Source organism: Emydura macquarii, unplaced genomic scaffold (genome assembly GCF_026122565.2).
Source record: "Emydura macquarii macquarii isolate MOO-44397 ecotype Brisbane River unplaced genomic scaffold, CSIRO-AGI_Emac_v2 contig_2473, whole genome shotgun sequence".
Classification (NCBI taxonomy): domain Eukaryota; kingdom Metazoa; phylum Chordata; order Testudines; family Chelidae; genus Emydura; species Emydura macquarii.
In genome coordinates, this window is record NW_027132610.1 from 35,376,972 (window position 1) to 35,953,687 (window position 576,716).

At 39.6% G+C, this 576,716-nt stretch overlaps 1 protein-coding gene across 2 annotated transcripts; it reads right to left on the reverse strand.

Annotated features, from left to right (window-relative positions):
- Nucleotides 1-44,683: 44,683 nt before the first annotated feature.
- KLHL1 (kelch like family member 1) lies at nucleotides 44,684-464,824 on the reverse strand. 2 transcript variants are annotated; one of them, XM_067562780.1, is made up of 11 exons: nucleotides 464,364-464,824; nucleotides 335,997-336,179; nucleotides 301,197-301,333; nucleotides 284,360-284,556; nucleotides 220,213-220,425; nucleotides 160,151-160,337; nucleotides 118,040-118,264; nucleotides 78,336-78,498; nucleotides 57,492-57,704; nucleotides 49,764-49,935; nucleotides 44,684-44,743 (listed from the first exon to the last, which is right to left on the reverse strand). In XM_067562780.1, the coding sequence occupies exons 1-11, from the start codon at nucleotides 464,822-464,824 to the stop codon at nucleotides 44,684-44,686; spliced, it is 2,211 nt and encodes a 736-aa protein (XP_067418881.1). The 2 variants fall into 2 exon arrangements, with proteins under 2 accessions (XP_067418881.1, XP_067418882.1); XM_067562781.1 differs by lacking the exon at nucleotides 335,997-336,179.
- Between the last annotated feature and the right edge of the window lie 111,892 nt (nucleotides 464,825-576,716).

A 576,716-nucleotide genomic window follows, 5' to 3' on the forward strand; every position in this document is an offset into this window, starting at 1 on the left:
AGATTCTTCTGCCCATTCTCTTCAAGCTTGGCCCCTTTTACCCATCCACTCTGACTTGTCCCAGTCCTAATCCTATCACTTCACTGCTTTGTACAAGTACCATTCATCTTGCCTGCCCAGTCCCAGATGCCATACATCAGGCTTCTCATTCCAGTCCTTGTCTCCCTCATCTCCCCCTCCGCTGTCTGAGTCCCAGTTCTCCTTTCCCTGCTCTCATCCAATCTCAGTTTCCTCCTCACCCTTTCCTCAGCTCCTACTCCCAGACTCCCTCCTTCCTGGCTCCTTGCCCCTTGCTTTGTCCAGCCAGTTCCAGTTCTCCCCCCACATCACAGCTCATTAGCAGATCTGTCTTACCTCCCCACCACCCACATCTGTTCCCTTCCATTGGTTCCTCATCCCAGCCTCCTTATCCAGCCAGCCCCAGCCCCACCACCAGCTTTTTGTCCATTCTCAGTGTTTCTCACAGTTACCTCGCTCCCAGTCCCCCACTATTTCCCTCCCAGCTCCCAGAATACCAGTGCCCTTGCCCAATAGTCCCAGCCTTCCCTCCCTCCGTCATAGCTTCCCATTCCAATCTCCTTGCACATACAGTCCCAGTTCCTCTCACCCACTTAAAGGGGAGCATTATAGCAAACCAGCAGGTGCCTAGGACACTGGCAACTATTGAGATGAACTATCAGTTATTTTGCTTATTGCTTATTTGCTTATTTCTAGGACTAGTCATTTAATTTATTTTCTTTTGTGTGACCTAGTTCAGCTAAGGCAAAGCTGGAAGGCAGGAGGGGAGAACATAACTCTGTGTCCTTCTATGTCAGAGGTGAAAAGCAGGCATTCGGAATATGTTCACACCTGCCAGACTAACGACTCAAAATCACATAACTGCATCCTGTTTTGACATTCTTTGTAACCTTTGTCTTTGCTTGACAATTATTTCTATTTGATCAGCTATGCAATACTTTTTTGATTGACATTTTGTAACTTTTTTGGAGTATAAAAAGCTTGGGGTCAGCGGATCACTTCACGGACATATTAAAAGATCTCCAGGCACAGTCAGAAGCACCAGCCATTCGGAAATCTATGACTGATCCACCCAAAGACTGTCTCAGGCTTGTGCTAATATCTATTGTTTGTGTATATGTTTAAGACTAATAATTGGAGACATCCAGAGAAAGCATTCTGATGGAAATTGCTGTGGACCATTAAGTAAAACTTTAAAGTTAAAAGCACTTGTTTTTTTATCATCCATATAGCAGGCAGAGGTACTGTGTTTCCTTTGGTTTATTTCCTGATACCGACTCCCAGAGACTAAGAGTTACTGGGTCGAGTAATCCTGGGTAACACACTGTAGTCCCAATATCACCAAACTACTTGTCCCAATCTACTCCTTTCTTTCTCCCCAGTCCATCTTCTGTCCTCTCTGCATTTGAATCAAATAAATTCCACCTCCAGGCTGCCTAGGTCCCAGCAGGACAGGAGCATGCTCATTCACTCTGTAGGGAGTGAGCATGCCCAGTGAAGATGGAGTCTTCAGAAATTTTAGCTGTTAAATTCTAAAAAGTCTCTACTGAGCATGTGCAAACTGCAATTTTTCAAAGGCTTATCACAGGTAATTTGGGGAAGTGGTTTTGCTCTTATGTTTATGGTAATGACACAAATACCTAAATTAAAAAAAAAAAGTTTATTTATATCAGTGGCAGTGTAACTTTACTATGACAGCAGTTGGTATCCAGATATATCAACAGTTACGCATCTCTAAATCTACGTAGCCATTACCATGACATTGCTGCTTAATGGATAATCCTTGTGTATCATTTGTGTTTGCAGCTGTTGGGCTGGACTTGAGAGCTTACCTTTTATTAATATTTTGTGCCTTTTGGGATTTCAGGATTTGTGGGGTGATAGGCTGACTGTGTTAGAGGAACTTTGAAGTTGTATTACCACAAGAATTTTTTTTTTTTAAACAGTGTGTAAATGTCTAAGCAACTCTGTGAACCAGATCGGAGGCATGGGTGTGGGTTTATTCTCTTGTGATCCAAGTTTTCATTTTCATTTTCACTAGCTATGTTATAAGGTTTGATGTACTATCTTCTGGGAAATCCTGAGATTAGCAAATCTGCAGTCTAGAGCACTTCAGTGTTTTGGTACACGTTTGAATAGCCTTCATTATGAAAGATAAATTGTGATTTCAGAAATATATGTTAAGCAAAGTTAGTGCTCGCTCCCTATTCTTTAAATCATTCAGTCTTCTTTTTTGTCTTTTAGAAATATTTTGAAGGATAAAAATATATAAGGAAAGATGAAAAAAAATAGTATAAACAATTAAAAACAAGCAAACTATCCCTTTTCTAATACATATCAGTAGAGAAAAGAACAATAAGACAGTGAGAACTGTACATCTAAACACGGTGTTGTTGACTTAGATTAAGAGTAAAACAAGTTTATTTTAAAAAAAAAGGATTTTAAGTGAGTTCAAGTATAAGAGACAAAGTTTGAAATCATTACCAGCAAATATAAGTGAAAACACACATTTAAAAGTCTAAAACTTAGTCTAGCAAGTTTTGGTTTCACCTAAGAAAACAAAGGCAGCAGCATCTTTAGGCCTTTCTCACCCACTGTCTTCCAGCAAGATGCTGACTGCCCCCTATTCAGTCAGATCTTTTCTAAAGGCCTAATTTTGATGATGCCTTTGTTTTCTTCGATGAAAGAGATAACCTGGGGTTCTCTGCCCCTTTCTTTCATAGTCTTTGAAGTGGATTCTTCTGAAGGATAACCCTCAAAGTAAAGTTTACTTAAGCTGTGAGGAGGTTGATATGGATTCTTGTGGTGAAAAAAGATTCATGCTCTTTCTTCCCCAACCTGTGTTTGCTGAAATGCAAATTGTTCTGTTTCCTGCCATTTCCTCCCTCTGCTCTTGGTGATCCTGTTTACTACTTATATGAAAATTGAGGTACACATCCCTTTGAATAGGATAGACATGTCTAACTAATTTTGCATAGGAAGTACTGCCTGGGTTTGAACATGTGTAAATAATATCATACAATGTTGCTACATACATTTCACCAAGATATTATTGACCAGAAAATTATTAGTTTTCAAATGATATCTCACCTGACATATTTTGAACAAGATTACTACAATAGTGTGTAGGATGTGAATACACAGGTGCTTTGGTTTACTTCTGTATAGGCTTCTCTTTTGCACAAAGGTTCCCCAGTTCCAAATAAGCCTAAACCCCTTCTCTGAACACCATCATCTCATCCACGCATTGAGACCCTGCAGTTCTCCCTGTCTAACTGGCCCTGCATGTGGAACTGGAAATATTTCAGAGAATACTATCCATTGAGGTCCTGGACTTACCTAGCAACCTAAATTGGCCTCCGGGACCTTTCTCCTATTTTCCCTATGCCATTGGTACCTACATGTACCACAGCCGCTGGGTCCTGCACATAAGTTTATCTAGGTGTCTTGAGAGGTTCTCAACATTTGCACCTGGCAGGCAAATTCACCAAGCATTTCTCCTGGTCATCACAAATCCAGCCATCTAATTACTAATAATCAAATTCTCCATTACTGTTATATATGTGTTCCTAATAACTGGGGTCGTCTCCCCAGGAGGGGTATCCTCAGTGTGAGAGAATACCATAATATCATCTGGAAGGAGGGTCAGAACTATGGGATCATTTCCCTTCACTCTAGTTTGATGTTATCCTTACCTGAGACATTCATCTTCCTCAACAGCACAGAGGCTGTCAGACTGGAAGTGGAACTGCTCTAGTGTATCCCTAAAAGTCTCATCTATGTACTTCTCTATCTCCCTTACCTACTCCAGTTCAGCCTCAGTTCTGGTCTCAAGAGCCTGTACTCTGTCTCTGAGGTCCATAAGTAGCTTGCACTGAATCATAGCTCTAGACCCTCCCTCACAGGTGTTTGACCAACCTATTCTAAAAATCTCCAATGATGGAGATTCCTAGGCAATTTATTCCAGTGATTAACTACCCTGACAGCTAGGAAATTTTTCCAAATGTCCAACCTAAACCTCCCTTGCTGTAGTTTAAACCCATTGCTTCTTGTCCTATCCTCAGAGATTAGCAAGAGCAATTTTTCTCCCTCCTCCTTGTAATAACCTTTTATGTAATTGAAAACTCTTATGTTCCCCTTCAGTCTTCTCTTTTCCAGACTAAACAAACCAATTTTTTTTTAATCTTTCCTCATAAGTCATGTTTTCTAGACCTTGAATCATTTTTGTTGCTCTCCTGAACTTTCTCCAATTTGTCCACATCTTTTCTGAAATGTGGCACTGAACTGAATGGGACACAATACTCCAGTTAGGGCTTTATGAGTGTGGCATGGAATGAAAGAATTACTTTTTGTGTCTTGCTTACAACACTTCTACTAATACATCCCAAAATGATGTTTGTGTTTTTGCAACGTTACACTGTTAACTCATATTTAACTTGTGATCCACTATAACCCCCAGATCCCTTTCCACAATACTCTTTCCGAGGCAGTCATTTCCTATTTTGTATGTGTGCAATTGATTGTTCCTTCCTAAGCGGAGTACATAGTATTTATCCATATTGTATTTCAACCTATAATTCAGACCATTTCTCCAATTGTCCAGATCATTTTGAACTTTAATCCTATTCTCCAAAACACTTGCAACCCCTCCCAGCTTGGTATCATCTGCAAACTTCATAAGTATAATTTCTATGTCATTATCCAAATCGTTGTGAAGATATTGAACAGAATCGGATCCAGAACTGATTTCTGCAGGCCCCACTCAACATGCCCTTGCAGCTTGACTGTGGACCATTAATAACTACTTTTTGGGAATGGTTTTCCAAGCAGTTTTGCATCCTCCTTATATTGGCTCTAGCTAGGTTGTATTTCCCTAGCTTGTTTATGAGAAGGTCATGTGAGAAAGTATCAAAAGCCTTACTAATGTCAAAATATACCATATCTACTGATTGCCCCCGCATTCCCAAGGCTTGTTACCATGTCAAAGAATGCACACATACACCACCTCATACGTGCTGCATTCAGTGAAAAAAACTGGATAGCCTCCACTCTGCTGCTGGATTTCTGCCTGCATTATTTTTCTCTTGTAGGTTTTTTGTTTGTTTCTTTGTTCTTTTTTATTTATTTATTTATTTATTTTTTGGTGGAGGGGGGAAGATTGGGGGGGAAAGTTATTAGCTTAAATGTAAAGCATGTTTGTTAGGGGTATCTGACTCCCATGCTGCCTCTCTAAACACTCATAAAACTCTCCTGTTCGCTAGCCCTTCTGATTGCTTAGGAGCTGGCTTTTTAAACCCCCTGTTCTCCTTGAGTTAGCCCCACCTCCTTGTCAAGGGATTAGGGATCAAAGGATAGAGGCTAGGGCCTTGTAGGAAAACCCTCAACCTTGCCTAGCAGTCCATTATGCTCATCACACAGCCCCCGCAAACAGACCACACTATAAACTTAAATCAGGCAGGCACATGGCAAACAAGCAAGCAAGGACACAAACAAAATAATAGACAACAAACTCACTCCAAGGGATTAGGGATCAAAGGATAGAGGCTAGGGCCTTGTAGGAAAACCCTCAACCTTGCCTAGCAGTCCATTATGCTCATCACACAGCCCCCCGCAAACAGACCACACTATAAACTTAAATCAGGCAGGCACATGGCAAACAAGCAAGCAAGGACACAAACAAAATAATAGACAATAAACTCACTCCAAGGGTAATGTAGTTGCTACTCCTTCATCTGGAGAACTCCCTGGGAAAACTTTTCTGTTTACTGCTCTTGTTGTCTAGAATCAAGACAAAATAAAATTTTTCTTACTAATGATTTTTTTAAAAATAAATTATGTTTAATTGTGATTATTTTGACTCTTGAGCTTTTTAGGGTATGCAATATTAACTTATTCAAGTTTTCAAAAATCATGAGGCAGCCCCTTCTGTGACCCCTATGATCACATCCTACACAGCATTCTAATAATCTCAGTACAAAATATGCCTTGTGAGAAATCATTTGAAAACTAATAACTCACTGGTCAATATTATCATGATGAAATGTATATAGTAACATTATATGTAAAGTTATACAAGTTAAAATCATGGCTGAAGTGTGTTTACCAAACAAGTCTCGGGAGTGGGCAAACCAGTTTCTCAAAACAAAAGAGAAGCTGTTGCTTCTAGCCATGTGTCATGAAAGCTAATGGGAAATCACCTACCAAGTGGCTGTTGTTTCGCAAGGAAGGGGGGCAAGAACAAACAGATCTGAATCTCAGCAAATGACAGCATGGAACCTCTTTCACCTCCAGACTCTGACTCGAACCTCACAACAGGAATGAGCTTCATCTATGGCTAACCCTCAGGAAAATACATTTCAAAAGGTGACTGAACTATAATAGTGAGGAGCAAAAACATGCAAAGTTATCTCTTCCTATCCATCTCTCGCTCTCTAACCTTAAGATGACATAAGAAACAATCCCATTTCAGTTTGGAAGAGATCCTCACCTTAGATTTTGGTCAACCCTGTTGCTGGGAGAATGTGGTAAAAAATTTATCCTGAATCTAGTCTAGCTTTTTAAGCTTCAGTCCTAAGAAGTGTTTTATCTTTATTTCTCTTGTAACCATTTTTGACTTCAATGCCTTGTACTTGTACTCACTTAAAACCTATCTTTCTTATAGTTAAATAAATTTGTTTTGTTCTTTAATTAGACCTAGTCCAGTGTTGTGAACTCTGTTGGTAACTCATTTAGGGTGGCAAATTTATATATTGATCCCCCTAGAGGGGCAACAAACCTACTATATCTGTATTGTCCAGGAGAGGACTGGACAGTGCAGAAAACATGTTCTGGGGAAAAATCTGGGACTGGGAGTGTGTTTGGGTCACCCTGAAAATGGTAACCAGACTGGTGGAACCCAGAGTGTGACTGATGTGTGGCTGGCAGGCTGCAGCTATACATAGACACTCAGGGTACTACCTGCATGCTGGAAGGCTGTTTGTAAGCAGACAAGGTGGGAGATACAGTAGGAAAACATTGTTAGGTACTCAAGTTTGCAGGGCAGGGCTGACTGGTCACTGGACACCTCACTGGTCTGGATTGCACTCTGAAATGTACCTACCCCCACATAAAATCATGAGATTTAATAATACATTATGGAGTTTTCTTGTGATCTCTGGTTTTTGAGTCTTTATGGCTCCCATTTTCTAACTTTTTTCTGCAACCACAAGATCTAGAAACTTAGAAAATAAAATCTGAGATCATAATTTAATTACATGGACTCCTGGACATGAGGCTTTAAAGAAAAGCACACCAGATATGAGACTCATGATAAAATTATGAGAGTTGGCTACACTGGGTGGACAGTAGCTCCGTTTATTTTATTTTCAAAGGCACATATGGCAGTTATGGGCCTAACTGCCACTGATTTTTCCTTTGTGTCTTTGAAAACCTCCACCTTAATGTTTTTTGTCAGCTTTAAGAATCTGGCTTGGTCCCCTTAAATATATCATTTTAGCCTTCTTTACTAATGTGTGTGACACAGTTCTCTCTCTCTCCTCTTTAAAAAAAGAATACATCTGTATTAATCAAATATTTGTGACTTTGTAAATAACACAGAAGACAATATGGTCTCTACATGCAATCTAAGGGTCAGCTCATTCTCTAGACATTTGCTTGCAGAGGGGACTTTCCCTTTGATTCTGCATGTTATCTCTTCCTCTTAATCCCACAGAAGCCCCTCTGTGGAGACTCTGCTTGTGTGTTGGAAGGTTCTGGGAGGTGAGTGGACATCAAGAGCTGGTAAGTCTCTGCTACGTTCTACCTTGAAGCTCTCAGAGAAAGCCAGAGTAAGTTACTGCAGACAGAGAGAACCTGATTCTGATTTCCCCAATCATGGTTTTACCTCAGAGTAACGCACTTAGTATCAATAGTTACTCCTGATTTGCACAAGTGTAAAAGAGGAGAATCTGGCCCAGAATCTGCAGTAACTTATGCTACTTCCTTTCAGTGGCCTGAAATATTTCCTTAAAGCTGATGCTGATGGGGAGCTCCTTCACATGTTACTCAAGGAATGAAGAGAACAGAAATGAGTCAGGCAGCAGCACTGAGGTAAACTTGCTCAGAAATTTCTTGCCTCCAGCAGGTATCAGGGGCATCTGTAATGTTATACAGTTTGAACTGCTCAGGTTCTTCCATAGTGTGGGAAAGGGGGCAGTACAAACCGCCTAATAATAATCTGTATTTGTCTGTCATATTAGATATGGGCATTATACTACACCACGTTAGCTGTAGTAGTACATTTGAATGCAGTTAACAAAATCTTACATATCCATGTGATTTTTAAAAAAAAGTTCTTTTGTATTTGTCAATCTATTGATTTGTATTACAAGAGTATAATTCTTAAACAAAGGCAAGACTGAAAGAGTGGATGGTAATGTAGGAAATACCTTTGACTAAAAAGGTCTGATAAAGAACAATCGGATACAGGTAAAGAGTAAAAAAAAAAAAATACTACTTTTTATTTTTTTTAACAGGTTTGCAAAGCTGGGCACAACTCCAGAACAAAAATCTATTCTGAAAGGAGCGCACCCCTCCTTTATTATTCAGCAGTATATATTTTCTATCCCGGCCGAAAGAATCCCTCCCTTTGTTCCCCATTGGCTGGGTACTAGAAGGTTTACACCTTTCGCGACCGCCTACTACATACATGGTCTTTTTCATACAAACGTCATTCCATGTTCATGCTAATGAACCAATTTTCTATGCAGGGTGTGCGATAATATTCTAACACCTCATTACGCATGCGTCTTTTAAGGTGCCTTTTTGACCTTTTTCTAACGGGATTGTTTAGTCAAGGGTTTTTCCTTTCAAGGAAGATAACTCCCGACTACTGGGCCCGTTAATTAACCTAGGTTGGCACATAGCCTTAGCAAAAGCAGGAAGGGGGGTAGACGTTGATTTCTACATCTTGTGGTTTGCCCTTTATCTGTATCCAGGCGCTTGATGTCTGTTCGGCCTTCAACTTCTTCTTTATCTATTAACCCCCCCCTTCTTTTCTTTCTCACACATTTCTTAGGCTTGAAGCTGATTAAGTAACTTTCTAAGTTAATATATGCATATAGCAAAAATATTACTTTTCTATATCTACAACTATTTTATTTCTTTTAGACTCTTAACTCTTTCAGTAATGATCACCATTCCTCATCAGACTTCCAGTCTTAGCTTTATTTATATTAATAGCATCTAGATACCCCACTTGGGTTTGGGACCTTGTTTTGCTAGGCACTGTACACATTTATACTGAAAGACAGTCCCTGCCCTGAAGATTTCATAATCCAAATAGATAAAAGTTGGAAGGGGGAAAACAGAGACAGAGAAGTTCAGTGTCTTCCCCAAGATCACATAGCAGGTTAGTGTCAGATATGAGCTCAGATAGAACCCAAGAGTCCCAATCCCAAACATTATCCAATAGATATATGCTTCTGCACTGCAAATTAATCTCTTGGGTTTAGGGTTTTTTAAAAACAAACCTGAAGCAAACTCCCATTTTTGTTGATCTATTCAATATGATTATCATGTTGTCAGTCAAAATAACTTAGTAGCAGTGCTGAAATGTTGAATATAAGTGTGAAGAATACAATAATATTTTCAACAAAAGCAGTGTTGAGAGTTTGTCCCATTCTTCTTCCTTTAAATGAATTGTTACATGACCCAGATCGCTTTCTTATTTATACACCTTAACATTTGTCTCATACATATTTCAATAGGGTTCTGGTTTGTTCTCTGTGCTTCAGAATATGAATAACAATGGATGAAACCATGCAAAAAATGGGTCTATTAAGAACATCCAGATTATCAATACATCAAGATCATATCAAATCTGAGATTTCAAATCTAGGGGGAATTACCTTTACAAAGAATTAGAGAAACTGGAGATGAGGCAGATTTATTTCATTAGATCATCCTGTACATTTCCATCAGTGAAACACTGTTGTCTATTGTACTTTAAATTAATAGTTTCCAGTAACATATGGCAGGACATTAAACTCTTGTCATAATCATCAAAAATGTCAATTCTCATTCTTCAAAATTTCATTTTTGATGAATCTGCATTTTTCAAGAAAGGTTTTTGTCAAAAAAATTCCTGACCAACTTTAGTGTCAAGCCCCATGGTATTCATTCCCTTCCTCACAGCCAATAGACAGACACCTTCTTACCCCTTGCTCTATGAAATGGACTGGGGAAATGAACATTATCTATGAATCTTCACTTCTGTACCCACCGACAAAAAGTTTGTCAATCAGTGGTATTTGCCTTTGTGGTCAAAAATACAAATATTGGTGCCCTCTCACATACTACTTTGTCATCTGTCTCTGTCTTTAGGACAAATACTCTTCAGAGCCCTCCATGTACCATTTTAGTGCTAACTAAAAAAAAAAAAAGGCATCCAGAATATGAGTTCAGAAGGAAATATTATCAAAGCTGGTAGTGAAATCCTCTATAGAAGTATTAATCCATCCCAGAAGTCATATGCTCTTGTCAAAGAACAATTATAATGTTTAATCCTTCTTTTGTCCCCTCAGTGAATGACACTATTGGGAAAATTAATGTCCTGCAATGTCAAAAATCACCAGAGTAGTCTAAGCAAGGAACATTTATCTTACCATTCATATGTTCAATGAACTGCAACAGCATTAAATCCAAATTTTATATCTAGGACTATGCACAGGATTAACTGGAACTCACAGCGACTGTGTTTTAGCAATTTTTTACTCCTGATTTAAAAAAAAAAAAAAAAAAAAAAAGCTTCTCTATAGAGATAAAAAGTCTGAAGGACAAAAGAATTGAATGTAAAATGAGAAAATGAATGTGGAAGTGAAAAGACATGGAAATCGAGCTGTAGGTTATTCCTTTGTGCAACTCTTGAGAACTCTTCCACTGTGCTTACATTATTTTCACTAAGTTTTTCACTCTGATGTGATCCATAATCTAGATCTGACCTGTTCTTCCATGCATGCCATTCCCTTTTTAGCACTGATCTGGTGCCCCAACATGGAAGATGTGGGGGGAGGGAAACGAAAAGAATAGAGGAGAACACCAAAAGAGAGAGGGCCAGATTCCAACACTCTGACTCATGCTGAGTTTTATATTCCTTCAGAATTTTATATAGAGCTTTATAATCCTTCCTTCCTTACTCCAATAGGATTTTTCAGGGAGTAAGGCACTACTCAATGTAAATGCATCAAAATCTGGACCTAAGCTTTGGTTGACTCTCTCATAATGATAACATTCCTTATTTGACACTGCCACATTGTTCAGCATTTTGTTTGGTACTCTCCCAGTGGCTGTTAACACGCTATCCTTCTACGATGCTCTTCAAGTATCTACTCCCCTTTACTTTCCAATATCAGGGAACATTAAAAAAAATGTTTACCCATTCATGACAATCCTTTGATAAATTCAGTAGCCCTCTTTTCTTCTATTAGAATTGTCAGCCCTGTTATAGACCAAACAGAAATCCTTGCAATATTGGAGTAGGAGAACAGTTGGGTGTGTACAGGAAAACTATGTCTCAGTTCTTTGCACTGGCATGGATGTAAACACCACTCAAGTGAGCATCTCCTTTTCCTCTTAAATAAAATTTATCCAAGAGCAGTTCAAGGCTTTACACACCATTTAAAGCCTATAAGTCCCATGTTAAAGGATACACAGGATGTGCACAAAAATCCACAATACTGTCATTAATTTAATCTGTTAATTTTATTAATATAATGCCTGCACTTTGAACCTCAGCTATGGAGAAAATGTTTTTGAAGCTCAAGGACTTCTTACCTGTTGCAATTTTAAAGATGGGCAACTGAGCTGCTGCATCTGGCTATCTGCTACTAGGCTAGTTAAACTGATACATGTTCCCTATTCTTTGGTTATATATAATGTGGACCCAAAAGATTGGATAGGACAACTAGAAAAATATTGCTCATTATTCAGTACCTACTAAAAATAACATTCTATATATATATATATATATATATAATTATATATATATATATATATAAGGGCATCTTTTAGCCAAAAGGATTCCAAGGCATTTTAGAAAATATTAAACTAGAACACCAATTAAATGTAGACACTTTTGAAAAAGAGGTTGGACACCAAGTTGTGCACAAAAAACAGCACAAGGGCTTTGGCCAACAATGGGTAACTGACCAACCTCCAGTTCTATGGTATTGGAACAGAATCAGTGTCCTTGAAGAGAAAACAAGATTTGGAAAGTGTATATGTCTTAATCACCCCCAAAGAATTGTCTGGAATTCATTCACCTGAAAAAGAATGAAAGGCTGTTTAATCTCTGCCAAATGGTCTTTTATACCATGGATGGGTTACAAAACATGTAGTGTGTTTGTAGTTCGTTGTTCATGATTGCAAAGTTATGACAGTTACAAACAAGTGCCAATAAAATCTTCATTTTCAACCACACCTTCCTGTAGTCACTATATACCATATGTTACAAATAAATCCTAAACAACTGGCCTTCTCTCCTACTCCCCATTCCCATGATATTTTAAGAGTTTCAAAAACTTGTATTTGGACTATATTTTATAGTCTTAAGCCTATAAAAACTGACAATTTGATTGCTTTGGGTGAAATCCTGATTCCCGTGAAATCTAAGAGGGTTCAGATGAAGGCCTAAATATCACTAAAAATGTCCTAAAATAGCTTTACTATACATTAAAATGGCATAATTTTAAGTACTATTCTTGGATCCTTACAGATTAGAGAATTGCTGAGTTCCATGGAAATCAGAACATCTTCCCTTCACAATGGTATAAAGCTCCATTTCTAGCCCTAGCTGGTGAAGGATATCAAACTTTAGTTTTCGTGAATTTTTTATATATTGTAATTCTGTAACAGGATTAGAACTGAATTTTTCTCTTTTGGGTCTCAAGCCATGGTATTTCAGGGGAGGAAGAGTCAACACTGGTAGGAAGAAGACAGAAAGTTGTTAGGCAAGTTGATTTTATTTATTTATTTTTATAAATATTGTGACTATTTGAAACTGCTTAAGGGTTTGAAATATTAGAATAGCCCTGTAAGAAACAGGTGAATAGACAGACATCAGGATAGGCTGTCAAAGATTTAGGATAAATTCATTTACTGTATAGCTCCAGAATTTATTATATGGTTATTACCTCTACATTTGTGACATATTTTTATATAATAGATGTGGCTCTGTTTTTCTAGGGATTAGTACAGTTGATAGACCTCCTAATCTAATAGGTGCAGTTTTAGGGCCATACACATCATGTGACCACAATGGACACTTACATCATTTGTGCACCTTTTAAAGAACCCCATGAAACAGACAACTTACCTCTTCAACATGGAGATGTAGCCTTTCTTCAGTTTCCCTCATGCTTGTTGGTAGATTAATTTTCTGTCTACAAGGAAAATCTCCATCTTGTACACAGTAACAATAATATAAAACAAAACTCTAAAGAAAGTCCATTTCTTTGTCAAGTCTTTTGCATGCAGTCTTTCCTCATGATTCTGTAAATATTCTGGCCTTTCAGGGTACAACAGCAACCACAGTCTTTCTGGTCCTTCAGATATAATGAGGCACTCATATCATTCTTCTGTATCCTTGGCTTAGCACTCTTTGATGATTAAGGAATTGTCTAGTCTGACCATCAGCACTGCCACCTTCTTTTCTCCCCAGTCTGCACCGTTTGCTCTTCCACAACATTTTCTGTTCAGGGAAACTTACTGAGCTCTCTGTCTAAGAAGCTTCTTTCCATACCCTTTCACGAGTGTCTTCTTAATTTCTCTGTAGCTTTTCTCAGGCTGTTGTACTAGAAACACCCAGAGCTCCTGCCCCTTTCCTGGTCTAAGACTCTTAAGCAGAGACTCTCACAGGAAGTTATTCTCCTTTCCCAGGCACTGTGTAAAAGGAGTCACTTTCTGCTCCCTTTCCCAGCATACGTTGCTGAAAAGGCATAAAACAACTAGGTGTCACTGGAACACCCAGAATGCTTTGCTGTAGGACTATGACAATGTTGTAATCTTGTTTTAAAAAAGCCACTACACCCTATGAAAAGCCCCACTGTCAGATAATGAAGCCTATTGCAGTACACCCCATTTCATCAAGGAAATAAGCCATCTTTTCAGTAACTGCAGCAGCTAAGACACTCTCTAGTGGAAAGGCAAATCAATTGCATGTGCAGATCTATACTCAATACAATTCACTGTTTCACAAACCCTAAGAGTTAAAATACCATGAGTCAAGAGTTGCCAATTCTCATAATTTTACTGTATTTTTAAGACTTCTGATGAATTTCAGATCATTGGCTTCAATTTCATAGAGTGCTGCTCTTATTCCAAGTGACCATATTTTCCCATTACTAGTAGTAGGACTGAAGTCACAAGCTGCTTTCACAGAAGATGACTTCCATTTCCCTATAGGCTTAGCTGGTGAGTGAGGCTGCCCCTAAGGAAAGTAGTGGCCACTTTCTCACCATTGTGGGTCAGGCAGAATACAGGCAAATATGTAGAAGAAGAAATACAGTAGAGGCGAGGGAACAGGGAAGATATGGGGGAAGGAGGAAGGGGATTGTAGAGGGACAGGCTGGATGTAGGGAGACAAGGAAAAATGTTCAAGGGACAAAGAATATGAGGGAGCAAGAAGGACAAGGGACAGTGGGAAACGGGAATGTGGTGGGGCAGGCAGAGTGATCGTGGGGTGCAGGAAATGAAGCTTATTTATTCTAGCAGATCTGAATTCTTGTTTCTCAAATTGTGCTTGACGCAGTAATATGATCAAATAGTTTTCATAGTGCAGACATGAAGAGAAGTGTGGAGAACATAAAGGGCATGGGACTGAGAAGTAAGAAATAGTGTGTGGGCAACAGATTGTGTGGAGAAAGAGGGGCAGCTGATCAGGGAAGGAGGTAAGATAGGGATAGTAGAGGACACAAAAGCAACACAATGGAAACTCCTCCAACCCAGAAATTAGAATAGGATACGTGGAATCTCCCTTGGAGCAGTCAAGGGAGGAGGAGCTTTTGTGTATGTATTTCAAGTTGAATTTTGAACTAGAAATAATTACCCATGAATTGGGTTGGTTAGTGTCCCTCTAAAGATTAAAAAAAAAAAAAAAAAAATCAAGTAACATACCAAAAACAACACAATTTACTACTTTAATAGCTTGTGATTTTTAAGCCAATTCATGGTATTTTGGGGTCTGACTCATGATATTTTGATCCCTTAGGAATGGCAATATTGTCAGAATTTCCAGGCTTGGTTTATGTTGGGAAGGGTACAATGAAGGGAATTTACTAGCCTTTGGCCACTAGAGCGTAAGATACAAAGGGCTTGTCTACATGGCTGAACAGTGTGCACCAGCAACGTGTAAAACATAGCATGCTCTGAAGTGTTGTGAGGTAACTGCCCCATGTAGCCCCTGCTGATGTACTCTAAAAGGTTCTTAGTGCATGTTAACATAGTACTTTTTCAAACAGGACTACATCATCATGTTTTAGATAATGTCAGCAGGTTCTATAAGTGCAGCTAGAGTACAACGTTTTATAATTTTTGCTCATTTGGTGTGCATTGATACAAGACAAGCATTAAGAAGCTGGAACATATGGTTACAACAGTGTGATATTCAGTTTGGGCTCTTGGACTTTAGGTGGCACTGCTTATTCATCAGCCAGCTCCAGGAATCAGAAAAAGTGCTGTTGCACTTATCTGCCCCTCAAATTCTTGTGAGCGGCACAGGCAATGAATGCAGAGTTGCAAACTCATTTAATTGCATATCTGACAATATTAAGGGTTTTGTTTGTTTTTAAAACTTCTCATGATATCCCAATTTCTGGCATCAAATCTGAAGCAATAGGTCAACTCAGTTGAGATGGCCAGCATTTCGTAATAGTCGTGGCATGTGGAAAAGAGGCTGCACCTTGTAATTATGGCTGCCATTTCCTATTGTTCCTTTTAAGATTGAAGTCAGGTTAGGTCAGGAAAGATGGCTCATCCTGTGCTTGAAGGTTAGGAAATTGAAAACTAGATGGAGATAGGCGAATGTGAGGGTCAGGAGAAAGAGGGAGACTTCATGGGGTAGGGGAATATAGGGAACAAATGGACACTGATGAAGTATGTGCAGGAGGATACTGAAGGAGAGGTGGGGAAATCTAAGAAGTAGGAAGAGACTGGGAGGGATAAAGGAATTTGAGGAGCAGTTAGAGACTGGGGGACAGGGCATGTATGGCACAACAGGGAGGGAAAGCAGAATTACATTCTGAGCAGTCTCAGTATCCCCTCCATAGTATACCCTCTATGAATTCACACCTTAGAGATACTTTCTGCCTTCTCTCTTGGAATCTGAGCTCACTGGAATTGTCTAGCTTTTCCCCAGTGTATGATGCTCAATCTGTGAGAGGCCACATATCCTACCCTCTCTTGTGCTCTTAAACACATCAGTTTCCCTTATTAGTTTGGGAAAAACCTTAAAAACAAAATGCTGGACGTCCAAGAACCCACAATTATGCTCTGTAGTTGTAGGGATTTGCCATGGCATTATCAGGGAAAATTTCCTCAGTCCCAAAATGCCAAATCCCAAAATGCCAATAGTTGGGGAGATATTAGGGAGGATATTTTCAGTTCTTCACATACATAGCGGTTTAATTCTGGGACGCCAAGGGGACAAAACGAAACAAGACAACAAGAAATGTTTTTTCCTTGAGTCTGAATTTTAATGACTGAAATAGTAAGATTTCACTTGGGAGATTATTTGTCAGTTTTACAGACCTTACTTTAAAAATGATTCCCTGTCCTTCATTCTGTCTCATTAGTCCTACCTCTGCCACATTCTAACAGCCTCACAAATTCCTCTCTCTGTTTAGGGTTAAATCCTGGCCCCTTTGTAATCAATGGCCCAATCTGCCACTTACTTCAGTGGGTCAGGTTTTTGTCCTTGTGTCCCTACATTCTACGTCCTTTGGATTTTGTAAAGAGAAGACAGGAACTGTGAATGTTAGAGTCTAAATAGCAGTGAATTTTATTGAACTTTTCCCCTGCAATGTAACTTTGTACTAAAGTTGTAGTTCTACAAACTGGCTTAAAAATCTTGAGCTTCTTTTGGTGTTTTACCCCCATTATACTGTTGGTCCATAATTGTCCAACAGAATTTAAATTAAAAATCAAACAAGCAAACAAAAAAACTAACTTAGAAAATCAAATACCAAAGCACAGATATTGAGAATTTAAATATAAAACTGCAGACACGTCCCATTATTGGAACTTCACATTATGAAACAGACAAGATCTGGGAGATAATACCTTCCACTAGGCCAGCTTCTGTTGATCAAAGGGACAAGTTATGAGCTTCACAGAACTATTTTACCTTGCCTTTCTTCTCATATCCTGGGACCAACATGGCTACAACACCACTGCAAACATTATGAAACAATTCAGCTGGAGACGAATTCTCAGCTCTCCTCTACTAAGATTTTCAAATTCTTTACTCATTCAAAATTTTAAACTAAAATTACTCCCCTTTAAGTTTAAATTGTGTGTCTGTCCATTTTGAACTTCTTATATCAGTTCTTTGAAATCTTTTTGGCTCACACTCCAGAACTTTGTGTTATATTACACTTGCTGTATCAACATTTCCTGTTCTTAGGAGTTAAGGCAAGAATTTAATAGTATCTAGAAACTTAAAACTTGTTTATTAAAAATTAAGTTTTCCAAAGATGAACCAAATTTCCCTTCAGTCTGCTTTAACCCCAGATGGGGTTCTTTCCTCTTCCTTTTTAAGTACGTGTTCCAATGAGGGTCACTGATCTACAGAAAGACTGATTTTTTTATTTTTATTTTTATTTTGAGATGCACTGTATTCGTCTGAAAGACTCCTGCATTTGTTTCAAGACAATGAGATACTGGAACTATTGCTTGACCAACAATTTTGACATGTAACCTGATAATTTAGTATTCAAAATGCCTTTTCCTGTTTTATTACAGGTAATTATTTAATTCTGTGGATAACTTTGTAGTTGATTCTGTGTTGTTATTTTGTTTGTCCATCTTTCTGTTTGAAAGCTGAATTTTTCAGATCACTTCATCTCTCTGTGATTGTTGCCCCATCTACCTTAGTCTATCTTATCTATATAGATAGTGAGCATTTTCAGCAGGGAATGTTTGACTTGTGGTATTACTCCGTGATATTGTACCATTATCAGATCTTTTGACTTCCAATAAGGAATTAAATCTACAGCTACTTCCATCCCATAGGTAAAGTACAGGTGTGTAAGAAACTATATTTGAATCTACTAGAAGTTCACTGAAGCATTTCATACCAAGATGCATCATCCAAGACCTCCTCTCTATTGAAGGAGAAAATTCCATAACTATGCAGGTAGGGTAAACATGTTGCCATGCCCACAAATACTCTGTTTTTTCCACTCTACAACTTCTGTTGTTTTGGGTAGGTCTCAGGAAATGAAGGAACAGGTTGCATCTCTCTAATTTTTGCTGGCTTTCATAAGTTGTTCATATGCCATATGATGGGGCATCTCTCTGCCACCTCCTGCAGCTTGTCAGCCTATCATCTCAGAATAGGTGCTCACTAGTTTTCTGAAAGTATGTCTACATTGCAATGCAAGGATTAGTTGACTTGAGTCAGCTGACCTATCTTAGGGAACCCTGGGCTTAAGCATCTACACTGTATTTTAACCCTGTGTTAAGACTTTTCTTAACTGTGCTCAGTCTAGAGCTCTGGCATCTACAGTGCAGTGAACAGCCCCAAGTCAAAGTAATCATATCCTAGAGTCCTAGCACCCCTCCACCCCTCAAAATGTGGCTGCTCTAGCTTTAGAACTGTGGTGCACTGTGAGAAAACTTTACTGTCTGCCCTGCACATTACAGGAAGTTTGAAACAGCTCACTTTTCAAACGACTTGATCAGTTCGTTCTGCATTGCAAACCCAGGAGGCTCTCGGATATTGTGCTTGCAGATTGATGATCAGAAGAGAATGGGTTAACGCTGACCTGAGCTCCTGCTGTTCACAAGGGGGTGGGAAGGCTTTCATTTTCAATAGAATGGATTGCAAATTGTTGGGATAGAAAAGACTGAGGAAGTTGTCCCATGGAATTCTGGGATATTTCTGGTTGACTCCCGGGACCTGAGTCAAGCGGGGCTGCATCTACACTGCAAAGCAACAGGGGGTCAGACTCTGGATCCTGGCATAATTCTAGCTCGGACCCTTCTGCCCTCCAGGATCCTGGGACCCTGGGTCTGAGCCCTGGGTTAGTACAATTGCAGTGTAGATGCAAGAGGGTTATGCTTGAACCTGGGCACAAGCACACACTTAAGTTGCAGTGTAGACATACTCTGAATGGCTTTTTAACATATGCATTTTCTCAGGTGCAGGCTTATTCTATGGATTCTTCTGTTACTGCTGAAGTATCTTAAGTATCTACAGGAAAAATTCATGACCAGCTATTATCTTTGTTTTGACAACAATCACGACCATTATTAGTGTGAAGGGTATTCCCCACAAATCTAATTTCTCTTTTGTGACCTCCATTTTTCTTTCCAGAATGTTCACGCTTCTGTATGTACTGTAGTCCCTTGTGAACCTTCAAAGGCAACTTTGCTAGTAAAGACTGTGGTAGTGCTCTATGATGTGGTAACACCAGCATAGCTTCTCCCATGTTAACATTCCAATGAGGACTTCTTTTCTTAGGTAATTCCATCTCATCTCCCCAGTTGTTGATGTTGGTCTTTTAACTGCCATTGGCTACAGAGATTTGTTGGTGGACTTTAGGTATTTTTTTGCTTTGGAGGCCACATGTACTTGGACTATAGTCCTGTTCTTCCACTAAAAGGGAAGAATATTTCTTGTGACATGCAGTATGTTTACAGCTAATGTTCATGCGCCTTAGAGGCTTTTCATCTGGGAAGGACCAACGAACACTTGTAGATTGATTTCAAAGAACTGAGTGCTCAGTTGGCTGTCTCAAGGTAAAGATCTGGTCAACAGTAGAACAATCAGGTCTAAAGCTGCTGAGTATTCCCGCCTTTGCCATGAAGTGTATAGAGTCATAGAAGATTAGCATTGGTAGTCCAACCCTCGGCCATCTAGTCCAGCCCTGTCCAAATTTAGTCCTGAATTGTTGTCCCACTGATCAACTGGAAAAATATATACACTGACATTATTTTAGCCTCAGAGGACCCATGTACTGTAGATTTTAAGAATCTTTGCTTTTTAATGCAATGTCAAGTATAGGTAGAACGCTGGGAAAATGGTTATAAATGAATAATCTTAAATTTAGGCCCTAATTTGTTCATTCAGTCACTGGGAAGAATCCAGTGACCCTGAAAGTACATTGACCAAAACCCCAAAGTGGTCTCAGGCTGGAGAGGTTACTGAAGAGTGGGTGTAGGTGCTCTTCCTTGGTGCTCAAGCCTAGGGCTGTGCCAATGTCAACCCAGAGGAGAAGCTGCTGGATCTACCCATGGCTCCAGAGGAGCTGCCCGAACCATATGAGCGGAGGGACACCCCCGGATCCTACGACCCAGAGAAAGGCCTGCCCGAGCTGCCTACTGCTGGGGATCCTGAGGACCTGCCGGAGCTGCGTAGGGGCCTGAGAACTTAGAGGAGCTGCCCTCCGCAGAAGAGCCTGCACTGTTTATGGACCTGCCACTGATTGGCAGTGAAGCACTCGTGGGACTCCCGCATGCTATCTACCCCAGTGACCCAGAGGGAGACGACTAGCCCCAGGGACTCTAGGGAGAAGGTGGGAAGAAAAAGCCCAGGGAATCCAACTATGGTCCGGCTGAGTTGACATTCGCTGTGAGTCAGCGCGTTTCGGCTGGAGCCCCACTGACAGGACCCTGGGCTGGGATGCAGTGGAGGTGGGTGAGCCTGCATCCCCCTTCCCCCTTTCGTACCCCGACCTGGGGTGAATGCCCACTGAGCATCAGAACCTGTCCCTTACTTACTCACCCTGCTAGGGGCTAGAGACTGCTGTCTGTCTGCCCTGCCCTGCCTAAGGGCCGGGCCATAGACTGTTGCTCACCCTACCAAGGGCTCGAGCCTGTGTGTGTTTGCCTGCCTGCCGTACTGAAGGGCTGGGCCAGAGACTGCTGACTCTTCCTGCTAAGGGCTCGAGCTTGTGCTCGCCGACCTGCCCTCCAGAGGGGCTAGGCGATAGACTGCTTCCTTGCCCTGCTGAGGGCTTTCCCGCCGCTGGTCCGTCCCTGGCTGAGGGCCGGACCATAGATTGCTGGCGCACCCCTTGGAGGCAAGAGATTATTCCCCCAAAGGAGCGGCCTGAACCAAGGCTTGCCCTACTGAGGGCCAAAGGCAGCCCCTTAAATTAGACTCCCCGAAGGTGTGGCCTCTCTCTGAGATTGACACAGAGGGAGAGCCACCGGCAGCCCCCCTACAGGGGATCTTCTACAGTGGATATTGCATGGCATGTAGGTTTTTTGTTATTGTCTATAAATCTGTTTCTCTCTTGTGGCTTTTCTATGAGTAAAGTGAGATTGGTTTAGAAATTCTGTTACAAAATCTGTGTTATCCATTCTAATTATCATGAAGCCCCAAATGTGAAAAAAGGGAAGTAATGCAGGGAGCCCACTGCTCTGAGGAACTCTGGGGAGCAGGCAATATGTACTGTAGATTCCTGGGACTATGTTTCAGAGTCTTGCGAGTTGGACTATGGAGGCCTATATGTCAGGAAGGGATGCTAGATGGAGGATCTATACCATGAGAGTGTTCCTGGAAGCCCAGATTCAGTGCTTGTAGTCTGCTCAGACCCAGCAAGGCTAAGAGCATGTGATATCCAGTGGTTGAATCCTAAACAACTACCTGGTGAATACCCACCAGAAGGAGCTCATCCAGGTTTGTAACACAAGCACTGCACTGTGCTAACACTCAAGCCCCCATTTTACCATTAACTCCAAGCACTAGTAGGCCCATGTCAGATCTACTGCCTCCCCAGTAACACAAGGGGCTGTTAGGAATGTTGTCAGTAAACAAGTCAAGTTATATACAGGAAATCACTGTCACCTCAGCCACAGCTGCCTGTGCAACTTTTGAGCTACCTGCATAGCTGGACAAACAAGGAACAATCTAGAAAAATGAGAGAAAATAGACTACAAGAGGAATTTTACTCTCTCAGTTCAAGTGCTTACCTGCATTTGAAACAAGGTTAAGAGTTTCCCCCTATGCACTGTTTCCTGAGCCAACCCACTCAACATGTTGCAGTGATATCCTGCATTATAACATGAAAGATTAACATTTAAGTCTCCTTTCCACATTACACTCTTCTAGATCAGGACTGGGGAGGGAAGTGAGCTAGAATCTAATCAGCTCAAGTCTCAGCAAGCTGAGATAAGACTGTGTTAAAATGGGGAAGTGAATCCATTGCCCAATTCAGTATGCAAAATGAATCATCCCACATAATTTGCTCCTTACTGTAAAATTAAAGTTGAGTGGCAAGCATAATCAGTGCTAATGAATACTGTACAGACTACAAAACACCACAAAACACACAGTATGAACAGAAACACAATATTCTTATCTCTAAGAGGTTTATATATAACCAGGGACAGAATAAGATTTTCAGTAATTTACATGCAGTCATTAATGGCAGACACATATGCTCACACCCAGCAAATACAAATCTCATTCCTTCAAAACCAAACTCACAACAGAAAGTGCAGTTCCTAAAATGACATTATGATGTCACTCAGTTTGACTCCTGAAGTCATCACTTGATGGGTGTTGCTATAACACCCTAACTCTGATACTAATGCCCAAACGTTATACAAACATTTAGAGATGTGCTACCACCGAAAGTTATACCTGAAATTGATTATTTTAATAGGTGGCCCTTAGTTAAATGTTTTAAGTGACAAAAACAAAAATGTCCAGAAAGCCAACTCTATTAAATGTGAATTAAGTTTGAAACAGAAAAAAAATTAAAAAGAAACTAACATTTCTCAGCATTAAAAGCATTTCCCAACTTTTTTAAATTTAAAAAAATGTGTGCTGTTTCAAGACTTGGTATTTTTTTAATGTAGCTTTTTGTTACTGTAGCACAGGGGCTTGTCTGGCCCCGCTGTAGTGGCCCTTCTTCGGGCCCTGGCTCAGAGGAAGGCCACTGCACCTTCCTAAACAGGGGAATGTTTGCTGCGGGTGTGAGTCTGGTGCCCCGGCCCTGAGGCAGGGCGGGCAGGCAAGCAGTCTATTGATCACCCCAGCCCTGAGGCAGGGCGGGGGGGGGAGGGCACGAGTGAGCAGTGGTTTCAAATCAGGAGTGCAATGGACGGTGCTCACTCTCTGGGTGGCAAGGGGAAGGGGGAGGGGAAGGGGATGCAGGCCCACCCAACTCCCCTGTGTCCTAGCCCAGGGCCCTAGCAGTGGTAAAGGCGTGCCCCTAAGTCTGCAGGGCCGACTGGGGCTTGCCCTTGTCTCAGCCATGGTTATGGCCACCCCAGGCTACATCCTCCCCATATCCCCAGGTACCTGCAGCTGTGGGTTCCTCAGAGTCACTAGTGTAGACCGCCCACAGCAGGCTCGCCAGTCTCTCGGCATCCACAGGTGGCAAGCTCCTCAGCTAGGGGGATGGCTCAGCCTCTGGCAGCTCCTCTAGGTCAGGTCAGGTACAGTCTCGGGAGGAGTCTCCCAGCCCTCCGGCTCAGGGAACTCAGTCCAATCGCTAGGGCCTAAAGGATTGGCCCAGTCTAGGGGGCCCAGGGACCCTACCCAACCCTTAGTGGTTGATCGCTTGGGCCACTCCCGGGGTCTCTGCCCTGGGGGGCACTTGCTCCTGTCAGCGGCCCAGCCTGATTCATGCTTCAGCTGTAGCCAGCAGGGCCACACATCTGCCTCCAGGAGCAGCTTCCTTCCCTCTGAGCTGATGGGCCTGCTTTTTGTATTCTCAGTCCTGGCTGAGACTCCGCCCCTCTGGTGCTGGATTGGTTGGCCAGCAGGCCCTATCATGAGCCGGCCTCCCGGTTGCCGGGCAGACTGGGCTGCCGGCCCTTTCTCTGTCTGGCCCCGCGGTAGTGGCCCTTCTTCGGGCCCTGGCTTGGAGGAAGGCTACTGCACCTTCTTACACTTACTTATAATATCCAGCTATATATGGAATCTGAAAGTGTAGCTGGATCGGGTAATACAATTGGGGCTGGGGTTTCTGCAGTTGGATTTTTTTAGGGCTCCATTCCTAAATATCACCCACCCACTTTACATATTGATAGATGAGGAGTTACTGCAAAGAGGAAAGCTGGACCTCTTTTCCATGACACCCCCAAAATTCTGCTCAAACCATGCACCATAGAATTCCACCAGGAGGCTGAATGATGGAACTTTGGCATGAGACTCTGAACAAGTAGTTTGTCTAAAAAAAATATTGCTTTTGAGGAAACAGAAGGTTTGTTTCTCTGTTGCCCTACACCTTCTTTAGTTATTTTCACTGGTGCAAAGTAAATGTAAAGTTCTACCAAATCAGAGTGGTTAGTGTTTCACACACACTTTGCATTGATGTAAATGACTGCACATAATACAGAGTAATAGCAAATATGGCCCAAGGTTCCTCAGATTTGGGAACTGAACCCTAGTAAGCTCAATTGGGGACCCTAGAGGTAGGTTCTACACTGAAGTGAGACACTCAGGGTGACCTGAGCTGAATTTTTTTCCCCTCACATTTTTGGAACCAAACCGCCCCACATCCCACCTAAAAAAGCAGTTATTCACTGTGACCCAGAGGCCCCTTGTTGGAGTTGATCACCAGAAGGCAGTAAACATCTTTCTTTTAGGCAGATTGTCTATCTACTTGTCTGGTTAGATGCAAACTGAATATTGTACATTTCACAATGAACACCTATTTATCATCTGAACAAAATGCTAATCAAGTGTTTGCAAAGTCTCCAGGGGAGATTCTATACTGGAAAAAATAAGCAGCAAGTGGTACCCTGTTTACAAATTAAGACAATGGATTTTTTGAACCATATCTGGGAGGGCAGAGGTAAACCCAGGGACAAACTACTAGCTGGTTTATCTTATCAAAGATGGTTTATCTTATCAGTTGTTTAATGCTGGGAGAGAAACTTTGGGTTTCTAACCTTTATGAGACACGAGAATGTCTTATTAGTTAAGTTTAGGATCTAGACAGCATATTATGATTCTATTTTATATGTAACCATTTGTTTCCATTAACTCTACTTGCTTCTTCTTGAATCTCTTTTTAGTTAATACACTTTTACTTGATTTCACTATACACAAATCTAAATTCTGGAAGTTGAGCGGAGCGATGATCCTGAGGTAAAGCTGGTGTGTGCGACTCCTTTGGAAGTAGCAGATCTGTGAATTCTGAGTCCATGGAACTGGGGCTGGATATTCCAGGGGGCTTTGTGGAGTGCTCAAGGGCTGGAGTGTGCCTATTGCTTACCTTCAGAGGGACAGTGGACCCTGTATGGGATGAGAGGGGAATACTTGTGTTGCCTGTGGCTAGTGGAGTCAGAGAGATGACCCCTGACAGGAACAGATGAGGCTTCCTCACTCTAAGTGTGGGTAATAGCGAAGTGCCTCACAATACTGGGTATCCCCCGGAAGCACTGCATTCACCCAGGCCTACCTGGGAGGCAAAGAAGTGGCACATTTTTCTACTTTTTATAGTATGTGAGAATCCAGAACCTCAATTTTAAAGCATGAGCCCTCTTATATTCAAATGCAGATTTTATCACCCTATATGATAATGCTCAAGTCCTTCAGAAACTCATCTGAATATTATCTCTAAGCATTATTGTGTTCATCTCAGTCTCATCTAAGGATGTTGCTTCACTCTTTATTTAAGAATGAGAGAAGCACAGACTATTATAAAGCGATACATATATAATTCCCACAGCCATTCACCTCCCTCTCATTTGGTGACCAGGACTCATTACCTCATACAATCAATTCTCAATTAAAAGAATAGCAGTAAATTTAATCTCTACTAATGGAGTCTATGCATAGTAAAAATAGCATGAATGAAACAGTAACAAAAAAAAAATCTGTTCTTATTTCTACCAGGTTAGAAGCAGCTAAGGGTAGGTTAGGATTTTCAGCATAGACAGCTGCTTTATAATTCCAAATTTGTAACATCTTTCTCATTCAGAATTAAACAGAATAGAAACTGCCGTTATGATGTCACTTAATTCTACTCATTCAGTCAGCACTTGATCACTGCTACTATAGCAGTCTAACACTTTCTGTTACTAATTTCCTGATATTCAAATAGTTAGAGAAGTGGTCAACTTGAAACTAACCTGAAACGAATTGTTATTAAGTGTAACTTGCCCTTCCCCAAAACATGTAAACCATCAATTTGTAAAAAAACCAAACAACTGAATTAAATATAAATTCAGTCAGATCATAGATTTTTAAATGAAACTAATTTTTCTTATTGTAAATATTTTTACCAACTTCTTTTACTTTCCAAATGTTTGTATATTTTTTTAAATAGTTAAACCATAGATGTTTTTTAAATGCAGATTTTCTTTACTTAGGATAATCCCTTCCTACTCTCTGCATGATGGCAGATCGGGAGTTGCTGCAGAGATTCTGTGTGTGTCAGTTACCATACTCTGGTCCTTCCTGGGCTCTTCAAGTGCTCCTCTCTCAGGACTAAGGTCTTTTCTACACTGGTGCTTATGCTGGCAAAACTTTTGTCACTCAAGGGTGTGAAAAAAACACCTCGCTGAGCGACATCAGTTTTGCCAGCATAAGCATTAGTGTAGCTGCCTTATATCAGCGGGAGACATAATTAAACCACCTCAATGAGGGGCAGTAGCTATGTCGATGGAGCTCTCTTGCTGACATAGTGCTGTCTACACTAGCACTTATGCCAGCAAAGCATATATCTCTCAGCAGGGTGTTAGACAAACCCTCAGGCCTCATTCCATCACCTCTCTCAGGATGGAATCACATAATTCTCCCACTCTTAAATCAGGTCCTGGGCTGCAGTCCCTTACGTATTAACTGTGATTACCACAGCAGGTTAGACTTCTCTGCAGTTCTTTTCCCTTCATGAGAAAATAACAGTGGTCTTCAGTGTAGTAGAAAGCGTGAGCCTGAGACATGAAGCCTATCATAAAGTGCCAGGTCTGAGGCCTGAGCTAAAGTAATGGCCACGCCCAGCTGTTGTAAAGCAAAGTTAGCAGAAGACAAACTGTGAATGCTGGCAGGCTCGTAATAACGGGCAAAAAGAGAGCTGGTGTTGCAAAAACACACATTCCTGAAGAAGTGCTAGGCACAGCATACCGAGCAAGCACATTCCAAAAAACTGGTACCAGAGCAGTCCGATACCAGAAATGGTACAAGCGCACTTATCAGAGATAATGAGGGCTCATTGACCCCTCTCTAAGGCCAGGATGACACTATGATGGATGGAAATGTCTTGATAATATGATCAATAGAGATTTTTTGATCAAACCATCTGGTACAAGGTAAAAGGTGGTATCTTGCCGGGGGTGGCAACTATATACATCAAAGGGGCAATACACAACTTGTTTATATATGTATAAAAGAGGGTCTCAAAGGGAGTGTCTTTGTCCAAGCAAGGAGGAAACAGAAACTCCTTCCGTTTATTGAGCTGGTCCATTGTAACAAGCATACATGTGTCAGTGGTCCTGCAGGATACTAGGACCATGCTTTTCTACAATAAACCCAACCGGGTGCCTTCGTTACTAAAACAAATCTCTGGTCTTATTGGATAATCCAATCGTGGTTTGGTGTCTCAGTTATCTGTGCAGTGCTGGGACAGCATAGAAATGGGGAGAACACATGCAGCCAACAGCAGTCAGTAACCAAATAGCCTTCTTAAAGTAAAATATTATTTATTTAGAACAAAAGCATTTAAGAGAAAAAAGATCTTAAAACAATAAACCAGGCTCGTCACAGGCCTATCTCCTTTGAGTTTACTGGTTAGAACTCCCTGATCTGGCCATTTGACAGGTCGTTGGCACAGTTTGCTCACTAGGTTAGACCTCAGTGAAAAAAAAAAACCCCATGGTTATTACTGCCTGCTGAGTGCTACATTGTATCTGTGAAGCAAAGGGGGAGACGTGTCCATGGGGGTGGAGTGTGGACGTGGATAGGCTATCTGAGCAGCCAAATACCAGAGCTATAAGAACAGCTTAGCATGGGGCAATAAATCTCAGGGAGGCTTTGAAAAAGTGTTTTATTAATGACCCATAATAAGGTGTGCTGTTTTTCTGTATCATACCTACCCATAGTCTCACCCTTGCTGTGTGTGTAGTAAAGTTATTTTGAAAACACACCTCTTCCTTTTGTCTGAAGATGACTCCCAGCCCCCACCATCTACCACCACTAGAACTACCTCCCAAACTACTGGAGAGACCACCCCATATGCTCTTCAACCCCTTGACTCTCCTAAGGCATTGCCGGGGTGTGTGTGTGTACATGATGCCTGGGGAATGGGCAAAGATCAAGAAACTCATCCTCTCTGGGGTCAAAACAGTGGCTGGCATGAGTGAGGGCTGTATGGGCAACTGTTTAGTGCATGGAGGGGATGGACTCCTGGTTCTGTCCACAGCTCCAGATCTGTGTGAAGTCATGCACATCTCCCATGCCTCAGTTTCCCTGGCCCTCATCTTCTCTCCTCCATGCGCTTTGAATAAATAACAATGATTTCATTTTGAAGACATGGAATTTTATTGCACACAGATACAGACACAAAGATTTCACAAAGAATTAAACCTGGGAAAGATGGAATAAATTTGGGAGGGGGAAAACACATTCATCTTGTCTTTAAAATCAAATCAGCCTTGTCTGCCATAAATCACTATATGTTTGGCTGTTATCTTGGCACCATCCCTGGGATTGTATGTAAGGGATATTTGCCTTGGGCCCCCATGCCTATTGGAACGTGGGGAAGGGGAGTACAGCAATGTTGGAATGCCATTCTGCAGGGGCTGCAGAGGGAGTTGAGCTTCGAGGTGTTTCTCCTGAAGGTCAACCAGATGCTTCTACATGCCTGTTTCTTCAGAATCCCCAGCATCGTCTGTTGCATGCCACACTCATTCTCCTAGGCTGCTCTCCTGCTCATAATGTCCCTGTCCATTTATTCAGAGAAAGCAAACCTCCATGCCCTCTACTTGGTGTCCTCTGTCTCAGAAGCATTCATTATACATGTCATCACATGTTCCCTTCCACCTTCATCTTATCTCAGAGAGTCTCTCCACTGGTGTGGAGGAAGTGCTGAAGTCCACACTTTCTGCTGTTAAACATGCGAAGCACATTGTCGGTGCAAACCCAGGATCTAGTGCCAAGTTGCTATATAAAATTCACTCACCTGAATCCATGCAAGCGGAAAGCAGAACATTTTCATTTCTACAACGTATTCGCTGAACCAGTTTGCTGTCTCAGTCATGGTGAGTATGGCCTGGGAACGGAGGCGATGAACCGTCTTCAGCAGTGGGAGTAGGCAACCCATGGTGGGACTGGAGGTGGCCAGAGGTTCATGCAATCTCTCCTTTGGTACTTTGGTACAAAGGTACTTTGATGTGCCCAGACTGGAATGGTGTGGGAAAGTGTCCTACCACAGTGGAAGAGGTAAGGCAGCCCTCCCCACAAACCTTGTACAATGGATTGCAGAGTACCTCCATTAAAGTTTCCTGGAGAGCTCTATGGAGGAGTCCCGGGACATTCCTGTGTGCATAAACAATCTTTTTTGCAGTTCTCAATCCATATGTGGGAAATAGAAGTGAGACTGCTTCAGGTACTATCATTGGGGGCTGGGGCTTTTTGTACTTGAATTGGTTTTGGGCTCCATCCCTACTCCACTCCACCCAGCCGCTGCACACTGGTGTAGAGGAAGTGGCTACAGAGCTAAGCTCTACACTGTGCAGGGAACTCATACTCCTTGCACAGTTCCTGCGCCTCACCCATGTGAAGCAGAACTTCACTGGTTCCTATGCCCTGAGATTTAAGGGGGACCCTGAACTCTTTGATTTTGCCACAAGATCTTGCTTTTGAAGAAAGTGAATTTCTCAAATATGTTGAGTTCAAGAAGGGACTCCAGTTCTAGAGTCAACACTAGTGTGACAGTCTCAGATATGCACATGTTGGGAAGAGATGAGACAAGAGATGGCATTGTTTGCCCACCCCTCAAATACCTCCCATCTTGTTGAGAACTGAAATGGAAAATGCTACTTCAATAAAACCAAACCATTTCTCAGAAACATGCTGACATGGAGACTAGGCAGGGAGGCAGATAGGCTGGGTTGGCCAGCCTGCCTCTATGTCTCATTTCCTGTCAACCTGCCCACCCGCCGACCCACCAGCCAAATAGTGTGTAGGCTGGCTACTCAGTTTCTCAGGCTGGCCAGATCCAGCTGTCTGCTTGGAAGGCTACTGGGCTCCCAGACTCCACAGATCCTTGGAAAGCTGCCAGGCAGGCTGCCATGGAGCCAGAACTCCTGGGCTGTCAGACACCCAGGCTCTGCGGGAAGCCCAGGCTCCCATTTTCCTGCTAGGAAATTCCTCACAGTTCCCAAGGTGAGCTGCTAAGCTGCCCAGATCCCAGGGCAGCCAGGAGAGAGTGTTAATTTAATGTCATTGCCTATATATATGTACACACACACACACACACACACAGGTCTGGTCGGTCTCCAATTTTTTAACCAATAGGGAGAAATCCACTCCCCAGACAGTGTGTGCAGATGATGCTGGTTGAAAATAAAATTGTGCATGCATAAAAACCCAGACCTAATCTCATACTGCAACTCCTGGTTCCCTTCCTCCCCGGGTGCTCAGAGGAGGCTTCCATATACCCATTCCTAGCTTCAGAGGGGCCTGTCTTTCTATTAATCTCCACTGTTTATCCCTGTCCTACTTCTTTCCCATCTGCCAAGCTCTATCCCTCACTGTCTCCTTGCTGCACATTCCCTCTACCACCAGCTCTTCACACCTTGTCTGTACTCTGAAAATTACTTGTTGCTGGCAATGGACACATGTTAACCAGTGCTGAACATGATGTAACTGCAAGTGCAATCAAGGGCATACTGCGTCCAGCTCTGCTTCAGAAAACAGAATTTAAATCTGCTAATATAAACAAGGCTTTGTTTTCCTGCACTCTAAGATCACCTTGCATGCTCCACCACATTTCCTTGCCTTCCTACTCAAGCCACCTACCTGAAATCGCCCTGCTCCTCCAAATTTTCCCAGCACTGTAAAAATTCCCTCTTCCTTCTCCACCTACATTATCTCTAGCTGTAACTTTGGCGGAATAGAAATTTCTTTTCAAATTATCTGCCACCCCTTAACAAGATCGAGAGGTTCTACAACCTGCCCCGGGCACCTACCCTGACGAGGGCGACTGGGCAACAGGACATCAGGTACCCGAGGGACAAGGGGAAGGAAGTAGCCCAGGGAAGGGGACTCACAGTCCAGGGACTGGGGAGCCAGACAGTGAATCAGCGTGATGCGGATGGGACCCTGCTGACTCTGTGGCGTACCCCGCTGACTCCGTGGCATACCCTTCTGCCACAGCTAGGGACCTGGGCTGGGATGCAGTGGAGTCAGGTGGGCCTGCGTCCCTCTCTCCCTTCCCTGACCCCATCTGGAGCCTTTGAACTTTTTGCTGCCCAGCCTGGGGCCTTTGAATTGTTTGCTGCCCCAAGCGGGGGCTACCCCTGCCAAAGCCGGGTAGTGAGTGGGTGTCGCCTCCCTCCAAGACTGACAGGGAGGGACGGCCAACCATTCTACAATCACGAATGGAGTGCAGAAAGTGAATAAGGAAGTGTTATTTACCCTTTCACATAACACATGAATTAGAGGTCACCCAATGAAATTAATAGGCAAGAGGTTTAAAACAAACAAAAGGAAGTACTTCTTCACACAACACACAGTCAGCCTGTGGAACTTGTTGCCAGGGGATGTTGTGAAGGTCAAAAGTATAACTGGGTTTAACAAAGAATTAAATAAGTTCATGGAGAATAGGTCCATCAATGGCTGTTAGCTAAGATGATCAGGGATGCAATCAATCCCAGGCTCTGGGTGGCCCTAAGACTCTGACTGCCAGAAGCTAGAAATGGACAACTGGGTAAGGATCATGGGATAATTACCAGGTTCTGTTCATTCCCTCTGAAGCCTCTGGCACTGGGCACAGTTGGAAGCCAGTGAACTAGGCTAGATGAGACCATTGGTCTGATCCAGCATGGCCATTCTTATGTTCTTATGCAATGAAATGAATAATAAATTAAAATTAACATCTCAGTACCACAATTAATGAAGTGATATTGCACATCCTGACCAAACCAAAGAAACTGGACATATCATAACAAAAAAAGATACTGTTCTCTGAAGCCAAACTCAATAGAAAACAGTAAGTTATGAAGACCCTGAAGCACATAGTAGGGTTATTTTCTCTTCATTTTTCCAAGAGCATTTATTTCAGTTTGGTTGCTGTCTTTCCTACTTGTTATTTATGATCAGCAAAAAAGAGAGTCTATTAAAAGTCCAGTTAACAATGTTAGTTGTAATTTTACTTGCTGACACTACCACTGTAGAAAATGAAAGCTTTTATTTATTTTTTATTTATTGCCACTTAGTGATAAAATACAGTGCTGTAACTTTGGCGGAATAGAAATTTGTTTTCAAATTAGATGCAAAGAGATAGTAATTCTTGGAAGCAAACAACATTTAGAGTACAAGCCTGGAAGTGTAAATAGAATTAAATGGAACATTTAAGAACAAACAAAGCCATTTAACATTGCCCATGTAAGTAATTTAGGATAATGTTCAAACAAGATAAAGTTGCACAGGTATGCTGTCGTTTTTCCAGAGAACATTTATTTATGGCCTGCAGTGTATATCCAGAACAATAAAATAGGATCAATTTTGCATTGTCCTAGCAATATGCTAGCTGATAATACGATTAACCTCTAGCTTTTACTGACATTTTGGATCTCATCAAGGGCTAATTTCTGCTTCTATATAAGCCAATGGCAAATGTCACATTGAGTTAAAAAGGGGCATGATTTGACCTTATCAGCTTAAACATTAAATATATCTGTTATATAGTTTTGCGGTGGATCCGCTGCAGGTTCCTGCAAGAAACCTGCTGCTGTGAACAAGAGACAGTTCTAGTCCTATCTGTGAACTGTGTCAATGTATAGACAAAAAGAATGGCTAAAAATATGTGAATAAAAATGTGTTGGATATTTGGATGTACAGTATTTAGAGCAGCATTTTGACTGTAACCTCACAAAATGACTATGAGCTAAAAAAATACTGTTATCTCCATTTTACAGATGGGAAATCAAAGTGTAGAGATTATGGGACTTGCCTGGGGGTCACACACCCAGTGTCTGGTGGAAAAGGGAATTTAACCTAAGTCTCCTGAGTGCCAAACTGGCATCTAACCATTGGACCATCATTCCTCCCCATTCATGAAGTTAGTAGTTTTGCCTGTTAGGAAATAAGTAAAAACTGAGTAAGGACCCCAGGATTTATCCCTTTATTTTTTATCCTCACAATCTACAAACTCTTTAGGTGTTTCTTCTTTTGTTCAGTTATCACTACATATACAGAGTTTGACCGACACATTAAAGGATTATTGGACTCACAAGCCTTGACTTCTGACACTTCACCAGTCAGTTCTTGGTCTCTGCGATGTGCTGCTTTAGAACTTGCTCTCTGTACCAGTGCATGCAGCCACCTCTTTATTTTATCTTAAAACCAAACAAAACCACACAGTGGAAAAGACCAGACCATAGTATTAAAAGTCGTAAAACAGGGGGAAAAAAGATTACATTGTGGATGACGTTGCTGTATGTCATGGTGATGCAATCTGAATTGTCTGAATTTATAACATTTACCAGATTGTACATTTCATCCCATGTGCTATAAAGAGAAAAAGGAATGAGCATGTGTTTAAAAACAGACTTAACACAAACCCTTAAATGCATTGTCATATCCACTTAATAAAAACACCACAGCAGAACATTAAAACAGGCAGATTTATTGTTGCACAGTGACATATTCAGGATTCAGATTTCTTTAAAAATGAAGTCAGTTTTCTAACATTTAACATTGTACTCCATGGTTCCACTTGCATCCTATACATAGATGTCTGAAATGTTAGGGCAATGATAGTAAACAGAGTAACAGTCTGTAAACTGGTCTGCAAATATTGCAAATTTTAACACAGATTATTTGAATTTATTTACAAACATATGTATATTGTACATTTTCACAGTATGATTCTTATACATTCCAAACTATTAAAAATGGACTTTCCTCTGCAGTTCTTTACCACAGTAAACATGTTGTGTATCCATATAATCCCAAGACAGTCCTAATAATATTTATGTATTTAAAAAAATAAAACTCTGATGACTAATACCATGAAAAAAGTTACATGATATAGCTGCAGAAATGGCACTTGCACTTTGTGGAGTTGGAAGGTTCATTGTTGAGCTATATTGTTAATTACCATGAATAAAATTATGCCACTCTAACTCAGGTACACTTGCAGGGATGGCCCAGGAACCCTTTTCTTGCAGTGCAACCACATAGAAGGCAGCCATAATTATGTTGCATGGGCTGGGGAGTGCAAGGTGTGAATATGTTAGGGCACACAGAAGAGTATATTTGGGTAGAACAAGGGCATGACTATGGCCCTGTTGATCGTATACATTGGTAAGACTGCAATGGCCACAACTTTTGTGGTGGTTTAGCACTAGCATCATACTTTCAGCCACAGCCACTTGAGCAGTGTGCCTATTCCCCATTCCAATCATGGCTCTGCCTTTGCAGTTTTAGGCCTAATCTATGCTTAAAAATTAGATTGATCTACCTATATAGATCAGGAGTGCGAAAACTTCAAACACTAAACACCATACTTAAGCTGACTTAACCCATGGGGTAGACACAGGTAGGTGGCTTGAAGAATTCTTCCATTGACCTAGCTACTGATACTTGGAGAAATGGATTAACTACAGCAATGGAAAACCCCCTTACATTGCTGCAGAAAACGTCTACACGACAACATTCCAGTGGTAGATCTAGAGCGCTGTAGCTGTGCCCCTGTAGTGGCCATAGAGTAGATATGGCCTTAATTGTGCACTAATGGCCTGAGTCTAATCTTAAATCAGTGTAAATCCACTAAATTTAGTGGAGTTACTCCTGATATATATTAGTATGAACAAGAACAGAATCAGGCCTAGTATATTTTTTGTCCATAATCCTTCAAGAATGTAAGAAGCAATGAAAATCTTGGATCCATTTTGTTTATCTTGTTTGCGCCTATTTGATTATATATCACACTCTACAACCCTAGTGGCTGTTAAAAACAACCAAACATATCTTAAATAAATTTCAATCATACAACAAATTTATAAATAAATTACATTTAGCTTGTAAGTGTAAGAAACCCGCCATTTTATTTGTCTGTGAATTACCACTCACATCTGTGGCACTTTGTTAAAAATATATAATTTAATAAATACATAAATTAAACATACACCCCCAAATTTTCAAATGTAGAAGTCTAAAGCTAAGCACATGTAGGCAGTCAAAGCAAATGGCTTATTTTTTTCCAGACTTGCTGAGAATCTACAACACCCAATGAAATCAAATTATTTTATTTCAGATTAAACTAATGTTCCATCAAAAGAAAGAGACAGGTGATAATCACATCAAAATAACAAACAAAAGTATATCTATTATACAATGGTTCAGTTATTTCAGAGGTTGTTTATAAGCATATAAAGATTTTTGTTTCTGAAGTATTTCAGTATATCAGCACATGACATAGCATCGGTAAGGAATGCATGTTATACTTTCAACCTTGCTCCCTGTCTGGAAAAGATAATATGAACACTCACAGACTGGTAACCAAAGCAGAGTCCTGACTCCGTTTAGGGGGTTCACATAAATTGGCATCAGTTTATAGACAATGTTCCAAGAAAGGGTCAGTCTCATTAGAGAAAGGAGTTTGGTGAGTTACTAAATTAAGTTGATTGTAGAGATTAAAATTTTCAAGTTTGGATGTCTAAATCTCCAAAATAAGTGCCTTGATTTTCAGAGATGCTGAACCTCCACAACTTTTGTTACTTTATTGGAAATTGCAGATGTATGCTGTCTCTGAAAATCAGGCCACTTATTTTTATGGGCTCAGATATTATAGTGATGGCTGACCATATAAAAATGTGGATAGACAGAAATAAATAAATAAATCTAGATTTAGGTGTCTAACTTCGGACTCCAGAGTTTGAAAATTTTGGCCAGAAAGATCATATTTGAAATGTCCTTGCTCTTGTGTGATTCAAACTGTTGCTACTACATTTGAGTTGTAGGTTGATGGGTTGTGGTCTTGATCGTGAGAGGTACTGACCATATGCAGTAACAGTTTGTTTCGCTTGTAGGATCAAGCCCTTAGTAAGAAGATCTATGTAGAAGTTGTGGGGGATGGAGGTAGAGCAGCTTCACAGCCCTTCCCAAATGGCTATTCCAACCCTGGGTCTAAAATACAGTTGACACTCCTTTGCAACCCGACATAGGGGTTTGTGAATGTTACATACACATAATTTTGGGCTAAATGGCCACATTCTATCCTTCACCTGCCCACCATTAATGTCTCTCAGCATAAGAAATCAACGTAGTTTTGCTGCTCTGAGGACTTTCAGCAGCATCTATGCCCCTGAGTGGCTCTAACTTCATGCATTACGCAGGCGTACTATAATGAAGGGATTGGCAATGGAATTTAAGCTTACAGCAATTAGATCTGCTTTATATTAGAGACTGAGAATAAGGCTGAAGAATAATTATTCTGTTATATATTTTTGATTTTCTCACAAATTAGACTGGGATGAACAGACATTGCATTTTGTTTGAATCGGGGGTATTTCTGATTATACTAACATATTAAGAATCTATTCGGATCTAGTGGGCCATATAGCTTAGAGTTTGTTGTTTTACTTGAATCATTGGGTGTAAAATCTGCCCAGAATTCAGCAGCTCCAATATTTAAAATATGCTACCAGACTTATAGGATGGATTCTGAGCCACTGTCTTTCAACACAGATTTTAAATATGGCTACGGGATAAAAAACTATTTTCCTCCTTATATGGTCAAAGAGCCAAGTCAAGTAACTATTTTACATGCATTTTTATGTAGCACCACAGGAACACCTAGTGCTAAAACCTGCAAATACTCTCTATATTTATGAGCCAACAGACTAGATGCAAAATTAGTCCCCCAAAATCTGACTGCTGCTATTGAAAATAAAACACTTTTCAGTGAATGTACTTTTGGAAGTAATGAATGTCTATTTTCCTATTGTACTTATCACTTTTAATATATATTTTACATTACATTGTATAATCCTTCATATATTACCTATTACTGTCATCTGATTTTGATGTATAATTTACAGTTAACACCATATTTTATTGTTATTTTATATGTTGTAAATAATTAATATTGAATCAAACTTTCTTTAAAGTTGGAGAAGATACTCAATTTTAATGAGCCCTTTCCAAACAATATTTTGATTTAATTGTACGCCTGTTTAATGCACACTATGAAAAAGGTTCCAGTGTAAGTAGTAAAGACTGTGGTTCAAATTTTCAAAGACATAAATGCATAAGTGGCCATGCACTTCTGAATACAAATAACTTAGGCATTCACATTAATATATGCACAAACTTCAGAGATGTGCATGCCTATTTTGGGAGCATGGAAAACTACACACATATTTAGGTACACATCTTTGTAAATTTAGGCCTGTGTGTTCAGTCTTGAATGCCCTCTTTTAAAAATTATTACATAGATAGCAGAAAATGGGCTTGTTCAGTCTGCAGATGAGAAGAATGATGGGGGGATTTGAGAGCGGCCTTCAACTACCTGAAGGGGGTGTTCCAGGGAGGATGGAACTAGGCTGTTCTTAGTGGTGGCAGATGACAGAACAAGGAGCAATGGTCTCAAGTTGCAGTGGGGGAGATTTAGGTGGGATATTAGGAAAAACTTGTTCAGTAGGAGGGTGGTGAAGCACTGGAATGGGTTACTTAGGGAGATGGTGGAATCTCCATTCTTAGAGGTTTTTAAGGCTTGGCTTGACAAAGCCCTGGCTGGGATGATTTAGTTGAGGTTGGTCCTACTTTGAGCAGGGGGTTGGACGAGATGAACTCCTGAGATCCATTCCATCCCTTATCTTCTATGATTCTATGAAGTGGCATGGCATCACATGAATAACCCAATCTAATGTGTTATTGTTCATGACATGGGAAGAACTTTGTCAAAAGGTTAACACATAACAGTCCTATGTATGCATAACTTTGTGCACATCAAATTTTGAAAAATGCCTGAAATATTTTAAGAGGACAATAAGTGGTCTTGATTATGCCATTCTCAATCCTTTTTTACATATATAAAGGTAAATAACTGGTTACTGGCATGCTGCAATATTATACCTCCTGTACCTCTAACAAATAATTCTGCTGGAAAATGTGCATAGTGGTATACATGCTCTGAAATATAACAAGAACACTGGGTTCAACTGTAATTCTCTATTTAGAAATTAGAAATTTACAGTTTCTGGTTTTGAACATATGGGGCCAAACACAGGCTGTAGGTACATTTAGTGGAGACATGGCATACATTAATGGCATAGAAATATCTGGAGGCCCTGTTTCCACAATCCGACCTCTACTGAAAAAGCTTTGTGCCTGCATAGACTACTGTATAAGTCATTGGGTTTCCATTCAGGCATGGGATTGGGTTTCAAGTTCTCAATCTTAGGGCAAATAATGAGTCCTCCTTAAAAATTCCTTGTAAATTCATAGTTATATATATTTCCTACTGCTTAATAATAATACAATGGGTCTGACTATGACCTGACTATGGCCTTAGCGGAGCTACACAACCCACCCATTCTCATTCACTCCTCAGAATTTCTTGCTGCTTTAATTTGGGATTGTGGGGGAGTTGTTTTACATACCAATATGTAGAGACCATGCACTGAATGCATCCTTAACAGCTCTGTCCGTGGAGTACCTACAGAGAATGAGTACTGCAGGTTTAAGTGGAGCTGCATTTGCTGGAAGCAGGGTAGAAGAGTTGTGGCCCTCAGTTCTCACTTAACTACAGCTTTGCTGGTGTTGGCCCGATCACATCAAAACATGCATTTATTTTAACAGGTCTAATTCTGCCTTCAAATGTGCTTGTGAGTCACTTTGACTGAAGTAAATAGGAATTATCTGAATGTATCTAAGGAGGAATTTGGCACATTGAGTACGAATAAAAATTTTAACTAGGGTCTTGAAGAGTTTATTAGAGGTAATGAGAAGTAAGTTTAATTTACAATAACGGGAAATTAAAGTGAATCTAATATAGTGAATTACTGAAACTAATATAGTGCTTTTCTTTAGATACATTTGACTTGAATTCATATATAAACCTTGAATATCTGATGGAGTCAGTGTTATGGAGAAGAAAATTATATTCAGTTATGTTTTCTTTTACACCAATACCAAGGCAGTCAATATATCACTATACATGACATAATAGTTTCCTTGTACCAATTAATATTAGTACTTATAATAATAATATGTGCTAAACAACTCCCTTAATATCACCTCAATATGTTTTAAAATTTTGACAGGCTTCATATGTGATTATCAATCTGTCTTCTGTGTAATTATCAAAGAAAAAATCATTCTTTTAGATTTAAATGATGCTAAAGATATAGGGTTCAGCAATTAAACTATAAATGATAAAATGCCATAAAAATTGAAAACCACCAATACAAAAAGGCTAATATAAAATGATTGATGTTGTATTTCCTCAGCTATATAACTATATAACTCTTTATTGTAATATACAGACTTTTTATTCAAATTGAGCCAAAATTATCCAGAATAAAAAACAACCACAAAATAACAACAATCCAATGTAACCATTAGCTATTGGTCTATGACCAAAATTATATTATGCACCTTTGTCAATAGCAATATGACAAACTATACAGTAATTTAACACAGAGCCCGATCCTGTGAACCCACATCAACTGATGTTATGTAGATAAAAGGCTTGCAGGATTGGGCCCTCTCCTGAAAAACTGAATTTGTAACATTACTACATTGACAGCAATATACAAAAATCGAAGTGTTGTCAGTCATAGCTAAGGATTTGCCTTTGCTTATTGTGCCATATTCCTTTACATACATGACTTCAATTTGAATTTCACATACAAAAAGCATAGAGGATCAAGCATTTTATGTAAGACATTGCCTTTTAAATATGTGTCCAGAGAGTCAGATGTTTTAAATCTCATACAATTTATCCAGATGGCAAAAAAAGTGAAATCTTTACTATAAGATTGTTTCTAAATCCTGGTTTGCCAAGCAGTCATTCAAATTCCTCCTAATCCATCCTTTTATGGTGCCTTCAATGAGTTACTAAACAACAACACAACCACCACCACAATCACCTCACTCCTCAAATTATTCTCTCTTCTGTGGTGCCCATTGCATCTTGTCTTCTCTGAGTCTTGTCTTTTAAAAGCTCTATGGGAAAGGGATTGTCTGTCTTTGGGTTTTGTTTAGCACTGAGCACATTATTCTCTTTAAAGAAATAATTAATTAAAGGAGAATAAATAATAAAGGAAGAAGGCCCCATAAAGGCAGAAGAGCCAGAGAGTCCATGTAGTCCTCTAGGGACTTAGCTATTCCACGGAAGGGGCTCAGATACTATGGTGATGGGCAGCAGTAAAAAATCCTAAAATACAGTTATACAACAAATGAGAATTTCTTAGTAAACTAATTATGTTGGGACTGTGGTAAATACATTATACTGAAATCAATTGGAAAAAGAGAGAGAATTGGAAACAACTTTAAAATGTTTAATTATTGATATTAATTTTTATTGTTTTCCATAAGTAAGAGGGTATTTTGTTTTTCAAATTAACCAGTTAATAATTCAGTTTACTTGATTGAATGCATGTTCATCTGTGGTCAGATTCTGCAGCCCTTCTGCACTAAGTGATTAAATCTACAACTTATGTACTGTACTTTACTTTACTTACTACTACTTGCACAGAAAGTTATTAATCAAAATGAATAAAGGAGGATAATCTGGCCTTTGAAACACATTGGCACAGCTATTATTCCTTCAAAGTTAATACTGTTTGCTTCAACACAGGCAAACATAAATGACTTTAATGCCAGTGTATCCCCTGACCAATTATTTTCTTAAGGGGTTTATGGACTATAAACCTCAAGAGTATGATTTTCAAAAGCACTCAGTGTTGCCTTAACTTTGTTCTGTTTGAAGTCAAAGGTAAAACTCCCATTGATATCACAAGAGCAGAGTTAAGCCAACACTTAGAACTTTTGAAAAATCCCACCAAATTCTTCTCCCATAATAAAATTCATGCAACAACTCTGAAGTCAAGGAGTTGTACTGACATACAGAAACTGAGGGTAAATTTTAGCCTTTAATGTATATTGTATATGGATCTATACAAGTATAAATAGAATGAAGGTAGATCAAGAATCATAGTCTTTCACCACTTTTGTAAGTAAGAAATAGCAGAGAAAGCTTGAATGAGAGAATAGTTAGTCAAGTAGAAAAAATACAGTGAGATTACAAAAGAGAAAATAATGGGAAAAAATAAAGAGTGAATGTACAAAAGGGTATGAGAAAATCATGGATAAAAATGAGGAAGGCAGGTTACAAGACAAACCTCTAGATATCTGGAGTAAATGTATGGTAATTCTTTTCTGAAGGTTAACATGCAGGAGTGCTATTCATATTTCAATTCTATACTGAATATAAAGTACTTTGGGGGAAATTGTGGTGATAGAATTTAAAAGATCTTTGCAAGATAATTTGTTTGTCTCTACAGGTGCACTTGGAATTTTATTTATTTTTAGTTTTGAAGTTGGCTTTTTAAAAATATCATTATTTTTTTAATATTACATATTTATGTGTATAGTATGCAGATGTTAATATGACTAGCGGAAAAAGGAACCTTTTTAAAAAAAGAAAAACCTATACATTATTCAAGATTTTACTTTCTTATTTTACTTGGTTGTTCCCTGCCTTCCCTTCAAATGACCATATCATTGGTTAAGTAGATGTTGCAACAAGTTAATGAATCCACTTAAGGGGAACTGAGATATTATTAGAAAATGGAATTAATTTAGAACCCCATTTAAGATTTCAAATTATTCAGGATAGAATTTACTCCTATACCAAGGGTAAGCAAAGGTTAAATCCTTCCTAAACCCGAAAAGTAGAGCTTAATTGTGATTTACGTAATCTACTGGCCCCGAGATGGCCCTCTACGTAGGGTGAGTGTCACTTTAACCTGGTAGTAAGAGAGCTATTTGTTCCTATGACTAGTAAAACAGAAGGAAACTGCTTGCAGTTGGTGTACCCTTGGTCGCTGAGCTATAACATTTTTAATATTTATATACATTTTCATTAAAATAATAGTAGGATTTATTGTTTATATAACTATGCCATACTCTCACTACTGTTGGCTGACAAATGAAAAAAGTTGGAACATATCAACTCTTTTTTGGATGGGGAAAAGAGTGAGCAGACTCCAGACCATTACTCTTTCTCAGTTTAAGTCCCAGTTAATGGTAGAACTCTCTGGTAGTACAAACACATACAAAAAACCCTCAGCTTTATTCCTAACAAAATTCAGCTGGTAGGATTCTAGTTTCATACCACCATTAAAGATTGTTTGGCCTTGCCTGCTACAGAGACTAACTGTAATTCGAGACCCAAATATTTGTGTGGAGTTTACATTCAGACATTGGCAATTGCCTTCACACTAGCACAGAGAATAGCACAAAGATCAAACCATTATCTATGCCTTGTATGAAAGTTGGTTCATGCTATCACGTATTCAGGAACCAGTGACATCCATGTTGTGTCAGGTCACTTAATGACAGAGTGATATTATCGCTGCAGATCATTACCATTAAAAGGACACCTCTTCAAACACGTCACCAAGACTAATGTTATATATATTTTGATAACCCAGGTGGTCTCAAAGATTTCCATTCTGACCAAATACTAAACAGTCTTGTCTGCAGCCAGAATTTCCCTCAAAATAGTTAAAGGCAAACTAGTTCAGAATAATTTTGAACTGTTATGAACTACATGACTTCTGTAATTGAACTACAAACCTCTTTCCTAATAGATCTGCACTGGTTCAGAGAAAAAGATTGTTCTCTACCTGTAGGCCCATTCCCCACAGTTCCTGTGCCTCCTTGAATGCCGTGATTTCTGGGATCTTCAACCTCCATTAGATTCAGAAGGTTTTAAACTGATTCAACTGAGCAGTTAGAAAATACCAGACTCAGCACTATTTCTGACTCAAAAGCTTGATATAGCTTTATTACTATAATGATCAACCTTAACGGGAAGCCCACAAGAGTCTAGTATATTTTCTATACAGAATTTATTAGATCATGATGGTCTAATATTGTCTTATTCCACTTGCATACATTTCTAATCCATCCCTTACTTGCAATAACTTTCAGTAATAAAATGGAAGGGTTTTATGGCAGATAGAATCAGGCTGAGTTGAATGTGTGGTTTTGAAAAAAAAAGACATTTTTTCCCTCTTGTCTATCTGCAATGAGGTTTCTGTCAAACTGGGCCAAAAGACATTTCCATTGCCTAGTCATGTTTCATCGGTTAAATTATGTAATAGAATAGAAATTGCTGTCCTCCAGACTTCAGGTGTCTTCTACATGCAGAAGATGCATTCACTGCAGAAGAAAGCATTCAATGTGACCGAGCCCACATGCTTGACTTGAATACAAAGTTAAGGTAGGTTTATGAAACAGTGCCTATGTCTTACATTTTTTGCAACAAAGTCTCAATGGGACTAAAAAGCTTGTTCTTCTTTCTGCACTGAGTTTGTGCTAATATTCAGGACATGATTTCAGTGCTCCCTCCCAACTCTGACAAGGAGGGACAGTAAGTTACTGAAACAAATGTTTTGTTATTTTTTCATTTACTTCTCCTCTAGACAGTAAAGAAGGAGCTTAATCAGTTTGAATGAGAAAGAGAGCTGAAATATTCAGACCTTTCAACCTTTCCTCTTTACTTTAATAAGAACTAATTCTCTCTCCTTGTATAACCGCATGTCTAAATGGGAAAGCCATGACCCCTCTGAAGATAAGATCTTGACAGAAAAACATCCCATTGTATCTACTTTTCCTTTTAATAAAATCAAAGTTGAAAAAGTAACGGAATGTGCTTTGATGGCTCCATAGTCAAACCTTTTTATGTCATGAAAACCATTCTCTTATCTCTTCTGCTTCTTATGAAGAGCTAGCTCTTGGTTCTTCCAATTATCCAGCTCTTCAGTCCACATTTTCAAGAACAGCACATGAACTTACCACTATATGTTCATATATTTGCTCCCACAGCAAACTGATTTTATCTTGTTCTCTGACTATGAACAGTTTCTAATGACTGGACAGGGCATAAATCCTTAATCTTTCCCATTTTCACACTTCCTCAAGTTTGTGATCAACAGAGTATTCACTATGAAAATCCTGGTTTTCACAAAGTTATCGTTCTTGTTATCTGATAGAAAAATAAACATTTCACAGACAGTAAACTCCAAAGGAATACTGACAAAGTCACGGTTGCTTGATGACTACAATGCAGGCACCAGCTCTTCCAATATTTAGGGAAGCCATCTGCAAAAGAAAAAAAAAAAGGATGCAAATTAACAGAAAATAAGAACTACCAATGGAGGGCAGAACTGAAAAGTGTGGAGTTGAAAGTACTTCATAAGACTTTTAAATTACATTTTTATGTATTCTAAATTCATTATCTAAAAACCAGTTTGGCACCTGCAAGGTACTGAAAAAGCTAAAAAATGAAAGTACAGTGTGGATGAAGAAAATTACTTTTTAAACAATTTTCCATAATGTTACTATTGCACATAATCAAATTACTACAGTTTCAATCTTTGGGAACCACTGGTGTTATCACAACTTTTCCTGAGTGGATAATGAAGAGCATCCTTCCATTTATGTTGAATTATATATATTCCACTTATGCCTGTGTGGAGTTCATAACTATTATAACTCCTCAAAGGCCATGAGGGTGAAACTCAAAGATGAGACACAAAGCCACAAAAAAGACTAGAATGTTAAAAGCTGAGGTGCTGATATAGGCCAAAATCTCATACTTCCTTAAGAAAATATGCTTTGTACAAGGGACCTGTTAAATCCTTGGAAATTACTTGTATTCAGAGAGAAATCAGCACAGAACACACAGAGATGTAAACCCATAGAAAATCTTTATTGAATGATACATGAAACCAGCCAGAACTGGCTAAGCTATCCCCTAATATTCTAACTCTGTTGCTATGGAAACATGCTAGGCTCTGTTTCTATGGCAACTAGGCAACTAGGCAGGACACAAAATACACAACATATTCCTCCCCTTTTAATGAAAACGCCCATTTAACAGAACAATCACTAAACTAGGGAATGAGGGTAGACAACCTCATTTCCCGGCTAAAACCTGCAGATTATTCTGCCCCATAAATGTGGGTTTGTCCTAGATAAAGATCCAGCCATTGAGGAGCCTTCTCTTTCTAGATGGATTGTGTCAGCCTTCTGGTGTTCTTACTTCCGAAGGTATTATTGGTGCGGGACTAACAATGGGCTCAGGACTCGTATCTCAAACAGGTGAGTATGTTGTATCTGCTTGAACAGATGAGGGGGCTGTATCTGCTGCAGAGGTGGATGGAGGAGGGGAGTCAGGAACGGGTGACTCTTGACTCAATGATATCTCACCGGTAATGGTGAGGTCAGGCAGTTCAACTGGAGATGTGGCCTTGGGACTTGTATAGCAACAACTGATCTACATGACTTGACTGGAAGCAACTGATCTACATGTCGCCTCCAGATAAGATCATTTGCAGTCTGGACAGTGTAGGAAATAGGTCCTGTCTGGGCAATGACTGTAGCAGGGACCCATTTAGCTCCAGAAGCATACTTTCGAGCTAGGACAGGCTGTTCAGGGCTAAAGGTTCAGTCTTTTGCTCTGTGTATGTCTGATGACTTAGTTTTGCTCTTGATATTGCACAACTTGTTGTGCTTTGGAGGATTTCAGCAAATCAAAGCAAGTGCACAGCTGTGGTCCCATCATTAGAAAGGCCAGAGATGCTTTGGTCATAGCGTGAGGTGTATTTCTGTACGATAGTAAGAAGGTGTCCAGATGCTTTTGAATGGTCAAATGTCCCTGTGCAGATTTTAAAGCTTGTTTCATTGTCTGCACAAACCTTTCTGCTAATCTATTGGTGGATGGATGATTCAGTGCTGAAGTGATGTGATGTATCCCATTTGCTTTCATAAAATTTTCAAACTCCTGAGAGACGAACTTCGATCCAGTTGTCGCTCACAAGTTGTTCTGGAGCGCAAAATAACTAAAGTTTTCACACCAATCTCTGTTTTCAGCAGTAGTGGATGTCATTACAGAGACTTCTGGCCATTTGGAGTGGGCATCGACAACAATCAGGAACATGCTTTCTTCAAATGGGTTGGCGAAATCAACATGAATACACTGTCATAGGTTTTCAGGCCAGTCTCATAAGGGCGCCAACTGAGTGCGTTTCTCATACTCAGAGATGAAGTACAAACTCTTGCCTTCTCTTCAATGGCACTGTCCAGGCCAGGCCACCAAAAGTAGCTTCAGGCGAATTATTTTATGCGCACTATTCCACAGTGACCTGAATGTAGCTGTTCCAACATCTGCAATCTCAGTAGCGGTGGAATTATGATGCACATTCCCCCCAACAAGCAACCAGAATGGATTGATAACTCCATCCTCCTAGGCATCTAGGGACAAAAGTTGGGTGAGACCTGAGAGTCCTGTACAGACATTCCATGCATCACTAAGTCCATAACTTGGGACAGTACTGGGTCAATGTGAATTTCCCTCCTTACTTGAGTAGCAGTGATGGGTGTGTTCTCCACCTGTCCAAGTAGAAGATTTCTTTCTGGCCAATATCTTGATGTTTAACTGGTAAAGGCAGTCTTGAGAGACCATCTGGACTGCAGTGCAGAGTGGATCTCTGATATTTGATCTCATATGTGTGCGGAAAGCAACAATGCCCATCATTGCATATGACTAGCAGCCAATGGTGGAATGCCTGTGCATGGTCCAAAAATGGATGTTAGAGATCAATGGTCCATGGGAAGTGTGAACTTCCATCCAAACAAGTACTGGTGAAATTTCTGAATTCCGAAAATGATTCCCAGTGCTTCACTTCCCTTGCTTAAGGTGCATGATGCAAAAGCAATGGGTCTCTCCTCTCCAGAAGGCATAATGTGTGACATGAGCACTCGCACGCCAGAAGGGGAGGCTTCACAGGCCAACTGTAGAGGTAAGGATGGATCAAAAGGTGTCAAAATCTCTGAATTTAGCAATGCGCGTTTAGCCTTTTTAAATATAACATCACAGGCTTCAGTCCACTTCCAGACCTTGTTCTAGGAAAGGAGTTCATGGAGTGGTGTTCATTTAGTAGTGTTGCTAATTGTGGAATAAACTTTCCATAATAGTTCAATAGCCCTAAAAAAGAGTGAAGTTGGCTTACATTCTGAGGAGGTGGAGCTTCAACAATAGTCTTGACTTTTGCAGGAGCCTTTTGAAGCCCAATAGCATAAATTACATGTCCCAAATATTCAACAGAGGGCTGGAAGAATTCACATTTGTCTTTGTGGACTCGTAGACTGTACTCTTCCAGTCTTTGTAGGGCAGCCTCCAAGTTCTTAAGGTCATCCTTCCCATTCTTGCCAATGACCATGATTTCATCAAGATAGCACTGGTCTCCTGGTAAGCCACTCAAGATCTGGTCTATAGCTCTCTGGAACACAGCTGGAGCAGACATCATTCCGAAAGGCAAGCGACAGTATCAGTCCAGCCCTTTTTGCGTCACAATAATCATCAGCTCTTGGGACTTCTCATCAATATGCATCTGTAAATATGTCTGCCTCAGATCAATCTTGCTGAACTTTTGTCCACCAGTCAAGCCAGTAAAGAGGTCATCGACGCGGGGAAGAGGGTATTGCTCTTCACATAACACCAGGTTAACAGTGACCTTAAAATTGCCACAAATCCGAATGGAGCCATCTTTCTTCAATAGTAGAATGATTGGGGTTGCCCATTGGCTGTGGGTAACTGGTATTAGGACTCCTTTTTTTCCCAAGAGCTCCAGGTCATGGATGTAGTGGTCATTCTACATGCAAAATGGCTGAAGGCAGGATTTGTCCTTCAGACATTCAGTCATGTTGTTGTCATATATCAAAACAGTATGCAGAGGCAATGCCAATTCTCTGTTTCTTTTTTACAAGAGCATAGAAAAGTCTATTCCCACATAATTAATTAAGGACCAGATTCTACCATATTTCCTCATGCGTATAATACTTAGCAAATAATCCCATTCTTGATACTACTAGATACTACTCAGCATGAGGAAATGTGGTAGAAATAAATCCTAATGGATTTATGCTTCTAATTCCCAAGAGAACTGGTGGGAAACACCAACATAAACCTTGTATCCATCAATGGGAAAATAAAAACCAGCTTGTATTTAATTTTGCTTTTTGACCATAAGGTTTGTTTTTTTAATCACACTAAAGCACAACAAAATCCTAACGTGTGTAGTTTAATACTTATTTTATAAACTTTTAAAATCCAGAATTAGAGAAAATTTCACCTTGACAACAGGTGCACCGATACATGCAGAGCACCGTTATATGCACGCGTGCATAAATTTATCAGATTATTAGACTTTCTGATACTTTGCTCATGCTTTCAGTAGCAACTGAACTCTTAAGGGGACTCTTAACCAGGACAAAGAATTCCCCAGATAACTATGTTAACATTCACATAAATTATTGTCCTCTGGTTGAAAACAGCCCAGAGTGCAGAGGATCGGGACAAGGCTTCCACCCTACTTGATTCATTTGGCGAGGCTGCATGCAGTGAGGAGGGTGTGAGAAGTGTTGCTAAGCCTTCCATACACAGGGTACAATGGAAAAAGTCTCCAGTCTGATGCCAAACAGTCAAGAGTCAGATGTGTAAAAGACAGGGTTACTAGTTTCAAAACCAGGTCGCTCCCGTGTTCCTAACTTGCTTCCTATTCCCTATGAAAGGAGTACACGGCTCTGGCTTGCTATTTCAACTCATTAACAGAATTAGTTGCTTTAGAAGGCATTCAGGCTACCTCATAATGTCCACTAAATGAAGGCAATGGAATGAGAGAGTGACAAGAAAACGTTACATGTTAAACAAAATAAACAAACTGCTTTCCCAGCAAGAAATCTGCATGACATATTGGGCACCAAATACCAGACCCAGAGCCATTTTTGACAACTACAGATTCAATTTCAAACAGTACACTGAAAATTCAGAAAGAAAAAAGCATTTCAATGGAAAACCAGACAGAATAAGAATTTTATTAAAAGCATAGCTAGATAATATTTTTTTAGCAACTACTTTGTCTATTACAGGTTTCATAGGAGATATGTTTTTCTTTTCTTTCTTCTGGGGAAGCTCCTGTCAGAACAGTTGGTGATATGCCAGGAATAATTTTTCAGCTATGGCAATGTCAGCTACTTACTAATGTTAGAAAAAATTAAGATTTTGTGAAAAACTTCTATGATATATTGTGGAGAAAAAAATAAATGAGTTTATAAGTACCTGCGTCCATTCATTAGTTTGAGGGTCATATGATTCCATAGTGTTCAGATAGGTCTGGCCATCATATCCACCCACTGCATATAATTTATCACCAAGAAGACAGACACCAACTGCATCTCGAGGCATACTCAGTGGAGCCACCATTGTCCAAGTATCAGTTTTTGGATCGTATCTGAAGAAGAAAGAAACTTGTATTCTTAATGAAAACCGAGGTATCGGCTCATGTTCATCTTTACAAAAAAATCTGTTTTTCCTAAAAGACTTGTTTACAACCATTTTATCAAGAACACTCTTTTCAGCAGCAGAAAAAAATATGAATTATGGGCTAGATTCTGATACCTTCATGCTGAATAGCAATTTATTCTGTGATTAGCCCTTTGGAAATGAATGAACTATTTACAGAGTAAGATGCTGTTTAACATCACTAAGGATGGCAGAATCTCTCCCTATGTAAAAAAACTGAACTAGTTACACTGTTGTTCTATAGTATACTGGAAATTACTTTTCCTAAAATTAGATTGAACTCTACAGTAAGTTCATTGAAACCTGTCTGAGAAGTCAAGGGATATTTCTTGCTGTATTAGGTCCAGATTGTGCCACTGACACTCATATTAAGTAGCACTAGTCTCTGTGGGACATACCATGGAGATCTATGAAACTACTCATGCAGTAAGGTACTAATCAGTGTGACTAAGGGTGTCAGAAGTGGTCCCTCAGTGATTATTAAAAAGCGAGAAAAATCTTTTTTTTTTTTTTACAATATAACTGGGTTTGCTGTGCAGAACCTATAAAATCAGTCACACAACACTAATTACATCAGAATATAGAGCCAAATTCCAGTAGTCTTTTTGCCATACTGTATGTATAAAATGAAAAGAGCAAGAGAGAAAGAAGTTCAGCTATACAAGAAACAAAGGAAGAAGGAAGGAAAAATAGGTATGATTGAGCTAATATAAAATAAATGTAAGTTGCCTGTATCCCAATCTAGTATGTCTGGGGAGGATAAGGAGGAGAACCACAGCCCTTATCAGTGTTAGACCAGTGGTTGAGGTACTCATCTAGGATGTGGGAAACACCCCTCAACACACACACACACATTGTTGAGGAGACATGATTTGAACAAGGATTTACCATTCTCAGGTGAGTGCTTCTAACAATTGGGCTTTGGAATATTTTAATGTTGGGCTCCCTCAATCTTTCCTGATGAAGCTATTGCACTCTGGAAAACATATTTAGTCATTTGGGCCAGAGGGAAAGGGAGAGAGCAAGACAGAGAGTACATAACCAGGAGAATGACTCTATATCCTGGTGGTTAGAGCACTCCTTCAGAATGTAGGAGACCCAGGATCCAGTCCTTCAGCTCCACTGGTTGATAATTATTTATCCAAAGAGGAACAGCTTCAACAGAAAAGACAAAGGGAGGCCCACATCAAAATATCCCATAGCCCAATGGATAGAGCACTCACCTGAAAGGTGGCTGAGCTCTGTTCAAATCCCTTCATCTCATCAGGCAGAGAAGGACTTGAACTGGGTCTCCCATGTGTGAGGTGACTTCCCTAATTACTGGGCGAGAAGTTATGAGGGAGAGTTGCCACCACCCTGTTTTGTATGAATTCACCTAAGAGGCCCAATCCAGTAGGCAGCCTCTTAATATGTCCACTGGATTAGGTCCCACAAGCAAGTTAGACAGCCTATCTTTTCCTGACTTGTGAATTAGTCTGAAGCTTAGATGAGAGATAAGGTGCCTGGATTCCTAAAGTGGGGCAGCTGTGCACATACCCAGAGACGGAAACATAGGCACCTATGGCACTTTCTAATGAGAAATCTTAGGGCTTGTCTTCACTACTGCACTAGTTCATCATTGCAGCCATCAACGCAGAAGAATCAATTGAGCAGGTCTGGTGAAGACACACTCTGTCAATGGGAGAGAGTTCTCCTGTCGATTCCAGTACTCCACCAGAACAAGAAGCATAGTGAAGACAATGCAGCTAGTCAATGTACTTCGACCTCAGTTATGTAACTAGCGTACTTTACAGACAAGCCCTTAGGCGCTGAATGAGTTTAGGCACCTACAGAGGTCAGTGGGAGTTCTGTGAATTGCAGTACAGCCTAAATCTGCGATTTAGGCATGTAAACACAGACTTAGAACTAAGAACTTTTGTGAATCTAGGACTTAGGCACTTCTGAAAAAAATTATCCACTTTTCTTATCTATGCCATTATTTTCAGTGGGCTAGATGTTTCTTCTACTTGCCTTTAGTTTTCTACTTCAGACATTCTGTCACAGCCTGCTCATAACTGCTTTCATCAAATCTCCATTTTCTTCACAAAGATTGTCAAAACACACATCTTTTTGTAAAAAAATTCTTTCTATGAGCTATATCAAAATCTGATGATATCAGGTTTGATGTTTATATGTGATGATGTTAAAGCATGATCAGTGGAAACTGTGAATGGGACTTCCAGTTTCAACTATTCTGATTTTGGCATGTATGTAAGGGCATTTCCCAATTAATTTGATTGTTTTAGAGGAAAACAAAGCTGTATATCTTTGCTTTTCTTTCTCAAACCTTCTGCAGCTGCATATATTTATTTATTATTATTTTATCAGACGGGTAATAAAAATATTCAGTATTTTCCAGTTACAAATTATACTATTTTGGGGTCATTTTGATCAATTATTTTTAATAGCAGTTACTCCCAAATATGTGATGTTCAGGATATGAGGCTGTTAAAAATGTGAGCAAAAGTTCAATAGCCTCTCTCCTTGCCTTCACCTTGATGGCTTCAAATTGATTTCTCTCTATATTCAGGAACTTTTATGGTATATCCTCTCACCCTAGAGCACATCAAGTTATTACAAAGATGAAATGTACAGCTGAGGGAAAGGAGTTATTTAAGTTCAGCATCAGTGTGGACACAAGAACAAATGGATGTTAACTAGTCATCAGATAGTTTAGACTTGAAATTAGACAAAGGTTTCTATCCCTCAGGGGAGTGAAGTTCTCGAATAGCCTTCCAAGGGGAGCAGTGGGGTCAAGAAACCTACCTGGCTTCAAGATTGAGATTGAAAAGTTTATGGAGTGGATGTTGTGATGGGACAGCCTAATTTGGCCAATAACTGATCTTTGACTACTAACGGTAAATATGCCCAATGACCTGTGATGGGATGTTAGATGGGGTGGGTTCTGAGTTACTAAAGAGAATTCTTTCCGGGTGTCTGGCTGGTGAGTCTTGCCCACATGATCAGGGCTTAGCTGATCACCATATTTGGGGTTCAGAAGGAATTTTCCCCCAGGGCAGATTGGCAGAGGCCCTGGGATTTTTTTGCCTTCTTCTGCCACATGGGGCATAAGTCACTTGCTGGTAGATTCTCTGTACCTTGAAGTCTTTAAACCATTATTTGAGGACTTAAATAACTAAGTCATAGGTTAGGGGTCCATTACAGGAGTGGGTGGGTGAGGTTTTGTGGCCTGCGTTATGCAGAAGATCAGACTAGATGATCATAATGGTCCCTTCTGATCTTAAAGTCTATGAGTCTACGAGAAGAAACAATATACGAAATGCAGGGATTTTCCAGGCAATTACAAATAGATAGGTCTTTCTTCAGTTCTGTTTTGTTGACAGAATTCAGTTCTAAGCATTCTATCTAGCCTCTGGTTATCTGTTTATAAAAAACCAGTGATGTTATTTATATTTCGTTTGTCTGCTTTTTCAGCTATTCACCTTGACCCTTACAGTCAGAATGGGAATACTGTATCATACAGTGTATTAAAGTTTATAGCCCTCAGGGAGGTGAAGACATAATGCACACCTGCTAAAGCTGGTTGTAAAATGACGATCAGCTAGAAGCATATGGTGCTTTTGGAGGAAAAGTCATACAGTCTTTGAAAAATCCATTCAAAAATTAACATTTTTTGGTCCTTACTATATGTTTATTTTCTCTTCCTGGTCTTCAAACATTATTGTAACTCCTTCCCCGCACACCACTAATTTACAAAAATTAGGATAATACTGGGAGTTTTAACAGAACTCTTGGTCTTTAGTAAAAAAATTCAGTCCTTTAGAAAAGATGAAGGAGGAAAAATGCATGATAGCAATACTTTAATTCTCAGCTAGACAGTTAACGCAAAAACCTTCTCACTTTACTGATCTGAGTAGTTCCAGGGAAGTCAATAGGACTAATAAAGTCAATAAGGCGAGTAGATGTTAGTCCCAACGATACATTTAGTTTTAGAGAACCAAGGTGAAAATAAAGGCAATTAATTATTTTAATACTCAGTTAGGAGAACATTACTAACTGCAAAGCAGTTAAGAGGAGAGCACTAAAACATTGCTGTTAAAATATTTAACAAATATTTCACAAATTGCTATCTTTCAGGTACAATATTTGAGATACTAATTAAGTAGCGTCCTTAGAAAATACAATTGACTGAGGATGACAGCAAACATAGGAAGAAGAGGTGGATGAGACTTTTTTTTAAAAAACTAACAAAATCATCCAAGGCACAGGGCTTGGTGTTAACAAAAGTGGTAACCCAGAATTTCTTGGGAAAATAATACAGCAGGGTACAGATTATTCAACAAGTTCTTGGAATGCACTGGAGACAACTTTGTATTACAAGAGGTGAAAAAAGCAACTAGAGGAGAGGTTGTTCTAGATTTGATTCTGACAAATAGGAGGAAGTGGTGGAGAATTTGAAAGTGGAAGGAAGTTTGGGTGAAAGTGGTCGTGAAATGATAGAGTTCATGATTCTAAGAGAAGGTGGGAGGGAAAACAGTAAAATAAGAACGACGGACTTCCAGAAGGCAGACTTTAGCAAATTCAGAGAATTGGTAGGTAAGATCCCATTGGAAGTAAGTTGAAGGGAAAAAATAGTTCAGGAGAATTGGCAGTCAGTAGGAAAGATAGGAAGTATGATAAGAGACCACCCTGTCTTAACTGGAAGGTTTTTAATGACTTAAAATTCAAAAAAGGTGCAGGAAGAGAATGAATTTAAACTAGCTAGGGACAAAAGGGCCAACAAGAAAACATTTTAAAAATACATTAGAAGCAAGGGGAAGACCAAGGATAGAGTAGGCCGAATGCTCAATGAGGAAGGAAAGAAAATAACTGAAAACTCAACAATGTCTGAAGTGTTAAATGCCTTTTTTATTTCAGTTTTCACCAAAATGGTTAGGAGTGATCAGAAAACTTATGAAGTACACTTATGAAGTTTGTGGGTCAGATCAAGCTGGGAGGGGATGCAAAAACTTTGGAGGACAGGGTTAGAATTCAAAATTATCCTGACAAACTGGAGAAATGGTCTGAACTAAATAGGATGAAATTCAGTAAGGACAAAAGCAACATATAGAGTTCCAGAGGGGTAGCTACAGAACTCTCGTTGTTTATACTACACTTAGGAAGTAATAATCAACTGCACAAATACAAAATAAGAAATGACTGCCAAGGAAGGAGTACCACACAAATTCATCTGGGGCCTATAGTGGATCACAAACTAAATATGAATCAACACTATAATACTGTTGCAAAAAAAATGAACATCATTCTGGGCTGCAGGAGCGCTGTAAGCAAGACATGAGAAGACATTCGTCCACTCTACTGAGCACAGATAAGGCCTCAAACTGGAGTACTGTGTCCAGTTCTGGGCATCACACTTCAGGAAAGATGTGGACAAATTGGAGAAAGTCCAGAGGAGTTCAACAAAAGTTATTAAAGGTCTACAAAACATGACCCATGAGGAAAGATTTTTAAAAATGGGTTTGTTTAGTCTGGAGAGAAGACTGAAGGCGGACATGATAACAATCTTCAAGTACATAAAAGGCTGTTACAAAGAGGTGGGTGATAAATTGTTATCCTTGTCCACTGAAGACAAGACAAGGAGTAATGGGCATAAATAGCAACAAGGGAGACTTAGGTTAGACTTTAGGAAAAATGTCCTGCCTGTAATAGTAGTTAAGCATTGGAACAAACTGCCTAGGGAGGTTGTAGAATCTCCGCCAGTGGAGGTTTTTAAGAACAGGCTAGACAAACACTTGTCTGGGATGATCTAGATATTACTTAGTCCTGCTTCAGTGCAGAGGACTGGACTTGATGAACTGTCAAGGTCTCTTCTATTCCTATATTTTTATGATTCTATGTATCAATGCCTTTTTGTCTAAAAAAGCCTAGAGTCAAGTCTTGTATATGTTAAATGTGTAAATAAGTTTGTTGTATGATTATCAGCTTTTTGGCAAGAAAATTCCATGACTACAGGAATGGAGTTGCTGCATGACATAGTTATGTGAGGAAGATTCTAGAATACCTGCTTGCAATATGCCTGCTTCAAAGCAGTACTCTAAATCCCTCACTTTCATGTGGATTAAATTAACCCACAACTTTTTTTTTTGGTGTGTGTTTATTTAATATAAACAATACATGTATGTGAAACAACATAAAATACTATTATATGTACCCACAATTTTTTTAAAGGAAAAATGAATTAAAATGAATACAGATTATGTTGTGTCATATTCCAACATACGAAAAAGCAGGCACTAGGAATTTTTTCCTTAACTTCTCCCATGAGCCTGTTATTGCAGGCATCTCAGATAAGAATAATGTTTTATATAGAGGGTCAAATTCAACCTTCAGTCACATGTTTACATTCCCATTGATTTCAGGGAGGGGAGAATTCAGTCCATAAACAAGAGACTAACTAGAAGCCATATGTGGCTGACAAAGAAATGCAGTTCACACTCTCTTTTTTTTCAATTTCCAAAGAAACATAAAAGCAAAAGGTGTCTGTATGTTTCTCTCTCTCTTTGTTTTTCTAATTCATGAGCCGCAAGTAAATCCTAGGGCAAGATGTCTATGTCCACTTCTAAAGATTTTGATTAACCTTCTCCTTGAAAAGGAGTGGCAGCTTTAATTCTGTATGTTCCCACTTTCCTGTTGAGTCCTCCCTTTAACATTATAACAGTGCTTACCTTTGATATGTTAATTTTCTTAGTTTTTTCACAATGTAAAAAAACCTCGATTAAATGCAGAAGAGTATCTGCAAATCACAGGCTGGATAGATCATAATAGCTCCAATAGGGCCCTGGTGTCCTATTAAGCTCTCTTGATTCACAGAATATTTGCTTGCAAAATGCAAAATCAGGCTATACACTGTAAATACAGTGTACAAACCCTTATTGATGTGTCAGGCAATAGCAGTCGTGCTGAAGGAACCACTATGGTGCAGTGTGCATCAGCATCACTTAAAGAGCTCTGTTTTATTACTTGCCTTACTATAGTTTAAAAATTGCTAAATATAGCTAAACCGAATTTGGTATTACAGCTTTGCTTCCATGCTGAACTCTTGCCTCTACAATAAGAAAATATTTCTACCTTTGATAAACAGAAGCTTCCAGTGGAAATGAGAATAGACCTTAGTTCTGCTCCTGTGTTAGTATGTGCTACTACTGAAACAAAACAGCAAAGTTATTGTTTTCTATAATCCCATTTCTGTATGATATTTGTTATGGTAATAGGTGATCTATATCTTATTAAAGTAGTTATATATAGTTAATAATATTTGTTTAATTTCCCTTGTTATTTAGTAAAATAAATTAGTAAATTAACTTTTACACTTGCTTTTTCAGGAGTGGCCTGTAATAATACACCATTATAATTTTTAGGATACAGACAATTGTAAACTGTCTTGCATTCAAAAACAACACCTGTAATCTTATATGAAATGTATACCTTTCTACATAGTCCAGCAGTCGGGAACAGTGGTTAGAAGCAGGAGCATCATGGCCTCCAACTGCATAGAGAAAACCATCACATGTGGCCACGCCTACACCTCCTCTTCTCTTACACATTGGAGCACACATATTCCATTTATTTGTGTGAGGATCATAATACTCCATTGAACTCAAACAAGAACTTCCATCACGACCTCCAACTGAATATAACCTAAAAAATCAAAACCAAACACACAAATTTCAGTAAAACAAAAACTTGGATAAACAAAACGATAAACAGAGAAGCTTTGTTTGCTTTTCTCATCTGTTGTCTGAAATGAAAAGACTACAGAATATGTTTTGTCAAATTTAAAACTCACGGAAGTCTGACACACTGGGAAATAGGTGATGTTAATACTGTTGCCAAATTCACATTCCACTTTGTGCTCTGCCAACCCTCTGTGGAATAGAAATTATTTCCTAATTAGTTTTGGAGAAAATATGTTTTAGTTATCAGATCAAAATGCATCCTACTTTCTTCCATCTCATGAAATCCTTCTCACATGATTTCCAAAACACATAAGCAGGGTTGCCGTACAGTTGCCCACCATCTATGGAGGGAAAGGAAAAAGCAAGGAAAAGTCCAAGTGCTCAGTCACTATTGGTAATCTGGGCCAAATAAGAATCTAGATAGACAGAGCAATGGGTGAAAATGGGTGGAGATGAGGGTGGGGCCTGAAATAGTCAATCTAGTAAAAACTACTGTACAAATTCTAGAATTGTAGTCTTAGAACATAAATGGGAGAAAATGGATTTTTGAAATTATAGAAAAATATATTGTACAAGCTGCCGTGTAGAGTTTGGAAGAGGAAAGAGCAAATTATCCAGTCAGAAAGCAGGAGCAATATCATCTGATTTGGGAGGACAATCATGCAGCTTAAATGCAACATTCTGAATGGTGAATTGCTGAAACAATATCGTGGGAATTCATTCACATGTAATCCAGAGGCTGAAACATATTTGCCTAAATCATTTGATGAATAATTTTGAATATAAAAATCAAAGTGCATTCATAGATAATGGACTAATGGAAAAAGAGGCTAAATTAACCGAATAAATTGTTTGCTGCAAATAGTTCACCCACCTCTAATGAATATCCAATAAAAATACTACTTCTGTTTAAAATTCTCTTTTTCTGTTTAAAATTATCTCAATTTTGTTAACTCTGTTATGTGCTGAGTATTATTTATACATCTAGCTAAAATACTTCCAATATCCTGCCTAAAAGGGCTAATTTCAGCGTGTAAACTTTCATTCTATGGAACATGTTTCCTCTAAACTAAGCTTGCTAAAGTACAATGCCTAAAGACCGAGAGATATTCTATTCTCACTTGAACAGAAATGTTGCCAAAAAAGAATGCAATAAAACCATTGTACTGTAAGTAGATTCCAGAAAATTTTGGAAGAGAACCATAGAAGTGTCAAAAAGAAAGATAATGTACAATATTTGTATAAAAATTATTAAAACAATAGTGCCTTGGTACTCAGACAACCATAGGTTTTATGGGCACCATCATTGCTGTGCATGGGGATTCACTAGCACAAAACTTTATCTACATGTTTACTCCACATAGAGTCCTCCACCCAATTAGAGTAATAACATCTTTAGAAAAGTAATTTTATCCCATCACTTTCTAAACTGTGAATGGAGTACTTTCTGTACCAAGGAGAGTAGGTCAGACAGACAATATGTTTGGGATACATCGGATTATTCTAATTACTCTTCAGAATACATTTTTAAAATGACTTCCCAAACTGACCACACAAATTTGTAGCCCACTTATAAAAGACCACCAGCAGTCTGTTAGCGACTCAATGACTCTCCTATGGATTATGTCAGCTCTTATATTGAATTGCAGGTTAACAATAGATGTACCCCAGTCCCCAACCCCTTGAAGCATTTCCTGTAGTGTCGAACCCTCCTCCACTGAATATGCAGAGAATGATCAGGTCTGCTGTCCCCAACAGAACAGTGTACACACCAGATTGTATGACTCAACACAGGATCCACACTTTGTTTAATACCACAGCACTGAGAAAAGAAACATAAGTTTATTATCAAAGATTTAAAATTCAAGTGATAGGGAGTAAGAATATTGGAAACGGAAGGTTACATATAAACCAAAATCATAACATGCTTTCTAGAGACTAAACTTAAATAACAGGTTAACCTCCTGTCAAAGGGGTCGTCTTCCACCCAAAGTGTCCTGTACATTCCAACCAAGGCTGGTTGTGATCCCATTTTCATTAATGTAAATGTACTGTCTGTTTACTTTCTCAGTGCAAGATAAAGGAGAGTTTTCTTTTCCTTCTATTTATAGAATGTATTGCATATTTTCAGGGTAACAACCCAGGGCTTATTTTTCCTGTGTGCCATTTCCCTGTTGATTTCACATCCCTTTGTTGGTGTTATATGAAAAGGAGCATCTACTGTGTTAACTTACAATGCTTAATTTACATCACAACACAGAGACAGGTGAATAAACATCTCTTGTCTGACAGAAAACCTACTTGTCAACTCTGCCTTGATACAGACATTAAAATATATTTCCACTGTATATGGGAAATGACACAGATAAGCTGTACATACATTTCACAATGATATTAATGACCCCAACCTTCATTTAAGACCTCACATGATATTCTTTGGTGAACCAGAATGTGTATACCCTAATCAGGACATTTCTGTAACCACCCTGACAGCTGGCATTAAGGGGTTGTCGGGTCACACCACTGCATAATCATTATCATGCTTCATGGGTCTCCCATTATGCAGGAGTTCTTGAAGTGGCATTTATCACAAATTTCTAAATATCCATTTCCTACAAGAAGATAAAACATTTTGAAAGTCCTGTCTGCTCAATTACAAACAATAGAGAACATTGTGTCTCCTCTCTGATCCACTGTGTAGATAATATTGCGCAGTCTGTGCTTATTCCACATACAAAACTGTCACTGACAGCAGATATGGAATGAGTATAGAACATGCAGTAGATACCCTGACTTCTTCTTCCTCTTTCCTTCTTCCCAGTTAGCCATGGTTGGGTCACCAGATCAGTCTTTGCCAGGCTTGCCTGTCCAGTGCTCACACCATATCCGTTCCATTCTTCCGTAGAGTCTATCTACCATTTTCTTGGCCATCCTCCTGTTTCCCACCCTTGAACTCTAGTCTCAAATGGCTCCCTAACAGGATTCTTTTAATCTATTCTTCGTATATGCTAACACCTTCTCAGTCTCTTCTCTTGCAGCTGCTCTCTGATGCAGCAGACCTTGGTCTCACTCCTGATGAAATCACTCCACACATGGTCCAGCAATGGTTCATGAGGTCCACCCTCAAACATCTCATTTCAATGATTTCAAGTTGTCTCAAGTGCCTCTCTTTGTTCCCCTACGTCGCTGATCTGTATGGAAGAGCTAGTCTTACCATACTTTTGTGTTGTAATCCCTTAAATATTTCGGGCATTTGTTGATCATAAATCACTCCACTTATCTCGTGCCAGACTTCCGCACAGTTTGCTGTTCATTTTTCCATTTCTCACTAACCAGCCCCCAGAGTACTTAAACACAGAAACCTGATGTAGGCACTGTTGATATTCAGCTGTCTTGGTTCCACGGGAGTCACCCACATGACTTCTATCTTTTATTTGCTCATTTTGAGATCATAGTGTGTTAGTTTCCTCTTCCAGGCATCACTTGACTGGACCAAATCTTCCTCACTATTAGCCATTATATCACCTTCCATTTGGATTTGCTTACTTATGAAATTTGCTTACTTATGAAATCCATCACAATTATGAATAATAATAATAATAATAGCTAAGCTATTGATCCTTGATGGAGCCCAAGCTTCACCTCAAAACCCTCCATTGCACGTAAGGGCATCCTTACTTTTGTCATGGAACCATCCTTCAAACCCATCACCATCTTGACAGGGTCCTCCTGTATCCTCTAGAATTTCAATGGAGACTTCAGCAGTCACTGAGGTTCTTTGTCAATTGCTTTCTCCAAAATCAGGAAAACCCACCCAGGCTTGATGTTTCCCTTCCGCTTCTTTTCCATAAATGGTCTATTGATGAACATATAATCTGTCATCCCTTTTCCTTTTTTAAAACCAAACTGCTCCTTTCCTAAAAAGGAAAAATGTGACTATATATGATTTTCTTTAACAGTTTCATGCAGTGGGACAGCATTAATTCCTTGGTACCTTAAATAGTCATATATGTTACCTTTTGTTTGTATATAGGTATCAGTATGGACTTTCTCCATTCTCTTGGAATTTTCTTTTCTTTCCAAACTGTGTCCATAAACCTTTCTCAAGTCTTTGATTACTTCTGCCATGACTTCATTTGGTCCTGCTGTTTTTTCCAGGTGCCATCTTCAGAAATGCAGCCTTAATGTTTGCTTTGGGCAGCTCATTACTTCACACAATGGCAGTGTAGCATATAAAGGATTCTCCTCACTACGTAGACCGTCACGGAATTTTTGCCATTTGTTATGTATCATGTTTCCTATCAAAAGCAGTCTGCCCCCTGCATCTCTTACAAAGGACATGTTCACTCCATCTTCCCTCCTTTTGTTTCTTGTCCACACAATCACATATATTTTCTTTCTGGAAAGTTGTGGACATTCATTACATAGCTCACCTAAAGCTAGGTTTCTCACCACTCTGACTGTTCACTTTGGTGCTCGCTTGGAGGCTCTGTAGGCAGCAACTGCTTCTTCTGATGGGTTATTTTCCATCACCTTTTTGACTTCTCTCTTATTTCTTACTGCTTTCTGAACATCCTCCTTACACCACCATTTTCCATGCAATATCCTCAGTGTAGAGTTTCAATCGGTGGTGCAGAGCACAATTTGGCTCATTATGTTTTAAAAGTGGATATCTAAAAACTACTGTGAAGTCCTAGTTTGTTTTCATAGGCTTTTGCTTGAATTTGCGTGACTTCTGATCTATGAAATATGACTAAGGGATAGTTTCAGGGAATGACACATGCAGAGCAACATATATGTGGATTTTCTTCATCAGCGCATATGATGAATATATCAGCAAAAGCTAATATATGGGTGGAAGTCCTGGAAAAAACTTCTAAAATCTATTTTCAAAATCCAATTTTAAAAATGCTGTTGAATTATGTTTCAGTTCTGCTTCAAACTATTGTAGGCAAATGAAAATATTCTCCTTCCCTTACAATGGTTCCCGTGATGAAAAGGTTCTGATTTCATTTTTCAAGTGTTATCCATGCTACATACATTTCTTATATGAATCCTTTCCCAGTCTACTACCTGTTCTACAGTGCCCAGAGATTAACTAATAGAAACATAGGCTATCATAAAGTCCAAGCATTGAGAAATTTAGGATACAAAAGTTTCTACAGTGAAATAATTATTCATTTGGAAGCTTTTATTGTTCTAAACACTCCATGAATTCCAAGCTGATAAAATATGCATTTACTGTTATGTTTCTTTGGCACTGAAGCTGATGTCCTGAACAAGGAATCATAATTCTACCACTAATCTTTAGTGAGTCCATGGAACTTTCAGGTAATGCCTAATAAACATCCTTGTATGGTAACACAAAAGCATGGGTGTCAGCCTATATTGATCTGTCATGTGAAGTTGATGTAAAATAAAGCAACAAAGCAAAAGAATAAAGTAATTCTTTTACAAGAATGTCTGCAGACCCAGCCTTACGATACCTACCTTTTCATATGAGTCCTATTGTTCATGGTAACTGAAGTCTGGGGGGTCACTATAAACTGATGTTTTCTGAATTGCCAGTGTGTGCAATGCATTATACAGTAGCTCTGCTAAGGTTTGTATGGGGGAAATTCCATTTTGAATAGAAACACATTATATAGGTTTGTATAATGTATTCTCCCCCAATCTCTAATTCCATCATTGTAGCAAAACCGTATTATAGTGAGCAACAATAGCTCACAAAACAATAGCTTTTCATATGCAAGTACAGTTAAGATGTCTACCTGATATGCAGGCAAATGGGAAAGTAGGCTTAAAAAATCAGAATCAAAATTTTCAAAGGTGGGAGCCTAAAATTAGCGTTGATTTAAAGCTCTACTTACAATGCACCATTGTGGCTGTGTCCAAACAGCTCACCCATCAGTGCTATAAAAGCTTGATTGTGCATGACTCCATCCTGGCATGGAGAAAGGGGTAGATATAGCAAAAGAAACCATTCCTATATTTGCAACCCTGATAGCTTAGCTATTTATATTGTGCTCATCACCATACAATCTAAGCACTCCCTGGGCACAATCAGTCCTTGTAGCTATAGAGCACAAAGACTAGTCCTGTAACTGAAGCTAGGCTCCCAAGATATTACTGAGAAGAGGACTGAGCTCCTCCTTCACATAGTCTTGCCAGGTTAACTCACACTAAACCCTAAACCTAAAGGGTTGTGCTATGCTCAAATAATGGTTGTAAAGGTTTCCAAACAATAAGAAAAAACCTTATTCACATTTTATTAAAAAGAGTGAATAAAATTAAAAAATATTCATGATTTATTTGCTCAGCTCTATAAGATGAAAATATATACAGTCACCTTCATGTGACCAGCTGTTTGTATTTTGGTAGCTCCCAGATATTCCAACAAGGGTTACAACTCCTTTCTGCTATTCACAGTACAGTTAGATTCAGTCTTTGCCCCAAAGAGTTTACAATCCAAGTACACAAAACAGACAAAGTAAGTGTTATTATTCCTATTTTACAGATGGAGAACTGAGGCACAAAGTGACTTGGTCACAGAGGAAGTCTATGGCAGAGTCAGATACTAGCATCTGATACCCGGTGTCTGAGTCTAGTGCCTTAACCACAAGATGATACTGTACTTTTTGCAGCCAATCATATATGCACAGTATATAAATGTACACAAATACACACAGAATGAGATTAGGCAGCCATTTAATATTGAACTGTGAAATAGAGATTTAGGGCTTCTAATTGTAAAAATAATTTATTTTCTTCTGAATACAATCTGTTAATGGATCTCTGATAAGGTATATTTCTTCTCACTCTGTTAATTGTGCTTCAAATTGTTCGTTTAGTGTTGGTTCATGCTGATTTTTATCCTTTGGTCGAGTTTATATTTTAAAAGTATTTTGTGACAGTGACTCATGTTTTGCTGTGTTTGCCTCTTCCTTTGTATTTTATTTGCAAACATTTAATACAAAGAAAATCTTTTAAAAATAGCCAGAATCAAATACTGTAAGTGTCTCAGCAACATTATTTTTAAAAGTTATTATCATCAATCATAATTGCTTAAAAAAAGCAAATATACCTATTACATTTAGCTGTGCAATTAAACATCTAATTATACTCAAGATTCAACTGCACCTTACTAGATGGCTATGCCTCTAGCTCAACCCACTTGTTTCTGTTCTTTCATTATGGGATGCACTGGTTTTCAGCTCTTATGTGCCACCTGTTACTGTACATGCAAGCACATCTATCTGCCTGCCTAGTAGTGTCAGATATTAAGGGCACAACTGGGCACACAATTCTGCCCTGCAGTGTGTGGATGCATAATGGGAAACAAGGGATCAGGAAGCCTCTTGAACTGTCAAATAGCAGTAAGGAGAAATTGCTTTCTATTGTGCAAAAGACCACTGCAACTGGCTATTGCACCACCAAAGAGCAGCCAGCCTTGGGTCAAGTGTATATACTTTGTCCCATAGCACATAGGCTCCAGTATGTGGCAGCTGTTAAACAATGGGAAACATTGTTCTTGTGTTAAAGGAGAAGTTGGTTGAGTCAACCTGCCTTGAGCCATTTTGCCCTGCACTGCCTCGCTGGCTGGGTAATGCTTTGCTTGGAATAGTAAAGGCAGGATTTTTCACTTATTCTGATAGAGTAAATACGTATTTAGCTGAATAAAATATTAGAACTAAGCTGAAATTAGCCTTTTACTTTTGTATCACAATCCCTGAGCTTCACTGAAAAAAAATCAATAATGAAAGGACACAAACAAGGAGGCAAACCACAGAATCCTATTAATTTCAAGGGTAAGAAGAACGATGAGGATGAAATGCAGAACGGAAACAGATACAGCTAGATGAGAAAGAAAATTTATTTTTAAGCTTCTAAGAGGATAAAACAAACTCGAAAGAGAGAGAGAGAAAGAGAGAGAGAGAGAAAGACAATAAATATATAACAACTATAACTAATTAATTGCAAATGGATGCAGTCCTAACTTAGCCAAAATGTTCATCTATTTCCACAGGATTTTTGCCTGAGCAGAGACAGCAGGATTAGTTCCTAAAACAGCAGACACACTTATGTCAGTAGAAGTTACAGGTTAATGGGTTTCTTGAAGATTCCCATAGTTATTAGTCGAGTCACCCTGAAGAAGAATTACTTGCTTTGAAATTTCCCTTTGAAACCCAGTTTTGCTGTCAATATTTTAACAAGGGGCTCCCACACAAGTATTTCCCAGTAGCCTGTGATATGCCCTGTGTCTCAGGGGTGCCTCTGTTTGCAGAAAAGGAAGAGTGAGGAATTAGGAAATCTTATAATTTGTTTTCCAATTTAAACAGAGAATCAATCCTCAAGGAATCAACACCCATGCAAACATGAAATTGTATTTGCTAGGGAAAAAAATCTATGTTGTTTCTTTAAGAAGTGCCATATAGGTTCCATAATACTATGCGGTCAACTCATATAATTTTAAGTGGGGTCTGTGTATGAAGACCTTGTAGAAGAGGAACTGGGGACTTTGGTAACATTCCCTGGGAAATTTTATGAACATACTTGTCATTTTGTCCACTTCAAAGGCAAAGCATTTGCTCTTCAAAACATTTTTTTTAATAGGCTGAAGGGATAAATTATCTTTGACATGGATGGTTTAGCAGTATCCAGAAAGTGGGTGAACTCCATCAGAAGTAGGAGAATTATCCCAACTTTCTCTTCAATATGATGACAGCATTTTAATAAAGGGCTCTCAGGAGATCCCCAGGATTTCCATCTAACACATCACTGCCTTGATGCCTCCAGATAAGGTTAGGGAAGAGTACTTCACATTCAAAAGTCTGTCTTTCCTGTTTCTGCTGAAATGCCCATTGAGACTGATTCCATATTTTTGAAAACTTCTCCATCTTTAGAGATTTTTAAGCTGCAGCTTGACAAAGCCCTGGCTGGGATGATTTCACTGAAGTTAGTCCTACTTTGAGCAGACGATCTCCTGAGGTCCTTTCCAACTCTAATCTTCTATGATTCTATGATTTTCGTGCAATCACAAATAACTAGAAAGCATCTTTTTTTCCCCTTGATTACATGGTGACTCAGCCACTTTCATTATTCATTAAATCATGTACCAAATGAATTCAGAATTAGAAATATATTTGACTCTGCTACTAATGTTTGTGATGCCTTGCATCAGTAAGGCCAGAAATTTTCACCATTACTCAGCACCAACAATCAGGGCCAGATTTTCAAAAGATTTTAACTCCCATTTAGGTATCAAAATAAGCAGAAGAGCTTGGCATGATGGGTACAGATCGCTTAAAAATTGGCCCCTATTTACACTCATTAAAACAAATAAAATAATAAAATAAAATACAATGAAATCAAAAAAATAATAAAACAAATAAATAAATATACTAAGATGATGATGAGGCCCACAAGAAGAGCTGTATAATAATAATAATAATATTTATTATTATTATTATTAATATACATTTTTTAAAAAAATCCAGCATGATAAATTATCTTCCCCAGTTCATCCCATCTTCTGTGTGCCTGGGTTTTAGATTGTAAGATCTTAGGAGCAAAGGCTGTCTATTATGCCCATTGGATAGCTCTGAGTACAATCCTTGAGCTAAACAAATGATCAGAAAATAACAGAACAGCAATAATAATATAAAATAACAGTAGTAATAAAAATAACCACAATGGATCATAATAATACTCTGCCGCCTACAGCAAGTAGTCAGTAAACAACTGTAAAAGCACTTATTTTAACATGAAGTGATATATCATTAGTTACAAAGAGCATAGAAACAAATGATCTATCAATAGCCAGCATCTTTTACTTAGTTTCAAGGACAAACAATAAAAATTTCACAAACCATACTTTTTGCAGGTTTTCTCTTTGGGCTTGATTCTCTGCCCACTGGACTTTTTTTTTTTTAAGGGGAATAGTTGACCTTAACTTCACTGGAACAGAATCAGACTCTTAGATCCATATTTTTCTTTTACACAGCAGTAATCTTTGTCTAGGGACCATTTTACCTTGACCTCCTATTTATACAGAAATTAATCCTGCATTGTGCAAAACTAATCAGTCACAGTCTTTCTGTATTCAAAAGGAACCGGTGGAAAGGCTTCACAATTTCTCCCTTCTCTGAATTTCTCTAAAGTTTGGTTAATCTCCCATTTACATCCAAATTATCGCTTTTCTCAGTATAAATGTAAAAGATTTAGCATGGCTTCGAAATTAACATTGGGAAATTGTATTTTTACTATTATGGATTTTAGTGGGGCTTTTTGGAGCTTATCTGCTTTAGAATAGAATATCCTTTGATTTTAATTCAATTTTAAAACTGGAAAGACATGATCTATGTGCAAATAAAACAGAGCTGTCAGTATTTCTTCTGTTCTCTCATGTCTCTTGATGGCCTCTGAGTATTTACAGGATTGCAAACTATTCTTTTTGGATGATGTGTGACTTTATATGTTTGAGGTATTTATGTGCTTACAAAGTGGATCATATGTGACGTGTTTCCTTTCAAAAAAACCTTTATTCATTTCATTGGCTGGGAAAAATTTCAGTCACCCTGCTTACTGAATTTCTCATTTACTCGGTTATCATATTAGTAAAAGTCAGGGAAATGGTTATTCATATTTTCTGACAGAACTGTCCTGACATCTAAAAATATTTATTGATATTTTGCAAGAAATTCAGAGAGTGATTTCCCATGGATACAAGCTTAGCACAGCTCATACTGACTTGGGCCAAGATTTGGTTCCTTACGGTTTACTTAGTAGGAATGATTTCCTCTTGACAAGGAGTCCGCTCCATTGTATAATGGGGAGACACACACATACGCTAAGACGAGCTACTGAATAAGGACTCCATTAACTAGAAAAGTCTATTCCAGTATCAGGTCAAGAGTCAGTTGACACAATGCCCAGTACCATCTTTATGAACAGATCATTTACTATAGTGTTAGCATAAGAATATTTATTTACACCCTTACTTGTAAACAAACATACTTGGTGAATATGTCTTATTTCTCAAGAAATCATTATTGAACTCACAAAATGGGTTTGGCCTAGGCAGAGCTGGTATTTTAGTGATATTTATCTTCTCTGTCAGATCAATCATTGTAGATTATAGCACTGTTCCAATTTGTTCTGTCTCAGGATTCATTGATTGTGCTATTTTCTGTCTGAAATATTTTAAAATACATGTGTCCCTGAAAACTCTACAGCTAAGGAAGAAAATATTCAGTGTGTCTCCTCTCCTCTGCAGCAGGGGGAGATCAGTCGTCCTTTTAAGAAGTGAGAGTTTGATCAAAAACTAGAGTTAATTAATACTCCATTTATAAAACATCACTGGTTTTGATACTGTCATGAAAAGAAACTGAAACATCGGGCATATAGCATACTAACAGTGGAGGCTAAAATAATGTGTTCCCAATGAATCAGAGTTCATTTGATAAGAGTTCTAATGCTGACTAGTTATGAGCTAAATTGCAATCCTTACTTATCCTTTACTCAGACAAATAAAGAGTAGTTTTTTTCCCCCTTTAGAAAAGATAACTACTGTAGAAGTTGTTCCAATGACTCTCGCTATGGCCCCAGCATTAACCTGTCTGGCTTCGTTTCCCTCTGTTGTGAGAATTAGTCAATATGCATAAAAATATAGCTCTGGAAAATGAAAGCTACTCTGATTTTTTTCTCTTTCTAGGTTAATAGGTAATCTGAGACTCCCTAGTGTAAATTGACTTGTAAAAGCAGGACATTTTTTGATACCTGCAAGCATCATAATATTTCAGCAGCAAGGAAAATATTTATAACATTCAGTAAAATATTGATGTGAATAATATTCTTTTGTATGTACTGAAAAATCTAGTGGGCATAAACCATACAACACAACCTATACTCTCTCTCTCTCTCTTTGTGTGCCTATGTACGAATTGGCCAGGCTGGCGGCGGTGTTTCTCTTGGTGCATATGGATTGTGTACAGAAACAAAAGATCAAACTAACCTGACTCTTGAATAAAAGTGTAATAATTTCAAGACCAAACAAATAAGAAACAAAACTAATACACACAAAGACAGAATTATTCTGATGAAAAAATATAATTGCTTCAGACACATTTTCTGATTTCCTCAGTCCTTGTGAAATCTGGAGGTGTCATTTTAACTTTCAAACTCATAATCACAATATATATTACATTTACTTAATAAAATAATGCAGCTTTGAGCAAGTCTCTCAATGTTTACTGAGGTATGAAAATTAGCAGAGCATGGCAATTACATGGATGACTTGGAAAATTCCCTGTGTAATCATTTAATCGGTGACCTTCACAGTGAATGAATCCTTCCCTATTCACTCAATAATGAAAAACTTAACACAAGTTGATCTAGCAGTTCAAAAGATATTTGATATCATCCTAAATATAGAAAGTGTTGGGAAGTTTATGAAGATCCTAAACTAGAGAATTAGAAATAAAAAAAAGAGATGATAACAGGATACCACTTCATAGAATTTGATAGATATTTGGGAGCTGCTGTACGAGCTACATGTAAATGAGAAAAGTATTATATATCTGCATAACTACTTCAGATTATAACTTACTTTGTGAAAGTGAATCTGAAAAATTTGGATCAAAATACACAAAGATGTAGTGATTAAAGAATAAACTGGGAATCAGGTGTACTGCCTTCAGTTCTGAGCTTTGTTGCATACCTCATCTGTGACTTTTAATGGGTCAGTCACCAAGGGCTGGGATTTCCAATATTAGTCATCTTCCATTTAGGCATAACAATAAATAAATAGGTTTGCAAGAGTCCAGCAAATTAGAGGTCAAACTCTTGAAAAGCTGACCAAATACAACGGGAGTTACCAGATGTTACATTTTTTTAAAATCTGGCCCCAGTTGTAGGTGCTGAGAATCTGAAAAGCTGACCGTTAATCTATCTGTGCCTTACTTTCCCATAAGTCAAATGATTATGATGATACTCCCTTTCACTCACCCTTTGTCTGTGCTGGCTATTTAATGTGTAAGATTTTTGGAACAGGGGTTGTCTTTTGCTATGTGCTTTTACAGTGCCTAGCACAATGCAGCCTGATTCTCAGCTGGGGGTCTTTGTATGCTAATGCAATACTATTAATACATCAAGTACATTATTTCTCTCTCTGTAATTGATTGCTGTTGATTGCTAAAGACCTTTATTATTTAGAAGCAACTGTGATACTTCAAATGTGTATTCTCATCTAAAGAAGCATATGGATGTTTTCAAGGGAGTATTCCTTCCTCCCTCCCTCCTGGGAGCAGCATCTTTTCTTGGCCTGACCAACAGCATTCACTTACATAATGAAGCTGAGGGAGGCACTTCCTGGGCATGGACTTTTTCCTACCTTCCTTTTTGGGAACAGGACCTTCTCCTTGCAATCTGACCAAATGTTCCCCCCACTGAGATGGGGGGAAGGATACTTAAAGCAACCCAAGGGGGCTATTTATACTATGCGTGGCTTGGTGTGTCATTTAAAGTGTGTCACACACTTTGAATGTCTTGTTTAAGTTATTAGACATCTGTAGTCGGCAAACCAAATTGATTGACAAACCTCAGAGTTTTGATTCAATTTAGATTTAGCCCCCAAAAATTGGAATGTTGATTTGAAACTTATAAAAAATTTTCTGACTTTTTTGAGATCTAATCATCACTCTCCCTTCTTTGCATCCCCACCCTTCTTCTTCCCAGCTCTTAACTTAACCAAACCCTTCCTATTTTTCGTACCCTTGGCAAATACAGTCCACTTTGAAGCTAACTTAATATAGTGACTATTCCTTCACATTGATTTTTTCCTTCCCCCAACAGATCCCATACCTTTGCTAATATCATGACAAATGTGTTGGTAGTGAATCTGCTACACCATCTGTGTTCTTTGTATCCTATGTACACTTGGAAGCAGAGCTGGAGAACCAGCAATGTAAGACTCTAAATGGAGTTCATTATCTATTTTGGAAACTATCTTAAAAGGAATTGCACGTTAAGGACAAACTCTCTCCCTTATTGGTGGAATGGTGCAGCAGAAGCAGAGTAGTGTCAATTGTGTATGGAATATGGTCCAAGAAACAGGTTGCTGATGCAAGGTGGGATGGGTGAGGGATGAGGAGAACTGCAGGATGACACACAATTTGCAAGCATTTTAAAAAGGGGTACCATGGACTGTTGAAAAATATACACACTGCAACACATAGGTTAGCCAGCTGGAGGCCTGATTGTGTCACTTCCACTGACCTGAAGATAGATCATGCTCCCTTGGACTGTGGTGTACCAGTGAGTGTGGCAGTTGGCACCCCTTTGAGCTATCCCAGACTCTAGGTAGGAATTTTCTTCTGCTGCATGCATAAGTGTGCCAGGATGGGAGAGAAGATGTTCCTTCACGTCCTCTCTCCATTCTAATATGTCTTTAAAGAATTTTAGGATTTTATCCAAAATTTAGATAATTCTATATCCCTTCTTTTAAAATTCCCATGTGTTTATCTGACTTTCAGCTCCTCTTAAATGTAGGGCTTGAGTAGCCATTAGCTGGCTAGATGTAATATATCAAGTTAAATCCTACATAGGAACTGATCATTTCTGAGAGTCTAAAAAAAAAGAATAACCCTCCCCCCCATGCACATTGTATTATACACTCACCGAGGAAGAGTTCTATGTGGGAAATATGGATTTGTGTGCAAAAGTACAAGAGATCAGTCTAAAGCACTGAATTAGTAATGAATCCTAATTATTCTGCTGAGACTAAATGCCAGAGATATTATGTCATGCATGAGAGGCAGAGAAATAGAATTCCTTGTGAAGGCTGTAATCAACCGTACAATCAGCTATGGTAGGCGTAGATATGAATGTGATATGTTACTAATTTTCCTGGGCCAAACACAGAATCCCCATTAAGGACTCAGTGGTACTATTAACCTCATGACTTCATGAAGCCAGGTAGCACCGAATGTGTCATAATATAAAATGGCTAACCCCAAACAAAGTTAGGGCAGCATGAAATTAATCATTAGTAAAACTACAGCCCAAACAATTAATGTGATTGCATTATATTACAATATATTACATGGAAAAGGGTTGTCTTTCTGACAACAAAGCTTTGAAGATGTTAATTAGTTACAGTGGCTTAACACTGGTCTAAATAGCGTGGGTGAGATCCTGGCCCCACTGAAGTCAATGGAAATGTTGCCAACCCTCAGACAGGGCAACAGGTTACATGACAGCATGAGGCTTGGAGAATGTAGAGTTAGGGAGCAGTGACTCCTCTGGGTTTACATCACTCCTAATGCAGAGAATTTGCAGTAGGAAATCTATATGGGAATTAATACTGCTCCAGGCATGACCATCTAAGGGACACATTCTGCCATGGAGGATCCAGAAAGCTGTATGAATAGGACTGCTTTCCTTGCAATATGGCAAGCTAATTTCTAAGAATTTGAGAACAGTCTGAGGAATTTCTGAGCTACATTCTTCTGGCCCCTCTCCCCATCCCCTGACTTCAGAAACCCTCCCCCCAAAGAATGGGGAATCAGAAGGGAATTCTATGAGCAGAACTTCACAGAGTTCCCAGCTCACTTTTCCCTGATCCACAAGTTTTGTTTTAAGAAGGAGCAATTGGCCTCTCTAATAAATAGCTCTCCTATGAAAGCTATAGAGGATTAATCAATGTTACCCTGTTCAGTCCTGTGCTCCCACACCAATTCAAAAATTTATATGGGAATTCCTATTTCTTGTTTGTAAGGAACATTAGGCTAAGTGGTCTCGTCCTACTGTGATAACTATTATTTTACTGGCAATAGTTTATAAACTAATACAAAGAAGCAAAAGGTAAAGCTGCAGTTAGCAAAAGGTGTTTTCCTCAAGGGATAAGATTTATAACAAGAAAGGAAAACAAACAAATATTTAATATTTGGAGTGTCCACGCCCCACTCCATAAACAGAAAAGTAAACAGAAAACTCCACCGCCAGAGCTTCAGGCCATTCTTTTGATTCTGAGTACAGCACCATACTTTCCCAAAGGTATTCTGTCTTCGCTGTCTCTCTGGCAATCACTTACATCCCTTCACCTAAGCACCTGTGCAAGGGACTTGCGGAGGAGTTTACTTAAAGTTAACCCTTTGTCTCCAAGATCCAAGGTGGTGCTTCTTCCCTGTATCACACATTTATTATAGGTAGCACAGGTAGTGATATCTATTATTTAGGTTGCTCAACACTTTTCATTAAAACCTCCTTGTTTTCAGTTGTTATAACGTTGTCAAATGTAAACCATTTGAGCTGAAATCCCCCCACACACACATTCTCCTTCAGACACCCCCACAAAATTTGCACCAAGACAACAATCAAATTTGTGGAAACCTACTACTAAATGAATCCAAAATGTCAATCTGATAGAACTGAATAAACCTAACCAAATATACACAAAACCCCAACAGATTTAAATCAATCACTAAACTCTTGCTTAAAAAACACTGATTTGTCAGAGTACTCAAAATAAATATGCAAAATAAGGGTAGAGTTCACAGAAAACAGAAATTATTGTTTTTTGTAATGCATTGTTATGTTCTACTTTTGTGGTTCTTTCAGCAAAATAAATGGGATGTACAAGCTACACTACATTCAATTTACTGCAACCAAACATCAGACAGAAGTGCTCACAGCCAGTCTGATCATGAGTTGTCTCATGAGTTGGGCAAACACAAACTCACATGTTTATGTTGGACAGACGCTTAGGAGAAAAACGTGAGTGAGCAAGAATAAATTCAAACATAGAATAATTAGGCTAATCAGAGCAAACTAAGGTTCAAACTGGGATGTGAAAGTGACAATGGTTAAATCTGTGATGCAAAGGAATCATAAATATCTAGATTTGAGACGCCAAACAATAATGCCTTTGGAACTAAATTTATTATACCTATTATAAGCAAAAGGAACGGTGATCTTGTGGTTAAGGCATTAGCTTGGGAAATCTGGGTTCAATTCCATGTGTGTGACTTTAGGCAAGTCACTTTCTCTCTGTACCACAGTTTCCCATGTATATAATGAGGAGAGTAACAATGCTTATTTGTAATCTATTTAGACTGCACAGTCTTTGAACTGTTACTATGTGTATTGTGCAGTGCAAAGCACATAAGGTTCTGATCTTAGTCTGGGTCTTTAGGTGCTACTGTAATACAAATAATAATGGTTTCCCGCTTCTCTGTCAGAAAAACAGGGTAAAAAACAGCTGGACATCAATAGTGAATATTATTCACCTACAACACTCTTAATGGCTCCTTAACACTTCTTCAGGCAAAACAAATCCTCAAAAGAAAGTCCAAACGCAAAGGATATTTTTTTTGAACTCCAGGGGAATGAAAAGGTGATTTGAAAAGGAAGTTAAAAAAATAGTTTTGCTCTTAAAAGTTAAGATTAAAAGATTTCTCACTTTTCTTTATTTATCTGTGATCAATAATAGTCTGCGATATTTGATATAAACAACACCAGCAAGTGCAACTGTAAAGTCCTCTAAAGCACATCTTTGAGCATGAAGTGATCGATAAAGGGCAGAGGTTTTTCTCCTCAGTTCTGGAAGACAGTTACTGTGTGAGGGTGTTGGTTCCTGTGGTGTGCTGAAGTCATTACCGGTGACACTTTAACTTGGTATACCTCTGTGATGTTCTGCAATTGAAAAGTCAATCAGTATATCCTGTTAGCAGCTGTGTATTTTCACTTATGCAGCAAAGTATTTATTATTGATGCCTCATTAAAGACACACATAAATAAAGGTCAAATATTTTTTAATGTGAAATACATAGTTGCTTAGCAAGTGTAATGCAGAATGAATAGTTTCCAAAATATGGTTCAGAAACGAGGAATCATTTTTAAAGGACAATTTTTAAGGCTATAATAAAATAGGAAAGTCTTGTACACTTTCACTTACAGTTGTAACAATGAGAGTCCTGTAGCACCTTAAAGACTAACAAACTAACTAACAAAAGACTTAACTTAAAAACTAACAAACTAATAAACAAAGGTGCTACAGGACTCTTGTTGTTTTTGCTGTATGCAGACTAACACAGCCATCCCTCTGGAACTCCCAGTTGTGTCCTACAATTGTTTGGAATAACGTAAATCTCCAACATACATAACCTCTAATAATAAAATCTTTCAGAGGAAAATGTATTGTCTTAATCTTCTTACTTTTATTATCCATATCAGCATAATATTTGTTCTGCTATGAAATTGAATTACTTGAGTAAATTTACTGTGGAAGATCAGTGTTCTTGGATCATCTCTATTTCAAATAGTAAAGACTTCTTTAACAGCAAATTAATAAATAGCTAATGTAGCCTGGAGGGTAAATATACAGTAATTCACTTTAAGGATTAAAAGCACCTTAAAATAAAACGGAGACAAGGTGTGTGAGGTAATATCTTTTATCGGACCAATTTCTCCAACACCCAAATAAGAGCTTTGTGTAAGCTCGAAAGCTTCTCTCTCTCATCAACAGAAGTTGGCCCAATAAAACATATGACCTCATCTCCCCTTCTCTCTCTAATAAGCTGAGACAGACATGGCCACAACAATTCTTCAAACAACAATTACAATTAAACTGTTAATTTGATTTTTTTTAAACTGACAGATTTCCAAAAAAAATCAAATTTCTGAAAGAGAAGTCTCCAAACAACAGGGTCATGACAGCTAAAAAAAAAACAAACAAAAAAACCCCACAGCTTTAGAAAAGCTAAGCATTCTTCTGCTCCACTGCTAATGTTTTCAAAGGTCTTTGCACTTGAGAGGCATGTCTGAGGGTATGTACAAACTGACAGTGGCAAATTTGCCGCCGTCAGATCGATCTATCCAGATCGATTGAGCAGAACTGAAGACCTGCTCAATTGACAGTTCTCTGGAGCTGTGATTGAAAAAATTGGGTGCTTCAAAACAACAGCACCCCGCACATTAAGTGTCAATATACTTGTTTGTATATAGTTGTGTATAAATCCACAATCCTTGGTCAATGTTATGATTATTACCACAATCACAGGAAAAGGTTTCCAGCTCCCCAACTGTATCCTATCATCTATTTTTTTTCTCCAGAAAACGTGTTTCTTAAATACCCAGGTATTCCTGAAAACTGTTGCTTTACACTTTTTGAAAGGCTTTAATGCCTTTGACTACAAGGATAATGGTTACATCATTTAGTGCTCGTATGAGCATGTACAGTAATTTGCTGTCACTTCTGTGGGGGAGGTGTTTGTCACAGTCCGAAATATTTTCAAAGGGGGACTGAGCAAAAAAAGTTTGAGAACCCTTGTACTATAGATTTTAAAGGATTATTTACTTATTTGGCTTAGACTGTGGCAAGAGAAACCCAGTTTTCAAGTATAAATATATCCTTGTTTGATTTAATAATAGCCTAAGTCTTGTCTCCATAACATCTGACACAACTGTTACCAACACAGTGACTTTTGGCTACAATGTTCTTTAGTGTAGATGCAAAGAAATGTGCAATTTTTTTTTTAAATGGCAAAATGGGGCATAGGGATATAACTGGGTGTTAACCCTTTAAACACTCAATGCTTGCTTACATAGTTTATTACTAAGGGAAAGTAAGTGAGATGTGTAAAATGTAACCAAAGTACAAACCGATCCTGATTTTCTTTGATGTAGCAGTTTTGCAAAAGTATTCACCAAATAGTTTCGATGAACAGTTTTCAGACTAAGAGATGTTTGTGAACTGTTCACTTTGACGATTCTTTATTTGCTACTGATGATGCAAATTTAATCACATCTTGGTAGTCAATCCTGTGATTTGGCTTTTGCTCACTGACTGGAGAACTGAAAGTTTTTATACAGGGGAATGAGTAACAATAAACAGTAAATGACATATAGAGCTATTCAATCAGCTCTTATTAGTGCATACAGTTGTAGGATCAAGAAAGAAACAAGTCCAAAGATGGGGAGATCCTACAGGTGGTGCTTAGAATGCGAGCACACTGACTTCCACAAACAGCTGGTTTAATGTAGCTTTTACTGACATGGCAAGAGGTAGCTTTCCTTTGGTTCACCTGCTAGAACTGCTGCCTTCAGATCACAAAGGTCATGTGATTCAATTTTTGGTTGCCATAATGTGCAGCATGCATATAGAGCAAGTCCAGACACCAGGGAAATGACAGTAGTAACTGGGTAACTTCACCTGACTGAATAAAGTTAGCACACATAACACATACAGATCAGATTAGCGAACTCATAGTGTGTCCTGGCCAGCGGTTTGAAAATGTTCCCCTGTACCTTCTGGAATTATTACATACACAATGGAATTTCAACTCTATGTTCTCAAATCTTTAATGTAAATCATGAACTTATTACTTAAACAAAAAATTGAGATAAAATATTTTAATTTGCTATTTATCAACGTAACATACAGAATGACAATGTGCATATGGCAACAATTCTTTGTCTATATTTACTTTAAATGATACCCTCAAATATAATACACTAGAAGATATTTACTATTGTTCAACAGTTACTCACCCTATAGAGAATTGTGTTTTAAACAGAACAAGAATACCCTACTCACTTGCCATTTAATGCTGCCACTCCAACAGTGCTTCTGGCAATTGACATACTTGCCACAAATGTCCACTGCTGACTTTGTGGGTCCCACCTCTCAACCGTGTTCAAATAGCTCCAGCCATCATGGCCACCCACTGCATAAATAGGTCCTTCAAGTACAGTAACACCTAAAATGGAAGACAGAGTGAGAGAAGATAACATGGATAGGTTTTATTCCACTACATTCTTAAATGAATATTTACCATAACAAAGGTAACAAGTAAACATTCATATGCCCATATACTTCTGATTGAATAAGATGCATGGCAATCATCTCATCGCTCATCTCCTCCGACTTCACATCTCTGTGCTGTTTTTCATGCTATCTTGCAAATGGGCTGAGTCCTTAACCTGTCCTCAAAAGACTATAGAGGCTAGAATGGGTCAGAAAATGGGTTTACTTTTCCCATGGAAAATGTCTACTTTTAGTTGAAAACCCTTTTTTGATGAAAAGTTGAAATTTTCTGTGGAAAGAAGACACTTTTTAATAAGAAAATAATTAAGTGAAAACCCCAGTTTTCTACTGAAAAACAATTTTGACGGAAAAATTTAAACAGGCCCTGAGTTAGTGTCCATATTCACCCCTTCTCCTAGGGATTGGCATGACTGGTAACTCCAAAGAAATAACACAACAAACTTCAGTCTAAGTTTCCTTACCAGTATTACATACTACTAGGTTTTTCTCTGGGATCTCCTTTGTCCTAGCTCCCCAATTTCCTCTGGTCCAAAGGGACTCTGCTACCATCTCTACATCCTTTCTTGGCTCACATGCCAGCATGACTCAACAGTAATCTCCCTAAATCTTAATGCAGATAATGTAAGAACATAAGAAATGCTATACTGGATGGCTCATCTCGTCCAATATTCTTTCCTGACAGTGGCAAGCATCAGATGCTTCAGAGGAAGGTGCAAGAAACCCCACAGTAGGCAGATGTAGGATAATCTGCTTCAATTATGTTTTTATCCTAATCCCAAACAGTTACAGATTTCTTTAAACCCCAAAGCATGATGTATTTATTCCTTACAAAATTTTTGTTAGCATTTACTATAACAACTCTGAATATTCTCAGATATAGATATGATCCCTCTTTGAATCTTGCTAAATTCTTTGCCTCAACAATATCCCGTGGCAATAAATTCCACAGTCTAATTATATATTATGTGAAAAACAAGTAGCTTTTATCAGTTTTGGAAGTTGTGCCTTTTTGATTTCACTGACTGTCTCCTTGCTCTACCTTCTGAGTCAGAGAGAACAGTAGTTCCCTGTCTACTTGCTTTATACCATTCATTTTATATACTTTTATTATGTCCCTTCTTATTTATCTCCTTTCTAAGCTCAGCAATCCCATTCTTTTCAATCACTCTTCATATGAAAGTTTCTCCATCCCCTTGATCATTGTTGTTGTCTTTCTGTGAATTCCTTCAAATTCTGTTTGAGAAAGGTGACTAGTACGGTACATAGTATTACTGATGTTTAATGAGTAGAAGTTTTCACTGAGTTGTCCACAGTGATGCCCAGGTCCTTTTCCTGAGTTAATACACTTAATTTAGAACACTGTAGGATGGATAATTCATATTTCCCCTTCAATATGCATTACTTTGCATTTATCAACATAGAACTTCATCTGGAATCATGTTGCCCATTCACATACCTTTTTAGGATGCTCTGACGTTCTTTACAGTCTTTGGTGGACTTGACTAACCAAATCATATTGTTCCATCTGTAAATTTTGCTAGCTCAGCGCCCGTCCCATTTTACAGAGCAGTATGAGCATCTATCAAACTAACTCTAAAAAAAATCCTGTATTTGTATCTACCATCTTGTTACATTTACATTTGAATCAACCCCTCTTTCAGAGCATCAATTGCCCTTATTCTCCCCATAATTCCTCCTCAAAAGAGGCAGTCCAGTTTGGGCCCATTGTATTTTAAAATATTGAATAAATAGAACTCTGTAGAGTGGAATTTCATCCCATTGTTGTATAGTGACGAAAGTGTCCACTACTAACAATAACCTGTTTTAAAACTTTTGAAAGATATTATATTAATATCTCCAGATCAGCTCATTAGTAACAAACAAAATCCAAGATTGATCAATTCAGATTGAAATTATAGCCTAGTTACAGTTTGATTTTGATTTGTGTCTAACTGGGGTAAATGGGTGTGATACTAATTGAGCAACAGATTCTAACAACTCTGTTCACACTGAAATAATTTACTCCACAAATACTCCCATTGATATTAGTGGATAACACTATTGTGGGTATAAATAACTTGATTTCAATAGGCCCATTCATGAAGTAAGTTATTAGTCAACATGAGTAAGGCTGGCAAAATTATGTGACCAGTAAAATTTACCCAATGCTTTAGTTAGGTGACTAATTCTTCCATTTTAAGCTTTCAGTGGGTGGGAAGTATAAAAGGCCAAGTAGGACAGGGGCTGTGTAATATAACTGGAAATACAATAGCCTTCAGCAAAAATGAGTCATCATAGCATTTTTAGTGATTTTTGTATTTTCCCTAACCCCATAGATATTTTAGTTATGTTTTTTTTGCATGTGGTTTTTAATCATACTGAAATAAAATCAGAAAGCTGCAACAGCAAGCATTTTCATGGAACAATTCAACAAGTGCTATCTTCAGGTTGCAGGAAAAAAATTCATGCATTCTGATTATTCGCTTTTCTCCAAATCATGCGGGCAATATGAAAAACGAATGATGACTGAGTGAGAAACTAAGTATATGTGAACTGAGCCAGTCATATCTGATAAATTTAACATTTCACATTTCACTGATTAGGGTATGCTTAGATGAGATATATGACATTAGTTATTGCTTTTATATTATTTCCATATGCTGCAATTTGAGGGACTGCAAATGTGTAGTGGAGGCTGGGGGAAGAGGTTGTTTGTTTGCTTGGTTTGGTTTTTCAAATTAAGAAACAATATCTTCAAAAAAAATGTTTTGCATAAATAAGCAGATGGAAGACGCAATAGTACAATCAATGTGAAAATAAATGGTAGAACCTTCTAAAAACAAAGTAAAACATACCTTTGCTTGCATTGAAATGAAAAGAAAGAAGGGCTAAATTTTGCCCTTTCGGCCAGAACACTGCACATCCAAGCCAGCATGTAGGCGACACCTGTCTAATACAAGAGACATCCTGCAGTCACATTGGGCTGGCACACTGTAGGGCATTTTTTTTCCGCTTCTGTCAGTGAAAAAAGTATGAACCCTGTGCTCGCTAAGCTTACTATGTTAGCAGCATATGGGGAAGATTCAGACAAGAATTTTTGAAGATCTGGAAAACTTGTTTGACAGTGAGAGACTTAAGGTCTATCCACATAGCTTATTGAGGATGTGTAACCAAGAGTGATTTGATCATAATCTATAAGTGTGACGGACTGACAATATCTTGGACAAACCTTATGGAATTAAGATAAAATGTACTGAATTAAGTCAAACCTTATTAAACAAGAATTAATGCCTCTTGGGGTACACTGCATTAAAAATGCAATTCTGTATGTGTAAGTGTGGAATTGTCTGTAACTCCTCCAGGAGGAGAAGGATGCCAATGTAATTTCTCTAGTTATCAGCCCTCACCCTAGGCTGACCACTTTTTCAAAGGCAAAAACCGGACACATGCAGGAGCCCCGCCTTCTCCATGGCCCTGCCCTACCCATTCCCCTGAGGCCCTGACCCCTGGCCAGGCCAGAAGCTGAAGCTGGGCTGTGGTAAGAGCCATCCAAGGAGCCAGGCCACTGTGGGGAGCCCTGGACCCTCCCCCAGCCTGTGTCCCCACCCCCTGGGGCACACTGCCAAGGACAGGTGTAGGGTCTGTGGCTTGCCACAGCAGCCTGGACTCCCTGGCTGGCTCTTACCATGGCCCACCTCCAGCTTCCTGCCTGGCTAGGGAGCAGGGCCTCAGAGGAAAGAGGAGGAGCAGGGCCTCGTGGTGACGAGGGAGATAAGACTCACCTCAGCCCTCCCCAACTGGGAAGAGGCGGGTGCTACCCCAAGCCTCTGGCAGGTGCAGAGCTGTGCCACAGGGAATCCGGGACAAATGCTGTCCTGGAGTAATTCAGCCCAGAACTGGGACTTGAAATACACATTTTGGGACTGTCCTGCCCAATTAGGGATGAGTGGCCACCCTACTTCACCCCCTGGAGAGGTGCACATATACTAGTTCAAACTGGATTCTCCAAGGACCAACAGACAAAGAAAGGATTTTTGAATAAATAGTCTGGTTTTAAACAGGCTAAGGACCTTCTTCCTGATCCAGCAAACAGACAGGAACCCTGGTCCATGGAAGGCCCCAATCCTTTGAGAAGGGTTGAAGGGATTGGGCCTACTGAGGCCCTATAAGACTGTGTGCTTGTTCTGAGCTGAATCTGTGATGCATTTGTAATCAAAAGAAACCCCTTGGGTGAGCTGCTGAAGTACTGTTGTGGGAGCAGAGCCTATGTTAGAGTTAGGGTAGGTTAGAGTTAGGGTAGGGTAGGTTAGGTTCTTTTATTGTTTTAATATGTTTTCTCTGTAGTGCTTTTACTTTAAGAATAAAATAGGCTTGCATCAGAAGTACTGTGTGATAACTTGTAACTGTGGGCAGCCACACAGATATCAGTCTCTGAAGAGAAAGCAAGCAGGTCTATTTAGACAGACTGTCTTTGCTAGGAATAACACAGTGAAGGTAGGGAACTGTTCAGCCTGGAAATCCCGAGGCCAGAAAGGAGTGAGATATGTGATATCCAAGAAGGAAAACAGGTAGGGAACTGGAAGCCTGAGAGTGGGTGCCCTTGGTGAACAACTAAGGGGATATACAGGGGCAATTGCCCTGAACTGTGAAAAGTAGTAACTACATGGCAAGAACATATCTGATCAAAGAGGGCTCTTGAACCTAGCTAACATAGGCATAACAAGATCCAATGGCTGGAATCTGCAGCTTGACAAATTCAGACTAGAAATATGGCTCAATTTTTTAAATGTTGAGGATAATTAACCATTGGAACAGTTCACCAAGGGATGTGATGGATTCTGTCTCTTGATGTCTTTAAATCAGACTGGATCTTTTAGAAAGACATGTTCTCACTCAACCAGAAGTTATGGTCTTGAGGCAGGAATTATTGGGTGAAAATCCATAGTTTGTGTTATGCAGGGAGTCAGACTACATGATCATAATGGTCCCTTCTGGCCCTAAAAGTTATGAATCTATATTCATTTGCCAAATTGTGGATCACTAAGCCACATTCCCTTTGGCTATGGTGCACACTCTGTCATGTCAGGTGGATGTAGTTGTACAGTATTTTCCGTGGCTGGAATCTGTCTACCATTCACAGGTTAACAATGCTGAGGGTTGATTTAGACAATCCTACCAAATCTGCAATTGAAGGGGTTCCATTGTGATGGTCCCAATAGTGATTATGTAAGATTTACCACACAGGTCATGACATGTAGATGCTTTGTGAAGACACAGCTCTGTGGTAAAACCAACTGAATCCTTGTAGGGGGATCTAGTTACATTAGTCTCAAGTGTGGCCCTAGCTGGAGCACATCAAAGGTTCTTTTTTTCCTCCTGTTTAACAAAAAACAAATTTCATGTATTTTCCTTTTATATTTATACACACACACACACCCCATCCTGCCCACCCTAGTTCCAGACACATTACTGATTCCTTTTATTCTATCCACTGTCTCTCGCAGTTGACAAGGCATAAGCATTTAGATATGGTGGGAAGAAGACAATGTCACATAGGACTAGATCAACAAAAGGGACTTAGTGTTGAAATACACTGCATTTAGGCACCGTGCTGTTTAGTGGAATCCACAGCCCTGAGTTAGGCATTCAGGCTCCCTATACAATGCATGAGGAGAGTTAGGCACCTAAGAATGGGAGACACAAGTCATCAAGATGATCAGGGAGCCACCTAAACTAGCCAATAGGATATGCTAAGGAGAGAAATGAGGCCTAAATTCCATCCTTCATGATGGCATCATCTAGGTTGATGCTAGAGGAAATGCTTCGCTGTACTCAGGATTCATAGCCATGAACCTCTCTTGCAGTTAGGTGCCTAATCCGTTTCTTTCCCTTGGGGGAAAAAAGAACCAGAAGGAGGAGATGTCCGCTTATAACCTTTAGCTCGGTGGTTAGAGAACTCGTTCCAAATGTAGGATACTGAGGGTCAAATCCCCCCTCTATGTGATGTGGAGCCAGAACCAGAATCCAGCTCTATCCATTTCCTACATGAGTGCCCTAAGCTATGGAGTAGTATCACATGGGTTTTGCAGTTTCTTTTGTGGAAACTGTTTCACTTTGTATGAACAACTTGATAGTAATTGGGCAACAGCAACTACAAGAATAACTCTATAGCTCAGTGGTTAGGGAATTTCCCTGAGATGTGGGAGACCCAACTGCAAGTTCTGCTCTAGTGTCTTATTTAATTATTTTGAATCTCAGCACGTCTAAGGCATGAGGTGGGCACCAGGTGTCAGGACAGAGGCATAAACGCACATGCCTAGCAGCAGAAACTTAGGTGCCTAGGGGACTTTAACAGCAGAAATTTAGGTGCTGATGAAATTTAGGTGTCTGAAATGTTAGGCAGCAGCTGAGCAGTGGTTCTGAGGATCTCAGTGGTGCTTAAATGTTGGACTTAGTTGCTGAAAATGGAAGTTATGTGCCTACAATCTTTTTTGCAGATCTGGGTCCCAGGGACTTTAGGCACCTGTAGGGTTATGCAACACATGAGTGGAGGTTTTGAGGATCTAATTTTTGGACTTAGGCATGAAAATGGCAATTAGGCACCTAAAACCCTTCATGAATCAACTGAACACTGGCCTTTCACTCAAGTTATCTCAGATTTGTTTGGACCAGGCTCGGCAATGTTGGTTGTGTGCCAATTTTTGCCTTCTTGAACCTTCTCATCCTTGTAGAGCAGAATGTAAACTAAAATGGCTATCCCACACTGTTAAACTAACAAACATCACCACCAAGATAGAGATACAAGACAAACATAATATTTCTAGTTTAGCATGCCTGTGAAGTTATTTAATGACAACTTTCACTATTCATTCATTGTCACTAATATGTCGTAAAACATCTTTTTTTTCCTGAGTATGGATTATTTAGCTAATGAAAAAGAAGATTTTTTTCTTTGAATAATCTGATACATAACTTTCTAGAGATAATTGAGTGTATTTATAAGTTTGATTTGATTCTAAACTACTCTGAGATCTCTCTTAAATGAAGATTGCTTTAGAGTGTATTTTGAAAAATATCAGATCCCTGTTGTGCAGAAGCAAGCTTTTCTGAAGTTATTCAGTACACCTCAACTAGATGCCTGCAGAATCAAGACAGAGCTTCTTCCAAAGAGATGACAATGTAAGTACGAATTATTACTACTAAGGTAAGGAATTTTCATAAGGTTGAAATAGACTAAGAAATTCACTGTCAGTAAATGTAAATATATGAGTCTAAGAAGAGCCCATGAGTAAGCAAAATATATGTGAAGATCCTGAAAACAAAATGATTACCTGAAACAAATGGCACTGCCAAGGGAGTACAGAATCTTCTCTTCATACTCTGGCAGTGGTAGTACAGCTCCAAATGTGTAGATAAAGGTAAATTAATATTAATTGAAACGACATTTCTCAGTTATAACACTTTCCATTTATTAATAGCTGGATTAGGCAACTTTAGAATTATGCTGGTGATATAATACCTCATTCAACATGCATGGCTCCTGAAGATATTACTAGAAAGAGGCTGCAGCACTTACTGTAGAATAAGATGAATGTACATTTTGGCTATTAAGGGAGCAGGCCTACTGTAGGTAGAGAAAAGAAGTATGTGTAACTAGAATTGAATGCTCAACAAAACTCTGCTTGCCTCATTGATGTCCTTATTTCCTCAAATATCCATCAATTTTCTATAAGAACAATTAATAAAATGCACACCCTCAATCACAGAGAAACAGTTTTGCAAATTGACCTGCTGGATTTTTTTTGTAAAATCTAATCAATCAACTTTGCAGGCTGTTACATCTACAATACAATTACAATAAAAGGCTTTCATTCCCCCTTTGGTATATAATGAGTTGCAATATTAGTTCATAATAAACAATAATTTATATAGCTCTAGAATTGCAAATGGCACTTCAGCTAAAAATACCACCCTAACCCAGCCCCAGATGAAACAAAATGTCCAGACTCAAAGAGCCTCTATTTCTTAAAACACAAATAGCAACAATACAACCAAATCAAGGGTGGCATTAATTTTTATCAAAGGTAGACCTTGAAGATAGTTTAGTTTTCAGAAGTGATCTGAAGGAGGAGGGGGATTGGCATACATTAAATTGGGAAGCAGTTCAGTTCATACAGAAAGAACTGTTAACATTTAAGAAAATTAAAAATTGTTGTTGGTATTAGGGTGCCTCTAGCCAGTTATGGGGGAGGTAGAATCTGCCTTTGTCAGGGCTCAAACTATTCATTTTTTTTAAATTATTTAAGAAATGTAGATTTCCCTTATTCTTTCAGATCCCAGACAACTCAATATATTTTTTGTGCAATTATTACAAATAACGTGGACATGCTAAATTGTGTACTGTTAAAAAAACAAACACAATTCCTAAATCATTCTGAGATAATCATTAAGGGAAGAGTCTGCCAACAATACAAGAACCGTATATGAGTTGGGAATAGCCAGAACACAGCAGTTTTCCCCACCCTCTTTCCTCCATGACATGCCCACTGCTCCAGGGACTTCAGGAATGAAGCTGGTTATGCTGATTCTACACCTGCTAGGGACTCCTCTATGCCAGGGAAATGCCCAGCAAGGGAATTGCAAGTGTTTTGCACTCGTCCTTCAGATGCCTGAAAAGAATAGAGAATCTGCCCCTAAATATAAATGGACTTTTATCTTTAGATTCTTGACTTGTCCAACCCTTATGCTGAAAAGATTGGACACCTCTGTTTTAAACAGTTACATTTTAAAGTTACATTTTAAGGTTACATTCTCTGGACTAGTTGGACCACTTTTCCCTCCTTCTGGCTACCCTTTCAGCAGCAGTTTGTTTTCCATCCAGCACACTTTCTTTCTAATGCAAAATAATACATTGGGAGTGCTGAACAGATATCAGTTTAATCTTCACAAAACAAAATGAGTTGAAAATTCCTGGAGGGCCATTAAATGCTGCTGGTCTCTCTCTAAATCACTCTGCAAACTCCATCCCGTTTTTTCCCTGCCTCTTTTTCTCTCACCCTGCTTCTATTCTCTTTCCCTCATCCATTCAATATAAGTATTCTTTCCTGTGCAATGTTGGGCGCTGGTACACAGATGTGTCAATCAGAAAGACCTAACCAGCCAATTAGAACGTGGGGCTGATGTTCATTAAAGTCAATGAAGTTACGCCAGTTTAAAAGCAGTGCGAGATCAGCACCAGACCTTTTGAATTTTGCATGATCAGCTTCTCAGATTTAGTGATACATTAAATTTCATTTTTTCACATAATGTACTTATGACTAGAATGCAGAAATGGAAATTAGGGGTAGGTAAACTTAATCTGATGTTAACTGACATTGTATTCTTTAGAATCTAATTATACAGCTGCTAGAGCAGAACTATAAGTGTGGTTGGCAGTAATGAAGGAATGGAACTCCTGAGCTTAATGATGACATTTGTTTAAGAAAACATATCAGCTCTATGTATCACCAACAACAGACTGCAGCTATAAAAGTGTCATTAATAAGGAATACTGTTATTTGAGCATGGCTTGTAAATATGCTGCACTGCAAACCATGAATATGGATGAAATGTGTTAACCAATTACCTTCATCAAATTATGGATCAAGTTATTAAAATGCAAAATTAAAACAGACAAAAATAGTCTTCTAGCAATAATCTCTGCCTCTAGTGCCATCTGAGCCCACTCTTGTGCCTCCTCTTAAAAACAAAGCCAAATAAAACCTGAAAAATAATACTCTCCCAAGAGTAATATTCCTTTTTCCATTGTTCTAGCTATAGTTCCCCATTTCCTCTTCAGCCCCCATGGTCTGCCTTTTTCATTGGTTTTTCAAATTAAAAGACCAATTCTGCAAGATGCTAAGAGGTACTGAGTGCCATCCATTTGCACTGAAATTAAGTGCTTGGGCCCAATTCTGCAAGCACTCACATGAGTAAAGTTACACGTTAAATTTATTTGCAGAGTCAGGCCCTTAGATCGTAAACTCCTTGGGGTAGGGGGCTTGTCTTCTTACTTGCCTGTAAGGAGCCAATAATATCTATGGCACTACATACATTAACATTCATAATAACTTTATGGTAACTAAAAGTGGGGAACACTTTCTGCTAATCCTGGCTGTAACTCCTATAGAGGATGCATCTCACATATTAGCATTCCCAATTCTTTTGGTTTGTTCTCAGAGCTTGGATTCCAGGACCTCTATGAGATATTTGTATCTGAACCAGATGCCAATGGTACTGGAAGATCCATGATGACTATAAGTAACTATAAGCAGTTGCCAAATCCACCAAAGCTGATGGGGCACCTTCTACAGCTGAAGAGATATTTTCTTAGCCTTCACACAGCACACACAGCAAAATATTTTCAAAGAAAATTGACGAGAGCCTAGTCTCTCTTTATGAACTTTTTAGTTAATTTATTTTAGTATACAGAACTCAATTTATTTTAAATAGTTTGTAATGAAATGTCAGAGTATCATTCCTACTAGCATACTGAATAACTTTTCCTGCTCAAAGGACAAAAGTGTTAAACTCTATACAAGTTTTATTTTTCTATTTGGTGTACCTGATTTCTGGGCAGTCCCTTGGGATTAGGATGTGTCACCTGCCTTACTTTCTGAAACCAGTTATGCACTATTTCATGCCACTACATGCTTCCTGCGTTAATGTAGCATCAGAAGTGTTTTTTGAGTAGTCCATACATGTTGGTGCATTTAAGGTAATAAGCATCCCCATGTAATTCACAGAGACTGACTGTGGATCCAAAAGTTCTTGAAGTATACTACTAGGTGGAGAAAAGTTTGCTTACATCCAAAAAGGGCATCAATCTTCAAGAAACATCGAGGGAAATAATTCCCATGCCTACCTGAGGTCCTATTGATGCATAAAGGAATGCACCCAAGACTAGTGTGAATGGGCATCTCTTTAATGTTTCTGTGCACGAAGGGGGAGGGAGGTCCATTAATATGAAAGAACTGTGCCATGCTTTCCCCATATGTAATATTTTCATATTAGAGGAATAATAAAACATAAATAAGACCGTTACTGGATTTACACTGCACAGCAGCTCACAAGAGGTACTGGACATGTTGTCAGATCAAAGTATGTTAGTATATGGTGTCTGATGATGGTACTGTGAAAAATAAACAATTTAATCAACTAATTGTATACAATGTTATTGTGTATAAAATATGTAGAGTAAAGTATTTTATGAAAGCTTCTAATATTCTGAAGTTGATGGTCATTATCAGATACGCATACAGAATATTGAATCTATGTATATAGAATTATGAGTTATTAATCTATGTATATAGAAAACGGTGCTCCTAACCCATTCTACAATTTCAAACACAAATCACAGCAGGGAGTGGAACCTCCCAAGCCAGGCATCTACACAAAACCAGATGCAAGTAACAATCCATTGTACAATCCAGGAAACAGCAACAATGGGGAAATAATGTTAATTGAAAGACATTAAACAACTGTGGATTTGCCTACTTTGAAAACCTATATAGACTGAAAAAAAAAACCACAAAAAAACCCAAACAAACAAACAAAAAACAAAAAAAAAAACCCCAACCAAACCCAGTGAAAAATCCTTTAAAATGGAAAGCGTTTGATGTCAAAGGTATCCAGATGTTCATGGATCTTGGTGATGTTCATGAAACACTGAGTCCCATTTATGGCAGGAGGTATGCTGGGAAACTGTTCAGATGCAATAGGTAACTTGTATTAAAAAAGGGAGCACAACATAAAGGCAACCAAAGTTACAAGGCAGGCAGAGACAGACCCCCTTACCAGTCCAGGTGGTCCCCAACACATCACATCTGACTGAAGTTTCCAAGAATGGACAAACAAAACACCAGACACTAGTCCATTGGGGACTGTATATGTCCAGGTTACCAGAACGGCAGGACACAACAAACAGTGCCAGCCAAACAGAAAATCTTGGAGTGCTGTCACTAATACCCCTTAGGGCGTGACTTCCTCTCAGTACTTCTCCATGGTAATTCTGATGGGCCCCTGATGGTGATGAAAGAGCAACACCTTTCACAGTCCCTGGTTCTAGACCTATAGGATTTTGTTGGGGAAGGCAGGAAGAGGTTTTTTGTTTGTTTTTCATTTTTTCCTTAACTTCCAGGTACTCTACTAAGAAGACCCCACAATGGGAGGAAAACAGCATGACACTAACACCACTGCTAGTTCCTCTTCTGTCTGCACCTGTAAGGGCCCCTGTCAGACAGGTGTCTTAACTAGGGAGTTTCCACCCAAGTCCTGAACTTGACTTGCTTGGAATATCTGTATGTCCCCGCTGACAAAAGCCAGGCAGGGGGGAGCACCCAATGTCAGAGGTGTCTGTTGGTAGAATCCCTCAGGGAGCAGATAAAGGAACTGCAGAAGGAGGTGGCTTATCTGAGTAGTATCTAAGGGTTCAAGGACTTAACTGACAGGATGCATATGTAAACATCTGGGATGGAGGATGCTAACCAACTACAAATGACTACCATGGCACCACAGGAGTAAGAAGAACTGGATGCTTTATGGAGAAGAGACTGGTTGCTGGCCACGCTGGGCAATAAACAGTGTGCCACCCCCACCCAGATGCCCTCATCCATTGTGGTCAAGAACTAGTATGTTGTACTGGCAACAGGAGGTGAGGCGCAAAATTCAATGGTTGAGGAGGAGGATCCATCTGCCCCCAAGGCTGGGAGACTCACTGGCACCACACCCAAGAGAAGGAGTCATAGGGTTCTGGTGGTCAGGGACTCCCTTCTGAGGAGGACAGAAGTATCCATCTTGTGACCTGACATAATGCCCCAGGAGGTGTGCTGCCTACCAGGACCCCATGTCCAAGACATAAAGGTTGATGAGGCTTATCCATCCCTCTGACCACTCTAGGCTGCTGATCCACTCATGATACTGCCAGGTATGACCCTGAGCAGATCCAAGGTGACTACAGAGTTCTAGGAGTGAGGATGAAAGAGTCAGAATCATATGTTTTTTTCTTGTCCACCCTCCCAGTTGAGGGTAAGAGCCCGGGCAGGGACATACTCATTGTGGAGATGAATCCATGGCTGTGCTGATAGTGTTGGTGGGAGGGCTTTAGTTTTCTCCACAATGGGACATCGCCTGGGAAGGAGGACTCCTGGAAAGAGATAGGGTCTATCTGACCAACAAAGGGAAGAGCATCTTTGTGTGCTGACTCAACAATCTAGTGAGCAAGGCTTTAAACTAAGTTCAAAAGGGGCAGTGACAAAAGCCCACAAGCAAACATTAAAAACAGACAACTTTAACAGAGGGCTAGACACTTGGGGGGACATGGAAAATTAAAACTGGATCATAGGAGCAACAAGAGGAAAATCAATGGGGAATCTGTTCAACATCTCAAATGTTACACAAAGTAGGGAAATATGGCCTAGATGAACCAACTATAAGGTGGATGCACAACTGGTTGGAAAATTGTACTCAGGAGGTGCTGTATTATAGCTTAAGAATATATACACTTGTTCTGAGGTCCAGAAAGAGGTGAGAACAGATAAAAGTATCTGGGATAAAAAGAAGAACAAATAGGGGTGATGTCATAGTCTTTAACAAACTCACAGAACCCATAGGTAAAGTCCCAGGCAAAGAAAAAAAAAAGGGGGGGATAAAGGAATTCAGAAAAGCTCACAGTTTCTCATAGAGAAAATATAAAAAGCACAACTACCAACTATTCTAATGCAAAGGAAAGAAATGAAGAATGAAGTAAGAGGCCAATACGGCTCTGTAATCCAGTGTGAGTAGTCTAAAGCCGACTCTTCACTCTGTGCACTTGGTAAACACCCCCACATAAGCCAAAGTGAAGAGATAGTTGATTATGTACTAGGTGATAACCAATCTACAAAGGGGATTCAGCTTGTCAGCAGAGAATGGTTAAAAGAGTGTCGGGGGTGGGGGGTGGGGAGAGTGATAGGAAAGGCGAAGTACCCCAGAATCTTGGCGAGGTAAGATCTCTCTCCCCCTTCTGTGATGTGCCCCGGTAGCAGGTAAAAGCTTGGGGAAAAGCCTTATGTGATAGGGAGCAAACACTTGTAAAGCTCATTGAAAATAAAGCACATGGTGTTGAACTTGCCACTGACATGAGTGAGGACTGTTTGCAACAAGGAATCATGGTAGTGGACCCCAGCCCTGTGACAGCTCCATCAGGCATTGCTTAATTACCTGAAAATCAAAAAGGAATCATAAAAAAAGTGGAAACATAGCCAAAATTGCTAAGAAGGAGTATAAAATAATAGCACAAGCATATAGGGGGACGATAAAAAAGCATGTAGGGACAAAAAAAAAAGGCTATGTCAAAAAATGAGTTAACCCTAGCAAGGGACATAAAAGGCAATAAGAAGTTCTTTAAATACATTATGAACAAGAGAAAGATAAGGCAAGTGTAGGTCCTCTACTTAGCTGGGAAAGAGAGATAATAGCTGATGATATCTAGAAGACTGAGGTGTTTAATGCCTATTTTGCATCAATCTTCAATGAAGAGGTTAATGACGACCAGATACTCAACACAATTAATATTAACAACAACAGGGAAGGAACACAAGCCAAAATAGGGAAAGAACAAGTTAAAAGATATTTAGGTAGTTAGATGTATTCAAACTGGTATGGTATGATGAAACTCATCCTAGGATACTTAAGGAAATAGCTGAAGCAATCTCAGAACTATTAGCAGTTATCTTCAGGAACTCATGGAGGACAGATGAGGTCCCAGAGACCTGGAAAAGGGCAAACAAAACTATATTTAAAAAGGGAAACAAAGAGGGCTTGGGGAATTATAAATCAGTCAGTCTAACTTTGATACCTGGAACAAATTATGAAACAATCAATTTGTAAGCACCTAGAAGACAGAGTTATAAAGAATATCCAACATGGATTTCTCAATTAAAAATCATGAAAAACCAATCCAAGTTCCTTTTTTGATAGGATTACTGGCTTTATGGATGGGGGGGATATCAAGATTGATATATCCTGATTTTAGTAGGGCTTTTGACATGGTCCAACATGACAATCTCATAAGCAAACTGGGTCAATGTGGTGTAGATTAAATTACTATACGGTGCACGCACAACTGGTTGATAGATAGTACTCAAAAAGTAGCTATCAGTGGTTCAGTGTCAAACTGGCAGAGTCTATCTATTGGGGTTCTGTAGGTGCCAGTCCTGGGTCCGGCACTATTCAATATTTCCATTGATTACTTAGGTAAAGGAGTGGTGAATATGCTCATAAAATCTATGAATAATAACAAGCTCAGAGGAGTTGCAAGTGCTTTGGAGGACACGATTAGAGTTCAAAACTATGTTCTCAATTTAGAGAATTGATCTGAAATCAACAAGATGAAATACAGTAAAGACAAGTGCAAAGTACTTCACGTAGGAAGAATCAAATACACTACTACAAAATGAGGAATAACTGGCTAGGTGGCAGCACTGCTGAAAAGGATCTGGGGATTAAAGTGTATCACAAATTGAATATGAGTCAACAATGTGATGTAGTTGTGAAAAAGGCTAATATAATTCTGGGGTGTATTAACAGGAGTGTCACATGCAACACACAGGAGGTAAGTGTTCCACTGTACTTGGTAATGGTGTGGCTTCAGCTGTGGGTGCCACAATTTAGGAAAGATGTGGATTAAACTGGAGAGAGTCCAGAGGAGAGAAACAAAAATGATAAAAGATTTAGGAAACCTGACCTATGCACAAAGGTAAAAAAATCTGGGTATGTTTAGTCTTGAGAAAAGAAGACTGTGGGGGGAGCTGATAACAATCTTCAAATATATTAAGAGCTGTTATAAAAATGCTGATCAATTGTTCTCCATGTCCACTGAAGGTAGGACAAGAAGAAATGGGCTTAATCTGCAGCAAGGGAGATTGCGGTTAGATATTGGAAAATCTTTCTGACTATAACGGTATTTAAGCTCTGGAATAGGTTTCCAAGGGAGGTTATGGAATACCCACCATTGGAGGTTTTTAAAAAACAGGTTGGATGCATACCTGTCAGGAATGGTCTAGGTTTACTTGTTCCTGTTTCAGCGTAGGAGGCTGGACTTGATGATCTCTTGAGGTCCCTTCCAGCCCTACTTTCTATGATTACATGATTCTAAAAGGTGACATTGAGACCAAGTTAGACGGCTGTAGGATCCAGCAATTTTTTAGACATCTGAGCTGAGATCTCTAATAAGACTTTCCTGTGCTTTAGAGGTTAAAGAGGGCACCTTTAGATGAACAGTGGCTGAGTTCATTCATGGGTTTACTTGTAATTAATAAAGTACGAGTTTGTTAACTAAGTCTGGAGTGGAGTTGTAGTGAATGTGTTTTTCTGCAATGGCCTTTGAAGAGCACTTACCATACTTATCAGGAAGCACCCTGCTCCTGGGGACAGGTTCCTTGGAATAATGAGCATAATGAGGGATGATATTTCCAAAGTTTGGTGGTAGCAGCAGTTATCAGAATCCAGGGTGTAGGAAACCTGTGGTCATGACTGATCCAATAAACACTTTTTACATCTCTGAATTTTGTAAAAACCAAAACAATACAAAAATAAGGCTGAAATTGTAGAGTTTAATCTCACTAAAGATCAGAGATAAGAAATTAATAAAACCAGGTGCACTGTATAGAGCCAGAATGCAAAGTTAAATTTTGCCCTGAATGTTATGAAAAACTTAATAAACCCATGTTTGTTCCCTCTTCAGTCAAGCAAAAGTCAGCAACTATTAGTCTCTCTTGTCTCCTGAAATGAGTATCTTTTCTAGGTAGAATATGTCCAGCTTTAATACAAATTGTCTTAATCCAATTCAATTGTGTATCAGTGTGCTGTGGTTTAAGAAAATCATCAGAAGGATTTGAAACTGACATATCCTTGAATTGGGGAGTGTGACTGGGTGTCTGGCTGGGCCACACTGAGAATGCTATACTCAGGACAGACTTCAAGGAATGGGGCAGACAATCCCCAAAACTGGTGGTTTTATTTATAATAAGATTAACCAAACCAGTGACAAAACAGCGTCTGTAATAAAACATTGGTTATCAAGAAGCCAAATATAGTCCCCTTTAAGCATTCCAGCCTTTGACGCCCATCTAGACAGCCAAGATATAATAAGCTAATATAGTGAATGGTTACTGAACACCTGATTCACCATATGTGAAGTTCACTAGTCCCAAAGGAATGGACACTGATCCCCAGGTCAATATGAATTTCAGATATTACCCACTAATCACTCAGATGCCAATCCTTTAGTAACTAAAAGACTAAAGGTTTAATAAGAAAAAGAAAGAAGAGAGTTACTGTGGTTAAACGATCCCTATATATACAGATATGTGTAAAGTCCTTAGGTCAGTTTCACAGAACAGATGGTGAGGCTGCAGATATGTACAAGTTTTTCTGAATCAATTTAAAAGGTTATAGTCCAATAAGCAGTTCAGGTGTAGAGTCTGTTCAAGTTCTTCTATGAGAATTCCAGGATAATCCAAGGTAAACCTGGACACCTCAGTCTTTAAGGCTTAGACCTTCCCTATTAAAGTTTAAGCAGACCTGAGATGAAAAAAGATCAGGCCTGAAATTTCTTTTATAGTTGAAGCAAAGATGGGTGCTCACGGGTAACTCCACCACATGGGCTTTGATGAAAGTGAGCTGATAGTTTGATCTCTATTCAATGGGTCCTTTCTCAGATAATACGGTTAGCAATTGCCATTCAAATGATCAAGACAGTTCACAGGTCTATGTGGAATTATAAATTTCAAAGAGGAATGAGGATTACAACATTATTACTTCTCAAGCTCCCTCTAACTTTAATATCCCTTTTTTGATCTCCAAGTCAACAGTAATGAAGCATTTTAAGACAGGAACAGGATTTAACATCTACAAGCTAATTGGATCACATTGTTAGATTTCTATTAGGTATAGGTAAACACAGACATATACACCCAGCACTTACTCTTTGATTCTCTAACAATACAGACAAACATGTTAAAGTATGGAGTCTTCTGAACATGGCTTTGATAACTATCTACAGGAATAGCCCCATTTACCATTGCAATTCCCGTTTGATAAGTCCTTAAGGGTTGCTTCAAGATCATCCAGGTTGCTGATTATTTAACCTTCCCTGGCTCAGTGTTATAGGGGGGAAATGTAAAATGAATAAAATAAACATGGTACATACTGGGGGAGAAAAACTGTGGAAGGAAGTATGATGACAAATTACAGAGGTTCTTCCATTATATTAAATCCTAACAAGAATGAGATCTGTTTCTGAAAAGGATGTCTCCTTCCCTTCCTATATCAATTGGTTGTAAGACTTTCAAAAGGCAAACTATGGTATTTTTCCAATAAACAAGATCTAAACGTGAAACTGTCCAATGGGAGGTAACTTGCACTTTCCCTTTGATTATTAGTGTTACCTTCAGGTAGCCCTTGCTGTAAAGCATGCAGGTAAATTCTATGATGTCTAATTAGCTAATGAGGTCTCTAAGGGGAGATTAGAATGGGATTTTTAAGCTGCTTTTCTGAAGATGTCAAAAAGCAAAGGATCAATGCCTTTCATATTTCATACTTGCCTTTTTTTGCTTTTACATATCTGTCAGATTGAAAGATGCACACCACGTGAACATTTACAAAGCTTAAGTTTCTAATTAGGATAGAACACATATTGTTTTTATACTGATTCTTATAGTGATACCTGTGGATGCTAAAAGACAAAGAAATAATTCTCATTAAAGCTGGCTCTGCTATGACCTGTTGCAATTCCATCTTTGATAGATAATCTTAAATGGGAAGAGTTACCTTGTGCTCCGGTAAAGTACAACTGTTTCTGGGGTGAATTACAGTAACTATTTAGCAGTGCAGAGGAACACTAGACAGCAGATAGACAGGACAACACAAAGAATATTGATGACTGCTATTCAAGCATCTGTCTCAAGATAAAACTGCCCAAGCTTCACATCCAAATTTTTATTTTCAATTATGTGTCTGACCTCTCCAATGTTTTACTGATTTTCACTGATGCTACCTCCCCCAATTCTCTGCCTTCATCCTGGCCACGTTTACATCTCAAGCTATCTCTCTCAGATACTAGCTGTCTGAACATATGAAGAACTGTGATACAGTAAATTGTGGCTTGTTTCAAATTATACAAAAGAGGCAGGTTTAATGTATATGTAATTTCCACAAAACATGACCTTTAAAAGGGCATAAAATATTCATAGAAAACCTGTGCAACTTTTGGAGTACTACAGACTTGATCCCTGCAAGACATCTGCACACACAACTCCCACTGGTCTCAACAAATGTTTGTTATGAAGGATTGGAGGATCGAGCCTAAAATACCTTCTTTATTGAGTATTCACTAAGAAGTTCTTGCAAAATGCTTTGTGCTGATGAAGGTGTTGAGATTTGTCCTGATAATGGTGTTGAGGCTGATTAAATGGGTTATGAAAACACCCACCTCCTTCTCAGGGGCCAGTAGACACTGTACAGCTATGTTAATGGGAAAGAGATTTACAGCAGCGCATCTCTTTATCTTCCATTCAGCTTTGTCAGTGAGATACTGGATTCTCATCTGTGCCACAATATTACCCTGGGAACCTGGCTCAGAAATTTGTATAACTCTTACTGTTATGTCGTTAGTGAATTGGAATATGATTTACTACTTTACAAGGGCACAAATAACAATGGAAAAGTACTTTATGATTCAGAGAAATAGTTCTTCAATACTTGTGCTGATTTTAAAAAAGCTGAAGCAAAAATCTAGTACAAAAACAAATCAATATTTCAGAGAAAATATGTTAAAAGAATCAGCTGTTCTGTCAGCAAAACAGTGGAGGTTGAAATGACGAATTTCTCTTGTGACTTCAGCATAAAAAATACTAGAATAATATAACTAGTATGTTTTTGCTGCTAAGAAAACATAGAGTCACATAACACTACAGATAACATGTCTTCAGCAACATCCTGACCCCCCAAAAATATAGTGGAAAGAGATATCCATAAAACAAGACTTTCTACTTGACAGATGCTGCTTCTCCTGTCCACTGCTTCTGCCCAGATTAATCCTTGGTGAAGTCCTCTTTTGCAGGAGATTGATGGTGAAGTGATTTAATTTCAGGGGGAGATTTTAAGGATGGGATTTGCCAGATTGACATGGTTCTGTTGGTGGAACTGGGGAGATTTTTATTTATTTGTAATTTGTGAATATGTGTGTATGCATGTTATAAATGTGGTCCTCAGGATTAAGTCTGCTAACTACTCATTACACACACTCTTTTCTTTTTGAATTGGCAAAGCACCATAAACTTCTATTGGTTTGAACTGCTTTGGGTTGACTTTATTTTTTTGATGGTGCTTTGTCATTTTACATAAAAAAGGATGCATGTGTAATCAACACTTAGGAGTCGCCCCTTGTGCTCCAACAAGTTGAGGCCTGTGGAATGAGCAAGGTTCCCTTCATAAATGCTCTATTACATTTTTAACATGACAGAAGCTACATTAGTTCAAAAAAGTAGCAATGACAAACTCTTTCAGAGAAATATCATTAAATTTTCTTTCTTTTTCAGAGTTATTTTATTTATAAATAGCTGACGTGCATCAGACACTGAACATTAAATTCAAATTAATCTAAAACAACTTTAGTTTTATTATTGGCCATTTGATCAGTCTCTTTGGAGGTATCAGGGTTAACTTTGTCTTTCTCAGTTCAATGACACTTGACTCTGTAGCATTTGTTGCATTTCTTTTGTGACTTCCAGTCCCTAAGAACCATCTTAAACTCTTCATTGCTCTTTATACCTTGTTTTCTTACATTTATTGGGTTCTTGATATGGGCTGCATTACCACCTCTTGGGTTTGGAGAAGATGTCTGCAATTTCCCTGCAGCAGTTTACTCAAGCTGTGCTAGTAGGCCTAGCTAGGATCAAGTTATAGACTAAGCCAGCTCTGTAGTTCTTTAATTCCACTGTTCATGTTTGACATCACTGCATCTTGTGGTACATTTAAAAGGTGGAGCTGCTTTGCTGTGTGATCAATTTTCTGTTGCCCCTTTTTGACCTGAGTGGCTAGTCAAAGTTTGGGACCCTAGGAATGATCCAGTTGGGAGTAGACATTAATGATGGAGTCTGGTATTTTCTTTGATGTGATCTTGTTTATTTACAAGGAATGTACAAAGACCTACTTCAGCAAACGCAAGAGGAACCAAAGGCAAAAAGGAGTAGATTCCTAGCTTACAGCCCCCAAGTCTCTTTAGCCACCCCAGACCCCTAGCTTATTCTAGAACCACATTGTGCTTACAGGCTTCTGTATGGATTTCTTCAGACAGTCTCTGGTTCTGTGTTCACAAACACACTCACACCCTTATCCAAAACAATACTCAGCAAAAACCTCTTTGCCCACACAATCCAAAATTCCTGGGCAGGTTCACATTACCCTTTTTCCGTTTGGTGGGAGTTTCTGATCAATTTAACCTTACAGTTATGGTAATTAAAGGGTGTGTTCACACCCATTAATCTCAGTGAAATTTTAACTTGACCCATAGTAAGATTTTACCCCACTCAGAACATTATTATTTTTGCTTTCTCTTCAATTAATTCTTTTTTTTTGTACGGTATGGATTTTTTCCCTTTCTGGTTTGCATTTACAGATGTTAGTGAACAGTTTTCTCTCCAAGAGCATCTCTGCAAGTAATTGTGCATAGGTTAGTGTGTTGTTCAGTGATCGTTGAGTGCTCAAGGTGCTTGCAAGAGATCTGCTTTATTCAGTATCTAGTTACAATTGGCTGTGTATAACACTACCAAGAGCTTCACAGTGCCCTGCTCAGATTCTCTAAGAAGTTCAGCCCTTAAGAACCAGTCCCCAATAACACATTGAGAGGAGCAGCCCTGTAGGTTAACAGAGAATATATATATATCCTCTCCATACTCTGCTGCTTTTTTTCTAACAGTCTTATTTATACCCAGATCCAAAAGCTGTATCATGGTCAGTGGAACTGAAGTCAGATGGACCATGTTTCCTGGAGGGACTGTTTTGGATGGGACATCAGTGGAAAAGCAAATGTTGGGAGTTAGGCTTGAAGCAACTCAGCCAGATGGACAGAGCACTCCACAGAGTTTAATAAAGTTTCACTTGTTCAACTTAACCTGCATTCAGTGTCATTCATTGCTAATGGAACATGGAGGCAGCCATCAGAGCTGTGAATTCTCTGAAGTACAATGGAACACATGCTTACTATGAAGAAAAATTCCAATGGCACTACATAATCCAGTAAACAAAAAGCTCAAAAGTCTGTAACGCTGAGGCATCATAGTACCTGTAGAGACTAGTACAGCCTAGATAAGAAGCATGGTGGTGGTAAAGAAGCCATGAGGTATATTACCCATCTGCATAGTCCCAAAGCCACTGAAGTGAAGATTGAAAAGGTGTCACTATTCACTGCTCACAACTGATGACATCTGCTAGAACTTTCCAAAGCCAAAATCTTATGGTCTGTAATGTGAGGAATGAGTTTTGCCACATAATCCCGAATAAAGAGTCCAGATGCTGACAACCTTGGCAATACCATTTGGCCACTACAGATGGCTGCATAATGTGCTTAAGCCCAGAACTACAGGTATTCCAGAGAAGACTCATCAAAGTGCATGAAGGACTGCCTTTGGTGAAAATAATTGCAGATGACAACCTCGTTGTAGGTGAAAGGAGCAATGATCCAGAAGCTGAATGAAACCATGACAGAAAACAAGAAGCTTTTCTACAGCAATGCAGAAACATGAACATAAAACCAAACTCAAACAGTGTGAGTTGACATACATCAAACCTCTACTTACAACAGAGGGACTGAAAGAAGATCCAAGCAAAATCAAGGCAGTCAGATCAAGGCAGTCAGTCAAGGCAGTCCATGTTGAAGTGGATGTTGAAAGATGTAGGAATGCTTTGTAGGAATGATAGATTTTCTTTCCAAATTCTGTTCACAACTGACTGCAGCAGCAGAACCCATATATCAACTTACAAGGTAAGTTGTTGAGTGGGATTGGGCAGATCACCAATAGCAAGTATTTAACATGCAGAAATAAATAATAATGGACGCCCCTGTCCTGAAGCACTAACAGCCAGGAGAGGGAATGACAGTCCAGTGTGAAGCATCAGAAAAAGGACAGGATAGCGCTCTTTTGCAGGAGCAGCACATCACTTATGCTAGCAGAACCCTGTCAGAGCTAAACAGGAATATGCCCAAACAAAAAAAAAAAGCTTCTGGATGTGGTATTTGGAGTGGAGTGATTCCATCAGTACACCCATGGCCATCCAATGATAATGCAATCAGACCACAAACCCCTAGGCACAATCATGACAAAGCCCCATTTTAGTGATCCAAATCAATTGCAGCATGTATTGATGTGCCTCTCATACAACCAGGCAGAGATCAGATATTATCCAGGATGAATTCTGGTGTTTGCTGTCACCCTGCATCAGCAAGTTAGGGGAAGGGGATCATAATATTGAATCCATTCATATGCTACACGATCTTCTAGTTTCAGCAACAAAGCTGATTGAAATTAAAAAGGGCTATGGAAAGAACATCCAATTACAGGCAATCAAGAGTGATACTAGCAGGGTGGCCAAAAGACAAATACCAGTAGGAAAAGAACCATATTTTCAAATAAAAGATGAGCTGTATGTGCAGGGTGGAATCATATTTCAAGGACAGAGAGTTGTTGCCTCTGCCTCATTATGTAAGGATGTTATGACAGATTTTGCAATCCCATGCAATATCTTTGGTGACCATATTGCATTAAGTTTATGAATGGTTTATGTATCGTGAGCCAGGGATTGTAAGCAACTCCATGGGGAAAGATTACAACAGCTCCTGCTGGAACCAAAAGCAATGGAGGGATATTTAGGTGAATCACTCAGGTTGTAAACACCTCCACAGAGGAATCTCACCCTGGAGAGGTTGACATGAACTATTTCAAACTGGATTTTCCAGAGACCAACAGATAAAGAAAGAGTTTTGAAATTGAAAGGCTGGGTTTAAACTGACTGAGGCCTCCTTTCGGAGCCAGCAAATGGACAGGACCTTCTGTCAAGAGGGGCTCCAAGCCTGGCAGAAGGGTTGGAAAGACTTTGGCATACTAGGGCCCTATAAAACTGGTTGGTGAGCTCTGGTAAGCTTTTAGCATGCCTATAGGAACTATTGTTTTTATTGTTTTCTGTGTAGTGCATTCTCCTTAAGAATAAATGTACTTGCTTAAAAAGAGTTGTGTTGTAATTTGTAACTGCTGCCAATACACTGTGCATAGCTCTCGAGGAGAGAGAGAACAAGCAAAGCACAGGTGCCAGCTTTTAGACAGACTGGCTTATTGGGGATATTGCAGTATAATTCAGGGAGCTGTGCCACCCTAAAACTCCTTGGTCAGAAGAGAGTGAGACCAGAGATAGGTGATGGCTGGAGACCTGAGACCTGAATGGGCACTCCTGGAGTGGACCCCAGAGGTGGGGATACAGGTGCATTTACCCAGAAACTGTGACAGATGACATGCAAAAAATACATGCCTCACACTGGGGCACAGACAGCTGTTTTACAAGGACTTGATATTGTGTTTACAGGCTGGGAATTCATCCTTTTCTGCTGCTTGATAGAAGGGTGTAACAATTGCCTGTCATATAATAACCACTAGCAGAAAGAGACTATTATCACACGAGCTGCCCACCTGCTCATGCAAAAAGATGGGAGTGGACTTATTTACCTTCAATGAAAAGCAATGCTTGATTACAGTGGACTACACTCAAATTTCTGGGAGGTCAATGACCTGCCTGATTGGTAAACTAAGGTCCATTTTGTGAGATATTGAATTCCAGACACTGTATTCACTGACAACAGACCCTAATATGCATTTGAAGAATTAAAGGAACTTGCACGCAAAAGGGAGTTTGAGCACCACACATTCTCTCCAGCATACTCACAGAGTAATGGTAAGATAGATTCTGCTGTTAAAACAGTGAAGAGACTGTTACATAAGGCTGTTTCTATTGGTTCAGACCACTTAGTAGAATTTCTGGCATACAGGATTACCCCAACACAGGGGTACCAAAACAGGCACTGATGGGATGAAGGACAAAAACCTTGCTGCCAGTAGGGAAGAGCTGTTGAAGCTAGAAAGATACAACTAACACCACGAGTAGATGGCCAACAATCAGAGAAAGCAGGCACTAAAGTGCAATAGGTTAGCCAAGGACCTACCAGCCCTAGAGCCAGCACTCCTGTGAGGTACCCACCATTAGAGAGACACCAGAAGGAGTGATCTAAAGTAGCAAGGGGTGCAGGGGCACCCCAAGTCATGAGGTGACAACACAAGGGGGGCAAGTGATCAAAAGACACAAGACAAAAGACACAGCATCCAGAGAGAGCCTACAGAGATCATCATAGAACAGAGAGAAAGAGAACCATCCAGAATTCAACCTTACAGAGAGGGAGGAGGCTCCATAGTCAGATAGTTTGCAAGATCTGGAGATAGCTGACAGGGATACAGGGCTTGGTTACCTGATGAGGGAACCAAAGTCTCTCAAAAATCTATGTAACCAGATTGAGTCTGTGGTAAAGATAAAACTCCAGTTCAACTATGCGCTAACAACCTCTGACTGAAGGGACACAAGGTGGGGTCTGAGCATTATTTTTTTTAAGTTTATATTAAATGTTTGTCAAATAGGGAAGATGTATCAGTGTAACTAGAGCAGAAGGACCAAATTCCCTGGAGGGACTGTTATTAACGGGACACCAAGGGAACAGGGAAGCTATTCAGCCACATGGAAAGCACAGTCCTCGGGGTTTAATAAAATTCAACTGGTTCAATTTAACCCACGCTCAGCATCAATCTTTGTGAATGAAACAACAGTGAGAACCGCGTGGTATTAAATCAAGATCAAGGATTTTATTTGGATTTCCTTTTCCACTTTCCAGTGCTTTGCCTGAGGATACTCTTGACTTACTGCCATGTGATAAAATTAAAGATAAAATAAAATCTAAATTTACTTCCATTCTTGATAGATTGTGAACTCTCTGATTAAGGCCTATACTTATATTTGTACAGCCCCAATACATTTTCATTGCTTAACAACTATGCCAAAGTTTTCAAAATAGAAGCTTACAGTTACCATTGGCCTCAAAGTTACCCCCCAATTTAGGTCCAAAGAGCATCAGTACTAATCTTGGGGTGTTCACTACTGGACAAGCAGTGTCTCTCAACCATCAGAGGACAAAAGACTTTGTTGATTGCTCCCCCCTCCCATATAGAGGATACATGCACAAGGACTCATCTCACCAGCTTGAACTGTGGGGAAAAGGAACAAAAATCCCTAAGAAGAAATATGATAAGAATAAGATAAATGACCCTGAAGTAAAGAAGGATCCACCCTGGGAATGGATAAATGACCCTGAAGTAAAGAAGGATCCACCCTGGGAATGGACAAAGTACAGAAATAAGAAAATAGTCATGCTTGCATTTAGCTGATGATTAACAAGCAACTGCACCCTGGAGGCAGCATGACACAGCAAGGCCAAGACTTACATGAGAGTCAGTGATTATAAAAGATGGGATGAGAACACAGAAACTTTGGGTTCGTTCTGCAATCATCACCTGGAGCATCGGATTCACGACCGACAGAGGCCCTGTTCCCTCCTTGTGCCCAGCCTAATTGGTCACTAGGCTGGCTTGAGCAATGCATAAAAGAAAGGTAATTATATTATACCAGCATGCAGAACTATTTGGGCATGAATGTGTGTGTGTGTGTGAATGTGATTGCTTTCTAATTTTTTTTTTTTTTTGCATTTACAATAAACATAGCATATTGCCTTGTCCCCCTGAATAAGATCCTGCTGGTCTTTTCTTTTAGAAGTATAACAATATCCATTACCATATATACGGGAAAACATGCATATGTGATGGATTATAGAAGGACACAAATGCAATGTGCAGTTTCGTTTTTTCAGGGAAAACTTATGAAGGGAATTTGCATGTGGGTGAGTGCTGGGAGGAGAAGGAGCCTTCATTAAATATCTGGTCCCTGAGGGTTTTCAAACTCAATTAAAGAAACATATGAATTCTCAGGAGAGTGATAAACCCGCAGCCATGTAAAACTTTCCAAACAGTTCACTTCATTCAGAAATATTGTGACTGTATCTTGAGTAACACAGCGTCTCTATAATTCCATCTCAGAATTAACCTAATGGTATTGTTTATAAATTAATACACATTATGGAATCCCACAATTATCCAAGTCAGAGTACTATTCCAAAGAACCGGTGGAGGGAAAAATAGAGAGAAACCCTCCTCTTGCCTCCTTTTACCACTGCCCATTGTTGTATTAACTCTATTTCTAGAAATTAACTGCCTTTTTCAGAAAAGCCAGTTTATGCTATGTAGTTGTCTGAAAGCAAAAATGTGAAGCTTTAAAATGTGCATCAATGGCTCAAGCCAAGCAATTAGCAGACTTCCTTACGTTAGAGGTTTGGATCTGCTTCCTCAGCCCCTGCTTATTACTCTGGTCAAAAGGAATCCAGCAACACAAGCTTTTCAGCCAAAAAAATCCTAACCCCCCAAAAAACCTCTCCTTCTGCTCCATGTGTGTGATAGATGAGGAAGAGACAGCACAGCAGCAGGGCACATTACAACCTATTGCCCAAAGGAGTGCTATTATGGAAGACCAGCTGCTGTGCCTGCTGATCCATCATAATCCATAGGAGGTGTGATCTGCCAGTTGGACCATGGTTAGACTCTTGGTCCTCCTGAATTTATGCTATAGTGGCAGCATGAACCTACAGGAGTTGCACGCTGATCCTGTCTCAGAGCAAGTGTTAGGTATACCTCATTATGCATTCTCCCTGGGCCACTATGAGCCATCCTGTTCTGCAGTAACAAGATTGAATGGGTCCCTACAATGAAACCGACACCTTACCCCGCCACTCCTTGTGTGACTCACTAAATAGCATCAGGATGCTGACATTGATAAATTAATGATTTCACCCACACCTGAAATGTACTCATCTAGGGTGAAGCATATCAACTATTTAACAGTGTAGTTAACTATTTAACTACAACAATGCACAACAGTTTATTAAGACTGGAGAGGAAACATACTTTCACATACTAAAAATAAAGATAAAAAGTTTAGGTAGCAAGAAATGGCTTTTGGCCAAAACACCAGAGATGTCACATCTGTTTTTGTTGGCAGTGCCAAAGATGGTCATTAGAGATGTCAGGATGTTCGCTGTATGTTTCATCTGATTGACAATACTTCTAGAAGCACAGTGCCCCCAACTCCTGACTCAAAGGGGTAGATGCCATCCTTGTCGTGATTTCCTATGGCGTGTGTGTTTTTGTTGGACATTTCCTTTCAAAAGTATTGACCATGGCAAACTGTGTGTTACATGTGGGGTATGACATGTTCCTGATGCTGTGAAATCCCTCCAAACATGGAAATACTTCAGTTACCAAAGATACAGTTTCCTCCGAGGCCTTTGAACAATTTCCATCTTTGCTATATCTTGCATATTAGATCCTCATCTCTTCTATGAAGTGAGTGAACTGTGGTTACTAACAATGATGTTACCTAATGTTCAATTAAAAAAAAAGCAGTGAACAAACAAAAACAGATTTATTCCAACCTAGCAAGGAGTTTATGAACATGTAATGGACTGCAATAAGGGCTTTCTTCAAATTAGACAGCAGCAGTGTAATCATACTTAAGCAATAAACATGACAGGTGATTACTAGAATGGCTACTGGAATGAACTGTGGGGCCCTGTTAAGTGCACTAAACCATCCCAGCTCTACTCACTATGTTAAACACACACTGAAGTGTCTTCCACTCTGAAAAGAGTTCTTAAAAATGAACACAAAAGTAAAAATATATATAAAAGAAAAAGGCTGCTGAAAATAAAAATCACTGTCATTTTATCTTCAATATACATTTCTTTCAGTTTCAGAGACCTGGGATGATACTGTAGTTTAGTGGTCTCATCCTGGTTCTAAGTGGGCACTGGACACATTGCAAACAACCAGTTTGATACCACAGCCAGGTTGTCATCAGTGGCCTTGTTTACACTGAGAAAATGAGATGTATAGCAAACCCCCTGTTTGAGAAAGACCAATTAACATGTTTTTAAACACCTTTACCTTTGTCTGCACTAGGTGCCAAGTGCTGTTTGATTAAGTGTTTGCTAATCCCGCTCTGTCTTGATTTCCTACAGACCATCAGAAAAGCAAGCAATGGAGCAACCAGAGTTTCTCTCTTCCCTTCCCTGAAATACAATAGGTGGCCAGTGTTGCTGAGTAGCTGCAGCAGAGAAAGGAATGCAGCTGCTCAGAGTACTCTCAGCTCACAGAAGAGCCACTACTTGGAGATCAGCTGGAGTTGAGAGAGGCATTTGGAGATGCAGTGCCCCTGCTAACCTCCCTCTAGTGACAGAGCTGATTCAGACACTTCAATTCAAAGTCACAAGGAGTGACTCAAGGAAAACATTTTCAACTTGTACTAAAATGTCTCCCTGGAGGATTGCAATTTAGGGCCTTGAGAGCAACCCCGAGCCACAGATTGGTCACACATTTTCCAATACATTTCATGATAGAACATTTTACTTTTAATTCTAGGATAGTGCTGCCAACTTTCACAATTTTATCATGAGTCTTGCTACATTTTGTGTTTCTCCTAAAGACCCAGTTCCTGGATTTATATGAATGCATGATAATCCCAGTTTTCATTTTATTTGAAATAGCCCTCATAGTTATAGAGAATGCTTATAAACATGACCCAAGTGTGCCCTTGGATAGTGATTGCTGTGTGCCAGAAGCTGAGAATGGGCGACGGGATGGATTCTTGATGATTACCTGTTCCGTTCATTCCCTCTGCAGGACCTAGGATTGGCTGCTGTGGGAAAACAGGATACTGAGCTAGGTGGACCATTGGTCTGATCCAGTATGGCCGTTCTTACGTTCTCATGTACCCTAATGGTTAAAAATCAGAAGGTGCATAAAGGAACCCAAAGTTTATTGATTTATTGATTTATTGATTTTTCCAATCTCATGATTTGTAAGGCTATCTAATGCTATTTTGGGACCTGTCCCATGATTATTGAACCTTTCAGGTTGGCAATCCTGGGATACTTTTTAAATTAATTAAAGCCAAATTAATCCAAAATACTGTTCTACCAGGTTACAAGATATATAGGGCTAGATTGTACCTTTACACACAGCCCTGAACAGAATTCAGTGCAGAAACAGCTTCATCCAAGGCGGCTTTGTGCCTCAGACACACACCATTGAGGTGCTTTCTTCTTGTGGTTGGGAAAGAGGGGCCGGGCGAGGGGAAGGGAGGGAGAGAGGAGGGAATAATTTGCTATATCTCTATTACAGAGCACAACATTTTTTCTAAAACAGATGGACAGACATCAAAATGTGCTTGTTCAAAAATACCTAAATGGACTGAAACATTTTAAAAGCTACCTTGTGGTAGCTTGATCTATAGATTATTGATTACTAAAAAATTCTGAGTTATCACTTTGAGGGTTGATAGGTTCTTGTCCTAAAATCTCGCCCAGTATTATTCAAATTATTATATAGTTGGGAACCCAGATACGCACAGTTACAACACTCATACTATAGGAACTCTTCTGTAATTACAAATAGTTTATTAATATATTTAGTACAGTCATAAACACCCCAATTCAGTAAGATAGACAGAGATATTATTGAATGTATATCTGCACATCCATATACTCACAACATCCCTTGCAGAACAGCCTGAAATGTTAGCCATCATCTTCCTCATCACCATCACCTCCCCCATTATCACATGTGGCTATCATTCTGGCACCTCTCAAGGACTACATCTCTTTCTCCTACTACCCAAGGGCTGGGATGTAACTTTTATAATATGATACTCTGATGCCACTATGTTTGATGCATATTCAGTAGAGGATTTTCCCCTTTTCCTTATTGGTATTTTCTCACCTTACCAATGTTGGAGTGTTCTTCTCCTATAGGTTAGTATATCAATTATTTTAACTTATTATTATATATGTGAATTTGTTGCTATGGCCATCTTGTGGCTAAGTATCTGTGGATGTAGTTCATGTACCTGTTACACACAACAATTTATTGCCATGACACTCTTGTGGTTGGATCATGCAACTGTGGTTAGAAATTCTTTTCAAACACTCTTATTTTCAGCTCCCCAGTACATGGGATTTTCCTCTGGGCCATTCAAACTTCAAAGTTTCAAAGTTTATCTGTTCAAAGTTCACAGGCTTCAAGCCTTACGCTAACTTGCTGAAGCTAATGTCTTACAAGTATACAGGCCTGTAGGTTCCTTGCATTACTGCTGAATATAATGGAAAGCAGTGAATATAATAAAGGCAAGCTAGCCCTATGGGCTACACTATATATACATGGTTTCTACCTCTTATTCAGTTTGGTTTAAAGGTTCTCTAATTCATCACTAGTTGTGTTATGGATTTTTTTTAATATGTAAATATTTTTTTCGTGAGACTTGGCAAATAGCAAGAGTAAAAGTAAAGGCAATAGGAATGAATTCCATAAAAAAATCAACATTTTGTCATTTTGTACCGATGACAATATAAGGCTAAAATTTTACAACGCTTTGCTCATTCTCATGATCTTTTCTTGTTGACTCAGCATAAGGAGTAAGGGTTGTACAGCAATGAATGCTGTTGAGCTCTTTAAACAATTGCTGATAAGGAAATAAGTGATTAGACTAAGTTCTCAGAGCATTCAAATTTAATCCAGTGCAGACATTGAAAGACTTCCTTTCAAACTGTTATGGACTGTGATTACAATAATAAAAAAGGAACAAGAATATTGTTAACAGCCATTAAGAACTTGATTTAATATGTAATAAGCATTCTCTTGAAGAGAATGAAAGGATCATTAAAATTATCTAATACCAATGAACTGAAATAGACATAAAATATAGGAATTTATGCAAGGGAATATGCATTACTGTAGAATGGCCAAAATATTGAAACAGTGAGGAAAAAAAATTACTTTCTGGGGGCCTGATTCATTTCAGCCCAGAGGAAAATATTTAAATTAAGAGAATTTTCCCTGCTAAGAATAGATTGAAGGTTTCTGCATAATGAACCTTGTGAACAAGTTTCTTAGACCTGTTTCCTTATCCTTTCGTTGTTAGGGAATGAGATGTTCTCATCTCTAGAGAAGGTAACAAAATTAGTTTTATCAAGTGGAATAAAAATGCCCTGCCTATCTAACATTTCAAAAGTATTCTCCAGTTAAACCATATCCACAAGAACACCCAATGTTGAGACCACTCTTTACCAAGCCTATTCTATATATATATATATATATATATATATATATATATATATATATATATATAAACATTACAGGCTCAGTCTTACATTCCTAACACCCGCTAAATTATCAGAAAGTTTAGTTATTAATAGTCTGGTCCTCAGCTGGTATAAATCAACTGAGGTTATTAAAATTAGGTTGGCTCATGCCAGCCAAGAATCTGGTCCTAAATGTTTCAATAAAAACAGCTTAGTTCCGTAATTATGTAGAAACACAGAAATTGCAACTGGAACAGACCAGTGTCAAGATCCATAAATGGGATCTAGATTCAGTAATGCAATGCTTATCTTTTATGCGCCTTGCCACCTAGTGCAATCTACTGAGTTAGGTGCCGAATCTCCCTATACAATGCATAGGGAGAATTAGGCGCCTTCGAATGGGATCCACAAATGACAGCAAAGTGAGCTGGGAACTGCCTAAGCCAACCAAGTAGGAGATGCTAAAGGAAGGATTTAGGGCCTGAATCCACAAAGAGACTTTGGTGATGTGCCCACCTTATACATTTTAGCTCAATGATTAGAACACTCACTGGGGATATGGGTAAAAAACTCATTTGAAAGCATTTGAATAGGGGTCTCTCACGCCTCTCAAAAGAGCTACCCACTGATCTATGAGACAGCCTGATGGAGCAGTCTCTCAATCTCACCTGTTGAAGCTGTTCCACTGGTCCAGAGAGAGTAAGCATGACACTATATTCCAGTGGTTAGGGCACTGTGGTCTGCCGAGGTGGAGGATTCATGGTTTGATATCCCGGTAGTGAGAAAAGAGCAGTCGGACCAGGAAGTATCTTACACTTAGTTTTATTTAAGCAGCACGCAAACTGTGAAAGTTACAAATCTTAGGCTATCATTACAACACTCAGCTGCTGGGGATATAAATCAGGCACTTACCACAATAAGGAAGGGGAAGCCCATCACCCCCCTGTAAGAGGGCTGCAACCAGGGAGCAAACCAGCCATGCAGCACCCGCTGGATCCTTTTTGGGTCCGCGGAGAGCTTCGGGGCTGGGCAGCACTCAGGGGGTCCCAATATACTTTTTCTCCCCACTTCTAGCAATAAGCTCAATCCACTTGGGGATTGGGTCCTAACATTTGTTATTCTCTCTGCTATTGGCACTTAGCTAGGGACCAATCCACTATAAGCTGTGGTTACTTGTGTTCGTCTCTAGCTGCTCTATTTCAAGCTCATATCTAGGTCATGGTGTGGTTAACATATCAGGTCACGAGACACCTAGCTTTGCTTGAGAGGCCTAACTATTATTACTTATGCTAACTCAGACCTAGCCTTGTCACTATGCTATTATATCCACGTCACAATATTCTTCCGCTCCTTACAGGCACCCACCTGGAAGTGGAAGACATAGAGTCAAATCCCCCTGCTCCAATGACTCTAATTATCTATACAAAGTAGTACAGCTTCAACAGCATTATTTAGGTGTCAAGTGAATTTAGGTGCCTACAGGGCTACCTGGCAGCTAAGTGGGAGCTATGTGAATTGCAGTAGTGCCTAAAACTGAGACTTAGCCTATGTCTACACTGCAATTAAAAACCCACAACCCATGCCAGTTAACTCAGGCTCGCGGGTTTCAGGCAAAGGGACTGTTTAATTGCAGTGAAGACGTATGGGTTTGAGCTGCAGCCTGAGCTCTGGGACCCTCCCACCTTGCAGGATCCTAGAGCCCAGACTCCAACCCGAGCCCAAACATCTTCACCACAGTCAAACCCCTTAGCCTGAGTCCTACAAACCTGTCAGCTGGCATGAGCCAGCCGAAGGTGTCTAATTGCAGTGTAGGCATGCCCTGAGGCACCTAAGTACCTTTGTGGATCTGAACCTAAGTGCCTAATAGAGCCCCACTCTGCCTCATGTGGAGCAGGAGTTTGAACCCATGTTTCCTACTTCCCAGCTGAGTGCACTAACAACCAGGCTATATAGAGTATTCTGTCGTGAGTCTCAATCTATCCTGTTGAAGCTGTTCCACTTTGTATAAATAAACAGTCACTGTGCCAGAGCAAGAGTGAAAATGACTCCATAACCCAGTGGGCAGGGCACACATCTGGGAGAACCAGGCCCTGCTCCAATGACTCTATGTATTTTATGCAAAGTGGAACAGTTTCAGCCAGAGAAATTGAGAGCGATCCAGCCCAGCATATCCTATAGAACAGGCGGGTGTGCTCAGACCACACTTATTGGGTCAGGCCTTAGAGGAAAGGGAGTGCCAAGTACAAGGATCCCTCCAGGATTTAGATGTAAGCTAGGAGTTGAGTGTCAGGACTGAGGTGACTTTGAGCATGCCTTCTGGCAGAAATTTCAGTGCCAAGGATATGTTGCCAGAGGAAGCTTAGGTACCTTGGAAATTTTAATGCCTGCAGGGTTAAGCAGCAGCTGTTCAGGGGTTTTCAGGATTTAAATTTTGAACTGAGGTCCAAATTGCCTAAAAGTCTGTCTACACAGAAAAGAAAAAAACAGTGGCTGGCCTGTGCCAGCTGGCTCGGGCTGCAGGGCTGTTTCATTGCTGTGTAGACTTCCAGGCTGGGACTGGAGCCTGGGGTCTGGAATCCTCCCGCCCCACCAGGTCCTAGAGCCTGGGCTCCAGTCTGACCCCAGAAAGCTACACAGCAATGAAACAGTCCCGTGAGCCTGAGTAAGCTAGTACAGGCCACTCGCGGATTTTTCTTAGCTGTGTAGACATACCCTAAGTGACAATTAAGTGACTAAGTTCCCCTTTAGAATCTAGTCCTTAGGGCTGTATATTGTAACCTCCTTGGGATAGGAGCTTATCTTTTTGTCTGTAAATTCCCTGATTGCACCTTTCAGCATTAGCCTGTTCAAAATATCCATGGGGCATCAGGCTTTTAAACAATGCAACCAGGTTGATGCAATGGAACAATACAAAAGATGCTTTTAAAATAGAAATTAGTATTGCGACTATGGCTTTCATTAAGATTTCACCCACAGCTTTTAATTTTGTAAATCATGACATTTAAATGTCTTCTAATGCAGTGTTTTCAGAGAAAGTAAATGTTTTTAAAAGTTTCATTAGGCGAAGTTCCACTCAAACCAATATCCACTCACACCAACAGCCATTCTGATGTCTCTGAGGGGTCCCCAGCAAAAGAGGTGCAGAAACCCCAAAAGAAATATCACCATATTTTACATTTGACATGCCTCAAAGACTTATTAGATTTAAGAGGTAATACATGACAATTTAATACCAACTGATTAGCAACAGTTCTCCTTTTTGGGACCTTGTTCCATGGAAAATGTGAAGTGTTACCATTCATACTATGCTCACTTTGCACAGGTGCAATTGCTTGAACAAGACACTGGTAGTGGGGAATCACTCTCATAGTTCTCTGCTCTTCTGTCTTCAGAGATGCTCCTGTGACAAATTCCTATTAAGAACTCTTCATAAGTCTGTTCTCTTAAGATTTTTAAACAGATCTTAAGATCTTTTGATTATTTATGTTGTGTAACAGATATTGATAGTACAATATCATCTCTGGCCTTATATGAACACAAAATTAAAATATTTATGTACAGTAAAGAATATTATGTCATCAAATAGAAAATGCATTCAAGAAATATATCTGAGAAAGTGATCATTTTTGCCTCAATGCATTTGAGGCAAGTTTATATTCACAAAAAACTCAAGTACTATGGCTTCTCAATACTTAAACCAGGTGACAATACATTAGAATCAGTGTATTACACTCCACTACTAGCAGGGAAATTTAAAGCAATAGCAGCATTGGCTTTAAGGCTTTCTTTTAGTAAGGGCACCCTAAAGGATCAGAGGCCAGAAAGAAAATAACTCAACATTTATTTTAAAACAATCTCATCAGTTTTAGGCCAATCTCATTTTGTGGGGGAAGGAGCAACTCATGATTTTTGAATGCTTAGAACTGGTAACACTGACACTAGCAACAATCTGATGGGTGCAGCACAAGAACTGCAGCCACACAGTAACTCAGACAGTAATACCTCAGCTCAGAGCATCTTTTTGCAAAGAACTGTCGACATCATCACAAACTGGGTTTCATTGAGACTTTCTGAGAAGTAGCAAAGCTGTGTTGTCCTCACTGAACCTATTCTGTATATCTGAGACCTTTAATGAACCCATGTTACTTTACTAAACAGGAACGAATAAATAAAAGCTACATGGTATCCAGTTCTAACAAAATGTTGGCCACCTCTCCATACAGGCATCCATTTTACTATAACATTTTGGCAGTAAAATGTCTATAACTTATTTTGTAAATATTTTATGTACAACCTATTCCTTGTTCACCCCTCATTTCACTTGGTCTTATCTTTACTGTTAAGTTGTAACTTATTATCAACCTCCTTCAATGGCTTTATTTTCTTGCAGAACAACAATTAATGTTGTTTAATTTTTCTTTATATTTTCTCTCAGACCTTCTCTGACATTTATATTCTAACTCCCCACTTTTTTCTTTCCTTCTTTTTCTGATTCCCTCACACACTCACTTGGTGCATGTGAAGTTTCATGAACATAAGACTTAATGTATTATATTTTACCTCTCCAGTCCACTGTATAAAGCCATTAAAACCACTGGACCTGATAGGGATAACTATATATGTATGTATTTGCTAAAGCTTGATTTTGTTCCTTCTCTGGTTTTCTTCTCTCTTCCATTCCCTGTTCTGCACCATTTCTCCTCCTTCCTTGCCCTCTCACACTCAAAATATTTCCTCTTTATCTCTCATTTCTTTAGTCACAATTTCTCCATTTCCCCTCTCATCCCTTCATTCGCAGTCTATTCATCTTTTCCTTCCTCCTCGTCCCTTCACTCCACTAAAGAAAATGGACTCACCTGAGACCTACACCCTCCAGAGAGCAGAATTTTACCTTTAGTTGTCCATCATATCTGTGGCCTATGTCATTTAATACACCTCTAACTTGCTTTATTTTTTTATCCAGTGTAATATAGTAATGTTCTCATTTACTAACAGATTAGCTTCAGTCTAGGTCAATTACTGTTTATTTTAGAAAATTAGCAACATTAAACTTTGAACTCGGTATCTGCTATCAGATAATATGCACAGGTAGTCAGTCTAACCTTAGCCTACAGATTCAGATTATGCACATGTATTCTAACTGAAAAAGCACCAGGAAATCATTGCAAAGTCACTTAAAAAAGAAGACAATGAAGAAGAAAAAGCTCTATGCAGAAAACAAAATTCAAAAGTAAAGCAAAAAGAAAAACAATAGTACAACTTGTAACTCAGGGGGATGGACAAGATGCACAGGTCTTTTCCATTTCTAGATTCCATGATTCTATAATGATTCAATCAAATTAGGCAACCTTAGCAAACAGTACAGATAGGTCAGCTTCCCCATACCTTATAAATGTTATATGCTGGTGGGCCTGTGGACTCTAAATGCTTTCTTTAAGAGAAAAAAAATCCATCACTTAAAAGCAGAGAATTAAAATAAAAGGATAATTTTGAAGTCTACTTTAAAATGTTGTAGCCTTTTGTGATCCATTTTGTCTCTCAAGCAGAGTTAATTGACTCTATTTCAAAATTGTATCAACAGTTAGTTTACATCATCAATGTCACTGAAGTACAAACAACAACTTAAGTGGAATTAAATCAGGATGCCTTGCTTTCCATTGGAAGGAAAATACATTTTATTTTATGGAGGATTATACATTTATATATGGAATTATTTAAAAATATTACTAATAAATTAAAATAAACCCCCAAACTATTATTATTTTTAAAGTATCCAGAAGTTCTGTCTCAATTTTACTCCACACAGGACAACATGCTGCCCATCTCCTGCCAAAAACAAATAATGACAAAAAATAAAAATGTAATAAAACAGCATTGAGGCAGAGTGGGGATTGGGTGACTCAGCTAAATGGTAAGGTGATTCAGAGCCTAGTGCAGATACTGCTCAGTCATTGCCATCTGACAACTCTATGGTGCCCTTCATCCAGTTCACAATGGGGAAGTATATGTAACACAAAACCAACAGCATGACTGACACACTCTCTGACATTGTCAGGAGAAAGGTAAGGGATTCAATAGATAAGGTAAGGGATTTCAACTATCTTTTCACATATATGGTCATTTCAGGGCTAAGATAACTTCTGCTACTGCTGTCCATGTTTAACCATACCTACTCTATGGATAAAGAGGGGACTTCAGTTTCCAAGGTAGCCAATCTAGCAACCTTCACAAGTATCACACTTAGTTTAAGTATTATTATTATTATTAAGTATTATTTAGTTTTAGTATTAAGTATTATGCTTCATCAATTTAAATAATGAATAATTCCAACAATATTCTTGCAGTTACCCTGATATAAGACTGGTGTGAAAAGAGAAAGAGGCCCTGTATCTATATGGGTCTAATTTTGACCTCTCATCAGTTGTACAATGGTGTAACACATTATATGAAAATATATAATATAATATACCATATTCTCACATCAGTGGCTCTGAAAGGAGTTATACCAGCATACAAAATCACACACACACAATAAAATCTAGGTATTTAAAGGCATATCTGAAATCTTCAGGTAACTGGAGTTTCAGAAAAGTAAAATTTGGCTGCTATAAAAATTTTCAATTCAGGTGATAATTTTTTTGTTTTGTTTTGGTAGTGAGGTTTCAGGAATCAGGGTTTACTTTCTGTATAATTGTTTATATATGTAATGCTTGCGAATGGTGATGGATTGTGAAGGGTTTGAAAGAAGCAGTAATGTGACCGTAAGCACTCTGGAGCGCAAGAGTGTGTGCATGCACTAACAACGCTAGTGAAGACTTATCTGAGGTAATCGTGGAATGAACACATGCTACAGGTGCTACTGCTGATGATCACATTTCTTTTGCATTGTTGCAATTCAGGAATCACTTAACATTGTTTGCCTTTTAAATATCCTGGCAGCATCCATCAATCACACATAATTATTTCTTGCATTGTTTCATGTAGCTCAAAAATACTGAGGTATACACCACAAATTACACATTTCCAGAACAAATTATATCTCTTTAAAACTTAAATTTCTTACCTAAACCATGCCTATGTGTAGACATTGGGGGTAAGACAGTCCAAGCCTTGGTTCTTGGATTGTAACATTCCACAGTGTTTAATGTCTTTAAACCATCCCGGCCTCCAATAACAAAGAGTTTGTCATCAATGACAGCCACACCGAATTGCAGCCTCCTGCCATTCATCATTCCAGCCTGGATCCATATATTTGTCCTGAGATCATACTTCTCTATAGTTGTAGCACCTGATGAGACATATTAATGGGATAACGTATTTACTGTATAGGACGTCATATACCCTACAATCACAAAAAAGTGACAGAGCTTCTCTGTAGTTGTCAGCTTGTTTCATGGAATGAGTTACTTAGGGAGGTGGTGGAATCTCCATCAACAGGTTTTTAAGATGCGGTTTGACAAAGCCCTGGCTGGGATGATTTAGTTGGGATTAGTCCTGCTTTGAGCAGGGGGTTGGACTAGATGACCTCCTGAGGTCCCAACCCTAATCTTCTATGATTCTATGAGTCTTACTAAACTTTCTCTGTTTATTTAAACCTGTTTGTAAAATGCCCATGAATGAGTGATTGATGTATCTTTTCCTGGAAGTGAAATAGGACCACTCCACAATTAGAGTATCATTAGTTTGAATAACAGTATGTGCTAGCTTAATGATGTCTTTTACAGTTCAATGAAATAACTACCTAAGATCACTAACCTCATTTCATGTTCAGTATCCTACATAAGAAAACCTGTGAAATTAAGTGTTACTTTAATTAGAAATGGGAAGTTAGTATTCATATCTGGGTCCATACTTCCTTAGATTTTTTTAGTTCAGATCTGTTATTTTTTGTATCAGACCCAGTAAGAAACCACTGAGTGTCACCTAGAGAATTACAAGTAACAGTGTTAAAGCAAACTTACTTATATTTCCAACAAAATATCCTTCTGAATATGGTTATTTCTTTTACTTACACATCTGACACCAAAGATTGTAAAGAGCAAAAAATGTAAAATAATTAAAGATCCTGTCATGATTAGCTGGTAAGTTAAGAAGTTTCTGCTGGTAAAAGTAACTTGTACATAACAAGGAAAGATGAGAAATGTAGTAAATTTGGTTATAAGAAACAGAGATAAAGGGAGCATAATTAACTTAACCAATCACCAGAATAAAAGAATAATGCATTCCATTAATTAAAATATGTATATAAGAAAGGTTAATCTAAATCAAGACCACATATATCTAAATGACAGATGATTTTAAATCAATACATAGTAAAGATACATGATAATTAATATAATCTGAACACCTTCAGTGTTTTATTTTCACATACACTCACACACCTAATAATGCTTTATCTCTAATGATTAAGTATCCCTGCAGAGAGAATCAACATCATTATGCTCTGCAATTAAGCTTCACTACCTTATTTTATTTGGACTGTAATAAAAGATAACAATTCTTTGGAAAATAATTCTTTCAGGATTCATACATTCTTTGAAACGGAAGAAGCAATAAACCAAAAACAAACATTGTGGAAGCAGTAGTTTTGTTAATTGAACTAAAATAGATCTAATTTAAATTCAATTTGTATCCAAGTTTAATAGAGCAGTAATAATGTAGATGCTCAACTGGATATATTAAATCCCCTGTTAGTTTTCTGAAGCTATAAGAAATATGAACTAATTTCCACATTTAATTAACTGAGGTTTTTTTTTTCTTCTGCAGACCTTGTGAGTTGCATAAATAAATTAATCTACAGATCAGAGATAACTTTAATACAGTTGTTTGGTGACATTGCATGGAATATTAACATGACACACATTACTGAAGTTGTTACAAATTCTTGAGTCTGCATTATTAAAAAGTATTTTATATGCTGCATATATTGATTTTAGAAGTCAGGAACTGACATGGCACTCTAATGTACAGGTTTTCTACTTCAATCACATAAAGTCTACCTTACAATGAAAAAATATAGTTGAGATATTTTGCAATTTTCATGGCAGAAAACCTTATCATACCCCGTAAATGTAGTTTTTACACTATGCATAGTCTCCTATTTTCTAATATTGGCTGACATTTGACACAATGTTTTATTTAAACTCTAATTTAAGTGTCTGATCCTGCAAGCATTCCATGATAATTTTTTTCAAGCAAATTCATACAGAAGCTAGCTAAAGATCAACCATAAATTCGTCTCATTGAAGCTAATATCCTAGACCCAGAACAATCTGGAGTCATGTCAGGATATGGGATGGAAACAGCTTTAGTTGCACCTATGGATGATCTCCGGTTCTCAGTGGGTGTTGGGTAGACATATTCTCATCCTCCTGGACCTCTCTATAGTATTTGACACTGCTGACAAGGAGACACTGCTGTGCCACCAGAGAGATATGACAGTGGTCCAGGAAAATGTATTAAAATGGTTTAAGTCTTTCCTGGAGGGACACATCCAGAGAGTAGTGATGGGAAACTGCACCTCTGCCAGTAGCCTGCTTACTTGTGGAGTCCTCAATGATCAATTTTCTCTCTGGTCCTGTTCCACACTGACATGCAGCCACTAGGTGAACTGGTCAAATGACATGGACTCAAGTGGCAGCAACAGGCAAATAACACACTGCTCTTTCTATCCTTTATCACATATGATCATACCACTACAATCAAAATGGCCAGGTGCTTGGATGAAGTCAGCTCATGGACAAAGGACAAATGGTTGAAGCGGAACCTGAGAAAGATAGAGGTTTTGCTGGTAGGCAGAGAAAAACATTTTGTGCAGTGAACAGCTACAGTGACGTCTTCTTTGGTTGAAGGTACACACCCAGTTGTCAGTTATGAAAACTCAAATATGAAATTGCAGAACTAACTGTGGTATGTAACCTATCCTTTAAATCAGCTTCTGTAGCAGGTGACTGGAGGATAGCTAATGTGACCCTAATTTTTTTAAAAGGCTCCAGAGGCAATCCTGGCAATTACAGGTTGGTAAGCAAGCTGGATGAAACTATAGTAAAACTATAGTAAAAAAACAGAATTATCAGACACATAGATGAACATGATTTTTTTGGGAAGAGTCAACACAGTTTTTGTAAAGGGAAACCATGCTTCACCAATCTATTAGAATGTTTTGAGGGGGTCAACAAGCATGTGGACATGAATGATCCAATGGATCGTACTTAGACTTTCAGAAAGTCTTTCACAAGGTCCCTGACCAAAGTCTCTTAAGCAAAGTAAGCAATCATGGCATAAGAGTGAAGGTCCTCTCCCAGATCAGTAAGTGGTTAAAAGATAGGAAACAAAGGGTAGCAATGAATGTTCAATTTTCAAAATGGAGAGAGGTAAATAGTGCTGTCACCCAGGAGTCTGTACTGGGACCAGTACTGTTCAATGTATTTATAAATAATCTGGAAAAAGTGGTAAACAGTGAGGTGGAAAAATTTGCAGACAATGCAAAATTACTTAAGACAGTTAAGTCCAAAGCAGACTGTGAAGAGTTACAAAGGGATCTCATAAAAATGGGTGACTGGGCAACAAAATGATAGTTGACAGGATACTGGGCTAGATGGGCATTGGTCTGACCCAGCATGGCTGTTCTTGTGTTCTTTAATTCAGTCCATAATTTAGGGATGTTCCTGGATTTCTCACTCATGCTAAATTTCCACATAGCAGCATTTGTGAGTAATGCTTTTTGCCATCTCCGGTTGGAAAATTCTGTCCCATCCTAGCAGATAATGATATGGTCTTCAAAATACAGGCTTTTGCAATGCAGTGCAATCTGGGCATGAAGCCATCAGCCCTTAGGAAACTCCAACTACTAGAGAATGCTGTAGCAAATCTCCTCAGGAACAAAAACTACTGCGAGACCTGTCCTCCCCTCTCTGCACTAACGGCCCATAGAACATCTAGTCAAGTTCAGGGTTTCAGTCCTTATTTTCAGGGCACTTAATGGCCTGGGATCAGCATATCTAAGAATACTTAGCACCTCAGGATGAAGACCATAGTTGACAGCTCTGCTCCTCTGGCACAATGATACTTTGCATAATAAAGGTAAAGCTTATTTGTTCAAGAGATAGAGCTTTCTTGAAATCGGGTTTGAGACTGTGGAATGAATTCCCCCAGGAACTAAGAATCATCACAAACATCACTACCTTCCATTCCAAGTAGATGAATTTCTTTCACCTTGATTTTTCTAACATAAAAATACCCAAAACACTGGAGTGTGTAGATAAGAACAAAAACAACTCCCAGCCAAAGTCATACCAAAACAAAACACTAAACTGACCACTCTATTTTTCCACTGGGAAAAGGAAGAGAGCAAGAATGAACCACGCATGTCATGGTGGTTGATGCGCTACAGGAAAGGTTCTTAGATACTACAGTGTCACTTCTTAGAAACTGAATTCTGTGAGATTTAAGGCCACAGCAATAAGAAGATTATTTTAATGATTTCAGTCTGAATGAAAGTGGGGCAGACAGGAATGGGTAAGAAGAAACCATTACTTAGCCTGCTGAAAGTAAATTTAATCTTGATGGTATTCAGTATGCGTGTACAAGGTTTTGAGCATTTTTGTGTATGGACTTGATGTGCTTTACAAGCATGTGTGGGCAACATACCGTTCTTGCCATAGTAAGTTTGTCTAATATAGACAAGGCCAATGAGAATTATATGCAGAGTGCTTGAAGTTTGAGCCTAGAGTTTGTATCTTATGATGTTACTGCTGTTTCTGATTACCATCCAAGTTAACTAGTATTGGTACAGCTCAGATGGACAACACAATGGAGCAAACCTTCCACCTCCAGCTTGCTAGAAAACACAGCAAATTCCTCCTGGAGGATGATCTGTGGAAGCTAATCATACATTCCTCCAAATTAGGTTATTGCAACTTACTCCCTGTATTTAGGCATAAAACTAAAAGCAATGCAGATGCTCTGAGTTTGTGCAGAATGTTGCAGCCCAACTCAAATTGGATGAGACATCACAAGCATATCATCTCTATGTTCCAATCCCTCCATTGGTTCACAGTCTATTTTGGTTGCTAGTTCAAGTTCAATTTATAGGAAAGAAATTGCATCTCTAAGAAAGCTGACTTCCTATAACCAGAATAATGGGGCTTATAAAGAAAAAGGCAGGAGGAAAAAATGAAGTATACATGTATATCTCAAGCAAAGCCTTCTGTACCTGAGAAGGCAGAGAAGCCAAGTCTCCATGTTCACAAAGGACCTCACCAAGTAGGTCTAATGTACTTAGGAAGTGCCTATATTCTATGGTGGTGGGTCCTATGACCAAATCTTCAGACTAATAAATACACTGCATTATTGATTTCGTTTTCTCTTACTGTTCCGACATTTTTAAGGTCTACTCTGAACATATTTTAGAAGCAACAGTTTTTATAACATTGCCATCTGACAACACAATAAAAATTTTGAGTAGAATTTATAGTTTTGGCAAAACTAAGCAAACACAGAACAGAAGTCTTAATGTATCACTGTAATAACTACACGCTGGCAGCTCTGTGAAATGAACTGTAGGGACCATTTTGTATTTAAAACATCCAAAATATGATCTTTTTTATGAAAATCTTAGCTTGAGTTCTTATTAGCTTGATGTTTGGAGTCTTAAGATTAATTTGACTCATTCTTAATTTATCCAAGCTGCTACTATGCAGACTATTTCTTTATTGAACAGAACTAAATACTAAATAGTGTCTCTACAAAAAATGTTTGTTGATACAACAGGAAACAAACCTCCTCATGTCCTTAATTCTTCTCTCTCTCATTTCTCTTAATCCTCGTTGTGTAGGTATATACTGATCCTTTTTCCTTTAACTCTCTCTGCTCTTCACTTCCTTATTCTAACTCATTTTCATGTTCCTCACCAATGCTTATGTCCATACCATTGAACTCATCATAAACTATGCTATTTCTGCATGAACTAATCTACACCAGCAATGTGTTAATTATACTTCAACAATTTTGCCCTTGACTAGCCCCTATGAAAACTTACTATCGCCTCAATCTCTTAAACATCTTGATTCAGATTCTCAAGGATGATCTAATCCCTCACTTAACATCCCCTTAGTGCTTTGTGCTGATACAACATACAGTGCCCTTAAACAACTTGCTTCCTGGTAGGGACAATGCAAGTGGTTACATTCATATATACCAAATGGCATGCTGAATATTTTAAAAGTACTATTTTAGGATACTGATAAAATACGTAAATCATATTTTAGGGCTTTGAAGGGAAGCCTCTGCCTTTCTACAGTACTTTCTATTATATTTTTGTTTTACATTAATTGACTAACACAAAAGTTTTAGCTTATGTAATTACTCTTTTGTAGGATTGCTATAAAAACAGTATGGGGAACAAAATTAATGTTCCTTATTCCACTGCTTGTTAATAATCATTATATAAAATAGTGTAAGAGCAAACATAGTATTTGGAAGCGGCAGGACTCTTGCTGTCTTTAGGGTTTTAATTTTTATTTTATCTTTATGGTGTGAAAACCGGATTAGAGAGATAAAGAATGAGTGTGATCCTATCAACATGTTTAACTCCCCTGCACACTTTAGATATTTCCACACTGCATCATCACCTAAAGTAAATTAGTTATTCCCTCCCTTATTCCAAAGTGGAATTCCTGTTGATGTCAGTGGGCCAATGGGACATACACAGAGTGAATATGACTAAAGTATGCCTTTATAGATGGTAAATATCATGGTGCATAATGAACAAGGTAAGACAGAGTCATGTTTAAACAAACATTTGTATAAACTTTAGCTTTCTGTGGAAAGAATGGTTACTTCTCGTAACTGTTGTTCTTTGAGATGTGTTGCTCATGTCCATTCTGAATTAGGTGTATGCACACCATATGCACCGGTGCTGGAAATTTTTCCCCTGGTAGTATCTGTAGGACCGGCGCTAGCGCCCCCTGCAGTGGTGCACATATGCACTCATATGTAGGGTGCTGTCGGCCCCCCTCCCTCTCAGTTACCTCTTGCCGGCACTCCGACAGAGGGGATGGAGGGTGGGTTGTGAATGGACATGAGCAACACATCTTGAAGAGTTACGAGGTAAGTAACCGTTCTTTCTTCTTCAAGTGCTTGCTCATGTTCATTCTGTATTAGGTGACTTACCAGCAGTGCCTCTGCAGGTGGGTAGGAGTTCAAGGCCATGCTGATTGCAACACCGCCTTCTGAATCCTGTATCGTCCTGAGCTTGCTGTGTGATGGCATAGTGGGACACGAATGTATGGACCGAAGACCATGTAGCGGCCTTGCAAATATCCTCATTGGGTACATGAGCCAGAAATGCCACTGAGGAAGCTTGCGCTCTCATCGAGTGGACTGATATTAGCGCTGGATGTGTTACTTCTGCCTGCTTGTGGCTGGCCAGATGCAGGCTGTTATCCAAGACAAAATACGATGCATGGAGACCGGGCTGCCTTTCATACGATCAGCAATCACTATAAAAAGTTGGGTTGAGTGTCAGAAGGGCTTAGTTCTGTCTGCGCAGAACGCCAGAGCTCTTCTCACGTCCAGGGAGTGGAGACATCTCTCCTCACTTCACCTGTGTGGTTTCAGATAGAAGACTGGTAGAAAGATATCCTGGTTCACATGGAAGCAGGCGACCACTTTCGGCAAGAACACTGGGTGTGGGCGTAATTGTAGCTTGTCCTTATAAAAAACTGCATAAGTGGGCTCCGACGTCAGGGCCCTAATTTCTGACACACTCCTGGCCAAAGTGATGGCTACCAGAAAGTTCACTTTCCAAGACAGGTGCATGAGTGAGCATTATGCCAGGGGCTCAAAGGGGGGCCCCATCAATCTAGAGAGGACGAGGTTCAGATCCCATTGGGGAATCAGATCTCTGACTGGTGGGAAGAGCCTTTCAAACCCTTTCAGGAAGTGTGCCACCATCTTGTGAGAAAAAAACATCCAAGCTTGGACGGGAGGCGAAACGCCAAAATTACTGCCAAATGGACCTTAATTGATTAAAAAGCCAGGCCTTCCTGCTTTAGGTGCAACAAATAGTTCAAGATCACCTGCAAAGACACTTTGGTCAGGGAAATGTTCTGATGCGCCAATCACTGCGTAAAGCGCTTCCACTTTGCTTGGTAAGATGTCCTCATGGAAGGCTTCCTACTTTCCATTAGGACTTCTTGGACCTGAGCTGAACAGAGCCACTCTTCTGCACTCAGCCATGCAGCTTCCATGCCATCAGGTGCACGGAAGCAAGGTCCAGATGAAGTAGTCGACCTTTGTCCTGGGAGATGAGATATGGCCGTATTGGGAGCTTCCACGGGCGGGCCACTGATAGCTCTATCCGTGTGCTGTACCAGTGTTGACGCAGCCATGCCGGGGCTACCAGGATGACTTGTGCCCTGTCCCTCTTGACCTTTATGAGGACCTTGTGCAACAGTGGAGTTGGAGGAAAAGCGTACATGAGGTGACCTGACCAGGAGAGGAGAAACACGTTAGTCAAGGAAGCACTGTCGATCCCTTGGAAGGTGCAAAACATGTTGCATTTTCTGTTTTCTGAGGTGGCGAAAAGGTCCACTTGGGGAGTGCCCCACTTCTGGAAGACAGACTTCGTCACCTCCGGATTTAGCGACCACTCATGGTGAGAGCAGAAGCGTTCCTGGCCCCGGGAAGGTGTACTGCTTCTAACTGGATGCTGTGGTCCACATAGAAATCCCAAAGTTGCAGGGCCTCCCGGCAGAGGGCTGATGAGCTGCCACCTCCCCGCTTCTTTATGTAATACATCATCGCCATATTGTCCATAAGGACTCACACGACCTTGTTGGAGAGTCAGGGAAAGAATACTTCACACACCAGGCACACCACTCTGAGTTCTTTTACATTGATGTGCAGAGTCGTTTCGTCTTTGGACCAGAGCCCCTGGTGTGCTCCCCAACCCAAGTCCGATGCATCCGATACCAATGACAGCAATGGCTTCTGGGCCACAAATGGTACTCCTGCCAACACATGTTGGTTGAGGTTTTGTCCACCAGCTAGGGAGGTAAGTATTTGTGGAAGGATGGTGAATATCCTTTCCAACTGGTGATGGGCTGGGGAGTACACTGACGCTAGCCACACTACAGAGGTCTGAGATGTAACCGGGTATTCCAGACCACATAAGTACAGTCCGCTATGTTCCCCAGAAGGCTGAGGCATACCCTTGCTATAGTAAGAGGGTGGGGCTGACAGGCTGGCTATGAGATCCGAAATAGCTTGAAACCTGGCCTTCGGCAGGAATGCCTTTGCTTGAATAGAGTCTAAGAGTGTCCCTATGAACTCTATCCTCTGCACTGGTCTGAGCATACCAGTCATCTGGATCCAAAGAGGGTATAATGGTAGCCAGGCAGACCATGTGGAACTTTAACTTCCTGAGATATCTGTTGATGTTTCACAGGTCCAATATGGGTCTGAGTCCCTCTTTCACCTTTGGGATCAGAAAATAGCAAGAATAGAACCCTGTCCCTTCCAGCTCTAGAGGAACTTTTTAACTGCACCAACCCTCAGGATGACGGCGACCTCGTGAATGAGAAAGCTGCTTGTGAGAGGGGTCCTTGAAGAGGGACATGAGGGGTGGGTGGTAGGGTGGGAGGGAAAAAAACTGGAGGATGTAGCCTGTAGCTACTGTGCTCAACACCCAACTGTCCCATGTTATAGCCGACAAGGCTGGGAGGAACAAGGAGAGTTGGGAGGAAAAGAGTTTGGAGACTGGATCCATGAACCTGGCTGGTAAGCTGCCCTCGAGCATACCCTCAAAAGGTACGCTTGCCTCCTGAGGAGTGGCGATTAGAGTCTGACTGGTGGGCAGAGGCTGGGGAGTGGCCCTGGTGGCATTTAAATCCTTTATTCTTTTTTCTGTAGGGTTCGTCTCGAATGATAACCCCTAGATCTCTGCAACTGGTATGACCTAAAGTGTTTCCTGGAGGAGGAAGGAGTGTACAGGCCCAGGGAGTGCAGCGTGGCCCACGAATCTTTAAGCCCATGTAGCTTGGAGTCCGTTTGGTCGGCAATCAATGCCACCCCATCAAAAGGTAAGTCCTGTATGGACTGTTGGACTTCAGTGGAAAGGCCCGAGGACTGGAGCTAAGCCACCCTTCTCATAGAGACTGCAGAGGCCATTGTCCTCACCGCTGAGTCCACCACGGCAGAAGCTGCCTGCAAGGATGCCTTGACTACTGCCATTCCCTCCTCCAGGATTGCTTTCAAACTCTCGTCTGGCAGACTGCAGTAGGGGATCCAGGAACTTACTGAGGTACTGCCAGATGTTATAGTGGTATTGCCCCAATAATGCCTGCTGGTTGGCCACTCTCAGTTGCAGACTGGCCATTGAATAAACTTTTCAGTCAAAGAGATCTAGCTTCTTTGCCTCTTTATTTTTGGTGTAGACCCCGTTTGGCCCTGTCTGTCGTGTTCATTTGCCACCACAACTACCAGCGACCCTAGTGAGGGGTGAGTGTACAAGTACTTGAAGCCTCTAGCCAGCATGTAGTACATTTTTTCCACACGTTTGGATGTGGGGGGGCAGCGAAGCTGGGGTCTGCCATAGCAGCTTGGCCAACTTCATAACCCCTTCATGTACTGGGTGGGCTATCCTGGAAGGAGCTGCTGATGCTAGCACAACAAAGAGGTAATTGGCTGGCTTCCTGAGCTCCTCAATTTTGAGCCCCAGGTTACTCACCACTCATTTCAGTAAGTCCTGGTGGGCCCTGAAGTCATCTAATGGGGCCAACATGGAGGGGCCCACCACTGCCACATCTGGGGAGGAGGAAGAGGAGGCTTGTCTCTGGTGTGGAGGGCACTCTCTCCCATTCTTTAGCCAGGGGAGTCCCTGAGCTGCCCATTGACAAAGCCCCTTTTTGTTCCAAATCCACGTATGATTCTGGTGCCGCTCCTTGGGTCACTGAAGGACACGGCACCAAGACACCGGTGGATTCCAGAACTGCCAGGGCCTTTGCCACTTCCCCTGAGGTGGCATAGTGAAGCCCATTGGATGAGGGGTGGGCTCTTGGTAGGGCTATCACCTCTCCCTCCGAGTCCAAGGAGGTGTCCCTGGGTGACCATAGTGGGGCTAACGGTACCAGTCTGCCCCCATCTTCCCTCAACCGCCAGTACTCCGGCATTGTGGAGCGGTGCCGGGATTCTTCCCACTGGGAGTCCCATCACAACATCTTATCCCTTGGCTTTCTATACGGGGCCGGCAATTGGTGCTGGTGTCTGGGGGAGTGGGAGCCTTCCTGCGAGCGATGCCTGCTCTCCAGGGACCGGTGCCAACTCCCTGTGGAATGGCAGCAACGTTCTAAAGAATGGGCTGGAGACCGAGTGCGGGATCCCGATCTCTCACGGTGGCATTCCAGAGACCAGTACCATTGGCTTGGCAACCACCTTCCTGCAAGGTACCATTGAGTTCGCTCTAATGAAGGCTTCCTCCTCGATGAGTCCCCCAGAGGGGTTGATGGCTTGTGATGCACTTCCCTAGGTGTAGGCAGCATCGGAGCTGCGAGCAAGTCCTTCATTACTTGGAAGGCTTCAGGCATGGTGGGAATCACCAGATAACGCAGACCTCTTCCGCTATTTGGGGTCGGCGGCAGCATGGAAGCCAGACTCAATGCCCATAGAGGCGGAACTTCCCTCAGCGCCGATAGGGGCGAGCGGCCTGATGAAGGTCTCGTTAGTGCCCCTACCTTCTTAGCTGGCTTCAGTGCCGGTCATCACCCCCTTTCCTCCTGGCTCTTCCTCGAGTGCTTCTTTGGTACCAGGAACTTTGAACGGTGCCGAATGGACTCCGAGTATGTAGATGTATTCCTTGCCGACACCGTCATGCTCAATGCCAACTCCAACCTCGGTTCCGATGCGGTCTAAGGGCCAACTCCATCAGGATGGCTTTTAGCCTAATGTCTCTGTCCTTATGCATTTGAGGATGAAAACTTTTGCAGGTTTTGCACTTTTCCTGAACGTGTGCCTCACTCAAGCACTTTAAACAACATAGGTGAGGGTCATTCAGGGGCATCAGTTTTTTGCAGGAACCACAAAAAACCCTGGGGACCAGGGCATGCCCTGACCCTGGGTAAACGTTAACCAAACTAAATAATTAACTTAGGCAAATAACAGTAATTATATACACTGATTAAGAAATGAATCACTAGGAGAAAAGTTGCTTGCACGAGCAAGAGAGTATTCCAATACCGTCACTAGAAGGAACTGAGAGGGAGGGGGACCAGCAGTGCTTTATATACGAGCGCATATGCATGCCACTGCAGAGGGCACTAGAGCCAGCTCTATGGATACTACTAGAGGAAAAAATTTCGGCACCGGTGCATGCGGCGCACATACGTCTAATTCAAAATGGACATGAGCAAGCATTCAAAGAAGAAGTTTCAACTCTCTAATGCTAGTAATATTTTGATAGCAATAGATAGGTTTCCTCTAATTCATTTTTAAACATTTTTTTGTTTTGTTTTTAGAATAAATGCCCCCTCTCTTTCTGCTGTCATGCCAACTGTTAAGCCTGCTCTCTAGCAACTGATAAAATATTTACATGACCTATAATGAAGGCCGTGTGCAGATTCCTTATAGCGACTGTTATGACGATTGGAAGGAGATAGGAGACCTTAAACAGACAGAGCATGATAAGGACTTTATCCAGTATGTCTCTAGGAAGATTTTTTATCCAAATCACTGAAAAAGGGCTAATTAGTCCTTTATAACTTCCAATAATAGAAAAGTCCTTTGCTGCATGAGTTTATCAGAGACATTTTTTCACACAAGTCTGTAATTTTGATAGTGAAGCTAATTAATGTAGTCACATGTACAGGTGCTGGTACAGTTGGGGGCCTCGATGTGGTTCTACATCAGGCCCAAGCTCTGCAGGATCAGAGAAGTCATGATCTCTTGGTGCACGCCCGGAGGAAGGGGAGGAAGGAAGAGAGGGAAGAGGACAGAGGCGAAGGAAGAAAAAATCCCAACTAGAAGTAAGAATGGGGAGAGGTTCCTAACTGCAAAAGAACTGCATCTGACTGCCAGATGGGGCTTCTTGTTGAAGTGATTACTTTAATGCAGTTGGGATTTGACTGTATTATTAATGATGTGTTAGGGCACCTAGAGCATCTTGAATAGGCATCTTTTTATTATTTGAAATCAAAATAATAAAAATAAATATAGAATAACAGAAGGGTTTTAAGGTGGGCACAGAACATTATGGTAATCTAGTTTGATTTCCTACATAATACAAGCCACAGAATTTCATAGGATTCACTGTTGGCAGATTGGGAGTTAGTGGGGCAAAATGGCTAACTACCTCCTGGGCGGCAAGAACCAATGAGCAGGTCAAGAAGGGAATTCTCTTTCAGTTTGCAAATTACAGAGCTCTAAAACAATAGCTCCAGAAAGCTAAACAAAATGTTCAGGAAGGAATAGGAGCTTTGACAAGAAACGGAAGACAAAACATTATAATCTCAAGTGCTGTCTTCAGTCCACACAATCTTTTACATATTTCAGAATACACCAATTTATATATCTTGTTTCCTATCATTCTGACTCTTACTTTAAGCACATGAAGAATCAGACTGAATGTCCACTAAACACAGATTATAACACAGCAATTTTCTGCAGTGCCTCAGCTAAATATTCCCCAAGGTGACTGTCTAGTTTGACATATATTTTAGCATTGATAATTCATTAAGCTTTCCATAATTATCACTCTTTGTGGACTTTCATTCGAGTTTCTGTAATAACCGAAGTAACGGGCCAAGAATATTTTTTCTCGAGCTCTTTTAACTACAGTCTGCTAATGATGCTCTCCCTTGTGCTACCATAATTGAATCTTCCTCTGCAAAGCAATGCAAGGTTTAAAGATATATCTAAAAAACTGTAAGAAGGGATACACACTCAGTTTAGAAAACTGAAAACCTGACAATGTTCACAGTCTATTTGCTGTAGTATCCTCTCTAAATCCATGCACTGAGGTAGCCAGAGCTAAGGAATGAGCTATCAGTTCATCCCCAGAACCTCAAAAGAGAACAGAATTGCAGCTATTATTGCTTATACAGTATTAAGCATTTGCTATGTGCTTTACACACAAATATGAAAAGAAAGTTCCTTTTCTCAAAAACTAACCATCTAAATAGATTAGGATTTATCTAAATTTGACATCTGGATGGCATGTAATTTCAGTTTGTTATAACAAAATATAAGGAATTACATTTTGGTGCTTTGTAAGTAGTTTGAAAGTCCTTTAACTTCAAAAGAGTTTAAAGGGTATTACATGACGGTTTTACTCTTGTACTGGTATGGCCTTGGGTTAACATTTGGTTTGAACATTACTTTAAAATATACTAAAATAAAATTTTCTCAGCCAGCATATGGTGATGCTTTACAGTTACTGACCCCAGCTGTATGGCGATTTTTAAGTTATGCACATCCCTATGGTTTGATTAATTACTGGCCTCAGAACTCCATAATCATATGCCTTTGCCAAACATGGTTTCCTCTCTTTCTCCCCATCTGTTTCCTTACATGTTCTGCTTCTCTAAGCTCCTCTCAGCCCCTTTTGCAATTACTCCTTGCTCGCAAAAATAGCTGCGCTCTCCACCTTCTCTACCCCTAATAAGAGTAAATTATTTTGAAATTGAATAACATTTTCCCCCAAAAGTTCTCTCCGTCTTTTCCATCTCTCTTTTATAACAGCAACACTGACCATTATTCAGCTTTTAAATAACTTAACACAAGAGTTTGAGAAGGGAAGAAAAGAGTGGCTTGACAGAAGGGAGGAGAAAGTGGAGAAAGGGAAGCAAAAGGGACCAAGGAAGTAAATAGGGGAGTGAGTAAATAGGGGAGAGGAAGAAGCAAGAGGTTGACAGGTATTGGGGAGAGTGTAGGGATTGTGTGAAAGGAAAATATCATATTTCAATATTATAAACTGAGGCAGACCCCTGTTGACTTGGTAATAACTATATTTTATTGGTGAGGAGATGAAGGATGCTCAAGTAGTTAGGGTGTTAGCCTGCTCTTGGGAGACCCGGGTTCAATAACCTACTATGCCACAAACTTCCTGTGTGATCGTAGACAAGTCAGTTAGTCTCTCTGTGCCTCAGCTTTCTCATCTGCAAAATGGGGATAATAGTACTTCTCTGGCTCACGGCGGAGTTATGAGGAAAAATGCATTAAAGATTGTGAGGTGCTCAGATACCATGATAATGAAGATAATAGAAATCCCTAGGACTTATCTTAGCCTTGAAGTTCACCTCGTATAAGCACCTCAGCTTTCTGCTCTTGAGTTTAGGTGGCTCAGGATAATGATGCAATTTCATAGAGGAAGCACTCTCCAGTTATCATCTAAATAACTATATATGAGCAAAATCTCTGAAATTGAGGATCTGGCCCAGAATGCGTGGTTATGGTGGATAATCAACCGAACATGACTTACCAGTGTGACGCTTTGGCCTAACAATTAACCAATGGAACAATTTACCAAGAGTTTTAGTGGATTCTCTATCTCTGGCAATTTTTAAATCAAGATTGGATGTTTTTCTAAAGATATTCTTTAGTTGAAACAGGAATTAAATGAGGGAAGACCTCTGGCCTCTCTTGTGCAGGAGATCAGACTAGATGATCACAACGGTCCCGTCTGACCTTATATTCTCTGCTTTTAAAAAAGTACTATTGTATTGCAGCCAGTGGAATTTGTCACACTTTGAAGTCTTCTCTGAAGCTAACAGCACAATAAATTCTCATGCACAACACACTTTGAGTTCTAAATATAATAAAATAAAAATATATATATAATAATACAATATATAATAAAATATAATAAAACATTTCAAAATAAATATTTTTTAAAGGGAACAACCCCATACTTATCCTATCTTGTTGAGGGGTGTGAATTCTCCCTCATACTTCGGTAAACTTCCTAAGACTCATAAGGGGTTGCGAAATAATTCCTACATTAGTTCGCTCCTACCTGGTAATGATTTGGGACTGGCCTTATTGGGGATAGAGATGGAAATTCACCAGATTATCTTTCTGACTCCTCTTTTGGACCACATCTTCCCATTCCGAGTGTCTTTCCACTGTTCCCTGTTCACGCCTGCTTCAAACGTAAGATTCTGTTCTTTACCTTGAAAGACATTCATAACTTAATTCTATCCTGTCTATCTGATCTCATAGCTTACTGTGAAGTGAAATTTCACCTTTGCTCTGCCCATATTACCAGGATTTACCACCAGTCAGCTTCATTCTTAAACAACTCCTTGTTTTCCTCCTGCACTGCCACTTAGTTTTGCCACTCTGGGAAAAACTCCTGCTACAATCTGTTTAACCACTATCTTCAAGGCACTTTGTAAGACGCACCTTCACTGTGATGATTACAAAGCCTTGCCTGTTGATCATAACTAGACAAGTGATGAGTTGTGTCTCTCTCTTCCCATTCCTTCCTTCCTTTTTCTACTCCCTTACTCTTATTAACCTCCCTATCCTGCCAATACTCAACCCACCCCAATTAAAAATAAATACCTAAATAAAAACATCAGCAAGCAGGAACCAAACATGTAATTAATGAAACTGTGCCAATCATTAACCATATTAATTTGCCTGTCTGTTATATCACAGTCCCATATCCTTTGTCAATTTTGTGTCTTTTAGATTGTAAGGGGTATGGATTATCTCTTTTCTGTGTTTGTAGACAGCCCAGCAGAGTGGGGCCCTGATCTCAGTTGAGACCATTGAGTGTTACCACAAGGTTTTATTATAATATACATTTTTAATAATTATAATATTAAAAAAATGACATGGTCAATTTTTGCTGTCAGACACATGTAAAACTACTAACTTCAGAATAATTTGATATCAAAATAATTGAGACCAATACATTTATATTTAGGGTTCTGTTTTTTCAGCATTTATTAATTTCATTTGAGAAGGCTTATTTTTAGCAATATTTTAATTTTATGTTAATGTCCAAAAATTGGGGGGTTTGAAGAATTTCTCTTTCTTTATTCTGTAATGAGTAATATGTATTATATACATGACTCATTACAGCAGTATATAGTGTAGTGATTAATTTCTTTGTAATATTCCCTACTACACAGTACTGTTCAAAACAAAACTACATTAAACCATACCAGGGAACCTCGAATGCACACCAGTGGGGTCTACATGGAGCAATGAATGTGCAACACATTATCATGCTTTAGAAATCACACCCCCATAGTTCACATTACTGCTCTATGTATACAACCCCTTAGATACAAGATGCCATTTCTGGTGTTTTTCTAGTGTTTATTAAACAAACATTTACTTTTTTTTTAAATAACAGGTTGTTATTATTATTATTATTATTATTGGTATAAACCTCAAATTTATAATGCAGTCAGTGATAATATGTATGACCAATGTCATGGATTTTAGTAGATTTGCCTGTTCACAATGGCTAAACATGGAATTTTTGTGTATGACTGCAGTTTCCTCAGGGCCCAGATTCACAAAGTTATTTAGGTGCCATTGATTTGGGCATCTCAGGGCCTGATTGGCCAAAAGGATGTGCCTGCCTCCACTTAAGATTCTCATTTGTGAATTCCCACTCTTAGAGGTAGGTGCCTAAGCCAGGTTAGCCTATTGCCAGTCTTTTCTCACAAAAAAATCAGAGAAACACCCTGTTTTAGCTAAAAGCCCAGTGGTCATGAGTCATGAGTCAAATCAGGCATCTGAATCTGTTACTCTCATGTCCCAGGCCAGAGCACCAAACACTAAGCCAGGACACACGTACACAGCCAGATATGCCCCAACATTCCCATCTGTCATTTGTATGGGGCCTGAGCCTACGCATGTTCTGAGAAGGCCTACAAGATTGGGCACTGCTGGCAAGATAGGGAGGTGAATACCTCCTTTGAGAATCCTGCTTCAGGGCTGGGATTTTCGCTTCAGGAAGGTCTCCCAGTAGCATGTTAGTTGTGGGACAGTATCAGAGCTTATGCTGCTTTATGCATGCCTACCGATGGAAACTTACATGCTGGGGGATTTTGTAAGCACCTAGAGTGTTAGGCAGCTACTAAGCAGTAGATTTGAGAATGTCATTGGTGCCTAGATGTGGGCCATAGGGGTCTACTGCCTCTTTAGGGACCTAAGAACCCATGTGGCTTCCAAACTGGAAGACCAGGATGTAAACAGAAGAAATTATTATCCATTTTTTATCTACAGAAAAAGTGATGACTATGGACTAACTAGAACTATTTGCCAATTGACAGATATATGAATGAGCAGAAAGAACACTACACTATAAAAATCCATATACTTAACCTAAAATATTACACATTACATAAAAGACTGCTAGTATATAGTAACTGATTCAATTATTGTATCATTGTACATTTTACAGTTTTTTCCAGAATCATGATGAGGAGAAGTAAAATTAATGTCTTCACAGGCAGTCTCAAGGACTTGTATATAGAGTTTTAGCCTCAGACAAAAGTATCAACTACATAATATTTGGAAGAATAATTTGATATAGTTGTGCAATCTGCTTGTTTGGGAACTAAAACTTGCCATCTGATTAAACTAAGATAATGCATTTATACAGTCAAATATGCCAAGTACTTAACATATCTGTTCAAGCTAACAACACCCAGCAAAACCACACACGTTCCTACAAGTTTGTATAAACAACATATTTACATAAAGAAAAACAATGCCTTCAGGCACAACTGCTACAGGGATCCCATTTCTGTTGAGAATGTGATGTTTTAGAATTCTTTGGACAGGATCTGCAACATTGTCACTTTGTGCTATGATCCTGTCAGATCTCAAAGCTAAGCTGGGCCTGTATTTAATAGGAAATCTCTAAGAAAACTCAAAGTTATTGCAAGAAGTAGTGCTGGGATTCAGTATGTGACAATCTTTCCTGTGAAGAAGTACTGATTCAATATCACAGAATGTTGTTAAATAGTAGTGGCGTTGCCGGTGATGACGTCAAAAACCAAAGCCCCTGACACTTAGGAGCATTAATGATTGTGAAGGAAAGTTTCCTAAATGTAGAGGTATTAACCCTGATGTCATGGCTAAATTCCAACTCAAATAATTATATTTTACTCACTTAATTCTGAGTGTGGTTCAACTGGGCACAGTACTCTTTGCTACTTTATAGAATTTCTGTTCACAGTTAAAAACTGCTGTATTAGTGCTGGGTAAAATTATCTCTATGTATATCACATATCTACTTGGTTCTTATAAGGCTTAATTAATTAATGTTTATAAAGTTTTTTGAGATTTTTAGAGGAAAGGGGCTGTACAAGTGCAAAGTATTATAGTTTATCATGGTTACTTTCTATAGAGGTCAGCATGCCACTGATTCTTTTCTTTTTTTTAAATAAAGGAATAAAGGAAACGCTGCAGGACTAGGCTTCACAACTTCCGTGACTACACAATATATCCAACTGCTTCGTCCACTTCCCCATTTATGGCTTTATTTTTTGCTGATGAAATTCTCAAATTGTGGTTCAATGTGTGAGAAATCACCCTTAGTGATCTTTCAGTCATTCTGCCAATTTCTTCTCTTTTCTGCCTGCAGTCACCCTGTGTTTCTTTACTAGAACTGTGTAAAGCAATAATCTTGTGCAAGGCTGATTTCCATATCTTCTTGCATAGCTGGATAGCAAGAGCATAATAAATAGAGGTGAAATAAAGAGTCATGCCAAATATATATAAAAGAATTAATTTATTGTGAGACTGATTCTTAACTCAGTGTCTTAACTCGAACCTAGCAAGATATAACTCATATTTTTTTTCAAGACATCAAATACTTCCAAACCATGGACTATGTACAGGTGAATGTCTGAGAGCATAAGGAAAATCTATTTATATACTTATTCTCAGGAAAGTTAACAGAACCAATGGGAAGGCTAATCTTTCTGACTTCTGAAGCAGAAAGATGCCTGCAGGAATACCAGTATAGACATTACTTCAGTGTGAGCATCCTCCTTATAGTAGTTTACCCAAGTATTGCTAGAATGACCTCAGGATTTGAAACTATGAAGAAAGGTAGGAGCAAAAGAAGTTGAAGTTTACTGCTACAGGATCTTTGTATTATTTTTGTCTATAATGCTTTCTGCTGATTCTGCTATAGCTAAAGATGTTGCTAAGGGCTTGTCTATACTGCAGGCTCCACAGCCATTGATGCAGCGGGATTGGCTCTCCGACTTGACACCATTAGTCCACCTCCCTGAAAGAAGTAAGGCTGTGTAGACAGGTGGGTGTCTCCTATCAATGCAGTGTCATGTAGATGCCATGGTACGTTAATGTAAGTACGTCAAAGGGAGATATGCAAATTACGTTATATATGTTATGTATGTTACATTATGTAGCTTGTGTATCTCCCATCGACCACCGGCGGCAGTCTAGACCAACTCTGACATGTACTCTGGCCTATTTGTTCAAGATTTAGAGATGTTGCTGAGAGTAGGTGCAAACTGATGACCTTGATCAAATGATCTGCAACTTTACGTGTCAAATTGAAAACAAGTCTATTGAAGAGGAATCAGTGTGACTGAACTGGTTTATTGAAGCAGATATCAAAGAAAATTTCTTCATAAAAGAAGAAAGAGATATAAAGTAAAGATGGTAGGAGCTCACTATTCTTTAACTGGATGGTAAGGATTTCCTTTGTGAAATGTTAAAAGGATAAAAAACCTATATACAACTGGGCTTTACCTTGTTGGGTGAAAACATGCAGCAAAATTTCCTAAGGATAAATTGTTTTCCCAGCAACCAATGTGATTTCAGCTATTATGAGATAGTGTTATAAAATCTTATATATCCTTGATAAATATAATGTTATATGTGAGAGCATGTGTGGACTCACATGTTATTTTGTGATGAGTGAGAGGTTTTTTTCTTGTTCACTAGTATTCAATTTTCTAATATTAACAGATTATACCTGTTCAACATCATTTTTCACTGCGCTTTATCCTATAGGCAAAACTCCTATTGAGAACAATAGTAAAAGAAAATTTACACCATTGATGCTGGGATTTCTAAAAAATCCTGACTAGCAGATGTTCAGAAATCTACTAGTCATCTGGTTGAATCCAGTGGGACTTTGGTCCACATTTGACTAGAGGAGCCAGCTATTAGTAGCGTCAGCACTGTCAGTCTATTCCATGACTGGGAAATACAGAACAAGATTTATAGAGAGCCCGTGTGGGAATGATAGATACCACATGGTACGCTAGTCAGTCTTAGCCTATCAACAAAATAGTTGTCTTTGCATTCTTACAAGGAGCTCTGCCTCAGCAGCAATAACTAATCCACGAAAGAAAAAAATATCTAATGTGTAAATTCCTTGTATCAATGTAAGTTCCCCATGGATCAAATTAACTGCCATCCCCAACATTTTTCAACAACTTAACTAGCATATTATAATATCTGCGATTATTATTGTAGTTAGTCTGTATTCTGTAATGTGGGTTTTAGTAGTAGTAGTGTTCTTGATTCAATATAAATTTGTTCAGGAAAATATTATCCAGGTCATCTTAGAGAAATATATAAGAAATAAAATTCTATAACTAAATGTTGTTCAAACTTCCTCCTTGTGATTCCCTCTTCCCTGCTAAAAATCTATGTTTTTATAGACTGCATTAAGAAGGCTTTTGAAACCTATGTAAACAGCTTTTGTGCTGGGTGGATAGATAACAGACATAAAGGAAATGAGACTCAGAGCTTGTTATCAACTACAGTAGCTATTTTTCTGTGTTTACATTTGAAGGAAGCATACCCTTTAAAATGGACCATTCCAGGTCATCAGCTTCATTTGAAATAGTGACTGAAGTAGTACTATTCAGAAGTTAACTATAAAACTGAAAAGATACTAGAAATGAAATGGTGTAAAAAAACTACCAGCTGGCCTTACAAGCTGGCATTTTTTGTTCAGAAAGCCACATTTTAATCAAAGTATTGTACTTTAGCTGCTAAATGGCCTATGAGAGTGAATGTTCTAGAACACATTAAAACTCACATGAGTGAAAAGAAACCAATAATATTGTTAATACTCATAGGAACTGAATGAGAAGGGGATTTTAAAATAATTTATACATTTAATTAACTCAACAGTCATTAATAAGTGTATTTCATATTCCTGTGGTGAAGTAATTAACCAAGATCTACCTCATTGTGCAATAATGGCACCAATAGTATATCATTAATTGTGATTAATCTCTACTGAACATTGTCTTGCCAGCAAAATAAAACATACATATATGCTTTAGCTATTCTAAGGTGTAATTAGAATTTCATATAATAGAGTGTATCAAATAAAAGATTATGTTACTAACAAAAAATCAACAGATAATATTTAGTGATTCCAAGTGGAATCTCATTAATTAGACACATTATGTTTCTTGGAAAAACACTAAAAAGACTGAAATTATATTTTCATACAGCAGATATTATAAGGCTTCTAAAAGTAATTGTTTAAGTTTCTATATAAAAAAGCTGTTAGTTGAATTTATATGAGCAGCTACATTTTTACTGGAATGTCTTCAAAAATGAGTTGGGCTTTGCCTTGAAACTACAGCTTGTAGAGAGCCACCAATCTATTTCACTTATTCTTTCATCTTAGCTATTCAGTTCTAACTTTCTGAAAAGTATCCACTAGCATGACAACTCTAACACTATCCAAAACTGGTGGCTCAGTTATGAGGGTCATATCTTATATACACACTTATATACACGCTTATATACAAGAGAGGGTCATCTCTTATATACACGCTTATATATATATATGCTCTTTTTTCCCTCCTCATTCCAAGAAGTGACAGAAAAGGGGAAGCAGAGGTGTTCTGTGGCACACTTGCAAGATTAACTGAACGCTGTTAGCATGGTGACATTGCAGAACTACTTGTTTATCAATAGGATGTACAATTAAGGTGCAGTTATGCCTTTCCCCTCTTAGTTTATACTGTCATCAGTTGTAAAGCAGCTGAGAAAATAATGGCACTTACCAGCATATTTCTCTCCATTTTAGACATTGTATATAATATTTGCAAAACTTGGCTCAATAAAAGCACTATTATAACAAGTGTGCAAAGCACTGTTCAAAGAGATATAAATATCTCATGGTGAACAGGTTGAAGTGTGCTGCATAAGTGTATACTATATATCAGTATAAAACTGAAGTAATGGAACATCGCATATGATATTTCATTTGCAGATTGCATTTTATAGTTTCTGTGACATTCCCTTAATCAGAAAAAAATGTAGAGATGGGAAAAAGCTATGAGATCATATAGCATTCTCCTGTCAATTCTAGATTGTTCTTTACAGAATACTATGGTTTTTGTATTTTATTTATTCTAAATGTCTTGAGAGATCAGATCTTCATTGTCACTCTTTGGTGCCAACTAGCAGAGGTGTAAGCAGAGTCTGAATGGACTCTCCCCTACCGAGCTGGTAATTGAATGAGCATACCTCCCTTGCTTAGGTGCACAGAATGATGGGACTGTTTTGCCCAAGTGATCCCTTTGACTGATGTTGCAGTTACAAATCACCTTGGTGTTAAATGCAGGGGTAATGAAATGTTGTTCCCCTTATTGTATGAGCAAAAGGCAGCAGAACTGTGCTTAGCCTGTTCTGATTAACAGGTCACTATCATCTGAACCGAACTAGCTAAGCAAGGGGCTCGGATGCCAAAGTCCTGTAAAGATTGATTGGGGGCAGGGACAGGTATTCCTGTCTAAGAGCTCCAGTCATGGTTTAACTTCCCTCTCCCACTGTTCAAAGATAGAGCTAATTAAGATTCTATTAGGAGTCTTTTGCTTTGTTGAGTGCTTGCTAGAGCTGAAATCACCTACGGGGAGACAGGGCTCCTGCCCAGCTTCAGACTGTGGTTCACCCTCTAAGAGTTGACAATCACTATGAGCTGAAATCCCTGAGTGCTGAGAATCAGAGAGCTGGGTGTAACCCCAGGAGGCTGACCTGCAGAGGTGATAGTGGAGAAGCAGGTGATATCAGAAGGTGATGGTATACCACAGAGCAGCTTGCAGACCAACTAGCAAGAGTGGAATGGCTTGCAGACCAAGAAGCAGCGAGCAGCGAGGCTGGAATGTAGTGTCTGGACACCAGAGCGAGAAAGGTGCCTTCTTTCTCCCCTCCCTGCAACCAGAGTGGGAGGAGAACTCCATAGCTGCTCCTCTAGACTCTGGGTCTGCCCTGACCAAGGACAACACCTATGAGTGAGGTGCTGTGAAGGGAGGGGCACATTAAAGGAAATTGTTGTTGCTGGACTTAAGAAGCAAAAGGAAACTGCCCCACATACTCTGGGCTGGGTGTTTTGTTCATGGTTTTATGCATGTGAATCCTGTTTGAGGCATTTTCCCAAGTTAATGTCAGGTTACTTTTCCCCTTTTATTAAAAGTCTCTTTTCTACACACAGTCTCTGTGCTTGCAATAGGGAAAGTATTGCCTCTAAAGGCACCCAAAGAGTGCTGTGAAATTGTCTCAGGTTACTGGGTGGGGGCTCAAGCCAGTTTTGTGTTGTATTGTTGAAAGGAACCCCTAGATATTAAACCCAGCCCTTGTTGCTGCCGATTCCGACTGGCAGAAGGGTTACAGAGGGAATAAAGGGTTCATAGGGTTGTACAGGGATTCCCTGGAGATGATGTCTACTGTCTACATAATAATGTGACAAGGGGAGGCATGTGAGGTCTCTACCAACAGCCAGTAATGTATTGGTTATTATGAAATGTATGCATAGATAATATTTAGGTAGGTATAAATCTATACTGGAAATTATGTTCTTAAAGCCTTGAACTTAAAAGCAAGAAGTGAGAGGCCTTGCACAGATTCTGTTCAGGCAAGCAGCAGGAGATGCTTATCTCTCTCTATCTGGTCATGTGTATATTGTGCATGGTGTGTTTCACAAGGTAGGAATATTTGTATACAAAGCCAGATACCAATTAAAAGATTGCAAGGTCAAAGAGGCTGCAGGGGAAAAAAACAATCAGCAGGGGGTGTTCTGTTTATGAAAAAGAATAAGGGATTGTCCTGATACATCTAAGGGTACCAAGAAACTCCCTTCATTCTTCACCGAGGGGACAAGTTGAGAGTATGGCTTGTTTTATGGAAAATGTAGCACAGCCTATCCGGCTGAAAAACACTGGTGAGGAATCCTATCAGACATAACAATAAATAGTTAAATAAGTCTATGTTCTAGGGTGCATATTATTATTTTATTTTACATGTATTTATTTGTTTCCAGTGCTTGTTACCATTTAAATCTGTACCCTTTGTTAAATACACTTCTATTTGTTTTTACTGTAAGCCTATCTAAGTGATGTGTTAAATGGAGTGGTGATCGAGAGGTAAATTAGGTAAGCTGGTATGTACTGCTTCTTTGGAAGTAGCACATCTGTGAATTCCGGTGGCTCAGATGTTGGTCACTCCAGAGGCAATCCCAGAGGGTTTGAGTGAACAGGAGTTTTTAAACTAAGAGTTTGGGAAAAGGAGATAGGTGTGGAGGAGCACATGGTTCAGACAGAGACATCCCTCAGGGGAAGATATATTAAAGGGGATAGTCTATATCCTAGTAAAGATGAGAGGATAGAAGATCATAAAGTACAGATAGGAACTGAAGAGAAACAGTCAAATGAAAAAAAAAAGTCTTATTCAATTTCATCACCTGAAGGCAGACAACTAAATATTGACACATTTTATAAGTTGATGCATACAAATGCTACACGTCTAAATATTAAGATGGATAAACTTTAGTGCCTGGTATTAAATGATTATATTTATATAATAGGCATTAGAAACCTGATGAAATTATTATAATCAATGGGACATAATAATATCAGGATACAGAATATATAGGAATGACAAAAATAGAAAGGAACATAAGCTCTGGCAACTCAAGTGTAAAAGTATAATTAGATAGGCCAAAAAATAATTTGAAGAGCAACTAGCAAAAGACACAAAAACTAACAACAATTCTGTTAAAATACTAGAAGCAGGAAGCCAGCCAAACAATCAGTGGGGCAACTGGATGATCAAATTGCTAAATGGGCACTCAAGGAAGACAAGGCTATTGCACGGAAGTTAAATTAATTCTTTGCAGCCTTCTTCACTAGAGGATGTGAGGGAGGTTCCTACATTTGAGCCATTCTTTTTATGTGACGTATCTGAGGAACTGTCCCAGATTGAGGTGGCAATAGAAGAAGTTTTGGAACAAATGGATCAATTAAACAATAATAAGTCACCAGGACAATATGGTATTCACCCAAGAGTTCTGAAGGAACTTAATTATGTAACCTATCACAGAAATCACCTCTGTACCAGATGATTAGAGGATAGCTAATATAATACCAATTAAAAAAAAAAGTCTCCAGAGGCAATCCTGGCAATTACAGGCTGGTAAACCTAAATTTGCTACCAGGCAAATTAGCTGAAACTATACAAAGAATAGAATTATCAGATTCTAAATTATTTAAAATAGTAAATCCAAAGCTGACTGAAATGAGTTACAAAGGGATCTGACAAAAATGGGTGATTGGACTATATAATGGCAGATGAAAGTCAATGTTGATAAGTGCAAATTAATGCACTTTTGAAAACATAATTCCAACCATTCATACAAAATGATGATACTAAATTAGCTGTTGTAACTCAAGAAAGAGATGTTGGAGTCATTGTGAATAGTTCTCTAAATGTGCAGCAGCAGTCAAAAAAGCAAACAGAATTAAGGAACTGTTAGGCAAGGGAAAGATAATAAGACAGAAAATATGTCACTATATACCATGGTTCGCCCATACCTTGAATACTGCTTGCAATTCTATTTGCCCTATCTCAAAAAAAGATATATTAGAACTGGAAAAGATACAGAGAAGAGCAATAAAACTAATTCAGGGTATGAAACATTTTCCATATGACAAGAGTTTAACAGACTAGAAGCTTCAGTTTAGAAAAGAGACAATTAAAAGGGGATATGAGAGAGGTTTATAAAATCATGAACGGTGGGGAGAAAGTGAATTAGGAAAAGCTACTTATGCCTTTTCATAACGAAGGGGTCATCAATGAAATTCATAAGCAGCAGATTTAAAACAAAAGGACGTACTTCTTCATACAGCACACAGTCAGTCTGTAGAACTCATTGCCATGAGAATGTTGTGAAGGCCAAAAGTATAGATAGATTCAAAAAAGAATTGGATAAGTTCATGGAGGATAGATCCATCAATGGTTATTAACCAAGATGGTCAGGAATGCAATCTCATGTTCCAAGTGTCACAACCTCTGAGTGCCACAAACTGGGATTGGATGATAGAGGATGGGTCAGTTAATAATTGTTCTGTGCTGTTAATTCCCTCTGAAGTTTCTGGCACTGGCCATTGTTGAAGACAGAATACTGGGCTAGATAAACCATTGGTCTGACCCACTATGCTCATTCTTATGTGTGTTGCAATATGTGAATCACTAACCTAAAGTGGGACAACGGAGCTGTGTAGGCTGAGAGGGGACTACTTCTGTTGCCTGTGGACAGGGGAATCAGGGAGCTCACCCTGAGCAGGCACAGAAAAGGCTTCCTCACACTAAGGACAGGTGGATGCAATGTGCCTCTCAATCTTGGATATCTTTGGGAACTGTCATATTCATCACTTGTCTTAGGAGTCTATTTCAAAGATATTAAATCTCAACATTAAGATACATACTGTTCCTGATATCCACTCTACATTTTCTCTTTATTTTGAGCCACTGCTTTTAATTATGCAGCTTTTACAATTATAATTTAACTATAAAATTGCAGTTCAGATAGCATTGTGCCCTTAATGGTGGTGAACCTGATAGTTTATAGCAAAAAACAAGATAATCTATCTCAGTTCCATGTCCTGGCCTGAAGTCTGGTGGGAGCAGTCGAAGATCTATAAGCAGTACAAGGGCAGAACTGAAATGATTTTTGCTGAGTTTTTCAAATAACATGCCCAGGAAATGAGAGGTATGATACTGCAGGATATCTGGAGAGGTTGGTTGCATTGAGTGATAATTTCTTAAGCACTGGCCTGACTACAGCATGCTAGGTTTTGGAGTTAAACGGAGGCATTCTGGGTTAACAAGGAGATTTACAGTCTGTAATAGTTCAGCAGCACATGATTTAGCAGCTGCTATGTCAAAGAAGACTCTCTATGTCTGGAATAGCCTTAAATCCAGAGTATCATGTTCTCTTTTTAGTCATGCTGATTCTTCCTGAAAACTCATTTCTTCCATGAAACCCACAAATGCACACAATCATCCTTCAAGAAAAGAAAAGTTACACTTGTGGTCTTTGTCTTTTTTTTTTAATCATTAAAATATTCATTTTTAAGTAAGCTTAAAAAAATACACATGAAGGAGAATGGCCATGCAAATTAAGCTCATTCTATGTGTGTGTATAAGGGAATGGATGGGGTGGGGTAGGAGAAATAGAGAGAGAGCACACCATAATGATAATAATAAAATATGGTGTTTGGATGCCTAGGTAATAAGCTCCTTAGAAATACTTAAAATAAAGTACATAGTTGCACCAGAATTTTTATTATTTTAAGAGATGCATAATCTCACACATCTAATTCAGAGATGTTTATCTTTAATATTGTAAACTCCTGTTGGCTGGAAATGAGTTTTGAAGGAGCACATAGTCAGTACTTAAGAAATAAAATCATAATTGGAGAAGATTTCCCCTGAAAGGAGATTAGAAATAAAAATAGAAAAAATGCATGCATACTATGATAAATATTTTGGCCTATCAGAGCCTCACCCTGAGTCTAAAGAATATACCAGAACATGGGACTTAGATGTCTAGAAAGCAGATTTGGGAGAATTAAGATTTTTTAAAATTTAATTTAATTTTTGATGTTGTGTATACCTACTACCAGTAATTTGAATGTGTATAACACTTTACATTTGAAGATCTCAAAGTGCTTGTTAGAGAAGTGTGGTGGTGAGACTATTGTAATATGATTACAACTACTTGATAGATAGACAGACAAAGTTGCAGAAGGGATAAGGGAGTTGCCTAAGTCATTGACAAAGGCTGGACCCAGGAGTTCTGTCTTCCAGTGCTCTGCTCTAATCACTGGACAACAATCGTGCCAGAATCCGAAGCAGATATTCAATAAAATATTAAGGGAAAGGTCAAATCAATAACCACTTCATGCAAGACAGACAGCTATTATGCCTGAATGGAAAAGTAGCAGCGCAAGAATGAATCTAGAGATTAAAATGCATTAAAATTAGATAGTATTCATTCTTCTCTATACAGTATGCTATACGAGTTCTAAATCATTCAAAGCAAACATCTATATGAACGATAAGAGATGCATGTTAACAAGCTTCTTTTTCTACCATCCTCCTCTTGTTTGCACTAAACTGATACAATATCCTCCTGATTAGGCACTTTATAACTGATCTTCTCTTACAGTTTAAAAATGTGATATTTATCAAAAGTATTATTGAGCTAGCAACACTTTTCTGAACATTCATTACATAAAAATAGTGGTAAATTATTGTCATTTTCAGGGAATTAAAGCATATCAACTTTATATTCATTCAAACGCATGTTCAACCTTCTGTTTCATCTCAAGAGATATTTTATTCTGAAATATGTCTAAAATTAAAGAAGAGTTAGGTTGTAGTTCTATAACAGTTGAAATAAAAAACAAATCGGATAGATTCAGCCCCAGCAATACGAAGCATAAAAGACAAATGGGCTTAGATTTCACAGTAGCTGTCAAAGACTATACATGTCCATATCTAGAACAACTGATTCATTCCTTCTTACAAACTATTTTCAACCCTCACACTTTAGAGGTCTTTCTAGTCAATTGTTCTTGAGACTACAAGTGTTTTGTTTTGTTTTTTAAAACAAAAATAAAGCAAAACCCTCCTAAATTTTCTAATTATTCACAAAGTAATTTAATGACCTTTAACAAACAATACATGCTGAACTAAGGCCTTGTCTACACTACAAAGTTGTGTCAACAAAAGTCAGCTTTCATCAACAAAACAGTGGAGGTGTACAGCCTGAAATGCTCCTCCCACTGACATAACTTCTCTGCTTCACTGACATAATAAAACCACCTCAACGGGAGGCACAGTGCATTTTGCAACGTAGCTATACCAACACAGAGTCAGTGTAGACCAGTGGTTCTCAACTTATTAACCATTGTGGGCTGCATATGCAGCTCTCTATGTGTTATGTGGACTGCATCCACAAAGTATACATACTACCTGTATGGAACTGATGATGTCACATGGGCTACAGCTGTGTGCTGATTGGGCCACAAGCAGCCCATGGGCCATGGGTTGAGAGCCATTGGTGTAGACAATTGCGCTTACCTATGTCACCTTAATTGGCCTCCAGGAGGTGTTCCACAATGCCCATCTGGACCACTCTGGTGAGCAGTTTGAACTCTGCTACCTGAAGGTAAACAAGTATGCACCCCTTCCCCGTTTAAAGGACTGGGAATTTTTAAAATTCCTCTTTCCAGTTTTCTCAGCATGCACAGTTCACACAGCATCTTCCCAGCTGACCGTACCGGCTTTCTGCAGCAGACGTGCCCCTGTGTGGAGTACACCGGAGCTAATGAATCTACTGGGCCTTTGGGGAGAGGAGGCTGCACAGTTGCAGTTTCGTTCTGGTCGTAGGAACTTTGATAACTATGGGCTGATTGCTAGTGGCATGCAGGAGATGAGGCACAAAAGGGACATGCAGCAGTGCTGTGCTAAGGTAAAGGAATTGAGGCAGGTGTACCAGAAGGCAAGGGAGGCCAACCGTCACTCTGGTGCCATGCCAAAGACATGCCCCTTCTACAAGGAGCTGCATGCCATCCTTGGCAGCAACCCCACCTACACCACCAAGAGCCTGTGGATACTTCAGGAGGACTGGAGGCAGTAGGGAACAGAATCAACCCCGAGGATGAAGTGGTGGATGAAGTGGAGGATGAAGTGGAGCTGGAGGCTGAAACAGAGCACATTACAGGGTCATCCGGTGGCACAGTGAGTCAGGACCTCTTTTTCGACTCCGGAGGGGTCTAGCCAGTCCCAGCACTCTGCCTCTGGTGCACATGATGCAGGAGAGGGGAGCTCTGGTAAGTGCTTACTTTGCTTTGATACTGCACAGTGAGAGGAGATTGAGCTCTCATGTACTTTGTTATATGGTAAAGGAGGAATAAGGGACAGAAATTAACAACAGATCCTATACATCTGCACAGTGGAGGCCCAGCAGAAAAGTTTGTTAATGTACACTGAGATGTCCTGGGAATTCTCCATAGAGATCTGTATGAAACTTTCCTGTAGGTATTCTGGAATCCTCTGTTGAAGGTTCCTTGGAAGAGCTGCCTTGTTTCTTCCCCCGCTGTAGGAAACTTTGCTGCATCACCCAGCAACTATTTCTGCAGGAACCAGAGTGGCACACAGGCGAGTGGTATATGGAGCTGGTATGAAGCCACAAGCATGCAAGAGATGCACCATTGATTTCTGGGTTATCCTTAGGAGTGAGATATCAGGTTTGATTACCCTAGCCTGTGGAAAAGTGTACCAATATTCAGAATAGTCTCCCTAGTTGCTTGTAGCAATTCCCTTCACAACCCACCCAGACCCTGTGTCCCTTCTTACTCATTCCCCCTTTCCCAGCAAACTCACCATATTTGGGACTCACGCCGAGCTGTGTGCTAGCCAGGGGATGGCGAGAAAGAGGTGTGTGTAACTTTTTTGATTTATGGCTGTGAGCGCACTCACAATACAGTCTCTGTTCATTGTTTCTTTGGTTTCTGCAGATGTGCCCTTGAGGACCCACTCCTCCACGCCAGGGGAGTGCCTCTGTCATACAAGGCAGCAATCCAGGAGGAGTAAGGAAGATACGCTGCACAAAGTGCTTCAGTCTACAGATACAGCACAAAGTGAAACAAGAGTGTGGAGGGAGACAATTAATGAAAGACTCAGACTGGATAGCCTGGAAAGGAGATAGGGCCAGGAGCAGATGATAAAGCTTCTAGAGGGCCAGACAGAGATGCTGAAGCTTCTCATTGTGTTGCAGTCAGAGCACAGCCATGCATGACTCTTCCTGCAGCCAATTCAGAACTCCATTCCATGCCCTTCTCAAACTCCCCCACCGCATTCTTTGCATGTTTACAGTCCCTCACAGTATCTGTGCACTCCACGCATAGGGACTGGTTTCACAATGAAAACTGGAGTTACACACAGCTGTGAGAGCCCTAAATGAGAGATTGTTCCTCATTGCCATGTCCCCTGTTTGACCAAAAATGTATGTTTTCTCCTGTTATTGAACTTGAGTCTTTGAAATAAAATGAGTCTTAGTTTGAGTCATACACACGTCAGTCAGTGCTAACATTCAAACACAGTGGCTATAGGCAGGAATATTTGCTCAATACAATTAACACTCAGGAAGCAGACATTACAGGGGTCAGTCAAGGCTGAAATTAAACATTGCCTGGCCAAATGCATCACATAAAGACACATTGCTGGGAATCATTTTCAATATGCTCCTTCAAAGCCTTCCTGATTCGAATAGCCACCCGCTATGCCCCTCTAATTGCTGAGGTATCTAGATGCTCAAAATCAGCAGCCAGCTGATCAACCTCAGCGCTCGACCACATGGGAAACTTTCCCCCCTTCATTTCACAAATATTAAGCAGAGTACAGCAGGCCACAATGATCATCGGAATATTTTCCTCACTGTGGTTGAATCGGCCAAAAAGGCAGTGGAAGCAACCTTTTAATTGGCCAAAGGCACATTCAGTGGTCATTTAGCACCTGCTGAGCCTGTTGTTGAGGTGTTCCTTGCTGCTGTGCTTGCTGCTTCCTGGTGTAAGGCTTCATGAGACATGAGAGCAAGGGATAGGCAGGGTCTCCAAAGATCACTATGAGCATTTCCACATCCGCTACTGTAATATTCTGATCTGGAAATAGAGTCCCAGTGTGTAGCTTTCTATACAGTCCAGTATTCCAAAAGATGTGTGTATCATGCAACTTCCCTGACCACCCCGCAATGATGTGAATGAAATGGCCCCAATGATCCACCAACACCTGCAAGACCATGAAGAAGTATCCCTTATGGGTTGATGTACACCGTCGCAAGATGGTCTGGGGCCAAAATTGGGATATGTGTTCCATCTATCACCCTGCTGCAGTTAGGGAATCCCATTGCCTCAAAACCATCAATTATTTCCTGCACTTACTGAGAGTCACAGTCCTTCATGGCAAGAGATGATTAATGACCCTGCACACTTATATCACCACAACTCCCACGGGTGGACTTTCCAACTCCAAACTGATTTGCGACTGACCGGGTAGCAGTCGGGAGTTGTCAGTTTCCACACAATGATCCCCACGCACTTTTCCATAGTGATCATAGATCTCATTCTGGTGTCCTTGCACCTTAGTGCTGTGGCAATCTCTGCCCACAGTTCCAGGAAAATGGATTTGTGCATCTGAAGTTCTGCAGCCACTGCTCATCCTCCCACATGTGCAGGACCACCCACGTTCATAACACTCATCACCAGACTGGTCAGCAGTTCAGAATCCATGCTGTCAGGCAGAGATGGCAGGTGCACAGTTAGGGTTGAAAATTGGCCTGAAATGAAGTTGGAAGCCCATGAAATTATGGGATAGAAAGAACAGAATCATTGGATGGCAAGCATGGCCCCATGATGCACCCTGATCTGTTCCCAGAGCTCCAATGGCAGAGAGTGACAGAGGGTGGTGAATTGCACAGTGGGGTATCTATACACAATATCTATATCTCTGTCGATGCAAGAGCAATGACTCTGGATGTGCTCCACCATCACAAGGAGTGTTGTGTGGATGTGCACAACCAATGTAATTAAAGTGGATTATGGTCATCGATGTAATTTAAGTTGACTTAACTCTGTAGTGCAGGCATGGCCTAAATCAGCCCTTGCCAGGAGCTGATGTGCACACTGGCTCATGCAACAATGTGTACAGAAGTAAGTACTTTGGTATTTTCCATTCCGAAGTGTGTTACAATATTTTACCATACTGTCAGTCTTTGAGAGGAAGGCGAGAGTAATAAGGGGAACATAATTCATAATTTCAAGTGAAAGGCTGTCTTTCCATAATAAGTCACCTAGGAGTGGTGGTCTGTTGCTAGAGTTTGAACTAAATTGTGCTGGAAACGTTAAAGATATTTGAAGACTGGTATCTTAAGAAAGGAGAATGCCTGCTAACTGTAGTTCCTTAGGACAGGTTTCACTATATGCATATTATGTTAATATAAGGGCAATAAATTCAGAGTTTACATACAAGGTATCCACCAATGTACACTTCTATGAATACCTGACTTAATGAGTGCATCCTCTGCATTTTCAACAAAAATTTGAAATAAAGAAGAGTAAGATGAAGAGTTAGAATTTTCCTTCATGAAATACTTCAAATTATGGAAAATGATGATTATCCATCAAAATAGTTTTATGTATGTGACGACAGAGTGGTTTGTAATTATCACTATGAACAAAATCTTGGAAGCCCTTACACATTTCCTTTCATATAATCTCCAACTGAAGTCAATATAAAGGAAATAGATTTTCAAGTGTGATCTCACCAGCACATTCAGAAAGAGGGCACAAAAGGACCTAAAACCAATCCTGCAAACAAGAAACTTTAGTTAGACAAGCAATCCCAGCAGACTTCAAAAGGTCTATCAGGAATAGTATGACCAATATTTGTCCCAGAATAATTTACAAAATTTGTCTATATGGGTATGAAAAGAAGATTGTAAGGTCCAAAATAAGTAAGATCTGAGGGAAAAGTATAGCATGTGTTCCATATTATAAAATAATTCAAACCACTGACTTTTTAAAGAATCTTGAAATCCCAGAGCATAATAAAATCCTTACGATGTCATGCCAGATAGTATAACTGTAAAATTATTACTGAGAAAAATATACCTTAAAAAGAAAAGGGATTAATAATTGAAAGGTGTTATAGAAAAGACAGAATAATGCCTATAGGAAATTGCTAGGTAAAATCTGAGTACAAAGCAATTGAGAACCTCAGAATTTGAGGTAAAAAGCATACACTTTCCCTGTTTAGTATTTTCAGAATGATACCAAAGACTTTTACGTTTGGCCAGTACAGATAGTAATGGGAGAAAGAACTCTTTTTTTTTAACTTAGGTTGATGCACACTGATAATGCACTTTATATGCTTGCCCATCAAAAAGTAATTTTGTTGATAGTTTTCATGTTTGATCACCAGATTAAGTGAATAGATAAATTTGAAATCATTGTTTCGGTAGATCAACTTTTATCTCTCTCCATTATTAACCTGTCTGATTTTTATAGGAGTGTTCCCTGATTGAGTTATTTTTAAGTTTGTCTTTTCGTGTGTTCACTTCCAGACAGTGATTTACTAAAGACTGAGTTAACCCCAAACTTTGGTTCTAAAAGTTTTATATATCTATGCATTTCAACCACAATTCCTCTGACATTATTACTTTTTTTCCCCTGGAGCTTAGCAGTGTCCTTTGGTATTCTACCTTCTGGAATGAGTGAGACAGGTTAGAACACTTTATGAGAGATCAATACATATTCCGTCTTTTCTGTAACACTATTCAATTTTTTATAGTGATCTCCTTTTACTCAGCAAGGATATTTTGCTCATAATAATTTTACTATATACTATCTGACATGATATATCATATAAATGTTGTTCTGCATTTGGGATTCAAAGACCTCTATTACAAGTCAATGTTTTTCATTCTTCTAAAGCAGGAGTGGCCAACCCGTGGCTCGCGAACCACATACAACTCTATGCTCATACAAATGCGGCTCTCACGAGCCACATGCGGCTCTGTGTTCTATCAAATGTGGCTCCATGCATTGTATGGGGCGCCAAAAAGTTTTTACTTTTAAATGTGAAATTGACAAGCTGCCGCCGAAATTGATGGATCAGCACAAATTTTCAGTGGAGGGTAAGGTAAATGTGGCTCTTTGCGGTATCTATAGCTATTTTTGGGCTCTTCATCTCTGACTGGTTGGCCACCCCTGTTCTAAAGAGACACATGCTACCTCTTATACTCAGACCTATTTATTTCAGTCTTGCATCTCCTTTCCACATAAACCTAGACATTCCTTGTAGACAATAATGAGCGCTAATCCTGCTAGCCTGACTCATACAAGTCAATGGAACTATTTGCAAGTAAGATATATGAAATTTGATCCTACTCATGTTCCTAAATAAGATCCATTCTGCTTTCTTTGATTCCATTGATGTGTCCAATGATACTGAATTTAAATTTTCCTTCAAAGACAATAGCTATTGTTTCTCAATTTTGTACATGTATATGAGCTTTTCATTCAAATCTGAAAAAAAATCTTCATTTTAGATTAAGATTGTGAAAAAATAAGAGTTTTGTACACTATAGAAAGCTATTTATAAAATAACATGAATTTGCTCCTTTTGATTTTGTACAGCTATTTCCATGCTATAGGAATATTGATTTATTGTTTAATTGTGATGCCAGTCTCTTGCTGATAGGGTTTAATGTTATGTTTTTATGAGGAAGAATACAACTGCAGTAGAGATTTCAAAATAAAGTTGGCTATTATACTATCGTAGCCAACTACTACACTATTGTTATATGATGTTCTACATAACCTTAAAATAATTTCATAATATCCTATTCCAATATCCTTTCTTATGTAACAGCTACTGAATTGCTAACTTGCTTAACACATCTACTTCTTCTATGTAATAGTTTCATTTCTGGAGGAAAACAACAGCTGGTATTGTAAAGTACATCCTTGGGAACAAGCAGTGCACCATCCTTTTCACGAGGAAAGTGGAAGAAAGGATCAGTATGACTTCCACACATAAACCTTTGATGGGATAAAAATACATTGATAGCACCAGCATAAAGATGAAAGGTTAAGAGGCACTTTATGAATTCACAGCAATTGTTCAAAACACAAGCTGTTCTCAGATATACATTCACTGATGACACTTCTAGTCTTTTTCACCCTTTCCTGAATGTTCTTTTATGTAATCATAAACACAAAACAAACAAGTCTGTACAGCAAACCAACAGATGCTTAGTTGTACTTTAATTGGGCTTCATGCCATCCTTACACCACCAAATAGTTATTTATAGCCAAGCTCTAAGAATTAGATACATTTGCAGCAGCAAGGAAATCTGCAATAAACCACCATGACAGCTAAGCAGGCACAGGTTACACCTTAAATGTCATATGACAAGAAATCAACACACATTCTGAATTGCCCAGAAGAACACTTGTAACAGGAGAAACTATCAATAAGGAACATGATACATTTTTTGTGGATTTAAATCCTGCAGCTCCTTAATGCACATATATAAACACAAAATCAAAGCCTAACTTCTAATACCTAATTTGGATGAGATTCAAAAGGTCATTTCAAAGCTTTCTTTGATTTCCTACTACCAAATTCATAATTTGCAGAAACACATTTCCAGGGGAGAATGAAATTATGATTCAAATAATTTGTGACTTGTAAACATGTGTCAAGCCTCTATATTCTCTAGCGTTTCTGAAGGCAAAGTTTACAATGCAAATCGATAGCTAACAGTCAGGTACATATAGGTGGTTTATGTTATTCAGTATCAACTTTCATTAATACATGGGCAAACATAGGCATAACTAAAGTAGATAAGGACTTCTCTCCTCAGCTTTTTTACTATCTTTTTCATGTTCTCCTCAATACATTTACACGTCAAAGGTATTTTAATTCCTTTCTTCTCTCATCCTCCTGCATGTTTTTTACACAGTTCATCAAAACCTGCAATATCCTTTAGACATGATCCTGCAGCAACCACTTAGCAAACTACTTTTGGGTTGAAACCACCCAGCTGAGAAATGCTGTTCTAGAAGAAGCATGATCGTTGTCCCAGACATGCAAGAAGAAAAGAAATCTGCTTTGATTAGGCCACAACTTTATTAACTTAATATATCTGGGAAATATCCAGCAATAATTCCTACAGTGCAGGTCATTGTTCCTTTCTCACTCATTTTCACCTATCTGAAGGTCAATTTGCAATCAGTCCTCCACTCCCCCAAATCAGATCCTGACCCACTGCAAGGACCCCAGCAGTCTCCTCTTGTGTGAGTGATAAGGTATAAGGAAAGGGGATTGTCTCCTGGCTGTATCAGACATTAAGAGCCTCAAAGTCCTTGTTACCCAGCTTCTTTGAGGGATGCCTTCCCCTATGTCCACTTCTAATTCTGGTTTATCAGAGAACCAGACCCCCTATGGAACAAGCAACTTCTCTGGATACCTGCAATTGGTTGTCAGAGATCTTCTCTAGGACCCTTGCCTCAAGACCACCCCTCTAACATCCTCCTAACTAAGAGTTACCACCACAAGAGTGCAGGTAGCCTGATCCTGGCTACAAAATGTCATTCCTGATAAGTGAGTGGAGAGGGTTGATTATACCAGCCTGGAGTGTATCAGTGACAACACATACTAAAGTACCTGATGTACACGAAGATCAAATCATAGGCAGGTCCACCCCCCATCTGAATTCCCAAGGCCCTCCAAAATAAGCCCTTAATGTTAACAGTGCTGCTAATCTCTGGACTGACACACAAGCAGCCATCAGCCCAGGGCTCCAAAGGGCCTGTAGAATCAGTTCGGTACTCTTGTTGGCTCCCAGTGCCAAGTTTTGAGATTTGTCCATCTGTAATTGAGACAAAGTGTTGGCTATGCAATTATTAATACCAGGCACATGCTTCACAGTAAAACAGATGATATAAATTAAACACCACAAGACAAAGGCCCTATCTCCTGCATAAGCCACAGAGTGATCCACAAGCGAGGTGAAAACAAGCATACTCCTGCCTCTAATGCCTATGGGGCCCAATCCAGTAGACGTGCTCAGAGCATCCCTACTAGATTGGGCCCCATTCAAAATCTAGTGTCCTGTTGAAACTATTCCACTTTGTGGACCCCGGCCTAGGTGTGCTATATGTTCCATACCATGACTTAGAATACAGTGGTTCCCCTATGCATATTCCGGCACATTCACTTCTCCAACTGGCACTGCTGAAGGTGCAGGACTTACTTGTGACCTAGGGATTCAGTAACAGCTGGGTTTCCACCCCCATATATAGAACAAAAAGATGATATTGTGCAGTGGAGGCTGGGCACTGCCCAGTTGACTGTAAAATTAAAAAAGGCCCCCTTATGTTACAAACAATCATGGCATGGCAGGCATGAAAACAAACATAACTTGTTGAGATTTAAATAGCTGACAGAGTCTATGCTGAAGTTGCTAATTTTTTTTCACTTTACTGTATATTGTACTGTACATTCCAATCTCTTCACAGTTCTAATCAGAATCCTTAGCATAATATCAAACTTGTAACATACTAAAGAAGATTTCCATGCAGATCGTGGGATATGTATAAGAAGATACACTTATTTTCTTTCAAACTATCAACAAATATAAGTTCTAAACCTTCATCAGCAACAGTGCTTTAATATTAAATTTTTTCCAGATTAACTGTAATCTGTTCATAGTCTGTGAACCTGCACTGTATTGATGATGCTTTTATACATAGGGGCAAAATTGTTTTTTTGTGTTTTTCCATGTGTAAGCCAGTGGTCTGAATGAGCTCTCTCCTGGCATTTATTGATAAACTGGGGGGAAAAGACTTCAGGAGAAAACCATATTTGCATAAACATACCGACTTTGCAAAGGTGATCAATAGACATACCTGCTTTGCCAGGCTGATCAATTTTTGCTCTTTTGGATTAAAACTCACTTGTTTTGGCTGCACGGATAATGAAATGTTGTGATCAACACGGCTGTAGAACTGTACTTAATGTGTCCTAATTAAGGAGTCACCCTCCTTTGAAACCTCAAGCATGGAGTAGCAACATAAATCAAAGTGAAAGTCAGAGGAGCTGGGAACAGCTGTTCCAACTGCGCAGTGAGGATTCTGTTTGCTAGATGCTGGTTCTAAATCCTATTTGATCCTCTCACTCCAGTATTTAAAGGCAGAACTGATTAGACTCAGTTGAAATCCTTTGTCCTTTCTCAGTGATCACTATAGCTGAAATCATTGATAAACTGATCTAGAGAGCTGAGGCTTAGGCCTGGTGTGGAGACAGTGTTCCAATGAAAGAAAACAGAGAGGAGGCAGTGACAGTGAGGTTTCCCATTACCCAGTGAAATCAGTAAAAGCTAAAATCACTAAGAACTGAGCTAGGTAGCAGAACTTCAGAATATGGCATTGCAGCAAAAGGCAATATGATGAGAGACACAGCATCAGTATCAAAAGTGGCCCCAATCCAGCAAATCCTATGTCTGTGATTACAGATGCTTGGGCTACATGGTTGTGGTGCTGTACAAAGGGAATGGACCAGACCAGACCAAAGACACAACAGAGTAGCAGTCAAGGTGGCGGTGAGAAGAGACAGTGCTGAGCAGTGGCTGAGGCAAATACCACCACTACCAGATGTGGAGCTGGAGGTGAACCCATGTGAATGCACCTCTGGACTCCAGGACTTTGCTGATTTTGGACAACAAACTGTGAGTGGGGTACATGAGAAGGAAAGGGGGAGTGGCATGTTACAGGGACATTCATCTATTGGACTTTCACTCTGCAGCTGGGAAACTGAAGCAAAGAACAACCAAGATAGTGTAGGGAGTATTTTTTACTGGTCTCCTTACATTTGAGTCATCGTTGCTGTGTTTTATCAAATTAATGGAGTTCCCTCTCTTCTTAATAAAACTTTTCTTTTTGTTATACACATACTCACTGTGTGTGTGTGTGTGAGTGGGAAAGTATTCTCTATTAGAGGCATTTACCTTTTCCAGATTTCTGGGTGGGGTCTCAAACCAGTTTTGTTTTGTAATTTTAAGAAAAACCCTTAAATACTGAAACTGGCTCTTGTTGTTTCCGATAGGGTTACATATGACTTTCAGAATGGCTACATATGACAATGAAACTAGAAGCTGTGCAGCTATTTAAAAAGGTTGGACACTTCAAGGGTTTCATGGAAATTTTTGAAGTGCTAAACAGAATACCAATAGCAGTAATGCATGATTCATTTTATCATACAATCCCATTTCACCTGAAAGTGTGACTTATCAGTACTGAAGGGATAGTCCTATTTCCATTATGTACACTTGTGACAGGAAATGTACATTCCCACATTTTAGATGTGAACTACAGAAGGCATACATTTTATCTTATATTTAAATATTTTCTTTATTAGTTGTAAGTCAATACTTTTCACACTAGAACTAATGACTGATGATATGATCTTCAACCTAAAAATTAGCATGGAAGCTGAGTATACTGGGGGTTTGTTGTTAGTGAGCCTTTAGAAATGCAGAGAAAGCCTATCTCATTATCAGATCTCAATATAAGGCTCTATAACACCATTTTTAGTTAAATGGTTTCCTTGGTTTCAAAATAATTAAATCACTTTGATTGCTTTACCCATTTTGAAGGTACAAAAATAATATTCTTAAAATAATCACCACAAAGACTGGTCCAATTTTCATTGTTTTCTAATTTCTCCACAATTAAATGTTTAATTGAAATGATTCCTGGCAACTATAACCCTTATAATGAGGCAAGGCAGCAAAACTTCAATTAACGTTCTCAATTAATAAGTAATTTTATCTTTAAAAATGAAGTATTGTAAAAATGGTATTAGAAAATTTTTTAGCCCCATACGTGAAAAAGAGAAAATAAAGATTTTTAAGTGGTACCTTTTAAAAGGGAAGGAACCCTTCTTGAGGGTTTTAGGCAAAGAATTCTCAGAGAATATTCAGTGGAATCCCAAACTTCATTCCCCAGACCTTAAGTGATATTTATGGGCATAACTTTAGGTGCACTCCAAGACTAAGTTGTTGGGAATGAGTCATTGCACATCTGTTACAGAGGGAAGACTCCCTTCTCAGAGCCACATTTTGCTTCTAAAAGTCAGTGAAGTTTCTATAGGCCAAAAGCTTTGCAAGTTACTTCTAGTCGGATTAGACCCAAAAAATCTTGGAATAGAAAATTATTTCATTATCTGCCATCGGACAAAATATAATCACAGCTGCAAAGCATAACCTATTTAAAGAATAACCATCATTTCATACCTTTGTTGTTGTCCATTCCGCCAACAGCATACAGTGTTCCAACTGTAGATTTTCTAGGTTTAGTCCTGGGACTTTGCATCAGAGTTCTTCTTTCTGGTAAAAGATGGTATTTCATGGCTTCCAGAATTAGCTTCTGACATTCCAAGTCATCCTTAAAAAGTGCATGATTTTCTAGGTCAGCCAATATCTGTGAATGACACAATCATGAATCAATAACGATATAATATTTCTGGATAGGTAGTACTATGCAAAGGGAAAGCCCCCAGAAAATTAACAACATTGATTACAGAAGTATAGTACCACTAAATGTATCATCATGCTATGACGACATTCTGTCAGGCTTATTCATTTCAAAACCTTTTAAACAAGAAATGGGCAATACTTCGTGGATCATGAAAGCACATTTAGAACAGTTACTTCCCCACACTACATGAGATAGGGGAGATATTTCCTATTCAGAATATTGGGAAATACTCTTGTACACCACAGCATAGTCATTGGATAAATGTTTTTTTTTTTTTAATGGCTCCCACTTTAGGTATAAAACTTTCATATTTAAATGATTTCAAACATACTTATTAGTCAGAGTCCTTTGTTAACTTTCTATAGTATCCCACACTGTGGTTTACAGACATGTACTCTGATTCTTTTCAAATACATTATTTAGTTATTCATTTGGACATTTCTCATTGCTTCTCTGGATTTCTGCTTCAGATGTATATGTTAGCAGCAATCTGACTTAACACTGCAAACATAAATGAACAGTTATGCTACTTCCTGCTAATGTGACATTGATCAAGTGACTGCATCTCTTGAAATTGGCAAAGGAGTTGCAATCAATATTCAAGGAAAATGGATGCCTGATGAACTAGGTTGCCTAAATCAGTAAGTAAATGTAAAAGGAAATTATAGCATAGCTGTGTCTGGAAATTTTTAGAAAGGGATGCTTTGAGTTGCACACTTGAAATATCTGTCTTAGTTATCTCCAAGATATCTTCTACCATGATTATCTCAGGACCAAAAGATGCACTAGAGGATCAAAAAATAGTTAATTGAGAATACAAGTATATCTTTGCACAAGTAAACACAAGTAAAACAAAATTAATTATCTGAATGTCTAAAGACATCAAAAACGTTTGGATAATTGGAGAATCAGACAAAGGAAATTTGGTTCCCATAAAGACTTCAGATTCAGGGAATAGAAACAATTCTGAGAAATTTGAAATTTGGATAATCAAGGTTTACTCTATATTTACTATGGTTGCATATTCATGTTTGTGTGTATGGATTTTGTGGGCACCATTTAGGTACCTATTTATGAATATCTAAACTAATGTAATTTTACTGAATAGTTCTGTTAGGGGTAAGTTTTGTCTGTTTGGTCCAGAGGGCATTAGAAGTGTTGTAACCCTGGACAATTGGTATATGGCCACAGAGAAGGTAACAGGTTAGCCCTATTCAAATTGCTATCCCTTTTGAATTCATTTTATGTGTACATTCATTGACAATGTCACTTAATGAATGTGTATTAGGCAAGGAAAACCTCAATACATTCACTCATTACTAATGTACGTTTCAGTCTACATATAGCAAGCTCCTGAGGCTCTGTGAAATCACTCCATTTTCATACAAATATCCTGCTTGATATATGAAGACTATTTTTTTTAAATGTCTGTCTAGTTGAGTGTTATATGCTATTATATCACAGCCACTTTCCTCTTGTCTTCGTTTTCCTTCTCAAAGAGTAACAGAAACATATCAGTATATGAAAGTAAAAAGCTAGTAATTTAGGGAGAACAGGATATTAAAATTGGTTAGAAACAATTGATCAAGTACGTGAAAACAGCTCTGGGTAATAAAAGTCTTTATGCAAGCAGGAACAACAAGCTATTGTTTGTGGAAGATGATCATTTTAAAGACTGGGAAAATCAACAGGTCAGAACTTAGAGGAAATGAGGGGGAAAAAGGACACAAAACACATCGGTCTTTGAACTGCAGAAAAAACAACATAAACTGCAAAAGGAAGGTGGAGTAATAAGGTGAATGCAAATTTAATTTCTCTCCCTTTTAATAAACAGAGAGCAGCACATTTCCATTGATTTTGGTAGGAAAGAAGACCTATTTGTACACCCCTTTAAATATAAGAGGGACTCGGATAATTATAGTAGAAGAGTGGAGAAGGAGAATTTGGGAGAAATTCAGTTTCCAGGGGCAGACCGTCAGCTCATGTAAATAAAAAACTACACCAGCTGAAAATCTGCCTCCATGATTCTGTAATATGGATCAGATATAAAGTTATTGTATGTGGAATTTCACAGAAAATTATTACTAAAGGTGCAAAATAATCCCTCAGTTTCATCCTAATATCTATTTTCAGTGACTATTTTCATATTACATATAGTACAACCATTCTACTGTATTATATAATATCTCATATTAAATACAAGATACATCTCCATAGATGACAACATTAATTCTGTTTATTAGGATAAGACTTCAACTCTTGTTTGACATAGCTGATGATTTAAAAAGCAATGAAGGTATTTCCAACACAAAGAAGGAACATACAGATTTTGGAAGTGCTAAATGTTATTCATGTCTCATATTCCGCATATTCATAATACCATCCAAAATGCTCAGAAACAAATGGGGGGAAAAATAGCTTAATGCTACTTCCAGAAGTGGAGTGTAGCAGAATCCAATGCTCAGTTTTGGAGAGGAGCAGAGGGGGAGAGAGAGTACACAGAAACTGGAAATGCTGACTTTGATTAAGTATTTAATGGAAGCCCGTCCTCAGGGTGTGGGCTCAATGGCTTTGGAAAATAAGGTCATTTTTAGGTTATTTAGGCTATTATCTCTGAGGCATCATTTCCTCCTGTAGGAAATCCATATAATCATATAACTTTCCTTCAGAGGTCCCTGCTGATGGTGAATCTATGGGAGCACAGCTCCAGGTGTTCCCCTGGAGTGGGAATGTGGATAGAGCCATGTGGCAGTGCAGAAGCCTGGGGTTTTAGGGGTTTTCTGTTGGGTGTGCATTGGCCTCTAAAGGATCTTGGGAATCTTCGAGTTTTGTGAACAAGACCCTCTCATGTCTTCCTGAGGTAAACCCTGACACTGACAGAAAAAATGAGAAGGAAACTCCACGAGTTAATTGATGTAGGGGAGTATCTATCTTAGTGACGTGTCTGTATGTTTTGCTATACTCAATTCCAACTCAGATAGTTCATAGAACTTATTGCAAATCTACCTGTATTGACTCAGGGCATGAATACCAACCTCAGGGCAGACTGTCAGGAACCAGGGCTAACACCCCAAATTGGTTGTGATTTCTATACTTAGATGTCCTCAGGCACTATAACAGACTAAACAGGGAGTCACAGACTGTCCCCTTGGGTACTCTGTCCTATCTCACCACCCAGGTGACATATCTTTGTGATAAATGGTCCCTTACACCAAGAATCAAAGCAGTATTTACGTTATTCCCAGTCCCAAAGGACCAGTCACTTACCCCAGGTCAATTGCACCTTAGATCTCACACCAAAGACAACACTTTAGCCAAGTCTATAATAAACTATATAGAGGTTTATTAATAGGAAAAAGAAGCTAGAGTTATTTACAAGGTTAAAGCAAGTAAACATAGATATACAAATGAGTTACAATCTTAAGTTTCAAAAGGTAATAGAAACGTCTATAATAAGCACACTCTATATGTCCTTTAGCGCTAACCCAAACTAAGCAAACTTTAGCAAAGCTTTTTATAAGGTCTCTCACAGTATTCTTATCAGCAAGTTAAAGAAGTATGGGTTGGATGAATGGACTATAAAATGGATAGAGAACTGGCTAGAGCATAGGGCTCAATGAGTAGTGATCAATGGCTCCATGTCTAGCTGGCAGCCGGTCACAAGCGGAGTGCCCCAGGGGTCGGCGCTTGGGCAGGTTTTGTTCAACATCTTCGTTAATGATCTGGAGGCTGGGGTAGATTGCACCCTCAGCAAGTTTGCAGATGACACTAAGCTAGGGGGAGTGGTAGAAACCCTGGAAGGCAAGGATAGGATACAGAAGGACCTAAACAAACTGGAAGATTGGGCCAAAAGAAATCTAATGAGGTTCAACAAGGACAAGTGCAGAGTCCTGCACTTTGGGCTGAAGAATCCCATACACAGCTACAGACTGGGGACCGATGAGCTAGGCAGCAGTTCTGCAGAAAAGGACCTGGGGGTTACAGTGGATAAGAAGCTGGATATGAGTCAGCAGTGTGCCCTGGTTGCCAAGAAGGCTAATAGCATATTGGGCTGCATTAGTAGGAGCATTGCCAGCAGATCGCAGGAAGTGATTATTTCCCTCTATTCGGCATTGGTGAGGCCGCATTTGGAGTATTGTGTCCAGTTTTGGGCCCCCCACCACAAAAAGGATGTGGACAAGTTGGAGAGAGTCCAGCGGAGGGCAACAAAAATAATTAGGGGGCTGGAGCACAAGACTTATGAGGAGAGGCTGAGGGAACTAGGCTTGTTTAGTCTGCAGAAGAGAAGAATGAGGGGAGATTTGATAGCACCCTTTAACTACCTGAAAGGGGGTTCCAGGGAGGATGGAGCTAGGCTGTTCTCAGTGGTGGCAGATGACAGAACAAGGAGCAATGGTCTCAAATTGCAGTGGGGGAGATCTAGGTTGGACATTAGGAAAAAGTTTTTCACTAGGAGGGTGGTGAAGCACTGGAATGGGTTACCTAGAGAGGTGGTGGAATCTCCATCTTTAGAGGTTTTTAAACTGCGGCTTGACAAAACCCTCACTGGGATTATTTAGCTGAGGTTAGTCCTGCTTTGAGCAGGGGGGTTGACTAGATGACCTCCTGAGTTCCCTTCCAACTCTATGATTCTATAAACAGCTGGGGACCTCTTGCTTATGCCTAGAAAAACTTGACCCCCTAGAGTCCATGCAACTTAGAGGTAAATAGTTCTTTGTGTTTGAAGTTTTTATCCCTCTTCTGCCATGTGCTTTGAGCTGCAAACTCAGCTGATGGGAGAAATTCACTCACATGTCTCATCTTTGGGGGACAGGGTGGATAGAATGAAACGTAAGTATTTTGCCCTCTGTAATGTCCCACAGTAGTCCATCTGGAGTTCTCCAATACAATTTATAACTATACATAAGATTAAATTATTAAAAAAAAAAAAAAAAGAGACAACGTGAAATATTTAACTGGTGGAACAATCTCTTTCTTCTCCTCCTCTTGTTTTGGGTGAAAAGTAAGGCAGAGGACGGAACAAATCTTATGTGAGAAAGAAGGATTTGAATATGGGTGCACCCCCTGAGACACACGTGTTCTTCTCCCAGCAGGGACTCTTGCTGTTCCATTCACTGGTAGGAAATGCTGGTGGTTCCAGACATTCCACAGCTTAGCACCAGCTCTTCATCTTCTTTGCCGCCTGATGAGATTTCCCTTCAGCTGCCAGGGAGAATATGCCTCTCTGGAAAACAGGGCTACCTCAAGACAGGCAGGAGAGGAAGGGGAGCTCTGTTCTCCTTTATTTGAACCCCAGACATGTCTCTCTTATTAAGTTGAACATGTGTGAAAACTAGCCTGTCTGTTGTCCTCCTCATGAAAGAACCTGCATAATAAGCTGTTGGTATTATATAAATTCAGTTTTTTTCAATTATTAATGCATATATTTTCTGAGGCTGCATATAATTGCAAGAGCAACCATGCTTTGAATACATATCAGCCATTTTTTATATTCACATACCAAAAATAAGTTATAAACTAGTACGGACAATTGTTTTTCACCACTGAAAAATATAATTTTAACAAATAAAACCCAAACATTACCTTATTGAATTTTCAAACAATCGTATCTACCCTCTTAGTTTTTACTGACTAGCTAGTATGAATTCAGAAATTATAGCTGCTGCTGATGCTGGAAAAGTTTCTTCCGAATATAGCAAACTAAAACATAACTTTGATTGAACAAACCAGCAAAGTAAATATTAGGCTTCTGTTGCTGCAAATTACATCTTGCAGAAGTGTCATGTAGAATATCTGAAGTTGATTAGGTGATATCATAGTTTTTCTCATAAACGCACATTCCTGTCATGTCTCCTAGAAAAATATATATTCTAAATTTATCAGCTTTTGCTGAATTAAGTACTCCAAGACTCTATCCCTATGCCTCAGAAGGGAAGAGGAAGGCAGTGGACACAAGTCATATGAATTCTCTTCATGTGGAAGTCAGAATGATCTGGACCACAAGGACCAGTTGCCCAAGTCTGAGTTCAGGTGTTTCCATAAATATATATTAAAATATGACCACATATCTTTATTTTTGAAATAGACAAAGCAATGTACATAGTGCTCCATCTGAATTAATATGCATTCATTCAGCATTCCACACACTGTTCCAGACGCATTCAAAGAGCCACAATTATGATGATCCTGCTGATGCTGACTCCATATATCCTATTTGAAAGTCCAATCATCCATTAATTTCAAATCCTCAACTTAGTGAGTATTTAAAATGGGCAAACCCTGAACTTTTAATTTCAACCAGGAGAGATTACAAATTCAATTCTCAGTTTGATTCAAAGCAGTTGGAGGCAAACCAGCTTTGCAGGTTTGCTTTGAGTTTCAATTGTGGTAAACTTCAATCTCTGATGGGAATTCCCTCCTCCCCCACCCACCCAAAGGAAGGATTTCCTCTATGCCTCAAATACTCCTGCCCCACCACTCCCTCCTACGGAACTGTCTGAATGATTATAGTCACTCTGACTCTCTCTTTTTCAGTTTCAATGACTAATCAAGTATTTTATACAAAGTGGAACAGCTTCATCAGAAAAACTCAGACAAAATTCATCCCAGAATCCACTATAACCTGGGGATTAGGACATGTATTAATTTTAATGGACTAAATGGGCCCAAAGAATTTAAAGGTGTTAACATGATTCTGTAACTGTTCGACATTTAACAGTTTTTAACAAGATTCAGGGTTTTGTATACAGTCTTCAACTTGGTTAGTACTATGGCAAACATACCATTAAAACTCACTTTAACTTTTTATTAAAGATACAGAGAAGAAGAACAAACAAACAGTTAAAGCATTAAATAAGGCATTCATTTGAACAACACACCTTGTTCCCTTCTCTTTAGCTTTAGAGAGTCAACAGAAGTACCATCCCCCTAACTTGTTGGACACCTCCACTGACAGTCTCTTAGGGTATGTCTACACTGCACTAAAACACCCACAGCGGGCCTGTTTCAGCTGACTTGGACTCTCAGGGCTCGGGCTGCAGGGCTATAAAATTGCAGTGTAGACATTTGGACTCAGGCTTTCTGGGACCCTTCCCCCTTTCAGAGTTCCAGAACCCAGGCTCCAGCCAAAGCCTAAATGTTTACAATGTAATTTTATAGTCCTGCACCCTGACTCAGATAACATGGGCCAGCCCTCAGGCATTTTATTGCAGTGTAGAAATACACTTAGATGTTAATATCTATCCTTTTTGGGGAAAAGAGAAAAAGTTAGTTGAGATGGGATGTAGCTGTTGTTATTGCAGTTGTTAAAGTCTAATTCTGTTTCCTAGAACTCAAAACAACACATAAACACGAGATGGAAGAAAAAAGAATAGCAAAGATTTAAATAAGAAATGCAGATTCTGTCTCTGGTGTTGATTTTCACTTAAAACATCACTGCTGGAAAAACACAGGCACAGCACATCTTATTAGCCACGCTAAGACCTGGAAAACTTGTACTAGCATCAAACCATTTAAGACATTACTTTTAACTGCCTCTGATCGCATACTTATGTAACTTCTGCAAAACTTAAAGTCTTGGCTGGCAGAAGGAAAAGGAGAATGATAGGAAACAGAAGAAATCACATAGGGAGGGAAAATGATACACTAAGGGTGTGTGTATCTGACACATCCCAGATGAGGTTTGGGAATTAGCCAAAGTCAGAGGAGGTGATGATGTCATCTGGGTCCCTCTCTCTGGCCTAGGCTAGCCAGGACATCTTTCAGGCTCAAAATAACAAGGGCTCATCAGTTTTATGGTAATCCCGTGGTACCAAGAGCTGGTTGGAGTTGCAGCCATGATGGTGCAGCTCACTGTTGAGATTTCTGGGAGACAATTTCTTTTTGATTTCCCCCCAAAGTCTTCATTTTAAGGACCCCAAAAGGAGAATGATGAGCAAAATAGCCCATCCCCTCATTAGTTTGTTCAGCAGTTAGGCCTAATTTCTGATATGTCAGTTCTGATCTATTGATTTCCAGTTCCACACTTCTCTTGTTTACCAGGCAACATTCTAATACAGTCCTTGAAGATCATAGGGTGATTTTTTTTCAGCAGCATGTACTGAAGGGCTATCTTGCATTGACAGAGAGATAGGCTGCAGAGGGGTGCCATTTAGGAAGGGATACCTGCCCCTACCAAAATTTCGTACCAGAGGTCTGCTCACAGCACATGCTCCCACCTACAGCAGAGCTCTTAACTGCAGTGCAGCACACTCACATCTCCTCCTTCAGGAGCCTGGGTTCTCTGGCTATGACCCTTGCCTATGGTCAGTTTCCTCCGCTAGGAGGAGGGGTCTGGCTCCCACTTGCCTGGCTTTTGGTGCAGACATCTGGCAAAGACGATGAGCAGCCTGAGCATGGAACGTAATGAGTTCTGCAGAGGAAAGGGTAATTCCGTGAGTGGCTGGCTAGAGGCACTCACTCACTAAGTTGGGAGCAACTTACTTGCTATAGGCTGTGTATGAGCTTCTCGGGAGTGGGAGTTCTCACAGCAAAGCAGGGTAAGACAGGCTCCAAAAGTGAGGGATTGGGGTGACACAGCGATTCACCAGTCCAGATTGAAGAGGGGAATGTCACACAAGGTGATTAAGATAAGAAAGGGCTGGTAATTAAATTAAGGATCTGGAAGTCATTAGATGGGCCTGAAAGTACTGCCAGGCACTCCAGTTCCTAGAGCTATAAAACAGGAATCCCCCTGTACAGAGGTGTTGAAGAAAGACCGCAGGGGATGAGTGATATTATCTGCATAGAAGAAATACTGCCAAATTTACATTCAGAAAAGAGGGAGATGTGAGGAGGATAGGCAAAAAGAAGGGGCCAAAGCAAAGGGAAGGGATAACAGTGGTATAGAGAAGTTCCCACTCTATTTGTGGTCCTTATGTGGCCCCATTACCGTAGTATCTGAATGCCTCACTATGTCTAACCTATTTCTCCTAACAGCCCCTCTGTGAGGTAGAGCAGTGCTGTTATCCTCACTGCAGAGATAGGGCACTGAGGCACAGAGAGACTAAGGGCCAGATTTTCAAAGGTATTTAGGCATCTGGTTAGATTTTCAAAAGCGCCTTGAAGGTTAGGTGCTTTGTAAACTCTACTAGATGCCGAGCTGCTTCTTTGAGTGCCCAAAAACATTTGAAACTCTGTCTTTGAGGCATTGGCCTGAGATCATACAGAAAGTACATGAGGGAAGTAGGGAAATGAACCCAGGTCTCTCAGGGATATCACCCTATCCACTGGACCAGTGGTTCTCACTGCTACATGCTGCAAAAGAAAAAAAAAGAAGAGGATTCCAATAGATGGGAGCAAAGCCAAGATGACCAGTTCTCTAAGAAAGCCAGATGATTGGGAAGGATGTCATGATTGAAAGCATGAAAAGCAGCCCAGAGGTCAGGCAGGATGAAGAAAGATAGAGAACAAGAGTCAGATGAAAGGAGATCACTATGACCTCCAAGGGGTGGCAGGTTCTGTCCCATACTGGGTTGTAGGGCAATGGCTACTGTGCAATTTTACATTTTTAACTGAAAACCATTTTGTTTTCTCATTTTTTTTCTGAGTTTGAGAACAGGAAGGCAGGAGAACAGGCCATATGAGTATCATATGTATTTATGATTCAAATTCTTAGTTTTTCAGGCCAATTCCAGAACAAGGAACAAAAATTGCATCCACAGAGTCCATAAAGTCAATGATTATTGTTATGATTTGTATTATTCACAGGGCACCATCTATGTGCTCAGCGTTATTCAGAAAATGCCAGAAAATATAATACCTGAGCCAATGAGTATAAAATGTGTAGCCATCAGAACCAGGGAGGTCTCAGGGGGGAAGAGGAGGATCAGGGGAGAGGCTTCGTGCCACCCTCCAAACTTCTACAAAAGTTCCGGCATCCCTGTGTGTAGCCCTGGATAAGATAGTGCAGCTATTTAAGTATGAAGTGTATAGTTATTGAGCACAGTTAATGTGCTCTATAACAGGAGGTGCTGATGGCAATAGAAGTTTTACCTGATTAAGAACTGGAACTCTCCATCTTTTTTTCCAGAGGAAGAACTGCCCAGTGCTACTGTGCCTGTTTATTTTACTTTCTTGCCTGCAGTAGCACTGATATACCTCAGGAGACTCGTTTCTTTTTTAACAACTTTAAAATGTGGAATCTTGATTTAAGAGTTATCAGTGATGGAGCATCCACCATGACCCTTTGGTATTTTTTCTAAAGGTCAATTACTCTCACAATTAAAAATGTACACCTTATTCATTGTCTGAATTGATCTAGCTTCAACCTCCAGCCATTGGATTGTGTTATACCTTTCTCTGTTAGACTGAAAAGTTCATTATTAAATATTTGTTACCCTTGTAGATATTGCAGACTAATCAAGTCACTCTTTAACCTTCTTTTTGTAAAATTAATAGATTGAGCTCTTTGAGGCGATCAAAATAATTTCTATTTTCTATTTTCTAATCTTTTAATCATTCTTGTGCCTCTTCTCTGAATCCTCTCTAATTTATCAACAACCTTTTGGAATCCTGGGCACCAGAACATTCCATCACAAGTTGTACTAGTGCCAAACTCAGAAGTAAAATAAGCTCTTGACTCCTACTCAAGATTCCCTTGTTTAGGAATCCCTGGATCACATTAGCTGTTTTGACCATAGCATGACATTGGAAGCTCATGTTCAGCTGCTTATCCAACAGGATCCTAAAATGCTCAAATGCTTCTAGACAGTGATGCTAGTAGTTTACTCAAGTAAAACATATTTAGTTCTTCAAATAACTTTTCAGACTGTAAGTCAATTCTGTTAACCCTTTTCTACTAAATACAATAAAGGAATTAACAAAATAGTTAATTTTATAAAGGATGTATTCAATGGTAGCTATATATCGAATTATCCTTTGCATTTTTGCTAAGGATACCTAATATCAGCTTCCTAAATCCATGAGTGGTGACTTTTGAAACTGCAGAGTACTCTGAGGCTCTCATTGCTAAACTGGTGGTCCTGTTTAATCTCCCTCAAATACAAGAACAAGAGAACATTAAATGAATTTGAAATACAGCACATATAAAACAGATCAGAGGAAATACTTTTAATTTTTTTTTTTAATTACACAATACTGGATTCAAAACAGCTGAACTTAAAACAGGATGTGACCATTATATAGAAATTGAGGACCATCTATTATTACATTAGCTAAGATATTACACACATGCGGGCGCGGTAAAAGCCCTAATGTTTCAGGGCATAAGTCAACTATAAATTGATGAGGATTAGCAAGAGGCTTACTTTTAGTGATAGGCTAGTTATTCTATAGTTATTCACTACGGGGGGAAGGGTGGTTAACTTCCTCTGAAATGTTTAGTATTGTCTAATGTAAGTGATTGATGTTGGACTAAATGGACACTGGTCTCATTCAGTCGTGTATTTTTTTTATGTTACCACAGGGTCTGATTTTCATAAGTGCTGAACACTGTCCAATCCAAATGAATTCCATGGGTACTACCGGTGCTCATACTTCTGAAATAAGACCATGATTTAAATTAAAATCAAATTTGGTCTTTAAAAGAATGAATGGTTCTCCTATTTGTTAACACTAAAGGAAATATTATATTTCTGTAATATATCAAGTTAAGAGGTTACTGCTTTACAGATTCTGCTCATTTCATTTTGATAAAAATGATGTTGGAGCTTTAAAACCACATAAAACTCTCTGAATGACTTTGTCACAGACTATAAACTGCTGTAATTACTCACTAAGACAGCACTTACTAGCCAATCAGGACAACTAGACCAACCATTGCCCCTGCCCCTTCCCAAGAAACGAACCACAACAAATTTAAAACCAGCCTATCACCTTTTTCCTCTGTATGAAAGCTAAGAGAGCTGTTTAGGTTATTTAATTTTTTTAATAATTTATTCGTGTCTACTAGAATTAATATCAAGTGTTTCCATTTTAAAATAATATAGACACATCATGACAAATATCTCATTTTGTGCAGGGTAATAGAAAAAGCGTATCACAACAGCGTAGGAGTCCAATTTTCAAATCTGATCACTTAACATAAGAAATCAAACTTTATATTTTGGTGCTAGGATGTACACTACACAAGCACTTGAGTATTAAGTGCTGACTTGAGCACCCAAATATGGAATTACCTGTCTTAATATAGAAACATCTTATTTAAAGGACTTCGTGTATATGTCTTCCTCCTCATGTTTGCCTTGTCGTTAACTATGTTATGTGGATAAAACCCAACAATAAATTTATATAAATTTGTGAGTCAATTATCTACTTATATTACCTCTCTTCACTACCATATTATTTGAGCATCTGAAAAATTCATAACATCAGCAACAACTTTAAGAACTACCGAGGCTTGTCCTTTCCCTCAGTGTATTCTAAGCGGTTTTTCTTATTTCCTTTCTCTGAAGTATCAGCGATGGCCATGACTGGAGATGGGACAATGGACAGTGTGGGCCAGGGCTCTGAGATAGCACCGAATATTCTCTCTCCTGATGCTTGACTGGCTGCTTCTTGCTCGCATGCTCAGGCTATAACTGATCACCATATATGGGTCTGGGAAAATTTTTTCCTCCAGATTAGATTGGCAGCAATTTTAGGGGGTTTTCATTTTCCTCTGTAGCATGTGGGTGCGGGTCACTTGCCAGGATTATCTGGATATATCTCATTTAATCATCTCCCTGCCATTGCAGGTGCCTCAAGCACCTTGGTTCTTCCTGTTCTTGGCCTGTGGCAGATAGTAGTCTAATCTCCAGTGGTTCTCATTTACTTTGGTCTCATTTCTGTTGATGGGTTTAGTCTGTGGGTGCTGGGTGGTGTTGTTGGCCTGTGATATAAGAAGGTCAGAGTAAATCTAGTGATCCCTTCAGAACATAAACTCTATCACTCTATGAAATGTTTTAGATTATTCTAAAATAATATATCACTTTCACAACATGGTGTATAACAGCATTCCCTGCGATGAAGAGGTCTGCAAGAAAATGTCTTCAAATTAATTGTGTCTGAGACATATTTATGGTCCTGAGCAGAAAGTTCCGTACAGATCAAAAGCAAAATCATAAAATTCATAGCACTGGTTTTATGGGAAAGCAACTTATATCCAACCAGCATGGTATTGTATTGAAGGCAAAGAAACAGATGGGAATGTAACCCTGTGTGTCACAATGGTGCACAGCTTTGAAAAATTGAGAGCCACTTATCATTAAACAGAGTAACAGAGATCCACAAAATAATCACTGTCCGAGTCACTGACAGCTGTGTCTGTGCTGTTGGGTTATTGTGATTTAACCTCATGACATGCTGATATAACAGAATCCTGACTCAATATTGTGTTGTGATTAGTCTACAGCTTTCTAACTTCAGTGTAGTATTTCCTGTTTGTTCTCACCTTCTCTCCTCCCCCACTACTGCTTTGAGGGGACTTTCTCCTCTCTTTTCTTTGCTTCCAGCTCTCCCTTCCTAGCCACTTTTAGGAATGGAAGGCAATTCTGGTTGCTCACCACTCCTCAAACTATCCATCATGAGACCATGCAGCATGAGAGGAGACCCCATAACACTCATGTGATCTGCTCATTTGACCACAGGAAGACTGGCACTCAGAAGATTTGGGGTTATGTCTAGATTTAACACAGATTCCCTGTATGATCCTGAGTGAGTCACAAACTCTTTATGTGCAGGTTCCTTTTTGTCATTTTTTAGCTTGTATAGTTCCTCATGTCAGTGAAGAGGGATGAATGTGTCTCTCCCCGCCAGAGGTGTACACAAGGGAGAGCATCAGCCTCCCCCATAATCATCAGTGGGGAACAGAGTTCTTCTGGTCTCTGAGGCCCCAAAAGGTAGAGCATGCTCCTCCAGCCCTTAGGGCCCCGGTGGAGGCACAGAACATGCCCCTCCAAAAGCACTGGAATTTAAATTCCTGCGCATGCCCTTGCTACCCCATCAATAAGTTTTATGAATGAAGCTACAGCCATCAAGGCGGGAGTATATTCATGAGAAAGGATGGCTTTTCTATTTTTGCATTAAAAAATCTCTCACTGTCTGTGAACCAGTGATTCTGTGAAATTCATTTATTCTTTGTTTCTTGTTTTATAGCTCAATGCTTTATTTTTCCATCGACCTAGCTGCATCTTACTGGGTCATTCTAATTTTTAAGTGTAGACCAGGCCTAAATTATAAGGCAAAGCCACAAAAAAAAGAGTTGCAACTATTCATTGAAAATAGTCCTAATGCCAGAGCAGTTACTCAAGCATGCCAGCAGGGGGAATGGCATCATCTGGGAATTAAAGCACACAAGAATAATTTTATACTTTAAAGTGTTGGGAAAAAAGGAGAAAATACTGGACTGATGAAGGAGCAGATACCAGCCTGGGAGGAAGTAGCAATCATTATGAAATAGAGTAACTCGTTTATCATCCCATGGTATTTTCCTAATATTTATTTTTATGCTGTTCCTATACTATAAAACCTCAAAGAATAATAGTGCAACAATGGAATGGACACAAATATAACGCTTTTGTTATGAATTGTCAAACTTTGTATTAGAATATTTGCAAGTGACAGATACATAGCATGCAAGCAGCTTTTAATAAATTCGTAATGTAAAATGTGTAAAGTATGTATACAGTTTAGATACAATGCATTTTAAAGAACAAAACTGAATATTTTTTCCACTTTACTTTATTTTTTCCACAGTTTGCCTGTTTAAAGAACCTAACACTGTTATGTATCATGCTCTACTATTATGCAGTCTTTTAAAAAGCATTTATTTTAGATTAATTTTACTACTTTTTTCCTAATTGTAATACTCATCTTCTTGTCAAATTCAATGTATATTTTCTGAGTCACTGCCCTGGCCCTGGCAATGGTATTTGAAAGGGGAAGGGCAGGTCATAGAAACTACAAAGACTAGCATGCAACGTCCCTTTAAGGCCATACAAATAATCCTTTACTATGAAAGAATGAAAGATGGTTACTAATCTTCCATAATTGTTGTTCTTCCAGATGTGTTGATCATTTCCATTCCAACACTAGATGCGTGTCCGTGCCACATGCACCAGTGCTGGAGATTTTTCTGTCAGTGGCATCTGTAGGGCCGGCTCTAGTGCCTTCTGCAGTGGCACGCATATGTGCCAGTATAAGGGTACTGATGGCTCCGCCTCCCTCTCAGTTCCTTCTTGTCAGAACTCTGACAGAGGGAAAAGGAGGGTGGGTCATGGAATGGACATGAACAACACATTTCGAAGAACAGTTATAGAAGGTGAGTAGCATCTTTTCTTCTTCAAGTGCTTGCCCATGTCTATTCCATGCTAGGTGACTCACAAGCAGTACCTCTGGAGGTGGGCCAGAAGTTCATAGATGTGCCGATTATAATACTGCTCTGCCAAAGCCCGTATCACCCCGAGGCTGTTGAGTAATTGTGTAATGTGATGTGAAGGTGTGAATTGAAGACAAAGTTGCAGCCCTGCAATTGTCCTGTATTAGGACCTAGGCTAGGAAAGCTGCTGACGAAGCTGCACTCTTGTCGAATGGGCTGTCAGCGTGGTAGGAGGTGTGACCTTCACCTGCTCATAGCCAGTATGATGCAGGAGGTGATCCAAGAGGAAATCCTCTGTGATGAGACTGGCAGACCTTTCATTTACTGTGTGGATTTCCTGAAGGGCTTACTTCTCTTGATGTAGAAGGCCAGCACTCACTTGATGTACAGGCATCTTTCCTCACTAGAGCTACATGGGTTCAGAAAGAGGACTGGCAGGAAGATGTCTTGGTTAATATGAAACTGTGACACCATCTTTGGTTGATATGCAGGATGACAGTGCAGGATGACAATATAGGAAGCCTCCAACGTTAGGACTTGGATTTCGGAGACTTGTCTCACTGATGTAATTGCCACCACAAAAGCAACTTTCTATGACAAATGGAGAAGGCAGCAGGTCTCCGATGGGCTCAAAGGGGGGCCCAGTGAGTCTGGACAGAACTAAGTTGAGGTCCCATGAAGGAACTGGGTCTCTGACCTGCAGAAAGAGCTTTTTCAAGTCTTTCAGGAATCTGCCCATTATCTCATGGGAGAAGACTGATCTGCGCTGGATATGTGGATGAAAAGTTGAGATGGCTACCTTGATCAACGATAGCGCCAGGCCTTGATGTTCCAGGTGAAGTAAATATTCCAGAATAGAATGTAGAATGTAAAATGGGGGGAAGGTTATGTTCTGTCACCCAGCAGGAGAAGCGTTTCTTTCTGGACCTGGATGGAGGAAGCTTGCTCCCCAAGGTTTAGTCATGCAGCATCCATGCCATCAGATGCAAGGAGGCGAGGTCTAGGTGTAACAGCCAACTGTGATCCTGTGAAATCAAGTCTGGACAGATCGGAAATGCCCAAGGGGTAGTCACTACCAAATTCAACAGCATGCTGAATCAGTGTTGGCGAGGCCATGCTGGAGCAATCATTATGACCTTCACCTTGTCCCTTTTGATCTCTATAAGGAATTTGTGGATGAGAGAAATCGATGGGAAGGTGTACATCAGGTCTTCCAACCACTGAAGGACAAAGGCGTCAGGAAGTGAGCCACTATCAAGTCCCTGCAGGGAACAAAAATGTTGACATTTTCTGTTCTGTTTGGTTGCAAACAGGTCCACTTGGGGAGTTCCCTACTTCTGGATGATAACTTTGACCAATTCTGGGTGCAGGGACCACCTGTGGTGAGAAGAGAAAGACCTGCTGAGGTGATCTGCTAATGTGTTCTTGACCACCCGGGAGATGCGAGGCTTTGAGATGGATTGCATGTCCTATGCAAAAATCTCACAGACTGAGCACCTGTAGGCACAGGGCTGGGGATCTTGCTCCCCCTTGCTTGTTAACACAGTGTATAGCTGCCATATTGTCTGTCAGCACCCGCAATACCTTTCCTGACATCTGGGGAAGAAGTACTTTGCAGGCTAGGTGGATTACCTTGAGCTTTCTGACATTTATGTGTAATGTTTATTCTTCCTTAGACCAGAGGCCTTGGATCTTAAGGGAGACAAGGTGGGACCCCCATCCTAAGTCCGAAGCATCCAAAACCAAGGAGAGCATTGGGCACGGGGCTGCTACGTGTGCAGGAATTGTTCACTATGCCAATGAGGCCAGTACTTGATGTGGATCGTGAGAATCATGATCAGGCTGTGTCTCATTGGGAAGTAGAGTGATGCTAACCACATTTCAAGGGGTCTGAGAGATAGCCTTGGGTATTGCACAATGTAGGTATATGATGCCATATGCCCCAGTAACCTGAGGCAGACCCTCCCTGTGGTGAGGGGGTGACCTGTGACCTGGTTGATCAGATCTGACAAGCCTTGGCATCTGGCTTGAGGAAGGAATGCTCTGGCCCAGATAGAGTCGAGGACTGCCCCGATAAGCTCTATCCTCTTCACAGGTACTAACGTAGATTTCTGCTCATTTACCAAAAGGCTCAGATTTCAGCAGGTGCTCGCAGTACTGTGATATTGTGCTGGATCTGAGATTTCAAGTGACCCTTGATCAGCCAGTCATTGAGGTAAGGGTAAATCTGAATTCCTCCACATCTGAGGTAGGCCATAACCACCGCCATACATTTTGTGAACACCTTTGGTGTGTTTGATAGGCTAAATGTAAGGGCCATAAATTGACAGTGGTTGTCCTCCACTATGAATGGTAAAAAGCACCTGTGGCCATGGAACATGAAGATCTGGAAGTATGCGTCCTTCAGGTCAAGGGTGGAAAACCAGTCTCCTGGATCCAAGGATGGAATGATGGAGGCTAGGTAGACCATATGGAACCTCGGCTTCTTGAGCTATTTGTTGAGGTGACACAGGTGCAATAAGGGCTGCAGGCCTCCCTTGGCCTTCGGGATTAGAAAGTAATGGGAGTAAAACCCTTTTCCTCTTAAATGGTGGAGAAATTCTTCTACAGTCCCTAACCTATACCTATCTGAATGAGGAGTTGCTTGTGAGAGGTGTCCCTGAAGAGGGACAAGGATAGGGGGTGGGAAGGAGGAATCAAAATGAATTGGAGGGTGTACCCCACTATGATGGTGTTTAGCACCCACTTGTCTGATGTTATAGTTGTCCATATAAGAAGGAAAGACGAAAAAAGTTTGAAAAGAAAGAAAGGGTTGGAGCCTGAGTCAAGACTGTTAGGTCACCTGTGGGTGCATTCTCAAAAGTCCTGTCTGTTGCCTGGTGGGTAGCGGCCTGAGTTCAACTAAGGAGCACTGGTGGTGAGTTGGCCCTGATGGTGCCTATAGCCCTTATTTTTAATTTTATAGGGCTCATTCCTGGCCTGGCTCACAACCACTGCTGTTTTTGGGGCCTGAAATGCTTTCTGGAAGCCAGCAGGGTGTACAGCCCAAAGGAGCAGAATGTGGCTGTAGAGTCCTTTAGGCTGTGCAGCATAGTGTCTGTTTGGTCACAAAACAGTGCTGCACTACTAAACATGAGGTCCTGGATGGATTGTTCAACCTCCACTGATAGGCCAGATGACTGTAGACTTGAGGGTCTTCACATAGAGACCACCAATGTCATTGTTCTGGCCACTGAGTTGGCTGCATTAGAGGCTGCTTGGAGAGAATCCTGGGCCACTGATTCGCCCTCCTCCAGGATAGACAGAAACTCCTGCTTAGATTCTGGGGTGAGACAGTGAATTAGGCCACAGAATGCCATATATTAAAGTCATATCTCCCCAGTAGGGATTACTGGTTCAATATGTACAGCTGGAGACTAGTGGATGAATACATTTTTCTTTCAAAGAGATCCAGCTTTTTTGCCTATTTGTTCTTAGGGGTTGAGTTTGAATGCCCTTGTCTCTCTCTCTTGTTGGCAGTTGACACCTCCAGCGACCCCAGGTATGGGTGAGAATAGAGATACTCTAACACCTTGATGGACACATAATATTTTTTCTCTCCCCTTTTAGATGTAGGAAGCAGAGAGAAGGGGCTTTGCCATAGGGCCTTGACCAGCTTAACAACTCCCTCGAGGACAGGAAAGGCCACTCTAGAAGGGGTTGCCACTGCCAGTATATTAAAGAGCATATCAGCTGGCTTCTTCAGCTCCTTTGCCTCCAGGCCCAGATTTGCAGCTACCCTTTTGAGCAGCTTTTGAGGTGCCCTAAAGCTTGTGGGACTGTGGGAGAAGGACCCACTACTGCCTCATCAGGTGATGATGATGATGATGAGGCAGGCAAAGGAGGAATGGGTGATTGCTCCCCTGTAGCTCGGGTAGCCTCCTCAAGACCAAAGCCCCCCACCCCTGGCTTGGTCTGGTTTCTCATCCAAGTCCAGGGATGACACAGTTGCCGAGTGTCTCTCGGATGTTCCTGAGACCGATGGCTGTTGTTGTGACCCTGGGACAGTACGGAATCCCCATGGGTTCCAGAATTGCCATGGTCCAGGCCTTTGTGTCTGTGGCCATGAGCCTGTCGGTAGGACAAGGAGAAACCTGCCGCTATGGTGGGGTACCCTTAGCCCCTGGACAAAGTAACCTCCTCTCCTACTGAATCTGATGGGTTCTCCTCTGGAAACCATGGCAGTGCCAACCTTGTATCCAGTTTTTTAGAACATCGTTGGGTGCGGTACTCCAGGACTGAGGATCATTGACTGGGTTCTGCTGATCAGCGCCAAGCAGCCCTAGGTTGACAACGCTCTGGCAACTGGTCGTAATGCTCTGGAGAGTGACACTGCGGCTCCAGGAATTGGTTCTGGAACCCTGGTTCCCTATGTCGAGACTCTGGGGCTCGGTATTTAGGGTCCAGGGGGTGGTACTGGGATTGCTGTTATTGTTGGTCCTCCGGGAACCAATGCGGGTCTGGCAACCACTGTTGGGGTATCAGTGATCCGTGCGGAGTTGGAGAGCAGCGTTGAGGTTGGGGACCAGTGTGGAGCCCCCATAATGGGCTTGCCCCTGGACCCACTCCTGACCAACTGCCCTGGCACAGGGACTTGGCGCAAGAGTCTATCCTTTCGTTGAGTAGTCAGCTCCGGGAGCAACAGCAGTTCCTTGGCTGTTTGAAAGGCCTCAGGCAAAGTGCCGGGTACTCCTACCACTGCCCAGAGTGGAAGGCGGCTCCCAGAGTGGACTGGGAGCTGTGCTAGGTGAGGCTGTAGCCAACCCAAGCTCCTGGGAAGATGAGCAGCCCTGCATGGGTCTCAGCTCACCCCCGATCCCTCTTCGTCCTTCTTAAGAGACAGGGAGTGCCCTCTCCCAGTATACAGCTTCTTGTGCTGCTTATTTGGCACCGGGGATGGAGATTGATGCTGGAATGAAGTCAGTGCTGGAGGGCACTTTGAGTGGACACCAATATACTTGGTGCTGAATCCGAGCTGCCCTGGCTCAGCGTCCGGTCTGAAGGTCAACTCCATCAGGAGCCTGATATCCCGGTCCTTTTTGGTGCAAAGTTCCTGCAGATCCTGCATTTGTCCCAAACGTGGGTCCTTCCCAGGCACTTCAAAAAGCTCTGGTGAGGGTCATTCATGGGCTTTTTACAAGAAGCACATGTTTGAAGCCTGGGGATTGGGGCATGCCCTATTCCTGTGGCTAAAGTCGCTGCAGACTAAATACAACTAACCTACATAATTAAATTCTAACTATTTAAATTTAATCAACAACTATTTACACTAAACTAGATGAAAACCACTGGTGAAGGCTTGCAGGGGCAAGGATGTTCCAGCACCGTCATTAGCAGTAAGAAGGAACTGGGTGGGGGGGGGAGGACGGCGGCACCCTTATACCAGTACATATGCTCTGCATTGCAGAGGGCACTAGAACCGGTCCTACAGATACCACTGAGGGAAAATTTTCTGGCACTGGTGCAAGTGGCGCATACGCACACCTAGCATGATATGGACATGAGCAAGCACTCGAAGAACAATTTGGTTGCTTTTCCTCCCTTGCCCCCTGGGAGGATGAACACTTTTCCTGGCACAGCTCACGTCCTCCTCTGAGCCATCTCAGCTGTGTTGGCCACTGTACGGAGAGGTGGGGAATGGAGAAAAGACTCCACCCTCTCCCGGAGCACCCTGTGCCAGTGAAAGAGTATCAACCTTGGAGAGTCTGCCCTTCTCTTTTCCCCATCCTACTCCTTTGTGCGAGTGCATAGGCTGACTTCTGATTGAGCCCTACGTATGCTGATTCTAATGGGTTAAATCTCTTAAGTACAATGCTACAAATCACACTACTTAAGAATTGAGAAAACAAAATGCATATAAGGCCAATTAGGAATTTATGTTCTCTAAATTACAATATTCTTCCCCTTCCTGTACTACTTACCTTTTCTTCTGTGACAACAGGATATATAGTCTTCCACTGAATCAGGACATACTTGATTGGGAAATCCAGTTAACCAGGATATTTCCCAGCAAAATAAATTAAACTCGGGGATATTTTGTAGGCACTTAACACAATGTAGAATACCAAAATTACTGACAGTTACAGTGGGGCAACCTATTAATGGCAAATGTTCTATTTGATGTATTTCTCCCTCCTTTCTGTTCAGAAACAATCTAATATGTAGTAATTTCTAATTCAATTTTTTTGGACAAATGTTACATGTGAATAAATGGCAACCAATGGATTTCTCACACACTGTGTTCACAATTCCTTATTTGTTATTCCTTATTTGTTATTCATTACCATCACTCTGAATCACTTTAGTCACCTGGTATTAAACATTCCCTTATTGGAAAAATATACTTGTAGTGACAACGGGGAAGGTGTGATTAATTAGTGGGACAGTGATTCTCTCAGAGGGAGGGTGGGAAATGTTTTCAGAGATAGGAGGTGATAGATTTGAAGGACAAAAGAATTTTAAGACATTTTAGATCTTTTACATTTCTGGATCCCTTCAGTCAAGTGTTTGCTGAGACACTGACTATAAGAAAAATGATGCTATTGTAGTACAATATGTATTTTTGGCTCTGTATTGTATATATTTGGTGGACTCTTTCAGCATATACATCACAATTATGCATTTTGGTCAAATTGTGATACGTCAAACTCAATTTGTACATCAATACTGTTAACTTAAATTATGAACCATAAGGGCATTGGAATATATATGAATAAGCTTAATTCATCTCTTTCACACTTTTTAATTATAATGATATTTCATGTAATTTTCATAAGTGTAATATTAATCAACCTTATGTACATGTTAGCCAACATTATTATGCAGGGATTTCCTAGGGTTTCTCTTTTTCTTTCAATAAATTTAAAGTGCCCTGAAGGCTAATATCAGGCTGTTATCAAAAATATTATGTGATGAATACATAAAATCCAATATGGTGCTAAGCAGATATCAGCTGGCAGGTGCAATTTGTGCTTGAAGGAAATAAAGTAGACTATGGTTTTGCTTCTTAGCTCACTCTTAGAGTTAGAATGATCAAGGGGAGGAGATAACGTTCTGCTCCAATGGAAAGAAGAACTAGGGCTAGCAGTTTCCCACATAGGGCAGAGAAGTCTTTTGACAGAAGAGGACATAAAGCCTGAGAGAAGACAGACTTTGCCTTCCTCTCATCTAAGTGAAAAAAGGCTGCCTCTCATCTCCCCTTCTGTAAATATCTTCCCCATCCATGACCTCTCCTGACTCACTCCTTTATAACCAGTCTTTGAGCAGATGCTCCTATTTTATCCTGTAGTATCCTGGTATAAGACCCCACCAAATGCTCTCCCAGAAGATATTGGTCCTTCAGAGGTAGACTGCATGCCTGCTAATGACAAGAAGCAGCAGAATCTTATCTTAATACAAAGTTACCTATGTGCTGAGCTCAGCTTGGTCAAGTTGCCAAAATGTCTTTCACACGAAGTGTAAAAATCTTATCCTCTGCAAAAATCTATGAAGTTGGCCTACACAGGCCTTTCTTCCTTGACAAACCCTTCCATCTCTGTCGATCTTTCCTGATCTAGTCTTTCTTTCTCTCTGCTGTTTTCTACCCTTTTCTCCTCACTGTTTTAACAAACAAAATTATCACATCAGAATTTTTCTCCAAATCTAATTTTTTTAAAGAAACTGAATTTTAAGAATAAGCTCAAAAATAATTTTCCATAAACATTCATTAGAATAACTTTGGTTGTAAGAACATTCACAAAAATAGTACAGAGAATATGGTAAAGCAAAAAGTTTATTTCACCAAATTACCTACTATCTGCCCAGCTTTACTGCCAATGATCTTTCTGAATTAAAATATACAGTTTGGAAGACAGAAAGCAGACAAAGCTGCAAATGAGACTAAACACCAGAACTCTGATTTCTGTCAGCCATGGCCTCTACTTTTCAAAAGGTGATCTTTTACGTTTGCACGTCATCAGATAACTAATTGTAACTCAAAAATGTGAAAACATTCAAACCAGTGTAATTTGCTGGCTTTTTATTTCACAGATAGAACATAATGATATTCACTTCTCACTTTAGCAAAACTCAATCATACAACCACAGGGCCATAAAGACAGCAAAAAGCTTACTATTCTAAATTAGATATTTGAACAACCATAGTGATATTGCCTAATAACATTCTGAGTAAGTTAAATAAAGAGGCATGAGACTGAAGGTAAATGAGTTTAGCCACTCTAGAAATTGTATTAGATTTGACCATGACACATCTCTGAGTTTCTTAACAGTGTTATAAAATGCCACCTTTTTAAAAATTTCAGTTATAAACAATTTTTATGTGTTGTTGCCCATGATTCCATGCTATGGTACGGCATCTATAAACTACTGTGTCCAGCTGTGTTCTAGGTTTTGTACATTGCTTTTTATAATAGTCTTTTTCAGTCAGTGTTCAGGTACCGTTAATGAGATATTCTAGGAAAACTAGAATGGGGATATTCTAGAATGGGATAACTAGAATGGGATATTCTAGAAAAACAGAGTGAAAAGGACAGCATGAAACTACCTATATAATTAGTTTCAAGAAGTTGAAAACTGTAATGTGTGTGGTAGGAAGTACATTCACTCTTAAGAAAACATGTGAAGTGTATAGGTGTTTTCAGTAAATCTAATTTAGGAATGTTACCATAATTATAGTTGCTTTTTTCCCCTTCTATTCGAAGATTCCAGACCTATTAAGCTAAGAAAACTGTTTTTAATAATCCTCTTATATTTTATGTTGTTTTTTATCCTCAAAGTACTCCACTCTATTTTACATATTGTATATCACTACTCCCACTTCTGGGATGTAACATGGCAGCAATTCTGTGCCAGCAACACTATATAACAGTTTCCTGAGAGATGAAATGAGGAATAATTTTTTCATTTGAAACTACTAGGGGGCTTTCAAGTAGGCAAAATTGGATTATTCAGATTGGACTTCATCCAGAACACCAGGGTAATCATCTTCACCCTTGTGAAAAATACTATTTAAGCCATAGTGGCCATGAAAACATACCCACGTGAATCACAATTTAATGTCTCCTCTGAAAGATGGTGTCTCCAGCAGCACAGTTACACTCGGAGATTAATTCAATAGTAATTCAGAGAGAAGACTACCACCTACTGAAGCAACATCATTTTCTGAAGAATCTATGCTTTCCATTGAAATCTCTCAGACAAAGACTAAGGTTTGACCTTGCTTAGCTCATTGGATCAGATAAAGCTAGAGTGGTTGAAAAATGAAATTCTATTATCTTTTTCTCTCTCTCCTTCACACACACACACACACACACACACACACACACACACACACACACACACACACACACACACACACACACACACACACACACACACACTGAAACTGTTTTAATTTTGAACTATTCAAAATTAAACAAGCATTCTTAAATTATTTTGATGTATTGTTGTGATTCCTCTCCCCCCAAAAAAATTGTACTGAAAGAATTCTCGAAAGGATTAGATGAACCAGATTAGTTAGAGAGGGTTCTCTCTAGATTTGGTGTAGGTAACTCTCTAATCTCAAATCATACAAATAGAATACAAAGTGAGTAAGATTCAGACATCTGGATTACATAAAATGTGTGTACTTAGTTGTCTTCCAAAGAGACACTCTCTTGGATAGCTTCTTTCCTTTCTGTTTACACAGTTTTATTTCTTGTAGTCATCTATTGTCAGGGATAATCCTAGTACTGGAGCTAAAAATTCAGGAGAAGAGTACAGAAGGAAAAGTACATTATTGTGTACTTCACACAAGTTGAAAAGAAGAGTAAAAAATGCATTGATTCAAACTATTATCGGAAAATGGACTGAGATGCACTGCAAGAGATGACATTTGAAATAGTACACTTAAAGCATGGCAGGATATTTGTGTTATTCCATCCTATTAGAAGTATTGTGTACACTTATGGACAAGGCTGCTATTAGAATACTTCCTTTCTAGAGCTGATAAGGAAAGACAAAAGATTATTTTGCATCATTCCCATCTCTTTTTGTTGACCTTTAAATAAAAGCATTTTGATTTGTCTGATGTATTGGAAAGAATCAATTGGCTAATATATTATATTACTTTTTAATAGCAAGCAATGGCAATAACTATATAGAATTGAAGATTACAATTTTCCTTGGATTTACCCTGATCAAAGCCTGACACATTTCTTTTGAGAACTGTCAGTTAAATAGGCTCCACTGCAAACATAAAGGAGAATAGGGTCATGCATATTGTGGCAAGGCGGGCCTGTTTTGCCCCGTGGGTCTGCGCTCCTTACAGCTATGCCGGTGGTGCAGCTGGGTCGGAGCGGGGGGGGGGCCGGTCCCACCCTCTGCCCCGGGCCCCAACCCAGGGACCCTGCGAGGAGTAGCCTCAAACAGTTTAGTCCAAGGGGCTACTACCTTCCCTGGGTCGCTCTTCTGTAGCCCCCCCGGCTTGTGGCTCTCCTTCAAGCTCTCCTCCGGTCTCCACACCTTGCAGCAGCTCAGCAGCTCCGCTCCGCTCCTCTACTGACTCCACGCCTTGCAGCAGCTCTACTCCACTCCCTCTCAGCTGTCCCCATCTGCCTGACTGGGAGGCTTTTAACTGCTGGGGCAAGTTCCTTGATTGGCCCCAGCTGGCCTAATTGTCCTGGAGTGGCCGCAGCTGGCCTGATTGGCCTAATTGCCCTGGAGTGGCCGCAGCAGGATCACCCAGGGAACAAAGATTTGCTAAGCCTGGGGCTGATATATATGCCTTCCAGCACCCTCCTGTAGCCGTCAGGGCTGGCCCCGTCACACATCCTCCCCCCCTGCTCAAACCCACAGGGTTGGGCAACTTGGGACGTCATACAGTGTACGCGGGACAGGCCATCGGCATTCCCATGGTGATTGCCTGCCCGGTGTTGTATGGTGAATCGGAAAGGTTGCAGGGACAAGAACCACCTCGTAACCCGTGCATTTTTCTCCCTGTTCCGGTGCATCCACTGGAGGGGAGCGTGATCAGTCACAAGGGTAAAGTGGCGCCCCAGCAGGTAATAGCGGAGCGCTTCCATAGCCCACTTGACTGCGAGGCACTCCCGTTCTACAACTGCGTACCGCTGTTCCCTAGGGAGGAGTTTCCTGCTGAGGTACAATACAGGGTGTTCCTCGTCGTCCGCCATCTGCGAGAGGACCGCACCCAAGCCCACCTCAGAGGCATCAGTCTGTAGGATGAATTCTTTTGTAAAGTCCGGGGCGAGGAGTATGGGGTCACTGCAGAGGGCCGTCCGCAAGTCTGTAAAGGCCTCTTCGGCTGCAGTGGTCCATCGTACCATCTCTGGGCCCCGGGCTTTTATCAGGTCCCTCAGGGGGCTGGCTCTGGAGGCGAAATGCGGGATGAATCGCCGGTAGTACCCCACCACACCTAAAAATGCTCGGACCTGCTTCTTCCGGTTAGGCCGGGGCCAATTCTGGATAGCCTCTAGCTTATTTAGTTGGGGTCTCACCACACCCCTCCCTACGATGTATCCGAGGTACCGAGCCTCAGCTAGACCTATGGCACATTTGGTGGGATTGGCGGTGAGGCCGGCCTGCCTCAGGGTGTTCAATACCCCTTCTACCTTCCTCAGGTGGGTTTCCCAGTCTGGGGTGTGAATGACTATGTCGTCCAAATATGCGGCTGCATAGTCGGCATGGGGGCGCAGCAGCTTATCCATTAGACGCTGGAAGGTAGCTGGGGCCCCATGTAGTCCGAAGGGGAGGACAGTGTACTGGAACAACCCGTCTGGTGTAGAGAACGCGGTCTTTTCCTTTGCCTCTTCGGCTAGAGGGACCTGCCAATATCCCTTGGTCAGGTCAAGGGTAGTTAAGAACCGAGCCTTGTCCAATCGATCCACGAGCTCATCTATTCTGGGCATGGGGTATGCATCAAACTGAGAAACCTCATTGAGCCTGCGAAAGTCATTACAGAACCTCGTCGTGCCATCAGGTTTAGGCACTAGCACGATTGGGCTAGACCACTGACTATGGGATTCTTCTATGATCCCCAGCTCCAACATTTTCCTGACTTCGGCCCTAATTTCCTCTCTCTTGGCCTCGGGTATTCGGTAGGGCCTCATCGTAACCCTGGCTCCGGGGTTTGTGATAATGGGGTGAACAATCTACGTTGTTCGTCCTGGCTTAGTTGTGAAGACATCCCGGTTCCGGGCTACCACTTCGGTCGCCTCAGCCTTCTGGTTTGGTGTTAGGTCCGGGGATATCTTCACTTGTTCAAGGGGTTCTACGTCCTGGGTTAAGGCCACACATACTTCCCGAGCCTTCCAGGGTTTTAATAAGTTGATGTGATAAATCTGTTCTTGTTTGCGACGCCCTGGTTGTCGTACCTTATAGTTTGTCTCCCCCACAGGCTCAACCACTTCATAGGGCCCCTGCCACTGGGCCAACAACTTGCTTTCAGCGGTGGGGACTAGTATCATAACCTGGTCCCCTGGATGAAATCGTCGCACTGTGGCTTGACGGTTATAGTGGACCTGCTGGGCCCGCTGAGCTTTTTCCAAATGTTCTCGTACAATGGGGGTGACTCGGGCTATCCGGTCCCTCATCTGGAGCACATGATCAACCACGCTCTTCCCTGGTGTGGGCTCCTCCTCCCATATTTCCCTGGCTATGTCCAGGATTCCCCGGGGGTGACGTCCGTATAGTAATTCAAAGGGGGAGAACCCTGTGGAGGCCTGAGGAACCTCCCGAATGGCAAACATGAGGTACGGCAGCAAGGCGTCCCAGTCCTTCCCATCTCGGCTTACCACCTTCTTTATCATGGCTTTGAGGGTCCTATTGAACCTTTCTACAAGGCCGTCTGTCTGAGGGTGGTAGACGGAAGTCCGTAGGGCCCGCACATGTAGGAGAGTACACAAGTCCTTCATCAGTTTTGACATGAATGGGGTACCTTGGTCCGTTAATATCTCCTTGGGTAGCCCCACCCGGGCAAAAATCTTCACTAGTTCATTCGCAATTACCTTCGAGGTGGTATTCCGCAAGGGGACAGCTTCCGGGTACCTGGTGGCGTAGTCGAGGACTACAAGTATGTGTTGGTGGCCTCGAGTTGTTTTCTCCAAGGGACCCACTAGATCCATGGCAATCCTTTCAAATGGGATTTCAATGATGGGGAGGGGCACTAAAGGGGCCCGTAAGTGAGGCTGGGGGCTGTGTAGCTGGCATTCCGGGCATGTGGCACAGTAGCGCCGAACCTCCTCATGTATGCCCGGCCAAAAGAACCTCCTTAAGATTCGGGCCAGTGTTTTCTCTACCCCCAAGTGCCCTCCAAAGAGATGGCTGTGGGCCAAGCTCAGCACAGCTTTTTGGTGTTTCTGGGGCACCAGGAGCTGGAGCACCTTCTCTCCATTTACTTCTGTAGCTCGATACAGTAAATCCCCCTTTAGCATGAAATACGGCCCTGGACCCCGAGTTTTCCCCTCCACAGGCACTCCGTCTACCTCTGCCATGTCTTTTCTGGCATTGACGTACCTTGGGTCTTCAGCCTGGTCTCGGCCAAAGTTCCCTCGTGCCGATCCGGGTTGTTCAAGATCCAAGGGACCCATTTCCACCTCTGCTTCTGGTCTGGTGTGATCTGGTTCGGGGTCCGTTTCGGGCCCTTCCTCTCTCAGGGCAGCTTCTCTAGCTGCGGCCCGTGTCTGCCTGCCCACCATGGCTGGCTTCAAACCCTGGGCCAAGATCCTTGTACCCAGTGCCTTGGCTGCCCTCCTTTCCGCCCTGGTCTTTCGGCCCTTCCCTGGGGCCGGGAACAGATCCTCAGCAATCTCTGAGAACATCGGGGGGTGGCCATCTAGGGAGGCCAGTCCATTAGCTTCAAGGCCCTCCCCTTCCCCTGACCCCTCCAGGGGAAGTAGGGTTCCAAACCCTGGGAAATCTCTTCCTATAAGTACCGGATATGGAAGCCTAGGAACTACTCCTGCTGTCACCCTGGTGACACCTCCCGGAACTTCGATATCCACTGGGACAGTTGGGTAGTAACTAACGGCCCCATGAACGCAAGTTACTCCTGTGCGTTTAGCCTGTGTCAATTGGCTGCGCTTTACAAATTTCCCAGAAATGAGCGTAATGGCGCTCCCGGAGTCTACCAGGGCCAGGGTCTTAACTCCGTTTAACTTCACGGGCCTCGTATACCTATGTGGGGTTAGGGCAACCCCCACCAGGTGGATTAGGCTGCAGGAGTCTGCCCAGGTCCCCAGGTTACATTGCATGGGTTCCTCCGAATTGGGGCATTGGGCAGCTATGTGTCCCCACTCCCCACATGCATAGCATCGGTAGGAGGCCCTAGGTACACCTTTATCCTTTGGGCTAAGGGGTCTGACCCTATACTCTCTGCCCATATCTCCCTGTCCTTTGGTAGCCTCCAGAGGGCCCTCCATTTCCCTCATCTTCCACCCAGTCTTCCCCGGATTCTCGGGTGTCCGGATCCCAGGAACTGGGGTAGGCCTTTTGATCCGGGGTAAGTCCTCTCTGGTGGGTCGGATAAGACCCCTGGCCGTTACCCGTCTCTCTACTAGAGCAACTAGTTCATCGTAGGAAGATGGGTCATTCTGGCCTACCCAGGCGCGGAGGTCCGGCGGTAGTCCCCTCATGTACCGGTCAATGACGAGAATCTCAAGGACCTTCTCTGGCCGGTGGATCTCTGGCTGCAGCCACTTCTGTGCGAGATGGGCAAGGTCAAATAGTTGTGATCGCGGGGCCTTGTCTTCCTGGTACCTCCAGCTGTGGTATCTCTGGGCCCGCACAGCCATTGTTACTCCCGCCTGAGCCAGGATCTCTGTTTTTAACTGGTGATAGTCTGCTGCAGCTACTGCGGGCAGGTCATAATAAGCCTTTTGGGCTTCTCCCTGCAAAAAGGGGGCGAGGATACCAGCCCACTGGGCCTGGGGCCAAGCCTCACGGGTGGCGACCCTCTCAAAGGTGAGGAGGTATGCCTCCACATCATCCTCCGCAGTCATCTTCTGCAAATAGCTGGTGGCCCGTAGTGTTCGCATCCCCTCTGGCCCAGGACTGTGGGAGGTCAGGGTCTTCAGGTGGGTCACCACTTCTCGCAAGAGGGCCCGGTCCTGGTTAGCCTGGCTGATCAGCAACTGGTTAGTCTCTTGCTGGAGCCGCATTGATTCCTGCTGGGAGGCTATCTGAGCCCTGGTAGCCTCTTGCTGGGCCGCCGTGGCTTGTATGAGGGCCTTGACTACGTCCTCCATTATGGACGGGTTTTTTTTTTTTTTTTTTTTCTTCTTCTTCTCTCTCTAGCCGCTGCGCACAAATCCCACTTCTGACACCAGTTGTGGCAAGGCGGGCCTGTTTTGCCCCGTGGGTCTGCGCTCCTTACAGCTATGCCGGTGGTGCAGCTGGGTGGGAGCAGGGGGGGGGCCCGGTCCCACCCTCTGCCCCGGGCCCCGACCCAGGGACCCTGCGAGGAGTAGCCTCAAACAGTTTAGTCCAAGGGGCTACTACCTTCCCTGGGTCGCTCTTCTGTAGCCCCCCCCGGCTTGTGGCTCTCCTTCAAGCTCTCCTCCGGTCTCCACACCTTGCAGCAGCTCCGCTCCGCTCCGCTCCTCTACTGACTCCACGCCTTGTAGCAGCTCTACTCCACTCCCTCTCAGCTGCCCCCATCTGCCTGACTGGGAGGCTTTTAACTGCTGGGGCAAGTTCCTTGATTGGCCCCAGCTGGCCTAATTGTCCTGGAGTGGCCGCAGCTGGCCTGATTGGCCTAATTGCCCTGGAGTGGCCGCAGCAGGATCACCCAGGGAACAAAGATTTGCTAAGCCTGGGGCTGATATATATGCCTTCCAGCACCCTCCTATAGCCGTCAGGGCTGGCCCCGTCACAATATCAATAATGGTTTTTTAAAAATCTCTGAGGGCAAACCTCTCTCTCTGCTGGATAGAAGCCAACCAGCTATAAAGTATAAATCTTTAATAATCTCTTTAAGCACCCCATCTTTAACTAATCTCTTCTGAATTTGTTTAGATAAACAAGGTAGTCAGATTCTAAAAGCAGTGAGTTTAGTTTCTCCTGTTCTGGATGTGCATCAGCTTAAGTGCTTGATAAAATGCTCCCATTTTGCCAATATTTCCTCTGTTCATCCCTTGAAAGCAGTAAACTTCCTTGACCTTTTTTCAACAGAAATTCAGTCTGATCAGCTAGTTGCCAGTTATATTTTTCATAGGTTAATTGGGTAGATATCTTATTATCTGGGGGACAGTCAATGTATTTGATCCACTTCTGCAATGCATTTTAAACAGTTATTTGTTATTCCTTTTCCCACCTCCTGTCTCATGCAAAAGTTTAAATATGTTCACTTAAGTCAGACCTTAAAGCTATACCACACAATACTAAGAGTATACTGAATGGTTATCCCTATGCAGGAATAAATGTATGGATGCTTCAGTTAATTCAAGATTCTTCCTGAAACAAAATATCAATGTCTCATCTCAAGGATAAAAAAAATTGGCAAATATGAACAAGGCTTCTGGGTACAATCAACAGTTAATACATAACACCTGGCCATTGGTAAAGACAGATAAAAATTGATGACTGGTCTCTTAAATTCTAGTTTCAGTAAGAGTGATTAAGTGAAAAATAACATGCAAGATCTCAGACACAATGTAATTTTATATTATAAATCTGAAAAATGTAGCTTGCAGAGTAAGTACCACTATTCAATCTCTACCAAATAAGCCAAAATAACTAATTTTGGGCCCAATCTGAAGAACTGATGAAGGTTCAGAGTTCTCAATGAAAATTTCATAGAAGCTATGGGTACTCAGGACCTCATAGGGTTTTGACTATGAAATCACAGAAAGGTTTACAACAGTCTTTATCTTTAAGAAACATTGATTTATTTTCCCACACAAGAGATATTGCTTTTTACTTGATATCAACACGCTGTAGCACACTATTCTCAGTAGGTTAAGATTGATACTAAATTGATGCACCTATTTAGTCTTATAAATCCTGTATTGTTATAAAACTGTATTGGTCAAATCAGAATTTACATGGAATTTTAAGCAGGAGGTACTCAGCATAGCTAACCTTCCTGAATAGAACCTGCCAAGTTCCAGCAGCAACTCTTTGAATTGGTATTACCTGTATTCTTGGCCTGGCCAAATACTTGATTTGACTTCAAATGCATTTAACATTAAATAACAATCAAACCGATTAACCCCCTAAAAAACCAACAAATAATCGGCCTCTGAGATCATATGAAGCAACAATAACTAATATAAGGAACACATTCAGACACTGTTTATTATTATTGGTAGTATCAGAACACTTGGGAGTCCCAGTGATAGCTCAGAACCCCACTGTACAGAAGCACAGTTCCCTCTGAAGGATCCTCCTGATGCACTGTGTTCTGTCCCTTACTGAAGAGGAAGAAGCATTATGCCCCAGGCAGGCTTCTGTCAGAAAATCCACCGGACTTTACTTTGTGAGGAGCATGCTAGATAAATTGACTGCTCTCCAACACCATCCCTCTGCAGCCAAATAAACCACCTAGGGTTATGTCTTAACTGACAGTGGCAAATTCGTTAAATGGTAAAACCGCCTCATAAAAAGCGGAGTTCTGTGTTAACAGGTACGCATTTCTCGTCAGTGCAGCATAGTGGAGACGGCACGCAGAACGAACTTTAGGAAGTCGACATAAGTTACGCAGGCTACTCTAAAAAAAAAAAAAAAAAAAAAAAGTCCTGTATCGCCTTATAGACTAACAAATTTCTGCAGGCATAAGCTTTCGTGAGCTGCAACCCACTTCATCAGATGCAAAAAGATGAAGGCTACTCTATGTAGCTTGCGTAACTCCGTCAACTGCCGCCAAATTTGCTAGTAAGTATAGACCAGTCCTAGGACTAGTAAAAAAATTTCCATTGCAAAAAAAATCACTGGAATTGAAACTGGGATTTCAATTACATGCATTTATTGGTAAAAATGTCTTCTTTCTGCAGAAAATTTTGATTTTTCATTGCAAAAAACCCAGAAAACTCCAAAACTGAAATATTTTTCAACATTTAACTTTCTGTCAAAAATTGACATTTTCTGTGGAAAATTTAGATTTTGTTTTCATTTTTTGTGTCAAGGTTTTCTTTGGGGAATCCTCCCTCCCCCAACCCACTTTTCATCCAGCTCTAATATCACCCTCAGACCTGCAGATCTTCACTGTACAGTGTTTGTATGTAGGAACCTGAGCTTGAAAGAATAAATGGAAGCATGACACAGAGCCAACGCATCCTCTCGCTCTGTAGGTTACAACACTCTTTCATTCTTTTATCCTTTCCCTTGGCTTATGGTAAGAGAGAGAATTGTGACATTAGTAATAGAAAAGCACTTGGATTTTGGAGCTAAAATGTGGCTTGTCTTTTTCAATCTCCTTTAACTTTGCCCATAATATAATTAATAAGTGATTTTCTCCCACAACATCTATATCAGAAAGGAACATATTTTAATAAGATAAAATTATGGCTTTCTTGACAACATGATTTATTCATTTAACATTCTGTATTATAACCTTACATGATTTCCACTAATCACATAGATATTTTATATTCTCAAGAAAAATGAGCAAGACATTTCAATTATCAACTTTATTATAATGGGTCCTTATGGCATTTATTGATCCCAAACAAAATAAGCACCTCCTTAGCTTTAAACAGATTATGTTATGATTAGATTTTCTTGTACTTCTTGCTTAGCTAAGGAAAATGCACTATATAATTCAGTTTTGAAATACATCAAAGTAATGATCACTGTAAAAGAACAAGAGAGACAGTGGAAGTATTCACATCAACAAATACAAATTTGCAATGCTTATATGCAAAATGGATAGCAAATTATATTGTTGGCTAAGTATGTGCTTCTGACCAAAAATAATACAAATACTTTATGTTTATATAGTAGTTGTTATCCCAAAAGCCATCAAAGATCTTTAGAAACTCAAACTGTTATTTAAACCTTATACAGGTTTAACTAGTACTAAAAGGTACCCAACTCTGGGATGAAATGTAGCAACAGTTTAGCACTATTTTAGTGCTTAAGCAAGAGCATCAAGAATTCTGTATCATTTGAAAACTGCAGAGGTGATAGTTAGCTAGGGTTCTTAAATCACCCAACACAATGGGATACTACCTTAGATATGTGTAGTATATTAATCATCATAGCATCTGCCTTGTAAGAATGTTTAAAATTTATGAGGCAGCTTGAAATATTCACACTTTCCTCTTTTAGAAATGTAAACAACAACAACAAATGTATCACCATTTCAGAAAAAGCAAATTTACCTCCAATTCTTGTTCTCAGAAGATGTATTACTGGATTTTTACTGTAGACATTGCTTACCCATAACCCAGATATGTAAAGGCCTTCAGGGGTTTATCTGAAGTTGCCAAAACCCTAAAGCACTCTCTTGCGCTCTCTTTTTTTTTTTGCCTTTTTCTTCAGTTGCCAGGTGTATTTGAGCCCACTCTTGAATTTAAAGATCACACTGTACACAATTACTCACTTGCTTATGTATACAACTGAGGTGCAAATTCCCTTTCAAAACTATTTTATCCAACACCATCCTTACCAATATTACTTAGAGGTCTCATAGTTTTGCCAGCAATTGAATACATTGAGCTAAATCAAATCTAATCATCTCCAATCTTCATCTTAATCTAGTATAATTAGAAGTCTCATACACTTAAATTGAATTTTAGTAGAAAGTTTAAATCTGGTTTCTCTTGTTATGGTTGGATTTTTTTCAATGTAATAATTTTCATATATGGTCTCAGTTAAAAGTGAAGCTGTGGAAAATATTTGTGATTAATCATTTGACTAATTTAGAATGTTTTTTTTTTCATAAACTGGTTGTGATTCTTTCTTTCTTATTCACATTTTATCAAGAGTTTTGGCTAACCTCTTTTAGTATAGTGATTACTTCCAAACCTTTTGCTCTACCACTGAAAGTATTCAACATATGGAATTCAATATTTGTGTTGCTAGTGACTTAAGTCACATGATATTGGTTCTATTTTCCAGCTGGATGAGTAGCTCATTAAATAAAATAACTTCAATAAGTCTCTTTAGACTTTGATATTCTCAGGGACAGGATACGAGCACTTTAGGGAAAGGAAGGAAGACACAGGCAGATTTAGGGAATTTTAGGAAATGTAAAATGTTCCCCTTTAAAAGGCAACAGAGGCATCGTTTGAGGGTTATCATTGCTACAAAAATTAAGTTGCAGTAAGATTTATTACCTGGGTGCAACAGACTGTTGTCACACTCTCATGAATTGGCTATGTATGTAATGCTAAGTTTCAAAGAAAGCAATCAGATCTCAGTAATAATCAAGAATCTGGATAGAAATTTTGGAAACACTCCTGTTCTTCTGTTTTGATTAGCTAGTCCCTTAGAAGATATATCTAGTGTACTCTTGCATCTACCCATCTATTATTTTCTGTAATCATGGTCATTGACAGAGAAAGAAAATGCATCTGCTTGTATCTCCAGGTTAGATCCGAGTAACATAGCTTTTATTTCAGGACTCTGGCAAAAAAGTTATGAGAACAAGACTGGAATATAAAGAATACCAAATATACTGTTGCATCTGTTTATATTATGCACAACCTTGACACAAAGCAATTCCCTGAAAATTTATACTTTTAAAAATGCTTTAAGAAAATAAACCCCATGAACCTTTAAATTAAGTGCAGCAATACACTGTAATAGTTTATTTTACAAATTATATCTTGCTTACACTTTATAATACAGAGAGATAACTGTAATTATATTATAGTTATGCTCTTGATGCCTGTATTTACTATTACAGTCTCTTAACTGAATGGTTAAGTACATGAGGGAGAGTAAACATAATGTATCTGAAATCTAAAAAACCATGTATTCAGTTTGAAATTGAAGAGATAATTGTGACCTAAGAACTCCCCAAAGACAACCGGCAAGAGGGTTACAAGAATCTCCTGATTCTGGTATGTACACACTGGCTCACCAAAGGTAAGGTCTTCAATGAAATATATACACAGATATTATATAAGGAGTTGTGTATGTATAGTGAAAAAGGTCCTTAGATTCTGTATCAAAGCAGAGGTGAGAAACAGGTTTCCTGTTGGACAGATGATGTTTATTCACCTGTCTCTCTGTTGGCATGTAAATTCAGCATTGTAAGATAGCATAATGGAGGCACGTTTACATAAATCAGCAGAATATGAATGTCAACAGGGAAGAACACACAGTGGGAGAAGAGAACCTTAGCTTGAGATATAGTTCAGGAACCTTTGAAGTGTATTGGGGAACAAAGAAGACATCCTATTATCCTGTACCTGGGAACTAAATGGGAAGTGCATTTACATTCAAGGAAACGGGACCACAATCCCTGCTTGAGGCAGGGAAGTAATAAGGGGATTCCAGTTATATGAGTTATTGGTAATTGTGTATCAAACAGCATAATCACAGTGTAATTCAGTTCAGCTACAGTGTAATTTCATTCACTACATTATAAAATTACAATTATTTATTTGTATTATATTGCAGGAGCATCTAAGGACCACAACCAGGATGGACACCAAAATGTTTTCTTGATCAGAAAGAACAGTCTCAAGAATACCTCTTTTTAACTAGCATTTTATCCCATCTTTACAAAGAAGATATCTCCTGTGTAGGCTTTTGTTCCCCATAATTAACTTTGATGTTTTATTAACCTTATGCCATATTTAGTATATGTAGCATCTAAATGATTTGTCATTTCAAATCTTTTTTTCACATGTTAAAAATATCATCCATACTGACAGCAGTTCTTAAACTGTTCCTCTGTTTGTGAGCTACCATCCTGGGCCCAAAATAAATTTGTTGGAGGTAGAAAACAATCTGGCAGGAGCTAAAGGTGGTTGCTTTTATCCCTCCATTAGAGTAGAAAAATCACTGGGTGAGGTTTTCCATTTACTCTATAAAAATGAAGAAACCTTTTTTTCCCCCAGCTGAGTAAACAACTATTGGGATTGGGAATATTCATTGATAGCATCTGTGATAAGTAATTAAATGGTGGTGTTGAAACCATTTCCACAACATTAACACTTCCCCAAAGATTATGATTTAATGAGAACATCTATTAAAATCCTCATTATTTTGTACAACTGGTCCCCTGCTGTACTTTACCATACTGTTTAAACTTCAGTTTAACTTCATTCCTAAATATGTCCACACTTCACTGGCAACCAGTGAATTTTCTTGGGCTAAAGAGGATTGTTGTGCATATCTTTGATAATGGTACTACTGATGATTCTGACCAATTTTTTTAACGTCCAGATACATCAGTAATTCACACTGATTCAAGAGAACAGGAATAGTACTATTTGAATCTTTAACTGATAGTGCACCATCTGCATACGGTATCCTTTGGCGTCTCATAGCTAAGTTCCTTTAATGTTGGTTTTAGATTTAATTACTAATAGTAAAGATTCCCATGTCATCAAAAATCACTAGTGAAAAATGAAACCTCCATACAGAGTGAAACTGCAGATCTCGGTTCGACTTCAGATTAGTAACAGCATAATATGGTGTCACGTAGGAGATTAAAGTTCAGGTCCAAAACTCAATTCCTCAAGCTGGCAAGGACAGAGAGCAGTGTGGAGGAAGCATACTCAGCCTTTGTGGGAAAGAGCCCCTCAGGTAGCTCTCAAGAGTCCTCTGTAATATGCTTTAAACAAAGACATGTATCCAGTGCAAGGTCTCTTGAAACAAAAGAGCTTTGCACTTCTAAATGTTATTACTTACTCACAGTTTGACTCCATCAACTGCACACTCAGTTGCTAGTGTTTCAAAGTGGTGTGCAGATGCCTGCACATGAAGTTGCAGGTACCCAAAATAAGAGTAGATTGAATCCTCTTTGAAAATCCAGCCTTCAATGTTTAACATCAGATCCTATCTATTTTACTCAGTTTAAGCTCCAGCCTATATCTAAGTCAGATTCCTGCTAATACAATTCTAACACTTAAAAAAAATTAAAGAAAAATATTGGAAGCAAATTAAAACGGTAAAATTTGTAACTTCTAACACATTTTCAGAATACTATATACATGGAGCAGAGATTTTTATTTTAGTACTTTTAGGTTCTCCAAAATGTAAATGGTATACGGTAATGTGAAATTGGGTAGAAAAACTAAACATATTGTACCATGTCCTTCTCCCATAAGGAAAAATCTACATGGCCTAAAGTGTATAGGAAATGCCACATGCATGTGCCCCTCAAGGGAAAAAGGGAGAAGGCAAGGACTGGAAACCTTGTTTTGCAATAGGTTCCATTCAAATCTCAGGCTCCATCTGCAAAGATCCTGGAATAGAGTGATGGAAAACAAATCCCTGTATAATGCCTTCTGGCCTCCTGTTACTTCTCTGTCAGCAGGTGTCCTGAGGAAGAGCTAATACACTTGGCAGTTCCGCTAAGCATTTTCACACTATCTTCTCATCCCTTCTCTTAAATTAAAAGACACAAAAGTAGCACTGATTTCAAACACCATTAAATATCGCAGAAAGTTCTACTTGTAAATTGGCTAGTCGTTAAGGAAAACTTAATACAATGGCTGCACCTCCCAGTCAGACATCTCTCATTCAAATCTATGCAGTGGTGACTATGCTATGGCTTTCATGGACTGATAGGAAGGAAATGGAAAAAGTTATGGGAAGGTCATTGCTCACCTTTGATTTCTGGGGAATTCCAATCTTTTTGCTGTCCTCTGAAGTACAAAATTGGGACGTTAGTCTGTATAACAGAATATTTTCTAAATCCCATAATACCTAGTTTAAAGTCTAGTACTAATGGATAATTACCGTTGCCCATGGACACAGTATATCATTGAAGAGTGAAATAATGTATACCAGGCATGCTCAGTATAGAGTTTATTCCAAATACATCCTGCAAACATCGAGCTGAGCGTACATATATGAGGAGTTGCCTGCCCTCCTGTATGCACACTCACTCTCACACACACACCACACACACATAAGGATAAACAATTGTGTATTTAGGCCACTTTGGGTCAGATTTCCAAAAGAGCTCATCATCCTACAGCTCCCATATACACACCTAGATGACACATGAAAGACTTTAAGAAATGCTTAGTGCCCAGTAGTTCCCATAGAAAATAACTAGGGCTGCTGGGCGCTGAACACTTTTGCCAATCATGCCATCTCATTTAGGTGCCTAAATGGCAGTGGAACTCTGTTGAAAATTCTATTGTGGGTGCTGAGCACTTTTAAAAACCCATTATTGCATAGTCTGCATATAAAATAAAAATTGTGTCTAAAACAAATCCAGAAATGGAAAATAATAAGGGCAGCACCATCGTGATTGGATCTACTTTCACTGGAAAGACTGATTCTATCAGCTGGTACTAAAATAACTTTATGTAATATTCAGACCAAGAACAGTATTTTGGATTATATTCATTACTGGCACAGCGTGCTCTGAGTACTCAGAGGGATAACAAATGAAGTATCATCAGCAATAATAAATATGCTAAGAAACACAAGATACAAAGATGTCATATGTGCCTTTTTTAAAAGGAAAAAAATGTTGTTTTTTTAAATCCCACCTTCCCAAAACACTGTAAGTTAGCAAATCATATAAGGAAACAAGTTAAAAAATATTTAGACAAGTTAGATGTCTTGAAGTCACCAGGGCCTGATGAAATACATCCTAGAATACTCAAGGAGCTGATTGAGGCAATATCTGAGCCATGAGCGATGATCTTCACAATGTCATGGAAGACAGGAAATATATTCCAGAGGACTGGAAAAAGGCAAATATAGTGCCCATCTATAAAAAAGGAAGAAAGGACAACTGGGGAATTACAGTCCTGTTAGTTTAACTTCAGTACCTGGAAAGATGATGGGGCAAATAATTAGGCAAACAATTTGCAAATACCTAGAAGATAATAAAGTGATAGGTAACAGTCAGCATGGATTTGTCAAGAACAAGTTGTGTCAAACCAACCTGATAGATTTCTTTGACAGAGTAAAAAGCCCTGTAGATGGGGGAAAGCAGTAGATGTGGTATATCATGACTTTAGGAAGGCTTTTGATATGGTTTCACAAGACCTTCTCATAAACAAACTAGGGAAAAACAACCCAGATGCAGCTACTATAAAGCGGGTGAATAACTGGTTGGAAAGCCATTCTCAGAGAGTAGTGATCAGTGGTTCACAGTCAAGTTGGAAGGGCATATCTAGCAGAGTTTCAGAGGGATGAGTTCTGGATCTGGTTCTGTCCAATATCTTCATCAGTGATTTAGATAATGGCATACAGAATACACTTATAAAGTTTGCGGACAAGACCAAGCTGGAAGGGGTTGCAAATGCTTTTGAGAATAGGATTAAAATTCAAAATGATCTGGACAAACAGGAGAAATGGTGTGAAGTAGATAGGAGGAAATTTAAGGAAGACAAATGCAAAGTACTCCACTTAGGAAGGAACCATCAACGACACACATACAAAATGGGAAATGATTGCTTAGTAGGGACTACTGTAGAAAGAGATCTGGAAGTCATTGTGGATCACAAGCTAAATATAAGTCAACAGTGTAACACTGTTGCAAAAAAAGCCAACATCATTTAGGGATGTATAAGCAGGAGTGTTGTAAGCAAGACATGAGAAACAATTCTTCCACTCTACTCTGCAATGATTAGGACTCAACTGGAGTATTGTGCTCAGTTCCAGGCCCCACATTTCAGAAAAGTTGTGTACACAAAGTCCAGAGAAGAGCAACAAAAATAATTAAAGGCATTGAAAACATGACGTATGGGGGAAGATTGAAAAAAATGGTTTTGTTTAGTCTGGAGAAGAGAAGACTGAGATGGGACGTGATTATAGTTTTCAAGTACATAAAAGGTTGTTACAAAGAGGAGGGAGAAAAATTATTCTTGTTAACCTCTGAGGATAAGACAAGAAGCAATGGCCTTAAATTGCAGCAAAGGCAGTTTAGGTCAGATATTAGGAAAATCTTCCTAACTGTCAGGGTAGTTAAGCAATGGAATAATTGCCTAGAAATGTTGTGGAATCTCCATTATTGGAGATTTTTAAAAGCAGGTTAGACAAACACCTGACAGGGAAGGTCTAGATACAGTAGAACCTCAGAGTAATGAACACCAGAGTTAATCGACCAGTCAACCACACACTTTATTTGGAACTGGAAGTTCGCAATCAGGCAGTGCCAGAGACAGAAAAAAGACAAAAAAAACCCACAATACAGTACAGTACTGTGTTAAAGTAAACAACTAAAAATAAAGGGAAAGTTTAAAAAAAGATTTGACAAACTAAGGAAATTCTTTCTGTGCTTGTTTCATTTACATTAAGATGGTTAAAAGCAGCATTTTTCTTCTGTATATTAATGTTTCGAAACTGTATTAAGTCAATGTTCAGTTGTAAACTTCTGAAAGAACAACCATAACATTTTGTTCAGGGTTCCGAACATTTCAGAGTTCTAATCAACCCTCCGTTCATAACTCTGAGGTTCTACACTAATACTTACTCTGGCCGTAAATGCAGGGGACTGGCCTACATGACCTCTCGAGGTCCCTTCCAGACCTACGGTTCTATGATTTAGAACTAGATCAGATCTTTAAGGCACAGCACTGCATTGTTAGGACTCTAGAAGAGTCACTCCAGAGGTCAGGAAGGGACTTTGACTCATGCTCATATGCCTACGACCAGAGCTTTACTCCAAGTAGAACTGTTAATATCCACAGAGGTATAACAAATATACAAATAAGCATTGATGGAAACATTAATATAAAAATTCATATAATGTTGACTGGCCAAATTAATGGAGAAATAATTTTTTTATCAAAACATGGTTCTCATTAGCGCTGGCCAAAAAACAATTACATTTTATAAAAAAAAATAGAATTTTCAAAAAAAAAAATTATTCTTCATTAGAACAGAACTTATGAATTTATTTATTATAAAAAGGAAAGAAAGTAAGCAACCCCAGAATAGCCAAGAGCTGGGTGGTTGATTCCAAGCAGGGAACTGAACCTGGGATCTCCCACCTGGTTTTTCTGGGGTTGGTCTCTCTTGAAATTCAATCCTGAATCTGAGGATTTTTTTCGGTTGTAATAGGTATGTTTCCATCAAGCGTTCTGGTTTTGACAAAACTGTATTTTTGACTAAAAATATTTCATTAAATATTTCAACCGACTCTAGTTCTGATACTTTGATAACCTGGGGATTAATTAATTAGCAAAAAAAAATACTATAGGAGGCTTCCATTTTTTGGTTATGCAATGTTATTGCTTCAATTTCTTGAACCTCAAATAGTGTAAAAATGATTCAAGAGAAGCACCAAAGAGGAAGAGATTGATGAAATCTCAAAGAAAACCTTCCTCAAACTGGTTGCAGATTGCGTTAATCTAATGCTCATGATTTGCACCGATGAGATCCTAAACAGAATGAAGAATCAGGCCACTTGTGTATTTATAGGATGAAAACAGACATGCTACATTTAAAGTATTAGGCTATTGCAGTAAGCTGTTACCACTTGGTAACAACCATAATGTATTTAAATTTAACATCCTTGTAGGCAAGGGTGGGGGAAGGGGAACCAAAGAAACCCACCACAGTAGCATTTAACTTCAAAAAGGGAAATAACACATAAATGAGGAAGCTATTTACACAGAAATTAAAAGGAAAAATCACAACAGTGAAATGCCTGTAAGCTGCATGGAAACTTTTTAAAAACACCGTAATAGAGGCTCAAATTAAATGTATATCCCAAATAAAAATAAAAAATGAGGGGACCAAAAAAATGCCACCATGGCTAAACAACACATTAAAGAAGCAGTTAGAGGCCAAAAAGGTATCCTTTGAAAACTAGAAGTCAAATCCTAGTGAGGAAAATAGAAAAAAAAATCAATTCTGGCAAGTTATGTTGAAAAGTATAATTACGCAGAGCAGACAAAGAAGGAATTTTAAGAGCAACCAGAAAAAGACAAAGACTAACAGCAAAAAATAAATAAATAAATAAAAATTAAATACATCAGAAGCAGGAAGCCTGCCAAACAATCAGTTGGGCCACTGGATGAGCGAGGTGCTAAAGGAGCACTCAAGGAAGATACAGCCATTGCAGAGAAGCTAAATGAATTCTCTGATTTGGTCTTCAATACAGAGGATGCAAGGGAGATTCTCACACCTGAGCCAAATCTGAGGATTTGTCCCAGACTGAGGTGTCAGTAGAGGAGGTTTTGGAACAAATTCATAAATTAAATAGTAAATAATTTACCAGGACCAGCTGGTATTTACCCAAGAGCTGTGAAGGATCCCAAATATGAAACTTCAGAACAACTAACTGTGGTATGTAACCTAGCACTTAAATCAGCCTCTGTACAGTATGATTGAAGGATAGTTAATGTAACATCAATTTTTTAAAAAGGCTCCAGAGGCAATCCTGGCAATTATAGGCCAGTAAATCTATGTTCAGTACCAATCAAATTGGTTGAGACTATAATAAGAACAGAATTACCAGACATATAGATGAATATGATACATTGGGGAAGAGCCAACATGGCTTTTGTAAAGGGAAATCATGCCTCATCAAGGTATTAGAATTCTTGGAGGAGATCAACAAGCACATAGACATAAGTGATGCAGTGGATACAGTGTATCTGCACTTTCAAAACGCTTTCGACAAAGGCTCTTAAGCAAAGTAAGCAATCATGGGATAAGATGGAAAGTGCTTTCATGGATCAGTAACTGGTCAAAACATAGGAAACAAAGTGTAGGAATAAATGATCAGTTTTCAGAATGGAGAAAGGTAATTAGTGGTGTCTAAATCTGTACCTGGACCTCTGCAGTTCAAAATATTCACAAATGATATGGAAAATGGGGTAAATAGTGAGATGGCAAAATTTCCACATGATACAAAATTACTCAAAATCAAAGTCTGCTTTGGACTTAACTAAGAGTTACAAAGGAATCTCACAAAACAAGGTGACCGAGGTACAAATGGCAGATGAAATTCAATGTTGATAAATCCAAAGTAATACACACAGGAAAACATAATCCCAACTATACATACAAAATGATGGAGTCTAAATTAGCTATTATCATTCAAGAGAAAGTTCTTGGAGTCACTGGGATAGTTTTCTGAAAACTTCCACTAAGTGTGCAGAGGCTGTCAAAAACATTAACAGAATATTAGGAACCATTAGAAAAGGGATAGATAATATAACAGTAAATATCGTAATATCACTATACAAATTCAGTTCTGGTCACCTCACATCAAAAAAGATATTGAAATTATTAGAAAAGATTAGAAATGGGAAATGGGATTAGAAATGGGATTAGATTGAAAAGATTAGAAATGGGAAACTGTAGCAGGGCGCTACAGATCCTACCGTGCTTCTGCTTCTGCTGCATTCACAAAGTCACTCAGAGACCCTGGATTCAGTAACCAATGGAGCAGGTTTATTTACAAGTTGTGTTCCCAACACCTTTTCCCTTACACAGCTTGCCCTCTTAGCATCTACACTGAGGAGGGAAGAGCCACTGCTCTGCTTCCACTCCCTGGTTCCCTCTCTCTGGTTTCCTTCCTCTCAGCCCTTGATACAGCCCCAGGCTAATTGGGCTGGCAGCTATCTCTGGTTCTCTAATGAGATGCTGGTTTTCTCCAGCCAGCTCCCATTTACCTCTTTAAATGGGAGCTGGCGTGACAGGGGGCTGACTTAGCAGTCCTTGCCAGCATCCTGTAACAGAAAGGTACAGAGGAAGGCAAAAAAAATTATTAGGGATATGGAACAGCAACCATACGAGGAGAGATTAAAAAGACTGGGACAATTCAATTTTGAAAAAAGATGACGAAGGGGGAATACGATAGAGATCTATAAAATCGTGAATGATATGAAGAAAATGAACATGGAAATGTTATTTACCCTTTCACACAACACAAGAACCTGGGGTCACCCAATGAAATTAATAGGCAGCAGGTTTAAAATAAAAGGAAGCATTTCTTTACACAAGCACAGTCAACCTGTGAAACACATTGCCACGGGATATTGTGAAGGACAAATGTACAACTGGGTTAAAAAAATAATTAGATAAGTTCCTGGAGGATAGGTCAGTCAGTGGATATTAGCCAAAATGTTTTGGGTGTCCCTTTGCTTGCCAAATGCTGGGGATGGACAACAGAATGGATCACTTGATAATTGCCCTGTTTTGTTTCCTCTGAAGTGTCTGGAATTGGCCACTGTCGGATACTGTGCTAGATGGACAATTGGTTTGACCTAGCATGGCTATTCGTATGTTCTTATATTCTTATGTACTTTTTTTTCCCATTTCAACAGTACTTTGTGACAGCTGCAAAATGTTCACATTAAGTGTACTAATGGATAGATATATTCTGGAAAGAATGTTACATGGGATTCTGATGACAGGTTGGCACTGCCAATAGTTATGAAGTTCCCTGTTGTCACTCATCTACTGAAGAAAGGTTACCACTGACGTCTGATAAGTTTTAGTCCATTTTAAAATTAGCTGAGAATCTGGAAGATTCTTCTGGACTTTTTATGGAAACTCCACTGAAGATCATAACAGAGCAGGTCCTATATATTATGTGAAATCCATCTCTTGCTGCAGAATTGTGCTCCATATGTAATTTTTATATTAAAAATTTTGTGAAGAAAAGCTTTGAAAATGTGGAGTATAAAGCAATGCACTTTCTTCTTCTTGAGTTAGTAGATGGATTGAAATAATAGCTGAGAGCTATGAACTTTCCTGTTGAGTTCCAAATGTTAATTCTGAAACTTAACGATAACAATTTAAATGTAAACTTTTTAAAATCTTCTTCATACAGGATTTCTTTATGGAAATAGAGTATTTATGATTCTGTGAGTATCACAGAATATATGGCAATATTCTTCTGACTTTTTAACTAACGTAAAATGCATGCCTTGTGTAAGGAAATAACCTAAATGAGAATTTTGGATTGGTACAAACTTAAATTGTTTTATATTAAATGAAATTTCCAGTGATAAACTGAAAAAGCAGCACTTTTTAGATCAAAAAGTTACTGGGTATAGGTCATAAATCTGTATCCAGTTGATGCCCCCTAGTTTCTTCCCTAATTTTCTTGTTTGTTGCAAGAAAGTAACAGCCTGTTTTGGGCTAATTACATTTATTTCCAGTATGCTCAGAGAATGAATAAGTGACCGTATGTTGATGATGAGGCCATTAACTAATTTGAAGAAATTGCTTAAGCCTATAATGGATGTTTATGGCAACAGTAGGCCCCATGTAAGTCTACCCCAGATGGAAGGCGGGCGGTACCTTACTCAGAGTGGGCTTCATACAGTTCCTGGTTTTGTGTTTTGATGGACCAGACAGCATGCCCTTGCAATTGCAATTGCAGTCTTTCCAGACATCAGCCATCATGAACAGGACTTTGCAAAGTGACTTCAAGATAAAACCTGCATAACTTGACACATAATTGGCCCCAGAGCTGTGAGCGTGGAGCTGTAAGGCAGAGTAAGCAGGAGTTGGCTCTATAAGACTGAAGACCGTGTGGAAGGCCTGTGTGCTCTCTCAGCTCACCAACTTCTTCAGAAGCAAACAGCTGTCTGAGTTCCATTGGACAGGCCATCCCTGGAGAGAACAGCTAAAAACCTCAGTTATCTGCTATTCCAGAATGACCAATCTACTACTGACCAAGTGCCCCATTTCAGTATCTGGCACCCTTGCCAATTTATTCTATCACCAGGTCCCAGTAAGTGTTGCTAAAATCCTGCAGCACATAAGCAAAGATCACAAAACCAAAAAGCAGAAGTTCAAACTATTTTTCTCTATTTTGTTATTGGAGATATTCCCCCATTATCTTTTTTCTCTACTGCATTTGAAGTGTTAATGTGTGGCTTGAGGGGTTGTGTTCATGTGCGTATATGCACATACCATTTAGGTAAATGGTACCAGTAACTATTTCCTAATCTTTAATTATAGTTCTGCCTTATCATTGCAAATGTTTCTTTGGTTAAGAAAGAGCGTTATTTGGAGCTATGATAGTGTAAACTGTGAGCACTATTCAGTAAAAAACACCTCTATTCTGAAATAATCTGGTAAATTTGCAAGCTCGGGAGGGAAGGTGAATAAAAAGACCAGAATAGTAGTTACAATAACAACAGTGTGAGTTAAGGAAGAAACAGTGAGTAGCATTGAGGGATAAATTAAGAATCCATTTTTATCTCCATACTGCCATAAAACTAGCTTGGTTTGATTGCTTCAGGCGATCGCTCTGACTCAGGGTCTAAAACCAAAACAGACAGCCGTGTTCTTAAATGTCAAACAGTCTCAAACTATAAGGAATAAGACAAATTGGCTAAGTTACTAGAGGACCAGTTGGCTTTCTGTAAATGAAAATCTCTCTCTCTCTCACACTAGATACCATGTTGATTGGAGTCTAAAATATATAATAAAGTGGGTATTTTAAGGACAAAAAAAGCCATTATAAGATGACATTCATTTATGGCATGGTGGATATTGTTCTCATTTATATCTCAGTTTTCAAAAGCCACCCATTGCTATTTGTCTGAGAACATGTACAATTCCAAATTAGGAAAAGCACATACTGCAAAAATTAAATATATAGACTCCCCATTTAATAACATACTTTGAGATCAGGGTTTTCAGTTGAAACCAGTATAAAAAAAAAGGTCACCATTTTTTCAATTAAAAAAACCCTATAAACATTGAAAAACAAAAATAAGGGCAAGCTGCCAGTATCTAGCCCTAAAAATGGCAAGGTTCCTTTAATCAAGATATCTTGATTGCAAAATTACTTGTTGATGCTGGGCTGACCTTCACTGGTGACAGGAGACATCATTTCTGTCCAGCACCTCTCTAGCTGTTTCACCAACTTTTCCATTTTACCCTGATTGAGCCTCGTCCAAGTCCCTATCTCAGCCAAACAGCAAGAAAATGAATACACATCTTCTTCTCAACTGCTTTTTATCTCTCTGCTGGCACCACAGAACATCCAAAACAAAATCTCCCAGTGAGACCTCAATATATATACTAAAAATGAGAGATGCCAGAATGGAACACAATGGAACCTCACAAGAGAAAGTCATCTCTGGAAATGAGGGATTGATAACAAAATACCCTCTGGGATCTCTCTAAAAGTTCAGGGAGAGAACCACTCTAGCAATCCTATAGACACCTGCCAGAGCATGCAGTCAAATCAACAAAACTCCTTGGTCAATGATATTAAAGATGAAAGATTTAAAAGAATCAGCCAGAATTGACTTTCATACCCTGCAAAGAGGATATCACACCAGGGAAATAGAACCTAGATGGAGCCACTATAAGGTGAGTGCATAACTGGTTGGAAACCTGTTCCTAGAGACTAGTTATCAGTGGTTCACAGTGAAGCTGGAAGGGCATATCAAGTGGGGGAACTGAAGGGATCAGTTCTGGGTCTAGTTCTATTCGATATCTTCATCAATGATTTAGGTAATGGCAAAGAGAGTACATTTATAAAGTTTGTGGCTAATACCAAACTGGGAGGGGTTGCAAGTACTTCGGAAGATAGGATTAAAATTCAATAAGATCTGGACAAACTGGAGAAGTGATCTGAAGTAAATAGGATGAAATTCAATAAGGACAAATGCAAAATACTCCAACAGAAAGGAACAATCAGTTGCATACATACAAAATGAGGAATGACTGCCTAGGAAGAAGTACTATGCAAAGAGATCTAATGGTCATCAAGGAGCACAAGGTAAATATGAGTCAACAGTGTAACACTGTTGCCAAAGTCCAACATCATTCTGAGATGTATTAGCAGGAGTGTTGTAAGCAAGACAGAAGAAGTAATTCTTCCGTTCTACTCTGTGCTGATTAGACCTCAATTGGAGTACTGTGTCCAGTTCTGAGCACCACATTTCAGGAACGATGTAGACAAATTGAAGAAAGTCCAAAGAAGAACAACAAAAATGATTACATTTCTAGAAAACATGACATATGAGGGAAGATTGAAAAAATTGGGTTTGTTTAGTCTAGAGAAGAGAATCCTGAAGGGGGGACATGATAACAGTTTTCAAGTACATAAAAGATTGTTACAAGGAGGAGGAAGAAAAAAATGTTCTTGTCAACCTCTGAGGATAGGACAAGAAGCATTGATCTTAAATTGCAGCAACGACAGTTTAGGTTGGACATTAGGAAAATCTTCTTAACTATCAGGATAATTAAGCACTGGAATAAATTGCCTATGGAGGCTGTGGAATCTCTGTCATTGGAGGTTTTTAAGAGAAGGTTAGACAAACACCTGTCAAGGATGGTCTAGATAATATTTAGAATGGCCTGGAGTGCAGGGACTGGAGTAGAAGATCTCTCAAGGTCCTTTCCGGTCATATGAGTCTATGATTAACGAGTTATACCTGAGCCTTTACAGTGGTTCCCAACCTTTTTGAGAGAATGTCCCACTAGTTAACTCTAGGTGAAACATGTGTCCCCCGCCCCTTCACCAGCTATAAACACGTATAATCCTTATAAACAAATATAATGATAGTAACACTAAATTACATAAATAATAATAATAATAAATTACTCTTATTAGAATAAGAAGCTAAGCCTTCCCTGGCACAGCCGCCACCATACGCCCTATGTGGCTCCTTCCTCTTCCTGTCCCACATGGATGGAGGGTAATGGGTGCTGGTGGGCTAGCTGGGGCTTCTCCAGGCCTCCACCGGCACAGGGTTGCTCTGCTCGCTTGGGGCTGGAGGATGGAGAGAGGGCTGATCTTCCACTCCAGGCGTCGCAGAGCTCGGGGCTGCTGCGCGCAGTCGGCATGGGGTTTGAGGACTAAACTTAATATTATTGAAGCCTCATGGAACATCTGTAATCTTTGGTGCCCTCCCACAAGGGGGTCATGCACCCCAGGTTGGGAACCATTGGTATACAGTATCAATGCTGGAAATCAAACTATGATCAAATAATCTGAAGATTACAAATATTGCCAAATTTATCTCACTCCCCTATCTCAGTAATGTTACCCAGACATGGCAAATTAGGGACAGGGTGATATCAAGTGACATTATCAAAGTCAGCTAATAGTTTACTAAACAAAGGCCCAATGACCACAGCAGTATCTCAAACTCTCAATCCAGCCCCATGTAATATTAAAAGGTGTCATTGGGTCCTGGCTGACTATTATAATTGCCCAAGAGTAGACAGACCTCTTCTGGTCTTGAGAGAAGTGCCACAAGACATCTGACACAAAAGTGGTTTTACATTTCGTGCAAAAAAGAGCAAATTAATATAAATCTTTAAAATCCCATACTGTATACATGTATTATTCTATAGGGAGTGATTTGCAAGTCTTTCAAAATAATTAGACAGAAATGAAATAGTGTCCCTGCTGTACACTGTGCTAAATACTGTTCATAGACAACCAGCCATCTGATATCTTAAGCAGGATAAAAATGTTCAGCATGAGCACAGCTGGCTAGTGGGACAAAAATTAATTTTTAACTTGAGTATTTCTGTAAGTGAATAATTTATTAGACATAATCACATAGTAAACATTTTATCTTAAATTGCATTGATTTCCTTCCTGAACTGTATTATTTGGAGAAAGAGGGTTTTTTAAGATCTATATGTGTATTAAAGAGAGCATGCATGACCAACTGGGGTGTGGGAGTATAAGTTTATTTTATACATATTGGGGATGACCTCAGAATGACTAAATTGTGCATTGCATCACATCCTGATTCCTTTCCAATGAGTTCATCCTACAAACATTTACAAAAACGGGAAACTTTGTTCAGAGCCCATAAAAATTCCCCACTGTACATTGGAGTTTTTTTGTTTTTTTTAAATCCAAGTAACTTCATTTCTTTTGGAGAGATGTTACTAATGGAAGAATTATCTGTTAACTCTAAACATCTAAATCATCACATCAAGGTTCATCAGACTGTAAGTTCCTTTGAGCAGCAGGTTTTTGTCTTTTGTAGAGCACCAAAAATATTGTCAGTGCTTCATAAATAAATAAAATTTTAAAAGGCCGATATGTGATGTTCAAAGACTCAAAAAAGCACCAGAGGCCAGATTTTAAAGGTATTTAGGTACCTAAAGATGAAGATAAGTGACTAGGGGGATTTCCCAAAGTTCCTGTGTTTTTAGGTAACTAGTGGGTAGTTTGAAAACACCTATCTGCATCTTTAGGCGCCTAAATACCTTTACAAATCTGGCCCCTAAACCTTAATTCATGTAGGTAGCCTCACTGCAACTCAACTGGATCCTGATCCAACATCCACTGAAGTCAATGAAAGTCTTTTCATTAACTATAATGGGCTTGGGTTCCGGTGGTCAAAGGGTAGTTTTCAACACCAGTGCTTTATATATCTCATTTACTGCTTCATAAGACACAGTCTATTTGTAAACCATTGTGTTCTGTGAGGAAGGAATGGCTAGGTGCCAGTCTTCCTTGCTTAATTATAACATATTTTCATAATATTCCACTAAACCCTAAGAATGATTCAATGGCGGAAAATCAAATTCTTAGACATCTGGTACAATTAGTCATTGGATCCCCAGTCTTTTAAGGAGCACCAAACAAACTAATGCTTCACCTCAACAGGAATGGGATACACCATCACCTCATATCAAAGCCTCCAAAAGACTTCAGACTCAGTGTTGGATAAACTCAAATATTGGTCAACTCAGAGTATATATTAATCTAAAGCTGAAAGGCATCACGGAGTTCCTGGTGCTCCAAGACATTAACTTAGTATGTTGATCAAAAAAATAATAGCAAATTCTGCCACAAATGCATGGAATTTCCTCAAATGTGATTAACCTTTAAAACCAATAAACCAACGTTCTTCAGCCATGGCTTATTCCTTATCTCTTTATTAGATGTGGAAAACAAGACAGGTTTGAACAAAATCAGCTCAACCATTTTAGGTATCTGTAAACAAAATTATTTGAGGATTTTTCTTTTGTTTTTGTTTTAAATGTACTAAGGAATATAAATATAGCAGAACTGATTTTACTCAGACTCTACATTAAAAATAAATCAGTCTTTGCTTAGAGACCAATACTGGAACCTTTTATCCACAAATAAATCCAAATACATTTCTTTGCAAAATTTATGAGTAATTCAAAAAGGTAGGCTAAGAATTTTATCAATTTCAGTATTGGATGCTGGGCAAGAATTTAGGTGTAAAGTGAAAATAATTGAATATCCATCTTAATCCTTTGGAGTAGACATGTTTAAAGGCATCTGTCCAACTGGCATAATCCCTGAATTGTCTTCTGTGAAATCAAATAATATGTGCTTTATAGAGCACATATAACATTGAGTATTCAGAATATGTATGACAAAGAAGTGCTATATATATATATATACATTGTGACTCTTTATTTTAATAGAAAATATTTTTATTAGTTGGTCAAGCAACCAACCCTTTTACAATTATTTGAATAAGGAAATAAAAAAAAATCCTAGTGGGTTTAGCAGATGCTTCACACAAATCACAGTGTGAAAAATCAAACTAAAACTCCAATGGCAACACATCTGGGGTGTCATTTCATTCTCAGCTTCATGTTGATTCTGTATTTTCCTTTTATATGTTAGTATTTGATTGGTTTGTCCTAAGTTATTTCCATTGAATTCTGAATGATATTGTTTGATATCCTATTACACAAAGAGTGACTATATTGCTACGGTTATTATAGCACCTGGAAATTGAAATAAAGTATTTTAAAACACAACCTATAAACTTAAACCTTCATTTTAAAAGGATCTCAGTACAATCTTTTCAATTTGGGAATGATCTGGAGGGTTTATACTATGCTTTTTTTGAAAGAAAGGAACCTGAATCTACTCGCTCAAAGTTCTCTGATTAGTCCTTAATGTTGACCTTGCTCCTCCCCAAAGAGTTTGTCAGTGGCATTAAAATGATATAATGCTTTATTTAACTAATAGCATTGTAAATAAAATCTCAGTAGGGAAATTTTCAGCTCTTTGGTAATAAAAATAAATATATTATTCCCCATCCACCTTCAACCCTTATATATAATCTTTAACACATTTATTTTTACCTTAAAACTAACTATGTACTTTTTAAAGGAATTCCTTAGCTTTGTGACAAATATTTATAGTATGCACCACTTAAAGATATCAATGAACACCTACAACTTTAAAGAAGTTGTTCATAGTGCAAGTAGAGATTTTTGATTAGATGAAGTGGTCTCAAATATGGAAAATTAGCAAAATATTATACATTTAAAATAATCCTTCTTGAGACTCCTGTCAAGAAAATTATGAAGCTGTAGTAATGGTTCTTGAAGCTAATTTCTTATTATAAATTCAGGTTATGGCTTCTCACTCCTAACAGTCCAAAAAGAAACCTAGTCGGTAAGGTAATATCTTCTGTTGGTGAGAGAGACAAGTTCTTTTTCAGCTCTGTATAGGCTTGAAAGCTTGTCTCCCTTACCAAGAGAAGTTGGTCCAATAAAAGGTATTATCTCACCCATCTTGTCTCTAATATCCTGGGACCAACATGGTTATTACAACTCTGCATACAAAAATAGATCTGTTATCTTGAAATTTTAGTGTTGCGTCTCGACCCAAGGTAGAAGTTTTATGCGAAGACCGATAGAATCAGAGCAGGAGTTTTAAAGTATCTATACTTTGAAAATGTACCTAGTGTTTACTTGGCCCATAAAGTTCAAATAAGAAAAAAAAAAAAAAAAAAAAACGGTGGATAGACAAGGATAGACAAAAACTTTTGGATAGACAAGGAACAACATAGGAAATCAAGCCTATGTCCCTGAAAGATGACATTCTATAGAGATGGCTGCTATATAAATAAAGAGAGAATAAAAGCCAGGTTTTCAAAAGTTAGAATTCACAACTGGAAACAGGAGGTGCTGAGTGCTGAACTATTTTGAAATTCTGGATCTAAATGTAAATGGTAGAAGTGTTCAATAAATATTTTTGTTCTGTTTTTGGGGAAAAACCAGATTGGAAAAAAGGCATAAATTCTTAATGGTAAGAGTAATTAACCACTAGAACAATTTACCAACCGCTGTGATGGATTCTCCATAACCGATAATTTTTAAATCAAGATTGGATTATTTCCTAAAAGATCTGCTCTAGGAATTATTTTGGGAAAGTTCTATGGCCTGTGTTATACAGGAGATCAGATTAGATTATCACAATGGTCCTTTCTGAACTTGGAATCTATGAATATATTATCTGATCTATACACAAGATTAAGAGGCAGGAACTGCCTTGTGATCCTGGCTGTCCATGCATTTTAGGGTTCTGATACTGACTCACATAGCTTTGAGTAAATCACATAGCATCAGACTCTGCAAAGACTCAAACATGAATTGCACTTTAGTCACATGAGTAGCACCATTGACATTAATGTCTTAGTGCAGTGGTTCTCAACATATTTAACATTGTGGGCTGCATATGTGGCCCACAATTTGTTACGTGAGCCACATCCAATACTACCGGTATGGCCCTGAGGATATCACATGGGCCACAGCTTTATGCTAAATGGACTGCAAGTGGCCCACGGGCCACAGGTGGAGAACCACTGTCTTTGAGCAACATCTTGTTGCTACTGAAGTCAAAGGGAGTGGTGTTATTGTTGTCAAATGGGACAGGATCAGGCTCATTAACCAGCGTGCCTCGTCTCTCCATTTATAAAGTATCAATAATAATACTTACCTGCCTTCTGAGAACTGGTTAATGTTTGTAAAGTGCTTGGAAGATGAACAATGCTATAAAAGTACAAAATATTATGCACTAATAGATTTTTCTGCATTGTAGAGAGAGATTATAAAAAATGAACAGTCTACTTCTATGAAAGATGAAGCTTTAGGTATGTCATCCTTGACAGTGTTCCTTTTATCCCAAACTTTATGTTGGAAAGGAAAAAAAAAAAAAGCCCAAAACCTCATTGTGTAACAGAGTGTATACATCTTTGTATTGTGATTTATGACTGTTCTTTTTATATTGATTTCTTTCCTATCATTCTGCTTGCTTTCTCCTTGAGTCCTTTAGTTATGGCTATATTTTTTCTGCTGAATAGAGACCTTTCAGTGTCCGTGTCTGGTCATTTAGTGAGCTGCCAATGTAGTGTAAAATTTAAAATATTTCTCACTTAATCCTCCTTCCCAGATTCCCTAGATGAACTACTGATACTGACCTCCTTTGTAAAGTGCTTTGAGATCTACTGATGAAAAAGTAATATATAAGAGCTATAATATAAAGGTAGTATTATTATCACTGAAACAAAATGACTACTTATTTATGTCATACAGAGAATAAAAAACCTAGTATTAATACCTGAGTGGCTATTTAAGGAGGAAAGGCTGTTTTTAGATTTGGATTAAGAAATCGCAAATTAAAAATGTTTCAGAATTTTGGACAATAATATCCCAAATCACACTATCAAGTTAAAAACAAATTAAAAAAAAAAAGGAAAAAAAGTGTCTTTGCCTATGGCCCATTCTGGGGGGCAGGAGCTTCTCGATCCCCACCAGTGCTGTCCATTATTTATACTGTCTTTCCCCCAAGTGTGTAGCACATTAGGGGTTTTCTGAGTCAAACGAACAGGCAAAAGAAAAGTTCATTCCCTTCTCTTTCCCTTATGAGAGAGGAAAATCTGAGTGAAAACAAAGAAAGGCAAAAGTGGCCTGTCTCTCAGGCAGTCCTTCTGGATTCAGCTATATGAGCTTGGTCCACCCAAGTCTATTGCTCCTTACTGGGCCTACATCCAGCCCCTCCTTTTGGGGTGTACTGCTTTACATCTGGTCTGTGCAGCTTTGGGAGCAGTGTAGCCTGTGACTGTTACTTTCTTGACTGATCTGTCTTTGTTGTCAGCAGACTCTGAGGTAGAGCAGCCCTCTTCCTGCTCACCATCCCTTCCTGCGGCAGGTTTTCCTTTTTAAACACCTCCTGCTCCAGGCAGAATAAACCTTGCAGGTGCACCTCATTGGTGCTGAACAGACCCTGAAAAGCTCATTATTCTGTTTTCCATCAAAGTGAAGATGTGCCCTGGCATTCAGGCTTCCCCAGAAACTCTTCCTAGCCAGTGTAGGCTTCCAGTAAAATCATATGGAAGATATTATCTTCAAAGAGACTCAATTTCCTGGATGATTGTGATGCTACATGAGGCAAATGTTATCTTGGGTCTCACAGACACTCAAATCCTTTTAGTGCATTTTTTTTAAAGGCAAAAACCACTAAAACTATGATGATAAAAAGCCATGTTAGAAGATTCATATACTCACATCAGAACTGGTGTTTCAGAACGAAAACAATCTGATGCTGGAATACTTGCATAATTCAGTTGGGGTCTAACTGACACAAATACCTTTTGTGTGACTTTTTTTTCGCTACTCTAAAACAACAAGTATGCAGACAAAACCAATGCTAACAGGTTGTCATCATCATAGCCTGGGAATACATAAAAAAAGAAGAGGCAGTGGTTTGCCTATCATGTTTTATTTAAATTTTTGTATGTTTGGCATTCAAGAGACCCTCAAAGACCTTGGAAGTGTAGTACTTTCATTTTCCCCAAAGACCTCTCAATGTTACTCAAATTGACCCCATTTCCTGTTTAGTGACTTTTTTGCTATAAAAAAAAACAGAATAGAATGTACGATAAAGCCATGAAAAAATGTATTTAGATTTCTGTGTGTGTTGGGGTCAGAGAGACCTCAAAACATTAAAATGGTTAAGTATCTTCTAGGTTATATCTTTGTTGATTTTACTGACAAAACAAATTTTACTCCCTTTTACTAAAGAGTGTGAGCTGGATCCTTTTTTGTCTGTGCACTGTCAATAGCAATGGTAAGTTAAAACTACAGGATCTTTATTACTGGTGATGAGTAATGCCAGTTGGGAATATTCCATCAAAATGATTTTTTGATAAAAAGTGCAATTTCTGCAGAAAAAAGTCAGTTTTGCCAAACTTCCTTTGACTATCCATAAGGAAAACTGAAACAAAGTATTTCATTTCAGGTTGCTTTGGCCCAAGTATAAACATTTCAGTTTATTCAACTCAACCAAATTATTTTGTTTCAAGTCAGTTTGTCATTAAATTGAATTGCTTTAATATTCCATCATTGTGAAATTATAGTTCAAAAACAGAATTGGAAAAAAAATCTAACTTACTTTTAACTAATTATGCTAATTGTTTGCTTTTTGAATTCTCTGCTCAGATAGTTGAAATATACTATTTAGTTTCTCTTCTTTTCCAATCAGTTTAACTTCTGAGTTCTCATACATTGACCTAGGGCTACAATGACTAAGTGAATAGTTATACAAACACTACGGGAATTTTAAAAAAAATACAATTCTATTGAAGTTTATATATTTCTATTGGTTTTTATGAATATTTGTTTTTTTACTTAAATTTGGAGGAAAAATTGACAATATAATTTCCCTTTAAACACCAGTTGTAAATAGAAAAGTTGTTTTAAACAGTTGTCTGTATTCTTATTTTACACTTGTTAAGTTCAAGTGACTCTGTTTCATACTTCCTAGAAAACCTAAGGCCTAATTTACTAAAATCACTCAGCAACATATTTAGTCTTCAGTCTTGAAAAAAAAAAATGAGATACAAGTAGGGATGTAAAAGCCTAACCATTTAAATATTTAAATGGTAATCATCTGTTTAAACATTTTACACAGCTGATTATGTTTAAATTGGGGGGGAGTCATTGGGTTCCCCTTGAGCCAGAGCAGCTGGGCAGCTGTGGCTCACGGGAGGCATGGAGCCCAGCGGGGCTGGCGGGGGGTAGCTGCTCTGTTCCCCCTGCAAGTGCAGAGTGTGGGGAAGACGCAGCTGGGCTCAGATCAGCTCCCCACCAGTGAGAGTTGCCCATCTACAGCTCTGTGGCAGAGGAGATGCAGCTAGGCAGCTCTCACTTGGCAGTGAGGAGCAGAGCCCAGCACATCTCCCCCCCAACGTTTAACCATTTAAACATTTTTAGAATGCTTAAACGGATTTTTTTAAACAAATGTTTACATGCCTAGATACAACGCATACTAGATTTTAAAAGGGCCTTGATATTATATTGCAGACACAGAGAAAACATACATCAAGTAAAAAATATGCATTTACGTTTTAATAAACCAACAACCACCATCAAAAGTAAAGTCTCCATGAGAGCGCATTATACAGATCTTTCCTCTCAGCAACTCTGAGAACAGAAAAGCTTTTATCTCTGCAGATAAGCAGAAATTTAAAGGTATTGTACATACAAGAGTTTCAAGCTTCATTCTAAAACTGTGTGTGTCTCCTCACACATCTCCTAGGGCAGCTTTGTGGCAGTAATACTCTGCTTTATTCTATTAAAATCTAATTAAATTAATTTTAGTGGAAAAATATAATAAAATACATTCAGAAAGATAGCATAAAAATGAAAATAATTTCAAATTCTCTAATAAGACATAATGTCTGGTATTACCATTAGCTGCAGCTATTCGTCCAAGCTGCCAGCAAACAGCAAAACATCCCAAAAAATCACAGGTTTAAAATATTCAGAATGCAACCACTTGGCAACAAATAACAAAAATATACTGTTTCTTTGCCCACTTCATATATTTGGCAGGTGGCATCAAGAAATGAGATCAGACTAGTAAATTATACCAACTGTACAAACATTCACCAATTTATGTACAAGTCCCTGCTCCATATCAGGCAGAGGAGAGATTTGAACTCAGGTCTCCGACATACTAAGTGAGTGCGTTAACCGTGGGGGTAAAGGTTATAAGGGGAGGAAAAGAAGGCATTACCACCATTGTCATCTTGTGAGGGTTTAAACTTGCTCAAAGCATGCCTACTAGATTGGGCCCTGAAGGCAAGACAGGTGGGGGAATGCCTCGTTTGTGCACCATGCTGGCTGGAGTTTAGGCATAAGCGTAAATTGAGCAGCAATCTCCTGGGTAAAGTCAGGATTTAGGAAGCTGCGTACATAACCAGCAAGTGAAATTTAGGCACCTTGGAGACTAACTTTGGAAACTATACAGGACAGGTGCCTATGGGGTTAGTCAGCAGCTGAACAGGGGTTTTGTGAATGTTAGTGGCTCCTAAATGTGGGACTTAGGCACCTATGTCTCCTTTGCGAATCCCACTATTAGCATAAATAATTATTCTTAGGATAATCTAGTTTATCTGACTGGAGAATAGTCACCTAGAGATTATAATCACAAGGAATTATCACTAAACTATCTGTAAAATTTGAATTTTATGCCTTGAATTGTTTTTGTCTTTAAACTATCAGAAAATTAAAATAAAAAAAAATTACCAGTTACGAATTGCTGTTTTCATAATAAGTATTTCATATGCCACTTTATAAAACAAACAAACAAAAAATAGAATACATTACCTGTGGTGGAAGCAGTGGTAATCTGATATAGGCAAGCAGCATACTCAGGTCATTACATCTCCTCGGCATGTCATACTTAACCCACATCATTAAGGCATGGAAAATAGTCTCTTCATCAGGAACATTCACATCATCGCTGGCAAGAAGTTTATGTAGTTCCTCAGCAGGCAGTAGTAAAAATTCTTGATTTCTAATAACTTCAATTATGTTTTCCTATGTAGAGAGAAGTATTTCAGAGTGAGTCCTACTGGAAAATTAATTAATCTGCTAAAGCTACAAAAATAATAACAATATTAGTTAATAACCTTCTTCACTTCACCTAACATGAGCCTAGAGGAAAAAACAGGATTTTAGGATGAAACAGCTGTATTTGTAATTCAAATGTGAATAGACTCAGGATATAAAGGGAGGGTTACATTATGAAACTGTTATGAAGTAGGAGAGGAATAAACAACCTGAAATATGGGAACAAACTAGAAATGGAAAAATAAATGATTATCTAAGAATTAGTGAGAATCTGTCTGTTTAGATATTTATATAGGCTCCATCACTGTAGTAACTGAGCACATCCCAGGTATTTAAAAAAAAAAGAAAGAATGATAACCACATCTTTCTCTGTTTTTTCCTTCCCAGTCTACTGGGGAAATAGCTTAATTAGTTGAGGATTGTGTTGTTTGTTTATGTTCATGAGTGTGAGTGAATGGGAGAAGTTTTAGTCTGTGAAGAAATTGGGAAAAAGGTAGGTCAAGGAACTGAAGTTTGCAGTTATTTCTTGATAGTAGTAAGAATGTATGGTAGCAATCCAAGTCAGTGCGAACAACATATACAGTAATTTTAAAAAGTTACAATAAAAACAAAAGACTCATAATAAAAATATTTATAATGACAAAGAAACAGAAAGCAATTTTATTTGGACAAATACTGAAGGTCTAAGAGTGCTGTCTCACAAGCAAACTCACAGGAAAAGGGCATGGGAGGAGGATGACTATGCAAGGTTTCCTCAGCAGAGATTCTTCCAAATTCTTCCACTGAAATAGAGTTTGCTCATTAGGAAAGATCTGAGAGTTTTCTTACCAATTTCTTAAGATTCACACAGATTTGGGGGGTTATGCTGGAGACACAGGGCCTTGTCACCGGTGAAAGACTTAACTACATATGAAAGGGGATGGGAAGCCAGTGAAAAGATTTAAAGAGGGGAGTGACATGGTCCAGTAGGTGAGACAGGATTGTGATTTTCACAACAGCATTTTGGATGCAACTAGAATGAGATGAGGAACGGGGTGGAAAAGAGAAGGAGATGAGAGATGACAAAGGGACAGACAAGGAATTTAAGAGGAAAGAGGAAAAGAGGTAGGGACCCTGTGGGGTGAGAAGTAATTCTGTCACCATAGCCATTCAGTTCTTGGAGCTGGGGCTGTAACTCCCATCTCGAGCAGACTTACTTGTGCTAGCTCTCAATGAGGTAGTTGTTGTAGCATGGGAAGTGGAAAGTGGTGGCATGGCTAACTGTCTGAAGTACATACCCCCAGGACCAAGGTTGGTTTGTACTTGGGACAGCTAGTGCATTGCACTGCTCACCACTGCCAGTGCTATCATAGCTACACTATTATTTTTAGTGCACTAGCTTGATGAGAGCTAGCACGAGTATGTCTACTCGACCTGGGAATCACACCCCTAGCTCCAAGAGTAGACATAGCCTCAGACTGTCAATGTAGTTTCAAGTTCACACCGGTTGCAACTTTTTTGGGGGGCATTAACAACTGTCCACCAAGAATGAAACCACCAACTTATCTTATATAAGGTACCAAACTGTAATGGCTTTGGTCACTAGGTACCTAGACATGACAAAATGATAAAAGGCTCCGCATTCCATTACTATACCTTTAAGTCAAAGGCCCCAGATATATACTGCATGTATTCTATCACATGAATTCACACATAGACACACACACACTGTATATGTATGTACCTGGGAGAGAAAGGGAAAAAGAAAATGTGTGTGTACGAATATGTACACATACACACATACACAGAGTGTATAATGTAGACCTGGCAGTGATGCCTCTGGTAGAGATTGTCAAATACTTTCCATTATAAACCCTTGTTTTTAATTATTTATAACTTTTTAATATTTACCTGTCCGCACACACACGCACACAGAGTCAAAGGTTTATGAACATGATCCACATTAACTGCTTTATTTATTTATTCATAAAAAAATGCTGATTAGAAGAAAAACCATCAACATTTAAAAAATTACCCTGACTAAAGGTTATGAAGTATCTATAGAACCTATAATTTTTTGAACCAGTGCAGGGGTTTCAGTCTTTAACTCCAATTAAATGAAATGTAAGTTTTACAACTAAAAACCTTTGCAGTGATTTGAAAAAGTTAAGGAAAAAATTTTCAGGAATTTAGCCACAATTTGGCTTTATTTATTTATTTAAATTACATTGTAAAACTAGGGAAAATATATTATATTTTCTCAAAATATAAAGATTTATAAGTCATGCTTTATTACAGTTTGGTTAAATGTAATCTAAATCTCGTTATCAAGAAGATTTAACTGTATTTGCTAATAAGAACAAACATCAAACTTTGCAATAATGTATGCACCCAATGTCCTAACATTATTTAACTGTACAGAGGTGGTAGAACAACCTTTTGTGAACTCATAGATTTTGAGTGTCCTTAGAGAGCATTTGTTTGCAACTGAATATATTTATCAAATAACTATGTTATTTGCTTGATAGTATTAAAAATACTAAAAAAAAATGCTTTGAATTCAGAACAACACTTTCAGCCTCATTTTATTTTTCATATTTATTTATTTTGTATTGTGCATACTTGATAATTACTCACTGTCTGGTACAAGCATTCACTCGGTTGAGTTATTCTACTAATTAAAATATTTAAACCTCAACATAAAATAAATAATAACAATAATTAATCTGGTGATATAAGAAATGTAACTATCGTTCCTCTATGTAGGCTATGTAACTATCGTTTCTCTAGGATTTCAAGTGAACTAGGAGAACACTACTCAGAATCATAGACTTTAAGGCCAGAAAGGACCATCATGATCATCTAGTCAGACCTCCTGTATATCGCAGAACACAGAACCTCACCCATCCCCTCTTATAACAGACCCATCACCACTGGCAGAGTTACTTAAGTCTTTAAATCATGATTTAAAGACCTCAAGTTACAGATAATTCACCATTTACTGTAGTTTAAATGAGCAAACACCTCATGACCTATGCTGGAGAGGAAGGTAAAAAACCCCCATGATCTTTGCCAGTGTGACCTGTGGGAAAATTCCTTCACAGCTCCAAATATGGTAATCAGTTGAACCGTGATCATGTTGGCAAGACCCACCAGGCAGACACCTGGGAAAGTGACTCCGTAACTCAACTCTCCCCATTTAGCACCCCATCTCTGGCTATTGGGGATTTTTGCTACTAGCAATCACAGATGGGCCACATGCCATTGTAGGCAATCTCATCATACCATCTCTTCCACCTCAGTCTTGAAGCCAGTTAGGCTTTTTGTACTCACTGCTCCCCTTGGAAGGCTGTTCCAGAAATTCACTCTGATGGTTAGAACTTCAAGCCTAAACTTGTTTCTGGCCAGTTTATATCCCTTTGTTCTTTTGTCAACTTTGGTGTTTAACTTAAATAATTCCTCTCCCTCTAATATATTTATCCCTCTGATATATTTATACAGAGGAATTATATGTCCCCTCTGCCTTCATTTGTCTAGGCTAAACAAGGCAAGCTCCACTCGCTAGTTAGGTTTTCCATTCTTCTGATCATACTAGTAGCCTTTCTCTGCACCTCAGTTTGAATTCATCTTTCTTAAACATGGCAGTCCAATACTGCACACAGTACTAGAGATGAGGTCTCACCAGTGGCTTGTATAATAGCAATAGCACTTCCCTATCTCCATTGGAAATACCTCGTCTGATGAAACCTAGGATCGCATTAGCCTTTTTCATGGCCGCATTACACTGATGACTCATAGTCATCCTGTGATCAACCAATGTACCCAGGCCTTTCTCCTCCTCTGTCACTTTCAACTGATAAGTCCCCAACTAAAAGCAAAAATTCTTTGAAGTTAGCCCCTAAGTGCATGACCTTGCACTCTGCACTATTAAATTTCATTTCATTTCTATTGCTCCAGTTTTCAAGATCCTCCAGATCTTCTTATGTGATATTCCGGTTCTCCTCCGTACTGGCAATACCTCCCAACTGTGTGTCATCCACAAATTTTATTAGCACATTCCCACTTTTTATGGCAAGGTCATGAATGAAAATATTAAATCATATTGGTCTGAAAATCAGTCCCTGAGGAACTCCACTAGTAACCTCCCTCCAGTCTGGCAATGCAACTTTTCACTAAGACCTGTTGTAGTCTCCAACTCCTTATCCACCTTTCAGTTCTCATATTAATCCCCATCTTCTCCAGTTTAACTAATAATTACCCATATGGAACTTTATCAAATGCCTTACTGCAATCTGAGTAGATTGGATCTACTTTATTTCCTTTGTCTAAAAAATCAGATAACCTCTCAAATAAAGGGATCAGGTTGGCCTGATATGATCTGGTTTTTGTAAAACCAGGTTGTATTTTATCCTAATTACAGTTTACCTCTATGTCTTTAACTACTTTCTCTTTAAAAATTTGTTCCAAGACTTTGCATACAACTGAGGTCAAACTAACTAGTCACGTTCCCTCTCTGGTACTACTCCATTTGTCTATTTTAATTCTCATTCATTTGCATTAAGATTATGTTTTTAAACATGTGGTTTGTAATTTAATAACTTTTTGTTATAAAAAAGACCTATGAGGGAAACTATTGGTGAACTAGGGAGCATTCAATAATGATAATACCACATCTACTTTATAGGCGTGATCCACACCCCACTGAAATCAGAACTGAGAATTAGGCCCTGTCTACACCTATCTCTGAGATTCGGCGGCAGTCGACCGGAGTTACACAAGCTACGCAAAAAAGTGCATAACTCCCGTCAACTTCTGTGGTTCTCTCTCTCATCTTCTTGCCAGGGGGAGAAGTGCATGTGTAGTATAGTGTTTTGATTCAGTAGCATTATGTTTTGGTATTTGTTTGTTTGTTTTTATGTACATACATATTTATGTTTGAGAAGCTAAGGTCAAATAAATATACCTTGCACTTGGAGTGAAAAAAGTGAGGTTTATATTGGTCCTTAGTTCCTGGGAGAGTTTGTTCCACAGTTATTGACCAGCCCCCTAGAAAGCTCAGCTTCTGAAAGCTCAGAAAGCCCCAAAGAAAGCTCTGTCTTTCTTATTCTCTATAGATTCTCATACACCAGCAGCCACCACTATGGTATATGAACTTGAAATGAATATAAAGTATTGGCAGAGACAAGTTATATCAGCAAAATGCAATTGTATCTGAAAGTGATGGATCAGACATAGAACTGAAATGAAGAATAAGAGAAAAAATATAAGCCAAAATAATTTGGAAAAGCAATTATTTACTTGAGGTGTCTAGATGGTAAATGACTAGAGATAGTTTAGCTTTAAGTTAATTAGAACTAGAAGTTAACAAGAAGTTAACTGGAACTGTAACAGTTGAGAATTTGATAGCAAGTTTAGAAAAGTATGTTGCTATCGGTTAACCAGGAGCTATATATATATATATATCTTTTATCAAGGAGTAAACAGGTAAATGAACCATTAATGAGCCCAAAAGCTTATATCTACAGGAACATAAATTCTTTAATTTGAAAACTGTTACCAAATACCATTTAATGATGATGATTTCTTCTACCTATACCCTTACAGTACTTTTATTTAATCAACATGTTAGGAATATGATTCATCAAGGTTTTGTCATGTGGATTTAAATTATTATTACAAAAGTCAGCTCTTCTTGTTGCTGATGTGTTTTCTCATCGAGTATACTGATCAGTGGACGTTGAGTTACCCTACAGGAGAGTTTGGGAGTAATTTCTTTGATGTTATCAAATGTAGAAAATAATTTCACACTTCGCTGCATGCCATTCATCTGCTGGTAAAAATGTAACAGCTTGTGGTAGTGCCAGTTATAATATAATAGAGTCTGTTATAACATGTTATGTTATAATATAATATGTTTAGCATTAAAGTGCCCAGTAGAGGTTTCTTTATACTTGTAAGATGAATTTTTTTAAATACCTGGGTCTGATTTGAGAAGTTTTATGTTCCATAATTCTTGTTGCTGTGACCATCCCAGTTCAAAATTAGAAACAGGCTGAACCAGGAAGCCAGAACACTAGCATCTGCACAGCAGTCTTTCCCTGAGATATCAACTCCCTATGGTTTTTTCAATCAGAACTGTTTTTTGAAGGGGCGGTTGGGATTTTTTATGGAGAATTGGGTTTTCAACAAAATTTTCATGAACAAAGTCTTTTTTCCCCACAGACAAAACATTGAAACATTCCTTGGAAAGTATGCAGTGTCGTAGTCATGTCATTCCCAGAATATTGGAGAGACAAGATGAATAAAATAATATCTTTTATTGGACCAACATCTGTTGGTGAAAGACACACAAGCTTTAAGCTTACACAGAGCTCTTCTTTTGGTCTAGGAAACTTACTCAGTGTCACAGCTAAAGTAATCCTTTGCATAAGTTTCCCAGATCTGACAAAGAGCTCTGTGTAAGCTTATTTCTCTCACCAACAACAGTTGGTCCAATAAGAGATATTACCTAACCCACCTTGTCTCTCTAATATCCCAGGACTGACACGGCTACAACACTGCATACTGTCCAAAGAACATTTTGGTTTTTTATTGACCAACTAAATGCCTGAAAACAAAAATATTTTGGCTAAATATATATATATATACATATATATATAAATTTGGAAATGCTGCTATGGTGCCTCACGCGAGTAATAGTTTGATTGTAATAGTAATAGTTTGATTGTCTCACGTCCCCATTCTTTTCTATGGGCTGGGCTTCCTGGCTGAACTACATCTACCATATGGTCAGGAGCTGCCAAAATAAACCACTTCCCCTCCCAAATAAGGGAAATTGGTGCATCATGGGAAATGTTCACCAACCAGAGAACCCAGCCTATAAAAGAAAATGGGAGATTGAGAAACTTGAATTGCCACTCACATAAGGCAAAGGGGCAGTATTTCCAAATCTAAATATTTCAGTATGAGGCTGAAATTTCTCTGTATTTACATTTCTGATAAAAATCAAATTTTCCATGGAATTTTTTTCCAACCAACTCTAACGCCAGCTGCAGAGACTATATCTCATGGCCTTTTCGGGTGTTCACTACAAAGATGGCCACATATATTTTATGGTGTGTCAAGATCTTTAATTCCTGTTTATTGGTGTTTGATAAAATTGATCAAAATTTGCAAACTTTGGTGCCTAAACCTGGGTGCCTAAATCTATAGTTAGATACTTAAATAAAAGTCTCCAGATTTGATCTTGGTGCCTAAATATGGATATAAGTATCTAAATCTGAGTCCGAAAAATTTGGTCATTAAGTTCACTAATTTGTTTACATTTCTATTAAACCCAGTGTTCTAATATCTTCAGGATTGCAGTTCTAACAAGTCCGGGGGAAAAAAATCCTCAGAAACTAAATAGTTAGAAAGGAATGCAATCTGTCATATGCATGTGAGATAAAAGTCCAGGACATCTGGTTTATGAGCCAGTATGGAATTTTGTTACTTTCATCAAATTTTTAATTTATTATTAGTAGTATTTTTATTATAGCTGTCATCTAAGATTCTCAAAGGGCTTACTAAACATCAGTTAACTAAGCTATACAACTTCCCTAACAGTTAGGTAAGGAATAGAGAAATCAGATCACCCACCACTTCCACATAGACACATCTGGGCATAATTCAGCTGCACATAGCAATTTTCAGTAAGAAGAACACTATGCCCAAATGAAATTGCCAGGGGAATTTAATTGTGCATAATATGATGTAATCACCTGTGCTGAATTTGTCCATTACACCAAAGATAACTAATATTCTACTCTTAAAAAGTTCTCTTTTATCTCTAATGTCCTCAGATGGTTGGGACCTTGATTTTACACCTTACACAACATATGTCACCTCCAGGAGAAGAGTGTCCATATTGAGTGAAAAGTCATACTCCTGAATAACAAACACTATTTCTTGCAACAAACCCCTAGATATTTATTGGAAATTTTATATTCATGTACTGAGGTGGCCTGACCATACTTAACTTGTGGGATCTAATGGGATCACAGAACAAAGTGATCTAGCTGTAAGCACTGTAGATGAGGCCTGGCCTGGCATGAATAATTAACACATGAAGGGAGGTTTCATTTCTTGGAGGACAGCAATAGGGAGGTAAACAGATCATTAGGCTGAAAACAGAATGTCTGTGCTAAATAACATAAATAAATAGGTCAGTAGGCCAAAAAGACAGAATATCTAAGCCAGCTAAGATAAGAGAGGGAATTGGGAACCATTTACTAACAATGGACAAGATCTGTTAAGAATGCAGAGATGATGCAAAGAGCATGTTGAATGTGCCAATGAATAGACATAGCATGCTGCACAGGGATTTGTTCCTGCAAAGTAACCAAGCCAATCTCAAAATGTGTGAGGCAATATAATGTGTAAATGTATATAAAGGGAGAGGTTCTCTTTTTAACTTTGAATGTGTGGTACACCTATTTCCTAAACTTGAGACTGATCAACTCAGCGTAGGTTTGCTGTATGGCAAATAGAGGAACCTGAGTAATGAAGTCTGGGAGTCACATTGAGTTTTTTGGATCCCAGAAAACTGGATGAAGTGTTCTCCCAGAACTGGACAAAGTGTTCTGGATAAGCCAAGTGGAAAAGGTCTTGGAAGGAATCCCAACAGTATATGCAAAACCATATATTTTAAAAAAATATTTCTTCATAAATGGCTAATCAATACTGTAATTAACATAATGTTCAAATGGTAATTGGGAACTCAGCCACAACATTACAGAGAAATCTTAGTTATATTCTTGTACATTAAATTTAAATTAAAAATAAGCAGCCATTAAAATGAAAATGTATCAAATTACCCGTAGGAAATCATACTATTATAGAGTAATGCATTGTTCTATTACTATCCTTCCCACACTATGGAGATTTACAACATTTCTCTTTCTTCATTAGCCACCCTATTTCAAAATATATAGACTGTATGTTTCAAAAGTGATAACTTTTGCTGTCGGAGAATGCATTTCAGTTAAGTTTTTATAAAAGAAGTGAAATGTTTAAAAAAAACACTTTATGTTAATACTTCAAATCGTAGGGCTATTTCAACGTAAAACTGAATACTTAAAAATGATCACAGTAGAAATGTATGAAAGATTTAGCATTCATATTTCATTCATAACAAATTTCGGCATAGCAAAGCATATATGTTCACAATAAAGAAATATATTGCCAGAAAATACATTGCCAGTCATGAAGAGGATACATGCGGTACAGCAACAATGCTGCATGGTTCGCTCTTCCTTTTTTTACACATACAGACACACACGCTAGAAACCCAGCCTACCTCCTAATTTACATGCACTATGTTAGAAGTCTTAATAAGAGTCTCAATTACAATGATTTTACTATGACTCAAGGAAACAGAGGCTGTATTCTAAATGTAAAAAATGGCACACAAAAGAGAATCTGGGGAGAAAAAAATATTTTCCTAGTACAGGGGACTTTCAAAGACACAATTATAAAACAAAGTTTTGAAAGTAATATGGTAATTATTTCTTGGCAATATATATTGACCTCAAACACATTAATAAACCCACACTTATTCTAAAGATAGTTTTCAATTATTTCTCTTTCCTATGCTACCCAACTTCCCCCCCAAAATTACTTTTAGATTGGAATGATCTTTCGCCAGCCAAAGTCTTCTAAAATATATAAATAGTTCTTACAAAGACGTATAATACTCAACCCGAGTGACTACTTCATCTTTTTCACCAAACTAACTCTACATACTGCAATGTCAGTTACCATAAATTAAACTATTTTAACAACTTTCTATGTGAATGGTTAAAATACAAGCCACTGAAAAGCTGTCATAGTAAGCTGTTATTCCTGATAAAACACTTACAAACTGTTCAATGAACACTGGAAATATATCAATGTGCTATATGAAATCCAAAAGACAAATTTCAGACTAAAATCAGATTGCAAAACATTTGTCATAGTGTACATTACATTGATTAAACTGACAGATACTCCTGTTTTATTGGTGTTTTGTAAATTGAATATTCTGAAGGAATGCACATTATGCTCTACTTTGTCTAAGATGTTGCATGACAGCATCCAATAATCTCATTCTATCAACTAACTGTAACATGCAATAATTTATCACTGTCAATTTTTTGTTGGGGGAAAAGGGAACTTAAGCACTCTTGTCTCACAGTTTGTTCTTCATTATTCTCTCTTCCTCAAGGCCCCATCTCATGCTGACTTATTCTACTTACTCTCTTTAAAAGCTATCAACTCCTTTATTAATGGGAAGGATTGTCTTAAAAGCAAGGTGAGGCTGCAGTCTTTTGACCCCAACTAGAATTGCTACAGCTGCAATGTCACTAGACCATTAGTCCCTGACATTACTCATTTACATTGCTGTAAATCAACAAAAGGATTTCTAGACTAATACTTGCTCCATTAAAATTACAGAAATTCTTTCCTCCTTTGTGCTTACATACATCTTCAGTAACTTATTGAAGAAATAAACAGATTACAAAAGAGTCATGATGTGGACTAGAGAAGTTGCTCTCTGCTGCAGTTGTCAGTTTAGAGCAGAAAGGAAGCATGGAAATTGTTTAAAATAAAGAATTAAAACACATCGTGCTTGGAATTTTCAAGAATGTTCTGGGGAAGCCCCAACACCATTTCAACACCAGATGTCACAGAAAGACATATAAGATTCATTCAAAAATATTAAGTTATTCAGCTGAACTGCTTTCAGTGCTACTGGAAGAAATTTTACAGGAAGTCACAAAGAAATATGTCACATTACAGTAGAACACTCCGCAAATATTACATTTTGTGCTGCTAACTATGCAGTAGCAAACATCTCCAGTATTCAATATTTTTAATAAGGCTATATCATTGGCTATATCATAGTGAGAAGTAAACAGGTCAGATTCCCAGCTGCAGCTACTTTCTGCCCAGTCCAGCAAGTGCTAGAAGCCCTGCAAATCCAACTTTTTCAGGCTTTGCTTAAAGGTGGGATTGACTCATGTTCTTCTGATTGCTTCTTGTACCTGAGCTAGGATCAGTGTTGATAAGCTCTGTTTCCTAATGGAGTTTAGTTCAGCCCTACCAAGACCTAGGAAGACCACTGAAAAAGAATGAGGACAGGAAAACCATTGAGAACTGAAAGCAAAAGAACATCTCAGAGCATATGATTTATGTATTAAAATGTGTATATCTATGGAATGTTCTCATAGAAGAGATGAGTACATTCAGGTGTAGTAGAAAATGAATTGATCAGTAATAGGCTTCAGCAATGACTGTTAAAAGTTAATACCTGAATGAATTTACTAGAATTTCACATGTCTGTGGGATTTGTTTCAGTCTGTCGGTATCCAGAATCAAGACAACCCTATACTCAGTAACACATTGTCCTGTGAAACAGTTCCACAGGGGTAGCCGTGTTAGTCTGTATACAGCAAAAACAATGAGAGTTCTGTGGCACTTTAAAGACTAACATATTTAATTTTTGTAGGCATAAGCTTTCGTGAGACTCAGCTCACTTCGTCAGATGCAGAGATAGATGCAGAGATAAGAAACATAGATACATAAGTGCATAAATATCAATGGGGTGGATGAAAGCCGGGTACTTCAGGGCTAATTGTCCTCTGAGTTATCTGAGTATACATAAAGAAAAGGAAAACAAAACAAAAAAAAAATAAAAATCAATCTAAGATTCTGTACAAAAGTAGCAAAATCTGTGAAAAAGCCACAGGGAGACCCAAAATTCCAATCTGCAAATTTTCAATCCCTTATATTGGATTTTATATTGTCTCTGCTAATTAAAAATAAAATAAAATAAATTGTTTCTTTGGCACTTCATACACAAAGGCATCACAAAAATCAGATTTTTTTTTGCAAGTTGATCCAGCTTTCTTCCCTCTTCAATGTTCATCTAAATTTGAATCTCTGGAATACGTATGCCATCTGCCCATACTAGATTGTGGTTTGGCTAGGCCATCAGGGTAATAGGGTCACAAAGTTAGATTTGCCTGATGGCCCTGCTTGCTCACAAACTCATAATTCCCTTCCCAAAGCACTCATTTTTTTCATTCTCTTATTTTACCATTTTGTATGCTCTTATTTGCTCTACTATGTACTGTTCCTCCTCTGCATCCTCCTGCATTCAGTAAACATGGACTCAGTGTCCAAATTTTGGGAGAGCATTGCATTAAGAATGGAAAAGGACAAATATGGTACCTATCTATAAAAAGGGAAATAAGAACAACCCGGGGAATTACAGACCAGTCAGCTTAACTTCAGTACCTGGAAAGATAATGGAGCAAATAATTAAGCAATGAATTTGCAAACACCTAGAAGATAATAAGGTGATAAATAACAGTCAGCATGGATTTGTCAAGAACAAATCGTGTCAAACCAAACTGGTAGCTTTCTTTGACAAGGGTAACAAGTCTTGTGGATAGTAGGAAGCGGCAGATGTGGTATATTTTGATTTAGGCTTTTGATACTGTCTCACATTACCTTCTCAAAAACAAACTAGGGAAACACAACCTAGATGGAGCTACTAAGAGGTGTGTGCATAACCGGAGAGTAGTGATAAGTGATTCACAGTCAAGTCAAGTCAAGTTGGAAGGGCATATCGAATGGGGTCCCGCAGAGATTAGGTCTGTTCAATATCTTCGTCAATTATTTAGATAATGGCATAGAGAATATACTTATTAAGTTTGCAGAAGATACCAAGCTGCGGGGGGTTGCAAGTGTTTCGGAGGATAGAATTAAAATTCAACATGATCTGGAAAAATGGTCTGAAGTAAATAGGATGTAATTTAATATGCAAAGTACTCCACTTAGGAAGGAATAATCAGTAGCAGACATAGAAAAGAGGAAATGTCTGCCTAGGAAGGAGTACTGCAGAAAGGGATCTGGGAGTCATTGTGGACCACAAGCTAAATTTGAATCAACAGTGTAACAATGTTGCAAAAAGAGCAAACATCATTCTGGGATGTATTAGCAGGAATGTTGTAAGAAAGACACAATAAGTAATTCTTCTGCTCTACTCTGCGCTGATTAGGCCTCAGCTGGAGTATGGTAACCAGTTCTGGGTGCCACATTTCAGGAAAGAGGTGGACAAATTGCAGAAAGTCCAGAAAAGAGCAACAAAAATGATTAAAGGCATAGAAAACATGACCTATGGGAGAAAATTGAAAAAATTGGGTTTGTTTAGTCTGGAGAAGAGAAGACTGAGACGGGACGTGATTATAGTTTTCAAGTACATAAAAGGTTGTTACAAAGAGGGCAATTGAGCAAATCACCAAGTGCCTAAGCCATTGCCAACTATTGAAATGATCAATTAGTTTGCTTATTTGCTTATTTATTCTAGGAGTAGTCATTGAGTATATTTTCTTTTGTGTGACCTAGTTCAGCCAAGGCAAAGCTGGAAGGAAGGAGGAATGAACCTGACTCTCTCTGCCTTTTTAAACCTGAATTTTGATGCCCTTTTATGTGTGGGGGTAAAGAGCAGGCAGTTAGCACACCTGCCAGACTAACTGCTTGAAACTGCATAACCACATCATGTTTTGACATTCCTTGTAACCTTTGCCTTTGCGTGACAATTATTTCCATGTGATCAGTTATGCAATACTTTTTGATTCACAGGTCTCTAACTTTTGGGGTATAAGAGGGAGGTAGCAAGTCTGAGTCAGTCGGATCACTTCTTGGACACATTGAAAGATCCCCAGGTGCAGACAGAAGGGAAGGACAACCATCCAGAAATCTGTGACTGATTCACCTGAAGATTGCCTGAAACCTGCCTCAGACTTGTGGGGCTAATATTAAGTTTGGGGTACTCTAATATCTATTGTGTTGTGTGTGCTTAAGACTAATAAGTGGAGACTGAGGTGAAAGTGACTCTGAGGGGGATCTCTGGGGACTGGTAGTAAAGCTTCTTAAGTCATAAGTATGTGGTTCTGACTCGTCTTTTGCCAGTCATATAGCAGGCGGATGTACTGCATTTCCTTTGTTTATAGCCTAATACTGACTCACAGACACTAAAATTTACTGGGTCGAGGAACCTTGGGTAACATCAGGTAGATAATGCTTGGTCCTGCCATAAATGCAAGGGTCTGGACTAGATGACCTCTGGAGGTCCCTTCCAGTCCTATGATTCTATGACTAAAATTAAATCAGTGACTACCAGCAAGGTTTTTTTGGATTTGTTCTATTGAATATTTGCAAGGAAAATGAAAAAGTGCGTATTCTGTTTCTGTATGAACATCTTCCGGTAGGTGATTTGCAGGCGAGAATATAATTATTTTTGTATTAATGCAAGCTAGCAATTAAAAGTGCTCACACTGAGTACTGTAAGGTTATAGAGCAAATCACAGGGATCAGTATAATTAAAAAGACTTCTTTATGTCTTCTGAGGCAGCAAAAACGTCTGTCAAAGTATTAAATGTTTTTCGTTCAGTTGACATGGGAAGCCAAGAGTTTAGTTATGAAGAAATGTTCTAGAAAACAAGTTAATTAACTGCTGAGGTGAATTCAATGGCTTGTCTCTTTCTGCTAAAGTTATGAGTCACATCTGTTCACCTTAACCCACTTAAAATCTTGTGCATCAGGGGCCCAGTTCTGCCTTGAGTGCAGCACCAGAGACCAAGAGGAGAAACAATGATCCTTTCCTATCCCAGGTCTATTGGGATCAGTTTCAGCAGGTAAGAGCAGCCTGGGCACTACAGAGAGCACTCCCTGATGGTGCATTGTCTTGCATCAGGCATCAAACCACTCCAGGATAGCTGCAGTATCATGGAGGCACATTGACTTCCCTTTCAGTCCCTCATGTTAGACTCACAACTGGTGAAGGAATGAACTCATCCCACCAAAGACAGTGGCCCCATGACCCCCAGGCTGGATCATCCTTTTTCTGACAAGATGGCCAACAGATGTGAGTAGGAAACCCCAGTGGTCTGGATGGGAATTATGCTGCAGATATTCCTTATGTGCCACAGACTGCAGCTATGAGCAGAAGGATTCATGCTTAGCTAAGGGAAGCAGCTCTGAGGTGTGCAGAAAGACTGAGAAGCTGTGTAGTGCTGCTGCTCAGCCTCTTTACTGCCAGAACTCTTTCCTATTGCCCTTTCTCTATGCCAGACACTAACTCTTTCTTACAGTGGGTCCCACCAGGGACCCATGAAATTTAACAGGATTTCTCACAGTAGTAAGTACCACTTTTGACAGGGAAGGCCAGACCCAAGAGGGATTTAGCCCTAACTGCCACTTTAGACACCTAAGTGCCAAATTTAGGTTCTCAAAACCCCTGCTCAGCCTAGCCCTAATGGTGCATAAAGACCCATATGTACCTAAATTTATCCCAGTGGATATTGTGATGGGGTATACAAATCTCACACTGGATAACAAATGGTTAAGAAGCTGCTCTGGGCTCAGGCAGCTCCACTCTGCCAGACCTGCAAGGCATGCACAGACTGGACAAGGAGTTAAAACGGGAGCAGAGCAGCTCGCTTGGGAGCAGACCAGGGAAGAGAACAAACATTCAGCTCCCAGCTCTGCATGAAAGGGCTGATTGAAGGCAGCAGCTTCCGAGATGACCACTGCCTGAAGGACCCTTTCTGAGAGAAAAGAGGACCAGCTTCTGACATACCCTGAAGGGGAGTCATTCCCCTCTATTTCTCAGTTTATTTGTATTAATTCCCCTTACTGTTCATGGACTAGCCTGGAAGAGGAGAGACTTTAAAGGGACCTGGCTGGAGGGTCAAGTCACAGGAAGAGAGAGGCAGGTCACTGCAAAGGCGGAGCACCCATGCCATGCTAGATACAAGGAGGTGTCTGCGGTGAATCCACTGCTTCACAGCATGCACCAACCTGCTGAACTCCCAAAGTTGTCTAGCTCATGCCTAAGCCCCCAAGGGATTCTCAAACTAGATATCCCCACACCTATCTAGTCTGTGGGGCCCAATCTGGTAGATGCTCTCAAAGGCTGCCTAAGAGTAGGCCTACCTGATGGGGTCCTACACAAGACACAGTTAAGGAACAGATTTGGGAGATCTGGGTTCAAGTTATTGCTCCAAATGAGCCAGAGTGGGGATTTGAATCTGGGTCTCCCACATCCTGCGTGAGTGCCCTAATCAGTTCACTATGGATGGGAGGGGCACCACTACCTCCTTTTTTTCCCCCGCAAGAATGGGCAGATCTGACTTAGATGTCGAGATAGGCACCTTGCTCTCGTTCGGAGATAGCTGCCCAAGTTCCTTTGAGAGGCAGGTCTTAGACCCCAAACCTCTCCTCTGCAGTCTTTACAAGCTAGTTTAGGTGGCTCTGCACTCAGCATGCTGGCTTTGGTGAATCACATTCTTAGGTACCTAAGTCTTCTTATGCATTGAATAATGAGCTTGAGCACTTAACTTGGGGCTGCGCAGAGGTGATATGGGGGGTCACACAGGATTATATGCCCCCCCAAATTTATGCTGGGTAGCCTATTGAGGTGTGTATGGGGTGGAGACAGTGCTGCCTGGTGTTGCCACTTGCTCCCCCGAATGTTCTGCCACACCCCTGTAGGGTTCTAGATCCAGAGGCGATGCATGAGGAAGTCACATGTCCCCTGACTCCCCAACCTTTAATTGTGTCCTCCCCACTATCATCAGTTATGCATCTCCTCTGGGGCTGTGGATGCCATTTGGAGGCAGGATGCCTAAAATTAGATGTTGTGATGTGTAGCCTAACTCCTTTGTGTGGATCTAACCCTAAGTGTCTTCAGGTTTGGGCCCTGACTTTATTAAGTTTCCTGTTTGCATGGGCTTTTCACACAGAAACAAGGCAAAGAAAAAATGATTTGGAATAAAAATGAATATCCTGGCATCTTCTCCCCAACAAACACATACACATTAAAAAAAAAAAAAAGAATGGTAGCAGGGTTCAAGGTTGGTGTAATGCCAGAAACTATTGTTATGTAATTAAAGTATCAAGTTGACAATGCCTCTTTAAGACTCAATTTCTATGTCAATTGTAAAATAAAATGATATAAGACTTAAAGCACTAAAGAAGCGTGAAGTCTTATTAAAATACAGTTAGAAATACTGCTCTACACATTTGATCTGGTATTAATATGTACCTAGGACTGAACTTTTACCCATCTATTTGTACTTGTGCATGTAATTGTTGTACTCAGTTTTTATTGACTAACCTGTGTTGATATTGTCAGAAAGTTGCAGTGAAGTTGTTCTAAAAGGAATATAGATAAATCCAGAAATAACAGAGCCTACAGTCTATTTTTTTTCCAGTTTAACAAACAAGAACACTGATCAACCTCTAGAAACATTCTATAAAGCAGATAGTGCTATCAAAACAAAAACATTAAATAAAAATGCATAAAAAGTAGCATAAAAACAATATAATCTCTGCTCAATTTGATTATATTCATAAAAGTCTACAGTATTTCTCCATGCCAATTAACTGCCCTTATGTGCCAGTTAACTAGACTGGTGCTGCCTCAGCACTTACTGGGCACATAGGGGCAGTTTATTATATGCTAAAACGGAAAGGATCTTATTTCCTGAATAAGAGTAATTTTTCCATGAAGAGATTTGGCTAGTAGGTGATTAAAAGAGAACAGCAATTACAGCTTTCTGTCTTCACCATCATCTTCATTACTATATTTATCATTTTGCAATAAATCCCACAATATCTCTATCTTTACTGTCATTGTCTTTCTTGTGAACAATGAATTAATCAGTTAAGTATGTGTGGGCATTTTCCCCACACAGACAGGAAAATAAACATTTTAAAAAACAAAAACAAAAAAATGCATGTTAGACTAAGCAGCAACAGACACAGACTTCCTGTGAATTCTGGGGATGTTTTTGTTCTCGCTCTCTTTTTTTTCTTCCCTCTCCCCCCCACATCTTTCTTCCTCACATTCACATGAGAAATGGCTCATCTTCATCATCCATCAAACAGTAAAGACTTCAAGAGCATACCCTGTACGTCTCTTCCTCTAAAGTCAATGGAAGTTGTGGATAGAAGTCCTTGACAGAATATGGCCTCTGGTGAATTATGTTAGACAGACAACAAGTACAACTAACTTCTAGTTCTAGTGCAAAATGATTAAAAGCTCCAAATAAATTGATAATCCAGAGTAATTCAAAATTGCAACAAACCTGTAGATAAGTATAATATGCAGAGCAGTATTATGTAGAAGCAAATTCTCCCCTCACATGTGCTCAGTTGACACCCTGTTTATTTCAGTGGGAGTTGCTCAGACACATTCACAGCAGAATTGAGCCCTCAATGTTTTACAAACAAAAAGATTCCAGAAAAGGAAATCACTTTTTGTGTTTTGGGAGGTTGCTGTTGTTGTCTTGTCACTGTTGTTCTTTTTTGTGGGGACAAAGAGGAGGCAGAGAAAAAATTAAGGAAGTTGGGCCAGAAAGAAGTATGTCCCATACTCCTGGAGTTAGCTGGGGCTGAACTGTGCCCTGGCACAAATCAGAGTGGCCTCAGAGCCACTTTAACTAACAGCAATGCATAACATCCCTTAAAGGACTGCTCTGTCAGATGGGATCACCAGAGTGCACTGCATTCTAGTTCTCTACCCCACTCCTGATCTCTTGGGGAGCAGAAGAAAAGGTGGCATAAAAGTCAACTTCCAGCTTCCTGCTAGGGAAATCCTCAGCTAGTGCCTTAAGAGGTTCTGAGGCTCTGGTCCTGTACATTTATATACTTTCTCACCTTTACGAAGGACTGAATAGTCAGGAAAAGCGATTTCCTTACCCATCATCTGACAGTGATGACAGCACCACAAGACTCTGTTTACAAGGAAAATTTTCTTACCTCAGCTGCAAACAAATGCCCTTTACTGACTAGCCCATAACTTTGTTCAAAGGGGTTGAAGGGTGAGATTGTTCTTTTATTAATATGAGCAGCGCACAGCAGTTCACCTTATATTGCTGTCAGGCACAAAACATTGTTCTTAAAGCAATAAAAAAGCCTGACGGGTTTAGGCCTACTCGAGAGTTTGCAATAGACTATGTTATCCGTCACCACTATGCACACAATTCATGTTTGTGGAGCTATACATCTACGCAAATGCATTCTGCAAAAAATACAGCTCTCCTTCAATTTCATTCATTAGTTAGCAAAGCACAGGCACTCAGATTGAAATAAATTACATTACCCAGCTAATTATTGTCAGTTATAATGAGATTTATATTAATATCACTGAGCTGATTGCATGCCCAAGATTCATGCATGGAGGCAATAGATTTCCCCAATGCTATTAAGACAATCCAGGTCCTAAATACACCACAGCACCCCATGTGGCCCTCTTCCCCACTTAGAGTCCGAATTTAAGACCAGAAAAGCTCGTCAGATCATCTAGTCTGACCTCCTGTATATTACAGGCTGTCAAAACCACCAAGCACCTGCACACTAAACCCAACAACCAAAATTAGACCAAATATTACAGTCTACACACAGTAGCCTAGACTGTTATATGCCACAGGGAGTGAACAGGAGGGACCAAGGTGCTTCAGAGCCCAAGACCCCCACAATGGCAAGGAAATGCTTAATTGAGATATACTGATTAATCCTGGCAAATGACCCATACACACATGGTGCAGAGGAAGGCAAATAACCTCTAAACTCCTTGCCAATCTGCCCTGGGGAAAATTCCCTCCTGACCCCACATATGATGGTCAGTTAGATCCTGAGCATCTGAGCAAGAACCAGCTAGCCAAGAACCTGAGAAAGAGAATGCTCAGTAACATTTCAGAAGACTGGCCCTCCATGTCCAATGTCCAATCTCCAGCTGTGGCTATTCCTGATGCTTCATAGGTAGATTAAAACAAAACAAAGAAATCCAAAATACATTGGAGGGGAAATCCTTTCTTGACTCCGGCTGAAACCCTGAAGCCTAAGCTTTTAGGAATGTGGAATGATAATCCTCCTTCCCCTCCAGGCATGGTAACAGGGATCCTTTCTTGCTCTCCAGACAGGCAAGGCAGGTAGCAAAGGATCCCCCAGTACCTACTCTAGAGAATAGGAAGTATATGCAAAAGTAGGCAGGGCCCACTGCACTCTTCATTTGCAGCATACAAGGTCTTCTGCTGGGATGGCATTAGCAGAGCCCCCTCAGAGCAGTGACTATAGCATCCTGTTCTGATGTATGAATCAGTTCATACCCCAAAGCTATTTTCAGGCTCTCTGCAGACTCAGACATCAGTTACATTCTGGTCACATTGTCAAGGTTTTCTTTTTAACCATATGGGGAAAAAAAACTTTTTTAAAAAAGCTGAGATTTTGATTCAATCAAACGATTCCAAGAACTAGGGCACAGGCAGGATCAAGGTCTCCCCAAGTGGATAAGACTACAAGTGCTGGTATTGGAATTTACTTCAGCTCTGGGAGCCCTTTTCCGTTGTACAGGAATGAAAGGTTTCAATGGTCTCAAAACAGAATCAGTATTGGGTCCCAGGTTAGGACTGCAGAATTCGGATTCATGATAAACAAACATAGAGGGCACAAAATTTGCTTTCTAAACCTTCTGCATCAGTTTCAGAACCTACCCTGGAATAAAACTCCTTATTTGTCCATTAAACACTATTTAATCCTGTGCAGGATCAACCTCCAAAGACTTTATACAATATGAAGGATTTACTTGACAATATTAATAAGAGAAAAAAATACTGAAGGAAAACAACAGTAGTGGAAAGCTATTTGGCAGTGCAACCTCAGGTAAAGCACCCCTAAATTTAAAAAAAAAGATAGATCCAAGTCTGTCAAGATCAGAGAGAATGAAGGGGAAAAAAAACAAAAAAACCCTAAGAAAGGAATAATTTTTGGGTTCACTTTTATTTATTTATGCAGAGGATAAAGTGAACTAATGCACAATTATTTAGCTTGATTTATTAGTTAAGTAAACCCATAAGCCTCTTTCTTACAGCTTTTTCATTCTAGGCTTCCCTTTGATCTCAGGAGTCCTTACTTTTTTAGAGAAAATTTGCATATTTTTAAGATATTTAAAATTGCCATAGTAAAGAAAAATGACTTTCCAGTGAATGAAAAATAAAAGATAAAGTTGTAGTGAATCATTTCAGCTTTGCTGTATTCTATGTATTGGTTAATATTTGTATTAATTTAGGATAGGATTATGAAAACATTATGTAAATGATAACTATTTCGCTTTTTGTGGAAAATAACTATATCCTAGGCTAAACTAATTCACAAGCAAAAGGCCAATATATTTGTTACCATAATGTACGGCTATTGCCAAGCTATTGCTATATTATATGGGACAATTAAAATATCCATCTTCCTTTTAAAGACAGGGGTAGCAATTCTTTTTATTCTGCTTCAAAACCAAAGCTTTGATGTTCTTAAACTTATCCAAGGAGGACTTCCTATAAGAAAAGTAACTTGACTACTTAAATAATATGCTGTTCACTTCCAAAACTAATGCAGTTGCTGAATCACAATAGTAAGTATAAAGCCATTACTTACCCAGCGATTAAAATCAGGATGAATCCCTTTATCTACCTAATACTCACTTCAGCACTTTAAACTTAATATCCGTATTTCAAAGAATGACCTTTTTAATGGCACTTTATCTAATATTAATTGTCTAACTATTTTGATCATTTTGCCATCCATAATTAATTATGTTCAGAATCTAAGAGTGAGATGAATAATCAAGTTGCAGACTGTGATTATATCTGTTCAAACTATTACTGAGTTGTGCATAAGTATATTATTGTAAAGATGTGTTGTCTGAATTTGAAGAGATGGGGTCAACTTGAATATTTTTAAAATGATGTTTCTTTAAAAGAAAATCCAGTTTCTGACAGAGTAGAATGTATGTTAAAAGGTATCCTGAAATTCTCTTAAATTTTAAACAAAAGTTGCATATGTTTCTCTGATAGTGTTAGGAAGGGGACAAAAAGAGTGGTGCTTGTAACACCACCAACTCTTCTTTCAATATCTTCCCACCCTCGGTGATGCTATAGTAAACATGGTGTACATTACAGTATATCTCAGCTAATTTCATAAGTGTTTGCAAAGAATACTTCAGAAATGATAAGCTTTAGAGTTATTTATAGTGGTCTACTTCAATCATAGAGAAAACACACACATCTGCAAAATTTGCTATTTTTTCCTTGATCAACCCATGAAATATGTGATTTCTCCACAGCATTTCTCAAACCAGGAACCTGTTTCAAAAGTGGGTTGCAAGCCTATTAGAGGATCACAGTATTATCTTCTCCACTCCACATATTATTTCTCCACTGCTGCTGGCAGTGGCATTGCCTGAAGCTGGGCGGCGGGAGAGCGGTGTCTAGTGCCCAGTTCTGAAGGCAGCGCTGCCACCAGCAGCAGCAGAGAATACTGCCACTCTTACTTCTGTGCTGCTGCCTGTGGCGATGATGCCTTCAGAGCTGGGCGCCCAGCTGCTGCTCTCTGCTCTGCCTTCCGAGCTGGTGCCATGAACGTTCAAGCCCCAAATGCATAATTTTATGTAGATGAAGAGATTTGGAGAACTGAAGACTTCTACTCCTCACGTGCATGTTGGGCAGCTACATTATTATTACATACTACATTACACACAAAACCTACATTAAAAAAATTAATTCAGGCTGGAAGGTACTCACTGAATGAGCAGCTGTTTAATATTTTGTTTTATCCTCATTTTTTCAGTGTGTAGGCCTTATGCACTGCACAGTATTCAAACCCTGTTCTGAATACAGAATTATAAATATCCTCATGGACTTTTCTATGTTGCTTATCACTCCATGCACTACAGTCTGAGTGCTTCACAAACAATAATAATTATTTTTTTACAAAACTCCAGTGAGAGGAAGTGGGATTACCTACCCATTTTGCCAATGAAGGAACTGAGGCAAAGAGACATTGAGGTAAGAAATGTCCACTAATTTTCGGTGCCCAATTGAAGAAGCCTGGGACCTGACTCTTCACATTAGATGTTCAAAGCACAGTTTTCACTGACTTCAGTTGCAGCTGTGACTACTCAACCCCAGGCCTCAAGTTAAGCATTCATAAAATGAGGAACACACAGTTAGTGACCACCAGTGAAAAGTTTGGTTTAAATTACTTGCCCAGTATCACATAGATACTCTGTGGCAAAGACCGGGATAGAATTAATTTCTGTCAATTTCCTTAATCTGTGTCCTTTACTGATGAGAGTCAGCCCTAAGGGTACTATTAGGGGAAAAATCTCCGGCAACCATGCACGTGGTGTGTGCACACCTAACGTGGAATGGACATGAGCAACACATCTTGAACAACAACAGTTACGAAAGATGAATAATTGTGTTGTCTATGTCTGGAATGTATACAAAGAGTTATAAATATGTGCCAGAATTATGTTCTTAAAATGTGTTTCACAAGCAATATGTAAGCCCAGTCTGCCCTAGACAAAGGAATGTGTGTTTGCTTTCCCAACCACCATGGTCATCATGCCAAGACAATGAAGGTATATTTACATAAAAGGCAGACAAAGACATCAACCTAGAGAGTGGGGGAGTTAGCTTAACTATCACAACGGGGGAAGGGGTGGAAACTGCAAAAATTAATATAGTATCAGCTACCTGGTGCTCACAGCAACCCTAAGAGGCTTCCTTGCCTCTTTAAGCAGGGCCAATGAACATGGGGAAGATATAAAGAGAGAAAAAGACATTTTGACATCCATCACTTTAGGAACTAAAAGGGCTAGAGCTCTTGAAATCACAGAACATTGGATTCTTTAACCAAGGGGGCTGAAGACTCTGGGAACTGAGTAGAGGTGACAAACCTGCTTAGGCAAAAATTGTAACCTGCTCTAAGTTTTAGTCTTAGAAACATATTTTTACTTTTTTTCATTGTAATCATTTCTATCCTTATTCCTTCTAATTGATATCACTTAAACCCATGTCTTTAATTTAATAAATGTGTTTTACTTAATACATCAATTCAGTGTTTTGATTGAAATAGAGTGTTTGTGAAGCCATAATTAAATCAATGCTTAAAGAACGCTGCTTCGAGCTGAATGCTGTGTTCCATGCAAAAGTCCCACAGGTGCAGGGCGTCCTGAAGATTGTGCCCTTTCCTGACTGTTGATATAAAAGATGGAAGCTGTGTTGTCTGCTAGGACCTGTACTACCATACCTGAGATTCTGAGGAGGAACACCTGGCAGGCCAAGCACACTGCTCTGAGTTATCTGATGTTTATATGCTGAGAGAGCTCTTCCTGAGACCAGAGGTACTGCATCCAGAGGATGCCAAGATGGGCTCCCCACCTGAGGTCCGACGCACCTGTGACCAAGGTCATTGATAGTGGGGGGAGACGTGAAGGGCACCCCTTCCATTATTGAACCACCAGATCATGGAAGTGAGGACCGGGGGTGGAACTGTAAGCACCATGTCCAAGTGATGTCTGCTTGAGGGGTACACCAACACCAGCCACTTTTTGGAGGGGCCTGAGATGTAGCCTTGCATACTGTACCACATAGGTACGTGCCGCCATGTGTTCCAGCAATCTGTGGCAGACACAAGCTGTCACTATTGGGTGAGCTGTGACCTTGGAGATGAGGTCTGACAGTCTGGAACTGAGCCTCCAGTAGAAAGACTCTGGCCTGGGTTGAATTGAGCCCTGCCCCAATGAATTCTATTCTCTGAACTGGGACAAGGGTTGACTTTTGCTCGTTTATCAGCAGTCCCAGCTTTTGGAAGGGTTGCAGATTGCTGATGATGTGTTGCACCTGAGCATGTGAATGACCCTTGATGAGCCAGTTACTCCTCAATGCCTGAGGAAAGCTGCCATAACTGCCATGCACTTTATGAAAACCCTCAGGGCCACTGACAGGCTGAAGGGTAGAGTGACAGCCCACTAGAAACCTGAGGAACATCCTGTGTTCTGGGAAAATAGAAATGTGAAAGTATGTATCTTTTAAATCGAGGATGGCGAACCAGTCTCCTGGAAGAAGATGACAGAAGCCAGGGAGACCATGCAGAACCTCAGCTTCTTGAGATATTTGTTGAGGAGACACAAGTCCAGGATGGGTCAGAGTCCCCCTTTTGCCTTTGGGATTAGGAAGTATTGGTAGTAAAATCCCTTCCCCCACAAATCTCAAGGAATCTACTCTATAGATCCCATGTCTAGAAGAGATTGTACTTCCTGAACAAGGAGTTGCTAATGAGAAGGTTCCCTGAAGAGGGATGGTGGTGAGGCGGTAGATGGGAGGGGTAGATAAAAACTGGAGGGTATACCCAACTGTCACTGTGCTGAGGACCCAATGGTCCCATGTTATAGTAACCCATGCCTGGCTGAAGGGTGACAGACAGTCCAAAAATGAAGGGGGAGAGGAAACTGAAGTGGTGACTGTTGCAGCAGAGACTGGTACAAAGCCCATGGGTGCACCTTCAAAAGGCTTTTCTGGGCCTGTCTGGATATCTGAGCCCCTGACTGGGAGGCAGAGGGTGACAGGAATGGGTGAAGCCATTTGTAACCTCTGTCTTTTCTCTTACAGGGCTCGTGCCTTGGAGGCACTGAAAACTGTTGGGGTTGCTGTGGCCTGAAGTGCTTCTTGGAGGAGGTAGGCACATACAGGCCCCCGGAGCGAAGAGTGGCCCTAGAGTCCTTCAGCCCAAAGAATCTGATATCAGTCTGCTCCGAAAATGGGACTGAGCCCTCAAATGGGAGGTCCTGGATGGACTGCTGGAGGACTGACGTCCGGAGCAGTACCTCATAGTGACTGCAGAGGCCACCAACTGGGCCGCCAAGTCCACAGCATCCAAAGTCTCCTATAAGGAGGTTCTGGCCATACTTTTACCACTGCCTCATCTGGGGAGGACGATGAGGAGGCTTGTACTGGGGGAGGGGCTCCTTCCTCCTCCTCCTCTCTCTCTATTATGTTCCCCGTTGGCAATTCCTGGACCTCAATACCGGGGTTGGTACCGGAGTCAGGGTCTGGAGCCGAGTAAGCAGGCACAGTACCCTGTCTGTCTGAATCCACTGAGCCAGAGCAATGGGAAGGTGGACCCTGAACCAGGGGAAACCCGCAGGGATTGTAATAAAGCCACTGCATGGCCCATTGGCCGGCTGGCTAACCGCCCACTGGAGGACCAGAGCCAAAGCCCATGGGAGAGCAGGCTTTGTTTGGGTCTTCTGCGGTGACTATGGCAGATCAGTGCCAGTTTCCACGTCTACCAGGCACCAGGACTATGGAGACCAATAGCATGCACCGGACCGATAGTATGCTGGGGACCAGGACACTGGCATCATCTATGGCTTGCCCCTGGCTGGTGCCCAGGGCCCCAGTGCTCACAGCCTCCTGTTGCTTCCTGCAGACACCATCTGCCCTCTGTGCCGCTATGGAGTCTGGGGGACTGGCAGGGACAACAGGTAGCTACCTGCCTGAAAGGTCTCAGATGTAGATGAGACTGCTCACATCACCCAGAATGGACAGGGGGTACTGCACCGGAAGATGATCTTGGTAGGGTTGACAGTGTTAACATGGGTCCCAGGGAAGTGGAGTAGCATAGTGCAGGTCTCACTCCCTCTGCCCACTTGTCCTTTCCTTGGGCTGATGAGCACCCTCTGTCAGCGTGCTGCTTTTTATATTTCTTCTTTGGCACCAGGGATGGTGAATGGTGTTGAGAAGAACCTGGTGATACACTTCGCACTGACGTCTACATGCTCGGAGCAGAATCAGAGTAGCTGGGCTCCAATACAGGCCTGAGAACAGCTTCCATCAGGATAGCTTTCAATCTTATGTCCTGCTCCTTTCTCATACAGAGTTTGAAACCAGGACAAATCTGGCACGTGTGTCTTCTGTGGGACTCTTCTAGGCACTTGAGACAGTCAGCAGGCAAGTTGCTCATGGGCATGTGCTTTCCACAGGAGGCACAGAGTGTGAAACCTGGGGACCAGGGCATACCCGACCCCTGGGGCGAGGAGTCCCTCGATGAAGGGACCTAACACTAACTATTTTACACTGCTATATGCAATAACTATATAAACTAAAAACTATTAAACATGAATGAATTTGAGTAACCCCTAAGGTAGAAGCTTTGCTGGAGCAAGATAGAAGTCATTCCAGCAACCACCATGGGAGATAAAAAGGAACTGAAGGGGCAGTGAACCAGTGGTGCCCCTTATACCTCTGCACAACTTCAGAGGGCACTATTGCCAGCCCTAAGGGTACCACTAGGGGAAAAATCTCTAGCAACCATGCACACAGTGTGCACACATCGAACATGGAATGCACATGAACAAGTACTCAAAGAAGAATGACTTTTGAGGACCAGCATGTTACCAATTTGTATACGATACTGATTATGACAACAGTGTGTTAGGCATAATGAGTATGTCAGGCCAGACAAGAGTTGCTGACAGAGCAGAGAACCCCCAGTGGGCCTCTGTGTCACACGTGTCTTAGTAGCGGAGACCTTCTTGCCACAAGTTAAAACAAGATTATCAAATTCTAAATCAGAACAAAATGACAATTTTTATCTTTACAATGAAAAGAGAAAATTAAATGTAGATTCTAACCAGGTTAAACAGATCTGCTGAATCACTGTATGTATTTTTTGGTGGATGTGAGAAAGGAGTGGGGGGCAGTTAAACATATAACAAGAAGGAAATAGACTTGGATCTAATTTTTTTTTAACATTTGTTATGATGAGTTAAAATTACAAACGCACCCTAGTCTTAAATAAAAGCTGGACAGAAATAATTAAAAACAGAATCACAAATGAATATATTAGCGTAATAATAAGCTAGCCTTAACATAATGAATTCAGTGCCATATAAATATTGCAACAGGATGATATCTTTTTTTAAAACACCGTACACATTGCAGACTTAATATTTCATTTGTGGGTGGAAAGAGAAACTCACCCCAGCATGTAAGATATATGCCAATTTAATGCTTTAACATTTTTAGAATGAACTATTCTGTAGTACTCTCTCATATAAATCTACTTTAGAAGATAAAATCTTGATTAAAACAGACAGAACCGATTTCTATTTTTTATATTGTTGTGTAATAAAATTGTGCGAGTCATTCTTCATGATGATTACCTGCCTCATCATCAATGTAATATACACACAATGCTATATTAGTTTCCACCTCAGGCAAGGACTGATTTGGCATGGTTCTCTTCAGTTGTAATTGAACCTTCCATTCCTTCCTCTACTCATGAAGAAATTGCTTTTTGTTACTGCTATGAGAATAAGAGCAGCAACTATAAAAAAAAATCACCTCAAGAAAAATCAAAACAAGGTGAATTTAAACACAAGATTTTGCAGCATATATAAATCTCATTTCCCTAGCCTTAGAAAATATTAATGCTTTATTTGTTTAACCCAAACCATTATTTTGTTGAGAACTAACTAATTCTACTAAAGGATTTAAACCGTTCTTCTCATTTCTGAATGCAAATTCTTGCTTCTTTTACAAATTGGAGGTTGTTGGACTGAGTGGTCCTGTAGGGTGCTGAACAAATTGGTGATTTCTATTCCTGCATGCTTGTGAAATTCAAGCAAGTCTGGGCTTTACTGGAAGGTTGATAGCCATCTACAAGGCATAGTTAATGCCTAACAAATGGAACTCCTTAAACTTAAGTGTACAGCTTTAAGGTAAAAATACATAAGGGGCATACTGATTTTTGTAAGAGCAGAAAGTGTCAGACTGGCAGTATAATTCAGAGGATGGAGATGCAGAAGCATAATATATGCAACAAAATAAGCAAACTAAAATTCAAAAGGGACTCCTAATGGACACAAGTGACCCCTAAAGGGTCCCAGACCCAAACTTCCCCATCAATCTCAGTGCAATCACATGAAATCAATTTCTAATTGACATTATGCAAGGCTTCTAAGATGAAGAAGTCCAGAGGACAAGAACCAAGAAGACAGACTCAACTAAGTTGATCTTGAAATTGTAAGCAACAATCAGGAGATGTGCTGATTCAGTACATCCCCACTGAAACCTCTTTGGATACAAATTAGAGTTGTTTCCCCACGTAAAAAATCTGAAGAAGTTGGCAGTGGTATCACCACATGCCCTCCCTTGACTGAATTTCTTTGGGGTGCAAAGAATCAGATTGACACAGGGAGGTGCACCTACCATTTTACCGCGCCAACAAGAGTGACTCTCTGTTCAAATGGTCTGTTCAGACTTCATTATATTTTATCAGATTTTGGATTTTTGTTCAGGAAACAAAATAAACAGTACTAAATAATTAGAAAGGATTTATTGAAGATTGAAGTGACATTATAACAAGATTTATTTCCAAGATTAAGCTTATCTGCAAATAAGAACACATCTTTCTTTTAAACTAGGACTACACTTTTTATAAATTCACATATAAATGACTATTACAAATAGTAACTACTTTTCAGCCTATATTGTACATATAGAAGGTAAGCATAAAATCAGTTATTTATTTTCAATCTTTAAAAAAGTATAATCTGATAATAATTTCTGAATAACTTGACCTTCAGTAAAGTTTCTAAAACAAATTCCATTAAAAAAAAATCACTGAACAACACTAATTGTGTTATCTTACCAGAGCAGTACATTCCATATTTAGACTGACAGCACAGATTTGTTATCATCTGGTTTCTAAGGTTTCCTCTAAGTTTTTGTATTATTATTATTATTATTACTGCAGCACCTAGGAGCTCCAGTCATGAATCATGACTCCATCCTGCTAGGTGCTGTACATACAAAACAAAGATGATTGGTGCCCCACAATCTTGTCTTTTAAAAATTTCATCTTAAAATTAGTTTTCTAACTTTCAATCTTTACATGACACACAACTTCTTGGATTAAGTCGCCTACATATATTTGACTTGTTTTTAATCCACATTTCCTGTTTCAAAACATATTTTATTTTAATTCTTCAAATCACATTTTGCTCTCTCTAGTCAGCATAATACTTATAGGTCCTTTAAACTTCTTCCCAAGTTCTGTCAAAGAACTACCCAGGCAATAGGATGTGGGATAACTTTTCAAATACATGCAATGGAGTCTTTTGTCATTGCCTAGTATCTACATCTGTCCTGGTTAGAATGTCAGGGAAGAAGTCCAGAAGGAGGTTAAAATAGGAAAGAAAAAGTACTGTGTAGCAAGGCGCTGTGGCCCAAGGAACGGTCCTGACACCCCTGCTGGGCAGAACAAGGCCCTGCAGGCTGAATACCCTGGGAAAAAGGGGTGGAGCCAGGACAGGAAAGGGAAGTTTAAAAGGCCGGCCTACCAGCTCAGTCAGGGGGAAGCTGCTGCTGGAGGCAGACATGTCTTCCCAGGGGCTGCGGTCTGGACTTGACCCAGTCCCTTGGCAGTTCGGAGCAACCGCCCCACTGACTGGAGCCTTTGCGGCCTGCTTGGGCCACTGGGCCCAAGTGACTGCAGAGGGTTGCCGGCCCTAGTAGCTGGGAAGAGCCACCTGAGACCACTGGGTGGAAAATAACCCTGAGGATGGCCCTGGCCTGGAGGAGCTGCCTGACTCTGGTGTACCAGAGGACCCTCTGTGACCTTGGAGGAGCTGCCCTCCGCTCATGACCCTGAGGAATTTCTGGACCTGCCACTAGGCGATGGTGAGGGACTCATGGGGCTCCCGCTCACCGTCTGCCCCCAGTGACCCAGAGGGAGACAACTGGCTGCAGATACCTGGGGAAAGGGTGGGTGGAAGTAGCCTAGAGACAGCTGACTATAGAGTGGTTGAGTCTGTGGCTGAACCAGACAGCGTGTTGCAGCTGGATCCCTGCTGACTCAGTGGCAAACCACTTTGCCACTGATAGGGCCCTGGTCTGGGATGCAGTGGAGTTGGGTGGGCCTGCCTCCCCCTTCCCTAACCACCCCGGGAGAGTTTGGCTTCCTTGGAACTTACCAACCCCGAGGATACTGAGCTTTACTCGCCCTGCCTGCCTGCCTGCAAGGCTGGGGGGCTCTGGACTATTTCACCTGCCCTGCCCACTGGAGGGCTGGGGGCTATTGACTGCCTTATCAGCCCTGCCCGGCTTGCAGGCCAGGGGCTGTAAACTGCTTTGCCTGCCCTGTCTGAGAGCCAGGGGCACCAGACTGCTTGCTAGCCCTGCCTGTTGGAAGGCCAGGAGCTATAGACTGCTTTGCCTGCCCCACCCTGCCTGAGGGCCGGAGGCAATAGTCTGCTTAATAGCCCTGCCCGTTGGAAGGCCGGGGCTATAGACTCCTAACCAGCCCTGCCTTACAGGAGAGCCAGGGGACTGTGAGAAAAGCCCACCCCACCTAGGGCCGGGGCTAAAGACTTGTAATTTGCAAAGCTTATTCCCCTAGATCAAGGCACTGTGGCCTTCCTCGGAGCCTGGGCCCGAGGAAGGGTCGCAACGCCCTGGCTAGACCGTGCCACCAACCTACGTAGTTCCATAGCTATGAAGTGAACGGAGAGCAGGAGTCATCCCAGGAATGTTAGTACACTGAATATTACATATCCTATTCAAAAATCTCATTCTGGCACAGATTTAAGGTCCCTTAAAATGTTATTTCTACCATTTTCTGAAGAATTTAATTGCAAGAGATTTCTAATCCTTTTGGTGGTAAAGATGTTGTCCTGAATGTAAGCCAGTGCAAGACTGCTTTTTTTGAGACTCCAGACAGATAACTAAAAATATTTCTGTGGAAGATGTAAGCTCTCCCTTTCATCCCACTGTAGTATTAATTCTGAAGCCTAATTGTGTGCCAATTTAAATGTCAATTGTTGAGTAGTCATTAATTATTGTAATAAATCTTTACAACTAATATTTTATCCATTATGGTGGATCATTTGAAAACACATTCCACGGAAATAATAATGTAAGATTTAAAGATGTAAATAGTCACAAGTGTATCAAACATTTGGTGTGCACATGCCAATGTAAATTCGATGGGAAATCTAAAATTTTGCCATGACCATACTAATCACAAACTATTTCTTTCAAGTAAATGTATATTAATAAAACTTTGTTTAATATTCTGTTGTATGTGTTGCAGGGCTGGTACATCCCCACCCCTCTTTAGGGGTGGGGGATGAGCATTATGGTCCCATGGCTGAATCCAGTTGTCCAACCTAAGACTCAGGGAGGTATGGCTGGAGTCAACAGATCGGTTTTTGCTTATGGGGCTGCGTGCCCTAATGGCTGGAGTCTAGTGGCTGGCAGCACAGTCTAGTGGCCAGAATCAATAAGGCAGCCCTTTTGTGCAGGGCAGTGTGGCTTGGTGGCCAGAGTCAATAGGTGGCTCTTCTGTGCAGTGCTGCTTGACCCAGTGACCAGAGGGGAAAGTAGGCCACCACCCGGGGATGGGTGATAGCTGGAGTAAGGGGGACCCAGACTCTTCCTGCTCCACTGGGTCTTAACCCAGGGCCCTAGTAGAAAGGGTTCACTAATAGGTCAGCAGGAGATAGCCAAAACCCACCTAAGTTTCTGGTTTTACACCCAGATTGAAGTCTAATTCCTTTGGGTTACTTCCTACCCATCACTCCAGCATCACTGTCCATAGCTCCCTGGGCCTTTTGGGGTTGGCGGCTTGCAAGGCTCCCAGGGACTCAGTTCCCCCTTGGGCTCCCACAGGCAGTTGGGCATCTGTCTGGGCTTCAGTGTCTCCGGCCTCTGCAGCCTGAAGCTCTAGCAGCTCCTGGGCAGGAGCCTGCAAGGTGTGTCCTTCCTCCTCAGTGGTAAGCCCCAATTGAGCTGGGCTGCGCCCTTTTGTACTGAGGCTGCAGTTGGAGCATGCCCAGCAGAGTCAAGGGGGCGTAGCCTCTTCAGCTCACAGAGTGGAGTTAACCTCTGCAAGCCCAGTGCAGGGCTGGTACAGCCTGTCACAGTATGACTTTGTGTGAAAATACTTCAGTCTAAAATTGTATGCTGTGTTGGTGTAGCCATATCAATCCCAGGATATTAGAGAGATAAGATGCATGAGGTAACTTATTATTGGACTAACTTCTGTAGGTGAGAGAGACAAACTTTCAAGCCACAAAGTCTTTCTTTGGTTGGTAGATAGTGCCTCAGCTAAATACAAGATTGTTGCTGTGACACTCTAACTACCGATCTGAAGAATAGCTCTGTGTAGCTCAAAAGCTGATTTCTCTCATCAACAGAAGTTGGTCCAATATTATCTCTCCTAGCTAAAGCGGTAAATCTACAAAACTGTCTCATTATTAAATGGCAGAAACCTGCCTTATTTGCAGAAAAGGCATAGTAAGCAATCTGAATTCCATATCTCCAGCTGATGATTAAGGAGCTGAATTGTGGCTTTTTGTTCTTACTGTATTGCTCACAAGGAAGCGAATGTAATTTTTCAGCATTCTTTTTTTCTGTATTGTTTAGCCATGTTGGTTCTTCAATTTTAAAGATTTTTTTAAAAGTACAGTTTGTTCAATAAGCAGCTCACTCTGAGCCTGTGAGTCAGTTTAAAGACTTTGAAGAAGAAAAGAGATTTCCCCACAATACACGTTTTTGTAACAAGAAAAAAATCTTACATAATTAGAAATTACATATAACTCCCCACTTTAGGGTTCAGTGCAGTACTATGACCCATGGGTGTTCAGCATTGCTTTTTAAATGCCCCCACCCCCAGCCTCATACACACACTGTTACTGCCTTTTCCCTAACCACCAGTGCAAGAGGAGGAAAAATTGAGCAAAATAAACCTCATGTTCACCCCAGACCACAGTGATTTCAACCTTTTACTCTGTAGCATTCATTTTCTCCTTTACAGCTCCCTTGTATTTCTCTACATGTATCAGAAAATAACTGTGGCTTTCCTGATCTTTCAGCAGAGAGAGTGAGCAAATTATTTATTCCCTGATAATAAATTCTAATGCTGGTTTATAAATTGGTAAGTAACACCCAACACCACTCCATGCTTTAAAAACAAGGAGAACAAGAATTCTGTGTCATACTCTGCATCTTGTCCCTGGTCCTTTTCAGAAATGTAATGTTGGCTGAAATTTGCATTTTGGCTTTTGATATGTATTTTTACATTTCCTCTTATTTTGTATAAATTTTCAAACACCAGTAGCAGATATAAGCATAAGTCATTGTAACTGATGCATTCCTTTATAGGGGGGATGGATTCTGAGGCTACTATCACATCAGCTGCTACAGAAGAAACAAGTATGAGAACCATTTTCTCAGCAAATGTAAATTAACAATTTCATTGAAATCCATGGAACTATGTTGGTTTACACTGACGGAGAATCTGATCATACCAGCTTCTTTTTTTATATTTATCCTCCTTTTTATACTTACAGAATCACAAAGGTTCAACTCAAATGGTGGTGCCAGATTAACACCACACACATTCTATATGCTTGATTGTTTACATCTATAAATCTTACATTCATATTCTTGTGGAATGTATTTTCAAATGAATCCACCACAATGGATAAAACGTCATGACTACTCTATATACTGTCACCCATCACTGCAGTATCTGAGTGTCTTCCATATAGAACAGAGGGGTAATAGCAAGCACCTCTACAGATTCTACTGGTCGATAAGATTTTCTGGGGGATCTGCCATGGACAGGCCAAGGGTGATGAGACTGAGGTATTGCTGATATTCCCTCTACCTATAGTGCCAGTTGCCTTTTATAACTAAGTAAATATACCTCATTATTTACAGAATTCACTAGGTATTCATTGTACTAATTATAGGTAGCTACAAAGAGTACTATAAATACGGGAGTAAAGTTATGTAGGGGAAAACTGAACTTTTTGAAGTGTGATCCCTGAACTTGGATCAGCTGACTCCAGCATGTCTGAGCGATGACAAAGTAAGAAAACCATCCCAACCACCTGAGGGTGAGAGGCTTTGCTGTCTGTTCTATTAAATTAGATGGAATAAATGAGGCAAAGGTGTTAACATACCACGATTTAATGCTGAACAGTAACTAGGTTAAACAAAGTTCAGAGTTTGTGTGAATGAAGTTTGGGTGTACGAACCCTTCACTGGCCACGAGAGGGTTAAGAAGCAGCTATGGCTAAAAAGACCCCTCTTAGCCCTTACCAAGCATGCTTGGCCTGCAGGAGGGGTTTAAAAGCCAGCAAGGCTGCTCAGTCTAGGCCTGACCAACCAGGGAGAAGAACATACCCTGGGAGCCGCTAGGGAGGAGTGGAGTAGAGCCTGCCTCAAGCAGGGGAGATTCAGCACCTGGTGGAAGGGATGAGGACTGGGAGCCCTGAAGACGACATTCCCCAGAGCCAGGCAGTGGCTAGATGGGACGTAGACTGGAGTAGGAAGTGACCCAAGGTGCTGAACAGCCTACGGAGCCAGATGAACAGTTGAATCAGCCCTCAGGGCTCTGGGTTAGAACTCAGTGAAGTAGGGTGGGCCTGGATTCCCCTACTCCCACTCAAGTGATGAGCACTAGGTGGGAATGCCACCAGCCTGAGCTATAGCCACTAGGTGGGACTGTTTCCATATTAAACTGTGCCCACTAAATAAAAGGCCCTTTCAACAACCCCTGATCCTAGTTTGGTATACGGAGACTTCAGCTTGCTTACCACTATGGCATACACACCAGCATCATCTGGGTTCCTCTCTCTGGCCAGGTCTGGTGAAGACATCCCCTGGGATTAGGACAAAGGAGGCCTGGGGTTCCAGGAAACAGCGGGGGTGGCAGCCATGATGGTGAAGGTTCACTCCAGTAGCCTTAATCTGTTCTTTGTTCTTCCCTCTGTTCTTCTTTTCCCCACCAAGTCTTTCTTGAAGGATCCAAAAAGGGAATGATTGGAATAGCCTATCCCCGCATTAGTTTGTCTGTCAATTAGGCCTAATATATGAAACCCCAATTTTGGTTCATTAATTTCTGGTTCCACATTTTCTGTTTTACCAAGAATGATTTCATCATAGTCCCTGAATTATATCAGCATGGTCTTTTTCTGTTTGGACTAATTTTGTCTCTCTCTGGTTCTCTTGCTCCCATTTATAACATACACTATTGAAAGCAACTTGACCTACTTTTCACCAACATTTGTTATTACAGGTTACTGTAACATCTTATGTTTATATACTTTTTGCTATAAATTGAAATTAGGGTAAATTTCTAGCCCCAATTATCATATCATGTCCTTGATCGCTCCCTTGCAGGCCTGAAGCCCAGCCAGCATTGGCCTAAGCACCATTAATGCATCTCTTCCAAAAAACTCAACAGAGCTGAGTGAATAACTGAAATTTAAAAACTTGTTTTGGATTAATCCAAAACAAAATTTTACTTCTGACCTTTTTGGAGAGCTGAAAAAAAAAAGTTTCAGGTCAAATGAAATGTCTAATCTGAGTTTTTAAATTGATTTAAAAATTAAAATTTAATTTGAAACAAAGTTGTTTGAAATAAAAAACATCGAAACAGCTTGGCTAGAAAATATAAAAACAAAACATCTCGGTGTTTTATTTAGGTTTTTGTACTGATTTAAAAATTCTGCAACAGACAAATTCACAAAATGTTTCACCTCACCAAAATCTGCATTTTTTGGCTTAAAAGAACTTGTCTGAAAAATTTAATCCAAATCTGCATTGGATGCGCTCAGTCTTTTTAAGCTCTGCGCTTTAATAAGATACACCTCAATCTGTCAAAACTATGCACTGTTCAGGAGTGGTCAGTATCATGTATGGAAGAAGAAGAATGTTTTCTGACAAATTCACTTCCTCCCCAAACGTGTCTCTTTTCTTTGTATGGATCTAACGGTACCAAGGACCAATCAGAAATGACATGCTATAGTGTTTCATGTCACCTAGGATTTTAGTTAGTATCGCACATGGGTGGACTATATTTCATCCCTCTCTATTTCAAGTAAGTTTGGGCCTTTTAGTGACTTGTGCAATTTCAAATTTATTCCAGAATTAAAAACATTGATTTTTTTCTAATAATAATGTATAACTGAAAACTCTGGTATGAATTAAAAGCTCAAAGTTGTGTCTTCGCTGTACATAGCTCTTATGTAAAGAGTTGACATTTGTTGCCATTATGTTTGTATTTCATCAAATTTCCTCTGGATTATTTAATGAAAATATTTTCTTAATTATTTAACAAAGCATCTGTGTAAAGGATATGATTCTAGAAGCTAATTTTGTGCATTCAAGTATTCTGGGGGTTCCATTTTGATTTTTAATATTAATTTCTCTGAAAGGATAAAGTCAATCTCTAGGCTGATTTTGTTTATATCACTTGAACAGACTTGAACTACTGATGTGGCTACAGTCTAATTCTGCAGCCCTTATTTACACATATATTTCCATTGAACAGAAAGTGGTTAAATCCTGTGAGTAATTACTCTTCACGATAGGTAATGTTTGAATAACACTACTCTTGATAAATTTAAGCATCTTGGGCTCAATCATGCCAATTCAGCACAACCTCAGGAAAAGCAGAGCATATGTTTTGCCTCGAGGAGGCAGAATGTATAAATACTATGTCCCTTTAAGAGAAGCATCATATTCCCACTTCACTGTTACTCTAGCACAATTAGTCAGAATCCTGGGGTGGAATGATGGGCGGTGGTCCACCACCCATCTATAGAAAGCTTGTAACTGAATGAGATTCATAATCATTGCAAAATGTATGTATGGGTAATATTTAAGGAATAATGCATTTATACTGAAAGTATGCTTTATGACCTTAGAGTAGAAATTAGTCACTGGAGTAATGTATCTCCATGAAGACCTACTCAAGCAAAAGGGAGTTGTCACCCCTCCCTACTCAGCCACTGACAAATGCAAGGTTTCATTGTCTACCCTTGCTGCATCCCAGAATAGCCAATCAAAAACCATCAAAGACAATTGCAAATGATTGAAGCCACTTGGAGGTGAAAAAGAACATTATAACAGGCAGGAGATGACCTTGGCTATGACAAAAGCCTGTTTCAGTATAACAGAATGTAGGGAAAAGCACTCTGGATTTATTCATTCACTGAGGAAACACCTTAAAGAGTTGCTGACTTTCATGTATGTTTGGATCCTGGTTCTAGAGAAACCAGCCAGCTGTGCAACAGACTGAATTAGGAAAGGTAACTAATGATAAATGTTGATCCAGATTCTCATTTTATGATTTTGTCTTATATGGTAACCATTTGCTTCCATCACTTTCTCTCATTTCTAGTTAAATAATTACCCCTTCTTAAATAAACCTATTTTTTGTTTTATCATAAGTGCTCACAAGTGGTTTAAGGTAAAACTGGGGTACACTGCACCTTTGGATGCAGATGATCTATTTCTTTGAGTAGCCAGTGTCAGTGGCTGGATATCATAGGGGAACTATTTAAAGGGACTCAGGGATTGTTTACTTACTGTTATCCTACAAGAAAAAGTTAAGGGCTGGCACAGCCCAGAAGAGAGTGCTTGAGTGGTTGAAAGGCTGCAGCTGATATGGAGATGACACCCGGCCACCACAAGAAAGATTCCCTCTCACTGAAGGCAGAGAGTTATGAGGTGGCTCACACTCCAGGGTGCCCTAGGAACAGTTACTGTTATGGTTTATTGGACCAACTTACGTTGGTGAGAGAGACAAGCTTTTGAACTACATAGAGCTGTCCCTCAATCCTGAAAACAGCGGAATGAAAATTGGAAGCAGCAGCCCAAAAATGAGAGAAGGGCAGCAGCAGCCCAAGATTGAGAGAAAGAAAAGAAGTACATACTCAAAAGACTTGGGGCTTGTCTACACTGAGCAGCTCCATTGGCACCGCATCCATCGATACAGCAGCATCGATTGAGCGGGTTTGGTGAAGACACACTTAATCGATCACCTTAAGCTTCTCCCGTCAACTCAGGTACTCCACCGGAATGAGAAAGGTAAGCTATGTCGACGGGAGAGTCTCTCCTATTGACATCGCGTAGTGAAGAGAACACAGCTACTCGATGCACGGTACATTGACTTCAGTTACATTACTTGCATACCGTAACTTGCGTACCTTGCATCGATGGAGCTGTGCAGTGTAGACAAACCCTTGGAAATGCAAGGGCAGATCCTTCAGCCTACAGGTATACCTCACCAGGGATCACACAGCTGGGACAAACTGAGTTATAGGGAGACTGATTACACTGAAGAATTGTAGACCATCTTTGATATAGAATCCAGTGTGCATAAAATCCTTAATGATAGAGAATGTCTATCTTACTCTCCAAATTGGCTGGTAAAGCTTTACAAGTGTTTAATGATATGCATGTAAATTAGGCTATGAAGTACAGTATTTTTAAAGGATCTGAGTTCAAATGATTTCAAATTACACCAGAAGCATGTCACTTAAAATTTAGAAGCCTCCAAAAAGCTGGAAAGGTAAGTCATAAAGATTGTTTTCATAAAATGTTGGCTTATTTGAAGAAATGTATAAATTGAGGAAATGGACAGACAATTGTAAGCTGAGAGATCTAATTCCACAGGAGCAGTCCTTTGATGTCTGTTCAGCTGAGATGAGAGGAGCTGAGTGGGAGAAATCCATAGTTTCTGCTGAAGAGGCAGCCAAGGATGCTAACTCAAACTTGCTAGCAAGATCTGTCGTAGAGTGCAGATTTTAAAGGGAAGGGCAAAAGCCTGTAGTAAAAGGTTCCTCAGGTTCTTCCTGGGAAAGACGAGAGGTAAATATCCCAAATCACCCAGTACTGGTCACCTCCTAGTAATCCTAATTATCGGACCCCAGTCCAAGAGGAAGGCCCAAGAAAGTGTTACTTATGTGGATGCCTGGAACACATGAAAAAGCAATGCTCTAGGTATGCGGGATTCAAATACACTTCCAAATCTTTCCAGCTAACATTGAATCTGAAACTTCAGTGGTTGCAGAGGGAATTTTTGTTAATTTTGTCCAGTCTGACCTCCTGGGAGGTAGATAAAAAGTTTAGTAAAGAGGCCAAGGTAAATTGTACAGGGTACCAGGAGCTGAGGGACACTGAAGCAAATATTTTCTAGTCAGAAGAGATGTGATTAAGGAGGATATGTTCCTGGGAAAGAGGGAGCCCTAGGGCAATTTAAAGCCACAGTACCTTTAGCTTACATTGAATTAGAGGGGGATGGCTTTGCATGTCTGTGTTAAGACTTTGTTTGGAAATGACATAATATAACTGCCCAAAGCTGTTACTATTGTGACCTATAGCAAAGGGGAATCTGTCCCCAAGGTCTCAGAAGTAAACTCTGAGGAGGAAGAAAGAGCTGAGAGGGGAAAGGAAGCCATTGCACGCTTATCAACAAAAAGTAGTGATATGTTGAGGGGTGAGTGGAGTGAGGAGTCATCCTCCCACACTGTCTGAGACAGCTCTCAGTGCAAGCCGAAGCCTGTAGTAGACATGACAGAATGAGGCCTGAAGCCTACCATAACAGACCAAGGCATAAGGCTTAAGCTAAAAGAATGGCCAAGTCTGTTATAAAACCAAGTTAGAAGGAGTCAGGCTGTGAACTTATGACCTCACAGAAACTGGCAAGAAGAAAGCTGATACTGCAAACACTATATTTCCAAAATATTACTGAAGTCTAAAAATACATATCAGAGACAAAAGGTACCAGGCCATTCTAATACCAAAGAAATAACAAGGGCCACCTGACCCTCTGAAATGGCACTTTAATGGATAGAAATGTCTTATAATATGACAATTAGAGATGTTTTGCCCGAACCATCCAATGTAAGGTAAGGGGTGGTATCAGACTACGTCAATAGGATGACAACTACCTGCGTCAAATGGGCAGAACTAAAATTGTCTGTAACAATGTATAAAAGAGGGTGTGAGAGGGAATGACGTTGTCCGACCTAGGGGATAACAGAGAGCCCCACCGTTAATTGTGCCGGTCCACTGTAATGGAGCACTCGTATTTGAAATGTACTTGAAAGCTGAAGGTCGCTTCTCATTGTGCTTCAACTGCAATAAACCTGGCCAGGTGCCTTCATTGCTCAGTGGATATATGGTTGTGTCGATTCAGTCGATCGTGAGTGCCTTCTTGGTTACTTGCACAGAGCTGGGACAGCACCTACACAGGGGGCACATGTACACAGCCAACCCTGACAAGCACTAAACAACTGACAACAAAGTCAAATGGAGTTTGAAGCAGAACAGAAAGCATAATGGGGTTATCCATAGTAATGACTCAAAGAACAAGGGAAGATTCTTCATAGAAGAGGGAAGGATGGACAGGGAATCCCTCCTGGGGAAAAAATCCTCAGGAACCCTACAAATGATTGTGTCCTGAAAGCAGTATTAGCTCACAACAACTGCCCTTTGGCTGGTCACTTGAGATCAGAAAAGACATATGAAGGATTAAAGAAAAACATCTATTGGCCTAATAGTCAAAATGAAGTAAAGGAATAGTGTAGGACTTGTGACTTTTGCCATCTGTGGAAAAAACTTTTAGGAAACCACAAGGCTCCCTTACATCTATTACCAGTATTCAAAGAAGCATATTTTCCAGGGTAACCAAGGCTATCATAGGGAAACTGTAGCCAGGAGGTCTGGCCTCCCTCAGAGATTGACACCTGCGGGCTAGAACCCAGGAAGGCAGCACCTGACCAGAAGCAGGTAGGTGGGGCTAGGCCTATAAAACCCAGGCCTGCCCGCTCAGTCACGGCCCAGTGCCCAAGGGAGAAGGATGCCTCTCCCTTGATGCTCGAGCTTACGGCCGCACCTGACTGCTATCCAGAGGAGAAGCTGCCGAATCTACCCATGGCATGGGGCCCTGAGGATCTGGAGAAGTTGCTTGAAGCAGACGAGCCAAAGGAGACCCCCAGACCTTACGACCTGAAGGAGGAGTTGCCTGATCTATCCACGGTGTAGGGCCCTGAAGACCTGGAGGAGGACCTGCCGGAGCTACCCACAGCATGGGGCCCTGAGGAGCTGCCTGAGCTTCCAGTTCCTGGTGAACCAGAAGGCACCCACGGACCCTGGGACCTAGTGGAGCTGCCTTCCACAGAGGACCCCGAACAGTTCCCAGACCTGCCGTTAAGCGACAAGGAACTGGGGTACGGCAGAGGAAAGCATGTACTCTAGGGAGAGGGTGGGAGAAGAAGCCCAGGGGAGCTGACTTCGGTCCAGCTGAGCTTACACTCGCTGTGAATCAGTGTGTTTTGGCCGGAGCCCCACTGACCCAGTTGGGACACCCCGTCACTGGCAGGGTCCTGGGCTGGGATGCAGTGTAGACAGAGGTGGGCCTGTGTCCCTTTCCCCCGCTTCTACCCCGACATGGGGTGAATGCCTGTCCCTTACTGCCTGCCATGCCCTGCCGAAGGGCCGGGTATAGACCACTTACTTGCAGTGCTAAGGGCTAGAGACTGCTGCCCCTCTGCCCTGCCCTTCCCTGCCTAAGGGCCAGGGCCTTGCACCATTTCCTCTCCCGCTCAGGCTATAGACTGCTACTCGCCCTGACAAGGGCCTGAGACGGTTTGTCTACCTGCCCTACAGAGGGACTAGGCCAGAAACTGCTTACTTGCCCTGCCAAGGGCTTGAGACTGTATCCCCCACTTCCCAGCCTGCCCTGCTAGAGGGCTAGCCTGGAGACTATTGCCTCGCCCCGCTGAGGGCTGAAGGCTGATTCCCGCTGCTGGCCCTTTCCTGGATAAGGGCCGGGCCATAGAGTATTTGCCCGCCCTGTGAGGGCAAGAGACAATTACCCCAAAGGCGGCTCCTTTAAGTGGGACTCCCCGACGGGCGTAGGTGCTGGGAGGTGTGGCCTCCCTCAGAGATTGACACCGAGGGAGGGCCACTGGTGCTGCCCCCTACAACGGATTTTCTACAGGAACCAAAAGGGGAAAGAAATGTATATTACTTGTCATCAGTTACCCAGAGACAGTTGCCCTGTCTAATGTGGAAGTTGCTAAGGCACTGTTTTCTATATTTAGTAGGGAGGGCTTTACAAAGGAAATGTGGGTCAGATTTCATTTCCCTGCTATTAGTGAGTTGCGGATGATGTGTGGGGAAAAGCAATTAAAGATTTCCCCATATCCCTGAGACATAGATAATTTAGTTGAAAGGTTCAACGAGACCCTAAAATCTATGCTGACAATGCAGGTATAAGAGGGCAAGTGACTGGGATGTTATTTTACCCTATCTGTTATTACCAGGAGGTACCCCAATAGTTTGCCCCGTTTGACCTTGTCTATGGAAGAAAGATCCCTTGGATCTCATCAAAGACTCCAGGGAGGGAAGCACTGAGGCAGAGTAGGAACAGGTAGCTGAATATAGGCAAAGGTTTAGGAAGGAATACTATGTACAGTTCTGGTGCCCACAGTTCAAGAAGGATGTTGATACATTAGAGACGGTTCAGAGAAGAGCCATGAGAATGATTAAGTGATTAAAAAACATGCCTGATAATGACAGACTCCAAGAGCTCAATCTATTTAGGTTAACAAAGAGAAGATTAAGGGTGACTTGGTTACAGTCTATAAATATCTACATGGAGAACAAATATATAATATTGGACTCTTCAATCTAGCAGAGAAAGGTATAACATGGTCGAATAGTTGGAAATTGAAGCTAGATAAATTCAGACTGGAAATTAGGCATACATTTTTCATTTTTAACATTTAGAGTAATTAACCATTGGAGCAATATACCAAAGGTCATGGTGGAGTCTCCATCACTGACAATATTGAAATCAAGATCAGATGTTTTTTTCTAAAAGATATGTAGGAATTACTTTGGAGAAGTTTTATGGCCTGTTCTATACAGGAGGTCAAATTAATGATCACCAGGCCTTCTGGCCTTGGAATCTTTGAATCTATGAATCACAGACCTGTGGAAAAAAGACAGAACCTAACCAGTGGTGTAGATGGTAGCCTGTCAGAAAGGTTTTGATGAGGTGAAGAAAATCCTGGGAGGAAAGCCTTTCTAGACAGTCCAGATTTTAAAAAATGTTTTAATTGTGCACTGACGCATTTGACACAGGTCTAGGAGCAATACTGATGCAAGCAGAGGAAGGTAACAGGAAACATCCCAATTGCTTTGTTAAGTAAACTGATACCTACTGAACAGCGTTACTCTGTCATAGAAAATAATATGTTATGCAGTTGTGTCAAGCAATTAAGGCCTTAGTTATTTAACAGGAGTTTCAGGGTCCACTTGAATGGTTACACAGAACCAAAGATAACCAACTCCAGACTGTCGGAGTATAGTGCTCCAACAATATTATATGGAAATTGTACATATTAAAGGCAAAGTCAACACAGTAGGAAATGCTCTGTCCAGACAAGAGGGCCCTGAGCCAATGCCTAGGGATCAGCCTACTGCACCAATGAAAGAGAGGAGGTGTTACTCAGAGACCTCTTAGTGCCAACTGGCAGATGGTACAGGGGCACATAGCATTACAAGGATCCTGTGGTTCTGGTTATTACATAATAATTTTTCAAAGGGTGTCACATAAAGCAGTGGTTCTTAACCTGTCCGCAGACTATATCAATGAAAGAATTAGGCTGAAAACTGACTGAACAGAATTCAACTACATATACAGACAATAGATTTCCAAAGGGATCTGCATGTCTATTTGAAATTTCCAAAGGGGTCCACAAATGAAAAAACATTGAGAACCACTGATGGTCTTTACGAGAAGCTTGTATCACATTGATTATATTATTTGCAAAATGTATGGATGGATAATATGTAAGGCTATTTACACATACACACAAAGCTATGTTCTTAAGGACTGAGTTGGGGCTGGTCACTAGAAGGTGATAAACAAGTTTCTTTCAGGCAAGAGATGCTTATCTCCCTGTCTGGCTATATGGAAACTGAGTACTGTATATGCCGCAATGAATATCTATTTGCAGTCTGAACAAAATCCTTATCAAGTGATTGCGAAGTCCCCTGGGGAGATTCTAATTAGGAAAAAAAAGCAGCAGTGTGTCCCTTGTTACAAGTGAAGACTGCCTAGTTGGAACTATATCTTGAGGTACAGAGGTACACCCAGGGATCCTTCACTGAGATGAACTGCCAGCATGCTCTGTCTTACAAAAAAGGATCACAGTAAACCTGCTTCAAAAATGCTGTAAAGACTTGTGAGCTAACTTTCATTAGACAGGAAAGTGTCTTGTTAGTTATGTTTAGGCTCTAGAGAGTGTTATGATTTTATTTTACATGTAACCATTTGTTTCTACTACCTGTACTCACTTCTTCAATCTTTTTGTTGTTGTTGTTAAATAAATTTATGCTGGTTTTCACTATAAATATATCTAAGTGCTGTGTGTTAAAATGAGAGGTGATCCTGGGGTGAAACTGGTAAGCTGTTGTACACTGTTCCTTTGGAAACAGTGGATCAGCAAATTCTGAGTGACCAGTGAAACTGGGGATAGAAGCTCAGAGTGCTCGGGGCTTGGAGTGTGGCTATTGCTTACCTGCAGAAGAAAAGAGGAGCAACCGTAGGCTGAGATGGGGATGCTCGTGTTCCCTGTGGCCTGTGAAGTCAGGGATTTACCCCTTGCACTGAGAGCAGAGTGGAAGTGAGGTGCCCCTCTGGGTATCCCTGGGAAGCATCACACCTACCCCTTCTAGAGAAGTTTAATAAAAGTGATGATGGAACATCTTCAATCACATCTTGATCTCACAGACATCTTTTGCATTTATCATTTTGTTTTCAGAGGAAGCTACAGTGTGGAAACAATGCTGTCATGGTTGATGGACTGCTTCTGTCAATGGAGACAAAGGAGTAAAATCCTTCCTGGTTGTTGGCTGTTTTTTCAATAAAGCTACTTGGGCCATATATACTTATTTATAAATAGTTTCATCTTAAGAAATGTTATAGAACAATATGAGGCTTTTTAAAAAAGTCTAACTCATTGTCAAACATTATGTTCTTCAACTGGGTAGGGAGGAATAAAAACTATACTTGAGGTTCTTTCACAGTTTAGAACTCCATGAGAAACATTCTTAAAGTGTATTGGAAATAATCATTAGTGGAACTCCATAGATCCCACAGGAGTTTCTTCCACCCTCAAGCAGGAGTAATGTTCCTCTCATCTGCAAAAAGGGAGATAGAAGGGCCCAACTCTTGCTTAAGAATCAGAAAATTCTTAAATAGCTTGGGAAGGAGGAAACATACCTCTTTGTCTTCCTTTGTCCCTAGTTAATGAGAAATACTGTGAGATCATGCCCTACTCCAGTATTGCTGAATAATGATTCCTCACCATTGTACTGAAGAACACTCTTGCATTGTTTTGGGGGAGAAGAAGTAACATTTGAACCACACTGCCCCCTTTTTTCCATGATTGAATTCAAGAAAATGAACACCATCCATTGAGACCTCGTTGTCTGTTCTTTTCTGACTAAATTAATCTTCAATTATCTGACAAAGAAAGAACCTGTCCCTGCATTACATTTGCAATGGTAAATTGAGCATAAACACTAAATGTATCCTTCTCAAGCCTTCACTTGCATCACTGTACATCTGCATCTCGGAATGAAATATTTATTACCTTAGGGGTATTTCTCCCTTGAAATGTAAAACAATCTCTGTGCTTCAGCAGCTCAAGATGTCTTTTTTGCTTTGGAAAGAGAGAAGTCATACTGATTAATTTTGGTTGGAAAGACAGACCTTCCTTACTAGCACACTGTAACAGTACTTAAAAGATTATTACACACAAAAAACTGGGTTAAGGTTGCAAAGGTAAGCACTCAAAAGTAAGGAAATGTGCAGCCTTAATTTGATCCACTTGTGTTATGTTAAGGGGTAAAATAATGCAATGGCTTCCCATAGATTCCAAGGTCAGAAGGGACCATTATGACTATTTAGTCTGACCTCCTGTATAACACAGGCCATAGAACTTCCCTCAAATAATTCCTAGAGCATGTGTTTTAGAAAAACACCCAAGCTTAATTTAATCTTCTCTTTGTTAAGATAAATAGACTCAAAGAGCTCCATTGATCACTACAAGGCATGATTTCTAATCCTTTAATCATTCTCATGGCTCTTCTCTGAATCCTCTCCAATTTATGAACATCCTTCTTGAATTGTGGGCACCAGAACTAGACTAGAACTAGTATGCCCAAAGTGGTCACAACAATGCTAAACACAGAAGTAAAATAACCTTTCCACTCCTACTTGCGATTCCCCAGTTTATACATCGCAGGATCACGTTGTCACTTTTGGCCACAGAGTCACATTGCGAGTTCATGTGCAGCTGATTATCAACCATGATCCCCAAAACTTTCTCAGAGTCACTGCTTCCCAGGATAGAGTCCCCCATCCTGTAAGTATGGCCTACATATTTTGTTCCTCAATGTATTCATTTATGTTTAACACACCTGAGTTATAATCTTCCTCCTATCCTGGCTCTCAGTCTCAGTCTCCTTCCCTAGTATCCTTACCCCAGGCTTCCCCTTCCCAGCTTTCAATCCTCTCTTCATCTGCTCATTGTCCCAATCTAATCCCTTTGCTGCCCACCTACCCTTTGCGGTTCATGTGCTCTTTGCATTTCAGTCAGGCTGTTTCCTCCTCCCATTGCCTGGGTACCAGGGGAAGAGCACTGAAAGCACAGGACAGGCAATTTCCCTGTTCTAAGTACCTATGCCCTACATCACAGTGCAGCCAGGAGCAGCAATTGCAGGAAAGGTCTTGTTGAGCCCTAGACTGCGGTATGCCAGGATTGACGGAATCTTCTGAGAATCTAGCTGCCAAGTAAGTTTCTACCAAAGATGTCCAAATTAATTTTTCAAATTTTACCTAATTTATTTTTTCATGAGAATAGGAAAAATCTCCAGCACAAAGGCAACCATGTTACCAAATTTTAAGATTCTCCTGCAAAGCATGGGGGCATTAGAGTTTCTGAATGATTTTTTTAAAATGGTGCAAACAACATTTGACGTGAATCTCATTTTCTGAAATGTTTCAACCATACTTATGGAATTAAATAAATAATAAATAATAATAAATTTAAAAAAATCAGTCTGAGGCATCACCCACATTTTCTATGTTGAGTGTAAGTTTGGCAAAGATATGAACAACTGAAAGCAGCATCTTATAACAGGAAGTGTCAGGCAACCTTACCTATAGTCTTAGGAAGTTACTTGATTTCACAGCTCCACACCTAAGCTCCATCTACATTATGGACAATTAGAAGGCTGAAAGCTAAAAAGCCTCAACTTAAGTAAGCAGTCACAGTGCAAATGACCTTTACCTAAGATACTGATATGGCCCTATTACCATTGTATTTGAATGCTTCAAAATATTTTAATGCATGTATCCTCATAACAGCCCACAGGAAGTAGGGAAATGCTATTATGCCCATTTTACAGATTAAGAATTGAGGCAAAAATGCTAAGTGACTTTCCAAAGGTCACACAAGAAGTCTGTGGAAGAGCATGAAACTGAATCCCAGTCTCCCAGGTAAGGTCACCCTTCCTCTCTATGATATGTTTAATCATTTTCAGGTTCTAATGTCTCTCTGAAAAGCCTCTGCATCCAAGTTTAAAAACATCCAAGATTAACATCCAAGATGCCCATTTCTGAGGGTTTTACTAACATCAGTAAAAGCATATTTATATTTGGATGTTAATACCCACATGCAGTATGTTGGATATAAGACTATCTATGGTAGGTGGTAGATATTGAAGCTTTCCATTTATAGTCCAAAAATTCAATTGTCTTGACTCTAATCTGTTTCTTTTTGATGGATGCCCAGACAAGCCCTAAGACTTCATTTCATTTGGGGGCTTAATTAGTATGATATTAGCAGTTTTATACAATATATATTGATGTAGTCTTCACCCCAATAGTGGATTGTATCTGGATCTCTTGTTTAGATAACAGTCACCAAGCCAGCCCAAGTGGCACAAGATATGAATACTGCACTGTTGCTAACATTTCAGGGATTTTATTAATAGTCTGAACTTAGGCCAATAAACTGCCACCCCCCGAAAACAAACCAAATAATAAACAAACAAATAACAACCCTGCAAGAGTAAAAAGAATGCAGGCAGAAGTCCAATAGAAGAGTGGGGGCTATCCAGTTTATTGCACTGAATGCAACATGTACAATTACCTGCCTTGTGTACAGGTAGCATATGTGTGCATTCGATGCAAGCAACTCATGGCCATCAGAGACTGAGTACGGGCTCTGGAAACCAGAGTGGCTGAACTGGAGAAGCTAAGTGAGACAAAGGGGTACATATATGTGAATTTCAAGGACACAGAGTGGTTTGACAGCCTCTGTGCTGTTGAAGAAGATGAAAGTCTCAGGGAATGAGAACAAGCTGCAGCAGAAGGAAATTATTCCATAGTTGGGACCCTTATCCAGAGGATGTTATGGTGTCATCTTGCAATGAGGCTACCCCTCTGGGGGAGAGGACCACAGTTATTAGGAAGATACAGGTAATAATATTATAATTGAATGGGGGATTCAATTATTAAAAATATAGATAGCTGGGTTTTCGATGACTGGGAGAACAGCATGGTGAATTGCTTGCTGTGTATGAAGGTGGCAGACCTCTCAAGACATCTAGACAGACTTATGTGCACTGCTAGGAAGGAGATAGTAGTTATGGTACATGTAGGTACCAATGACGTAGGGAAAGATAGGAAAGAAGTCCTGGCGGTCAAATTTAGGCTGCTAGGTAAGAGATTAAAGTCCACAGTCTCTATGGTAGCATTTTCCAAAATTCTGACAGTTCCAAATACAGGGCCAATTACACAGGCATAACTGCAGGGTATCAATATGTAGATGTGATGAAGGTGTTCATAGGTTTATTAGAAACTGGGGAAACATTGGGAAAAGAGGAGCCCAAAAAGGAAGGGTGGGCTCCACCTAAACCAAAATGGAATCAGATTGTTGGCATGTAAAATTTAAAAGACTGTAGAGGAGTTTCTAAACTAAAGACTGGGAGAAAGCTGACAGGCATGGAGGAGCACACTGTTTGGACAGACATATCCCTTAGGGGAGGGTTTTTTAACTGGACAGGATGGATCATTTGATAATTGCCCTGTTCTGTTCTTTCCTCTGACGTGTCTGGCCACTGTCAAAAGACAGAATACTGAGATAGATGAACCACTGATCTGACCCAATATGGCCATGTTTATGTTCTGATGGAGCACATGATGAGAAAGTTAGAAGTTATAATGGTGTATTAGCACAAGTGAGCTACTAGCCCTGATGCTGGCTACTCAGTTTTCTGCAACAGCCTTTTCTATTACATCAGAGTCACAGAAACTGCAAATTTCTGTGCACAACACATAGCTAAGACTCAGATTAGAGTGATATCTCTGATGTATTTCCCCCCCAGCAGTAATTCAGTCCCATTTTCTACTGTATTAATCTCTTTAGTGGAGTCTAAGCAATAAAATGGAGATTCCTGATGATAAATCAGGGATCAGACTACTGATTAATGCACTATGGACTATTTGCTTAACTATTTTCCTGTAGATTTAGTAGCATTTTACTATCAGCAGTTGTCTTTTCCATTTGCCTATGAATTTACTTGTTGTCCATATGCTGTTTCTTAAATGTTTTTACTTTTATTTTTTTCTCCTGCTGTGCCTTCATGGAATGGTATTGTAATGTGCCATGCCAGGGCTGTATCAGAGAAAGCATATCATTAAAAAGTAGCACACTTTGCTAAGTGTTAGCAATAATCATTCATTTCAAATAAGTATTTTCAGATAGTCTAAGTGTGAGACATGATCTATGAAGTACAACTCCTCTTCATGGGAAGAGAGAAAAAAAGGATATCAGAAGAAGACTTAGACAAATCTGTTAATCCCAATAGTATAAAGACATAACTTCACTGTTGTCTTTGGCACAGCGCTTAAGAAAATATTATAATAAATCGACAGGAAAGTACTTTGGCTACTTAGCTACCTAAGCTTGATTACCTACAGAGTGCGTTATAATGGTTAGATTTTGTTTTTGAAAATTAGCCAGTCTAGTAAACTATGGCATTCTGAGAGTATGGTATATATTTGCACTATATTTTACTCCTTAATACTTTTGTATATTTTTCCCACAGCCTTCAATAGCTATAATATAGCAAATACTAAGAAAATCACACTTGGAGGTACATCATATGAGATGTATTTGAATCCAAACATGGGGGGGAGTTGTTGTGGGAGAGGTTATATTGTTTCTTCTTCTGTGTGTGGCTAGTTTTCTTCATTTTGTTTACCCTGGTTTCTTTGGGGGATTTTCACCACTGGTCTACTCAGTTTGTCATATTGATGCCTGGGGCAACAGAAGATGCCTAAAAAGAAAGCTGCAATGCAAAATAGTAACTTTTAAAATCAAAACGCAGCCTGGGGAGTGAAGGGATCTTATTTCTGCTAGCAACTTCTCGGGGTAGGTGTCAAAGGGTCCTAATGAGAAACAGTCTAAACTTGATATCTCAGGATAAATAGATGATGAATCAAACTTAGGTGCCTTGAAGAGACTGACAGAAGGGAAGGGGGGACAATGAGGAGGGGAAATCAAACTTTTGGAGACAGGAGGACAGAGTCTCTGGAGCATCCATATGTCACAGAGCGGCATAAAGATCACCTTTGCACACCCCTGATCCTGCTGCTGCTCATAGGCTATAGGCTGTGCAGATAGGCTGTAACGCAGAAGAGAACGACCAAAGGATTGCGTTCTAAGACTGTACCGCCACAGTCACAGAAAGACAACAAAGCAACCAAAAATCAGTATAGTTCATGAAGGTTTCTGGCACCATCCTCTTACTTCTCACTGTACTGGCGATCGGGTGGATCCTTGGCTTAAGATCCCATATGTCATCTTTATGCCACGAGAAGACCATCTTGACATTGGCATGATCTATGTGCTAGTTACAACAAATCTGTGGCTAGAATATGCAAGCCAGTGTACTACAAAGCAGCCACAGCAGTCCAGAGTTAAACCTCCATAGACACTTTTGGGAAGTGGGGGGTTGGGTTACGATCTAATATTACAGAATATCTGAAGAAGACCAGGGGTAAATTTGAGTTTACAGGAAAAAATAGTAAAGCTAAGAATTTAAGCACGATGGAGTTTATGAGAACTTTAAAACAGAGAACAAGCAGAACAGGTTCTTTAGAAGTGACTCTCAAAAGCTTTATTATGTATTCCTGATGAACAATTGTTATTTGGAGGTATCAGAATCCATGGCTAAAAATTTCTGAGATTCAAACATAAAGTTGTGTTTGTCATGTGAAGTGTTCTTTCATCCTCATAAAAACTGCTTAAAACCAGCTCAGGTTTGGAGCAACATTATGTATAATGACTCAAATATGCTGTTTTTCCTGTGTTACTCACACTATCTTCTCAATAGAAGGAGGATTGTAATGAATAAAAAGTCTATCTGATTATACAAAGTTAGATTTAATACTTTGTTGGATATCATTTCTGTACAGGTTTCAAGTGTGGCTGCTATTGGGCTTCCCTCTCACTCGGAAAGGTGATCTTACTGATTATTATAACCTGAAACGAAGTGAATGTTAGTCATACATATATTTCACCAATGTACTCATTTATCTGTGCTCCTGAGTTACTAATATTGAGATGGGTTTTTTCCTTCCTGTGCTGCACCTTCTCCACTCTCAACCCTCATGTCCTGAGATCACAGTTTACATCAGGCTGATATATTAAGCTCTGATTAAAAAGTCCATGGATAAAAATTCTAATGAATTTGAAATGTTAACATATTTAGATCAAGAGCTGTTTTTAATAAGTGTATTTGAAACAGCTGATCCCAATAGAAATACAGGATGTGATCTGGGAAATATCTGTATTACTTTGTATGAATATTGTGCATGCCTCACTGGATTTTGGTTATGATAGGTTATTTGCTATGGAGTTAGACCAAAAGATAAAACAATCCACAGCAGGCACAAACACAATAGCCAGGTTTATGGCAATGAAGAGGTGACTTGTTAGATCCAATCTTAGTGACATAGCTGTTTTGCCAAAGCTGAGAAACTGGAGATCAAAAGACACTGATCTGTTAAAAGATCCACCCTACAGAAAAGGAGATTGAGAGAGGGCTGTCAGTTGCTTCAGGATGGCACAGGCTGATAGAGAGCCAGGAGTCTGCAGCAAGGAGGCTGTAAATGGTCCCTAAGAGATAGAGGGCTATAAAGACTAAGTCACATTTACCTAGGGACTTGAGAGGAATGCCTAGGGTAGGTAAGACAGTATGGATATAGGCCTTTGTTAGTTTAAATTGATTTTCTCAGAGTGCTGTGTGGCTTTTAGCAAAATAAATCATGTTCTGTTTTGAGGAATTTGCTTCTGTGTCACTGCATACTGTCCACAGGCTGCGGAAGGGAAACTCATGTAGATGCCCAGCCCATTGGGTCTTCTAAGTATTGCGGTTGGTGACTGAGCGGTGTAACCTGGAGATCCAGTTGGGGAGCTGTTGGATTGCAGGGTCTCAACCCCAAGAAAAGTGGCAGACAAGCTTGGCCATTTGAATGGGATGCACTTGGAAGACTGGAAAACACCCTCAGCAGGAGTGTTTACCCAGTGACTAATGTGTTTTGGGCAGCAGAATGTTCTTTCTAAGTAAAAATGAAGCCTTCTGTTTTCCATACTGTTTTCAGTATGTGCTAAAGCAAATGATAAATAAAATGATATCTTTTTAAACAAAACTTTACACAAAAAGAATAATTCTCTTTATTTTGTGCAGAGTTTTTGAAAACACAATTTATTATGCATTTAGACAAACTCTGGTTCAATAATGTGATTTACATTCCAGGAACCATTATCTGTCACTATTTGAGAAGATTAATTTGTTTTCACAATTGCTAGAATGGTAGGATTTATTATGTCGTTAGTTTCTAGTTGGCTGGACAAGAGTTTAAATATGGCATTTCGAGAAACAACATAATAAAATGAATGTACATAATAAATGTACATAATACAATGAATACATAATAAAATTATATCATATATATATGATATCATTATATAATGATATAATGATATAATATATAATAACATTAATGGGATGAGTTCTTCTGCCACTAAAAGTGCCTCAAGTGCACTGTGATGGACTATCTAACTGAAGAAAAAAATTCTTACAGCTCACCCATTTTGTGCAAGACACCATAAAGTTTCCACTGGCGTGCTTGCCGTTCTGTACCTGCTATCTACAGTACAAGACACATTTACAATAATTTATTTTGTAAACACGTTACTGAAAGACAGTAAGAACATCTGGAGATTCACTGCATCCTTCAAAATACAAATGTGTTACTGCTAATACACTGCTAATAGAAGTTACACCACGCTTTAAATGTAAGGTCTCTTGTCATCCATCTGCTGCATGACAAATAGTACAAGGAGCACTCAGTCTAGAAAAAATAAAAAAAACAAAGCAAGACAAAACACACAGAAAAGGTAGCACTTTCACTATACATTGCCCCTGCATGCTATGCTGTATGGATCCCAAAATCCTAGGGGTGTACAAATGAGATTCATCCATAAATGGGGTGTGGCATTCCAAGAAGGCATAGTCTGACTGAAAAGGACAGCACATTACAATGCATCTCTGAATTTAGCTGTCAAACACACACAAGTGAAACATAAATTAAAGCTGTCCCAGGTGTCTCTAAATTAGGCTACATGATGTGTGCTCAAAGGTTTGAAGGCTAAAATAGTAAGAACAGAGATGAGTGCAGGCAGTCTAATGAGGAACAAGGAAAGTCTCACTGAAGGGGCTATAGAATGGATATATCATCTTTCAATGATGACTGTACTTGGAGGCCAAAGGCATGAAAAGATGAATACAGGTTATGACACAGAGGCCCAGCTGTCACAGAGGCCCATCTTGTCAGGCCTTACATACTCACTACACTTAATACTTAACAGATGGCTCGAAAGAAGAAAGATTTTTAAGAAACTTACCTTGAACCAAGACTGTAGCTTGCTGAGTAAAGTCTTAACCGCTAGAAAATGTATTTTACTTTTGTTTCTAATCCTTTTTTGTCTTTATCCCTTGTACTTGAATTGACTTAACACCTCTCTCTTCTTGTCGATAAACTTGTTTTCCTTTTAATCTAAACCAACACAGTGCTGTATTTGAACTGAAGGGATTGTTAATTCCAGATAAAGCAATAAGCCACTCATTTGTCTCTTTAAGGAGCAACAAATGTTATTAGTTCTCAGAGTGCATCAGGAGAGGTATGGTCACTATACATGGCTGATGGTTGGGGGCAATTCAGGACTGGAAGTGTGTTGGTTACCCTGCAGTAACCAAGGCTGATGGAGACTAGGGTGTGGCTGTTGTGTTGTGGCAGGCTACTGGGATAAGAGTGCTAAACCAGGGTGCCCAGCACACAGACATTCAAGGAATTTCATGCTTGTCTGTTGGCTGTTTGGTGTCTGGGCTGTGAGCCACAGCATCAGAACATTTAAGGCACCCAAGATTAAAGATTAGGTTGTGACTCAATCCCTTACTGAACTGGGTTGAACCTCAAAACCTCACAGCAGGATCACAGTGATGACAGTGTTTAGGATTAAGCATGCAGTATGCAATGAGATGCAAACTCAACCACATTCATTGAGATCTCCACATTCAAAATTCTGAAAACTATACTGAAGAGGCAAGAGAAGAACCCACAAGTTACCATAACGATTATACAAGTATCCCTGCTTCCATTCCCCACGCCAACCAACACCTTTTATGTGTACAAGTACACTCCCATTACACAATATGCCAACAATAGTGTGGCTGAGGGTAAATGCAGGTAAACAGTTTATCTACTTCTCATTTGACGAATATAGAGTTTAGTTCAGGTGACTTTACCCACCTCATTTTTTTACCACTACACCACTGCATGCCAGTGGGTGCAGAAGAGAAATACAATCAAAAGGTCTTTCAGGAAAGAGAGTCCAGCAAGAAGACTGTTGCAATAGTTTAAGCAAGAAATAATCAAGGAATTAATCAAAATCTTAGTTAGGAAGGAACTGTTTACTGTTACTCTAGTTCAAGATTTTAGAAATGTTGAATATTTTAAGTCAATAGTGAGTGAGTGAGTGAGTGAAGCAAAAGAAAAAGGATTGTTAACCTCTTCCTTTCCAATATTTATTTCACAGTTTGGAGTGAATGGGTGGAAACAGAAGCAAATGGGGACAAGGGAAGAGGACAGGCAGAGGCAGATGCAAAGGCCACATGAGTTCCTGTGGTGGAAAAGGGGGTTTCTAAAGATAGATTTTCTAGTGTTCTATTTAACACATGCTACATTATGTAGTTAATGTAACAGTTTCAAAATCACGTTTCAAAGTATCAGTCTGGTTACAAACAGAAAGTGAGTTCATATGTTGAAGTCAAGACAGAATTCTGACCAAAGTAATTTACACTGCAACAATTCATTTCACATTCAAAAGAGCAGGAAAAAGACGGTTGCTTATCTGGAGTAACTGTTGTTCTTCGAGATGTGTTGCTCTTGTCCATTCCATTCTAGGTGTGTGCGCTCTCAGGTGCATGGTTACTGAATTTTTTTCCCCTTAGCAGTATCTGTAGGGTTCGGGCACCCTCTGGAGCCGCACGCTCATGATGTGGTATATAAGGTGCCACAGGCCCCATGGCCCATCAGTTCCTTCTTGCCGTCTACTCGAATGGTGGGGAGAGAGGGTGGGGCATGGAATGGACATGAACAACACATCTCGAAGAACAACAGTTACCACAGGTAAGCAACTGTCTTTTCTTCTTCGAATGCTTACTCATGCTGATTCCATTCTAGGTGACTCACCAGCAGTATTGTTGGAGGTGGGCTCAGATTTCATGGATGTTCCTCTGCAGCACTGCCATACCGAAGCTGGCATCATCATGAGGCTCCTGAACTATGGCATAGTGGGACGTAAAGGTATGTACCGAGGACCAGGTAGCAGCTTTACAAATATCTTGTATTGGTACTTGTGCCAGGAAGGCCACTGACAAGGCTTGCACTCGGTGGAGTGGGCTGTGACAGCCCCTGGCAAAGATAAATTTGCCTGCTCATAACATAGCTTTATACAAGAAAATATCCATGAGAAGATCCTTTGGGAGGAAGCATGTAGCCCCTTCATTTTCTCCACCACTGAAACAAAGAGCTGGGAAGTCTTACAAAAGGGTCTATTTCTCTTAATATAAAAAGCTAATGTCCACCTAACATCAAGGGTGTGCCATTTACGCTCCTCGCTAGACCTATGTGGTTTAGGATAGAACACTGGCAGGAAAATGTCCTGGTTGTTGTGGAATTGGGATATGACTTTAGGCAGGAAGGCCGGGTGCAGCCGTATCTGGACTTTATCCTTATAGAAAACAGTGCATGGCGGTTCTGAGGGGAGTGCTCGTAATTTGGAGATTCTATGAACCGCAGTGATAGCTACAAGGAAGGCTACTTTCCAGGAGAGGCGCAATAAGGGGCAAGTCATTAAAGGCTTGAATGGAGGATCCGTAAGCTGTGACAGAACTAAGTTTAGGTCCCAGGGAGGTAGAGGGTGGTGGACCTGAAGAAAAAAACCTCTCTAAGTCTTTCAGGCATCTAACAGTCATGTAATGGGAGAAGACTGAACTCCCTTGGACTGGGGGGTGAAAGGCCAAAATAGCTGTGAAATGACCATTTATCGATGAAGTTAGTGCCTTTTAAGATGCAGCAGGTAATCCAGTATTGACTGTATTGATGCACGGAGAGACAGGAACCCTTGGTTTGATACCCAGCCAGAAAACTTCTTCCATTTGGCCAAATAAGATGCTCTGGTAGAGGGTTTCCTACTGCCCATCAGTACCTCTGGGACCTGAGATGAACACTTCTGTTCGTCCATATTCAGCCAGTCAGCCTCCATGCCGTCAAGGGTATGGATATCAAGTCCGGGTGTAGGAGTTGGCCTCCGTCCTGTGATAGCAAGTCTGGCCAAGGTGGTAGCTCCAGCGGGTGGGCAACTGAGAGTTCTAGCAGAGTGCTGAATCAATGCTGTCTCAGCCATGTGGGAACTATAGAATGACATCCACTTTGTCCCTCTTGATCTTCAACAGGACCTTGTTTATTAGCGGAAAAGCATACATGAGAACCCCTACCCATGAGAGGAGAAAGGCGTCAGAGAGTGACCCCTCATCGAGCCCGTAGATGGAGCAAAACTTGTCATATTTCTTGTTCAGGCTGGATGTGAAGAGGTCCACTTCGGAAGCCCTTGAAATTGCAAGTCAGAGGGGAGTTTCAGCAACTATCATGGGCAGAAAGAAGGAATCAAGGGGGCTCGGGGCCAGCGGCACCTCATATACCACGGCATAAGCGTGCGGCTTCAGAGGGCACAAGAGCAAGCCCTACAGATACTGCTCAAGGGAAAAAATTCCAGTAACTGTGCATGTGGGTGCACACGCACCTAGAATTGAATTGACATGAGCAAGCACAAGAAGAAGAACATTGGCTCTCCCCTTGACCTTACTGTTTGACCATAGCACTATCTTGAAATAGGCAAATAACTTTTATGTGTCCTCCACCAGAAATCCCAAACCAAATCAACACACACAAACAAAAAACCAAACAAAAACCAAAACAAAACCACCAGCCAAACAAACAAAAAATGCCTAAGCAAGATGCTTAGGAAGCTTTGGAACTCCTATCACTGGGCATCTTTTAAGATACCTAATTTTGAAAATCTGCTCCCAAAGTGCCTAATTTACTTTTGAAAATTTTGAGTTTTTTGGCTTTTCATCCTGATTTGGGACAAATTTTCCCCCACCCAAAAAAACTTCAAGAACTTTCACTCAAGTGAAATGCTACAATATTTCATTTTTTGAACACTAGCATGTTCCTGCAGCTGGCATGTTTCAGTGTTTTTTAAATGAAATATGCTCCCCAGGCTTTAAGAGAGCCCATCAGGTGGGCTTCCGAGAGGCTGGGTTAATGGTCGAGGAAGCTGGCTGAATACCAGGCAGGTTTCCAACCTGCTTGATTTCCATTGAAAGTTTTGACAAAATGATTCAATTTCAATGAATCAGCATTTTCTAACAGAAAAATGCTTCAGAAGAAAATTTCTGACCAGCTCTACTGTTAATAATTATTAACATGAAACCTCACTATTGCATTTTTCTATTAAATCTTTGATACAAACTAAGGTGACAGGTGTAGGGGTGGAGGGTGTAAGGTGGGAATCAAATGTAATGATGAGCTTCTATATTGTTCCTGATTTAATTAAAAAATGTATCAACATAGTATCCTGAATGCTCATTTCTAGTTATGAAAATGAAGGTCCCAATCCAGCATCTATTTGAAATACTAAAATAGCCCCCAATCATGCTTTTCTATGCACAAAGAGAAACCATATGTTCAGAGTGTGAATTACTTATTTTCCATTGTGACACTGATCAACAAGGAAGAACTAGGAAGGAAAGTCTATGTGAGGAGCATAGTGTGCTGTTCCTGCAATACAGTCAGAATTCTTAAAAAGTTAAAAGTTCAGGAGAGACCCAACAAAGAAAACAACAGAACACCACTGGCTATCATCTACAGCCCCCAGCTAAAATCTCTCCAACACATCATTAAGGATCTACAACCTATCCTAGAAGATGATCCCTCAGTCCTCAAAGTGTGGTAGGCAGGCCTATCCTTGCTTACAGACAGCCCCCCAACCTGAAGCAAATACTCACCAACAACCATACACCATACAACAAGAACACTAACCCAGGAACCTATCCCTGCAACAAACCCTGTTGCCAACTCTGCCAGCACATCGACTCTAGTGACACCATCACAGGTCCTAACCACATCAGTCACACCATCAGGAGCTCATTCACCTACATCTACTCTACACATCTACTAATGTAGTTCATCTACATTATGTAATATGTAATTTACATAATAGATTAACAGATCTACTAATGTAATATATGCCATCATGTGTCAGCAATGCCCCTCTGCCATGTGCATTGGCCAAACCAGACTGTCACTATGCAAAAGAATAAATGGACACAAATCAGACATAAAAAATGGTAACATCCATAAGCTAGTAGGAGAGCACTTCAGTCTCCCAGGACACTCTTTAGCTGACTTGAAAGTTGCCATTCTTCAACAAAAAAAACTTCAAAAATAGACTTCAACGAGAAATTGCAGAGCTGGAACTCATATGCAAACTTGATACAATCAGACTGGGTCTGAATAGGGACTTGGAATGGTTATCTCATTACAAGAAGTAATTGTCACTGTTCACACATTCTCACCTTCTAATCAATGGTTGTGAATAGGCCTCATCTACCCTAACTGAACTGACTCTGTTAGCACTTGCCCTCCCCCATTGTTATGTTTCTTACCCTTGGATGTATATACCTCTTATCTGTGATTTTCACTTCATGCATCTGACGAAGTGGGTTGCAGCCCACGAAAGCTTATGCCTGCAGAAATGTGTTAGTTTTTAAGGTGCTACAGGAGTCTTGTTGTTTTAGCTATGAAACTGACACTTTGGGTTTCTGTGCACAGAACCCTTAAATATCTGAGAGCTCTGACTGTGTTGCAGAGACTGTTGCATTCTCTTTACACACACTATGCTCCTCATTGAGACTTTTCTTCTGTTCTTGTTGAGTGTCTCAAACTAAAATAAAGCTTATTCATACTGAAAGTATATATTTGACTCTTTACCTAAAGGGAGGAAGAGGGAGAACAAGGTCCTAGACACAACTCTCTCTCTAGTAAAACTAACAACATTTTGGAAATTTGATGTATTTCAAATGTATATGATGTTTTCGTGTTTGAATTGCCTACTTTTTACTAACTTTTATGCTTCCCCCCCTTATTTATTTCTCCCTATAGATGTTTTTGGTAACCCTTCCTCCCCCACCCCGTCTTGTCTCCAATTTGGCTTCTGCATTCCAATCATGTAAATGACAAGCTTGTCACTGAAGACCAAGTAACCTAGAAAATACAAAGGGCCGTATGTATCCATGCATGGAGAGAAGCCTATGCCTGTGAAAGCGGGAGTTCTGACTCTTTGGTATACTACCCATTTTCCTGTAACCTCACAGCAACCCCTCCAAAAGGGCTTAATGGTAGCTGAAAGTGAATGGGCAAGGGGAAGATGGGAGAGTATGAGGGAGACAGCTGGGCTCCTCCAGGTTTCTCCTTTTCCAAACAATTGAGCAATAGGAGCAAATGTTAAAAATAGCACCATGCTTTACCAACTTGCACTGCTTTTCATTCTCTTCTTTGGAACCACACCAATGGGCATCCCATAGCAGCACAGAAGGCATGCTTCCCTGGTATGGGAAAAGTTGGTGGAATTTAGTGTCATGGTGGATACAAGGGCCTTCTTTGCAGATGCACCCCAGCTCCTGTGGCTCCTTCAGAATGCATTGTCAAAGAAGGATTGAAATTCCATCTTCCTCCATGACAGTGACTCCCACCTTTGTGAGAGAAGAATAAGTAAAACGAAATGACTGTCAACTCACAGAGTTCCTTTCCTCTATTGAGCTGTTTTCTAGTAGAAGAGAATGGAGCTTATAAAAGCAAACTGACAAGATAGATTTTATTGACATTTCCCCCCATATATAATAAAAATTATAATGAAAATTAAACATTTGAATGAATGAGACCTAAATTGGTAAGAAATGTATGAACCTTTATGTGCAACGTCCCATAATTTTAAAAGGAAGTGAAATATATTATGTTACTATAGCGAAAACATGAGAGCAGAAATAATCAACAGGGGGGTTATCATTTGGTGAATGTAATGTTTACCAGATATAAGATACTGAGAATGAAAATGTATTGGTACTATCTGAGTATAAGATTGATTTTATCTTTGGAAGACAATTTTTGGCATCATTTCATTTGCTGCCATTATTTCTTTGACTGGTTTGTATTTATGACCCATTAACAAAATATATTTTCTTTGGATTACCAGAGATATATTCTCTAAGTGTCCATGTAGTCAGCTCCGATTCCCTACTCACTAGGTTGGTATAATATAATCATTTTTGTGATAAATATCCAGTCACAAGTACAATGTTTCTGAAATTTGAAAAAAAAAAGTTTTAAAAAATAAAAAAATGAAGTGTTCTTTAACTTTTCAAAAGCCTTTGAAGGTCTGCAGTGCTTTCAAAGCTTTTCCCTGATTTTTTTCCCCACTGTTTCTTTTATGTTTGATTTTCTGACAGTTCTGTAGATCATATGAGAAATGATTTAGGTCTTGTAATTAAGAAAAATAGCTAGGGAAAAGTCAGTTTACCTGTTTCTTATAATGTTTCATGCCTGAAATTACCTTTTTTCACTTGAATCTTGAAGGTATGCATTCATTCAGCCTTTCTATTACCTTCAAGTCAGAAACTTTCATAACTAATTATTAGTTTGGATGGCCCTCCAAAAATATTAAACTTTTAAAAATAAAAATATAATGTAAAACACTACAGCTAAGGGATTACAAATTATTTTCCATTCACAAAAAAACTGATTTTGCAATGATAAGTAAATGTGACTATTTCATGTATCAAGTAATTAGACATTTTTAGGATTGAGTTTTTCATGGGTTAGAGGATCATTTATGCACACAGAAAAATACACATAGATATATGTGCATATTTATCATGATTGCAAAAGCAGCCATGATAATATAGCTACACATGCAATTACAATTACATACAACTTGGGCATTGGTTTTGAAAATCTGGCCTTTGGAAATGTACTTTTAGAGTTTACCACTTAGACAAAGTAACTTAAGATAAAGGCCAATTTATTAATTACAAATGACTTTCTCGCTGGTCTACAGTTCTTTCTTGGGCAATTTTCTCATTGCATGAAATTCAATGTTTGCTTAACAGCTTGAGGATCAGACCCCTGTCTCCAAGCAGTTGTGCATAAGATATGCATATCTCTGAAACAGGTGCAAAATATACCTTGAGGTAAATTAGATATATCAGATACAAATAATCAAGTCTGCAGTAACAAGAAATTCCAAAATCAAACCAATCTCCAAGTGTAATGACAAAAAATTTTTGATAATGAAATGAAATTCATTTTAATATTTTCAGTAGATTATTACAAAGGCCAATATCTGCACTAAATAAGTGACAGGTTGTTGACCAGTGGCACTTACATTCTAAAGCATAGAGGTTTTAATACATATTTTGAATCTTCTGTAATAGTATACTAATATTCTCATGCATATAATTCCATCAGCATTAGCAGTCTGAAAACACCTGTGTTATTATATGATACTTAATAATCATGCAATAGAACAAGTGTGGTTTTTAAAATGAAAAACTGGCTGGACAAACCAAGCAGCTGCATCAAATACTTTCCTATTACTTCACTAATAATTTCAATCTAGACCAGAAGGGACCATTATCTCTCTAAAGGTGATAAGTGATCTGGTCTCCACGTAAACCTAATCTCACAAGCCAGATGTTCTTAATTGCAGCAAACCATGCAGAATTATATGACTACAGATAGGTTTTGGTATTTTAGTAGACAACATGAGTTTTTTTTCTACATTGATTCTGATTTATTTCTAATAATGTTAATGTGATATCAGCCTGTGGGGTTGTAGTGGGTGACATTTAAAATATGGTTTGATATAAACTCTGTAGCTCTTTTTTTAAATGACCCTTTTAATCATTAACACAGATGAGGGAGAAGAGAAAAGGCAAAAACAAATACACTGAAGAATATCATCAGGTATAAAGCTTTACTATATCCAAAGTAGGTACAATCAGAACCATGATTAAATAATCTTTTGAGTCCTTAAGATTCATTTCATTGTATGAATATTAACATAATCAAATCATATGCTACCGTGATGTACTGCACATGTCTTGAACAGTGTCTTAACAGTTAATGCATTCACCATTCGGGGTGAAATTCTGATGCCCTTATTTCAATTCAGTAGGTAACACACTTCATAAACAGCCCTACTGACTTTAATAGGATCACATGTGGAGTACAGCACTATTCAATAAGAGTAATGACAACAGAATTCAGCTCTCAGATGCTAGTGAGAGACCTTGAACATAATAAATATGGCTCACATTAGTATATGTGAAATATACTGTAATTGCCTTACCATGGTGTAGCTGTGAGCCACTTTCATAAGCTCTGTGCACCCCTGTGCATCAGCAAATGCTCGTATTCCCAAACAGTTGGATGGGTGTAAAAGTTTCATTAGAAAATGGCAGCAAACCTCTACTACTTGTGGGAGTTGAAGGAGGCAGGCAGCTGCCAGAAGGTTTTCAATTGTGTCTTCCTTCAATTCCAAGCAACCTGAAAAAGAGTTTAAAATACACATTAAAATACAGATTAAGATTATTTCCTGTAGGTATGTCTACATAAAAATACAATGGTCAAATGGAGTTTTAGCAAACAAGTCAGTAACAAATAAATGCTAAACAGCTATATGATGGTCAGGTGACAACTTAAACACCAACATTTATTATTTTTGAAGCCTGCCTTGGTAGCATCTGGAACTAAGAGTTAACTCTCCATTGGGCATCAACAGCCAGATTGTAGGTAGTACAGAGCCAGATGGATGCAGACGTGCAGAAATTTGTGAAGCAAGGTCACACAATGGGAATTTTAAAAATTATTCATAGTCTTAAAATATGTCTGTCAATCAGGCAAATCAAGTGCTTGAGGTAGAGTATTTCAGGCTCTTATAGTACCTCAAGATGCCAAATGTAATATTTAGACATTTTTAAAGTGTTTTGAGGGGGGCATGCCAGTGAGACCTATACCTCAGGCATTTTTAGGCCAGGATGAATAGAGGATAGGAGAGGGGATGGTATGGAGGACATATGGAAGGTAACTGTTTCCATGCTCAGTCTTCAAAATCTGAAACTAATATCATGGCACTATTAAGCCTTCATGAAAACCTTCTAAGTTATATACAGTCTTTAACCTTTAAAGCATCATGCATTATTAAAGTCTGATTTTCAAAATAATTACAGTATTTTTCTAAACATATAACTAACCAAAGATGATAGAGTTCAAATCAATATTAGTGACAAGGATTTGAAATACGGATGACACAGTCTCCCTTATGCAGTGCTCATGGCGGTGGCTTCAAAGCCACAATCTATGAAATTACCAAAACAAAGAAGGGGAGGGGAGTTGGTCTCCCTGGGTGAGTATCTCAAGGACTTCATTGTTTTATCATTTAGGTACAGTGACACATCCCATACAATATTACTGATTCAATTAGATAAGAGGAAAAAGTAAGATTGGGACTGACAAATGGTTGCCGGAAGTGGAATCCTAGAAAATATGTTATAAATTAGGCTAAACATCTCTATATCATCTAGACTCTGATCACCTTATGCTGAAATCAATGGTAAAGCTCCCATTGGCTTCAGTGGTACAGGACTAAGCCTCTAGATTCCTATATGACTGTAGAGGCCCCAATCCATTGGCTTCACTGGGACTACTCGAAATACATGAATATTTGCAGGAATGGGGCCTAAACCTCCACATTTTTTAATGTTTATTCACAGCTATAATTAAGAAGGATTGAAATGAAAGGACTTCAAGGTAAATTTTACTTAACTTATAATATACAAGCATGGACTTTTTAGGTCACAAAGGTTTTTGAGATCAAAAAGACCAAATATTAAAACTGATACTGCACTTGACATTAACCAAAAGGCCACAATTTCAATAATTATATTCCATTTTCAGTTGTCATGTCATAGTTCACTCTTTTTATCTTCTAGATTGAGTTATAATTCTCAAACAGGAGAAAGTAGAAAACATGTAATGTTAACTCTTCCGAATGAGAATACCACTGCAAAAAAATTACCTGAATTATAAAGATTACAAATGAGAGGTCATTGGGGGGAAATAAATAGGAAATTAATACATGCAAAACTGCAGTTCTTAAGATGCTTTCTGAAAAAGCATGCTAAGAAATTAGCACTTCGATTTTACTTTTACTGTAATAGTCAAAAACATTTAAAAATATAAGACAAAGATTAAAATGCATATTAATCTTGCTGTTTAAAGTCATATTGTTCCACTAATAGATAACTTCATTTTTTTCCACAAACAGGTTTTGTGTTCACTGTTGTACTAAGGGGGAAAACATCTACCAGTCTTAATTCTATCACCTACTATTGAGCAATTCTAAAAAATGTCTTTGCATCCTAAAACAAAACAACAGTAGTATGATATTTTAAGGAAAACCCACCACTTTATTTTTACTATAAAAACCAAAATGCATTAGCCATACCATGAAACGTAAATTTCTGATCTTCTTTCCTTCCTTTCTTTTACTACAATCAAGACTTGATATACGAGGGAACTAAGAAAATTGTTCCTCACTAGATTTAGTTAAAATGTGCCCATCAAAAGCTCTATGAACATGCAAAGATATTAAGCAAGTCCCAAAATAGGAGAAATATCTAAAGATTAAAACTTTTATCATTACCCCAAATTCTAACAATTCTTCCCTGCATGTGTAAAATAGTTAAGCCTTGCAAATATGAGTTCTAGCGCACCACAGTGGGGAGGTGCATTCCAGGGTGCAGCATGCTTCATCTAAAATGAGCTGACGCCAGATCTCTCACAATTGAATTAGAAAGCTGTTTGCTTGAACACCTTAGCTGTTTCCAACTGTCATGGCATCACACAATGAGACAGGGCCTTTGAAGCAGTCAGTGAAATTCAAGGTATTACACAACAAAAACTGAACAAACTATTTAGAGCCGTGTTGATAAATTTAACCTTCTTCTGTTAAAACTATACATCAAAAGGCTTTTTAAAAAATGAATATATTTACTACTCAAAATTATTCAACAAAGGATTTATCTGGACATATTTCAGCTACAGCTTGATCATGAATAACATGTTGCAAATATTGCTTCAAGTAGATGCTCTTCATAATTGCATTTTGTGAATGGTTCTTTAAGTAATATTGCATTGTTTCTGCTCCTTGACTGGATGACTTCTACACATAAAAACAGTGATCAAGAGATCAATATGAACACTTACAGTGTGAAGGTTCATGCAAATATACATTCACATAAGTATTGGCATGTGGAGACATATGCATGAATGTTCATAAAAAATCCTTTACACAAATATTATTGAGAATAAAATTTTGCTCACATGAATATTTGCAAACAACAAATATTGCAAACAACAAAGCAACTGAACAAAGAATCCCATAATTTCAGAGTTTCCCCCCTGCTCATTAACTAGCATCTTCTAATCTCCCAGCAGCAACCTATAGTTCCATGACAAACCGAAGCCATTCTGTAGTTCTCCACCAGTGTGTTCCTCTTACGAAACGTAGACAGAATGAGGAGTCAATTACTAATCAGGGGAGTTTTCCTTGTTCTTTTTGACAATGGAACACTCCCAGACTGGTGCATGGCCCCCATCCTCCTCCTTTCCTCTAGGGAGGACACAATGCTGAAGACTGATTTAAAGGCAGGAGCATTCTGGTTGCCTTCAGGTGTGAAGTTCTTTGATAGCATCTACAGGACTGGAGGGAGTTGAGGAACGTGGAACACAGTGAAGGAAAATGTACAGGCTCAGAAAGGCATAAAGAATAAAAGTTGGTGGCAGCAACATAAGAGAACCAAAGTCTAAATCCCCTTTTCTTATACAGTCCCCCTCCATCACTATGCAAATTTCACTGAAGCCACTGGCCAAGACCTGGAAGCTTTGCAAACTGGGCAAGTCACAATTCTCTAAGAGAAGGCCTTTGACAGAATGATCTGAATGATTCAGTTTGCCATAAAGAAGCAACAGTTCTGCAGCTACGCTTTTTGTTAGGGGGCATTTGTAAAAGAACCCAAACACAATGCTAAAGATAAATTATTATCTCAGAATAATTTATTTTGGAAAAGCAGACAAGGAAAGGATGACTTCTAGCTACCCCGCCCCTCCTCCTCCTCCCTATTCACGCTAACAACTAAGACACTTGTGATAGCCATGATAGGCATTAGAGGGATTAAAATAGGCTTGAGTGAGTACAAATTGATCTTGTTCACAGATGATATATTACTTTACATAACTAGCCTCACCGTTTTGCTGCAGACCCTAAGGTTTTTTATGGTAGAGTATGAACAATTATGTGGCTTCAAGGTGAACCTATCGAGGAAACAGACAAATGGCTTTAGATACCTGGGGATATGGGTACACTGAAGTTTGATAGCTCTTCTTAAAAACTAAATGCAAAGATTACATCTCAGTGCTTAGGAAACCTAGGATAAGGGCTAAAAAATTATATGTGGCTAACTTTAAAGAGAGGACTATTGCTTCCAAATTGCAGATGTTATTGGGGGGATCTTATCCTTTTTTAAAATGGACTTCAATTTGCCTTTTGTGCATAAATCTGGTGATGGGAAGTGGTGTAGCTCTCCACGGCTTTGTTTTTGTAAAGTGTTAACTTCAATAGGAGTTAGGCACTTCTTAATAACTTTTGAACATCTCACTAGGTCCCTAAGTATCTTTCGTAAAACTGGCTCTAAGTGACTAGGTCACTTTTATAAATGATACTTCAGATCCTAGTTGCTTTTAACATTTTTGCATGAAGTCTTCTGTAATGTTGAATGCTTTAGGATGGTCACAGAAGAGAAGCTATAAACAAGCTCAGTAAATACAGTCTTTTAACACAAAAGAATGATCTGCATTCTTTGACAATTTGATGCCAAAAATGAGAAGATCTGAGCACTCAATCAAAATTTCTTAATGGGGCTGTTCATTTTGAGTTACTGCTTCCTTTTTTCCCCCTCCAGCTTTACAAAATGCAATAAGGCATCTGACCGATTGATCCACTTTGGTCAAAAACAAATTAACTGAGGCTCAGAATCTCATTTTGTATTACATTCATTAAAATGAATAAAAATGTATGGGAAACAATCAATCGAAAGTTTAATGGTTTCTAATTATAACTCTAAATTATAGTTCTATTTGTGTCAAATTTTATATGCATTGATTATGCAGAAATAAAAATGTCAGTCTTCAGGATGCATCCTTATAATGAATACTGATATAATTTGTATTACCTTATTATACCAGGCTTGATGACTACAGAATAAGTATTCTCTGGACCCTTCTTTCCTTTGCTAGCCCTGTTCTCTGTTGAACTGACATTTGTTTTAATACATTTTCTGCTCAAATTCTTATCTTTTTTAGTCCATAATCCTGTAAATGCCTCTGCGGGAGCAGGGGAGGGGAACTCATGTGGTACCCTACTGACATCCATTGGGGTCCACCCGTGCGGAGTCAATTGCAAGATCAGGAATGAAATAAATCTTTGGGTGTGCAAGGACTGCAGCTCTGGCCTATGTTTTAAAACTTCAGTTTCACTATAACTTAACCAATTATATTAAAATTTTTTCAAGACATTCTGCCAACTGGTCTGGTGACTTGCCTGCTGATGCAGTTGAGAGGTAATAGTGGTCTTCTAGTAAGTCTTTGGTTTTCAGATTAAACAGAAAATCATGTCCAACAATAATCACTCCCTTGCCCAATGTTATAAAAATCATTTTCTATAGTAATTTCAACATAAACTCCTGCTTTAAAGTTATGTTTTGTCATATTAGGAAACTATTTTTTCACACTATCCTCAGTCGGTCATTTCCTTCAGCTCCCACTGAAGACTGTTAAACAAATGGAAAATTTGCTCTGTTGCCCATGTAAGACCTCTCTGTCAATTCATGGCTATGAGGAAAGATGCTCTACAGAAGGCTATATCTTACATCAATCCAGAAATTTTAGCCAGTGCAGAATGCAGTAATGCACTTATTAGACTGTGCTTCACTGTGGCAACACATGATCCATAAGCTGCATTGGCTGTCTGTTGTTTTCTTCATTGATTTTAAAGAATTAGATTTGATCTATAATGCTATAGATGGCTAGGGAACTTTGTACATGAGAGACTGCCACTCCCTTCATGCCACTGTGTTGCAGCTGTGATCAGTTGGATACCCCTTGAATTAAAAGAAGGTGATGGAGGTAGTATGTACACGGTTCAGAGGTGCCTCAGTTCTGACCTCCCTGGTCAGATTCCCCTCCCTGGTCTCCCTATTCTTGTGAGCTATTGCAGAAGGTGTGTTTTGCTGGCTATCAGATCTGTGTGGAAAGGAAGAGAATTCTATGTTTTAGGTTTAATAGAGGGTTTAATATTTTATCTGTCAGAGTTAAGCTGCTGTTTAATTTCTCTTCTGTTCTTTTAAGTAGTGTCAGGGGCACCTAGATATTTTGGATAGGATCCTTTTTTATTACTGTAAAAATCCTAGTTAGTTAGTTAGTTAAACTAGTATGGTTTAATCTCCCACACTCATGGGTGGAACAATTAACTGTATTTTTGAGAAAACAAATTAAATTAATCACTTATTGTTTTAGTGGGCTATTCATTTGAATACAAGTAGTGGGGAAAAATCAGCATTCTCTATCCAGTGTATGCACAGATGTGTATGCTTGGTGGCATTGTAGGAGAATGCAAGACTTGAGGAAAATTGAAAGGAACACAATACCCTTTATCACAACTATTAAAGAAACACTAGGATACAATTCTGTACAGGGCATTTCAGTTCACCAGTTCATGGTCCTTTGTAGTCAAGTTTCTTTCTTAAAGGAAACTACTCTTCCTACTTCCAAGAATAACATTATTACAGACTCTCAAGATCCCTTCCAGCTCTAAATTTCTATAAATCTATGATTACAAATTAATTGTTTTGGTGAATTCTATGTTTTTGTAAATCTCTTTGGCTAATAAATGGGTCAATGGATTCCCCGTGGCAGGAGAAAAGGGGTTCACACACTCTCTGTAATGAATAAGACATAGGCTGCATCTGTGTCTTATTTTAGAGAATACAGAAGGCAAACAACAAGGATAAGTTACTGTATAGCATTAAAGTATATAATATATATTTCCCAGTGTCACCTAAATACATTCCCACTCAATTTCTAAACTTTTTTTTCTAATTTATCAGCTGTATGCTGATTTGATGTCAATAAACCTCAAAGTTAAATACAGTCTTTATTCCTTAGCACAGCATTTGTAAACATAACATATTATTTCATTTAAAAAACCTTTCTGCCTACCATCCAGAGAGATCTTATTGTACAAAACATCCTAAAGAATTAGTTATAAAAGACACTAGTGCTGCAGTAATAAGGCTAAATTTAAAGGACCAAATTAAGTCCTGGCACAAGAGGTGAACTCCCAGAGAAATCCAAAGTTGTGCATGCTTATTCAGCCAGGTTTAAATTTGGACCACATTTTTTCCCTTTCATTGTATATTTGCATATTATATTTACCATTAAAGATCTCATAAACAGATTACAAATTTAAAAAATATATCAGAAGGATCACTGGTGTCGGTATCTCTGAACCATTTCATAAAAATTTATGGGCCCTATCCTTCTTTGCTGACTACTGTCAGAGACAGGAAACTGAGCTAGATGAAACTTGCATGAGACAAACCCACAGACAGACTAGGGCTGCTTGCTCAGCTGCCAAAACTCACTTGAGCCTTTAGATGTGGGTGGGCTTGTGCCTGCCCATCCCAGGTGATTCTGTAGGTGCTATGACTCAGCTCTCCAAAAAAGCCTGCAATGACTCATCGCTCGGGCATGCTGCTGCAGCCTATCCATTGGCAGGGAATAGTCAGATGACCCCCTCACACACACACAGGTATTTCACTGACACTGCCAGATCTGCAAGTCAATCTGTGCAACAGCACCACTGAGCCACGAACTTTCCTGCTACCTCGCAGTGTTACAGGCTCCCTAGGCTTCCAGCTTGCTCTTAGTCTGGTTCCTGTTTCTGCCTCTAGTCTTGCCTAAGCCTTCTTCCAGCCCTCTTTAGCCTTGTCCATGCCCCATCATGACTCCAGTCCAGTCTTATCCCTGACCCATTCCAGACCTGCACTCGCCTCCTGACCCCAAAGAGCCTTGAACTGATGCCAATCCAGCTTCAGCCTGCTCTCTGACTCTGACTACGATCCTGATTTGAATTATCCATGGACTCTGATCCTGGTTCTGACCTCTGGCCTGTCTCTGGATCCCAGTTTCAGCACTACTCTCAGACCAGTCCCAATCTTATGTCTGGCTTCGACCACCAGCTCCAATCACCACGACTGGCTACCTAAAACCCAGAGTATGATATCTTGGGTCTGATTCCGTATGGCAATTTTTGTGTTCCAACTGAATCAAAAGACAATTCCTATAGGCTTCAACAGGTACTGGCATAGACCCTATATCTGTCTCCACCCACAGCAAAAATGTTTCAACATTACTGAAAATGAAGAAAAACTTAGCTGTAAGATTAAGAATGGGCCATTACTCAAGAACATGACACCAAAAAATATTCTTCTCCACACTGCTCAACTTGAACTGCAAGAGGATTGTAAATCAACTTTAGTTTGAACTGGATAAGTGAACCAGACGTTCATGGCCGTAGAAGCTTCTTGCAAAGTAATTTTGTTTATCCACTAGTGTGAACTCCTAAATCCAAGCAGAGGCCCTCTAAAGCCACTCTGTGCTATACCACATAATATAAGAAGTCAATGGGTTCCTGCATGGATGCAGGATCTTGACCTCAGAAAGAAAAAAAATCCCCATAGATCAGAGTTCTCTTGTTGCTTGAAAAATGAGGCCTCATTCTTGTGTGTTCACTGCAAACAGATACTGACTCTGAGATGCCCTCAGTTATTGCGATCTGTCACTTAGTCCTATTCTATAATTTGGCTCACCTAATAAAGTTAGCCCAGGTATAAAAGGGGAAGTTTGTTTCCATTAGATCAGAGTCCTGTTACATCAGAGATTAAGTCTAGTCCTACTTGCAATTTCAATGAACCACTGAACTACAGCAAAACTGCATAAAAGGACATGAACTCACTGAATTTGTGTGTTTCCTTTTGGTCCAACACAACATTTACTGTAAGATTAGGTTAGTTTAAAAACACAAACCTTTTTTAACCTGCGATCGACATACTATACAAACTAGGTAAGTGCATAATTTGGCAAGCACATTTTACACCATACTTGGAGGGATTCACAAGGGTTCTAGATAGATACAAATTATTATGGTAACTTCTCCTTTTTATTTATGATTGACAACTAGCTATAAAAGAGCCAGAATGCTGCTTAGAGGCAATTGTCTGTGAAATGAAGACAATAAAGCCGCAGGTAAATGGAGTAAAGTATGTATTTAAGGAAGTGCTGTTGCCCAGACTAAGTTTTCACAACAATTGCACAGACAGTAGATGTAGGATTAGGGCAAATATATACTGCTTTAGATTATAAGAATATGAGTTTAATTTTTTATTCCATGTAGCCTTCTGTTGCTCAATGAATTCTTACTTTTGGAGATTCTCTTGCAATATTCTCAAAAAGCACTGTATACCTGTACTTTCACACAAATGCCAACAAATACTCATTTATGAAGAAGACAAAAAATATAATTTAACAACACACATGTAACATGCAGAATATTTCCATATTTAACACATCCAAGATTTCCATTGAAATAAAATAATACCAATCAATTCAAAGTTTAAAATATTTTTGGTATTTTCTTTGTGACAAGTATTATCTTATAACAAGTTAAAGATTATGATGTTTTTAGGAGTCATGTTTTCCCATTAAATATGAATTTTTACCAGAAGTAAAATACATAACTTAAAAACTGTAACCAATCTAATACAGGCTACTGATTTGAAGACGAAGTAATTGTTATTCTAGAGAAAAAACTAAATTAGAACAATACTTTACTAATGCTATTTGCATAATACATATCATTTGAATTAAACTTGCAGTTCTAATGAAACTATAATTTAGTTTACTTTGTAATGAAAATTCTACTTATTTTAGATAATAAAATAATGCATGATGATGCAATTATAAAAAAGAATTTCTTACCAAATTTATTTAAATTATTCAATTAAAAATGCTCATGGGTCGAAAAAATCACACAATATAAACACTATAGCTTATATTTGTATATAATGCTTCATGTTTTCAGCACTAGGCAAGTTGTGTTTTAGGGATACATATTACATATTAAGATTTTAATTAATTTTGCTGCAGGCATTGCTTGCTCACGGCAGTATTAACACGCTTCACTATCATTAAAGGTTTGTTGTTTGGCAGTTTAATTTTCTACCCATTTTCCTAGCACTACTCCTAGATGGACAGCTCCCTTTATTTAAGCCATGCCCTTATCAGTTCCGTACAGAACTTGATGCTCTACTGGTAACCCTGTAATTCCATCTTGCAAATTTGTTAGAACTCTATTTAATTATACATCAGAGGACATGGAACATTTTCATAGTATCTCATGATGCTAGTATCTATCTATGCAGGATATACACAGAGAAGGTAATTTAATGATGAGGTGTTTTTTGGTTTTTTTTTAATAACCAAGCACAACAGTTATTTTAAATGAAATAATACACTTAAGAAGAAAATAATATGTTAGCAAGGATGGATAATTATCAAAAGTAAAAAGTCAACAAATCACCAGACAATAACACTTTGCACACACGCAGTACAGCAACTTTCAGAATCAGGCAAACCTTATATCCTGTTCTTACAGGTTCTTATGCACATGTGCATCTTCGTTCATATGAGTAGCTGCAACATTATGCAAATGTTTGCTTGAAGGACTGAAGTCATTAAGGACTTAGTCTTTCTTTTTTATGTACTAAAAGCTGTCTACAAAGTCAATTGGAGGTTTAAGCATTCAAGGAAATAAGCATTATCCCAATTCTATAAAATGAGGAAAGAAACAAAGAACTTGATGCCGTAAGATGCTTTGTGCCTCTGGTGAGTCAAAGGCAGCTGAGCATGCAGAGCACCTTGAAGGACTGAGCCCAAAGAGGTCAAGTGACTTCTCAACAACACACAGTGCATAAGGCATTCATCCCATAGCCAGTACGTAATGAAATACAGTTTATGTTAATGGAACATTACTTCTTTTAGGAAAAAAAGATAATAACTGACAACTGAATTAAAGAACTCAATTTAACTGGAAAAATTATATCTTGATCCATCATCTTAATGCCTTCTCTAGGCTGGAATGAGGTCATATCACATGCTACATTGTCACAGTTTCCAGCTGGGAAGCATGAATGCCCCTTTTACTTCAATGGACAAGTGTAACTTATCAATGCTATTCCTTGGCTGCTTGCATTTTTTTTCCTCCATAAGAATTGTTTGATTGCTTGACCCAAGGAATTTTTAATTACTGGTTTCAATTATATACAGAAGGCTTGTAAAAGAGACTTGATAGTATGTTCATTTAACTAAAATGAACATAGCCCCATAATGAAAACAGGAGACCCTGACACTTTTCCTGGTCTGTCTTTAAGCTAATTATTTTGAATTTTGTTATTTTTACCTCTAGGTATTTAAATTTGATAGGTTCCTAATGTAACTGAAAACCTTTTGGTAGGATCTTGTTTCCAAAGATGACAATAGAGTGGTAAGAGATTCATTTAAATTAAGGAAGACTGGACAACTTCCAGAAAGTATGGTGTAGATCCTGTTCCTGACGTAGAGTTTAGTTAGAGTTTAAATATACTTAACGAGTCATCAATGAGTGAAATTTTACGTTCCCGGATTCCTGCAAGATTTATTTATCATGATTTGTAAAAATATCAAAACGGGTACTTATCCATATGCTGTAGAAGCCCTTGGTATAACATGACAAATAATACATTAAAAGCATAATAATGCAATTCAGCATAATCCATCTTCAGCAAACCAGGCTCCAATCACCCTTATCTTTCAAACAATTCCCCACCCTCTATTTTCAAATAGCTCAAAAAACAAACAGACAAAAATAAAAATAGGTAAAACCTTGAAGCATCCAGATTCAGGCTATTTAAGACCAGGAACAATAAAGAACCTTCATCCTATTGGGCATTCCCAGAGAATTCTCTGCTACTATCCCCTTCTGATTTATACCAATGGTGTTCCAACTCAAATGTCTCTATTGATCTCAGCTCTGGCCGTGTGACACAAGGTGAAGCAGTTTCTTACAGGCTAGATCCACAAAGGGACTTAGGCATTGCAACACCTAACTTTGAGATGCCTCACCACCCAGTGGAATCCACAGCCCAAAGTTAGGCACCTAGACTCCCTGTACAATACATGGGGAGAGTTAGGTGCCTAAGAATGAGATCCACAAAAGCCAGAATGCTAAGCAAGGAACCAGTAGGACATGCTGAGGACAGGGATGTGGCCTACGTCCCACCCCTCTTGTGGAGTTAGGTGCATATGTCTGCTCGGGCTTCTCAGCTGTGAACCCTCTCCTGGAGATAGATGCCTAAGCTGCCCTTTTTTGTGTGTGCAAAAAATGCTGCTGCAGCAACTGCATTCCCCACCCCCCCAAAAAAACTTTTACCCCAGTAGTTAAGGCACTCACCCAGGACATTGGAGAAGGAATTTTAACTAGAATATCTCACCTCTCAGGAGAGGTGCCCTAACCACTTGACCATGGGATATTTTGATACAGGGTGCTCTCAGTCTCTCCTGTTGAAGCTATTCCACTGTGTATAAATAATTAAGTAAATAAACTTGAATTGAAACAGTAAGAATGAGTCTATAGTCCAGTGGTTAAGGCATTCACCTGAGAGGTGGGAGACTGAATTCACATTTATTCTCCCCATCAAACTTTAAGTGCTTCCAAGGTTAGGTGGCAACTGAACAGGGGTTTTGAGGATCTCAGTGGTGCCTAAATGTTGGACTTCAGTGATTAACTACCAATTCAGATACCTAAGTCCTTTTGTGGAACTAGACTCAGGTAGACAGGTAGATGAGGATGATCAAAGAACAATGGCAAGAAGTTCAATGTCTAATGCATATCATAAGGATGATTAACACAGCAAAACTGTTCTCTCTTATAAGCTTAGAGGGCTCTGATTATACATTCATCAACATTGTAATACTTAGATTTTGATAAAAGAGACTGATCCACATATAAAATTTGGAACCAATACTGAAAAATTCTAGAGTAGAAAATAAATCTCCTAGAGAAGCCACTTGACTATGTCTGCTGAGTCAAAATTTAGAATAAGTGAATGAGTTTTTTTGCCACTGCAGGAAATAAATAAAGTTTTATTCTCCTTACATTGCAGTTGGCTGTCCAATGCAGTATAAAGCCAGACTGAGATGGATGAAGTGAGAGAAGGAATGATTGGTTTGGAAACACCACAGCAAGGACTTTTCTACATATGCTAAGGAGGAGAATGATAAGATAAGTGTTTCACAGCTGTGGGCTTTTTATTTCTTGTGGTAAATTGTTTTAGTCTACCCTCAAAAAGAGGTGAGAAAGATTGTTAGCTTGAAGTAACTGGACATTTTGTGTAACTCAAGGTATGAGAAAATTTCTTATTTTTTTAGAAATGAAAGTGTCCTGATTTTCAAAAGTACTCAGCAGCCCCTAGTTATTTCACTGCCCAAAAGACCATGCCCTTGCCAGAATCATGGAGAGCGCAGTTCCCATGAAGGAGTTGTTGTTATCAAAAAACAGTGTTATTAGGAATCTGAAAATCTGTACAGATAACAATAAGGGCTTAATGTTTAAGATAAAAGCATCCCTTTATTGACCATATGATGTAGTCACTGATAGCAGTTCTCCTTTTGGATAGATGTGGCTATCAACCTTGGTGCCTGTGGTGAACACACATTCACTCACCTTTTTTGGGGGGGGGTTCAGTTCTGAAGTGTTACAACATTACTTTGTTTTATTACTTTAACTGAAGAGAGCAACCTGTGATCAATAAGGGGATGCTTTTATCTCAGTCACTGATCTTTTATTTATAAATACAGATTTTCAGGCACCTAGTAACACTGATCACAATTTTTAGTGTGTGGTATAAAACAAGCAATTTCATTAGACTCTAAAGCACTGTAAATATGACAGACAGGTTATATTAATGTAAAAAGGACACAATTGCTTACCCCTGTTTAAAATTGGTGGCAGTACTATACTGTGAGCACGTAGGGTGAGCTCAATTTTTTCTGTTCTGATAGATTACTGCAAAAACTGCTATCAGCCCATAATCATCCTTGATTTAGTGTAACACTACTGTAACAACTGCCTCCAGGTAAAGACTTTGCCACAGGCAACAGCAACTAAATCTGAAGTTAATATAATTTTTGGTATCACATATCCAGACATAATTATGGAGATTTCCTTGGCTAAATTCTGACAAATAGAACTAGTAATTACTGTCTTTCTACAAACTGGGGGCCTAACACGGGCATCCCACAGAAGAAATTTATGTATGTTTATAAATTATAGATGTAAGGACACCATCATGGAAATCTTATAAAGTACTGATGGCCTTTTTAGGGTCTCTTCTGGAAAGCTCACACGTCAAACTTTCCCCCCGCCCCTGTACTCAGTAACCCCTAATATATCAATTTAAAGAATCAAGCTTTTGGGAACTTGGAAGTTAACTGAGTCAAACAGTGAATGACCATTTACCTGCATTTAACATAGCATAGCTATTTATCTGAAATGGACCTAAGGTGCACAGTTGGAATCTTGATTTATATCCAAATTTCTACAACATTTGAATGGGTTCAGATCCAAGGATTGGACCCTGCGTATAGAGGTGTGCTCGAGCCGCAAAGTTTAGATCTAGAGCTAAACTTAGGTAAAGTTTGAGCGGTTTTGGTCTGCCTTTCCACTGTCAAATGATCTCTAATACTCTAATTTTATAGTCAAAGCTGGTAGCAACTGCTACACTTATATTTGCCTGACACTTTCCACTTTCCAAACTTTCACCATTCGGCTGCAATTTTCCATATCACATGTTTGCCTCAATCTAAATTTTTCTAAAACATTTCAGCAAAAATGTTTGAGCCATTTCAGGGAATAATAAATGTTTTGCTCATTTAAAAAAACATTCACTTAAATTCATTTAAAAAAACTCATTTAAAAAGTCATTATAAAAGTTTTATTGACAAACTCTAGCAGCCCCAGTCTTTGGTGCAAGGACTTGAAATGTGGGGCAGTGTTGCCTTTTTGTCATATATATGCCTTTTAATGTTTGTGAGAAAAAAACAAACAACTTTGGCCAAGTTATAAGTTACTGAAAAATCTCAGTTTGCACACACTCGGTTGCAATTAACTTTGGGAATATAAGAGGAAGGCAAGGAAGACAACCCTGTATTCTGCACCTAGGAAGTAATTGGGCAGTGTGATTACATTCATGAAAACAGAATCAGAAGCAGCCCAGGGTGAAACACTGCAGAAGACATTTAGGGTGAGAAACTTATTTAGACTGGAGGTTGGCCTGTTAAGTTCAGTCTCTAGGAATCATGTTATGATTTTGTTTTATATGCAACACTTCTGTTTTCGTCATCCTTACTCACTATCTTTTAAATCTTCATCTTTGACAATAAACTTATGATTGTTTTCACTATAAATATATTTTGGTGCGGTGGTATTGTCCAAGGTGCTGATCTTGAGTTGAGTCATTCAAGCTGGTGTGTACAGCTAATGAGGTATTTCTGTGACTGTTCCATGAAAAAGTGAATACTACAGGGGTACACTTCAAAGAGTCTTAAGGACTAGGATACATCTATTGTTAACCTGCAAGGCAAAGGGCTGGCATAGCCTAGAGGAGATTGTTTGGAGGGGCTACAGGCTGGACAGCCTGTAATAGCTGACAGGCAGTTAAGCACAAGCAAGTCTCTCTCTCTCTCTCTAGCTGGTGGCAGGGGGGTTAACAAGGTGACTCACAGTCCTGGGTACCCTGAGAACCTTTACATAAAGTAGTATGTAATGCTAAGGATACTGACAAATCACGCCCTACGAGTCTCATACTGGACACCCAAAAATAATGGGCACTTTTGACCATAATCTTTCCGTGTCTCACCTCCTCATGTATAAATTGGGGATAATATAACCCCTTACAGGAGTACTTGAAAATAAATACATTAATGTTTCTGAAGCTCTCAAATATTACAATGGTGCGCACCATGAGGAAAATAAAGCCCATGATGAAATTAATAATTGTATATTCAGTACAGAGTTGGAACAATGTGCAGTAAATAGGGACTGGGTTTACACATTGAACAGCGAGGAAAAAACACTAAATAGTAGCTCATTCAGTGAGCATCGTCCATCCCGTGGACTGAAAGAGGATGATACCATGTGAAAAAAAAAGTATGAGATCACGTAATTAAAGGCTGTATCATTATGCATACACATAAGGGGGCAACCTGAAATTTAGCATTTCCTGTCTTTTGGGTGCTTGACTTCGCAACCTTAATGTTCTTTTAATGTAGTTTTTGTGTGTGTAATACATATATACAATTTGACTTCACTCAGCAATAAAAGATAGCAGCTGTTCAGAAAAACCACAGCTGTTCAGTAATGTAGAGAACCACTACACAACGGATTGAAAAGCTTGGGCAGAAAGTAAAGAAGACTCTATCCAGTTCAAACTAAAACAGAAATTTTTAAAAGATATTGTTTAATTAGAATTTGACCAGGACTTTAGGACATTCCTGTACTTGCAAAAAGTGCCATAGGTCCTGACCACACAAGGCCATTAAAGAACCTTTGTCTTAGGATTTTCCAATACACCGTGCTTCTCTCAAAAGTGATAATTAACACCATGCCAAATCACAGCTGGCTCACTTTCTGACTATCTAAAAAATGCCAATTTTTGGACTCAGCAAGTGCTCTCCAAGCCAGAACCCATTTAGGCTTTAGAGATTTGAGTTCACAGTCCAAGGTGCAGAATGATAATGGAAAAAGAAATTAGAATGACATTTAATATTCAAACACTTAAGAAGTATTAAATGAAGGGTTTTTAATTAATACTGATTAAGAAATATGCATAAGATATACCTCCAGTACACTGATAGGAAACAAATACATGTCAATATCCTCCTTTCTGGGAAACATAATGAACACATTACAGTACCTGTGTATGCAAACTGAACAAGATCCCACAGCGCATTAGGGTCTATGCCTTCCATTTTGATTTCCTCCTGCTTGGCCTCACAAACATCACTTGTAAACATGGCAGCAAAGTAGTCTGAGACAGAACTGAGAACAAGCCTACAAAAAAGTCACATGGGTGCCAGTTAAAACTCTCGTTGTTGTTGTTGTTTTAGTTAAATTACTGCATTTCCATTATTTCCCTAAAATGTTTACATTACGAACTCTAACACAGATTTTTATTTGTTAAAAATGTTATTTTATGATAAGAACAAAGTAGTAACAGTATTTTATTAATATCAGTAGAGAGATTTAAAATGACAAATGCACTAACACTTCCCATTATAATTTGTTTTTGCATCGTAATGTAACACAAGTGATGCATAAGCACAGAAGTACAAAAGCAGAACAGGCAAATTGGTTTACAGTCTTTGTCATTGAGGCCCTATCATGCCAGTATAAAAAATTATGTCACTTTTGTTACAATCACCACCACCTCTGGTCAAAGGCAGCTTATGAGAGAAACTGGTACTATATATCAGAGGTGTTCTTAACACCTTCCAAAAGGCAGGCTGTGGTAACTTGACTCACAGCAAGCACTATCTGAACTCCACACATACAATTTAGATTTATGTGGGATTACCTATAGTGTCAAATGTTTGGGGATAACTTAAACTATAGTAAAACATAACAATACTCCTGAGTTTGTACTTTCAGAACAGCCAATACACAACTGTGTAGCTGCTGGAGGGAACAGAAACAGCCCTGGAAGATGTTCACTCCCCTTGCACGAGGAGGTATATTCTGTACCAATCACCAACTCTAGTTCTGATACATTCACATACTTATTCAGTCAGGACTTTAATGATTTCAAGAGAAAAATCTATCACAATACAGCACTTTTTAAAAGACAATACTTTTTATTTGGCTCTCAAGAGACCTCTAACTGATTCATGATCAAAGTATAATACTTGTAAACATTCTGCCAGATAAAACCTCTCTCAAGTAGTAGATTGCAAGTCATTTTATTCTAAATCTCACATCTAAGGCATGACCTTATTCCAATGTGACAAATGTCATATTGTTTCTTATTTATTCATTATTATCTTGGATTTAATGGCCTAGTTGTAAATTAGACAATTAGATTTCTAAGTAATAACTGATTAAAAAAACATCAAAGGTTGGCTAAACTTCACAGGAGAACTTCACTGCATTAAAACGCTATTCACAGATTCATAGGCTTCCAAGGGATAAAAATGCTATGTAAAAATGCACTGATTAAATAAAGCTGAGCAATATTCTTTTAAAACAATTAAATATCTTTTCTCTAATTTTTGCCATTTATAATATCGTCATATATAATTTACACTATAGTATAACATATCCAAATAAAGGAAAAGTTCCTGACCTAACTCAGAGGTGGAGGGAGGACAGAAGTGCTATTCATGTCTCTTGTCATGCCTCTCCAAGGGCAAGCAAGGAGTGTGTGAAGAGGTCACCTGGACTAGCCATCTGCACTAGCACAACCCCACAAACAAGTGAATATTTTGGCTAGTGACTAGTTGGATTTCTTTAAAAGTAGTCTACAGCAACAGCTGAGTGACATGTTAATAATGAAATAGCTGTATTAGCAACACAAAAGACCAATAATTCCACAACGTTCTAAAACTTTTTCCCTTTAATATTACTTATTAAACAGTTGAAATTCCAGTTAAAGTAATTTCCTAATTAAACTTAATTCTGAAAGGTAACACTTTACTAAATCATACTTGTGCTCCATGAACACCCAATATTGAAACAGAATTTTTTAAAAAAGATATCAAAGGGTTCAATTAATCTGTAGTGATCAGCTGCACCTCTCGAGGCTGCAAATAGTCATAAATCTGGCCTGGAGGCATGCTGACCTATTCAACAGAAAGGTCAGTTGTCTCATGGATGTCATTTACTTTTTCCAACTACTGCCCTGGCCATGGGAATATACTAATGAATCCCTCTTCCTTTGAAGATCACATAGCTTCAGAGATGATTCATGGCTATAAAATGAATTTGTGGAGGGAAAGGAATTTAATCCAGGTAGATTGACTTCTTAATTGCAACAACCTTTAGCTGGAATTGCAACCTGCTTTCAGTAACCCCCAAAACTTCCTGTTTCCACTTGCAACATGGCATGTACCAACTTCCTGCTACCAGTGAACTCAATCTGATGAACATTATTGTCCTGGTACAATGTATGTATCAACATTGTATATAAAGTTATGATAGTCTACTATATAACATTGCTGTAACATGCTCCAGAGTTAGAAAAGCAGGCTGAACTAGTTTTTCAGAGACAGCAAAGATTTCACCTAGTTAAGTGGACATTCTCCAGCAGGGGGGAAGGTGTGAACAAGAAGTTTATATTTCATCACAGGGACAGCCTAAAGATCATGTTCCACAAGAGGCTGTTTGTCACCAGGACTCAGTAAATATGTTTCTAGAAAAAGAAATTGAAGTATAAAGCAGAGAGAAAAACGCTTACCTCACTATCTTCTTCATCTCTGTTCATGACATAAATGATTCCTAAATAAGTTAACTTAGGGGGAGCGGGGAGTCCTGGCTGAAAAGAAACTCAGCCAGCAGACTTCAAAGTGTTTGAAAGATTTTTGCTTTGAATCCATTTTAGTTTGTTAAGTTAGAGGTCAGTTGTATTTTATCTTTTATTTCTTTCGTAACCAATCCTGATTTTTATACCTCATTACTTGAAATCACCTAAAATCTTTATTTTCTTTCTGTAGTTAATAAATTTATCTTATTGTTTTATCTTAACCAGCGTGTTTGGATTAAAGTGTCTGGTAAACTCCATCTGAGATAGCAAGGCTGGTGCATATCATTTTCCTTTGATGAAATGACAGACTTTATATAAGCTTGCATTGTTCAGTAGTGCACTGGACAACACAGGAGGCACATTTCTGGGGGAAAGACTGGGACTAGATAACTGCTGGTGTTCTTTTGAAGTGTGATTCATGACTGGCTAGCTAGCAGTGTTTAATTTTGTGTAACTGGGAGTAAGTTACATGCTGGACGCTGTGTTAACTGGCCAGGAGTGTTCACGAGCAAAGCAGTGTATAAGCATCCCCAGGTTGGAGAACTGAGGAAACCCAGCTATTCAGCAGTCCGGATGGTGCCCTGGATAATGTCACAAGTTTACATACAAATATCCTGTCACACAGCCAGAAATATCTAGAAGGTCCCCTACCACATAAGGAATATTTAGGGCAAGATTCTTCTCTTACTCATTTTATTCCATTGACTTTAGTGGAATTACTCCAGATTTATAGCACTGTAAATGAAAAGAGAATGACACTATAGGTGTCTGCTTCAGCATCTTAGATCTGTTAACGTTCAGAAATATTTTACATAAATAGGTTTCCCTCTTTCTGATGGTGAGACACAAAAGATACATTATTTGATGCAGTAATATAGGATTAAATATAATTCTTCATGTTATGGGTCTGCAGAGAATGTTCAGTTTTAAATAGACAACCTGGTATGAATAAAAATATAGCAGAACCTACATCAAAAATTAGAACTAATTCTTGAGAAAGCCTTCCCTGAAAATCAAAAGAATTTGCTTACTTCTCTCTACCTTTCATTCATTATTTCTACCCTTGGTATTTCATGGTTTTAACAGGTACTGGAAGTGGAAGAACAAAAATGAAGCCTACCAAATGGGGAACTGTACCCTAGAAAGCAGCGATTGTGAAAAGGATTTAGTGCTCAGAGTGGACAAGCAACAAAACATGAGCCCAGTGTGGCTAGAATGACTAATGCAGCCCCTGAATGTATAAACAGATGAGTAGGAGCACAAAGATGATTTTACCTCTGTGTAGGTAATTGGGAAACCAATGCTGCATACAGCTATCTTGTGCACATTTAAAGAAAGAGAGAGAGAGGGAAATTGGAGCGGATGTTTAATTTATCAAAAAGAAGACTGAAAGATGACTTGATCACATTGGCTAAGTACCTTCAAAGGGAGAAAATATTGGGTATTAAAGAGCTCTTCAACCCAGAGGAGAAAAACATAATAAGAAGTATTGACTGGAAGTTGAAGGCAGACAATCCAAATCAGATATAAGGTGCATATATTTTGACAGTGAGGGTGATTAACCATTGGGACAAACTACCAAAGAAGTTGTGGATTCTCCATATCATGATGTCTCCAACTCAAGATTGGATGCCTTTCGTTAAACACAAATTACTGGACTCAGTACAGGGGTAACTGGGTTAAATTCTATGCCCTGTGTTTTATGCAGGAGATCAGACTTGATGATTTAATAGTCCCTTTGGCCTTAAAATAAATAAACTTACAAACCTGATCTCTTTGGGCCCTATTCTGCTACCATGGCAAGGAATGGTGGCAGAATTGGGCAATTTACCTTTTGCTTATTAAGTCTAAAATGGGTTGCCATTTTCATTTTTGTATTAGCTTGTAGCACCACCTCTCATAAATATATCCAGAAAGAAGTTTGTGAGGCAGAAAGGTTAGGATGACAGGACTAGGTTCACAAAGGGAGCTAGGTGTTGTGATGACTATAAACAATAATCACTGAGATGCACAAAGCTTGAGTTAGGCACTCAGCCTTCCTATACAGACCCCTTTACTTCATTTCAGTCTTTGGCTCCCAATCAGCCACTAGATCCAGTAAAGAGATATCAGGTTTTTAATAGAATTGTGGAGTTTGCAGGCTTGTATAGTCCCTCTGATGTACATCCATTACCTGGATGGGTCTCAGTCCTTTGATTCACAGCTTCAGTTTGTAGATGAGTTGATCCAGAGGTAGATGAAGACTGACGACTGAAGACTGAATGGATGTGGTACAGCTGCCTTTTATGTCTTTGGCTTTTGCAATGCTGCTTGTGGAAATTTACAGGAATAATATGGAGTCCAGGGTCACATGAGTGACTGGTGACTCATCAGGTATATCCCGAGCTTCTCCCCCTGGGTCCATTGTACCTGTCAGTTCCCTTAATGGGCCATTAAGCAGGCTAGTGCTGCAGCCATTCTGCCTGGGGTGTCTCCCAGAAACACAGCAGAAGTTGAAATACAGATATATTCAAACATATCCAGAACTCCCAATACACATATAACACATGAACATAAACATCATCATCTTACTTAGCACATTATAGCCTTTCTAATGGTACCTGTCCCCCTCCTCTCCATTTCTCCCCTGAAACCATCATTGCTGAGGGGGTGGGGGAACAGGGGATGCCAGCTATAAGCTATGTGCAGCAGCTTCTGACTTGGGATTGGTTGCTTCCAGCTGCTGCTGTCTGGACTTAAAGAGACAGCGACAAGTCCAGACACACTCACTGTCCCGCAACACATGTTGTCTATCTATCTGTGTGTGTGTGTGTGTGTGTGTCTCTCTCTCACACACACACACACATACACTTACTCACTCGCTCTCCTCCCTCTGCCCACTTCTGTGGGCTTCTTGTGTTTGTGTTGAGCAATGTCAGCTTGGCTGACAGGGCAGTTTAAAACCAGCTGTCAAACTAGTAGGATACCCATGGAATGATGGAATTCAGAAACCTTCATCATATGACGCTGTGCTTGTCCCATGAGGCATTGCAAACCCTTCCCAAAGCACCCTGGGTGCAGTTGCACAGTGGGATAGCTACCCAAAGTGCACTGTTCCCTTTGTTGACAAAAAACCTGATATTGTGAATACACTCCATTGACAGAGGGAGACAGTGAAGACACACAACAGCGATTTAATTACAGCGGTGGCTGTATGCCAGCAAAACTTCTGTCGACAAAACTTTCTAGTGTAGACAAAGCCTAAGACCGGTACTTTTCAGCTTGGAAAAGATACAACTAAGGGGGGACATGACAGAGGTGTATAAAATCATGACTGGGTGTGCAGAAAGTAAAACAAGAAATGTTATTTACTCCTTCTCATAACACTAAAACTAGGAGTCACCAAATGAAATTAATAGGCATCAGGTTTAAAACAAACAAAAGGAAGTATTTCTTCACACAGTCAACCAGTGGAACTCCTTGCCAGAGAGTTGTGAAGGCCAAGACTAGAACGGGATTCCAAAAGAACTAGATAAGTTTATGGAGAATAGGTCCAACAATGGCCATATTAAGTTAGGTCAATATATTCATACAGGAAATTCTAAAAATCCATTAAAATTATACAGTAATGTCACCTCACTTACCAGGTCCTTGCAGTGTTCATACCATTATTACATATCGTTATTCTTAAATTATATAGCAGCACCTCATACATCACAAAGTCACAGAACTTTTAGAATTGAGCCTTCAGATTCAAACTATTCTTATGCAAAGCTTCATATGAAACACTTATTGTAACTCTATGGGTTAGATTATCAATCCTGCTACAACTGCTTTGTATTATTTAGACATGAAAAACAGAGCTTAACCAAACCCACTCAGGGTTTCTCTGTTCATGGACAGCCATCAATGGATTGTGTTGAAGGTCTGAACTTCACACATCCCAGTCACCGTGCCTGGGCTTTGCTATAACGTCTCGCACCTACTAATCTGAGAAATATCAGACCTCAAAAGTCAGCTCAACTCAATAACCTCCAAATTGGTGGAGAGCACAAAAGGAACCACTTGCCAAAAACACCAAGCAATAGTTGCATCGTCAACTACATTACACAGTGATCTCAATCTCTCCACAAGACCCCATCGCCATCAGTACAGATGAAGTGAAAGAGGGTTTAGCCACAATAAAGAAAGGGAAGGCAGCCAGTGGAGATGGTATCCCCCCCCCAGAATTTCTTCATCACTAGGTCCCAGGGGACTCCAATGACTGGTGAAATTGTACATCAAAAGTATGGAATCCGAATACATCCCAAAAGCCTGGCAGAAGGCGACATTCATTGCCATACTCAAACTGGGCAAGTCAACTGAAGACCCCGGAAGTTATAAGCCAATATCACTCCCGTGCACTACCTATAAACTTCTGGAATGTATCATCCTCTGGAGAATCAGTCTTCTCCTTGAGTCAATGGTCCACAAAGAACAAGAGCCATTCCATCCTAAATGCAGTTGTTGCAACCAAGTTCTGGCCCTTGTAATGCACATCCAGACTGGATTCCCGAGGAAATCTAAGACTGGTGCAGCCTTTGTAGACCTGTCATTGGCCCAAAACATGTTCTTGAGTAAAGGTTTGATGCTGAAGCTTGCAAGGATCATCCCCTGCTGCAAAACACTATGTCTGCTATGGATGATGCTGAGCAATAGGTGGCTGTGTCCACTTGGTCAACAAAGTCAGTTCAGTCTCATTCCTCAACAATGGACTGCCACAAGGCTCAATACTGATGCCAATGCTTTTCAATGTTTACATGAGTGATATGCCTCCAATGAAGACATGCAAATTTGCATATACGAATTATCTTGCCCTGGCAACGCAAGCAGCCACCTTCAGCAACATCAGATTCAGCTTGAATAGGCACATAAACATTATGGAGATATATTTCTGGAAATGGAGGCTCAAGCCAAATTCTCACAAAACAACAGTTACTGCATTCCATCTTGATAACAGGAACACTAAGCACACCTTGAAAGTGACTTTCTGCGGCAACACTGTGCAACATAACCCCCACACTGAGTTATCTCAGAGTGAAGCTCGATCTCATGCAACCTTCATTACCAGCTGAAGAAGGTAGCTTCCAAGATGAAGACAAGGGTCAATCTGATTCAGAAACTGGCAAGCACAAGCTGGGGAGCATCCGCATCAGTGTTATGGACATCTGCGACGGCCCTTATATACTGTGTAGCAGAGTACTGTGCACCGGTATGGACCAGAAGTAGCCATACATGACTTTTTGATGTCCAACTGAACACTGCAATGCGGTGCATCACTGGAACCCTCAATTAAACCCCAACACCTGGGCTGCCAGTGCTGTTGCACATTGCTCCCCCTCTATTCGCCGCAATGCTACAACCCTTCAGGAATTCTAGGGAATTATGGAAAATGAACATCTTCCCATCCACCAGGACCTTAACAACGTTCCTTACCACCACTTGAAGTCGCATAAGCTCTTTTGGACCCACACATTTGAACCCTGCTGAAGCTTGGAAAGCCAAATGGAATTCACAAGAAGTTACAAATAAACATCTTGTAAAAGACACAATGCGGAAGATCCCTGGCTTCAATCTCCCACAAAGCTCATGGGAAACCCTAAACCACATCTGTACAAACCATGGCATGTGCAGATAATTGCTGCACAAATGGAAAATGAAAGATTCTCCAGTGTGCGACTGTGGTCACCTAGAAAAGATAAGGAACATTTAACAACTCAATGCCCAATTCACATATACAAAGGAGTTATCATATGAATACTCTCTGCTACTCCAAATGCAATTGTCTGGCTTAACTATCTAAATGTAAAATTATAGTTGTTGCTCTACATTTACATCAGCCACATGAAGAAGATGTCCCCACTGCTATGCTGAACACTAAAAGGTTGGTTCTGAGTATTACGCTGTTTCAAAAAGAAATTATTTAATCCTCATTCACATTTGTGGGTTAATGTTGTACCCCAGGAGCATATATGATGTGATAGTTTGAGGGTCACTAGTTCATGGGCTATGCTGTTTTAGGACATTGCCATCTACGCAGATGTACACAATTTAGAAAGGAAGGTATGAAAAATATATTTCTGTATGTGGGGGTACAAATGTACCTCAAACACGTTGAACTATTAAGCCTGTATTTTAATATATTGTAATAGTTAGCATATGCTACTTAATAATGCATTGCAGTGACAGTGGTAGCAGTATACAATCACCCTAAGAAAGAAGGCAGAAGGTACTCTAGGGAGGTTGCTCCCTTCAAATTCAGCCTTGTTAGGCATGCTCAACACAGAGTGGACTGATGCTGTCTGCCTTTGACTAACATTCCTGAGAGGATTTTCTGTCTAGGAGTTGTGCTCCAAATATATTGAAAACTCAGGAGGGAAGGGATTTTTTGTGTTGTATAATACAAGATGGTGAACAAAAGGGCACATTGTTCTGATAGCGACTTTGTGCCAAATCATGTCAAGAGTTGCTTTGAGATGGAAGACCATGTTTCCATTGATTAATTCATCAAGCTTGTCTTCAGACAATGAGGAGCTCATGTTCAACCCTGGTTTAAGACTGGAAGAAACATAGTTGGGGATAACTTCTTCAGAAGTATTCAGATTGCTGAAGATCTTCTCAGTGAAAATTTGACCTATGTTGGAATAATATGATGAAACAAACAAGGTATGTCCAGTGAGATGCATCCACATCACAGCACAGAAAACTGTCATCAATGTTGAGGTTTGCTGGACCACTAACCTGGTTTCTTGCATTCCAAAGAAGGCCAAGTTGGTAATAATGCTACTAATGATGCATCATGACATGGTTTTAGGAGACAAAAAAGAAACTCCAGATAATTCTCCACTACAATGACATTAAAAGTGGTGCCAATAACATGGACCATCTTGAAATAATATACTCCTGAAGATGCAAGATAAATAGGTGGCCAATGGTTCTTTTTCTTCAACACGTTTGATGCTGCTGGCATTGCAAGTTTCATCATTTGAGTTCACAACAATCCAGCTTGACAGCACACTCAACCAAGACAAAGAAGATGCTTGTTCCTTGTCAATATAGGAGAATGACTTGTAGATACATATATGAAGAGAAGAATCCTTGCTACCCATTTTTGCACCATGCCTATCAAAGCAACATTCTTGTCCATTGGCTACCATTGAAAACCAGCCACAACAGGAGCACCTAGCAAATGCAGCGAGGACACTGCCACATTTGCCCATGGTAAGCTGCCCAGAAAAGCCACAAGTAATGTGAAGAATGCAGTGAATTTATATGCACAATATTCCACATTGATGCTGATGTGTGAAAACGGCATATAGGCTCACAGCGAATGGGACTCCTACTAGTTCTTTCAATTTCAAGGTTTGTTTGTTTTTTTGCCTAAAATTTTAAAGAATTGTGTCACGCTGACTGGATGGGGGCACATTTATTATATTGTTTAACATCAGTATGTCAAAATCATAATAATTCATATGAGATATGCCATGTCAGGTACTGTTAGAAAGGCTATAATGTGCTAAGTATGATAATGTTTATGTTCATGTGTTATATGTGTAATGGATGTGGTTGATATATCTGTATTTCAAATTGTGCTGTGTCTGGGCAACACCCCAGACAGGATGGCTGCAGCACAAGCGCCTGCTTAATGGCCCAATAAGGAAACTCACAGGTCTGATGGGCCAGGGGGAGAAGCCAGGGATATACCTGATGAGTCACCAGTCACTCATGTGACCCTGGACTCCATCTTATTCCTGTAAATTTCCACAAGCAGCATGGCAAAGACCAAAGGACATAAAAGGCAGCTGCACAATATCCATTTTGTCTTCAGTCAACCTCTGGATCAACTCATCTACAACTGACTGAACTGAAGCTGTGAAACAAAGGACTGAGACCCATCCAGGTACTGGATGTACACCAGAGGGACTATACAAGCCTGCAAACGCCACAATTCTATTAGAAACCTGATATACATGGACTTTCAAATCAATTGTATGTGTCTGCTTGCTTTAATCCTTTAACACTTCTCTTATAGTTTGTTTAATTCTTTTTATAATAAACCTTTAGTTTTAGTTACTAAAGGATTGGCTGACAGTGTGGTATTTTGGGTAAGATTCAAACTTATATTGATCTGGTACTGTGTCTGACCCTTTGTGGTCAGAATAAACCTTTCTGGTAAAGAGCATATACTTTTAAATAACTGGTCTCTTTACTGGACCTAGTGGCTGATTGGGAGCCAGAGACTGAAATGCAGTGAAAGGGGCTGTTTATATTTTTGTTTTGGCTTCTTGATAACCAGTGTGGGGAATCAGAAGCACAGTTTGTGGCTGGTTGGGAAGTCTGACTTCAGTGTCACCCACCAGTGCTGGGAGAATCGGCTCTCCTTTTGCAGCCTACTCTGACCTTAGCATTTTCAGGTGGCTACGCTAGGCATGGACGGGTCACAAATTGTTCTTAGTTTCTGAATGCATTTGGAGGATAAGAATCCCCCACAATACAATTGTTCACTTTTTGGTAACACTGAAATTTAAATAAACGTTTTTGTCCTAAAACATTGAAGAACTGTTCTCGGTTTCTAGAATGCATCTGGAGTACAAACTATCCCCACAACACAATTAATACAACTTTTTTCTTGACACTGGACAAAGTTTAAATATATATTTCTTAAATGCAGAATATTTGAATAGTAAATGTAATTACATTCTAAAATAAAGAAATGAAATTCATTGTGTGGTGCATTGTATTGTTTTATTTATTTTTAAATATTACTATGTTCTAAAAAGATATTTGGCAGAAATAATTACTATATCACAGCCTTAACTGCATCTTGAAGATTGGGAGAGAAAGGGAGCAAGGTAATATAAAGGGTCTTGATCCTGTAAATGTTTATGTCCATGAGGAGCTCCATTTAATGATTGTGAATTCAATGTAACTACACACATGAATACCATGAGTCACTTTCAGCAAATACTGACATTGTAAATGAGTTTGCTTTAGCAGTATTTGTTCACCTGTGGAGTTTGCTTTCCTTATATAAGCTAACAAACGTACACACAAATGCTCAACTTTCCCTGAAAGTAAATTCAGATTTTAATATTTCATTGTAAGATTTGAAATTCACAATGGTGTTAGAACTTCTAATCAGACGGACAAAAAAACAATGCTACATGATTTATGTGAATAACCAAAACATCTTAAATATCTTCAGGAAACTGTAAACCATCAAAAATTATTCAGTGAACATTTTTGAACAAATGCCATCAAGAAAATTATTAGTTCATGAACAATTTATAAACAGAAAAAAATCTGACATTTCTCATGTTTTTTGTCCACGTCGAGTTACAATGTTGTGATGCCATTATATAATGATGAATATCCATTCATAGACAGTACTTTTACAATTCCTGTCTTATTTACATTTTGTTATACATTGTTTTAACTAATGAGCTTTATTGCTCCAACATCTGCTATATTTACTGCTAACATTTACAGTTTAAATCAGGCAGTTGTCATATACATATCCAGAAATATAGCATATGAATCAAAACAGTAGTTAGTTAGCCTGAATTATATTATTGTAAACAGATTCACAGTAAGGTGTGAAAGAAATTGTTTTACGCAGCTTTTGCATTTTACTGCTACAAATGCACATTTAAAAATTATATGCAAAGATACACAAAATAAATCAAAAGTTATTGTAATCCTATATTTAGTAATAACAAACAAACATAAATAGTGGATTCAGCATGTATATCTCATAGTGTAGAATTTTCCAAGGATGTTAAAACAACGTGAAACTTTTCTTTGTACAGTTGCATACAATAATGCTCTTGTGATATAAAAATGATTGTGAAATACTGTTTTGTCGTGCATTCTGTCATAGATGGATGAACTGGTATTGGTAAAATAAAAGGAATCTCAGCCTAAATCTGATTAAAACAAATCAGAAAAATCAAAGCAGTAAGTAAGGAGGAGGAGGATAATAATATAAAGATGTGCACAACCTACTTAGGGTGCCAGCTCATTTTGGCACTTCAAGTGAGTGGGATTGGGAGACATTACCATTCCCCCCACCCTTTCATCAAGAAGCCTAGCCTAAGAAGCCCAGCAGAGCAGGAGACTCTCTCTCAAAGGGAAGTCATGCTTAAGAAGCTCAGTGGGTCATATGAGTGAGTCTCATGAAGGGAAGGCAAACCCCAGGAGCTCAGCAGAGCACATGGGTGCATTTACACAGACAGTGTTAAGCCCAGAAAGCATGCATGGTCATATTTTGAACACCTGTGCAACCCACTATGCTCATGTGTTTGGTGTTTATTTAGAAAGTACCACTACCTTTTTTCCACCTAATTTGACCCTGGTTAAAAATGTTCACAGATATAACCTCTTCCTGTCCCCAGCAGACCTGCCTTCATTTAAAAACTGAGGGTCACTGTTGGGCTGGTTGCTGTCTGTCAATCTTACAAATTTCAAGCCTTTCCCAATATCAAAGACACAGTGGTCTAATAGAGTTTTACGGAAGGGTGGTAAAATATCTTGGGAGCTGGCCTGGGGTGCCTCTTTCTCCTTTCTCTTCCCTTGGGTTCATTTTGGACACAAAGACTTGCACCTTGAAACCAGGTGCTGCTGCTAAAGGTCATAAACTACTGAGAGTTGGGAGATTTGGTTGAGAGAGTTGGTTAGTCCGTCAATTGTATTATAAATTGGGTAAAGAGGAGAACAGAGGCCAGTGAGGGGACAGGTGGCTAGTTAATAGTTACTCTCTAAGACCTGGATATTCTAGCTGTTAAAGGTTGATAATTCTATTCTGTTTGTTGATTGTTATTCTTGTCCTCCCTTCCAGCAAGTTGGAAAAGGGCAGAATAAATAAAGTGAACTAATCTTTAACTGATAATCTGGAGCACCAGTGTGTGATACTTACAAGCCAACCTACCCATTCTGGCCCCCTAACAGGCAGTTTTGACTAATGCAGACACTGGGTATGGAAAATTTGACAAAAGCAACCTGTTAGGGTATGTCTACACAGCAGTTTGGAGTGAGCCTGTTGGCTTGGGTTCATAGACTCAGGCTAGTGGAGCTTCCACTGGTGTTCTAAAAATAAATGTGTAGACAGTGCTTTGAAGTTGTAGCTTGGGTGTGAGCTGGGGCTGTGAAGCCCATCCTCCTCCCTAGCATTCAGAGCACAAGTTTCTGCTCAAGTCACCACTTCAAACTGCTGTCTATTGTTAGAGCACCAGTGTGAGCCCTGCTAACCCAAGTCTGTTGATCCAGGTTTGGGGGCTTGCTCCTGCTCAGTTCAAAGTTTTGTGTAGTCATACCCACAAAGCTCAAGAGAAAGTAGATTGGTCCTTAAAAAAAAGATAGTCTTGTCCCAGCCTTCACACAAACACCCTTCTACTTTGATTTCATTATATCTTGCAAGCTAAGAAGAGTTATTGTTGTGCCAGGACTTGGATGGGAGAAGTCTGATGAACATTCAGGTGTAGCAGAAACTAAGATAGATGATTTAGTACTATATATGGCATTCTTCCAAGTTCACCAATAACCTAGCATGGTGCTAGGTGACACTGCTTCTAGACGAAGTGCATCTGACGAAGTGGGTTTCTGCCCACGAAAGCTTTTATGCCAAAATAAATTTGTTAGTGTTTAAGGTGCCACAGGACTTTCTCTGTTTTGCTAAAAACAGACTAACACAGCTACCCCCTGGAACTGCTTGTAGAGGTGCCTTTCAGAGGACATGTAAAACTAAGGTACTTACTACTGGGGCTTATTTAGAAGCTATCATTTATTGTTTGTATTGTAGTAGTGCTAGGATCATGGCCTGATTTTGCTTGAGACTGTACAAACACTTAAAGAAGACAATCCCTACCCGAAAGACCTTTGAATCTAAAGTGTAAGACAAGAGCAATAGGAGAATACAATAAAGACAGTACAACATAAGGCAACAATGAAATAATTATTATAACTGTGGTAAGCAATGGTCTCTGCACACCAGTTACCTAATGTACACAGTGGTCACAAGTGTTGAGTTTTTTTGTAGCTATCATGGCAGAGTAGAGTTTTAAGGATGGATGTGAAATAAGACAATGAGGTAGCTTTGCAGATGTTTATAGGGAGTTTTTCCCAAGTGTGAAGGATAGCATGGGAGAAAGTGCTGTAGGAAAATATGGTAAATGGGAAGTCAAGACTAGCATCATTGGCAGAGTGGAGGTGGGAGTTATCTATCATTACTTATGCTATTGAGATGTTAAGGTGGAGATAGGCTTTGAAGGGCCTGAAAAGTAGCATTTTGCGAATGATGTGATAGAGAAAGAGGAGCCAGTGGAAGGATGCAAAGGAAGAGTGACAGAGCTGAATCATCAAGTAAGTGGATAAATGAGACAAAATGGCATTTGTCAAAGCCACAAAAGAGGTTGCCATTATCATGACATGAGGTGATGAAGGTCAAGAAAAGATTTTCAATTGTATGGACAAAGAAGAAAGGCTGGATCTCGGAGATGTTGTGCAGGAAGTAAAAGCAAGATCTAAGCATGGGTATATATCAGGGCCCAGTGAGAGCAGTGAGTAGAAGACAGAGATTTCAGTTTGGATAGAAGGAGACTTGTCTGGAAGTGGAGAGGTTGATCCATCAGGCATCAGCATAAATATGATAGTTGAGGTTGCTGGCTTATTTTGGTAAGAGGGTATTAAGTACTACAATTGTATTCCCACTTAGGTAATTACACTCTACCTACAAAGATTTCTCCAGTAATTTCAAAGGAACATAGTTTTTTGTACTTTGTGTCCTAAAACATTATGTAGTGTTACTGTATTCCTGCTACCAGCTGATGTGTTCCTCCCAGAAAAGGCTGAATTTGAGTGGTGGTTGAGAACATAACTATACTGCCTAACGCAACTGCACCTCAGAGGGAAGTTGTAACTCTTAGCTAATGTATGTAAAGTACTTTGAGTGGATAAAAGTGTAATATATATTTAAAGATAATATCTTGTTTTATTTCATCATATGTTTGATGTGAGTTGCAGGGGACAGAGAGTTGGATAGGGGTCCAGATTGGAAGAGGGGATAATGAAAGCAAAAGGTAGCATCAGAAGACTGGAAAAAAAATCTTGTTGAAATAGATAGAAAGAGGAATAAGGGAATAAGTGTTGATCAGAAAAAGAAAGAGGGAGAAAGAAGGGATGTGAAGAAAAGAACTCCAAATGTTCATAAAAATATTATAAGTATTCCAACTTACTGATGTTCACCCAATTAATCTTATAATAACTTCAGTTTCCTCAGGGTTTATGTTACTGCTATTGAACTAATAACAAGTCAATATTTAGTGAAAAGTTTGTACATGACTTATTTTCAAGAAAACAAACTCCAAGAAAAGGCTGCTAAAGGGAACTTGTTTTTCCACCTCTGTTCTGCCAAGAGTTTGTCCATTTCCTACTGTGAGGTCCATGGCAGGGCCACTAGCTCCTGTCTCTGCTCCAGTTCACAAACAGCTCAGAGTTCTTTATGCTGGTAAAACACCCAATGCAGTTTATTTACAACATTGGTTCCCACCACCCTTGTACACTATATAATCTTACTCCTATCATCTTAGGGAGCCTTCAGCTCCTGAGACAAGCAGGGACAAATGAATGAACAATCAATCTCTCTCTGTCTACTTCCCCCTTTATATCCTTCCTATGTCTTTTTGTATCCTCTGCCTAATGGCTTAATTAGCCTTCTAGCTCTCCTCCATCCACCAATTAAGTACAGTTCTTCTTAATAAGGTCTGTTCTGCAGTGCTTAATTGGAGCTGCAGTGACCAAGGCTGGCTCAGCTGCTGTTGCTAAGCTCTGTGTCATAAGGCCCAAATGCAGACAATAAACCAGCAGAATATTTGTTTTCCATGTTAGTTTATAGAGTTCTGCTTTCTGGAGTGCTGCTTCCACAGCTTTGAAAGACTGATTGCTTTTGAAAATATGGATCATATTGCATAATTCAAACGACAGAAGTCAATGCAGTTTAAAAGTTTAGAATAATAAATTAATGTTCCTACTTGACCGTGTTGAGCTCTTTTGGTTTCTACCAATGATAGTAACCAGACTGACTAATTGAAATGCTTCTTTCTCCCTCTTTTTGGCACACAAATATGCGAGTCTACCAACATAGTCCAACACTATTACTCCACACAGCTAACCTTAAACATGAACCAGAAGCCCAGAAATTCGACACTTGGTGATCAAACACAGCAATATTTACTACCCACACTTACCATTAATGTAGATTCCATTAATCAACATTAAAAAGAAGTGATTTGCAGTTAGTTTAGACCAGAGACATACACAGCTTGCTGAGAGACTCTGGCAACCTGTTAAGACAACTTCTCCACATCAATATTTCTGAGAAAGGTTGTATAGTAAATATTCTGGCTGAAATTTTTAAAAATGGGAGCTTAGAGTTAGGCTTCTAAGTTCACATTTAGGCATGTAAGTAAGTGATGTGATTTTCAAAAGTGTTGAATAGTCAGCAGCTCTCACTGAAATCATTTGGATTCTGAATTAAACTATTGTTTTTGAACCAACTTTTTCATAACGGGCCTCAAAATTTAGGCCATATTGTTGCATGTGCGATCAGCAATTGCATTAAAAAATTAGACAGACAGCCATCGGAATGTCCACCCATTTTAAACATAGAAGTGCCATCTGACGCAATATTTTCCACATGCTGAGAGGCATACATGCAAAATGGAAAGTTCATATCTGGAGGTCGGATGAAAGTGCCCTTTGAAAATATGGTCATTAATGCCATCAGGAAAGATAATTCATATATGGTTGCCCTTGTACAGAAGGCATAACAAGTCCAAATCAAGGTGAAATCAGAGATTGTGATTATTGGTCAGATGTGCCTACTAGATAGCCGCTCCTGAATGAATGGCTGGCTGGTTTCTCCTGGCTGGCAAAGCTTTCTTACTTGTTCTGTCCCTCCTGTTGTGCTGTCTGTTCCCTTTCTGCCCCTGTCTTTGTTCTTGTTAACCCTTTCCTTTCCCTCCTTACTCTTCACCCCTCTTTTCTTTCTTTACTGCTGACTTTCTTGTACTAACATGTTATTTGTGATTCCTCTCTCTCTCATGCACACACATGCAAGATGGTGGATGGAGGAGAGCTAGAAGGCTAATTAAGCTAGATCCTTTTCTTTTCTTCTTTATCATCTTTTTCTCTTGACACTCCCTGTCTTGTTCATTATTATTTACAGTGGTACCCACAACGTGCGGGGCACTGAACCAACACACGAAAAAGACAGTATCTTCCCTAAAGAGCTTTCAATCTAGAGAGACAAAAGATACATTCAGGTTTGAGAAAAGAGGTATGAACAAAGTGGTCAGGAAGATAAAAGCAAGTGGTCTTATTAAATTACTAGAGATGTCAGATTTTTTGTGGGGAGGGGCTATGTGAAAGAGAGAAAAAGAGAGAAATTTCAACTTGTCATAGCAAATCCAAAAACCAAAACTTTTTGGCTGGGAAAAAAAAAAGAAAAGAAAAGAAAAAAATCAGTTTTCAGGATTTAAAAAAAAAAGTTGAAATTTTCTGTGGAAAGCAGATATTGTCCATAAAAATGTTTCTGTAGGTGAAAAGCAATTTTTTCACTGAAAAACAATTGATTATAAATTTTTGACCATCCCTATTACAAAGTTTCCTTCTTTTAATGCTCAACTCAACAGGTTCTTCCTTCCATATTTCCCCCACCACTCAACCATCACAGCTTCCCCTACTGCAACAGTTACATATATCTTTAATATCTGAAAGATCACAAATATATTGTTGTTCTGTGAATAAAGTGTAGAAAGTAAACAGAAATTTGGATTAAATAAAAATAAATTCAGATAGACTTGAAGTTAAAGATTATGTAAAATATTATCCGGTATGAGATATAAGACCTCCTTTCTTAAAATAGTTCTTGACTTTCCCTTATTTTCATTAATTTTCTTTAATCAAGAAGATTATATTCACCACAAATACTATGAAAGTCAAAGTTACTCTTGAGGGTCTGATCATCTTCCCTGAGACATTACACGAGTTTGTTCCTTTCATTGCAATTCCTCCTTTTAGGCTTCAAGTACCTTCCTATTTGAATTTAAATGTGGATTAGTGAATCCTATCTTCACTGTAAATTTTCCACCCAATTCCTTAACTCTGTGTGTGTGTGTCTGTATAGTTTGAGCACACTGTTCTTAGTCAAATTCGGTCTTTTCTTCAAAATCATAACTAACCTCACCCTTTTCAGTCTGCATTTAGAGCTGGCCACCGGATCAAAGCCGTTTGATTAAAGCTTTAATGACCTTTCCTTTGCAAATTTAAAAGGTATATCACTGGTATTGATTTTGCGTAGACTTATTTGCAGCTTTCTGACACGATTGATCATTGGAAGCTTATTTACTGGCTGTCTTCCCCATTTCGTGTTCAGAGAGGTGCACTAAAGTACTTGGACTTTTATCAATCATTCTGGATTATTTAGGAGGAAAATTATTTTTTATTTTATTGTATTTTATTGTTGATCAATGGGATCATTGTAGGGTTTAGTTCAGGGTTTTTTCATTATCCTTGGAGCTAACTGGTGCTTTGCTAAAGTTGCAATGGTTTTGAGCAGTATTGTGATGAACATGATAATCAGGAAACTATGATTGCCAGCATCAGTCCCCTCCCCTTCCGGCCAGGTAGAAGGACCCTTCTAGGGAAGCAGCAGATACTTGGAAACCAGGAACAATATTGAAGCTGGATGCAGAGAGAAACACCCAGGAACAAGGTACACAGCAGGCAGTGCAGAAGCTGCAGAATTGTATGTGGAACTGGTGTGACTTCCAGACACAGCTTGGAACAAGTCTGCGTGGGACAGAAAGACTGGGCAGAGAGCCAGTGCAAATGGGCCCCAGTGACTGAGTCTGGCCTGGAAAATTTCAAGCTCCTATTTGCTATAAACAGAGGACTGGACTAGGGAGGGCAACCCAGACACTAAGCCTGAAGAGTCCTAACCCTTGATTGGATTGTCCCTCATCATCACCAGGGGGCCCAAATAAGAACCACTATTATCTCACTGAGTTGTAACGGCTTAAGCCACTGTACCTAGGGTACCTGGAACCTTTCCCTTTCTTGCCAGCTCTAGTAAGATATCCCTTCACTTTAGCCATAGGTTTGAGTGGTTATTTGGACCAAGCAGAACTAGCACCTACCAGGTCTAGCAGCTGAAGTGCATTTAGCATTTGCCTCTTAGTCATTGTACACCTGGCATATTATTAGTAGCTTAGGGCATGTCTACACCGTAATGTAAGCCCAGGCTTGGGCTCAAGGCAAACCCCCTTGTGTCTACATAACAATTATGCTAACAAAGGGCTCAGACGAAGGCATCTTGAGCCCCTGCAGGGCTGGAGTGTCTGAGCTTGAGTCAAGCTGGGAGCCGAGGTCTGAGCCTTATTGCTTTGCAACTCTGCTTGACTCAGGTCCCAGAAGTCATCCAGAAGTATCCCACAGTTCCTTGGGGGCAATTTCCTTAGTCCTCTCTATTCCAACAACCTGCAACGTTATTGAAAACGGAATCCAACCCGTCTTTGTGAACAGCAGCATCTCAGGTTAGCGTTAATCTGTTTTCTTCTGATCACCGATTTGCAAACACACTATCAGAGAGCCTCCTTGGTTTGCAATGGAGATCAGACTGATTAAGCATTTTGCAAAGCAAGCTGCATCCTGGTCATGCAAGCACAGCCAGATTTTGGGGAATCTCTGGTGTGAGGCCAGTAAAACCCTAAACCTAAAAAACCCTAAGCAAAAAGCATCAGGAATGACCACATATACTGGCAGATAGCTAAAAAGCAGGCAGCCGTAGATTTTCCAGGCAGGTGATCAGTGCAGGAAACAAATTCAGAGGCTAAAGAGCAAATACAGGAAGAACTAGAATAAGGATTGAACCTCGGGCAACTCGCCAATGAAATGGTTATTTTATGATGATTTTGATTGGGTCCTGGGTACTGCCAACCATGCTTCATGAAGACCTGGTGAGCCAGAATGGTGCCCTGCTGGTCCCTGAATCCAGCATGGGGACTGATGGAAGCCCAGCAGCAGGCTCCGAGGTAGGAGCATAAAGTGACTCTTAATTAAACCAGTCCCAAAGCAGACTGTGGATCAGGACCAACAGCAAATTCTCAGTCCCTACTTAGAAGACCTGTTTGATCCTCCCCACGAGGAACAACTAACTGATGAGCCTGCAGAGAACGTGGTGGGGACAGAAGCCGCCCCTGAGCCTGGTAAGTGTATGATTCAAATTAAAAGTTTATTACCGCAGTAAAGGGTGGGATTTCAGCTTTAAGAAGCAATGCAAAAATGGTAAATCCAGCTACAAGTGTTTGACTACTAATAGCAGATTGTATCACAGTGCCTATGAGTCTCCCCTTCTCCCCTCCCCCGTGTAGTTCAAAGTGGCAACTTGGAATTTCAGACATTCATGCACAGCTGTAAAGGTTTGCTAGTCATTCTTATTTTCCTTTCAGTAATTAGAAATTTGCCACTCTGTGATCACTCCTCCAGGGTCTGTGCAGCTGCCTGTAAACAGTGAAATGAGTGTATGTGTTTGGGAAACAGTATTTTATTTTCAAATCTAGTCCATTTCACTTAGAGGTAATCCATGCAGGGGTGGAGAAAAGCTGAAGATTTCAGAGATTTTTCTGTGCAGCAATAACAGGGTAAGCCATGTGGGAGCTAATATAGCAACATATTAATTTCCTCATGAATTCTGACCTAATCATGGCTTCTGATAGCTGCAAAGTTTTCCTGAAGCAGGAACTCCAGATACTTACAGATTGTCCAGATAGTCACACTGTGAAGAAAGTATATTTTCCAGGCCCTCCCCTGCATAGTTGACTAGTCCACTCCACTCACATATGTGCTGTTTGGTCACTATTCATTTGAATACTTCTGCTGCATACACTGCAGGTTTCCTTCCAGCAGGTTGGAATAACATCTCCCCCTGCCATTAGGACACCACAAGAACAGATATGTCTTCCAAAATATGAAAGACCTGAAATAACAGAAAAACCTTTTGCAGTGAGGTTGCTTATACACTGCCCCCGTCCCTCCCCGATGGTGATTAGTTATGAAATTTTTATAAAACAGAATAATGGTTTTCATTTTAAACGTACCACTGCCTCTGCTCTTCTGTAACTACGATTAACAAGGCTGTGTCAAGAGACAGTGTGAGGACTGAAGCATCTCCTTCACAATATGTGTAAGTTCACTTTAGAACTGTTATATTTTATGTCCTTGAGATTCCACTGTAATTAATTTGTGTTCCTTCATAGAGTTGCTTTAAACAATAATTCTCTGTTTCTTGCCCTATTTCAGGAACCTTCTTCAGGAATTTGAGCCCAAGCCCAACGTACCTCATGAACCATTCCAGAAGGAAGTATTACTGTGATGAAGTTATGGTCAATGTTCTTAAGAGGGCAGACCACCAGGTTCAGTACCAGAAGAAGAAGGATGAAAGACTGGAACAACAGCATGCTAACAGGCAGAAGGAAAGGCTGAGGCTCATTGCCTGAGGTTTCAGTGAGGGAGCTGGGACATGCAGAGCAGTTCCTGGAACATGAATGGCAGCTAAAGGAGGGGACAGAACTCAACAGAGAGGACTGTTCCAGTAACTCCTGTCTGATGGCTGCAAAAGTACCGGCTCCTGCTGTCTCCCCCAACGATGGCATAATGCCGCAGCAAGGTACCCTCAGCCCAGCAGTAGCTTAGACAACTCCATATCTGTGAGGCACATGCATTCAGGATGCATCAGCAGCTGGTCTGGGCAACTAACCATCATACAGCCTTCCTTCTTCCACCCTGCTGCTGAGTGAGGGGAAAACATGTAAAGAAGGAAAAGGAGAACTTGGGGCCAGAGAACAGCAGCAATAGGGAGAGTGTGTTGGATATTATTTCCTGCCCTTTCATTTTGGGTATGTGGTTTTGTAATGGCAACTGGCCTGCCCAAGGCTACGTGAGTGTTTTAAGACCTGTTTACAAATAAAGCGTGTTTTATGTTTTCAAGGAAGTTTATTGCTATCAGCACATCACATCGTACAATCATGATTTGAGATAATAAAGCTAAAAACATGTTAAGGGATAATTAAGCATTACAAAGCAAACAGCAATTCAAATGTCAACAAATTCCATCTGTACAGCTCTTGTGCCCCGCCATCCAAGTCACAACCACATTCATTTTTCATCATGTTCCTCATGTCATTCTAACTTCAATTGCATGGTAATCAAGGCTACCTCCCCCTCCCCCCAGCATTGCCCTCCCCCAAAAATAAATGAGACCATTTTCTCCCCCAAGCACAGGTAGTATTTCCTCTCTTCCGTTGGGCTGTGCAAGTCCTTTTGTGAGAACACAAAGCCCTACTTCAGCTGCCTGGGTGCACCCAGCTCTCACAGCTGCACTCTCTGGCTGAGGGTACCGATCCAGTCTTTTGGGGGATCCGATCTTTTGGGGGAAATGGCTCACCTCTGGCTTTACAAAAGGTCATGAAGAGCACAACAAGCCCCAGTGATGCAGGCAGCACTGATGACACTGGCATCCAAACGGGGTTGTAGACTCCAATGTGATTTTAATCTGCCAAAAGCACATTCAGCAACCATTTTGCTCCTACTGAGACTGTAATTAAACCTTCTTTTGCCAAGACTTCTGAAATCAGGGTACGGTTTCAAAAACAAAGGCAAAAGAGGGTACGCAGATCTCCCAGAATAATACTGGGGACAGTCACACTGTTTATGTCAATGTCATTTGGTGGGAGTAGTGTCCTGGCCTGTCCATGAATGTAGACTCGTGATAGGTGAAAAACTCTGGAATCGTGAATTTTTCCTGCACAACCCACACTGACATTAATAAATCTGCCTCTCTTGTCCTGCATAAGAATGGAGCAGTTTGCAGTTTATGTACTCATGTGCTCTTTGAGGAGGGAAAAGTATGGGCACATGAATCCTATCAATAGCCCCATCATTGTTAGGGAACCCCATTCTCTCAAAGTCAGCAATTACCTCTGGAATATCTTTAATGCCTGCCACCAGGGGGTAAACCATATTTCTGATTACCTCAGTTACTTCCACCACCACTTTACACACAATCAACTTTCTACCCCAAACTGGTTGGCAACAGACCTTCAGCGGTCTGGGGTAGCCAGGTTCCAGACAGTTATAGCAATCCTCTTCTGTATTGGCAAGGGTGACCTCAGATGGTCTCTTTATGCTGGAGGGTGGGGCAAGCTGCTCAAAAAATCTCCAGAAATGTAGCTTTCTTCATGCAAAATTCTGGACCACCCCAGCTCTGCATGACGATGTGATCCTACCAATCTGTGCTAGACTCTGTGCCAGAAGCAATGGTCTATGTATGGGGCATTAGTGGCTATGCCAACAATACCGCCGAAGTGTCCACCAGCACCTTGCAGACAATCTGCCAGTTTCTTGACGAAGGAGTGAAAGCACAATGTAAGATGATCCCTGCCCTGAAGCACCTACAATCTAAATAGACAAAACAGACAAAAGGTGCCGGCTGGGGGGTGGGGCAGCTGGTAGGGGGTGAGAGGAGGGCAGATAGCATTCACTTTTTTGTATAATATTCAATGTTGTCAAACCTCATGTTAAAAAAAGAATGAGGGTGGGTTGTTAGAAGCACATTAGTCAAATGGAAAGAAAGAGAAAGGGAGATGAGACATTCAGAAGAGACAGGCAACAGAGAATAGAGAAGGAAAGTACAAGTGCAGGGGAGGAGAGGGTGGAGTTTGAAGGGCAGGTGCAGTAAGGCTGAAGGGAATTGACTGTGAGGGGCTGGAGCCAAGCAGACACAATGTCCAAAGTAAAAATCAAGCAAATCTGCTGACATCATTGTCTAAATGCATGCTGCATCTGCTTCTGTGTCTGCTTCTGTGCACTGAGCCTCCTCCGAATACATATAACTGCCTCAGAGAAGGGGTGGTTCTCCCCTACAGAGTTCTGGCTCTAAGGGTATTGGGGAGGGGTTGGAGGGTAGGAGAGGAATAACTCTGGTTGGTCTCCTGTCCCCTCTCCCTCCAGTGGTGCAGCTGCTGAGTCCAGTAATGGGATGTGAAGCCTTTCTCTATCAGTCTATCTGTTCAAATCTGGCCAAGGTCAGTAAAAAGCATTTCATTACCATGTGAAAGCTGTTCAGCAATATATTTAGAAGTGTCTGCAAGACACAAATCGATATCACACTTGGCAGCCTTTGGCCTTCCCTTAAGAAAGTCCCAAGATTAGATAAGCATGAAGACTAAACTGCCCTCGTCCTGAGAAATATGTCATTTGGGTCAGGGCTGACACTCATCCTTAGTGTGATACAGAGAATTACTACTACTGATAATTGTGTCATTCTTAGTCTATGAGAATTTACTCTTCACAAGCACAAAATTACATTATTTTAGAATTTTTTAAAAATCAGTGTTCTAATGAAAAATATGGACAAAATTTAAGTTGCATTGTTGGGAACCAGTAGTTTGGTTCTGGTCCTCAGTTCTTCCCACTGTATTACAAGATCAGTTATTCTGCATAGTTCCCATTTCCTTTATAAGGAAATTGGGAGTTTAGTTTAGCTTTGAAGTATTTCTGGAGCCAACATTTTCTGATCTGCAAAATGTTATAGGCCAGGTCTACACTAAAAAGTTAGATCAACCCAGCTATGTTGCTCAAGAGCATGAAAAATCCACATCCCAAAGTGACGTAGCTATGCTAACCTAACCCTGGTGCAGACAACTCTAGATTGATTGAAGAATTGTTCCATCAACCTAGCTACCGCCTCTTGGGGAGGTGGACTAACTACAGAGATGGGAGAACCCCTCCTATCACTGTAGTGAATGTCTACACTGAAGTGCCGTGCCTTAGACTAGCTCCTCACCCATCTAAGGATAGAGACTACTGTCCCTCTGGCCTGCCCGCCTAAGGGCTGGGCCCTAGACTACTGCTCTCCCTACCCAGGGCCTGAGCCCGTGTGTGCCTGCCTACCAAGCTTAAGGGCTGGGCCATAGACTACTGCTTGCCCTACCAAGGGCTTGAGCCTGTGCGCGTTTGCCTACCTGCCCTCCCAAGGCCTACCACCTCTCATGCCCGGCTGAGGGCCGAGGGTTGGTTCCCGCTGCCAGTCTGTCCCTGACGGAGGGCCAGACCAGGGACTGATAGTTAGTGTGCCCCGTGGGGCGAGAGATTATTCCCCAAAAGAGATGGCCTGAGCCCAGGCTTGCCCTACTGAAGGCTGGAGGTGGCCCCTTGACTCGGACTCCCCAAAGCCAGGGGCGCTGCCCCCTACATGGGAACTTTTACACGTGGTGGAGAATGCAGGCAGCGTTCGCCCCTTGCTGACAAGGGGGCGACCCGCAAGCCTTTCCCTACTGACAGGCCGGGATGGACCTGGACCAACTCCGACAATGGTGGGCCGAGATGCAGTAGCAACAGCAAGCCGCCCAACAGCAACAGCAGCAACAACTGCTCCAGTCCTTAGGGGCCGCCCAGCAGCAGCTTGTCTGTGAACTGGGGTCGCAGCATCAGGAACAGCAACACCAGTGCCTCCAGCAGCTGGCCACTCTGTTCCCTTGCCTTAGCAGCACGGCTGTGGGAGGAATGGTGGGCCCAGGTAGGGCCCTGATGCTGTTCCGCCTGACCAATCTGGGCCAGAGGATGACCAGGAGGTCAGAGTAGATGATCATAATGGTCCCTTCTGACCGTAAAGTCTATGAGTCTATGAAAAAATATTGGTTTTTCCTTTTTTTTTTTAAAGCACATAAGCCATAACAAAAGTTCAGAATACAAGGTAAGCTATTTTATACTGGTTCTCCAGGAGTTTATTTTACATCAGTATGTTACATTGGCTTGATTCAGTTTTTTATAAGGCAAAACCAAAATATGGAAATTACCCATCACTTTACATAATATTTATTAGAGAATAATTCTGAGTGTCTTTAACATGTTGCAAAATATATTTGTAACATAGAATATCCAGCATGTGGCACAGCTTGTAATCTATTATAAAATTATGTAAAATAATTAGAACACAATTTCAGATTGACTTTTCAGGGAGGGATGTGTGTGTCATTTTATTTGGCATAGGGATGTATACACCACACTTGAGGAATTTATGAACTCTATTTGCTTGGAAACTTTATAAGCTCTCTGAGTACTGAGCACATAACATGCTCTGCAAGAATGTTTCGTACAGGCATATATACACATATCTTCTCCTTGACATGATGGAGAAGCCTGTGTGTACTAAAGACTCTAAGACCTATGCAGTTGGGAGTCTTGCACTCCTGGTAGGGTTATTCATGGTGGTAAGGTTGAAGGCGAGGTACCAGACAAAGCTGCAGGCCAAGACCTCAAGATCTCAATGGCAGAGCAGACGGATGAAGTAGGATTACCTATCAATGGGAGATTGAGAATGCAGATAAAAGCTGCAATGAAAGAGAAATTCCTGGTCATCTTGGATTTCCTTGCCACCGCACACAGGAGCCTCTTCCACCAAGGTTTGTGTGGCTGCTAATGCGCAATGGTTCCCCCACATTAAACTACTCATGCTCAGGCTTCTTTCACAGGAAAAATTTCTATCCCACCCCCATCAACAAGAGTCCTATGGCAATGGGTGAGTGGCAATGGAGACAGGTGAAGTGGTCACCAGTGGGTCTAGTCACAGACCCACACGCAGGCGGTGACCACAAGATGGTCGTCCTATACCTCTGGATTGGGATAAGGGGGCATTTTTGGCAGCAGTGGTCACGACTGAGCAGGCCTTTTTAGTAATCTCTCTGCTCACCCCATACTGGGAAGGGGCTAGAAAAGATGCGCCAAACATAGGCTATCCCGCCATACCCGACTGGATAATGGCGTTCAAAAAATGCATTAAAAAACCCCCAAAAAATGTTTTTTGCAATCTGGAATGTCCGTATCCTATTAGACAATTCAAAAAGTGAAAGACCTAAATTATTGCCTGAGAACTCCCAAGGTATAACATCAACATCACTGCTCTCAGAGACACAAACCGTGCAGATGAAGGTGACTTGAGGGTAAAGGGTGGTGGCTACATTTTCTTCTGGAAAGGGAATCAGCAAGCGATAGGCGATAGACAGTGCTGGCTTTGCAATCAAGAACCTTCTAGTCAACCACCTGACTGAGTTTTCCATCAGCATCAATGAGCGCATTATGACCCTATGCATCTAACTGATCAATGAGTCATTTGCCACCACCATCAGTGCACATGAAACACTTGATGCCGAAGAAGAACAGAAAGAATCCTTCTACACTGACCTTGACAGAATTCTGTCATGCATTCCAAAACCAGACAAGATAATCCTCTTAAAGGACTTTAACACAAGAGTTGGCCAAGATTCTAATGTATGGAGTGGTATCATTGGGAAGGAAGGAGTGGTCAAGAACAATTCCAACAGCATCCTTCTACTCAGCAAACGCACAGAGCACGACCTTGTAATCACAAACACAATCTTGAGGCAAAGCAACAAATGTAAAACAACTTGGCAACATCCCTATTCAAAACAATGACAAATCTTGGATTATGTCATTGTAAGACCACAGGATCCAAGAGACGTCCAAATCACCCATGTTATGAGCGGAACTGACGATTGCTGGACTGACCACTGCTTGGTGAAGTCAGTCATGTCCAACAAGATTGCACCAAAATATAGAAAGCAATCGAAATCACTCAGACAGCAACACAACATCCAAAGACTTCAATCCTCAGTACACCAAGAGAACTTCCAAGCACATCTCAGTGAAAAACTGACTACATAATGTAGTAAGAAGTGAGATCTTAAGGCGTGTAAAACAGGCTAAGGCCTAAATGGAAAAAGCTGAGTGAACAGAAGTATAAGGGTCACTCAAGTTAACTGAAATTGGCACAGGAAAGTGCTGATACTGGAAGATTGCCAAAATATTACGAAAATATGTAGCAGGTATAGGGGGTACCAAGATACTAACTCTCTAAAATGACACTTTTATGGATAGAAATGACAAAATGTGATACATAGAGTTGTTTTGCCCAAATCAGCCAATCAACAGAAAAAGGTGGTATTAGACTACATCAAGAGGGTGGCAACTACCTACGTCAAAGGGGACAGAACGAAAGTGTATGTAACAAGTGTCAAAGAACACTGGGAAGACCTAAAATAAACCATCTATGAGGCTTGTGAGGAATCCATTCGCCTTTCTCCCGCTGCCATCAGGACTGGTTTGATGACAACAACATCAACGGACCAAGTTCATGCAGCCTCATGCTGCTGAAATCTGAAGATGATAGTACCCTTCTTAAAGGCAATGAATCCAAAAAGTGCTGAAATGAACACTAGCATAAGCTTCTAAATCGAGAATCAACTGTGACCGACAATGTCATCAACTCCATCCCTCAGAACCAGTCTGGGAAACTCTCACCAACCTATGAACACCTGATGAGGTCCGCAAAGCAATTGAGCAAATGAAGAACAATAAAGCATCAGGTCCTGATAGCATGCCAGCTGAAGTACTGAAAGTGGGAAGGGAAAACACCGACAAACTCACTCCGTTTTCTGTAACTCAAAATCTGGCGCAGTGAAGAAATCCCACTGACTTACAAAATGCTAATATCACCATTTTCAGAAAAGAAGATAGGGCTGACTCGCCCTCCTCTCCATCGCTGGGAAGATTCTTGCTAGAATCTTACTGAATTGTCTGTTCCCTCTTTCAGAGGAAGTACTCCCAGAGTCCCAGTGTGGTTTTAGATCATCATGAGGCACTACCAACATGATTTTCACATCTAGGCAGACCCAGGACAAGAACACCAGGAGCTTTATCGATCTGACCAAAGTCAACCATAAGGCTCTGTGGAAAATCATGTCAAAATTTGGCTGTCCAAGCAAATTTACCACCATTGTAGAATCCTTCATGACCAGATCACTGCCTCCATCCCGTACAGTGGCTCTACTTCTGAGCCCTTTGCCATCCGAACTAACGTAAAGCAAGGTTGTGTACTGGTACTCACTCTCTTCTCTATTTTCCTAGCAGCTCTGACAACACTAGTCCAAGACCATCTGCCACAGGGTATTGACATCCAATATCTGACTGATGACAACCTCTTCAACCTCTCTCGCCTCCATGCCAGAAATAAAGTAAAATCAACAACAATAACTAAACTCCAGTATGCAGATGATAGTGCCATTGTTGCACATTCAAAAGAGGATCTACAAACAGCCCTTAACTGTTTCTCTGAAGCTTACAAAAGCTTAGGTCTAACCTTGACCATCAGCAAAACAAAAAGTTCTCCACCCGCCTTCTCCTGGTCAATCATCAGATCCAGCAAGGAAGATATACACTGGCAGAGAAGACCTGGAAAATGTACAATACTTTGCCTACCTTGACAGCCATCTCTTACAGAGGGCAAACATAGACATTGAGATTCAGCACAGAATCCACTGTGCCAGCCTTGCCTTTGGCAGACTGTCTTGCCAGGTGTTCAACAACCATGACATCAGAATACATACTAGACTTTCCATTTACAAAGCGGAGGTAATCTCAACTCTCCTCTACAGCTACGAGACTTGGGTGAACTACAGAAAACACCTGAAAAACCTGGAACACCAGCACTTTGTCTAGAAGATCCTCAACATAAAGTCGGAGGATCGCCACACTAATGTCAGCGTCCTCACGAAGGCCAACAGCTTCAGTGCTGAGGCCCTTATTACCCAGCAGCAGCTGAGGCGGAGTGGGCACTGTGTGCGCTTGCCTGATGCACACCTACCAAAACAATTGCTGTACGCCAACTCACTAAAGGAGAAAGGAATCAGGGAGACCAAAAGAAATTATTTAAAGATATCCTCAAGACAAACATCAAGAGTTGTGGTATCGACATCACATACTGAGAGACAGTAGCCCAAGACAGGGATAACTGGTGAAGACTTGTCAGAGGAGAAACGACCACTTTTGAGGAAAATCGCCTTGCCCTGATTGCAGAAAAATGCCAGAAAAGAAAGGACAGACATTTTCATGCAGCAATCGTGGCCCAATCTTGCCTTCCAACATCACCTGCAACATCTGCTAATGAGTCTGCAACTCAAGGACTGGACTCCTCAGTCATCAAGGACGCATATAAAATAAAACCAGTGAAAGAGATCACCCTTGATCACCAAGGGATCGCCAACATATACAAATGAGTCTGCTCACCTTATATATGGACCAGTATTAAAGGCATTTTAACATAGAAATCACTGGTGGTTTGGCTGGTTTTAATTTATATGCTAAGATAACGTGTGCATATGTGTGTGTGTATGCATGCATGAGTGTATATAATATAGGTATTATATGTATATTTACTTATCCTATAACACATCTAGAATATTTTGTAATATTAAAATGTTGACTGCATTGGCAGACATTGTGTACACTGAACCTATAAAGAAAGTGTGGTTTGCAACTGTCTGGATCTGTAAAACACTGAACTGTTTTCCTGTAAAATAAAACAAGGGGGTTCAAATGTATTTGGGGGCCTGAACCTGTTCCCATTTAATTTAACAGTGGTTTTTGCCATTAATTTCAGTGATAACAGATTTGGTCCTTTGACTGCAGACAACTGAGAAGCGAGAAATGATATTCAAGGTTGTCTGAAGCTTTCCTGGTAAACCTAAACAAGATTTGGTTTTTATTTCATGGTCAATCTTATATTTATTAGAGTACTTTTCCAGTTCCAAAGGGATTTAGATATGCTGTAGAATCGGGATGACACATGTGAAATTAAATTTACCATTGGCAAGAATGAATACAAATATGCACATTTGTCTTCAAAATAAAGTAGAAAGATGGGACTGAACTAACAAAAGACCTTCTAGTGATATACTCCTGTGTCAGTCCTTCTTTGTAATCTATTGAAGCACCTAAAATTAGCAAGAAAATGTCCTGGATGTTGTGAACTTTTGGTGTTCACCCAGGCCAGTAAGAGGTTCAAACAACATCTGCCTTGTAACCCCTGGGTGTCTTGTGACTATACAACTTTGGTTCAGAGCTCTGACCCCAACAGACTGCCAACAGCCTACACACCTCACCCTGATTTTGCCAAACTTGGATACTCCTTGAATGTTAACCTTAGTACTTTTCCAGCCCCAAATATGCTTCCCTGGAGGGTCCAGTCACTCTCATTGGACCCTAACAGAAAAAGTATTAGGTTCACTGCCTCTGCAGATGTGGTATACTAATATTCCAACACTAGAAGCAACACTTTAGTGAACTTACCCAGCACTGATGATTTATAATGAAAACAAAACAAGTTTATTAACAAAACAGCATGGATCAAGCGATACAAAATGAAGAAAAATAAAAGTAGAGACAATTATCAAATAAAAGTGAAAACGCTCATCTAAAATTCTAAAACTTAATCTAGCAAGAAACAGTCTTTGTTCAAGATATTTTTTCTTTCATCCATCGCCTTCTTCCCAGTGTTTTACTGCCTGGGTTGGCTAGGACCCATCACAGAAATCTGGTTTATCTCTTTAAAATGAAGGATAACTTAGAGCACGGGTCCCCAAACTTTCAGCTGTGAGGGCCAGATCCCTCGGGCCACATCCCTCCCTTATGGTGGGCCGAAGCAGCTGGGCCCACATCACGTGGGAAGGGGCGGGGGATAAGAGGTGGGGCCAGGAGGGGAGAGCGGCCACTGCACAGTGCTGCTTGGGGCTGGGAGTGGCACAGCTCCAGCCAGGGCACTGCTAGGTCCATGTGGAAGAGGGGCAGGGCCAGGAGGGGGGAGCAGGGTGGTCAAAATGTGTTGGTGGGCCCAATATTGCCCGGGGGCCGGTCATTTAGGACCCCTGGCTTAGGGATTTGCTCCCTCTTTCTTTATAGTTCTGTGAACCTTTGAAATGTATTCTTCTAAAGGGTACCCCCCAGATATACTTCATTAATTCATGCCGAGTAAAGGACCCATGATATCTGGTAGATAAGGCTCCGAGCTTATTCCTTTCTCCTGCTGGTAGTTGCTACAATGCAAATCATCTCTTTCTGCTGCAATCTCCGATAAAAGTTAATAGTCCAATTAATTGGTGCTGCAACTGATTTGAGGTGTCGCCCTCCTTCCTTTGTCTGAAGAAAACCTGTTTATCACCTTACCCTGACAAGCCTGGTTTAAACACCTTTTAGTCACAGAATTTAAAGCACGGTATTAGTGAGCATACATAATTTTACATGCAGCATTGAAACTTATATTTGACAATGATATTGACCAGTGTGTTATCAGTGTTTCAAATGATACCTCACAAGGCATATTCTATACAAAAATGTGTGCAAAAGTGTGTGGAATGTGAATACAGGAGTGCCTTGAATCACAGATGTACCTTAAACAATTCCAATTATATCGTGGCAAAAAATGAGACAATACAGTACATGCATCTAACATAGGTTTTTTTATGTTTAATCCAGTCTAATAATGTGGGTCAAGTATTAGATGAGATTACTCCCCCCAACCCCAATTTTATCCATGTCTGAAAGATGGACAATTAGGCACAAACCGAGTAATTTTTAGAAAAATAATAGCCATAAAGGATTAAGGGCCTAATTTTCATTTACTCTAGAGCCCTTTTACACTGCAGATAGTGAAAAGAGGTCTTAAATGGGTGTAAATTAGTGGGGTCTTAATGTAAATGACACTAGCCCTTAAGTATTCTTCTGGGTCACGATCTACATATGAACCCATCCCAGAGGACTGGAATCCTCTACATATAAAGGAGATGTGAAGATTCATCTATGATGCTCCTCTACCTGTGTGGAACTCACACCTATATATGAAAGGATTCTGGACAGCCCAGCTATATACGAACATCAGCTCTGGATGCCTGGAAGGCGCATAATGTGTTCAGTGGTGGCAGAAATGCTGGAGTTGAGACAGTTGACAGGAAGGGTGATAAGAGACAGTGGGATTGTCAGTTCAATGGATAAAATTGTCGGGGAGTTTGGTAGCAACTGGAATATGGGGCTTCTGTAGATATTGGAGGTTAGAAGAAGAGGAACTAGCTATTAATAGGATGCTGAAGCAAGGGCATAGAAAGATGAAAGAGCACTGAGCAGTGGATGGAGAGTTCTGGGACACTTCCACAGTTGCTGATGGGAACCTAAAGGGAGATTCTATTTCTGAATCATCATTGATAGGAAACTTGCATCTTACTCCCTTGCATTTGCTCAGCATGTCATTTACTCAGATACTATGGGTACGGTGGTAATATAAAAACCTAAATGGAAAGAATATTTTTTCATAATACTTTCACAACCATTGCTCTGACTTTCCCAGTCTTCCTTGCACAGTTCTTGCATTTTTCTCAGTATGAGTAGTATAATTTTCAGCCTCTTTGTACTGCATAAAGAGACAATGACATCACGCCACACAATCCGTACCTCTGTGCACTACCTATTTGAGTTTCAAGTAATGAGGAGTTCCTTGCAATTGCCCTCAAACTCCACAGGTTGACTACAGCACAAATAAGCTGCTGAATACAGAAATACATTAGGGCCTGTTTTTCAGAGCAGCCTCAGCCCAGTATTTTTCCCCACCATGAGTGCCAATTTGCTGCCACAAAATCAGAGGTCATTTCTCCAATCAGGCCCTCAGTGAAGAGGGAGTATTTTCTGGTATAACTAAAAGCCACAACCTAAAAAATCCATCACGTATGCCTGCTGCCTCATACCAAGTTCACCTATGCAATGCATTTAGTTCATTTTTTTTACAAGTTATAATGGCAATATATTTTACATGCATAATTATAATAACAATTAGTGAGTAAGGTTTTTTACTTTTAATGTATACTTTCTGACCATTCAGGTTAACAGTTCAGGAGAAGGTCAGTACTAAAAATTATTCCTCAACATGCATATTTTGGTTTAACTAATTGTTTTTCAATTTACAAATCTGACATGACTAATTACAAGCATAAATGTTACATACTGGGGGGAAAGAGACACCTGTAGGGATTGATCTTCAGATATGAACTTGTATGGCCACCTTTATCTGAGCAAAATGAGTTTTAAATGGATATAAAACACTAAAATCAGATTGGTAGTTTTGCATCCACTTTGCACATGCATAAGTGACTTTACAAGATGCAGGTTGATAGATAATCAGGCTCCAGATGTTTATTTTAACTATTTCAATGCCATGTTTTTATACCCTACCTATGTGCAGGTATCTTACGGTTCCCAGCAATCAGGATAACGTCACAGAGTTGCTGTTGCTTCAAGTAGCTTTCCATCTTTCTGAAGGTTTGTTCAGCATGGTGTACTGCCTGATAGAACTCCTCAGAGCTACTGGAGTCCATTTCACATTGAGGTGTCAGGGGATGGCCAGCTGCTGACAACCTGCAAAACACAAAAGAAATGCAGTGTTGAAATGCCACCAGATGTCTAGACTTAATCACAGACATCTAGAGGGTGATAGAGAGAGATAAATCAATGCATCTTTTCCTGTTATCACTGGAAAAAAAAGACAACTTTTTTTTTTCCAGTTAAAAAAAGAGGCTAATGTATGTAACAGTGGTTTAGCAAAACCATTGTTTTTTCTGGGACATTAAAAAAGTATACCATTTCTTTCAGCTAAAGTAAAATATTATTACATATGTAAAAGTCAAAGAATAAATAAGAGTTTAATATACTAATGTTAACTTGAATTCAGTGTGTAGGTTACTGAAAAATCAACTTTCATTATTTTGTTATGATTTTTGCACTCTAAATTCTTATTATTTACATATCTGCATAAGTTGCCATTTATACAGAAGTAAATTTTTGCAACAGAATACTTGGAAAAGTGAGTTTTCACAGGAGAAATTAAGAAATAGAACATCTCTCTACTTGTTATAAGTGTGTATAGTCTAGCTCAGATCTTTAAAAGCTACCATCATTTTTACAATCTAGTTCAGAAGACAAAATTCTGACTTCACTAGGAACAGGACTGGCCTCTTAGCATGGTAATAAATATCCCATAATGAGCCAGAATTTTAACAAAATGTTAATGATGCTGTACTTAATTTAGCCTGTTGTGGTGAGCTGTTTGTAACACCAAAATTGAAAAAGCAGGTCTTAGAGATTAGGGATGGGTGTAAAATGCCTGTGGGGATCCAGAGCCGTGGATTCCAAAATTTGAGGAGTTTCAGACGGAGTACAAGCCCTTTTCTAAAAGTAAAAATATCTGCCATCAGAATCACTGATCTTTGATGCAAGTATGTGTTCTCAGGCATTTCTTGAGCAAAATGGAAGTACTGGCACAAAAAACAATCCTCTCCTTTTACAAACATTTTGTGTGGCTATTCAAATTAAAACAGTGGGTTTTTACATATCTAGTGGTGTTGAAAATGAGCTGTTTCACATAAAACTCATCATTTTTCCCCCTCAGCCCTTCCTATGCAAATCATCTAAATCAACAGGATGGTATGAGATTAATGGAGGGCAGCATTTAGCCCAATATATCAAAGATATTCTCAATAAAAAGCACTCTCAATGTATAAATATTATACCAAAAGGAAAATGCCAAAGATAACATGGTGATTATTGATAATTGAGAAATGTAAATGACACAGTCTTTTCAAAGCAAAAGTTTTAATTTGGTAACAATAATATTTCAGTGACATTACTGAAATCCCACAACACAATACAAAGGGTTTAATTTCCAACGCAGGCAAAATTCCCACGGAAGACAGTAAAAGAGGGCAAGACTAGGGAAGCATCCCTATGCCACACTGATGTCTGGATGTCATGCTGTGTCCCCTTGACATGACTGGCAGCCTTCATAATTTGGGGAAGCCTGCAGTCAACTCTATATTACAGAAGATAGTCCCAGTAACCTTTGCACCTCCCCTAGTGAGACATAATGTGCCAAGTTTAACAATTATATATGAACCTGAATCAATTACACTTCTTGATATAAAGTAAGAAGTTATAGAAAATTGAATTGACAGAACTTAACTGAACATATTATTCAATGAATCAATTTAGAATGTTCTATTTCTTTAATTTTGTTGTAATCAACCACTAAAAAGAAAAAAACATACAAATAATAATGAATGGAGAGAACTGCCATGATGTGTAATATGAGGTAGAAAATGGTTGAGTGGAGCTCCAAAGAGTCAAAGGTGTTAACATGACCTTGTCACACTATCCAACATTAAATAGTTTTCAACAAGGTTCTGGGTTTGGTATACAAAAACCTCAGCTTTCTTAGTACCATGGCAAACACACCATTAAAAATCTCAGTATCTTTTCTTAAAGATACATAAAAGAAGGAAAAACAGTGAAAGCATTTGAAATATAAGTATTAAGTAAGATTTTCATTTTAACCATATCCTTGTTCCCTTTTCCCTTTCGCTGTAAAGAGTTTTTATAAGGAAAAACCCCTTGTTTGATATTAAAGGTAGTAATAACAGTCCTTTTTGGGAAAAAAAAAAAAAAAAAAAGAGAAAAAGTAAATTGAAATGAGATGGAGTTCTTGTCATTGCTGTTGTTAAAGTACAATCCTGTTTCCTAAAAGACAAAACTAGACATACTCACAGAAAAGGGGAAAGAAGAGAACAGCAAAGATAGAAAATGCAACTTCTATCTCTGGTGTTGATCTCTCTGCTGGAAAAACACAAGCATAACAGACAGTTTTATCAGCTACTCCGCAAACTTGTACCAGTATCAGGCTGCTTTTTTGGGCATTGCTTTTAGCTGCCTTTCTGGTCACAGGCTTATAGCAATGTTGCAAAATATACAGTCTTGGCCAGCTAAGCCAATCTCTGCTTAGACACCTGAAACTTGGCAGGTTTCCAACAATGGGACTCAGGTAGCTAGCTCAAGCAGTGCTGTTGGGGTTAAACAGGCAAACCCTATTTCCGCCCTCCTCCCACCATCCATTGAGCTTAGAAGTGACAGCAGCAGCAAGGGTGAGAGGGCCAATGTCACGTATATCAGATTCACCATGGCATATGTAGTGGGAACAAGAGTGTCTATTCCATACCTCATGCTCAGCAATGGAATGAGCAATACAAAAGGCCAAGTCTTCCCCCCAGCCCACCAGGCAAAGAAGTAATTCCACTACCACACGAGGTAAATAGGCCAGTCACCTTGGTTTGACTTTGGTCCCACCCCACCATGATAGCAGGGGTCGTGCTCAATGGAAAATATCCCCCTGGGGAGAGAGCAGGTCTTAACCTGCTGATGACATCCCAAAGGAATCTCTGTGTCAGAGGCTACCCAGAGAAGCATGAGCTAGCTGAAGCCATCTTGGAACCACTAGCAGTTATCTTTGAGAATAAAAGCTATACAGTACATTAGGAATAAAAAGAATCCTGACAATGGCATTGGTCCATTATTAGCTGGAAATGATAAAATTATCAATAAGAAAACCAGAAAAGGCAGAAGTGTTCAATAAAGATTTCTGTTCTGTATTTGGAGAAAAAGCAGATGATATAATCTCATCATATGGTGATAAAGGTCTTTACATTTCACTAGTAATGGACCAAAGTGATAGTCAGAATTTGTTTTATTCATAATCTATTTAAAACACTCCTTGTTCTGAACTCATCAGGCCACAGATTTCTCCTTGTGACCCTTTGCTTCCCTTATCAATTTTCTACAATTTCTAACTTCTGATTTATATTCATTTAGATCAACTGCTCATTTCTTTCATTTGTTTGTTTATATAAATGTTTTATAGCTGCCTTCACTTCACATCTAGAGCAGATATTTTTTTTTAACCAGTACAACCTTCTTTCTTGATTGTGGCTTTTGGGACATCTAGTAAGGTGTTCTTAAATGATTACCAATTATCATTCACATTTTTCTGCTTAAGTTCTTCCTTCCAGCTGTTTTAGCTCCTAATTGTTTTGAGCTTTGTGAAACTGGCCCTATTAAAGCACCAAGTATATATATTACTGGACTAGACATATTCTGCTTGCACATAATAAATGTGATCAAGTCATAATCACTTGTACCTAAGCTACCATTAAGCTACTGTAACAGTAGTAAATTCCACACAGACTTCAAAGTGGATATTTTCCTAGTCTAATGGGAATATGCCAGACATGTTCAGAGAGATAGTGCTCCCTGGCCTCCCTTACACCCAGCCCTGGAATACCCATTCAAACAAGTCATTTAAGCCCTGTCCATGGGAAGAAGCACCCATTGATTCTCTCCTGTACATTCCTCAGTTCATGGCTGTGAGATCTGCTTCAACCCTATATGTTTAAGACCACCCAGACCAAGGAGGCTGGAAACCTACAATGGCCTGTACAGTTTGAATTACTTTTCCCCTTATGCTTGGTTATTTTATGTTGTGACATCATGTCACACATCCACTGCAATTCAAAGACAACTCAAAGCTATTCAGACATAGTTTGGTGCACTGTTCAACTGGAGAACCAATGTCGATACCTTAATATTGATATTAGCTAGTGGAGTTCTGATTCTCCATTGCCCTGTGTGTTGTACAGTCATTTACACCTGTGCATAAACTCTGTCATTCTGGTTTGGTGTACATCCACTTTGTACAGACGTATAAAATGGCATAATGCTCGGGGCAATGGAGACCCAGACCTTAGACGTATTTAGTAAAAATGCTGACTGTAGGGTGGAGCTAAAAGGAAGACAATAGGAAAGTGACTGGGGGCTGAAAGGCTATGCTGTCATCATTCACTGGTTCTTTCACTCTCTAGGGGAAAACTGAACAATGATTAAGTGGAGACAATGCAGCTCTTGAGCTGGTGAGCCCCAATTATACAAATAGCAAACAATAGCATTTAAAATGTATGACTGACAAAGCCTCAAAATGAACAGAAGAGGAAGATATTTGAAGTAAGATGTGATGAGTACTGGTAGGGCCTGACATTCCACTGCCTGCCTGTGTAGACATTTACACTGTGCAAAATAGATGCTCAGATATTATAGCGATAGAGCCATAGAAATGGAAGAACGTAAAATGCTACTGCTTTACATTGACATCCATCATTCTTGTCTATTTTATCTACCTAATTTGACTGCATTTTTCCCTTCACCTACTGAAGGCCAGAGGCCTCAAATGAGAAACTCTTAAATCGGGATACATCAGAGCACTTCACTGTCACTGGAACAAGTAATCTGCCTTCTTGTATTTAACTTTTTTTTTCAATATATAAAGGGATCAGCCAACCAGAAATCCAATTATCTGCCACCTGTTTCATGTGGTATAAAATATGTCATGCTTTAAGCTCTTTATAATATATTTTTCTAGAAACAAAATATCTACAGTTCCTTAATAAAATATATTAATATTCTACTATTTATAGCTGGCGATAAGGCACAAGAAATATTCTACAAGCGCAGACCAAAAAAAAAAATTCATAATTTTTTCCCTAACCACTTTTTATTGGGTACTTAGGGTTCATTAATCTGTGGGATTGCTGTTTTTAAAATAAAATAGTCTGTCAAGAGTCATCACCTTTATCAATGATAACCTATTAAAATTCAGGAGAGCAAGAACTTTATAGAGCTTCTAAACTCTTGGTTACAATAATAGAAGGATTACGGTTTGTTTGCAGCCAAAAGTTTAGTTTCCAGACTGCCACCTGCAATCATAATTGTAAATATATGCACTACTAGCAATTTAAACAGATTGCTTGTCATTAATTTATTTAATCATAACCAACTTACCCAGAGTGTTAAATCAAAGTGAAATATTTGGAATTTTCCTGTCTGCCAGGTTATATCAGTATTTATTTGCCGTTCAAAGATTGTGTTACATTTGTGTTATCTATGGCAAGATTTTTTTCCACAATAAGTCAACTACACACACACACACACACACACACACACACACACAATGAAGTCAAGAGCAGCTCTACATTTTAAGCTCACTGGTTACACAATTCATCTGTTCCTTTCCTAAAGCTAAATCTTATCATGTAATAATTGAAAATGGAATTTCCTCCAAGGACTAATTTGAGGCTCAAATTACTCATAACCAAACTCCCTCCTTAGTCATCACAAGCCAACATTCAAGAATTATGGCATCCAATTGCCTAGTAAAAATATGCCTAAATCTTCTGTTCCATGTACAAATTTCTTTCTGAGTTCAAGGGGAACTCCATATACAAAATAGAGTCAGAATGTTATTAACCTGAATAAAGTAAAATAGAATGCCCCTTTTTCACAAGAACATTAGGAGTCCTCTCTCTCTTAAAGAGTTTCTAATAGGCATCTCAAAATGAAACCAAACTTGATAAGCAAAAGTCATAAAATTAACAGAAGTACTTAAATTAATATTATTCAATCACACTGCTTCTCAATACTTCCCATTCCCATTTCTTTGTTTGTGACTGTCTATTCAGATTGGAAACTCTCTGGGGTATAGAACTGACTTTCCTTCACACCTGTCTGTAAAGCTAACATACCATTGGCAACATACAAACAATAATATAATTAGATAAAAGCAGAAATAACACAAGGAAGAATGGTCTTGTGTCTAGAACAGTGGACTGGGATTGTAAGTCAATTCCCAGTTTGGATACAGACTCCCAATGTGACCTTGCACAAGTCACGTGTGGATTTTCAAAACAACTTAGGGCTAGAATTCCAGGTGCTGAGTACCCACAACTGGAGATGGATTTTTAGAAGAGTTTATCTCCCTTGTAGACACCAAAAAGTGTTCTCACCTCAGTAGCTCCCATTGTGACACATATGGAAAGATTTTCAAAAGAATTGAGCTTTTATGCTTCAAAATTTCTGGCCCTTAATCTCTCCATGCCTTAATTCCTTATCAGTAAAACAGGAACAAGTAAGCTTTCTTTTCTCACATGAGTTGTAAAGGATCAATTAATTAGCATTGATGAAGAGCTCAGACACTTTCCTTTTGGAGAAAGGGGATGTTCACAGATAGATAAATTGTAATGCCTGTAATAGTGACTGCAGGATTTAGAGTCAGAAGTTCTGTTTTTTAACCATCTTCTTGTTTCTGCATAATCTAAATCTATTTTCTAAAACAAGATCATATGTGTGATCCATAAGACATGAGATTTCCATTCTTGCAGTCAGCCCTGAAGCTGAGCTTAGGAGACAGTGTACTTGTATTTCAAAGGAACTGACACTTTCAGTAGCAACATCTCAAAATGACATGCTTTCTCTATAAAATATTCTACAAAGCTAACTTTAAAAGAGCTATCTGCACAAGTAAGTATTATTTTAATTTAGTTTTTATTATTAATAGTGACCAAAGCTCAGCATCTTCATGCTATGTTCGAGCTCAACAATTGCAGACACATAACTACATCTCAAAACAGAGAGACACTCATCTGAGACAGCTGTGCAGTGTAAATGAAAGTAGAGCCACAGGGGAAGATGTCAGCATGCAGCACCTTGTCCAAGAGGGGGGGTATGGCTATTGTCTGGCTAACAACTGAGACGTTACTGAATAGATTGTGTTGTCCAAGAGTGTCCTGATTGACACCTACAACAACGGAACTTTCAGCCAAACCATAGCCATATAGCTCATCAGTAAGGCTGACTGGAAAACAAGGATTCTCACGTGCAAAATATTTTTGTTTTGACATTTGTTTTCATTGAGATGCGGAACAAAAACAAGATCTATCCATTTGTTTCATGAAGGAAAAAAACAGAGAAAGAGAGAGAGAGAGAGCACAAGAATACCCAATAGCCTACTGGTTATGGCATTCACCTGGTATGTGAGCAAAACAGGTGAGCAGGCAAAATGTGGCAGGCAAAACAGGTGAGTGCCCCAGCCAACAGACTATTTCTGGGGGTAGGGGTGTTTCTCTCTGTCTATCACGCTCTGACCCTCCCCTCCTCCCCCCCCCATCCCCATCCTGGGGCTGAGAAACCTTCCCCTTGAAAGTTTCATCAAAATCTATATATTTCTGTTTGGAGAAATCAACATTTTCCTCAAAAAACTGGTGAAAAATATATTTCTTCCATGTGGGTTTGCCAAGATTTTTAAGTATATTTTTTTTTTTATTGAGATAAAAAGTAGAAATCTCAGAATTTTTCACAAAACTAAATACTTCAAAACATTTCCTTGCAATAAGATTGAAACATATTTCTTGACTTTGTATATTACAAAAATCAAAAGGATAAAGACAAAACATTTTATCTATATTTAATGTCCACTATAATGTACAAATCAAACTTCATCAAAATATGTTTTGATATTTTTTATCATTTTATGGAATTAATATGTTCCCACAAAACATTTCAATTACATCAGATTAGCATTTTCTGACAAAAAACTGTTCAGCTGAAAATTTTTTGACCAGTACTACTGAAGGACACCTTCATTCCCACAGCAGTAGTTCCCAGAGGTAAACGAAAGATACTTAGTGTCACATACCCCAGATTCCCTGGTGTTGTCATTGACTGAATACCAATTTCATATCACTAACATGGAATAATTTTGTATCAAGTCTCATGTTTGAATTAGGGAAAAATTACATGACATTCATTTTTATTTTAGCCAAGAAAAATGTATAGACAGTCTGAAAACCCCCTGAATAATTTAAATGCAAAAACTGATTAACCAGAATTAATTTTAAAGGATAAGGCTTGCAAAATATACTCTGATACTGAAGAGTGGGCAAAACATATGTTATTCACACTGCTCATTTTCTTTGTAGAATTATAATGTTTGATCTCATTTTGAATATCTCTTGAGACATCTGACTATATATTTGTATAATGAGATGATTAGTTTGTATATTTAACATGCTTTTAGATGTTAATAATTAATTGTTGATAATTTGAAATAATTTTTCCCTTCCACTCTGCCTGTGTTGATAGATGGGAACTGTTTGTTTCGTTAAAAATTTCTTACATATGTATTCATAAATGACCTTGTTATAGGAACACATCTGGTAATGTAAAATGCAATTGGTATTCATGTAATTCCAGACTGTAGGTTAATGATTTGTTTAAAATGAAATGACGTTTAACAAAGAAAAGAGATAAAGAAACTATGCAAACATCAAAGAGATTTAGTAGTTCTATATAATGGAACTTTTAATATCACCTTTGTGAATAAATCTAACTACTTGCAGTTAAATTATGGACACCCTTCTCACTGGTGGCCAGCACTGCAATGTGTGAGAATATTTCCCCTGAATTAAAGGTAGCCATGTTTCTACCCCAGCTCAACCGAAAATTATCTAGTCTGCACTACCATGAAAAAAGACAACATACATCATTGCTGCTCAGTTGGGAAGTATGAAATTTTCTTTAACTTCAACAGTGAAAGATCCGGCGTTAATTGGTAAGTGATCTCAGATGAAATTAAGTTTTTTCTGACCAGAATAACTCTTTATATTAGGGTGTCACTAAGACTTGATGCAGAACTCTCCAAGCTTATTTCTTTGTTCTCTTTATCGGACTCAGTTACAAACATAGGTGGCATGTCTAATTATAATTTACTAGATCATTTATAAGGAGTTATGTTATTTTATTTCATAATATAATTTAGAACTGGGGAGCCAAGTTCTACTCTCTTTTACACTGAGCATCTCCACTGTCTTCAATGGGGCTATACAGGATTAAACATTAACATTGCCTGTAGTATTACTTTTAGTACATAATTGTATGCATGAAAGATATTTCGACAAGAGTTTCCATACCTGTAAGAGGCCTTTTCGTTGTTTTTTTTTTCTCCTCCTTAAATATGACAAATTCAATTGACCTCTGCTGATATTCTTTTACAACAGGTGATCATGAGACCTAGTCAGCCAATAGAAGACCTCCAGCAACAACAGTAGCACATATTCTGGTAAACATTATAGGATGTTTTCCAAATTTTCTACAGCTTTTGTTCCTCCCATTCACAGTCAATTTAGTCTTTAATCAGAACATTGGCTGGCAAACCTGTTTTGCAGTAGGTATATTCCCAAATCTTACATCTTTCCACATGCACATTAGTTAAAATAGTTTGATATCATTAGCATATTTTAATCTTTCTTCATTTTCAGAGGTTATTCTTTTTTAATTTTTTTTTCAATCTTGAACAGATTCTTTCCCAGATCTGGGAAATGTAATTAGGTTATCTTGCTGTTTCTTTTTTTCCAAACCAGAATACATTAAGATGTTGAAGGCTGTCCTCAGCAGAAAATCCCATCATACTGAAAATTGGTCTTACTGTTCTCCTTGGAACTCATTCCAGCACTTGAATGCTCTTCTTCTAAACTCATGAATCTCTACTACCCACCTTGGGAAAGTTCACGTCATCTGTACAAACCCGGAACACATACTTTCTTTTGTACAGGACGAAGGTGGGGGATGAGATTCTTCATCTCAACCCATATCCAGGGAACACAGGAGCTGCAGTAGTGGCTGTAGCCTGCTATGAACCCCTTACATGGTGTTTTGTTGATTAAATTTATGTAGTTTATGGACCAGCTAAGCCATCCTCATGCCCTTGCCCAGTCCTACTTCTAAACAAACTTGTCCGCATTGCCATGGAATGGTGCCGCTCAGTGACAAAGCATTGTAGAGTTTCCCTGTTTGATGGCTCCATCTCCCATGCACTGCAGACAAGGATCCATTGCTTTTTCAGCCTTGCATGGGGAATATTGATCCAAAATTTTTATTTGATTCGATTTTGATTTTTGATCCTATTATTCCAAATGAACCTGATACGATAGGATCCTTGTAACCTTTTTTTAGCTAATCTTTCTTTCAATGCATCCACCATTACAGTCTGGTTATATTACACATGTAAACATATTAATAATGTATTGACTGTCACTGTAAGCTATGTTTACTGGTACCTTAAATCTATTTCCTCATTAGCTTTCTCTAGTTCATTTATATTTTTATGTAGACTTTTGTCTTGTTGGATCTCACATAATACTTTTTTTTTTTTTATAAACAAATGCATTTTAATTCCTGGAGGACATAGGCAGCAGAGAGCTTGCAAATATATTATAAAGCATGTGAGGCAACTACAGACCAAAGTTAATCCACATAATACATCTGCTATCTGGAAAAAAAAAAAAAAACAACCAAAAAAAAAAAAAACCAGGAGCTGGAAGAATATGAACCATTCTTGTTGAAAATGAAGCATAGCCAGAAAACAGCATCGGGAATCATAGAATCATAGAATATTAGAGTTGGAAGGGACCTCAGGAGGTCATCTAGTCCAACCCCCTGCCAAAGCAGGACTAACCTCAACTATATCATCCCAACCAGGGCTTTGTCAAGCCTCATCTTAAAAACCTCAAAGGATGGAGATTCTACCACCTCCCTAGGTAACCCATTCCAGTGCTTCACCACCCTCCTAGTAAAAAACCTTTTCCTAATGTCCAACCTAGACCTCCCGCCCTGCAACTTGAGACCGTTGCTCCTTGTTCTGTCATCTCCCACCACCGAGAACAGCCTAGCCCCATCCTCTGTGGAACCCCCTTTCAGGTAGTTAAAGGCTGCTATCAAATCCCCCCTCACTCTTCTCTTTTGCAGACTAAACAAGTCCAGTTCCCTCAGCCTCTCCTCATAAGTCCTGTGCTCCAGCCCCCTAATCATTTTTGTTGCCCTCTGCTGGACTCTCTCCAACTTGTCCACATCCTTTTTGTAGTGGGGGGCCCAAAACTGGACACAATATTCTAAATGCGGCCTCACCAACGCCGAATAGAGGGGAATAATCACTTCCCGTGACTTCTGGCAATGCCCCTCCTAATGCAGCCCAATATGCTATTAGCCTTCTTGACAACCAGGGCACACTGCTGACTCATATCCAGCTTTTTATCCACTGTTACCCCCAGGTCCTTTTCTGCAGAGCTGCTGCCCAGCTCGTCGGTCCCCAGTCTATAGCTGTGCATGGGATTCTTCCTTCCTAAGTGGAGGACTCTGCACTTTTCTTTGTTGAACCTCATTAGATTTCTTTTGGCCCAATCCTCCAGTTTGTTTAGGTCACTCTGTATCCTATCCCTACCTTGCAGGGTATCTACCACTCCCCCCAGCTTAGTGTCGTCCGCAAACTTGCTGAGGGTGCAATCTACCCCATCCTCCAGATCATTAATAAAGATGTTGAACAAAACCGGACCCAGGACCGACCCCTGGGGAACTCCGCTTGTGACCGGTTGCCAGCTAGACATGGAGCCATTGATCACTGCTCGTTGAGCCCTATGCTCTAGCCAGTTCTCTCTCCATTTTATAGTCCATTCATCCAACCCATACTTCTTTAACTTGCTGATAAGAATACTGTGAGAGACAGTATCAAAAGCTTTGCTAAAGTCAAGGTATATCACATCCACCGCCTTCCCTACATCCACAGAGCCAGTCACCTCATCATAGAAAGAAATCAGGTTGGTCAGGCATGACTTTCCCTTCGCTGTTTAAAACTGCAAGCACCTGAAAAGCAAAATAGAAGTACAGCAAAACTTCCAGCTTAGAGACGTGCCACCAGTAGACACTGGAGGATGAATTTCAACTCTTCTTCCACCTAGAAGGGAAACCTGAAGAAGCCTCTTACAACAGAGAGAAACCCTGGGGAGCCCTCCTTTCCTCCCCACTCCCTGTTCAAGATCAGCAAAAGATTTCCTTTTACACTGGTAGGAGGGGTCAAGAATACATAAATCCCTGAGACAGCATGCTGTGCATGGGATGGGGAGTAGGACTGCTATTTGATCCCACACAAAGGAGTTCCCCTCTGGTGACTTTTTGGTTTTGGACTATGAAGAATTTGGCCCCAAGTTAGTAAATAAATGTTGCACCACTACATGAACACATTTTTTCTATATCTCTGCCAGGCATTGACTTTCTTTTTCTCCAGAAAACTGAAATTACTGAATTATGGTCTCCTTAACCTCTTAAAGCAAGCAAGTACATAAAACAGGAAAATCCTTACAAGTAGAGTGAAGAGCTTGGGGTAATTATTTTACAGTACATTAAAATTTTAATTAACAAACTGCTATTGCAAGAAAAATCCATCATTATTCACAGAACTGCCATCATAACACACTTTTTAATATATAGGTTAAGTATTTTGCACTATATTTGGTACTGTGTTGCTACTATACAAAATATAATGTTGGGAGGACAAAATTAAGATGGCAGAGATAGGAACTGAAAATTGAGGTTATGCCAAAACTCATTGAATTTACACCTCCAGTTCCACTCAATTGTACATATTAAGAGTCTTAATGACATGATCGCCTACTAACCATTACTCAACTTTTACAGTATAAAATCAGTCTTTCAAGTGCCTTCACGTATCCTGTAATAGTTTTTTTTGTTCTACTTTATTTAACAATAATGATCCAATTTACCATTATAGACTTGGACTTCTTATCTGTCAAATTCTTCACTCTCTAAGGCAGTGCTGCTCAACCTGGTTTGTGTGGGGGTGTCCAGAGGATTGCACCTACCAACTATAAATGGTTTCTGAAAGTGGAGTGGAGAGTGGGCTGCTGGTCTTGCTAGAGTAGGGGTGGGGCTAGTGTTGCTGGGTGGAAAGTTTGTGGGGTAAGGGGACTAGTGATACTAGGTGGAAGGTTGCTGGGTGGAGGGGTTAGTACTGCTGAGCAGGGGATTTATGAGGTGGTACTGATAGGTGGTTGGCTGGAGGTTTTTCTCCCTGCCTCCCCACACATGTACAGAATTTGGCTCTAAGGGCTCATAGACTGAGAAGCTACCCTGGCATTAGGTTATGAGTAGGAGAAAGATCAATCTGGGATTGAAGCATCTGCAGTACCCCGAGGGAGAGGAGAGGGCTCCTTCCCTACCATACGCTACCAGGCTCACAGGGAGCTCTAGCAACCCAAGGAATTCATGCTACCAGGTGTCCACCATTAGCTGAGTTATGATGATTTACATCAAAGGGGGATCTGACCACAGGCCTTTTTGATTTGCTAAGAAGGGCTGACAAAACAGATTTAAAAAGTTCTCCTATTGAATTGAAATAATTCTCTTAACCTTTGGTACTTCCTGTTAACCCTTATTTTTGGAGGTTTATAACTCAGCTGTAAAAATGGACTGAAGATAAGGATGAATGGATATTGATATGTATGATCTGCCTTAATACCCTTTGTTAGAGAAAAAGCTTGTGAGACAATGAAAAGTCTATCTTTCCAGGTATTAGAAAAAGATTCAGGTCATGCGCTTGGTACCTGACCCGCTTATCAGAAATAAAATCACCACAGTTTCCAGGATAATATCCCCACTCCCACCTGGCACTCACCATTCAGAGGACATATACAGAAACAAAGAAGGACACAAAGAGAAAGTAGTGAAAACCATGTTTATAAGCGGTGCTGTAGGATTTCTCCCAACCCCACTTGATTTAAATAACACACACATCATGCATCATTACACATAGAATGTCAGCGGTTCCTATCTAGTGAGTCCAGATATGCCCAGATCCCTAGCTAATGCCCAGATCATATGGATCTGTCAGTGTTGGGAGGCAGAAGGTTGCACCCCGTACCCACTCCTCCATTATAAGACTAGCCACTGGAGTCAGAACATACCGACCTCTGCCATATGACAAAAGCAGACCTTTTTGCAAGGGTGTAGTGAGGAGGTATGGCCTCCCTCCGAGACAGACAGGGAGGGACTGCCACTCAACCCCAGGAGGGTGGAGCCAGAGAAATCACCCACCATGCCGGAAACAGAGGGGCAGAACATAGACAGGAAACAGAAGTATAAAGGGCAGGACCTACAGCTCAGATGGGAGGCAGTCACTGAAGGGGAAGGATGTCTCCAGCCCGCTGCTGCAGAGAGGAGTCCACATATCCCAAGGACTCACCTGACCTGCCTGAGCCAGTGGTTGACCCAGACAGTGACAGCTTGGTGGGGCTATCGCCAGCAGTGTACCCTGGGGAAGTGGATTATGACTTCTGGATGTAAGTATACAGGTACAGGGGTGGAAGAAGTAGTCTTGGGGTAGCCAACTTAGGTCCGGCTGGGCTCACACTCGAGCCTTTGTCAGTGAGTTTTGGCTGGAGCCCCACTGACCCATTGACAGACTACTCTGCCATTGGTAGGGCCCTGGGCTGGGACGCAATGAAGTCGGGTGAGCCTGCATCTCCCTTCCCACATCGCCTCTGGCGTGGTCACTTCAACCTGGCCTGTGAAGCCTCAGAGGCCATAGACTATTTGCCCTGTCTGGGGCGAGAGACTGCTTGCTTTGCCTGCCCTGCCCCACCCAAGGGTCAGGGCTAGAGACTGCTTGCTTTGCCTGTGCCACCTTCTTGAGGGCTTGGGCTATGGACGCTGAAGAGCTAATCCCCTATATGAAGTTTGCCCCCACAGGTGTGGGGTGAGGGGGCATGACCTCCCTCCAAGACTACCAGGGAGGGACAGGCCACATCATCTTCAAAGGGGAAGAGAGCCTTCTGGGAAATGACACTGGGGGATTACAGAGACAGTGAAGAGTTTCTGAAGGGAAAAGAGAAAGGTAAGAGAGAAAGGGAGATGAGATGGTAAGGTTGATTTTGTTTGTTTTTAAAGTTAATTAGGTGTCAAAACATTATAGCTAGTACACACAATATAACTTTTTGTTTTTGTATATCAATATATATATGACTCTGTGGATATCAGAAAATTCAGAAATCTACTTGTGTGCCATAGGACTCTAGCGTTCTTTGCATAGGATGGGGACTATCCTGCTTTAGAAGGATTTTTGTTGTTGTTGCAATTATCTTCTTGACCCTATGTACTGAAGATTTAAGTGGGAACAAGGGTAAGTATCACTTTATGAGAATGATTTCCCAGAGTGGCAGATTTAATTTCTGTAATAATGCAGGACTACAGTAAGGCCAAATGCCCTTGTTTATTCCCCAAACTAACACACGAACATACTTGTATTTACTATTGAGAAACAACCACATTTTTAAATATGAGGGACATGGTCAGGATCATTCAAAGTTATATAAATGAAAGAGGAGAGAAAGGAACTTGTTTGTTATTTGGCATTATTCCTTAATAGCTTTAGAATTGGAACCAAAGATACTACTCTCACTTCATGTTTCATTCTGTTTGGAAACCAGTTGCACAGAAGCATAAGTAGAACCATCTGCTGTCTTTTATGACACTACAGCAGATGTTGATCCTTTTATAAAATCATTCAGTGGAAGAAGAATGGACAGGGATGCTGTCTCACGACTGACAGTTTCAACAGCATGAACTTCAGAGTTCTGTAGCTAGTACTGACAATATGATCTTCACGAACTATTCTTTTTATGGATGGTGGTAATCTTTTCTTGACACCAGTAATATAAGAAATAGTGTTAGCAGGTATAACTAATTTGAGTTTGGTTAATGAATCAGATAGCCTGCTGAACATGCAAACATTAGCCCTCTAAAGGCAAGCTTTGTCCAATGTTTTTATTTTTTATGATTTTCCTTGTTCAAATGTCTTTAGTAATGGGTAAGAATTCCAAACGCAAAAAAATGTCAGTCTATAGCAGGTGGGAGAATATAGAGGATGTACAAATACAAAAAGTTAAAAAATTGAAGTCACAAGCTTCCCTGTTAAATTAGTTCTGGAAAACATTTTTGAAGAAAGCATGATATGACTGGTAAAGCTAAATTAATGCACAATAGTACCTATGTAGTAGAGAAGTTGCAGCCACTCCCCCTAAGAATTCCCATTGGCCTTTAATGGGTGTCTTTACATACAGAAGTTGTGGGATTAGGCCAATGGTATAAAATATTCAAATACTATTTTTCTATTTTTATCTGTCTCATTTACACCAATAACTTGATATAATTAAGCTTTGCATTACAGTGAAAAACAGTAGCAGATTGCAGCCAATGTGCTTTACACAGAGGCATTCTCCTACCTGCCTAAATTCAGATTTTCTGGAACTTTGAAAAAGTAAGGGTTGTCCTTTTCTTTCACATTTATTTACTTTGTTGCCATAGCTTGTCTGTTCAGTGTAATAAAATAAAATCCATGGTAGATTCCAAAATAACCTGTTCAGCTAGTCCAAAACAATGTACGACTTTCAAAAATGAAAAAGCAAAAATTTTTTCCTAACATTTTAAAGATTAGCAACTTGATCTATGAAGCTCCAAATCTTTTGCCATTTATTCCAAGAACATGATTGCTTGACATTTTCACACACCATCTCAGTTCAGTATTATTGTAAAACACTCCAAAAATTAAACGAGTATCAGCCTATAGACAGTAAATAACTTAATGTTAAAGATCTATTTCTGGTTTTCTTTTCTGCCTTTTGTTTCCTCCTTCACTCAGCTTTACAATGCCTCCTCTGTTGCCCTTCCAAAGTAAATTATTCACTATAACTCAGGCCTGATCTACACTGCGAAGTTAGGTTGACAGAAGCCACCCTAATGTATGAGTCTCCACTGCCAAGTCCGTTCCACCGACCTAACTCGCCTGAAACATTGACTTAATGAAACCAACTCCATGAGAGGTATAGCTCTAAAATCAAAGTGAATGGGTCAAATGAGCAGCAGTGTAGATGGAGCATTGTTTAAATTGACATAATTGGCTTCCAGGAGGTGTCCCACAATGCTTCGCTGTGACCGCTCTGGACATTGTTTTTAACTCCGCTGCACCATGGCCACGTACACAGGAAACAGCCCCTCCCCTGGTCAAGCCCCAGGAAATTTTGAATTCTCATTTCCTGTTTGGTCAGCGTGGAGAGCATGCCAGCACAACTCATTGTGGCAACTGCACGCCCCAAACATGCTTCAGCCTGGAGTAGACCTGAGCTGTTGGATCTCATTGGTCTGTTGGGGGAAGAGGCTGTTCAGGCTCAGCTCCAATCCAGCAAAATAAATTTTTATATCTATGAAAAGATATTGCGGGGCATGTTGGAGAAGAGGCACCACAAGGACATGTAGGAGTGCTGTGTTAAAATCAAAGAGCTGAGGCAGGTGTATCAAAAAATAAGGGAGGCGAACAGTTGTTATGGCTTGTCACCAAAGACATGCCTTTTCTATGAGGAGCTGAATACGATTCCCAGTGGTGACTCTACCACTGCCTCCAGATGCAGTCTTGATATCTTGGGGGATTCTGAGTCCTGGCTCAATGACACTGACTTTGTGGATGAGGAAGAGGAGAACAGGGGCAGGCAATTGGGTATCCATTCTCCCCAATAGCCAGGAGCTTTTTTAACCCTATAGCAGCCCAACTGGGTGTAGGACAGAATCTTGACTGACTGAGATGCCAGGGAAGGCACATCCAGTGAGTATGTAATATAAATCACAGTGCTGGGGTTACATCCTCTGTTGGGTTCAGGTTAATATGAAAAAAAATTATTAGGTGTGATGGGGATGGTTTTCCTCATTGTTGCTACAGTTATGTAGAGGGTTGCCCCCAGAAAAGACTTTTTATGTGCACATGGATGGCCGAGAATCCTCCATGGATATGTCCAGAAAACTTCCATGGAGGTACTCTGCAATCCTTTGCAGAAGGTTTCTTGGGAGAGTAGAGTTACTTCTTCCAGCACGATAGGACACTTTCCCATGCCACTCTGTTATTAAATGTACTGGCATCATCGTGGAACACAGCATAGCAGCATAAGGACCAGGCCTGTACCCAGACACTTGCAGCAACTGCTCCCTTTCTGACTGTGTTACCCTCAGAAGACTAATATCACACAGGGTCACCTAGGGAGATGGTGCAAGTTCACAATACTTGTGCTCACAATGAAAAAAACAGTCTGTGTGATCCCCTGCCCAGGATGGCTTTCCCTCAAATGCATGTTCCCCAACATGAAGTTATTCTGGGTGTTAGGGATCCAAAAAGGAGTGGTCATGTGTTTTCTCCTGGGTGATTTCTCCCCTTCCCCACCCCCCCTTGGACTGCCTCCTTCAAAAAACAAATTCTGGGAGGCTAAACAATGTTCCCTTGTCACTTTGTGGGGTGAAGGGGGCCCTTGTCCACAACACATTTTGTGCTCCAGACATTTCCCAAAACTGGAGGCACAAGCCCCTTATTCACCATGGCTGGCACACCAGACCAACCTGTGGAAGAGGTAGGGTTTTGATTCAGTGCTACTGTTCACTTGAGAGTAAGAAGGGGAGTTATTTTTACATTGCAACCTTGCTTTTCATCCATGGTATAAAGTAACAATGGGTGCCTTGTGCTTTGCATGCCGTACAGTGAAAAGTGTGGCCTTCAACGCATCGTCTGCGGAGAGGCTGTCGCAGATTAGAAGGCATAAAAAGAGAACTTGGGATGGCATGTTCAATGAGATAATGAATGCCTCCAGGGCTGCTGACATGGAGCTAAGAGTCTGGAGGATTTCATTGTCCAAAAAACTGGACATGGACAGCAGGAAAGGAGATGCTGTGTATAATGAGGGATCAGTCAGACATTTTGAGGCGTCCGGTGGAGCTTGAGGACAGCAGCGGTAAGATAGACTCCTTCTGCAGCCCCTGCAGAACTGGCAGCAACAAGCATAATCTTCCCAAGCCCCCACCCCCAAGTGTTCCAGGAGGAGGGTGAGCAGGGTGCAGTATGTGTTCCACTCAACATGGGGAGAGGGGAACAGGAAGAGAAGGCAGCGTATCTAGAAACTTTTAATGTGCAGGCCTTGGTGTTTGAACAGAGAAGCACCAGTTGTTTTTTTTTCTCCCCTCCCAAATCCATGATAATGGTTGCTAACAGTGAAATTATTTTCCTTTCCCTCCACTGTTATGGGTGTGCAATAAAAGTGAACTTCCTTGTAATTAAGTACTCTTTATTTATGACAAGCATGGAGATGGGTGGTGGGGGAAGGAGAGGTGCAGGGACACAGCTGCAAGGGAGGGATGGAATGGGAAGATACAGCAGAGATAAGTAACGCACATTACTGTTGCTGATTACAAAAACAGCTCTGAGGTGCAGAGCTCCTCCTTGGGCTCTCAGCGTTACACTGGTAGGCTGGCCACAAACTTTGAGCAGCCAGATATCTGCCTCCACAACACAACCCAATGGAAACTTCTCCCCCTTTGTTTCACATATATTATGGAGCACACAGCAGGCAGATATAACTATGGGGATATTGGTTTCACTGAGGTATAACCTAGTGAGCAAACTTTGCCAACAAGCCATTAAACGTCTAAAGGCACTTTTCACCACCATTCTGCACTTGCTTAGCCTATTATTGAACCGCTCCTTATCACTGTCCATGTGTCCAGTGTATGGCTTCATGAGCCATGGGAGCAAGGGGTAGGCTGGGTCTCCCAGGATCACTACTGGCATTTCAACATCATCAGTGGTTATTTTTTGGTCTGGAAAGAAAGTCCCTGCTTGCATCTTTCTGAACAGACCTGAGTTCCTAAAGATGTGCATGTCATGCACCTTTCCAGACCACTCCACTTTGATATCAGTGAAGCATCCTCTGTGATCCACCAGTGCCTGCAACACCATGGAAAAGTATCCTTTTCTGTTTATGTTCTCTGTGGCAAGGTGGTCTGGTGCTAAGAGTGGGATATGCGTGCCATCTATTGTCCCACCAAAGTTAGGTAACTCCATTGTGGCAAACACATCTACTATGTCCTGCATGTTTCCCAAACTCACTACCCTTCTTGGCAGAAGTCTATTAATTGCTCTACACACTTGAATCACAGCTGCTCCCACAGTGGATTTACTGACTCCAAATTGATCTCCAACTGACTGGTAGCAGTCTGGCATTGCTAGATACCACAAAGCGATGGCCACTCACTTCTCTACTGTCAGAACAGGTCTCAAGTGAGTATTCCTGTGCTTCAGGGCTGGGAACAGCTCTGCACAAAGTTCCATGAAAGTGGCCTTACTCATCCGAAAGTTCTGCAGCAACAGATCGTCATCCCATATCTTCATAATGATGTGATCCCACCAGTCAGTGCTTGTTTCCTGGGACCAGAAACAGCATTTCACCAAGTTCAGCTGCTGAGTGACAGCTATCAGTAATCGCAGATTATTTCATTCTATGGCTTGTAGCAGGGCAGCTTGAGTAATGTCACAATTTTCCATGCTGCGGCTCCTCTCTCAGCCTTGGAAATACTGCGGGATAAGTTGTGAGATGTTTGTGATGCTCACAATGATAATGCAGAGCTGAGTGGACTCCTTGCTTCTTCGGGAATGGCGTATATGCAGCAGAGCCAGGGTGTGAAAAAAATGTTTGTCTCTTTGTTGTTGACACTGGGGGAGGAGGGAGGACATTGCAACATGGGAGACCGAACTGTGGGATTGATACCCATGGGCACTGTTCTGCTTATCGATACAAGCGCGGCTGATGCACTCCTCGGATGCAATGAGCGTGGTGTGATCATGCCCAACCGACTTCATTAGTTTGGTGGGTGAATGTCGACTGAAATTAAATTGACTTCACTTTGCAGTGTAGACATACCCTCAGAAAGAGCACTTTCTCTCACACACATCTTCATACACACAAATGAAGAGCCTGGGAGACTGGCTAGTGCAAGGGAGTGGTAATGCACTATGGAGCCTTTCACCTCTAAGTCATTATTTCCAATCCAAATCATGAAAGTATTAACAGGAAATCATTACTGATGGCTATTTGGCAGCCTATGATAAGTTTATTGTCACAGACCAACTTCTAGTAAATAAATTGTCCATATAACAAAAATCACCACTACAATTGATGCTACTATACTATGCTGGAGGTATCTGAAGTAAGGACAACGACTAAATGCGCATGGAAACTGAAACTGATTCTAACAGGTTATGTAGCTACAAAGGGTACCTTTCACTCATCACTTTTACTCTACCTTTTTTGTGGATAAACAGAGGACTTCAGAAAACAGGTTTGTCAATATGTTTCACAAGTCTTAAAACTACAGTTAAAGAATTGTTAAGTGAAAAATTTCCATAACAGAATTTCCTAAATATCTGTACAAACACCATCTCTGAACAAACAAAACCCTACACTTGCACCCAAAGTTTGAGCACTTGTATGTGTAGACAAATGTGAATTTTTCCCACTGTGTTAGTAAATGCAAGTTTTTGTGCGTGCACCCAATGTATCCCTGCTTTGAAAGTTTGGTCCCATGGATCTAGCAGACAACATCACCAGTAACTTTTCAGGCCACATATTCATATGGTCGAAGACCACAGATTATGGATGCACAGATCTCAATAGTGATGTGCATCTGTTTACTAGGAATCCTTTCAAGCATGACAGTGAGATATGATAGTGCAGTATTTAATTATAAGTCATATTGATCCTACCTTCCCAATTGGCGAAATTGACCTTGAGTACAGAGGATTGACACAAGATTGTCTACGTCCCTAAAGCTTCATACAGAAACTGCACAGAAAAAAGGGTGGGAGGGTCAGTTGGCTAAGCAGTCAGTCAGCCATACGTGTGCACTCCTGTAAGCCTCACAACTCGTCTCCATGCCAGCCTGCGCAGGACATTGTAAAATTCAAATTTGGTTCTGGTCCAGGATCTAAGATATGAATGTTATGGGTGTTATGCAAGTGGAATGAATTTCACCCAGGAATAAGTTTCCACACCAGTCTGAAAACCTCCCAAAGACATTGTGACAAATATGGCAATTTCTGTAACATCCTGGACAAATCTTATTGAATTAAGTTAAAGTATTTTGGAGCTCAGTGTATTAAAAATGCAAATGTTTGTGTTATTGTATGTAACTTTTCTTGAGGACATGTAAACCTTCGGAGGTGTTATGGGAGTCAAAAGACTCTCTTAAAATAATGGGCTAAGACAAGAATAAACTATTAGTTGAGTAGGTTCCCTAGGAAATACCTAGGAGATGAGGAATGCACATGCCCACTCCAGACCTGATTTTTTGAAGCTTCATTCTGGGGAGGGGACCCTTCTGTAGGAATGATCTATTTCCAGGAGCAATAGGGCTTAAGAGGCATAAAGAAGCAACTCCCAGATTCATGAGATTCTTGTTCTGAGCAAAGAGGTTATGAACTTGCATCTGTAGTGTTGTATGACTGACTGTTCACAAGCTAGAGCCTTAGTGGAAATGGGGTGAGCTCTGGTAAGCTTATTAGTATGCACACAAGTTCTTTTATTGTTTTAATAACTTTTCTCTGTACTGCTTTTACCTTAAGAATAAGTGTGCTTGCTTAGAAAAGGCTTTGTGGTAACTTAATGATGGCAGTTACACTGATTACTGTCTCTGAGGAGTAAAGTAAAGCAGGCCTGCTGAGGCAGTCTGACTTTACTGGGCAATTCACAGTGTAGACAGGGAACTATTCAGCCTGGAAATACCCTGGTCAGGAGGGAAAAAGATATGTGTCTCCACACGAGACAGGTAATAGCAGAAGCCTAAGAGGGAGTGCCCTTCCAGGAGCATAAGCGGAGACTATAGGCGCAGTTGCACTGAACTGTGTCAGGCACACATCCCATTCTACATTGGGCACAGGATGGGAAAGATTCTCTGGTGAGTCTTTGGCTGTTCCAAAGACTTAGTCAGGATAAGGCTGAAAGGACCATCATCAAAAAGCTTTTATTTTGATTTAATATATATATTGGGAGGAGGGGTCTGCAGTGTGACCCTTGTCCTAATTGTTACAGTGTTACTTTAGATCCTGCCACACCCACATTGCTATCACTTTTCAGTAGCAACATATTCAGGGCTTTCATGAGGTTAAATAGAAAAACAATACTTAGACAATTTTATTACAGTACAAGGACTATTTTCTGAGAGAAAAGGAAGTGATTTGGGTTTGCTACTTTGCTATACTAAAAAGCAAACCTAAATGCACTGTTTCAACATTTGAGCTCAGGACTTCATCCTGATGCTACTGATTTGAAAAGCTTCTTCAGATGAAATAGACTTTACTTGTAATTATGGATAACTGCCTCAATAACTACACTGTTAATTAAAATGACTAAAATATAACTGTATTTTATTGCTGTGAAATGTATTAATGTCATTATTTAAATATGGAATGCTATCATTTGAAATGTTATTGTGTGTGTGTGCAAAGTTAAAGATTAAATTTACAGGAGAATTCTGAACTGATGTTGATTTATATACCTCTCAAAGTAGAACAATTTCAGTAGCTAAGTCACAAAACTAGCTGTACAAAATACTCTTGTATTCTAAAAGTCATGTTGATAAAAGAAAGATATGCTTACAGAGCCATACATCACTTATTCACATCCAGAGAAAACAAGAGTGCTTCATTTCAGAAGCTGAGATATTTTATGTACTATGTTTGCTGAAACAAACAACACACAGGTACCTCCTCAGTCACACAGCACAGCTTGTCAACTTGTGATGTTACTCATCTTTTGGCTAATTCATTCCTCTGAATATAAAACCCAGCAATCAGGGACAGTGGTCGATCTGTAACACTATAAGGATTGTGAGTTCACACAACAATGTATAGATTGCTCTGATTTCTGTATAGTACCTACTGATTTTTTTATCCAGATACAGTAGTAGTAGATTCATAGATTCCAAATCCAGAAGGAACCATTGTGATTATCTAATCTGGCCTCCTGTATAGCACAGGTCATAGAACTTCCCAAAACAAGACCTAGACCATGTCTTTTAGAAAAACAGCCAATATTGTTTTAAAAATTGTCAGTGGTGGAGAGCCCACTACAACCCTTAATAAATTGTTCTAATGGTTAATTACTCTCACTGTTAAAAATTTACACTTTTTTTCCGGTCTGAATTTTTCTAGCTTCAACTTTCAGACAGTATAATTCATTCAACATCTTACCCAGGTATATCGCAATGCAAGATACTAATATAGTGCCACATTTTCAAAGGAAGAGGCCTACTTGTGAACACAAAAGATGTGCTAGTGCTCATGTATAATCAATTTCACATGTAAATTACTAACATTGCATATGCAAATTGAATACATTTGCTGGCAAAGTAGTTACCCAATTTGTCCGTGCGTAACCCATGCTTCTGTCACTACTCCTTTAAACAGCAGAAGTCAGTTGTTTGTTGGAAGGGGGATTTATGTTGTTATTTTGTTTGTTTGCTTTTTTGTTTGTTTTTTACCAGAAGAATGGTGCAGTTGTTCATTCACTCCAGCTAGTCTAGGGCTAGCATGAAAAAAAATCAATGTACCCTTGGAGTTCATGCTCAACAAGGCATCTCCAAGGGTGGGGCCAATTATGGTCCAAAATAAAGAAAAAGTGCCAAACTTCAGTTTGTTCCTCTAGACCCAGAGGGAGATAGCCATACCAGAGGGGAGGGGAAGATCTCTGCCTTGAGGGCTGATGCTCACAGGCCTGCATTTAGTTATTGCATCAAGAAGATAACCATGAGAAAACTAGCCTATTCAAAGAACTGGGAACTTGCTGTTTGTTCAGCTCAGGATGGTGAGGTGACAAAAATGCCAAATCTGCAGTGCATATTTTATATGCATAGTCTATGTGGCCTGTGTACCTTTTGGTATTGAAGAAATCTGTATATTTGATACTAATATTTTTGTTGGTACAGTATTTGTTGTATTGACGTAATGATAAGGTCACATTTAGATTTATGAGGAATCTTAGTTGACGCTCAGATTACTTTCTTATAAACTGAAAATTTATTTTTTTCTTTTTTTGTCTGAGCAGCTTTACCACATGGTAGTGTCTATTTCAAACAGGAGCAACTCAGGGTATGGGCATCCATATCTGTTCAAATTTGCATATTTATTTTATGTATTATTATCCACAGGTGGGAGTTCTGCTGTCAAAATAGACTAAATCTGCTCATTATTCCTAAAGTAAAATGGAATTATAGTGGGTACATGTGTGTAGCAGTTTGCACCCATATGTTCATTCTTTTTACAAGACCATAATAAATTTTGTACAAAGTATGCCTTGTGAGATGTCATTTGAAAACTCATAATCTGCTGAACATTATTGTCCCAGTAAAATATATGTATCGACATTGTATGTAAAGCTATAAGATTCTATTGTACAATTCCTTTAACACGCTGAAAGTTTAGGAAAGCAGACACACACCAGGCACGTGTCAACAATGTCAAGTGGACCTACAGCTAGTTAAACAGCCATTCTTTGGCAGGATGAAGGGTGTAAGCGTGAACTTTACATATTGGCAATAGAACAACTGGGGCTCCCATGTAAACAGACTGGCTGTCACCTAAACCCAGCTGGAGTTAATCCTCAAGGAGGGGAGAATGATATCAGAATAAAGAACACACACAGCACAAATGACCTCTCTCCTCCATAGCCCTCCACTCCACTTCTCTCTGCTCACAGCAGCAACAAAGCCTGAAGAGACACAAACTGGGGGAGGTGTCCTGGCCTGCAGTAAAGACTACAAAGAGCAGGTCGTGAGAAAAAAAAACCCAAAAACTTTGCTTTGAATCCATATAGTTGAGTTAAATTTAGTTTGTATATTATCTTTTTTATTTTCCTTGTGACCAATTCTGATTTTTATGCCTCATTACTTGTAATCAATTAAAATCTATCTTTCTGTAATTAAAAAACTTGTTTTATTGTTTTATACAAACCAGTGTTTTTGAAGTGTTTGGGCGCTTCCACTTGAGATAACAAGATTTGTGTATATCATTTTCCATTGATGAAATGATAGACTTTTTATGAGTTTGTATTGTCCAGAAGGATGCTGGACAGTACAAGATGAACATTTCTGGGGAAAGTTCTGGGACTGGGAAGTTGCTGGTGTCTCCCTGTATGTAATTTAACAGTGACTGGCCAGAGTATTCATGTAATTCAGCTGGGAGTGATTTTATATGTTAGAGGCTGTGTGTGAGCAGGATCAGGAGTGGTTGCTTTTACAGCAAAACAGTGTAAAAGGCACCCCAGGTTGGAGATTTGAGGCAACACAGCCGTTCAACAGTCCAGTTTCTACCTTGATAATGTCACACTGTGTAATCAAAGTTTAGTGGGTTACATATGCATTCAAAGTAGAGGATGTCCACATTTGCATAACTGTCCTTTGTTCTAAGTGTGTTCCACTTCTAAAAAATGGTGCCTATTCTATAATTGTAGCAAGGCGCTGTGGCCTTCCTCGGAGCCTGGGCCCAAGGAAGGGTTGCTCTTGCCCCGCTGGACAGAACCAGGCCCTGCAGGCCCAGCCACTCGGAAGCAGAGGGGTGGAGCCAGGCCCAGGGAAGGAAGTATAAAAGACAGGTCCAGCAGCTCAGTTGCGAGGAAGCTGCTGCTGGAGGCAGACATGCCTTCCCAGAGGCTGCAGCCTAGGCCTGACCCAGGCCCCACAGCAGTATGGCATAGACTCCCTGCCAGCCACAGGCCCCAAACCTGGCCGGACCTGCCCGAGTGACTGGAGGGGGCTGCCCAACCGGGTTGACTGGGTAGGGTCGCTGAGACTGGAGGACTGGAGAGGGCTGCCGGACCCTCGGGACTGGGAAGGGCCGCTGGACCCAAGTAGTGGGGTGGAGCTACCCCCGCCTGCTGAATGGGAGAAGCCCTCCAAGGCCGGCCCTGACCTGGAGGAGCTGCCTGATGTGGAGGACCCACCGGCGTGGACAGCCCCTAGCTGATTAGAGGAACCCCCTGAGGCTGGCCCTGACCTGGAGGAGCTCCCGCTTGCAGATGACCCTCAGATGTTTCTGGACCTGCCGCTGGTTGATGGTGAGGGACTTGCCGGATGCCCGCTCACCACCTCCCCCAACGACCCGGAGGGAGACACGTAGACACAGGTACCTGGGGGAGGAAGTGGCCCAGGGACAGCTATAGACAGTGGCTGTCAGGGGCAAGCCCCCCATCGGCGTGTTGCAGCGGGAGCCCCGCCAACTCAGTGGAAGACGCCTTTGCCACTGCTAGGGCCGGGCTGGGATGCAGTGGAGATGGGTAGGCCTGCATCCCCCTCCCCCCTTACCCTTAGCCACCCTGGAAGAACATGCTCCCCCTTACCGCTACCGACAGCAAACCCTCTGCTTGCCCGCCCTGCCTAAGGGCCGGGGCAATAGACTGCTTGCTTGCCCGCCCTGCCTAAGGGCTGGGGCAATAGACTGCTTTAACAGCTCGCTGGTGGAAAGGCCGAGGGCTAGGGACTCCTAAGAAGGCTGCCCCTTAGCAGAGGCGCTCTGGCCTTCCTCGGAGCCTGGGACCGAGGAAGGATCGCGATGCCCCAGCCATGCCGTGCCGCCCACTTACAATAATATATAGATAGTCTTAATTTGATTTACTCTTTCTTTACATATATGCTAAATAATGGAAATGTCTTATAAAAAATGAATGTTGTGCTATATGGCATGCCTTAGTAAAATTAGAAGTTTGTCACAAGACAGTGTAGGTGTAGGTAGCATGTCACAGCCTAGAGAACAGTTATGACTCCCATGAGAATCATGCCAACTGCAAAGAAAAGCTGAAACTTTAACGCAAAGCACTGCTTCAAATATTGGTAAGGTACATAGGGTTAAATGTTGCACTTAGTGAAACAATCACATGTGACAGCGGCATGACTGACATTTGAGTCAACTTGCTAATGCAGACCAAGATCTCAGTTAGCTTGCACAAAGTCCAAGAGAAGCAAGCATACAGTCCCTAATTACTATCAGTTACAGACCTGCTAAGCATTACGTATTTTACAGATCTGGCATGCCTGCTTACATCTCAAGTTAACTTCCACATAAATGGGTGGACAAGACATGTCTAACACAAAGAACCCAAATCTCATAAACCTTGTCCACTGTCTTTTGAAATGACAGTATCAAATCTATGTTCTCCTTTATATTGTCCATAGCCACTGCTCTAAACTACCAAGCCATGCTTTGCTCCCAGAGCCAAGAATACAAACCAGAAATATCCATACCTACCATTTCACTGCTGTTCAATAAATCATTGTGTAATTCACTAGCGAAGTGTTATCTCTAGGGCTGATCTAGCTAGAATATAACAGACTGCTCTCCTATCTGTTGCTCCTTCATCTCAGCTATAAGGGGTCTTTGCTGTAGATCTGAAGATTGTTGGTTCAAAACCTGGTAATGATCCATGTGGAGGAAAAAATAGAATGTGATCATGTAACTGAAGTTTATCTTAATGCATATCCACAAGGAAGCAGCAATTCTGGTATTTACTAGTTTGCGAGTGCTTGACTTTGCCATATGAAGGTGAGATTTTCAGAAGTGATTAGGTTCAGCCTAACTCTGCTCCCATTGAGGTTAAGGGGAGCTTTATCACTGGTTTCAATAAAAGCAGAGTTAGGAGAACACAGACCACTTTTAAAAATACTATCATTAATGTTCTATTAATATAGTTCTTTTTAGACCCCTCTCGTGTTTAGCACTTTTGTGACAGTAGGTGTCGCAAGGCAAGATCAGGGCTGAGGATAAGCATGCTGGCAGAGCAGTATTTGTAGGAAGCATACCCTTATGCTATACTGTAGCAAAACAAATGACTTCATTCACCAAGGGCTGCCAAACTAATGCTGTTATCAGCACTAAATCCACAATGTTTTTAAAATTTTTGATCATATGCAAATTACTTGCAAACAGGAAAATTAAGTTATTTGATTTATTTTAATAAAATGTCCCACAAAGCTACACAAAAGATTAGAGCTATGGACTTAGTAATTGATTCTGCCGACAACATATGCACTAACTACCAGCACATCCTCTTATGTCTGCAGACCTCACTCATTTGAAGACATAATGCAGAGGGTGGTACATTATCTGGGCATATAAACTCTAGTATTTAAGGTCTTGCTATAGGTAAGGAACCGCTTCTGCCCTCCTTCCCGCACATGTATACCAGCAGAGGATATAGCCACTCGTATTGCTGACCAATATGCAATTTATGGAGACAACAAGCACTTATAGGATATGAAAATATTTTGCAAGGATGACTTAATAGGCCTTTTCCATCTCCAAACTAAAGATATATTCTCATATAGATAGATTAAATACTGACCTTAACTGGCAAAATCTGAGACAATGGAAACACCAACAAAGCCTATTTCTTATATACAGTTATACATTACTAACAGGAACAGAGCAGCATGCAGTGTAATTTGTTCTTCATTTATTATACAAAGAGATACAGTGGTTTTCAGTATCTTTTTCTTGTTTTCCTAAGAATTTCAGAATTCAGTCTTTAATTAATAGATCGAAGAAACACTAGTAATTTCCCAACTAAGTAAGCCATTGCTAACTATTGATTCATATTACAACTATCCATGTAGAAAATTTATGAAGATATGTTAATGTTTATTCTTAATAAGGAAATAATTTTCATATAAATTATATAAACAGATTCCACAGGAATCACCTAAGTCAGTCAGTAGGTGACTTATGATAATCAATCTAACTTGTTTATTTATTTATTTTGATTCTATAAAAGGTGCCTATTCACAAGATCTTGGTGTCCTGGCATCATTTATAGTCATTCATCTCACCATTCTAAGTAGCCTAACACCATTATAAACCAATATCTCACCCTTTTACAAACCAGCTTAATTACCCCCGTTGTACTTCTAACCATACCTGTCTAATCTTTGTCTCAACATTTCTAAAGCCCACATCTCCAGAGTCCAGGTGCTGAACGAGATTTAGAAAAAACAGTAAGTTTGCTGCAAAGTAGAGTTCTGACACAGAAAAGATTTAAGCAAGCATTCAATTTCAAACATGAGCTTAATTGTTTTCCTGAGTGAGTACACTTTCCTGACCTGAAACTTACATTTGTTTTGTGCAGACAGGTTTTTTTCTTCCCTTCTTCTTGTTTAGGGAATGCCTTCAAGACAAGGCTATGTACCACAGCATACTTAGATAGAGCCAAACAAGGTAAATGAACAAAGCTTTAAAGTAACTGACAGACGGTAGTATAGAGGAAATACAGAATTCACCTGTCTTTTATCTATTTTCTTTTGTTCCCAGCAACCACAAGGAACTAATGAGGAAAGCAGAAACTACATCATTCCACGTGACTGCACTATAGCCATTTACTTTTACTGTCAGCCATTCTCAGCCCTTGAAGGTAAATTCTAGAATCGTGTTGGGAGGTTTGGCAGCAACTTCCCCACCCATGGCCACTTTGAGGGGGGAGCAGTGTTATTCTATTAGTCATATCCATTTTCCACTGTTAGCATCGAGATTTAACCTGACATTGCCCCCTATGGCAATACTCAAAGGTTCTGCCTCAGGCATATTAGTGACCCAGTGACTATGAAGGTATTTCCCAGGTGCTTGGCCAACAGAAACAAATGATGTGAATGCACAGAAAACATAAAGCTTATTTAACACTGTGACCAAAAGCACCCCTGTACTCACACTTCACATACTCTATTGTAATAAACTTTGTATGAAATATGCCTTGTGAGGTATCATTTGAAAACTCATAACTTGCTGTTTAATAAGAACATATTGAAATGTATGCAGTAATATTATATCTTAAGTTATTAATTCCCCCTGTATGATTTTATTAACACATGTTCAAAACCAGACACACCTTCCTAGGCAAAAGCTGTTAAATAGGTCTATCCTAAATAAAGGAATGTGTGTTTACTTCAGTTTACATATAAATAGTAAACAGGGCCCTCCAAACAGCAGGGGGAAGGAGATGGCAAGAAACAGAACAAGTTGGATTTCAGCAAATACACATGGAGAAAGAAAGTGTGTGAAGCCTCCTTCATCACCTGACTCCACATTGCTGCCTTTACAGATCGAATAAACTTTACTTTGAATAATAACTTCAAAGGTTCACTGTTCTATAAGAGAAAGGAAGGCAAAGACCTCCAATTTCTCTCTCTTTCACCTAAGAAGACAAAGGCACCAGCACCTTTGGACCTCGGGGAGTTTCCATTGCTTTTGCCTACCTGGAGCTTCTATGCATTTTAGAAGTTGCACTCTACATAACACCTGTACAAAACAGGATGAATTTCTAATGCATAGAGGTAGGTGAGTGTGTGTGTGTATAAAGAAACCAAATTAAATTAAGACTAGGGGTTGATTTGTAAAGGAGTTCATTTGTCCATATTCAAAGTGTGCCTTTGAAACTTCTGCTATGCTCACGAGTGAGGAATACACAGATCTCCACTTTTAAACACCTAAATTAGCTACAAAAAATAACTTCAGCAAAAATTTAGGTTACCTGGCTGCACTTGACACATCATTCATGGTTTCTAGGCATATTTTTAATAACTCTAAATAAATAAATAAATTATAAATGGTACTTCCTATAAAAAAATCCTCTAATCCCTAGATTTTCAAAATCCATCAAACTTTAGCCAAAAGTCTCACCCAGACTTAAGTAACTGATCCAGCCCCAAATACTGCTTCAAAACTGTTGAGGTTAATGACCAGTATTGAAAAAAAATAGAATCGTTGTCTTGAAAGATGCACCATAGTCTAGAGGGTCTGCTAAGGAATATCATTGTTTGCACATCTAACAATGTCAGAGTATAATTGTATTTTAAGGCTCTCAGTTCAGTGAAGTTACACCTGCTTATATTTAGCCCTTCTTTGCCTGTGTCTAGAATCTTCCTGTTTTTGAATCTCAACCAAAGACGTAGCTATTACATGACCTAAGAATGAAAATTTAGGATAACCCAGTTAATGATTCTGACCGGCTGCTTAGCAGCCCTGTTTTGTCATCCAAGCTGTGTTTTTCACCTGTGACCTAACAAGAAATTTCTTTCTTGGTCAGTTTTTTTCTATATCTAGGCTTAAATAAATATAAAGAATTAAAGCTCAAATACTTTAATTTAATCATAAAAATCCATATGACAGACATTATATTTTCACTAACCCAAAACCAAACTACACTGCAGAGCCCAGGGCTGTACCCAAGGTTGGATGAGTGGGGCAGTTGCCCAGGGCACAAGCCACAGGGGCAGAAAAATGATGAAAAAAAACAGTAGGGGATACAAATATGCCTGCTTGTCCTGGGGCTAAAATGCCTAGTTAGGGCTCTGGCAGAGTCATCATCTGATGTCAAAGGGGGAGATTAGAATCAAGTTTCCATTCCTTTCAGAGAAAAAGAAGTTACTCACCTCTGGGTGCTCCACTGTAGGTGCGTCTCCATCCCCGTGTTGCCGATCAGAGAACTCTGGTAGCAGTGTCCGTTAGGCCCGTACATATGCTATCACTCCTCATGCTTTGCCACAAAGCTAGTCAGCACACACGGGATAACTCTCCTCAGTTCTTTCTCTACCACAGTCACAGACAAGAATGCCAAAAAAGAGGGAAGGAGGGTGGGTTGTGGAGCACCTATAGGGACATCGAAGAACCATTGTCACAGCACAAAGTGAGTTACTTCTTCAAGTAGTATCCTTATGGGTGCTCCACTGTCGGTGACTCCCAAGCCGTACGTCTTCTGGAGGGCTGGGACTTCGGAGTCGGGGTGGTTACAGATGACAGTACCATGGAGCCGAAGATGACATCAGAGACGGAGTCCTCAGTGATTGCATAATGTTCTGGGAAAGCGTGGACTGATGTCCATGTCGCTGCTCTGCAGATCTCTGAGATAGGATAATCTTGAAGAAGAGATTGATCTTGTGGAATGTGTATGAATCGAGTCTGAAGGGGTCATGTTGAGAATTTGGTAGCACTGTCTGAAGCAATTCGAGATCAACTTAGAGAGTCTTTGGGCTGATATTGCTGAGGCCTTGGATCTTTCCACAATGGAGAGGAAAATTCTAGAGGACTTCCTGAAGGCTCTTGTCCTAGCAAGGTAGAAGGCCAGTGCTCTTCTCACATCTTGGATATGAAGTATAGTCTCTCTATTGTCTTGATGAGGCTTCAGGTAGAAAATTGGAATATAAGTCAATTGATTCATGTGAAATGGGGGGAGTTACCTTAGGGATGAATTTTAGATGTGGCCTAAGTGTGACCTTGTCTGGAAAGAATATTGTAGAAGGGGGCTCTCTCTCCTATTCTTCTGGCAAAGGTAATTGCTATTAGGAAGTCCATTTTCATTTATAGGTACGTCAGCGAACAGATGACCATGGGTTCAAAGGGACGCCTGGTCAGCCCTTTCAGCACCAAGTTCTGGTTCCATGTGGTGGTAGAAAGTTGAGGTTGAGGGAAGAGGTTTATTATACCCTTGAGGAAAACTTTTAGTGGTTGGGTGTGAAAGTACCAAATATCCCTCTACAGGTTGGTGAAAGGCTGTTATAGCTGCTATAGCTGGATCCTAATCTTAGGAATAATCCTGATTTTTCAAGGGCCAGTGTATAATCTAGGTGTGTGGAAGAGTTGCAGATGCTGCAGAGTTTTGTTGAGACGTGCACTAAATCTGAAATCTGGACCATTTCTGCAGGTAAGTACATCATGCGGAGGACTTTCTACTCTATAATTGAACTTCTTGTACTTCCCTTGAGCATGAGCTTTCTAGGTGTTGGAACCAAGCAGGGGCCATACTTTGACATGGAGAATCCCCAGCTTAGGATGTAGAGTATGCCTTTTGTCCTGTGAGAGCAGGTGTGGAATGGGAGGAAGGGAAATTGGTGGGCATATCACGACCTGTGCCAGGTAAGGGTACCAGGTCTGTCTTAGCCAAATAGAAACAATCAGGATGACATGAGATCTGTCCCTTTTTATTTTTAGCAGGACCTTCACCAATAGAGGGAACGGAGGAAAGGAATAAAGAAGGTCCTTGTCCCAGGGGAGAAGAAGAGCATCGCCCCAAGAGTGCTGTACCATCCCTGCCCTGATACACTAGTGTGGACATTTCCTTGTTCTGGTAAGTTGTGAACAGGTCTATGGGTGGTGTTCCCCATTGTGTGAACAAGTCGTGTATCTCACACTTGTGATCATGAGAGAATTTGTTACTGAAACTGTCTAAAATCGAGTTCTGCATGCCTTTGAGGTAAGCCAAGGACAAAGTGATGTGGGAGATGCACCGGTTCCATAATCTCATTGCCTCTGCACACAAGGAGGGCAACCTGGCTACCCCCCGATGTAGTACATGCTGGCTATATTGTCTGTTAAGATCTTTGTGTGTGATTCTGTAATCAGCAAGAGGAAATGGGCTCAGGTGTTCCTGATTCCTCTCAATTCGAGGAGGGATGTGGAGGGATATCTCCATAGGTGACCATTTGGCTTGTGTCATGAGGCTGTTTAGATGCATGCCTCACCATATGAGTGATGTGTGGGGGACAAGGAGTGACAATGGTGATGTCTGTGAGAAAGGGATCCCTCTGCACAAATTGGCCAGGTCCTTCTACCAGTCTAAGACATTTTTTATCCTGGTGGACTTTGGCAGGGGTTTGTCCAACCTGTCTCCGTTTGCTCTGTAAACCAAACTGAACCACAGTTGGAGGCATTGCATGTGGAGTCTGGCATGTGTTATCACTGCCTTGCCTGCGGCCATACGTCCGAGGACTCTGGCTGGTAACTGTGGACTGCATTGAACAGTGACTATGAATGAAACCAGGGATAGGAACCTATGTTGAGGAAGGAGGGCTAGTTCAGCCCCAATGAATTCCAGGCACTGGAGTGAGGGTTGACTTCTGGGTGTTGATCTGTATACCCAGTTCTGTAAACAAGTGTATCATAGTGTCGATGGCTTCGTGAGCCTCCTGCAGAGACTGGATTCCGAGGAGACAATTGACCAGGTATGGGAAAATCATTATCCCCTGTGAGCGTAAATGAGCGACTACTACTGAGAGAACTTTGGAAAATACTCTCAGGGCTGAACAGAGCCTGAAGGGGAGGACTGTGTCCCAAAGTGAACCTGACAAATTGTCTGTGAGCCGGTAGGATCAAGATGTGAAAGTAGGTGTCCTGGAGATCAAGGGCTGAAAACCAGTATCCCTGTTCCAATATTGGAATGTTTTTCGCTAAGGTGACCATCTGGAACTTTTGAGCCCTGGCAAAACTTGCTGAGTGGTCTGAGATCCATTGTGGGTCTCCAACCTCCCTTTCTTTTAGGTATTAGAAAGAAACAAGAATAGAATCCCATGCCTCATAGATGTTGATGTACTGGTTCTATACTCCTAACTGGAGGAGGCGATCTATCTCCTGTCATAGTAAACTCTCATGAGAAGGGTCCCCCAAGAGGGGGAGGGAAGGGTGTTGTGGAGGGGGTAGGGAGGTGAAATAGATGGAGATCCAGATTGGACAATCTCTAAGACCAATTGGTTCGACATTATGCGTTCCTAGGCACTGCAGAACTATGCCAATCAATGGCCAAATGTACAACCATGGTTGGACGTACAACCATGGTCGGCTGTGTCAGTTGTAGGGAGTGGTTTTGTGGCACCTCGAACTGCCCATCAAAACTGGTGCTTAGATGCAGGGGGTTGGAGCGGAGATTGTGGACTAGATCTTTTGGGTCTTGGGAATTTCCTTTTCTTCATTTGTGGTTCATAATGGCACTGAGGCTGGTATTGAGCAGCATAAAGCCTATGCTGGGATTGAGGAGTAAATTGTCTCTTTTGCCCTGGTATATAGATTCCCAGCAATCTAAGTGTAGCCCTGGAATCCCTCAGGGTATGAAGGAAGGCTTCATGCCCTCAAAGATAACATCTTCCACTGTAGACTGCATCTCTTTCGAGAATCCTGATAAGAGGAGCCATGATGCCTGTTGAATCACCACAGCCGTGGAGATGGATATATCTGCCATGTCGGCAGCATCGAGGGCCAATTGTAGTGATGTTTTTGCCACTAATTGTCCTTCCTGCATGATGACCAAGTGCGTCTCTGGCAGTTTATAAATAAAATCCCTGTTTGTTGTAATTTGTGTGGTTATATTTCGCCATGAGCGCCTGATAGTTTACAATACAGAACTGTAAGATGGCCGAGAAATACGCTTGCCTACAGAAGAGATCAAGACGTTTCCAATCCCTGTCACAGAGTTTAGCTCTGGACTGTTGTTGTCAGTCATGACAATTAACAGCATCCACCACGATGGAATTGGGTGGCAGCTGGGAAAAAAGGAATTCCTATTCCTTTGAAGGGTCCTATTTTTTGTCTGCATGCTTGCAAATTGGTGCCACCAATGCCAGGGTTTGCCACACCATTTAATTGAGTCTAAAATGGCTTCATCAATTGGGAGGGCAATCTTTGAGGAGAACAAAGAGTGGAGGATATCAAGGAGCTGATGGTGGGTCTCCTTGATCTCCTCTAGTGGTAAATGGAGAGTGTCCATCACCCTCTTTGCCAGCTCCTGGAAAAGACAGAAGTCCTACCAGAGATGGTGGGGGAGGCATGATGTCTTCGTCCAGAGAGGATAAAGATATGGTCTTTAGCGTTTTGTCCTCCTCAGTACCAGCTCCTTGCAACTCCATCTTCTGAGGTGGTTCTGAGCCCCAAGATTATACTGCCCAATGAGTATGCCTGAAGGGCACTCAGGCGAGGCTTGATGCTTGAAAGACAGGCTATAGGTGTGCCGCCCAAGGTTCCCAATACTGCCAATGTGGTGGAATAGCACCTGGTGAAGGTGCCCATGAGTAGCCGTACTAACATGGGGGTAGTAGTGGAGCCATCTGTAGGTACAATTCTTAGAATATCTTGCTCAGTGTACTCGGCACTTCCGGCACCAAGACCAGAGTCTGGCACCCAGGCCTCTTGACGACCATTGACATCCAGTACCACTGACAGGCCCACGGACCCTATGGGCATGGACACCAAGTCTTCAGTACTGAGAGACAAAAGCAAGCATAAGAAGATGCTCCCAATACACGAGTCCACCTTGGTATTGTCAGCAGCAGTTTGCCCTCTACCAGACAGACCAGTATAGAGAAGGTCTCTGTCTCTCCTGGCACTGTAGGATGTTCTGTACAAGCAGAATTCCACCACACCAGAGACCTCAGTGTTTGGGATGCACAAGAGTCCCCACCTCTCGATACCAACCTTTACTGAGCACGGGAGATATCCCTTCAGCCATGCCATGCCGCTCCATTATCTAGCGAGCGTTTGACCATACCAAGGTTGTGGTGGTAATGGAGCCATCTGTGGGTATATTCTTGGACCCTGCTGGTAGTGGGTCTCATATGGAGTTTGGGAAGAGTACTGGGAGATCACTTCCTTTGTCTCACTGTCCAAACCCATGTCCAAACTACCCTGGTGTGGCTGCAGGGATATCTCCCATGCTCAGTAAAGGTCGGTACCGAGAGGTGGGGACTCATGTGCATCCCGTACGCTGAGGTCTCTGGTTTGGCGGAATTCTGTCAGTACTGAACATCCCAGTGGTGGTGCCAGAAGAGATGGAGATCTTGTCTATACCAGTTTGTCTGGTTCCGAGCAAACTGCTGCTGACAGTACTGAGGAGAACTTGTGTATCAGGAGCATCTTCTTATGCTCGCTCTTCTCTCTTGGTATTGAAGACTCGGTGCCTGTGCACACAGGGTCTGTGGGAATGTCAGCAGTACTGGATGTCAATGCTCATCATGAGGCCAGGGTTCCAGACTGTGGTCTCGGTGCCAGTGGTGCTGAGTATACTGAGCAAGATAGTGATCGCTTGCAGCCAGCTCTAGGCTTACTTAGGGGACTTCCACTCTCTTTCCAGAGGACATGTGAAAGGAGTCCCCAGCCTACTTCTTCAACCCACTTCCCTTAGAAGTCAAAGGTTTGGGGGGAAAATCACGTCTGCCAGGAGACCGAGGTTGGAAAGCTGCCTCCATGAAGATAATCTTCTGGTGGAGCTCTCTGTCCTTGCGGGATCTCAGTTGGATCTGCTGGCAGAGGTTGTATGTGGCCCTCTCCGAAGCAGTGGATGCTCTGAGAGTCCTTATCTGTGACTAGGATCACCTACTTGCAGGTGCAGCACTTCTTGAAGCCCCAGGAGCTGGGCATACCCCACTAAGGAGAAGGAAAAAAGGCAAGAAGAAAAAGTAAAGTTTTATTGTTTTTTTTTTAAAGTAGAAAGAACAGAAGAATACCAACTAGAACTATACTAGGGAAAACTATCAAACTGCAAATGTAAACAGAATAGTCTTAACAGACTGCTAATGGCTACATCTCTAGCCAGAAGTGGTTGAGAAGGAACCGAGGAGGGTTGGCCTTTGCACGCTGATTAGCCTTGTGACACAGCATGAGGAGGGACAGTGCAGCCCAATGGATACTGCTAAAGAAATTATCTGACACAGCGATGCAGACAGACCTACAGGGGAGCACACATAGGTACACTACTCAAAGAAGATATATGCTACATGAAACTCCTATATAGCATTGACAAGAGGAATCATTTGCAAAATTAAGACAAATTCAGTTAAGATCAATATCTATGAAAAAGTGTTCTTCAAAAGATCATCTGAATGCTAGTATAATTAATAGCTAAAAAGAATTCCTCGAGTGACATGACCTGTTAAAGTGAAGTAAAAGTGCCAGACATTTGTGGTAAAATACTGTATGATTCTATATCATGAATTTTCTTCTAACCCACAGCTCTACACATTAAATAAGATTAATCCTATTAAATCCAGTTATAATGACTTCAAAAATAACCTGTGCACTGTGGGTATTCTGATTTATTAGTCTCTCTTGACTCATCCGAGAGATGTTCTTTGGAAAGGTGAAGATGAATATGGAGAGCTGTAGGACACAAGTGCACTTCCAATCAAGCAACTTCAAAAAATCCATAGAACTGCCTATACCTCCATGTTACAAAAAATATGTGACTTGCCTTAAATTTTAGTCATGCTTCAGATAAAATTATGCCATAATACTCAACAACTGAGTGGTTTAGCATAAACAGATGCTTAGCAGGATAGGTCATAATTCAACCTAAATTATTTTACAAAGCAAAATTAATATAAACATACATTACTTGATTTTAAATAGGACATTTTAAAGCAGCTTTAGATTAATATAGACTAGGTGAAGATAAATGTCATATTGGGGATATTTCAGTTCTGCTATTTCATCTGATGCTGCATCTGTGATGAAACTGTGCCTTCTATGAGTAGTATGCCTTTAATGCTCCTGCCCTTCTTTCTGAGGGAGCTATTCAGAACTACCTTCTGGGCACATGAAGCCGGAGTCAAAAGAGAGAGCAATTCAATAAGAACAGGGCCCTGACCTTCACGTCTGATCATGCCCTGGTTGGCAGAAGACCCAAGGGGAGTGGGACAATGGTGACATTATGCCACCTCTGTGCTCCCCCAATTCCAGCTCACCTCCCAGCAGCCTGTCAGGCAATTTTTGGCAACCTGTCATGGTTCCCAAGGGACCCATTGTAGCACTCAGGCATATCTATGAAACAGTGTACTCCAGACGTCTTGTCATTAGATATGCCTATGTTGGGGCATGATTGGAGGTAGCAAAGAGGACTAGGAGAGCCTTCATGACAGGGAATCCCTAAGGGAAACCACCTTAAATCAGTCTTATTGGTGATGAAGGATGTGCCCAAATATTAATTGTTTCCTTTATGATTTTTTCTATTTTTATTTGTTCCATAACATATACAATATTGCCTACTTCAAATATTTCCTTGCATTTCTTTTTATTTGGTTCAGGTTATTCTGCTGAAAAGTCTACCACTTTCAGTCTTCACTACATATTTTCATAGATGCTGTAAGACAACTGGAAATAACTGTCTGTAAGACAACTGGAAATAACAACTGTCAGAATTATTAACCTACCATGAAGAAAGACATAACAATTCTACATTAATGAAATTGATGTTGGATTTAGTAATTTACATGCTGTACAGTTATGCATTCTTGGTAGTTTTGTTGTCATTGAAAAAAGCTGAATCATACTAAAAGTCTTTGCAATTTGAATACATCAAACTATATTACAAATTCTTCAGGACAGGCATGTGACGGTCTGACAGTATTACAGCTTAGTTGGTTGGCCTTAGATGTCGATTGGCTGAGACATTTTCATTTTCAGCTTTCTTTCCACACCTGAGCATCTTACTTACACAAACTTAACAGATAAATCCATGCCTAGGAGGATGCTATATCCATCTCTTACTAAGAAAAACTAGAGAAGACAAACAAAACTATTCAGTACTTTATATAATGCAGTATTTTTTCCACAACTGAAGTTATATTAAAGGGAAACAATTCATACCAAGCTTAACATACTATTCCTTAATAGATAGCCACTGACTGGAATTTTCTGCCTGTGTAACACCCCAGGAACCTTTACTCTGCTCCAGTAGCACCAAAATCTCTCCTTTCCTTCTCAAGTTCTTAAAGACCGAACAATGCCTCCATAATAAAGCATTTAAACTTAAAGATTAAGGCAAATTGGTGTGTATGTAACCTTACATTTTAAACTAGAGTATGACTTAGGCTTATGAAGATATAAGAGCTCTATATTTAGAGATTAAAATATAATTGATGATGTGACAATGATATCTCCAATTACATATCACAGTAAGGCACACCTTAGGAACACTGATAGTAGACAGACAGACTCTTCACAGAGAATGGAGAATTAAATTTTGTATGCTATTTCTCCAATGAGGAATCTTTGATGTATTTCTGCAGACTATGTTTGGGCCATAATGAAGGGCAGAGTTTGCTCAATCAATGCATCTAGCAATAAGATAGTCCAGTATTTATGGTTACTGATGTGATGAAATCATTACTTATGGCTGGATAAGGCCATCTCAGAGATTTGGTGTGTCTATCGCGCTTTTGCTGTGAGGCAGAGTTAAAGTTGGCTGTGTGTTAAGAATGTGCGTTACCACACTAGTTTCCAAATCATAGTGTGTGGACCATCATCAGTGGTACTAGAAGCCCTTGCCGGTTCTCCACAAAAAACTGACTGGTCACATGTTGCTGACTCTTCCTCTTTCTAAAATCTCTTCCTTTTGCCTGAAATAATCCATCGTCTTTGTGATGTCAAATATCTTCTTTTCTTTTTTTTAAATTCTACAGAGATACAAAACCTCACTCTTCGGTCTCTTCTTCCATCATAGTATATGACTAAAAGCTATTACAACCCAGTCATTCCTGCCTGATACCTTGAGTGTTCACACATGAAAAGCAACAGCCCTAACCAGGGATGCCATCAAAATTAACTCTGGTGTACACACCCTTTTCCTTACTAAAACACTCCTCTATTTGGAGATTTGAATAGCCCAAAACTCTCATACATCCAATTCTTTTGCAATAGTCCATCATTAAAACACTGAGATAAGATATTAGATCATCTCAATTTACTAAATCATAATTTCCAATGATTTTGCTTGTTGCTATATGCTGTTTTCTATATCTAAACATAATTCTATCCACTGCAAGTGCTGTCATTTTCATTATTTTCTTAAAATTCAGGGGGTTTAGAGTTACCAGTAATACCTGTTATCAGGTAATGTAGCAAGAAAACCCTTTTTATACTTTAACTTTGAAAGCTTAGGAAGAAAGTCTGCAGGGGACATTTATTCCTTGGATTTAGGAAAAGTGTAAAATTCTAAGTAAAAGCTCTCTCAATGCAGATTTAACTCAGTTTATGGGCAGCTATTCTGTAAGTAGGCCCCTACGTGTATCACTGCTTGACAGCAAGATCAAATCATGAATTAAACAATAGCGTCAGTAATGCAAACATCACGAGTTATTATTATAAACACACATCATAAGTTCACTCTTACATTCCAGACTTTGTATTACTGGTTGTCAGATGGGAATCACTGTAATTCCAAACCTTCTTAAATGTATCAAAGAGCTGCAGTGTTCACAGACATTTTTTGGTATACACATTAAAATACATTTTTATTTTCGATTCAAAGACATAGTGATTCTGAAAGTATATTCTGAGTTCTTGGAAAATAATTGAGATATACAGTGATTTGGGAAAAGGAAAAACCTACTTTTCAGCCTGAAATTCATGCACAGCAGAAAAGTACTTTAAAAAGTTCTTATTTAACCCTATTCAGCTATAAAAATGTGATAAAATTACACATTGTAAGTCAACAAATAGCACCAATTGACTGTTGTGAGAAACCTAATGTTTATATAGATAGAAGTGAAGAAGAATTTAATTTTCATGGCAAGAAACTGCTGCCATCTGAATACTTACAATAAAAAACAGTAAAAAGGTTATTAGTCCACAAGAGATAATTTATTAAGAATGAGATAATGATAAGCTAGTTCAAAGGCCTTTGAAAGATCTATTGATTTTGCCCGTCAGACATCCTTCTCCCATGTTGGGAAGAATATATTTTGACTAGTTTGTAATGCAGTGCTAGTAAACAGTAACCTGCAGGGTTGATTGATAAGTTCATAATACACATTGCTATCAAAATTAGTCAGCAGCTGGCAGGAAACATTATATTGCTGAATTTCACATATTTATGGAATAAAGAATGTTAATAGTGAGCTCATTTTTGCCTGCTCTGATTAGCAGCACAATTGAATAGTACTAGGAAAAGATCAGATGCACAAAAGTTACTGACAATATCTTTTGATTAAAACAAATTTGAAAAATATTATATTGTATCTTTGTGATTTAGCTGGAGATAATGTTAAAAGTGTTTGGTATGGAGATCCGCCTCTTTCTCCCCCCTTACAAGATACAGGATTCAGTGATTACTATTATTTAAGGTTATTTACGGATACCATACTTGCTCATCATACGGACAGTTGTTGAGACTTTATTTGTGAAGTTCAGAGATTATCAAATATAATTAGCATCAATACAAAATAGTTATTTACCATACCATGGTATTTAACTTTATTGCAGTTTTCCAATTTTCAAATACTATGGTAAATATCCCATTTTTAACAATGCCTATAAGCAACAGCTGTTTTCAAAGGCTCGGTTTTACAAGTTAATAATTGAAAACTATACTTAAATAGATAGTTATTTTAAAATCCCATCTGTGTCTTATTGAAGGGAGCTTGGTACACTTTGATTCTTGTTCCTTTGGAATATAATTGTATGCTTAATTTTTAAATGTATCCATCCTACTTAAGTCTCAAAAATTCTATTAACATAGGCCCAAATCTACTCCCAAACCCAGCCTGGTAATTTGGCCTTATCCTCCATTCATCCCAAGTGTCAAAGGGGAAGTTTAGTCACTCCGTGGCAACCACTCCAGCCTAATGGGTACATATGTTCTGCAGTCGTAGTAACAACCTCCTAGAGTCAAGAGCAGAGGACAGGAGGGTCCACACAGCAGAGAACCCCAAAACCTTGCACCTGTCCTCAAAGAATTTCCAGACACAGCTGAGCTATGCTCTGTGACACTCACACAAAGGGGATCATCTAACCTCATGCGTGAACTCCCTGCATCCTGACTTACCTACAACATAACTACATCAAAGCATTCATGTACCCAAAACCCAGTTCTTACTTTTTGGGAGCTTGCATAAGTAAGGATTCTGTATTAAATAGCAAAATAAGACACTGTTTGTTACAATGTAGCAGTCCCTCTGAAATAAAAAAGGGAAAAATAGGGAAGAAAACATAACTAGAGTTAATACTTATGAGCTGAAAGAAGAGTAGATACAACAAACAGCAATTAGTTGTAAATACCCACTTAAGGCTACAGCTACTTGGTTCTGAAATACTCCTACAGTGTGAAAAATTCTTAGGGAGAAGTTATAAAGGAAGATATGCTTTTCACTAGGCTCTTCAGTCAATAGTTAATAATTAATATGTATGTATTTTACATATGTATTTGTACATATTTTGTATACACATTTAAGTAAAAGGAATTCAACATCTATGTATTTTAATTCATTTACACGAAATAATTAAATCATATACCGTATTTCCCCATGTATAAGACGCACCTTTTTTCGAAAAATTTGGGGTCTAAAAACTGGGTGCGTCTTATACAGTGGTACTTACCCCAGGGCCGGGTGGTACACACACCGCTGTAGCCGCCGAATGGGCCCTTCCTCCCACCCCTGAGAAGCTTTGCCGGTGATGTACCATAATACATTTTTTTTCAAATTTTGGGCCCCAAAATTAAGGTGCGTCTTATACATGGGAGCATCTTATACATGGGGAAATACGGTAAATATAATCCTAAACCAGTACTTTTTCCAGGAAAATGCACATTATTTTCTGATTTTTTTTTAAATGAAGATTTCAGAGTGCAAGTCATAATAAACCTACTGCAATAAGGAAAACATACTTAACCATACGAACAATTTAAAACAAAAATGACTCTCAGTTTTACGCATAAGGTAACAATATGAAATAAGGCAGTGTTTTCTAATGGTTACAGAAAAAGACAAAGAATCAGGACTTCTTGGTTCTAATTGCAACTCTAACACTGACTTGCTAAGAGACTTTGTGCTGTATTATAAAGCCTCATATAGAGTGCATGGCTACAATCAAACCTGGAAGTCCCAAAAAGAAATGATCACAACTTCTTTTCTACAGTAGGTGTAGATGAAATGCCCCACTTTGTCCACTGAGCCTATAAGGGAATCCAAGACCAACTGGACGTTAACAACACTTTAAATTGCAAGGCTTTTGGATAAAGAGTGGACAAATTTTTCTGCAGCAGTCAGAGCAATCTACCATGTTTTGTAGATGTATTCCACAACCCGTTATCACCATTTCAGACAGCTTACTCTCATCAAAGTCCCTATCATTGTCAGGCACTATGTGACATCCACGTATTAGTGATGTCAACACAAAAATACATTGTCTGCACCAACAGACTTAAATATATTTGAACAAAAGAGGTGAGAGACTAGAATCCTACAGAACTCCAGAACTTATTATTTGGGGCAGATAAGCAATTACCCAAAACCAACAAAGGAAAGAAACAAACTATTCCGAAGTGATGCCATCTACCCTAGCAATGATCTCTAGGCATTCAACAAAATAAAATGGAAACAGTATGAAAGCTTTAAGCTGGGGATGGATCAATTCGAAGTGACAGAGGAGAATGATCTGGGAGTAATGGTTGATCACAGGATGACTATGCGCCACCAATTCGATGTGGCTGTAAAAACAGGCTAATGCAGTTCTAGGATGCATCAAGTGAGGTATTTCCTGTAGAGACAGGGAAGTGTTCGTACCATTATACAAGGCACTGGTGAGACCTCATCTGGAATACTGTGTGTAATTCTGGTCTCCCATGTTTAAGAAAAATGAACTGAAACCAATTAATTAACACAAGTGAAGTCTCCATGAATACCCATGGCAAAGATCAGACTGAGAGAGATTAAGAAAATCAGAGGAATCAAGCAACTGAAATTGCATTGATCCAACCTTCTCAAATTTCTCCAAAAATGGGTACACGGACCCAAATCCACAAAGGGAGTTAGACTATGTGATGTTGAGCATTGTAACACTTAACCTTTAGGTATCTAGAAAATCACTGGAATCCACATAGGTACACAGGCTTCCTATGCAATGCATGGGGAAAGATAGGTGACAAAGAATGGACTCCATAAAACCCAGAATATTGGTAGAGCCCCATCTAAGTTAGCCAATAGCAAATGCCAAAAAGTGCAGTGTGTTCTAAGCCCCACACATCTCAGGGAGATGGGCACCTAAATCCAGGCTACAGGGAGATGCCTATCTCCACTTGGGATCTATAGTTGGGAACCCTCTACTGGAATTGGGTGTCTAAGCTGTTTCTTGCAGGAAATGCCAAAGCAGGAGGAGGTGTGATGTTTCATAATTTTTTGCCCAACGGATAGAATACCTGCCTGAGATGAAGACACAGGTTCAATTCCCCCCCTATGCCTGATGTGGCAACAGGATATAAACATGAGTCTTCCACCTTTCTGGACAGTATTTTAACCACTGAGCAATGGAATAGCCTGATATGATACTCTTTCCTGTTGAAGCTCTTCCATTTTGGATTAAATAACTAAATAGTCAGTGGATCAGGGGAACTAGATCTTGGGTCTCCCACTTCCCAGATGAGTTCTTGTGGCACGGTGTACAAGCCCCACACTGATCTGGCTGGAGTTAATCCCACTCTGTGGGCCGAGGAAGCCATGCTTGCTCAGCTCTACTGGACATGCTCCACCTGCAGCACCAGTACAAAAGGGAGCAGCCCAGCTCAATTGCAGGGGATTGCTTAGGAGAGAGGATTCACCATGCAGGCTCTGGCCCTGGGATGGCCAGAGCCCCAGACCATGCAGGCTGAGAGCACCACAACTATGTGGATGCTGCACCATCCAAAGGAGATCCAGAGGGAACATAGTTGCTAGGAACTGCAGGAGCTGATGACCACAGAGACCAGGGAGAGCTACAGATTTCACCACCAGGGAAAGGGGTAGGGACTTAAATTTTCTATAGTGGGGCAATCTAGGAACTGGTCAGGCTGGGAAGTTAGACCTAGGGTAAGAAGTTAGTACAACCACAGGGTGTACAAGCCCCACGACAGTGCCCTAAACAGCATGCTGGCACCAGATCAGGCCCTACACATAACTTAGACAAGGGGTGCCTATCTTCATCTAGTTTGAGTATCTTGCTAGGGTTCAGAGTGAGATTAGCATCTGGATGTCTAAATTGAGACAAAGTGTACAAGTCCAGCAGCAGAAACTTAGGTGTTTGGGGGGATTTTAGAGTGAAAATATAGGTGCCAAGGCATTTTAGGCATCTACAAGGGGTAGGCAGGAACTGAGCAGGATTTTAGAAGATTTCAGTAGTGCCTATATTTTGGATTTAAGTGCCTATATTACGGCGCTGTGCATCTAAGTGCTTTGTGAATCTGAAAAGGGTGAAAATTGGTGAGGCATACAATGTCAGGAGATGGCTTCCTGAGCATGAATCTGACAACTTATGTCTGAAAAAAAATTGGAACATTGCCCTCTCTTGGGAAATTATTTATTTCAAACAGCAGTGGACCTGTCAATTTTAATAGCTGGGAGGCCATGCTTTTACTAGCCATACCAGCCGTGAGAATCCATTTGACCATAATAAACATGTTCCTTTGATGCCTAAAATCATAAATCCCAGTTGAAATACAGTCCAAAGTATGCCCATCTATATGTTTAGAGCCCATGGTTCTCTTAGCAGTCATGAGTTCCGAGAAAACACAGAATTATTGACCACGTAGACACTAAAATTACCAAGTAAACTAAGTTTTATGAGAGTATTTGAAAAGAATAAAGTCATAGAGAATATATCTGAGGGATGCGTACAAGCAGAAGTGAGACGAGTACCTTCAGGGTCTTAGGGAATATGGCTCAATGTGCTAATAGACATAAATCACCAGGACCAGACAGTGTTCATTCTGTGGTACTGCAAGAATTAAGTACAGATTTAGCATAGTGCTTGGCACATATCAGAAATACTGCTCAAAGAAGGTACCTGGGGAATAGAAGATTGCTGTCATAGTGCCAGTTTTTAACTAAGGGAAGCAGGGAATTATAGGCCTGTAAGTCAAATTTCAATTACAAAACATTTTTTAGAATAATTTAAAAGAGACAAGCTGGAGATTTTCCTAATAAAGAGTGGTAGGCTATGCAATGCCTAACATGGGTTTATGAGTTAAAAATCATGTCAAAATTATGTTTGAACATAGCATATAAAACAGAAGAGGGAAAGGGGATGGATCTCTTCAAATCAATTCATAAAGTATTCTACAAGAAACTGCATAACATTAGGGATTTGGGGATCAGTGCTAAATATACACACTGAATAGAAATTTACAAATGCAGTTATTTATTCCATCCTAAATGCAAAACTCTGCACTTGTCCTTATTGAACCTCATCAGATTTCTTTTGGCGCAATCGTCCAATTTGTCTAGGTCAACTTCCCACCCTGCGTCTAACATCCCACCCTGCATTTCCAGGCAGTTGAGCCTAGTGGCCCAAGTCGATATGCTGCCCCCATCGTCTGGGCTTTGTGATCTACTGGTCCAAGTTACTGGAGTAGCCCTCTTGACCTGGGAGGTGTGGCCTAATGGCCAGGGTCGATAGAACGGACTTTCTGGTGATGATATATCCAGCTTTCTATATATTTTATAGTCTATTCATCCAACTCATACTTTGGTAATTAGCTGGAAAGAATACCATGGGATACTGTATCAAAAGCTTTGCTAAAGTCAAGGTATGTTAAGTCCTCCACCTTCCCCACAGCCACAGAGCCAGTCTCTCAGCATACAAGGCAGTCAGGTTGGTCAGGAATGACTTGCCCTTGGTGAATCCATGCTGACTGTTCCCAATCACCTTCCTGATCACTATTCCCAATTAGCAGAATGCAAAGGGGACCCTCACATCTATCCTTTTGAAGTTTCACTTTGAGCAGAGACCCATTGTCTGGCTGATTACTTATTCATGGTCTCTTCAGAGAATCAAATCGAATAAATGCCTTGTATTCATGAGTGTTCTTCAGAGTGAAGAGTGTAATGAACTTGAAACTACAGTAAAATAATGAGAGAGGTTTGAAGGACTGCTCCTGCCAGAGCTCATCTCTGGTAAACTTACTAGCATGTGTGTATGGTATTTTATTATTTTGAGTATGTTTTCTCTATATTGCTTTTACCTTAAGAATAAAATATGCTTGCTTAGAAAGAACTGTGTGGCAACTTATAACTGGAGTAATTACACTGTGACCATCTCTGATGAGAGAAGCAGATTGTTTTTTGCTGGGAATAACAGTGAAGACAGGGAGCTGTTCAGTCTGGAAATACCCAGTCAGAAGGGAGAAAGATGGGCATCTTCATCCAAAAGAGGTGACAATTGGGGTTCTGGAAGCCTAGCATGTGTGCCCTTGTTGGACCAAAAGTGATAGCACAGATGCAGCTGCCTAGAACTGTGGCAATGGGAATGACAGAAAATCTTAAAATCATAACCCTTTTATGGGCCAAATGAGTGTGGGGCATGTACATTCTGCCATAGAGCAACTCAGCATTTGATACAGAGACTCATTCTGTTTAATGTGTATACATTCTATATCAATGCAAGAAATATATTAATGTAAAAATTGGAATTGAAATACACAAAGTTCAGGAAGCTTAAATGTTAAGGACAATCTCATTACTTACTGTCATGTTGCAACAGAGCTTAATTAGGGCTCTGTAGCAGAGCGATGTGGCCTCCCTCCAAGGCTGATACTGAGAGGCCGGCACATGCCACCTGGTGGGCAGGCCCAGGTACCACACCACTTTCAAACCAGAAGTATAGGGGTGGGACAGGAAGTATAAAAGCTAGGCTCTGTAGCTCAGTCAGGGAGACACTACTAGAGGAGAAGGAACTTGAGCCTGAGCCCAACCCAGCCCCGTTAAAGGGCCACCCAAGCTACCCACCGGCTGGGGCCTAGAGTGCCTGTCAGAGATACCAGGCCCCCACGACTGGGAAGAGTGGCCTGCTGCCAGTGACTGGGAAGAGCGGCCTGCTGCCAACGATTTGGAGGAGTTGCCAGCTGTCTATGACTTGCTGGAGCAGCCTGCCCTGAATGACTTGGAGGCACTCCTGGATGCTAGTGACCCTGAGGGCCTGCTGCGTCTGCCCCTCCCAATCTACCCTGAGGAAGTGAACTATGACCTGGGCCACAGGTACACAGGCACAGGGGGAGGAAGTAGCCCAAGGATTGCTGAGCGCGGGCCAGCTGTGTTCAAGCCTAGGCAATATTCAGCATATTTCAGCTGGAGCCCCATTGTTAGGGCCCTGGGCTGGGACGCAGTGGAGTCGGGTGGGCCTGCATCCCCCTCTCCCCTGGCCACCCCAACCCTGGAGTGACTGCCCCTCAGCCTGCTAAGCCTCAATAGGCTGTAACTGGTTGCTCTGTTTTGCCTGCCCTGCCCGGACTGAGGTCCAGGGCCTACAGACTGTTTATTTTGCCTGCCCCATCCTGACCGAAGGCCAGGGCTACAGACTCTTTGCCTGCCAATAACGAAGCAGTGGGACCTCCTTCTGAGGCCAACCCCCTCGGGCCAACCCCCGTCGGTTACAGGCGCAAATGTTAAATAAGGAGAGAGAAAAGATTCAAGGGGGTCACCAAGACCACAATAGATTGATAAATGGTTGACAGAGAAGTGGAAGAGTATACAGGTTTTATGTTTTAAAGTTTTTGTGCTTCTGTTAATCTTCGCTGAATTATGATTTAAATATTAACCAAGATAAACTTAGCATCAGTCTATTGTTTAACTAATTAATTAGTGTTGTGTTGTATAACCTAAAGGCCCTGATTAGGGAGCAAAGCCCCATTATGCTAGGCAGTGTGCAAACATGTAGTGTAAAGATGGTCTGTGCCCTTGCTATTCATAATTAAATTTATGCACTGAGAGAGGGCTTGATCCTGCTGCTGCATGGATCTCAGGGCACCACTGAGTGCGTGGAACATAGTGAGCACTCTGCAGAATGGCATATGATCCAAAGCCTGCCCCATGCAGCAAGGGATGGGCTTGTGTGCAGAGGCAGTACACATGGTGCAGAGGAATACATGACTCTGTAACAGTGCTTGGAGGGGGATTCTCTCAAGGGTCACATCTCTGGCTCACTAAGCACTGGCCATCCTTCAGATATAATCCTTTTCTAGCAGGGCTGTCTGTGTTCAAGACCATAGAGCTTGACGTGCAGCCACCAGGTTCCTGCAGCTCCTTGCCTGGTCCCCCTCTGTGCAGACGGTCCCTATGCTTGAAGCTGGTAGGCATAGGGCAATCCGGTGTATGCATGGAGTGAGGAGGTGACATCTTGTGAACACACCCGCCGCCTCCTGGATTCCATGTTTGCTGAGGGTTTCACATGCCATGATTCTACCCACCAACAGACTCATTCTGCCATCTGTGCCATTCTATGAAGGCCATCTCTGCTATGTGGCAGCATGTGTGCATAGCTCTCAGCTCTAGGAGCAATTGAGGACTGGCACCTCTGTACTGACCATGCTGTGCCCAGCACTGGATGAGATCCCATCTGTTGTGATAATTGAGCCTATACATTTACCCTAATTGTGAGCTCAACTGTAAAAAGTAAGTGTGAGTTTATAAGATACAATAATAAACAGTAACAATAAATGTTGATGGGAAAAGGTGAAAAAGGGAAACAGACTGAATTCATCCATGCAAAAAGGCTTACTGATATAATTCAAAGTCTTTTTTAAGAATGTGCCCATTAAACAAAAACTGTGTGAGTCCACAAATCAATTAACCCAAACTGGTGTGTTGGAAATTAGGTGTATTCCACCCTTCACTCCCTTTTGGTCCTTAAAGAAAAAGACTTTGGGAAGGAAAACTGGCTACTGGACTGAGCTCCACCATCATAACTACCACTCCCACTATCCCCTGGGACTCTGGACCTAATCTTGAGAGACATCCTGACTAGACCAGCTTAAAGAGAGCCCAGATGACACTACCACCTACACCAGCTCCATCTAAATCCCAAATACCATTTGGGATGTGAGATGTTGTCTTCTCCACCCCCATGTGTCCTTTTCCTTTCCCACCTTATTTCTTCTTTTTTCTACCCTCTTATTTTTCCTTCTGTCTAATAAGTGTCTGGTTTAGCAAGCTAGGACTGTATATTTTGCACCATTGCTGTAAGCCTGTGACAAGAAAGAGGTAACTAAAAACATGCCCTAAACAGCTCCTGCTGTACCAGTTTGCTAGGTATCGATTGGCTGATAAGACCTGGGCCTGTTCTTCTCCAGCAGTGAGATGTAAGTAAAATCAACACCAAAGACAGAAACTGCATTTTCTACCTTTGCTATTCTTTTTCTCTTCCCTTTTGTGTGTGTTTATCTTGTTTTGTCCTCTAGGAAACAGGATCAGACTTTAACAAGAACAGAAATGACAGCTCCAGCCCATCTCAACCAACATATTCTCTTTCCAACAAAACAATAATTATTACCATCTCTGATACCATCTAAAAGACTTTCAAACAAGATTTCTCCCCACACATCCCTTCTAAAAATTCTCTTTGGGGAGGGGGAACATGGGATATGGTTAAAATGAAAGCCTTACAGAATATTATATATTTAAAATGCTTTAACTGTTTTTACTTCTTTTCTGTATCTTTAATAAAAGATTTAAAAGTATTTTCAAAGGTCTATTTGCCATGGTACACAGCAGACTGAGCTCTATGTATACCAAATACCAAATCTTAAGTGAAGTATTTGAGCAATAACTGAAAGATCCAAGGAACAAGGGACCAAATGTTATGAACTGATTTAAAAAGTTGATACCACTTTTGAACAAACCATATGTACATCTTCTGTAACTACTACCCTATACTTGCTTCTTGTTTTCTCTTGCTTTCTGTATTTGTCAACCTCTGTTTTAATATTTATATACAAAATAATGTAAATTGTCAACAATGCTGTTTATCTTCAGTAAAAGTTTAGTAATTAAGCCAGCTTTGCACACGTTGTAATGTACCCATATAGCCATAGGTAACTGGATAAAAGGAACATGCACTGTATAGAAGTAGATGAGCATGTGCTAAGATTTCCCTTTAATTTATTCTAGTAAGTAGGGATATTTATAATGTTTTTGTTCATTTAATAAAAAAACTAATACAAATTAAAATATAAAAAGTAGCCTGTAAAACAGGAGTTTGGAATGGGATTGTCTAATGGAACCTTAATCATGATGACACCACTTTGATTCTAAAACCAGATTGCGTGAGGTTATCTAAAACCTTCAGCATTGACCTAACTCTGCTCCTATTGACTGCTTTTGAAAATCCCACTCAGCAAATGTAAAGAGACATAAGATGCCTGGAACCTCATTCACTACCAGATTACTTCATTTGGAATCAATGGAGTTGCACTGCCCTAAAAATGGAATAACGCAATGCTAAATTAGTCCCAGGGAATCTAAGATTGCTATTGAAAAGATAGGACAAAGAATAGAACCAGTTATGCAAGAGCACAGAACAGAAAGGAGAATTAAACAAAGATGGAAGACGAGCTGATAAGTGGCAAATAGAGTTTAATGATGTGGAGTGCAAGGTCATGCACTCAGAGAACAACTTGTAAAAGAATATATAGGCTTAATGGAAAAGAAATGGTAGAAATTAATTAGAAAGAGGACTTGGGGATTGTAAAAATTATATTAAAGTTTTGCCCCAGTGTCTGGTAGCCACAATGTAAGTAAATAGAGGGCCAAATTCTCCTCTCAGTCACACCAATACAATCTCATTGACTCTAATGGGGTTGCACCTTTGCACTGAGCAATCAGCTCAGGATAGATGAATAGGATAATCTGTAAAGCAAGTAGAGAATTATTTAAACTAAGTGGGGCCACAACTGAAATACTGACAGCTGTTTTAAGCACCACTCTCAGTATGTTTCTCTGGCACTTGGGGCTTCTGTTGAAGTTCTTCTGAAACAGAATTTTTTGAAAATGTCCATCCCACAGAAAATTTCACATATCCAAATTTTTGTTCTGACCCAGAACGCCTCCCAATGTCCTCCCTGAAATGAGAAATGTCTGTGGAATGGAAATTCTGGTTCCCACAGAGATCTAGTGTTCATACACATAACAAAAAGTTGACCCTCACCCCAAAGAAATTACATTCTAAGCATAAGTCAAAAGACAACATGTGAATACAATAAGCAGACAGGAGAGCACAAGATAACTGTGAGATGATTTCCATCTAATAAGCAGTGCTCACAGAATTGCAGAGTTACACATTCACAGGATACCATTCAATTTTTGATTGTTCCTGAAGTTTCAGTTGGCTTCTGTGGTCAAGACTGCCTGTTTTCATATGTAATTGGCATGATAATTGTAACCACTACTGTCAGAAGTAGACCATGGCATGTGACTTCCAGACTTGACTACTGCATCTAGCTCTGCTTGGGACTTCTACAAAAGCTTCTGATGATGCAGAACAGTGTGGCCTGATTTCTTAATGTACTGTGCTCTCTTTCTCTTGACTTATTGGTGATCAATATCAATATGGTGATATTGATCTTTAAAGGCCAGTATGATTAGGATCCTAGATATCTGAGAATACTGGTAATCCACTGCATACTTGTAATCATTGCAACTGAGATCAACTAATGAGCTCTTACTAACTGTCCCTAGATTTGATTTTCTAGGGAGATTATGGCAGGCTACAGTCAATGGGAACCACTCAGCTTTGGATTCACAACCCCTATTGATTTAACAGTGCTTAAGGTGTTAACCTGTTTATGGTGGAAACCTACTCTTTACTCACTCTTGTCTGTGACAAAGCTACAATGCTTCTGTTTCTCCTCTCACTTGCACCAGCTTTGACTCACTGGAGTTACTTCTGATTTACATCTGTGCATGAGGATAATCAAGATTGTTCATGAGGCCATATTATAAAGGTACATTCCTAGTCCTGATTCTCGGGTGCCCTCATGGTGTGAAACGGGAAAACTGTGATAATATTTTGTATTATTACAGAAGTGGTAAGGGAACCTACACCTGAATTAAATATATTTAACATTACAGAAATCACAAGCACAGTTGAAAGCATTCTTCTTATTAGCCCTGCTCTTGCTTAGAAGAAGGATCATGCTACAATGCATGAGGAAAAATCTACCATGAGTAAAGGCACGTGACTTTAATATTTGACATATTGACCAAAAAGAAAAAACAAAACAAAAACAAAAAAGAAGTAAGCAACAGCAGCTAATCTAAGTAGCATAGCACAGAGTCCCTTTTGGAAAATGTTTCCACAATCCTAAATCTTTGTATTTCCCCCCTCACATGTAATGGTGATTGATACAACAGATAGGTATAGGTAGCTAGTCATACTCAGAATATAAAAAAGATTGACACTGTATAGTACTGAGAGTCTGACTACAATACAGAGAGCCAGCCCTGCAGGTGAGTTCAAGAGGGGAGAAAGAACATGAAGCCTTCTTTCCCCACCACATCCTGAAGAGCCACAGCAATCAGATAACAGGTAAGAATGATCAGATTCTAGCTATCTCTGCTACCAGTGCAATTCTGTCAAAAGTGGGTGATGAGAATGAGGCCATGCCCCATACTCATGTCTACACTACTAATCTGAGATGGCCCAGTGCAAAAAACAGTGCACAATGTACAATGAGATATTAAAGACAATAGAGATCAGTGTCAGAAACAGAGACTTGGAGGATCAGGCCCTGAGAGTCTCATAGACTTTAAGGCCAGAAGGGACCAGCATAATCCTCTAGTCTGACCTCCTGCACATTGCAGGCCACAGAACCTCACTCACCAACTCCTCTAATAGACCCATAACCTCTGGCTGAGTTACTGAAGTCATGATTTAAAGACTTCAAATTACAGAGATTCCTCCATTTACACAAGTTTATGTTTAAGTGACCCATGCCCCATGCTGCAGAGCAAGGTGAAAAACCCCTAGGGTCTCTGCCGATCTGACCTATGGGAAAAATTCCTTTCCTACCCCAAATATAGTGGTCAATTGGATCCTTAGCATGTCAGCAGCACCCAGCAGTCAGACACCCGAGAAAGAATTATCTGTAGTAACTCAGACCCCTCCCCATTTAGTGTCCCAAAATCATCAGACCAGCTCCTGGCTTGTAGATTGGCTGGAGCCTAGTATAGGAATGACTCACCACTGCATGTGACTTAATCAGGATCTAATCCAGATTTGACTCATCATCTAACATCACTACCTGTCCCCACCCTGGTTTATCTGGGTGTGATCAATGAAATTCCTGAAGGAAGCTGGGAGCATTTATGTTACTGGCTGGTTCCCATGTATGGTCAGCTGGACCATACCCTTCCCAGTCCATGAGGTACAAGATTTGTCCTTGGAGGAGCTTAAAATTCAGGAACTGTTTCATCAGTTATTCTTCTTGCTGCTGAATCATGATGGGGGATGGAGGTGATTATGTGCATCCAGAAAAGAAGTTATCCATATATTTATTCAATAAGGATATATGGAATACCAGATGGATCTTCATGGTAAAGGCTAACTGGAGCTTGAAGGCCACCAGGTTTATCTGCTGAATGATCTGAAGTGGGCCAACATAACAGTGGTCTTGTTTCCTTGAGAGTCAGGAGGTATTCAAGTGTTGAGTTGAGAGCCATATGTTGTCTCTGACTTTCATGGAAGGAGGGTTCTATTGATGGAGATTGGCATATCATTTGTAGTTCTCCTTGGCTAAGTGTAATTTTAATCCCTCTTGGATGTGGTGGAGATACTGAACTAAATCTGAGGCTATGGGGTCATTGGAGGTACAGATAGATGGAACTGGGAGTTAAAGTTATAACTGGCACATAAAGGACTTTGATGGTTTGATCTGTGATTGGAATTAGTACAAGCAAATTCAGTAAATGTAAAAATTGGAACCTATTGCCTTGGTAGTAATTGATAAAGCAGTGGAGATATTGTGCTAGAATTTGATTTAGACATTCCAACTGTCTGTCTGGAGGTGGTAAGCCTAGGATATGCATAGGGTCATTTCCAGGAGTTTGAACAATTCTTTCAAAAAACGTGAGACAAAATGTGACTTATGATCAGTTTTAATGTCAGTTAAATTCAGCTTGAAGATGTATTCAAAAATAAATGAGCCATCACTTCTGCAGTGGAGATCTTTCTGACAAGGGATGAAGAGTGCCATTTTGTTAAGCCAGGTGACAACGACCAATATACTGTGCAGCCCTTAGATTTGGGGAGATCAGTAATGAAATCCATTGAGATAGATGTCCAAGGTTAGGATGAGGTTAAAATTGGGATTAGGGGCACTTAAAGATTTGGCACAGGCAGTCTTTGTCCAGCCAACTGTCTCACAGGGATCAATGTAAGATTTGATGGATGAGAACAGTTTTGGCCACCAAAACATGCAGGCGATCAATTCCAATACCCAAAATGGCCTTCCAGTGGGGAATCGTGGCACAGCTGGAGTATGGTTAGACAGGGTGATCCATCAGGGACATAAATACAATCCATGATCTAGAGTAACTCATTTTTGACTAAGAAGTTGAGGTCAGAATTTGCTGACATCCATGTCACTGCAGGAGGATCATTCAGCAGAGAGGATTTTACCAGGACCAAAAGAATGGTGTTGGCCAGCATGTTTAAAAAATGGCAGGGCTTCAATGTAGTGGCACATTCAAGATATTTAACCCCCTTATCTAGGTACTACGCCTTGAGGGATAATGCATTGGGTTTGCCATTTTGGGGTCCATGCTGGTAGGTCAGGATGAAGTTGTATCTAGAAAAGAAAAGGGACAAACATATCTGATGTTGGCTGAGGTCTGTGACAGTTCATAGATGTTCCAGGTTTTTATGATCTCTGAATTGGACTCGAAAGTACACACCTTCTAGATGGTGGCGCCACTCCTGAAATGCAGCCTTGATGGCCAGTAACTCCTTATCAAAGATTTTGTTCCTCGGGTGTTAATTTCTCAGACTAGAAGGCATAAGAGTGGAAGTCATCTTTAGGTCCCATCTCACTGTGATAGGACTGCTCCAGTTGCATAGTTGGAAGTGCCTGCTTCGGTGACAAATGGTTTTGAAGTATCTGGGTATACTAGGATAGGGGCAGAGGTAAATGCTTTCTTCAGCCAGTCAATGGCCAACTAGGCTTCTTGTGTCCAGGAGAAAGTGGATTTCTTCCACAGAAACTGGGTAATTAGGAATACCTCTTGCAAGGATCCTTGAATGAATCATCTATAAAAACTGGCAAACCCTAGGAAATACTGGATATTCCAGATGCTCTTGGATGTAGCCCAAGGAAAAATCATAGAAACTCTCCTGCGAACCACACTAATTCTGCCAGGTGAGATGATATAATCTAAGAAGTCAAATTCACATTTCTCAGGTTTCCCATAGAGACCATTTGTTCAAAGATGTTCAAGTACTAACCAGACATGCTGGTCATGTCCAGTTAGTTCTCTGAAAATAAGAATGTTGTCCACGTACATTATAACAAACTGCTCCAGAACATCCCTGAAGATATCGTTAACCAAGTGGCGGCATTACAGAGATCAAAAGGCATAACAAAGTACTCAAAATGTCCATACTGTCTACAAAAGACTGTTTTCCATTTATTGCCCTCTTGGATGCAGACCAGGTTATAGGCGTCTTGGCTCTTGACCAAACAGTCTTAATCACCAGCATTCATGCATCAACCAGAGCACTGTGAGGTGTGTTCTCCATGGCATATGAAGAGCAATACAATGGCTGAATCAGGAGAAATGTTTGTATGGCCACAGTAGGAGAATACAAGCAAACATATATAAAGTGTGAACTTCTAGTGTCATACTATTAAGTGTCAATCACATTTTGGAACCAAACACATAGCAATCACAATTTCACTTGTTTTGCTGGAATGTCTCTCTTTTTAGTTTAGCAGATTGACTTTTTTCTCCATGTTGATCTTAAACTATGTGAACATAAAGCCTTAACCATCAGTGGACTGGGGTTTATTTTGCCTAAGCTTTTGACGTTTCTTTTAATAAATGTTTTTCTTGAATGTTCATTTTCTATATATTGATGAATTGTATGTGTTAAAGGATGCAGGCTTGTACTCATAATTATCCTCATTAACCCCTTTAAGTGGTTTAGCAACATCTCATCAATAAAAATCATTGAATGAACCAATTAATCAAACTCCATTTAGAAAAGATACACTTATTGTTAAATGTAATACACATATTTAAACATTCTTTAATCTCATTTAACCATTGACATATATTTCCCTTACTTTTCTTCAGTGTTTTCTGCCACATAACAGATGTGGCTTTAGTGTTTACTTTTTGCAGCGATGCCACATTAGTTGTATTTAAAAAAATGCACTGTATTAAAGTGATTATTGCTGGTAATTAGCAATTTCAAAAAAACAAGATGCAGGGAAACAGTGAAAAAACCTTATAGTACTTATATATTACAATAATAGATGCTATAGAAAAAAATAAAATAGATTACTACTGTAGGTTATGAATACTGGATGGCATCAGATTAACATTAGCATGTAATCTAGGGCCAGAACCAGTCTAATAAAGCCAGTGGAAGTGCCACGGTTGCAGGGCTAACTGCTCCTCTGTCCCCTTTGTAGTCTCTCTGAATAATTCCCTCTCCCACCCAGACACACATTTTATGTCAAGCTGTCACCATGTCTCAATAGGTCACCATTGAGCATGCCAGATTCAGGACTGCTGAGAAATAGGGCAGACTCACCCCAAATTGATGGTTATTCTATCACTAGATTTTACCAAGCCAGTAGCAAAGATAAACTTCTATCTCACACTGGTTCATAAGAAGTAAAAAATGCAGTCTCCTTAGCGTTTTGTCTCCCAATCCAGACACTGGACTCTATGATGAGTGGTTATTGAAAACCAATTTCATCCCATCTCAAGAGATTAGCCACCTAGCCAGGTCAATATATACAATCATTGCAATGCCCTTATATCAGGTTTGTAGCAGTGATGTTATAGTCTGCTGACTTATAAAGTGTCACTGGCAACTTCCAAATAATTGGAAGATCCCCAGTCCAATGTGCTGCTTTTAGTTGGAAATCCACAGTCCAGAGAATCAGGGCAGGAAAGAGGCAAAATGGATCATTCCAAGGGTCTTTTATACCCTTTGCCACGTGCTTGCAAATTTTTTGTTTCAAATAAAGCTCACAGTCCAGTTTATAGCAAGTTACTGACACAAGATGGAGTCCGGGGTCACACTGAGCATATCACATATCTTTATACGGCTTGATGACTCACAGGGAGTAGCCATTGGCTCCTTGGAAGTTGAGGGTTACACAGGAAGAGCCATCTAAGCATAGAATTTCTTCTATGACCCATTGCTAGAGTGAAGTGTCCTTAATGGGCCATCAAACGTGAATAGTCCATTCACAATGTGCTGGCTAGCCTAAATGTAAACTACTACCTTGTGAGTGTTACCTCAGGAACATACATATTTGAGATATAGGTATATACTCAATATTCATAATTTCAGATATAGTGATGATACATGGATTTAAACAGCATAATCTTATTTAGCAAATCATATTTTTTCCATTGATACCTTACATGGCATATTTTGTACAAGATTTGTTGCAATTGTTTTAGCAGTGGCAATATCAGTGATATACTGTGACACACTGCACCCCATGTACAGCCTTATGGTGTGATTGTATATCATTCATGTTCACCCTTATAGTGTGACTGTGTATTGTTTAATGAAAAGTATGTCATGTAAGGTGTTTTTGAAATGCTCATGACATACTGAATGTTATTGTTATAGTAGTTTGTTTGTTGCAATGTCCTATGTATGGTTATGAAACTCTGCTGTGTAATATTCCCAAATGTCTCATGGTTTGAGGCAGATCTAAGTAAAACTGTCCAAAAGCAAAGAGGTAGTTTACGCCTCACTAAGGCATGCATAAAACAACCCAGCTCTTCCAGGAACAATGGACTAGCCTAAGCATCGATAAGGGGAGGCTCATGTGACTCAGAACATGGAGGGATCTATGCATGTTTGTTACCTGACCCTGAAGTGGGGGTGGGTGAGACCCCGGGGGGGCAAAGGGACATGCTGAAAAAGGAAGACATTTTGCTCTCGCTCTCTCTCATTTCCATCTACAAAACAACATCAAGCAACTGAAGGACTGTCCACAGAGGGAGGGCCTGGTGGAAGGAAGTCAGCCAGCCTGTGATGAGCATTATCTAGCTTTGTAAGGTTACTGAAAGTGTTAGGCTTAGTTTAGAATGTGATTTGTTTTTATTTCATCCTGATGAAATGTGATTTATATTCCTCTGTCTTATAATCACTTAAAATCTTTCTGTAGTTAATATATTTATTTGTTTGTTTTATCTAAAGCAGTGCATGTGGTTTGGGTGGGCGTAGAGACTTCATTTAGAGTGACAAAGCTGGTGCATATCAATTTCTTTGATATGTTGACGAACTAATAGGAACTTGCAAGGTTCCGTGGGCAGCACTGAACATTGAAAGATGGAAGTTCCTAGGGTTTCATCTGGACTGGGGGTGATTGTTGGGGTCATTCTATTACATAATTCCATGAGTGGCTGGCTAGAATCACTCACTCACTAAATTAAGGGCCACATGCTTGCAGGAGGCTGTGCCTGAGCTGACCCAAGAATGGGAGTTCACACAGCGCAGCAAATGCAAGACAGTCTCCAGGAGTGAGGGACTGGGGTGACACAGCTATACATCTGTCCAGATTGCAGAGGGGAACATCAAACATACATGGACATATTTCGATCATAAAGGATCACACAAGCCTTGTGCCTTTACCTATCTCAGGATGGAATTCTGCAATTATCTCACTCTTGACCAGGCCCTTTGTATCAATTATTCTTACCCAATAGGTCCAACTGAGTTTAGATACCTATGGTTCTTCCCTTCAGGAGTTTGTGATCAGTGGTATATCATAAGCAGAAAGCCTTCTTAAAACCAAATAATTGTTTATTCTAACAGTAGGCACAAAACATTTAGAGAAAAAGGATTTTAAAACAACAGTCTACACACATATCTATCTTATTTTAAGTCATACCATCCCTTACAGGTATTCAAGGAAGGTCTCGTCTCTTCAGACACCCTCAGCAAGATGCTGTGTCTCAGCCTCGGTACCCTAATCAATTCCCTAAACCCTCCCTTGAGATAGTGTAACTTTTTAATCCTGCCATAGTTCTTTTGATCTCAGTTTTTGGGCCTCTTCCTGTCCTGATGTGTCAAGTGTTTGCAGAGAAGAGGCTTATCTTTAACCATTCTTTCCTTACCTATTTGTTTCTTCTTGAAGTCCTCTATTAATTAAAACCAATATATTCATAACCAGTCCCAGCAACCAGGTCAAAATACAGTATCAATAAATTATTTCAGAGCAACTACAATTCCAACACTGAGAATTTAGCCATTGACCTCATCATAACAGCATGAGATTCCCAGCCTTTTTCATGTCTAAACAATATTATATCCTAGTGCTTAGTTTATATATTTTATATTTTAAAGTGAGGTTCTACTCAGCATGTTGTGTGATTCAGTGCAAAGTAGTCCTGAAGATGAAATGTGGCAGGATGTCATTTTAACTTATAAACGCATGGTGTAATGTTGTTCAAAAACCAAAAAAAGAAGTCAGTGGTGGAAAATGACTTTATTTGGAGTAAAAGAATGAGTGATTATAGATTTCAAAGCTTCTGATAAGGTTATAACACTGGTATAGCAATAGATCAAAATCTTTTTAAGATTAGAAAAGGGGAATTTATAGAAACTACTGGATATTTGTACAGATTGGACAATTTCAGCTGGACATATTCAATATTTTGGACATATTCAATGCTTAATTTGTGCCAGGGCTGAGCCTCGGCGCCTCTAGGCTTGCTGCATCAGTTATAAAAGTAAAAACATTGCTTGAACCCGGTACCTGTTTCATTACAAATTAAGCACTGGACATTTCTACTCTGGGGATCATTCAGCAATTTAAACAGAGAGCTTTAGAGCAGCATCACTATGGTCAGCCATTACCAGCATAACAAACATAGTCACCAGCACTGTATGAAAATCAGATGTAGACCATCATATCACTGAATCTACTGTCTGCCAATACTGAAATATATTCCAAAAATCCTAGATGAGAAAGAATCAGAATGCGTAACTATCTCCATTGCTGTACCCTGAGCAAATCCTGTGATGTAAATCTATGATTCCTGCTATTCAGCCATGTTCCTCCCACCACCACCACCTTCCCTATTTCCCAACTCTTTTTTTACCTTCTATCTAATAATAGTACAGTTTAATCAGACAGAACAAATCTAACCATGTAACACTTGCTGTGAATAGTCTGGTAAACTAAAATAGTTCCCTAACAGCTAAATCTATGTTATTATTAGTAGTGATATTTGTATTTCAGTAGTTCAAGAGGCTCCATCAGAGATTGGTCTCCAGTTATGTGCTAAGCCCTGAACATACAAACAGTAGGAAATAGGACCTGCCTTGAAAAGCTTACAGAATAAATAGAAAAGCAAGACAAAGAAGCATCTCTGTCTTAGAATGAGAGTAGAAGCACAGAGATGCAAGTGACTTGCACACAGTCTACAACAGTGCAAAGTATTGATCCTAAAATCTCCTTTGTGTTAGGCCAGCGTGATGCTGTCTAATAAGTTGCCAGCTCAGAGCAAGGCAGCAGGCTAATTCATTTACATGCTAACAGAAATCAAAGAAGTGTCAAAAGGCATTGTAATGTGATCAGGCCAATTCACTTATGTGTTGGCATAATTAAAAAGAAATGTGATGGTATTCTCTTCATCTATCTGTAATCTGTTGAATGTTATTACATTACAATTTATATAATTGTGTATAATTAAGTACAGGGAGATATATATAGAGATATCTCCCTATATATCTCCCTGTACTTAATTAACCCTAGATGAAAGGATGTATTAGCGTTTAGATGAAAATTTACTTCATGTGTAAAGCTGCATGAAAATGAAAAAAGGATTGTTTCTGGCTATAACATTGTTCATGAAATCTAAAGAAAGATTGTCTGGACAGCTGTAACTAAATGCATTATGTAAGTCTTGAATTACTCATTAACTAGGATTGAAGCCTTAGAACTGTAAATGAGAAGCATGCTAACTTCAAAGCATGCATTGTTGCATTCAACAATGGGAAATCTAAGGACCCATACTGTGATGGGAACACATGCCAGACTGCTTTCTGAGTTAGACAGTTATAAGAATGAATCCTGGAAGAGATCCTGTATCTTTGGACTGATGGAGTCTGACAGGAGGAATACTAAGCAATCGGACAGAGATCCCCAAAGCCATTTTGGGTAATCCTAAGAGATTATGGGAAACCAGCAGATTACTACTCCTCTGCTAATCATTTGGATTTACAAATTCTGACTCACCTGTAATGTACTTTACCTGCTTTAACCTCTCAATATATCTTATTTTATTTTCTTAGCTACTAAATCTTTAGTTAGTTAACTGGAGAAATTGGCTAAAGCATTATCTTTGGTGTGAGATCCTGAGTATCTATTAACCCCGGGGTAAATTACTTGTCCTTTGGAATTGGGAGTGACCTAATGTGCAGTGATTTTTGGTTTTAATTACCTTTCATCACAAAGTCCAGTTTGTCTGAGTGATAAAGAATGGCTGGAAAGCTTACGAGGACTGTCTGTGGCTCCATGGCATGACATTTATTATCAGTTTAGGGAAATCAAATAATAGAATATACCACCAGTTTGGGGTGTCTGCCCTGGTTTTGGCAGTCTGATCTGAGATTGGCTCATAGCTGTGAGTGCCACTCTAAATAGTGTGACATCCAGTACTTTAACTACAATCTCATCCTGCCTCTCTGCTATATTTTGCATCCCACAGAATGACCAATAAACTGGCCACAGACTGGAAATAAAAGAAGCCTACGCAAACATTTACAAGAGCCAGGGCAATAAATCCAGTTTGTGATAGTGGCTAATTCTGTCATGGGTTGTTTATTATGAGCACATCTTCCAGAAACTGAACTGTAAGCATCAGAGAAAGACATGGTGAATGAGATAATATATTTTATTGGACCAACTTCTGTTGTTGAGAGGGATAAGCTTTTGAGCTACAGACAGCTGTTCTTCAAATCAGCTCAAAAAGTCATCTCTCTCACCAACAGAAGTTGGTCCAATCAAAGATATTACCTCAACCATCTTGTCTCTCTAATATTGTGGGACCAGCCTGGCTACAACAACGTTGTATACAAGTATCAGAGAAAGAAATTTTTGTATCATTTGCTATTCTTTTCTCTCTTCCACTTTATGTGTGTTTGCTTTGTTTTTTCTTAAGACAAAACAGAATCAAAATATAGTAACAGACCTGACAGCTACTACATAAAACTTCTTTCCCAACAAAGACATCTGATATAATTTAAGAGACTTCAAAGCAAGGCATTTCCCTTCTGAAGGCAGGTCTACACTAGAAGCTGCACCGTTGTAGCGCATCTGGTGATGCTCTGGATGCATTATAATTAAAGCTGTGCTCCCTTCAGTGGGAGCACTTTCTTGAATAAAATTAACCAGGGGGATATATAGATAAGAACAAAAATTAACATTATCAGAAGACAATAAGTAAGAGTACTTGGAACAAAAGAGAAAATGTGAAAATTATCAGAGGAGAACAAGGCCATTTTGGCTGAATACTGATAGCAAATTCACTGAAGTCACAGAATGAGAACAGTTGTTATTGACAGCAACAGAATAACCCATATGAAAGTTTTTTGTGTGTGTTTGTGTGTGTGTAACAAGAACAAACAGCAGGATGTAGAAAGGCAGATGATGTTCAGAATGGCGTGACCTGAACTTTCTAAATTACCATTAATTTAACAGGAATGAGAAGGAAAAAGTAGATTAAAGCTAAAAAGGTAAAAGGCACAAAGCTGGCTGTGTTAAAGAAAAATTTTCGTGTTTTTTGTATCAAATACAATTTTGTATCAAACTGCATCCTGCATAGGTAAATGGACAGAGGTATATATTATAACATAAATAAATAAATACTATCTATTTTTACATTTGTATGATGGTAAATGTCTCTGAACTTATTTCATGGAGCCTACAAGCTCCTTCTGTCAACAGATTAACTGATGGAAAGAATCGTCTTCATGTTGACTTTGGAAAGCACTTGACTTTCAGTGCTATTAGGAATCGTCAACATACACTAATGTTGTTGTTAACTGCTGTGTGCTTCAAATAAACTATTACTTCCTGAAAGCAGAAGTTCTGCGTATTTTTGCTCAGTTGATTTCTTTCCCCACTTTCATTTCTGCACATTTTTGCAGGTTTTGCCTTCCATTATTTATTTCCTGTTTTTGTTCTCTATTTTGCTTTTTTCTCCCCCATTTCCCTCTCTGTTTTTGCCTCACTTTTTCTTTCTCTCTCCTTCCCTCCTTTCCCATTATATACCCTGGCTGTTCTTCCCAGATTCCTCTCTGCCTCTTTTTCTTTCTTTTCCCTTCACTCTCTCAGTTCCCTCAACACTCTCTTTTTCTCTTCCTTTCCTCTGCAGTTGCGTAGCTACAGGTGGGCCATGGCCCACCCATTTTGAAAGCAGACCCATCCAATCAGATTTTAAGCAATTCATCCCGTGTTTTTATCAGCCTCCATTTTGCTTATAACACAAGGCTTGTGCCCACCCATATCAACCACAGGCCCTGCCAAAAAATCAGTTCTGGCTACGCCTTTGTTTCTCTGTCTTTCTCCCCACTTCAGATCTCTCCCGTTTGCATTCTTTTCTCTTTCGCTCTTTTTCTGGCAGATTCTCTGCTCCCCCTTTTCACCAGAGGGGTTCATACTAGAAGAGGAAGGATATATTCTTTCTCATAATTGTGCTGCCTATGCATTGTATTGGGCACGCATTAGTATGAAGAGAAGTAAGATGAACATCTTAAAACAAGCCAGTAGCTGCTTTCTACTCCCTAGCTTCTTCCCCAGATAGGAAGTGATCCTTCAGTGGGAACAATTCTGCAGATGTATGGCAGCTTCCCCACACCCATTGCTCCTTTCTCTCTGCTGGCATCTCTTGCTGCTTTGCCTTCCTTGGCTCCTGTCTCACAGGGAGCATTCAGAGAAAGGGGCAGTCTTTATAGCTCAGGGGCTCTTTTGTGTTTCTCTAGACAGATGGAATCATTGACTTTCCTTCCCAGGAGGTGGTCTCCCCAAGGTAGGAACAACCCAAAATAAGCACATTTGGTGGTTCCAGTGAGATCTCTGAGAAACAGTAAAGGGAAGAAAGCTCAGCCTGCCAGAGAAACCTTTCCTGCTCCTTTTTGTATTCTGAGAGAGTTTGCAGGTAAGGGGATATGTTCCAGAAAAAAAATTCAGACTGATTCGGACACCTGATATGAAAAATTTCAGCTGAATGGTTAAAGTTAAGCAAAGTTATAAGTTACTGAAAGCCAGATCTTACATGGGAAAATGTCAGGCGGCCTTCACTTTATGAGCTATAAGCATTTTTTTATTTGGTGGTTGCTGTCTTTTATCTCCAAAACATGGCACTAAATATACAGGAAGATAGCCCTTAGTTCTGATTCTCTTAAGCAAGGAAAGTCGGGATTGTGAGGTAGCAACAACACAAGTTTTTGTTAACATTTCTAAAAGAGATTCCTCTATATCCATTTTGACATCAAAGACCCTCAAAGAAATGTATTTGACTAAAATTGTCAAATTTAGCCACAAGGGAATTTATTCCATGATACTATCTAAAATAGGTAGATTCAGATAGAGCTCAGATACTATAGCAAATATGACAATAGAGATAGACACACACATCAGATTAGGGCCTGTTTTCACTTGCACCAACCCCATATTTTTGGAGCTTCTTTAAACAAATGTAATAGAAATTAGATAGGTTCAAATTACATTGAGCAATTTTTCTCCCAGATTTTGAAATCTGAAAAATTTTGAAACCAACATTTGAAAAAATATGCACTGACAAAATTCTACTAAAGAATTTTTCCTTGTTTTTTAACAAGCAATAGATCTGGTAATTTTGAAAAAAGGAGGAAGACATTTAAAAAAAAAAAAAATCAATTCCCCCTGACTTTTTTTTTTTATCAGCTCCAGTTCTAATTCTGTTTCTCTGACCAGCCTAGACAAGGATGAACTATTTTATAAACTCTTTAAAATATATATACTGTAACTATGGGCTACAGACTATACCAGTTTTGTAAAACACAAGTTCTTCCCTGTCTACAGGGGCTAAAACACTGTGGCACTAAGCAGATAGGGTTTAAAATAGCAACACATTATTTTAGTTTTGAGCCACACTCTGAAGGATCTGAAATTCAGAACTATATAATTGAAAAACAGTGATCTGCATTTTTTCTTCTATGGCAGATGGTAATTATTCTTATCAAGTAACAGTCTTAGATCTTAGAATCATGGTTCTGCTAGACATTAGAAACCATGAACTTAACAAAGACACTGATTTTATGGTTCATTATAACAATTTGTAATACCTTAATGCCTGCTAACCCTTAACTGGCCATTTCATTTTAAGTGCTCTGATCCACCACATGTATAATCTTTATGCTTATCAATCTCTCCCATCTTGTATTTAGCTCTGACACTCTAGTTACTTTCTCCAGATCTGCAGAAGAGCTCTGTGATGCTCGAAAGTCTGTCTCATATTCTGCAACCAAATAGCTACAACAACCTGCAATCAGAAATCCATGTGAGAGGGGAATGGAATGGAAATTGCTCATGCACAAGGAATGGAAATTGCTCATGCACAATGAAAGAAAGGATTCTAACTAATCTATCACTGCAGTGTCTAGGCATTCAATAAATCACGAAAATTTACATAACATTTTTTTGTTCACAGATTTGCAGATTTGGAGCATATATGAAGAAAAATTATCATTATATTTCAAGTTGCAAATATAGCAGCAAGACAAATTGTAGAGTAAGAATCGATACAGAATTAGGATATGAACATCCTTCAAATCCATTAATTCCATGTAGAGAAAATGAAAAGTATGTTTTGTATAACAATGTCTTAATAGTTAGGACCTCAAAGAATAAGAGGCTTGAGTCTCTTCTTAAATATAGTATCCACATTTCCGAACCTGCCTGTTTGTGTCTTTAGATTGAAGCCCCTCAGGGAGCACACTGTCTCCTTTCTTTGTTTCTACATCACTCACCATAATGTGGGCTTGTGAGCATTACCATAATATAAATATTTGCTACTGCTACTAAATAATAATAATGCTCATTTTACACAGGTGTAACTTCATTGACTTTAAAGTCTGATTTTCTTTTTTTTCCCCTATGCAGGTTACAGCATTTTCTGACACGCAAAATGAAATAAAAGGAATGACACACATCACCTTTTCCCACCCAAATAACTGAAAGGCATGTCCTCCATTCAGATTGCAGAAAAATCAGAATATTGACTCTGTTTGAAGTTCCAAAGCTCTTACACTTTATGATTCACATAGGTTCACCAAAACATCTGGCTTAAAGTGTCCTTTTACTTCCATGTAGAAAAGAAAATTGATTAAAACTGGAAAACAAATCAGATTAAAAGAAATCTGAGTAATTTTGTCCCCTAAAATAAAACCCTGTTTCATTAAGAGGTTGGATTTGTTGCAGTACAAAATCATACACACCTTCCACTGCCAGGAGTTTAGGTATTTCAAGTAATGAAATCCACTTCTGTTTTAAGTTATTCCAACATTAGTTACCAACTGAAATATATATGGTATCAGTTTTAGCCAAATATGCATTTAATTATAAGAGTGAAAACGATTTTCTGAGTAATCTGTGTAATTTTACTCTCACATTTTCCCTTGTTAGATGAAAGTAATATCAGATCTATTTTCCATATTGCTCTGTGATTTTATCTACAGTTGGCTGCACTCAAATGATGCTAACAGTTAGTCATAAATGGACCCACTGGTAACATTAGTGTTTGAAAATATAACTGGATTGACCTATTTCAGGTAAAGCTGCTAGAAGATTTAAGCAGAGCCTCTTCCAAAAAGAGAACTCACTGGTGAGAAGAAGAAGCACTGAACATCAGAGGAGATTTGACAGTTTAGGCAAAATCATATAATTTCATGAGAAAATGAAGTTAAAAGAGAGGGTGTGAAAATTGAAACAATCTGTACTGAAAATTATTCTATTTAAAAACAGTCTGGGATTTTTACAATATTTATGTTTGCATTAAGAAATAATAGTTCTGTATTAAAAGAGTGGACCTAATTCTTCTGCCTCTTAAAATGAGGTTTAATGACTATATTGTCGTTATATGAGTGTAAAACAGGACAGAGTTTGGCCCAGCCACTTTATTCAAAATGCTTGCACTATAATAAGATCTAGTCTCCCTTTGATATACTTATGGAACTCCTATTAGCACACTGTGGTCACTGTGTAAATGTATAAAAGGGAACTTTGTATCAGTACATTTATATTACACTATGAGTGAAAATTGTAATATAGAAATGAATAAAACATGTTGTGTTACATTTTGGATTATTAAATTACCTTTTTTCTACAAAACACTTGTGAACACTTGTTTGAACATATTAACCACCATTTTCAAATTAGTCACATTACAGAAGCCACCATTAAAAAAAGTCAGTTCTTCACTACAGTTGCTGTAGAGTGGTAACTGAGATAAGAGTTATCTCCTACAACAAGCAAATGGAAATACTGTGATCTCTTGCACATCTCTGTGTAGTAAATGTTGACCTTTTAAGCACAACTACTGTATTAGAGGCCCAACACGATGTCCTTTGGTTGACAACATTAAGTGTTACCAGAGTGGCAATATACTTTTGGATATTTAATTCCATAGAATAAAAGACTAGTGAAAGTTATCCTTTTTTAAAGTTTCCTATTGGAGTTGTAACAACTAGAAGAGACCTAGATATATTTATGTTTGGCTGTCAGAGGATCTGGTGGACTGTATAGTTAATTAAGCACCACAGCATGCCTTTCTGAGGTCATGCCTCAGGATATGGTACATATGTCCATTAGTTAAAAACCTTATGCTCAAAAGATTTCCTTCCTGTTTTCCCACAGAAACTATTGCTGCTTAAGGCCTGGGGAGGGGCGGGGGGAAGAAAGTAAATGCATATCCATAGATGAACATACTATGGGATTCTAAGGAAGGGAAATGGAACAAGCTTAGTCCACAATTTTCAGCATGTGGCAACTACCATTTTAGATTTACTGTCCTATTTCTAAATCAGTAATTCAAAACCATAAATAAACCTCTTCTTGGTTTATAAATACTTAATTGTTTTCTAAACTGTATTTAAACACATAGTGACAACAGTAATGATTAAAACATTTCTTACTGGGCTATGACAGCACCTCCTTTTTTCTTTTTTTTTACAAAAATTACATATTAGAATGCTTTATTTATTTTGTTTCTCACACATATACCTACTTCACCTTCACACAAATTATCTTGATAACAAGACACATAGTATTAAAATATACTTGGTCTATCATAATAATAACTGGTACAATAGAAAGCAATACAACCAAATGACCTACAGATATGCAGTACATTCTCATTTAATTGAAAGGGGAGGTCATAAAATTAATTCAGTCCAAAAGCTGGAAAGATGATTCCAATGAAAATTAATGAGATAACATATTTTTCCAGTTTTATGGGGATGTTTTTCTTGCTTATTAAATAATTTTGGGTGGTTTTTTTATAGTATTTCAGAGTCTGAGAAGCACAATTCCCATTGAAAGGCAATACAATTTATGCTCCTAAATAAATAACTCAGGTGTTTTAAAAATCACATGCTATGTTGCTTTGTGTATTAGTCCATAATAAAAGGAAAAGTTGGCTGCAATTTTTTTTTCAAGTTGATCTTTCTGCTCTATGCTCTACCCCTCCTGTAAGATTCTGCTCCCTCATATATTAACTTGGGAGAGAAAAGAGAAACCTGTAGAACATTCACCTACAATGGTTTATCTAATTACATTTTCTGTTGTAACCTTTGTTCTTCTCCCTTTGGCATTCCACAGTGTCATGTCATAGGGCCAGACTGTATGCTTCAGGGACTGTCCTATGCTGGCCACAATGGCCCAGAGGAGATTGTGCTCAGTCCCTCCACAGCTCCACAGAACATGAATGTGTACTTTTATATTTTTTTAGGATAATGCAATGTGTTCACCTCTCCTTTGACCACTATCAAGGTGGTGTGATGCCAAGGCCTGACCTCCTCTCACTTTTCCATTACTTTGCGGTGGATTGCATGCCTGAAATGCTAGTGAAGAGTGAAGTGTGAGGACAAATATAAAGAGTCATGTTTTAGTAGCAACTACAGAACTCCCTGACAAAGAAGTTCCTACCTGTATTAAGCTACCTGTTGCAAAACATCCTAGTCCTCTGGTACATTTGGAGGACCAGGAATTCTATGACCACTGCACAAGGAGTCCACAGGGAGCTGCTACTCTGTCTGGTCCTTGTTGGGATGTGTAAAGGGAGTGACTCTTTGCATCCTCCACCTCCTTGCACACCAGAATGACTTACCACAATTTAGCATTTAGGCCTAGACACTTTGTATCTGAAAGTAACACCCCAGATCCCATATTCACATCTGCCATATAACAAAATATGAACAAAATATGCCTTGTGAGGTATCATTTTAAAAGTCTTGATCTGATAAACATTAATGTCCTGGTGGATTGTATGTGCTATCATTGTATGTGAAGTTATGAAATATTATATATGCTATTAGAACATTCTGTGAGGTGGGAAACACCCACAAACCAGCTTTTCTGATAGAACAATGGAGTGCCCAGACAGCATTAATGGCTCTCCGTCATCCATTCAAGGAAAGAATCCACTAACTGGGATTGTTCACAGTAAAGGCTTCACTGAGGAAACATGTACACAATGGACCCTGCTTGGCCAATGGCAAACGGCCCCCCACGTCACATGCCTAAATCTTTCCCTTGCTGGGAGAAGCTGTAAAAGAAGAGTGACATCATCACTTGACTCTTCTCCCCCACAACTGAACATCTGAAGGAACATCTGGAAAACAAAAGGACTTTGAAGGGGGGAATGGTAGCCCCAGGCAGGGGAGGTGGTCCCAGCATGCGTTTAAGGAATTGCTTGTACCAGCTGAAAAGGGTGAGACATTGCTAATTCAAATCCTGTTCAGTATTACAGAATTTAAACTGTGAAATTATTTTTTTTCTTTGGTAACTAACTCTGATCTCTTTACGCTTACCACTAATAATCAATTAAAATCTATTTTTCTGTAGTTAATAAATCTGTTTTATAATTTAACCTAAACAGTGTGTCTTAAATTGAAGTGTTTTAAGAAATCTTAGCTCAGTTAACAAAAGCTTCCCCATATTAAGCTGGGGAGAAGATTAAGTCATAAATTTATCTTGGTCAGGCTTCTGACTAGGGCAGGATGAGGCAACTTCGGAGTGCAAAGCAGGGAGCTGGAGTGAACTAGATAATGTCTAAACAACGAGACATTTGTAACACTTTAAAGACTAACAAATTTAATTTCTGAGGCATAAGCTTTTGTGGGCTGCAACTCACTTTGTCAGATGCAAGAAATAGAAATCAGATAGGAGGTATATATATATATATACACATCCTAGGGTAAGGAACAACAATGGGGAGGGCAAGTGCTAACAAAGTCAATTAAGTTAGGGTAGATGAGGCCTATTCACAAACGTTGATTAGAAGATGAGAATGTGTGAACAGTGACAATTACTTCTTGAAATGAGATAACCATTCCAAGTCCCTATTCAGACCCAGTCTGATTGTGTCAAGTCTGCATATGAGTTCCAGCTCTGCAGTTTCTCGCTGAAGTCTGTTTTTGAAGTTTTTTTGTAGAAGTATGGCAACTTTCAAGTCAGCTATAGAGTGTCCTGGGAGATTGAAGTGCTCTCCTACTGGTTTATGGATGTTACCATTTTTTACGTCTGATTTAGGTCCATTTATTCTTTTGCATAGTGACAGTGCAGTTTGGCCAATGCACATGGCAGAGGGGCATTGCTGGCACATGATGGCATATATCACATTAGTAGATGTGCAGGTGAATGAGCTCCTTATGGAGTGGCTGATGTGGTTAGGTCCTGTGATGGTGTCACTAGAGTCGATATGCGGGCAGAGCTGGCAACGGGGTTTGTTGCAGGGATAAGTTCCTGGGTTAGTATACTTCTTGTATGCTGTATGGTTGCTGGTGAATATTTGCTTAGGTTGGGGGGGCTGTCTGTGAGTAGGTCTGCCTCCCACAGCTTGAGCGAGTGAGGGATCATCTGCTAGGATAGGTTGTAGAGCCTTAAATATGTGTTGGAGAGATTTTAGCTGGGGGCTGTAGGTGATGGCTAATGGTGTTCTGTTGTTTTCTTTGTTGGGTCTGTCCTGTAGTAGGTGACTTCTGGGTACCTATTTGGTCTGTCAATTTGTTTCTTCACCTCTCCAGGTGGGTATTGTAGTTTTAAGAATGTTTTATGGAGATCCTGTAGGTGTTTGTCTCTGTCTGAGGGATCGGAGCAAATCCAGTTGTATCTTAGGGCTTGGCTGTAGACAATGGTGGCCAAAGTGGAGGGGCCGTGGCAGAGCACCCTTACAACTGTACTATATGTAATTTACTGGATATTCATTGATTTTGTTTTAAACACTGATGTTTGTACTGAATAATGTCATAAAATCAGAATATATTAGCCTGCATGTTATTCTGTTATAATAATGAACCTATTGCTAGAGTACATACACAGGAGATTATTGAGATTCTTTGTATCATCCTGAATATTAACTTTTTCCTACTATTTTTACTAAAGAATTTTAAATTCATGTTCACATTGCATATCCTAGAAAAACATTTATTACCTCTGAAAATAAACTTATTAAAATACTTTTTCTTTGAATTATTTATATGGTATATCCTGTAGCATAATCCAAGAAATATTTACCGTTTTCTTTTCTTTTCTTTTTACAGTTAATATGAAAACAGGGCTAAGTAGACTGCGCTGACTATACCAGTATACTCAGTGTATTTCCTATCTAACATTCAATAAATATTTTCTGAGAAAAAAGCTCAAGGCATAATTACATCCCCTCAGTGCATGGCATGGCCAAAAGAGTAAACAAGCTATTAAGGAGAGAGGGTGAAAAGAACAGAGGGTGTGTGCTATGAAATGAACCTATATTCAGAATTAATAATAAGGGGGATAGTCTCTTCTAGGGATGTAACAGGATAAACGTTTAAACAGTGAGCAGCAGTATCACCATTTAGCAGATTAATCAAACGTTTAAACGAAACGGCTGGGGGAAGGCTTGTCCAGGAGAGTGCAAGCCACCCAGCTGAGGGGGCTACTCAGCCAGCATGTGCGGGGGAGGAGAGCACTGGGCTGGCTCATCCCTGAAAGCCTCAGCCTCCCAGCTGCGGCAGCCAAGACCCTGTGCTGTGGGGAGGAGCTGCAGGGCTGTCATTAACTGAGTTACTCATTGATTAACTGAGCAACTCAGTCATTAATACAAATCATCAGTTAACAACTCCCCCAGTCATCAACACATTAACTTTTTTAACACACCCCTTCTTAACTATTTCATTTTCACTTTTAAACAATTAAAACTATTTATAAAGCTGGAATGCAATGTGTGTCATTATTTAAGCTTACAAAGATAGCAGGTCATAGCAGTAAATCAGCAAACACTTAACAGGCTGACCTGCAGGACGTTTGGTCTCTCCTCCAAGAGCCAGCCCCACATGATTCTGATTAGCTTCCTTTTCCCCCCAACTGAACTTCACAGTGGAAGGAGCTCAGAGCATTTAACCATTTAAATGCATTTAAACAGATTGCTCATTAACCCAATTTTTACATCCTTAATCCCTTCCAGTAGAAAAACTGCTAGGAGAGGCTGATAATAAACTCTTTGAGACATGCATCATGTACTTTTCCCTAGATTGTTCCCTGGTGGTGAGCGAGAGACTCTCTCCCTTGCACCAGTATGATATACACACATACATCTTTAAGAAATCAGTTAATTTTATCATTGAGTAAGGTAGTAATCAACAGTTCAATGTAAGGATAGAAGAATCTGGTCCTTGGTTTGTTAACAACTGTTGCCTTCTTTCTTCCCCTCACTACCTCAATGTTCTTATGCTGTTTGCCATGTCTTCATACTTTCTTGTATGGTACAGCATGCTGTTCTCCTATACCACACTCCTTTCATAAAAGAAAGGTCAGAAACTTGAGTTCTGTAAATTAGCATGCTGGTCAATTACTTTCGTTTTAAAATATGTACGATATAGGCTTTCATAATTTGATGTTTTACTATTTTATTCTGAATTACATATATTGAGGGAGAAAGGTAAGTATTTGCACATTGTGATAAAAGAATAGAAAATAATGCTTTTCTGATATGACAAAAGAGAACTGAAAATGTGATAAATGGTAAGTGATAAGATGTGATAAACAATAAATGTGGTAAGATGTGATAAAAGAGGAACAGAAAAATCTAAGAGTTTGAAGAAAGGGGGCCAGATATTCCACTTGTATATATTAAAGGTGACATCAGCAATTTAAATCAGCTGATGATCTAGCCCAGGAAATTTAGGCACTACAGCATACTCAAGGATTTTGGAGATAGAAGAAGCAAGTGGGATAAAGGAAGCCTTTACCAGAACAGGAGACAAGTTTTGGCTAATAAGCAAAAGGAAAGTAGGCAGAGAAAAAAGAGTAGTTTAAAATAAAGGGAAAGGAGTGGATGAGAGAGCTAGTGAAGAAATATAAAAGTTAGAGGGAGTAAGTCTGGAGACTTCTAAAAAAGAAACTGAAGTGCAGGAGGAGAGTCCAGAGCTAAAAGTGGGAAAAGAGGATACAAAAGAGAGAAAGGAAAGATCATGATGGATAGTGTCAACAACATAAATTGTGAAGTGGAACACGAAGCAATCTCACTTAAACCACTGAAAGTATGGGATAACTATTGTCTTCAATGGAGTTGCTCCATTTAAACTGATATAACAAGAGCTTGTAGTGTTTTCAATGCTATGTGCTGGTAGTTCTAAACATAATATTGATTGCAGAAAATGTCTGTCACACTACATTACCTTCTCCTTCAGAGAAAAATGTGTGTATTTATGTAAGAAGAGAGGGTAAAATAAAGGTATTTTGGATTATAACAGGCTTTTTTAAGGGCTCTCACTTCTCTATCTACCTATCCACATGTATTCAATATAGACCACAAATAGTTTCATTGCATCTCCTCATTTTCTGGCCTTCCCTTGTCTATCCGATAAAGAGCAATCTTTAATCAACAGTGGTGTGGCAACTTCACCCATTACTGGTGTCAATCCAGAACTCTGTTGATTTCAGAATTTGACCCAGTGCCCTTAAAAACTTCCATGGCTGAATCATGTACCACTAGGAAAAGATCAGATCATATATTAAAATATGAGGCGGGAAAATGAGCAAGCTCAGTGCTTCCTCCAACATCATTCCCATGACTCTGTCTGCCGTATATGCCTATTAAAGACTTATTGCACTTCTGAGAAAGCTGTGTCCTCAGTTGGCCTGAATTGGCAACATGCAGCTGGTATAGAGGAAAAAGTGTCACTTGGAAATAATGAGCATACACAGCTGAGCTAGATTTAGTCTTTGGTATTAAAATAGCAATATAGTACTATGTGCAAAGATAAACTATTTTAAAATAGTAATATCTGAGAATAAGGAAACTTCAGATTTTTAATAAAGTAAAAATATGTATCCGCTGGAAGGATCGCATACTTTGAATTGTGCATCACCTTTTCCTGCCCACACTGCTTTTTAAAGCATATCCATTTGATTACACTTACATACACATCCTTATAAAAGTAGAAGGGTATTCTACAATAATAGGGAGATATGAACTTGCTCTCACTGAAGTCACTCTGCTAATTTCAACAACAGTAGCCTTTTGGGCAACTGCTGTAAAATGAATAAAATAGTGTTTTTGCTAAGGCAGAAACAGTTGACTAGTTATGTCTTGATATTTTACCTTATTGTATACTCTAAAACGGTGCAAATTCAGATGTTCATAGGCCTGAAATTTTTCAGATCTGAAATTTTGAAAGTGTTGCTGCTATGTACAACTGAATCATTCTATTTTAGATGATAAATTATGAAATTTCTTTATTTTTACTTTTAGCAAACAGAAATGTAGAGACAAACATACAAGTTCCACAATATATATTGCTAATATTGCATACTGTAAAGCAGGAATTGAAAAATGACAAATTTCCAGGATTCTACTTGTTCTTGATTTTACACTATTTCTGAAGATAATTAAAAAAAAAGAAACAAAAGATTTTTAATTGATTTTAAAAGCTTCAATTTTATATGATCCACTTTCAAAACAATAAAGTTGTATAATGATGTATTCTTTACTTACTGTGCATGTGTAACTCCCACTAATATAAATAGGCCTGATCCAAAGTATATAAAGCCAATGGGACTTTCTCCACTGAATTAAATGGGCTCTGGATCAGATTCCAATGCGTGTTACAAAATATATGAATATGTTCCATACTTTGCAAATATTGCCCTGGCCATCGTTTACATTTTTTTCATAAAATATATGGGCCAGATTGTCCCTTCAACTTCTTTTGAAGAAAACTCCTCACAGACACAGTCCCAGTTCCTAAGGGAAATGCTACATCCAAACCTGGCTAATCCTCAGGAGGCCAGGCCCATCTGCATGGTGTGTGTGTGTCCACTCTGTCCATGATACCCAGCACTCCCTCTCCTTTACACCCTGGTAGGTACCTTGCGGGAGGAATGTAGGAAAGTCAGTACCGCCTAAGTCTATATTAATATTTTCAGGTAACTCATAGACTCAGACTTTAAGATCAGCAGGGACCATCATGATAATCTAGTCTGACCTCCTGCACATTGCAGGCCACAGAACCTTGCCCATCCACTCCTATAACAGACCTATAACCTCTGACTGAATTACTGATGTCCTCAAATCATAATTTAAAGTCTTTAAGTTACATAGAATCCACCATTTACACCAGTTTAAACCTGCAAGTGACCCATGCCCCATGCTGCAGAAGAAGAAAAAACCCCAAAAAACCCCAGGATCTCTGCCAATCTGACCTGGGGGAAAATTCCTTCCCAACCCCAAGTATGGCAATCAGTTGGACGCTGAGCATGTGGGTAAGATCCACCAGCCAGACAGCTACAAAAGAATTCTCTGTAATAACTCAGTTCTCTCCCCATCTAGTGTCCCATCGCCGAGATATTTGCTGCTAGTAGTTGCAGAGTGCCTACATACCATTTTAGGCAATCCCATCATACCATCCCCACAATAAACTTATCAAACTCAGTTCTGAAGCCTATTAGGTTTTTTGTCACCACTGTTCCCCTTGGAAGGCTGATCCCGAATTTCACTCCTCTGATGGTTAGAAACCTGCATCTAATTCAAGCCTAAACTTGTTGATGGCCAGTTTATATTCATTTGTTCCTGTGTCCACATTGATGTTTAACTTAAATAACTCCTCTCCCTCCCAGGGGATAAACTCTGATGTATTTATAGAGAGCAATCTTATCTCCCCCTCAGCCTTTTGGTTAGGCTAAACAAGTCAAGCTCTTTGAACCTTGCCTCATAAGGTAGGTTTTCCATTTCTCTGATCATCTGAGTAACTTTTCTCTTCACCTGTTCCAGTTTGAATTCATCTTTCTTAAACATGAGAGACCTGAACTGCACACTATCTCCTACAGAGCTGAAGGAGGATGATATGTGTCCTCCCCAACCTGCCCATTTCTCCCAGTTTCTCTGCCTCCCTACCTCTCCCCCTCCCTTCTGTGTAGACTGGACTATATTAAGAGAACTCCACTGAGGTGGGGTTCAATGCTGGAAGCATGTGAGCCTTCTTCACATGGAGGGTAGGAGACTAACACCAAGAGGTTAATTTCACATGAACTTTGAGAAAGCATGATCTGACCACAGACATTTTTAACTTGAAAAAAATAGATTATCGGCATTCAAGAAAAGTTCATATTTTCCTTATGACCTAATATGTATACCATAAAAGTTATTTAATATAAAACCACTCTGGATTTTTCATAGTAGGTATTCTTCTTAATAACAAACATTTTTATTTTGTTTTATTTTTATGAGCAGGAAATTAGATCTGATTACATAATCCTCTAGCTAGTACTTTAAATCTGATCTGTTATGTTTATGAAGTCTCTTTTATTCCCTTTAGCCAAAACAAAAACAATCAATCAATAAAAACAAGGAAGGATACAGGAAGATTACATCAAACATTCACACACACGTCAGGGATTTCTTCAGACTGCCTTAAAGTAGATTTGAAAGGACAACGTGTTTGGTTTTGATCTCAGGTGGAATAGACAAGTTGTTCTACTAAATGAAAACAGGGAAATCTTAGTCACAGAACTCTTTATTTCCTCAGCTGGTAATCACACAAAACAATAATTCCTAAAATTCTTAACATTTCTAACCAGAATTATTTTATGAATTCTTTTGAAATACCATACAAAAATATAAAAGTTAACTTTAAAAAAAAGTCTGATGTATTTGAAATTTGACACATTTGAAACATACTCCTCTCTGTTTCTAATTATATGCTTCTTCATGTTTCTTATTCTTTCCCTTTGTTTTCATTTCATAGAGACCACTAAGGTATTAAGGGAATATTGTTAACCTAGACTCCAATATGAAGACTTTTTATTCAGTTGCTTTCTCCTTTTTAATTCTACAAAGTATGTCTCAAATACTGTGAACCAAACTGAACTGTCAAAAGTCTCCCTTTAAAATTTTCTATAATTTCTTCCTTCTACTTAACATTTTTTATACATATTTTGTTCAATCTGTTTTTTTCCCTAGGTTTGAATACTATTGTAGGTGTATGAAAATATTAAATTATTATTTATGGGATAAAGACATAGAAGCTTCCTGAACACTAAAGAATTTGGGTAATTTGTGTTCTGAATACACTCTTAAGGATTAGCCCCTACACTGAGGACAATGTGGAAACAAACCAAGATGGGAGGAAGGATGGTCTAGTTCATTGGTTTTCAACCTGTGATCTGCAGACCCCTGGGGGTCCATAGACTGTCTAAAATTTCCAAAGGGCTCTGCAACTCCATCTGAAAATTTGTAGGGGTCCACAAATGAAAAAAGGTTGAAGCCCACTGTTCTAGTTGTCAAAACACAGAACAGGGACCCAAAAGGACTGAGATCAATTATAGATTCTGCCTCATGCTTCTTGCATTACCTTGAGCAAGTCATTAAATCTCTGTTTCTCACTTCCACATTTGTACTTCCCCACTTCATAGGACTCCTGTTATAAAACAACTGAGAATCCAGCCCTTGTATTTGTTTATCTGTGTTATGAAAAATATCAGTTTATGAGACAATGCACAATGGTTCTCAATATGTATGCTCTGTTCTCTCAATTCAACATGGCAAATCCATTGTTTTGGGTAAAAAAAAAAAAAGTAGTTTGCTCTTCATGCAGTTTTCTAAATTATCATAAAAACAATGGCATCTACCAAGTATTACTTAATTACTTGCAGTTATTTTGTGCTAAGTCCCCAAACCTGTTCTATATGTTTTTGAATTAGTGTTCAGCACTGCACAGTCAAACACAGATATGTTTTATGCACGTCCTTACTGATTAATTGTTTCACAACTTCCAAAAAATTTGAAGTAGATTCTGCCAAGAAAGATTAAAAAATTGATAGCAAATATATTCGTAGTGCTACATTAAATCAATGAAACATAACTGACCAAGAAATTAGATGTAAATGTCTATTTGTCAAAGTTTTTAAATGTTATAAAAACACCTATGCTGCATCCTATTATTTTTTCATATGCATTATTACTTTTCTTTTTTTTTTTTTTTAAAGGCAGAGCAATCATGTTTTACTTTTTGAACACAGTTCCACAAATTATTCTGGATTGACATTATTGTAACTGAGATTGAAATGTGGTCATGTAATCCAAATCCGGCCCTCTTTTCCAGGCAAAACTTCTACAGTTGCCAGGCTTGGGACCTATGTATTTTTCAGAGACTGTTAACAAGCTTCAGTGAATCCACTTTTGGTTACCATTTTAATGAAAAACTAGTGAGTGTACATACAAGAGATGGTCAAAAAAAAGGCAGGAGGAGTAATGTTCATAAAAATGGCTGCATTTTTTTCCACCAAAATAAAAATATTGTGACAGAAATGTCCTGAACCAGCTCAGGTTTATGCATTACAGCAGTTTTGATTTGATTTATTCAACTTTCCACGGGAGTTGAGTTTTCATCATCCTGATTTGCATTTTTATGCAACAGTCAAATATATCTCACATTTTCATTGAAAATAAGTTGTGCTAAGTTCACAATGGGCAATATGCCTTTCAGTTTGTTCTCTGTTATTAGAATGGAAAAAAAAGTGTTATATCTTGTCTTGTGTGATACTTTACAATACATCATGAACTGTTATTTTGATGGGATTTAACAGAAACATTTCTCATGATCATCTCTTAAACTATATATAGTAGATTTAACATGATCTGGTGGGTTCTCTTCCTGGCCTGTATTCTATCCCAGGCTCTGAATATGATTTACTTTGTGTTCTTTAGTAAGTCAGTTACTGGCAACTTCTCTGAACTCCAATCTGTCCAGCTGAAAAATGGTGGTCCATTATTATGTCTCAATATGGTGGAGTTAGAGCGGTTCCACTGTGTGATGAGGAGCTGTGTGCACAGAAGCTGTGCAACAGGTGTTTGCATTCAACAGACAACTTTTTTGTGATCTCCACAGCACATTCACAGAAGAGACTTTGGGGTGGGGAAAAAAAAGAAAAACGATGGGGTTACTGAGTTCACATATTTGGAGGGACTGGTGTAGCTTCTGTATATGTTACTTCAACCCATTTATTTCTGTGTTGTAAGAAGACTGGTACCATTGTCACTATTGCATTTAATAACAAATATAATTTTGATAAAATCATAACATGATATGATGTTGTGAAAAGAAAGAAAAAAACAAATCAGAGTATTATTTTTAAAAAAATCATTTTTATTTGCTGTACCTACTAAATTGGAGGCTTAGTGGACAGATGACTGCTATGTCCTGTATTGTGCTAAACTGTAAATTACAATAGACAGAGCTCATCATACATTTTCAATTTGTTGGATCTAAGAGAAGCAACCTATTCCAATTTCTGACAGAGAATTGACCCCTTGTTCAACATCAGACAGTATCTTAGCCTTTCAAGATGTCAGATCTTTAATGGTGCTAAGGTAGCTTTAAAAGAGCAAGGTTTCATTCAGGGTGAAAAGTTGGAAATATTGAAATATATTTCACAATATATATGTACAGTAGACAGGAGTTAGAATTCACTTTAAATATCTCTATCCAGAAATGTGCATAGTAACTGCTCGCTTCCAATACAGATTAATTAAAGAAAGTTATCCTTTATCTCAACAAAATTTCCTTTGAGTTCAGATTCAATAAAACCTCTGTCAATTTTCATAAGGGCCCTACTGTGCCTTCTGGTGGCAGCCCAGAATTGGGAAAACTAAGGAGCAACCCCACCATTCCTCTTTAATGAGGCATAATCACTCCTGGAGCTCTCTGGCATGCAGAGTTTGTGTCTGCTGCAACATCACTTAAGGGTTTCTGGTGGTCAAGGTGGATGGAGGGGAAGACCCATGTTCTTACTCTTCCTGGCCCCCTTTAGGGCAGAAAACATTGCAGAGGGAAATACCAGGATGTAAGTATGTCCTCATAAATTGTATTTCTAATTAGATCTGTGTGACACAGAACAGTGGTTAAGGAGAACCCTCTTTCTATTTTCATTTTGTGTGGGCTTGTATTCAATGAATTTTGCCAAAAACCTCAAACTGAAACCATGTGAAAACCACAAATTTAACCCTGGTTTCAAGTATCATTATAAAATTTCCATGCAACTACAATAATAATGTAAACACTAAAATCTCCTTCATCAAGAGTAGCAGGCTCAGTCACAACTATAATGAACAAAAGAGAGAAAAAATGTTGAAGGTCATGACCTATTTTTTTTCCAAATTATATCATTCTAGATAATAAAAATAAAAATATTTAATCAAAGTACTTTACAACAGCAAGTAAATATAATTATCCTCATTTTACACATGGAAAAACTGGGGCACAGAAAAGTGGCATGACTTGTTCAAGGTTACAAAGCAGGTATGGGCTAGGGCTGGGAACAGAACCCTTGACTGCTTACTCTACTCCACTCCACTCCACAAAGCCCTTTTTGAAGTGGAGAGTAGGCCCAATTAACGCATGTTAGATGAGCACATTTTAAACACAATTTTCAAATAATTTTGCTGCATCCCCACCAGCCAGTCAAACTGTCCAGCCATTTTGAAATAATTTAAAATCCATTCAGATACTGCAGTTTAATTCCTCCATGTGAAATAGGGCATACAGAGATCTTTCTTAACCTAAAATACTTAAATGAAAATTTTCTCCTCTCCATCTGCTTTTATAATCTCTATGTGATGAAGGCATCTTTAGTACTACTCATTTGGAAGTGCACTTATCCCTAAATGATGATATTTTAGTTGATCACAGAGACGTATATATTAAAAACATAAAGGCAAGCAGCATTTCACATGCTTCTGTGCTTAGTATTAGTGGAAGAACCTTTCCCAAAGGTTATATCTAATCTTTTGATGGTCTTTGTGCCAAAAAGCTGAAGCCTTTCATTGAAACTGGTTCTTGTTACATGATATATTCACACATGAATTCAATGCTTTCTTCTCTGTACTTAAGAAACCTTTTCAAAACATTCTTATTCAGCAGCTAGCTTCTGTTGATGTATTATTTTTACCCTGTGAGTTAAACTTTTATATGGCTCAAGGTTATAAAATATTAAGACCACAGCTGAGTTTTTGCTATGTACAGTTTAAAAGAGAGCACATATATCTACCAAAACGAAAAACGCACACTTTACCACAACTTTGCTTTACAACCTCTCTCATCCTATTCTTTTCCTTTAGCGAACATTTTGTCTTTCCTTTTTTTGTAAATGCATGAGGTAGTAAAAGAAGAATCAGATAATCTATGAGTTTTAACGAATTTACATTCTTGCAAACTTTCTTAAGGATCTTTCAATTGGGAACTGTAGTCTCATGGTCAAACCATAAAAATGGGAGTCAGGATATCTAAGTTCTATTTACAGAATTGATGTTTGACCAATCATATTCAGCCACTGATTTTGGGTGCCTCAAAGTTTAGTTCTCCACTTCAGATATCATGGCCCTGATTTTAAGAAATACCCATCATTTGCAGCACCAACTGAAATTAATGTTATCTGGAGGTGCTCAGAATCTCTGATAATGCAAGGTGCTGTTTCTGTGTTTCAGTTCACACATCTGTTTAAAGAAAAGGAAATTTTAATTACTTTACTTCAGAAGTAAGTAAATGACTCATATTCCTAACAATACTTTCAACTACTAAAACCAAAAAAGAAATAAAAATACTTATGTATTTTTTATTATTTACATTTCCTGTATCTTGCACAATAAAATCAGTTTCGCTATAGCTTATAGATACTTTCACTATCAAATTCTAAATGTTGCAATGTTTAGATTCAAACACCACAAATATGTCTTTCGTTGATTAAAGAGGTAAAGAAAACATAATACTGTCAAAAAAAAATTTCCAGAACTATTACAAATAACACCTAACATTACTATAAATTAAAGATATTAGACAACAATGATTTCCCCCCTTTTTTACAAAATGTTTATTGTGTGTGTATTTGAAAATATTCTGTGTATAGTCAGTTTTATTATTTCCATATTAGAGTTAGTTAACTATTTAATTTTCCCTCTTGTATGTGTGGGTCTTTTACATACCAACAGAAAAGAAAAACATTTGACAACATAGAGAAAATTTGACTATAAAAGTACAAACTGGCCCAGGCCACAAGAGCTATGAAGTAGAAAGAATAGCAAATATGGTAGGAGTCCAACTTGGCTTAACAAAGAAGTCTTTGGCGAACTTAAACACAAAAAAGAAGCTTACAAGAAGTGGAAGCTTGGTCAGATGTCTAGGGAGGATTATAAAAATACTGCTCGAACATGCAGGAATGAAATCAGGAAGGCCAAAGCACAATTGGAGTTGCAGCTAGCAAGGGACGTGAAGGGGAACAAGAAGGGTTTCTACAAGTATGTTGCCAACAAGAGGAAGATTAGGGAAAGTGGGCCCCTTAGAGAATGAGGGAGGCAACCTAGTGACAGAGGATGTGGAGAAAGCTGAGGTACTCAATGCCTTTTTTTGCCTCTGTCTTCACAGACAAGATCAGCTCCCAGACTGCTTCACTGAGTGGCACAGAATGGGAAGGAGGCGAACATCCCGCAGTGCTGAAGGAACAGGTCCAAGACTATTTAGAAGGATTGGACATACACAAGTCCATGGGGCCGAATGTAATGCACCCGAGGGTGCTGAGGGAGTTGGCTGAGGTGATTTCGGAGCCATTGGCTATTATCTTTGAAAGCTCGTGGCAACTAGGGGAGGTCCCTGAAGACTGGAAAAAAGCAAATCTTCAAAAAAGGGAGGAAAGAGGATCCAGGGAACTATAGACTGGTCAGCCTCATTTCAATCCCTGGAAAAATCATGGAACAGATCCTTAAGGAATCCATTTTAAGGCACTTGGAAGAAAGGAAGGTGATCAGTAACAGTCAACACGGATTCACCAAGGGAAAGTCATGCCTGACCAAACTGATTGCTTTCTATGATGAGGTGACTGGCTCTGTAGATGTAGGGAAGGCGGTGGATGTGATATATCTTGACTTTAGCAAAGCTTTTGATACTGTCTCTCACAGTATTCTTATCAGCAAGTTAAAGAAGTATGGGTTGGATGAATGGACTATAAAATGGAGAGAGAACTGGCTAGAGCATAGGACCCAACAAGTAGTGATCAATGGATCCATGTCTAGCTGGCAACCAGTCACAAGCGGAGTGCCCCAGGGGTCGGTCCTGGGGCCGGTTTTGTTCAACATCTTCATTAATGATCTGAAAGATGGGGTAGATTGCACCCTCAGCAAGTTTGCGGATGACACTAAGCTGTGGGGAGTGGTAGATACCCTGGAAGGTAGGGATAGGATACAGAAGGACCTAAACAAACTGGAGGATTGGGCCAAAAGAAATCTAATGAGGTTCAACAAAGAAAAGTGCAGAGACCTCCTCTTAGGAAGGAAGAATCCCATGCACAGCTACAGACTGGGGACCGACGAGCTAGGCAGCAGTTCTGCAGAAAAGGACCTGGGGGTAACAGTGGATAAAAAGCTGGATATGAGTCAGCAGTGTGCCCTGGTTGTCAAGAAGGCTAATAGCATATTGGGCTGCATTAGGAGGAGCATTACCAGCTGGTCACGGGAAGTGATTATTCCCCTCTATTCGTCATTGGTAAGGCCTCATTTAGAGTATTGTGTTCAGTTTTGGGCCCCCCACTACAAAAAGGATGTAGACAAGTTGGAGAGATTACAGCGGAGGGCAATAAAAATGATTAGGGGGCTAGAGCACAGGACTTATGAGGAGAGGCTAAGGAAACTGAGCTTGTTTAGTCTGCAAAAGAGAAGAATGAGGGGGATTTGATAGCAGCCTTTAACTACCTGAATGGGGGTTCCAGGGAAGATGGGGCTAGGTTGTTCTCGGTGGTGACAGATGATAGAACAAGGAGCAATGGTCTCAAGTTGCAGTTGGGGAGGTCTAGGTTGAACATTAGGAAAAGGTTTTTCACTAGGAGGGTGGTGAAGCACTGGAATGGGTTACCTACGGAGGTGATGGAATCTCCATCTTTAGAGGTTTTTAAGCTGAGGCTTGACAAAGCCCTGGCTGGGATGATATAGCTGAGATTAGTCCTGCTTTGAGCAGGGGGTTGGACTAGATGACCTCCTGAGGTCCCTTCCAACTCTAATATTCTATGATTCTATGATTCTAGTACAGCTAGTTAGCAGCTTCCTGTAACTCGTTTTTCGAAGTCGACTACATTTCAGGCTGATGGCATGTTTTTTAAAACAACCATTCCTGCAGGATTTCTTCTTTTTCTTCTTTTTTTTTTAAACCATGGATTCATTTATCTATTTTAATAAAATCTAAATTCTCTCCCAACTTAAATTTTAAAATGTCCACTTATTTCAGTAATACTTGTCAGGTACCTTAAAAACACTGAATGAGGGTGCTATAAAGGTGAAAATATTTGTATTGTTATTAATTAAACGGTTATTATAATGATAGCAATGTTAGAAAGAGGTAAATTCTATCCATCAACATATCACAAAGAACTGTAATGGCAGTCAACGGATTTCTTTCTCCGTAGGTCTTCAATATGAGTCTACATCTGGGTCACTATCTATTCCCTGGCCTCAGTGCTGGTATGTTGGCCAATGTGTTGGAATGGCAGAGTCTAGTCTCTTCTTTCTTCCCCCTAATTCCAAAACCACCCACCTATGTAAAAGTCAGATGTACTGGCTCTGCTTAGCCTGCCTCCCCTCTCATGTTACTACCTTTGATGTGGGAACATGGCACAGTGTTGTTGTTCTACAACACTAACCAAAGCACAGTTTGATCCAAAAAGATCATACCTCGCCACACCTCTCAACCTTCAAACCCACAAAAATGTGACAGAAGCCATTGAAACCTGTGTCAAATAACCACTGTGTGGAATACTTACAGATTACATTAACTTCACATAGAGCTGCAGATGCTGAGCACTTCTGAAAACCAGGCCTGAAGTGTCCACAGTTTGGTTAACTGAAAGGTCAGCAAGCTCATTATAGACTGCAAATGTATTTATGACTCACACAGTGATAAAACATTCTTAAAAATATAATCTGTTTTAAGTGTAAAACCTAATCTGTCACTTATCTTTCATGGTTTAATAAGCAACAAAACACACATGCTTCACTCTTCAGCCATTCAGGGCTCAGATACCAGGAAGTGGTGAGTCCTTCACTTACTGTGTAAAAATGTCAGCCCAAAAGTCCCTTCCTCCTCACCCTTCCCCTATCTGTAAACGCCTCTCAGCTCTGGGGAAGCTTTCCTCCTTCCGTCATCTGCCTTTCTCTGCTTTTTTGAGGGATTCAGAGTAGAGAACATCTCTTCCCTCCATCAGTATGCTAGCAGCTCCTGTAAACCAGGGAATGTCATGCAGCAAGACCAAGAGTCTGAACGGTTGCAATGCAGGATGTACCGGTCAATACAGTACAGCTAAGAGTTCTGTCTTTTTCCTTTCTTAATCGCTTTGATCATCAGTGTTGGCACTTAAACTATCACAGTTAGGCAGACAGCAGCATTAATGGCCAATTGAGAGAAGCAGTTCACATCTCCCTCAGAGATATTGGTTCAGGTTGCCTGCAGTTTGAGATAAACATCACTGCACCAATTTACAAACTGTTCATATTTAGAACAGTACTAAAGGCCAAAGACTGAAATTGTTTTACAACGACCATTAGATTGTGGAACCTAAGATGGCATCCTCCAGAAAAATGCACCAGCTCACTCAGCCACTAATAGCCAGCCCAGCCTGAGACCTGGTTGTTAAATATTACTACTATTCATTATTAAAGAATACATCCATTCTACATATAGGAAAAATTCAATGCTACAATTAAATTAAGAATATGCATAAAATATGCAAAAACTCCATGATAAAAATAACCTCACTCCATACCGTCATTTCTTGTAATCTTTTGTGTTTCTTTAATGCAATATTACACATCACAGAAATGCTGCTTCAGCTGGAAGATAAGGGTTCAACCAAGAAGCAGACAGAGGGGCTCTGCATTGTGTGTTTTACAGATTCAACCAGCCTCCTGCCTGTTCATTTACATTTTTTTGGCATTTTAATTTCTTTGATTAAACCAACTACTTTTGTTCATCAGAAAGAGCAGGGGACTCAGCCTTTCTGTGCAACAGATGCAATATCATCTTTGGCCAGTTTATCTCTCTTAAACTATATACAGGTGTTGAACTCATTAGGTTGGCTTGATGTTTTCATCACATCAGATATCCATTCCTTACTTCATAAATGGGCATGTGATTAATAATGTAGAGTAGTTTATAGAATACATTTAGGCTGAAACAGTTTGAAAAAAGTAGGGTGTCACAGAACATCAGGGGACCCCGGCTATCCCACATAGGAAGGCTTGTTTATTATCTATTTAAATAGACTATGTATGAGCCTGTTAACACCTAGCCATTAGTTCTGAAAATGCTTTCTATATACTGTGATCTCCCCAGGAATAAGATTCTGTTCTTTTGGGAGCCGTTCCCAGTCATCTCACAGTTCATTCATGAGTCTTCATCAGCTTCTAGAGAAAGTATGATTCTACCTTTTTCTTTCAGATAGTACAATTAAAAAGTTATTATTTATGTAATGTTTTAGTACTATGAATGTTTTACATAGTGTAAACAATGTTTTACTTGTTTAAATATAACCTGAAAGCAGCAACTACACCTAAGAAAAATATGCCTAGAGACAGACTCAAGCAGAAAAGATTTTACTAGAGATATGCTCAGCTTTTAAAAATGTGCATCACAACAGATAATAAGCACTTCTTTCAAAAGCTAATTCCAATACATTCAGATAAATAAAGCTAGCAAGATCTTCTAAAGTAGTGTCATTCAGTGATTTCCAGTACTGCTACATCCTTTCTTTTAAAGGAAACAACAATTGGTTTACTATCATAGGAGAGAAAAAAATTGCCTTAAGAAAGTATTTCAGAATATTGCCATTTTAAACTTAAAATCTGAGTATTAACTTTATGAAAAATATTAATAAATTAAATCTCAGGTGCTGTTTACAAGATGTCCAACATGGGTAACAGGATCCTAGGGAGGTTTAGTTGTTCGTGCTGAAGTCTAATTATGATAATTTAAATGCCAATATGGCCAGCATATTGGGTATACTATTTCAAGTACTTACATGCCCCTCATTCCAATAGACACTCTGTATCTCAAAGTAGTACCCTGAAACACTCATAATCATCAGTGTGAGGAGATTATAATATGTTTTGTACAAGGTATGTCTTGTGAAGTATCATTTGAATAGTCTTGATCTGTTGAACTTTAATATCCTGTTAGATTGCATGTACTATTATTGTATGTGAAGTTGTGAAGCATTTCAATATGTATTACTGCAATATGTTGTGAGGTTGAGAGATGCCCACTGCCAACCTTTCAGTGGCAACAAAGGACTAGCCATAGACTGATAGCCCATTAAAAAGGAATCCACTCTCCCAATAGCCATCCCACAGACTTCTCAGAGACAACATGTATGCAATGAAGACTGCCTTAGCAATAGGGGCTTCCTGATCCCCACATCACAGCCAGGGTCTTTCTAGCAGCTAAGAGAAGGTATAAAGAGAGAGATGGTGACATCATCACTTGGCCTCTCTCCATTCCCCCGATCTCAGTATCTGGAAGAACGTTTGGAAGACAAAGACTTTGAATTGGGGAAGGGTAATCCCAAACTGGAAGGTAATACCAGCCTGTGTACTGAGGAACTGTAACCTGCTTGTACCATCTGTCAGGGTGTGACATTGTTTGATTCAACTCTTACTTAGACTAAAAGTACTTAAACTAAAAATTTAGGATTTAGAATTCATGTTTACCTTTGTCATCAGCATCACAGTGTCAGAAGCAGCCCAGATTGGTGTGTTTGGAGAGCTCAGAGGTCTCATAGTCCAGACTGCTCTCCGGGGACCCAGTCACACTCATAACATTTAATGGCTTTATCCTCAAAACACTCCTATGAAATAGGGAAGTACTGTAATCCCCATTTCACAGACAAAGAACAAAGAAGCAAATGTGGATTTCTCTGTGAACTTTATATTATGCAATCTTTTTGTACCCTTGCCCATGTGAAGCCCAGCTTTAGCTGGTCCACAAGCTCTTCTCCCTGCATCCCTCTTCTTTTCTCTTCTCCCTGCATTCTAATCTCTTCTGAAGATCCACTTCTCTCATGACACCTACAAGAAATTTGCTGTCTAATAATATGATGATTGATCAGCAATTGAGGAAAGTCTGTATAACTGATAAAAATTTGTTTTGTTATAAATAACATTCTGTTATCAAAATATCAGGACATGGCCAATTACCACTTTATTTTCATGGCATGCCCTTTCCAGTACTCTCTGTCAATGTTATCTGTCATTTTAGATAAGTCCTTTGGGCAGGCATTTTGCTTTCCTTTATGTTTGTACAGTGTCTACAGCATTGTGGATGGTACTACAAACAAATAATAATAAAGAATGATCCTAAAATTAGGTAATTTATTTTAGCAAGTGCTAGTGCCACTGACACCAGGATAGTTTAACTGCCATTAACAATTTGATAAAAATTTAAGATAAATATATTTGAATGCTCTGTTACCAAAACCTAAGTGTGTGTGTCTGTACAGTTTAGAAATATAAACGTTACACTGTGTTTTCATGATGCACTACGTGCACATTAGCAAATTATTTCTAACCAGTGAATGTGAAGTACATTAAGAGCTTTTTATATTTTGTGGACATTACAGGGGAGATTTTCAAAACCATCTAAGGGATGCAGAAACACAAGTCTCATTGACTTTCAGTGCACCAAAAGAAGCTTAATTTGGAAACATTTCTCATAGAGTAACCACTTAGTCCAGTGGTTCTGAACCTTTTTGCCTCGAGGGCCACAGTTATCATTTTTACAACCCTGAAGGGCCACCAGTCTACACCAGCATCCCCCTCACCCACACTGCAGCCAGACGGAAGGAGTTCAGCGAGGAGGCTGCCTCCTTGCTGATCTCCCATCTCCCTGGCTGCAGCAGGGAAACTGCACACTACCTGTAGCCCCATGTGCCTGGGTCCCTAGGCAATGACTCCCTTCTGCAGCCAGAGGGACGGAAGATCAGTGTTTTCCAGCACCTAGGGACCCAGGCAGAATGCTTTGCTCTCTGCTGGAGCTGTGGGAGGGGAGGCTGATCTCCCCGCCATCTGGCTCCAGCAGGGAACCCAGTGCCTATGGACGTAGGAGTGCCTTGCCGTGCTCCCTGTTACAGCCAGAAGGAGGGGAGCACTGATCTCCCATCCCCTTGGCTGCAGCAAGGGGCCTGCACCAATCTTTTAGCCCCGCAGAAACACGTTCTTCCTGGGTCCTTAGGCAACGGTTCCCTTCTGCAGCCAGCAGGAGGGGAGCCATGGGCCACTTTGAAAGCCCCCATGGGCCACTTTTGGCCCCCGGGCCACAGGTTGCGATCCAGTGATTTAGTCCAGCTGAGGTACTGCAACCAAACTTGTTGCTATTCCTGATCTTTTATGGATAACTCCTTCAACAAAACATCATTTGTATTGTGCTGTGGGTATGCACGTACTGCATGAATTCTTTTGGATTTGCAGTTTTATACAATGATTTCTTTTTCTTTTTTTAAAAATACACATCATTTTTTTTAACATTGATATGGATTGTTTGATGTCACTGCAATTCTTCTTTTGTCTGCCAGTTTTGTAGCCTGCTTGCTTGTATGCATCAGTAAATTTTTGTTATTTGTAGCTGCCTGAATGCTTGTTGAGACTTTGCCACTACATATGCTGCCTCCTCTCTAGTTCTGGATTTCAGGTGGGCTTGTGCCTTGCACGTGCTACCACAATGTCTACTGTTTTATCTGAACACAGAGGGAAGCAAGGCTTTTGCTCCACCTTTTGTTTGAAGTGTTGTGTACCTGCAGTGGAATAGGGAGGAAATAAGAGTAGAGATACTGCAATTCTGGTTGGTCCATAAGCAGACTCTTTCCCATTTTGGGCTCTCATAAAAGGGCCAAATAATATCTGGCCCACAGCCCACATCAGATGATTGCAAAATAATTCATGCTTTAAAAAGCTTTGCAATTAAAATGTACATGAACATTAAAGACCAAATAATTATTACTAACTATAGTAAATAATCCAAAGAATAGATGTCAAGCTTGTAACTGTGATTTCCCCCAGTGTAAATTTTAATTAACATTCATGAAAATAATACTGAAAATAAATTCTCTCATTCAGTCTTAAGACTTGAACTCTCAATATTTAAATTATTAGTATACCTTCTTTACTCAGTAAGCTGAAAAGAGATATTAGAAAAAAATGAAGATTTTCATTTAGATATCTTACAAAATAACAGACATGTCAAGTCAATAATGTTGAATGACAAAGCAAACACCAGTAGATATATGCCTTTCAATTAATTGTGATAGAAATTTTATGTGATTTTTAAAGATTATTTAAAAGTAAAAGGTGTGACAAAGTCAGACCTGATACTTATAAGAGAGTGGTCCTATTGGGTACTTCTGGGACTTGGGTAGGCGCATCCACAGCGGACGGCTCCTCCCGAGCCAAAGGGAAGCAGCTATTGAGCCCAGGACTCAACTGATTACAGGGGCCAAAAAATGAAAAAAACAGTAACAGGTGTGGAGGTCAAAGGGTTAAACACAGGGAACCTGAAGGGGACATCGAGCAAAGAACTCTGAATAATTCCCACTGCTCCTCAAAGGGGTCTAGGGAGCCAGTGGATGCTGCCCAAAGGAACTTTGCCCGGATACATGAACGGATAGAGGAATGGAAATAGGCCCCACAGTCACAGAGCATCCCTTAGTCAATCTCCTCTCCTTGTTTTCATAAATGGCCACTTTGGCCAATGCTAGGAGGTTGATGAGGAGGTCTTGTGACTTTGTGGGCCATGGATGGGTGTGTGTACATCAAGAGAGTGGTCATGTTGGGTTCCAGGATGTATCATTATTAGTATCATAACATAACTACTTTAGAAAAGATGAAAAACAAACTATATGTACTATCATGCAGTGGTTTTCATGCACTGACTTCTCGGCCCTAAGTCCTCTAACAAATGTAACAGATTCACATGATATACCATAGTATAATACTACATGGCAAATACTTTCAAAGGTACAACTTTGGTTAAAAACCTGAGGCCTTCTCTATGCTACAAAGTTAGGTCAGTGTAAGCCAACTTGCATTGACCCTAATTGTGCATTTGTCTACACTTAAATTTGTCTCCCATTTACGTAAGCTCTCCATTACACCAACACAGTAACACCACCTCCCACAGCAGTGTTGAGTCATGGTTGATGTATTGAGGTCAACACTGCATGAACATAGAAACTGCATTATCTCTGTCAACCCTAACAATCCTTCAGCAGATGTCCCATAATGCTGGACACTGACTACTCTGAACACAATTGTGAACTCCGCTGCTTGTGTGTCATGGAGACCAGAAGGCCTCCCCACCTGTAAAGCCCTGCAAGTTTTTAAAATTCCTTTTCCCGTGTCTAGCTTATGAGTATACCTAGTGGCTCTCCACAGTTGTCAGCAACTACTCAGCTGACCAGGCCAGCTGTACACTCCAGACATGGTCTACCTTGGAGTAGGCTACAAATATTGGATCTCCTGGGACTGTGGGGAGAAGAGGCTGTGCAAGCACAGCTACAGACTAGCAACAAAAACGTAGACATCTATGAGCAGATTGCACAGGGGATGCAGCAAAAGGGGTATGGACAGAGACCAGCAGCAATGCTCTGTGAAAGGAAAGGAACTGCAGCAGGCATACTAGAAGGCAAAGGAGGCCAACAGCTGATCCAGTGTTAACCTGCCACTTTTACAAAGAGCTGCATGACAATCTTGGCAGACAGCCCACCACTACCCCTCATATCACCATGGATACATCTGAGAAACTGTAGTCACAGGCCTCTAGCATGAACAGCAAGGACAAGGAGGTGGAACATGCAACCAGAGGATCCACTTATACCACAAGCCAGGTCCTGTTTGAGAATTCACCACAGTCCAGTCAGTCCCAGCAGTTGTGCACAAGTGAGCCGAATGCAGGGAAGAAACCTTGGGTAAGTGTGTGAATATATTCCCCATTACAGTGATGGCACCCCCTACTTAGTAAGTCAGAGCTATTGACTTTTAATTAAATTTATACATAATAGAAGTGGTAGTGGTACAAAGAAAAGTAGAGTTAACTGTTTTTCATTCCCTTGTAGAGTTAGTTGGGGGAGCAGAATGTTGGGAGGCATGTGTAGCAGTGTTTTATGTACACTGCGATGTCCCTTGAATCCTCCTGAGACCTCTTGAAGAAAGTTTCATGGGGGTACTCTGCAATTCTCTCCCAAAGGTTTCCAGGGATGACAAACCTTATTTCTTTCTTTGCAGTAAGATATTTTTCCATGTCAGTTGATGATAACTTTTGCAGTCACCAATGCAGCGAGTAGGCTAGCAGGATATGGGCCTGGGTGGCTTTGGAACAGCAGAAGAAGCAGCAGTAGCTGGGCTCAGAAGTAGCTCAGAAGAGCTAACAGGAAGGAAATGGGGCCAGTATTCAGTGTGATTGCCCTATAGTTTAACGAAACTAAGCAATTCTCTCTTTATTTCACTCACCACTGACAGGCCATATGCACCATGGCTGGAGCTGTGAGTGGTACTGTGCACACTCTGAAGCAGAAGTGTCAATAAGTATGTCTTGTTTAAAACTTTAAGGGAGCAAGGGAAGAGAGTTCTGAATCTTTATTTTTGCTTTCCATTGTGACTACACTGACAATGGTACCTCTGTGTATTCTATCTGTAGCTACTGCCATTGCAGACTTGAGGGATTCCCCCTCCACGCCCATAGAATACCTGAACCAGATGAGGAGGAGAAAGAAGAGGACTTAGGATGACAGTGAGATCTTGCAAGTCACTGTTACATCAGACCATGAGCAGAGGGCCTGGAGGATGAGTATTGCAGACTATTTGGAGAAGGACAGAGCAGACAGGAGAAAAGACTCCTGGGTGTGAGATGGAAATGCATTAGGGCATGATGGGGCTTCTTTGGCCGCAAACAGATATTGCAGACTCTTACGGACTGACAAGTTCAATAGTTCTGGGCTCTCCCTTCCCACCTCCCTTTTGCAGCCCAGGGAGAACTCTAGACATGAAATTGGTTAGAGAAAGAAAGAAGTCACATTCATGCTTAGCTACAGTGAAAAATAATAACTTCAAACCGGAAACAGAAACAGATATATTTCAGAAGCAAGACAACATCAATAATGGAATACCATTACTAATGCAACACGCAATATAATCAAATAGAAACTAAGGGCAGGGCACTAAAATGTATCCATCAGAGAAATACCAATTATAGGTAAGATAAATTGTCTTAATGGAATCTGTGTAGAATCCTAAGAATGAAAGGGATCAACTTGTTAAGACTAGAAGATCAACTTTCATTAAAGTAGTTGTTAGAGGCATGTGTGTCTTCTTTTATCATGTGCAATCAAATGTTTAGGGAGAACAGCACAGAGCCACAATACAGGCTCATCAGTTTCAGATGTCTGCTCTTTATTGCACACAGATGAGGTTAAGCAGGAACCTCAGAGTCTAGCCATGCACAGTGGTTGAGAGGCTTAGAATGAATGGCACAGAAATACACTCAAACTGGGTTGTATAACTTGATTAGAAGAATAGCACTGATATATTTTCTTCCTAACTTTCTCTATTTCTGAGCCATTCTCACAATACTCTGGGAAACATAACAAAACTGAGAGGAAAACAGCAGCCTTAAAAATTCTGAACATGTTTGATTGAACATGTTCAAATGTAACAAAGGAAACAGCCCTTGTCAGTTTATATAAGGTAGAATAGAAAAAAATTACTCCTATATCAAAAAATTAGATTGAACGAGAGTTGTACTCTCAGTTGTAAATGGAGCAGGAGACAGTAGGGGAGCAGAGCAGTATACAGTGGTGAAAACGCAGATAGAAGAGGTTTGGAAATATAAGGAGGCTAATGTATTTTGCTAGAAGAATAGAATGGGGTGCAGCTGAGGGAAGGTGGATGCAGAGGCAACATGGAGACCAGGGAAGCAATTCTTTGGAAGCAGGGAATGTTCACATAGAGAAGGAAGTGTGTGTGGAGGATAGGAAGCCAAGGACTGAATTGGGTGCATTGAGGGGACAGGAGAAACAGCTGAGTATATTAAAAGAAGGCTGAACTCTAAGGAGGTAAAAAGTTGTCAGACCACCATGAGGAGGGGAAGCAGGGTTTGTAGGAGGAGTTGGGACATGTAAGTGGCCAAGGAATAGCTGGAAGAGAGGGCTGACGAATAGTAAAGTATAAGTATGCTCCAAGAGTTGAGGAAGCAGCTGCCAAAAGAATGAGCTATCATGTAAATAAAACTAATGAAAATTCAGAAAATTTCAAAGAGGTCTTCAACAAAGGGTAACATTGTCAACAAGTGTTCTGCAGCCTTTTGATCTAAGCACCATTAAAGGAACACTTTGAAAGCACAGGGTTTAACATTTTATTAAAAACACCCTCTGGGGAGAAAAATATGGATGCCTGCTAATAGAAATATTGAGGGTATGCAAATCTAAAATGTATACTTTTGGAGCATTACAGCATACCAGCAGATTATGACTTAAAACAGCCCAATATTAATTAATTTACAACACTTTTCTGATATCCACAGTAGGGGTTTAAAGGTATATTTTGCTACTAAGATTGCAAATCAAATTCATAAAACACTAATTCATTTTAGTTTATAGTAGAATAAAGGGGTAAAAAACTACAACTGATCACTTTGGCTATGGGCATTATCCTTTGTTTGAGATCTAGGTGCAAATGACCTAAGGTAAGTGACTGGTCCTTTGGGATTGGGGATAACCTGAATATTGTTGTGATTTTTTGTGTAAAGTGACTATCACATCGTCCCGCTTCCCTAGGTGGCAAGATAGACTGGAATGCCCAAAGGGACTGTCTGTGACTCATGTTAAGACTATCATAGTGCTTTAGGAGTTCACATTTGGTACTGGGTTGATGAAATCTAATCATAGAACATACAGCCAGAAAAGAGAAGTCCCTCCTTGGGAATCACAATTACTGTTCAGTGTTTATTATTGAGTCCGATCTGATATAAAATGGTGAGTGAACTCACTCTCTCATTCATTTACACCTCCTTATTATACACATAGCTTTAAAGCTATGTTATAAAGCAGTGGTTCTCAAACTTATTTTATCATGCCCCCCTTCTTTATGTCTGTAATAAGTTACACCACACCCTGGGCTCCCGGCTCGAAGCCACCACTCTCTGGCCACCCAGCTCCTAAGGCACAGTGGAGAGTGCTGGATACTGGGCAGGCACCCAGCTCTGAAGGTGGCGCCACCACCAGCAGCAGCGGAAAAGTAAAGGTGACATGCTATGGCAGGGGTGGCCAACCCATGGCTCGTGAGCCGCATGCGGCTCTTTGCTCATACAAATGCAGCTCTCATGAGCCACATGCGGCTCTTTGTTCTATCAAACGTGGCTCCGCGCATTGTATGGGGTGCCAAAAATTTTTTACTTTCAAATGTGAAATTGACAAGCTGCCGCCAAAATTGACAGATCAGCGCGAACTTTCGGGGGAGGGTAAGGTAAATGTGGCTCTTTGCGGTATCTATAGGTATTTTTGGGCTCTTCGTCTCTGTCTGGTTGGCCACCCCTGTGGTATGGTATTGGCACCCTTACTTCTTCACTGCTGCTGGCAGCAGCGCTGCCTTTAGAGCTGGGCATGTCACCAGCAGCCATCACTCTCCAGCCACCCAGTTCTGTATGTACACAGTAAAAATACATTCCAAGCCCCCCCCGCAATAATACATGCCATGTGCACCTGCATGAAGCACTCTTGCAAGTAGTACAAATATAAGATAATGGAAAAACAATAAATATTGATGTAAACCCTTCCTTCTACTTCTGTCAAACAACTTGCCCTTCTAAAAACACACTCAATCCCTACACCAAAATCTGAACTTTGAATCCAATGATGAAACCCTAACTGTGGATCTCAGAAAAGGGTTGTAAATTAATTGGTATTGGGGTACTGAGGAGTTAGCTGAAACAATCTTGAAACTGTTAATGGTGATCTTCAAGAACTCATGGAGGATGGGTGTGGTCCCAGAGGACTAGAGAAGGGCAACCATAGTACCTCTCTTTAAAAAGAGGAACAATAGGGAATTATAGACCAGTCAGCCTAAATTTGATACCTGAAAAGATAATGGAACAAATAATTAAACAATCATTTTGTAAGCACCTAGAGTCCCACTCTGGGTGTTGTGACCTAGTTCATAGGGTCACAGCACCATTCAGGTTTGGCCTAGTTACCGCTCTGTCATGATGGGATGGGGAGTGTCCAGGCCAAAACTGAGTGGCAGTGTAATCCCATGTGCCACATCACAACACCGAGAGACGGGAGCCAGAGCCAGCCCCACAGGACGAGAGCTGCCACTGAAGAAAGAGGGTGAAGTGGCTTGCTCTCCAGCTCTCGTACCCCCAGAGCTTCCACTTCGTGCCAGGACAGGATAAGTGTATGTTTTCCTAGACCATGATGGATTAATCCAGCCCTGGATGTTGCAACCCATCTAAAGCCTTCCTGTGACCCACTGGTTGGTCAGGACCCACCATTTGGAAAATACTGACCTAGAGGATAATAGAGTTATAAGAGATAGCCAACATGGATTTGTCAAAAATACATCATGCCAACCCAAGATAATTGCCCTCTTTGACAGGGTTACTGGCCTAGTATATTGGAGGAAAAATTACAGATGTGCTATATCTTTATTGTAATAAGGCTTTCTTTTTTTGACAAAATCCCACATGACAATTGCATAAACAACATATGGAAATGTGGTTGAGTGAAATTACAATAATAAGGGTTCACAACTGGTTGAAATACCATATTCAAAGAGTAGTTATCAATGGTACGTGGTCAAACTTGGAGGACATATCTAGTGAGGTATCATAAGACTCTGTCCTGGGTCTGGTAATATTCAACATTTTCATCAGTGACTTGAATAATAGAGTGAGGAATATGCTTATATAATTTGAGGATGACACCAAAGTTGGAGGTGTTGCAATCCCTTTGGCAGTCAGGATTAGAATTCAAAATAATCTTGACAAATGGGAGAATTAATCTGAAGTCAACAGCATGAAATTCCAAAAGACAAGTGCAAAATACCACAGTTAGGAAGAAAAAATATCGAATGCACAGTCACAAAATGGGGATGAACTGGCTAGGTGGTAGTATTGCTGAAAAGGATCTGGGGGTTATAGTGGATCACAAATTGAATATGAGTCAATAATGTGATGCAGTTGCGAAAATGGCTAATATTCTTGGATGTATAAACAGGTGTGTCATATGTAGAACACAGGAGGTAATTTCCTACTCTACACTGGAGTACTGTGTCAAGTTTTTGGTGATACACTTTAAGAAAGATACGAACAAACAGAAGAGAATCTAGAGAAGAGCAACAAAAATGGTAAAAGATTTAGAAAATCTGACTTGAGGAAAGTTAAAGAACTGGACATGTTTCATCTTGAGAAAAGAAGACTGAGGGGGTGCCTGATAACAGTCATCAAATAGGTTAAGGGTTGTTATAAAGAGAACAGTGATCAATTGTTCTCCATGTCCACTGAAAGTAGACAAGTAGTAATGGGTTTAATCTGCAACAAGGAAGATTTAGCTTAGATATTGGGAAAAACTTTCTAACTATGAGGATAGTTAAGCACTGGAATGAGCTTCCAAGGGATGTTGTGGAATCCCCAGCATTGGTTTTTTTAACAACAGTTTAGACAAATACCTGTCAGGGATGATCTAGGTATACTTAGTCCTGCCTCACCAAAAGGAGCTGGATTAGGTGACCTCTGAAGGTCCCTTTCAGCCCTGCATTTCAATGAGTCTATATCTTTATCATCAACTATTCAATACTTATTGGCACTACACCTATTGCACTTGTTACTCACTGGCAAGTGTGTGTTACTAGTCCCCCTGTGCCAATCTGCAGATAAGGATTATTAAATCTTGGATCTTTAGCATAAGCAGTAACGGTTCATATTTTTGCCTCTGGGCGTACCCAGTACAACTCTGGTGTATCGACCAAGAGGATGTGCATCATACACACGAAACTCAAGCCACTTATATTCAACTCACCTTTTTCTTTATATCCTTCTCAGACTCTTCAAGCTCCCTCTTACCTGTCTCAAGCACATATATAACTGATTTTCACTCAATTTTATCTATCTGAAAGTCACCAATATGAAAACCTCCTGTTTATCATATTTATAGCTCATTCATGCCTGGCCTACCTTTAACTGCTCAGCTTTGTAATCATGAAGTTATTAAAGTTAAAGCTCCTGTTTTCACCGCAGCATTCTGTCTGCAATCACTTCTGCAACATAGCTCCCATTTACTACTACCTTGGCATTCCCTCTGTTGAATCATTCATTCATTGATTTAATCCATAATCAAATCTTAATTACAGCTATTCCCTTATTTATGGCCTCACAAAATTACACATAACCAAACTTCTTTCCGATAAAAAAGCTGCAACGTGCCCCATCCTCCACACATGCAAACACAACTTTCCCTACACTCATGGTGTCTATTACGAACCCTTTCCACCTTTCCAATTCAAATTTAAGTTGTTAATTTTTAGGAATCAAACCTTCCTGTATGTGTGCACTGCCTATTTGTCTAGAACAATGTGGCCATTATCCTGATTTGGGCCTTTGGTTCATCAGTCAATAAATATCTGTAATACTATAGTCACCACACAGTCTAATTTTTTCATACTGAAACATTTTACAGCATTATCCATTGTTGCAACCCAGGTCCACTGAGAGAAGTCTGCATGAATGAATAATTAAATTAAGTTGTAAAGTATTTCCTTATCCAAAGCATTTAGGGATGGTCTTGGTCCTGCTTCAGGCAGCAGGCTGGACTTGATGTCCTCTTAAGATCGCTTCCAGCCCTACATTTCTATGATTCCATGATTCTATAAGTATTTATTTCCAAAATACTAAATGGTGGCCTTACACAAAAGGCAATAGTACTTCAGTTTACAAATATTAATATAAACTAGAAATTTAAGAGAACTACTTAAAGATTATATACAGTAATAATTAGATAGTAGAAAAAAAACTTGAAACTTCATAAAGTTACTGCAAACTCATATCCTTGCATCCACTCTAACATCTTTCACCTGAATTAAACCTTTCTAATTGAACATAATCTTAAAGAATACTTCTTTGCTGCCCAGACACTAGTTTTCACAATGTTTAGTGAAATTAATTTCCATTCAAGGTAAAGATTTACAAGTCATTTGAAGAGGTCAAACAGTGGCAGTGCATAGCATGTACCTAAAGATTTAGCAGAAGAGTAATACTGATCTTTTGCCCCTATTAAAAACTTTTAACTGTGATGGTATTTTTGATGTAAGACTACTATGGCTCGGTTCCCAGTGGCAATAAATCCTATTAAGCAAGTACATATAAAAACAAAAAAATACAATAAGATCAAAATACATAATCATAAAACTTTCATTTCAAAATAATTAAGTCTACTTGTTAAGAGGTCACTGATTACTGTACAGTTTATCCATCTAAAGATGATTATTCTTGTTTAAATCCCTAGCTGCTGTCAAAGGTAATTAGAATGCAAGCAAATACCGTGCTAATTAATCTGTTACACAGTAAGGCAATTATACTTTTAAAAAGATTTTTTAACTGACAAAAATATATACCAATTTAAATAACATTCCGATAGTGGCACAATTGAACAAAGGCCAAGAAATGTAATTTTAAGATTAGTAACAAAGCACACTCCACTGACTGCATGAGTGGGTCTTCTGCAAAACACTCATCACCTTCTAGACTGAGAAAAGAATCCTCATCTGTTTGATGATGACATCTCCCCAGTGAATTAATCTTGTGAAAACAGAAAAGACTTTCAAGTAACCACCTCCTAGCTATAGGCAACATTTGCACTTTTCTTCCTTTTAGCGCATTTTTCTCTCCATTGAATTCTCAAATTAGCCAAATGAAATTGCTAAATTCATCAAGTTAAAGCCTAAGGTTTAACTAGGCAAATACAGCTTCTCTTGTCTACTTAGTACAGTATGACTACTGACTCAAGAATGTGTATGCACAGTAGAGAAAAATGGATCAGAAAGGTTTTGTTTTAGACTCTAGCAGGTAGAAGGTAGTGGATCTTTTCCCCTGGAGCAAGAAGAAGAGAAGTAATATTAAGAACTTTATAAGAAAAAGGTAGGTAGAAGAGAAGTAATATTAAGAACTTTATAAGAAAAAGGTAGGTAGAAGCTTACATTATTTTTGCAGTATGTACAGTAAGCATTTTATAATATCACACTTAAATTCAAGGAGGTTAAATTGCAGTTTTTTATAATCCAAAATTATAGTGAAGAACAAGTTGCAAGATAACCTCAATTTTTTAAAACAGTTAGCAAGTGAGAGAATAAAAGCTTCCCCCTCCTTATCAAATACACTTATGGATCCTGTAATTCAAATATTCCAGAATTGCATAGAAAAAAATATTGCTTTTGCACTTTAGGATGTCAACTCAATTATTCAGAGAAGCGAATGAGGAATTTACACAGAATAGTAGACAGCTATGAAGACTTTAGCAAAGCTTTTGATACGATCTCCCACAACATTCTTATCAGAAAGTTAAAGAAGTATGGGTTGAATGCATGGACTATAAGATGAATAGAAAGCTGGTTAGATCATTGGGATCAATGGGTAGTGATCAATGACTCAATGTCTAGTTGGCAGCCGGTAACAAACGGAGTGCCCCAGGGTCGGTGCTGGGGCCGGTTTTATTCAACATCTTCATTAATGATCTGGAGGATGGGTGGATGGCACCCTCAGCAACTTTGCAGATGACACTAAGTGGGGGACAGTGGTAGATACGCTGGAGGGCAAATTAGATACACAAATTAGAGGACTGGACCAAAAGAAATCTGATGAAATTCAACAAGGACAAATGCAGAGTCTTGTACTTAGGACGGAAGAATCCCATGCACTGCTACAGACTGCGGACTGACTGGCTAAGTAGCAGTTCTGCAGAAAAGGACCTGGGGATTACAGTGGACAAGAAGCTGGATATGAGTCAAAAGCATGCCCTTATTTCTAAGAAGGCTAATGGCATATTGGGCTGCATTAGTCAGAGCATAGCCCTGGATCGAGGGAAGTGATTATTCCCCTCTATTTGGCACTGGTGATGTCTCATTTGGAGTTCTCTGTCCAATTTTAGACCCCCCACTACAGAAAGGATGAGGACAAATTGGAAAGAGTCCAGTGGAGGGCAACAAAAATTATTAGTGAACTGGAGCACATGACTTATGAGGCGAGGCTGAGGGAACTAGGCTGGTTTAGTCTGCAGAAGAGAAGAATGAGGGAAGATTTGATAGCAGCCTTTAACTATCTGAAAGGCGGTTCCAGGGAGGATGAAGCTAGGCTGTTCTCAGTGGTGGCAGATGACAGAACTAGGAGCAATGGTCTCAAGTTGCAGTGGGGGAGGTCTAGGTTGGATATTAGAAAAAAACTTTTTCATTAAGAGGTGGTGAAGCACTGGAATGGGTTACCGAGGGAAGTGATGGAATCTCTATCCTTAGAGATTTTTAAGGCCTGGCTTGACAAAGCCCTGGCTGGGATGATTTAGTTGGGGTTGGTCCTGCTTTGAGCAGAGGTTGGACAAGATGACCTCCTGAGGTCCCTTCCAACCCCAAGCTTCTATGATTCTTATAGACTCATAGACTATAAGGTCAGAAGGGACCCTTATGATCATCTAGTCTGACATCTTGTACAACACAGGCCAAAGAACTTCACCCACCCACTCCTATAATGGACCCTTAACCTAAGACTCAGTTACTGAAGTCCTCAAATAATGATTTAAAGACCAAGGAAGATAGAATCCACCAGCAAGTGATCCATGCCCCATGCTGCAGAGGAAGGCGAAAAAACCCCAGGGCCTATGCCGATCTGCTTCCTGACCCCAAATATGGTGATCAGTTAAACCCTGAGCATGTGGGCAAGACTCACCAGACAGACACCCAGAAAGAATTCTCTGTAGTAACTCAGAACCCACCCCATCTAACATCCCTTCACAGTCACTGGGCATATTTACCGCCGTAATCTAAAATCAATCAATTGCCAAATTAGACTGTCCCATCATACCATCCCTTCCATAAAAGTATTAAGCTCAGTCTTAAAGCCAGATAGGTTTATTGTCCCCACTGCTTCCCTTGGAAAGCTGTTTCAGAACTTCACTCTCCTGATGGTTAGAAACCTTCATCTCATTTCAAGTGTAAACTTCCTGATGGCCACTTCATATCCATTTGTTCTTGTGTCCACATTGGTGCTGAACTTAAATAACTCCTCTCCATCCCTAGTATTTATCCCTCTGATGTATTTATGGAGAGCAATCATATCCCCCCTCAGCCTTCTTTTGGTTACACTAAACACGCCAAGCTCTTTGCGGCTCCTCTCATAAGGTCCTCTCATAAGGTTTTCCATTCCTCAGATCATCCTAGTAACCCTTCTCTACACCTGTTCCAGTTTGAATTCATCTTTCTTAAACATGGGAGACCAGAACTGCACACAGTATTCCAGATGAGATCTGACCATCGCCTTGTATAATGGTACTAAAACCTCCCTATCTCTACTGGAAACACTTCACCTGATGCACCCTAGGACTGCATTAACTTTTTTCAGGGCCACATCACATTGGTGGCTCATAGTCATCCTGTGATCAACCAATACACCCAGGTCCTTCTCTTCCTCTGTCTCTTCCAACTGATGTGTCCCCAGCTTATCGCAAAAGTTCTTGTTATTAGTCCCCAAGTGCATGACCTTGCACTTTCCACTATTAAATTTCATCCTATTACAAGGTCATCCAGATCTTGCTGTATGATATCCCGGTCCTTCTCTGAATTGGCAATACCTCGCAACTTTGTGTCATTCACAAACTATATTAGCACACCCCCACTTTTTGTGCTAAGGTCAGTAATAAAATGTTAAATAAGATTGGTCCCAAGACCGATTCCTGAGGAACTCCACTAGTAACCTTCCTCCAGCCTGACAGTTCACCTTTCAGTATGACTCATTGTAGTCTCCCCTTTAACCAGTTCCTTATCCACCTTTCAATGTTAATATTAACCCCATCTTTTCCAATTTAACTAATAATTCCCCATATGAAACCAAATGCCTTACTGAAATCTAGATAAATTTGATCCACTGCATTCCCTTTATTTCAAAAATCTGTTATCTTCTCAGAAAAGGAGATCAGGTTGGTCTGGCACAATCCACCTTTTGTAAAACCATTTTGTATTTTGTCCCAATTACCGTTAACCTCGAAGTCCTTACCTACTTTCTCTTTCAAAAATTTTTCAAACACCTTGCACACTACTGAGGTCAAACTAACAGGCCTGTAATTACTGGGATCACTTTTTTTACCTTTCTTAAAATTATGTTAGCAATTCTCCAGTCATATGGTATAACCCCTGAGTTTACAGATTCATTAAAAATCCTTGCTAATGGGTTTGCAATTTCACATATCTTGGATGGAGATTATCCAGTCCCCCTAATTTAATCCCATTAAGCAGTTTGAGTATGGCTTCTATCTCGGATGTGGTAATTTCTACCTCCATACTCTCAATCCTATTAGTCCCCCCCTGCCACTATCCCACTCCATCCTCAGTGCTTAGTGGTCCCACTTTTGTTTTTTTCGTTTTCTTCCTGTTTATATGGCTATAGAACCTTTTATTATTTAGTTTTAATTCCCTTTGCAAGGACCAACTCTACTTGGCTTTTGGCATTTCTTACTTTGTCTCTACATGTTCTGACCTCGAAAAGAAAGGTTTTCTTGCTGATCCCTCTCATCTTCCACTCCTTGTGGGCCTTCTGCTTTCTCTTAATCACCTAGCTGAGATGCTTCCTCATCCAGTTTGGTCTACAGTTCTTGCCTGTGAATTTTTATCCTTTCCTTGGATGCAGTCTTCAGATAGCTCCTGCAACTTTGACTTGAAGTAATTCCAAGCCTCCTCCACCTTTGGATCCATGAGTTCTTCATTCCAGTCCACTTCCCTAACTATTTACCTTAATTTTTTTAAATTAGCCCTTTTAAAATTAAAGACCTATTTTTGTCACAGATCTTTTTTTTTTTTTAAATCCTTTAATTTAGTTTGGACTGAATTAGCTCATGGTCACTCGAACCAAGGTTGTCTCCAGTTCTTTGATATTCTCACTACTCACCAATACCAAATACAAAATGGCAACCCGTCTTGTTGGTTCAGCAACTATTTGGTGAAGGAATCTGTCAGCTATCACATCCAGGAAAATCTGAGCGCTATAATTATTACTAGCACTGGTCTTCCAGGCTATATCTGGGAAATTAAATTCTCCCATAATCACAGAGTTCCCAGTAGTATTTACTTCATTACTTCATTAAGGAGGTCTTTATCCATACTCAAATTGGATCCCTGTTGTCTGTAGCACACCCCAAACACTATCCCAGGGGAACCTCTAGTAGCTTTCTTCCCCAATATGATTTTTGCCCAGACAGACTTTGTCTTATTCATTCATCACTTCTACTTTCTTTACAGTCTACTTCATCATTGATATACAATGCTATTCCACCAACTTTGCCTTTATTTCTGTCTTTTCTAAACAGCACATGCCATCAATACCTGTATTCTAGTCATGACTACTATTCCACCAGTTTCTATTATCCCTATAATATTTGGTTTCACTCCCTGCACCAGTAGCTCTAGTTCCTCCATTTTGTTACCCAGACTCCTCACACTGGTGTACAAACTTCTTAATTTTTGCTGTTTGACTTTGCTCACATTCCTGACACTATTCGTCACAGTCATTCTACTGCCAATATCACCTATTAGACTGGTAGCTACACTACCCTTTCTCTTAATGTCCATTTTCTACCCAGTGCTATATCCTTTCCTATTTCATTTTCCTCCCTCTCAATGTTAAAATCAGGCATGGAGATTACCAGGGCAGCTCCCAATCATCAGATGAAGTCCATCCCAAGACAACAGTCCTCTGTCCATGAATGCCTCCCAGTGGCCATACATCCCAAAGTCCTCCTTTTAGCACCACTGCCTGAGCCATCTGTTGATCATCATAATCTTGTCATGCCTTTGTTGTCCTCCTCTAGGGACAGGCAGAATCCCACAAAAGATCACCTGAGCCTCCATTTCCTTAAGAGTCTTCCCCAGACTGTCATAGTCTCCCTTGATTCGTTCCAGTGAGAATCTAGCCGTATCATTTGTTCCCACATGAAGGACAATCAGTGGATACTTTTCTGCTCCCACTAGGATCCTCTTCAGCCTCAGGTCCACATCTTGTATCCTAGCACCGGGTAGACACACAGCCTTCTGTTCTCTGGATAAGTTCTGGTTACAGGCTTGTTTATTCTTCTCAGGAGGGAGTCTCCAATCATGTAGACTTGCCTTTTCCTGGTGATGCTGCAATTCTCTGGCCTCTCCCCTGTTTTTTCTGGCTGCAAGTCCTCTCATCTTCCATTCTCCCTTTCAATCTTCTGCAACATATACCTGATCACCATTGGGCTTTTATTTGGTGGTATCTCCATTGGCTCATCCACTCTTTGTATAGGACTAGCTACTTTTCTCTTCTTCCTTGCCCTCCCGTCTTCAGTTACCATTTGCTGTGCCTCTTCTTCATTTTCCAACTCCATAAACCTGTTCTTGAGCTCTATTTCTCCTTTGCTAGCCTGTGCGTTTGTGTCCAGTATGTGTTGTCTGACACATTCTGCTACAGTGTTTTGGATATATATGTATTGTATTTTCATTTGTTAGAGTGGGGGTGGCAACAATCACCACATAAAACAATTAATTTTACTTAATGATTTCCTTTCTAAGACCATGTTTTCCATTGCTCATAACTTTCTGAAACTTTTACCTTTGGGATGAAATTTTCCAGGCTTAGTCTCTCCTCAAAAATGATTTTTTTTAAAGTTTGAATAGAAATAGTTTTGCTAGATTTGGGTCTGAATGAGGAGACTGAAATATATACACTTTTCTAATTACAAATAATTCTTGCAACCTTTTTCTAAAAAGCCCTACAGATAAAGAGGCTAGGGTAGATATTTGATATTTCATATGAAAATAGTAAATGTTGGGAATAAGTGGTTTTGAATATTTCTATGTAATCTGGCTTTCATTAGATCAAGTTATGACCAGCTGAAAATTGCACACTTTGCTTGTGCAATATATTTTGCTAAAGGCTTTCTTCTCAGCTCATAGACAATATAGTTTGCCCTGGACAACTACATGCTGACATAGCTGCCCAATGAAAAAATGTACTCATGTAGAAAAGAATTGGGGAGATTTGATACTTTGTAAACTATTCAGGAGTTCAGACCCTTTAAATATTTTAAGATGTGAAGAGGTCTGGGAGGGATGCTGTATATCATGTAGGAGAGGTAAAGAATCACAGAAAGGAAACTCTGTTCACTACAGCACTTCTGTCTGCTGTCTTCCCCACCACTGTCTCATTGACTGTACACTTATTTACAGAAAGTCAAAGGCACTTGGGGCACCTAAATACTTTTGAATATGGGACATATAGGCCTAAGTCACTTAGGCCCTTTTGAAATGATACCAATTGTTCCTTCCCAAGTTGCATAGTTCCTTGGAAGCTCAGAATACACGCCATCTTCTGCAGCTCTCTTAGGTTTTTCAGGGATTAGACCAAGGTGTAGTCTGGCCTAGCAGTCACAGGTGGGCTAAAGTTTGCCCACCACGGGACAGTAGTCACCAGGCAGAAGCTGATGGAATCTCAAAAACTAGGTTCCATAAGCAAGAGTCAGGGCAGCATCAAAGATCAGAGATCAGGGGCAATACCAGATTAGAATGAAGAAGCTGGAGTCAGAGGATGGCAATCAGATGATCAAGTAGGACCTAGCATCATATGAGGGCAAAGTCTATGGGTTTGCCAGATAACCTCCTGGAATAACCTCTGAGATTAACTATAGGGTTTGTCCAAACAGAGGGCCCCAGTGTACCATCACTCCAATCCCCTGCAGCACCTACTCTCAATAGTGCTCCGTGGCTATACCTTTGCACGGGTACCTGGGGAAACTGTGGGAATCAGCCAGTCACAGACCTCGGTTCTAATCCCTGAGTACTCACACTTCCTAAATTACATAAAATAAGCTATTTTAATGGTATCTAGCCAAACAGTTCTTGATTATGGAAATTGAATGTGCAATGGCCCATTTCTTGGAAGCTAGAAAAGCTTCATTTATTTTTTTTACTATTTATTTAGGAAGTATTAACAAGTTTACAAAGCCTTGCCATGTAAATATCAGAAACAAAACAATCATTACAACAGTGAACTTTTGTTTAAAGAGAAATTATACAGGAATATAGCCATCAGATCTTTCTATTTAACAGGGTGTTGCCATATTATAGAGTGACCATCAATATAACACCTATGTCATTTCTAGTGATTTTATTAAATTGAGTGAAACCTCTTTAGGCATATATTTAACAGACCAAGTATATTATCAAATGCTAATATTCCAAAAAATTGGACAGGTATGCTGATTTTTTTGCAGGTGAATGTACTTTGTCTGAGTACAGAATAAAAGGTAACTAAATACATAAGTATTTATCTGTCCTCTGTCTATTTTGCTGGGTATGTAATTAGTGTGTTAATTTTTCCATAACCACAACCTCTCGTATATTTTGAATCATTCCTCAATGGTTGGACTATTTCCTTCTTCCAATGAGAGACTACCAATAGCTGAGCAGCTACTAGTAGGTGAGAGATTAATTCTTCATTTCCTTTTGTGTGACCATTTCCATTAGGAAGCCCCAGGCAGATTACCAAATGATCATTTGGTAATAAATATCCAACAATTTGTGACATTTGGTTATCAATTACATCCCAATACTCTCTAATGACTGGACATGCCCACAATATATGCATAATATCCCTTTTTTCACCACAAGTTCTCCAATATTTATCCCATTCAGTCTCTCTACATTTTTTTAACCTGACTGGTCTGAGGTACCAGTGAAACAGTATCTTTAAAAACATTGTTTTTTATTGTACTACAGTCTGAGGTTGCTGATCCTCTTTTCCAGATCAAACCCCATTCTTCTGGGATGATTTGTCTATCCACAGCTTTTCCCAGCATGCCATATATGGACACTTTTTTGTCTGCAAAGATGGGTATAAATTAATTATAATCTTTTGTTTTCTAATTCGCCAGACACTATCACTTCAATTAAAGTTAGTTTTCTGTATAAAACAGGTTTTCTAGAAAGATGAGAAATATAGTGCTTGCTTGAAAGCACTCGTATTAGGGGAAAGTGGGCCATTTGAAATAAATTTTGATCTCTAAATAAGTTAGAAAAGTTTATTTACTGGTAATCTAGCCAATCGTGTGTATTCTGTAGCTCTCCCAATCTTAACTTCAAAGCCTTTGAGAGTACAGCTCCCTTTTTAAAGTGCATTTTTAAAATCTTGTTTCTTATTAAAAAATAAAATCTGAGAAATTCTATGAGAGAACTGTTAGAAAAACATAATGTAAAACTCAAAAGTCAGGAAATACCATAGTTTAGGTTGAATACACAACAACATTAACTCTGTAGTACAGACAGTAATTACATGATCAGGCATCATTTTTCAAATAATAAAATACAATCATGCATTTTTCTGCAATCTTTTGTATACCTTTTTATCATTATGTAGAACAAATTACTATTCTGTGTATACCAGACAAAGTCAGTTAAAGTCATGTAGATGAAAATTACCAGTAAACCATAAGAACACATCATACTACTGAATACGTACACTAAACAGAATAATAAAATTTGATTGCATAAATAGGCCAACCAATTTTCAGATGAGTTACTGTAGCTTCATAGATAAGTTTCTCAACCCCTGTACTGCACTGAAGAAATCAAAGAGAGCCTTTGCTGCACTTGTGTGCACAGTTCATTTAAGTTTGCAGTAACTGACTCATTGCATGAATTACACGTCAGGAAGGCTGAGCTGCAGATTGAAATGGGTGTTGACAAAACTATTAAAATATACACATTTGAAAGAAAGAACATACCTTATAAAAACTGCATGGACAAAATTTTCCTAAAGTCAAGGTCCTGATTTCATATTTGGGTATTTCAGCTTTTCATCACATTTATAAAAGTGATTACTGTTGTCATAATTGTTAATTTTGATATAGTTTATTATAAACATTCTTTATTTTCTTTAGGACAGTGACTGTTTTCCATTCTCTGTTTGTACATTACCTAAAACAATGGAGACCTGATCTTAGTTCATGCCTCTAGGCACTACCGGAATATAAACAAACAAACAAACAGGCAAATAATATTCAGTTAATAATACTCTTTCTTCCCATTATTTTTTCATTTGTATATTTTTTTTCTACATTCTTTGACAAAAAGAACTGAGACATTGAGATTTTTAATGCTTCTTTTATATCAAAATATCTTTCCATGGTAAATCTTCTAAACTATTTGAAAACTGAATGATAAATGTATATGGATAGGCTGAGCACCTTTTCCCCTACTTCCAACAGAATGCAAAAATCATCTGCTGTTTCACTGCTATTTAAATATGCTAATTAAAAACAAACAAACAAACAAACAAACAAAAACACATTAGCCATTTCTGTAGGGCAAGATTTAAAATAAAAAACATAAGAGGTTCTGTTTTGACTATACAAAGAGGCAAGGGAGAAAAGAAAACCTCTCTGGAGTGAAGTTATGCAACTTCACCTTGCAAAATGATCTGGCTGGATATTTTCTTTATTGTTCTTGAAACTGAATTGTGCAGAAGATTTAGTTATTGTCAAAACTCACACCTAAGATTTAATAATTATTGTATTTTAAGTTAATTCTTGTACTTTGAACTTTATTTGGAGATACTACAATCATTTTAAAGAGTTATTTAGCCATTCTAAGGATAGTTAACTACAATACCACATGAAAGGAGAAATGGTTTGAGAAACATCTGTGACTATCACACCTTGGCCACTGGGATGCTGAAGACAACAGAGGTCATAAGGAGACAGCACCTCTTTCGCAGCATTCCTTGAAGAGCAATGCACATGATGGAATAAGCATCTTTTGTTGTTGGTGTTTTGTTTTGTCTTTTTTGCTTTAATTTTAAATAGTTGGTAGTAACAAGGTGAAAATAAGGGACATATGAGTGGGGAAAGAATATCACATTATGTAACTGTAACAAAGTTCTGTTAACTATTTCTTAACAGTTTGCATTAATGCTGGAAGCTTTCCATTCTTATAATGACACCTGAGCAGATGTTGACCTACCAGCTCAGATGGTGATTAGACAGATGGTACTTCAGAAGCCTAGTTCTGTTTTCAGCCTTTATTTCTTCAATACATTTAGGATAAAGTACAGTTATTTAAAACAATAAGTAAACTGTCAACAGTGGAATATAATTTATCCAAATACAATAAGTAACATGAAACTGATTTGGCTAAATGGGGGCTTTTCAATTCAGGTTTTGGAATAAGAGGGGGATCAGACAGGCAAGCCTCTCCTGCATCCATTTTGTGAGATTGGTAGGCAAAAATTACTTAACTGCAGTATTTATTTTAGGAGGAAATAGAAAGGATGGTCTTGTGATTAAAGCACTGAACTGGAACTCAGGACGTCTGGGTTCAAGTTTGATTCTGCAACATTCTTTTTGTATGATCTTTGGCTGTCACTTAACCTCAATTCTTGCTTTCATTTCTCCTTTGTATTGTCTATTTAGACTGTAAGTTCTTCAAGGCAGGGATTGTTGCTAAGTATCTGTGTGTACAGTGCCCAGCACCATGAGGCCTGACTTCAACTGCAGCCTTTAGGATCTAATCAAATATAAAAAATTGATAGCAATAGGGACAAAAAAGCATTATGCATAAAAAGACAAGTGTCAAGACTGACCTTTCGGTTTAAATAAAAGATGATTTTTAACATAATGAATGACACTGCAGTTATCCTAGATAAACTGAAATGAAATACACAGAATGAATTGAGATAAGGGTTTTTCTTCTGGTCCACCAGCTGTGCCCTGTACTACCTATGCTAACGACCAGGTTTTGAACTTTGTGTTTGGTTCCCTACAGCTAGCAGAGAATGGTAGCAGTGTTGGAACAGAAGAAATTACACTATTAATTATTGGAAAGGGAAGGATTTATGTTATGTAATTGCTGTGTCACTGTCCTTTGCTTGCCATCATAGAATGACAGGTGTCACACTAACATAGTTTTATTTCTGGTCTACTAGAGGAGGGTTTGGGGTGACTTGAGGAGCCTACCTAAATCATATCTTGCACAGGCCATTCCATCATAACCTTCTTAGGCTATTCCAGGGCTGATGTAGGAATCTGACAAGATTTTCATTCTGTTTATGGGGGATAGGAAATCCAAAGGGAAGCCAATGAAAAATTGCAAAAGGTCAAACAAAAAAGAGGAGTGGCCATAAAAAAGAGAATATATTTGAAAAATAACTTCAATAATAATGAATCCTGTCAATCATTATGTGAAGCTTATGTGTTTTATTTTAAACCCAGTCCTCAGAACTTGTAGCAAGCCTTCTATTACTTTCTGTTTTTATTTTGGATTAACATTGCACAAAAATGGTCCCTTCCTCATACCTTCCTGTTCTTCCATATTTTAAAAACAAATCCTTAATCTTTTACATGAAAATAATTAAAAGGCAATCTATGTGTAATTGAAATCAAAATCCTTTAATATAATAAAATATATCCTTGAACTCATTCGCAATAAACAAAACACTTACTACTGAACTCTTTTTTTGTATTTAAAGTGTTCTGGAATTAAGAACGATCATATATGCGGCAATTGTTAACGTATAAGTACTGTATTCCATAGACACAACAGAAAATTGACAGTGCTTAAAAATGCTTCCATGGAAAGGTGAAGAACTGTTTATTCTATATTTGCTTTTTAAAAAAAAAAATACTACATGATCTGAGGTTGTGCTGTCTACCTCTAGTAATATGTTTTTATTTTATTTTATTTTATTTTGTTCTGCTCTTCACTCAAAAATAATTTAAAAATTAAACTATCACCATTACTAAATAAACAGAATAAAAAACTAAAACTAAAAACCTCAAACTAAATAAACTAATTACACATTTAAAATTGAAGGCCCCCAGATACTCTGGTGAAGCGTGGCAGTACAAAACACTATGATAAATAACTAATCCACTAAAAGAAATATTTTAAAGATCACAAACATAATAGTCCAAGTACAGGTCAGTTATAAGATTTATAATCATACATTTAAATCAAACTTTTTTACTGTACTGAAATCAGCATTCAAATTTTCTTCCTAGTTAGATATTTATAACTTGTACTAATTCTTACTCTCATAGACATGGAGAATGTTTCAACTCATTTCAGCTGATATAGTATATGAAATAAAGTTATCTGAGGTAGATCCAAAGTGTTATTTTGTACACTGGGCATATAAATCCAAACCTGGTATGTATTTTCCAAAAGTAAACAAACGTGTGTTCAGATTCTTTCACAGAACCTTTCTTTTAGCCCCACTATATTCATAAGGAAACTTTCTACAATTTTAAACCAACATAAATACATTGATCCATTCTCCCTATGTGACTGACATTTCCTAATTTCCTTCATTGACAGGGTTACTGGCCTAGTTGGTAGGGGGAAGCAGTAGACATGATATATCTTCATCTTAGTAAGGCTTTTGACACAATCCCACATGACATTCTCATAAGGAAACTAGGGAAATGTGGTCTAGATTAAATTTCTACATGATGGGTGCATAACTGGTTGAGAGACCATACTCAAAGAGCAGCTGTAAGTGGTTCACTGTCAAACTCAGAGGGCGTACCTAGTGGGTTCCCACAGGGGTCAGTCCTGGGTCAGATAATATTTTATTAATGACTTGGATAACGGAGTGGAACAGTATGCTTATAACATTTGTAGATGACACCAAGTTGGGAGGGGTTGCAAGCACTTTGAAGGCAGTATTAAAATTCAAAAGGACCCTGACAAACTGGAGAACTGGTCCGAATTCAACAAGATGAAATTCAGTAAAGATAAGTGCAAAATACTTCACACAGGAAGGAAAAATCAAATGCACAGCTACAAAGTGGTGAATAACTGGCTAGATGGTAGCACTACTGAAAAGGATCCTTGAGTTACAGTGGATCAGAAATTGAATGAGTCAACACTGTGATGCAGTTGTGAAAAAGGCTAATATCATTCTGGGGTTTATTAACAGGTGTGTCATTTGTAAAGCACGGAAATTAATTATCCTGCTTTACTTGGCACTGATGGAGGAGAGCAACAAAAATGATAAAAAATTTAGAAAACTTGACCTATGAGTAAAAGTTTAAAAAACTGGGCATGTTTAGTCTTGAAAAAAAAGAAGACTGAGGGAAAACCTGGTAACAGCCTTCATATATGTTAAGGGCTGTTAAAAAGATGATGGTGATCAATTGTTCTAGGACAAGAAGTGGTCTTAATCTTCAACAAGGGAGATTTAAATTAAAATTAGGAAACCCTTTCCAACTATAAGAGTAGTTAAGCACTGAAACAGGCTTTCAAGGGAGGCTGTGGAATCCTTATCACTGGAGGTTTTTAATAACAGGTTAGATAAACACCTTTCAGGGATGGTCCAGGTTCACTTGGTCCTGCCTCAGCACCATGGGCTGGACTTGATGACCTCTCAAGGTACTTCCAGCCCTACATTTTTATGATTCTATGTTTCTATCTTAAATTCAGCAAAGACATAGAAATCTTTTTCTAACTGTTGACTGAGTAGTGAGTGCAAAGAGCAGAGAAAGGATGGGCAGTGTGTGTAAATAAATCTCTCAACCTCTCTTTTGTCACTGATAGATGAGGGGTCCAACATTTTATCTTTGTCTATGGCAGCCTAAGCCTGAAAGAAATTTGTTGTTAATTAATATCTTTCATTTTCCAGAACAATTTAAAGTTTTTGTCTTTTAAGTTTGCCTTCTGCAGTTGCTCTCCAACCAACTTCTTGCAACAGCAGAGAGCTTCTAACCAACCCAGAAAGGACTGTATGTTCACTTTGATTCATATGGGAACTCCCATGGACATCAGCAGGAGTTCTACTTCAGATTATACACTGATACAGATCCCCAAACACCTGGGGATTTCTTTGAATGTTGAGTTTCAAGGAGGGAAGGCACTTTTCAATTTCCTAGATTCCAAAGAGGGAAATGCTACAGAGCTCAAGATGGAGTCTTAAATTAAGATCAGGCTTGGTAGCTGATCAGTCACAAAACTTCTACAAACCTTATCTAAGAGTGAATAATCTATTAAATAAATCATATTACCTTCACATCTGGCCATTTCCTTGTATGAGGACAGGGAGAAGAGACCAATATATTTCTGTGCATAAGTATTTATCATTTCCAAGAACATTACCCTTTTTTTCATTCTGCTTTTCTCACCTAAGTATTTATAAAGCAAGTAAACGTTCAGCTGTGGACAATGTTAGTATGTGCTATTAAAATATTGATTAATCCCATCTCCAAACTAGCCACAAACTAAATTTTTGATTTAACTAAAGCCTTGGTATGCTGAACCCTAACCCTGACTCCGCAAAACACTTAAGAACATGTCAGTGTTTTCCTGAACAAGGATACTTTCCTGAATTGGAGACTTGGGTTTTAGTCATTTAAAAAAAATAATTTCAAGCAGAATTTCTCATTTCTAGCACTGCCTTCACTTCCTAACCAATGAGAGTCCTGCCAGCATTTCAAAGCTATAAAGAGGGTCTTCTCAGGGCCCACAGGGACACACCTTCACTTCATTATTACTAAAACAATATTTGTATGTATTTAATTGCACTAGTAACATTCAACTTTCCATTGAATATTTGTTTTAAGGTTACCTGCAAGCATGTTACTTGTATAGATTATCCAGGTATATCACCATGGATTGATCCAGAATATCAGGAAATACATCTTTAATAAAATGTTGAAATGTGGAAGGGTCATTGGTTAAACCAAAAGGCATTGTGAGGTATTCAAAATGTCCATAGCTGGAAAGGAGCACTCTGGGATTTGTAGCTCAACTGCTACTGGCAAATGTGGTGTGGTCGAGGGCATTCAGAACACATTCTGGATAGGACCATGTCTCAAGATGCAAGGAAACACACTGTCAAGGTGCTCAGACCAGCTTATTTTACTGGGCCTGGGATGGCTCTTTTTTCCCAGGTTTCCTTACTCTGAGTTCCTTGAGCAGTAATCAGGGATAGTGTGACCCAGTTCACCGCAGCAGAAGAACAGATTAAAACACCACCAGTGTTCCCTTTCCTTAGGAATGGAGTGGCCAGCTGCCTCATCAGTATCAGCTCAACTTGTGGAGATGGACCCAGTTGTGGGGGATATGGCTACAATGTTGGCCATCTTATTTCTTCCCACTGTTCATGGACCTGATTGTCAATCCAGAGGACAAGATCAATAAAGGTGCCCATTTTTGGGGGGTCTCAATTCTAGCCAACTTACCTTGATCTTATCCAACAGGCCTAATTAAAAATGTAACAGCTGGGCTGCCTTACTTCACTCTGTGTCTGATGTGAGACAGAGGAAGTGTGAAGCATAGGATGTGGCTATGCCTGATCTCTGTCAGAGTTTCTGCAAGGAGGCTCTTGCAAAGCAAGCATGATTGGGGTCACCAAAGATGGTTGATATTGCCCACTGCAAAGCATCCCAGCTAGACAGCACTGGACTGCTTGCCTCCAGAAGGGCGGAGGTTCATTTCAATGCCTTCCTAATCAGCAGACTAACTACCTGGCCCACCTTGGTTTTGTCAGATGAATATATTTGAGAATGAAACAAGAACATGAGGTGACTGGTTCATGAAGCCTCAAAATTTTGAATGATTCCAACTGAAGCACTCTGGGAGGTGGATGACAGGTCCTGGGTTATGGGGAGATGCAGCTGGTCAGGCCCGGAGCACACCATTTTCTGCACAGAATTATTGGACTTGCCCCTGCAGTGCCTGATTCTCAGACAGCGGATGTCTGTATGGAGGCTCATGGAGCACCAGCACTCTTGGGTTGGGGAAGCTCTGCTGGATCCATTATTGGACAGGTTGGTGTTCTGAGGAAACTGCTGTAGACCGGGACATAGACAGTCATACCTAGTAGTTAGAGCACTAGTCATCATGCCGAGGGGTCACGCCAAGGGTCAGAGCCAGAGTTAGACTCAGGAATCAAGCCAAGGATTAGAGCTGAAGTCACTGGTCAAGAATGGGGGCAAAGCAGCAAGGATCTGGAACAAGGCAGGAAGGTAGGAACCAGGAACAAGGCAGAGATCAGCAGTCAGGCAAGAAGGCAGGGTCAAATGTATCACACAGCCAAGGATTTACCTAGTGGCTCAGACAGCTTCCTGTTCCTCTGTGACACTGAGCCAGCAAGGATTAAGCAAGCAGCAGGCTAAAGTGACCCAGATCAACCTTTAAGAACATATTAGAGAAGTACTGAAGTGGTAAACAGGGCCATTTCTTATAGATAGTTATCAAAGCCATGTTAGATAGATCAGAATGTTTGAAATAAAAGTTTGTATTGTGAGAGAATAAGTAAATACTGATTGTATTTCTTTGTGTTTACCTATATCTGTTAGAAGCTTCACAATGTGATTAACAGGTAGATGATAAATTTTTCTTCCCATATGTTACTATGTTCTATTAATTCAGAGATCAAAAGGGAATGTTAATATTTAGATGAAATACGTGCTGTAATAATATTGTCTTTATTTCTTTTTGAAGTTTGTAGTGAGCCATTGAATGGATAATTGCCTTATGTTAATTTATACTACTCGCTTACCTGTGTATACATAGAAAATAGAAGTTTAACTTCAAAGCAACGATATACACTGCCTCTTCTTCATCCAGGAAGGCCCCTGCTGTGTTATCTGCTGTCAAAAAGTTTAGCAGTTGAGCTTCAACTATAAAGAAAGCTTTAGTCTTGATCCTGTTTTCATTTCAGATCTGCTTAAACTTGGTCAGGGGAAGCTTAAATCACAAGACCGAGGTCTCCAAATCCATTCTGGATTAACTCTACAATTTCTCATGGAAGAATTTAAATAAATTCTGTATGTTGATTGCTTATTGGACTATAACCTATGGAATTGAAGAACATTCTACAAATCAGCAGCTCATCATCTCTACTATGAAACTGACCTAAGAACTTTACTCATATCAGTATGTATAATGGTCTTAACCACAATAACTCTTTCTTTTTTAATAAATCTTAGATTAGTTAATAAGAATTGGCTGTAAGCGTGTATTTAGGTAAGATCTGAAATATTCACTGACCTTCTGGGTAATTTGTCTGATCTCTTGGGATTGGTAGAACTTTATATATGGTGAACAAGATTTTAAGTAATCCTCACCATATGTGACTTGACTGTCTAGGTGGGAGCCCAGGGTTGGATTCCTTAAGGGAAACCATATTTTTGGGCTTCTTGGGAACTAGTAAGGTATTGTAGCAGCTGCTTTGTTGCTGGCTGGGTAAATCTAATTATAGAAAGGACCACCCGTTTTAAGAACATAAGAATAGCCGTACTGGGTGATACCAATGGCCCACCTAGCCTGTTTTTCAACAGTGGCCAATGCCTGGTGCATCAGAGGGAATGAATGGAAAAGGTAATCATCAAGTGATCCATCCCCTGTCGCTCATTCCTAGCTTCTGACAAACATAGGTTAGGGATACTTCAGAGCATGCTTTTGCATCCCTGCCTATCTGGCTAATAGCCACTGATGGACCTATCCTCCATGAACTTATCTAGTTCTTTTTGAATGCTGTTATAGTCTTAGCTTTACAACATCCTCTGGCAAAGAGTTCAATAGGTTGACTGTGTGTTGTGTGAAGAAATATTTCCTTTTGTTCATTTTAAACCTGTTGTCTATTAATTTCATTTGGTGACTCCTAGTTTTTCTGTTATGAGAAGGAATAAATTCCTTCCTTATTTATTTCCAAACTGAAAAGTCCCAGCCCTTTTAATCTCTCCTCATATGGAAGCTGTTTGATACCCCTAATAATTTTTGTTGCCCTTTTGTGTATTTTTCCAATTCCAAAATATCTTTTTTTTAGATGGGGCAACCAGATCTCCACACAGTACTCAAGATATGCCACGGTTTTATAAAGAGAAAATATCATGGATTTATAAAGAGGCAATACCATACTTTCTGTCTTATTATCTATCCCTTTCCTAACGATTGCCACCATTCTGTTAGCTTTTTTGACTGCCACTGCACACTGAGGATGTTTTCAGAGAACTATCCACAATGACTCCATGGTAACAGCTAATTTGGACCCCATAGTTTTATATGTACAGTTGGTATATTATGAGGATCGTCTGCCCCGTTCTTTGCAGTTTACCCTGATTGAGCATCCTCAGGGTGACCCCCTCTCCAGGCATCATGGTCACATCCCCTCCTTCTGGCTTAAAGAGTAAGTCTGAGCCAATCAGAGAGGCTGGACATCTCCTCTAATTGGGAGCTTTGTGGATGGTGCCTATGGTGGGTAGGGTCCATCGGTTCAGACTCTCTGCTAATGCTAGTGAGCTGTCATGTGATGGCTGTGGTCTGAGGACTACCCGGGGATCCCTGAACCTGCGTTTGAGACCTGTGATTTTTCAAACAAGAGGGGGGAACTGGGATTTGCAGGGCAAGCAGACTGGGGACAAGAAGTTGGAGTGGGAGGGGGGAAGGCTATGATTTGCTGAGCAAGGAGATTGGGAAAGGGATGAGAAAAGTGAGGGCTGGAGACTGAGTAGGCAAGAAGAATGAGACTACGACAAAGAGCCAGTAGCTGAGAAGAAGCAGGACAGGGGCAGGTTGGACGGTGTAGAGCAGAAGGGGTCAAGCTTGGGGAGGCAGGCAAAAGAGTCTGCCCACTGGAGCATATTATCCTACTGGGCCTGAAATGGATCTCAGGTTTCCTGAATCTCACCATTCATCTGCTGTCAGAAAAATATCTGTGAAACACACAGGCAAAGTGTCTCATCCCCTTCTGTGATGGTTCACATAGAGGATGACTATCTACTATTGCTATCAGTTATTCTGTTATCTTAAGTGGCAGAGGTCAGTGCAGTGTATCTAAAGGTTCCAGACCTGGTGATGAACCATGTGGATCACACTATGATGCCATATCACGGAATTTTTGTTTTTTCAGTTTGCTTTTTTTTTAAAAAATACTAGGAAATTACACACAAAGAACTATATTAAATTAACATTATTATGACTGAAAGTCAAGTGTTCAGAAGTTACGAAATGCCACAATTAAAGTTTCCTGTGCAATGCAGTGTTGAGTCTAAGTAACCTTTGTGAACCTAGCCCAGAGATCCTGTGTGATGACAGACAACTCATTTAAACCAAATTTTTCACAGGTGCTCACTAGATATGTATTCCTCATTTTCTGAGTGCTCAGCTTGAGACCCTGGTCTCTGATTTCCAAAAGTGGTGAGCACCTACAGCTGCAACTAAAGTCAATGGGAGCTGTGCTTTGAATTTATAAAGTGATATATAATGTTAAGTGCTCTGAAAAATCATGTCATAGGAGTTTCAAATTACACACCCTAAATTGGTGAATACTTTTGATTTTTATCTCTCTGTGTCTCAGCTCCCCACTTGTAAAACAGGAACAACAACACCCCTCACCTCACACAGGTGTTATGAAGACAAAGTAATTAATATTTGTGAAGCAGTCAGATATGCTAGTGACTGGAACAAGAGACAATCCCGTGAGGAAATTAATAATTCTGTCTTCGAACAGAGTTTCAATAGTGTGCTTTAATTAAGGATGGGATATGAACAATGAGGATAAAACAAAATATTGAATAACTGCTGGTTAATTGTGCATCTTGTGCACTGAATGAGGCAGGAAAAACTAGTATGTGAACATATAATTAAAGACTGTATCATAAAACATATGCACGTGAGGGCTGAATTAAGGTTGCACAAGCAAAGTTAATTCTGCTATGTCCTAAATTCTGAGTGTTTGACTTTGCAATCTTAACAATGTTATTTTAATGAGGTTTTTGTGTGTGTCATTAATAACAAATACAGCTGATGTTTTGTTCTATCTATTGTTATGTCTAGATTGCCTATCAAAACTTTAAATCTAAGCTAAATCAAACAATCTATCAACTAGTATCTTAGCACAAAATATATGCACAGGTTTTAACTATTTAATTAAATTAAAGTTTTTGATAGTAGCAATACAAGTGACAGAGGATTGTAAGGGTACACTATCCAATATGATATCCAAGCCTGCAAACATTGATGTGTATGAGCATCTTTACTTGTGCAAGTAGTGTCATTGATGTCAATGGGACTACTCATAGAACTTTATAAAAGTGCATAAGTGTTTGTGGGATTAGCTCCACATTAACTTTTTGCAGGTGAACAAAATCAGATTAACAGATCAAAAGCTGCCTTCAATGATTCTTTCAAAGATACATTTGTAGAATAGTCTTCATAAAATGTATTCCACTATATTTTATGGAATAGTAAAGTCAAAATTAGGAGTTTAAGTGATTAAAACCAAACATCTAAATTGTTAGCTCAGATCTAAATACTGAGTGTGTGTCAAGAGTCATGACTGACAAAAGAAAGGGAGTGCCACATCTAAAATATGCTGCTGTTAAAAGCTTTCAGCACAATATTATTGCCTCAATAGATGAGAATTTTGACAGACTAACCACATCCTATAATATCCTGGGCAAACCTTATGGAATTAAGATAAAATTTATTGAATTACATTAATCCTTACTGAACTAGGTTTAATAACATTGGGATCCATTGTATTAAAAATGCAATTGTGTATGTGTTACTGTGGAATTGTATGTACCGTCTCTAGTAGGAGGGGATGCTATGTAAGTCCTCCATTAACAACCCTATGAAGCCACCCTCCCCTGGAGAGGTGCACATATACTAGTTCAAACTGGATTTTCCAGAGACCAACACACAAAGCAAGGATTTTTTGATAAATAGCCTGGTTTTAAACTGGTTTAGGACCTTCTTCTTGATCCAGTCAATAGACAGTATCCCTGGTTCACAGTGGGTCCCAATCCTTAGAGAAGGGTTGGAAGGACTTGTTCTGAGCTGAGAATGTTATGAACTTGCAACCATAGAAGAGACCCCTTTTGTGGGGTTTTGAAGGACTGCTTCTGCCAGCGCACATGTTAGAACTGGAGTGATGTCTGGTAAGCTTATTAGTAGGTATGTAGGTTCTTTTATTTTTCTTAATCAGTTTTCTCAGTAGTGCTTTTACCTTAAGAATAAACTACGCTTGCATAAAAAGAGTTATGTGGCATCTATAACAAGGGCCATCACACTATTAATCTCTAAAGAGAAAGCAAGGAGGTGTGCTTGGACAACATGTCTCTGCTGGGAATAACACAGTGAAGGTAGAGAACTGTGCAGCCTAGAAACACCCCAGTCAGAAGGGACCAAGATGGGGTTCTCTCGCCCTAAGAAAGGCAACATCTGGGGAGCTGGAAGCCTGAGAGTGGGTTCCTTACTGGATCACTGACGGGAAATACAAGAGCAGTTGCCCTGAACTGTAACAGGAATTACCAATAAACTATCTGGCCTGGATACAAGCATGCATATTTGAACCCAAGGAAAGACTTAAATGAGAGTCACACTAATAGAAAATGGAATAATACATTTAGGCCCACACATGAAAACACCGTCTTGCTATTCCAGTTACAGTGTTTGATTACATGCAAAAGGAACTCACATTATTCCATACTGTATTTATGTTAAGAATATATCATCCATCAGCAAAAATAAATTCTATATTTTTTTCATGCTTCTGAGGTATTTAAAATTTTAAGCATAAAAAAAACTGTCTTAAAATTGCTGTTATGAAAAAGCTCACATTCATTAAGGCAATGCAAAATTATTGTCTTTCTTTTCCTGAAGGGATTTTTATTATATATACTGTGGAATTATATTTCCTATAAGACAGATATACCATCATACTGAAGTACACCATTTTAGGAATAACTTCTGTTATATTCAGTTTATGGTAACATCAAAAGGTATAACAACAATTTCAATATATGGATGGAATCTGAAATCCTGTAGGACTTTCAGTTTTATAGTAAACAAGTTTGCTGTTTCGGTCCCCAGAATCAAAAGCAGTTGAAGTGTTACAGCAGTCTTGAACCACACATCAAAATATGGGAAACCAGAGATGCAAGACTTGAACAATTTCATACTCATTGGGCCGAACACTGAGCAGCTTTACACTTGTGCCACAGACCTGGATAGTATCTGGCTGTCATTCAACAGTGAATCACGGATCATATATCCTACAGACACAATGATGTAAACAAGCAGCGAAGCTGATACTACATTACAGCAAGCATAGTTACTACAGAAAGAAAAACTAAAGTGGTCAGGGCATAGAGAAGATTGTTGGCAGCACACAGTATCTATCAAGTCAGGTGTTAAACAGTAAGATGAAATGCCAGTTTTCTTGAATGTTGAAGTATACTTGCCTCACTGTGCTGAACAGTCATATCAGTAGGATAAAGATGATGATGATGCTCTATCACAGAAAAGCAATTTTCTCAGTACTTTATACCCTCACATCATGGTACTGAAAACTGAAACAGTTAAACTGAAATTACCCTGGAAAAATCCTTTGTATTATGAAACTATTTTAATCAATACATTTTTCTTTTTGAAAATTAGATTGTTTTCTTTTTACTAATAAAACTGTTTCCCTTATATTAATCTAACTATTTTAACTACACAAAACAAATTTAGTATATAAGTTTAACAAAACAATAGCAATAACGGATGGCTGTATATGTTACTGAAGTAGTAATGAAACCAAAACAGAAAACCAATGCAGTCTGAAAACTTAAGAACACACATAATCCATTAAACAAAACACATTTCAGAAAATACATATCTAATGAGCAACTCCATTTTATCATACCTATCCTCTTGGATAAAGCAATTCTATTCAAATTCAATAGACTGGAAAGTATTTTCTCTTTGGTCAATATGCAGAATTTCTTAGGATCCTTCAATTGATGCACCCAACAGTAAATGTGTGCATAGAGAACTTATATGAACTATATATAATTTACTTCTCAACTGCTTTTATTATGTGCTGATGGTTTTCCTTATATATACCTTGCAAATATTTGTATCTTTAATTCTATGTTAAACACCCAACTCGTTCCGAATGATAATCTCCAAGATATATTAAATGTCAGCACCACTTATCTCCCCCTTAACAAAGTACTCTAACTCAGGCCTTGGATGTTCCAGGTTTGTTTAAACAATGTAGCTACTGTGAAATGAACTACACTAATTAATAAAAAAGTTTAAAGCCTTTTTCAAGTAGATTAAACATTGTTTCTGGTCTCCATGTGAAAGCTTTTATATACTCTAGAGTGATTTCTGTCCAATGAAGTTTTATCTTCAATCATATGAATCCCAGAGAACTTACACACAATGTTGTCTCTGCACATAATAAAATATTTAATATATGTGTTATTTGTAATACAGTGAACAAGAATCCTTGGAACAGAGTACAAGGACTTGCCTTCTAAATAAAACTGAAGATTTACTTTCCAAGGAAAAAGTAAATATCGGGCAAAAGAAATGCAAAGAAAATTACAAAAGCAATGAGGAAAACAAGGGAAACAGGCATTGATGCAGTGTTGCATCAGCTTTACTTCCATCAAGAAGTCTCTCCTCCCACTATGTTAATTACACTCCACTCTTTTAATGAATTTACTATTCATTTTACTTTTCGCTTCTTTTTACCCTAAGAAGTTAGAAAAATAACTGAAGGACAGAAAAAAAAAAACAGATCTAAAAAACACATGCCTAAAATCACCTCTCTAATTCCACTGTCTTAACTCATAGTTTCTCGGGTATCACTTTTCCTCTTTGAGCTGGACAGTTCACTATTTTAAGGGTAGATGTTCATCGTCCTAAAGACTATGTTGTCTCTCAACTTCCCTATGCAGTGTAAAGAAGATTGATTTGAGGGGAGAGAAAATGCTGAGCCACCATCCTTTAGGATGCAGGTAACAAATTGAGAAAAGTGCCACATCTTCGGGTCATCTTTTTCTATCAACCTTTTAGCTTTTTGATGTTTTTACGAATTTTTTTTCCATGTAAAACATCCACAGTAACATTTTAGGGAACTTCTTATTTTTCAAGTTAGCAATGTTTTTCCTCATGTGTCAGCTGGATTAGTACTTGTCATGGCACCGGCAGTTTGAGGGAGGGAGGAAGGGACAGCACTTTGTCCTGCCCTTTGCTGTAAAGAGCTAGAGGAAGGTCGAGGGTACACATAGAAGTGACGACCCGCCACGCAATCCAGTTGGCCCAAGAGCAATGATGACCTATGTCCCCAGGCTGCTGAGCCTTGGGGATCTGAGAGCACACTGTGCTCCTGTGTGCTCCCTCCTGCCGGGACCGGCTAGGCTCAGCCCGGGGAAAGGGCAGCCCGCCCACTTGCTAGCCCAACAAAACTTGTGCACAATCACAACAAGCCAAACAAGGAGCCCCCAAAGCTGAGGCCGGCTGGGGAGACCGGCACAGCCTGTGGAGCGTCGAATCCCAGACACCCCTCCCCGTCCCCCCAGACAGGGTGCGCCGCGCGGGTCACTGTACCTGTGTCCACAGCCTTCACCTGTTGCTTGGCTGCTGCAGTCCGGACAGTCCGCCGGCTCCGCCTTCGGCTCCTGCGGCACCAGCGACTTCTCCTGCTCTCGGGTAAGCTCCATCCCGCCTCGCATCTCCTCCTCCTCCTCCTCTTCCAGGGACTCCACGTAGAAGACGGTCCGGGGCGACGGCCGCTGGCCCAGCCCATGCCCCCCGGGCTGCAGCCTGGTGGCGGGCAGCAGGGTCCCATTGAGCGGGCTGGAGGAGGGTTTCTTCCAGAAGGCGCTGCTGCCCCTCTCCTGGTTCTTCAGCAGGCGGCTCTGGCTCGGCCCCCAGTGCTCGAAGCTGCCGTCCGGCTGCAGGCAGCCGCCCCCCGCCGGCCCGGCCGGCGCCGATGGGTGGCTGAACAGTTTCCAGCGAAGGCGCAAGATGTGCTTCACGTCAAAGTCTTTCCTGCCCGAGCCTGACATGCTGCTGCGGCTGCTTTGGGCGAGGAGGCAGAGAGAGAGGGGCTCAGAGCCGCGCGGGAAGGGGGGGCTGCAGCCGGGGAGGCGCGAGCAGGGAGACGCGGAGCCAGACGCCGGCAAATGGGCCACGCGCTAGGTAGGGCGCCCGCTGAGCTCCTGCGCCGAGCCCAGCGCGCGGGCGGGCGGCTGGGCGGGGGCGCGCGCGCGCGGGCGGCGATGGTCCCTCGGGCCGGCGGCTGCAGAACGGCCCGGCTCAGCAGCCCCCAGCCTCTCCAAGCTCCGCTGGGCTCGGCCCAGAGCAGGGGCGCGGGGCGGGGGCGACGCACACCGGCAGGACAGAGAGCGGAGAGAGGCGCCCGGAGCCGGGGATGAACGGAAAGCGGGGGTGGGGGAGAGCTCCGGCAAGCGCGAGAGCGGGAGAGGGGCTGAGGGAGGCCGCTCGAGAAGCACTCATCTGCTTCGCAGACGCAGCGGGCTCAGCAACCCGAGAGCGGGCTCAGCAGTCGCCGCCGGGGTATAACGGCGGGGGCGCTTCCTCCACCTGGCAGAGCTCAGTGAGCGAGTAGAAGGCGAGAGTAAAGTCACTCACTCACCCTCCCAGGGGAGTCCCCGGCTTGCAAAGCCTGAGAGCTGGCGAAGGGAGCAAGCCGGGCTTCTTTTATATACCGCGGGGAACACACCCGCACCCCGCCTGTGAAGCTGTCAAGGTCCTCACTGTACGATTTTCCATCTGCCTCAGCGCCTCCTCCCGAGCCGCCCCCTCCCCTGTAAGTGACGCAGATGTGCACTGGAGCCTTCGGAGAGGAGAGACTGAGAGATGCATGCTTCAATCATCCTCATGCAAGTGTCCGCAGGTCTAATCAGGGCCGGATTTAGGGGCAGGCGAAACCTGGGGTGCCCGGCTTGGGGGGCTCCGGGTGCTGTTTTTGTTGTTAGGGCCAAAGGGGAAAATAGAATGTTTGATGTAAAATGTTTCAGGTATTCTCTGTGTGGATTCATTTTTCACTAACAGCCTCTAAGGCTGTCACCTACTGTAACACTATTTAATAGTGGTCCATCCAATGTGGGTGCACAGTTCAATTTCTTGTGTTAGTCGACTTCAGTTTTCTTAAAGTTAAAAACGTTCCTATAAGCTTAGAGGAAACAATTTTCTTTTAGTTTGCTTATACTTTTGCATGAATAAATACAGATTTGCAGATCCTAGCATGCACATTTATCATCTTAAGATGACAGGGATAAATCATGTATGCAAATCGTGCATCAAAGTAGTGAAATGGGCCACAAAGGCAATGAAAAATAAGGTATTCAAAACTTTAACAAATGGAGGAGGGGTGCTGAAAAGGCTCTTTACCTGGGGCACTGTTTGGTCTAGGTCTGGCTCTGGATCTAATATTGCCCTCCCCTTTTACCCCGTGTGCGTCTGGTCGGCTTTTGATCTGTGCCTAAGAGTAAAAAGATACCAACAATGCAGCAGCAGCAGTAGTAAACAAAAGAGAGTGAATCACAAGAGTGTGCAAACTTCATAGACTGCATGCTGATTGTGTTAAGGCTGCAGGTTAAGGACTTCTGTTGCTAGCTGCCTTCTTTAGCCTCCTGCCTTAGTGTTCTTGTAGTAGTAGAAAGTACTAAATAGAAAGCCACTGCATGTCAAATAGGAATAGCACTACACATCTAATTCTTATCTTTTGTCTCTCCCATTAATGCATTCAGACAGTAAGCCCAAAGGATGTTCAGTCACAGCAAAGAAATTTGCTTAGGGGTATGTATGCACTTGGGAGGGGTGTTTTAAAGGCCACTGTGCAACTGGGACATAATTACAGATTGAAAAGTTTCATGGTGAAAATGCAAGGAGAGGAATACAGTGGCAAAATTGTATTGCATGTCATCACCTTCTAGCTCATAAATCATCATATAAAATGCATGGAAGGCTGTAGGCAATAAAATGATACACACGGCCCTTTCAAATGATTTCCCTGACTGAAATTAGTTGTTTAGAGGAGGAAGGAGTGATTTTCTCCCTTAAAAAACTGATAAAAAGCTCATGTTTTCCTTGAGATACTTCACTACTTTTACTCTGCTTTAGTGAGCCATCAAAAGACTGTTACACCAAAACCTTGGTGAATGCAAGTGAGAGATGATTTCCCTAACTCACTTAGGAATATTTTTGTTCCCCTTTCATGAAAAGCCACAGCTTGAATAATGGTCCAGAAGAGTGCAGAAATCAAACATTAGCAGTTCTATTACTGTTCTTTTAGAACATTATTGAGCTAGTAAAATCTAGTTATAAGCCAATGCTAGAGTTTGTATTTTAGCCTAGACAGTTATGTATTTTAATAGAACAAGAAATTCAGGACACAAAGCCCTACTTTCACGGGAAGAAAAATCACTACTGTGCATTTTAAATAATGATTTATGCCACGACAGCTGAACTGCAAAGTCCCCTGTGCATTGATTTTGCTCTCAGTATTCAGTGATAAAAAAAAAGACCAAAAAAAAAAAAAAAAAGATAAAAAACCCTTTAAAGAGAACAGCAGAGACAGATCATTTTTATAGAAAACTTAACTGTGTAAATGTGTCGCATTTGGGAGATTAGTGGAGGAAAGTGTACACCAAAAACAGGACAGAAAAAACTTTGTCACTTTAGAATCTTGACCGGCACACCTTTTGTGTCAAGACTATTTGTGAAGATACAAAATTATGTTCCCCATATATCCTCAACATGTCATAACAAGCTATAGAAGATTGAAATGTAAATCTGCAGTTAGTTTCAGATATTTTTCTATATTTAAAACTTTTTAAAAATGTTATCTGAAGTTTGAAAAAAATCACTCTGGAGTTGAATAGGATTGTATGTCACAAAATATGTTACAAAGTTCAGTGACAGGCATTTGGCATCTTGTAATTCATATCTATTTGATTGTTGTGATGTAAATAGTTGATGGATTTTAAAACATTACCACCTTAACTCCACTGTAATATTTTTTGTAGATGGTTATTATGTTTTGATATCTCAATAAATATTATTATGATAGCATATTTGAACAAAACTAGCCTGATGTTATTCTAAGTCTAAGTAGTTCTTTAGAGCATAATTCAGCAAAATGACATAGCAGCAGATTTTTGGATTTAACCAACAAATTCTAGCAGCACCTGAATAAAATTTTGTGAAAAATTCTAAAGACATTTTTAAGCAATGTGTATGCTTTCACTGACTTTAAATTCAGTAGTGAAATATGAAGTTCTTGGAATTCTTTCTTTCTTGTAACTAGTTAAGGGATCTAGTCATCAATATTTTGCTTGCAGGATTGAATGGTAGCTTTAATGTTACTTGAATGCTCTGCTCATCAAGACACAAGTGTTGGCTGCAAATCAGGGATATGTTGCCTTTTGTCTTGGTATATAGCAGCATATTGCTCACCATACAGATTTTTATAAAAACATAAACACAGATAAATACATTTTTACCATATAGATGTGGAAATCTCCCACAGGCTTGCTACTTTGCTCCATATTCTTTGATGCAAAAATGAACTCTGTAACTATGTACTAAGAAAGAGCCACAGCAAAGAGTTAGACCATGTCATAATACAGGAACAAGTTGATTTCCTAGCACAAAGTAGAAAAACTATCTCAGAAAAGTTTGCTTTACTTATGTTTTTGAGTTTTTGTTGGTGGTGCTTCTGCTGCACATAAAATTGTACCTTTAAAAACTCTGCAAGGGGGCAAAGGACACATTCTGCACCATTATATGCCAAAATGAATACAATGAATGAATGAATACAATGAATACAAAATACGTTTAAAAATATTTTTCTGTTGATGAAACTACTGGGCAGATAGTAACTTATAACTGCCAGTTACTCTGTAGACTTAGGGCTTGTCTATCCTGATGCAGTGGCATTGATTGAGCAGGTCTTCACCATCATAAATATAAATATTTACAGTGGTGAAGACCCATTCAATCGATTGCCGAGCACTTCTCCTGTCAACTCTGGTAGTTTACCACAATGAGAAGTGTAAGCTATGTTGACAAGTGTCTCGATGCAAGGTGCATCAGCTTCAGTCATATTAATGTAACTTGCATACCTTGCATTGACAGAGCCACACATTGTAGACAAGCCCTTAATGTTGTAAGGAGGAAACCTACCAAAAAGAAATAGGTGAGGAATAAAGTTATGTTTTCTACCAGAGCCCTAGAGATACACAAGGGATATACAGTGGGAGACTTCACATATTAAAGGAACCAGACATGCCTTACGTTGACTATAATAAGTACTTTTGCTAATGAACAAAAGAAGCAAGAAAAGAGAGGTATTGCTGATGCTGAAGGAAAGCATCTTTGTGCCTAACATATTGGAGAAATTGTTCAAGAACAGTTTATCCTTGAAAAACATGCACCATGAAGTGCTCCCAAGGTCATTGGAAGCTTCAATTGTCTGCTAGATATTATAAATGTTGGTTGTGCAAGTTTGACATGCTCACGTTATGTTTCTCATTCATTAAACCATATCTGCACTTGATCATGCCAGTGCCACTAAATTAGTTCATCTTCTCTATCCTTTTCAGCGTACACATAACCACACGTTCGATGAGTCTCCCAGGCCACAAATAAGCCTTATTAATTAACACCATTTTAATTTAGTTTACATGAAAGTGACAGAAAGCTTCTTTTTTCCATGCATATTACATGAAAATATAAGTTAAAAGGATCAATGCTTAGGGCTTTCTTTTGCATTCAGGTTCACACTATCTTCTATTTTCTGTCTGTCTATCAAAATGTTGTGCTGGTGAATTAAATCTGCCTGACAGGGTCCCTTATGGAGTCTTGTGTCCCTTCTCTGTTTATTGGAAACTCTATCTAGGTATGTGTATTCTTTTCATAAATCATTCTAGTTATGGTGGGAAGATATTTTCAAAGAGGGTCATACTGGATTAACCTCATCTCTTCTGGAAGTCCATTCCACTACAAACTCCCATGACTATTTTTGTGAATTATTTGTTTCTAGGTTTCATGTGCTTTGTTTTGAGCTTTGCCAGTTTTATTGTCCTAGATGAAGGCAGCTATTTTGGTAGGTCATGAACAAAGGCCTTAAACTGCAACAGAAACACACTGTGAACCAGTGGAGGGATGACAGCACAGGGTGATATGTTCACAGTGGAACACCCCACTGAGGATATATGCAGTTATATTCTGTATGAGTCTCTGCATTGCAGTCACATTCAATCGTAGATACAGTGGGCCATTTGGTGTGGAGGTGTTGAGCATGGGGACCACTGTGGCCAGATCTTTATCAGGAAGAAAGGAGTGATGTTTCCTAGCAAGCTGAAGATGGAAGACATATTTTGCCACTGATGTCTCCTGATAGTGTAGTCTTAGGGTATGTCTACACTGTCGATGACTTGGGGATTGATGCAGCGGGGTTGATGGAGTGCGTCGTGGAGACCTGCTCAATCGATCTCGGAAGGGCTCTCTGGTCAAAGCCATTATTCCATCTCCCTCAAAGAAGTAAGGCTGCATCAACCGGAAGGCTTCTCCTGTCCACACAACACAGTGAAGACGCCGTGATACGGCAACATAAGTACGTTGACAGGAGACACGCAAGCTACATCTCCCATCGACTGCCAGTGGCTGAGTAGACCATGCTTTAGTTTTGAATCTAGCAATACTCCACTGCTTCCTGTTATTTTGACAAGCAGAAGACTTTGAAGGTGGAGTAGGATGAGGAGACATTGTCTTGGCTACAATAGAGCAGGATAGATTAAATGGCACTTAAAGAAATCTGGTAAGAGCAGGTACCTCATCCAAAATGAAATCATAAAGAATGTTGATTTTGTTGATGCCTGCCTTTGCATTCAACAGCAAGAGCCTGAGGCTGTTATCAAAGAGCCAGCTGAACCAATATCTAGAAAAGCATGTTACTGGAGACAATAGAATGAAAAATTGGTTGGACTAGACAGGTCACTTGAGAGGTCATAAATTGCTGGGTAAATGCCATTGTAGTAGGTGGCAAAGAAATATACATTACATTAAAGACATCTGTCTTTCAAACTTTCTAACTGAGCTTCAAAACCTATGAACAGTAAAGTAAATTGAACTACATGTAGATGTACATAATTCGGTAGATTATTGAAAACTGCATAACTCTTCTAGCTGGAAAATAAATGACATTGATAATACTGGGAAGAAAATATCAAAATATATTGTATCAGTTTACTTCTAAATATTTTATGTATAATATGTAAATGTAATTAAGATTAGTGTACAATATAGACGCTTAGAGCGAATGATCTTCCAAATACATCTCGGGGTGGATGCAATGACAAAAAGTGGCCACAATTTGTTCCATATCAGGTAGCCTGCAGGCGGCCAGCAGCACTCCTCAAGAAGTGGGTGGCATAGACCACATAGGGAGTATGACCAATGTAAGCACTGATTCAGCATATACCATATGAAGCATCCACCAGAGACTCCTTGGGAACCCCTGGAAGATTATAAAATTGCCCTCAATGAGCAGACACCTTGAAATCAAGTAAGGGCAACTTGGAATGTGGCAACAGGAACATAACGAAGTCATGGAATATGGGGGAAAGAAGTTGTGTGGTGGAGAAGAAAGAGAAAGCACTTCAATTTTGTTTGGTTGGAGCACATCCACAATTCATTACATTTCTGGGAATTCTGTTCTCACAAATTTATCTGAATGGGCCGTGTTAAGAAAGTGGCATTTTTGTTACCCTTTGGATTCCCAAATAGATGAGGTGGAGCTCTTGGATTGCTTTTGTTTGTTTGTTTGTTTGTTTGTAAATGTTCTGACTGTACGTACTCCTACCTACAGTGATGTATGGACACATTAATTAAGAAATGTCTAGAGATACTGAACCATTTCTTTGAATCTAGTCTGGAAATATTTTTTTAGTTTATGGGTGACAAGCTTTGTAAAGTGTTTCTTAACACAATGTATGAAGGACATTATATACAATTAAATTGTATTGTTTTATGGGCTACTTCATTTTGAGGAACAGTTAAATGCATATTATTTTGTTGTTCCATTAGATTAGGTGAAATAAAGTTCAGAGAGCTTGTAATAACAAGTCTCCAGTCTTAAAATGCAATTATTTTCTTTGTACTACATATTTTGCAGTTTTATGAAAAATAATATGAAGAGCAAAGTGCAAATATCCAGCCTTTTGTTAGCAGTCTGTACATTCTTAAATGCTCTTTTTCTTCTGCAATTTACTGTTATATTAAAATATGTTAAAGCACAGAGCAAGTAGCAATGACTTCTAATCAACTGCTAAAATAAACATGGGCTTTTATTTTCCCTTTCTGTTGCATAGTATGAACAAGATAGATGTAATGCAATTCTGTAAAGTTAAAATGAATGGGATGATTCCAGGAAATGTCCTGAATATTAGATACATAAAAATGATTAGGAGAAGGAAATAAGTTTAGCAGCTTTCTTACATGCCTATCTGCTTACCTGGTGGAGTACTGAATTAGCCAGGTGAAGATGAGACTCTTCACTTTCTTCTCCTTATATTTCCTTTGGGCACAGTGTCCGTAGGACCAGAGGTTCTGGCTGTGCTGCCGCCAAGTGCAGAGATATCATAGACACAGCTAGATGCATTCCTATCAGTCCTTTACCTGTGAAGAGGGGGTTCAGTAGGTGCTTATCATTAGCTGCAAGTTCCCCTTCCTAGTGGAGGTGCATTCTCACTTCCTTACTCTAGGTGCTATTTAGCGCCAGAAATATACCCCGCTACACTTCGCTTGTTACTTATTTTTTCAGTTGGTGCTTGAATCCTGGGCTACAGAGGGCTTTGGATAATAGCTCTTTATTAATAGGACGACATTTTTTCCTCAAGCAAAAATTGTCTAGAACTTCATAGGTATGTTTTGTTTTTCCACTTCCTTTCAGCAGCTAAAAAAGTGTTGTTTTGTTTGGTTGGTTGATTTGTTTTTGTGTTTGTTTGTTTTGTCACAGCTTTGTAGCTGATTAGGGTGTGCAGGCCCAACTAGCAAGACACTAGCCAATTTAGTGAGACTGCTTGTTGCTACCTTTGGGGGGTTTTTTGGCACAGGGGAAGGGGTTCAAGTCAGAGGAATGTTATAAAAGATCAAATCTTTATAGGAGGAAGGGGTAGAAAATGATTTATGTTGCAGAGCCCAATATCATGTTATTATTTATTATATTGAGGGAGGGGGATTAGAAAGCCTCTCTTGCTCCGGTCAATCATAGAATCATAGAGTTGGAAGGGACCTCAGAAGGTCATCTAGTCCAACCCCCTGCTCAAAGCAGGACTAACCTCAGCTAAATAATCCCAGGGAGGGTTTTGTCAAGCCGCAGCTTAAAAACCTCTAAAGATGGAGATTCCACCACCTCCGTAGGTAACCCATTCCAGTGCTTCACCACCCTCCTAGTGAAAAACATTTTCCTAATGTCCAACCTAGACCTCCCCCACTGCAACTTGAGACCGTTGCTCCTTGTTCTGTCATCTGCCACCACTGAGAACAGCCTAGCTCTATCCTCCCTGGAACCCCCTTTCAGGTAGTTAAAGGCTGCTATCAAATCCCCCCTCATTCTTCTCTTTTGTAGACTGAACAAGCCTAGTTCCTTCAGCCTCTCCTCATAAGTCTTGTGCTCCAGCCCCCTAATCATTTGTGTTGCCCTCCGCTGGACTCTCTCCAACTTGTCCACATCCTTTTTATAGTGGGGGGCCAAAACTGGACACAATACTCCAAATGCAGCCTCACCAATGCTGAATAGAGGGAAATAATCACTTCCCTGAATCTGCTGGCAATGCTCCTACTAATGCAGCCCAATATACTATTAGCCTTCTTGGCAACCAGGGCACACTCATATACAGCTTCTTATCCACTGTTTCCCCTCAGGTCCTTTTCTGCAGAACTGCTGCCTAGCTCATTGGTCCCCAGTCTATAGCTTTGCATGGGATTCTTCTGTCCTAAGTGCAGGACTTTGCACTTGTCCTTGTTGAACCTCATCAGATTTCTTTTGGCCCAATCATCCAGTTTGTTTAGGTCCTTCTATATCTTATCCCTATCTTCCAGGTTATCTACCACTCCCCCTAGCTTAGTGTCATCTGCAAACTTGCTGAGGGTGCAATCTACCCCATCCTCCAGATCATTAATGAAGATGTTGAACAAAACCAGCCCGAGGACCAACCCCTGGGGCACTCCACTTGTGACCAGCTGCCAGCTAGACATGGATCCATTGATCACTACTCGTTGAGCCCTATGCTCTAGCCAGTTCTCTATCCATTTTATAGTCCATTCATCCAACCCATACTTCTTCAACTTGCTGATAAAAATACTGTGAGAGACCGTATGAAAAGCTTTGCTAAAGTCAAGGTATATCTCGTCCACCGCTTTCCCCACATCCACAGTCACCTTTCCATAGAAAGCAATCAGGTTGGTCAGGCATGACTTTCCCTTGGTTAATCCATGTTGACTGTTCCTGATCACCTTCCTCTCTTCCAAGTGCCTTAAAATATATTCTCAATGAACAGAGGATTCTCATTCTTCATTGTATGAAGATCCAATAGGAGAACAACACTGGATAGTTCTGATGGGTAGCTGTGAGAAGATTTAATTTGTAATGTTGACTGCTATTAATAAAGTTGTATTATTAATTTAACCACATGTATGGTTGTTTTGTGTCTTATACCTCAGCAAGCCAAAGACAAGCAATGTATGTACAGCTTGGATAAGAGCTTACAATGTTTTCTGGAGAACTATGTTCCTGGAGAACCACTATTTTTAGAGAAATCCTCAGTGCACAGCACCATGCAATAAAGTTCTCTCAGAGTGTCTGTTTCTGAATCAAACAGAAAATGTGGAGTTTTGATATAATCTCTCATACAGATTGAATGTGTGATACTTCAGATATCTAATACTTCATTTGTTTGCATTAAATCAAATAAAAGCAGATTATATATGAATGCTTGTTAATCCCTTTATTCACACCTATAACTATTTCAGATGAATGTCCAATCATGCAAATATATGAAGATTTATACATTGAGAGAACATTCCATGCCACTTAAATGGAGCATTGGTAATTGAGAAAGACTCTTTAATGTTACAAATATCTGAGAGAGATTTTTTACCCCTAATAAATTGCATTATTTTTTTGTGTCTTAAATGGGATTACCATAATTGCTCAAGCCATTTTGGGGGGAAGACTTTCTACCTAAATGTCATGCCACTTACAATAATAAGCATTAATACTGAAGTTTAAGATCACTTCCTGTTTCTACTATCTGACTATTTCATATAATGACAAACATGAAATGTCCAGTAATGTATTTTTCTGATATTTTTTCATTGTGATATTTTATAGAGAGATTGGTAAAACTGTGGGGTTTGAGATTTTATAAGCCAGTAATTGGTTTTTGTATTCAAAAAGGTTTTCATCATTATTATGGGTTCACAAATGTTATCTAGTTATGTTAACTACATTGTAGTTTTATTCAGAGGTCCAAAATCTCCTATACCGATGCAATCTCATAGATACTAATGCAGTGAGAGCAGAATTTGTAACTGCATTTTCTGTATCATTTTGACACATACTTTTATCACACATTAATCCTATACATTAATTGCACTGTAGTTACACTGCAGTTACAATATGCATAAAAATAACTTGTATGGACTATCTATTTTGTTTGATGCAGTGGTTCCAGTTGGACAATTACTTTACTCAATTAATAGTCCAATTAACTTCAATAGAACTATTTAGGAATAAAGATACTTACATTCAGGCGTCCTAACATAGTAGTTTTTAAGTGAATCATGGTGGTTGGTTTGGTAGGCCTATAACTCTAAGATCATGTCAAGACCTATTTTCTGGAACGTGAATTTACTACATCAGCAGCCTCCAGTCTCTTATTAACAAGGAGATTTGCAAAGCAGCCACTTGGATTTTCCTCTGCATATTCACCAGTTTTGTTTAAATTTGGCAGTTAGATCTGTGTCAAGGTGAGATTTAGAACAAAAATAATGTCAATGTTCAACAGATACATATATTTAGAAATATTCCTGATGAGAGAGTGGAAATCTATCACAATTGTAACTTTGTAAATTTCTAATTTAGGAATATGCTATTACTTTGTGATAGCTCACTAGTCAGCTGCTTGTCCTTAATGTTTAGGGATTCAGTCATCTCATCTTTTTTGTAATCATAGGGGTATTTTTACCACTCACAACATCCCTGTAAGTTGGGTAGGTTAATAAGTGGTGAAAATAAGGCACAGAGATATGAAGTGGACTGACAAAAGAACTAACATTTCATGCATTTGGAAGGATCCTCACTTCTTTAAGATCCCTGAACTGAAGAGACAAACTGAGAGACACAAAGGACCTGAATTTGCGTCCTTTGCACACCCTGGTGTGCATTTATTTGTATAAATCATCCCACCACAGTCAACTAACATGAGTAAGTGCCCACCAACATGAGTAATGATCAGATACTTGGGCCCTGAAAGAAAGATTAAAAGGGGACAAGCATATTTACACATCGCTGTCTTAATAACAGTATGTGTTTGACTATATATCATAGCATACAATATAATCACCATCTAAGCTTCAGAGTCTGGTTTATCTTTGCTCATTAAAAACTCAGTACAATTAAAAGAATAGAAATTGACACCTGAATTAAGTATGGAGCACAAAAGATGTAACATTAATATTCTTTGGAAATATTTATTGAGTGGCATAAAAATTAATTTTGCAGAGTCTCATCTAAAGAATGTAAGCAGCAAATAAACAATCTACTTACATTTTAACCTACATTTATAAAATGCAATTTAATAAATGCTAAAGACTCAGTTCAAGCAAAATGAATTACAGTAGTGTTCTTTAATTTTTCTGTTAATTGTTTTAATAAAAATGAATGGGTTGTATGGTCTTACTTCAAAACCAAGTTATTACAAAACCTAGTTATTACAAAAGAAATGGTTCCAAATCAGAACCTTTGCCAGGATGTCACTTAACTAAAATTCAATAATTTAAAACTGGAATCTTTTCAGTTTCTGGACCATCTCACAAGGATGATTTTCCAAAACTGGAGACAATCTACAAGTGGGGATCATCATGTATTAGAACTTGAACTTGAATATTCAGTCCTAAATGTTAATGACTTTAAAACTGCTAAATCAGATCTCTTCAAATTTGGCTTGTTTGTAGATCTCATTAAGTGTTAAATATTAAAGCAACTTGAAGGCTATATATTGTATTGCAATTTATTGTATGCATGGCTTTTTAAGAAATTCCAATTTGTATTACATAAAATATTGCATTATTTGTCAATTATAATTATGTAAAGAGAGACACTGTTGGAGGCCTACCATGGCTTGAGTTGCTTGGCCAAATTGCTTGACCGCTGGTGAGATTGCTTGACCACTGTTTGAGGTCTAAGCTTCAGCAGCCTGACTGCTCTTTACAAATTGGCAGAGACCAATAGAGTGCTGACTAACCTTGTGGTATCTCAGTTTCTGCGCATCACAGCACATAATAACTAGTGTTTGTTTGCACAACACAGCAAATAGCTTGTTAGTTTACAGCTGAATGTAGATAAAGATGAACAAGGACAAAAGTTTATACATTTTATGTTAAGGGGCAATCTTTCCCATCAGCTCTCCTACTACCAAATTGTTTTGCTCCAACTTATCATGATGAGAAAATAAATAAGTAGTTATTATAAATAATGAAGCATAGAAAAAGTGAAGGATATGAGAACGTCATCCACAATAAGTGAATGAATGGATGCTGTGTACAGAAAAGTATAAAAAGCTACCACCCAGGCAAGGCGGTGCATTTTATCAGCACCTGATTTCGAAAGAGATGCTGTCGGACTGATCACCTGGAGGGCTCCTGAAACAAGCCGTTCTTGTATACAGCTTCTGGAGTGAACACATAACTCTTTTGGTCTAGTAAATATGGATACTTCGTAGTTAATTTTTGGCTTTGTATTTAAAGCCCATGTATTCCCAGTTTTGGCAGGCATCACACTAGCCAACATCAGGCAAGATGCTGCTGTGGTCCAGTTGTGCAACAAGATCCTAGCTGTTCCAGACCAATACACCAAGACTTCAATTTATTGCCATTCTTCCTACTCAAATCAAGGAAGTATTTCTGGATACATGTGTCAACGACAAGTCCAGTCAAAAAGATGCCAGCAGTCACTGGCTTGAATTGTGGGCCGCTCGTTATGTCCCAAACAAAGACCTGATTGAAGATCCAACGAAAGAAGTCCTGCGATTCTTCCTTCCCCATAGGCAGTGGACTGCACTCAGCTGCATTTGTACAATGCATGGAAGGTGTGAGTATCTCCTTCACAAATGGAAAATCAAAGAATCACCAAATTGTGACTGGTGAGGTACAAAGCACGTGAGCCATCAAGGACACCTGCCCACATTCACACTTACAATGGTGGAACAAGGAGGATCGACGTAGCTACCCCAGAAGCATTAGAATGGCTTTCAAATCTCAAGATTTAAGTATAATCCCAGCCCATTGCTTTATAAATACCATATGAAAGAAGAAGAATCAGTTAACACATGTGATCAAGTGAAGCTTAATACAAAGATTTGCAATAATTTAAGAAAGAAGAGCTTGTGCTCAGATAAACTAAGAAAATAGACATTTTTAGTTAGGGACACCTCAAAACCAGATAAATAAAAAGGCCCCAGGGGGATGGTGCACAAGACATCATTAATATAAGTAGGGATTTTTTAGAGAAAATATTCAGAAGGGCATCCACAAGCTTATTTTTTCATTTCTTAAAAATTATTTTATATTTTCCTTGGGGAGTTTCGGTGCTCCCATCCAATTTCCTCCTCTTTTTTTCTAGGAAGAAGCCAACTCACCAGCAGGAAGAGGCAGCAGCAGCACAGAGCAACACATGCTGCATTGAGACAGAAGGCAGGCTGCTGCTCCTATATTGTTTCAAACTGCAGCAAAAACCTAAGAATATTATATATATATATATATATATTGAGTTGATTAAAAATCCTTATACCTTGCTAGCATTACAGCTCTGCTGCTGGAAATAGTAGTTGTTTGTGAAGTACTGGGTTGCCATATTTCTAGTCTCTCAAAAAGAAGGAAAAAAAACATCTGAGGAAGGAATAGAGAGTATTCATGAATAGCCCAGTGGTGGTGCATATAGTGAAGCCAACCTATTGTGTGCTGACTTCCCAAGTGCTCATTTGCCTCAATTTCCCATTTCTCATTTCCCAGGTGCTTCCCAGGTGCTCATTTGCCTCAATTTTCCTGCCTACCAGCTTTAAGCTTTGCCTTCAAGAGAAGAGCATAAGAAGTGGGCTGTCTCTCAATCCAGGTACTCCATTGTCTCTACCAATCCCCTCACAGAGCATTAGGTATCAACCTCTTCTCTTTTTTTGAGGCTATGTATACCAGCTGACTTTTAAACATTTTTTAAAAAACATCTTGGCTGGGAATGCCAAGCCTGCCTTCCACATTCATATTAAAAAGATATTTCTGTGTTACAATTTAGGAGGAGTATATCTCCCTAATTTTAGCCTCTAGTGCTTATAAAAGTGTATATACTGGACCAACCATAGAGATGTTTGGCTTGTTATTGTAGCTAGCCTTGTTTCTACCAATTTGTGTAATCACACGCCCATGATGACATTGCCAGACAGCATGTCAGCAAACACAGTTTTGAAAGCATTTTGGAATTGGTTTTCATCCTTAGACAAGGCATCACAAAGCAAATTATCCCATTACAAAAGTGCTTCCCTCTGATTCAACCCCAAAATTTATTTTCATAAAAAAAATTTCTTTTGAACTCTGTGGTCCAAACCAAGAATTAACATAATAGCAGGATATACACATAAATAATAGCTTCATGGTTCTTCCTGAGATTTTCAATACATTCCATCAAACTAGCAGCTTTTTATCTTTTTATACAACACAATCCTGATTATCTGATAACTGATTAATTAAAACGTATCATCCCTGGATGAAAGTAAATGCCATGCTTTGCATCCCCACTTATCCAAAACCCTGTATTTCTGAAACTTATTGGAAAACTGAGATTTTAGTATAAGAAACAAATGCAGATGTTCTCACTTACCTGGGACTAATCATTGTTACATGTAAAAAGTAGAGTTTCAGTAGAAAATACTATCTACAATGTCAAGATACAGGTATGAGAATGCTGTTTCTTCATTGCAATTTATCCAAGTTTTACCATCTAGATTAGCTTTGCTGAATATAAAACTAGACATGTTTATGCATACCTTTTGTTTTAATCTGATTTTCTTTTGCTACTCTTAATAAATCAAGTTTTACTGAGACTACTTGTGTCTTAGGTAGCATTGGGATTTCCTTATGAGGAATCCAAGTTTGAAGAAAAGAAGTCAAGTAGAAAATGATATAGTGCTTATCTAGAGTTCCTGGCCACTCAGATGCTATCAACAGATACAGGGAAAGCATACAAATACATGGAAAGCTGTTTGACCATGTGAAGTGGCAGGAACAGGGAACCAAATGTAACACACTGCATTTGTATTTTTGTTATAATCTGTCTTTTTTATTGTCATATTTCTGTAGGTTATTTACATTAAAATTGTGCAATAAGACTTCTGTACTTAAAAAAAAAGGGTCCAAAGACATGGAAAATTGGCTTTATAAAGCTGTAAAATATAGAGTAGAACATGGCTGACAGGAACATTGCAAAACAATTCATGCGCATCAGATTTCAAATTTGTAGCTGCTGATATAATCCTAAATAGGATATAAGTCCTCATTGCAGAAGTGATACCAGTGTTTTTATTGATCTAAAGAGAGGTCAAAGTAAGACTGTTCTTAAGTTATTACTAAAACTGAGTACCATGAAGACATTTTCTATTCCTCATTTTGTTGAGAACAGAGCATTTTAGCTTCTGAGAATGTTCTGAGAATATAGTAACTTGGGGAAATAAGGAGGAATTGTATTATACAAAATACTTTACAAGTATACATTTTTTTTTATAATATCTGATAACAAAATCAAATTTATTTTACAAACTGAATTTTAGCTACTGGCAAGCCAAGAATCCTTGTATGCACCCTTTTAAAGGCCAGAGGAGGCAAGCCCTCTGTTCACCATACTCCACTGAAAAACTGTAAGATCAATCTCTAAGTGAGACAAAAACAAAGGGCCAAATTGTCAAAAGTGCTCAGCACCAACAGTTGAGACTGGATATTTTAAAGAGCTCAACTCATTTAAGGGTGAGATTCTGTGCTGCGCCAGTAGGGGGGATAGCACTGAATTCACAAACCCCAGGGGAAGACAGGGCTAAGCTGCATTTGTGCTTCCCAGTTTTGAGCTAATTTATGGAAGCCCGTGCTCTGCTTCTTGTAGACGGTAGTATAGTGTTAGATAATGCACAGGCACCTTCAGCACACACCCTATACCAGGGCTCGTGAAGGTATCCTCAGAGGACAGCCTGCAGCTGTCCTCCTCTGTTACTGTACTGGGTGAATTCTTTGCTGGATGGATCCAGGGCTTTAAAGGTACCTTTATACCATTTCAGCCTTTTTTACCAGAAGAAAATGCTCTGGAGTGGAGGTGAGAATCTCACTGGAGGCAATAAAAAAGGAAGTGGCCAAATTTTCAAAATTGTTCAGCACCCGGTGCTCCCTTGCTCTTAAGTTTTTTGTGGGAGAGACTTTTAAAATGCAGTTAGAAAATAATCTGGCATGCAACTATGATTAAGTGCAAAGAATGATCACTGAATAAAATACAAATATTATGGGACAGATTTTTCCCTATGTAACTTGATTGATATCAATGGCATTATATCAAGAGTGAATTTGGACTGGTATGCTTATTTAAACCACCATGTTTAAATAGCACCAGTCCTTAATTTTGGGTTCTTTTTTCTATAGTTTTAAATAGAGAGAGAAAAAAAGGAATAAATACTATTTTAAATGTATACATTTTTATTCCTATCATACCTGATCCCCTACCTGTATGCCTAGTTGTTTCCTTATGCTATGACATATTTAGACATTCCTCCCACTTAATTCTAGCTACATGGTAAAAATGAATACAATCATCCATTAAAATCTTTCTATGTGTAGAAAATTTCAGTGGGAAAGGTCTATGTCTAACCTCAATTGTCATATTTGTGTATAAACAACTGTTAACCACACACTCAAATCTGACCTTTTAAGATTTATGAAATGGTTTAATCATAAAAGTCATTTGAAATGCAGTGGCTGCTAAGAAGTGGTGTCCAGTGTTAAATAATTTTTCAAACTATCAAATAAATTTGCATTCTGATACAGTTTCCTGCTGTGAGAAACAATGTAATTAGAGAGGAAAACAGCACTTTTAATCTGATGCCACTGTAAATAAGAAAATAAAAGAGGGGATGTTATGTCAGCATGAGGGCTGTAAATGGAACAAAAATTAGTTATCTTAAAAATCTTCCTAAGAATAGGCGTGTATGTAAAAAGTTCCTTTAGTGGTATTGTTGGTTGCATTTGTAATCTCCATTTTAACTGTATGCTGGAGTTGGTACTTCTGAAACCTAAAATGGATGTACCTATTGTAGCTATGTGTTAAGCTTTATAGCTTATTCCTAAAGACAAACTGTTGTGTCCTTGCTTTCCTAAACATATTTGTGCAATCAATTCCAAAAGTTCTTCAGATTTAAAAATATATATATTTTCCTTAACAACATGATAAATTTAAGGCTCATGAGAGTTAATGAGTCATATAGAGACACTGTGTGCATAAAAACAGCTCACCTGAACCACTCAATTAAATTGTTTTGTGGGATGAGAGAATCTAATGTAGGCTGGTTTGTGAATCTCAAAAACAATTACGAGTTTTGAAAAGGTCTATGCACTTTAAGGAGTGTGGATGAGCAGGAGAAGGAGGAATGGACATGTGGAATATTTAGCATCAGAAGGTGTGGGAGGAGGAAGTGTTTCATATATCCAGGGATCTTGCCACATAATTTACGTCTCATATGCCATTTTGACATAGAATCATGTCTTTCACTGACAAAGATTTACAGATACTTACTTCTCTCTACTACAACTATTAATTTAGTTTGAAGAGTGCGGTTCAATGTACAGGAATTTTTAGCTAGAAGGGTTCAGAAATTTAAAGTGAAGTCCTTTTTAATAAAAACAGATAGTAACAGCTGGCAATATGTTACCCTGACATTTAGTAAGCTGACGAAGAAGCATAAAAATGTATACAAGTCTAATAATGAAGAAAATTGTTATTTTTAAGCAGCCTGGAGATGTACGCTCCCAAAGGCAAATTTTACATAGCTAGCTAGTTAGCTGGTTAGATAACTAGATATCTTGTTGTCATATAATTTCTCATTATTATTTTCCTATTTAAAACAGGACTATGTTAATGTGAACTAGTTACCTGGGAAAGTGAGCCAGCAGGGTCTACATGGTGTAGTCAAAGCGTAACATAGAATCATAGAAGATTAGGGTTGAAAGCGACCTCAGGAGGTCATCTAGTCCAACCCCCTGCTCAAAGCAGGACCAACCTCAACTAAACCATCCCAACCAGGGCTTTGTCAGTTGACACTTTAAAAACCTCTCAGGATGGAGATTCCACCCCCTCCATAGGTAACCCATTCCAGTGCTTCACTACCCCCTTAGTGAAACAATTTTTCCTACTACCCAATCTAGACCTCCCCCCTGCAACTTGGGACCATTGTTCCTTGTTCTGTCATCTACTACCATTGAGATCAGCCTAGCTCCATCCTCCCTGGAACCCCCTTTCAGGTAGTTAAAGGCTGCTATCAAATCCCCCCTCATTCTTCTCTTCTGCAGACTAAACAAGCCTAGTTTTCTCAGCCTCTCCTCATAAGTCATTTGCTCCAGCCCCCTAATCATTTTTGTTGCCCTCCGCTGTACTCTTTCCAGTTTGTCCATATCCTTTCTGTAGTGGGGAGCCCAAAACTGGACACAGTACTCCAAATGTGGCCTTGCCAGTGCTGAACAAGGAGAATAATCACTTCCCTGAATCTGCTGGCAATGCTCCTACTAATGCAGCCCAATATGCCATTAGCCTTCTGGCAATAAGGGCATACTGTTGACTCATATACAGCTTCTTGTCCACTGTAACCCCCAGGTCCTTTTCTGCAGAACTGCTACCTAGCCAATCAGTCCCCAGTCTGTAGCAGTGCATGGGATTCTTCTGTCCTAAGTTCAGGACTCTGCATTTGTCCTTGTTGAATCTCATCAGATCTCTTTTGGATCAATCCTCCAATTTGTCTAGATTCCTCTGTATCCTGTCCCTACCCTCCAGTGTATCTACCACTCCCCCCAGATTAGTGTCATCTGCAAACTTGCTGAGGGTGCAATCCACCTCATCGTCCAGATCATTAATGAAGATGTTGAACAAAACCAGCTCCAGCACCAACCGTTGGGGCAGTCCGCTTGTTACTGGCTGCCAACTAGACATCGAGCTGTTGATCACTACCCATTGAGCCTGATGATCTAGCCAGTTTTCTATCCATCTTGTAGTCCATTCATCCAATCCATGTTAGAGTGTTTTACAAATCACATCTTTATAGTGTGCTTTGCATGTGCCATGTAAACAAGTCCTTCATGTCACTGCACTAGATTTCAGTGTAGTCCCTTCCACAAGGATGCTGAATTTAATTATATTATAGTTATTATTACTTAATGACTAAGCTACAGTTACTTCTTAAACCAATCTGTTAATCTTGTGAAATAGTCTTCAAACCTCTGCTACTTGTGAAATTTAATGACAGATTGAACAAAATAATGGTAAATATACAATTCTTCATTCACAAAGAGAGAAATTAGATGATCCAATGTGTCTTTTTTATAACTAGAGCTTATGGTTGAAATCTTGTCCCCATTGGTTGGAGGCAGATGTTGATAAGCAAACTGTGGCGACCAGAGTGAAGAGAAGCAGGAGGAATTCTTTACAGCTTAAAGTTTCAGATCTATGCTAGGTCCTCAATATGAAAACTATGGAAGACACCTCTCAAAATCCAGCAACTCCAATGGCAGAGTGGGACATGTGTGGATGGCAACTCGGCTCAACCTGTAACAAAATCAGACTTACCAGCAAAGAGTTCTCCAACTATCCAAGAAAGACAGACAATCTTTGTTGAAGATTCAGTACTCAGAAGAATTGAACAAATGTTCTGCAAGAGACAGGTGGACAGCAGGACAGTATTCTGCCTTCCCAGAGCCAAGACATAAGATGTGACACTATGGGTAGATGGGTTTTGAATTGGCAAGGATCCATTGGTGATGGTTCATATCAGCACTAATGACACTGCATTATGAGGTTTCTCACAGAAAGTAGGTGATTACAGGGAACTCGGAGGTGTGCTGAAGAAAAAGAATGTCCAAGCAAGTTTCTCTGATATCTTTCCTGTCTACGACCAAAGGCAGAAGGAAGGAACAAGATTCTCGAAGTGAATCGTTGGGTAGGTAAGTGGTATAAGGTGAAACATATCCCCCGGGTTATATACAGGGGGCTGTATAGTTTAGCTGGCCTCCACCTCATCTCCTATGGGACAGGCTGGCTGGAGTAGTCAGGAGGAGCTTAAACTAATAGCAAAAGAGTAGATAAAAAGAGGGAAGATATGAACACTCAGAACAAAATTGAGATTGTGAAAACAAAATTAATCAAGAAACTAAAGAACATGAAGAGAAGAAATTCTTGAATTACCTTTACGCTAATGCTAGAAGCTTGGATAACAAAAAAGGAATAGAAGTTGCTAATATTTTATCATATTAAGGACGGATTGAGTGGACAAGAGGAAAGTGGAAATGGCACTCGATGTCAAAAATGGCATTACTTGTTTCAAATGCACTGATAACTTGGAAGAAAATGATCTTGAATGCTTATGGACCAATGTCCTAATAGATAAAACACAAATGGGGTACTCGTTGGTGTCTACTACAAACTGCCAAATCATACTAGGGAACAGGATGGCTGTTTCCTTATGCACCTATCCATAAGGTGTAGGGGAAAAAAACTTGTGTGATCATGTGGGACTTCTGTTTGAGTGACATTCTGTGGTCTCATGCTGCCAGGACTAAAACATCCTGGGAATTTCTACAGGACAATTTCCTACTCAATTTCCTACTCAAAAGCATTGCTGCCAACAAGAGGGAATCCTATATTAGACCTTGTCCTAATAGATAAGGAGGAACTGATCACAGAGCTAAAAATTAATGGTAGCTTACGTACAAGTGATCATTTATAATGTGCAAGCAAAATAAAGTCCAGACGAGTAATATATGTATAATTGGTGCTTTAATTGGGCCAATTTTACAATGCTGAAAACAATTAAGCCAAATCAGCTAGGAAGAATTTAGTCAGAAAAATGTGAATGATAATTGGGAATCATTTAAGAAAAACTTACTAGATGCCCCAGAAGCTACAATCCCACAATTGATGGCCAAGGCCGTGTTGGTTTTAAAAAAAAACAATCTGGTTTACAGGGGAAGTGAAGGCAACTGGAAGAAAGGGGAATTTAATAGTAATGAATATAAATCAAAAGTTAGAAATTGTAGATAAGGAAAGTCAAGGGACACAAGGAGAAATCTATGGCCTGCAGAGTTAAGAACAATAAGAAGGAGTTTTTAAAATATACTAGGAACAAAATGAAACCTAAAAATAGTATTGGTTCATTACTAGATGTAAATGGCAGAATTATCAATAATAATGTGGGAAAAGCAGAAGTATTCAATAATTATTTCAGTTCAGTATTTGGGGGGAAAACAGATATAGTCTCATCATATGATTGATAATACTCTTTCCATTTCACTAGTATCTCTGGAGGATGTTAAACAGCAGCTACTAAAGTTAGACATTTTAAAATCAGCAAGTCTAGATAACTTACATCCAAAAATTTTAAAAGAGCTGGCTAAGGAGCTTATTGTATTGTTAACGTTGATTTTCAATAAATCTCAGAGTACTGTGGAAGTTCCAGAAGACTGGAAGAAATGTAATGTTGTGCCAGTTTTTAAAAAGAGTATACAGAATGACCTAGATAATTATGGGCTTGTCAGCCTGACATCAATCTTGGGGAAGATCATGGCATGGCTGATACAGGACTCAATTAATAAAGAACTAAAGGAGGGTAATGTAATTAATGTAACCCAACATGGGTTTATGGAAAGTAGATCCTGTCAAATTAACTTGATACCTTTTTTGATGAGATTGCAAGTTTGGTTGATAAAGGCAATAGTACTGACGTAATATATTTTGACTTCTCTAAGGCATTTGGTGCTTTATGACATTTTGATTAAAAAACTAGAATAATATAAAATTAACATGACACACATTAAATGGATTAAAAACTAGCTAACTGATAGTTCTCAAAATGTAATTAAATGGGGAACATTACCAAGTGGGTCTTTTTTCCAGTGAGGTACCTCTGGGATCGGTTCTTGGCCCTAGACTATTTAACATTTTTATCAATGACCTTGAAGAAAATATAAATCACTACTAATAATGTTTGCAGATGATACAAAAATTGGGGGAGTGATAAATAACGAAGAGGGCAGGTCTTTGTCTTATTATCTATCCCTTTCCTAATGGTTCCTAAAATTCTGTTAGTTTTTTGGATGCTGCTGCACATTGAGCAGATGTTTTCAGATAACTATCCACAATGACTCTAAGATCTTTCTTGAGTAGTAACAGTTAATTTAGACCCTATCGTTTTCTATGTTTAGTTGGGATTATTTTTTTCCAATGTGTGTTACTTTGCCATTACCAACATGGAATTTCATCAGCCATTTTGTTCCCCAATCATCCAGTTCTGGAGATTCCTTTGTAACTTTTTGCAGTCAGAATGAGGAACTCTATCCTGGGAAGCAGTGACTCAAGTAGATTTGGTGATCATGATGGATAATTAGCTGAACAAGAACTCCCAGTGTGATGCTGTGGCTAAGAGAAATAATATGATTCTGGGATGCATAAGGCAATCTTGAATAGTAGAACAGAGGTTATTTTACCTCTATATTTGGCACTGGTATGACTGCTACCGGAATATTCTGCCCAGTTCTGGTATCCTTGATTCAAGAAGGATATTGATAAGTTGGAGAGGGTTCAGAGAAGAGCCATGAGAATGATAAAAGGATTAGAAAACATGCCTTATAGTAATAGACTCAGGGAGCTCAATTTATTTACTTTAAAAAAGAGAAGGTTAAGGGGAGACTTGATTACAGTCTATAAGTACTTTCATGGGGAACAAATACTTAACAATGGGATCTTCAGTCTTACAGAGAAAGGTATAATAAGCTCCAATGGCTGGAAATTGAAGACAGACAATTCAGATTGGAAATAAGGCATACATTTTTAATGGTGAGAGAAATTAACCATTGGAACAATTTACCAAGGGTTGTGATGGATTCTCCATCACTGACAATTTTTAAATGAAGATTGGATTATTTCCTAAAAGATCTGCTCTAGGAATTATTTTGGAGAAGTTCTATTGCCTGTGCTATACAGCAGGTCAGACTAGATGATCGCAATGGTCCCTTCTGGGCATAGAATCTCTTAGGTCAATTGAAAAACTCCCACTGATTTCAATGGGGCCAGTATCCTTATGTATCCTTATGTGTTTGTTTTATTTATGAGTGAAATATTTAATAAATGTATTAGCATGAGTGAATGGTGAACTGATTACTGTCTACAATACAAAATATTTGTTTTCATGTTCACTTGTCTCATCCATCCCATTTCTCTGTTTCATCCACATGGGTGCAGGGGGGCAGGAAGGGTGTGGAAGCTCACTATGAATGTGAGTGTGGAGGGATAGGAGGGGGCACTACTGCTATTTGGTGGTGGGGTGGGGAGGGCAGCCAGCTCCAGGCTGGGAAGAGGCATCCCAGGTGTTCCTTGGTGGCTGGTGCCCGGTGTCCTGAGCCTGCCCAAGCAGCTGGCACTCTGTGCACTGATGCTTCCCTGCCCACGTGCTGGTGCTCTGTCCCCGACACAAACTGCTGGCACAAGTGATCTTGTCGTTCTGCTGGGCTGGATGTCTCCACCAGGACCAACAGTGGCTGGAAGGCAGAATGAGGAGACCTGCTCCTACCTGCTCCCTGGCAGCCAGTATGATCTCAGGTGCTCTGGCGGCCACTCCAGCCCCATCTTCAGATCTTGTTCTTGCCTTCACATCCTCCCCCGCACTCTGGGCTCTTGCCTCCAGACACATTCACGCCCTCAGCAAAAACATTACTGGATCTTTCTCCCATCTCTATAAGATATCTGGGGGGCAGAAAACATTGGGTGAGGGCCAGGAAGAAATATACATCAGTCCCCCCAATATTTACATAGAGGGGTGTGCTACTCCCTCTGGCCCCATTTCTGTGACCCCTGCATCCAGCTATTGTTTCTTGTCATAAGGTTGGATTGTGAGCCCTTTGCAGAAGAGACTGTCTTTTTGTTTGTACTGTGCCTAGCACCATGAGATGGTGATATTTGATTGGAACTGCTAGGTCCCACTGAAATAAAAATAAAAATAATTAATGAAATACAAACAGCGTTTCTTTCTAACCAAAAACTCTTTGAGAAGTGCAGTAGTGCACTGTAGGCTGTGCACAATTCTGAAATTCACATTTTGGACATATTTAAGGCATTTTGGATGTTCTTTCATATATAGAAATGCTCCTAATATGATTGTCTACTGCCCAATAAGTAAACATGCACTTTGGCAGGCTTTTGCTTAATAAAACCTCCTTATTCACTCAGTGTTTCCTTTCTTGCAGGATTAAAATTATGCATATAATTATGGTTAATGATCAAGCAGTGTATGTTGTAAATTGCTGTTAGACATTTCAAAAGATGCCCTCTCTGGTATATCCTTATTGCTGCTCAAATATTAAAGAATGGTCTTTTTAACCTGATCTGCTAAAGTCAAGGGGAATAGAAACAAGTCTCTGTGCTTGATGAGAGCAATTTGGAAGCAATTAGCATGTGTTTTTCTAAAATATGAACAGTTAATCTGTGAACATATCTTCCAAATGTGCTGTGTAACTGCGGGTAGCTGATTCAACATTGCCAGTGTTTATTAAAACCCAACATAAACTCACTTTGCAATAATATATGGGGGTATCAGTGTGCCATTTCAAATCCAGTACAGTTTGAGTGTTCATAATTTTTTTAAAAATTAATTATTTTAGTTTCTCAGTTTTTCAGTCCATGAACACAGGACAAGGGAAAAGTATGAATAAGAATATATAAGGTTATTAACTGTGGTCCAGAGATTATGTCTTGCCCTTATGTGAGGGTTCAGAAGAAGCTTAACATGTCCCATGTTATTGTCAGGGTCAGTGCAGTAAGGGGCGTAAGGTGCACCTCATGAAACAGCCTAAAGGTGGGTTAACTCTCCCTGCAGACTGGGAGCTCAGGAAGATAGAATTTCTCCTTGGCTCCGCTAGTGCATAAGTGTCATAATTTAGTCCTGTCCTAATAATTATTAGTAAACTATGGGCCTCATACAGTACCCATTGAAATAAATGAAAAGACTCCTAGTGCTGCTGATGGTCTCTTGATCAGGTTCTATATTTGCAACGGTTAGGACATTTCAATTAAAGCTGATTTAATAAATACACTTGTTATAAGCTGAAATATACTTGAGACCATTTATTTGACTTAACGGTGACAAGTTTATAGGGTAAAGACATTTTATTTCTTTGGCTGGGTCTAATTAATTGTGAAATAAGCACCTGGAGGCAAAATAACTCTGATCCACTGAACTTAGATGCAATTAGGGAGCATCTGACCTTGTCAAACTAATGGTTAATTCATTTTTATTCTTGCCCATGAAAATCAGTATGATGTAGCAATTTGATACTAAAAACATATAATAACAACAAATGATCTAAAAGGCATTAAAATATTCTCTATTGTTTACTTGCTACAAAGTTATTTTAAGATTTCATGAATGCTATTTGATCACTCAGTATTTCAAAATTGTGTTACTTACCAAGTGACAAGGGATTTAGAGTAGCTTTTTAAAATGTGGTTGCTTGTTTTAGCCACTGCCATTTGTTTCATTGCATTTAAATTTTAACATGCTGGCCTATTTCTCAGTCACTCAAAAAGGCTTTGTTAGTTAGATGTTACAGTTTTTCTTTCTATTGCCAAGATACATTTCTGTTCATTTTAACTTGTGAAATACAGAATAATATATATCTCCCTGTTCTAGATAGCAGTTATTAACTTGCACAATTATTAACCTCTGACCATGAGTGAGAGGTAAATATGAATGTTCTACTTTTAAGGGTGCTGTAAGTTCACCCACTGAAGTTAATAGCTCATCACCTAATGAATAAGAGGTTAATTACTAGTGCCAACAATCATGTATAAACTTAAACAATGTAAAATATATGGGACCAAATCCATCTCTGGAGAATATTCATTATTTAAGTGGAGTTATACTAGGGATGAATTTGGCCCACTGTACCTACAGTATTTTAAAATCAGTAAAACAATGCATTATTCATAAACTGTAGCACTTGTAGACTACAAGCGATTAAAAAGAAACAGGAGCTCAGATAATGATGTTGTTGGCTGAGTGTCTTGTTTATATAGTTATGATGTGGTGATAGTTCATTATAAGATTAACAAAATATGACAGCTGTTATGTTTTTCTGTGGCTAGACTATTTTGAAATTGCCATATGTTCACTGGACTTTATGCTGTGTTGTGCTTAATAAAGTACTTGTAAGCATAAACAATATGTTGTGTTTTCTAATTAATCCATGATAAATGCATGTCCAGATCAGATTTCAATGATATAAGATTATTCTATTTCATGTTGTTTGCTGGCTTGGCTTTGCAATGGCAGAAATAGAGCTTCTGTTATTTTCTCACCTATTTATATATTGTAATATTGACCTCAACTTCCCATACTGTTCCGTAGACTACCTTTTTTGAATAGGCAATCTTAAAAAATAAATTCCATTAAAGGGACATTGCCAGGTTAAAATAAAATAAAAAATACTGTTTAAGCCAACTCTGTTACCAATCACATAGAATCCTAAAATGAAATCCTGGCCCTATTCAGGTAAATGGCAAAACTCCCACTGACTTCATCTGTGCCAGGATTTTACCTGAAGTAGATATTTGTTTTCAAGTTGAATTTGTATTTTACCAGAGTTGCAGCTTATTTTCTTATGCTAATTGTATACATTTTTTTAAATGTAAGTAGTTCCAGTTGGTGACATCATAGTACTTGCTTGGCAAATGCACCAGCAAACTCACCTTACTTCTGGTTTTGAAGATTCAACAATTGCTGTCAAGCAGAAGGAGAGAAAAAAATGACAAGCCGATGACTTATATGAACACACAACAGTTTTTTATGACTATATTTGACTCCTTTAAAGGAACAACTTAGACCCCATACACCGTTGTGATAGGGAAGCTATCCATCACATCTCAACCAACTATTGGAAGCAGGAACGGTAAGAGTCTACACACTGCTTTTTGTACTGCTTTAACTATATCAGTTTAGAAACTAACTAAATTTGAAGTGGTACAACCTGGTTATAACAGTGTAGCTTTATTTCCATAAACTTACCAAAATAAACTATTGTGATATAAGAACCAGTGATATACAAGTATAACTCTGCCCACTAGGGGATTATACTGCTTTAAATATTTTGGTTTATAAACCAGTATAACTATGTCAGTAAAAAATCTGTGTGCAGATAAGTTCTATTCTATTCTATCCTATTCTATTCTGGGTTGGCAGCATCACCTGTTATTAAGCTCGCCCAACACTTCCCATTATAACACCTTATTTTCAGTTGCTTCTAACTTTCCTAAACTGAAACCATTCTTACTGAAATTTTTCATGCTGGATGTCTGCTTCAGAGTAAATTGTTTTGGAAAATTTCAGCCTAAACAATTTGTTTCTTAAAACCAGGCTAAGGAATAATATGCTGTTTTGCCCCTATTAAAAAAATTCTGGTGGCTTTTTCTTAGAGCAGCTCTAGGCTTCCATGCTTTGGAAGAGGGACTTTAAATCTGGCAGGCCTTTGTATCAGTGATGTACCTTTTGCTGTCCCTATGAAAATCCACCTAAATTTGACCAAGTAATTAGACTTTGAAAAATCACAATTTGGAAATGCACTTTTTAGATTTTAGCAACTAAATTCCCTGAATATTATGTTCACACTGGTCAGCCTGAGGTTGAGTAGGAATTTTCCTGCAATTGCAGCTCAGAACTGCTTCAGGGCCCTGCTGGGTGTGGTTTTCAACTGAGATCAAGGAGACTGTCTTTCCTTTGCCCTCAATGGACCCCTCTTGGGCTTACAGATGCACATGCAGAAGGATAAGAGTGAAATCTGCAGGAGGAAGGAGGGAGTAGACTGGGACAAGGAGTCTGGGGAAGATACAGGGCCTGGAGGCTGGGGGAGGAGAGCAGGGAGAGAAATTGGCACTAGAAGTTGGATGGAAGACTAGAACTGGCTGGGCAAAGAGACAGAGAGGAAAACGGGCAACTGGGAGTCAATACATGAGGGAAGAATAAGATCATATGAGGAGCTGGGGAAAGACTGTGACTGGCTGGGGAAGGAGACTGATAATGAGAACCTTTCAGGCATAAGGAAGGAGATTAGGGGAATGAGGGGAGACAGATGTGACCAGGAGCCTGGATGCCATGGGTGTACTGGGACTGGCTGGGGAAAGGAACTGGGACAAAAGCCAGGGGGATGAGGGGACACTGTAATTGGATGATGAACCCAAGGAGAGAGATTAGTGCAAGAGCCAGTGGGGATGGAGAATGCTAGTGGCAAAGGGTGAATGATGACTGAGGCCAGGGTGAGGGAGAGAGATTGCATGAAGAGCAGAAGGAGATGGTGGGATGTGCGGAGAACTGGCAATGGCTGGGCAAGGAGACTGAGAGTGAAATGGGGAGTTTGAGGGATGAGACTAGGACTTGTTGGGCAAAGAGACTGGCACTGTGATGAGAAGCATGAGGAGTGTAGGCTGGAGCTGGGTAGGCAAGGAGAATAGGACTGAGACAAAGACCCAAGGAAGTGGAAGAAACCAGACTGGGAGAGACAGATTGTAAAAGAGGTGACAGAGGATCTATGCCCACTACAGCACACTCCTCTGTAAAGCCTGAAATGTAACACAAGATTCACGAGTCTCACCGTTCCTCAGCTGTCCACAAACATTGGTGAAAACCACTGGCAAAGTATCCCATCTCCTCTAGCATGGTCCATATAGAGGATGACAACCTACTGTTGCTATCAGTTACTCTATTAGCTGAAGTGGCAGAGGTTTGTGCTCAATCTAAAATTTCCAACCTTTTTGATAACTTGTGTGTGTGCCAATAGTGTGCCAAATGATAGCATTTCTGGGGTTCTTTCAGTTTGCTTTTTTTTAAAACCTAGGAAATTGTAGACAAAAACTACTTTAAAAAACATAATTAAGATTCCAAAGTCAAGCTCTTGAAAGTTACAAAACCCCAGAATTTAAGGTTGCCTGTGCAACCTTAATTCAGCCCATGTGTGCAGATTCATTAAGATACAGCCTTTAACTACATGATTACATAATACTTTTTCCACGGGACCTCTAGCTTAGTCAGTACAAAGGAAGAGACAGAGAAAGATCTCTTCTCATCAAAAGGGGTTAAAATCATAACCCATGGGATCAGAGCTTTCCTTATTGGGGATGTCAGAGGGTATTCTTCTTTCATATTGCTTGGGTAGGAAGAAATGATTACAAATTTATATCTAGATTTGATAGCCAGCACACTGCTGCAGCAGTGAGCTGGTGAATATCATTCAGGCCAGTGGCAAAAGAACTAAGGGGACACTCAGATACAATGTGCTCCATCGTTTGTGACTGGTGACCACAATCACATATAGGTGTTTGCCTTATTTTCCATTTAAAGAGGGTTTGTCCACATCTCACATGAGATGTCCCGGTGCAATTCTATCTGCACCACTCTTTCCGACATAAATCAATACCCAGTGGTTCCTCAGCAGGGCAACAACAAGGTTTTTTTTTGAGTGGTCAAAATGCTCCATGTGGATCTCCACTGAGCCTCGGGATTGAAGCTGAATGTAAAGGTCTTGATATGGTGCCATAGAGGGTTGTGGGATTTTAGTTTTCTTTTTGGCAGATTCTTCATCGTGCAATGGGATCCTCGTGTTTGCATTGACATGATTCAGAAAGTGAGATTTCTGGGCAGCTCTTTTAATCTGTGGAGGATGGATGTGTGATAGGACCAGGAGCCAGTCGACTTGGGTGAATTTGAACATCCCTGACACTATGCACATGGAGTTATTGAGTTGAGTATCAAGAAGTGTAGCGTGGCTACTGTGAGACCACGCTGGCACACAGTATTCAGCCCCAGAATGTATCAAGGCAATTGCTGCAGTTTGTAGGGTCTATGGACAAGAGCACCATGATGTTCCAGCCAGTCTCCTAATAAGCACGACACGAGACCTGATCTTTTCGTGGGCATTCTCAAAGTGTTGTCGGAAGGTCAAACTCTAATCCATTGTAATGCCAAGATACTTTGGGTTAGCCTCATGTCTGACACTCTCACCACAGAAGTCCACATTGAGTTTGGTATTAGCCATTTTATTGTTCATATGGAAAGTGGTCATCATAGTTTTTTTTCAGGTTATGCCTAAATTTCCAGCATTAGAAATAATCAGCCATTGGCTAAGATCACAGGTTAGGGTGCAGCTGATGGTATGGAGGCTTGTATCCTGAGCCACTAGGGCAATGTCATCTGCCTACAGGAATTTCCTTGACTCCATCATTGGTATATCCCTGGTGTAGAGATTATAAGTATCAGGGCCAGGACAAAGCCCTGAGGTCTGCCTGAGTTAAGAGTTCTTGATTTGCTGATTTGGCCATTAAGGTGTACCTTAAAGTGGTGATCTCCAGTCATCACCGCCAAAAGACAGATTGTTCACCAGCAATGAATGATGCAGGGGATGTCAAGGAGGAAGCCCTGTCTCCAGACTGTGTTATGTGCCAAGGACAAATCAACAAGGGTGATCCCTGTCTTCAATTTACATTGGAATCCTTCCTTAATGTGGCCGGTGAGTGAAGCTACATGGTCACAGCAATTCTTCTTTAGGCAAAATCCTGTCTGTTCTACTGGGAAGATGTCTTCGATAATGTCAGATAGATGATGGAGCAGCGCCCATTCCATAAGTTTGCTGGTGGTTGAGAGGAGAGAGACGGGGTGGTAGCTGGCTACATCTGCTGGGCAACATTCAGTAGGGCAACCACTGTTGCCTGTCACCTGTTGGCACTTCTCTGGTTCTATGCACAGTGGTAAAAAGTGCTGCCAGCCATTCCCATCCCCATTTCTCCAGGTTCTTAAGAAACACTGGAGTAATGCAGCTTTCCGGCTTTTGGTTTCCAGCAGAGCAACATTGATCTTCTCAACAGAGAATGGAGAGGAGAGTGGAGATTCCTCTGGACATTGGTGAAGGTTTCTGCAGAATTCCCGTTGGACCTCCTGGAGTGTACTCTTGTCTGTTGGCATTTTGCTGTTAGAAAGAAGATGAGAGGTGACAGCATTTGCAGTCACCGGTGCTGGGCATTGCTTTACTGGCTGGGATCCTCCAAGTTGCTGCAAAATAGCCCATGCCTTGTGACTCAAATGGGTGAAGTCAATGCTTTCAACAGTCTCTTTCCACCTTTCCAGGTGCACTGAATTCAAGGACTCAAGCAACACAATAGCTTTATCTGGGTTTTCACTCCTTTCATATTCCTTCTGGAGAGACTCAGATTTTTTTGCCCAGCAGGGGATGAAAGTCTTGTAGTGACCATGTATGTACTTCTTAGCACTTGATTTTAGGATATTTACAAAATGGCCAAAGTTTCTATGTATTGGTTCAAGCCATGGGATCCAATGTTCTGTTTCTGAAGTATAAGCGGGTCAGTCACCCTTTCAGAAATTCCAATGTGGCTTTGGTGCTGACTGCAGAAGAGACACTTCCAGACTGATCTGGAAGATTATTGGGCTATGTTGGCTATGTGGGAAGTGACTCAGGATGGTTCTTGTTATGGCAAATATGATACCTGTGCTATTACAGGTCACAAAACACAGGTCAGTGTTGTGATCCATTGTCCACCTCACAACTGAAAATATCTGGATTGCTTTGGATCATAGAGCAGTTGACAACATTGGTATGTTAGTGAACTTGCACAGAGCACAAAACACGAAAAACACCAATACTTAACAGGAGTACCACCTGAAGGTTGTTGTCTTGCTTCCAGAGGGTATTTATACTTATTTTGAAAAGCTATAACTCATCAGTGGAAAATGGAAAGAGCTAGTTAGTATAGTGTATAATGTAGATATGTGAATGTATAGAAGGAGCAGAAAATGCAAACTGTCTGAATCTTAAGAAAGTCAGAAGAATAAGATGGAACATATGCTGTCCTTCTCTATGTACGATAGTAAACAACTCTGCAGTCACCTTGAAACTCTGGAGAAAAGCTGATCAGAAAAAAAACATATAATATACTACCCTGGAAGAACATGTGTGTAAGAAAGATTTAAAGGGGAAACTAGGACAGACAGAACCATTGTTAAAATTCTGCATTGCAAGACAATGATAGATGATTGCATGGTGCCCTCCCCAAATCTGTATGTGAAGAAGTCCTTACTCTACCGACAGTTACAATAAGTATTTGGCATAACAACTTATTTCTGTTCTTCTATATGCTCAAAGTAACATTTTGGAAGAGTGATGAACTTCATTTTTTTAAAGGTTATTGGATAGCTATATGTCTTATTAAATGCAGTTACATATAGCTCATGCCAAACAGTTATTGTTATTAAGACTTGTGTTATCTAAGAAAAATGGAAGGTTTAATTCCCTGTGTTAGACCATAGTTCTGATAACTCATGAGGTTTGTAGTACATTTACATGTTTATATATACTCATTTTCTTCTTTCTGCATTACATAATACTGTGTTATACCTTTTGTATTCAAGAGGCTATATGCTCTTTATTCATACTGATCACACAGTATTTTTGGAGGAAGTGTATAGTGGTGCCAATCTGCAAAGCAAGAATTGCTTCATAATGGATGGCAATGTACTAGTCCAGACATTGAATGAACCCAATGGGCCTGTAAGTAACAATTTGCATTTCTGCTACACAATCAGTTTAATATGAGATATTTGGTTCTTCTTTGAGTAAATATTCTACTTCGGTGTGTGCACGGGCAGTGCACTGGAGTCAAAGACTTTTGCCTTGCAGTACCTGTAGAGGGGTGGGGCTAATGCCTCTTGGCCATAGCCTCTCCCCTGGCTATATGAGGTGGCTCTGCCTCACCCTACCCACTCAGTTCCTTCTTACCGCCTGTGGCTGGCATCCAAGTTCTGTTTGGTTCTTAACTGCACAATCTCTCATTATCTCCTAATGTCTATTTCTAGTTGTATATAGTTAGTTAGTACCCTTACCGTTAGTTAGATTTAGCAAAGTATTTCCTAGTGGTGTGCTCACCGGTGTTTAAACATTGTCTGTTGTGTGGGGGAGCGATCCTCAACCACTATCTCCACACACGTTGCTTGCTGCGTTTGGGCAAGGCGCACGTCAATGAGTGGTATGCAATCTGTACATCATTCATGAAATGGACTCAGGTGGCTAGGGATTATGGCCTACAGCAGCACCTGCTCAAGCAGGCCATGCAGCCTACTTCAGCACCCAGGCCCTTGTCAGATAGGAGGTTCTCCTTGTGTTCTGAGCATGCTGCCATTTTGCACTCTGGAGCCAATGACCCACCAAAGAGACAGATGAGCTGTTCCCCATTGACTGCATTGAAGAAAAGATTGCATAAGACCAATCAAGACCACTTCAGGTCTCAAGGAGACTCTTCTGCCTCCCACAGAAAGAGTGTGGACCAACACAGTATTAGTGTAGGTGCACGAGATGGCATGGATGCTCTAACTAGTCCCCAGTATCATGCAGGGAGGTCAACAACTCTGTACTGTTGATTCCAGTTCCCTGGTGTCTGTTGAATCCAGTACTGATGAGGGTGATACCTGCACTGGCTGTTTCCATGTTGGCAGCAATGGACCTCCTTTGCCTTTCTGTCTGATCTCTCCCTTTGTCCAAGACTTTTCCAGGGCTAAGTTGTTCATAACCCTGTTGGCTGGATGAGCCAATGAACCTTTGGGTCCATTGTCACCGCACCCCTATGTTCCCCTTCTGCAGTCTGTGGAAGCAGGGCTGGTGCCGGGCTCGATGCAAGGAACCTCCTCAGCACCAGGAAACTCCCTGACACTGTTGCATTCAGCACTACTTATGTTATCATGGCATCTCTCAGCACCCTCCACTTCAGCACTGTCATCTACTTCAGTTCTGTTGCTGATTTTGCCATAAACTCTGTTCCCAGCAGCAGGAACAATGGAGATGAACTCGGTATCAGCAGTACTGTTTTCACCCTCGGTGCCAGTCCCTCCTTCGTTTTGGGCAGTGGATGAGTCAGACTGGTTACTTATCCCCTCAGGGCTGGCTCCACCTTTATCCCTAGAATCCCGAAGCTTCTCGGCATTGAGGTTGGAATCTTCCTTCTCCCACTCTCCATGGCCATTGATGGAGCACCATGAGTACCAGGATTGGTACTTATCTTATGGTCAGGATGGGGGCCTCTGGCCCAGTGCCTTCTGGCCACCGATGCCCTATCCCTATGCCCAGTGGCCTCCATGGTATCCATGGGATTCTCCTCAGTCATGGAGATCACACTATTCAGCTCACTCTAAGGCAACATCATAGGGCAGCTCAGTGGCAGGGACCGTTGATCCATTGCAGGTTCAGGCACCAGGGAGGCTTCTCCTTGTAGACCCTATGGAGTCATCTCTTCCAGTTCCACTAATCAAAGAGCAGGATTGGCCCTTGGCACAGTTAACCTCCTCTTCTTTGTCCCCAGATGATTCGGCAGTGTCTGGCTCTTCTGCCCCTTCAATGCCTGAGGAATTAAAGGCCTACAGGGACCTTTTATGGCATGTAGCTACTTAATTGGGCATTCAGACAGAGTTCTGGCAGGAGAACACCCATAAATCGTTGGGTATCCTGAAGCCATCTGCATCTGGGAGAGTGGCCCTTCCTATTAACAATGTGCTCCTAGAAGCTGCAAAGATTATTTGGAGAACGCTGGCCTCCCCTCAAGCACCCATTTTGACTCGTTTGTCACATCAGTGATCCAGTCATCACTCCCTTTACTCCACCCTCTGTTCTGAGAAGGCTATCTTGCTTTTATGAAGTTTGGGGCTTGATTACAACTTACTGCTGGGTCTAAACCACCGTCAGATCAAGCTACGCTATCCAATTCCTCTCCATTCCTCCTCCCCACCTCACTCCCTGTCTCTCTTCAGAGACCCCTCTCACAAGATACTCCTCCTCATTGGGTCTGCTCTCTACTGGCTTTGGGAGTGGTAAGGGAAGTTACTCCAAAACACTGGGGTCAGGACTCCTCTTCCTGGTACTTTCTGTTTACCCAACCCAAACTAGGGGTAAGACTCATTCTCAACCCTCACAACATCACTATACCAGGTAAATGAGGTTCTAAATGATCACCCTTTCAACTTTCCTTCCTGTGTTTTCTCAGAATGACCAGTTTGCTGTTCTGGATGCCTTCAGGACACCTATTTTCATGTGGGAATTTTACTAAGCTACAGAAATTCCTCTGGTTCATTGTGGTGGAGTGCTATTTTCAGCACATAGTCCTTTCTTTCAGCCTCTATTCTGTCCTCCAAGTTTTTACCAAGAATATGGGCCTGGTGATGGCACACCTCAGAAAGAAGGAAATTCATATCTTCATGTATGTGGATGACTGGCTGCTGAGGGGCAGGTCCAGAGAGGAAATTATTTCTCATATACACAGTACCCTGTGCTTACTTGACCATCTGGGACTCATTCTAAACACTGGAAAATCAACTTTGGTTCCCACTCAGAAGATCAAGTTAATTGGGGCCAAAGTAGACTCTATGAGTTTGAGAGCATTTTTGTCAACCAACTGTTTTCAGGCATTTGTCACCTTTGCTTCAGTCTGCACTCTTCACCCTTTGTAGGGATTGGTCTGTCTTCCTCCATTCTTTGCAGTAAATGTTTCTGGAAACTGTATGTCAGGATGTTCCCTTTGTCCAGCTCCTACCAGCCAGGTCTGTGGTCACTGACATCTCCCTGATGGTTTGTGCGCTGAAAGTTCAGGGTCATGATCAGAGCAAGAGGCCTTACTACATAAAAATGTGCTGAAGCTTCAGGCCATCTACAATGTTTGTCATGCCTTTCTGAACCTCATCAGGGGCTTGGTGGTTCACATACTTACCGACAATACCACCATGATGTAACAGGCAAGGGGAAGTACACTCCAGAGTGCTCTGCCAAGAGGCGATTAGGTTTCCGCAGTTCCGCATTAAGGAAAATATCACCCTGATAGCTGATCACTTGCCTAGGGCCCAGATTCATCTTGTGGACGACATCTGCAGGAATTTTGTCCCCGTGTCTTGAGTGGTCTCTGAATACAAGTGTCCTGTGGGTCATCTTTGCAGCTTTGGGCATACTGTTGCTTACTGTAACTGATCAACCTGTTTGCTGCAAGGGACAACAGGAAATGACATCTCTTCTGCTCTTGAGGGGGCCTTAGCCTGGGATCCCTGACCAACACCTTTCATCTCAGATATCAAGCCACTCTTCTATTTGCTTTTCCTTTAATCCTAATCATTCCACAGGTCATCCTCAAGCTAAAAGCCTGTCAGGCCAAGCTCAGCCTCATTGCCCTGGCATGGCTGAGGTAGTATTGGTTCTCTGACCTTCTTGCACTGTCAGTTCAGCCTCCCATATCCCTTGTTCTCCATCCCAACCTACTCACACAGAATCATGGTCACATCTTGTACTCCACGCTCAGATCCTGCATCTTACTGCTTGGCTGCTTCACGATTGACTGAGGAGGAGAAGCATTCTTTAGTGGCTGTTAAACAGGGTCTACTGAACAGAAGAAAGCCCTCTACCAGAATTTCCTATTCAGCAAAATGGAAGCAGTGTCAGTGTGGTTATCATCCCATGGAGTTCAACTGATGCTGTATGTCAGGATGTTCCCTTTGTCCAGACCCTGTTCATCCATCCGTTCATGGAAGATCAGTTTTTTCCAGTACCATGGTAGCAAGATTCTTTAAAGGGTTCTTCTTCTCCATCCTCCAATCCAAGAGCTGGTTCCTCTGTGGGACTTTAACAAGATTCTGATGGTCTTAGTGGGACCTCTGTTCAAGCCTCTGGCATCTTGGCCCTTTCAAGTTTTGTGTCAGAAAACTGCTTTCCTGATTGTGATAACATCTGCAAGTAGTGTCTCTGAGTTGTAGGCTCTGATGGCAGAGCTTCGTTATACACAGTTCTCCAAGGACAAAGTAATTTTATGGCTGCAATGAAAATGTTTGTCTAAAATGGTCTCCCAGTTTCATTTGAACCAGGAGATATATTTACCCATGTTTTTTCCTAAACCACATTCATCTCCGGAGAAGCAATATCTCCATACATGTCAGACCATGTCTAGCCTTACAAGACTAAACCATTTTGTGTTCCACCTCATCTGTTTGTGTCTTTTGTGGAACATATGAAGGGGAGAGAGCTCTCTTTACAAACAATCTCTAAATGGATAACATCCTGTATCAAGTCTACATATAAAATAGTTTTGAATGTGTCCTCAGAGGGTGTGAGCTCATTCTACAAGAGCACAAGCTATGTCAATATTGTTCCTCAGTGACGTCTCAATACTGGACATTTGCAGGACCACCACATGGTCGTCTATACATACATTTATGAACTATTATGCCATTCTGGAGATGATGCAAACTTTGGGAGGTGGTCCTGCAATCCTTGTTTAGATAGACTCTGAGCCCTGCCTCTTCTGGGTACTACTTGTGAATCATCTAAATAGAATACTTGGCTGCATCTACTCAAAGAAGAAGAAACAGTTGCTTATTGTAACTGTGGTTCTTCAAGTTGTGATGCAGACTTATATTCCATGACCCATGATTCATCCTCTCTGCATCCAAGTCTAGTCTCTAGGCATTCGGTGTGAAGGAACTGAGGAGGGTTGAGGTGGTGCCACCTCATATTGCCAGGGATGGGGCTATAGCCATGTGGCACAAGCATCGGCCCTTTACAGGTACTGCTAGGGAAAATTGTTATGCGTATAAAAAGAAGAACTTGTGGAATCTTATTCAGGGGGCAAGGCAATTTGCCATGTTTATTGAAAATATAGATCTTAACACTATCACATTCACACACATACACACTCACACCCAAATGTAATGTTGCTGGTGCTGTATAGTTACCAGTCCTGAGCATTGCTCAAGTCAGCCTAGTGGCCAGCCAGGCTTAGCACGAGTGGGGAGCCGGGCCTCTGTCAGACTCTCTTGTTTCAGAACGAAACCAAAGTTCCCATGTTCTCACCTATTTTTTACAGTAATTAATTCTCATGTAAGCCCATGGGTCTTGCTGTGTCATGCTGCCTCCAGATCCTGCATGGTCGTTAATCACTAGCTATTTGCATATATGACCATTTTTTTATCTTTATACTTTGTTCTAAGGGTGTATTCCTCCTTGTTTTGGGTTTGTTTATCTGCATTCTTCGGCCGTTAGCACAAGGTGGTACTAGTGCCTTTGCTCCTCTTCTTATCATCAGGATGGGAAGAAATGAACATCTGCTTTCTTAATTGTGCACACATCACACATACCTCATTCAAACCAAAAAGCCAGTAAAGGAAAACAGCAAAGCTAGAGAACACTTATGCTAAGCAATGCAACAAAAATGAATACCTTCACTGCACAATAAAAACAACATTATCAATCACATTTATCTACCATCATAACCTAACATTAATAAACTAGCATCATATTTATCTACAGTATTATTAGTCATATTATTTGTATTTATCTAACAAAATTCTCCAGCTCTGATGGGCTGAGTGTACACACACCTAAGTGGAATACATGTCTGCATCACATCTCAAAGAACCACAGCTACAGTAAGTAACCATTTATTTTACCTGATCTTGACATAAGAGATAGGAAATCAATAAACCAAAAAGCAATGGAATCAGAGAACAACCAGGTATATGTCTTTATGTAGTACACACTCTATCTGCTTGAAATGGCTTCTGTTTAAAAGCCTTCTTTGATTTTATCATGTTCATCTGGTTTGGAGGATTGCGGCTATTTGACTCTGCATTGGGTTTAAAAACACCATTGTCTCATAAAATGACATTTGGCATTTGCAGATATACCTCTAGTGTTAGTTAACTAAATCTATCTTTCATAATGGGGTTAACCAATTCCTAGACAAAGATCTCATTGTCTCATTTATGAATTATTTTATTAAATAATCTATAATTCATAATAAACTATTTTTTCTATTTTGGCCTCCACATGCAGTCATTTAAAGAGACTGTACCTGAAAATGGGAAATGTTCATGATAAATCACAACTGAACAGAATGAAAGAGGAGAAAAGTTTGGACTCAAAGAGATGAAAAGTTAAATCTAAATTACCAGCCATTGGCCTTTTCTGCACTGATTTAAAACATGCAACTCCCTTGATTGCTCCTGGTATAAACCAGGACAGAATTTAGCTCTATATATCAGAATATTATAAAAGGGGGTATACTGATTTAAGTTCCTCCCATGTTTGCCTATGATATTATTCACAGAGGCTTAACACTAATCTCATTTATGATGCTTAGTTTTGTCACTAGTATTTCTGACATTTTGTGGAAAGCTGATGTTAATTTATTATTAAGGAACATGTATGACTCATATAATTCCACTGTTAAAATGGCTCCTTTCTACAGATTTAGTCTGCTTGTGCTAAGCAATCAGCCAGTACCAGAGGAAGGACCCAGGCTGCCAGGGGGAAATAGTCTGCTACTGTAGAGAAATATAGGGCTTCCATGTGTGATCCATGATCTGCCACGGACCTCAGGTAATCCATTGATTTAAAGGCCCATATCCCCTACTCATTCCAGGGAGGGACAAAACTACACACCATCTCAATCTAAGAAATAACAGAAAGGAAACCCCATGAGTCAAGATTCACAGAATCTGATTCTCCATAGCCTTGAACTGTGTAGTTATGCACACTGATGTAAATCCCAAAATGGTAGTGATTTACATCCACATTGCACAGCTGTAAATGGTTATGCATGGTGCAAGGCAATAGAGAATTGGACTCACAGCTTCCTTTTTTCCAGAAAGGAGAAAATATGGCAATATAGTTAGGTTGATTTCTAAGCACTTTTCAGGTTCCCTGCTTCTTTTTTAACAGTAGTCTTTCAATATTCTAAGTGAAGGTTTCACTCTTTTCTTGGTAGTTTATTGAAGCAAATTGGCATTTCTAGAAGCAGTGCTTCTAGAAAGATTGACTCGAGCTTTCCATTCAAAATGTGTTTATTTTGGACATCGGTAAGGAAGTTAAATTAAGGTCTTATACCAAAGATGACTAAAGAATGTTTTTTAAAAAACTGAAAAAATGCGTCCTACCTATTATTGAGATATAGTGCTGGAGTTGTCTGAGGAGGTAACTGTGTGAACGTATGTATGCATGTGTGCATGCATGTGTGAAGGAGAGTAGCTCTCATGTTTATGAATAAAACTGACCTAAACAACCTAAAAGAAAACCATTTTAAATGACAAACATAAAGTTAAAATATCCTGCTGTGTTAGCAATCAGTCCTTTTAATTGCTAATTGCTATATTAGTAGTAGAAGACCAGATCCTAAGTTGGTATAGATTGGTGTAGTTTCACTGATTTCAATGGAACTATGCCCATTTACATCAGGTGAGGATCAAACTCAGTTTTTAGGTCAATCCCTTGCAAAACTGAGTTATTTGTTAACGCTAATCTTGCTGATATTAAGTATAAAATATATTCATTATGTTCCTGTTCCTTCTACCTCATAATTTTAATAATATTTTTAATCCTACACATTTCATGTTAAAGTTTTGTCAGTGACTAAGGAATGAAAATATCTCTGATTCTGTCAAGGAATTGATGAGACTCTCCATGATGAAAGCATCTAGTTTTCTCTCACTCTGTAGAATTTTCTGCAGCATGAAGGAATTCAGCTCCTGCAGAATTTGCTGTTCTAATATGATGTTCAGTGTTCTTGTTTCAGTATTCTTTGTTTGCATGATTCTGATTGGAAGTTGGAATATCATTTTTCATGAGGTTTTTCTATGCCTTTTCTCACCCTTTGGGATGCTGTAGATTATATTTAGAACAGAGTGGCACCACAGTTGAGGGAGTAGAAAGGTAAATAAAAGTCTGATATTCAAAGATGTTGGACATCTGCAATTCCTATTGACTTCAAAGGGATTTGTGAATGCGCAGCACTTCTCGAAATCAGGCTGATTTTACTTAGGAACCTCATTTTAGGCACCCATACTTGAAAATTGAGGGATATAGAATTACTTTTAAGATACATTTTTGTTTGGTTTTTGTGCAAGAATTTAGGGGCTGCTAATTGGCAAAATATTGTTAAAAAGTTGAAAGTGAAAACAGTATTTTTAGCATCTTCTTGAATGTGTTATTTACTTTGCAGCACTGAAAATAAGTTAATAGGTTCTTGAATTTACAGTATTAAAAGTTTAAAAAACATATAAAGCTTCTAACACTATGACCCACTCCAAATTACAACTTTTTGTAGTATGCTACAAACACTGGCTAAACACAGTTCTGCTGCCATTTGTTCATGCAATAAAAGGACAACATTTAATTACCCCTGCAGTTAACGCTAACATGATTTGTAATCCAATACCAGACATTTCCATCATGCGCAGCACCTAGGTGTGCCTATGCAGATACAGTGCAATCATACTGAACACCTAACTGTACTCATACAAATACAGAGCCCATGCAAATAAAGTGCCCCCCTTTCAGCTGGCTGAGTAAGGGAGAGGCACTCAGATCTTGCTTACAATAGAAATATCAATAATTTTTTTCCAGGTTAACCCTATATTCATTTAACATACTAAGACCTAGGGATGGGGGCATTTATGTGGCTTCTCTTAAATTATTTTATCTTCTAATTCTGCAAGTAAAATCAGATGATCTCCCAAATGAAAGGACTAATTAGAAATTAGATGTCTTCTCAACTTCTTTAATTGAGAATAAAAGACTCAAAACTAGGGTGTCTGTGGGGATGACTGAATAGCTTTTTTAATTAGGGTCAATGAGCTGTTGGTCTACAAAGTTAGTGCCTTTATTCCACAGAACAAATCCAGTTGATGTAAATAAGAGTTTTGCAAGAAGATGTAGGAAAGTCCATTCACCCTTTATCTTCATCCTTTCCTGGGAATCTTCAGGGATTCAGTCACTGAGAGAGAGAGAAAGGACAGGGTGGTGGTAATGGAGCATTTATAGCAATGCATTTTTTAAACTAATAGAGTCAGCCATCTCGAACTACTATATGTGCCACTGAGTTCTGCAACATTGGATAAACACATCAGACACATCCCAGTGGTATGTACAGGAGGCCCCATTCTGCTACACTGCAACCTGGGGTTTCTGAGTACCATTCCTAGCTAGAGTTCAGAGGTAGTTTAAGGAGGCACTTCCAGCTGGGCTGTAGTGAGGTACAGAGGAGCCTACATGGACTGAGCTTTAGAGAAGAGTTTGGTGTCAGAGAAGGAAAAGACAAGAGTATTCTTTTGCCTAGAAGCCAGTAAAGGGAGCTCTGGAGAAATATTGGAGCTATGCTGCGTGAGTCTGTTTTGTACTTTTTAAGATTGCTGCTTCTAAAAATTGTAGGGATGGAATGCAACTAGGACTTTTGCCACATGGTGTTTATTATGATTAAACCAGAGTCCCTACAATAAAAACCTACCCAATTATGGTGATTTGTGTTCAAATCGGAGTCTACGTAAATTTTTCACTTCTGTTTTTCTGCTCTGGACATGTGGTCATTTATCCTTGTGCAAATAGGTGTAAAATATTGCTATCCTCACTTTGCTTAAGTGTAAATTATTTCAATAAGTGCAAAGCAGTGGAGGATAAGAGTCAGCATCTATATCTTGTTTTAAAATGATTGATATTTAGTTGTCATGCTGTCATCATTAGTTTTCAGAATAAACACCCATTGAGCTATACAGGGACAGTTTACATCTCTTAAACCTATTGTTTCAGGTTGAATGTCTATATGCTAAGAAATACTGTATTATCTGGTTCATATTAAGAAAGATATAACTTAATCAAAAGATGTGTAAACAATCCAAGTATAACATTTTGGGGCAACCCTTCTGCACAATTACAATTAACAATATTTTTAATGAATAGTAATTATCTTGCAAACAAATTGGTCCAATTTTTCCCCATATGCAACTCCCAGTAGAGAAAAATTGAGAATTGTATAAGTGACAAATGAAGGAAAATTGCAAAAATGCTTGGAGTTATATATATTGACGAGATGGATGACTTGAGCATTACTTGTTCTATTCTGAAGCATCTGGAATCTGGCATTGGCTACTGTTGGAAGACAGGAAACTGGGCTAGATGGACTATTGGTCTGATCCAGTATGGCCATTTTTATGTTCTTATATTTTAAACCTATTCCAAATCTTATTTCTTTCTATTGCCAATATTAGAGACTAATTAGTAGAACTCATTGTCAGTGTCTGTATTTTCTGACTCTTAATTTAGTCTAGCATCTTTCTCCAACTCATTCCGAGATAAATTAATTTAGTTTATACTTCCTAGTGTTTACAATTATTATGTTACATATTAATAAAATAACTCAATTACATTTTCATATTGCAGGATGGCTTGATATGTTAAGAGTATTGGCATGCACATTTAGCATAAATATTTTATCCTAAAATATATAAAAATATCTTGGAAAAATATTAACACAAAGATTACATTTGAGTTTGTAGAAGTTTAAAAGTTATACATTCATGAAATGAGCTTAAAGTTTACAAAACAAAAATGAGATCAACCAGAAATACTAAGTCAAATGATATCCCTATATCTGGTATCCCTATATGGCATACAGTACAAATCAGGAGGAGACCTAGCTTAGCACAACTGGGAGTTAATTTTATACCTGGCAACATGACTTGTATAAAACATGTTAACATTCTTTCCCATTATAATTTCAGGTTAGAATATTACAGCACTCAATTAAGATTGAGTTTGAAGAAATCTTTTAACACTTTCAGTGCTGTGTACTTGAATATTTGTTATTCAGAAAAGTAATTAGTTTTAAAACCAAACAAACTACAGAGAGCTAGAACCCTGGTAAGTGAAAACTGGCACAACTCTATTGACTTCAATGTAGCTATGTCAACATATGTGAGCTCAGGGTCTTGTCCTTTCATGCCCAGATTTTGTGGTTGTTTGGGGAAACTTTGCACTGCTGTTAGTTGCTAAAGCAGACCTAAAACTGGGTTTCCTGGCCACAAGAGGGTTCCTCCCAGTACTGGGAATCCTTCAGTGGCATATAATCATGGTAACATTGTCTCCCTAGGCTTTACAGTCATAGCTCCTGCCTAAGATGCAACTTCAAAGTGTTGCCTATTCAGCTATTTTGAGCTTGCTAGCACAACCCCCAGGAACCCTCGTCTGTCAACCCAGGCTGGGAGACATAGGCTAAGCAACTGAGTGTATTACACCACTGAGCAGCTGTAATAATAACCCAAATAACTGAAAAGGCTGCTAGTTGAGAAAGTGTAACCCTTGGGTTTCACTCACTCAGTGGTAGAAGTGCTGTAGGAAAGTGTGCTCTGAAAAAGAGAGCAGATAGTAAATCCACCAAAAAACTTGGCCCCAATCTAGGTATCCTGGAACAGATGTGATTTCTCCCTCCATATTTGATTCCAGTGCTCCCCTACGCCAGTCATCAGTCCATGCTGAGGCCACTTTGATTTCATGATTGTACTGCTTTTGCTCCTCTTTCTTTCATTCAACCTAGCTGAACACTAACAGATAAAACATAGGCTTGCCAGTATTTTCATCAGAGATCAGGCACTATCATAGAGTACATGATCATCTCTGGAAAAGAAGGAAAAAGATGGAAATATAGTTCTGCTAATTTTGCTAGTATTGTATCCAAAGTCCAATGAAGCTACCCTGTTTACACCATCTGGATCTGGTCCATCAGCTTTTGAATTGAAAGGACATTGCTTATTGTAAGTACTCTTGCAAATCAAAGCTTGACATACCAATGTAAATAATTTAAAATCACATTACAACCAAAGAAGCAAACTGGACTATGTGCACCTTTGATACATACTCAGAACCATATCTAAAATTAAAAAGGAAAAATGATTACCACCGTACCTGCTCTTCTACAACTTTTAGTGTGAGGTGTTAGAGAGGACTTGAACTATATTTGCTCTGACATTGGTCTGCAGTTATAGGCATTCCAATGTGACCAATGAAAAGAAAGAAAATACATATTTAAATTTACTGGTGTTGCTATACATTTTAAATACCTGATTTTATGGACCCTTTGGGTGACATAATATGTTACTGTATCTTCATGTCCCATGACAGAACACACAGCTTATGCTCCTTTTGGATTTGCTTTTTCTTAAAGGTAAGCAACCAGTTTATTAACTCCTTCATCCAGATTTACTCCTGTGACAGGGCCAATCTGATTCTAAAGAATTTGCAGCATTTCTAAAGTGTTGCATCAGGGCTTACGATGAGCTTGGTTTTAGAAAACAGATCTATGGCTGATATGAGGAGGGTTAGATGGCCAAAAAAACCCAGCAGCTTGGCCAAATCTGTTCCTTGATTGTAAATAATGGAGCATAAATTAACTATCCACGTAGTCAATGTCAGTTGTCAAATTTGAAGTGGGACCGCTCAACAAGAATTCTGCTCCTGAGAAAGCCCTGTTGTGATTGGCAAAGAATCCCAAGTTTCTGCTAAATGTCTTCTCTGAGATGGGTGCAGATGTAGAGCTGAGTTAATGCTACCTCCAGAATCATTAATTTATATGTGGTAACTGCCACCTATGGAGGAAAGGAACTCAGGAGAGTGGCTCCTGCCTTTCCCAAACCTTCACCTCAAAATACTACATATCCTGATTCCCATATCGTTTCAGGGATGGCACTACCTTGAGGTTGTTGGCAAGGCTGGGGATGGTACTGGGTTCTGTAACTGCTCCCCACCAGGCAGATTTGGGGGTTAATAATAGTGATTCCTTATAAAGCACTTTGAGATCTACTGATGACATTGCCAGCTTCACTACCTGCAGTTACTGTGGTGTTCTGCTTCAGAAGATTGCACTTTGCTTGACCTCAATGAGATTACAGACCAAGGTGGCATGGATACAGAATGATAAGACCATAAGACCAGGCAGATTTTCCAAAACTCAGTCCCATCTACTCACAGAAGTGGGGAGAAAATCTGTTTACAAATCTTTTTATTTCCCTGAACCTCAAAGTCCTGATTTCTCTCGTACTCACACCTCTCTCTCTCCCTGCCACAGGGCACAACAATGGGAGTTACTTATGTCATGTGTAGGGTGAAGGTAAAGAAACAGGTCCAAGTGGTTTAATGGCAAATGTATATAGACCCAATACAACTTCCATTGCAGTCAATGGGAGCCTTTCCTTTCACTTAAAAGGAAGTTGAATTGGGCCTAAAACAGTCATTATGACTTAATGTCTTTTTTTGTTTGAAAATAAATTATTTTGAAAGCAAAATATTTCTTCATTATGTATTAAAAACATAGTAACTCTATGCATTTATTTTTAAAGAATAATATAAAAAGCCACTTGCCCTTTTTTTAGATGGACAACTCCTTTGATTCAATGAGTAAAAAAGCAGAAATTCTTTAAATAAACCATGTATCTTTTTTGGAACAAAGATAATGATAGTTATTTATCAACTGATCAGTGAAACAGTGAAAATGGAGCTTTTTGGGCTCTCAAGTTTTTTAAAAATCATAAATTAAATATAACAGTGAAATAAAGATAAAATAAAAATAACCTGGATGTTTACTTCTTCAAACAAATGACTTACAATTAAAGTCATATATCAACAAAGTACCTTAATTTAGTATTCTAATAGTGTATCCATTTTAAATATGGATATTAATAGCTGAAAATATAGCAAAATGCAATCTTGCCACCCTGCTCACCTAACTCACAGTAGCCCCATTGAAGAGAGAGGCCCTGCAATGTCAGATGTAGTTAAGGGCACAAACAAAGCTGAGACATCTGTCTCTCCTGGGCCACTCTTTGCATGTCATCTGTGTTACTAAATCCCTTAAATGTTCACTTTCTGAGTATTGTTCGATGGAGGGACTCTTTTGATCAGTCCATTCTATGTGTTCCTTTCATCTGCTCAACAGCATACCTATCATGGCAAACAGTCTGGGTTCATTCTTAACACGTGACCAAAATATTTTAATCTTCTTTTCTGGATGTCTTTAAAAATAAAGGGTTGTTGAACTCGCTGAGGAATCTAGGCATTTGTTATAAATCCATTCCATTTAATGTATCATATTTTTCCTCCAGCATTTGCTTTCAAAGACATATAGACACCTCTCTGTACCTCTGGTATAATGGCATAGTTGGCTAATAATAAATAAAGTTTCACTGCTTCTCTCCATTCATGTGGGAAAAGTACATGGAGATAAAGTAAACAACATAGCAGAAGAGGAAGCAGTGTAACATGTTCCCTGGAGCCCACAAAATCCCCTCTGCCTCTACTATACAAGACCAGGAAGATGCAGGCTAGGGTTTGGGGAGAGTAGAGCCAAGGATGAGCCACTGTCCTCAGTAACAAGCAAATATTTTTGTGGGAGTCATTGCTGATTCTCATCAGCACCCCTTTAAAGGTTTTATTGCTGATGCGTGGTCAAGGAAGCCATGCTGCTGATCATCAGTAGTGCTGTTGCAAATAAGCCCTCCCCAGTGATGATGTTGTTGTAGTTATTGTTATCATTTTTATTGAGGTAATACCTAGGTACCCCGATATTTGGCTATGATCCCCCTTGTGGTAGGTGCTGTACAAACATATGATAAAAAGATGGTCTCTGCACCAAAGAGCTTACAGTCTAAGTAACTGGCATAGTAAATGGCATAGAGAGTACACTTATAAAGTTTGAGGATGATACCAAACTGGGAGGGATTGCAAATGCTTTCGAGAACAGGATCAGAATTCAAAATGATCTTGACAAACTGGAGAAATGGTCTGAAGTAAATAGGATGAAATTCAATAAGCACAAATGTAAAGTACTACACTTAGGAAGGAACAATCAGATGCACACATACAAAATGGGAAATGACTGCCTAGGAAGAATCTGGGGCTTATAGTGGATCATAAACTAAGTATGAGTCAAGAATGTAATGCTGTTGCAAAAAAAGCAAACATCATTCTGGTATGCATTAGCAGAAATGTTGTAAACGGGATGGGAGAAGTAATTCTTCCACTTTACTCAGTACTGGTAAGGCCTCAACTGGAGTAGTGGGTCAGTTTTGGGCACCACACTTTGGGAAAGATCTGGCCAAATTGGAGAAAGTCCAGATGAGAGCAACAAAACTGATTAAAAGTCTAGAAACCATGACCTATGAGAAAGATTGAAAAAATTGGGTTTGTAGTGTCTGGAGAAGAGAAGCTTGAGGAGGGGGATGATATAATCGTCTTCATGTACATAAAAGGTTGTTATAAAGAGGAGGGTGATAAATTGTCTTCCTTAACCACTGAGGACAGGATAACTAATTGATCTAAATTGCAGCAAGGGAGATTTAGGTAAGACATTAGAAAAATGTCCTAACTGTCAGGGTAGTTAAGCAATAGAACAAATTACCTAGGGAGGTTGTGGAATCTCCATCATTGGGGGTTTATAAGAACAGGTTAAACAAACACCACCAGGGATGGTCTAGATAATACTTAGCCTTGCTGCAGTGCAGGGGATTAGCCTAGATGACCTATTTCCCTTCCAGTTCAATTTTCCTATGATTCTAACTGATAGTTTTCCCTCCCCTGTTGAACTCTACAACCTGTCTCTCCCAAACTCTTTTGAGCATTATTAGGGAAAACTCTGAAATTAAGTCTGTGGAGTTTCACAACCTTTTTATCCGCCTCCTGTCAGTTTTACCATGGGAGAGTACAATGTATCGCTGATATCTTTTTTATTTCTTTCTTTCAAATTTCATCCAGCAAATGTTGTTTATAGTGTGCATCATATTGTAATGCATAACTGAAATCTGTATTTTCTCTCAGTAGTAGAATAGGATTTGGGAAAAAATATTTTACAAAGATTGTCTCACTTTTTTTAACAGTTCACAGAAACTCGTAATCTCTTCATGATCATTTGTTAGGAACTCATATAAACATTTGATAAAATATTTATAGAGATTTACAATCTTAATTCAGAATCTCATTTTATGTTCAAGGAAAGTCATGATATACCAATCCATAACATTTTTTCTGAATTTTACTGACTGTTAAGAATGTAGCTTTGCAAACATCCATAAAACATTTATGAATATTTCAAGATTATGTAGGAACACTATGAAAAAGAGCAATTGTGCCTACTTAATCAGCTATTTCTCTAACTTATATATATTGACCTTTCCTAAATATATATATAACAAAGCAGCTCTGTCCACAGGGGGCCTGATACTGAATGAGGAAGTACAGGTCTGCTCCTTGCATTTATGTTGTACGCTGAAGCAGCCTTCTTGCACAACAAAAGTGGCTAGCAAGTGTTGACACTGGACACTTAGTGATCAGTGTGAATACCAGTGAGGCACAGAATGCTTGATTTGCAGATCAATAAGATTTAATGTGCAAGGTTTTATATAAATATACTAATTGAATACAAAGCCTAAAATTAACTCCAATATATCATACTCACAAAGCCTGGAGAGCTAAGCAGTCACTCAGAAGGCTGTATACAGGAACGGCTTTCTTCAGGGGCCCCGCCAGGGAGTCAGTGGATCCTCTGGTCTGACCGGCAACACCTTCCGTGGAGTCAGGTGTTGATGGAGCGCGCCCCTTTGTCTAAGTAATGACTTCTTATATCCTTCCATAAACAGCTTTCACCTAATCACCTCTCTACTCATTATCATATATGCTAATTACCTACATTGGGTTTCCACTCTTGATTATATTCCATTCTCACCATGATAATTGGGTCATCATAATTGGTGATAGGCGGGGAGGTGTAAAAATATGTCCCTTGGCAATGAAAAAGCGTACTCCCCGACATTCAAGGATAACTTCTTGTTCCCATCACAGTTATCTATGTGCAGCTGCAAGCATACGGGTTGTGTATTTTGTCTTGTTATGTGCCATGGTATGCAGAAACTGAGACATCTGTAAGGTTACTCAGTAGTCCTAGTCATTTCTGCCAACAAGAAGATGTCATACTACAGGGGGCAGAATAGCCAAGCAAGCAACTGAACCTATGCTAGGCCTGTAGCACAGTAGTTAGGCAACTCAAATTGCACTGGGTCTCCAACAGCAAGCAGGGGCTCATTTGTAGGAATGGCTATTCCAACAGCTGCACGTGGTCACAGAGGGCTTGCTCATCCTGCAGAACAGAAAAAGGAAATGGGGACAGATAGCTGGGGAATCAATGCAATAGTATGGGTGTTCTGTATGTTGAACACCAAACTGGCCACTGAGACTTGAAGTAAATACCTTTACATAGTTACTTCAAAAGGTACACTTCGTCTGCTAGATTTTAGCCCTACCTAATCCATTACAAAGCGGTCTATAGAACCAGCTTGAAGAAAGTACGTTGCTGAATTGGGGCCATAATAAGCAAGTGGAAGTACCCCGCTGAAGAGGGTGCAACTTTTGAAGCTTGTTGTGAATCTGCAAAAGCCATGGAAGTAAATTAACCTAATTACTTTGGACAGAGCCTAAAGTGAGATCTGTAAGATATTAGTTCCACTGTACGTGGGAGAGGGAGGCTGAGTCTTTTGCCTGCAAATAGTTTATTCTTTCAGGTAATCTGTTTCTGATACATAGTGCTCTTTACTGACTACCTTGACAGATATCTGTTCTTTCTTTTTCAATTTAAACTTTTGTTTACTAACCATATGAACATACCCATCTTTGTATTTGCTGATTATTCTACCTGCCTGTCACACAGTTGTAATGGAATCTATTTGGTGGAGTTTCAATAGTTATTAAACTTAAGTGATTTTTCCTGCGGATTGGGAATTCTTTATTTCTGCTAACTCTTTAGATTTCTCAAATTTAATTTTCCCTATACCAGTTCCCTTAGATAAAACTGTAACCTATTTTTGGTTAACCCTCTTTCTATGAAACAATTTTCAGTTAAGAAATAAGACAAACTGTTAATATACTGCACATTGTAATAGACTGAAATTATGTTATTGAAACATAAATTATAAGGCCAGAATTGATCACTTTGATCATCTAGTCTGATCTCCAGCATAAAAACAGGCCATAGAACGTCCCCAAAATAATTCCTGTTTGAACTATTTTAAAAAAATCTAATCTTGATTTAAATATTGTCAGTGTTGGAGAATCCACCATTTCCCTCGGTAAGTAGTTTCAATGGTTAATTACTCTCACTGGTAAAAAAGTCATACCTTATTTCCAGTTGGATTTTTTCTCTCACTTCAAATTCTAGCTGTTGGATCTGTTATACCTTTGATTGCTAGATTGAAGAGCCTCTTATCATATTTTGTTTTACACAGAGGTACTCTTAAACTATGATCAAGTAATCCCTTATCCTTCCCTTTGCAAAGCTAAATAGATTGAGCTCCTTAAGTCTATCACTATATGGCATGTTTTCTAATGCTTTAATCACTCTTGTAGCTCTTCTCTGAATACTCTCCAATTTATCAACCTCCTTCTTGAACTGTGTCCACCCAAACTGGACACAGTATTCCAGTAGTGGTCACACCAGTGCCAAATGCAGAGGTATTATAACTTCCCTATTCCTAACTGATATCAGCAAGGACCAGAAAGAAAGCAGATGGCACAAATGTGAGGGGATTCAGGATCACACTAGCCATTTTGGCCACAGTGTCACACTGGGAGCTGATATTCAGGTGATTTTTCCATCATGACCCCCAAATCTTTCTCAGTATCACTGTTACCCTGATAGAGTTCTCTATCCTGTAAGTATTGCCCACATTCTTTGTGTCTAGATGTATAAGTTTACATTTGGCCTTATTATAATATATATTGTGTGCTTGTGCCCAGATTACCTAGCAATCTAGGCCACTGTCCTCTTCATTATTTACCATTCTCCCAAATCTTATGTGATTTCCAAACTTTATCAGTGTTTTATTCCAGATCATTGATAAAAAAGTTAAATAGGGTAGGATCAAGAGTTGACTCCTATGAGACCCCACTAGAAACAATGACATAGGATGATGATCCCATGTTTACAATTACATTTTGAGACTTGTCAGTTAGGCAGATTTTAGTCCATTCAATATATGCTATTTAATTTTTTGTCTTTTTTTTTTTTTTAATCTTTCCTTTTTTTAATCAAAATTTTGTGGGATGCCAAGTCAAATGCTTTACAGAAGTCTAAGTATATTACATCAATACTATTAGCTTTATCGATCAAATTTGTAATCTCATCACAAATATCAATTTAGTTTAATAGGATCTATTTTTCATCATATTGACTGGCATTAATTATATTATCCTCTTTTAATTCTTTATGAAACAAACTCTGCATAAGCCATTCCTTTGTTTTACCTGGCAATTTTAAAATGTCTGACTTTAGTAGCAGCTGTTTAACAACCTTTGGAGTTATTATTGGAATGGAAAGTGTTTCATCATCATATGATATTATTTCATCATCTGTCCCTCACCCCAATACAGAACAGAAATATTTATTGAACACTTCTGCCTTATCAGTATTATTGATAACTCTACCATTTCAATTTAGTAATGGACTAATAACATTTTTAAGGTTATTTTTGTTCCTAATAAACTTGAAAAAAAAAAAAAACCCACCTCCTTCTCATTGTCCTTAAATCTGCTGTCTGTAAATGTCTTCTGTAGCTATGTCCTTTAGATTCCCTTATCCATTTTATACTGTTCCTAACTTCTGACTTATATTCAGTACTATCAGCTTCCCCTTTCTTCCATTTATTATATTTTCCTTTATGTCCTATCTAAGACAGACTGGATTTTTAACCTGTGTGGCCTTTTTTCTCCATTGTGGCTTTTTGGGCATATAATAAAATGTTCTTTAAAAATTCCCAGTTATCATTCACATTTTTCTGTTTAAATTCTGTCTTCCAAATGATTTGGCTCATAATTGTTTTCAACTTTGAAAATAAAATTTAAGTTTGTCCTTAATATTAAACACATAACTAACACTGTGCAGGTCAGACGTGCAAACTGTATAATTGCCCACAGCAATTTTATTAAGGGAAAATTGAGTACACCCTTGGCCCTCTAAAGAGATGGAAAAGTTCTTCCCTCATTGGCTGACTGTCAACTAGGAAAGGAATGTTATAAGTAATAGAGACCCCAAAGTTAACCTATCTTAATGCTCTGTTATCAGGAAGAAGAGAGGAGCCCATTGGGTCAAAGCTCCCTGCCAAGGCTTATACCAAATCAAAGGGAGCACCCTAGCAAATAGGAGATGTTCAGGGAAGGAAGCCTTCCACCAACACTCAGTGGATCAAAGTAAGAGAGGCTTTCACCTCACCAGGAGCCAGATAATTTTTTAATGAATTATAGGACAAACAGACCAATTCCTCTTCCCCTTTTGGAGATACTCAAGTGGTGTTACTTGCAGAGTGAAGCCACAACTGTGGGACACATAGATATAAGATAAGGGCTTGTAGTGCGCAGGAGGCAGGAAGATCATTTATAAGAACTGTCTTTCCCAAAGTCTTTCCCCTTCTGCTGAAGATTTTTTGGACTCTCCATGGTAGTGTAAACTTTCCTCTGGATAGATCAGGCCACTCTGCAACCAAACAGCTGCAGATATCTTTAGCTATTACTTTATACCAGACGGAGTTCTGATGTAAAAGATTCATGGTTACATTTGAAAAGTGGGAAAGATAAATTAAGCTATTATTCCGTGGCCCTAGGTTGTATGGTGGTGTAATATATAGTGACCCATCTCAAAATATCAGCCTTGTAAACCACTTAATTATCAGCCAGCTCTACAAAATGCATTGTAAAAGAAACTGTGTGCTCTTTAATGGCAGTATGCATATAATGGTTATGGTAAAAAGGTCCTAATTCATCTGAAGTGGAATATACAGCAACATGAAACCAGTTAATCACATAAATAATAAAAATGGACATTTTTTATAGGTACGGGCTAAACAGGCTCAATATAATTAAGGTTCCTTCATATAATGGAGTATTCAGGGGCCAGAAAATATTTTGCTACTACCTCTTTCTGAGAGATATGCACATGGCCAGGATTTTAATTTTAGTCCTGGAAGTACCTCTCCCAATAGATTAGTTTTAAATGTCAGTGTTCCACTCTCCAACCAATTACATTAACAGTGCAGCAAATGAAAATGTGATTATAAGAGGTGTGATGACTGTACAGCATCCCTAATACATTAATTGAAGTTGCACTTTAACACTTCTTGCTTACAATATCTAGGAAGGACTCAGAGGCTTGGTAGTTCTTTTGTCAGTTGCTAATAATTAAAGTCAGAATGCTTATTTGTTTTGGTTGTTATTTCTTTGAGGTCTCCACACTAGAGCAAGCCTTCGTATATTGGATGAGTCTATAAAATATTTCCGCTGTGATCACACCACTATGGACAGTGCTGGGGATTTTGAAGAAGGGCTAGTGAAATGATTCTATGGCATATACTCAACTTGCCCCTTCACATCTCTGTCCCACCCTGCTTATCTACTCTTGTCTTTTAACATTTCACATCACCTCTCTGCTCCACAAATCATGCCAGGCTCAAACCCCTATTTGTCCATTTGTCCAACCAATCATTTTACCACTTTCATCCATGTAATATCTTAAACAGAGAGTGAATTCCCTGAACTGATTGATAGGGACACCATACTCTTCTGCTTCCCAAGATCCACTCCACTATGATACCGACAAAGAAATTAGCTAGGTAAGCTGATGTCAAGGGCTTAGTTGAAGCCCAGTTGGTAATAGTTAATAATTATAGAAAAAAAATTGATTTATGTTTTTTCTTTCTATCCTACCCTGAAATTCTTGCTTGGTTCCTCAGACTGTGAGCTCTTCAAGTCACTGATTGTGTGTTACTATATGTTTGGATTACGCCTAATATATTGTGGGCATTATCACAATGTATTCAGTAAATTATTAAATAATAAATGTATGTAATATATGTTTGCTGGGATGTTGAGAGTCTATGCCTCCACCCCTTGCAGCAGAAATGGAGCTGCAGAAGTGGAGAAGTTTCTTGCAGCAGAAGTGGAAATAAGCTGTTTGTTATAGGGTCTTGCATAGTTGTTAACACTGAAAAAAGATTAGCAAGCAATAGTTTCCCAGATAAGCTGGAGGGGCTGCTAGGTCTCAGCCACTGGAGGGCTGTGTATATTTTGCTGAGTTTAAAGTTCCCCACATCCTAGTTCTTATTTGTTCACCCCCTCTTATCATTCCCATTCATCCTATCCCTATATTAAATGAATATTGAATAAATAAGAAAAAGAAATGGATTTAAATTGTGTTTGTCAGCCATCATGCTGATCACTTTGTTTTTCTGTTGCACGTCTTCCCTCCACTCTTATTTCTGTTATTTGTCTTTTTAGATAGATAGCACTTCAGGGTAGGAAATTTGACTACCTGTGCATCTGTACAGGACCTAACACAGTCAGACCTTAATCTGCCTGGGACCTTTGAAAAGTACCACAAGATAAAGGAATAATAATTAATAGAGGGAAATTGAATTGGATGGATTACAAGTAGCTATCAGTGCTGTATTTGTGGATGTGTGTCTTGGAGATATATAAGATTAGACAAATAAAGTGGCATTCCTTTCATATATAGAGGGTGTATATTGGGCTTTCTGGCTTATAGGAAGTTTGTTTTGCTTACTGTATGGACAGCATGATGTGATTTACATGTGGTCTTAACCATAATGGGAAGATGAGAAAGAGGCATAAGTTTTATTCCCATATATCGAGTTTCATAGGCAGAATGTTGTTGGTGGTGGCTTGTAAAGACATATTTAACTGGAGGAGAAACTGTGGTTGAATTTGTAGCCTTTATGTAGTGGACAGGAGGTGATAGATAGATAGATGCATGTATAGGAGTTTAAGTGTGGTTGCTGTTTATGTTTACAGTACAGAAGTAGGATGCAAAGATATAGACATAAAGTAGATGAGACTTCATGGAGCAGACTATTAGTGTCATATTTGTAAAGGTATTGAGGTATCTAAAGATGCAGATAGGCATCTAGTGAGATTTTCAAAAGTTCCTTGACTCCTATCTGCATTTTTAAATACTTAAATACCTTTAAAAATCTGGCCTTTAATGATTTTTGTATAAACTTAACTCCAAATTTCCTCATTTTCCTATTAGAGATACACAGTGAGTGAGGTCATATCTTTTATTGGACCAACTTCTGTTGGTGGAAAAGACAAGCTTTCAGTCTTACACAGAGCTCTGAGCTTGAGAGCTTATCTCTTTCACCAACAGAATTTGGTTCAATAAAAGATATTAACTCACCCACCATGTCTCTCTAATATCCTGGGACTAACACGGCTATAACAACACTGCAAATTCACTTTTATATGTTATTTATAAAACTAACAGTTTAATATTACTTTCTAGTAATGAATATCTATACACAACCATAACTCTGTCTTAGGGTTCACTTGTCTGAGAATATTTAGAGTTTACAATCGCCATAAAAACAATAACAAAGAAACAAAAAAACCCAGTCTCCTTGCAGTGTCTTTGCAGCAATTCACTGGAGGCAACGTTCTTGAGCCCTTTCTATCAGCACTGACCATATTATCCCCATACTAAATCAAAATATTGTTCGTGATCGAGACGGACTTCTTAAGACCAATAAGCTAAAGAAGCTGATCATCAACATATATATTTCCACCATCTTGCCTTAAGGGCAAGTTCCATACACTTATCAGTTCCAGTCGCTGAAGAATCAAATTCAGCAACTCAGCTACTCTCTCATTCTTGCTTATTGCTGTAGCACTCAGCAGGAAAGTTCTGATAGTAACCTCTATTAATTCTGGCATGAACAAATCATAAGAAAAGATAAAGCAATTACAAAATAATAGAAGCAAGATTGTTTTTTTTTTTCCTCCTATGCTACAGTGTGTTTTATATCTATATTCTTTGCTCTATCTAAAGGCAAGTTTCTATAGTGCTTATTAGTTCAGATGACTAGATTGCTAAACACTATTAAAAGCAGTGTTAAACTTAAAGAACCAGATTCTTATTTAAACTAAGACCTTCACATCAGTCTGGAATTATAAAGAGACATTAAAGTGGGAGTTGATTGTATTTACATACACTATAAGGACCTTTCACATTGCTTGAGTGATGTAAAGGGATCTAGTATAAATAAGAGTTTGGCCCAGAGTATATAAAAATAAAGTAAAGGGATCACAACATTAGAAAAAAATGTATGGATCTCTGAAAAATTTCAGCACTGATGTTTCAGTGAGCTCTCCCCCATAAATCTTCATTCACAGGTGTTTAAACAAGAATTTTACTTTAATTTTCTTTTGGGATAAAACAGTCTCAACATTTCAAAGTGAAATTTCATCAAAACTGAAATAAAACTGTGTCACTCAGGAGTCTCAATAAGGCATTTCTTTGATCCAGTTATATGACATAAGTCAGGGTTAAAAAAGGTTATAGCCCAATTATGTAGCGGAGGCCAATATCCACTGACTTCGGTGGCAACTGATGCACGCTTTGCATGTTTTCCATCCTAAATCCCCAGAGTAGGTATTAGGCCACCTACAGGTTTGTGAAACTGCAAATCGTTCAGCAATCTCAGGTTGGGAACAAAATCTCATTTCCTTACAAAATTTTCATACATCTTTAATAATGACAGAACTGCTCACAGATCTTTAAGGATGAGCAAATAGGTATTTGAAACTGATAATGCCTCTACAACATACCAATCATGTTTTACAGTACTATCATTCCAAATAGCTCCATCTCTAGAACATGGTAACTGATGTGAATTTTAGCACTAGTTAACTACCATTGCCTAACTTCCAAAATCATAAGCAGAACTATAATATACTGGAGGTAGTATTTATAGGATTAGAGTATGATTAAATAAAGTATGTGTGGGAAGTAGGAGGAAAATATATATTTAGTTATGTGGAATATAACCACTTATTGAAATTTGGAAGCAAACATATGCCAATATAGGCATTTGTAGAGGATTTGATTTGACAGAAACAAAAAATACATAGCTTTCAATCCCTCAGTTTAGAACAACTGGTCACACGGTCTTTTTTTAATTTCCAGCAGGATCCCCAAGCAAGTCTTCAGGTTAAATAAATAAGCAATCTTATGGTCTAGCTCTAAAATGAAATGGTGACCTTAAAATACCATCATGAATCCAGCACTTCTTCCTGTCAATAGCATTGCTTGTTGGACTTCTCTGTTTATTATCTCAATGTTTTAGTGGTAGCCTTTAGGAAGACAGACTTATTCTTCAAACACATGCTAAGACTATAGATACAGAGTCACTATACTAGATCAGACCAGTAGTCCATCTAGTTCTGTATCCTGTCTCTGACACCACCAGATGCTTCCAAGGAAGGTGAAAGAAACTGTACAATGGAAAATGATAGAATGACTTGCCCTGTCAGTTATTGGTTGGATTCTACCCTGGAGGTGAGGGGAGGTATCCCTTATAAACATACTCTTTCAATAACATGTAATATAACTGTGGATGTTCTCATTATCTATAACAAGGTCTGATCCTTTTTTGAATACCACTAAACTCTGGGTCTCACTATCTTTTGGCAATGATATCTTTTGGCAATAAAATCCATAAGTTAGTTATTCATTGTATACGGTTTATATTTTTGTTGGAAATGAAATAATAATCCTTCCAAATGAATTACTAATAATTTACTGGTGAAAAACAGAAATCCCCACATATGATAAGTACAATTTAAGGATTTCTGGAGTCCTTCTACTTGGAAATTAGTTTTTTAAGAAGTATAAAGCAAATAGATTGTAGGAAATTACATTTGGCCAAAATAATCCATAGCACATAGTTAATACTATAGAATCATAGAATCATAGACCTGTAGGGCTGGGAGGGACCTGGAGAGGTCTTTTAGTCCAGTTCCCTGCATGTGTTGGAAATACTGATTCAATAACACGTTCGCTCAATAAATTTGTTAAGTGGAATGAAAACTATTGAAAAGAATTTATAGTTCATAAGTTTTTGGTATACTAAAGAGGTGGACTAAATATTAATTCAGTATATTATTGGTTTTTTAAATACTTCCTATGAACTTTGCTGTACTCAGATGTAGGGAAATGAATAAATGATTCAGGGGTATTTATTTTGAACTCTTCTGAGTGTACTGCTGGCAGGCTGAAGTACAACAATGAGATCTTTAATATATATTTTCTGAATGTTTACATTATTTGTTTTTTAATTTAATTTTGAAAGTATTAAGCCCAATCAAAATTTTCTTTGTCTTACAATATTCTTTGCATCAGGAATGCCTTACCAATTATCAAAGTGGTTGGTTTATGATTCGCCTGTTTCCAAAGTACGAGTCTTTAATTTAATGAACAAAATATCCATTTATCTCAGGGCTCCTTGCATATTAGTCTGGATAGGATTGAAGAGGGAGAGGGAAGATGTTAGGCTTTTGGAAATCTAAGTAACAGTAGTTCACTGGATTTCCAGTATTTAACTTGGCAGTATTATCTTCTCAGAATTCCAGCAAGTTAGTGAGGCCTGACCTCCATTTCTTAGCTGAAAGCTTATTTTTAATCAAGCTGTGTTTTTCCAAATGTATCTCACGTTTTATCCCTTAAATAGTTTATAAGATTATCACCTCAAGTGATGTTGAATGAGTGGGTCTGTAATTTCTCAGTGAGTTTGCCACTAAAATGTTTGTTACATTCCAGTCTTCAGAAATCATTCCTAAACTCATTGAGCTTGCATAAGTGTCTAGAAAAGCTTCCACATTTTTTCCCCTTACCTTTTGTTTTACCGTATAAGATACATGTTTTGAGGCCTTAATACATTAGCAAAGTTAAGCATCAAATAATTTCCCTATGCATTTACTATTTTTTTCAACTTCCGTCTCTCCTAACTTTTTCCTTCATAAATATGATATCCGATAAAGGGGGCTATATTTTCAAACACTGCAGAGAGGGGGAGAAGTGGCCCAGAGCAATGACTTAGTTAACCACAGCTAAAAAAAGAAAGGAAGACCAAAGACCAAGGGGCTGAGCCTGAGTGGAGTCTGGGATGGCAGAAGAGGCACTGTGGCATTGTCCCATTTGGGGGTGCAATCCAGACCTGTGAGGGCTGTGTCACCTGTTGCCCTGGACCTTCCACAGAAGTACAAGGAGCTGGCTTCCCATCTCTTCCTAGGTGAAAGAGCTATGCCTTAACAGGCCACCCACCTAGCTTCACTCACCAGAGACTTCAAGCACTCCTTGCTAGAAGGGCTGAACTTGCAAGAGCTCTGGCCCATTTTGTCTGTCTAGCGATGGATGCCAAAGATGCTTTCTCTCCTCCAAACTTCAATGACCTTCTTTCAAGAGACAGGGTGACCTCCTGCTCTTGGTACCTTCCTGTTCTCTTCCCATCCCCTGCTGATTTCTAGGGAAATGAGGCTTCCATTGCTTTTGCTCTCCCCTTGCTCCATTTCTTTGGAAACAGGGAGCTAGCTGCCTTCCCTCCTGTCTGAGGGAACTTGCTTCTTCCATGATTTGTTTACACGTTGTAAAGCAGACAATCAGGGAGTCTTCCTAATTCCTCAGTTAGTGTTAAGACATCCATTTCACCAGGATACTCATCACCAGGGTCTCAGTGGCTTTCAGAAAAGACCTCGCTCAATACCTTTTGAGAATACAGTACTGTTTTATACGATCAGTTGATTCAATTGTTTATGACTTGAAGTTCTCCCTCCTCCCCACCCCCCACCCTGTCTTTCTAGACCAGTCAATTTTGGCAATGTACTCTTGGTAAAGTAAAACCCAGACCAAGCTTCTCTTTCCTGCTGGGTGGAGACACCATGCTCTCTCCTCCCCTGCTTGTTAGCTTGAGAGTTTTCTTTACCTCCTATGACATTGAACCTTCATTCTCTTTGCCTGATGATTTGGCAATGCTTTCCTTTGCATAGGGCAGACCTGACATGCCTGGGTACAAGACATTTGAGTCATCATTCCAGCCGCTACCCAGAACTCTTCATGCACACTGCGAACACACAGCTGACATGAATAGTAAGTATTAGAGAGTTCTCAGCTTTGCAACGAGATATTCCAAGTCATCTTTTACATCTGGCTAAGAGGCCTGGTGAGTCAGGCTATGCTGAATTGGTCAGGCTGGCTGCAACTTGTTCCCTTACAGAAGAGAACCCCTTGTCCTCTGGCCCTGGGATGCTCTTAGGATCACAGGGATCCACTTTCCTTGGAGGTTTACTTCTCTTGTTGACAGTAGAAGTTGCTTGGGCACCAATGGGCAGAAGAGGCATGGAGGGAGGACCCCATAGCCAAAAGGTGAAGGGAAGAACAATGATAGGATTCAAACCCACGAGTGCACAACACGATAGATTAGCAGTCCATCACCTTAACCTCTCAGCTACCTCATCAACTAAAGGGGTGCTTTTCTCATCAATTCTCCTTTGATCAGCCAAAGCTGGCAATCCAAGGCAGGATGAAACACCTTAGGAAGGTGCGGTTGCCAGCACACCAGTGATGTAGTGGCATCATGAAGGATTCCTATGCCTGCGGGCAGGATTTCAGCCCCAGCTCATGCAAACCTGCTCTGGCCATGGCTGTATTAGCACCTTCTCTTCCTTGTTGCCTGGAAGAGTTGTTTGTTTGGGCAGTAAGGGTGAGAAAAAGCTCAGAGCAGTGAGGAATCACTATTTGGGTTCTGGGACAAGCAAGCCTGCCCATGGTTAAAAGTCCCTCCCCCAGACTAAGGGGAGGAGCTACTAAGCCCAGGACTCAACTAAGTTTGGGGGACAACAAATGAGAAAACAAGAACAGTCATGAAGGTCAAAAGGTTAAATGGAGGGAACATGAAGGGGACACCAAGTAGAGAAGCCTAGACAACACCCACCTTGTAGGCAGGAGTCAGTAGGTAGAAAGGAGGATCAGAAGATGTCCAACTCTGAAGTAAACAAGTAAGCCTAACTAGTATATCAGACAGTATATCAGAGCTCACTTCTCGGTTGGGAAGATGCTGTTGATTGACATTAAGAAAGCACCCAAATGGGAAAGGCAGAAAATCATATATAAGGCAGAGAGCTGACAGGATTGATTGTGGGTGATGATCAGGAGAACAGGGGATACTAAAATAGCAATAGCATCACCACAAAAGGACCTTAAATGAGACAGAGGGATTGATCAAGGAGAGCAAGTATAACTCTTCTAAAAATAAGGAATGTATGGGTATGATTGTAAATAAAGCTGGATAATTGCATTTGAATGACCTCCTACCCCACCCATTCTATGATTGCCTGGTCAACATTCATAGAATGTTAGCTTGTAGCAGTATTATTGAGTGTGTTATTGTAATGTTACTGTACACATATGTATAAAGGAATTGTGTTATATTGTAATAATTTTGGTATTCTAATTCAACACTGTATTAAGTCTTTATACATATTTCTTTCTCCCTCTGTTATACTATATGTTGTAACATTGTATGTTTACCATGCTGACCTGCAATTAAGTATTCATAACATTATAATATGTGGTAAGGAAATGATTACATTGTGTTATGAGTATTGTATTGCAATTTTAGAGTTTGTTACATTTGATGGTGTGACACATTGGGTTATATAGTTTATGTTGTCTGGTATTGTCTTAAGCAGTTTATTTCATTTGTTGCATTGTGTTGATTTTTTCATTTAAAATCCAATTGTATTAGAATTAGCATTTAATAAAGAGACATTTTGTTTTTGAAGAAATTACTGTCTCAGTGTGACTCCTTGGAGTGGAGAGCTGTATCCATGTCCTCCCAAAGGTAAACTGAGGCAGGCAGGTCTTGGTAGTTTTCCAATGCTTTAAAGGGAAACCCCCTAGAGAGGATCACCTCCTATTAACCACGTATAGGCTTGTGGCTGGTCCATGTGTATACCTAAGCCATTATAGGGTCTTTTGGGTCCAAATTTTGGGTTAATACTTCCAGCTGGCCTCAGTGGGGGAAGCTGTGAAGCAAGCTGAAGCCTTCTTTGAGGGCAAAGGAGATGAGTGGCCAGGGTAGTATGGTGAACTGAGGGGAGCTCACCAGGTAGTGATCCAGGGAAGGTCTCAAAGAAAGACCCTGAGTGTCCAAAACTGGGGGGAACAGCACCTGCAAGGGACCCAAGGAACCCCACAGTCTTCTGGAAATACTAGTGGGAAGGGACAAGGGGGTTCCATGGTTTGCTTCAGTTGTGGCCAGTCTGGGCATATTAAAAATAATTGCTTGATTAGAGAGTGTGATTACCTATCTGTTACTACAATGGAACCAAGTAGGTGGGTCCACTCCAAAAATCAGGGGGGTTCACCATGGATAGTAGCAGTTAGGGTTGGAGGAACTAGTTAAAGGACTCGCAGACTTGGGTTGTGCATGCACTCTGGGTCAGGAATAGTGTTGGGGTGGTAAAGGGTCTGCCTTGGCCCACCGTTCTGGCAAAAGTCTGGGCAGGTTTCCCAGCCCTCATAAAAAGGGGGTAGAACAACCCAGGTCCAAGATTGACTAGGAAAGGAAGTAAGGAAGTTAGGATCCAGGATAAGGATGGCAAAGGGAGACCGAGACGAAGAACACTATTTTCTCTGAGGCCTAAGGGATCAGCTTAGGAAGTGCCAACAGGAGTTGAATAATGTAAGCACCTCATGGTGGGAAATCATCAGCCATCTTGTCAATTTAGAACAAGAGTTGGTTTGGAAACAATGCTTGGCCTTGCAGGAATAATTGGCTCATGCCCACATGGGGAAAACTCAGCAGGATACCATAGAGACCCAGATGGAGTCTCAGGTGCAGCAAGCTACTGTAGAAACCCAGCCTAAGCTGCCCATTGAAAAAGCTAGCACAGAAACTCAGACCAGACCTTGCCAACAAGTAGAGGCCCAAATAAGAGGCCAAGGCTGAAAACAGGACTTCGGTGCAGGGAAAGAGATAGCATTGACCTTTTTTATGCCCCCCTCCTCAAGTGCAAAGTGATTAGAGTCAGCACAAAGCAAGTTGGAAGACCTCAAGTTCCAGAAGGAACAGCTGGCCACAAATCTTCAGTTCACAGAGGAAGAAAGGGAATGTTTACTCTGCATGGTTCATGAACTTGAGACTAAAATAGAAATTCTGCAGGCAGAGACAGAAAACTCTAGCAGCAACCCCGAAGCCTTGGAGATAAGATACAGGGTGCCCAGGTGGCCTGAGTATGTGACCCTGGCCCCACCCCATAAAACTCAGGATGAGTGGACCTAGGGTTTGTGCTTGGGGTGGGGGTGAACCTGGCTATTATCTCTAGAGCTCAGAGAACACTCCATGACTAGGAGGGACATGTAGTACATGAGGGATGAAACGTTGGTATTAAGTTAAATCAATGAGGGAGATAATCTGGCTTGGTTTAAGGAAAAAATGTGAGCCCTGAAATGTTGTAATGACTGACATTGTAGAATGTTGGGATGGAAAAGGGTTTTTGCACTGAGAGGGGTGAATGTAGTCCTTGGGGAGCACCTCACAAGAAGACAAAATATATATTTTTTCTCCTGGAAAGGGGGTGGGAGGAAGGATAGGTCACAGGGTAGCTGGTCCTTGTGCATTATTCAAGCCCAGCACCCCTGGACAAGAGCAGGTGAATCCAATCCAGCCAATTAAAGAGGGCTGAGCTTCACCTTGGCCTACAAAGGGCTTCTGGTAGGGAGCTGGAGAGGAAGCACTGAGCAAGTTAAGCCCTGTGGAGGGAAAGGTATAGTGGTGTGGAGCTAGCTCCTATGGTGGGTCCCTAGAGCAAGGGGTCAGGTGCTCAGGGTGGCTGCTGCTCCAGGAAGGGAGCTAAGGCTGGGGAGCTGCCAGAAGCTGGAGTGCCAGAGACCCCTGGGAGGTTTGTTGGTGAAATCTGGAGCTGAAGATTTAGTTAAGATTGTGTTCTATTTGTTTAACCTCTGTTATGTAAATAAATGTCATTGACTAATAGATCTAATATGATGATCTATTAGATCATGAAATACTATATTTTATAGCTCATCTTTCTAGATGTATTCAATTGTGATTAATATCTTCATTTTGTTGTGTGTAGGGGCAGGTTCTATGTTGTGCCTCCTGAGAGCATAGCATAGGTGGTACAGTTCAGGTGTAGGCAAAGTGTTTTTAAGCTACCTTTGCTGTGACTTCTGCTACTTGGCAGGTAACCTGAACCGCCACTTTAGGAAACTTTTGGTTGTATACCTAAATGTAGGGCAGTCTCTCCACCCCTACCTATAGGGTGTGCTCATAATCCCCTTAGCATCAAGTGCCTTTTGCCCCATATCCCATAACCTTATATCAGCCCTGTGTTGCTCCTGTGCTTGGGAAGTTGTCACCTGATGAACTGTGGCTCCTTTACAGGTTCAACATGCTGCTGGAATGGCACATGGAGACCCAGATAAGGGCCAGAATTAACCCCGTAATTTTCTATTCAGAATAGCTGTATGATTATCGTGTAGGGGATGCTATTTATGTTTCCTTGTTCAGGTAGTATGCCGTTGATTGCTCTTATAAAGACTCACTTGAATGAACAAAAACTAAATTCTAAAGCAGAATTAAATATAAAAAGAACCCCAAACTTGAGTTATGTAACTAGTTACATTGTATGTGCATTTATTGAAAAATACCTTCCTTGCATGTGTTATAAGCCATAAACCAAAGCCAAATGGTTTTAACTGTCTATGGTAAGCAGTTATTTTGTAATTGCTCATTGGAATGTGATATTGCAGTTATAAAATAGCATTTTAAGAAGTTAAAATGAATACATTTGTATTATGAAGTAGATACACATTTTGTTTTAAAAATAAAATTAATTTTGGAATAAGTTTTGTTTGGTACTGTTATTGAACAGAGAGAGTTTCAGCATATGACAGCAAGAGCTCTTAACTACTGTGTCAATATACTTTTGATCAGTAACAAGTGAAGCAGTTCAGTAATGTTCTCCTGTGAAAACACTTTACAAATCCTTCTGCAGAGTGGTTACAATGACAGAAATGTCCCAAAATAATCTATCAGATATTAAAAGTTTATTACCATCAGATTCTTAGCAGGATGTAGGTATGAGAATGAACAGCAAGTAACTAAAATTAGATACAAGAAAGATTATATTCAAGAGAATTTTTTTAAAAATTTCCTCCCAATTGTTTATTTCAATGTTGGTGCAAAGATTTCCCCTCCTCCCTCTTCTCCCCCCCCCCCCCCCGCACAAGATTCCCAGTGAAAACTGTCAGTTGCTAGAGTGACTCAACCATGCAAATGATCTGAATCCTACATTTTGCATTTAAAATAAAAGTTTAAAAAGTAAATCATAACTACAAAGCATACAGAACTATTTAAATCTCTATGAACTATATATACTAAAATATTGTCAATGATTGGCATGATAGTGTTTTAGAGGTTTGTTTAAAAGTTCTGATTCTCCCACCAGAGGTCCTGTCGAGAACTGAATCTACTAAAATGGTAATCCCACTTCAGATGAATGACATTCTTGTCATGTTCTCTCCAGTTCTGCCTATACCATCTTCAACTCCTCAAATCATATTTCTTTTTTTGTACTGATGTGCACAGACCCACACACATGCATGTGTATCTTCCACTCCATTGCCTTACTTTAACAGGCAGTCTAACTGTAATGTGAAGCTAACTTATTATGAACATAAAGACATATCTTATGTAAGGTATTGGATTTTCTTAACTTAATATATTTTCATGTACTTCAGTTGTCTAATAGTTGTGTGAAAATGGGTAAAAAATTAATAGCAGATTGGGTAAATCCCAGGAATCTTTTGCTAAATATCAATTAAAAACTGAAAACAAAAGTCCATTGCTTATTTTCTACAAACATTACCTGTCTTTAGATGGGTAAGCATATATTGGACCTTTAAATTAAATGAAACTGAAACTCACTCAATGCCTTACTAAAAACCCTGTTTCACTGAACCTAAACATTGTAGTGAACCATCTTTCCCTAATCCTAGACAAGATTGGGATTTGGATGAGAGCAAGCTGTCCTCATGACAATCCCTAGATGTGTTCATATGGGGCCTGGAGGCTGAGCATTCTCAGTGAAGGGCCCAAGACTCTGGAATGTAAACCTCAATTTTACCTGACAGAGCTGGAGTTTGTTTACCTTCAGAGGATGATGAAAGATTCATTTATTTTCCAAGGGTAGGATTTTCAAAAGTGTTTAATTTTGGCCTAACTGATCCCATTGAACCACTGACTATGATACCTAGAAGAGTTAGGCCAATGCTAAACACTTTGGAAAATCCCACTTTACGGCATATTATGAAAGTAGTGTCTGATGCAGTGATCAAGAAAGGGAAGAAAGAGGATCCAGAGAACTACAGACTGGTCAGACTCCCCTCAATCCCTGGAAAAATCATGGAGCAGGTCCTCAAGGAATCCATTTAAGGCACTTGGAGGAGAGAAAGGTGATCAGGAACAGTCAACATGGATTCACCAATGGCAAGTAGTGCCTGATCAACCTGATTGCTTTCTATGAAGAGGTGACTGGCTCTGTGGATGTAGGGAAAGCAGTGGATGTAATATATCTTGACTTTAACAAAGCTTTTGATACGGTCTCCCAAAGTATTCTTGCCAGCAAGATAAAGAAGTATGGGTTGAATGAATGGATTATGAGAAGGATAGAACACTGGCTAGATCGTCAGGCTCAGTGGGTAGTGTTCAATGGCTCAATGTCTAGTTGGTAACTGGTATCAAGTGCAGTGTCCCAGGGGTCGGTCCTGGGGCTGGTTTTGTTTAACATCTTCATTAATGATCTGGAGGATGGGGTAGATTGCACCTTCAGCAAGTTTGCAGATGACACTAAGCTGGGGGAGTGGTAGATATCCTATCCCTACCTTCCAGGATACAGAGTGACCTAGACAAATTGGAGGATTGGGCCAAAAGAAATCTGATGAGGTTCAACAAGGACAAGTGCAGAGTCTTGCACTTAGGACGGAAGAATCCCATGCACTGCTACAGACTGAGGACCAACGGGCTAGGCAGCAGTTCTGCAGAAAAGGATCTGGAGGTTACAGTGGATAAGAAACTGGATATGAGTCAGCAGTGTGTCCTGGTTGCCAAGAAGGCTAATAGCATATTGGACTGCATTAGTAGGAGCATTGCCAGCAGATCGCGGGAAGTGATTATTCCCCTCTATTTGGCATTGGTGAGGCTTCATTGGAAGTATTGTGTCCAGTTTTGGGCCCCCCACTACATAAAGAATAAGGACAAGTTGAAGAGAGTCCAGCGGAGAGCAACAAAAATTATTGGGGGCTGGAGCACAGGACTTATGGGGAGAGACTGAGGGAACTTGGCTTTTTAGTCTGCAAAAGAGAAGAATGAGGGGGGATTTGATAGCAGCCTTTAAGTACCTGAAAGGAAGTTCCAGGGAGGATGGAACTAGGCTGTTCTCAATGGTAGTAGATGACAGAACAAGGAGCAATGATCTCAAGTTGCACTGGGGGAAGTCTCGGTTGGATATTAGGAAAACGTTTTTCACTAGGAGGGTGGTGAAGCACTGGAATGGGTCACCTAGAGAGGTGATGGAATCTCCATCTTTAGGGTTTTTAAGCTGCGGCTTGACAAAGCCCTGGCTGGGATGATTTAACTGAGGTTAGTCCTGCTTTGAGCAGGGGGCAGGACTAGATGACCTTCTGAGGTCCCTTCCAACTCTAATATTCTCTGATTCTATTGTTTGGATTTGTTTTGGTTTGGTGGGCACAATACTTTCATTGCTGTGATTAACATGGAGTTAAAGGTTCTTTAAGGTTGTTGTTTTTATCATGGATTGCAAGTGGACATAGAGGCTAATCAGTGAGAATAAAATAGATAAGAAAAAAGGAATCAATGGGAGAATCAGGAACCCATGCTGCAAAGGACTTTGAGGAAAAGTTTAGTGGAGTTCATAAGCATGAGGCATTTTGAGAAGATTGGGACTTTAGAAACCTGAGGATTTTTTTCGTGGTAGAAAAGAGTTTTCTTAAATCAAATGAACCTCACTTCACTGTTTAGAAATTTTCTTTTGCACATATTCAATAGCGTTAGTTTTACTACCAAAAATGTGGAGCTTTCTATTTAAGCCATTTCTGAATACCTAAACTCTTGAGAGGGCAAATGATTTTATATTAATTATATTAAACCTGATAAAATAAATTGTCAGAATACTAAAATAGGATAACAAAAGTTAGAAAAGCTTGAAGAGCCCCTAGTACATTGTTATGGAATGTCTCCTTCACTTGGTCACCCTTTCTGTCCGAGCAACAAGAAGTGGAGTTTTCCCAGAAGACACTATAGTAGCTCATCATGTGTTATCCAGGGTTCCTTAATCCAGTAACTTTTAGGGTATGTCTTCACTGATGACGGCAAATTCACTGCCGTCAGATCGACTTATCTGGATCAACTGAGCGATCAGTGAAGATCTACTCAGTCAATCCAGAAATCGACGTATTAAGACCACCTTTTCAAGTGGTGTAGCGCTGTGTTGATGGGAACACGTTTCCCGTTGGCGCAGTGCAGTGAAGATGGTGCACAGAACAGAAGCACACGAGTCGACGGGAGTTACACAAGTTTTTTGCGTAGTTTGCATAACTCTGGTCGACTGCCGCCGAATCTCCGAGGTAAGTGAAGACAAGTCCTTAGTCTCTGCGAGTTGGTGTCAGGCAATAAATCAAAAAGGAAACACAGTTCCTCCGCCTGTTATATGGCTGGCAAAAGATGAGAGTCAGAACCAAATGCTCATGATTTAAAAGCTTACTTTTGATCCCCAGCAACCCCAGCCCCTTTGGGATTACCTTTACCACCGTTTCCACTTATTAGCCATAAACAGCACAATGCAATAGATGATTAGAGTACCCCAAAACTTAATATTACCCTCACGTCTGAGGCAGTCGGCGGGTGAATCAGTCACAGATTTCCAGATGACTGGTCCTTCCATCTGTGCCTGGGGATCTTTCAATGTGTCCACAAAGGGAATTGCTGACTCAGACTTACTATTTCCCTCTTATACCCCAAAAGTTACAGAGACATGTCAATCAAGAAAATGTTACATAGCTGACCGAAAAGGTCAATCACTGGGCAGAAGCAAAAGTTAGACATGTCATTAAAAGAAATTGTTAAGTAAGCATTTTAGCTGTTAGTCTAGCAATAATTTCCCAATAGCAGCAGTTCTAAAATATATCCAGACTTTCTGTTTTTCACAGACAGTTGCCCCAGCATATTGAGAGAGAAAGAAAATGCTTAGAGTCAGGCTCACATTACGTGTTCGCTGCCTAGTACTTCCCCACCCAGTTTGCCTAGTTTTATGCCAAGTTCCTCCAAAGGCCTCAGAATGGCTAAAAGCAGAATAATTGATAATCTATCCCAATAATAGGCAGTGGCTTGGACACCTGGCTGATTACTAAAATGCCCCTGTACAGTCCCCTCCTCGAAGGCCACCTCCCTTTTCACATACGTGGGCCTTCACATACTCAGCACACCAGATTAATTTACTTGTTGAGAGGACATCTGGGCTTTCCTTGAGTTTACCTTAAACCCAGTTTTCTGAATTTTTTTTGTAACACCCTGTTTAATGCCTTTAGATTCTCTTTCCTAGTCTGAGTGCAAACCAGGAAGTCATCCACCTAAGAAATCACACTGTCCTTTTCAAGCATCCCCTTCCATATCTTGACCACATGGGCATGATAGATGATAGGAGCACATTCCAGCCCATGGGAACCCTGGTAAAACACAAGTGCTTTCCTTGAAAGGTAAAAGCAAATTTGTAATAGCTGTCCTGATATAAAGGGATAGCAAAGAAAGTATTGGCTAAAACTAAAAACCACTTGGTCCCTCCTACAGTGGAAGCCATCACCTCCGATATTTAGCCATAACAGGGTCACCAGTAGAGTTACCCAGGTAACAGGGAAAAAAATACACCACAAGCCTTCAAGTCTTGCTGTCACTTTTAAGGACCGGCCATAGGTCAGCATTATTGGAGCTTGTCTGTTTCACTAAAACTTCTTGGCTTAAAAGCCCATTATTTGTTTTCTTTAGGCTGGGGGATTAGGATCTGTGACTAGGATTTCTGCATTCATTTTACCACATTCTTTTTTGTTTTTGACCCACACCTCCCAGTGACTTTCTGCAATTGTGAGAATTTCTGAGTTTCTCATATGCCTTAAGGATTGCAGTCCTGTAGCTTCCTGAAATTTCCATAGGCTCCCAGGATGTGCCATGTCCCATAAGACCCTGTTAACAAAATCAATCAGAAATGTTAATTTAATTTCCAGGATTCCTTCATATTTTTTCCTTTTGCTACGTGATGCAGGATGTTTCTATAAGTACAGTTAAAGTGCTTATTTATTCTTTTCTGCCTAATACAGTATTTCCTTTTTACACAATATACAATATGGTTAAGAACAAGACAAACAACAAAAAACACAAAATATTTTTCTACCCCTCCTTTGGTGGGTGGCAGATTATTGCTTAAAATAACCCTTTCTTTTACAAATCTCCTTGGTGATTGCAGGCAAAACAGATAAATTACCCCCACACAACATACACTGCATATTTCATGAGGAAAAATACACATTTCTTTTATAGTTTCTTTTAGTAATTTTAGTTAAGCCATCCATATTCAAATGATTTAAATCAGATTGTCTTTCTGCCTGCAACAGTTATTTACAATGGATTATTTACAGACCATACCTTTGGGAAAAGGGCCCATTTTTCCTTCAGAATGTCTGCAAAGAAAACAATTTTTTTCCCATAACACTTTTTCTCCCAGCTCCGTGGTGTTAACTGCTCACTCTTTTTTCTTAAATCATTTACTTATTTTCCACAAATTGACACATACATTAGTTCATAGATTACCATTTCAAGTATTATTCCAAAGATCTGAATCCCTGGTGCCTGAACTTATTCTTGTCACTATGCCCCTCTGGGGTCCCAGCATATTTTTCTTTTGTTTCCTCATTTGTTGCCTACAGGCTGCACGGCCACCATTTATCTGGTCCGATCCTGCCTTTCATGCAGAACAGTTCCTTCCCATGGGCTCGGGGCTTCTTAACTAGCTCAAACGCTTCCTGGTTCTTTTCCTTTGTTCCCTTTCTTTTTGGTTGCTCTGGGGTGATCATTCTGTCAAGTAGGTGGTGATTTTTTCTGACAGAAGGCACAGGTATCTTGCTATTTACTTTATTAGGCATCATCAATTTGGTAAAAACGAATTTAGACTCCCACCCCTTTCCATCCTCATGGGTGTTCAGGGTATATGGGGACCCAACTTCTCCCCATGGTACTATGAGTCTGTAACAACTTTACCCTGTGAAAGAGCCCTACACAGTAATAGCTTTCCTTTGCTAATTTATTACTTTTTCTAATCTTTAAGACACAAAGCACATGAAAAAAACAAAAACAAGGACCAGCAGTGAGGGGTGTATGTGGAAAAGCAGAAGTGGAGTTGGGAAGAAAGGGTGTAGAAAGGAAAAGAAGCGGTGGAAGGGAAGAGAAGCGGGTTTGTGCAAAACAACTTAGGAAGGAAAACCTAAGCAAAAAACTTAAAGTACACAGATAGCAATAACAAACCTAACAAACTAAAAGAGAAGTGGGATTCTGGGGGCCAAAGCATCTGGGAATCCATACCCCTGGCACCTGTCCTTTAACTGGTCTATTCCTTTATCCAAAACCATAGCAACTTTTCACAATCCCTCTCTGCTCTCCCAACTGAGACCTAACATTTGGATTTCCCCATTTCCCTGCACTGACCCAGATCTCCCAATGCTTATGAAGCTGAAGGAAGGCTCTGGAGCCAATGAAGACACCCGGCTTCCAGGGTCCGTTACTACCACATCAAACTCTTTCCCACCAAATCTAACTTCTCCATCATTCCAGATGATCCCTTTTCTTTGGAATAACTTCTCACTCAAGCAGATCATGACGTGAGCTCTGAGCCACAACAGACTGACAAGCTACGACCCTCTAATTTCTATTGCAATAACAAACTGTTTATGCCAACCATTTCCTGCCTCTCAACCGATACTTGCTGGGGCCTCCAAATCCATTACCCAGGGTTCCTTAACCCAATAACTTTTAGTCTCTGCAAGTTGGTATCAGGCAATAAACCAAAAAGGAAACAGTTCCTCTGCCTGTTATATGGCTGGCAAAAGATGAATCAGAACCAAATGCTTATGACTTAAAGTCTATACTTCTGGTCCCCGGCAATCCCCCCTTGGGATTACCTTCACCACCATCTCCATTTATTAGCCTTAAGCAACACAATACCATAAGTGATTAGAGTACCCCAAAACTTAATATTACCCCCTGCAAGTCTGAGGCAGTCTTCAGGCAGTCTTTGGGTGAATCAGTCACAGATTTCCGGATGGCCAGTCCTTCCATCTGTGCCTGGGGATTTTTCAAATGTCCACGAAGTGACCTGTTTACTTAGACTTGCTATCTCCCTCTTATACCCCAAAAGTTACAGAGACGTCAATGAAGAAAAATGTTACATAGCTGACCAAATAGATCAATGAGTGGGCAGAAGCAAAAGTTAGACATGTCACTAAAAAAAAAAAAATTGTTAAGCAAGCATTTTTTAGCTGTTAGTCTAGCAATAATTTCCCCATAGCTGTAGTTCTAAAATATATCCAGACTTCCTGTGTTTCACAGACATGTGCCTCAGCGTATTTATAGAGAGGGAACACTTAGCATAAAACTAGGCAAACTAGGAGAGGGATAATAGACAGTGAACAAGTGATGTGAGCCTGACTCTAAGTTCCTGCAAAGGCCTGAAAATGGCTAAAAGCAGCGAGCAGAATAATTGATAGTCCATCCCAATAATTGGCAGTGGCTTGGACACCTGGCTGATTGTTAAAATGTCCCTGTACACATGAACCAAGAACTCCATTATACTGGGATGAGCCTCCTATGACCAATTAAATTGGCTTTAGGGCAGTGTTGCACCAATGTAGTGATGAAAAGCTTTTCCAGGGAAGTGTTTCGACTTATGCATAAAAACATCATTCATCCCATTCCTGGGCCAGCATATTATTGTCCAGAGTCTGGGATGACAAAGTCGCTGAGAAGCTGGTTGAGAAGCTGAATAGTCACTGGGAATAAAATTCCATACATACAATTCATATGGTTTCCAGGTGAAAAAATTATAAATATCTTCTATTTGGTTTCTTTTATAACTAGGTACATATCTTCATTTACAGTGATACTTTTTATCCCCACAGCAGCTCACTTGACATTTACAGGCATGACAACAGCAGAATTTTCTTGCTGTTACCAGACATAACAATTTTACAATCAATGTGAATAAGAGACCTTTGTAACTAAATTCAGATCTTCAGCATTTCTCTTAAAAATAATAGAAAAGGCTTATAACAATGGAGCATTGTGCTACACACATCCAGTCAAAACATATCTAAAACTGGAGTTGGGGCTAACATCCCAATAATGCAAATACAGACTAAATAAAAAAACAGAGTCGATTAAAGCAGGAGCCGTAGGAACTTAAGATTTGGGCTGTAAGGATCAAAAGAGTTTCTGAAACAGAAAGAGAAGGACAGAATAGAGGAAGCCTTCCCAAGCTGTCCCCTGAAAAAGTGAATGTGGACAAAAGTAAGTGGCTGATCCTCGGGAGAGTCTGTCCTGGGTAGGTTGTCCATGTGGGGGAAAAAAAGAGACCCTACTCAGTAAATGATTTAGACGCTGCAACTTTTAGGTATCTATCCACCCAGTGGAAGCCATAAGCCCAGTGGGGAGCCTACGCTACCTATACAATACATGTAGAGAGAGGGGCCTGGAGCCTAGTACCACAAAAGGCAGAAAACTAAGTGTGGAGCTGCCTAAGCTAGCTAATAGCTGATAGCAAGAGAAGGGTCCTAAACTCCGGCCCTGTCAGAGTTTGGCACCCATGTCCAGACTGGAGGGAGATGCTTATCTTTGCTTACAGCCAGGAACCCTCTTGTGGAGTCAAGTGCCTAAGCTGTTTCCGTCAAGAAAAGTTATTAGGAAAAGACAGGTAATAGTAATGGGGAACTCAATCATTAGAAACATAGATAGCTGGGTTTGTGATGACCACGAGAACTGCATGGTGAGTTGCCTGCCGGGTGTGAAGATTGTGGATCTCTTGAGACATCTACACAGACTTATGTATAGTGCTGGGGAGGAGCCAGAGGTTGTGGTACACATAGGTACTAGTGACATAGGGAAAGGTAGGCAAGAGGTCCTGGAGGCCAAATTTAACCTGCTAGGTAAGACATTGAAGTCCAGGACCTCCATGGTAGCATTCTCTGAAATGCTTCCAGTTCCACGCTCAGGGTCAGTTAGACAGACAGAACTGCAGGGTCTCAATGCGTGGATGAGGTAATGTTGTAAGGAGGAGTGGTTTAGATTTATTAGAAACTGTGGAGCCTTTTGGAAAAGAGGAAGCATATACAGGAAGAAGGGGCTCCACCTAAACCAAAATGGAACCAGATTGCTGGCACGTAAAGTTAAAAAGTCGCAGTCATAGAACTAAGCACTGGAAGAAAACTGAGAGGTATAGGGAGCATGTGGTTCAGACAGAGACATCCCTTAGAGGAGGATCTATTAATGAAGATTCTGTATATCCAAGTAAGGAGTAGAGGATGGAAGAGGATAAAGTATGGGTAGGATTGTATGAGGAACAATCAAATGAAAAAGAGTCCAATTCAATTACATCATATAATGGCAGAGAGCTAAAAAGTGACAATTTCTTAAAGTGCTTATATACAAATGCTAGAAGTCTAAATACTAAGATGGGTGAACTTGAGTGCCTTAAATGAAGATATTGATATAATAGGCATCACAGAAAGTTGGTGGAATGAGGATAATCAATGGGACACAGTAATACCAGGGTACAAAATATATTGGAAGGGCAGAATAGGTTGTATTGGAGGGGAGTGGCACTATATGTGAAAGAAAACATAGAGTCAAATGAAATAAAAATTTTAAATGCACCAAACTGTGCCCTAGCATTTCTATGGATAGTAATGCTGTACTTGAATAATAAGAATATATCAATTGGGATATATTACTGACTACCTGACCCAGATGGTGTTAGTTACTGTGAATGCTCAAGGAGATTAGAAAGGTTATAAAAATAAAAAAACCCGCAGTAATAATGGGGGATTTCAATTATCTCCCTAGTGACATGGTACCTCAGGACAGGATGCAGAGATAAAGTTTCTTGACACCTTAACTAACTGCTTCTTGGAGCAGCTAGTCCTGGAACCAACAAGAGCAGAGGCAATTCTTGATTTATCCTAAGTGGAGCACAGGATATAGTCAAAAGGTGAACATAGCTGAGCAGCTTGGTAATAGTGACCATAACATCATAAAATTTAACATCCCTGTGGGTGAGGGGGAGAAACACCAAAGCAGCCCACCATAGCAGCATTTAATTTCAGAAAGGAGAACTACATAAAAATGAGGAAGTTAGTTAAACAGAAATTAAAAGGAACAGTACTAAATGTGAAATCCCTGCAAGGTGCATGGAAACTTTTTAAAGCACCATAATAGATGCCCAATTTAAATGTATACCCCAAATTAAAAAAACATAATAACAGGACCAAAAAAGTGCAACCGTGGCTAAATAACAAAGTAAAAGAAGCAGTTAGAAGCAAAAAGGCACCCTTTAAGAAGTAGAAGTTAAATCCCATTCAGGAAACTAGAAAGGAGCATAAATTCTGGCAAGTGACGTAAAAAAAATATAATTATGAAGGCCAAAAAAGAATGTGAAGAACATTTAGCCAAAGACTCAAAGTAACAGCAAATTTTTTTTAAATACATCAAAAGCAGGAAGCCTGCTAAACAACCAGTGGCTCCACTGGACAATTGAGATGCTAAAGGAGCACTCAGGGAAGATAAGACTATTGAGGAGAAACTAAATTAATTATTTGCATAATCTTCATGGTTGAAGAAGTGAGGGAGATTCCCAAACTTTTTAGGTTACAAATTCGAGAAACTGTCCCAGATTGAGTTGCCATTAGAAGAGGTTTTGGAACAAATTGATAAATTAAACAGCAATAAGTCACCAGGACCAGATGGTATCCACCCAAGAGTTCTGAAGGAACTCAAATGTGAAACCGCAGAACTACTAACTGTGGTATGTAAACTATCATTAAATAGCTTCCGTACCAGGTGACTTGAGGATACCTAATGTGACGCCATTTTTTGAAAAATGGCTTCAGAAGTGATACTGGCAATTACAGGCCAGCAAACCTAATTTCAGTACCAGGTAAACTGGTTGAAACTATAGTGAATAACAGAATTATCAGACACATATATGAATATGATTTGTTGGGGAAGAGTCAACATGTTTTTTGGCAAGGGAAATCATGCCTCACCAATCTACTAGAGTTCTTTGAGGGGTTCAACAGGCATGTGGATAAGAGTGACCCAGTGGTTATAATGTACTTTTAGATTTTAAGAAATCCTTTGACAAGGTCCCTCACCAAAGGCTCTTAAGCAAAATAAGTGTTCATGGGATAAGAGGGAAGGTCCTCTCCTGGATCAGTAACTGGTTAAACATAGGAAACAAAGGGTAGGAATAAATGGTCAGTTTTCAGAATGGAGAGAGGTAAATAATGATGTCCTCCAGGGGTCTGTACTGGGACCAGTACTGTTCAACATATTCATAAATGATCTGAAAAATGATCAGTGAGGTGGCAAAATTTGCAGATGATACAAAACTACTCAAGATAGTTAAGTCCAAAGCACACTGAAGAGTTACAAAAGGATCTCACAAAACTGGGTGACAGATGAAATTCAATGCTGATAAATGCAAAATAATAATTCCAACTATACATATAAAATAATGGGGTCTAAATCAGCTATTACCACTCAATAAAGAGATCACTGTGGATAATTATCTGGAAAACATCCACTCAATGTGTAGCGGCAGTCAAAAAAACTAACAGCATGTTAGAAATAATTGGGAAAGGGATAGATAATAAAACAGAAAATATTGTATTGTCTTTTTATAAATCCATGGTACGTTCAAACATTTTGAATACTGTGTGCAGATCTGGTCACTCCATCTCAAAAAAGATAAACTGGAACTGGAAAAGGTAAAGAAAAGAGCAACAAATATTATTAGGGATATGGAAAAGCTTCCATATGAGGAGAGATTAATAAGACTTAGACACTTCATCTTGGAAAAGAGACAACTAAGGAGGGATATGATATAGGTCTATAAAATCATGACTAGTGTGGAGAAAGTAAATAAGGAAATGTTATTTACTCTTTCGCATAACACAAAAACTAGGAATCACCAAATGAAATTAATAGGCAGCAGGTTTAAAATGATGAAAAGGAAGTATTTCTTCACACAACACACAGGCAGCCTGTGGAACTCCTTGCCAGAAGATGTTGTGAAGGTCAAGGTTATAATGAGGTTCAAAATAGAACTAGATAAGTTCATGGAGGATAGGTCCATAAATGGCTATTAGCCAGGATAGGCATGGATTGCTGCTTGCCAGAGACTGGGAATGGACCATGGGATAGATCACTTGATGTTACCTGTTCTATTCATTCCCTCTGAAACACCTGGCATTGTCCACTGTCAGAAGACAGGATACTGGGCTAGATGGACCATTGGTTTGACCCAGTATGGCCGTTCTTATGTTCTTATGACCACAGAGAACTAACAACTTTGACAACTCTGTGTGAAAGTCATTTCTTCAATTTAGCTTTCCTTTCAAAATTCCTTCATACACACAGGCACACATGCTACTCACTCACACATACAAACATGAACCAAAACACTAAAGAAAACAAAAAGCCTGGAAATAATAATCTAGCTATTTTACCTGTAGAGTGGTAAGGAAGAAAATGATCTATTTTATGTTTAAATACTTAGGACAATGGTTTTCTATCCTTTTTCATTTGTGGATCCCTAAAAAACTTTTGAATGGAGGTGTGGACCACTTTGGAAATCTTAGATATTGTCTGCGGACCCCAATGGGTCCACAGACCACAAGTTGAAAACCACTGAATTTAGGAGATGCTTAAATATTATGGTAATATGGACCATTCTTAGGCATGCAGTTTAGATGTAATGTCTATTTTGATTAAACTACCCTGTCTCCTTTATTGTGTGTCACGCACTGAACTGTGACAGATTTTTAGTATGATTCACAAAGAGTCAAACCTTTGTGCCCACAAACACCTGACATGGATGAAGAAGGTCTAATAGGAAGTGGAGTTTGCATGATTCTATTGCACAGAATTCTATTAATATGCTCCTTCATGTAACAAAATTGTATTTTGTGGAGATCTCTCTACCCCACTACATGGGATGTGGAGATAAAGCATATAAGGTGGGAGGGGCAAGGGCATGGTCTACCCAAACTAAAATCACAGACTGCTCTTCTGACATCTTCTCATGGATGTCTAGACACAACTCAGGCTAAGATTAGGTAAAACAGAGCTCCTAATCTTCCCACCTAAGCTCTCCCGGCTACCTCTTCTTTTCGATCACTATGGACAACATCATCATCCTGCCTGTCACTCTGGCCCACAACCTAGGCATCATCTTCCACTCAGATCTCTCTCTCTCTCAAGGTCTTCTTTCAAGCTATATCTAAACCTTGCCAATTTGTTTCAGTAAAACATTTCTAAAAAGTGGCCTTTCCTATCCAGCTAAAACTCTTGTTCAAGCTCTCATCATCTCTTGTATTGATTACTGCTACATCTTTCTTTCTGGTCTTGACAAGTGCAGTCTTGCCCTGCCCATATCATTCAGAATGCTGCCACTCAGGTCATTTTCCTAGCCTGTCATTCCGACCATGTCACTCCTTTCTTTGAATCCCTCCACTGATTCCCCTTGCTCTCCTGCATCAAGCATGGCCCACTCATTAAACTTTCAAACTCTCTCATACTTTCTCACATGCTATCCCTGTAAACATCCACACAGTTACCTCACTATCCATCTTCAGTCCCTCCTCAAAACTGTGCTTTGCAGTGATGCCTACAATACTTGACAACAGTTAGTCTGCTAATGTGCAGATACCACTGCCTATCATGCTGACCATTATTGTTTCTTTGTTTACTTGTACTTTCTCATCTATCTATATCCATCTGTCTCTTGTCTTAGATTACAAGCTCCTTGTGGCAGGGACTGTGTTTTTTGTTCTTTGTTGTAGCATAATGGGGTCTTGGTCTATGACTAGAGCCACTGGGCACTACATTAATACTACTACTACTACTAACTGTGGCTCCACCTACCAATTCCCTCCTCCTTCTAGCAAGGGGAGAATGTAATCAAAAGCCTTCAGTAGGGATTGTAGAGCAGCCCTATTGTCAATCCATGATGCCTTGGAGGAGGATCCCCATGTATTTCCCTGTGTATACTCCATTTACTCAGTGACGTACTGCTGGTATTTGAACTAGAGGCTTTCATAAAAATTGTACTCCTTAAACTGTGTATGTGCTTGCTGAGAAGATGGCGCAACATATACTTTTGTTTTCTCATTTAAACTAAAATGCTTTCTGATAACTAACCAAAGAAGATGGCAATATTCTTGGCAAAGAAACTGTTATGAAACTGCCCTTTGCTGCAAACGCTTATATTTTGTTCCTGAAAAATATACTTAGTATATTGATACTATAGCTCATCCCACGTAATTTGAAGTGTGGCATGTGCTGAAGCTTTGTAGGAATTCTGGAGGTATCCTCTTTTGTTGTTTAGAAGTTGTTGTTTTTCAGATATCTTTAATTTAATGCAATCTGAACCATTTCAATTATAAAGAATTTGCTCTTCAGAAGTATTTTTTCTGAGCCTCGGGGATAAGGAACCTTGAGTTGGAACTGCAGTGCAGCATGGTTAGGAGGCATGACAAGGTGAAGGTTTTTTTAGTAAAAATCATAGACAGGGCGTGGGCAATAAACATTAAATCTTGGAAGCGGAAGCCCTGCTGCCCAAGACTGACAGCCCAAGCAATGTGTAACTTCATGGAATCTGTGCCCTCGTCGTAGCCTTAGGCATGAGCACAAAACTGTGAGTGAGGAGGGCTTGAGTTTTATTGATGGCTTTACTGCCCATTCACTTTGTGGTCTCATATAAATTCCTTACGATTTCATGTCAGTTGCCCCATCTGTAAAATGTGGGTAATAGTACTTACCTGCAACCCTCACAAGGGTGTTCGGAGGATAAATGAATTAGCTGCTGAACAGTGATTTGCACTTAAAATTGCTTAGTATTATGATTTAGCATCCAGGGAGGGATTGAGCTCCAGCAGAGGAAAGGCTGTCATCTAACCTCCCATTCAACTTGCTTGTTGAATTTTAATAAGAGGATCCAGGAAACTCCTGAGTGTCCCCTCCAGCACGTCTTCAGGAAGTGGAATGTATGATTTGTGTTATTGCTGTATGGCTGGTTGGTTGAGGAGAGTATGTGGTAACTTTTATATATAGTTGTATTGTTCATGTGCCCTCCGCATTAGATGGGACTATAAATAAATAATCTTACTAAACACAAACAGATGTTTATATGATGTTTATATAATTCATATAAGATGTTTATATGATTCATCTTCCTGTCTAATTTCTTCAAATTAATTTATTTTGGGACTTACTTATCATAATACCTATGGTTCTTTTTTCATTTTATGGCATTTGGGTGTTGGGTGGAATGTAGAGTTAATGCATTAGAATTTTCCAATTGAAGACCAAGATTCACTGTTATTTAAACCAGAAGTAGATAGGATTTTAATTCTCTCAACCTTACCTTGTGCACATATTTCTTTATAATATTAAACCACTACACAACTTATCACAAGATCCTCAGCTGGTATAAACTGGTAGAGCTTCATTTCTGTTAATAGAAATACAGAATGCTTAAAGTGTGGGGGTCACAAGGGATTGCAGTCCACACAAACAATAAATAAAAATCAAACCAGGTCACTGAGGGGTGCACGTTAGGCACTGTCTTACCAAAGCTGCTGCTCCCAGGTTATGATAGACTCCTCACTTTTTTCAGAGCACTTTAAGCACTGGAACTATGTTAATTTACAACTAGAGTCTTGGTACAGCAAAGAACCGGCACATGTTCTTAACTTTCTGTATATGAGCTGTCTCACTGATTTCAATTTATGCACATGCTTCAAAGCTTTGCAGGACTGGGGCCCATATGAGGAAGGCTGTTGTCTATTAGGGCCAGATTTTCAAAGGTATTTAGGCAACAAAACATGCAGATAGGCAGCTAGAAGGATTTCCAGAAGTGCCTATGACCAGGTTCCCTTACTGGCTTCTGCAAATCCCTTTCTTAGGCATTTAAGGTCACGTCTACTCTGCCCCACTGTTTGAACACAGGGAGTGTGAATAGTGCTGTAACTCCCCCTTGTAGACACTGTGGGCATGAACTTGAAGGTCCATGTACAGTAGAACCTCAGAGTTCTGAACATCTTGGGAATGGAGGTTGTTTGTAACTCTGAAATGTTTGTAATTCTGAACAAAATAGTATGGTTGTTCTTTCAAAAATTCACAACTGAACATTGACTTAATACTGCTTTGAAACTTTACTATGAGAAGAAAAATGCTGCTTTTAACCATCTTAATTTAAATGACACTATAGCAGATACAGTTTCCTTAACTTGTCAAATCTTTTTTTTTAAACTTGCCCTTTATTTTTTACTAGCTTATATTTAACACAGTACTGTACTATGTTGTATTTTCTTTCTTTCTTTTCTGCTTTCTTTCTTGTCTCTTCTGCTGCATGATTGCGTACTTCCGGTTTCAAATGAGGTGTATGTTTGACTGGTCAGTTTGTAACTCTGGGTTCTACTGTGTATGTAGTGCCGTTGTTGTAAGTGTTTTGTTCCCAGGATATTAGAGAGACAAGATGGGTGAAGTGAGAGAGGCAAGTTTTCAAGCTACACAGAGCTCTTTTTCAGGTATTTCAGGTGTCACCTCACCCACCTTGTCTCCCATGTATTTTACAGAATGTCTTGGTGCCTAACTTGTGGCTGATGATTTCACCAGGCAGCAGGGCACCTAAAAGTCCCTTTGTGGAGCTAGCCCTAAACTCATAGGAGAGACCATGGATTATATTAGGAGGAATATTTTAGTCTGCCTAGGACTGAGGTTGTTGGTAGAAATGCCTGGGGAAGCTTGCCCAGGACCTTCACATCTTGCTCCTGTTTCTATCTAGTATTAATCCTTCACTTACATTTAAACTGTGAGGTTTATTCTGTCAAATATTTGGAACTCAAGGTGTCCAAAGGTGTGTGTTTAAAGTTATTCTCTAGATTTTTTTCCCTAAAATTTTGCAGTGGAAATATTTTGATTGCTCATCTTCTCTTCTCTCCCCACCCAACCCTCTAGGTATAGTGTTCCAATATTACATGGTATGGGGATGCTCAGGAATTGTACCTTGTGTAGTTAAATGAATTATTCACATAATTTTCAACAATCCTGACTTACCCTAAAAACTGGCTTCAGCTAAATACTTTGCAGTAAATTTTCACAGTGCTGTGCAAGGAGTTACTCTGAGAAATAGAACTTGTGCGTGAAATAACTCCATGACTCTATATATCAGATATATAGATTTGCAGTCTATATAAATAAGATGAATTACATAATGTAACAAACTAATACAGAAGCCTCTGAATACCATGCACTATGAAATATGCCTGGCCTACATGAGTAGGGAGGGGGCATGAGGGAGTCTTTCCCTCCATCCTGGCGCTTATGCAGCAGTCAACTATGATTTGCTTGGCTCTGTGTGGATGTACAAGAGCCAGAGCCAGCTAATGCAGATGGCAGTGCTTCCTGGCAGAGAAGGTGGTGTGTTTGGGTGGCAATGAGGTCATTGTCCTACTCCATTATGTGCATTGGACACTGCCAGCAAAAGATTACTTTGGGGAGTGATGTGGCAAGCTTTGCAGTTTAGCATTCACCCCTGGACCAATATCCAGGAGGCCTTATGCCAATTACAGGTACAACACCTCCTGCTTCCAATGCTGTAGCTCTAGAGCAATTTCTATTACCATCCTAGCTTTCTGATGGCAGTCAGTTCCATGATTTTGCCCCCAACCTTCTTGAAAGCTTGCCTGGCCCTGCAGTTCTTATTGAATCCAGCCCTGTGTCTGATTCAAAAACTGTTCCAACTTGTCACATTTTTTAAGTGTGCAAAGGTATTATTAGAAACCTTGGCTTTGAAAATGTGAATAATATTAGACACATTTAAACCATATGCATTCTTTTTCTATTCATCAGTATAATAAAATAGCTAAATTTAATTCTCCTGATATGATTCATTGATTTTGAAGGTTTGGGTAATTTCCATTAAAGGCAGTATTGTGTGTACAGTTAACATGATTGGCATTGGTTCCAATGATGTTTATAGTCCTCTGTGTATTATTATCACAATTATTGAATCTACTATAGTTATTTGTGCATTATTACTATTATGTATCGAAACAATAATGCTGGATTAGCAAATCAAATGAAATGCACATTTGTTTTTTACATCATTCTTCATTGTGGGCATCATCTTTGAAATATCTCTTATCTGTAGCTCTAAAGTCAGACAGATGGTAGAGCAGAGAACCTGCCAATCAGGAAACAGAACAAACAGAAAATGAAGAAATCCTCCAAGGATCAGTACAAGGGCACTATTAATTAAACCTGAAGAATAACACAATGCTAAAATTTCTGGATGAAGAACATAAACAAGAGACCTAACTGATGAGTATGCTATAAGGTATTGTTATAATCAGCATAATTTACAGCATGAGACAAGTATTATTTTTATTGTCAGTCTTTTTAGAGGGCACAACATTTACGTGAATGCACTTATTTTTCTATCTATGAGTTTAAAATAACTATCTATCATTATAATTGACATAGTAAACCTTGACATTTTGGGAAAAAAACTTGTTTTAAAGGTTAATTATATTAGTAAATACTTCACATGTACTAATTTATTGTGTTGTTAAACTAACATACTCTTACAGAAAAGGAAAATGTCTCTATGGTGTCCTGTTGTTTCTTATAAATAACACACATTGTATATGACCACCTAATAGTAAATTTGCCATCCTGCTATAAATCTTGATCCCATGAGAATGAGAATGAGAACCTCCTGTGAGATGTTGAGCACCCTCTGCTCCTGTAATGAGACTAGTACTGAAAGATGCTGAGCATCCCAATTCTCCTTTATGGGCCAAGTTCCCCATCGGAACTGCATCTCCCAGGAGGCTGTATGGACAGAGACTCCTGTGATGCACCACCTCCTCTTTTCAAGAAGGAAGATCATAATGGTGCATTTTTGTTTAGTTGAAATTTCCATAAGAAAAAAAATGTTTTTGAACACCTCTAATCTACGTCACTTGTGATTTGTTTTTAATTCTAATCTTTTTGTAATCTCTCCTCATATAAATTCTTCTCCATGAGTCTAATTATTTTCATAATCTTTCTTTATGTCAACTTTTTCTTCTTTATCTTTTTTGTGAGGGGTGTGTTGAGTATGAAAACAAAAGTGATCATCATTCAAGGTTGATGTAGGAATGATTTATAAATTGGCAGTAGAATATTTTGAGCATTTCTCATTCCATTGCGCAACAAACTGTATGTTTTTTGGTTTTTTCTTTTGTTTTGTTTTTGTGCTGTCTGTGTGTTGAGCAGACATTTTCACGGAGCTCTCCCCAGTGATGCCTATGTCATTTCCCTGAAGAATTTTACACTCCAGTAATTTGTATGAGTAGTTCAATTGTTCCTTACAAAGTACATTTTCTGTCTACATAGAATGTCATCTCTTTGTTTGTCCAATATCTTAGCTTAGTTTTTCACAATTCCTTTCTAGCTGTGACTAATCTAAATTGTTTTGTGATCTTCAAATGTTGCCCTTCTTTCAAATCATATGTACATTAAATAATAGAAAATCATGTGTACATCCCACTATTAGCTTTGAATGTTCATTTTTGATCTGCCTCTTTCTTTTTCTTTCTTTTAACCTGTTCATAATCCTTGATAGAATTTTCCCTCTTACTCCATGACTACTTACCTCTCTGTGTATCTCCTTGAACAGAACATTTTCAATCACTTTTGGAAAGTTATAGACCTTTCTTTCTTTATTATTTTATGGACTTTTTCATTTAGTTCAAAAATCTTTGCTGAATACCATTCAGTCCTGGTGATTTCATGCAATTTAGATTCTCACTTTGTTCCTTCACCTCTTCTTTCAAAACGTTAATCTCTGACAGTGTCTCATCCTCATCTTTCTGTAAGGCGTAACCCTGTAGCAGATGGTCAAAGAGGGCATAGCACATCTCAGTTGAAAGGGTACAAAGGTGACCTTAACTACCTGTGCACTCCCAAGATCTTGGGACCTCTGTGTGCCAGACTGTTCACCCCACATTACTGCTGAGAACACTGCTTAAGGTTTCCCCTGGCTTCTTATAGCCAAAAGGCTGCTATGGAAGCCAAACATTGCTGGGTCATAAAGGAGCTTGTGCCTCTTCTCACCTGGACATGCCCCCTACGCTGTCTGCAGAAAAGGGTTGGCACAGGAGCTACTGCATGCTTTCTATGACAACTGAGGAGCCCCTGTGGTGGATGGATGTTTCTGGGGTTTGCTAAGCCTTCTTTTAGGCCACTGTACACTATTATAGCTGCACAAAATAGCCCTAATGCAGCTGAGGATCTGGAATGTTATCGTCCAGTTATCCCCTTTGAGAAAGACTGATGCAATTAATTCTTTTAGCTTCTCTGCAATGGGTTTATCCTCCTTTACTGAAACACAGGTGATAAAAAAGACCACTGTTGCACTGATGGACAACTAGTCTGCACCAAGCACAAGATTCCTATATTTACAGAAAGAATCAAAGTACTTTACACATTTAGCAAAGAAGAGCACTTAGGTTTCCTCAATATCTTTCAGTTTGGTTTTAAGCCTGAATATAGCACTGAGATGGTCCTGATCCGGCTCATGGTTCATCTCCCTCTAATGATATACAATGGTTAGATTAAAAGCATCAGTATGAACACCTATTGACAGTTTTTGTTTTACTGACCACAAGGTCTTGTTAAGTCACTTGCAGACCATACATTTGAAAAGATATCAATACTGTTGGATTGTTCTGTGTAAAGCTGGTCAGAAACTGGAATTTTTGTTGTGGCATTTCACTTTATTTTTCTTTGCAGATCAGAACAAAAAAACACAATTTTTAAATTTCCCATGAAACTAAAATTCCAGAAAATTTTGATTTGGGCCCATGGAAATGTTTCATTTTGATCATTTTGAATCGGTTCATTTGAATAAGGTAAAAATGTTTCTTTTTTACTATTGTTTTGATCCATTTCATTTTGGTTTTCATAGTAAATTGTAACATATTATATTGAACTTTATTTCAAATGGTATATTATATATTATGCCAAATATAACATTTTATAAATATAATAAAATTAATATTTTATATAATAGAAAAGTTTAAAGAAATTAACTGAAAGTTAAAAAAGAACTTTGAGCTTGTTGAAATGAAACTTTTCAACATAATCAAAATGGAATATTTTGACATTATAAAAATGAAGCAAGTAAGTCAAAATTATTTATTTTCCCACAAAAATTTCATCAAAATTGACACATTCCTATGAAAAACAACGAGAGTTCTGTGGCACCTTAAAGACTAAGAAATGTATTTGGGCATAAGCTTTCATGGGCAGGAACCAAATAAATGTGTTAGTCTTTAAGGTGCCACAGGACTCTTGTTGTTTTGCTAAAAACAGACTAACACGGCTACCCTTCTGGAATTCCTTCAAAACATTTTAATTTTGACTAAACAATTTGTTGACAGAAAAGTGTTCAAGGGCAGCATGCCATAGCAATTCCTCTACTCCATGTGGTCTAGGGAGAGCAGAGACTGCTCATTTCTGCAGACCACTGCCCACCCAGGTGTCCAAAGCTGTACAGGGAGAATGTGAGTGATCACGTCCCTTCCCTACTCCACACAAGCCTGAGGAATGTGCACTGTCGGGAGCATTCTGTATAGACCTAAAGGCTAACACACGCTGCATGCTTTCCACCCTTCCTCCCAGGTAGTAGCAGCAAAAAAGATTGTGCTTCAATGAGGCAAATATCTCCCTGGTGAGGCTTTTGAAGTAGTGCTCCGCTGCACCTCCCCTTATTATTGGAACAATTTACCAAAGGACGTGGTGGATTCTCCATTACTGACAAGTTTTAAATCAAGATTGGATGGTTTTTTCCTAAAGAATGCTCTAAGAATTATTTTGGGAAGTTCTAAGGCCTGTGTTATACAGGAGGTCAGACTAGATGATCACAATGGTCCCTTCTGGCCTTGGAATCTATGAAACAGTTAAAGCTCCTGCCTAAATTCCATAATCTAACCCATACAGTAAGTATAATGATTTGGGATCATTTTGCATGAAAGGTGCTATAGACACATACATTCCTGTTATAATACTGGATAAATAAATAACATTGACAATGAAAAATAAATGCATGACTGAAATGAATGAATAAATGAAAAAAATAAATTACTATGAAAAATAAAATATAAATAACAAAAATAAATGTTCTGAAAAAGGCTGTATTGGATTTTTTGAAAAAGAAGGACTATCCCTAAGATGTTTTACTTTAGAAGTCAAGTTGAGCAGACATATTTTAAACTAGTTTGTAAAAGTGAATATAAAATGGTAATACTGTACATTCTGCATAATTGGCACATAATAGGTTCAAGCTTCCAACGCAGTGTTGACAGGCATACCACTGGGATATTAAATTGATTAATAGAAGTGGAATTTGTTGCCCTGAGGAGATGTAGCCAAATAATAATTCAGTTAAATATAGCAATTTGTGCAAGGCAATAACGCCAATAACAAAAGCTGCTTCTTCTAGTGATGTCCGCTGGGTGCTCCTCTATAGGTGCAGCAGCACCCCCTGTGCCTGGGATCAGAGATCTTCATCCACAGTGCCCTTTGGACTGTATATGAGCACCTCCCCCTCTCATGCTGTGAGTGAGAGTTATATATAGTGCTGTGCAGTCTGACTGCCCCCCAGTTCCTTCTCTACCATCTTTGGTCTGGGATGGCACTGTCAAAACTGTTGGCACCAGGCACGTTCTTAGGCACCAGTCAAGTCATCGGTAGCAAGCACATCTTCAACTCCATCTGCTGGCTGCTAAATGGAGTACACGTTTCCCTTGGCACCAGTACATGTACTGGTGTCAATGATCCTCCCTCCAAGATTGACAAGACGGCACTGCCACTCAATCACTGGTGGATGGAACCAGGGAAGCCATAGTCACCATGCCAGAGTAGAATCATGCTTTAAGGTTGAGCCCTATCAGGAAGCCCAGTGACTGAACAAGATCCAAGAAAAAAGGATTTGTTCATGTGACAATGTGTAAAAGAGCATGCAAGTGTTGTAGTACCTCTTTCTGGACAAGGGTGAGTCTGCACCACTCTTTGTGCATTGGTTTCTCCACGATGTAGAGCTTCCTTATAAGAATAACACCAGACTTATCTGTGCTTATGTCCAACCTGGGCTTCATTAATGGTACAATATCACCTTCACTCCCACAAACAAGAAAATAAATCCAGTTCTAAACTGCAGTGTCCAGAGAAAGTAGCAGTTGATCCGTTTTTTCTGTTCACCCATTCTTGGGCTCCTCTCCAACTAGGATGCTCAGTGCTTTAATATCTCACCATCCCCTTGCCAGGTGGTAATTCTCCAGGCTCTCCCTCTAGAGATAAACGCCTTCTCAAAGCATATTATGTATAGTGCCATCTTTCCCCAGATAGTGCTTGTGACCCGTCCGTACCTAGAGTAGCCACCTGAAAATGCCAAGGTCAGAGCATAAAAGGAGAGCAGATTCTCCCAGCACTGATGGGTGACACTGACAAACAGTGCTTCTGATTCCCCACACTGGTTATCAAGAAGCCAAAATAAAAATATACACAGCCCTCTTTACTTCATTTCAGTCTCTGGCTCCCAATCAGCCACTAGGTCCAGCAAAGAGATCAGTTATTTAAAACTCTATTCTCTTTACCAAAAAGGTTTCTCATGACCCCAAAAGGTCAGCCACAGTACCAGATCAATATAAGTTTAGATCTTACCCAAAATACCATGCTGCCAGCCAATCCTTTAGTAACTAAAACTAAAAGCTTATTACAAAAAGACTATAAACTATAAGAGAAATGTTAAAGGATTAAAGCAATCAGATACATACAAATGATTTGAAAGTCCATATATATCAGGTTTCTAGTAGAATTGTGGAGTTCACAGGCTTGTATATTCCCTTTGTATACATCCAGTACCTGGATGGGTCTCAGTCCTTTGTTTCACAGCTTCAGTTCAGTTCAGTTGTAGATGAATTGATCCAGAGGTAGACGGTAGACTGAAGATAGACTAAAGACAAAATGGATCTCAGGCAGCTGCCTTTTATGTCCTTTGGTCTTTGCCGTGCTGCTTGTGGAATTTTACAGGAATAAGATGGAGTCCAGAGTCACATGAGTAAGTCCTGGTGACTCATCAGGTATATCCCTGGCTTCTCCCCCTGGGCCCATTGTTCCTGTGAATTTCCTTAATGGGTCATTAAGCAGGCTAGTGCTGCAGCCATTCTGTCTGGGGTGTCGCCCAGACACAGCACAATTTGAAATACAGATATATCAACCATACCCATAACTTCCATTACACATATAACACATGAACATAAACATCATCATCTTACTTAGCACATTATAGCCTTTCTAACAGTACCTGACATGGCGTATTTCATATGAATTATTATGATTTTGACATATTGATATTAAATAATATAATAAATGCCGCCCCCCCCAATCCAGCCAGTGTGACAGTGCCCGCTCAGGGTTCTCTCCCTGGAGAGCTTCTTTAGCCCAGGACCCCAGGTGCTCTTACTGGGCCCACCTTCTTCTTTTTTTCCTCCCTGCATCCTGTCAGGGATTTCCTTTACAAGGTACAATTAGGCAGCAGGTGTTTAGTCACAGGTGCATTGGACCCCACTCCCTCTTAAAGGTGCTAGTGACACAATGCAATCAAAAGCATTAGAGCTTAGGGACAGAACCCACTCTTTCAATATGTCCTGGTGATTTTTATGTTCATTGTTGTTTTTGTTGCATGAAAAAACTATAGGTTGATGCTCTCTACTGATACTCCAGTTTTGATGTCTAGGGATTTGTGCTGTGCCCATTCTTGCTGATCAAACTACTATATTGAGTGATATGCCTACTTTTCATCCCTCTGCTTTCCCTGTGATCCATCTCCCATCTAATTCACATTAACAGTGCTCATGAGGATTCAGACTCCTCATCATAGTTCCTCCAGAGCTTTGACAAGTGGTGCTGTGGGAATTAAGCATTTCAGCTGCTTGAGGGGAGTGGTCTATGTTCTAATTCTGATCTAATGTAAACAACACAAGAATAGTGAGAATATTGAATCCCTTCTTTCAACTTCAGTATTATGTATTAAACCACTGTAAAGCTGGTACCTTAACCCAAATTGTAAACCATTGTTCTGAAAAGAAATCAGAGATAAAGTCAGAGATTTGAGACCCACAGCTTGGGGTCTCAAGGGCATGAAGGGATGAGAAAGAACATTGCAGATAAGATGCAAATCCAAGCACATTTAGATGTACATTTCAAAATGTATCAAGTTCAAATGCATATCAACACATTTCATTAATCTGAAAGCTGCCACAAATTTTGAAAGTGCTACAGACTGAAATCTTTTTATGACTTTCCTCAAACTTCATATGACTAAAATTATTCCTTTTGACACCAATACAAATAGGATTTTTACTGTGCGATGCTCACTTCTATAGCACAGAACTCTTTTTTTTGAAGCAAGGCTTTCTGCAGTCAGTGGAAAAAGTATTGGATGTAGCAGGAAATACATACAAAAGTACACAGACACTATGTTAATTAAAATAGAAGATACTGATACAATCAAAGCTGCTTTTCTGTAAGGGAAAGCTGTTATCTTTGTTAGTTTTTCAATTTGATATATGATGCTATCAAAGCTATGGAAAAGTCCCTATCAGTCTATTAATGGCCATATATAAGAGAAACAGGGAGTATACACAGGATAATTTAATTCAATTTCATTGCATTACATAGTGTCTGTGTGAGAGATGCAGAAGTGAAATCAGAAAGCCTCAGGGAAAGTTGTATTCTATATCTGCTACTTTTTTATTTCTTTCTCCCTCCATCCCACCCTGAAAGGGATGACTGTTGCATTGCAAACTAATAACATTTAACTTCCAGGGGATGTACATTCTACATCAAATTAATGTTTATATTTAAGTACATTTATTTCAAATTAAACTCTACTTTCTATCATGATTAAATAGCAAATATGTGTTCTTATTGCATACACCATGCCCTTGGGGTGAATATCTGTATTGTGAGTTTGCATTAAATAGTTATTTCTAATCAGAGAATCTCAGGGTTACAGAGTTTGAGACTCAAAAGTCAGGAAATGACCAAATTAAACCTCTTTGAGCAACCTTAACTCTGCATCTGTCTATGTATCCACAGTCTTCAAAGATATTCTAAAATGAATAGTATCTGTGTACTCTGAGTAGATGCTTTGGAACCAATGGAGCTGCTTGCAAAGAAAGGTCATACTTATCATGGTGAAGGTGGCAGAATCCAGCCATAAGTGATTAACCAGAGAAGAAGGTATAATAGTTTTATGGAAATAGATGTATAGTATTAGGCTAGTTTAGAAAAGATATATAATTGAATAATAACTGGTAGCTTGATGTTTTAAAGAGCCAGTCAGTAGTAAAAGCAGTTTAGCTAAAGGTTTCCTATCGAACTATACTGCCTTGTTTGAAGGGTTTCTTCTCATCCGAGGAAGTTAGTAAAATGGAAATAGAGGCTGTTGTTTCAATATAAAAAAAGATAAAAGAAAAAATATTAGTTTGAGTGAAAGCGTAGGTGTGGGTAGCTATGCAACTAGAGCATATTGACAGCAGGAGACATATCTAAAAATGAATAAGAGTTACTGCATAGTAGAGTGTAGTTTTGGACCAGAAGAAAGAAAAAAAGTATAGGAGATTAAGTGTCAACTTGTTAAATGCCAGACAAGCCTCCTGAGTCTTCTGAAGAGAAGCTTTTGTGTAAAAGAAATTAATATTTAAGATACAGAGGCAAATTATCACAGTTGTACTGGTGTAAATTCAAAATAAAAAAAAACATTCTTGGGTCATTCTTGGTTTACATCTGTGTAACTGAAAGAAGAATTTGGCCCTCAAGATAAGGAGGCATCAAAGTGATTAACTGGAAGAGTTAGAAAATAGAGCATATGAAGTACAACATATAATGTATGTGTGTTTCCATCTGGGAGAGAAGCGAGTATAAATCTAGAGAGGGGTAGAAGTAGGAATATGGTTTTGGAGATTTTGCCAGTTTAGACAAGCTTTAACTTTAACTAAGTGGGAAAGAGGGAGGCACAGATAGTCGTACAAGAGGATATATACTGTAGTTTGGCTGGTCATTATAAATAAATTAGTATTTGTAGAAATCTAAACAAGCTGCACTCATTTTAAATTAATTTAAAACATGCTTTCATTGGCTACAAACAGCAGTTAGTTGAAATGGATTTTTTTTTATTTCCTGTGGAACTTGGCAAGTACCTACCTGAGGTCCTGCATGGACAATGTAGGTAAAATCCTGGTCCCATTAAAGTAAATGGAAGTTCTGCCATGGACTTCAGTGCATCCAGGATTCCCCCTATACATTCAACTCACAATGTATTGTAAGCCCTGATTCAGCAAGATAAAGCAATTAACCACCTGCTTAATTTTTAGAATGTGCTTAAGTCCTGTTAAAATTAAGACCAAAAGTGCTTTGCTGGACTGGGGCCAAAAGTGCTTTGCTGGACAATGTAGCTTCACAAATGACATATGAACTAGCTCAGATCAGACACAGATAATTGTTTCCATTCTGCAACTGCTTCAGATTCAAATTGCTATGCTTTGTTATGGTGTCTTTCCATTAATAGTTGACAATTTTTATCCTATTCTGTTTAACTCTTACAAACATTTCATTTTCAAAAACTATTACTCATAATATTTTCTCTTTATGTCAAGAAAACTGTTATTGAAATGAAATACACCTCCAAAGAATGTGGATAAGGAGATGTGAAAGAAAGTGTCTGATTGAAATATGGAGCAGATAATTAACAGTATTTGCACATCATTTCTTCAGATAATCTAATGATGTAAAGTTTCTGCTAATATTTCTCAAGGTTCTCTTGTGAATCTATACTGAGCCCTAGGTGCGGTGTTTTACATACCATTTGATCTCTTTCAAAAAGTCATAACCTTGGGTGTATTGCTCTGAAACTCACTAATAAGAAACTTTTAAACCAATTTTTCCACATAAAACTTCCAGCATGACTTCAGTGGAAGATTTACCTATGAAACTCAAAAAATAATTTGGCCTAATGTCTTAAATAAAGAGCCCAAGATAAGATATCATTAATTATCAAGTTCAGCATTACCAAATCATGAATTCCCAATAATCAAGGGGCCCAATTCAGCCCGGGCATAAGTGGGTACCACTTCCAGGTCAATAAAAGTATTTCCCACTTACATTACCTCACAGCTGAATCTGAGCCCCAAACATGGATGCCTTTACAGTAAATTCTGTAATCATAACAAAACTTTTCAAATCTCCCTTTCCAGGCCCTTCACCTGCCCTCTGATGTCAAACAGAGTCTGTCCATTGCTTTCAGACAATGGAAGCAAGACACAAAGATCCAGTATAACTTGTAGCAATTACACCTCCCAGAATTGATATAATATAATTACCCATTATTTTAAGCATATTCTAAAGTTTAAAATGGCTATTATCTACAGAGAATTTTTGACAGAAAAAAGTCAGTTTAGATTAAATAGAGACAAGACGGGTGAGGTAATATCTTTTATTGGACCAATTTCTGTCGGTGGAAGGGACAAGCTTTTGAGCTTCACAGAGTTCATAGAGTTCTGATTAAGTTAGTCTGAAAAGCCGGAAGGCATCTTTTTGCACATCTTTTACTGTGTACGACAGGTGTACATGTTTTGATTTTTTCACTACATCTCTTGGGATCTGCTCTTCCCCTGAAATTATTTATGCATATTTGATAAATTTTTGTTATATTACCATGTCTTTTATATCGTTAATGAGTGGGCAGAACTGACCTAGATTACTTACGGAAATGACTCAAAAGATGATCAAATCAAATGTTGCTCTTGATTTACAAAACCACTAAAGAAAAATTTCATTAGAAATCCCATAAATTCTTCAAAGTCTGAAAATATAGTTGGTAACCATTGACTTGTAAATAGAATTCCCCTGAGGTTAAAAATAAGGTCACATGTTACACACTTTTTTTTTTTTTTTAGAAAAGGAATCTACCTTCTGTTTAAAATTAAAATAACTCCATAAGAGAAATATGTGACTTACATTCTTTATGTCCTTTAATACTGGCCAAGAGTTTGACTTGTTTAAACAATATGTAAGTCATGCGTGGTCATGAAAAGTAAATTTAAAGGGGAGAGGCTGGAAAAGATACATCCTTGACAATTAAATTTTATGACACATTCTTGATTCCATTTCATATATATATAAATATATATAGATATAAGGTCTGTAGTTCTTGTTTCATAGAAGTTTTTGTTTCTTGTTTCTCTATTGTTTCATAGAGTTTAAGGCCAGAAGGGATCATTAGATCATTTAATCTGACCACCTGCATATCACAAGCAATTAAATTCCACCCAGATAGCCTTATGTTGAGCCCAATTACTTCAGTTACACCAAAGCATTCTAGTCCTAGGGAACTAAAACTGATATGTGGCACAGACAGAACAGGAGAGACCAAAGCATCACTAATGTCTGAGGGCTTTGAGATGGGACGGAATTAATTAAGTAGATATGCCCAGATGATCCTAGCTGGTAATCCACAGCCCATATTACGAAGGAAGGTGAAAAACCTCTAAGGTCCCCACCAAGGGGAAAATTCCTTCCATGACTAAAAATCGGGCCATCAGTTAGCCCTGCACATTTGAACAAAGCACACCAGGCACAGCCAGGCATCCAAAACAAGATTTTCTGTTATACTTCAGAACACCGGTTCAACCGAACTAATATCCTGTCTCTAGACATGGTAGATCTCTGATGCTTCAGAGGAAGGTGGGAAAAATAAACAACAAAAGCAGATTACAACTGTGCATTGGGGAGGGGAGGGGAAAATTCCTTCTAACCCATGCAGGTGAATGACTGAAGCCTTGAAGCATGACATTAGATTATAGTCATTATGTTATGTGCTGTTGATCATATCATTGGTAAAAGTTTCCTCTCCCAAATTTCTAATCATAACCTGCACGTTTCATGAAGAGAACATTTATTGATGTCAATGGGAGTTCTGCACAAAAAACACCTGCAGAATATGCTATTAAGATCTTCAATGAAGACTGGAGAAGAGAATTTTGTCCTGTATTTTGAGAGCTCCATTTCCAGTTTCTCCAATTTTCTGAAATAGACTTTCAAGTCTAAAATGTTCTGCTGTGTCCTGATTTCTTCCTAGTCTAATCCTTCTCAGTACACTTCACCCAGACAACTCTCCTTACTGCTTCATTTCTCTCTTTTGCTTCCACTTGACTCCTAATTCATTACCTTCCTCCAGGACTCTCTGCTCTTCAAACAGCAGCTCAATCAACAATAGCCAAATATTTTCCTTTTAATCCTTTAAGATTACTCAAAAAATTCAGCTCCTGCATTTCCCCTCCTAGATTCTGATAGCTTGACTCATTTTGAGTGGCATCCCATACCATTGACTTAAAAGGGACTATTTGTAGAGTAAGGCACTATTCAGCAAAGAGGGATCCTCAAACTTTTTTTGCTGGGACCCCTGTTGAAAATAATCCAGGCTGTGACAACCCCCCAAAAGAAATGACCCCTTCCCCATGCCGTGCCATCCTTACCAGCATGTCTGCGGAGCTGGCAGCTCGCAACATCCCCACCCCATAATAATCTCATTACCTCAATGAGGGGTCATGACCCCCAGTTTGAGAACTCCTGGAAGAATCAATCAACAAATCTTCACAAAGACCACTTTGAGTTAAATGTTATCAACCCTATGTCAAAGTTGAGGAAGTGTCTTCTTATTCTATTATTTGAATAGAGTTGTAGGTGTGTTTGGTGCTTTACAGATGTGTAAAAAGTCAAGTTCTTTGCCCTAAAGGGCTTACATTCCAAAAGAGGCCAAAAACAAAGGAAGGACGGAAGTGTCTCAACACAAAAGCAAAGTGACTGAATGGTTATATCTGGCATGCAAACTGTTGGCTTCATTGTTTTTATTTATTATAGATCAGTTCATTCATTCATCATTTAGATTGTAATGGGAGTTAAATCAAAGCATTGAGAGGAGGCATGTAAACATGTGTGGACACTTGGTGGTGGAGGCTAGCTGAAATAAGTGATTTTTAGGAGTTTTCAATGAGAAAGAAAGGAAAAGAACCTCTCAGCAACTGGAGAACTCCTTATTTCTTCTGTTGGTTGCAGGAATATTGGCTCATAGCAAAAAGTTTTTAGTTATAAAGAGATAAGCACCATGTACATATAAACACCGATTATAAGATAGTTCTTCCCTTGCTATCAAACTAGCCAATCCCTCTGCATTTGGCATGGATGCGATTCATTTTCATTATCAATAAATACATTGTAACATGCTCTGTTTCCTTGTACCTATATCTGAAATCCACATTCAAATATACAGACATTGCCAGTTGTGCATGTAAACTGTATTCCCATTAAATACTGAGCAGAAAACCTAAATGCTCTGCATGCAGTCATGCAGAATAGTGGGTACAAGACCCAAAATAAATCCCTACCAGCTTTGTCTGGGACTTAAATGTGCATGTGAAATTAGGTAGGATGGGGCTCTATAAGCTTCTAATGGAGAGGCACATGGAAATTTAAATAAAGTGAAGCAACTTATTAGAAGAGTTCTCTCACATAAAATGTATCACCTGTTAAATTATGCATATTAATTTAAAATGGGTAATACTCACTTTTAAAAGCATTGCCAAAGTAATTTGAAAAGCACTTTTTGGAACTTCTCCACACAAATAGCCACAAACCTCAAAACAATATGTTTTTTGCATTTTAATCAGTTAGCTGCTGCTGCTAATTTGCCCTCGGTTATTTTACCCCTTTCATTTTTGTACTGTAGCTCTATTTTTTTCTTTACATAATTAAAGGTTATTCTTCCCATAGCTTTAGGGCTGCCTCTCTTTCCTCGCTGTGCTAAGAACAATGTCAGATCCTCCTCAATTCAACCTCAAACCAGCACAATTGTATTTAAATGCATAGTTTAGAAAAACAAGTAGTTGATTCGGAAGTTGTCAAAAAAGCAGCTTTTTTTGTGTGCGGGGAGAGCTCAGATCTAAAATGCTTTCCGTCAGTATGTATACTATAAATATAAAACTAGAACTAAGCAGTAATAATAAAGACAGAATTAAATTGCAGGTTGCCATGCGTGGTTCCTTTTATAGCTGCATTCATATTGATTACATGTAATTTTTTCAGCAGACCTCTTTTAACTGCATAGGTGAAGATGGCAATTAGATGTCTGCATTTTTCTATTTTACTTTATGCTATCCAGGCTAGAACAGGATGCTGTATAAAATCTTTCCATTCTTTCCATTTTAACCTTCAGATTGAGAACTAAACATTTGTGAGTCATTCTCTTTCCTTAAACCACTTCATCCCCCTTTAAAGTGCATGTGAACATGTATCTGATATTGCTTATAACTTGGTTTGATAACTTTGTGTATAAAACTTTCCTTGGTAATTTATTGTACACATGAAAATCTGACCAGCTGGAATACTGGTTTGGGAACTGTGTCTAACATATTTCATCATTATCCCTAAACCAGGTAGCATCAGAGACAAAAATATTCTTCTAACTTCAATTTATTAGGAAATTTCACCCCTTCTTCTTGATGAGGATTGGCCACAGTGATTCACATTTATCACTTCCAGAATAGATTACAGTTATCCACTGGATTTGGGTCTGAAAGTGGAAGCATTGCAGAGACTCCAGTCTGTACAGAATGTGACTGCCACCTCCACAATCGGATGAGTTACTGTGAGTATTTCCACCCACCTTCTATTTCCTGGCAGACTAATTCTAATTCCTGCCAGCTCCCAGCCTAATTCTAGTATATATTGATGGTCTTGGCCCTGATCTTCAAGGCCATCAATAGATTAAATACCAGGTAAATCTGCACCACACCTTTGTCCATGACGTACTGTATTCTTCTTGGATAATGACGTTCACAAAACTGGTGGAAGGAAAGCCCTCACATTCGACAGGAACTGGATTTCGGGAGACTTCCCAGAGGAACTCAGGTTAGCTTGGAGCTTATCCATCTTTAGGGCACCCTTCCTGCTACAAAAACATAGCTGTACAGATAATAAATCAATTAATTAATTAAAAATGAAATACATATTGAACCCAGGCACTGCATCCTATGACCAGGGAAGGAAAAAGAACATATTCTACAAAGTCCCACAGGGATCTTGTCATGTAGCTCTACATTACTTTTGTATCAATTAGATAGTATCACTACTGTGACGGATACTACAGAAAACCTTAAGACAGAGATATATAGTATGCATATTTCCTAAAAATACTTTCTTGGAGATTTTTTTTACGATTCACCTAGACAGATTGAACCTGGCCTTTGTTTCTGCTATTGGGATCTGACAGAAGAGTTACATGTATAAATATACATTGGACTCACGTCAACAGCATGAAAGTCAGCATGGATAGATAAAGAAAAATATTTCTAAAAAGATGGACGCAATAAAAACATAATTAAAAACAGCAGCAACTCATAGGTTCAGAAAGAACTCAGTCTGAAACTAAAAGACGCAGTATGTTGTACAAGCTCTGAAACAGCCTCCAGAGTATAGAGAGATAGATTGCAACTGAGTAAAGCCTGTGACAATGGGAATTAATGAGGAGTAATTCCCTACCACCAACCCTTTAATCTCCTGCTCAGCCAAACAATGTTTTCTCAGATTGTGACCCTATCTTCAAGGTTGCAAAGATCATTTTGCTGTCTCATCATTTGGACCACATCACCCTTCTCTTTGCAACCCTCAACTGGCTCCTTCTTCTCCAATGCATCAAATTTAAATTACTCATCTTCAGTCTTAAGGCACTTCACAGCCTAGTCCTCCCTATCTTAGACGTAAACAACCTGACTTCTTTCTACCAATGTTGCCAGCTTTCATTGATCATTTGTTACATTTTCAAAGCATTCTTCCATCAGTTCTGCCCATCTGCCTGTTGGGGCACAGTGGAGTCAGCTCTGTGCTGCTGGAGGTGGGGTCAGACCTTGGTGAAAATTCAGTTCTGTGCCACCATCACCTGTCAAGTGGGGTCTCACTCTTAAGTCAGTTCTATGCTTCCGCCTCCACTCCAGTCAGACCCAGCTAAAAACAGATTGCGCCACCACCTCCAGTTCAGTGTGGTACAATCGAGTCCAGTCCCACAGAATCGTTCCACCCAGTGTTTAGAACCTCAAGGTGGGAAACCCAAAGCAAAACAGGTCTTTGTACAGAGTCCCTGCTTTCTGGGACAGAGCTCCTGATCTTGAGGAAAAAGTCCTCTGCTTTCTCTTTGGTGAGCTAGAATACCATTCCCAAACTAAAGTGCACACATACCCTGCCTGATTCCTATGCCCTTTCATAATTACAATTAGAGTAACAATCAAAATGTGGACCAATTCCAACCAACGCAACAAAACACAGTATATGGAACCATAAAAAAGCAACTTAATAATTCATATAAATGAGGCTGGTTACATCTGACTTTTCTCCTTCTCCCTTACAGAGGGAGAAGAGAGTTCCATCCCTCTAAGCTTTCTAGTTCTGAGGTTTCCCTATATGATATTTGAGAAAGGTTTCTAGGGTTTCATTATTTTGGATTGCCTGATCTATGAACAGATGCTGTTCTTGGTTTGTTTTTCAGAATGTTTAGGATTGATAGGATGGTAGGATTTCTCCTTCTGATGGATCCCTCCTGACTTCCAGCTGAAAGGTGCTGTGTCCACATAAAGGGTTTTTAAATCTCTTGAATTCCATCAATTATATTAATCCTATAGAGTGTTTAACTCTAATATCTGAACATCCAGTCCTGTCTACATTGAAGAAATATTCCAAAATGTTTGTAGCAGATTTAATCCAATGGTCATCCAAACTTTTGAGTAGCTCAGTGGACATTTTTGTACACATCACTGCCTTGAAAGGTGTGTACAGATTGGTCTAGAATTTGGGCATTATGACCTGTTCTTTCATGTAGCTTCTATCTTTCAGTGAAATTCAAAATAAAAGTAAACTCTATGCTCAGTCCTGCTCCAGAACTTCCCCACAAGCCAGCTCCCTTACCAGGTTTGTTTGGGCTGCAGAGAAGGGATAGGCAGGTGGAAAATGATGAAAGAGATGTGAAACTGGAATGGGTTGGTCAGTACAACTGAAGGAGAGAAGCAGTTCGAGCAGGAGCATCCCATTCCCTGGTTGACACACCCTCATTTTGTTGCTCTTTGATGAGTAACAAAGACCTTTTGTGGTACCCAAATTCCGTTGCTCAGAGCAACCAGCAGGATTGCAGATTATTCAGCCTTATTAGTCCTACTTTATGTGCAAGTAACTTCAAAGTCATGAATTTGATTATATTGATTGGTATTTATAATATTCTGCACAAAAGTGGGCTTTGGTTTGTTTGTTTTAATACTTCTGCATACAACTCTTGCCTGAACCAGACATCATATTTTCTCTTTCAAATTTATGAGATTCTTGTAAAAACAGTAATTATCTGTATGCATTTTTTTCTGGTCTTCATTTTGGGGGGTTGTTTAAACCCCCGACATTTGAGGAAACACACTGAAATTTAGGGATATTAATCTAAATTGCGCTTGTTTTGTATGCCATAAAACCATATTGTCAAACATGAATTTATTGTCATTGCTACTTTTTTCTGACTTTGCTTCCAATCAATACATTCCCATGTATATACACCAAACATATTTTAGTGAGTTTTCTTGATCTGTGAAGTTTGAAATCTCCCTACTCTTTCCCCTTTCCTTTCACCTCCATAACCACTTTCGGCTTCAGGGCCAGTTTTTCTTCTGTGTGGTGGAGGGAGCACTACTCATCCACACCACTGGTGTCTACCAATATCTTAAATCACATTTAGAGCCACTGTTTCCCTTGAAATTCAAACAGTGGTACCCTCTCTAGGGACTTCCCCACTTGCCTCCAACACTTCTTTTATTTTTCCAAAATAGCCAAACCCTGAACTAAATTTACTTCAGTACTTCCCAAACTTTGGGAGGCTGAACATCCCTTCAGGAAAAGTGAATTATGATTCCCACCTTCTCACCATCTGTTGTTAAAAACCTACGCATCTGAACTTATAAGTCTCCCTCGTCTCCACCAGCTAGTCTTTTGTATCCACTCTCTTTCCCCTCCCAAGGGGCATATTCCCATACTGAGAAACGTTTATTGTAAAATCAGTATAAATTTTGAATAATGCATTTCTTTAATGTCTTAGGAAAAGGTAATAAACTGATATTAACATTTCTTTTCTCTCTATTTTCCAAGTCATCCATTGTTAGCTCAAAATCAGATTCTCTGCCTTCAAGAACTTTCTTATCTAAATCAGTTAGTATACCTCAATGTGTCTCAACTTCAATCAGTTTCAGTGTTCAAAAATCATGATTCAAATCCCCTAATATCATGAGATTAAAAAAAAAACTTATGTGTTTTTAGCCAATGAATGCTGGGTTCTTTTTACTTGAGTTCTGATTTATAAACCTCTAGGGTGCCCTCAGGTCATATTTAGAAGCTTTTCTCTGCAACCATGAAGGTTAGACATTTATTCTTTAATGAAAGCTAAGATTTTCTTGTAATCACTTGTTTCAGGAGCTGGGGCTCTCAGTAAAATGTGGATACTCTGATATTCATGATCAAACCATGAATGTTGGTGACTTTGCTTCTAACACCAAGTTATTCACTTTGGAGCTGGCTTGTATCTCAAATTTCATTTTTCTTATTGGACGCAATAATTGTTATTAATTACCTTTGTGACAGACACATCCCTGTCATTCCTCATTTTGCTTTGTTTGTGAGTGGGATGTTGGCCCACAGGGAGTTCCTCTTTGGACTCTTCTGGTACTCTGCAACAGCTTGCAAAGAAGCTCTTAATATCAGAATTGCCTTTCTCTACAAGTGTGTGGGATTTGGAGAGCTCTTGTTGGGGGTTTAAGGTCTCCTTGTTCTCTTAGTCATTTGAATTTGCACATATAAAGACAGAGGAGCTTTGTTAAAGAGTAACCATTTTGTCTGTCTGAAATCAACCACCCCACCCGCTATTTGGGAGTCAATGGATTACTAAACCCATCAGAAAGAGGAAAAAGTGTTGAAGTGAGGAATGGGGGAAGGGGAAGGACATGAAAATGTTGGGAAAACATGCAAAGGTCCCTCCCTCTTCTGGTGCTTAGCAATTCCACTGGTCAATTCTTTAGTGAAGCTAAAAAGCAAGAAGCAGGCACTTTTTCTGCCTCCCCTGAGCTTCCAGCCAATATTATTAATATTAATGTAAGGCCTGATTCTGCAAGATACACAGTGCCTCTCAACTGCCATTGATTTCAGTGAGAGAGGGTGTTCAGCACCTTACATCCAGTCCTCTGCACCTTATAAGTTTAGATCTTCCATTAACAATATCACAATATTTGCAGTTATATAGCATATTTATTTCTGGAATCATGCAGCATGTTACAAATATTAGCTGTAAGATTATAATTTAATGCTGACATTTATAGATAAAAGTAACTATAAGTTGATCTCAATGGAAGCTGAAGTTGCTCAGCACTTTGTAGTGCTTAGCCTTTAGGCATAAGGTTTAAATTGGTTAAGCTGTGTAATAGAGTGGAATTTCACTGAGTATATTAGTGTGTACCTTATATCTGAGCTTGTGCAGAGACCTGCTATAGCACATGAATGCTAAAAGGCATCTCTCTAAATATTGGAGTCTTTTGTTCTGTGCTATGGGAATACTGAGAGGACAAATTTTACCCATTGTATTCAGAGCAGTATTAATTTCAGACCCCATAATATAATAATAGTATAATATGGTTGCTATTACATTACTATTTAAACTGCTAGTTTGTGAGATTCAATCTTCCTGTGATAGGGTCTTTTTCTTTCATTCTGAACAGTTCCTGCATATATCCTGTCAACAAATCATGTCTGATCCTTAGAAATTTAAACTAAACATTCCTCCAGGTGCAGTTGCTGGCTTATAACTGTCTCCCCCTTCCTACCCATTATGATGGAAAAGCAGTAATTTAAAAAATGTTCCAGAATATGATTCTTATACAGATGACATGCATTGTAGATCTATTTTGTCAGTAAAGTTGTTATCTCTATAGTAACAATAATCCAAAATTGTTGCTATGAGGTGCAAATAATAATACAAAAAGGACTGAGTTCCTTAACCATTGGAGAACTAGCTGATTTCCAGGTAAATAACACCTAGAAATGACTATTTTTAGAATTTTTAAAATAGTTATGTTGGTTAGTTATTGCAGCAAATGGAAAAGATTTCCAATAGCAGAGAGGCATGTCAGAAACTCCTGTATGGAATGAGTCAATATCAGAATCATAGAATTAAAATATTTTCCAGGGTTGTTACTACTACTACATAATATTGAGAAAATAATTATTGAAATATTTTAAAGAATGGAGGGGAAGAGTAGAGATTAACGGTGGAAGGCAAACCAGTAGAAGGTAGTTTTTAGGAGAATTCATGACACACAAGGTTCAGGAGGATATTCACGGCTTAAAGGGCAGTGTGGAAAAACGCACAGAGATGCACATGGGCAGAAAAATGATAGATGTGTTTGTGATGCAAGAGGTGATATAGCTTAAGGTATAAATAAGGCTAGCAGAAAATTAGTGCAGTTTTCAGTCAGTGAGAGAGTGTTCATATGAGTCTAAGGTAATTTACAAAAGCTGTTTTGTCTTTTCCTCAACAAATGGTGTTGATCTGTGTGTCTGATAATTCTGGTTTTTACTATAATTTCTTCCAATTTTCTAGGTACTGAAGTTAGGCTCACTAGCTTGTTTCCTTACACAGGGCTCATTGAAGTTAATGGGAAAACTTCCCTTACTTCAACCATTTTTTAATCAGGCCCACAATGAAATACGAGATGGCAAAGTATGATAGCTACTAAAGAAGCATTTTTCTAGGCCTTTTTTGTCCATATTTAAGTTACTTAATATAAAAAAGTAACTTTCTCTAATGATTATTTTGTCTCTTGGTCTCAGTGACCTAAAGCCAACAAATTATTGTTGCATGATGGTACTGCCTTCACCACCACTTTCCTAGCCCCAGTGTTCCTATGCCAGTGTATCGCAAATTCTCTCTCTGCTGGTGCTGACTTTGGAGCCCTACTCTCCCTGAACTGTTTGTGGCTGCACATTGCGGAGGGTTAAGCAGGTTTAAGCAGGGTTCTTATGAGTGAGTTTATGGGACAAGACACACACAGTATCTTTCTCTCAACCCTCTTCCCTGCTCTCATCTCTAGCCTACTTCCTCTTTGTGCATGATTCCCCAACCTCACAGAAGGCCTGCAAGGGCAGGTGGGTGAGGTAGGAAAATAAAACATCCATGTGTGCAAAGTTGGTTGGTTTTTTTGAGTGGGGATCTTTATTAATATTATCATAGCCTTCAGAAGCTGTGGTCAGGATTTCGACACCACAATGCTAGAAATTTTTCCACAGCGTAAACTCTTTGGGGCAGAGATTGACTCTTGCTATCTAATATCACACAAGATGCAACAAGTTGATGTAACAAACTAATGGACGAATCCTATGGTTTGGATGGATGGATGGTCTTCTGGTTAAAGGCACTGGACTGGAACTTAGGAGATATAGCCTGGGAGATGAGGAAGGAGCTATACTGTAAAAGGTCTTAAATGTAAAGAAAAGGGCCCAGATTCTTAAATCTATGGGAGTTAAGCCCCTATCCTGCTTAGGCCTTTTAAAAATCCTCTTAAGCACCTATCTGCATGTTTTGGTGCTTACATATTTTTTAAAATATGGTCCAAGAAGCTTGTCTTTGATATATTGGGAAAGCGTGATGCAGTGGAGAGACTCCAGGGGGATGTGGGATGTTCAAACAATTGAGCAGAAAACAGCCAGAAATCACTGCTGGAATATATATCCAGTTCTGTTGTTCACAATTCAAGATGGATGTTAATAAACTCGAGAGAGTTCTGAGAAAAAACATAAAGATTATGGAAAATTGATAAACTCAAAGAGCTCGGCCAATTTAACTTAATTTAGAAAAGGTTCAGAAGTGATAAATATCTATAGGGGTAACCAATATTTAATAAAGGACTCTGTAGCCAAGAATAAAATGTTTTAAATATTTAGAATATAGAGGTGAAATATAAGTATTGATGTATGTTGAGACATAGTCCTCAGGTCTGTTCAACTTAGCCACACAAGGCCTTAGACTTGAAACAGGTTGGCATGACCAGATGACCAAAAGATAACTCTGTACCAGCAAAGTGTAACATTACAGTAAAAGATGTAAAAGTATTGATGTTCTGGAAACTCTGCAGCAGTAGACTGAAACATATGCTGCAATGTGCCAGTTAATCTCGCAAGATGCCCGATAGTATTGGGGGATTCTGTAATGATCTCAATTTGCTATGGTAATTCATTGATGTAGAGTTTAATGAAAGTTAGGGGAATGAAGGGAATAGCCAATAAGAAATGGGGCACCCCTAAATTAGTGGGTTGTGGAAATATATGTAGAAGGAAAAAGAGGTTGAAATCCTTATGCATATTTATGAGATTTAGTAGATATAAGCATAACTCAGGATAAAAAGATGTTGCCTGGTCTGTGTGCTGGGTGAAAATGCATGGGAAGATGCCAGGATGACAACCTCTGGTGGTGATAAGGAGGAGGAAGAGGAGAAAGATAATGACTGACACTCCAGGGTCTCCCAACAGAGACATGAGTGATGACTGTCACAGGGCTAAACACTTGGCACGATCTCTCTATCTGCTATTGTATTGCTATTTAAGTATTTGTGGGATTGTTTTATCTGCTTAGTGGATTGTTAATAAAGGGACTTGTGATAAATTGAAATTGTTTCTCATGTGCTTCTAGGCTCTCTTATTCTAATGATACTGATAATAATATCAATGATGCTATAGCCCTCAGGAGAGAGAATCTTTATTTACCGTTGAGGTCTAAGGTAGTAATCAATAATGAAAATTAATTAATTAATCAATCACCAATCTTCAGTCTAACAGAGAAGTCTAACATGATGCAATTCCTGGAAGTTGAACCCAAACAAATACAGACTGGAAATAATTTTTAACAGTGAGAGAAATTAACCATTGGAACAATTTACCAAGGGTCACAATTTTTAAATGAAGATTGTATGTTTTTCTAAGTTATTTGCTAGGAATTATTTTGGGAAGGTTTTGTGTCCCATACTATACAGGAGGTCAGAAGAGAAGATCACAACAGCCCCTTCAAGCTTTGGAATCTATAAATCAATGAATCAGCAGTTTAAATAGATCTAAGGAGGGTCATCGTAGGAAGACCAGAGAGAGGAAGGTTACTGTAGTCAAGACAAGATTTTCAGCAGTATGGATAAAAAAGAAAAGAATGGAATTTAACAAAAAATCCCTCTATTCTTCAAATGTAACTGTAGATGCTATGATATGTAACCTCGAACAATGGATGTTCTAAAACTTCCATTTTCAATTAGAATATTAATAAAATCCCATTTTTATCACCAGTCAAACTTTCAGTTTACTTTTGTAACAACTCTTACATTACATGAGTGATGTTTCTTATTGGACAATTTCACTATTACATGTTCTTCCTTATAAATGCAAATAGGATTTCAGACCTGATCCCAGGAGTGAAGATAAAGTGTTTTATCCACTTGCCATTCCCCCTAAGTCTCAAAGCTTGTAGTCTGATGTTATCACTCTTTAGTTACTAGTAACTAATAAAGTTAGTCACTAGTAACAAGCATAATTCAATTACATATTGACTGAATTACTATGACCTATTGAATATATTTTTGCACTAATAATACCATTCAATAAAACTTGTTTGTGCTAACTCCACTTTATCAGCGGTAATGCTATATAATGTACATGACATGAGGGGAAAATTTGTTTCCACTGATGTTCGATATGCCTTATACATCCTTCTCAAAATACCCGTATTTCATATGTAAGCTGCTGCAGTCCACTGCTGTTATCATTATTATTTCTGCCCACAAAAGCTTATGCCCCTATAAATTTGTTAGTCTTTAAGGTGCCACAGGACTCTTGCTGTTTTGCTAAAAACAGACTAAGACGGCTACTCCTCTGGAACTCATCATTATTATTGTTGTTATTATTATTATTGTTATATTAGGACCCCAAAGTTGTAGAAGAACACAGCAGTGAAGTAGTTAAATTTCAGTAAAGTAGTACACAAGTCATGAATCTCACCTCCACTGGACATTTTGACATTCACTGTAAGGTACATCAACAATTCAGCTTTAAAGGGCATGGAAAAACACAGGAGAAGTTAGACTATCACAATGTATAAATGGTTCTGATAGAACCATAAAAGCTCTAGTTGAGCTGTTGGCTTTACTTTTGCAAATACAGTTCAGCACTAACTGCTAGAAGAGGCAATGTGCTTCCCTTTCAAGTTGTCAATGGGCCCAGTTCAGTACCTTTTTATACAACTGTTGAAGAACCACAAAGCAGGAATACTGTGTATAATTTCTAGCTGCAAAATAGCTAGGCTGTGTGTTATAAAAAACGTTCTACCTTCCTCAGAGAAATTTAGTACTTTCCAAAGTGCAAGCAGAAAAATGAGTTGAGCCAGGGGCCAAGGCTTTTCGGATATATCCTCAGCAAAATAAGTCTGGACTCACACTCAGATTTAATCTCAAGTCCCCCATCTGCTTTGAGCAGGAGGTTGGATAAGATGACCTCCTGAGGTCCCTCCCAACCCTAATATTATATGATCTGTCCACAGAGAAAGCAGTCTGACTTGGGGCAGAAAGTCATCTGGACTCAGGCCTGTGGACCCTACTGGGGGAGTGGGTCAGAGGCTGCAGTTCCCTTGCTATCCAGATGAAAGCCCAGGAATCTTGTACTGTTCAGGTCACCAGACTCAGATCGGAAGAGTTCACCAATGTTATCTCATAATTTGCTAAGGCTGTGCTTCCCAGGTCTTCTATCTCAAAACTTTCCACTTGCTTGTGAGGGTAAGAACTCTCAAGCTGTCTGTTGTACTCGACAATGATTGTGAAGGAGGGAAATTTAGCCATGAAATGCAAGTCCAGCATTTGAAATAAAGCTTCTATGACAGTTTGAGCAGGAGAAATTGGAAAGCTGCTTGATATTATACTGTTAAAGATGATGCTGTTGATATGCTGCCTCTCTGTGCGTGTCAACTGAATGTATAGAATCATACACTATAGATCTCCTTTTACATCTATTTCTGGCAAATTCTTCCCAGTTTTCTATGTTAATATTTGCTTTCTTCAAATTCCTTTTCAAAATGTCCTTATGGCGCAGCTTTTGCCCTCCTTTACCATATTTCCCTTACTTGAGTTCACCATAGAGGAGAATCTTTGGGAATTGATGATCTGGCATACAGACAACATGACCTGTCCATCTGAGCTGAGCAGCTGCTATAAGTGCCACAACACAGGGCATGCCAGCCCTTCTCAATACCTCAGGGTTTGGAACTTGATCTTGCCATTTCATTCCTAGAAGCTGCCACAGATGTCTCAGTTGCAGGCTTGTAAGCTTTTTGTTGTGTTGCCTATATAGAGTTATTGTTTCTATAGAATACAGAAGTTCAGTCAGCACCACAGCACAATAGACCTTCATCTTAGTTGCTGTAGTGATGCTGTGCTGATACCAGTGACATTTCAATAGTCTTCCAAATGCTTTGGAAACTGACTGAATGAGATATGCAACTTCTGCATCAGGGGTGTTATTGCTAGCAACTCTGCTTCCTATATATAAAAAGGTGTTGATACATTTAAGGGTTTCCCCATTAACAAGAACTTCAGGCACAGCATCACTGCCTACATTTTGTCTAGTGGATGCTTTGTAAAGAAATTGTGTTATTGGTATTTATCTTTAATCCAAATTGTTTTGCTGCTGACACAAAGAGAGTGGTTATCTCTTGGATGTCTCTGAGAAAATGAGCGACTAGTGCTGAATCATCTGCAAAGAGAAGTTCCTTAATGCATTCTTCACACGTCTTGGAGCTAACATGTAATTTAGCCAAGTTAAATAGGTTCCGGTCAGTTCTAGAGCACCCTTGTACCCAACTCCCCGGTAACAAGCACTGCCAGAGGAAAGCCAGCTGCCAGATGAAGGGCAAGAAGTAACCTTGGTTCTGAGGCCAGTTACCAAACAGGCTATGCTGCCAGAATACACATCCTGGGTCTGTACTTGGAGAAGCTCTGGGGATCACTGAAAGTCATCACACATCATGGTAAGATACACTGTATTTCTTGTTGCTAATATATGGATTTGAGAGATTTCTGTCTTATGGCTCTGTTAAGTTATTAATACAAACCGGGGCTTTGGTGTGCTTCACATTCCCTCCTCTCTAATACAGCATAAAAATCACGCACGCCTACACTGTCCCAACTACCTGTCAACTGAGTCCAAAAAAACCTGGCTGTTATGAGTCCAAACAATACCAGAGTGTGTATTTTGTCCACACCTGGCTTAAATGAGAGTCCAAGCTGCAGTGGAGGGTGGATCTTTGTCTGTGTCAGGAATCCCCCTGGCTAGCAGGCAGGTCTGTGCACAGACACAGGGAACTTGTAAGGAGGCTGTATTGTGTCTCTATGCTAAATCAGCAGTTTATTGATTTTACTACACATTTTTACCCATTACTGGCTGGTGATGAAAGCAAACTTCTCACGGAGTATGAACTCCAGACAGGTGGTTATGTTCTGGGGTTGGGCATTTTTATTAGGGCTGCTTCTGTAATATGAACCTCCTCATTTATGAGATGTGCTGGTCAGCTACTGGACATCTAAATATCTCTTTATCTTAGACAGATGGCTGTCCTCTGCTTTCCTGGAACAGAAATTTATGCTTTCACTTGGGGAGCTCCAGATTATTTTTTTTCCGGAGCTTGCTGTGACACATTGTACCCCAAAACAGCACGCTGTAAACCTGTATTCATCATTCCTGTATAGTTGTAATAAATCACACTAAGCATGCAATATGAGATAGGTAATGAAAGGTCATGATCTACCGAACACATTATTCTGTCAAAATATATATAGTGCTAGAATGTTTCAAGTTATGAAATGTAGCTGCTATTGAAGTATGTTATTAGCTTACTAGTAAGAGCGGAGGAGGCATCCATGTCCAGGAAGAGCTCAGCAATGATCAACCAGCAAAGGAGTTGTAAATACAGGATTTGCAA

Coding starts and splice junctions, on each gene's coding strand:
- KLHL1 (XM_067562780.1), bottom strand. CDS start 464,824: ATGTCAGGCTCGGGCAGGAAAGACTTTGACGTGAAGCACATCTTGCGC. Junction 336,180..464,363: donor GGTGAAGGCTGTGGACACAG/GTACAGTGACCC, acceptor TGTGTTTTGCAG/GTTGTCAGCAGCTGGCCATC. Junction 284,557..301,196: donor TGTTCAGTTTGCATACACAG/GTACTGTAATGT, acceptor ACTCTTTTTCAG/GTTGCTTGGAATTGAAGGAA.